The sequence below is a fragment of the Hemitrygon akajei genome, chromosome 12 (genome assembly GCF_048418815.1).
Source record: "Hemitrygon akajei chromosome 12, sHemAka1.3, whole genome shotgun sequence".
In the NCBI taxonomy this organism is placed as follows: Eukaryota; Metazoa; Chordata; class Chondrichthyes; order Myliobatiformes; family Dasyatidae; genus Hemitrygon; species Hemitrygon akajei.
Window position 1 is genome coordinate 61,493,663 of NC_133135.1, and position 576,716 is coordinate 62,070,378.

General features: G+C 40.3%; 4 protein-coding genes across 11 annotated transcripts; 2 read left to right on the forward strand and 2 right to left on the reverse strand.

Annotated features, from left to right (window-relative positions):
• Positions 1 to 51,617: 51,617 nt before the first annotated feature.
• On the reverse strand, positions 51,618 to 94,518 carry ntmt2 (N-terminal Xaa-Pro-Lys N-methyltransferase). 2 transcript variants are annotated; one of them, XM_073063256.1, is made up of 4 exons: positions 94,168 to 94,518; positions 71,404 to 71,579; positions 53,272 to 53,521; positions 51,618 to 52,425 (listed from the first exon to the last, which is right to left on the reverse strand). In XM_073063256.1, exons 1-4 carry the CDS (start codon positions 94,325 to 94,327, stop codon positions 52,169 to 52,171), a joined length of 843 nt encoding a protein of 280 aa, XP_072919357.1. In that variant the 5' UTR covers positions 94,328 to 94,518; the 3' UTR covers positions 51,618 to 52,168. The 2 variants fall into 2 exon arrangements, with proteins under 2 accessions (XP_072919357.1, XP_072919358.1); XM_073063257.1 differs by lacking the exon at positions 94,168 to 94,518 and adding an exon at positions 94,083 to 94,163.
• Positions 94,519 to 102,286: 7,768 nt separating this feature from the next.
• Positions 102,287 to 306,916, forward strand: kifap3a (kinesin-associated protein 3a). Of its 2 annotated transcripts, XM_073063254.1 has the most exons (21): positions 102,287 to 102,483; positions 127,325 to 127,456; positions 141,418 to 141,572; positions 146,399 to 146,467; positions 151,635 to 151,693; positions 154,445 to 154,586; positions 157,841 to 157,940; positions 169,190 to 169,314; positions 177,404 to 177,502; positions 177,995 to 178,173; positions 184,761 to 184,923; positions 198,164 to 198,264; positions 202,576 to 202,684; positions 216,240 to 216,352; positions 223,312 to 223,477; positions 225,639 to 225,764; positions 231,707 to 231,805; positions 236,789 to 236,874; positions 247,110 to 247,299; positions 254,954 to 255,050; positions 306,158 to 306,916. In XM_073063254.1, exons 1-21 carry the CDS (start codon positions 102,452 to 102,454, stop codon positions 306,264 to 306,266), a joined length of 2,451 nt encoding a protein of 816 aa, XP_072919355.1. In that variant the 5' UTR covers positions 102,287 to 102,451; the 3' UTR covers positions 306,267 to 306,916. The 2 variants fall into 2 exon arrangements, with proteins under 2 accessions (XP_072919355.1, XP_072919356.1); XM_073063255.1 differs by lacking the exon at positions 146,399 to 146,467 and having other exon boundaries at positions 102,288 to 102,483.
• Positions 306,917 to 321,864: 14,948 nt separating this feature from the next.
• odr4 (odr-4 GPCR localization factor homolog) lies at positions 321,865 to 411,327 on the forward strand. Of its 5 annotated transcripts, XM_073063266.1 has the most exons (18): positions 321,865 to 322,003; positions 331,097 to 331,205; positions 335,622 to 335,676; positions 339,714 to 339,868; positions 345,122 to 345,253; positions 348,617 to 348,715; positions 354,683 to 354,789; positions 356,878 to 356,914; positions 360,106 to 360,240; positions 368,843 to 368,938; positions 369,296 to 369,337; positions 374,089 to 374,217; positions 375,532 to 375,613; positions 390,596 to 390,784; positions 396,255 to 396,281; positions 402,605 to 402,667; positions 408,338 to 408,405; positions 411,199 to 411,327. In XM_073063266.1, the coding sequence occupies exons 4-18, from the start codon at positions 339,770 to 339,772 to the stop codon at positions 411,208 to 411,210; spliced, it is 1,317 nt and encodes a 438-aa protein (XP_072919367.1). In that variant the 5' UTR covers positions 321,865 to 322,003; positions 331,097 to 331,205; positions 335,622 to 335,676; positions 339,714 to 339,769; the 3' UTR covers positions 411,211 to 411,327. The 5 variants fall into 5 exon arrangements, with proteins under 5 accessions (XP_072919367.1, XP_072919368.1, XP_072919366.1 ...); XM_073063267.1 differs by lacking the exon at positions 335,622 to 335,676 and having other exon boundaries at positions 402,605 to 402,670; positions 408,341 to 408,405; XM_073063265.1 differs by lacking the exon at positions 335,622 to 335,676.
• A 9,056-nt stretch (positions 411,328 to 420,383) lies between these two features.
• Positions 420,384 to 450,310, reverse strand: pdca (phosducin a). 2 transcript variants are annotated; one of them, XM_073063270.1, is made up of 5 exons: positions 450,189 to 450,310; positions 441,130 to 441,203; positions 427,377 to 427,478; positions 425,782 to 425,939; positions 420,384 to 422,838 (listed from the first exon to the last, which is right to left on the reverse strand). In XM_073063270.1, exons 3-5 carry the CDS (start codon positions 427,447 to 427,449, stop codon positions 422,311 to 422,313), a joined length of 759 nt encoding a protein of 252 aa, XP_072919371.1. In that variant the 5' UTR covers positions 427,450 to 427,478; positions 441,130 to 441,203; positions 450,189 to 450,310; the 3' UTR covers positions 420,384 to 422,310. The 2 variants fall into 2 exon arrangements, with proteins under 2 accessions (XP_072919371.1, XP_072919372.1); XM_073063271.1 differs by lacking the exon at positions 441,130 to 441,203.
• Positions 450,311 to 576,716: the final 126,406 nt, after the last annotated feature.

Genomic DNA, 576,716 nt, shown 5'->3' on the forward strand with positions numbered 1-576,716 from the left:
TGTTCAAAATATAGCAGAGTTAGTTTCTTACCTTCCAAAAGAAAACACATTAGGATTCTAAGTAAGTCTTCAGCAAATTAAAGGAAGAAATCCCAGTCCAATTTAAGAAATAATACATTGTGGTAGTTCTGGCACCTTTAAGGCTGTTAAATTAACATGTAAAAAAAAATTGCCCATTTTCAAGCATAAGGGCTCAACATTAAATGTGATGAATTTAGCAGGAAAGTTAGTCAAGTTATAATTCTGATTGATTTACTGATTCAACAGCATCGAGTACATTTACATGCAGCGTTGCCACAAGAAAGCAGCATCAAAACCCCCCACCCAGACCATGTTCTCTTCTCAAGACTACCATCAGGCAGGAAGGAGGTAGACAGGCCTTAGTTCCACAGCATCAGATTCAGGAACAGTTATTACCACTTGTCTGAACTGATTTTACAACATACAGATTCACCTTGAAGGGCTCTTTACAATTCATGTTCTCAGTATTACTTTTTATTTGCCTGGTTCTCTTTTTTGAACATTCCTTGTCAGCCAATGTTTATGTACAGTTTTTTGTAAATTCTATTGTACGTATTTCTTTTTTCCTGTAAATGCCTGAAACAAAATGAATCACAAGTTAGTATATTGTAAAATATGCATACTTGGATATTAAATATACTTTGAACTACTCTCCAAAGTGAAAAATCAAATGAAGTAATCATATCTTAACATATTAAAGTGAGAAAGCCTTATGACTTTGCATTTTACCACAAATGTTGTGGACGCTTAATACCCTATGTTTGAAATACACTTTAATGGTATTGCATCCAACCTAGCTAATGTAGAATTGCACAAACTAGCAAGTAAAAAAGGAGAAACCAGAAACACATATAGCATGAACTATAGAGTCCAATCCCCAAACTACATCCACCAAACCTTGCCCAAGACCCAAGACTCCGACAGTGAGAGGGAGGGAGTAAACACAAGCACCTTCCTCCAGCAGCAGCAAGCAAGGGTGATGGTGGTGTGGGGGGATGGGGGGGGGGGAGAAGAGAGAGAGAGAGAGAGAGAGAGAGAGAGAGAGAGAGAGAGAGAGAGAGAGAGAGACCAGTCACATGCTGGCAGACAGTACTGAACATCTGATGGCCTTCCACTCTCATCCTCTGATGCACCATCAATAACTCTCTCTGAGGCATAAAGGCAAGATATCGGCTTTTATTGACTGGACGAAGGAACAAGCGGTGGTTGACCACCATACTACATCCTGGAGACAGAGAGGCCGGGCTCAGACCTCCATCACCTTTATACAGGGGTCTGAGGGAGGAGCCACAGGAGCAGTCAGCAGGGGGCGTGTCCAGACAGATATAAGTAGTTCACCACATCCTCATTGATTTCAATCTTGCTTGATGTTTTAATCAGCGAGATTGGCAAGAAATGGAGTCGATCATGGGCTGCACCCCCCCCCCCCCCCGTTTCTTGGCCTCCAGGTCACATACTCTGCTCCAAACCCACGAAACTCCCTGAGAGACAGCAAAATGTCAGATTACTCTAGTAGTAAGTTGGATTAAAAATGGACACAGTACTCTAAAGCAAAAGGTCATGATAGTCATTGGCAATTTTAGTGACTCGAAAGCAATATGTGGTGGAGTTCCACGCAGCTCCGCACAAAAGCGGTATCTTTTCTGATGTGAGTATTAAAGTTTTGGACTGAAATGCAGAGGTCTTGATGAATAGGTTTGCTGACAATATCCAAATTGGCAGTCTTCATTGCTAATGAGGAAGAACATTCTTGATGGGAGGAAGATATTAATGGATTAATTAGATATTGTTGATGCAAAAAAATGGTGACTAAATCATTTTGGAGGTGCAATATGAGCGTACATGGAGGGCCAGTAAGGCAATGGGACACATGTAGGATGCTAAGAAATGAAAAGAAAAGCAGATGAGAGACTTCTGAGTACAGTCGGAGATTCCCAATTGCTTCTAAAGTGTGTCAACCATCTGAATGCACAAAAGGGGCAGTGTGAGAAGCCTCGATGAATATCGCACAGCAGCACTCTCATCTACTGTAATGAAGTGCTTTGAGAAGTTAGAATTAACTCCTACCTGAGGAAAGACCTGGATTTGCCTACTACTACAACCAGTCTACAGCAGATGCGATCTCACTGGCTCTCCACTCAGCCTGGGACTTGCTGGACAGCAGCAATTCCTATGTCAGGCTGCTGTTCATTGATTACTGCATGGCTTTCAGCACTGTCGTCCCCTCAGTACCAGTCAAAAGCTTCAAAACCTGGGCCTCTGCAACCAGATCCTTAAATTCCTCATCAGGAAACACAGTATGTGTAGATCAGAAATAACATCTCCTCGTTCAAAGGGCAGTGCTTCAAGATGGCATCCATCATTAAGCACCTGGGATAAGTCTTCTTCTTATTGCTACCAGAAGAGAGGAGGTACAGGAACCTGAAGATGCAGACTCGACATTTTAGGAACAGCTTCTTTTTTCAGCCCATGAACTCGTAAACAAATATTCCTCTGTTGCACTGTGTGTTTCTTCTATTTTTATTGTAACATAGCTACAATAACTTTTGAACTCAATGTCTTGCTTTGAATAGTTGAGTCATTGACTTCAAAAGTCAAGAGATTATGTTCCAACTTTGTAAAACTCTTGTTAGGCCACAACTGAGTATTGCATACAGTTCTGGATGCCCCGCTATAGTCAGAATGTTGAGGCTTTGGAGAGGTTACAGAAGAGATTGGTCAGGATGCTGCCTGGTTATCACGAGAGGCTGCATAAACTCAGGTCATTTCCTGTCGAGCGGTGGAGGTTGAGGGAAGATCTCAAAGAGATTTCTAAAGTTATGAGCGGTGTGGATAGAGTAGAAAGGGAGGATCTGTTTCCCAGGGTTGAAATGACTAATACCAGAAGGCATACTTTAAAGTGAGAGGGGGTAGGTTCAAAGGGGATGTGAGGGGTCACTGACAATAAACCTGATTCTGATTCAACTTGATTCACTGAATTATAGATATGAGAAGACATTTGTCTTCCTTTGGAACAAAGAAGTCTGATGGAAGATTTAACAGTAATGCAAAGAGCTATGAGACGACCTGACGGGGTGAATAGTAAGGACCTACTTGCCTTCACATTGTGGCTAGAAGTGAAGGTTTATGTTAACTGGTAAATATTTAGTAGGAGGCTGAAAACATAACTTCACTCAACTCAGTGCTTGTAGCTGTTTGCTGTTTCTTAATGTATAAAGGCATAGAGGTTGAGTTTAAAAAGTAGATTTTCTTCAAAGTCAATGACATCGGAGTCCTTTCAGATCTCAATCAAGTAGGTGTTTGTCATAGAACAAAACAAAATACAGGATAAGTCCACAAAACAGCATGACACTTGTTGGCATGGGGTAGGACAACTATCTACTCATTCAATTATGTATTCTACTACATATTTATATGCATGTTGAAAGTGTCACAATTAAAAGTATTGAATAAGAACTTGAGCCAAAACCTACATGCGTATGGGTCAAGAAGGGCCAGTAATTACTCAACACTCCTTCTCTGAGGTCTATTCTTTGTGATTTAATTTTCTCTGAAAGAAGAAGAACAAACATAAGAAATCAATATTGCTGGAAAAAATTAATGTTATGTATGTTAGTTCAATGCTTAGTCAGGGGTTCCCAAACTGGGGTCCATGGACTTTGGCTTAATGGTATTGGTCCATGGCATACAAAAGGGAGGGAACACCTGGCTTAAATCAATGGCCCTGTAATTCAAAGCCAGGACTAATTATGCCGAAAACGTAAGTCAAAATAACTTTGATATTTTTTTTTCAAAAATATTGCTTCCTCAGAATGATTTTTTGTTTATGATAGATCGCTTGTAGCTGAATACAAATATAATTTCAGATTACTTGTATCACATAGGAATTTGGAGAAACAAGAAACTAACTTTTATTTAATAGAATGCATTTAATTGCATAATGCTGCTGATGCTTTGCAATAGTTCAACTAAGTTAAAAAAGTTTTGTTGATGATTTTAATTTGTACTTAGTGTCTGAGATTTCTTGCTTAAGCGTCCAACAATAATCAACCAGTGTTGATGGATTCCAGTTGCCCTGATACTGTTTCTCCATGACAGCAATGCCCTGGTAAAACCTTTCACCATGCTGGTCGCTGACAGCACCGAGCTTTGCAGGGAGGTAGTCTAAATGCAAATACAGAAAATGGATCTTCAGTGACATGTTGTAGTTCATGGTTTTGTATGCTTGACGCATGTTGTCAACCAGCTGCATGTAGTTTAGACCTCTGCAGCTGCCAAGAAAATTTTCAACAACATGCTTGAATGTCTTCCATGTGATTTTCTCTGAATTGTGAAGAACTAGAAATTCTTCGAATTGCCTGCCATTGATGATCTGTTTAATTTGTGGACCAACAAAAAAGCCTTCCTTAATCTTGGCATCAGTTATTCTAGGAAACATCTGTCTCAAATATCAAAATCCATCATAGACATTTATAGCCTTTCTAAAACCTGTCCTGCCATACAGCTTCTGCTCTGCCTAAGCATATCCGGGCTTGCCTGGGAACGTTTCAGCTGACATTGTGGGCAACATTTTAATTGGCTTTTAAAGAATTGACTAATTAAAGAAATGGGCGTTGATATTAGCCAAATTTTTAGAACATTTTGTTTAAAAGGACCAGTATCTATGTTTCTTGATGTAATTATATAACCAATGTCAGCATTCAACCACTGAGAAGTGACACTGCAGAGGTAGTAATGTGGAATAAAGAAATGGTTGACAAACTGAATAAGTACTCTACATCAGTATTCACAATGAGATATACCAGAAACATGCCAGAAGTTCAGAAGAGTCAGGGGAAGAAGCGAGTGTAGTCACTATTACTAAGGAGAAGATGCTTTGTAAGCAGAAAAGTCACCCGGATCAGATGGACTACACCTCAGTGTTCTGAAAGAGGTATCTGTAGAGATTGTTGAAGCATTGGTAGTGGTCTTTCAAGAATCAATTGATTGAAAAGATGTTAAAGTGTTACAGGAAAGGTACTAGCATTGACAGAAGACAGGTTTACTGGCAGAATGCAGAGAGTTTAAATAAGGGATCCCTTTGTGGTTGATTGTCAGTGACAAGTGGAGTTCTGCAGTGGTTGGCGTTGGATCCACTATTTTTCATGTTATATGTTAATGACTGGCTGACAAAATTGATGCCGTTGTGTCCATGCTTATGGATGATACAATTATAGGTGGAGGGGCACATAGTGTTGAGGAAGCAGGGAGTCTGCGAAAGGACATGGACAAATTAGGATAATTGGCAAAGAAGTAGAAACTAGAATACAGCGGAGGGAAGTGTATGGTCATACATTTTTCTAAATGGAAAAAAGGCATTAATTATTTTCTGAATGGGGAGAAAATTCAGAATTTGGAAGTGCAAAAGGATTTAGGAATCTCAGTGAAGAATTGCCTCAAGGTTAACTTCCAGGCTGAGTCAATAGTATGGAAGGCAAATGCAATGTATGCATTCATTTCGAGAGGACTTGAATATAAAAGGAACGATGTAATAACGTATTGGACAGACCACATTTCGAGTATTGTGAATAGTTTGAGGTCCCATATCTAAGGAATAGTGTGCTGGCATTGAAGACGATCCAGAGGAGGTTTATGAGAATGATCCTGGGAATGAAAAAGTTACGTATGAGGAGAGCTAAATGGTTCTAGGTCTGTACTCACTGGTGTTCTGAAGAATGAGAGGGGATGTCATTGAAACCTACTGAATATGGAAAGGCCTGAAAACAGTGGATATGGAGAGAATGTTTTCAATAGTGGGAGGGTCTAGGACCAGAGTGTACAGCTTCATAATAAAAGTAACCCCTTTAGAATGGAAATTATGAGGCATTTCTTTAGCCGGGGTAGTGAATCCATGGAATTCATAGCCATAGGCAGCCCTGGAAACCAAGTTATTGGGTATATTTAAAGTGGAGGTTGATTGGTTCTTGATTAGTAAAAATGTCAAAAGTTACAGTGTAAAGGCAGGAGAATGGGGCTGAGAGAGAAAATAAATCAGCCATGAACAAATGGCGGAGCGGACTCAATGGCCTAAATGGCCTAATTCTGCTCCTATGTCTTATGATCTTATGGTCTTTTATGGATTAGCCTCATGTACAGTTGAAGTCGGAGGTTTAAATACACTTAGGTTGAAGTCATTAAGACTCATTGATTAACCACTCCACAGATTTCATATTAGCAAACTATAGTTTTGGCAAGATGTTGAGGACGTCTACTTTGTGTATGACATGAGTAATTTTTCCAACAATTGTTTATAGACAGATTATTTCACTTTTAATTGACTATATCACAATTCCAGTGGGTCAGATGTTTACAAACAAAATCAAAAGAAATCAGCCAAGACCTCAGAAAAACAATTGTGGACCTCCACAAGTCTGGTTCATCCTTGGGAGCAATTTCCAAACGCCTGAAGGTACCACGTTCATCTGTACAAATAATGGAACGCAAATATAAACACCATGGAACCACGCAGCCGTCATACCACTCAGGAAGGAGATGCATTCTGTCTCCTAGAGATGAATGTACTTTGGTGCGAAAAGTGCAAATCAATCCCAGAACAACAGCAAAGGACCTTGTGAAAATGCTGGAGGAAACAGGTAGACAAGTATCTACATCCACAGTAAAACAAGTCCTATATCGACATAACCTGAAAGGCTGCTCAACAAGGAAGAAGACACTGCTCTAAAACCGTCATTAAAAAAGCCAGGCTACAGTTTGCAAGTGCACATGGAGACAAAGATCTTACTTTTTGGAGAAACGTCCTCTAGTCTGATGAAACAAAAATTGAACTGTTTGGCCATAATGACCATCATTATGTTTGGAGGAAAAAGGGTGAGGCTTGCAAGCTGAAGAACACCATCCCAACCATGAAGCATGGGGGTGGCAGCATCATGTTGTGGGGATGTTTTGCTGCAGGAGGGACTGGTGCACTTCACAAAATAGATGGCATCATGAGGAAGGAAAACTATGTGGATATATTGAAGCAACATCTCAGACATCAGCCAGGAAGTTAAAGCTCGGTCGCAAATGGGTCTTCCAAATGGACAATGACCCCAAGCATGCCTCCAAAGTTGTGGCAAAATTGCTTAAGGACATCAAAGTCAAGGTATTGGAGTGGCCATCACAAAGCCCTGACCTCAATCCGATAGAAAATTTGTGGGCAGAACTGAAGAAGCATGTGCGAACAAGGAGGCCTACAAACCTGATTCAGTTACACCAGTTCTGTCTGGAGGAATGGAACAAAATTCCAGCAACTTATTGTGAGAAGCTTGTGGAAGGCTACCCAAAATGGTCGACCCAAGTTAAACAATTTAAAGGCAATGCTACCAAATACTAACAAAGTGCATGTAAACTTCTAACCCACTGGGAATAAAAGCTGAAATAAATCATTCTCTCTACTATTATTCTGATGTTTCTCTTTCTTAAGATAAAGTTGTGATCCTAACTGGCCTAAGACAGGGAATGTTTTCTAGGATTAAATGTCAGGAATTGTGAAAAACTGAGTTTAAATGTATTTGGCTATGGTGTATATAAACTTCTGAATTCAACTGTAGGTCTATTGTCAAGAATCAAAAATGATGGACTAATTGAGTTGAATGATTGGTCATTATACGTTATAGCAGATGTGCTTTGTGGCAAAATTATCATAAGTAGTAAACATGGTAATAAATGAAAGGTTGTATGATTTTGAGTAAGTTGTAGTGTTGTAGTTCTGCAACTACAACAATGCTAGAGGCCAATCTGATACCAAATTTCACCTAGCTGCCTTCTGGCTGCCCTAAATTTTTAAATTTCTCACTAACTTTTCATACTGCCAAGCTTTAGAATCTTGGCATGGAATCAGTCTGTTTTCAAGGCCTTGTTAAATTTGCACATGCCCTTTTCAGCATTGTGGAAAGGCTAAACTAGATCACGTGCTGTAGAATGGATCAATGGCAATCATATCAGGTACTCTTCAAAGTATGCCTCCCAGTAAGCACTGCCTCTGCCTCCACACTTGATAAGAACACTTCTTTTCTTGGCCATGAGTGGGGTCAGGATTTTAGTATTTCTGCCAATGTTGACCTATATATTGCAGAAGAATCTGGACATGCTGTGGCAGTCAACAAGTTGATCAATGTCTCTGCTCTTTCCAACCCATTCGTTAGAACACAGTACTTCTCCAATACACGGACATGCAGATTCCTGTGAGCCTTCCCCTTTGCTCTTGAAGCTTGATTGGTCTTCCAGTCCAGGAAGAACTTGTGTTTCCATTTAGATAACTCCTGAATCTCCTGGCCAATCTCGAACCGTTCCAGTTTTTTTGGAAGTAGAGACACCAACTCTCTTCACAAACAGTGATTGCAGTGGACTTCAGAGTAGTTCAGGCACTGTGCAGCCTCTGCAGCTGATGTGGGCTGGGAATCATCAAGTTACCCATGAGATGCTGTCTAAGAAGACCTATCTTTGTGAGTCCTTGAGAGCTCAACCTAGATTTCCCTGTGTCAATGTGTCTGCTGTTGTTGTTTTCTTCTCTAGTTCTCAGCTGGAGTAAAGCTAATCGAATGGAGAAATGGAGATTGTTAAATGAAATATTGTTCAGCCCATGGCGTCTCCGTCCCAGAACCAAGGTTACCCCAGACTTCAGTGCAGTGTGGAAGCCTGTGTTTGCATGCACTTAGAGATCAATTTTCAAATTATAATCAAACTCATTCACTAAACCATATGAGAGGTTTAGAGGTTTAGCCTTACATATAACATTTGAAGAACAAGGTCACTTACTATCCTGTTCCACCACAATAATAAAGGTCCACAATACATGAACTAATTCACTTATTTTGATAGTGAGCTCTTGGTGCAGGCTGGTATCAATAATTAAATTCACCATTGGCTTCAGTGTGTCAGCACTGCTTTTGACCACGTGAGGAAAAAGATGTTTGAAGCTCAAAAGCTCAAACCTAGCATGCAGCGGTCTTCCCAACCCTCCTGTATACTTCTGAGACTTGAAATCCTTGAAGCAGGCGCTGTAAGGCATTGGAGAGATTCCACTAATGCTGCTTTTACAAAATCAACATTAAATTCTCCTACACCAACATTCCCAGCTCTGACACCTTAATTACACTCAGTTAATTCCATTGGGCAGGCCACGTCATTCACATGCCCAACACCAGACTTCTGAAACAGATATCGTCACCAGAAGATTTAACAGGGTGGACAAGAGGAACATTCAATAATGCTCAAAAATGGTCATAAAGCTTCCTTGAAAAAAATAAGATTTTTTTCAGGAATTTTTAGGACTCCCTGGCACATGACCATCCTAAGTCAGGAAAATGCATTCTGGATGGCGCTGAGAAGTTTGAATCCAAGCAATAGAAGCACATAGAAGTCTCATATAAACAGAGGAAAAAGTGCACTAGCTCCCAACTGTTTGGCTGCTCTGTTAAGTAATTTTTGCCCCATCTGTGGCAAAATCTGCAGGCTCCAATTGACCCCCTCAATGTATAGAAATAGGGTGGAAGTAAGTCATTCTCCATCCCAAGGAGTGCAGAAGAAGACTTCCCAGATTTCCATTTGCTTTAGATATCAATGCCTCATAACAACAGTACCTTGAAAAGAGCTGAAATGAGTAAAAAAAGACACTCGTGTTTCTATGTAACTGTGTTAGGCATAGACTATGCTGTTGTATTTGTTTTTCTTATGCATTGCCCACTAGAAAGGGTAGTACTGGCTTATGGTCTTACTGATATTGACAAAACTGTGCCCATTCCTCATTACTGGATGATGGGGTTGTCTAAGGGAGTGGAACTGATTAAATAAGTCTTTTAGGGGGCAAGTGAAGAGGGGAAAGCATGTAAACATTAATCTTTAATACTTGAGCCTATACCACCTCCAACCAAATAAGTAGCTCATTACCAGCTTCATTCCAAGCTCTGAATGGAAGATTTTCACTTACAATCAATTACATCCCCAAAGATTGTCATGCAAACATTACCATTCTGCATCCAGAAAGTTACCAGGTAGTAAGGGGATGAGAAACGTTCCAATAGTTCCTCCTATTGATCATTAACTGCTGCCTTTCAACGTTTAATATACATGCTTGAGTAGAATGCCTCTGTACCTATTTACCAACACTGACCAAGTTATGACAGTACCAAGAGGCAGATTTCCAGAAGTTATATAACAATCTTTCATTGACAAACAGAATTGAACTATTCATAGTCGCCATGAGATTGTATGTTTGTTGCAACAAACAGAAAATGAATTTTTTCCCCCATCAAGGATTGAAGGATTCAAAAAGCCTTTCAATAATAGATGTAAGAAATAAAATAAAGTAGTTTCTTGTTATTTCTAACTGAAGAAAATGACTTTGGGGACGCTCTGATAAGCTGTACTTATCATTCTTTTGGCTTTAATCTGTTCTCGGAATCAATGTATGGTAAAAAGTAGTATTTCAAAACCAAGTAGTAATGGTTAAAAGTGACAATTTAAAGCCAAAGCTGGTATCTGCTTGGTTCCAGTCACAGTTCAGTTTGCCAATTGCAATACAAGACTTATGAATAATTTGAGTTCTGGAATAGATTCAAAGATTCAAAGTATATTTATTATCAAAGAATGTATAAATTATACAAACTATAATACAAAAGCCTCGCTTGTCAGTCCATCATATTAGTGGGCATGGAGGACCGGAGCAGGGGTAGTCTTCATGGCATCAGTGCTATGGAGAGAGGAGTGACCATCAGAGAGAGCAAGCAAAATCAGTTCTCACCTTGGATCTCTTGCCTTTGCAGTATATTTGGGCCAGCATTTAAATTGACTAAACAACAGAACAGCAAAAAACTCCGGCGCCCTGAATAGAGGACTGAGCATCACAGAAAGCAAGTTAAATTGATTCTCACCTCCAACCTGGGCCGGGGTCTAAATTGTCTAAACAGAGGATCAGATCTCACACTAGGACCTGGCTACCTTGAAGAGCTCAGGACCTAGAACACGACGTCCACGACTCGCTCAAGGCCCAGAATTTGCCACCCAGCCTGAAGCCACTCTCAAGATCTTCAAATCAGCTCAGCACCCAGACTGATCTAACATCACACCCAGGCTGGGTGTGCCTCTCATCATCTTGTACACCTCTATCAGGTCACCTCTCATCCTCCGACACTCCAAGGAGAAAAGGTGGAGTTCACTCAACATAATCTCATAAGGCACGCTCCCTAATCCAGGCAACATTCTTGTAAATCTCCTCTACACCCTTTCTATGGTTTCACATCCTTCCTGTAGTGAGGCGACCAGAACTGAGCACAGTACTCCAAGTGGGGTCTGACCAGGGTCCCATATAGATGTAACATTACCTCTTGGCTCCTAAACTCAATCCCATGATTGATGAAGGTCAATGCATGTATGACTTCTTAACCACACAGTCAACCTGCACAGCAGTTTTGTGTGTCCTGTGGACTCGGACCCTAAGATCCCTCTGATCCTCCACACTGCCAAGAGTATTACCATTAATACTATATTCTGCCATCATATTTGACCTAACAAAATGAACCACCTCACACTTATCGGGGTTGAACTCCATCTGCCACTTCTCAGCCCAGTTTTGCATCCTATCGATGTCTCACTGTAACCTCTGACAGCCCTCCACACTATCCACAACACCCCCAACCTTTGTGTCAACAGCAAATTTACTAACCCATCCCTCCACTTCCTCATCCAGGTCATTTATAAAAATCACGAAGAGAACTGGTCCCAGAACAGATCCCCGAGGCACTCCACTGTCACCGATCTCCATGCAGAATATGACCCATCTACAACCACTCTTTGCCTTCTGTGGGCAAGCCAATTCTGGATTCACAATGCAAGGCCCCGTTGGATCCCATGCCTCCTTACTTTCTCAATAAGCCTTGCATGAAGTACCTTATCAAATGCCTTGCTGAAATCCATATACACTACATCTACTGCTCTACCTTCATCAATGTGTTTAGTCATAACCTCAAAAAATTCAATCAGGCTTGTAAGGCACGACCTGCCTTTGACAAAGCCATGCTGACTATTCCTAATCATATTCTGCCTCTCCAAATGTTCATAAATCCTGCCTCTCAGGATCTTCTCCATCAACTTACCAACCACTGAGGTAAGACTCACTGGTCTATAATTTCCTGGGCTATCTCTACTACCTTTCTTGAGTAACGGAACAACATCTGCAATCCTCCAATCCTCTGGAACCTCTCCCATCCCCATTGATGATGCAAAGATCATTGTCAGAGGCTCAGCAATCTCCTCCCTTTCTTCCCAGAGTAGCACAGGATATATCTCATCCGGTCCTGGTGACTTATCCAACTTGATCCTTTCCAAAAACTCCAGCATATCCTCCTTCTAAATGTCTATATGCTCAAGCTTTTCAGTCTGCTGTAAGTCATCCCTACAATCGCCAAGGTCCTTTTCTGTAGTGAATACTGAAGTATAGTATTTATTAAGTACCTCCGCTACCTCCTCCGGTTCCATACACACTTTCTCACTCTAACACTTGATCGGTCCCATTTGCTCACGTCTTATCCTCTTGCTCTTCACATACTTGACAGACAGACATACTTTATTGATCCCGAGGGAAATTGGGTTTTGTTACATGGCATACGACTTGGACAGCATCCTCTTTTCAGACACCACCGTCAGTTCCACCCCCACAACATCACTGGCCTTATGAATGAGTTTGTTAATTCTGTTGGTTTCTGCGACCCTCAGCCTGCTGCCCCAGCACACAACAGCAAACATGATAGCACTGGCCACCACAGACTCGTAGAACATCCTCAGCATCGTCCTGCAGATGTTAAAGGACCTCAGTCTCCTCAGGAAATAGAGATGGCTCTGACCCTTCTTGTAGACAGCCTCAGTCTTCTTTGACCAGTCCAGTTTATTGTCAATTCATATCCCCAGGTATTTGTAATCCTCCACTATGTCCACACTGACCCCTTGGATGGAAACAGGGGTCACCGGTGCCTTAGCCCTCCTCAGGTCCACCACCAGCTCCTTAGTCTTTTTCATATTAAGTTGCAGATGATTCTGCTCACACCATGTGACAAAGTTTCCCACCGTAGCCCTGTATTCAGCCTCATCTCCCTTGCTGATGCATTCAACTATGGCAGAGTCATCAGAGAACTTCTGAAGATGGCAAGGCTCTGTGCGGTAGTTGAAGTCCAAGGTGTAGATAGTGAAGAGAAAGGGAGACAGGACAGTCCCCTGTGGAGCTCCAGTGCTGCTGACCACTCTGTCTGACACACAGTGTTGCAAGCGCATGTACTGTGGTCTGCCAGTCAGGTAATCAATAATCCATGACACCAGGGGTCAGCTTCTCACCCAGCAGAGCAGGGCGGATGGTGTTGAACACACTGGAGAAGTCAAAAAACCTGACCCTCACAGTGCTCACCGACTTGTCCAGGTGTGCGTAGACACGGTTCAGCAGGTAGACGATGGCATCCTCAACTCCTAGTCGGGGCTGGTAGGCGAACTGGAGGGGGTCTAAGTGTGGCCTAACCATAGGTCGGAGCTGCTCTAGAACAAGTCTCTCCAGGGTCTTCATGATGTGGGAGGTCAATGCCACTGGTCTGTAATCATTGGAGCCACTGGGACGCGGCGTCTTCGGTACAGGAACGAAGCAGAACGTCTTCCACAGCACAGGAACCCTCTGGAGACTCAGGCTCAGGTTGAAGACATGGTGAAGTACCCCACATAGCTGGGGGGCACAGGCTTTGAGCACCCTGGGGCTGACACCATCTGGGCTTGCAGCCTTGCTTGGGTGGAGACGTTTCAGCTGTCTTCTCACCTTCTTACGTTCTCACCTGTCTTCTCATACTTGTTGAATGTGTTGGGGTTTTCCTTAATCCTGCTGGCCAATGCCTTCTCATGGCTTCATCTGGCTGTCCTAATATCATTCTTAAACTCCTTCCTGCTAGCCTTATAATTTTCTAGATTACCTGGAAAATTTCCATCATTACCTAGTTTTTTGAACCTTTTGTAAGCTTTTCTTTTTTTCTTGACTAGATTTTCAATAGCCTTTGTACACCATGGTTCCTGTATCCTACCATCCTCTCCATCTCATTAGAGTGTACCCATATAGAATGCCACGCAAATATCCCTTGAATATTGGCCACGTTTCTGCCATACATTTCTCTGAGAACATCTGCTCCCAAATTATACTTCCGAGTTCCTGCCTGATCGCCTCATATTTCCCCTTACTCCAATTAAACGCTTTCCTAACTTGTCTGTTCCTATCCCTCTCCAATGCTATGGTAAAGGAGATAGAATTGTGATCACTATCTGTAAAATGCTCTCCCACTGAGAGATCTGACACCTGACCAGTTCATTTCCCAACAGCAGATCAAGTACAGCCTCTCCTCTTGTAGGCTTATCTATATATTGTGTCAAGAAACCTTCCCGAACACACCTAACCAACTCCACCCCATCTAAACCCCTTGCTCTAGGGAGATGCCTATCAATATTGGGGAAATTAAAATTTCCCATCATGATAACCCTGTAATTATTGCACCGTTCCAGAATCTGTCTCCCTATCTTCTCCTCAATGTCCCTGTTACTATTGGGTGGTCTATAAAAAAACACCCAGTAGAGTTATTGACCCCTTCCTGTTCCTAACCCCCACCCACAGTGACTCCATAGACAATCCCTCCATGACATCCTCCTTTTCTGCAGTCATGACACTATCTCTAATCAACAGTGCCATGCCCCCACCTCTTTTGCCTCTCTCCCTGTCCTTTCTGAAACATCTAAAGCCTGGCACTCTAAGTAGCCATTCCTACCCCTGAACCATCCAAGTCTCTGTAATGGCCACAACATCATAGCTCCAAGTATTGATCTACACTCTAAGCTCATCTGCTTTGTTCATGATATTCCTTTCATCCGCTTTGTTCATGATACTCCTTATGTTAATTATGTTAATCCCATTGAATGTTGAATATAGATGATTGGACTTTCAAATTCTAGCAACTGTGTGTTGAGAATAAGAGAACGAATAAACTCTTGGGCTTCTATCCCAGTACAGGTCCAGAAGAGTTTATTTGTCACATACGCCAGGAAAGCGCTACATCCTTTTTCAGAATACGAGAATGTTGTGTGATTATCACGTTAACGGCACCTCAGTAAACTAATCTGGTAATGATTTGCTGTCATTGTAGAAATATTGACTGCGTTTCTACTGGCGTGATGTGGATGGTGGTCATCAGCATTTCTGAAGCAGAAATTGTTTTCTTATAGGTGTATAAGATGATGAGGGGCATTGATCGTGTGGATAGCCAGAGGCTTTATTCCAGGGCTGAAATGGCTAGCACGAGAGGGCAGCGCTTTAAGGTGCTTGGAAATAGGTACCGAGGGGACGTCAGAAGTAAGTTTTTCACACAGGGTGGTGGGTGCTTGGAATGTACTGTTGGACGCGGTTAAATAGGGTCTTTTAAGAGCCTCTTAGATAGGTACATGGAGCTTAGAAAAACAGAGCGCTATGCGCTTGGGAAACTGTCGGCAGTCTCTGGAGTCATGGTCGGCACAATATTATGGGCTGAAGAGCCTGTAACGTGCTGTAAATTTCTATGTTCTTGACCTCATCAGGCATATTTGAAGATCTGAAGATGTTAGAGAGCATGGACTGGTGCAAAATAAAAGCATTGTTATAGCCTCCTGAAAGCCATCTGCATATTGAAAGAAGTATTAGGGCATGCCACATGCCATTAGTGAAACCTGCCTCGTATAGGATACGCAGATTGCCATATAATGTGTGTGTGAACACTAGTGAGGCAATTCAAAGCCACAAAGTGGATCCCTAGTCATAGAGATTGGCCACATTATGGATTATACTGCATCAACGTCAGCCCTTACAAACAACCTTTTAGCCATCTCATTTATGGGCCACTAGCCGAAAGTGTCACAAAATAGAAATAGGTGAATTAATGAGAAAGCCAGTATGTGCTGTGTTACGAACCCCGTAACTGGGTCACTTACCAGCAAAGATAGAGAGGTCCGTTGAAGTCTGATGGTACTATCTTTAACAGTATTTATTAGTAAAAATACACAAAAATAATATCAATGCAAACATACAGATAATATACGTTGTCAATACTATATCTAAAAGTGCGGGTATAATAATAATCAATGAGAAATAGCTCTATCGTTGTCTAGGGGATAATGTATTGTCCGATGGAAATATAAAAGTCACTCAGTTCATGCAGACTTCAGCCTTTGGTTGGAGTCAAGAGAGAGTTCTTAGAAACTTGCCAGCTTTTCCTTTTTATGATGTCGATCCTTCGAAATTTCGTTGGTGGCCTCTTCTTTAGCTAAGCCGTTCTTCTGTGGTAAGGCCCCAATCCCAGGCAACGGGAAAGGACACACACGAGCTCTCCATCGGCTGTCGCTATTAAACACTGTCACGGGATTTCTAGCGTTTCTCCTGGTGCGTCTAAAGGGGTTGTTCCCCAGACCCTCTTTTATCCTTACTCATGGGGTCTCAGATGTCAATCAAGTTGGGATGATGCAATCCCTCAACCAGCCCACTCAGGTCACCCCCTGAGGGCTTCAATGAATAGTACAGTACTCAATACATAATTCCGTCTCCAAGAGACAATGGCCGTTATCCGTGGCTTTGTATCGCTGAGGCCAGGACACACATTCCAACCCTTGTGGATTCTCTCTCATTTCCTGGGTCCCAGACCCAAATTAATAGCGATCTTGCGATTCTCACAAAGGAGGGGGCTACTTTGTACCCTACTTTGTACTCAGAGTTGTGGCACATTCGTAACAGCTGTCAAGCTCATCCTGAGGTCAAAAAAAGACACCAGTGCCATGAACTGTCTGTTTTAGCTTCAGTACTCTGGTGAACAAGGAAACCTGACTGTAGGGATTTAGACAGAAGTTTATTTATTTAGAGATGCAGCACAAAAACAGATCCTTCCAATCCAATGAGCCCCTGCTGCACAATGGCCATAAATTTGAAATATCACAACACAGTCAAAGGAAAAAAAAAGGTAGAGAGCAGAGAGTTTATGGAAAGGATTTCCAGAGATTAGGATGAGGCTGCTGGAGGTACAGCCATCAATGCTACAGTGAAAATCAATCAGAAATATGCAAAGACAGGATGTGGAAAAGAAAGAGGTTGTGGAAGAGGAGAAGGTTACTGACTGGAGTGGGGGGTGATCTGGCCATGAGATGATTTGAAAACAAGTGTGAAAATTTAAAATAAAAAGAATTGAAACTTCAAAGGAATCAGCTTTAGCAAAAGCTCATGCTGCTAGTATCATACCTCTCCTCATCTCCATCTGGTACAGAAACAAAAAATATATAAAATTAAAACAGGTATAAGATATGTCAATTTCTGAATTCTTTCTATTTTCCTGTAACAACTCTTGGAGTTCTAAAGTCTTTAAATTATTCAGTGAGTTCATTGAATGACAATAACTTTCACTGTCTACATATTTCCATTTAATTAACTAAAGCCGCAAATCATGGAAACATTTCAGTATACTTAATGCCAGTAAAGCGTCTGCTTTTGTTGAGATGATAACAGCTAACGAAAAATTTAGCAACATTGGGAACAGTACCACAAATTCTATGGCTTAAATGGTAAAGGCTCATTTTGCTGCAAACTGTGGAAGAGAAACTTTTTATCCCTCCGGTTAAACTGGCAGAAAAATAGGAGAACAAACAATTGGCTTTTGCCCTAAACCCTTGCTGTATGTTCTTTCCTGCCGAGAAAATTGATTTTTGAATGCATAGATCAAAGGGCAGGAAATACCTGCCATTGAACTTTTCTTTTGGTTCATTTGTTCTCCAGATTAATCTTCACAGTACATCCACTACCCATCCACAAACACTGGAAACTTCCATTTTATAGCTGGAACCAACATTGCCAAAGATCATGATTCATCTGGAAACTCCTAATAACAGAGTAAAATGTTGCTTTTGTGGGTAATGAATCAGAATTCAGACTATGTGAATGAGACATCATGACTCATTATTTTTACCATCTTGAAGTATTATGAATCCCAGCAGAGAAGGAAAGGTTCCCACAGATTATTTTTGTCCACATTGCCCACTAAGATAGGTTGAAATAAAAGCTTCAGGGCATGGATGTTTGATCTATGATTTAACCATTGTTTATTCTTCATGTTGTGGCCTTATGTCACCATAAACACAAATCTCACGCAGCATTCATGTGATTCAGTACTTCTCTCAAAGGAAATCAGTTTAATTTAAATTCGTGTTTTATATACATACCAGTTGGGAGGAAAGTAATGTTATAATTAACAATCCATTGTTGGCACAAGAATTAATTTGCAAACTGGTCTGTGATTATAGAAGGTGGGATGCTGTAAAGATTTTTAAAGCATTTGAATAATTACCTCCATTGACTATTTTGTTTGAAAATTAGTGAAAGTGTCTGCCAGTTGCAGATTTAATGCACTCCTTGTGTCGTCAACATTACCTCCAATAAATCTTTTATTAAGATGTCAGACAAAATATCCATACAACTATATCTGTAATGATTCTGGTTGCACAATGTTCATTTTGAACCCCCGAATCAGGAAGAATCCACAAATTTTATAATTGCTATGAAATTACTTTGTGTCAAAATGTTTCTTGCTTTCTGTGTGCATTCTTGTGTAAATGTAAATAGATTTGCATTTTACAGGATGGGCTTGAATAAACAGAAACTAAATTGTATGTTTCAATTACCTTGGCAGAGTGTTTTCAAGTGGAAATGACGCTGTATTTTTGATCAATGTGTGATAGCTGAAACCAGAAATTTGAATGTCACGCCATCAGACACATTTTCAAAAAGATTCCAATATTCATGATAAGGCCACTGTTTGAGAAGATTTATACATAAGTCAAGCAGTAAACTATGGTTTCAGAATCTGTTTGCATAATATTAGAAAAAAGGATTGTGTAGTTGAGAGTTGCCTGAACATGATGTTCAGCAATTTTGTGCACATCTCTGAGTGTATTAAGAATCACAGTTGCTATTCACACACATCAAGTTTTCTAGCCGCATACCCTCAGTGAGGGCTGTCATTCTAACAGCATTCTTTGCCGTCACTGAAATGCATGACCTCACGCAAACTCAACCACAGCCTCACAACTGTTTCTTGACTAATTTCCTAATGGTGCCTTTGCTGAGAGACATGAGCACCCTCTTGGAGGACTTGAGTTTATACCCACTGTGCTAAATGCCAGCAAGTGGGGGAACATGCAATAAATCTTTACTGAAACTAGTTTTGATGCAGCATCTTACAGGAAAGCCCACAATACTGTTCTGCAAACCATACTAGTGAAGAATCAGATTTTTATACAATGTTCACAGGCATCATTTTGATGACCTACAGAGCTTTTTTAATGCCATGTAAATATGCTACTAGAATTTCTATCCATGTGTCTATTACTAGGACTTCACTACATCATCATTACACCCAGCTATTAAAATCAAAATTGCTTACAGGTAATTAAAGCAATGATTACTGGACTAGGTGTAAGGGAAAGTGGTGAGGATCGCCTATACTTTAAAAGCAGTTTGAATATTGGTGATGCCAAGTCCAACAGGAAGAATCATAGTTTAGCAGATGTATTTGGTGTTTGTGAAAGGATTGATATAGGATGAGAAAGGTTAAGTCTCCATCTTTCACTGCAATCTGCCAAAGGGAACAATCTGCACATTTATGTCCATTTCATCTGCAGTTTTACCGCCTACCTTCATGACTTACAGCAAAACAAAGCAAAAATTGCACAATCACCAATACTTCGACTCTAACTTATAGGAAATGCCTGAAGCTTTTTAGTCCCTGTGGATTATCATGAAGGAAATATTTTCACAATTGCAAACTGTAGGAGTATGCCTCAGTCATTTCTCAGATGTTGTTCGGTACATTTAAAGTAATATCATCCATACATCTGTTAATTGTCTCATTCTGCTAAAACAGAATCCTTCTGATGAAGTAACAATTCAAACAATAGATGTGGAACATGGGAAACTCCCCAAACGTAACACAAGTGCTTTATTCCAACATAATCCTACCGCAAGAGAAGTACAGTGATTAGAGAAAAAATTAACTTAAGCATAATGAGGATGTCTGCCTCCATCACCCTTCAAGGTAGAGAGCTCTAAACCCCTACAACTCACAGAGTGAATCATTTTGTCATCTCCTCTCTAATCCTCCTGAAGTTTTTTTTCTAATTTATTCACCCTGGCTTTTAACTCTTATCTAAGGGAAATAGGTCCTTCATATCTATTGTACCACTTTTCTGCCATTCATAATTTTACGCACCTCAGTTAAGTTTCCCCTGTGCCTCCTACGTTCCAAAGAACACAACTCTAGTTTATCCAGTCTATCCCTACAGCTACAGTCATGCTAGCATCTTTATAAATCTATACACTCTTTCCTGTACTGTGATGCACAGAACCAAGCACAATTTTGATGTGACCTAATTCCCTGAATTTCCATTTAGTATATACCACTGTTCAAAAAGTTCATGTTGTTTCTTGACCCATTGCCCCACCAAAATTAAATATTTCCTTTCAATAATTAGATGGCAGATCTGCACTTTACATGGTAATAATACGATCTCTTATAGGAAAATGGTGATACTGAAAATGAGAAGTTTGTTGTAAAACACTTGAATAATCTTGACAATGAATCACTGCTCCCCAGGAGGATGAGAATATTACTCACAAGTGACAAAACATTATTCATCAGTTTACTTATCGTCATTAGTAATACCAGGGGAAGAGATCAAATCAGAATCTGGTTCCATTACCAAACAAGTGAACATTGAACTTCCTGATTATAACTAATACATTTCCCAATGGACTATATTAATTTTAAACCAATGGAAACTGAATTGTGAACCCATTCCTTTGCATCTTAAAAAGACCAACTCAGCTTTACGTCAGCAGTAAAGCTGGAGAAATGAGGCTCATGTCCCAAGCTTCTTTAGAATATGGCCTTTGCACCCGGATATGTTAAATTAAGATTTTAACTTCGCCCACCCAATAGAAACCAAGTAACGTGTTCATATGGCCCCAAGGCCTGCTCCTCGTGGACTCGTGTCCTTCTCATTATTGCCATGTTAGCCTATTGCATTGAAATGAAGGAGTGGAGGTCTAATGCAAGGAAAAGGGTGTCCTGCTTAAAATCAAATATGCCTAGTTTATCTGGATTTACCCATTACATTTTTTTGAGCATTGGCTTTGTGTCGGTTCACTGAACTTGAAATCTTACTGGCTCTTCAGTTTTTTAAAATATATTGACCTGGGTATGTCTTCATTGTTCCCAAACATTTTTCTTTATTCTTTCAGTAGCTATTTCTGCTACTTCATTTTGCAGACTGCGACCAGATACACCAACTTTTATTGACCACTTTGATGTGATGACATTCACCTTGTTCTGCTGCTATTTATTTAGTTGTGGCCAGGAAGCTGGCTGCAGTGGAGTCTCTTGTGTTGTCCAACAACTTCTCTTTGTCCCCTCTTACCACACAACTACAGACTGCTCCCCAACAACATCATTTGAAAATGACTTCTTAAAAGTATACACTAACAGCAAGCTCTATGTGAAAATGGCTTCTCTTAATTTATGAATGATTAATGACTCAGACTGCTTGTCTGAAATTCTGAATGAGCAGACATTTCCTCTAACTAATTGGCTGGGTCCATTGTCCTGAAAATCACAAGCTTTATTTTGTTGCAGTTACAGCCACAGTTTGTGGTGCATGATCACTGTAATTATATTTGTGAAGCCTGCATTGCACTAATATTCCTACCTTTTGCACTTTGTTCATAGTCAGGAAACAGTGATATGAGTTGCGGTATTTCTGAAATGCTAATTTTCACTAATAAGTTAAAACTGGAGCTTGTTCTTATTAGTGGCCTTCGTTCTAGTCAAAGTTACTGTGAACAGTATGGAACTTGTAAGGACAGATGTTCTAAAGGCCAGTATAGAGTCAAGATACATTTTTAATTTATGAAAAGCATATAGAGGAAGTAGTTCCAACAAATGATATGGCATTGTATTTGTCCTTCCACTCTTCAGTTGGAAACATTGAAGAATGTTGAATAATATTCAAAGGTTCACTTATTATCAAAGTATCCAACTCTGAAATTCTTCGTCTCCGGGTAGCCGTGAAACCAAGAAAGAAAAGAAAGGCAGCACAACCAAAATTCCTCCCACTCTACACAAATAAACAAAAATGGAACAATTTCATCGATCCCCAAATCCCTCCTCCTGCATAAAGAAACAAACAAAGATGGAACAGGCACATTGATCCACAATCGCGGTTCCCACACAAAGAATTGAACAAAATGCAACAAGCACATCAGCCTCGAAATCCTTCATCCCGCACAAAAAGCAAACAAAATGGGACAGCCTGGTAGATCAAGAGGAGGGAGAAAGAAGACAGAAGGAGCACAGTTATTGAGGGGAGAAAAGAAATGCAATCTTAATCTTGTCAAGATTCAAAATCTCAAAAAATTGGAAGTTACCAGCAAGTGATCGTTCGTCCCACATAATGGGAATTTTTCAGTCTGGACCTTTACAAGTGGTCATCTGCATTTCCCACTTCCAGCCATTATAATTCCCCATCCCCAGATCAATGTGTCTGTCCTCAAGATGAGGCTAAACTGAAACTAGAGGATCAGTGCCTCATATTCCACCTGGGTAACCTAGAACCCAGTGGCAGTGATGTTGAATTCTTCATCTCCCTCTGTCCCTTTTCTCTCTTCTCTTGGTCTACCAGACCCCCCCCCCATCACCCTTTTCTTCCCCCTTTTTCTTCTCCCTCTCCACCTTCTCCATCTGCACATCACAATATTCCCAATCATTCCCTTCCCCCACAACACTCATCTGACCCTCCTATTTTCCTCCCTTGATTCCATGCTCCACATCCCTCTCTAATCAAATTCCTTTACCTTCAGCCTCAGTCACTTCAACCTAACATCTTACAGCTACTATCACTATTCCTATTCTGCCCTACCCTTCCTGCCTATCACCTTTTCTCAACTGGATCCACCTATAGACTTCTATTTCTTGCTCCTCCAAATTTGCCATTTTATCTCAGCTATTTCCCCTCCACCTTTCAGTCCAGAAAAAGGATCTTGATGTGAAAAGCCCAAATGTTCATTTACCTCCATGTATGCTGTTTTTTTTTGGGTTGCTCCAGGTTCCAGCATCTGTAGGCTCCTCTGTCTCCTCTGTTTGAGCCAATTTCAGTTTCTGTTTTCTCCAGCCACTCTGGAGCTAATCAGGCTTTGAAGTGTAACATCTCTGAATGATATAATTATGGTGAACTACATATACCTGTCTGGACACACCCCCCCTGCTGACTGCTCCTGTGGCTCCTCCCACAGACCCCGGTATAAAGGCGATTGGAGACACCGCCCTGGCCTCAGTCTCCAGGATGCAGTGTAGTGGTCAATTGCTGCTTGTTCTTTCTTCCAGCCAATAAAAGCCTATATCTCGCCTCACGCCTCCGAGAGTTATTGATGGTGTATCAATATTGCAACAAATATTCATCAGTTAACGATCTACAAATAACTAGATCAAAAAAATAAAATATATTGAATTTCTGGATTGACTCCATTTCCCTCAATTTGCTGAAAATCAAAGTCAAATCTATAGCTTTGTACTTTTAGTAAAATGTAGGAAGTGCTTTATGTATTAAATTGTGATTCTCAGGGACATAGAGACTTCAGCTCTCCCCAGCCAAGCTCATAGAATGGGCAGATAAATGACGAGTAAAATTCAATGCAGAGAAATATGGCATTCTATATTGTGACAGGAAGAATGAAATTGGGCAATATAAACTAGGAAGTGCAATTATTAAAGCATTATAGGAATATAAATCTTTATTTGCTTGGTTTATGAATATATCAGGGCTGCTTGAAAAAGTGGCTTATATGGGAGCAAGGAAGTTATGACACATGACTTTATAAAATACTGATGGTCACATGAGAATATTATGTTTTGTTCCAAATGCAATACTTTAGGAATGATATGAAGATAATAAGGCATTTAAATCCACCCTTTCATCAGTTGCCTTTCTTTTGCAATAGAGTCCACTCAGAAATTCGTATGTGGTGAAGTGTTGACCTGGCCATTGGTGTGATCACGGACCATTATATTTCCCAGATTCTCACACATAAGATCCGCATTGCCAGGAATAGTTCCATAGCCAGAAAATATGAGACTCACTGGGACTATATATGCTGGGAATTACTATGTCTAACTTGACCGCTTTCTCTTTGGTGGCAGATCATATGCCAAGTTAAAAATTGCTCCCTCAGAGGTTGGTGGGAAAAACATCTCTGGAAACTCAGTTGGTTGTACCACCATTGTTCATATTCCTTTGATGTAAAATGTGATATTTGTTTTAAACTGGATGGCAGACAAGACTAGAGACCAGTTTCCCTTGTTTTCTTCCACAAAATATGTTTGTTGAGTTATCAAATTATTTTATACTTTTCCTGCTGGCTTCCCATCAAATCTGTGCCCCTCTAAATGAGGACCAGGAATATGGGAAGCTCCATTTCCTCTCTATGTACTCTAGTACGTTTCTATAACCAGATACTATATTGCTCGGTTGCAAGAATGGTGGGATTGAGATAGCATTGAATCTGAAGATGAATGACAATTACAGTTTGGAATACCTTTGACTTTTTTAAGCAGATACAGCACAAGAATCAATCAAATTTCCATTTGCATAGGAGAGATAAGCAAGATTGTAGCTGATGTGGCATTGATCAACTTTATCTGTATTGGTGACTTTACTGCATGTGAGACAGATTATTTCTGGCAATCATTATGACTGTATTGAGGTAACATTTGAAAGATGAAGTTGCAGTGATATAGAGTTACAAAGAGAAAGTTGGAGTCAAAAATTGAAAGACAGTGTATGAAGATAGACTGGAGTGCAGTTAACTTGGAATTTACTTTCATTTGATCTTGTCAGTAAAGTTATGCAATCATTTTTCAGTACCTTCATATATTTTTCCTTCTTTAATTTCATGGGGTAATTTGACACATTTTACATATTAGGACAGAGTATTTGTCAGCAGTCAATAATAGAACTGCTGGTCACTTGAGATTATGTCATGTGGAGTTATTTGAAACCACACTAGACTTCTCAGTTAAAGAAATTTTTTACTGAAAACTTCCCTCTTTTTCCAGTTGTATTTTGCTTCTTTTATTCTGTGCCTTTTGAGGGAATTCATGAAGTTTATGATTAACAATGTTGTCAGTATTGAGGATCACATTTCTACTTATGCTGAATAACATAACCATTGTATATAATGCATTCCATCAAAAACATGCCATCATAGAAACATAGAAAACCTACAGCGCAATACAGGCCCTTCAGCCCACAATGTTGTGCCGAACATGTCCCTACCTTAGAAATTACTAGGCTTACCTATAGCCCTCTATTTTTCTAAGCTCCATGTACCTATCCAGGAGTCTCTAAAAGACCCTTATTGTATCTGCCTCAACCACCGTTGCCAGCAGCCCATTCCATGCACTCACCACTCTCTGAGTAAAAAACTTACCCCTGACATCTCCTCTGTACCTACTCCCCAGCACTTTAAACCTGTGTCCTCTTGTGGCAACCATTTCAGCCCTGGAAATAGCCTCTGACTATCCACATGATCAATGCCTCTCATCATCTTGTACACTTCTATCAGGTCACCTCTCATCCTCCTTTGCTCCAAGGAGAAAAGGCCGAGTTCACTCAACCTATTCTCATAAGGCATGTTCCCCAATCCAGGCAACATCCTTGTAAATCTCTTCTGTACCCTTTATATAGCTTCCACATCCTTCCTGTGGTGAGACAACTAGAACTGAGCACAATACTCCAAGTGGGGTCTGACCAGGGTCCTATATAGCTGCAACATTACCTCTTGGCTCCTAAATTCAATTCTATGATTGATGAAGGCCAATACACCATACGCCTCCTTAACAAAGAGTCAACCTGCACAGCTGCTTTGTGTGTTCTATGGACTCAGACCCCAAGATCCCTCTGATCCTCCACACTGCCAAGAGTCTTACCATTAATACTATATTCTGCCATCAGATTTGACCTACCAAAATGAACCACTTCACACTTATCTGGGATGAACTCCATCTGCCACTTCTCAGCCCAGTTTTGCATCCTATCAATGTCCCACTGTAACCTCTGACCACCCTCCACACTATCTACAACGCCTTTAACCTCTGAGTCATCAGCAAACTTACTAACCCATCCCTCCACTTTCTCATCCACGTCATTTATAAAAATCACGAAGAGTAAAGGTCCCAGAACAGATCCCTGATGCACTCCACTGGGACCGACCTCCATGCAGAATATGACCCATCTACAACCACTCTTTGCCTACTGTGGGCAAGCCAGTTCTGGATCCACAAAGCAATGTCCCCTTGGATCCCATGCCTCCTTACATTCTCAATAAGCCTTGCATGGGGTACCTCATCAAATGCCTTGCTGAAATCCATATACACTACACCTACTGCTCTTCCTTCATCAATGTGTTTAGTCACATCCTCAAAACATTCAATCAGGCTCATAAGGCACGACCTGCCCTTTACAAAGCAATGCTGACTACTCCTAATCATATTATATCTCTCCAAATGTTCATAAATCCTGCCTGTCAGGATCTTCTCCATCAACTTACCAACCACTGACGTAAGACTCACTGGATTATAATTTCCTGGGCTATCTTTACTCTCTTTCTTGAATAAAGGAACAACATCTGCAACCCTCCAATCCTCGGGAACCTCTCCCATACCTATTGATGATGCAAAGATCATTGTCAGAGGCTCAGCAATCTTCTCCCTTACCTCCTGCAGTAGCCTGGTGTACATTTCACCCAGTCCCGGTGACTTATCCAACTTGATGCTTTCCAAAAGCTCCAGCACATCCTCTTTCTTAATATCTACATGCTCAAGCTTTTCAGTCTGCTGCAAGTCATCACTACAATCACCAAGATCCTTTTCCATAGTGAATACTGAAGTAAAGTATTCATTAAGTACCTCTGCTATCTCCTCCAGTTCCGTACACTCTTTTCCACTGTCACGTTTGATAGGTCCTATTCTCTTACGTCTTATCCTCTTGCTCTTCACATACTTGTAGAATGCCTTGGGGTATTCCTTAATTCTGTCCACCAAGGCCTTGTCATGGCCCCTTCTGGCTCTCCTAATTTCCTTCTTAAGCTCCTTGCTACTAGCCTTATAATCTTCTAGATCTCAAACATTACCTAGCTCTCTAAACCTTTTGTAAGCTTTTCTATTCTTCTCAACTAGATTTATTACAGCCTTTGTACACTACCATAACTTTCCTGTCTCATTGGAACATAACTATACAGAGCTCTACACAAATATCCCCTGAATATTTGCCACATTCCTTCCATACTTTTCCCTGAGAACATCTGTTTCCAATTTCAGCCTCCAATTTCCTGCCTGATAGCCTCACAATTCCCCTTACTCCAATTAAATGCTTTTCTAACTTGTCTGTTCCTATCTCTGTCCAATGCTATTGTAAAGGAGATAGAATTATGATCACTATTTCCAAAATGCTCTCCCACTGAGAAATCTGACACCTGAACAGGTTCATTTCCCAATACCAAATCAAGTGGAACCTCTCCTCTTGTAGGCGTATCTGCATATTGTGTCAAGAAACCTTCCTGAACACACCTAACAAACTCCACCCCATCTATACCCCTCGCTCTAGGCAGATGCCAATCGATATTTGGGAAATTAATATCTCCCATCATGACATCTCTATTATTATTATGCCTTTCCAGGATCTGTTTCCCTATCTGCTCTTTGATATCCCTGTTACTATTGGCCGGACTATAAAAAACACCCAGTAAAGTTATTGACCCCTTCCTGTTCCTAACCTCCACTCACAGAGACTCCGTAGACAATCCCTCCATGGAGTTCATCTTTTCTGCAGCCGTGACACTATCTCTGATCAACAGTACCACGCCCCCACCTCTTTTGCCTCCCTCCCTGTCCTTTCTGAAACATCTAAAACCCGGCACTTGAAGTAACCAATTCTGTCCCTGAGCCATCCAGGTCTCTGTAATGGCCACCACATCATATCTCCAAGTACTGATCCACACTCTAAGCTCATCCGCTTTGTTCACAATACACATTACATTAAAATAGACACATCTCAAGCCTTCAGTCTGAGCACGTCCCTTCTCTATCACCTGCCTATCCTCCCTCTTGCACTGTCTATAAGCTTTCTCTATTTGTGAGCTAACCTCCTCTTCCCCAGTCTCTTCAGTTCGGTTCCCACCTCCCAACAATTCTAGTTTAAACTCTCCCCAGTAGCTTTAGCAAACCTTCCCACCAGGATATTGGCCCCCTGGGATTCAAGTGTAACCCATTCTTTTTGTACAGGTCCCAATGATCTAGAAATCTGAATCCCTGCCCCCGCTCCAATCCCTCAGCCACACATTTATCCTCCACCTCATTCTATTCCTATCTCACTGTCATGTGGCACAGGCAGTAATCCCAAGATTACTACCTTTGCAGTCCTGTTTCTCACCTTCCTCCCTAACTCCCTGTAGTCTGTTTTCAGGACCTCTTCCCTTATCCTACCTATGTCATTGGTACCAATATGTACCACAACCTCTGGCTGTTCGCCCTCCCATCGTAGCATGTCTTGGATGCGATCTGGAACATCCCAGACCCTGGCACCTGGGAGGCAAACTACCATCTGAGTTTCTTTCCTGCATCCACAGAATCGCCTGTCTGACCCCCTAGCTGTAGAGTCCCTTATCTCTACTTCCTTGCTCTTCTTTTCCCTACCCTTCTGAGCCACAGGGCCGGACTTGGTGCAAGAAGCACGGCCACTGCCACTTCCCCCAGGAAGGCTGTCTCCCCTAGCAGTACTCAAACAGGAGTACTTATTGTCAAGGGGTACAGCCACAAGGGTACTCTCTAGTACCTGACTCTTACCCTTCCCCTTCCTGACTGTGACCCACTTGTCTGTCTCCCGTGGTCCTGGTGTGACCATTTGCCCTTAACTCCTCTCTGTCACCTCCTCACTCTCCCTGACTAGGTGAAGGTCATCATGCTACATCTCCAGTTCCCTAACTCGGTCCCTCAGGAGCTGCAGCTCAACATACCTGGTGCAGATATGGCCGTCTGGGAGGTTGGGAGACTCCAGGACACACCACATCTAACACTGAGCACAGAATACTGGCCTCACACACATACTTCCTACCTCGCCTCGTCCCGTTACCACCTGAGCCTGTTGAGCCAAAGTCCTACCACTCTGCTGCCTCTCACTCCGCTGCCCACTCCAACACTGCCAGCTGGATATGGCTGCCTTCTTTTTAAACCTTTCGCGCTTTACTGGCTGACGTCACGTGCCTGCGCTGACTCCTCTCTTTAACCTGAGTAGTAAAAAAACTCCCTTCGCTCTGAAAAATCAGCAGTTCAGTCACAGCCTTCTTGCTCCGAATCCTACAGAGTCACTTGTTTTTTGTTGTTCAATTTGTATTTATTTTCAGGACCATTAATTGGACTTATTACTATGCATGTCTGTATTGAATAATGTGTATATTTATCCTGTTAAAAATTCTACATCATTTCTAAAGTGTGAAAGTGTTCCTATCGTTTGAGAATTGTCAGGATAATGAAGAAAAAGTATTGCAATTAATGGAAATAACACTATTATGGAATAATCTGTGTAAATTCACAATTTCTTACAAACTTGCAAAGACTGTTATGAAAATAAACATTTGGATTTTTGCTATTTAGGTTGGATGGTGTTTTGTTTGGATCCTTGGGCCATGAAATTCCTGCATTCCTGGTGTGTGGGGCAAATCCTCTTGATACCAATATCCATGGATGCTGATTTGTTTAGATTTTAGCCCAAGTCTGCTCTACATATTGTGAAAGAAGTGAAATGAGGTGGAAGAAACATAGCAGAAGTGGGTAAGAAATTCCAGCATTTTGTGATCCTGATGATGATGTCGAAGTTTTGCTGCCATAATTCAGACAGAGGAAACAAGCAGCTGGTACGAACGGGATAAGAGTTAAAGATCTTCATGCAGCCAGCAAATGTGTTATTTGGCAACAGAATGGTGAATTTACTGAAAAACAGACCTACAAATACTCATCCAGTAGCCTTTTGCTTCAGAAGCCATGTAATCAGACATCTCTCATCTCAACTGTTTCATATCATATCATGCCTGCTAACATCTTGAAATCTCATATTTTATTTCCTTTCCACATAAACTAATAAAATCCAATCTCACTGCCACATATTTCAACACTCGCTCCCCTCACCACAACCAGGCATCCCCTCATGTTTCTGAAGTTTGCTGCCTTCTCATCTACCCCAACATTCATCTTACTCCTTTACAATCAATGGCCCATTCTGCACCGTACCGATGCACTGCAGCACAGCATTGTAGACTGTGCTGGGGTCAAACGTAAGCACATCTGTTCCCCCTCCCTGGTGAGCCCAGGGACATTCTATCAACATGTGTCAGTTTCTTACCTTCCCCTTCATCATTGTCCCAACTATAGCTGGTACATCTAGTCCACACTATAACATTAATGGAACTGTTGATCTTCTTTAAAAAGGTAAACCATTTCTTCTCCTCTTTACCTTATTATCATTAACATTTTATTTTGTTAGTTAAATGTCTTGTGACATTATTTTTTAAAACTATTTTATCTAGTGACAATTTCTCAATCTTTGCTGGTCTGACCTGCCAGCGAACCATTGGTGTGGTCCACGAGGAGAGCTTCAGTTGGTACAAACCTGAAGCCTAGTTGTCACTTGCAAGCCACTCAGCAATGGAGAATAGCCACAGAAGCAAGATCTCAGATCCCCTGGAGTCAAATCGTTCAAATGTTTAGTGAAGTTACAGAACCAGGACTGGGGATGTGATGTGCATGAGATCTCAAAGCATGGTCTGAGCCAAGCCTGTCCCAGCCCATTATAACAGTGACTCCCACTCAAGACGTGTTGTCTTAATGAGGATTTGATACTTAGCAAAATGTAAGAGAATAGAGGTGCAGGAGTGCACCCTGATGTAGCTTTGTATAGGCTAAACATTATCAGAGTACCTTGCTGACAATCTCAGTTTACTTGCAGTGAAATGAAGTACATCAATAGAACAACATACACATAGAGGAGGCCGATGTTGACTCTTTGGTGACTATATAATGCATCATTACTTGGTGACTGCAGGATGCTTAATTAATTTTGGTATGTTGGCCTTTATAATTCAGAGCATTGAGTATAGGAGTTGGGATGTAATGTTAAAATTGTTCAAGGCATTGGTGAGGCCAAATTTGGAGTATTGTGTACAGTTCTGGGATCACCGAATTATAGGAAAGATGTCAACAAAATAGAGAGAGTACAGAGAAGATTTTACTAGAATGTTACCTGGGTTTCAGCACCTAAGTTACAGGGAAAGGTTGAACAATTTAGGTCTTTATTCTTTGGAGCATAGAAGGTTGAGAGGGGACTTGATAGAGGTATTTAAAATTATGAGGGGAATAGATCGAGTTGACGTGGATAGGCTTTTTCCATTGAAAGTAGGGGAGATTCAAACAAGAGGACATGAGTTGAGAGTGAGGGGGCAAAAGTTTAAGGGTAACACGAGGGGAAATTTCTTTACTCAGAGACTGGTAGCTGTGTGGAATGAGCTTCCAGTAGAAGTGGTAGAGGCAGGTTCAGTATTGTCATTTAAAGTAAAATTGGATAGGTATATGGACAGGGAAGGAATGGAGGGTTATGGGCTGAGTGCGGGTCAGTGGGACTAGGTGAGAGTAAGCATTCGGCACGGACTAGAAGGGCCGAGATGGCCTGTTTCCGTGCTGTAATTGTTATATGGTTGTAATTCTCTTAGGGATACATAGAACCACATAAACATTACACTGTGAAAGAAAGCCATACAATCCATTGATAAAAGAAACCCAAGTAGTCCTACTTGTCCTTTCCTGATGGCTGTGCAAATTCTTGCCTTTCAAGTACTTATCTGGTTCCCTTAACTGAACTTAAGGACTTAAGAACTCCCCTTCCATTCTATATGATTTTTCTGTTGAAAATTTCTAAAGAGCAAATCTTTAAATAAGCTAAAACATTAATTTATCATGTCATTTTCTTATAGTTAGATAGATAGATAGATAGATAGATAGATACTTTATTCATCCCCATGGGGAAATTCAACTTTTTTTCCAATGTCCCATACACTTGTTGTATGGTTGTATAGTTATGGTGCAGTGTTGCTTTAAATTTCAAATTACAAACAAGAGGAAGTCTGCAGATGCTGGAAATCTGAGCAACACACACAAAATGTTAGAAGAACACAGCAGGCCAGGCAGCTTCTATGGAAAAAAAGTACAGTCAACATTTAGGCCCAAAACGTCGACTGTACTTTTCCCATTGATGCTGCCTGATCCGCTGAATTCCTCCAGCATTTTGTGTGTGTTTTGTTTCAAACTGTAGATTTTGTTTAAGAGTTTTGAAAAGGTTGAAAGGCTCAAGTTGCAAGCTAACATCTAGATAAAATATATACAGATACATCTCAGTTGAGACAAATTTCTGCAGTTCTTGGCATGGTTATTTAAAATAGCTTGGACCATCTTTGCTGCAGAAAAAGAATTATGAAGTTCCTTACTCAGCCAATTCACAGCACGTGATTGACCATTATGCTGATGTTTGATAATTTTACCTGTTTATTTGTCTTCTAGTTGTTGGCTTCCGTCAAATTGTAAGCAGAAATAAAGATGGAAGATGGTGTGGGATGGGACGAGGAAGGTCAAGATTAGTGTAGGAAGAAGTAACCGAAGAGATATGATTTTAACTGCTGGAGCAGGCTAGGTCATGAAGTTCATTATGAACTATGAAAATGATCCCTAATCCAACAGCTGACTAAGGGGTTTTACATCCATTAGACAGTCTGAATACATCATGCTCCTGTGGTGAAACTCATACCCAGTTAAGAATACACCAGCTTTGGCTGGACTCAATATGGCAAGGAAGGAAGATTGGAGTGATTAGCTGGTGGAATATCCAGCAGCTAAATCCAGACAGGAAATGAGGACAGACAGACCTTCCAACCTTTCAGTGTTTTGAAATGGTTGATACTGAAATAAGGAAGCACCAGTTACAGGGCACGAATGCTAAACAAGTAGAAGCATTAAATGATAAACGAGGATGTATGAATTACAATAATGCATTACCTGGATTTGATTTTCATCCATGAGCTATGCTTTCTCAGGTTTCTTTCACAGCTGGGCTATGGGATGGATCAGAGCATGGATAAAAGTAAGGGGGCAAATAAATTCTTCTTGGACTCCTGCAGTCAGGGTTTGAAAAGGGTACAATTGAGCTTTTTGATCATACCCTCACATCGATGTACTTCCTCTATAAGGGGAAACTACAATGAAGAAATGGACAGAGTGGCCATGGGATCACCCTTGTTGCCAGATACTGCTAATTTCTACCAGGAGGACTTCAAGCAGGGGGTCCTGAGTTCATTGCCTTTATGTCCAAATGCTTCTTCTAAATAAATAAACCTGGCAGGAAGCCCGAGAGAAGTTTATTCGTCCTATATGCCAAGAAAGTCGTCCTGTACTCCACTCTCTAAGAAAGGAGGAAGGAAGCAAAAGGTAATTTATAGACCAGTTAGCCTGATCTCAGTGGTTGGGAAGATGTTAGAGTCAATTGTTAAGGATGAGGTGATGGAGTACTTGGTAACACCAGACAAGATAGGACAAAATTAGCATGGTTTCCTTCAGGAAAAATCCTGCCTGATGAACCTGTTGGAATTCTTTTGAGGAGATTACAAGTAGGATAAATAAAGAGGATGCAGTGGATGTTGTATATTTGGACTTTCAGAAGGCCTTTGACAAGGTGCCATACATGAGGCTACTTACCAAGTTAAGAGCCCATAGTATTACAGGAAAGTTACTAACATGGTTAGAGCATTGGCTGATTGGTAGGAGGCAGCAAGTGGGAATAAAAGGATCCTTTTCTGGCTGGGTGCCAGTGACTAGTGGTGTTCCGCAGGGGTCAGTGTTGGGACCACTTCTTTTTATGCTGTATATAAATGATTTAGATGATGAAATAGATGGTTTTGTTCCCAAGTTTTCAGTTGATACAAAGATTGGTGGAGAGGCAGGTAGTGTTAAGGCAACAGGTAGGATACAGAAGGACTTCGACAGATTAGGAGAATGAGCAAGAAAGAGGCAAATGAAATACAATGTTGGAAAATGCATGGTCATGCACTTTGGTAGTGGAAATGAATGTGTGGTCTGTTTACTAAATGGGCAGAAAATTCAAAGATCTGAGATACAAAGTCCTTGTGCAGAACACCCTATCGGTTGACTTGCTGGTTGAGTCAGTGGTGAGGAAGGCAAATGCCATGTTGGCATTCATTTCAAGAGGTCTAGAATACAAGAGCAAGGAAGTGATGCTGAGGCTTTATAAGGCACTGGTTGAGTATTGTGAAGTTTTGGGCCCCTCATCTTAGAAAAGATGTGCTGGCATTGGAGAGGGTCCAGAGGAGGTTGACAAGGATGGTTCCAGGAACAAAAGGGTTATCATACAAGGAATGTTTGATGGCTCTGGGCCTGTACTCGCTGGAATTCAGAAGGATGTGGGGGGGGGGGGGGAATCTCATTGAAACCTTTTGAATATTGAAAGGCCTAGACAGAGTAGATGTGGAAAGGATGTTTCCCATGGTGGGTGAGTTTAGAACAAGAGGGTACTGCCTCAGGATAGAGGGTGCCCTTTCAAAACAGAGATGTGGAGAAATTTATTTAGCCAAAGGGTGGTGAATTTGTGGAATTTGTTGCCACATGCAGATGTGGAAGCCAGGTCAACAGGTGTATTTAAGGCAGAGATTGATAGGTTCTTGATTGGACATGATATCAAAGGTTATGGGGGGGAAGGCTGGGAACTGGGGTTGAGGAGGAGAAAAAAAGGATCAGCCATGATTGCATGGGGCAGATGGCCTAATTCTGCTCTTCTGTCTTCTGGTCTTATGGAAAGCACGGGATCCTTTTGCCAAAGCAAGGTACCATTGTCTAGTGCAGAAAATAAGAAGCATTTACTGTAGATGTTAAACAATGTTGATCAATAAAATGAATACAGGAAAAGACTTGAGCAGTTAGGCCTTTAGGGAATAGACCCACAAGGAGTGAAGTTAGATCTGCCTCTGATGACAGGGATTGTAGTTACTTCTTTTAGAGAATAATGACATCAGCAGAAGGTTAATGGTGCAATGAGTTTTCATCACTGACTTAAAATATTCAGACATGATCTGAAAATCTTTTTATTTCAACACAATGTGGCAGTTCCAGACTTCCTCATCCAGGTGTTTCTGCCATTCAGGTTCAGTGGTTCCAGTATGGTTCAGTAAGCTGGCATTCCAAGAGATACACAGTATAGCAGTGCCTATAAGGCTTAATGTGGACTTCAACTTGCACATACAACAGTATTTTGTAAAGCAGCAACATCCCTCCTCCCAAACTTCTTTTCTCCAGAAGACATGCCATTTAATTTTTCATTTGGTTTTCCAAATGGCTAATGTTTATCAGTAAATCTGACACATTAGAAATCAGGCAGCATTCCCTTGCCCCATCACTGAACTGTTCTCACAAACTATGGACTGGCTTTCAAGATCTCTTCATCTCATGTTCTCGATATTCATTGCTTATTTTTTATTATTATTATCATCATCATCATTCCTTTTTGTATTTACACAGTTTGCTCTCATTTGTACATTGTTTGCTTGTCTGTCCTGTTGTCAAGTCAAGTTTATTGTCATTTAACTATATACATATACAGTATATAATGTACATAACCATATAGTGTATATAGAAACGAGACAATGTTTCTTCAAATCAGGGTGTAAATCACAGTAGTACACATGACACACAATAATTTATGAAGTAAGAATAAAATCTACTGATGAATCACACATAAATAACAAACAAAAGTGCATTAATATTAAATATTGTAAGGTACAGAACAGATTAACCAGTGACACTTTAAATACAATGCGGCTGGGAGTTCAGAAGCCTAATGGCCTGGGGGAAGAAACTGTTTCTCATCCTGACTGTTCTTGTTTTTTTGCATTGGAGTCTCCTGCTTGATTGTAGAAAGTCAAAGAGGATGCTGGATGGACAGGTGGGATCCTGAATAATACTAAAGGACATGTGTACACAGTGATCCTGATAAATGTCACGGATGGATGGTAGGGAGACCCTATGATCCTCTCAGCTGTTCTGATGGTCCTTTGTAGGGATTTCTGGTCGATGCTTGACTGCTCCCATATCAGACGGAGATGCAATTTGTCAGGATGTTCTCAATGATGCTCCTGTAAAACTCAGTTAAGGTGGTGGGGTGGAGCCTTGATGACCTCAATCTTCATAGGAAGTGGAGGCACTGCTGTGCTTTCTTGTTCAGGGAGGTGATATTAAAGAACCCACAGGTGAGGTCATCCAAGATAAGAACTCCCAGGAACTTGGTGCATTTAATTCTCTTTATGTTTATGGAGGAGTCACGTGTTCACAGAGGGAGATGGTTTGTCTGCACCTTCCTGAAGTTCACAATGATTTCTTTTGCTTTCTCCACATTCAGGAATAGGTTGTTCTTCTCACACCAATCCACCAGCTGCCCTACTTCTTCTCTATACTCCGTCTTGTCATTGTTGTCAATGAGGTCAACCACTGTTGTGTCATCTGCAAACTTGATGACACGGTTTGAGCTGGATCCTGTGAAATGGTCATGCATCAGCAGTGTGAACAGCAGCAGGCTGAGCTCACAGCCTTGGGGGATGCCAGTGCTCAACATAACGAGACTAGAGATGTTGCTGCCCACATGGACTGGACTGTGGCCTTTCTGTTAAGTCCAGGGTTCAATTGCTGCGGGAGGTGTTGAGACCCAGTGAGGACAGTTTCCCCACCTGTTACTGGGCTATGATGGTCTTGAACATCAAAATGAAGTCTATAAACAGCAGTCTGGCATATGAGACTCCATTTTCCAGATGGGACGGGACAGTGTGGAGGGCAGAGCCAGTCAATTGATTTCGCCAATAAGTGAACGGGGAAGTGTCCAGTGTAGCCGGGAAAAGGCATTAATGTGCTCCATGACCAGCCACTCAAAGCACTTTATAATGGCTGATGTTAATGCCACTGGTCAATAGTTATTTCGGCAGGTTACTGTCGCCCTCTTTGGCATTGGAATGATAGTTGCCACCTTGAAAACCAAGGGGACAGTGGATTGTTCTAGAGAGACATTGAATATCTGTCAGCACCTCTGTGAGCTGGGCTGTGTAGTCTTTCAGAACCCGACCTGGTATACTATTGGGCCCCGCAGCTTTGTGTGGGTTGGCTTTGGCCAGGCTCTTCCTCACCTCAGCTTCAGCCAGACAGAGTGCCTGCTCCCCGGGGTGCAGTCTTTCATTGGTTCTGTTGTGTTTCTTGTATTTACTCTGAATGTCAGCAAGAAAATGAATCTCAGGGTTGTATACAGTGACATATGTGTACTTTAATAATAAATTTACTTTGAACTTTGAACTCTGAAAAGAGAAACAGGGTTTAAGTTTCAATTCAAAGACCCTGCATTGAAAGTGAAACAATAAATCTGTTGCCATTTCCACAGATGCTGCCTGATCTGCTGCATGATCATTGCATTTTTTTGTTTTTTTTGTTTTGGAATATCATCATCTGTTTTATTAACTTTCATTTACAAATAATTATTAGCTTCATTGTCTACTTTCAATCAGGCCAATATCATTTGTAATTTTTTGACTGAACAAAGCTGACATAAATCTTGTTGATTTTTCTAACTAGTTTGGGTTTCTTTGCGTTAGGATAATATAATATTTTCTCTGAACTGAGTCTCCTGCAGGATCATGCTTGATAGAGCTTGGAGGTGATTTAGTGAACAGTTAACGTATTTAAGATTACTGATTTATGATGATCAAAGCTAAAAATCTGCATTATACGGTATACTGACAAATTTTATGTTAGTATCCATTATGGAACGTATCTAAATGTTATCATTTACTTCCTAACTAATGAAATATATCTTATATGACAGAATGAAAACATATGCAGCTGCATCTCACAGTTAAAGTTATTATTTGTGGAATAAACAGGACAGAGCATCTGGTAATCCTATACCACATCTGCTTGTCTTTGTGAGTACAGTACTTCAAATTTTTTTGTTAAAAGTATTCTCTGACTTTTTGCACTCCATGTATAAAATGATGGTGATGTTTATGTTTTATGCATGCATTTTACATATAAGCTTCTTGTCGTAATTTATAGTTTTTATTATGATGCATTACAATGTATAGGTGCCACAAAATTACAAATTTCACAATGTATTCTGGTGACATTAAACCTGATTATGATCCAATTCTGACAGCCAAGTTTGTGTTGTTTGTGCCAAATCAATACAGTGAATACCAGTTAATTGCGCCATTGGTTAATTGGGGCTTATTTGAAATAATTCTTAAAGAACTACAACTAATTGAGAAAATAGTCGGGATTCCCTTGCTGAATTAGTTCTCACTAGTGTCAGTTACATGTACTTGTGTGGCCATTAGATGCTACAGCGTGCTTCGTGCAAACAGTTTTTAAATAGCTTCAGTTGCCTGCATTTGCATTCAAAAAGCAGAGATTTGTTTCAGTGATAGTTATCAAGAAATAAGCAGTAAGACAATTCCAAACTGTTTTGCTCACTGTAGCTTGGAAATGCCAGAAACAGTCAGGAGCGAAAATGAAACAATTTTACTACTTCAACAAGTTAGAAACTATGAAGAATTTGAAGGTATTGTCAATCTTCTTAAATGTTACAATGAAAATGAAGATTTGGAGGATGCACTTTTTGCAGGCATTGTATGGGGGTAGTCCGTTACTCGTACTAGGTGTCTGCAAAATGTGTTACTCAGTTAAATGGTAATTGGTCTTTTTTATATGCTTTTAACTATTTCCATGAAACTTCAGCTAATTGGGGTAAAATGAACTGGTCCTGATGTGTCCCAATTAACTGAAATTCTATTTTGGCTTCCTTATTTTAAACCCTTCTGATAAGATCATTCTAAATGTTAATCATTATTTTCCCTCAAATAATGATTTCTTCTTTTTCATGCATTATATCTCAAAGTGAACTGTCTCACATTTTTGCTCCTGTACCTGACCATCAGGAGCCATGCAAGGGCAGATCTTCATAATGTCCCTCCATTTGCCTTCCATTCATGCCACAGGGCCAGAACTATTTTGGGAATAGAGGACACAAGAATTTAACAGCTTGCCTCACTGCTGCATATTTGCCTCACAGGATCTATGATGTGGAGACTTACTCCCAAGTTGAATCACCTGCGTCTCTAAAGTCAAAATAGCAGACATTAGTACAGCATACAATGTAAGCTGTCCCAAGATAGGAATTGTTGCTGATACATCACATGATGTGTAGATTTCTGGATTTAAAGTTCATATAAACATTTTGATCTCTATTCTTTTCCAGCTGGGGCAGCTATAGTACCATGATACAGTATCTCCAATACTTCCACTGAATCCCATCTCCCTTTCCTATTTAGAATAGGTCATGTTGCTTTACTGTCCTTGCATCATTGATACCCACAAGATACTGAATCTGTTGGTCAAGCTATAATGTATGAAGAGTGGAACTTAGTTGTTCTCTTCATTACCAAGGACACTTTGTATTTGGCTGAAGATACAGGTCCCACTGATGGAACATGTAATAGCTGTCATCATGTCTTTTTCTGCTTCCGCCTCATAAGTGATTTCATTCGATGTTTTTACTATCTATCAGAAAAATGAAGCCTCATCCTTCATTGTTGAGTGGTTCTGGAATTGAGCAGCATTCTGCCTAATTTGGTTCCAGCGACGTTCCTTTCAGTTGCTTTGGTATAGTTTTGCTTTGTATCCAGATACTTTCAACACATCTAGTAGTAGAACCTGCCACCACTTCTATCTCAAAGCTCTCACCTTGAGTCAAGTCAAGTACAGTGAGGTACAGGTGCAATGAAAATCTTGCTTGCAGCACTCAGATTCAGAGAACACACACGGTGACAGTGGCCCAATATTTAAGTGGTAAGTGCTAAGGATTTAGCTCATGGAGCTTCAGCGAGAAGAGACTAAACAAGGGTACAAGTAAGGAACAGTAAGGTCTCTTTACGTTAATTCTTCATATAATACAGCTAAGATCACAATTAGGCTAGTGATATGTTCCTCCTGCAGGATTTAGGTTCTAATTTACTAATTACATGTACATTGAAATACATCATTTGTGCTAACTAGGGGTGCGCTGGAGCAGCCCACAAGTGTCACCTCACATTCCAACACCAACATAGATACCCACAATGCTCAGCAGCACAACACAGAACGCAACAGACAACAAAACAACAACAACAAATCAAGCCCCATTCCCCCCTCTGACCTACTTACAAAATTGGACAAAGAGGCCTCTAGCCTCCAGTCTACAGGCTTCAGCTTCTGGACTAATGATCATACTTCGGGCTCCGGTCTTTGAAATCAACACGTGGACTAACTGATGATGGGATCCCTAACTCCAAGCTCAAACTCTGGTCGCACCTCCTGCTCACCCCGACTCCTGATTGATGGCCTTTGAACACGATGCAGAGGCCTGGACTGTAGATGTCCTTTGTCATCCAAACATGTCACTGCACTTTGAACATGGAACATGGAGCGCAGAGCGGAGGCCTAAATTCAAACTCCTTCATATCCCTGTCCCTGAATCCTAAACTGCCCTCTATCTCCTGTCCCCATAACATTCCTACAAATTAAAAAAAAACAACTCTGAGCCATGATCTTAGACTGCAGCAAAGTGCTGTTTTGAAAAAACATGTGGGAAATCAGGCAGACTTCCGGTGTCCCTGGCAACCACACCTGTGGGGCATGCACACAGCTGTAGCTACTGGCTAACCACATTTATCAGACCTCCAAGAGTCATGCACCTCCCTGTCTTAACCCTGATAACAGGGGTCACATGCCACTTGTTTCTAACCCATCGCCTGCAGCCTATTTAAACCCAGATCTCATTCACAGTCCTTGTTCGCCCATCAAACCAGCCAGTCTCAACCAGTTGCTCCTAGCCTTCAGGTACCTTGTTGCTTATGGTGTTAGTATCTGTCTTCTCTTGTTTTGTGACCCCACATGGCTTGTTATTTTGGGGTCTATAATTATAGTTACCATTCATCACTGATTTGTCTCTGCTGCTTTGCTTTTATATCAAGCCTCTTCTACATTTCCTGATAAGATGGGTCAACCAATAACTGACCCACCAGAGTTTGCTCACATAAAGGAAGTCGTCTGCTGACAAAAGCAGCAGGAAACTGTTCACCACTCTCAATCAACTCTCTGTCTTGCTACAACAACCCTGCACCAGTCAACCCCTTCTCTCAGAGCCCCAGATTCTGGTGCCTGAACATTTCGATAGATCCACAACCCAAAGTCGCAACTTCCTGTCCCAGTGCGTCTTACTTTTTGAGCTCCAGCCATCTCTGTATTTGACTGACCAAGCCAACATTGCCCTTGTCATCTCTCTCTTGACTGGGTGAGCTCTGACCTGGAAATGGCACCACCAGGTGGAAACAAGGGGCCTTTTATCTGGTAAGCTCTCCTCAACCTCTCATTCCAGCAGAATAGCCCAATTCACTCTCTCTGTCCTCCTCCACACCCCAATGACTCGACGCCCACAGGAATCTCTGGTACAGCATACAACATCCTGGACTGGACTCTGTGTGTGCAGCTTGGACTCCCTACTGAGCCCATTTATAGAAACATAGAAAATCTACAGCACATACAGGCCCTTCGGCCCACAAATTTGTGCCGAACATGTCCCTACCTCAGAAATTACTAGGCTTACCTATAGCCCTGTATTTTACTAAGCTCCATGTAGCTATCTATAAGTCTGTTAAAAGACCCTATCGTATCCACCTTCACCACCGTTGCTGGCAGCCCATTCCACATACTCACCTCTCTCTGAGTAAAAAACTTACACCTGACATCTCCTCTGTACCCTGACATTTCTCACCCCTTCTGCATCACGGCCAATGACGGACGTTCCCTGGGGTCTGGGATGGTCAGAGGGCACACGCAGTCTGTGCACATGAGAACCACGAGTCGATCCAAGTCCTCCTTATCGACTCACCCCACACTCCTCCCATCTTGGGTTACCCATGGCTGTCCACTCACAACCCTCTCGCCTGCTGAGTTGGGGACCAAGCTGCCTGCAACCTCAGTTGACTTCACCACCTCAGGGTCTCCATCTCCAGTCTCCAATGCACTCGCAGGGCCTCCAACGGCAGGCTCACCAACCCAGGATAAACCACTTCTGCGTCTCCAATGCACTTGCAGGACTCCAGCTATAGACTCACAACCCTAGCATATGCCACCTCTGGGTCTCTAATGCACTCGCTGGGCCTCCGACTACAGCCTCACCAGGACTTTAGCCATCAAGCCTCAGCTTCCAAACTCTAGCTTTAGACCACTGTTGTCCACCACCTGGAGCACAATGGTGGACCTCAGATGAACTGAATTCCCTCACTATGGTTTTCTTCCAGCCATATCCAGCATCAGGAGATGAGTCCTGTCCCTGGAGTGACTTCCAGTACTTTCTCACCATTGATCTAAGACTAATCAACTGAGCTGCCAGAGGATTGAAATGAAAGCAGATGACCTTTGGACATTGATTCGTTCTGAGGATATTATTGCCCGTTCTTATGTTCTTGATTTGATATGGCATCAAAGATTACAGGAGGAAGGCTGGGTAGTGGGGCTGAGGGGGGGAAAGAATCAGCCATGATTGAATGACAGAGGAGACTTGATGGGCCAAATGGCCTAAAATAAGGGGTAGGCCATTTAGAACAGAGTTGAGGAAAAACCTTTTCACCCAGAGATTTGTGGATCTATGGAATGCTCTGCCTCAGAAGGAAGTGGAGGCCAATTCTCTGGATGCTTTCAAGAGAGAGTTAGATAGAACTCTTAAAGATAGCGGAGTCAAGGGATATGGGGAGAAGGCAGGAACGGGGTACTGATTGTGGATGATCAGCCATGATCACATTGAATGGTGGTGCTGTCTTGAAGGGCTGAATGGCCTACTCCTGCACCTATTGTCTATTCAGCTCCTATTAACAGAAGCATAGCTGAGTGAAGGTCAAGACTGGCAGCTCAGTGTCCTTGGACACCAAACTACAGGTATGACAGAGGTATGGATAACAGAACAAAGTACAAAGTAAAATTTATTATCAGTATATATACGTGTCACCATATACAATTCCGAGATACTCTTTCCTGCGGCCATAATCAGCAAAGCTATAGAACAGTAACTATAAACAGGATCAATGAAAGAGCAAGAGCATAGAAGACAGCAAACTGTGCAAAAGCAAATATAAATAAATAGCAACAAATAACTAGAGCTTGAAACAACAAGAGTCCTTAAAGTGAGATGATTGGTTGTGGGATCATCTCCATAGACAAGTGTCGTTTTCCTCTTTTGTTCAAAAGTCTGATGGTTGAAGGGTAGTAACTGATCTTGAACCTGGAGGTGTGAGTCCTGAGGCACCTGTACAGTCCATCTGATGGCAGCAGCAAGAAAAGAGCATGGCCTGGGTGTTGAGGATCTTTGATGATGGATGTTGTTTTACTACGACAGTGCTTCATGTAGCTGTGCTCAATGGTTGGGAGGGCTTTACCTATGTAGAGATGGGGTTGCCTTTTTAAAGGGAACGTCCATGACAACAGGGCTTAGGGAAGATATCCTGGGGTTTTGACATCATATGCATTGAACTTAGAAATAACAAGTAGATGGTCACTTTGATTGGGCTGTGTTATAAACCCCATAATAATCAGCAGGAATTAGAGGAGCAGATGTGTAGAGAGACTCAATATTGTCATAAGAATAACAGTGTAGTTTCAGTAGGAGATTTTAACTTCCCTTATGTTAACTGGGTTATCCATACTGCAAAGGGCTTGGACAAAATGGAATTTGTTAAATGTGTCCAAGAATGTTTCCTTTATCGAACACTTTGAGGGCCCTACTAGAGAGGATAGCAACACTCAACCTCTTCTGAGGGAATGAGTTAGGGCAAGTGACTGTAGTATCAGTAGGGATGCATTTTGGGTCAAGTTACTATAATTCTATTAGCTTTAAAATAGTTATGACAAAAGGTAGGCCTGATCCTCTAATTAAAGTCCTAAGGTGGAGCAGGGCTAGTTTTGAAGGTAATAGGTGGGATCTTACAGAGATCAAATCAGCAAGACTATTTGGTAGTAAAGGGATGATTGGCAAGTGGGAGGCTTGATATCTAGGATCCAGGATTAGGGTGAGAGGGGAAAGATTTGAAAGGAATCTGAGAGACAGCTTTTTCATGCAGAGGAAGGTGGGTACATGGAGTGAGCTGCTAGAGGAAGTGGTTGAGGCAAACAAAATGGTATCATTTAAGATGTACTTGGATAGATACTTGGAGAGGAGGGACTCAGAGGGATATGAGCCAAACAAGGAAATTGGGACTAGATGGGTGAACACTGTGGTCAGCATAGACTCATTGGGCCGAAGGGCCTGTATTGCTGCATGGCACTATGTTCAGGTTGGCATAGGTGTCGTGGGCTGAAGGACCTGTTGACATGATTTATTATTCTGTGACTTCACAACTCAACATCATAGGTGAACAACTTACAGGCACAATTACCACTTCTGGTCATACGGAGAAAGTAAGTTACCCAAATTTGCAGAATTTAGTAGTAAACGGCCAGAAGATGAAAGATGATATGCTGTTCCTCAGTCTACATTGGAATTCTTAAAAGCAGTTCCAGAGGCCGTTGGCAGATGGGTCAGAGTGTGAGGTGGTTGGAGAATTAAAATGTCAGCCAGTAGTAAGCTCTGAAATGCCGCTGGAGAAAATCCTCAAAGCAGTCGTCTAATAAGTATTTGGTTTCTCCAATATAGAAGACACCAAATACAGTAACTTGATTGGAAGAAGTGCAAGTGAATCATTCGTTTACATGGAATGTCTGGTTTAGTTCCCTGTTAATTGAAAACATGGCAACATTAATATCTACAAAGACTTTAAACTTTAGTTCAATTTTCTTTGTCCAAACCTGGATATAAAAACTTTAAAACTTTGTGAACCAGGTAAAACAAAACAAGTATACCTCCCTCTGGTTTCCCTCCACCTTCCCTTTCTTCCATGCTTTACTGGCCTCCTCTATTAGATTCTTTCTTCATCCACCCTTTACCTCATCCACATATCTCCTCCTAGCTTCTTACTTCATTCACCCTTCCCCAACCCACCCACATTACTGGTTACCTGGCCTCACCTAACTTGCTAGTTTGTACTCCTTCCCCTCCCCTCCCCCCACCATAATTTTTTATTCTAGCTTCTATGCCTTTTCCATTCTGTGGTTAGAACCATTCAGGAGGACGGGAACTCTGCTGTCTGTTAAGTATGAATTTGCTTTGGGTTTGATGTCTTTGTTCCACTTCCTCAGACACTGAAAGGATATACTGGCACTCTGAAGATGATAGGAAGATGTATCATCAATATCTGCCTTGAATTTTCCATATTTTCCAGGGTTTTTTGTTGAATTGCAGTGTTGTACAGTGGGGCAGGATGGTAGAAGGCCTTTGTTTAGCAGATGCTAAGTGACTTGGAGCTCAGTCTCCAAATGTTGACAGATGCAGGCATCATCTGGGTACCGCACCTCACTGACTGAAATTGGGATAACCTTAGTTCTGGAGTGGAAACTATTCGGCACTTTCCCATTTGTTCTGGAATTACACTTTACTCTAGTGTGACACTTGTAGATGAAGTGCATCACTGCAACAAGAAACATTGAGAAAGATCTTAGAACAATGCCACTAGCCTGCACTGAGATTTTCTCAGTTGTGAACACATTGGTTAAGATAACAATTTGCATACAGAAAGTGAAGATGAATTTCTGCAGGCAGCCAGGTTTGAGAAGAATGCCCCATAATGCCTTTCAATTAAAGGAATCAAAGTTTGAAGGAGTTCAGTGGAGACCAAGCTGTTGTCTTTAGTGCTGCTCCTAATATTTTTCATGGAGTTGTTGTGTGGCAAAAATCATATCCATTGGGCCTCTGAATGTACAGAATCCATGTGGCAATTTAGGGGCAGTTCTTCAGCAACCATGAGGAAGTTTTTGAAGAACACCCTATCAATGAATTTCCTGGTGGCAGAGAGTGAATTACCGTACATAATATTGCACTCAAATTGAGAAAGCTTCCCAAAATAACAATGGCATAATGGCACTAGCAGGAAATTGATGGGCATGTGAGAGAAAATGGGCAAGGGAATAAAAATAATGGAAATGCTCTAAGAGTGGGTATATACACTTTTAGGTAAATATCCATTAGGAAAATGAAATAATATAACACACGGTTTGATTCCCGATTTCTTGAATAAACAGAGGGATTAGACATATTTACAAATTTCATACTTTACACAGTTTCCACACTTTACACAAGCTAGATATTATTGGCATCTAATCCACCCTGGACAAAGCCGTTTGGTCTTAATTTAACTGTGATCGCTAGCATCATACATTGCCTCCTCTTGACCAAAAGTACTCACTTCAGACACATCTTGGATCTTACAGATTTCTTTGATATTTTCCTAATTTTTGGTCCTCATTTTCTACAATGAAAACACCTTGTGCTGATGAATGATACAAATTGCAACAGTAGCAGAGTTTCCCACAACCCCCTGTTTTTTTCATCAATCATCTTAATTTGACCTGGACATGACGCCAGAGCTTCTGTAGTAATAGCTCCTGTCATTGAACCAATGCTGAGTTTACTCTAGCATTTTGTGAAGCTAAAAATTCTTTTCTATCTTTGAAGGCTAATTCTATAGATATAGTTACCTTGTATACCCTTTCAGATGTCAATCTTTAGACTGGATGTTCTTATCTATTAATCCATCATTTCATCACGATTTGGAAATGCACTGAAGTTTCAACTCCAGGTCGGATCTTTCAGGGTAACTATATAGTTGCTAATTATCTTTCCTGACCTCCACTTATTGGTTGCAGATTTTTAACTTTTAACAATATGTGATGGTGCTGTGTCATGTTGCTTTTGTAACTTCTCTATTACTTCATTAAATGAGTTGCTGGGTATAGGTGTGCCAACTTCACACAGGTATCCAGCCCGATATCAACAAACTACATCATCTTCTTGTACATATGTGTGGCCTCATTCCAGACATCTACATTCTCTCCATCTGCAGTGATCATATTATTCATCAGAGATAATGTTTCCACTCATTCGATATATAAATTGGAGGCTTCCTATGCCGTGTCATAACTGCAGTCATGTCAGTTTAGCTAAAGGTTGCACCTAAGGTTTGCTGTGATTAGTCAAGCACTTCACAGACTCACCCTATTGTTGCAGTCACTCGAAATCCTCAACAGCTTTCACTTTTAATGACTGTGATTCTTCACTATCTTAGTAGTCAGTGCAAAGTATGAGTGTTCAGTGAGTTCTTAACTTTTAACGAAATCCACTGCAGTCTGCACTGGCCTGCACAAAGGTGCATGAAGCTCGGAACATATGCATATAATTTATTCACAGGCTCTTCACAATTTACTCACTGAAACTCCTATAAAACTTTGTTGCCATCTAGCAAACAGCTGGTGGTATATTGAAAGGGTGGACGGCCTTAAAGTATTAAAGGCCTTAAAGAGTATCCTTAATACTTTAAGACTGTCCTTAAGACACTCTTAATATATTACTCATTAATCACAAGCAAAAATACATACAATGCAACAATAGCCAAATCAACTGTCCTGATGAAGGGTCTCGGCCCCAAATGTCAACTGTACTCCTTTCCATAGTTCTCCAGTATTTTGTGTGTGTTGCTTGGATTTCCAGCATCTGAAGATTTTCTCGTGCTTGTTCACATCCTTTACTTCAGTGGAAAAATTACCTGTTTTCAGTTTTTGTGAATGACCATTTGTTCTCACATCAATTTTTAGCTAAACATTAAGAGAAGTGATTTTCATATGTACCCATTATATTTCCCCAATGACTGAACTTTCAGAGAAACCTATGTGACCCACCTTATAGATGAAGAGTTTAGTACATCTGCAATCGTTACAGATTGAGGGGTAGTTTTAGAACTGTGTTTTTAGAAATCATTTCAGCTTTCTTAATATTGTGATGTCAGATCAGCAGCCACTTTGCACTCAGTAGGGTCCAGTAAACAGTAATGTGATATACACCAGCTCATCTGTTTCTGTTGAGGTTGGAAGAGGGGTGTTGTCTGGCACTGGACGAAGTAAATGCTCTTGGCATCTTTGATTTCCACTTCTGCAAATGTAATTGGTGATGTGACGGCAGTTTTGGAAATTGTCCAAGGAATGGGACTTCTGACAATACAGTACCATTTCAATAAAGGAATGATTATTGGGCTAGATTACTTACTGAAACGGGATTTAAACTTCCGATATTGACACTGTTAATAAATAAAGAATATTGAAGAACTATTATTTTAATTTTGTTTGCTTCTTCCCATTTCTGGTTTTAGATTTTTCTTCTTCCCCTTGTTATTGCTTCATGGAGTGAAGAAAGAACACCAACTGTGCTTTTTGCAGGACCCCAGATAGTCCTATTGCTTTTGATGTTCAAAAATTTGCCATGTGTGAACCAGAAACAGTGTACTTCTTTACAAATTGTGTGAACGAGGGGTATTTTATGTTGTAATTTGGAGTCAGTGCTAGGCACAACCAACTTCATTTGATAATTTGAGGTTGAATAGCTGAGGTGGAAATTCACTGAAAAGGCTTGCAAATAAAAATGATCATCATGGGAGTTTCCTTACAGGAATCAACTTTATAAGCAACCACAAGGATCAATATTAGGTGCTTGTGAACACCAATTTGCACTTACTTGCTGTCAGCTAGATCCTGAGATTTTGCTATGGCCAGAGAAAGGAATGCAAAAAAAAATGTTCAAACAGTATTTTCACATCATGTAAAAAATTCTGTGGTCATCATACAAATTTTACAGAATCAAAATGAAGTTTACTTTGCAACATTGAATGGTAATGTTATCAGTGACTGAACTTTGCTGATTATATCAGATGCAAAGTTGTCTTCTTAAATAACATAAGAGAGTCTGAGATTCAGCAGTTATGCAGCTGTTGAAACTTAAGAAGCTCCTTCAAAGCCACATGCTGAATTAACTGAAGAGCTTCTCAGCTGGAGCTCCTCATTCCATCTTTATAAAATCTGATGTAACTTTTGGTCAGATTGACACTGGCCATTCCTAACTAACCCTATGATTGATGAAGTCCACTTTTTAAACAGTTGAGATTTTTATTTCAGTCGACCTCAGGAAACACTGTTTTGTATCTTAAAGTCTTATTTTAGAAATGAGGGAGAATTATGATGGCGGAGGGGAAGTTTCTTCCAGTTGTTTTTCATTTGCATCGTGAAAAGCTTTCTTCCATTCATGAATTGTTTCTTTGCAATATTTTGGAGTTTTACCAGAATGGGAGTTGTGAAATTGTTCAAAATTGTGTGATTTATTTGTGTGTTTTTATTATACTGCTGGCACAAATTTCCCCCGTAATCTTATGCCTCTTTAAGAATTTAGAAACTATTATAGTGGCATGAACATTTCTAATTCCTTTTTCCAATACAGGACTGATAAATGCTATGAACTCCTTCATTGTCTCAATTAGGTACAACAGATTAGAGGAAAACATTTGCAGTTAGTTGGACATGCCCCTCAAACTCATCCTAAGGTCAAAAGTTAGCTAATTGCTCTTGACAGAGACATTTCAATCAGTAAACTATGAGTAACTCCTTAATAAGCAGGTCTTTCACTTAATGCTGATGATGCTGCTTAATTCATTCATGGAGCTGGATTCTCATTCAATGTTCATTAAAATCGATGACAGGCAGAGCTATTGGATGAACCTTGCTCCTGAACCATTTGGTGATCAGCCTTTGCTTGCATTGAACTATCAAAGCTGATAGAGTTGGCCATTTTGCTAGGGAAGTAAATGCAGTGGGATTAAGTTGTTCACTGGATATCCCAAGGGAAGGAGGAAACCAGTAGCCAAGAATGCATCAAGTATCAACAGCTGTTTACCCTAGACACAAATATAATATACAGTATGTGTCAATATTCTTTCATACTGCCCACGGATGGTATTCACTTCATATTACTAATGACTCTCTAGTAATGATGGAAAAAGGATTAATTTCATTCCATCAGTGTGGTTTTATCTTGGGGATAAAAAACACCAAGAAGTAAACAAGTGGACACACAACTAGAGGTCATAGTTTAAGTGTGAAAAGTGTGAAGTTTAAGGGGAATGTGAGGGGGAAGTTTGTTTATGTACAAGGATGGTAGGGATATGGAGGGCTATGGTCCCAGTGCAGGTTGATGGGAGTAGGCAGATTAAATGGTTTTGGCATGGACTAGATGGGCTGAAGGGCCTGTTTCTGTGCTGTACTTCTCTATGATTCTAAATGTTTTATTTCCAAATTATTGCCTGTATTTTCCAAATCAACATTATACAAAAACCCTGAAAGCCATCCCCAATCCCAACACTGTGATGGCACACTAGAACAAATTCATAGTTATACATGTGTGTAAAAAAAAAAGCAAATATAAGGGTACTATTTAAACACATGAGCCTAGAACTTCATTACTCCTGCAGTTAATCTGTTGTACTCATTGTGCTACTGATTGTTTTGGTTGTAGTCCAACACTTAGCTGAACAGTATTGCCCGAGTTTCAAAGTTCCGGGTGGTACTGAAATAATCTTACAGAAGTATAGCACATTGGGTGGAACCAGGAAGAGCAATATCATAGAGCAGAGATGAGAGTTTGAAAGCAGGATTGGCTTGCAATCACCAGTCAAACAGTGGAGGAAGAGAAGTTTGGATGAATTAGGAGCTGATTACTGAGATGGATGGAGCTCAATGAGTCAGGCATTATCAAGAAATTGAGGCTGGAAAGGGGAAGGACTTGATTGAGTACGTGCGAAGGAAGGGGTTTATTGATGAGGGCCTGGAACCAAAGAATCAGCAGATGCAGGATATCATACAAGTGTCAAACTTGGGTTGGGCAGGTGGTCTAGGGTTTGTTTAATAAAGGGGGGGTCTGAAAGATAGAAAGTAATTAAATTAAGCAAAATATTGTGCTGTGATCAACTCAGGAATGCCCCCATTAGATTATGGGAAGTATTAAAACATTGTTAGGATAAGAATGCCCAACAACGGTAAGAATATGGACTCATATCACCTTATTTCTCCTACCAAGCAATGCATCATTACGTGCACGCTCATTTTAGAAAATTCATCATCAGAACATGCATGAATCATATTATAGAGTGTGCAACCGAATTTAGAAGTGGCAGAATTCAATACAAACACATTACGAAAGAATTACATTCAAAAATCAAGTAATATTCAGACATGCAGAGTATCTAGAAAAACACTACACAATTAAATTGCTAAGCAACAGTTTGTTCAAGACTTTTATTAGGGTGGTTCTTTGCTGGTCCTAAACTCTAAAATCCAGAGATAGGCTCTGGTCTACTTGAGTCAAAAATAATAGCTGTAAATCATTTCTACTTTAAAAATTGACTGTGTCCATTGTTTTTCTGTTTTCTGCCCCTGTTTGAGGACACCTCCAAGATATCTAGCTAAACTGGGTTTTCTATAGACCCAATCTATAACTGACATTCTGGAAATTATTTGATCAGTGTCAATGCACAGAATAATTTATGTTTAAATAACTTTACTGCCATTGGATTCACTTCTTTAAACAACATTGACAGTGAATTGAAAGTGCATTTACCTGCTATGACTATTTTACCTGATAAAAATCTGCACCTTGCAATCAAGTTAAAAGAAAACACTAATAACTGAGAATTAAATACCTTAAACTTGAATCATGTACAAAGCAGACTTTATAGATCAAGGTATAGCATTATCCAATGTTAATCTTTATATACCTTATGGATAATTTCACCAAAGAGGAAGTCTAAAATAAGGACTGTTTGAGATTAACAAGCTTACTAGAGAAGCTACTATTTCAAGGCCAGCATCCACACAGGTACTAACTGCTCGGGCATGTCTAGTTGCTTCTCGGCACAGATGATATCCAAATCAGCTTTTGCTATGATATTCCTTAAAATATCAATGTCCCGGATTATACTACTGTCACTTTGGTCCAGAATACATCCTTGTCGACCAACATTATCTTTAATGATGATAACTCCATCATCCTTCAGGCTGTTCTTGCATCTTATTAAGAATAACATTAGGTCCTTATCAGTTAAATGTCCTGTAGTGGAAGAAAAATCAAAGGTAAATCCTAATAGTTTCAGAATATTTTTAGTGTCTGTTGTTTTTCTATTTTGTTGCATTGACTTTCTTAAACAATACACCATCTTCAGCCAAGAAAGTAGAAAGATATGATTTTCCCTGATTGTTGCAAGCTCTGTTCTGTAAGAGATTATGCCAGCAGCTCAAAGATGGCCTAACTGACCCTTTTTCACTCCTCATGAGGAAGGTCATATCTTTCCAAAATAGGATGATTGAACATGGTTCAGTTTGTTTTTAAATAATCAAGTGTTATCAATTTTCCTTTGGGGTTCTTTCTTCATTGTTTGATTCTTTTATCTGCTCCATCAGACTTTGAATTTGATAATTAATTTCTTAGATAAAATATTCAGCAAATTTTAGTAAATGTGATGGCAATATGCATCTCTACACACAGGAAAGGAAACAGAAGATTTGCATTTTTGTATTTATATAACATTTCTCATAACCTTCAACTGTTCAGATGTAGCTTACAGTCAATGAAGTAGTTTTGAAAGTTAAGTCATTGCTGTGATACTAAATATGCCACAACAATTTCAAGACTTAGTTTAATATTAAGTGCAAAAAAAAACAACATTCCTCAATCCTGCAATACAGTGTCAGTCTAAATTTTGTGCTTAAGTGCCTGAAGTGGTTCTTCAATCTGCTAACTTCTGACACAAAACTCTACCAATGGAAGCATTGCAGATGTAAGACCATCCATTAATTTTGAACTGATGAAAAAAACTACCAATAATTTATAATTCAAGAAGTATCAACATTGCTGCAGTTCTGATATCAAAATTGCACACTTCTAGTCATAACTCACCAGTCACCCACTGAATCCAAATAACATCGTATTTTTTAATAGGTGGAGTGAACTCCTGCAAGGGAAAGCAGAAGTAATCTTTCACTTTCTTTACATCTTTTCCGATGTAGGAAAGAGCTTCAAATAAAAAGTTATCCATCATGTCCACCATGTCGACTGAGGAGAAAACAGGCAGCAGGACATATCTGGAAACTCTGCCAATGCCAGAACCACAGTCCAAAGCATACTCAGTATCAGACTTTCCTGGACCCTGTCAAAAGTAAATGTACAGTATTAGTCTATAACAGATTGATATTGGATAGCCACATAATCCATATTATTCTGTACAAATTCTGCCTGAAAATCACCCATAGTACTGGTGTAGTATAACATCAAACCCATGTCAAGTTTCAACCTGAAGGATTGTAAATGTTACCTCTATTATTTACTGAACAAATAATATATAAATATAAAAGACCATAAGATATAGGTGCAGAAGTAGGCCATTCAGCCCATCGAGTCTGCTCCACCATTCAATCATGGGCTGATCCAAACTCTTCCAGTCATCCCCACTCCCCTGCCGTCTCCCCATACCCTTTGATGCCCTGGCTAATCAAGAAACATAGAAAAGCTACAACACAATACAGGCCCTTTGGCCCACAAAGTTGTGCCAAACATGTGCCTACCTTAGGAATTACTAGGCTTACCTATAGCCCTCTATTTTACTAAGCTCCATGTACCTGTTTAAAAGTGGTTTAAAATACCCTATCGTATCAACCTCCACCACTGTTGCTGGCAGCCCATTCCACGCACTCACCACTCTCTGAGTAAAAAGCTTAACCCTGACATCTCCTCTGTACCTGCTCCCCAGCACCTTAAACCTGTGTCCTCTTGTGGCAACCGTTTCAGCACTGGGAAAAAGCCTCTGACTATCCAGACCATTAATGCCTCTCATCATCTTATACACCTCTATCAGGTTACCTCTCATCCTCCTTCACTCCAAGGAGAAAAGGCCAAGTTCACTCAATCTATTTTCATAAGGCATGCTCCCCAATCCAGGCAACATCCTTGTAAATCTCCTCTGTACCCTTTCTATGGCTTTCATATACTTCCGGTAGTGAGGCTACCAGAACTGAGCACAGTACTCCAAGTAGGGTCTGACCAGGGTCCTATTCAGCTGCAACATTACCTCTTGGCTCCTAAATTCAATTCCTCGATTTATGAAGGCCAATATACTATACGCCTTCTTAACCACAGAGTCAACCTGCGCAGCTGCTTTGAGCGTCCTATGGATTCGGACCCCAAGATCCCTCTGATCCTCCACATTGCCAAGAGTCTTAACATTAATACTATATTTTGCCATTGTATTTGATCTACCAAAATGAACCATCTCACACTTATCTGGGTTGAACTCCATCTGCCACTTCTCAGCCCAGTTTTGCATTCTATCAATGTCCCGCTGTAACCTCTAACAGCCCTCCACACTATCCACAACACTTCCAACCTTTGTGTCATCAGCAAGAACCCATCTATCTTTGCCTTAAATGCACCCAATGACTTGGCCTCCACAACTGCTCGTGGCAACTATTTCCACAGATTTACCACCCTCTGACTAAAGTAATTTCTCCACATCTCTGTTCTAAATGGATGTCCTTCAATCCTGAAGTTGTGTCCTTGCGCCCTCTGATATAATATACAGTAATATATAAATATATTACTCTTAACTTACAGAACTGCTTCTGCTTTTTGGTATTGGCTCTCATTTTGAAGATTTCCAGGCTGAATGTGTCAATGTGTGTCTGTCAGGGAATGCAGCATAGGCTGATGATGGGTTGGAGGGTAGGGTTGGTAAACTTTTTAAGTTGGTGCTGGAGCCTTTGTAGAAGATGAGAAAGGAGGAGAAAAGGGACAAATTCCTCTGCTTTCCTGCAGGCAATCTGAGAAGTTAAGCTGCGATATCCATAAACAGAAACTTAGGTTAAGTTATTTAATACTGTACTCACACTGGGGAAAACAGGAGATTCCATTTAATAAGGATACATCGGGACTAGTATATTTTGGCCCAATCACATTGTTTGCTTCAAATAGTTGGTTTCATGGAAGTAGTTAAAAATGTATAAAGAGATAAACAGTTGTTTAACTGTGCAACAATTTATGTACTTAAATGAAATACAGAACACTATCTATATGACTACAGTGCTATAAAACTGTGTATTAGTTCCTATTAATGGAGTTACCAATGGAGCAATTCATCCAGTGTATGCTGCCATGTTCTTTTGATTGACTGTAAATAAACAAAGTTAGCATAGACCTACTGCAGATAATGGACTGCCTTCACATAATTCTTTCGACGATTGCATTCTTCAAATTTTTATTTTCATTATAATGTCCAAGATGATTGTTGATACCTTCAAATTCTTTGTAGTTATTACATTTTTGAAGTAGAGACATCATTTTATTTTCACTCCTAACCGTTTCTGGCATCTCCAAGCCTGAAAAAAATGCGCAACTGATGCTATTTAAAAACTGTTCACTCTAAGTATGGTGTAATGTCTAACAACCACAAAAATGCATATGACTGATGTTACTTAGTGTCCCAAGTAAATGAAGGGAATCCTGGTTATTTTCTCAAATTGGTTTTTGTTTTTTAAGAGTTTTTCCAAATAAGCAACTGCCCAGCTTAACCAATGGCCCAATTAACTGGATTTCACTGTAGATATTTTTTGAAAGATAGGATGATTGAGAACTATGGGAAGCTGCCACAGAAGAATCAGATAAACTAAGATCATATTGAATAGTGAGCCAGTCTTGAGTGGCTGGGTGGCCTACTCCTGCTTCTGTTTTCGTATGTTCTTGTATTTTTAAGCATGATAGAAGAGGTCTTGAGTTATTTTGGGGTGGAGACAATAACCAAATTGTGCTGATAACTGGACCATTCTCTGCAGTGTAATAACAGCTTCACCTTTGTGATTGAAGTCAGGACTGCACTGAACTTTTAGACTTCTTGCTGATTTAAAAAGTCACAACTTGTAACATTTAAGTCAATTCAACCCTCTCTGGGAGGTTCACTAGTGCTACTCGGGAAGGCTTAAACTGGTTTGACAGGGGAATGGGAACCAAAGCACCAGGCCAGAAAGTGGAGGGATTGTGTGCAAGATAGATGCCAAGTCCAGTACAAAAATGTCAGGGGCAGTGTAATAGATACAATTGGATGGATAGTTTGAGGTATGTGTATTTTAATGCTAGGAGTATTTTGGGTAAAGGTGATGAACTGAGAGCATGTTGTGGCCATGGTTACAGAGACATGGTTGAGGGAGGGACAGGAATGGGTGCTTAATGTCCCAGGGTTTTGATGTTTTAAAAAATTAAGGAAAGGTGTAAAACCTTTGTCATGGGGGACTTCAACTTCCCTAATATAAACTGGGTCCTTCTTAATGCAAGAGGTTTAGATGGGGCAGAATTTGTTAGATCATCCAGGAGGGCTTCTTAAATTAATATGTAGATAATCCAACAAGAGGAGGGGCTGTATTGGGCCTGGTGTTGGGTAATGAGCCTAGCCACTGTTGTGTATTTAATCTTTCAGTAATATTTGAGTAATATTGCAAATATGTTGTTTGAGTAAGTATTCTTTGTTGCTTACATAACTCATTAAGGATTATATGTAAAAGTATGTGAATGGCATATATCATTATGCCAACATTATATATGAGCACCTCACTAAAGTGAAAACAAAACGTACACGAGTTATCTCCGACTCTCCCTTGTCTTTCTTTCAACTAGTTTTTGGAGTTACAAAATATAATAATGGTGACGATTAAGTGTTAAATGAAAATGCCACACTGAAGTAGCCAGTGAGCTAGATCACATGGAGGCTATTGGAATTCTTTCCAATGTTGAGTGAAGCCCATGGGCAATACCAGTGTTCCCAATAGCCAAGAAGGATTGATCTGTCAGGATCTTAAGGTCACCAGCAACCCAGTACTGAAGTAGATCAATTCCCTCTGCCCGCAATAGAAGATACCTTTGCAAACCTTTCTGGGGGAAAAACACCAGCAAAATGCACTTATCTGAGGTCGACTCTCAGATGCAAATGGAAGAAGATTCCAAAGAGTTTCTCACCATAAACTTTCATAAAGGGCTTATTCTTGGAGTAGTATCTGCACCTACACCCTGGCAGTAAGCTATGGACTGGGTGCTGCAAGGCTGTCCAGGTGCTCACTGTTACCTAGATTATGTCATTGTTACCGGTCAGGGTGAGAAGCATCACCTCCAACATCTCAAAACAGTGTTATTGATTAGTTTTGAGGCGATGCTAGTATTCAATGCCAACCTGTCGATGATACTTATTGTTTATTTATTTCTCCTTCTTCTTACTTTCTTTTTATATTTGCACAGATTGGTGCCTTTTGCACATTGATTGAATGAACAAGTTGGTGTGGTCTTTCATTAATTCTACAATGGTTATTTTCCTATCGTGGATTTATTGAGCATGCCCGCAAGAAAATGAATCATGGGATTGTATATGGTGGTATATATGTAGTTTGACAAAAATTTACTTTGAACTTTAAAAAGATTAAAATGGACTCAAAGCATAATGCAACATCTGCGGATTCTTTAAACCACACATCACTTACAGTGACCACACCATCGATGTACAAGGATTACACAAGTGTACTGAGAAAATTCAAGCAGTGGTGGGTGCCCCAAGGCCAAGGGATATGTCACAATTGCAGTCCTTTCAGGATATGTCAATTACTATAACGGGGTTCTGCCAAACCTGGCTACTGTGCTACACCCCGTGAACTCATTACTACAGATTGGGAAGAAATGATAATGGATAAAGCAGTGTGAGGTGGCTTTTCTCACACATTATGATTCACATCATTCAGAGCTGCTTGCCTGTGACGCCATGCCTTATGGTATACTGTAGTTGCAGTCATATTGTGAGTGATGGAAGTGAACACCCCTTAGCCTTTGCATCATGTTTCCTTACCACTGGAGAGAAAAATTATGCACAGATTGACAGGGAGGTCTTGAATCTGGTTTGGGGTGTTAAGCATTTCATCCAGTAGCTGCATCAGAGAGTTTACCTTCATTACTGATCATCAATCATAGTGTCCACTTTCAGCCCACAGAAGGGTGTTCCACTAAAGCAGCATGAATGCAGAGTTGGGCTGCAATTACAAGATCAAATTCAAGATGACAACTAATCATGGAAATGCTAATGGATTGTTCCTTTACCCTTGGAAAAATACCTGAAAAAGTTACAAAAGAGGACATTCCTCTTTTTAATAAATGTCCTCTTCAGTAATTTGTTTTTTTTTACAAAAAATTGTCTCCTTATTATACAGCAGAAATGATTCAAAAGGAAACCAGTAAAGAACCCACACTGTCTCAGGTCTACATGGCCACCCAAAACGGGTGGAAGATGCTGCAGAAGTTCAAGTTCCCCCAGTTATACCAGAGCCAGGATGAACTTGCCCTGACAGGGTTTGCCTTATGTGGGCATTGAGAATTATTGTACCATCCAAGCTGAGTGATAAAAGTGTTGGAGAAGCTGCATGCCAGTTATCTAGACGTGGTCAAAAATGAAAGCTTTGGCTTGAAGCTTTGTCTGATGGCCTGGGATAAATTAGCAGATCGAGCAGCTTGCCATGCACAGTTTGGGATATCAACATATCCAGAAGATACCAAGAACATCTTGGAGAAGAAAGAAGAAAGGAGAAGAAAAGTATCCAGAGCTGCCAGAACAACTTCCTGTAGTCCCAGAGTCAATTCCTAGTGTAACCTCTCTTGTCAGGAAAGACGTTTCCCACAAGAATAAGAAATCCTCCACGAAGATTAAATCTTTACGCCTGAATGGGACAATTTAAAATTTATTCTAGTGTGGATGTCTACACTGTAGTTATAACTATACTGTGTATATTGTGAAGATCAATGTAAAAGGTTCATTTTATTGCCAAAGTATGCCTGTACAATACAACTCTGATATTTGCCTTTTCCAGATAGCCATGAAGTACCCGTGAAAAAGTAAAAGAAACAAAACTCGCAGACCCCAGAATCCCCAGCCCCCACCCGCAGGAAATAAACAGCAACAGTAACATCCCGGACACTCACACCCACGGAAAAAGCAACAGTAACAATCCATGAAACCCCACCCCACGTAAAAAGACAGCAACCATAGCAATACATGCCCAACCCCTCCCTGCAGAGACATAAACAATGACCAACTCCTCACTCGCAAAAAAGAACAGCAACAATAGATTTAAAACCCCCTTCCCTCCACCCACATACAAAAAACTTACATATCAGCCACAAGAAAGAAAATGCTGGAAAACTGAAGGAGACCAATATAAAGTTCAGTCCAATCACATAACTCTCAGAGCATCAAACAGTCCTTCCATCACTCAGAATGCATTGTATATTGAGGTGGAGTTTATAGCTAAGCAGGGAGAAGAGTTTATTTCAGTAATATTGTAAATACATTGTTTGATTAAGCATTCTTTGTTGTTTCACATAATTCATTATGGGTTATATGTAAAAGTGCATGAATGGCATACGTCATTATGCCACCATATAAGTGCACACTTCACTAATGTAAATATGAAATGTACTTGAGTTATCCCTGGCTCTCCCATCTTTTTCTTTTAATTTGATTTTTGAGTTATAAAATATAACAGCCAGGTGAGCAACCTTTCATTGGGTGACCAGATAGGGAACAGTGACCACAATTCCTTAAGTTTTAAGATACATATAGATAAGGATTTGTATAGATCTCGTGGGAGAGTATTAAATTGGATCAGGACCAATTATGGGAGTATTAGGCAGGAACTAGGGAGATTTAATTGGGAGCAGCTGTTTTTTGTGCAAGCCCGCATCCAACATGTGGAGAGTGTTTAAAGACCAACTGCACAGCATACAGGACAGTCAGAAGGAATGACAGGGATGGCAAGGTAAGACAACCTTGTATGTCAAGGGTAGTGATGAATTTAGTCAAGAAGAAAAAGAAAAATTATGTAAAGCTTAGGAAGCTAGAATCAAACAGAGCCCTTGAGGATTATAAAGAAGCCAGAAAAGAACTCCAGAAGGAAATTAGGAAAGCCAGGGAGGGTCATAAATATTCCTTGGCAAGAAGGATTAAAGAGAATCTCAGGGCATTCTATACATACATCAAGAACAAGAGAACAATTATGGAGAGGGAAGGACCATTTAAGGATAAAGAAGGGAACATTTGCTTGGTTGCAGAAGATGTGGATAAGGTCTGTAATGAGTGCTTAAATCATTATTTACCTAGGAGAAAGACGTGGAGGACAGGGAGATCAGTGTTGAGCTTACTAAAGCGCAAGGACGTTTCAAAGTAAAGGAGGAGGTAGTGTTGGGTCTCTTAAAGAGCATTAAGGTTTACAAACCCCTAGGGATATGAGAGATGAGATGAGATTGCTAGGACCTTGACCAATATATTTGTGCCCTCTGTAGCCACAAGTGAGGTTTACTAACGACTGTATTTTTTGATGAGGTGATAAGGGTTATGGGAAGGTAGAGCTGTAGATGTTGTCTACATGGATTTTAGTAAGGTATAGGCGGCTATTCCAGAACATTAAGATGCATGGGGTCCATGGGGAATTGGCTGTTTTAGATTCAGAACTGGCTTGACCAGAGAAGACAGAAGGTAGCGGTTGAAGGGAGTTATTCTAGCTAGAATTGTGTGAAGTGTGTTGTTCTGTAAGGATCTGCACTGAGACCTCTGCTATTTGTGATGTACATAAATGACCTGATGGGTGGGTTAGCAAGTTTGCAGATAATATGAAGATTGGTGGTGTTACGAATTGTGTAGAAGACTGGCAAAAAAATACAATGGGAAATAATCACTTGCAGATGTGGGTGGAGAACCAGCAGCTGGAGTCTAACCCGGCCAGATGTGAAATGTTGCACCTTGATAGGTTAAATGTAAAGAGACAGTACACTGTTAAGGGCAAAACCCTTAACAGTGTTGATGAGCAGAGGATCTTGGGATCTAAGTTCACAGCTCCCTGAAAGTAGCTACACAAGTTGATAGCATGGTTAAGAAGGCATATGGCATGCTTGTCTTTATTAATCGAGGCACTGAGTTCAGAAGTCAGGAAGTTACATTGCAGCTTTTTAAAACCCTAGTTAGGCTGCATCTAGAGTATTGCATATAGTTCTGGCCACACTATTATAGAAAGGATGTCGAGGTTTTGGAGAGTGTGTAAAAGAGGTTTACCAGGATGCTGCCTGAATTAGAAGGCATGTGCTCTAACAACAGCTTGGAAAAACTTGGAGTGACAAAGGCTGAGTGGAGATCTGATAAAGGTTTATAAGATTACCAGAGGCATAGATAGAGTAGACAGACAGTATCTTCTTCCCAGGGTTGAAATGTCTAATATCAGAGGGCATATACTTAAGGTTAGAGGAGATAAATTGAAAGGAGATGTGAGGGGCAAGTTTTTTTTTAACACAGAGTTGTGGGTGTCTGGAATACACTGCCTCGGGTGGTGGTAGAAGCAGATACATTAAGGACTTTTAAGAGATGTTTAGATAGGCACATGAAGGTGAGGGAAGTGGAAGAATATGAACATTGTGTCCGCAGAAGTGGCCTGTCTAGTTGGCCCTTTGATTTCTAATTTAATTGGTTCAGCATCACATTGCGGGCCAAAGGGCCTGTCTCTCTGCTGTAAATTTCTGTGTTCCTTGTTCTAATAGTCAATCCATCATCGCATCAAAGTAGTCACTGCTCACCACCGCCCCACCCCTCCAACCAGAGATAAATATCTTTTTCACTGGGGAGTATTCAATATTTCTGCTGGCAGCTGGATTGCCAACTATTTATACATAGAATCAGTGGCTAACAATATCATGGCAAAATCTTTCATAATTGGTAACACCATAAAATTGCAGGTGGTCTTGGACCCCTTAGATTTGAATAATCCAAGTGCTGGCAGCCACAGTAATGTTTTCATCATGAGAGTTTTTGAAAGAGCAGAAAGAATGGATATTTGTCTGCTTAGGATAGCATTTGAAGTCTAGGCTAATTGTGTCTGAATGGATGCCTCTCAGACTTATAAAAATTAATCACACCATATGTGAACTACATGTGTCTTGGGTCCCCCACCAATCTCCAAAGTATCTCTTTTAAAGTTGCAAATCACCCCCTGTAATTTTTATTCCAATAAAACCTCACCACCAATAGTGCATATGCAGGGTTCTGTGAAATGATAGCAGCAGTCCACAGATGCCTCAATATGTGACTAATTGCAAAGGCTTATGACCAGGATACTTCTGCTCCACCCGAAGGTTAGGGGATCTCCTTGGGAGACCCATGTGCCTGAGACTGCCTTGGAAGCAGCACTGACCCATTTCCCGTGGACAGGGGCACCAATGATTTGGCTGCTGCCTACTCAGCAGGCAGAGCATCTGTGAATTGCACAGATCAAACATTGAATTCCCTTCGGGTAAGTAAACCAGAATAATAATTTCTTAAAGCAAAGATGTCCCAGTGAATCCTGATATGGCATTAGTGCAACATAGAGCTGAACACAGAACATAGAACAATATAGTGTAGTATAGGCCCTTTGGCCCACAATGTTATGATGACCCTTTAACTACAATATCAATTAAACCCTTCCCTCCCACAAAGTCCTCCATTTTTTTTTGTCCATGTGCCTATCTAAGAGTCTTTTAGATGCCTCTAATGTATCTGCTTTTACATTACCCTTGGCAGTGCATTCCACGCACCTACCATTCTTTATGTAAAAATCCTACCTCTTACATCCCCCCTATACTTTCCTACAAACACTTTAAAGTTATGCCGCTTATATTTCTTCCTTGGGAAAATGTCTGTGGCTATACACACGATCTATGTTTCTTATCATTTTGTACACCTCTATCAAGTTACCCCTCACCCTCCCTCTCTCCAAAAAGAAAAGGCCCAGCTTGCTCAGCCTATCCTTTCTAAAATACGTCCTCTCCTTACCTGACTATCACCTCCCTCGGTGTCCTTTCTTCTTCCCTTTCTCCCATGGTTCACTCCCTCTCCTATCAGATTCTTTCTTCTCCAGCCCTTCACCTTTCCCATCTGTCTGGCTTCATCTATCACCTTCAGCTAATCCTCCTTCCCCTTCCCCCACCTTTTTCTTCTGGAGTCTTTCCTTTTCCCTTACAGCCTTGAAGAAAGGACTCATCCCAAAATGTCGACTGTTTATCATTTCCATAGATGCTGCCTGACCTGCTGAGTTCCTCCAGCATTTTGTGTGTGTCTTTCTAAAAGCAGCTGTTTAGCATATCAGATATTGGGGAAATCCGATTCTAGGCATAATGTTTCTCCAGTCTCTAAGAGCTAAAACCTCTAAGTAAGAATTTCTGACTATTTCTATAGCTTATGCCTTACTGACCAAAGGAAACAACACAGAGCAGTTTTTCCTGATTTGTATTCCACTGTTTTAGATAAATTGCTAAATATTCTATTAGTGATGTTGATGGTGCATTGGTTGAACACATTGAATCAACTGAAGCTCTTCATTTTAAAAAAAACTATTGTTTCAGCTATTGTAGTAGAGAATATTAAAAAGTTCATTCAGTGACCACTTTATTAGACACACCTGCTCATTAATGCAACTATCTAATTGACCACTCATGCAGTGGTAACTCAATGCATAAAAGCACGCAGGCATGGTCGAGAGGCTCAGTGAAATTGGACAACAGCTGTTGAGGTCTAGGCTTGTGCACTCAGTGTGGTGAACTACATATACCTGTCTGGACACGCCCCCTGCTGACTGCTCCTGTGGCCCCTCCCACAGACCCCGGTATAAAGGCGATTGAGGCCTGAGCCCGGCCCTCAGTCTCCAGGATGTAGTATGGTGGTCAACTACTGCTTGTTCTTTCTTCCAGTCAATAAAAGCCGATATCTCGCCTTCACGTCTCAGAGAGAGTTATTGATGGTGCATCACTCAGTTTTTGGGTCCCTGCCCATGATGGGGTTGAAGGAAATGAGGAGAATGTGAATGTAGTGATGCCTTTGCATAAAGGGGAGGTGAAAGCCAGAATTAAAATAATCTGTTCAAGATCACTGTGGCAATAAAGTTGGGATAAGGAAATGAAAGGACGGCACTTAAATAAAATTCAGAGGATGGTCTGATTTCAACTGGGAGATGAGTATAAAAGGAGAGAAGAAGTTGCACTTACACATTTACCTATTAGACATACTAGGTTGAATAATTCCTTCTTCAAAATGATATGGCCATTTGTAGGGAGTGCACTTGTCAAGAAATGATGTAGCGTACTGTGTATTGTTTGAATGCAGTTCCTGTAAGGTGCAAAGGAAACACCTAATTGCTAAATTAAGATCTTTGGGACAGACACAGTTTAACATGGAAAGTTTGTTCGGATATCACTGGCATTGAAATATATATGTGTGTATTTTACTTTCTGAAAAGCATTAGGCTTTTTATATTATTTGAGTTTTCTTTTTGAGGGGGTAGTAATCTAGTGGGTAGAGTTCCCTTCTCCTTGCACCATATTCTATTTCAGTAGGTAGCAGTGGCAGTTAGTCTCCCAACCACCATTAAACTTTACAAGAAGAAAAGGTCCAGTTGTTGTTCAGACAAAACATCAGAATGGGGAAGAAATGTGATCTAAGTGACTTTGACCAGGGAAAGATTGTTTGGTGCCAATCGGGCTGGTTTAAGTATCTCAGAAACAGCTGATCTCCCGGGGGTTTCATGTACAATACTCTCTGGAGTTTACAAAGAATGGTGTAAAAAGCAAAAAACATCCAGTGATTGGGAGCTGTGTGGGTGAAAGCATCTTGTTATTGAGAAAGCGCAAAGGAGAACAATCAGACTGGTTCAATCCGACAGGAAAGCGACAGTAACTCAGGTAACCCTATGTTATGACAGTGGTGTGCAGAACACGTCAAACGTTGAAGTGGATGGGCTACAGCAGCAGAAGACCAAGAATGTGCACTCAGCGGCCACTTTATTAGATACAGGAGTTACATAATAAAGTAGACACTGAGTGTTTGCGTTTACCTTATTTTCCCTTCTGTATGCAGCACCTGGTACTTACTTCCTTATATTTTGCCCGACTTCTGGCCAGCTTACATAGTTTACCTCCAATTCCTTTTGTCCCGCTTCAATTGCAAAAGTTCTTGGAATGATTTTATCATGACCTGGGTTTCTTGCCGTAGCCTCTTAGCTGTGCAGTCATTTCAAAACTGCTGTCTGCAGGTTTCAGAGATTATAATATATACAGGTGAGCAAGATGTGTTATGAAACCACCACGTTACCTCTAGTAGGTGCCCTAGATGTATGTGCAGCACAGTGGCTCGTGGAGAGGAACCACAGCTTCATAGCTCCAGCAGTCTGGGTTGAATCCTGGTATCTGATACAGTCTGCATGTATTTTCACATTCTCCCAGTGATTTCCACTGTGTCCTTCAGTTTCCTCCAGCATTCCAAATATGTGTGTGTTTTGGAGGTGAATTTGTGACTGCGAATTGCCCTTGTACGTAATTGAATAGGGGAGGTGAAGCAATACAATGAGATTTGTGTAAGTAGATGTTGGATGGTTAGTGTACACGGTGTGTCGAAGGACCTATTTCTGTGTTGCATGACTATGGCTTCTTGACTTTTAAGCACAATTTGGCCTGGGTATAAAAGGAAGTAGAATGTCAAATAAAAAATTATCTGACTGAAAAAAGATAATTACAATATTAAAGATTATAGAACGGTTAAAAATTAAGTTTGGAATATTTAAGTAAAACATTCAATAGAATAGAAAACAACTTGTTGATATGGTGAATTGAAAGCTTGCTTCTGTGCTACATAACTGTGATTCTTTAAAACTGAAGGTTGATTCAAATGTATTGAGATGCAAAGTTTCTGTTGCTGTTCTGTTCCAATTAATTTTTACTCATAAGCCAAAAGAAAAAATACATTTATTTATGATATTTAAGGAAAGCAATTAATAGCCAGACAAGTAGGGCATTATGTAGAAGTGAAACATGTTGATTCATAGAACGGTAACACCATAACATTACAAAAACTTAAGGCGCAGTGTTTTAACCATTTGGTCTATTGTGTGTCATTCCACACCAAAATTGGAGTTGCATCACTTTCCCTTACTTCCTAACTTTTGGTGCATAGTCTTGCAGTTCACAGCTCTTCAAGTTCTCACTTGGGTATGTTTTAAATGTGCTGAGTGGTTTGTCCTCACTGCCCTCTCAAGGAGGACTTTAACTATTTCCTCTCTAATCTAATTTTACCAATCATATTAAGTCTCCGTCTTTTAATTATTCACTACACTGTGAAAGGAATTGGGCTCTTTCTGTTTGTAATTGAGCACACCTCAGTTACACCTCTCCTCCAAAATGACAATCTCAATCTTCTCAGTCATTTCTCAAACCATAATCCTCCAACAGTAGCAGCATCCTCAAAATTTTCTCCCACACCCTCATTTTATTTGATTCTGTTCAACCAAGTTACTCAAAGTATTTGGTTTGGTTCCAAAAATCCACTCTTGCAGACATCCCATCATTATAATAATTGTTACCAGATGCTTTACTAAACAAATAAGAAGCCAGCAATAAAAACTTTTCATGACATGCTGTGAAAGACAGTTCACCATTCAGTGGTATGTCTCAATGCTATGTTCAAATCATATTACATATGAACATACAAGCTAAAAGCAAGAGTAGGTCCCTCTGCAATTTAAAAGGCAATGGTTAGGTTAATTGTAACTTGTTTTTGAAGAACCTATCTAGCTCTGGCTTAAAAATATTCAGAGACTCTGATGCTACCACCCTTTCAGGAAGAGAGTTCTAAAGACTCACAACCCTCTAAAAGAAAAAAATTCTTTCCCATGGTTTTAGATTCTCCCACAGGAAGAAAGATCGTCACCACAAGACCCTCAGGATTTTTTGTCTTTCATTTGAATGCCCCTTCACTCTTCCATACTTTCCTCAGAAGACAACCCAAATATTCTATTAATTTGTTCTCTGAATTGCTTTCAATTCATTAACAATCATCTTTTAATAAGAAGACCAATGCATTACACAATACTTAATATCTTACCAGTACCTCATATAATTGAACCCCAAAGTCCCTGTAACACATAGTAACACTTTGTAACACATACAAAGTCTCTGATTTTGTATTCAAATTTATTTATTTAGTTTTCCTGATTTCTTGTTGCACCTGTGTACAAATCTCTTGTGAATTACTCATGGGTGATTCACAAAGGACAGCCAAAATCCTCTGCATTTCGGAACTCTGTAATCTCATACTATTTACAAAATACGCTCAGTGGCTACTTTGTTAGGTACAGCAGTATACCTACCTGTTAATGCAAATGTCTATTTAGTCAGTCTTGTGGCAGCAACTCAGTGAATAAAAGCATGCAGACATGGTCAAGCGCTTCAGACCAAACATCAGAATGGGGAAGAAATGTAATCTCTGACTGTGAAATGATTGTTGGTGCCAGACAGGGTGGTTTGAATATCTCAGAAGCTGCTGATTTCCTGGGATTTTCAATCACAACAGACTTTAGAACTTGCAAAGAATGGTGCAAGAAACCAAATGCTTTGTTAATGAAGGAGGTCAGTGAAGAATGGCCAGGCTGGTTCAAGGTAACGGGAAGGTGACAGTAACTTAAATAACCAGACAAAAGTGCTGGAGGATGCAACAGTGGTGTGCAGAAGGGCATCTCTGAATGCAGAACAAGTTAAGCCTTGAGGGGATGGGCAACAGTAACCAAAGACAATGAATATACACAGTGTATGCTTCTCCTTTCATTTTTTTCTTGCCAAAATAGACCATTTAACAACTTTTCACATTGTACTCCATTTGTCTGCTCACTTCTTATCTATGTTCCTTACATCCTGTTCACATTCTAATTTTGAACACACTTTTGTGTCAGATTTAGCAAATTTTGGTGACTTTATCTGAGCCAATTATGTGAATTGCAAAATGCTAAGGCTGCAGTATTTATATTTTTTTTTACTATTCACTGTCCCATCCTCTGTTTCCTTTATTTCAGTCAGAACCACATTCTTTCTCCTTCCTCTTCGCACCCTGAGTGCCCTGTCCAGGTCACTTCAACACAACACTTCACCCGTGAACCTGTTGTAGTTAACTATGTATCTGGTGCTCTGGGTGTGGCCTCCTCTACATTGAGATCCAACATAGATCGGGAAACCACTTTCTCAAGCACCCTTGCTCCAGCCGGTATAAAAAGAAAGGATTTCCCAGTGGTCAACCATTTCAATTCCAATCCCCATTCCCATTCTGACCTGTCAGTTCATGGCTCCTCCTACTGACCTGATGTGGCCACTCTCAGGCTGGAGGAGCAACACTCCATATTCCGGCTGTGTGGCCTCCAACGTGATGGTATGAACATTGATTTCTCCAACATCCAGTAATTTTGCTCCAGCCCCCTTCTTTTTACTTCAATTCTCCACTGTGGCTCCCCTCTTACCTCTTCTCTTCTGCTGTCCTGGCCATTTCCTCCCCCTGATACCCCTCCTACTGCCCTTTCTCTCTTGGTTGATTCTTCTCCTATCAGACTCCTTCTCCAGCCCTTCACATGTTCTATCTATCACCTCCCTGTTTCTACTTCATTCCCTCATCTCACACCCACCTGACCTCACCTATCACCCTCTAGTTTGTGCTCCTTCTCCTCCTCCCACCTTATTCTGCCTTCTTCCCCCTTCCTTTCCAGTCCTGACGAAGAGTCTTGGTCCGAAACGTTGACTGTTTACTAATTTCCATGGATGCTGACTGACCTGCTGAGTTCCTCCAGCACTTCTGTCTGTTGCTACAAACCACCAGTGTCATTTTTGTGACTATTATTATCTTTGGCAATAAAACATTTTTTCCTGAATTTCTCTTAACATTTACTGCCAAGAATGGTTTTATCTGCACTGCCCTTCATTATGGCATTTGCCTAGCCTGGGACTGTCACTCCTTGCTGCAATCTACTCCGAACAACTCATTTTCCCATCCTTTGAGGGAGTCCAAGTTTTCACTGATAAGTATCACTTCTTTGCTTACCTGCTGTCCTTTAGTGTCCTTTTATCTGGTTGTACAGGCAGCGTTTACTCATGTACTGTGGAAACCCACAGCTACTTCCCTATCATCCTCTCCTCATCAGCTTCCTCAGCCAATACTGCATCGTTAATGAATAAGCTGAGATAATTTTCTGCATAAGCAGTTAATTCTTTGAATTTAACAACAGCTCTTGTGTGCTAATGGTAACTCACACCTATCAGGGAGGTGCATTACCGCCACCTACTGTAATGGAGCATGAAGGGAGCCACGATGCACAGTATGCTACTTGTTTTAAAGAAAGTTCCAACATCTACTCTCATGACCACTCTATTAGATATACCTGTATACCTGCTTGTTAATGTAAATGTGTAATCAGCCAACCATGTGGCACCAACTCAATGCATAAAAGCATGCAGACATGTTCAAGAAGTTCAGTTGTTCTTCAGTCGTAACACTAGAATAGGGATGAAATGTGACCAGAGGGACTTTGATCGTGGAACAGTTGGTTGTTGGTGGCAGGCAGGATGGTCTGAGTCTCTCAGAAATGACTGATCTCCTGGGATTTTCACGCACAACAGTCTCTAGAGCTTACCGAGCTTACATGGTGCAAAAAACAAAAAGAAAACCCAATGAGTGGCAATTCTGTGGGTAAAAACACCTTGATAGTGAGAGACGTCAGAAGAGAATGGCCTGACTAGTTCAAACTGACAGGAAGGTAACAGGAACTCAAATAACCACATATTACAACAGTGTTGTCCAGAAGAGCATTCCCGAATGCTCAAGTCAAACTTGAAGTGGATGGGCTGCAGCACGAGAAAACATAAACTCTGTGGCCAGTTTATTAGGTACAGGAGGTGACTAATGAAGTGGCCACAGAGTGTATGTTTCTTTCAGCTTTCAGCTTTCTAAACCTGTTTTGGGTTAAACTTTTCAATAGCCCCACTACCTAATCTGGGCTCTGTTTCAAAATCCACTTTCTTGCAAAGCAATTTATTTTGCATTTTGCAACCCACCCATCTTAATCCACACTTCACCTGATTGCCACTGAAATGCTTATTTAAACCACATTCAATATTCTCTCGAGTTCCATCACCAATTTAAAATGATTCTGAACTTCACTGCCCATATAAAACTGAGGCCGGCCTCACTTTCAGATCACACTTCCTTTCACCTTCAGTGCTAGAGCCATCAATCATCTCAGCCCTGCTCTCCCCACCCCCATCAAATGCATCCTTTAAGCCTCTCTCCACATATGTAGTCTTTAGTCAACAACCCTTAGCCGTACTCTTACTATTGCTAGTCTAGCCAGTAAACTTTATCACATTAAAAGCTGCTATGAAAATCTGCCTGTGATAGTAATATATTCAGTAATCAAGATATCATGGCAGGACCCGATTCTGCCATTGCACAATATTCACAATTTCACAATGCCATTAGGCTTTACAATTCAACCGCCAGGACTTAAGAACTTTTTAAAAGCTATTATTAATGCTTTTTGAGATAGTGATTTAGATGCATATCATATTTTTTACTGGGTTAAGTATTGTATGTAATTAGTTTTGCTACAACAAGTGTATGGGACATTGGAAAAAAGTTGAATTTCCCCATGGGGATGAATAAAGTATCTATCTATCTATCTATCTATCTATCTATCTATCTATCTATCTATCTATCTATCTATCTATCTATCTATCTATCTATCTATCTATCTATCTATCTATCTATCTATCTATCTATCTATTATCCCTATATAGAAGAAGGGTCTGTTGGTTTGCAATGTGGATTGGAAGCCCTTGCTGAATTTTAGCTTCTTTGCAGCTAACACTACTTGGACAGAGACTGAATCTGGGACCTTATTGGTATGATTACAAATTTGGATGCTTTTCTCCGACACAAACATACCTTAGTTTAGTAAGAACAAATGCACACTTTTTGTAAATAGTTAAGTACTATGATATTATACACTTCACCTAACTTGTATTTGAAGTTCACCCAGGAATATCAATAATATTGATTTGATTATCCAGGAGTGTGTTTGACATGCATTATTTACTGTATCTGTTAATTCTGTGTAGATGTAGGACTAAACTTACTCCAACAAACTTCTTAAGGAACACACAGGATGCTTCAATGTCTGTGCTGTTGAGTTCCAAGTAGTCTCCCATCATACCCTCCTCCGTTGCTGGCACATCTTCATAGAAGCGTTTCGCTCTGGCATAAAATTGCATTTCGCCATTAATGACTTCACTTGTCAATGCGAACAGTTTCACTAAAAAAATACAAAAGCAAAAACAAAAAATGTTGATATGAGAAGAAATTAATCAATCTATCATGTTCTTAACTTACAGTTTACTCCTCTTTCTGCATTTTTTTCATTGTTTAACATTCATTAAAAAGGATCAATCAAAGAATCATTTATTAATATTATTTCAGAGTTTACAAATATTGCCAGATCTTTTAATACATCAAATTCCAATTTACTTACAATTGCTACAAGTACATTATCGCCAATGAAAATAGCTGAGAAAAGAGATTTACAAATAATCAAAAGCACAATTTTCCCCCTAGCTTCAATCAAAGGTGAATGTTTGGTCTCCGACGTTAAGGACCAATGATATTAAAAGTTTAGCATTTGACGTACTATTTGGCAGTGATTTATCACCCAGCACCTCCATCTCCACATGTCTGTTTTTCTAAAGAGGGTGTTCCTTTCAGCTCATTTTTGGAGGTTTTGTTTTTTATCTCCATGTGTGAACATTTGGAATTTGCTATCCAAACAGATTTGCACCCGTAATTCATACGGGAACACCATGTGCAGTTACCCAGTTGGTGCCGGGCAGGGTTCTTGTCCTGTTTATCTGTTAAAAGTGAACCAAACTTAGTTACTGAATATATACTTATCGTGTTTTCCTGTTTCTCTGTCTCACTTCAGCTGGAGCTGAGAGACTGAAAGCTGTTCGAGATAGGTGAGATGGAAGGTTGGTAGTGGTTCTGCAGTAAACTGCATCTATAATTCTCTATAAGGCAACCAAATTTCTACTCTTTACTATGCTGTCAGGTTCGATGTACTAAATGAAGACCAGATGTTCTTGTACATGCTGTAAAAACTAACTACAAGCAGAATTTGCAAAGGCTTTAGGAGTTGCCCTTGTCTACCATATCACCCAGTAAATGGTTCACTGCCTGGGCCAAGAAGATTAAACACGCAAGTAGAAAATACATAATAATGGAGGACTGAGAGTATTATGAGAAAAAACATCAGATACAATTAACAATAAAGTCATATATTAATAAAATATACAATTAATAACAATAAGTCTGTTCAAAAGAATAGTATATATACACCCAATTTCAAAACCATCTAAATGTTTCCAATATGAGATTTTGAGGTTAAGTATGTAGTATTTTAAGAAATGATTCTAAACCATCTTGAGTAAAACAATTGCTGTGAATCCAAATTATGCTATAATATCGTATTCAAGCAATTGGATAGTCGTGGATATGCAAGAGTCTGCTGCATGAATAACCCACAGTAAAGTTTGGCACAGTCAACATCATACTCTGATTAGATAATCTAATGTTTCTGTTCATCCAACACCAACCATGATATTTGATGGATTAGTGCACGTTGTGGAGACACTGCCACCATTGTACATGGGATATATTGCAAACAGATATAGCTCCTCAAGACTACCACCTATCATTGGAATTGGTGATGAAGCCAGAGATACCTTGAGCAAGGCTGACATGGAGACTGCTGAGAATATTGGAATGGTTTATAATCCAATCCTACTCCACATGTCCCACTTCTTATTTTAGCTTATAAGGTGCAACGAGTTTAATTGAACACTTCTTATTTATCCTCTTTTTTCACTGTGAAACCCAAGAACATGAAAACGCCTTGCCCCCAGACCAAGCTTCAATTCAAACACCAGCACTCCATGTCCTTTGTAGCATGGTTTAGAGGTGGGGTTGAAAGGTGATAAGCAAACATGCATGAGTGGTTTCAGGCCAGTATAATAGAGTCAGTTAACTTGTATGTCCACTCTCCTGACATGTATCCAGAGTGCTGGTTTATTGATATGGAAACGAGTTCCAATTCTATTACAAACACAAAGTACACTGCAGATGCTGGGGTCAAAGCAACACGTAAAACAAGCTGGAGGAACTCAGCAGGTCGGGCAGCATCAGTGGAAATGAACAGTCAACGTTTCGGGCCGAGACCCTTCGTCAGGACTGAAGATGGCGGGGGCAGCGGCCCTATAAAGAAGGTGGGGGAGGGTGGGAAGGAGAAGGCTGGTAGGTGCCAGGTGAAAAACCAGGAAATGGGTTACAGCAGTGAGAGAATTCAAATCTAAATAATTAAACTCTGGAAGTAAAGAGTATCAATAGTGTTAAATATGAAATGTCTGGATTCCTGCAAAAAACATTGATTTCACAAATCAAGTCTGGGCTCTATGGGATTCCAGGCCCACCAATGTGGTTGACCTTACTTGTTTCCTTAGTTCTGCAGATTTTGGAAACTGACACAAATTGCTGGCATGGCCAGCAACATCCACATCTTGAACTAGATCACAGTCAATGCAGATCAGTAATATCATCTCCTCCTCATTGATAATCAACATGGGCGCACCTAAAGAATGCATATTTAGGGTTCTGCTCAACATCAGTAGGAACAGGGAATTGATTCTGGACTTCAGGAAAGGGAAGTCAGAAGAATATATACCAGTACTCACTGAGGGGTCATCGGTGGAAAAGGTGAGCTGCTTCAAGTTCCTGGGCATGATCATCTCAGAGGATCTATACTGGGCCTAAAATATTGATAAAATCATGAAGAAGGTGTGCCAGTGGCTCTATTTCATTAGCAATTTGAGGAGATTTCGTAGGTCAGCAATGACTCTAGCAGGTTTCTATCGCTGTACAGTGGAGAGGCTGCTGATTGGTTGCATCACTGTCTGGCATGGAGACTCCAATGCACAGTATCAAAAGAGGGTCCATAGTCTTGTGGACTCAGCCAGCTCCATCACAGGCACAAGTCTCCCCATCATCGTGGACATCTTCAAAATGTGGTGCCTTAAGAAGGTAGCATCCATCAGTGAGGAGTCTCACTGCCCTCTTCTCATTTCACCATCAAGGAGGATGCACAGGAGCCCAAAGATCCACAATCAACATAATAGGAACTCTCCTCTGCCATTAGATTTCTGAATAGTCCATGTACCAACTCACTATTTCTTTTTTTGCAAAATTCATTGATTTATTTTTCTAATTTATAGTCATTGTTATGTCTTGCACTGTATTGTTGGCACAAAATAGCAAATTTCTTGACATATGTCAGTGATAATAAACCTGATTATGACTCTGATTCTGATCTTGTGAATATATAAATTAAAAGAAAATATCCCCATGGAACATTACTGTACACGTCCTATCACTGTTTCTGAAATGCATATGAATGTCCTATTTCATCTGTGAAATATTTTCTGTAAGAATAACATACTTGGTTTTGGATATCTAACATCTGTCTGGACATACATTGTAGCTGAGTAGTTTTTTGTGAAATTCAATATCTAGTATACATGTAAAATGAAATATATTTGAAAATTGTGTACTTCATGTGTTATGCAATTTTGTTTCCGGTCATATGAATGCCTGGTGCTATAAAGCATTGGAGAGACACAAGGGCATTGAATGGGATCCAGCAGAAGCCTGCAACCTACACTTAACACTTAAGCATGGCTTGTGCTTTTGTAGCCATTTATGCAGAAGCAGACTCTCAAAATGCCCATGAACCTGGCTCTGTGAGGACCTAAGCACCTGCCTCAGCAGACCTCAGGCTGGCTTTGGGACCCTATCTGTCTTTCCTTCAAGATCCCCACTACAACATGCCAATCTAAATGACCTTTAATGGCTCTGACCTAATTAAGGACAATCAACTATTTTGCAAAATTGTATGTCAGAAACATATTTTGGAAATGAGTTCAAGATTTATATAGAGTTCCTCAAAATAAACTGTTTTAATATCCCTGCTCTCTCCAAAAATATTGACATCTTTGTTTTATTCACAGTATTTAGTCTAATGCAATTTGCAATTATTGCAAGGCATTCTCGCCACTTTTATACTTTTGGTGGGGGGATTGTAGCTAATAAAGTTGTCATGATTACAAACCGTCTAAATTTTTATAAAATAAACCAATAGAGACATTGGCAGGATCACCTTTTTATGTAGCAATAAGAAGAGTTAACTCTCAAAATATCAGTACATGCCAAAATGCAAGATATACAGTTTACAGAATTGAATTAAAGAAGTAATAATGCCAACATATTTAATCTAACAATAAAATTACTCAGAATTATTATATATAACTTTAACAGTCCTGAGGGCCTTTTCTAGACATTTTTAATTTGGAAGTGGAATTTGATTTTCATTCAATAGCCTCCATAACATGCTATCTATTGTGAAATACACCCAAGCTTTCCTTGGCCACTAACAAAGTTAGGGAATAAGATGAACCTTATAGGTTTGAGTTATTGGTTCCCATATGAGCCACTGACTGCTAACCACTGGGAGTTCAGTAAATCTCTGAATAAGCAGTCCTTTTAAAATTACCTTTCTCCCATTTAATATTTGTAATTTATTTTTGATCTATGTATTTTAAAATTAAATTTCTAACTTTCTAAAATAATTTGTTTTACAAGTAATGTTTTTAAACATTTGATGGCAGAGACATTTAGAACTGTTAAGATCATTTATTGCTTTGATGGAACAGAAAGATCAACACCAAGCTTGGCTGTTATTATTCTCCGGCATTTCGCCATTCTCAAGGATTGACCTCTGCAACGAACAGTGTGAGTGCATCGGATTACAGATAAAAACTCCAAACATTGGGGTCATTTCAGCAAGAAATATATTTGTATATGTTGCCAATATAAGAATATATTTTCTATGCAATTAAGAGCAAAAAATGCTGGAAATAGAAGTCAGACAGTATTTGTGGAATAAGAAGCAGACAATGTTCCACATTTTCAGTTTTGTTGCAGATTTCCAACATCAGCAATGTTTTGATTTTTATATATTTTTGGAATTATTCAATATTATGCAGCACATTATAAATTTCATTTATTCATGTAACTCTTTTACATATTTGCAAACTGAAGTGATCTCTGCCCAAGTAAAATTCTTCAGTCTTTGTCTCAAATTGAACTGCTCCCTCAGCTAAATTATTTCAATACTTATGAGAGTTTGAAGCAAATCAATGACTAATTTTGTGGAAAGAATAGTTGTTCAAATGTAATACCAGTAAATCTAGATGAATTCTCTAGATACAGCTACAAGATTGAACTTGATGCTATCCAGGAAATAACTGGCTGTAATAAATGCAAAATAATTGGAAAATTATTCCTCTACTCATAGGTAGAGAAAAGTTAAATGTTTATTTTATTAACATATTTATACTTTTTCCAAATTCACAATACAATCAGCACTCTTTTCATGCTTCAACCTGTTTTGCAGTTTTCATCTTAAATAATATAATTATGGGTGGTGTAATAAATATTCATACAATTTTGTGTTTAGACACATGGGTAAGAATGCAGAGTAAGGATACTGTCACCCTGAACCTAACATCAAATATTGTATAGAATAGAGTGAAAACTGAAACAGGACCTGTTTAAATCAGTCTTGCTTTCCTCCCATTATGAGTTCACAATGTAACTGTGCTCCCCCCAAAATAATGTAGTTATCATTCCAGATACATTCAAGATACCCTGTCATTTTTGTTGCCAAAGGTATCAAGGAGAATTAAAATTTAGAATCCTTTTATTCCTGAATTACAGATACTGAACAATCAATTACAGCATTTAATGGTTTGATATTTCTCTGCTAGCACAGGTGTCTGTGAGTAACTTTCATTGGCCAATTAATTTACCTGCATAAGATATGGGAGGGAATCGTTCTGGCGGGAAACCACGTGACTGCAGTGAGAAAATGCAACCTCCACATAGAAAGAACTTAAGGTCAAGGTTGGACCCTGGTGTCTGAACCTGTAAAAGCTGCATCACTGTACCATAGTACTCCTCTTACTCAGAGACGCAATCAAACTGTTGTAAACCTCAAATGCAGATTGACTGAGGTAAAGGCAGATGTGAACAATTTAAGGCAACAGAAGAAAGCTATTCCTAAGTTGGACACTATATAGGGCTGGAAAGTCAGATGAGAATCATTTTGAGGTGAAACTGGACCCTGAAGCTATGGAGCTATGTACTGTTAAATATGAAGTAGTTGTTAGAGAGTTTATGGTAGGGGCAATGTATCTGTCCTTCCATTCGTTCACTGGAGGAAATGATATTTCAATGTTGGATATCAGGGAAGCAATATGAGAACATAGATACAGTTGGAGAAAATAAGCAAAGGAGTTAAAAGGTACGAACAGACATTTTCTATGTATAAGTGAAAGCTGAGCCTGTTTTACAGATAGTGTCACCAATGAGTTACATCTGGATGAGGAGCAAAAATGACCTAGAGAAAAGAAATCATTATTGGAGATTCTCTGGCTGTATAAGTTCGAATCAAAATGGAAGACTGGCTCTACAGGCTGGTATTACAGGAATTAAGGAATGGTGTGATATGAGGCTCCGATAGGAATGCACTGCTGAAGTAGAAAAATAACTGATCTGAGTGATCTGAGCTGACAAAAAGGGCCAAATAGCTGACACCTGCTCCTGCTGTTTATTTTGTTTCTGCTGCCAGAAACCTTTCTAAGACTGAAGGTCAGTGTCACAGAGATTATCTGAACTAATAGAGTGCTGTAGGAAGACTGGCCCATGCTGATCAGAGTGGTTCAAGATGGAAAGTGAGGGATGAAAGGACACAAAGTCCTTGGAAATGTAGATGAACTAAAAGTTGGGATTGTTTAGAAGCAGGTAACCATAAGTAAAGTATAGACTGGCTGAGAAGGTAGACTATTTATAGTGCTAATTGAATGAAGGGAAAAAGGAGAAGTTGACTGACTTGGGGTTTCACAAGAAGCAATCTGAGAAAGCATGAGATAGATCTCTTGGAAAAGATGAATGAATGAGTGTAAAAACAAAATAAAAGAAGGTTTAGTGCTATTATGTGAGAAAGCTTCTGGGAGAGTTTGGAATATAGAAACATGGATAAGATGTTTAGACCTTAGAGCCTATTCCATAGTTCAATATGATCATAGCTGATCTGTAACCTAAATCTATTCAATGCCTCACTTCCCTGAATACTTTTGATAAATAAAAAAAACAATCAACTTTGGATTTATTATTTAACAAGTGACCAATCATTTTCTGATATTGTAACTTAGAGATCCAAATTTGTTGAAGTATTTCCAAGCTTCATTCCTATATGACCTGGTTTTCATAGGCTCTGCTCTTGAGCTCTAGCTACCTCATAAGAGCATAAGAAATGGGAGCCATGTGGCCCATCGAGCCTGCTCCATCTCTCAAATAGATCCTGGCTGATCTGGCCATGGACATCTCCACCTACCTGCCTTCTCCCCATAACCCCTAATTCCCCTATTATGCAAAAAGATATCCAACCTTGTCTTAAATATACTTACTGAGTTAGCTTCCACAGCTTCATTGGACAGAAAATTCTACAGAATCACCACTCTCTGGGAAAAGCAGTTTCTCCTCATCTCTGTCCTAAATCTACTCCCCCGAATCTTGAGGCTATGTCCTCTAGTTCTAGTCACACCTATCAGTGGAAACAACTTTCCTGCCTCTATCTTATCTATCCCTTTCACAATTTTATATGATGTTATAAGATCTCCTCTTATCCTTCTCAATTCCAGCGAGTACAGTCCCAGGTGACGCAATCTCTCCTCATAGTCTAAACCCATTATCTCTGGAATCAACCTGGTGAACCTCCTCTGCACCACCTCCAAAGCCAGTATATAATTCTTCAAGTAAGGAAACAAAAACTGCATGCAGTACTCCAGGTGCGGCCTCACCAGTACCCTGCACAGTCGCAGCATAACCTCCCTGCTTTTAAATTCAATCCCTCTAGCAATGAAGGCAAACATTCCATTTGCCACCTTGCCTGCTGCACCTCCAAACCAACCTTTTGTGATTCATGCACAAGCACTCCCAAGTCCCTCTGCACAGCAGCATGCTGCAATCTTTTACTATTTAAATAATAATCTGATCTTCCAATTTTCCTTCCAAAGTGGATGACCTTGCATTTACCAATATTGTACTCCATCCGCCAGACCCACTCACTTAACCTATCTATATCTCTCTACAGACTCTCCGTATCCTCTGCACAATTTGCTTTTTCACTCAACTTAGTGTCATCAGCAAACTTAGATACACTACACTCAGTCCCTCTTCCAGATCATTAATGTATATTGCGACCAGTTGCGGGCCCAGCACTGACCCCTGCGGCACACAGCTCACCTCTGATTGCCAACTAGAGGTACACCCATGTATCCCAACTTGCTGCTTTCTATTGGTTAACCAATCCTCTGTCAATACTAATACACCCCCCTCATTATTTCCTCAATCAGATCTCCCTGTCACCTCAATTTCCGGGAAGAGTACCAAAGAGGAGATGAAAGGAATCCAGAAATGGTGATGGATATCGAATCACAAACAAGAGAAAATCTGCAGATACTGGAAATCCAAATAACACACACAAAGTGCTGAAGAACTCAACAGGCCAGACAGCATCTATGGAAAAGAGTACAGCTGACATTTCAGACTGAGACCCTTTGGCAGAACTGGAGAAAAAAGGATGAGGAGTAGATTTAAAAGGTGGGGGAGTGCAGAGAAAAACACAAGGTGATAGGTGAAACTGGGAGGCGGAGGAAGGAAGTAAAGAGCTGGGAAGTTGATTGGTGAAAAAGATACAGGACTGGAGAAGGGGGAGTCTGATAGAAGAGGGTAGAAGGCCATGGGAAAAAGAAAAGGGAAGAGGAGTACCAGAGAGAGGCGATGGGCAGACAAGAAGATAAGGTGAGAGAATGGTGAAGGGCAGAGGGGATTACCAGAAGTTCGAGAAATCAGTGTTTATGCCATCAGGTTGAAGGCTATCCAGATGGAATATAAGGTGTTGTTCCTCCAACCTGAGTGTGGTTGTACGACAGTAGAGGAGGCCATGAATTGACATATTGGAATAGGAATGTGTTGGAATTAAAATGATTCCCACTTCTTCTGGTTAGATGGAGCACAGGTGCTTGGCGAAGTGGTTTCCCAATCTACGTCAGGTCTCATCAATATACAGGAGGCCACACCGGGAGCACCAGACACAGTAAATGACAAAAACGGACTCACAGGTGATGTGTCGCCTCACTTGGAAGGACTGTTTGGGGCACTGGATGGTAGTGAGGGAGGAGGTGTAGGGGCATGTGTGGCACTTGTTTCACTTGCAGGGATAAGTGCCAGGAGGGACATCAGTGGGGAGGGAAAAATGGACAAGGGAGTGATCCCTGCGGAAAGCTGAAAGTGGTGGTGGAGGAGGGAAAGATGTAATTGGTGGTGGGATCCTGTTGGAGATGGTGGAAGTTGTGGAGAATTATGCGCTGGACACGGAGGCTGGTGGGGTGGTAGGTGAGGATGAGGAACCCTATCCCTGGTAGGGTGGCGGAAGGATGGGGTAAGAGCAGACATGCATGAAATAAAATTGATGCAGTTGAGGGCACCGTTAATGGTGGAGGAAGGGAAGCACTTTCTTTGAAGAAGGAGAACATCTTCATACTGGAATAAAAAGCTTCATCCTGAGAACAGATGTGGCAGAGACAGAGAAATTGAGAGAAGGGCGATGGCATTTTTACAAGTAACAGGTAGGAAGAGGTATAGTGCAGGTAGCTGTGAGAGTCCGAGGGTTTATAAAGGCATCAGTCGATAAGCTGTCTCATAGAAACAGAAACATTGAGAAAGGGGAGGGAGCTGTTGGAAGTGGACCAGGTAAGTTTGAGGGCAGGGTGGAAGTTGAAGGCAAAGTTGATGAAGTCGACAAGCGGGAAGCAGCACCAATGCAGTCATCGACGTAGTGTAGGAAAAGTGGGGGACAGGCACCAGTGCTGGCTTCAAACATAGAGTGCTCCACATAGCCGACAAAAAGGCAGGCATACTTGGGAACACACCAGTGCTGCCTGGCCTGCTGAGCTCTTTCAGCATTTTGTATGTGTGATTGATATCCAAACGGGTCATAAATCATATGTGGTTAAATATTTATCCTCTCTCTTGAGACAGCAAAGAACATATGGAATAGAAATGGGAGAATATTTGACCTCTTGCCCCTGCTCAGTCATTCAGTAACTATATTCCTGTTTCTTTAATATCCAAAAAATTGAAAATATACCAAGTGACTAAGTCTCCATTTTATAAGATTCACTATCCACTTTTAAAAGGATTTCAGTTTGTGCCAGCTCTGAACTGTCAGTCCCATCTGTTAGGCTTCTGACTTCTGGATCTGGACTCCACCAAAAGGGGAAATGTCATTTCTGCGTCTCCACTTGTCAAGTTTGTACGGAATTTTATATGTTTCATTGAGATTGCATCACACTTCTTTGAATTCTGTTAAATACAGGCCTTGTCTGCCAAAACTCTTTTCATAGGACAAACCTGACATTCCACAAATTAATCAGATGTACACTTGTCTTAGTTCCTTTATCCACAAGTATATTCTTCATCAAATGGGAAGATTAGAGCTGTATGCAAATTCCATGTGTGGCCACACAAGGGCTCCATATAATTGAAGATGTCTTGCAACATGTACAGATACACTGTTTTCCCTCCAGCTGCATGCTGAACCTGCATGTTAAATTTCAGTGATTCAAGAACAAGGATATGCAGGTCTCTCTGAATGCCCGCACCCTTCAAATTCTCACTATTTAAAAAATAAATTATGTTTCCATTTTCTCTACCAAAGTGGACGATCTTATGCTTTTCTGCATTATATTCCATCAGCCCAGTCCTCACCCATCCACTTGAATTTTCTGTTACCTCTTGAAACCTCTCTGAATCCTCCTCACAACCCACAATTCTACCCAACTTCTTGATGACAAATCCCTCAGTCAGATTTTTGATATGGATTATGAACACCTGTATTGCCAGCTCTGATTGCTTTTTGCACAAATGACATGAGAAGAATACATCAAAGAATTCAAATGATGTTTCCCTGGGCTTTGTTTTGTGGCTGTTCTTCTGCTGCCAACGTCATAAACCACACCAAATACTGATCACTCACAGTAAAAGCAATAAAATTAGTATGCTGCTATAATTCCCTTAACCACCTAATCTCTTTTTTTTTCCACAGAAGAGGCTTATTGAACATTTAAATCAATCCCATATTTTCTACCAGTAACAATAAACTTTCCTGTACTGAGGATCAGTCAGTTCTCTACATCTCTGCATGTTGCTCAACCTAACCATATCGTGACAACTTGTAAGGCCCTTCAGCAAGATTTTATTGAATTAACAATTAGCTGTTATTATGCGGTTACCAGGTACGCAGTTCAGGATTACCGGGTAATCTTACAACTATGTCTGTTTGGGATTGGAGATGGATGTAATTCATGATCCCTCATGTGCTATATTGCTAAGTCATAGACTACTACAGCACAGAAACAGGTCATTCAGCCATCTAATCCATGCTGAACTATGAATCAGCCTAGTGCTGTCAAGCTGCCCGGACCATAGCCCACCATCCTCCTCCCAGAATCACAGTCAGGATCAGGTTCAATACCATTGGCATATGTTGTGAAATGTGGCGTTTTGGAGCAGCAGCACATTGCAATACATAATTTTAACCTATATATTACAATAAGGATTACTGTATACATTAAAAAATTTTAATTAATTAAGTCTGCAAAAAGAAAGTCAAGTCAAGTCAAGTCGCTTTTTATTGTCATTTCGACCATAAACTGCTGGTACGTTGCACAGTAAAAACGAAACAACGTTCCTCCAGGACCCTGGTGCTACATGAAACAACACAAAACTACACTAGACTATGTGAGACAACTCAAGGCTACACTAGACTTCGTAAAACAACACAAAACCTACACTAGACTACAGACCTACATAGGACTACTTAAAGTGCACAAAACAGTGCCGGGCAGTACAATAATTAATTAATAAATAAATAATAAACAAGACAATAGGCACAGTAGAGGACAAATTCAATATAATAATAAATGATGTAGATGTCAATCTAGACTCTGGGTATTGAGCAGTCTGATGGCCTGGGGGAAGAAACTGTTGCACAGTCTGGTCATGAGAGCCTGAATGCTTCGGTGCCTTTTCCCAGATGGCAGGAGGGAGAAGAGTTTGTATGAGGGGTGTGTGGGGTTCATCATAATGCTGTTAGCTATGTGGGTGCAGTGTGTAGTGTAAATGTCTGTCATGGTGGGAAGAGAGACCCTGATGATCTTCTCAGCTGACCTCACTATCCACTGCAGGGTCTTGCAATCCAAGACGGTGCAATTCCCAAACCAGGCAGTGATGCAGCTGCTCAAGATGCCCTCTGTAGAATGTATTGAGGATGGGGGCTAGGAGGTGGACTTTTCCCAGCCTTTGCAGAAAGTAGAGACACTGCTGGGCTTTCTTGGCTATGGACCTGGTGTTGATTGAACCTTCCTAACTAACCTTCCGTGCGGAACCTTATCAAAGGCCTTACTGAAGTCCATATAGACAACATCCACTGCTTTACCCTCATTAACTTTCCTAGTAACCTCTTCAAAAAATTCAATAAGATTTGTCAAACACGACCTTCCACGCACAAATCCATATTGGCTGTTCCTAATCAGACCCTGTCTATCCAGATAATTATATATACCATCTCTAAGAATACTTTCCATTAATTTACCCACCACTGACGTCAAACTTACAGGCCTATAATTGCTAGGTTTACTCTTAGAATCCTTTTTAAACAATGGAACAACATGAGCAACACGCCAATCCTCCGGCACCATCCCCGTTTCTAATGACATTTGAAATATTTCTGTCAGAGCCTCTGCTATTTCTACACTAACTTTCCTCAAGGTCCTAGGAAATATCCAGTCAGGACCTGGAGACTTATCCACTTTTATATTCCTTAAATGCTCCAGTACTTCCTCTTCTTTAATCATCATAGTTTCCATAACTACCCTACTTGTTTCCCTTACCTTACACAATTCAATATCCTTCTCCTCAGTGAGTACCGAAGAAAAAAATTGTTCAAAATCTTCCTCATCTCTTTTGGCTCCACACATAGTTGTCCACTTTGATTCTCTAAGGGACCAATTTTATCCCTCACTATCCTTTTGCTATTAATATAACTGTAGAAACCCTTTGGATTTATTTTCACCTTACTTGCCAAAGCAACCTCGTATCTTCTTTTAGCTTTTCTAATTTCTTTCTTAAGATTCTTTTTACATTCTTTATATTCCTCGATCACCTCATTTACTCCATGCTGCCTACATTTATTGTAGATATCTCTCTTTTTCCGAACCAAGTTTCCAATATCCCTTGAACACCATGGCTCTCCCAAACTTTTAACCTTTCCTTTCAACCTAACAAAAACATAAAGATTCTGTACCCTCAAAATTTCACCTTTAAATGACCTCCAATTCTCTATTATATCCTTCCCATTGAACAAATTGTCCCAATCCACTCCTTCTAAATCCTTTCTCATCTCCTCAAATTTAGCCTTTCTCCAATCAAAAATCTGAACCCTGGGTCCAGTCCTATCCTTCTCCATAATTATATTGAAACTAATGGCATTGTGATCACTGGACCCAAAGTGCTCCCCAACACATACCTCCGTCACCTGACCTATCTCATTCCCTAACAGGAGATCCAACACTGCCCCTTCTCTAGTTGGTACCTCTATGTATTGCTGTAAAAAACTATCCTGCACACATTCTACAAACTTCAAACCATCCAGTCCTTTTACAGTATGGGCTTCCCAGTCTATGTGTGGAAAACTAAAATCTCCCACAATCACAATCCTGTGCTTACTACAAGTATCTGCTATCTCCTTACAAATTTGCTCCTCCAATTCTCGCTCCCCATTAGATGGTCTATAATACACCCCTATAAGTGTTACTACACCTTTCTCATTCCTCAACTCCACCCAAACAGCCTCCCTAGATGAGACCTCCAATCTATCCTGCCAGAGCACCGCTGTAATATTTTCTTTGACAAGCAATGCAACACCTCCCCCTCTTGTCCCTCCAATTCTATCACACCTGAAGCAACGAAATCCAGGAATATTTAGTTGCCAATCACACCCCTCCTGCAACTATGTTTCACTAATAGCTACAACTCCTATTTCCAGGTATCAATCCATGCCCTAAGCTCACTCACCTTTCTTATAATGCTCCTAGCATTAAAATAAATGCATTTAAAAATTCTCCACCTCTTACTCTCTGTTTATCACTAACGGTGCAAACAACTTTACTATCTTCTTTTTCTTCCTTCACCCATACATCTGTTCCTACACTCTGGTTCCTCTCCCCATCCCCTTGTATCTGGTTTAAATCCATTGCAGCCTCTCTAGCAAACCTACCTGCAAAATCTATTCAACCTTTCCTGATAGCTCAGATCCTCAAGTCCAGGCAAAATCCTTGTAAATTTCCTCTGCATTATTTAAATCTAATTTATATCTTTCCTATAGGTAGGTGACCAAAACTGCACACAATTCTTCAAATTAAGCCTCATCAAAACTTCATACAATTTCAACATACCATCCTAACTCCTGTACTTAATAATTTTATTTATGAAGCCCAACGTGCCAAAAGCTTTCTTTACAATCCTATCTACCTAGAATGCCACTTTCAAGGAATTGAAGGTCTGTATTCCCAGATCCCTCTGTTTTACCACATTCTGCAGCAACTTATCACTCACAGTGCTAGCCCTTCCCTGGTTTGGCCTCCCAAAGTGCAACACCTCACACTTGTCTGTATTAAGTTCCATCTGTCATTTTTCAGCCCATTTTTCCAGCTGGTGCAGATACCTCTGCAAGCTTTGATAGTTTTTCTCCCTGTCCATTACACATCCAATCTTGGTGTCATCCTCAAACTTGCTGACCCAGTTTACTACATCCTGATCTTGATATAGATGACAAACAACAATGGACCTAGCACTGATCCCTGAGGCACACCACCAGTCACAGGTCTCCATTCATAGAGGCAACCATCTACCACCACTGTCTGGCTTCTCCTGTGAAGCCAATATCTAATCTAATTTACTACCTCATGTTGAATGCCAAGTGTTATGACCCCAGCCCCCTCCTTTGTGAGAATCGCAAGAGCTCTAGTCAAAGGGGGGGTCAAATGACCCAAGAGGGGGAGAGACGCACCAGAAGACACGCTAGAAATCCTGCGACAGCGCTTTGATAGCGACAGCCGGTGGTGGGGTTCGTGTGCGTCTTTTCCTTGCCTGGGATTGGCGCCCTCACCACGGAAGAACGGCTTAGCTTCAGGAGAGGTCACAGATGAGCGTCCATTCCCCAATGAGACTTCGATAAACCGAACTCCTACAGGTTGGAAAACCTGTCGGGTAGCTGTTTCATTAAATCTCTATCTCTCTCTCTCTTTCTAACAAAAGTGCACCAATGCGACATCACAACAGACGGCAGCTGGTGGAACTGCAGTGACCGCAAGAGACTTTCAGATATACAGCGAACAATATATACATTACCCCTAGACAACGATAGAGCTTATTTCTGATTGATTACTACTATACCTGTGCTTTAGATTGAGTTGTGACGACGTATATGATCTGAATGTTTTGTATTAACCATACGTTTGTGCCCCTTTATAAATAAAAACGTTTGAAAATAGTAGCACCAGGCTTCAGTGGACCTATCTATCTTTGCTGGTAAGTCACCCGGTTACTGGGGAACGTAACAAGTGGGGGCTCGTCTGGGATTTGAAACCAAAGGGGAGGGTCAATGAATCGGGCTGTAAGTCCAAACTTAAATCTGGTTACGCAGGTAGCCAGACAGGAAACCAGCAAAGATGGATGTGGGTGAATTTATGAGAAACCTGACTGTAGAGGCGCTAGGGACGGCTACCAAATCAGACTTGGTAAATCTGGCAAAGGGGTTAGGCCTCGCAGAGGTGAGGTCATCAATGAAAAAGCAGGAAGTGCGAAGGATCATAAATCAGTATTACATTGGGAAGGAGGTGTTTGCAGCTGAGGATTTGGAAAATATCCCCAAAAAGAGATTAGCAAGTGGGACAGATCAGGTAGAGTTGGAGAAAGTAAGGTTGGACCATGATCTTAAAGTAAAGCAGCTAGAAGCAGCTGAAAAGGCTGAGGAACGGGCTGCAAAGGAAAAGGAAAAGGAAAGGGAGCAGGTGTTCAAACTAAAGGAATTAGAGATGAAACGGGGTCATGAGCTCCAGCTAAAGCAGCTAGAAGCAGAAACAGAAGAGAAAGAAAAAACAAAGGAGCCATGAATTGGAGCTGGACAGGCGAAAGCAAGAGCGAAGAGCTCAAGGGGAAGAGAGAGAGGAGGGGTTTGATGTTAGTCGGGCGTTGAGGTTGGTCCCCCCGTTCGAGGAGATGGATGTTGATAGTTATTTCTTGCTTTTTGAAAAGGTGGCAGTGAATCAGAAGTGGCCCAGAGAGCAGTGGGTGGCGTTGTTACAAAGTGTGTTACGAGGGAAAGCACAGCGGGCATATGCCGCGTTGCCCCCAGAAGGGGAAGGGAATTATGACCAAGTAAAGGAGGCCATTCTCCGAGGTTACGAGTTAGTACCTGAAGCGTATAGACAAAGGTTCCGAAATTTAAGGAAAGGGTGGAATCAAATGTATACCGAGCTAGCCCATGAGAAGGGTGTGCTCTTGGACCGTTGGTGCACCGCGGAAAAGGTGGCCGAGAATTATGGGCGTCTCAGGGAGTTATTTTTGATTGAGGAATTTAAAGGTTGTGTTCCGGAAGAGATCCGGATGTATTTGAATGAGAGGACGAATCAGTCCATCTCAGAAATTGCTAGGTTCGCAGATGAATATGCCCTAACCCACAAGACAAAGTTTTCCTCGCCAAAAAGTTACCAGAGAGACCGTGGGAACGGTAGAGAAAGCCCGCCGGCTGAGGCGGAGATCCCGCTGGGAGCTAGTGGTAAAATTGAGGAGGAGAGGCAAGACGGCAGGAGAGGTCTTGGCTTGACCTGTTTTAATTGTGGAAAGGTGGGTCATATTGCATCTAAATGCTTTGCTCCGAGAAAGGAGCCAGAGAGAGGGAAAGCAGCGATCCCTATCGGGTGTGCAGTGGTAATCAGAAAATCGGCAAGAGGGTCCCAGGGGAGCAGAGAGCGCGAGGGGTCAGAGATTTATCTGTCACACGGAACCGTGTCTGTGAGGAAGGGGGACCCACCAATTCCCGTACAGATTTGGAGAGACACGGGGGCGGAGCTATCATTAATTAGCCGTAACGTATTACAATTCGGACCTCCGATGGGCGAGGTAGCCCTGAGAGGAATAGGAAAAGGGACAGAAAGGGTGTCTTTGCGTAGGGTCATTTTGGATTGTGAGCTGGTGTATGGATCAGTTGAAATGGGGGTGCCATCAGAATTCCCGAGAACTGACGTGGATGTCCTCCTTGGGAACGATTTAGCAGGAGGAAAAGTTTGGTCGGCCATGACTATGACCCGCCGACCGGTGCGTGTTGAGGCCCCGCCCATAGAGTCCCCGAGCTATTCCGCATGCGCGGACACTCGCAGCCTGTCGAGAGCGGCAGCTGAGAACGGGAGCAGTTTAAAATTGGCCCAGACGTCTTTACCGATCCTGTGCCACGAGGGTTTCGAGGGTGGTAAAACGAGGAATAGTAACGTAAAAGGGGGTAAGGGAGAGAAGGTAGATCTGCCCTTAGCGAAGAAAAAGGTCCTAGAGGTAGGAAATAAAGATGAGAAACAGATAAAGCTGTTAAAAGGTCCAGGGTTGGACATGGATGATCTGTCTGGTTTGGCAGGACTGTTTGAAAAAGTTGAAAATTCTAAAGGTGTTCCCGATAATGAAATGAGGGCAGTCCCAGATGAAAAGGATGCCATTACCTTGAAGAAGTCTGCTGGGTTGGCAGATGGGGTTGTTTCAGCCCGCGGGGTTGAGTTTACTCCGGAAGTGAGTTGCCCAGAGAGTAACTGGGAGGATCAGGGGAATTTAGAATTTGAAAAGGGTATGGGTATTGAAAGCCTGGAAGAGGCCAATGCCCCGTTTGAGTGTGTCCAAGATGGGGATGCACGTGGTCCTGAACCTAGTCACGGAGCTCAGAAAAAGTCTGAGGTATTTGACTCAGCTGGACGAGACGGCCGTCCTTTTGGAGCAGATAGACTTGGTTCGGGAAAAAAGGGGTTAACCTTGGGAAGTGTGAGTTCCCAGATGGTTGTGCTGAAGGGGGTGTTCAGAGTTAATGTGGAGTTTACGAATGGGGAGATAACTGTTGTTGTGGAGGAGAACGGTAAATCTGTAGTTCCCAAATCGAATGAAAAAAAGTTAAAGTCTAGATTGATGCCTGCGCATCGATTACAGGTTGATTTGGAATGTAAGGGTGCCTCACACGCTATTGTTATTCAAGAAAGAGCTGTGAGGAAGCCGAAATTTAAATGCGGCCGGAGAAAAAGGTTCGAACTGAAACACATCAGCCTGCATGGTCTTGACAAAAGGGTTAACTACCTGTGTAGCATTAAAGAATTGGGTGGAAATTCCCATGATGGACTAGGTTGGGGACACGGAGTTAAGAGAATAACCCTCGTGGAAAGGAAAGGCGGGAGAGTACCTCGCCAAATTACTCAAGTTCCCCACAGGGGGACTCTCCGGAAAAGAGGCGATGGTTAATAGAAAATGCCATTTTTAAACAGCAACGCCAGTTGTACGGGTTTGCGCCAAAGCCTGTGAATAATGAAGACAACCCCTTTGGAGACCTGCCGGTGAAATAACATGACCGAAACGATTAGTATTTGTATAAACTTTTGTAGATGCACCTAAGCTAAGATCACACCTCCTTAGTTTTGTTGCTGACGAAAATAAATAAATAGGTGGTTATTGAGCTGAAGTTTGATGCTACCAGACTTTAGTACGGTACGCGATGTTAAGATATTAAAGAAAGGGACACTGTAATTGTTACCTGTTTAGATACTGACTTGAATGTATAACGGTAGTACTCGGTGAAGAGAGGAGCTTGTGTATTGTGTTAGAAAAAAAAATCCTATAAGACTCTGTACCAACCTGTTTTTAACCGCTGGTAAAAAACTTTTAAGAGGGGAGATGTTATGACCCCAGTCCCCTCCTTTGTGAGAATCGCAAGAGCCCTAGTCAAAGGGGGGGTCAAATGACCCAAGAGGGGGAGAGACGCACCAGAAGACACGCTAGAAATCCTGCGACAGCGTTTTGATAGCGACAGCCAGTGGTGGGGTTGGTGTGCGTCTTTTCCTTGCCTGGGATTGGCGCCCTCACCACGGAAGAACGGCTTAGCTACAGGAGAGGTCACAGAAGAGCGTCCATTCCCCAACGAGACTTCGATAAACCGAACTCCTACAGGTTGGAAAACCTGTCGGGTAACTGTTTCATTAAATCTCTATCTCTCTCTCTCTTTCTAACAAAAGTGCACCAACGCGACATCACAACAGACGGCAGCTGGTGGAACTGCAGTGACCGCAAGAGACTTTCAGATATACAGCGAACAATATATACATTACCCCTAGACAACGATAGAGCTTATTTCTGATTGATTATTACTATACCTGTGCTTTAGATTGAGTTGTGACAACGTATATGATCTGAATGTTTTGTATTAACCATACGTTTGTGCCCCTTTATAAATAAAAACGTTTGAAAATAGTAGCACCAGGCTTCAGCGGACCTATCTATCTTTGCTGATAAGTCACCCACTTACTGGGGAACGTAACACAAGTAACTGAACGTTCTTGACCAATCTCCCATGCGAGATGTTGTCAAAGGCCTTGCTAAAGTCCATGTTGACAACATCCACTGCCTTACCTTCATCAAGTTTCCTGGTAGCTTCCTCATAAAAAAATATTACAAGACTGGTTAGACACAACCTACCACACACAAAGCCACATTGACTATCCCAAATCAATCCCTGTCTATCCAACTATCTGGTCCCTTAGAATACCCTCCTATAACTTGCCCACTACTGATCTCAGGCTCACCAGCCTATGATTTTCTGGCTTATTTTTGGAATCTTTCTTAAGCAATGGAACAGCATTTGCTATTCTCCAATCCTCCAGCATGTCACCCATGGCTAAGGACATTTTAAATCTCTCTTCTGGTGCCCCTGCCATTTCTGCTCTAGCCTCCCACAGGGCCAAGGTTAGAGCCTGTCAGGCTCTGGGGATTTCCCACCCTAACTTGCCTCAAGACTGCAAGCATCTCTTCCTCTGTAATCTGTATATGGTCCATGATCTCACTGCTGCATTGCCTCTCTTCTGAGTCAGTCTCCCAAATAAATATCCATGCAAAAAATCCATTTAATATCTCCCCTAAATCTTTCAGCTCCATGTGTAGGTGACCACACTGATTTTGTCCCTGACTATCATTTTACTCTTACTATTTGAGTTAGTGGTGGAGAGGAAGTCACTAAAAAAACTGTTATCCATTATGGACAGTCTGGCTCATCTTCTCCATAACCTCCTCAATAAGCAGTGGAGCCCCCTTTTGAACAGACTCATTCAGCTCCGCTGTCACAAGGATCGTTACAGAAAATCTTTCCTACCAACTGTCATAAGCATATACAACAGTTCATCTCTGTGCAACAGGAGAACATGCATCATAGTACAATAGTCTCTGCTTTATGATTTTGTACATTATTATTGTGTATATTATTATTCTGTATTTATTTTTAGTTAAGTCTGCACACTGCTAAGTGGGTTTTTAAATGTTACTGCTGTAATAGAAGTATTTCCCACTTGAGATCAATAAAGAACTTATTACTATTATTATTATTATTAATTTTAATGATAATAATAATTATCATTATAAACCCTTAGGACTCTCCTTGATCTTGTCTGCCAGAGCAACACCATGCCTTCTTTTAGACTTCCTGATTTCCTCCTTAAGTGTTTCGTTGTATTCCTTATAACCCTCAAATATCTCATTTGTTCCTACTTGCCCATACCTGTTATGCACTTACTTCTTTTTCTTAACCAGGGCCTCAATATCTCTCAAAATCCAAGGTTCCTTAAACCTGTTATCCTTGCCTTTTATTCTGACAGGAACATACAAATTCTGTACTTTCAAAATTTCACTTTTGAAAACCTCTCACTTAGCAAGTACACCTTTGCCAGTAAACAACCTGTCCCAATCCACACTCATTAGATTATTCCTTATGCTATCAAAATTGGACCTTTTCCAATTTAGCATCTGTGGTAAACTATGTATACCTGTCTGGTGCCATTAGTTTCAAGATAATTATGGAGTTGGATAGGTCCGGTCCTCCAGCTGAGATGCTGATGCACCATCAATAACTCTAGGAGACTGGAAGTGAACGATAGGCTCTTATTAACAGCGAAAAGGGAGCACAAAGACTGAGGGAGGAGCAGTGCCCCAATCACCTTTATACAGGGGTCTGTGGGAGGAGCCACACGAGCAGTCAGCTGACTGACTGACTGCTCGTGTGGCTCCTCCCACAGACCCCTGTATAAAGGTGATTGGGGCACTGCTCCTCCCTCAGTCTTTGTGCTCCCTTTTCGCTGTTAATAAGAGCCTATCGTTCACTTCCAGTCTCCTAGAGTTATTGATGGTGCATCAGCATCTCAGCTGGAGGACCGGACCTATCCAACTCCATAATTATCTTGAAACTAATGGCATCATGATTACTAGAGGCAAAGTGTCCCCCTGTACAAAATATTGTCACCGACCTGTCCCGTTCCCTAAGGGAGATCTTATATTACACTCTCTCTAGTTGGGACTTCTACGTACTGATCAAGGAAACATTCAGACAGACAGACAAACTTTATTGATCCTGAGGGAAATTGGGTAAATTGGGGAAATTCCTGAACACATTTGACAAACTCTAACCCATCCAGCCCTTTTACAGTATGAAGCTTCCATCTCTCTACAAATTTGCTTGTCTAAATCCCGTGGTTTATAATATAAAACCGCAAACACGAGGAAATCTGCAGATGCTGGAAATTCAAGCAACACACACAAAATGCTGGTGGAACGCAGCAAGCCATGCAGCGTCTATAGGGAGAAGTACAGTCAACGTTTCGGGCCGAGACCTTTCGTCATCCTGTTAAGGTGGTCGTCCCTTTCTTATTCCTGAGTTCTACCTATATAACCCTCAATAGAGGATCTCATCAGTCTGTGCTGACTGAGCACTGACGTGACATTTTCCCTGACTTGTAACACCACCCCTTCTCCTTTAATCCTCCTGCTCTGTCACGTCTTAAGCAGCGGGACCCCGGAACATTGAGCTGTCAATCCTGCCCCTCCAGCCACCAAGTCTCACTAATGGCTACAATATCGTAATTCCACGTGTTGATCCATGCTCTAAACTCATCCGCCTTGCATTGAAATGCTCAATTCAGAACATTAGATCCAGTGTGATCAGCCTTTCGTTCCTGACTTTGTATGTAAGGTTTAACAACATCTTTCCCCACATCCACTCCACAATCCGCTCTTGCACTCGCCCACCCCGAACTCTAGTCTAACACCCCCCCCCCCACCACCCCGTGCAGTACTAGCAAACCTTCCCATGAGGTTTTCAACCACATCTGTAATGATAAATCGCTATCTAGTAATACGAAATACAATTGGACACAATTTAATATAAGATTCTTCTAATATTCAAATTCACCTGTGGCGGGCATTCGGATATTTTCATTCTGGCCGTGGTGCCGAATCTCTGTAGGCGACCAGACCGCAGCGTCACTCAAACTCACCCAGAGGCAGTCCCTCCAAGAGAAAGAGGTAGCTGGAAAAAAAGTCACTTCTGATGGTTTTATGCAGGAAGAAGGACATGCTGTTGCGGCACATGCACTCGTCGGTTCTGTCCCAGCGCAGTTTAAATGCGTCGTGGGCTTTTTTCAGCTCTTCCTCCATTTTCTTGAGAGTCTGGAAGGTCACTGACGCTCTCTCGTCCGTCAGGGTAACTGTGGGTTCTGCCACGATGTTGTTTAGACAGCTCGGCGCGAATGTTCTCGGCCCCCGCTTCAACCGGTTGGCGCTACCGTTGAAACTGATCAGGCCCTGTTCCCCCGGCAGGTGCTGAAAACGCGTCGCTCAACATGAATTATAACCCTTCCCACCAACCGGATCCTTTCGCTTGTGAGCTGACCTAATGCGGACACGCTCTGGAGAGACTAAACACTGGTGTTAAAATAATGTTTTATAAGAGGATTTTACTGTGTGAAAGTGACACTCAAATGTTGCAATGATAGCTCGTTGACACTTCAAACACTTCAAAATAGTGGATCTGTAGTTTGTCAATCAATGTAAGGGCTGTTGGCTGATTTTGCATTTTTTTCGATTTTCGTTGAGCAATTGTGCATGTAAAGAGTCACTGGCTCAGTAGGCGAGCCACCACGATGTGTGCAAATGCTTGCGAAGAGATTAGCGTTGATATCAAGTTCGTGCAGATTGTAACAGGACCTGAAAGCTGAAGATTAAAGTCCTAGGATTGGAAGAAGTGATCATGAAGAGGAATAAGTGTAAGTTTAACATAATGAAAGAGAAAAGGAAAAGGTACGGTTCATAATCAAGAAAGAATGCAAGGTGATGTAAGGAAAGGAAATCAGAGGCCGGAACGGAAAATATTAGAAATTGTACAACAAGCTTTCCATTAACATTAAGCAAAATCGTTGTTTATGGAATGCCAGTGTCATGCTGCGTAAAGGAATTCATGTACAACTGAGATTCACTTGGGTACAGAACCTGGAAGCTGTTCAGGTAAAGAAAACAGAAAAGCTTTAAAAACGCATGAAGTCTTATAGAATCGGGGTGAATGATAGTTTGCAAGAAATGATTGCATTATAAATTTGTGAAGAGAGAGAATGGGAAAGTGGGTGAGAAGAAGGTTTGGGAAATAGAGGACAAAGCACATGCCATTGACTAATAGTATTCAAGTAGGGTTGAAAGTACACAAATGCTTTAAAGAAAGCAATTTATATAGGTTGCCTGTACTGTTCTAAAGATAGCATTTAAAAGAAGGATAACTTGAGAAGTAAGAAACAAAAGGATCTAAAGCCTAAGAAATTTACATCTTTGAGAACACCAATACCTCCTTCATAGTAACCATTATTTTTTGCACTACCCCAATGCTTTTCTTTCAATTATTCCCTCTGATAGATTATTCCAAATCATTACCATCTCTAGAATGAATATACTTCTTATGTATTTTCATGACACTATGTGTCCACCAATCATTCTATTAAAATTAACAGCAGAAATATGAAGGAAAATATCACGGAACTTTGAACTTGAAAATTACAACTGACTGCAACTGGAGCAATATGATAGTGGTGGAACACTTTGGACAACAATGACATTGGCAGCACTTGCTGTCTACTCTTTTATTGACCTAGAGAATACGATGGAGGTGCTGCCTAATTGAACCACTGTCATGGTGAAGGTTGCATTGGGCTTCCAATAACTAGATTTGTTTAATGTGAAAGACCAACAATATATTTTCATGTAGGTGCTAGTGTTCCTATTGATCTACCACCTTTGTCCTTTCTGAATGGTTGAGGGTACAGGTTTGGGAGGTATCGGTGAAGATACTTCGGTGATTTAGTGCATGCCATTTTGTAAATGGTACACAATGCAGCCAGGTAGTGAAGGGTGAGAATGCCTAGGATGATAAAATAGGAGTCAGTCAAGTGGTATGCTCTGTCTGTATGGAGACGAGCTTCAGACAGAAAGTGGAGATGCTGGGAATACAAAATAAAACTAGAAAATGCTGGAAAACCTCAGTAGATCAGGCAGCATTTGTGGAACAAGAAACAGCTAACATTTCAGAATATATCTAGGAAATGAGTCATTTCTTCTACTTGTCAGCCCACTCTTTCAAGTTTCAAGTCAAAGGTGACCTTAAGGTGATGTCCCATACAGTAACGGTAATACAGTAAAATGTCAGGGGGAAAGTGTATATTCTGCCCTGGGTATAATTATAGTCTGGCACTTGTGTGGCAAACTGTTATATGCAGTATCATTCCATTTCTGATTGCTATCTAAGTCTTGCTGCAATCACACAATAATTGCTACATTTTTGAGAGTTTCAAATGGAGTGGAACATTGTGCAATCATCAGCAAATGTTTCTGCCATGGTAATAGGAAAGTCATGGGAGACGTTGGACATTACCTAAGGAAATAGTGCGGTGATACCTCAGGGCCTACCTTCAACAACCACACTATGTGATCAGTGTAACTTCAGTCTGTGGAATTGTTTTCCCTTCATAATAGCCCTAGATTGCTTAGCATAAGATCATAAGACATAGTAGCAGAATTAGGCCAGTCAATCATGGCTGATTTATATTTTCTTCTCAACTCCACTTTCCTTCCTTCTCCCCATAACCTTTGACTTCCTTACTAATCAAGGACCAATCAACCTCTGCTTTAAATGTACCCAATGACTTGGGTCTCCACAGCTATCTGTGGCAATGAATTCCACTGATTTACCACCCTCGGGCTAAGGAAATTCCTCCTTGCAAGGAAGAAGGGTAATTCCCATCAAGCTTCTACAAGCTCTTTATGTATGATTATGTATTGCTGGGTTTTATTCCACAGGCCGGTATTTATTCCTCCCTCCAGTATCCATCCAGTTCCCGACTAAAAACAAAAATCTAAAATACTTCCACTGACTTTGTCATGGTCCGGTCCGTGAAATCCACATTCCGGTTCGTGGTCTGGTCCATGTTCCTTATTCCAGGTTTTCTGGGTTTCCCCAGCTTCAGTTGAGGCAGCTGATTCTTGTTTGGGCTGGCCTCATAAATATCTTCAGGATTCAGCCTTGGACTGCTGGATTGTTCCTGTCCAAACCCCTTGACTGTATCCCTTCCTTTCACCCTCCTCCTGGAGCCTTGCTCTGTTTGGAACTGTCTGTCTGTGTCCATGCCTTTGCAAGGAAGGTCCGGCTGTTTTGCCGCTACTTAACATTGGGAACTGTCTTGTCGTGTTCAGTGTTCTGAGTAATGAGTCCTGGCCCTACGTCCTGTATCCAAGGAGGGGTCCTTGCTCGGTGTTTCATGTTCCTGTTTCTCCCTCGATCGAGGCTCTGGGTTCTCGTCATGTCCATGTGCCTCGCCCAGCACAGGAGTACCTTGCCCAGCCTGGTGCTGGGATTCCCTCGTCCTGTGCTGGGGTTCCCTTGTCCAGGAGTCTCACGTCCAGTCCTGTTGTTTCTCCCTTGACCAAGGCTCTGTGTTTTTGTCTTGTCCATGTGCCTCGCCCAGCACAGGAGTACCTTGCCCAGCCTGGTGCTGGGATTCCCTCATCCTATGCTGGGGTTCCCTTGTCCCATCCAGCCTGTCTCACGTCCAGCCTTGTGCCTCTCCTCGTCCTGTAGCCACATCTTGTCCTCGCTGGGTTCTGGAGTCCAAGCCTGAGTCAAGACCCAGGTTCTGGGTCCTTGTCCAGTCTCTGGCTCGGAGTCCAAGCCCGGGCTCCTAGTCCCCAGTTCCATGTCCTGGATCCACTATCCTAGTCAGGTTCTAACCCAGGCCTGGAGTCCTTGTCTCATCCGGGGGCCAGTGTCATGTCCAGTGTCTTTTCTTCCTCTGCTTCCTTCTCATGCCTAGTCCTGTTCCTGGTAGTTCAGTGTCTGTGTCTTACATTTGGGTCCGCTCCCAACACCCCCCATATGACAGACTTTAATTGGTGCAGTTTTGTTTTTGATTCTTCCTCCAATAGAAACTGTTTAGACCAGTTTGCAACCCATTTGTCACAGTGTGCTATGATAATTTCATGAGGCATAGAGAAATACATCATTGAAACTGGCCTTTCAGCCCACTGAAACCTTGATTCATTTACATAAAATGTATATTAATCACATTTTTTCCCACATTCCCATCACCTCCCCCTGGATTCTACCATTCTCCTACATGCTATGGACAATTCACACTGGCCAAATACTGTACCAAGTCACACGTCTTTGTGTTGTGAGAGGAAACCCACTCAGTAAGACAACACCCAAGGTCATGATTCAACCTGGGCCTCTGGCAATGTGTTATATGGCTTGTGCCACATAAATTATTTCCTGTATATTCATTTAAAGGTACCTTAACATGAAGTCGTAAAGCTTAGCAGTATTGCATTAGCCCATCAATTTTGCATAATTTATATTTTTCTTGTGAATGTTATGTATCTGATGCTATCTGTCTGTGATGTTGCTACAATTAAATTTTTCATTGCACCTGTACATACATGTACTTGTGCATATGACAAGAAGCAACTTTCTACTCCAAGGAGAACAATTTCAGATTCTTGACTTAATTCGTATAAATTAATGTTCTCTTCTAGGTCATTTCACTAAATCTGTTCTGCACCTTCTGCACATTTTTCCAATGCTGTGATCAGAATATCACACAAAACCAGAATTTCAGAGTCAGTGTTACCTGTTTGCTTGTATAGGCTCTGTTTCTATTTATAACAGTCATGATCATGTATGCTTTTCTAAGTAGTTTTTTCAAATTTTCCCTCCGTTTTCAATGTTTTTTACATGCAGATCTCTGTTTATGCACTCCTTTTATAACTGAGTTATAGTGCCTTTCCACATTTTTCTTACCAACATAAATCGCTTGGATTTTTTCCTCAAATGTTATTCAGATATATCTCTCCGTTCCATTGGCCTTTCTAAATCTTCTAGAAATCTATTGTTAATCATCTCACAATTAAACACCCTCCAAGTGTAAGACAACATTGAATTTAATTTTACTATATTTCCTTTCTGTATTCAGTCAACTGATGCTTTGACAAAATGGGACATTTTTTCTCAGCTGACCTCCAGAATCTAGATCTTTCGTCTCATTTTGAACCAAGCTGTTATAAGATCTGGAGTTGATAGGATTATTGAAGCTAAATATGCAGATTATTGGTAAGCACTTCTTAAGTATTACATCTTCACTTGCATCTTTCAGTGGATGGATACGATGTTAAGTAGCCAGAATGGATTTGCTATGATTTTTGTAGGCAGGACATAGCTGGCAATTTTTCCAAAGATGGGTTCCAGAGTTTGAATCGAATCAGAATCAAGTTTAAAATCATTGGCATACATTGTGAAATCTGTTGTTTAGTGGCAGCAGTACATAACAATAAAAATCAGTAAATTGCAACAGGAAATATATAAATTAAATTAGTGCAAAAAACACAGTAAAAAGATTTTAAAAATAGTGAGGTCATGAACTAGGGTTCATGGTCCACTCAGAAATCCGATAGCAGAGGAGAAGAAGCTGTTCCTGAAACACTTCAGGCTCCTCTAGCTTCTCCTTGATGGTTACAATGAGAAGGGGGCATATCCTGGATGATGCGGGTTCTTAATGATGGATGCTGCCTTTTTTGAGGCATCACCTTTAGAAGACATTCTCAGTGCTGAGAAGGCAAGTGACCATAATGGGGCTATCTGAGTTTTCAACTTTCTGCAACCTTTTACAATCCCGTGCAATGGTTCTGCACACTAGACGGCAATGCAACCACTTAGAATGGACTCTATGGTACATCCATAGAAAGTTGCAAGTCTTTGGTGACTTACCAATTGTCCTCAAACTCCTCATGGAATATAGCTGCTGTTGCGCCATTTTTTTTTGTAATTGCATCAATCTGTTGGATCCAGGATAGATTCTCAGAGATGCTGGCACCCAGGAACTTGAAACTGATTACCCCTTCCACTGCTAATCCCTTGATGAGGACTGGTGTGTTCCCTCAACTTTCCATTCCTGAAGTCCACAAACAGTTTTTTGTTCTTACTGACATTGAGTGCAAGGTTGTTGTTGCGACACCACTCACCTAGCTGATCGATCTCATTCCTGTACACCTCCTCATCACTTCAGGTGCAATGTACTGTAATACCTTGCCAATTCACCAATGTGTTGATGTGGAAAATTGAAGGATTGCCTATTTTCAATGAATTCATTAGAACAAATACCCCTTCTCTCTGTGAGGTTCAACAATATGGTACATTTTCAACAGACCTAACCAAAATGAAAACAAAAGTGTGATGCCAACAGATACTGAGTGAGCTGCAGAACCCTTCAGTTAGTGGCTGCAAATGGAGATGAAGTCCATGGCTCCTCAGACTCTCTGGCCTTGCACAGAAGGGTATTTATGGAAGAGTGGCAGGTAAGAATCTCTGGCTTTAAAAAAAACATTTGTTCCTACTTGCCCATACCTGCTATGCACTTACTTCTTTTTCTTAACCAGGGCCTCAATATCTCTCAAAATCCAAGGTTCCTTAAACCTGTTATCCTTGCCTTTTATTCTGACAGGAACATACAAATTCTGTACTTTCAAAATTTCACTTTTGAAAACCTCTCACTTAGCAAGTACGCCTTTGCCAGAAAACAACCTGTCCCAAAAAAAAGACATACCCTTGCTTGTAAAGACTTTGCAAGGCATCACTTAGAAGATACTAAAAACATGTGGACAAAGGTCCTTTGATTACATTAGACTAACGTGAAACTTTTTGGTCTCAACACGAAGCAGTACGTGAGGTGTAAATCTAATACTGTTGATGCACCATCAATAACTCTCCGAGACGTGAGGTGAGGTATAGGCTTTTATTGGCTGGAAGAAAGAACAAGCAGCAATTGACCACCATACTACATCCTGGAGACTGAGGGCAGGGCTCAGGCGCCAATCGCCTTTATACTGGGGTCTGTGGGAGGAGCCACAGGAGCAGTCAGCGGGGGGGGGGGGGGCGTGTCCAGACAGGTATATGTAGTTCACCACAACTGTACATGAGCCAGGTAACACCACCCTTACTGTAAAGTAAGGTAGAGATAGCATCATGCTATCGGGATGCTTTTCAGCATCAGGGGTTGGAAATCTGGTCAGGACTGATTGGAAGATGAATGCTGCTAAACACAGAGAGATCCTGGATAAAAACTTGCTAGCCTCTGTCAGAAAACTTAAACTGGTGAGGAAGTTTATCTTTCAGCAGCACAACGGCCCAAAGCACACTGCCAGAGCAATAATAAGAGTGGCTTCAAATGAAGAAAATTGATGTCCTTGAGTGCCCCAGTCAGAGTCCTGACCTTAACACGATCAAGCATCTTTGGCAGGACCTCAAGATTGCTGTCCACCAAGACTGCTCCCAACAAACCTGGCACAGCTTGAGCAATTTTGCAAGGAGGAATGGGCAAATCTTGCTCCACCATGTTGAGCAAAGCTAATAGAGACTTATCCAAAAAGATTAACAGCTGTAATTGCTATGAGGGGTGGTTCAACTTATTTTGGGGGGCACTGTTGCGAAAACAGAACATGCGATTCACAAATAAAAATTCTCAGTTAAGTTGATCAAATTCCCTGGTTGTATATGTGAAGAAAGGGTTGGGGGCTGAATACTTTAACAAGGCTCTGTATTGTTTGCACATGGTCAGCAGGGTTTGTAACACTCCCCAATGATATTTATTATCAGATCTTCCATGCTATCCAGCATCTGACGTTGATTACTACCTGGAAATCCGGTATGAGTTCCATATAACTCTGTCGTAATAGCACTAATTCGTTTGTGATTGAAATGTAATCTGTTTTATTTTGGGTGCCCGGAGTCCATGTAATTTGTATAAACAAACAAAGACAGGGTAAGACAACAATGCAATAGTGGAATCTGGAAGGTACAATAGCCTGGACTCGTTTGAGCTTTATTCATTGAACTTAATATTTCCCATAGTAGCTGGACATCCATTTTCATCTGATTACATATTTGGAAACATCTCACAGCATTTTGCTGGTGATGCTATCTACGTAAATGCAATCGCATTCGTTACCTTTGCCGACTCGTACTGCAATTTTGGTCCGGACCGTCCCTCCCTGCCTGTTGGCGGCGCTAGTGACGGAGTGACACCTCCGGTTGTCCTGTCGTTCAAGCTCGGCCCTGCCCACCGCTCGGAGTTGTGGGACGTTTGCACTTGTTAGAGGCGCCGTGCGGAGATGTGAAGGTGGTCGCGGTGTGGGTGAAAATCAGCAAACAAAGAAACGGCTTCTAATTAGAGCTGAGCGGTAGTGGCCAGGAAAATGCAGGCGAAGGATGCTCGTTATCTGAAGAGGTTGGTGCTGCGGCGAGTATGGCAGCAGGCTGCGGTCTGGCTGCCGCCGGCAGTGATCTGCGACGGTGTCCGTTGTCTTGTCAACGGGCTGGGCTGGGCCGGGCAGGGCCGGGCCTGGTCTGGCCTGACTTGACTGTCGGCAAGACCCTGCTTTACAGTTTAAGGCTGCCGTTACTATACTTTTTATTTGGGCCACGGCGCCGTTTAGTTTTCATCAATATACACCTGGTGCTGACAAATGGCACAGACATTGCCAAACCATATTTCTCTAGATGACATTTAGATAAACTTGACCTGAAATATTATTTCTGCTTTTGCTGGGCCCTATCCTGTACGTATTTGCAACATCATCTGTTTCTATTTCAGGTTTCCAGAGTACGCATTGTTTTGCCTGAATTAAAACTGGCATTGTTTTTGCTAACATCAGCATCTGTTTGATTCTTTCACTCCATCCTTCATTTAGCTCTACAGTACCCATGGGAAACGAGATTTTCCACTTTCTCCGCTTGAACATTATTGGCTTTGATTTCTTCTAAGGGTTCTTGTTTACATAACCCTTTTGGTCTTAATGTTGATCAGCAGGCCAGATATCACTTTCTTTGACTTTATTGAAATAGGATTTCTTCATCTAACGGTGATTTCATATTGACCATTTATTTTTAACCTCCCATTTTGATTCCTACCTGGAGCCATTCTCATGAGATACACATTTTGAACAGGTTGAACATTTAGAGAGGTGAGATGTAGTACAATCTCACTCATTTTCCATTGTTGAACCACTATTTTCCCTACATTTAGTCAACACTTTTCACTTTGTTGCCTTTTGTCCTTTGTTGAATGCCATCAGTTATTTGGGGTAATGGGCTTTTTCCATATATAATAGAGATTGACTTTCAAGTGCACCTATGCTCCCACCAACTGGAAGGTCAATTGGTGTAAAATTATAATTCTAATATATTTTTTTTCTCAAGGCAGGTTAAATCTTGACTCGTGCTTAAATTAAAACTCTAGTATTGCTTGAAAAGAAGACGCAGTAGGAGGTGAAAATGTACTGAGGGCAGATGAAAATGTGGAGATGATGATGCAGTGAGATCAGCAGTGATCTTAGGTGGTGTAGCAGCTCAAAGGGATATGTGCAAATCAGAGACACAAGTCTCCTCCCTTGCACTCATGACCTGCCCATCACCTCTGTCTGGTTTCAAAGTTTCAAGGTGCATTATGCGTTATACAACCTTGAGATTTGTTTGCTTACAGGCTGTTGCAAAGCAAGGAACCCAAAAGAAACCAATTTTTTTTAAAAAAAGACCAACATCCCTGTGGCCACAGAGAAAGAAAAAACACAAAACAAATAATTTAAAAAACAGAAGCAATGAGCAGCATTCCGAACCAAATTAATCCAAAACTGATCCAAATCCTTCGAGTAGGTCCAAGCCTCGGTATTCAGTTCATTGTATTAGTGGGACAAATCGCTGCAAAGTTCACAGATACGAAGCTCAACAGCCAGAGGCAGTCTCACAGCCTTAGTTTTGCAGAGAGAGAAGCCCTCAGATGTGGGTTCCTCACCTCATTCCATTTGTTACATGGTCCACTGTCCTCTTCTATTAGATTCCTCCTCCTTCAGATCCATACCATCTTCCACCTATAACCTCCCAGCTTCTCACATCATCCCCACCCACATTTCTTCCTTGCCCCTCACCTGAACTCACCTATCACCTGCCAATTTGTACTCTGCCCCCTTCCTCTATCTTATTCTGGGTTTTGCTGATGAAGGGTCTCGAAAAGTTCACTGTTCCTCCCACCCCCATTAATGTTTCCCGTCTTGCTAAATTTTTCCGGCATTTTTTGTGTGCAATGCCAGTGCAGTCGAACCATGCTTTTTGACTCATTATTATCATGTGATATGCAGGGACTTTCTATTAAGATTTGAGCATACTCAAAGGATAATTTTAATTAACATAAATTTTCATCCTTCAGAATCTGAATCAGGCTTATTATCATTGACATTTGTTGTTTAGCAGCAGTATAGAGCAAGATATAAACATTTTAGAAAAAGATAGAAATAGTTTATAAAGGAAATCTGATGGCAGAGGGGAAGAAGCTAAATCATTGAGTTAAGGTTTTCAGGCTTCTGTACCACCTCCTTGATAGTAGTAATGAGAAGTGGGCACATCCTGGATGGTGGTGACAGTCCTTAATAATGGACACTGTCTTCTTGAGGCAATGTCTTTTGATGATGTTCCCGATGGTGCAGAGGCTACTGCCTGTGATGGAACTGGCTGAGTCTACAACTCTCTGTAGCTTTTACGATCTGTGCATCAGATCTCCAAACCAGGCATTAATTTAACCAGTCAGAATACATTCCATAGTACATTGTTAGAAATTTGCTAGAGTCTTTGGTGATATACCAAATCTCCTCAAACTCCTAATGAAGTATAGCTGCTGCATGCCTTCTTTGCGATTGCATTTCAAGATATTGATACCTACGACTTGACACTGTTCTCCCTTTCTACTGCTGACCTTATTTCCCCTTCCTGAAGTCCACAGGTGATTCCTTGATCTTACATTATAAGCAGGTTGTTGCGATACTGCTCAACAAGCTGATCATTTTCACTGCCATTATGCCTCTTTGCCATAATCTTTACGATCCTGCCAGCAACAGTGGTGTCATTGATGGACTTGTAAATGGTGTTTGAACTGTGCCTAGCCATGTGTGTAGAAAGTAGAGTAGTGGGCTAAGCATACTTCCTCGAGATTCATCGTGTGTTGACGGTCAGCAAGGAGATTTTATTTCTGATCTGCACTGAACGGTCTCCCGATGAGTAAGTCAAGGATCTGGTTGCAAAATGAGATAAAGAGGCCCATGTTTTGAAGTTTGTTGATTAGTACTGTGGAGATGATGGTGTTGAATGCTGAGCTGTAATTAATAAACAGCAGCCTAACATAGGTATTGCTGTGGTAGAGGTGGTCCAAGGTAATTTGGAGAGTCAGTGAGATTCTAACTGTGGTAGACCTATTGTGGTTGTAGGTAAGTTGCAGTGGGTCTAGTAGTGAATGCTACTCGGTGATAGTTGCTGAGGCAGCTCACCCTGCTTTTTTTGGGCAGTGGTATGATTTTTGGTGGTATCACCTTTTGAAGCAGGTGAGAACCTGCAACTCAGCAGTGAGAGGTTGAAGATGTTCTTGAACATTCCAGCCAGTCGATTCTCACAGGTTTTGAATGCTCTGCCAGGTACACTATTGGGGCCTGGTACTTTGTGAAGGTTCGCCTTTTCAAGGAGGTTCTAACATTGGCTGCGGAGATAGTTATCACAGAGTCCTCCAGATGCTGTAGTGCAGTGGTTCCCAAACTTTTCTATGCCCCACACCCCTAGGAAATGTTTGATTAATGTTCGCACCCCTTACAAAAGTAATATCACATTTGAAGATGAAGAAGTCTAATTTCTAATTTTTGAACCACGAATTGAACCACATACAATACTGCGGGTGAACAAATTGAACTTAAAAAAATAAGTTCTAACTCAGTGCATAAAATGCAAATATAAATTGAGCAATTAGATTCTAATTTATTCAGAAAAAATTGTAAACAGTAAAATCAATCCCAATTGTGAACATAAAATTCAATGACTTTACTCCTGCTTCTCATTCATGATTTTGTCAAAACGTGGAAATTTCTTGCTGACTGCGATCCGCAGGTATGCCTGTGGATTCAGACGATTCCTATATTTTGTCTTGATTGACAAGAGAGAACTGAATCCAGATTCACACAAGTATGTTGTTGCAAATGGAATGAGGACATGGAGTGCTTTTCCACCAAGTCTTGGGAACATATCCAGTGCTGCACACCAAAACTCCTCCGAAGTCTTGCTTTCAAATTGCATTTCAAGAGCTCGATTTGTCCGCAAATCAATAAGATCTTCCTTCAGCTCTTCATCATCTGACATTTTCTCCAAATTGTAGGAATATGGATTCATGATCCATTCTTCTGAAATCTTCAGGTCTCCAGCAGCAAAATATTCATCAAACGGTTCTGACAGCATTTCCAAATGAGCCACAATTTCTTCACGCACAGTAGAAGTTACGGATCCAGCATCATCAACCATCTCTTCTAGTGAAGGAAAATTTGAGAGACTGCCTCTTTCCATCCTTCGACACCAAAAACGTAACTTTTCTTTGAAGGCATTCAACTTTTCACAAGCCTTCAACATGTTTATCCCTTTTCCTTGAAGAGAAACACTCAGGTCATTCATACAAGTGAAAATGTCAGCTAATTAATCCAGCATTTGGGCGAATTCCTGTGATTCCATTGCCCCAACCGGATCACATTCACATTCCTCCAGAAAAACTTTGATTTCTTCCCGCAGTTCAAAGAAGCAGGTTAAAGCTTGTCCATGTGACAACCAATGGACTTCTGTGTGGAAAAGCAAAGCTGAATGCTCACTTTCCAGATCCTCAAAATGATTTGAAGATGCGATGGTTCAAAGCATGCCCCTGATCCAGTTGATGATCTTCACACAAGTATCAAGGACTTTCTTCAAATTTGGAGGCAATGTTTTTGATGCCAAAGCATGCCGATGAAGAAAACAATGGGGAACTTGAAAGTCTGGAATCTCCTTTTTCATCAATGCAGAAAAGCCAGATTTATTTCCAAGCTTTGCAGGTGCCCTGTCAGTGCACACAGAACCAATGATTTTGATACCTAAATCATATTTGGCAAAGAAGTCTTTCACCAGCTGCATCACATTCTTTGCAGTTGTGTTTGTTTTCAGATCTTTACAAAACAGGAAATCTTCCTTCACAGCACCATCATTGACATACCTCACTAATGTGATGAGTTGACTACAACTGGAGACGTCAGTTACTCATCCAACTGAATAGAGATTTTAAGAGGACTAGCTCTGACATCTGAGATGACTTGGTCCAAAATATCTTCACTCAACTCACAGATTCAGTTGTGAATAACATTATTTGATAGGAGCACCTGTTCAAATTTTTTTCTTGCTTCTTTGCCCAGGATAATTGTTGCCATTTCCAGTGCACATGGCTTGATGAGATCTTCCACAATTGTATGGGGCTTCTTGGATTTGGCCACTTTATATGCCACTTGGTATGAAGCAAGAAGTAGTGTTTTTTCAACAGAAACAAAACCTAATTTTGGAAGAGTTCTTTGTAAATCAAAACAAGCTCTTTTGATTTTCAGTGACCCAACATCATGTCCTTCAACATCAGCTCTGCCATGCTTGTTCTTGAAGTGCTCTTGAAGTTTGGATGGCTTCAGATTTGAGTTGGAAAACACAATGCTACAAAGAATGCACTGGGGTTTTTGCAAGCCGTCATTTCCTGTTGTGCAAGTGAAACCAAAGCACACATAGTCATCATTCCATTTCCTTCCTTTTGACATGATGAAGAGTTGATGAAGAGTTAATGAAGGGTTAAGGGTAAAGAGAAAAATATGTGCTAATATGAGAAAAACTATCTGACTAAGTCAGGGATGACCGCTTTTCTCAACCAGACATGCCTATAGCAAAGTATCGCGAGAAATATGCTTTCAAATATTATATTACGATATTATCTGCAGTTACGCCAAGATAAATCGTCAGGTGGAAATGCTATAGGGACGCGACGCGATTTATTAGGCTACTCTCTACTGAATTTACACACCTATTTCTGATGATTACTGGAGATATGAACGCCCATCACACAATTCAAAGTCCTCGGTGCTAACCATGATAACTCCTCAACTAACACAATTCAAAATTATCAACGATTCAAGAGAAAAATCTTTTAAGAGGAAAAAAAACCTTTGAAATTCAAAAACTTCTTTAATGCATTGAGACAAATACGAATGAATAACTTCAGCTGCTTTTTATCAAAATGCGGCTTTTTAAAATTTTATAATTGAATAATTTACCTACTGTCTGTGGGTTTGGTTTTAACGCGAAGTTGTTACTCGATGGTTGATTCGGGATGTATAAAGATTTTGGCATTATGAGATGATTTTTAACTCTGAGAGGTAACCTAGCTAACATTGATGAGACTCCTCAACTCTGAGTTGTAACTCCCAGATAACACTGATGAGATTCCTCATCTCTGAGGTGTAACTTCACAGGTAACACTGATGAGAATCCTCAACGCTGACTCAGGCAGCGGGAGACGAGTGAGTTTACGTCTCTCTCGACTCGGGCAGCGGGAGACTGGAGTGTGCTTGGGACAAACGTTACTACCACTTCTCAAGGCACACTGGCAGCTGGCTGAGTGATGACTCTTGACTCATCACTCAAGGACATAAGCCACTCTTTGTTGCACCCCCTGAAATTCCATCTAGCACCCCAGGTTGGGAACCCCTGCTGTAGTTTTATTCTCCTTTTCAAGATGTGCATGAAGCATCAAAACCATTTATGGTGGTAGGTTTCAACTTGTAGGAAGTAATGGCATGCAAACTGTACCACAGCTGACGTCCATCTGATTGCATCTTTAACTTCACTCGGAATTGCTTTTTCACTCTTATGATAGCTTTTTGCAGGCCGTAGTTGGACTTCCTGTAGAGTTCTGGATCACCAGTGTTGAATTCCACTAATTTTACTCTTAGACTGCAAATCTTCTGGTTCATATGTGACTTCTGGTTTGAGTATGTCTGTTGTGTTCTTAAAGGCACATACCCATTCACACAGGTCTTTATGAAGTCTGTGATTGTGTTTAGAAGTTGTGTTAATTTCATTGTGGTCTACGCTTGTTCTGAGAAAAGCTGCTTTTACAGGAATTCAGGTTAGGAAAGATGAGCAATTTTGCCTTAATTTTTTCCTGCTTTAATATCTCTTTCTATACTGGAGCTTTTTAACAAAGAAATTGTTTGGCATGGCATGGTAGCACAGCGGTTAGCGTAACACTTTATAGCGCCACTACCTTGGGTTCAGTTTCCACCACTGACTAAGGAGTTTGTATGTTCTCCCTGTGACTGCATGTGTTTCCTCTGTGTGCTCTGGTTACCTCCCACATTCCAAAGACATATGGATTAGTAGGTTAATTGGTTACTTGAGTGTATTTGGGTGGCGTGGGCTCCTTGGGCTGGAAGGGTCTATTTGTTACTGTGCTGTATCTCTAAATAACAAGTAAATAAATTTAAAATAATTATCAATCTATACTCATTAGCTTTCCTTTTTTAATTTTACTATATCACAATTAATATGAGCATTAAATATAATTAATTGCAAAATATTTCATATACAATATTCTGAAATGATACTTTATATATTCAAATATGGTAATTTAATGCGACAGCTTTCTAATAGCAGACAATGAGGACACCAATTGTATTGGACCCAGGCATGTGAACCTGTACTACTGCATTGCTGCAGTGGAGGGTAATTACATTATTAACGTAGGAATGGAGAAACAAAAGTTATTTTCAGGTGTTAGCATTGTTTCCTGGATACCTAAGTTGGAAATTGTGCTTTCAGGTCTAATTTGAGTACATAACCTGATTTGATGTTTCAGTGAAGGACTGAGCCACGTTGTGAAAGGTACCATTTTTAAAGAGCCTTTCTTCCGTTGCTCGAGTGTACGTGTACACTCCCACACTTGTATCCTCCATACTTGCTCTGTAAAAGTTCATCTTTTTTCTCAAAGATAACCCAGTGTTAACTTGTCATTACCTGGCTTCAGTGTATTTTCTCTATGGCATGCTTAACCCTTGATCTAATCCTGAATGAAAAATTGTTACGGGAACAAGTAAGGTTTTTAAAAATGCTGTGCAGCAGAGCTGGAGCCAACTGGAGGGCTAGGTGTTTCAGATGGAAAGTAACTATATAGTTTAATCTCTTGGGTTTGGAAGATATTTAATTTTTCTAATACACAGAATTGAATGCTTGTGTACACCATATTTTGTGGTGGGTAGTAATTCTTGGGATTGTTCATTTTGTTCATTTTACAGTAAGTTGCTGTACTGTCGATGGAGTGTAGAATTTGAGTATGAAGGGACGTTTGGATGAATATTACAGAGTATTCAGTCATTCAAGGAGATCACATCACAATTTTAATCAAGTAGTGGTACTGTAATGTGAAATGGTGAGGTTTCTATTTGTGCAAAAGGTAGTACAAAATTTGGAGACAATTTTCAACCTGATCCTTATTTTGTTTCTCTAAATGTGTCACTTTCATAAACTTTAAATGAATGATCAATGAGAAACAGCTATTTAGGGTAGCTTAATGTAATATTTTAGTGTAGGATCCACGTAGGCATCTTCCTTCCTGTTCAAGGGTAATGATTAGTCTTTATATGTGTAAATTAGAATTTGCTGACATTATTCCAGCAGTTAAAACATCTGCCTTTTTTTTTTGGTTAGTAGTGTATTCCTCGTGCAAAGAAGCATTATTGTAGAGCATAATTTGAGCTGCAAAACAAAGGAATAGTTTGTAAAATTTAAGGGCCTTGTTACTTGGGAAGAGGATGGATTAGTGGAAAGAGCTGAATGTGGCATTTTGACCACACTGTCCTCTTTCTTGGTCTCCCAATAAATTGCAGTGAATTCTGATTTATTGGGCCATTAGTTAATTGAGACAGCCAGTTATTTGGGACAACTCTTACAGAGCAAAAACTAAATGAGAAAATAGTTGGGGTTTCCTTCATTTATTTGGGACACCATGCCGCTTAATTGGGATAGGAGACTGTTGCCAAAGTTTCTAACTAGTGTCAGTCGCATGCACTTGTATGACCGTTGAACACTACTGTGCTTAGAGTGAACGGTTTTTAAATCGCATTAGTTATATGTGTTTGTGTTCAAGAAGCAGTGATTGTTGTCACGGTGGTTGGCAAGGAGTAAGCAGTAAGACAATTTGGAGAGCAAACACGAGGAAATCTGCAGATGCTGGAAATTCAAACAACATACAAAATGCTGGTGGAACACAGCAGGCCAGGCAGCATCTATAGGGAGAAGCACTGTCAACGTTTCGAGCCGAGACCTTTCATCAGGACTAACTGAAAGGAAAGATACTAAGAGATTTGAAGGTTGGGGGGGGGGGGGGGGGGAGAGAAATGTGAAATGATAGGAGAAGACCGGAGGGCCGGAGGGGGTGGGATGAAGCTAAGAGCTAGAAGGGTGATTGGCAAAAGTGATACAGGGCTGGAGAAGGGAAAGGATCATGGGACGGGAGGCCTAGGGAGAAAGAAAGGGGGAGGGGAGCACCAGATCTTTCCCTCCCCCCCCTTTCTGCACATCTTTCCCTCCCCCCCCGCTTTCCGCAGGGATCGCTCCCTACGTGACTCTCTTGTCCACTCGTCCCCACCATCTCTTCCCATCGATCTCCCTCTTGGCACTTATCCTTGTAAATGGAGCAAGTGCTACACCTGCCTTTACATTTCCTCCCTCACCACCATTCAGGGCCCCAGGCAGTCCTTCCAGGTGAGACGACACTTCACCTGTGAGTCGGCTGGTGTGGTATATTGCATTCGGTGCTCCTGGTGTGGCCTTTTATATATTGGTGAGACCTGACGCAAACTGGGAGACCATTTTGCTGAACACCTACGCTCTGCCAGAGAAAGCAGGATCTCCCAGTGGCCACACGTTTTAGTTCCTCGTCCCATTCCCATTCTGATATGTCTAACCATGGCCTCCTCTACTGTCAAGATGAAGACACACTCAGGTTGGAGGAACAACACCTTATATACCGGCTGGGTAGCCTTCAACCTGATGGCATGAACATTGACTTCTCTAACTTCCGTTAATTCCCCTCCTCCCCATCTTACCCCATCCCTGACATATTTAGTTGTTTGTTTTTTTTCTCTCTCTGCCCATCACTCTGCCTGTTCTCCATCTCCCTCTGGTACTCCCCTCCCCCTTTCTTTCTCCCTAGGCTTCCTGTCCCATGATCCTTTCCCTTCTCCAGCTCTGTATTACTTTTGCCAATCACTTTTCCAGCTCTTAGCTTCATCTCACCCCCTCCGGTCTTCTCCTATCATTTCGCATTTCCCTCTCCCCCTCCTACTTTCAACTCTCTTAATATCTTTCCTTTCATTTAGTCCTGACGAAGGGTCTCGGCCTGAAACGTCGACAGTGCTTCTCCCTATAGATGCTGCCTGGCCTGCTGTGTTCCACCAGCATTTTTTGTGTGTTGTTAAGACAATTTGGAGCTGTTCACTATGGTTTCAAGCATTTAGACTTGGAAATGCTTTTTAAGTGCTTTCGGCTGTGAGTGAAAATGAAATAATTGCACTACTGCAAGTTAAGTATGAAGAATTTGAAGCCATCAGCAAACATTGGAAGTTACAATGAAAATAAAGGATTGGAGGATGCATTTGTCAAAAGCATTGTATGAAGGCAGTCCAGTATCTGTATTCGGTGTCTGCGCTGATTTTGTTCATTTAGTCAAGCAAAAGAACATGGGAATAATTCCTCTATCAATAACTATTAGGAACTACAGTTTTATAGTACTGTAATAATATTGTTAGTGTTTTAATTTGTTTGTTCATTTAAATGTATAATTTCAAAGGTACAATTTAATGTCAGAGAAATGTATACAATATACATCCTGAGATGCTTTTTCTTCACAACCATCCACAAAAACAGAGGAGTTGTCCCAAAGAATGAACAAGTTAAATGTTAGAATCCCAAAGTACCCCCCCCCCTAGCTCCCCCTCCTGTGCGTAAACAGCAGTGAACAACAATCCCCCATCCATCCATCCACCCACCAAAAAAAGCATCGGCACCACCACCAAGCACTCGAGCATGAGCAAAGCAATAGCAAAGACAAGGACTTGCAGTTACCCCGAAGACTTTGCATTTCACCCAGTATTCAACATACCGCAGGTTCTATCTCTCCCATTTTCCCAGCGAGCAAGGAGATGTAACAAACAGCTGGCTGGTTTATGATGTTAAAATACTGTTACATCGCTTTTTTTGTCCTCTGTGCCTGAAGATCGCAAAGATCCCAGGTCTCCAGGCACACAGCAGATATCCCGACTCCCCCGATGACACTTGGGTCTCCTGTCGTGACACCGACCCTCAATCTGCCCCATTGCCAGAGCCCTGAAATCCTTGGCTTCTGAATTCGAGCTGGACTGTTAGGCTGAGTCTTTGGTGTGCCGAGCGACGGCCGGTTATGGAACCCTGAGAGCGGGTCCCATTCCCACAAAGAACCATAGTCAGCATGTAACTCCAGGTCAGGGTCTTCAAAAGAATCCTGAAAGGGAGAAACAGAGATATTAAAGATGGAAATAGAGCTGTTTCAGAAGATGCAAGCAAAGGAGTCGCCGTTAGGCGCTATTATCTCTCCTAAGCTCCGCCTTCAAGTTCAATGGCAATTTGTTACTCAGTTCAATGGTAATTTGCCTTTCTTATATGTGTTTAACTATTTCCATGAAATTTTGTCTAATTGCGGCAGCTGCTTAATTGGGCCAAAATGTACTGGTCCCAGTACGTCTCAATTAACCGGAATCCACTATGTTATTTTTCCTGCCTTCCACCTCCATCTCCCACTCCTCCAAAAAAATGCCTTCAGTTGTTAATGATGTGTCCTTCGCTATTTTGACTAGATTATGTTTACTTGTTGCCTTTGCATTTTTCATTTCAATATTTTTATTGTTATTTTTGGCAAAGTCCTTTTAATAGTTCCTGTTTGAATGTACAGTTGTGCTAGAAAGTTGGTGAACCCTTTAGAATTTTCTTTATTTCTGTATAAATATGACCAAAAATGTGATCAGGTTCACACAAGTCCTAAAATTAATTAAGGCAAACCCAATTAAATAAATAACACAAAAATTGTACTTTTTATTTATATTGAGAAAAATGATCTAATATTACATGTATTTGTTGAAAGAAGTACGTGAATCTTTGCTTTCAGTAAGTGGTGTGACTCCCTTGTACAGCAATAATTTCAACCAAATGTTTCTGGTAACTGTTGATCAGTTCTGCACGTTGGCTTGGAGGAATTTTAGGCCATTCCTCCTTAGAAAACTGCTTCAGCTCTGGGATGTTGGTGGGCTTCCTTGCATGAACTGCTTGCTTTAGGTTCTTCGATGACATTTCTATAGGATTAAGGTCAGGTCTTTGACTTGGGCATTCCAAAATGTGAAATTTCCTCTGCTTTAACCATTGTTTAGTAGACTGACTTGAGCGTTTAGGGTTGCTTCTTGCTTCACAACTCACTTTCTCTTGAGCTTCAATTCATGGGTGGATACCCTGACATTTTTCTGTAGAACTGCTGGTACAATTCAGAATTCATTGTTCCATCAATGATGCCAAGCTGTTCTAGTCCTGATTCTAGTTTCCCCTTTAAATGATCTAATAATCCTAGAGGTTCACATACTTTTTCCAACAAATACATGTAATATTGGATCAGTTTTCTTAATAAATAAATAAATACATTGTTTCTTGTGTTACTTAATTGGGTTCTCTTCATCTAATTTTAGGACTTGCGTGAAGGTAGATCACATTTTAAGTTATGTTTATGCAGACATAGTGAAAATACTAAAGGATTCAAAAACTTACTAGCACCACTGTATATGTCTCTTCCTTTTGTCTTCCAAGTTTGCTTATATTCACCTTTTGTCCCAGGCATTGGTTAATTGAAAGTTAATAAATAAAAGGCACAAAAATAAATTATTAATTTAAATTAAAATATGAGGCTGAAGTTATTTAATTTCCACCCTCTTAAACATAACTTTTAAAATTGGTGATTAAATGTAATTACTATAACATCAGAATCGGGTTTATTATAACCAACATGTGATGTAAAATGTGTTAACTTAGCAGCGGCTGTTCAATGCAATACATAATATAGAAGAGAAAAAAATAATAAGTAAAATTTTAAAGAAAGTAATGAATAAAATAAAATAAATAATAAACAAGTAAATCAATTACAACGTAAATGAATAGATTCAAAAAAGTGCAAAAAACAGAAATGCTATATATTTAAAAAATTAGCAGCAACAGCAACACTAGCACAGCTCTGCCTACAGTTTCGAAAACTGGTTATTGCTAAAGAACAATCTCCTTATCTTTCTGATAACATTAGTGTTGTTCGGTATTGTGAAAAGGCTTCAGGATCATTGGCATGTGACGTGAAATTTGTTAACTTAGCAGCAATTCAATACAATACATAATATAGAAGAAAAATATAAAATAATAAATAAATAAGCAAATCTTATTCAGTATACTTTAAACAGTATACATATATCGAATAGATTAAAAATCATACAAAAACCAGAAATAATATATATTTTAAAAAGTGAGGTAGTGTCCAAGGGTTCAATGTCCATTTAGGAATTGGATGGCAGAGGGGAAGAAGATGTTCCTGAATCGCTGAGTGTGTGCCTTCAGGCTCCTGTACCTCCTACCTGATGGTAACAGTGAGAAAAGGGCATGGCCTGGATGCTGGAAGTCCTTAATAATGGATGTTTCCTTTCTGAGGCACCGCTCACTGAAGATGTCTTGGGTGCTTTATAGGTTAATACTGAAGATGGAGTTGACTAGATTTACAACCCTCTGTAGCTTCTTTTAGTCCGTGCAGTACCCCCCCCCCCCAAATACCTGACAATGATGCAGCCTGTCAGAATGCTCTCCACAGTACACCTATAGAAGTTTTTGAGTGTATTTGTTGTCACGTCAAATCTCTTCAAGCTCCTAATGAAGTATAGCTGCTGTCTTGCCTTCTTTATAACTACATCTGTATGTTGGGACCAGGTTAGATCTTCAGAGATCTTGACACCCAGGAACTTGAAACTGCTCGCTCTCTCCACTTGATCCCTCTCTGAGGATTGATATGTGTTCCTTTGTCTTACCCATCCTGAAGTCCGCAGTCAGCTCTTTCGTCTTACTGATGTTGAGTGCCAGGTTGTTGCTGCGGCATCACTCCACTGGTTGGCATATCTCACTCTTGTACGCCCTTTTGTCACCACCTGAGATTCTACCAACAATGGTTATATCGTCAGCAAATTTATAGATGGTATTTGAGCTATGCCTAGCCACACAGTCGTGTGTATATAGAGAGTAGAGCAGTGGGCTAAGCACACACCCCTGAGGTGTGCTAGTGTGAATTATCAGTGAGAAGGAGATGTTATCACCAATCTACACAGATCTTGGTCTTCCAGTTAGGAAGTTGAGGATCCAATTGCAGACGGAGGTACAGAGGCTCAGTTTCTGCAACTTCTCAATCAGGATTGTGGGAATGATGGTATTAAATGCTGAGCTGTATAGTATCCTGACATAGGTGTTTGTGTTGGCCAGGTGGTCTAAAATTGTGTGGAGAGCCATGGAGGTTGTGTCTGTCGTTGACCTATTGTGGCAATAGGCACATTGCAATGGGTTCAGGTCCTTGCTGAGGCAGGAGTTCAGTCTAGTCATGTCCAACCTCTCAAAGCATTTCATCACTGTCGATGTGAGTGCTACCGGGCGATGGTCATTAAGGCAACTCACATGAAGATAAAAATGATAAATTAATTCTGAACTGTATTGAGAAGGTAAAAATTCTTCCACTTTTATTTTTTGGTCAAAGTCTTTTTTTTTAAACAAAGGAATTGTCTTGCAATTTTGTGATAGAAGACCATAAGATATAGGAGCAGAATTAGGCCATTTGACCCATCAAATCTGCTCTGCCATTTCATCATGGCTGATCCAGTTTTTCTTTCAGCCCCAATCGCCTGCCTTCTCCCTGTATCACTTCATGTCCTGAATTAAGAATCTTAACAACCTCTGCTTTAAATATACATAAAGACTTGGCCCTCACAGCTGTCTGTGGCAAAGATTCAGCACTCTGGCCAAAGAAATTCCTCCTCATCTCTGTTCTAAAAGGACATCCCTCTGTTCTGCATCTGTTTCCTCTGGTTTTAGACTCTCCCACTGCAGGAAACATCATCTTCACATCTACACTTATTAAGGCCTTTCACCATTCGATAGGTTTCAATGAGGTCACCCTGCGTTCTTTTGAATTCTAGTGAATACAGGCTCAGAACCACCAAATGCTCTTCAAGTGACAAGCCATTCAATCCTGGAATCTTGAACCATCTCCAGTTTCAGCACATCCTCTCTAAGGAAAGAGGTCCAAATCTGCTCTCAATTCTCCAAGTGAGGCCTCACCAGTGCTTTATAAAGTCTGAACATTGCATTCTTGCTTTTATATTTTAATCCTCTTAAAATGAATGCTAACATTGTATATGCCTTCCTCACCACAGGCTCAACCTGCAAATTAACTTTTAGGGAATCCTGCCCAAGAATGTCCAAGAACTCCCAAGACCTTTTGTGCCTCAATTTTTTGTATTTTCTCTCCATTTAGAAAATAGTAAACCCTTTTATTTCTTCTACCAAAGTGCATGATCATACACTTCCCAACACTGCATTCCATCTGCCATTTCAAGCCAAGTCACTTTTTTATTCTCTAAATCTGTCTAAGCCCTTTTGTAGCCTCTCTACTTCCTGAAAACTATCTGCCCTTCCACCTACCTTTATATTGTCTGCAAACTTTGCAATAGAACCATTAATTCTATGATCCAAATCATTGACATATAACGTAAAAAGAATCGGTCCCAACACAGACCCCCATGGAACACCACTAGTCATCAGCAACCAGCCAGAAAAGACTTCCTTTATTCCCAGTCTGCCTCCTGCCAATCAGCCACTGCTTTATCCATGCTGGTATCTTTCCTGCAATACTATGGGCTTGTAGTTCGTTAAGCATCCTCGTGTGGCACCTTGTTGAAGGCTTTCTGAAATTCGAAGTCCATATCATCAACTGATTTTCCATTGTCTATCCTTGTTATTTCTTCAAAGAATTCCAACAGATTTGTCAGGAAAGATTTTTCCTTGTGGAAACCATGCTGACTGCTGCCTATTTTACTATGTGCCTCCAAGTACCCTGAGACCTCATCCTTTATAATTGACTCCAACATCTTACCAACCACAGAGGTTAGACTAACTGGTCCACAATTTCCTTCCTTCTGCATCTCTCCCTTCTTGAAGAGTGAAGTGACATTTGCAATTTTCCTAGTCTTCTGGAACTATTCCAGAATCTAGTGATTCTTGAAAGATCATTACTAATGCCCTCACAATCTCTTCAGCCACCTTTTTCAGAACCCTGGGGTATACCCTATCTGGTCTAGGTGACTTATCTACCTTCAGACCTTTTAGTTTTCCAAACATCATCTCCCTAGTTATGTTAGCTTCACACACTTCATGAACCCTGAAACTTGCACCATAGTGCTAGTGTCTTCCACAGTGAAGTCTTATGCAAAATACTTATTCAGTTAATCTGCCATTTCTTTGTCTGCCTTTACTACCTCTCCAGCATCATTTTCCGGTGGTCTGATAGACTTGTCTTGCCTCTCTGAATCTGAAGAAACTATGTATCTGAAGCAACTTTTGGTAATCTGTAATATTATTAGCTAGCTTACTTTCATATTCCATCTTTATCTTCTGACTTTTAGTTGCCTTCTGTTGGTTCATATGTTGGCAATCTTGTGCTTTAAAGAATTTTGATTACTTTGGCATATTCCCTGACAGACTTCCAAAGAAAGTTAATGGCAGACACAAAAAGAGCCATTTAAAAAAAAATGCATGAGTATATATTAGTTTTTGAATGGTAAAATATCAAAAACTAATTTATCTTCCTTTAATTTTTTTTTAGCAGTATTGCACTTACTGCAGGTAAGCTTTATTCTGTTGAAGATTTAGATAGAATTTGACAAGTTTGAATCATTAAGAAAAGCATTTTCAAAGTTTTTCATTCATAATAATTCAAACTTTTTATATACTTGTTTCTGTTATATCTAAATTTGCTAGACTTCAAAGGGGCTGAGACAGACGCAAAAAGAAGCTAATTCAACTCATTGGTCATCCTGGTCTAATGTGAAGCCCATTCCAAATTTGTTGCATTTCAATATTGGGTTGTTTGAGACTTGGTAATGTGGTAATGCCATTGAAATCAAGGATAGATGCCAGTGTTTTAACTTTTATAAAAACAGAAAATACCGGAAATACTCAGTAGATCAGATAGTACCTTTATAGGGAAAGGGAAACAGAGTTAACTCTTTATGCCAAGTGATTTCATCAGACTGAAGCAATATTTATCTTTCCATAGGTGCTGCCTGACCTGTTGAATGCTTTCAGCATTTTCTGTTTTTTATTTCAGATTTCCAACATCTGTTTTTATTTTCAATTTTTCTGAAAATGGCTGAAAAGTGCCTTTCAGATTGTAATCACAGTGATAATGGAAGGGACATCTTAGAAGAGATGTTGGAGAAATAGCGGTCAAGTTAAGCATAACAATATTCCACAAGCAAATGCATTTCTATATTGATTGGTTGAGACTCAGATGTTGGTTAGCACGTCAGAAGAACTCGAACTCCACTGCTATTCTTTGAATACTACATTAAATGTGAGGTTTTGAATCTGAAATATTAGACTTAATGAATTTAAACTGGAAAAGGAAAAGCAAGAGCAGAGGTAGAACGTGCAACCCTTCAAATATTCAACTATGCTCCAGTATTCAATACTGTCATGGGTGTTCATTAGCTTTAAACTATATTTCCTCTCATTCCCCTTCCCTCCCTTATTACCCTCATTACCGCATCTGAATGTTTAAATGTTTCCCTCTTAAATATATTTGACAGTGGCCTCAGCAGCTCACGGAATTCCATTGTTTACCCTAACCCTAACCCTTTAACTGAAGAGATTTCTCTTCAGCCCAGTCATAAATCTCTTATCCTGTAACATGAATCTAGGCATCCCTGCCAGGTGACATGCTCTTTGGATCAAACTACTTTAAGCAAGTCAGAATTTTCAGTTTAAGTTGGATCCCTTCATATTTTTTGAAATTTATGTGAATATAAATGTTGTTGACTTAGTCATGCTTCATAAAGTTACACATTGTCCATAGCACATATCAGAGGTGGCCTACCTTTTACATTCCATGCGTCAATTTTTTCACGCAGGAGTTCAGATGTGCCATACAACTCTTGTACCCCCATTCAATTCTTGTAAAAAATATGTTAATATAGACATATTTAGCATTTTTACATGATGTATTGATTTAATATAAAACAAGATAAACATTACTTACCTTAATGAGACTTTTAGCAAATATATTTTGTCTTTTGATTTCTTCCTTTTTCTTGATCACATATTCTTTCCGTAACTCAGACCTAAGCACTAGCTTCAGTTTTCCTTCTATTTCAGTCTGATGTTGTGTTTTATAGTGTCTGTTAAGATCATATCTTCTATAATCTGAGAAAGTGTTTTCACAAACAATGCACAATGATTTTCTTGATGGACCCGCTATAAATAAGATCTCATTTTCGCACTGTTCATTGAATTCACGCTTACTATCACTTTCTGCTTTTCTTTTGTTCATTTTCTTTTGCACTGTGATGGGTAACTGAATGTAAAAAGAAGGCTTAATTTTTGAAAAAGTACAAAACTGCAAAAGTTCATGAAGAACAAACGAAGCACAACTTGTCATTATTCCCTAAACAATGCAGTATAACAACTATTTTACATATCAGTTACTTTGTATTAGGTATTATAAGTAATCTAGAGATGATTTAAAGTATACGGGAGGATGTGCATGGGTTATCGTGGATCGGGATCGGAAAAATATCGTAAGCTCTCTTACTAAGTAAGTTGGAACAGGTACATCTGGTATTACTGAGCGTCAGTTAGCTAAACGTTTGTCTTAGTATATAGTACCGTAGATGCCGGATTATAAGCCGCTACTTTTTTCCCACGCTTTGAACAGCTTTGAACACTGCGGCCTTTACTACGGTGCGGCTAATGCATGGTTTTTTTTCATGCCGCCAAAAACATTTTGCCTCGTAACAGTAGACCAATAAAATTGATGAGTAGTTCACAGAGGTCCAATGAAATTGTACGATAAATCAAGCGCACTTTCACAATTAAATTATTGTAAATCAGTCATTTGTACTCACCCTCATCAACATGGAAAACACTCGAAGAAAAGCATTGTGCTGCCTTTATGGCAGTTATTTAGTTTATAATATTTTCACTTAGTAATTCATTTGTTAGTATTTTCTAGTTAAAGTTAGAAGTGTTTTAAGTATATTTGTTTTCTGTACTACATCCCAGGATACTATGACGTCACATCCGGTTTCGCCGCGTCTTGTGGGAAAATACCGGTTTGCGATAAACGGAAAGGTGGGGGGGGGGGGAGCGCATTAGACCCGAGCAAAAACGCTGCTTTTAAGTTAAAGGCGATCAATAACTTTTCCTGGTAGGCTGCAGTATATATTTTTTTACCAGTCGTTAGGAGATATTGGAATGTTGTTCGTGCACTGTTCAGTAAAAAAGTATACGCAACGTAATTTGTGTGTTACCGATACGTATGTATATTTAAAAGTAGCCGTGTTACAGGCACGGTTTGAAAAAAAGCATTTGCAATATGTATTTGTTTATGTTACCATACGGATTTAATTAAAAGTTAAAAAATCCTCACGTGTAATATCTTTCTGTGTAAATATCTCATATTACAACGTGGGACACCTGCGGCTTAAAATCCGGTGCGGCTTGTACAAGTACAAAATCGATTTTCTTTCTAAAATTAGAGCCTGTGGCTTTTAATCAGGTGCGCTCTGTAGTACGGAATCTACGGTATATATTTTACCTTTCTATGCATATAAAATGCTTAAGAACGTATGTTTCAGTGCCGGGAGGATCAAAAACCCAAAACCCAAAAATTAAACCACTACATTGCTTAGTAATAATTGTAGCTTTCATTGGGGCAGGGCCTTTCTCACTTTATCCTTTAAAATTGTTCCGATCATTGACCGACATAGCCTAACGCTTTTCCAATGACCGTTGGCGTTTCACCTCTTTCCGATTGCTTTTTATTATTTCCACTTTATTTTCAATCGTGATCATGATTATTTTCGTGAGCAGAAACACTGTGGATTCAGAGCTCTGCTGCTGGGTCCTAATGTCCACCGCACTGAGCCAGGTTAAATAAGGTCTCGGGTTCCGCTGGGTCCTAAAGTCTACTGCATTGAGATAGGTTGAATAAGGGACTTGAGCATCCACGATTTTTGGTATCGGCGAGGGGTCCCGGACCAATCCCTCGCGGATAAGGAGGGCCAACTGTACTATTTGTCTTTGTCACTGTTTACTACACCTGCATGCTTTCAGTGACTGGTGAATATCAACCCTTCCCAGTCTCACCATAGTAATCTTGTCTTTCTCCTTTTAGTACAGTAGTGTATAACTTTATGCAAGTTATATGGCATTCACTAAGCTATTATACTCACTCAGTTTAAGTTGCCTTGAAGCCTCTTTGCACCTTTCTCATAAGTCACAATCACACCCAGTTTGGTGTCATTGGCAAATTTTGAGATATTACGTTTTGTTCCCTAATCTAAAGCATTGATATATATTGTGAATAATGACAATGTCAAACACTGACCCCTGTGGGATCTGATTGGGAGGGTGACTGACTATCTTGGGGAAGGCATTTGGATAAGTACATAGATAGGAGGGGTTTGTGGGCCAAATGTAGGCAGGGGCTAGCTTGGTGGGGACCATGGTTGACATGGACAAGATGGGCCTGTTTCCATGCTATATTATTGCATGTATCTCTGTATTCTTCCTATTAACTACATTTTGATTCATGCAAGTACCCATATACTTTAATTTCTCTCACTGACCTTTCACATGGCACTTCATTGAAGGTTTTTTTTGATAATGCAAGTGCATCACTTATGATAATGTACACAAATTCATCACATCACATCTAGTGGATTTTCCCTTAAATATTCTTCCAGTTATTATCCTCAAAAACCTTGTAGTTTAATATTTAACTGGGTTACATTTTTTGAAGTTAAGCAGTTCACATGCGAACATTTTAATCAGACAAAGTGTCTTTTGAAATTCTACAGATAATTTTACTGGATTGGATGTAATGAATGAGTGAACCAAGGTTGATGATCAGATCACATCATGACATTTGTAAAAATAAATAGATCTATGAAACATACGAATGGTGAGAAATCTCTGCAACTTTGTGTTCCCATGCTAAACTCTTGAGTATTGAATGTTGTATTACTGTCAGGAATGTGCTTGAGGTAGGATGTTTGCCCATTTAATCTCCCACACTGTGCTGGATATTTGAAAGATCTATGACAGCAGTGGGCCACAAGGGAGGTCAATGTGAAGAGTCTTCGGATTTGCCACTTGAGGCCTCATTGCCCTTGTTCAGTATGGTCTTGCTTTTACACCCATAGGACTAAGAGAAATGTGTCTGTGAGAGCAGTGCAGGTGGGGATTCCAGAAATTGTATCCACACAGCATTGTTGTTAAATGCATTCAACTTCATTTTCTTTTTTAACTCAATGACATCTAACTTTCCTGTTACTGTAGAATAAATTAGGTGTCAAAATTTCTAATTGTGCATCTTTCTGAGCCCGAGTGTTGCAGTTGTTTAGACACTTAAAATGATTGAAAACTATGGAAGGTTAAAATGTATTAATGGGTTCCTGCTAACTATGGATTGAAAACATAATTTTTGAGATGCCATTTAAAGTTACTGAGGTGGAAAGCAAAAATCAAAGAGATTTATCCTTTGGATATTTCAGAATATTCTTTGGCTATTTAATATTTGTATTTCAAGCCCCAAGTGTATAATTGGGTAGCATGGCTAAAAAAAGTTTGCATTCTGATCATTCCTCACTTTATTAAATTCCTTATAAGCAGTAAACTTGGCTTTTCCCATCCTCTGATATTAAATATAAAACAATATTATTTTAAGAGACTTTGATCAGAGCAAAAATGATTAAATACAATATAGTGTATGTGAGATAGTTAGAATTTTCTCCAAGTTGTATTAAAGAATGAAAGACATCTGAGTTGTATATAATAGCATCATGTTCACTTCTGCAATAAATGGACTGTATGTTTTTCTATTGAATGTTTTCATATAAGTATTTAAATTTACAATTTTATGGTTTTTAAATGAAAATTACTACCCCCCCCCCCCCAATCAAGCAATAAACTGTGTGCAAAAAATGTCATGACAGAATAGATACACATGCAACATTCTTGGTGTTGGTATAATTTTTGGCTGAGCATTATATTAAAAAAAGGAATTGGTAATCGAAACAAATTCCTGAATTTTTTTTAGAATTCAGATGATGCATGCCTATTTCATTGTAAAACATTTAGTAATTTATCGGCAAAGTGGCAGTAAGATTTTTCAGGAGAGCTGTTAGCTCCTCTGAGATAAATTATTTATATATTTTTCTAAGTTACATTGTTTTTATTTCCTATTAATCAAAGTTGTTGTTTTGCTTTATTTATAAATCAAAGTTGTTACTTGGTTTTTAAATTCACTATGGTAGAATCAGTTGATCATGACACTGAGAATCATGAACTGAGCCTTGGTGGATCTGTGAATTTTAAGATTGCAATCTCATCTCCATCCAGTGATTTATTTCAATTTATTTCACTGGTATTTTAGGAATCCTTCAGTTGGTTTCCTCCAAGAGGATCACGACTTTTTTGTAGGGTTTAGAGGTTTGTGTGCCTCAATAACCCAGAGAGCTATGTTGCTGGAGTCAGAGCCTTGTGCTTTGACTCTTGGTAGGGTCACCAATGCAAATCAGGTTAAAGGATGTAGGCCAGACTAGTCCACTGATCCTCCAGGTTCAGGGGTTCAGCTCAAGGCTGATAACCATGTCTTGTCAAAATAATTGTTACGGAGACAGCAACGAAGAATCCTATATCTGTGTGCAACAGTATTCCTGAGTATCCACCCAGGATTTACATGATTGACAGTTGTGAAAACCGCGAGGAAGCTACTGGCACGTGAAGGAAGCCCTGAATACTGCCTGGCCAAGGACAGAAAGAGATGGAGGACCTAAACGCCAGTGGTGTAACAGGCAGTAACTCCTTAGTTAGCTTACTCCCATTTAATTCCTTCCAGATGTTATTGTGTATTTAGTTTCTGTAACAAGTGATGTAAGATACAATCTATATGAGGTTTGGCCTTCTACTAGAGTTATGTCTTACTTTTGAGAAATCTTATTTTGTTCAATGTCTAATCTACAAGTTTGCAAATTCACAATGCTCTCATAATTTATGTTGCATTTGGTAAAGTGGCTGTTATGATGTTGATATCTTGATTTACTTCTATTACTGAAGCTCTGAAATACAGTAAAATAGTGTAGTGCCTTTTTTTTCAAGAAGATCCAGTACTTCAGTGTCAGCAGTCAATTTTTTTTCTAGATCTTCATAGTATGGATATACTACCAGAAAGAACATTTCCCCATCAACGAACAATCTGCTGGACGATTGTGTTCTCAGTAGGTCATACGGCATCTGTGGAAGGAAAGGAGTTGTCAACATTTTGGGTTGAAGTCCTGATGCAGGGTTGAGAGGTGGCTAGTATAATGTGGAGAAAAGGGGTGGTGAAAAAGGAGTCCAGAGTGATTGGTGGACTGAAGAGGGCTGTAAGCTAACAAGCAGATATACCAGTTAGGGGAGCAGGGATGCAATTGAGAAGCAATGTGAAGAAAATGATACATGGATGCAGACAAAGAGTGAAAAAAAAATATAAAAGATGGACAGACAGAACAAGGTAATTGGATGGGAATTGTGAAGCTTGGAGACACTGCTGTACTGTCTACACCCATGTGTGGCTAGGCACAGCTCAAATGCTTTCTATAAATTTGCTTATTTAAACTAATGTTAGCAGAATTTCAGTTGGTGATGCTAGATGGTCAGGAGTGAGATATATCAACTAGTTGAATGGTGTGGCAGCAACATCCTTGCTCTCAATGTTAGCAAGACCAGAGAACTGATTGTGAACTTCAGAAAGGATAAGATGAGGGAACACACATCAGTCCTCATAGACGGATCAGAAGTGAAAAGAATGAGCAGTTTCAAGTTCCAGAGTGTCAGTATCTCTGAGGATCTACCCTGGACCCAATATATTGTTAAAGTTACAAAGAAGACGTGACAGCAACTATTTCATTAGGAGTTTGTGGAGATCAGGTATGTCACCAAGGACATTCTCAAATTCTACTGATGTCCATGGAGAGCATTCTAACTAGCTGCACCATTGATCTGGTGTTGGGGGTGGGGTGGGTGAGGGGCTTCTGCACAGGATCGAAAGAAGCTGCAGAAAATTGTGAACTCAGTCAGCTCCATCATAGGCACTAGCCTCTGTAGCATCCAGGATATTTTCAAGGAGTGATGGCGCAAAAAGGCGGCATCCATTATTAAGGACCCCCACCACCCAGGACATACTTTCTTCTCATTGATACCATCAGAAAGGAGGTACAGGAGCATGAAGACACACACTCAATGATTCAGGAACAACTTTTTTCCCCCTCTACCTTCAGATTGTTGAATGGACATTGAACCCATGTACACTACATTTGTACTTTGTTTGCACTACTAATTTAATTTAACTATATATATATGTTTACTGTAATTCACTATTTTTATTAATATGTATTGCTACTGCCAGTGATATGAAACCTGATTCTGGAGAGATTTAAACAGGAACACAAAAGTATCAGTGCTAAACTATGATGACGAGGTGAAAATGGAAACAATTAGGGCAGTGATGATTAGTAGGTGGAACTAGATCGGGAGGAGGATCCCATGGATGAATTTGTGGTATGTAGTGGTGGATAGAACCCGGAAGGGGAAGGGGATGACGGTGAGTGAATAAGGGTGTTGGAGGCACCTCGAGGACTTGGAGAAACTTTTCGAAGTTCTCCAGACTAATTTTGAACGCTATTGGAAAAATGTAATTTTAAAGTAATGGGTTTAACTTGCTACAGCAACATATTTAAGTTTAATGGAAATGCACATTTCTTTTGGTTGCTCTCATAATTTTTCTTTTCCTTTAGGAAAGTAAAAGGGGGTAATATAGATGTCCACCCGGTGGAGAAAGCTTTGGTCGTTCACTGTGAAGTAGAAGCTACAATTTTGGGTGAGATGGGCAATGCCATGCTTGGAGAACGGAAGGAATGTCAGAAAATGTGAGTATTACTTCTTTACAAATACTGCTAATTATTTTTCACACTGTAACTGGTTCATGAAATATTTTAAAAATCTCTAACAATTTTGAATTAATGTAATATCAATGAAGAATGGCTAAGTGGGTAAAATTTTTCAATAATAATTGAAAGGGAGTGACAAAGTATAATTTTTAAAAAATGAACCTTTTCCTTGATTTAATCTATATATTTCAGAGATCTTCTCAAAGTTCACTGAGCAGAAAAAATGGGAAATTATTGTTTGCAAAAGGGTTGATTGGCTATTTAGGATTTATTAACTGATTTTTTTCTTTTTCATCTTTTATCAGATTTTCATTCTTATGCTTATGATGCTTGTTTCAGAAATGAGGTCTTTTATCCCCTCCTTTCATCTTAGAAGAAAGTCTGTTATAAGATGTGTTGTTAATGAATTCAGATTTGATGTCGGGTGTTAAAACGTTAATGAACCTACACAGAGCAGATGCTTCTTAAAAGTATGTAATTAGTACAGGTCAAACACACAGAAGCTGAATCTGATTTTAACTCCTCCATAAATGCCACAGTATATTTTCTAGTCCTATCATATTAGAGACCTACCAATTTCCCATTTTTTTTTTTGCTATCTAGAATTAAATTGTTTTTAAGATGAAGGGTTCTGAAATTAAAATGTTAACTTTATTTGTTTTCTCTTTCTATAAATACTCCCTGACCTGAGTATTTCATTTTTCTGTTTTTATTTTAGATTTCCATCTACAGTTTTGTTAATTTTTCATTTCAATATTTTCTGTGAAGATTTATAAACCTTAACTATGTACCTGCAAATTTAACTTCATTTTAATAAATTGAGAGTAAATTTATTGATCATTATTTTAATCTTTCCTTGCATCAAATTAAAATGAATACAGTAAAAATGATTTTGCTTTGATTTGAACACAAAACAGAAAAGGGTGTCTGGTGAATCATTGAATTGTTTTACTTGAGAATGGGATACAGTTTAGACATTGTCAAAATAATTTTGTTTCCTATAGGTTTTTTTTAGCAAAATATAAAAATGTGATTTAAAAAAATAGCTGTTGCCCCTAAAAGGTGTCCTGACGAAGGGTCTCGGCCCGAAACGTCAACAGTGCTTCTTCCTATAGATCATATATGTCAAACTCAAGGCCCGCGGGCCGGATTTGGCCCGCGGTAGAATTATCTTTGACCCGCGAGATAATATCTAATTACTATTAAAGCTGGCCCCAGTAATCGAAGCGCCTATGGCGTATGATATGGCTAATGCTGAGTTTATTCAGGTACCAGGTTTTCAGGGTGTTTAGCGTTTATTCGGTTTCCCTGGTTTATTTCCTGAATATCACTAATGAATAAATTTTTTTTCTATTAGAGCTGGCCCGTTGGTAAATTGCATGCACCACTAATACTACAAATCCCACAATGCACTGCCAGTGCATTGCTCGCGCTTGCCTTACTCTCTCATCAGCATCCTTATGGCGCTAGTCACGTGTGGTCAACTTTCAACTATCCCTCGCCCCAAAAATGGCTGAACGAAAGGTGGACTTTGAAAACAGGGGTTTTCAAGGCAGGTGGGAGGCAGAGTATATGTTCGCAGATATAAAGGACAAACCTGTTTGTCTTGTGTGCGGAGACGGTGTGGCTGTAATTAAAGAATATAACGTAAGACGACACTATGAAATGAAACACCACGACAAATACAAGCATCTGGACAAGAAACAGAAGCTCCAGAAGGTAAAAGAGTTGAAAAGAAGTCTGGCGTCACAGCAGGCTATGTTCACGAAAGCCAAAACACAAAGTGAGGCTGCTGTAAAGGCTACTTTCCTTGTGGCAGCAGAGATTGCTAAATCAGCCCGGCCCTTTACCGAGGGAGAATTTGTTAAAAACTGCATGATGAAAGTTTGCGACGTCGTGTGCCCAGATAAAAGGCAAGCATTTTCAAATGTGAGCCTGAGCAGAAACACCATTGCTGACCGTGTACGTGAGCTTGCCACCAATCTACAACAACAACTGGTGGGGAAGGGAAGAGATTTCATCGCATATTTCCTTGCTGTGGATGAGAGCAGGGACTCTTCTGATACTGCCCAATTGTCAATTTTCATTCGTGGAGTGGACTCAAGTCTGTGTGTAACAGAGGAACTTTTGGGATTAAGATCAATGCATGGCACAACTACTGGAAAAGATCTCTTTGAAGAGGTATCCAGATGTGTAAATATAATGAGGCTGCCTTGGGATAAACTTGTGGGACTGACGACAGATGGAGCGCCCGCGATGTGCGGTCAAAAGAGTGGATTGGTGGGCAGGATCTAGGAGAAGATGTGGGAGGAAAACGGCGCAGGTGAGCTGACAGCTTATCACTGCATCATACACCAGGAATCGTTGTGTGGCAAAGCCTTGAAAATGGAACATATAATGAGCACCATAACACGAGCAGTTAACTTCATAAGAGCCAAAGGTTTGAATCACCGCGAGTTCAAGTCGTTTCTGGAGGAGTTGGGTTCAGAATATAATGATTTGCCCTATCACACAGAGGTGCGATGGTTAGGCCAAGGAAAAGTGCTGAAAAGATGTTTCGAGTTGCGTGAGGAGATCTGTCAGTTCATGGAAAGCAAAGGGAAAGACACAACAGAGTTCCGGGATAAAAAGTTGCTTTGTGAAATGGCGTTTCTGTGTGACATCACGAGCCATCTCAATGCGCTCAACCTGCAGCTTCAGGGGCGGGGTCGTGTGATCACAGACATGTACGCTGCAGTGAGGGCTTTTAAAACCAAGCTGAGCCTGTGGGAGACGCAGATGCAGCAAGAAAACTTGAGCCATTTTCCGTGTTGCCAAACTATGAAAGAGCAGGTTTCTACCGCAGTGTTCCCACGTGCAAAGTTTGCTGAAAAACTTAGCATACTTGGTGCCGACTTCACACGGCGATATGTCGACTTTGAAGCCTAAAAAAGCAGGTTTGAACTGCTCAGTAATCCATTTGCAGCTGACGTGGAAAACACACCAATCAACATACAAATGGAGCTGATTGAACTCCAATGTAGTGACACACTCAAGGCAAAGTATGACTCGGTGGGCGCTGCACAGTTTCTACGTTTCATTCCCGACACAATGCCCCAGCTGCGTACCCAAGCTGCTCAAATGCTCTCTATGTTTGGCAGCACATATCTGTGTGAACAACTGTTCTCTTTGATGAAGATAAACAAAACATCACACAGGAGTCGTCTTTCTGATGAACACCTTCACTCAATTCTGAGGATTTCCTCAGCTCAGAGCCTGACTCCAAACATTGATGAACTTGCATCCAAGATGAGATGCCAAGTATCTGGCTTAGACTAGTGTGAATCACAGAGTGTTGGCCTGTGGAAAAATGTTTTCATTAGAAATTACTCCGGAAAAGCTGCAGATAAAGCCATAAGAAATAAATGCAACTGATTTTTTATTTATTTAATGTTCAATGTTGTTTTTGTAGGCAATAACCTAAGCTTTGTTAGTTCCAGGTTAATATGTGTAATAAATTCATTTCAATAAGTTTTGCAATAAACGCTGAACCAGTCCGGCCCTCGACTTGTACCGATTTTTAAATTTTGGCCCACTGTGTATTTGAGTTTGACACCCCTGCAGATGCTGCCTGGCTTGCTGCATTCCACCAGCATTTTGTGTGTGTTGCTTGAATTTCCAGCATCTGCAGATTTCCTCGTGTTTGCCAAAATAGAATAATCTGTTTGTGCTTGTATAGAAAATCTTACTTTTGCTTTTGGAAAAAGCTTCCAAATGTATTGTTTCTGTCTGTTCACATCAGTTTCTGTTAAATGCTTTTAAGTAGTTGGCTGGCTGGAATATGTTTCTGGACCACCAAGTTATAAAGTTGTTTTTTTATATAATAATTGAATGGATGTGAGTTAATAAAGAGAGCATTATCCTATCACATTTATCATCAATACTATTAGGCTAAAATATAGCACAGAAAGGTACTGAGAGCTTGGCAACCAGCAGCAAAGTGAACAATAGTTACTTCAGTTAATTTTGAACATACCAGTAAATCTGAAATTCTCACTTGTTTAGCACTGTGGAGAAAAATCAATTTATTAAAGCAGCACTTTTTAAATAAGTAGATATATCAATAATAGCTTAATTTACATCAGATTCTGAAATTGCCCAACATTTTCCTGTTTAACTTCCACAGTTGGCATTTTTTATTTTTGCTTTGTAAGTGTGACTTTGTAATCATTGCAATGAGTTTTAACATTGGCCCTAATTATTGATTGCATCTGCCTACAATCCTGGTGTTAGCTTTCTTTGCTGAAAGTAACTATTCACATTCTTAAAATTAAATTTTGCATATTTTAAAGGAGGTTGTGTGATGCTTCAGGCATCATTTCTTGTACTTGATAACATTCTGATACCTGATCATACTAGAAATTTAAGCTACTAAGTCTATGATGAAATGATGTCAAACTTTACACCATTGATTAACTAAAAATATATTAGTGGTGTTGTGAGACTTAAAGAATGCGAGAAAGGTAAAGATTGTTTATTGTCATTTTTTGTACACAAGTGTAGAGTAGATCCAATTCAGCACAGAGAAGAACAATAAGATAAAGAACACTATAATAAAAAACACAATAAATATAAATGCATAAGGGAGCGTATATTCTTTGATTGTATGCCAATAAAGTGAAAGCTAAAAGATGAAAATATTAATATATTGAATAATACAGTTAAAATATTTTTAAATAATGTGTGTCTTTTTATTTGAAAAGCAAAGTAAGCATTGATCAACGTGAGGCAAGGTAGAAAGGTAAGAAGGTATCATTTTTCATGATCGAGTATTCAACAAGATATTATTCTGGAAAGTCTAATCTTATCACTCTTCTAGTGTCAGATTATAATACTGTATTTGTGATAATGTAGAGGTAATTGTGTTTATTGGAGCTTGTAATTAATGGTTTCTAATGGGAGATGGTAAACACTGTCAGATAATTTGCATTTTATTTGCATTGTTAGAAAATGGGGCATGGGAATGTATTAGCTGTTTAGTTTTGGCATCACAAATGAAGTTTCACTTTTCTAAGAGCAAACCAAAGTAATTGAAAGGGTGAGGTTCCCTGATGTCTTGGACGTGGCAATGTTTCTAGCACAATTGGGAGGGCAAATAACTAGAAATGATGTCAGATGAATAGATATGTGTGTTTCCTAAAAATGCTGTTCTATTTTCATTGATGCCCAATAAATGCTTGTAAGTAGTCATGCATTTTGGTTAAGAGTCCTGCATCTGATTTATTTTTGCAAATAAAGTGAAGCAAAAATTGCAGCTGTTTATACCAAAGAGATTGTGACTAAACAAAGAGCATAGATGTTTATGTATGTACACGTGCAATAGAGCAGAACAATGAAGGATGTGAAAAAGTAACCAGGAGATAAGTAGAAGCAGGCATGTTCTCTTTGATGGAAAACCAAAGTTTTAAATTTAGCATCTAATTTTCTCAGTAGTTTTAAACCACATGGGATTCACGGTAAGTTATAAACGAAATTATCTTGGTCAGAGGATAGTGGAGGATGGATGCTTTTCTGACTAGAGTTCTGTGATCAGTGCTAGGACATAGTGTTTGTGCTATAAATGATTTTGATGGAAGTGTAGGTGGTCTGATCAGTAAGGGCAGATGACATTGAAATTGAGATTTTGTATAGTGATGGAAGTTGTTACACCAATAAGAAATTTGGGTGGAGAAATTGCACATGCAATTTAATTCAGACAGGTCTGAGGGTTGCATTTTAGGACACCACATGCAAGTGAAAGTATGCTGTAAGTAGCAGGATCATTAAGAGTACAGATGTAAATGAGATATTGGGATGGAAGCCCATAGCTCTCTGAGGGTGGAAATAAAAGTGGCATGCATATCTTCACTGAGGCCTAGACAGAATGGACAGGAAGAGGATGTTTCCTATAGTAGTAGAGTCTAGGACGAGAGGGCACAGCCTCAGAATACAAAAATATATAAAGATAGAACAGGGATGAGGAGAAATTTCTTTAGCTAGAGGGTAATGAATCTAGAATTCATTGCCACAGATGGCTATAGAGGCCAAGTCATTAGGTATATTTAAAATGGAGGTTGATAGGTTCCTTTATAGTAAGTGCATCAAAGGTTACAGTGTGAAAGCAGGAGAATAGGGTTGAAAGGAATAATAAAACAGCCATGATGGAATGGTGGAGTAGGCTTGATGGGCCGATGGCTTAATTCTGCTTCTATGTCTTACGAAGTAGGGAAGTCATGTTTCAGCTGCATGGAACTTTAGCTAAGGTACACCTGGAGTACTGTGTACAGTTCTAGTTGCTAAGCTACAAGAAGGATGTGGAGACTTTGAAAAGCATGCAGAAGAGGCTTACTGGGATATTTCCTTTATTAGAGAGTGTTGCTATGAGAAGAAGTTGGACAAATTGTCGGACACTGAGTGGTGATTAGATAGAAGTATGCTAGAAAAAAGTGAGTGGCATGAAGAGGCAGAGATTGGGCGGGTAGATTTTTACTCCGAGGTTGAAAATGTCAAACACTAGATGGCATAGCTTTAAGTTGAGAGTAGGAAAAGTCTAAATGAGATTTTATGGGGAACCTATTTTACACATTGAAAGATAAGTGGAACATGCTGCTAAGAAAGACCATAAGATATAGGAGCAGAAGTAGGCCATTCGGCCCATTGAGTCTGCTCCGCCATTAAATCATGGGCTGATCCAATTCTTCCAGTCATTCCCGTTCCCCTGTCTTCACCTCATACCATTTGATGCCCTGGGTAATCAAGAACCTATCTATCTCTGCCTTAAATACACTCAATGACTTGGCCTCCACAGCTGCTAGTGGCAACAAATTCCACAGATTTACCACTCTCTGACTAAAGTAATTTCTCCGCATCTCTATTCTAAAAGGATGTTCTTCAATCCTGGAGTCGTGCCCTCTTGTCCCAGAATACCCTACCATGAGAAATAACTTTGCCATAACTAATCTGTTCAGGCCTTTTAACATTCTGAATGTTTCAATGAGATCCCCCCCTCATTCTCCTGAACTCCAGGGAATACAGCCCAAGAGCTGCCAGACTTTCCTTATGCGGTAACCCTTTCATTCCTGGAATCATTCTCGTGAATCTTCTCTGAACCCTCTCCAATGTCAGTACATCTTTTCTAAAATGAGGAGCCCAAAGCTGCACACAGTACTTCGTGTTGTCTCATGAGTGCCTTATAGAGCCTCAACATCACATCCTTGCTCTTATATTCTATACCTCTAGAAATTAATACCAATATTGCATTCGTGTTTGAAGCAGAAATAACAGCAATGTTTAAGAAGTACAAAATGGGCATATGAATAGGTAGGGAATAGAGTGATATAGACTGTGTGCAGGTGATGTGCAGTTTAAGATAGCACCATGGTCAGCATAGTCGATAGGCCAAAGGACTTGTTTCTCTGTGCATTATGTTCTAATGTTATTAGTAATTCTTTAAACACTTGAGTTAGGTAACTGAAATGTTAAAAATTGACATCATATTTTTAAAGAAAGATTGCATATCCAGAAAACCTATAATCCTCATGCATAAAACTCTTGAGGCATAATATAATGGAAAATTGGGCTAGTGGCTTGCCTGAAGTTATTTCTTTGTCTCCTGTTTCCTCATCTCCTGTTACTCCTTTGTAATATTTTAAAATTTGAGGTCTGGTATTACAAATGTGTCAAAAGCTTTAACCTCTTTATCACTTCACCAGGAATTTCAGAGCCTCCAGACGTCAATATCTGATTTTGGATGCTGATTCAAAGTTCCTGGGGCTAACTTTTTGCATTTCTCTGTATGAGTCCCAAAATTTGATGCTGCCATTGCTTTATACAACTGTCAACAGCATTTCCTAGCTGGTTGACAGTGCTGTTGGTTGCTCATGGATTATTGGATGGATTTGTTATGAAATTCAATGCGGCAGCTCGTATTTCAGCAAGCTTCCCCAATGACAGGCTGAAAAGCAATCCTATGGAAGTAAATGGGATAAGTTGGCTACAACGAGAAAGATTAGTAGAATTTTAGCTTTTTACTAAATGAAGTTAAACTTTTAATGTGTAATTTTATTTAATCCAGCTTTTTAGCATTTTTGTTTTTATTGCAAGTGATTTTCAATATTAATGAATTCAAAAATATTTCCAATAAACAGTGTGAACTTCTAACAGCTACTGATATTCTGGGCATGATCGAGAAGTCCATCAAAGCCATTTTGTCAAACAGTTGTTTTTGTGCTGAAGCAGCCTCCATGCTGCACTATGCCATGCTTTTTTTTTGGTGAGAACAGAGCTCTCAGTAGAAAGGTGTGCCTGGGCCACGTTGAGGGAAAAAGCAGGCAGATGGTGTCTAATCAGAGTGGGGCTTTTCTCTGTTAACTTTAGTTCATTTCCCTACTTTTGTAATATTGCCCTATTCTATGCCCACCTCAGCCCCTTTATGACTATAAAGCAAAGATGGAATTAATTGTTATGAGAAGGGTTGGAAAACTAGGAGCAGTCGACAGTATGTATATAATTTTCCAGATATATATTGAGGTGGGGGGATTAATCAAGGCTGCAAGTATTATTTGTAATGGTGTGGATTTAAAGTATTTTTTCTTTCTCTGCCAAATTCACTTCATTGTTGCACAAGAAAAGGTTCCAGCATTCCATTTGCAAAAGCAACTTTCTGCTCTTGCAGTGCCAGAAACTGTATGTGGTGATCATTCATTGATTACTTCACAGAGCTTTATCTGGGTGGAAAATGGTATTGCATTGTCTGCAGACCTCTTGGGACAAAGAAAAAACATTCAAAAATTCTTGGCGAAACCTTCAGAGGATTGGAAGGAAATGAAATTTTGACCAACCATGGTGGCTTTTAAGTAAAAGCTAGCTCTTTGCTGACAGTTGAACACACATTTTTTTCACGGTTAACCGTTTGCAAATATATATTACACACTTTGTTGAAATATTCTGTGTCATGGTAATTAATCTTAATAATCCAAGTCCAATATAGCTAATGTAACACCATTAATCTCTTGTTATCTTTCAGTAGCTTATCACCTAATTCAGGTAGTATACGTTCTTAGGATTATCAAAACATTAGGTTGGTGGTTAAATCTTCTGGCTGCAATGTTACTAATTTGAATCATAGAATCACTTTAATGCAAACATATTATTCATTTTTGTAAATGTAAGAAAATTAACAAATTTTTTATTTTTTTTTGGATCTATGAGCCTCCATCAGTTTTGAAGATTAACTTATGAATCTAAAGTGTTAAAAGCCTATCTACACAGAAAATATTATTATGAAATAGATGAATTTATATTGCAGAGGCTTGAACTTTGGATTTTGATCATAATTTATGAAAGATTTGCTCTTTTAGTATGAAAATCTATTGACTTCTATTCATCATGTCCGGATATTTTGTCTCTTTGTTTTCAGCTGCAGATAATTACATGGTGTCTGCTTTGATAGTACAGTGGATTCCGATTAACTGGCACACATCGGGACTAGTTTAGCTCAATTAAGTGACTCCCTCAATTAGCCGAAGCTTCATCAAAATAGTTAAAAAGTTATAAAAAAGACAAGCTACCAGTTAACTGAGAAACAAATTGTATTTAAAATAAATATAGAAGAAATTAGAATACCATGAATACCACCACAGTACTACTATAAAATTGAGTTGGTTTCTAATAGTTATCAGTGGAGGAATTCATCCAATGTATGCTGTCATGTTCCTTTGATCACTGTAAATGAACAAAATCAGCACAGACACCTAGTTCAGATAATGGACTGCCTTCATTGCCTAACTGCATGAGGTAATGCTGTAATTTAAGAATACATTTTAGATTATACCAATAGTACTTGATTGGTGAACTATCCATTCTTAGTGTCTTAAAGAATTGCATAATGTTTATCCCAATAACCAACAGTTTTTTTTATCAGTTCCTGACATATTTGAGCAACACAACACAGTTTATGATACATTGCTTTCTTTAAACCTGATAGTGTTGTGTGTTTGTAGCAAAAGGAACCATCCGGTGCAGCACGATAAAAAAGGATAGCTTTTAATTTGGTACAGTAGGGTAATTTTTTTGGATAATGTCAGATCTTTTCTTGGCATCTTGGCAAGGATCTGAAAGTTTTTTAAGTCAAAATAAAAAGCAAAATGATAAAAACCACAGCTTTTTGAATCGGCATCCATCACCCCAGATGGATAACGTAACACAAGCACACGCAACTGACGCCACTTTAAAACTTTTAGCTCTCTGCGTGGTGTAGTGTCTAATAGCCATACAATGGCAAACAACTGACACTAGTTAGAAATTGTTTGGCAGCAGCCTCCTGTCCTAATTAAAAGGTATAGTGTCCCAAATAAATAAAGGGAATCCTGGTTATTTTCTTAATTAGGTTTCATTTAGTTTTGTGTATGTTATTTAGAGATACATTGGGCAATAGGAAATGTAATTGGCCCTTCAAGCTGAGCTGCCCAGCAATGCCCAACAGCCCTGATTTAACCCTAAAGTAATCACGGGATAATTTACAATGATGGGAGGAAACCGGAGCACCTGGTGAAAACCCACTCATTTCAGGGGAAAAATGTGCAGAGATTCCTTAGAGAGTGCCTTAATTGAACTCAGAACTGCTACAGTCCAGACTGTAATAGCATCAAGCTAGCTGCTATGTTACCGTGGCCCATTTTTGTTCTTTAAGAATTGTCCTAAATAAGTCGGTGCGTCGATTAACCGATGACCCATTTAACTGGAATTCACTGTACTTGTAATGAGATTTAGTTGTTTAAAATCTGTTTTTCTGAACTGCTAAATATAAATTTTTGGACTATTTGAATCTTATAAATTGTAAGCAATTGGACACTTCAACAATAAATTTGAAGCTGCTAATCCTAGTTATCATACTTAATTGTTAAGGTAATTGAAATAAACATTTTTAATTTATAAGAGATTTGGGTCAACAATCATTTTGCCATCCATGACTTAGTGACTGCTGCCAGGTATTAATGAAAAAGTGAGGATTATTAATAGTTGCAAAATATTAAAAAATAAAAACCATAAGCCATTGGTTTGTTTATATAGAGAAGACTAGTTGATTCAAGTCATGGAATCTTTAATTGATTTGCAGTGTGATTTTGGGAATATCAGCTTATCCTTGAAGGATAATAATGTAAACTGCTAATCACAATCTATAATTTTTTTTTATCTTTGACATGGAATCAGCATTCAAAATTTGGAATTTTGGTTTCCTCTTGAATTTTGGGTTTCGTGCTCAAATGTGGATTATTTGAATTTCATATAAATGGTGATTCTAGATTTTTGGCAACCTGCAAAGGAGGCAAGAAAGTTATGCCATCCGTTTATTATGAAATTTGCACAATTATCATGATAACTTGTATGGCAATCAAGGCCTCCAGTTTGCATTTATGTACTGCATAAACTAGTTGTTCAGTAGTACTGCCTTTTTACACTTGGTCATTTTAGATAAATTTTGGCAGGTACGCAGAAATAGTGTTTTAAGTAGAAATAGGCTTTTAAGTAGTGCATTTTAACAGTTAACCTACAAAGTGCAATTATAAACTTTGAATGTTGGAGCGCCATATGTATTGGAAGTGAAGAAGCAAATCCTTTGACAGAAGTTCATTGTTTTCCAGGTTAGCTTAAGTTGGCTTAATACCAAGCTTTCATTGGATCTGCCTTTCCTTCTAAAACAGTGAAAATTTGTCTTGGGCTAGAACAGTGACACAGATTCTCTGATATCTGATATTTTCCATTTTTCTCTCTCGCTGGAGTCTATTTGCACAAAAAGCCAAATCCTTTGAGATGTATTACAAAATTTGCTGGAAAACCATGCTGTGTATTTACTTATGCGCAACTTGATAGCAGGTTCAAACAAAGCAATAATTTGCAGAAGTCTTTAGGCAGTTTCAGGACTACATTGGGAAGGGGGTGATGGAGAGTGATGAATAGAAACTGCTTAAACTGCATAAGGTATTTTTGAAAGGGTAATATGTTGCAAATAATAGATGTTATTCCTCTTGGGAACCAGCTGCTATTCTTCATTAGGGAATATGGAGTAAATTGGTGGCTGTCAGCATAATGGCTTGGAGTGGTAGGTGGGCTTTAATTCTGCTGGCTTGGAGGAGGTATTGCTTAATAAATGGTGTGGTTCAATCATGAGAGCATGCATCCCTCATGGGTAGAATTGTTTGATTTTCCCTGAAACTTCCAAAGGCATCACACCCAATATTGTTGTACTTTTCGACAATCTCTAATTCCTCACCTATGCTTATGTATGTTTATCGGTCCATGTGTACCAGGTGCCACTGTTGTGTCAACTTTTCCTTCCCTTTTTGTAACAGATATGCAGAACAGAGGAGGTTATTTGCATTAACAAATGATGCATGGCACCCAGTACTCGAGCCAAGTTAAAAGGTTGTGAAGGTGTAATATTGTGCAATCTGCAATTTTTCCAAATTGTAATTTAGGTAAAGGCTTAGTACTTGCATACTAATTACCATCAAACCACTCTGCATTCAATAGTACATCTTTGAAAATAGGGACCGGAACTTGAAGTGAACTAGTCATCTTGGCACTCTGTTATGAATTTTGCACTTTATACTATTTATCTATATAATTTTATTTTCAGCAAGAATCTGGGAATAGATGTGCATTAATGCTCTCCAGTAAATATTTTGGGATGGTTATCGTGACAGCTCAAGTGATTTTTTTTTTTCACTGTTTAAAAAGATGGATCACAGTGACCAAAACTACATCGTTAAGAGTTTTAGTTTTTAATAGACGAAAACAATATGTTGCCTTAAAACATGAAGATAGAAATGTGTTGTCAGTTTTGTAAAGCTAATAGTGAAAGATTGATTTTGAGATTTGTGTACCGTAGATGTCGGATTATAAGCCGCTACTTTTTCCCCACATTTTGAACAGCTTTGAACACTGCGGCCTTTACTACGGTGCGGCTAATGCATGTTTTTTTTCATGCCGCCAAAAACATTTTGCCTCGTAACAGTAGACCAATAAAATTGATGAGTAGTTCACAGAGGTCCAATGAAATTGTACGATAAATCAAGCGCACTTTCACAATTAAATTATTGTAAATCAGTCATTTGTACTCACCCTCATCAACATGGAAAACACTCGAAGAAAAGCATTGTGCTGCCTTTATGGCAGTTATTTAGTTTATAATATTTTCGCTTAGTAATTCATTTGTTAGTAATTTCTAAGTTAGAAGTTTTCTGTACTACATCCTGGGATGCTATGACGTCACACCCGGTTTTGCCGCGTCTTGTGGGAAATACCGGTTTGCGATAAACGGTAAGGTGGGGGGGGGCGAGCGAACGCTGCTTTTAAGTTAAAGGCGATCAATAACTTTTCCTGGTAGGCTGCAGTATATATATTTTTTACCAGTCGTTAGGAGATATTGGAATGTTGTTCAGTAAAAAAGTATACGCAACTTAATTTGTGTTACCGATACGTATGTATATTTAAAAGTAGCCGCGTTACAGGCACGGTTCGAAAAAAAGCATTTGCAATATGTATTTGTTTATGTTACCATATGGATTTAATTAAAAGTTAAAAAATCCTCACGTGTAATATCTTTCTGTGTAAATATCTCATATTACAACGTGGGACACCTGCGGCCGAAAATCCGGTGCGGCCTAAAATCCGGTGCGGCCTGTACAAGTACAAAATTGATTTTCTTTCTAAAATTAGAGCCAGCGGCTTTTAATCAGGTGCGCTCTGTAGTGCGAAATCTACGGTATTTAATAAAGTTGGCTTTACAACTGAATTTTCCTTGTCTTTTACCCATAAGTAATGGACTGTACTATTGACTTGTATTTTATCATGATTTTCTCATTCCATATTATTGTATCAGTTGTTCATGATGTTGATTTCTTGCTCATTGTTGTTTTCAGTATTCGTCTGAAAAGCCTGAATGCTAACACTGACATTGCATCGCTGGCACGCAAGGTAGTAGAAGAATGCAAGCTCATTCATCCAAGTAAACTAGCAGAGGTTGAACAGCTGATCTACTACCTTCAGAATCGCAGGGAAAGTCCTCAAGGAAGAGGTAGCAATTTACCAATGTTATCTGTTTGGAATTAGTCTTTGTTACATAAGTAATTACAACTAGCAACCACAAAGATTTGCAAAGGTCTCTTGTTATGCTGTTTGTGGCAAAATGTACAAACTTAGGAATATTTTGATCTCTTTAATTGACATTCAGAGATCAAGTCCCCACAAATCCTTGTAAGTCCTTGTTAAAGTAATGTGAATTTTCAATTGGGGATGGGTTTTGATATTTAATACTGTGACATTTTGTTATGAAAAGTGGCTAAATCCTTTTGATTTCACATTAACATCCTCTTTAGTTTACATCCAAAAGAGTTATGTATATGTTATGTAGGACTGGATGTTATTTGCACTCCTGAGACATAAACTTTTACTTAATTGCTGCCCAGGTGATCTTGGAAAGTAGTAGGGAAGAATGATGTGTCAAATTGAAATCAAAGAGATTTTGGTTAGTTAAATTCATGAATTCTGCTGTCATGGCCTTTTCTTCATTTTAACTAAAAGTATTCAAGGAACCAACAGAATAGACTTTAACCAAAGGTCATTCAGCTCAGTTGCTAAAATTGGTAAACTGCATTTTGTTGATTACTGTTTGAGTCAGTAGCTATTTTAACCCACCACAGTCCCTGAGCAGTAGAGTGGCTGATGAAAAATTGGGAATAATACTGTGGTTAATTTTGTTGGGATAGACAGGAGTACATAACTTGGTGTAGATTGGTTCTGGGATATGGTATATCATAGCCATAACAGAAACATGGCTGAGAGAAGGGCAGAATTGCCAGCTCAGTATCCCACGATACAGATGCTACAGGCTTGACAAAGGAGGAACAGGTTAGAGAACAGGGAAGTTGCCTTCTTGATAGAAAAGAACATAACAATAGTCATTAGGATATTTTTGGGGGACTATCCAGTGAGCTATGTGGATAGAATTTAGAAATAAGAAGGGGATGATCACTCTGATGGGTTATATTATATGTTCCCAATAGGCATTAGAAATTGGAGGAGCAAATAAAGTATTTGTATAGATTGCAGTTGGTTTTAAACATAATAGGATAGGATTGGTGGGAGATTTTAAGTTCTGTAATATTGACTGGGAACCATAGTTTGAAAAGTTTGGACAGAGTGGAATTCATGAAACGTGCCCAGGGAAGCTTCCTTTATCAATATACGGGAGGGAGTGCAAGACTGGACTACCATCTTCTGGCAAATGAGGTATGTGGTGAGCACTTCTTTTGGTTTTAAAATAGTTATAGAAAAGGTATGACAAGTTCACAGGTTAAAAGTCCTGAACTGGAGCAGAGCAAATTTTGGTGCCAGTAGGTGGGATTTTGCAGTGGTTGATTGGGTGAGATTTTGATAGAGAAAGTAGCATCTCCTGAGTGGGAGGCCGTGAAAGGTGTGATGTCAAGAGTTAATGGCCTGCATGTTCCTCTTCAAAAACAAGAAAATCAGCAAGATGCTGGAAATACAAGCAATACACACATAAAATGCTAGAGGAACTCAACAGGCCATGCAGCATCTATGGAAAAAAGTAAACAGTCAATGTTTCGGGCCGAAACCCTTCATCAGCACCCTTCATGATGCAGTCTTGATGAAGGGTTTCAGCCTGAAGTGTCAACTATTTGCTCTTTTCCATAGATGCTGCCTGGCCTGCTGAGTTCCTCCAGGATTTTGGGTGAGTTGCTCTTCAACATTGTTTAATGTTATTTCTGATACACAAGTGTAAAGAAAAATGAAATAATAGTTACTGTTATTCAGATGCAGCCCAAAAAAATACAAGATAAAGAACACAATGGTAAAAAAATGTAATAAATATAAGTATGTAAGATAGATTCTATACATAGGTTGATTGTATGTCCATAATGTAATGCTAGGCATATGAGTGTCTGTAGAAAAGGTAACTGACAGAAAACGATATAAGAGTGTTGGTGGGGATTGTGGAAGGGTGGGTTAGTGGATGGAGGTGTTGATCAGCCTTACTACTTGGGAGAAATAACTGTTAGGGTGAAGGGCAAGGCTAGCAAGTTCAGGGAACACTGGTTGACAAAAGATTTTGAAGCTTTGATGAAGGCAAAGGAGACATATGCTATATGTGAGCAATTAGAAACCAATGAATCTCTTGATGACTTGGGGGCTTTGCTGTTGCTTGCTTGGAGGGTGGAGAGTGCTGATACTTTTTTTTTGCTGAAGTAAGTGGGGGAGGGGGGTTGCTTATTTGCTCTTTGTGCATGGGAGGGGGAGTGGAGGGGCTTTGGGGTTCTAACGTTTTTACTATCATTCATTCTTTGGGGCATGGTTGTTTTTGTGGATGTCTGCAAAGACCAAGAATTTCAGATTGTATATTGAATGCATTTTCTGATATTAAATGGAACTATTGATTCATATGAGTGCATTTAAAAGGGAAATAAGGAGGTTAAAAAGAGGATATGAGAAAGATCTGGCAGGCAAGGTGATGCAAAATCCCAAGAGATTCTGTAGGTTTGGTAAGTGTAGAAGAGTGGCCATGAGAGAATATGTTCCTTTAAACAAATAGTATGGATGTCTGTGTATGGAACCAAAGGAAATGCGGAGATTTTTAATGAATGTTTCTCTTCAAGTTTTACTGTGGAGAAAAAAATGGATGCTAAGGAAATGGTGAAATGAGTATTGTTGTCTTGGACTACATACAAGTTAGCAGGGAGGAGGTACAGGAGACTTCGAAGAGTGTAAAAGTGGATAAATCCCCAGGGCCAAATATGGTGCTTCATCAGAGCTAGTGGGAAGCTTGAGAAGAAATTGCAGAGGTACTTGCAGAGATTTTTGCTTCATCTATGGCCACAGGTGAATTGCAGAAAACAAGGGAGTGTCTAATGTGGTACCATTGTTTAAAATCCATAGCAGAAACAAGCCAGGAAACTACATGCTGATGAGTCCAATGTTGGTTGTGGGTAGAATCTGGAAGGGATCCTGAGAGATAGCTTTTAGTTGGCTCAGTGGTAGGAAGTAGAGGGTGATAGTCGAGAATGGTTCCTTGGACTGGAAGCCTGTGTCCAGGGGTGTGCCATAGAGGTCAGTCCTAGTTGGTGTTTGTAATTTAAAAAAATATATAATATAGTATATGAAAAATATATCTATCTATCATATATATTTAAAGAAAATCACTTTAAGTAAGAGGCCACTTTTCAAATAAAAGCTTGATCACTTTGTAGGTATCTAGCTTAGTGCATGATTAAGCAAAGATAACAAACAGGTGCTATTAATCAATGACATAAGTTGCATGAACTAAGCTGGTGATGCAGAAATGTGTGTAGAAGGAATCAAACTGGGTGAAGGACAATCAAACTAAAAGTTGAGGGTGTGGCAGATATGACCGTTTAACCTTCAAATCATCAATTCTTACACCATGGCAAAAGTGAGCATAGCAACAAGACTCAAGGTGATCATTCTATACCAGCAAGATCTCTACAAGCAGAAATTTTGCAGCCGACAGGAGTTTCAAGATGTGCTGTCCGAACTTTTCTGAAGAAGCACAAGAAAACAGTCAAAGTTGAGGACCAGAAATGTGGTGGTCAGCCACGGAAACTGAGTGCAGCTGATGAGAGATACATCAAATTGACATCTCTTCTAAATCAGAAGCCCATCACTGCTATTAGCTCTGAAGTCTCAATAACTATTGGAACTGAAGTACACCCCTTAACAGTCTGGAGAAGTCTTGTCAGAAGTAGTCTTCGTGGAAAAGTTACTGCCAAAAGCCATTGCTCTGAAGTGGAAACAAAGCTATACAGGAAAACACCAAGACTGGGGTGCTGAACTGTGGCCGCAACTGCTCTAGACTGACGAGTCAAAATTCAAAATTTTTGGCACAAGCAGGAGGCATTTTGTCCGTAGAAGTGCTAGAGGGCAATACATGGTGACTGCAGCCAGCAATGAAGCACGCTGGAGGTTCCCTGCCAGTTTGCAGCTGCATTCTTGCAAATAGAGTAGGTGATCTGGCCAGAATTAATTGAATCCTCAATGCTGAAAAATGCAAGCAGATTCTCATCCATCATGCAATACTATCAGGGAAGCATCTGATCAGTCCCATCTTCGTTCTGCAGCAGGACAATGACCCCCAAGCACATGGCCAAGGTCACAGAGAACTATCTTCAGCGAAAAGAAGAACAAGCAGTTCTACAACAGAATGGTATGGCCTCCACAGAGGCTTGATTTCAAAATCATCAAGGTTGTCTGGGATTACCTGGAGAAACAGAAGCAAGCGAGAGAGGCAAAATCTGCAGAACCGTAGTAAGTTCTCCAAGATGCTTGGAATGGTCTACCATATGATTTTCTTATAGAACTGCATGACAGCGTACCTAAGAGAATTGATTTTAAAGGCAAAGGGTGGTCACACCAAACACTGATTTACCTTTTTTTAACTGTGTATTGCTCTTTATAGTTTTTTTTGATATTTAGAAACTTTTCATTTCATTATTTTTGAAAGCATCTTCACTTTACAGAATTTTTTTACATGCGCTTAAGACTTTTGCTCTGTGTGTCTATGTGTATGTACATACTGTATATACTCTTAAAGAACAAATACTAATTGAGAAAATAGCCAGAACACTCTTTGTTTATTTGAAACGCTGTGACACTTAATTGGGGCAGGAGACTGTTGTCAAACAGTTTGTAACTAGTGTCAGTTGTGCACACTTGTGTGGCCATTAGATGCCCCACTGATTAGAGCAAACAATTTTTAAATAGAATCAGTTGCATATATTTGTGTTCAAAAAGTTGTGATTTCTGTTACTGGTAAGTTGGTGAGAAATAGGCAGTAAAACTGAGCTGTTTCGCTTGTTGTGATTTCAGGCATTCAGTCCAGAAATAGAGGGAGTGAAAATGACACGATTTCACTAATTCAAGTTAAGAATTATGAAGGTATCGACAATTATCTTGAATGTTACAATGAAAATTTAAGTTTGGAGGATGCAACAGTTTCTAACTAGCTTCAGTCTTGACACTAGTTTGACTTCAGAGTGAACAGATTTTTAAATAGAGTCAGTTACAAATGCTTGTCAGTGACAAATTAAAAAGCAGTGATTTTTGACACTACTTCATACAGGAAGGCAATGAAGGCAGTCTATTATCTGCACTAGGTGTCTGCACTGATTTTATTCACTTACAGCCAATCAAAACATGGCAGCATGCACTGTATCATTTCCTCCGTTGATAACTAATACAGAGTTTTATATTAGTGTGGTAATATCGACAGTGTTCCAATTTGTTCTGTATTTCATTTAAATACATAATTTGTTACTCAGTTAAACAGTTTTTCATTTTTAAACTATTTCCATGAAACTTTAGTTAATTGGGGCAGCCGCTTAATTGGGTCAAGATACAATGCTCCCGATGTGTGCCAAATAATCGGAATCCACAGTGCCGTCAGTGAAGATAGCATGTAATTAAATGCAACTGAGAGCAAGGAGAAAAATATTCTGATATGATAAAGAGTATTCAATAGACTTTAATATTAAAATATTATTTATATCCTTAGCCCAGATACCTAACTGATGAAGATTTCTCTTTAATTTTTCATAACCTTCTACACTGTCAAGAGCACCTCCTGTTTTAGTAATATCCTCAAGCTTTCTAACAATATACGTACATGTGCGCCCATCCATACCACGCCCATCTCTAAGTGTACGCACACGCACATACGTGTATATATATATATATTGTTAGAAAGTTTGAGGATATTACTAAATATAGGTGGTGGTCTTGAGAGTGTAGAAGAACATGAAAAATTACAGGAAGATTTTGATCAGCTAGGTATTTGGGCTGAGAATTGCATATGGTTTTCAATCCAGATAGATGTGAGTTATTGCATTTTGGGAAGCTTGATGCCGTTATATATATTTGTGAGGATGTACTTAAAGTATTGTCTAATCTGCTCTGATTGTACACCTGACTTGTCTTCAGGGTAACACCCTCCCCACCGTGAACTGATTACCACAGCAGTATTCTGTTGCTTTCAGATTTATAACAAAATTCAATTACAAGAGTAGATATAGGCAGCAGCATGGAAACTTTTTATGGCCTAGCCTAAATCACATGAAAATCATACTGAGATGGTTAAATTTGTCACAGAAATGCACAAAGCAGTGGTTTGCAGTAAATCTTTTTGTTAATAAGCATTTGAATTTTAAATGTGTAAATCAAAGCACCAAACTAGATCAAAATGAGGTTAATGATATGACAAGACACACAAAATGCTGGTGGAACACAGCAGGCCAGGCAGCATCTATAAGGAGAAGCACTGTCGACGTTTCGTCAGGATGTCCTGATGAAGGGTTTCGGTCTGAAACGTCGACAGTGCTTCTCCTTATAGATGCTGCCTAGCCTGCTGTGTTCCACCAGCATTTTGTGTGTGTTGTTTGAATTTCCAGCATCTGCAGATATCCTCGTGTTTGCTCTTTAATGATATGACCTTGTCTCCGGATTCTACATGATATAGATTAACAGTGAAACCTTGTTTATAAAAATGAAAATTAAATAGTTTGTTCAAAATACATTATTTCATTGCTGTTTTGTTTCTATTTTTAGCAACATTTTGAGTTGCTATGCAGGTCTATGTTATAGCTGTTCGGTATACAGAAATTCGCCTTTACAGAATTCACAAATTGCTACTCAGGCATTTGAGATACGGAATAAAATATGATCTCATCAAATTTATGTGTAAAAAGAAACTGAATACAATTTTTTTTTCTTTACTCATGTGCTGATAGCACAGCTTTATGTATTCAAAATTGTGATAGGGTCCGTTTTCTCGGAATATCAGCTCTCCCATAGCTTAAGGATAGGCTGTACTGCGATCACATGTTTTTAATGATCTTAGGCTAGGATACCTTGACAAATTGATGTCTGTAAATCTGTTTCCTTGAGTGGTTGGTTTTTGAGTGTGTAAAAACATTGGGAGAAGCCTCCTTTCTGAAGAAGCTGAATATGTTTAGATTTTCTCATGTTGCTTCCTAGCCGGTTAGAATAGTTTCTGATATGATGCTATAGATTCCTATCTAGACTTGTATTCATTAGTGTCTACTCAAAATCATCTTGATTCTAGTTTAAAAAAAACCTGCTAGAACTCATTGCAAAATTGATGGACTGCATTAATCTGTGTCCTAGCTTCATCACTGTTGCATTGGCATTAGTTATTTGAGTATAAATATTGGAACAAGAATTGGCCGTAAGTCCCTAGATCTTGCTCTTTCTTTTACTGAAGTAGTTGGTGATCTGTAACTGAATTCTTCCCAAATTTGTCTTGTGTCTCTTAGTACATTACGTAACAAAAAAAATCAGTCACTAGTTTGATGTTAACAATTTGCTTAGCATACTTGAAAGGCCTGTTTTTAATCTCCTCTTGTCCTGATCTCAATGTTCCCACTTAATTTTTTTATATAGCTGCTCGAACCAATCATTGCTCTGAGCAGGAAATTTTTACACGGCCTGAAAACTGTGTGGCACTTTAAATAGACATAATATGAAAGAAAATTCCAGCTATACAGCAACGAAGGCTATATGCGCCAGAACATGTCAGTTATCGCATGCCCACGAAGATCAGTGGGAACAGTGCCTGATTTCCAGAATTAGCTTCTGTTGCAGTATGCTGTCAGCCATCCCTATTATCTTGAAAGTCCTTCTGAATTCTAGGAAACATAGCTCTAGTTCCTCTAATTTCTCCTTTCAGAGGTTCTTATTTCTCCTGTTCTCCTTTGAAGGCCAATCATCCTTCCTATGACCTGGCATCAGAAATATTTTTCTGTGCTCCAAGTATGGTTTAACCACAATTTTTTTTCAGCTGGAGCATAATTTCTCAAGTGAAATATGTTTTTTTTTGTCAAGCAGGCCTTCACTTTGGCAGCCTTGATTTTTTTTCTGTCTCTGCAATGTCTATGAAATGTTATTGACCTGTGTAAATGGGCTCCATGATCTAGAAAACATAGAAACATAGAAAAACCTACAGCACAATACAGACCCTTCAGCCCACAATTCTGTGCGGAATATGTATTTACTTTAGAAATTTCCGAGGGTTACCCATAGCCCTCTATTTTTCTAAGCTCCATGTACCTATCCCGGAGTCTCTTAAAAGACCCTATTTTATAAGCCTCCAGCACCATCTCTGGCAGCCCATTCCACGCACTCACCACTCTATGCGTAAAAAAAATCTTACCGCTGATATCTCCTCTGTACCTACTTCCAAGCACTTTAAAACTGTGCTCTTTTGTGTTAGCCATAAGATGATCCAAATGTTTAGAATCATAAATAGCAGTTATAAATCTGTTTCCAGTTGATTCTTCTAAAATGAATGCCTTTTTACAAAAGATCGATTTTCCTCGAATTTCTGTTGAAGATCAACAAACTCTTGATGCTCCTATTACTGAAAACGAAATTCAGAAAGCTATTATTTTCAATGCAATCTGGTAAAGCTCTTGGACTGGATGGTTATTCTGTAGGATTTTATAAAAAAAATTGAAAAATTGCTTTCTCCATATATGTTGGAAATGCTTAAGGATTCTTTTTTGATAGGAGCGTTAACTCCCACATTTTATGAAGCTTCTATTTCTTTAATTCTTAAGCAAGGTAAAGACCCTACTGACTGTGCTTCATATAGACCTTATTTCAATATTAAATGTGGATGCTAAAATTCTTTTAAAAATAATGGCTAATCAGCTGGAGAATTTTCTAGCTGAAATTATCTCTCAAGAACCGACAGGTTTTATAAAGGGCCGTTATTCCTTCTCTAATGTTTGGAGACAGTTAAATGTTATATATTCATCCTTTTCTAAGACTCCCCAATGTGTTGTCTCTCTCGATGCTGAAAAGGTATTTGACAGAGTTGAATGGAAATACTTACTGAACGTTTTAGAGAAATTCGGCTTTGGTATTAACTTTAATAAGTGGATCATAATGATATATAAAAGCCCTATTGCTATTGTTATTACTAATAATTGCAGATCTCCTTTTTCTCGGCTTTCGCTGGTTACGAGACAAGGATGTCCGTTAAGTCCTTTGTTATTTAATTTGGTGCTGGATTCCTTGGTTATTGCACTTCGTGAAGCTAAAGATATTCATGGAATTTTCATAAATGGGACTGTTCATAAGATCTCTCTTTATGCTGATGATCTCTTAGTTTATATTTCGAATCCTGAAGAATCCATTCCTAGTTTATTGAAACTATTAAATGAATTTGGAAAGTTTTCGGGATATAAACTAAACCTTCATAAAAGAAAATTGATTTTTTTACGCTGTTGCATGCAAAATCTTTGACCTTACATTTGTATGCATTGCATTTCATATATATCAGCTTTGATAATATACCAGTATCTCTTTGTAATCCATCTACATTGCTTATACTGGTAAATTTGGATATATGACTTGTAATTTATCCAGTTATTAAAAATAAGATGAATAGTTGCAGTTCCCTGTAGTCTGTGCTGGGACTCCTGTCATTCCAGTTATCCTTATGTTTCTCCTGCTGTTCAGACTATTTGCAAACCAGATCAATAGCTTTAATACTGTGCAATTGAATGTGAGAATATTTTCAAAGGCACTTTGTTCACTGCCTTTTGGAACTCCATATAACTAATGTATTCCACTATGAATGAAGAGAGGCTACCTCTTAATACACTCTGATAAAATGGCATTGTGTTGGTGTAAATTAGATATATGGCATTAGAAATATCTGGTTTATTCTTCATATTGTTTATTAATCATATTTTTTGAAATAGTTATTAATAATTTGATTAAGTAGTTAGGTAACTTACAAAATAAACTCGCTTAACATGAACCTTACCAAGCATTAGCTTGTATTTCCTTTTGTTCTATCCATTCCTCCCCCAAAGAAACAAGTTCAGTTTTCTGCTGCTGAAAACTGAACTTACTTTTCCTTTTTCCCTGTTTTGATGGATCTAAAATGTAAAGTCTGTTTGATTTGAGAGTTTCCAGCATTTTCCTTTTTTCATTAAAGAAAATGTTGCTTTTGCTGATGGATTGAATCATTTCAAGTGTTGCTTTTGGTACTAAAAATATGAAGTGTTGTTCTTTTTAGAAAAACTTGAAAAAAAGGTTGGCAAGCTGAAGGACCCACCTCCTTTTGAAGGAATGGAAGTAAGTTACAAAAAGATTTGACTTGAAACAGAAAATATTAATGCGATGTGGCATCTTTGCACTTTGTATTATGGAAACTGGTTTTAAGGTAAATTGAGGATTAAATAATAAAACATTTAATAACCATTGTTGCTGATCCATTATATGATGAATCTGAGTCCAATTTAAAATTAAAAAAAGACAATTAAAACAAGTGCAGTTATGCAACCAGCACCTGAGGAGAAGATAAAGAACCTTGCAATGCATTGGTCCCGTCTAGTGTGCTTTGCATATGACAATGTAGTTTCTAATTTAAAGTCTTAATGCTTTTATTGGATTAAATTATTTACAAGTATATCATGTACAGTTTGATAGAGCAGATAATGTATTAAAGCTTGTAACAATTTTAATTAGTCAATAATATCAGTTCTAACAATATCCAGAATTCAAATGTCAGGCTTGTGTGCTGCTAATATTTAATTGTAATTTATATTAGAAGTTCAACATAAATCAGAATGAAGTGAAATTCTGAAAGTGCGTAGTCTTAAAACCTCACTAGCACAACGACATTGTGGGAAATGAATTTGCTACTAACTCATACATGCTCTTGAATGAATGTGAACAGATGAATGGCTGATGGACTGGTGTAGAGTGCAGGTGGAATTCCTTCTAGGCAGGGGTAACCTGTACAAGAATGGCGATTGCACTTTAATTGGAAGAAAACCAGCTTGCTGGCTGGGAGGTTCATTTGTAATAATTGGGAGGGTTTAAATGAATTTGGCAGTGGGATGGGAAGCAGACCTCCAGTTCAAAAAGTGGAGGGATTGAGTGGAAGGTTAATGTCATGATCAGCAAGAACAAGGTAATAGACACAATGAGACAGATGGGGTGAAAATTGTGCATTTTAATGTTAGGAGTTTTATTGGTAAGAATGATGCACTTAGAACATGGATTACTACATAGAACAATGATGCTGTGGCCATTTAGTTGATAGGGGGTCAGGAATGGCTGCTAAGTTTTCCAGAGTTCTGATATTTTAGAAAAGATCGAGAAGGAGGTAAAAGAGGGTAGGGTGAGCTGTGCTATTAATCAGGGACAATATCATAACTGCACTCAGGGGACATTGAGGGCCTATCCATTGAGTCTACACAGGTAAAAGTCAAATATAAGAAAGGTGCAATTACTGTGGTGTTATACCACAGCCCTACCACCCCACCCCAATAATCACCAGGACAATGATAAATAGATATGCAGGCAGATTAGGGAAAGGTGTAAAAGTGTAGTAGGTGACTTCATCTTATTTAACATAGACTGGGACATGCTTAGTTTTAGGTGGGCAGAATTTGTTCGATGCATCTGAGAGAATTTCTTAATTCATAATGTAGTTCAACAAGAGGAAGGTCCATACTGGACCTAGTGTTTGTTATTGAGACTGGCCAGGTGACTAATCATTCAGTGAGAGAACAGTGGTCACAGCTCATGTTTTAAGGGTGTTGTTGATAAAGATATGCATGGGCCTTGGGGGAGAATATTAAATTGGAGTATGGCAAATTCTGAGAGTCTTAGGCAGGAACTGGGGAGTGTTAATCGGGAACAGGTGTTTTTGGGCGAGTTCATATCTGACACAGAGGCATTTAAAGATCCAGCTGGAGAGTACAGGATAGGTATAGTATTTCCAGTAAGAAGGAAGGACATGGATGGAAAGGTAAAGGATCCTTGGATGATTTGGATTGTTTTCTCTGGAGTGGCGGAGGCTGAGGGGAGATTTGATAGACATAAGACATATGACAATGCATATGCAATGCATATTGATAGACATATCAATAAATTAGAGAGAGTGCAGAGACGATTTACTAGGATGTTACCTGGGTTTCAGCACTTAAGTTACAGAGAAAGGTTGAACAAGTTAGGTCTCTATTCATTGGAGCGTAGAAGGTTGAGGGGGGATTTGATCGAGGTATTTAAAATTTTGAGAGGGATAGATAGAGTTGACGTGAATAGGCTGTTTCCATTGAGAGTAGGGGAGATTCAAACGAGAGGACATGATTTGAGAGTTAGGGGGCAAAAGTTAAGGGAAACACGAGGGGGTATTTCTTTACTCAGAGAGTGATAGCTGTGTGGAATGAGCTTCCTGTAGAAGTAGTAGAGGCCAGTTCAGTTGTGTCATTTAAGGTAAAATTGGATAGGTATATGGACAGGAAAGGAGTGGAGGGTTATGGGCTGAGTGCGGGTAGGTGGGACTAGATGAGATTAAGAGTTCGGCACGGACTAGGAGGGCCGAGATGGCCTGTTTCCATGCTGTGATTGTTATATGGTTATAAGATTAGGAGAGGCATAGATAGAGTCGACAGACAGTCTCTCTTTTTTCCCGGCGTTGAAAATGTTTAATACCAGAGGGCATGCATTTAAGGTGGGGGGGAGTAATTTCAAATGAGATGTGCAGGGGAAGTTGAGTGTTTTTATTTTTGCAGAGTGGTGGGTACCTAGAATTTGCCCTTGAGGTAGTGATGGAGACAAATACAATAGAAGCATTCAAGAGGCTCTTAGATTGTCACATGAATGTGCAGGAAGATGATTAGTTTAGTTGGGGGGTTTGATTGTTAATTTCATTAGTTCAGCACAACATCATGGGCGCAAGGCCCTGAACTTTTATATTATCTTTTATTATGGTTTATTAATTAGAGGAAAAATTTTATTGTTGAGACATTACATTGATGATAATGTATGGTGTGAAAATGCTTTGATAAAACACTGCATATTTTTTACTCACAGATCGATGAAATAGCAAATATTAATGACGTAGAAGATTACATAGAATTACTGTATGAGGATGTATGTGACAAAGTGCGAGGCTCAGCACTCATTCTTCAGTTGGCTCGCAATCCTGATAATTTGGAAGAATTGCTACAAAATGGTAAGCTACTCTTAATTGCAAAACATTGGTGCTCTGCTTTCAACATCTCCTTTTTACTGTTTGCATGCCTTCCCTATGCATTACCTATCCCGTCCCTTCCATAATTCGAAAAGCTTAATCTGTCTCACTTGAGGTTCTCTCTCCAGTTACTATTTCTTATTTATTCTTTACCCATTTTATTTAACCACAGAAAAGCAATTTCTTCCACTCTATTCACTCAAACTGAAAGCAGAGCAGCAGACTCTGGGAGTCTATTCTAACAACCTGTTAAATCATGAGTAATGAGGACGTTAGCATTACTTAGACAGCTTTCATTGGAGGCATAATTTTATAATTACTTAACATTATCATTAAATATATATTTGTACTTTTGGTTCTCTGTTCTGAAATTAATTTACAGTTGCAAGAAATAGTTTGTGAACCCTTTGGAATTGCCTGGTTTTGCTGTATTATTACTCATAAAATGTGGTCTGATCTTCATCTAAGTCACAATAATAAACAAACACAACCTGCCTAAACTAATAATACACAAACAGTTTTACTTTTCATGTCTTTATTGAACACATTGTTTAATTCATTCACAATTCAGGCTGGAAAAAGTATGTGAACTCTTGTATTTAATAATTGGTAGAACCTCCTATTGCAGCAATAACGTCCACCAAGCATTTTCTGTAGCTGCTGCTCAGACTAGTGAGGAGGAATTTTTGACCATTCCTCTATACAAAATTATTTCAGTTCATTAATATTTCTGTGATACCTTGCATGAACAGCACTCTTCAGGTCATGCCACAGCATCTCAATTGAGCTATGCTCTGGACTCTGACTTAGCCATTCCAAAACATGAATTTTGAACTTTCTTCTCTTTAAATCATTCCATTCCGCTTTTGATTTACTATTGTGTTTTGGATCATTGTCTTGTTGCATCATCCAACTTCTGTTAAGCTTCAGATGTCAGATTGCTTCTCTTACATTGTCCCATAAAATGTCTTGGTACAACTTTGAATTCAATATTCCCTCAAGGCCCTTGGGGCAACAAAGCAGCCCTAAACCTTGATGTTCCTTTCACCAGCTTCACAATTGGGGTGACGTTTTGGTGTTGGTGTGCAGAGCCCTTTTTCCTCCAAACATAGCGGTGTGCATTTCTGCCAGAAAGTTCAACTTCTGTCTCATCTGTCCACAGAACATTGTCCCAGAAGTGTTGTGGAACATTCAGGTGGACTTTTGCAAACTTGAGTCACGCAACAGTGTTTTTTTGGAGTGGATACTTGAACAGAGAATTTAGCAAGTTCTGGAGATTTCTGCAGATCTTTTGCTGTTACTCTTGGGTTTCATTTTCTTCTCCTTCAGCATCGCACATTGTGCTCTTGGTGTGATCTTTGCAGGACACCCACTCCTAGGGAGAGTAGGAACAGTACTGAGTTTCCTCCATTTGTAGACAATTTCTCTTACTGTGGTCTGATGACTCAGGTCTTTAGAAATGCTTTTGTAGCCTTTTCCAGTTTCATGCATCTCTACAATTCTTCTTGTAAGGTCCTCTGAAAGTTGTTTTGATCGATGCATGGTGCACATAAACAGATCTTTCTTGAGAAGAGCAGGTTCTATCAGTTACTTGATTTTGTGTAGCTTTTTAATCGGACAGTGCACCTCTACAACCCACACCTCCAATCTCATCTCATTGATTGAAACACCTGACTTCTCCAGATAGCTTTTGTAGAAGACATTGAATTGACATTTTTTACTTACATTTTTCATATACTTGAGTAAAAATCTTTACATTACGTCTCCATCTATATGTGCAATGTGCAATATATAGTAATTTATAATAGTATGTACAACAGGACAGTCAATATAACATAGAAATACAATTGTATCAGCATGAATCAATCGGTTGATGGCCTGGTGGAATAAGCTGTCCCCGGAGCCTGTTGGTCCTGGCTTTTATGTTGCGGTACCGTTTCCCAGATGGTAGCAGCTGGAACAGTTTGTGGTTGGGCTCAGTCGGGTTCCCACTGAACCTTTGGGCCCTTTTTACATACCTGTCTTTGTAAATGTCCTGAATAGTGGGACGTTCACATCTACAGATACACTGGGCTGTCCGCACCACTTTCTGCAGAATCCTGTGATTGAGAGAAGTATAGTTCCCATATGAGGCAGCGATGGAGCCAGTCAGGATACTCTCAATATATAGAAAGCTCTTAGGATTTGGGGGTCCAAACCAAACTTCTTCAAGTGTCTGAGGTGAAGGAGGCGCTATTGTGACTTTTTCACCACACAGCCGGTATGCACAGACCACCTGAGATCCTCGGTGATGTTTATGCTGAGGAGCTTAAAGCTCTTCACCCTCTTAACCCCAGATCCATTGATGTCAATTGGGACTAGCCTATCTCTGTTCCTCCTGTAGTCCGCAACCAGCTCCTTTGTCTTTGTGACATTGAGGGAGAGGTTGTTTTCTTGACACCACTTTGTCAGGGTAATGACTTCTTCTCTGTAGGCTACTTCATTATTATTTGAGATAAGGCGAATCAGTGTAGTGCTGTCATCAAATTTAATTAGCATATTGGAGCTATGGGTGGCGACACAGTCATGAGTATACAGAGAGTAAAGGAGCGGGCTTAGTACACAGCTGTGAGGGGCACCTGTGTTGAGGGTCAGATGATTAGAGGTGAGGGAGCCCACTCTTGCCACCTACCAGTGATCTGACAGGAAGTCTAGGATCCAGCTACAAGAGTTAGGGTGAAGGCCGAGGTCTCTGAGCTTCTTGTTGAGCCTGGAGGGATAGTGATGTTGAATGCTGAACTGTAGTCTCACAACACAATCTCACATAAGCATCCTTCTTTTCCAGATGTGTAAGGATGGTGTGTAGAACTGTGGCTATTGCGTCATTTGTCAACCAGTATTGTCGGTAGGTCCCCAGAGGTACACAAACTTTTTTGAACCTAGGCTGTGATTGTTTAAATGGTGTACTTGGTATTGAAGAGAAGAAGTACAATTCTTAGTGTGTTATGAATTTAGGCAGATTGTGTTTGTCTATAATTGTGATTTAGATGAAGATCAAACCATATTTTATGAGTAATGCAGAAAGCTAGGTAATTGCAAAGGGTGAACAAACTTTTTTTGCAACTGTACAGTATATCTCTGCCTGTTGAGTTGCATCTGCATTGATTAACAATTTGGGTCTACATTGTAAAGAGTCAATTCGCTTGACAAATTTTCCCTATTTTAGTATTTTAAAGTTGTTGTATTTCTATTTTCAGAGATTGCATTGGGAGCATTGGCTCGAGTGTTGAGAGAGGACTGGAAGCAAAGTGTGGAGCTTGCAACCAATATTATTTACATCTTTTTCTGTTTCTCCAGGTGAGATTTCATGTGAAACTGTTAGTGTATCTGTGAACTCTGGAATGAGCAATACCAATATTTTACTCTCAGTAAATATTGCTTACAAACTTCAGAACTTTTTTAATGTAATTATCTCAATATACAGTATAAATCACTTAATTTTAAAAACCCTGGACAATGCTGACAATTGTAAATCATTTGACCTAAAATCTTTGCAACTAAGGGTTGATGATTTTTGTTGCCATCATCTTCAGTTAAGAACTTTACTGTATCACATTATAAACCTAAAATAAGTTTATTTAATCCTTCAGAATGGCACAGTGATGGCTGTTAGTGCTGCAGCCTTCTGGCTCTTGGGACTAGGGTCTGATGATTTGTTAATCACTGGTAGTTTAATTGACCATTGTAAATTACTGCTTAGGGAAATGACAAAAGAATGAAAAAAGGGAGTTGATGTAAGAGACATTAAGTTGCAGGGCCACAAGTAAACATAGAGAAGGGGAATTTCTCTGCTGGCATAAACCGGATTAGTCAAAAGGCTTCCTGTGTCATAATAAATAAGTAAATCAATGTCCTTTTAACCCTCACATCGAGTTATTGCTCCTCTGAACACTAAATTCCTTACTATTTATGCACCTGTTTTTTATCCTCGCTGCCGTGACTTAAAGGATATCAAACTCTCATGTTCTTGAATTCCTCTTCCAGATTTTTTCTTCATCCATTTCACTTAGCTCCTTCTTTCAAATATGATTTGTGGGTCAATACCATTTAATGCATAGTTGATGAATCAAATTTATGCATAGCAAATTCCTTTTCCAAATTTGAATTAAAAGTTGAGTATGGATCATCTTTAGAGGTGTGATCTTAGTGCACACTTAGATGAGGTATATATTTGTCTTTTGTTTGTTTTTATAGATAAAAAGATTAAATGATAAGTGCAATGTGATTTCTTTCTGATCACTATTGGTAGGTGATACTTAAATTTGTCTGTGTTAATATTTGTAATCTGTTTTTTCTTAAGTGTAAATGCAGATATCTTTTCCTTGTTTCAGTATTCATACTACCACCAATAAACTGCAGTAAAAGCATTAAAAAGATGGTAGAGCTGTTTTGTTTGTAACAAATATTTATATTCCAATATGCTTATAAATAACTGCAGATAGAACATACAATAGCACAGCACAAGAACAGGCTTTTCGGCCCACAGTGCTGAGCTGAACTAATTAAATTAGTGATCAAGTGTTCAATTAAACTAATTCTTTTTCCCTATACAATGTCCATATCCTTCTGTTTTTTGCTCAATGACTATTTAAAAATCTTTTGAATGCTTCTTTAAAAAAATTCTGTTATATTCGAGTCCCACCGCCTCTGTTTTGACCAACTCTCAGCGATCCCAACCCTTCAACCTCAAACGTGGAACCCGTCAAGGGTGCCCTTTAAGCCCTTTACTTTTTGATTTGGCCATAGAGCCACTGGCGATTGCTTTCCGTAGTTGAGCGGACCTGATAGGGATTTGGAGGGGGTGGGGGGGGGGGGGGGGGGAGTTGAGTACAAAATTTCCCTTTATGCTGACGATCTTTTACTTTTTATATCAAACCCGATCACCTCCTTACCCCCCCCCCGATGTTCCCATTCCTTGACAAATTTAGCCAGTTTTCTAGATACAAACTTAACTTACACAAGAGCGAATTTTTTCCAATAAATAGAGAAGCACAAACGTTAGAGTTTCATAACCTCCCTTTTAAGGTAGTGAATAACCAATTTACTTATCTTGGTGTCACATTAACAAGGAAATATAGGTGTCTTTTTGGAGAAAACTTTATTAATTTGTTAAATCAAGCAAAACAGAAGCTAGCACAGTGGTCACCCCTGTCCATGTCCCTGATGGGCCAAGTCAACGTTGTCAAAATGAACATCCTTCCTAGATTTTTATACTTTTTTCAATCCATACCAATTTTCATTCCTAAAGCCTTTTTTGACTCGCTAGACTCTGTCATATCATCCTACCTATGGAAGGGCATGCGTCCCCGACTGAATAAAGTTCATCTTCAAAAATCTAGAAGTGTTGAGGGTATGGCTCTGCCCAATTTCCGCCTATACTACTGGGCAGCTAGCATTCATTATCTCATCTTTTGGTCTCATTTTTATAATCAATCCGACTGCCCAATATGGGTGATAATAGAGCTGAACTCTACTAAGAAAGTTTCCATTTCCGCACTTATTGAATCCGCACTCCTTTTTCATATGTCTAAACCAATTGCTAATCCTGTCTTCAGGCATACCCTGAGAGTGTGGACCCAGTTCAGAAAGCATAGTAGTCTCCATGGCTTCTCTCTTTCGAGTCCTATTCTACATAATCATCTCTTCCAGACTTCTATACATGATTCAACATTTCAAGACTGGTACAGAAAGGGCATCAGATGCTTTAAAGGTCTTTTTTTTAGACAACTGTTTTGCATCATTTGAACAACTGTCTGCAAAGTTTAGTCTACCCAACACTCATTTCTTTAGATATTTGCAAATTTATCTGCTCTCTGATACCAAACTTCCCTGAGACACCTGACACAAATGTCATTGATATGTTTCTCTGCATGAATCCATTGCACAAAGGTTTAATATCTTTTATCTGCAACAAGCTGGCGGCTCTGAGGCGAGCCTCTCTTGACAAAATTAAAACTGCCTGGGAACAAGATTTAAATTTTTCAATGGCAGATGAAGTATGGGGTGAAGTCCTCAAATTAGTTAACTCAACCTCCACTGCCACTGCCTGTTACAGTTCAAGGTCGTGAACGGGGCCCAATGTCTAAAACTAAATTATCTTGCATTTACCCAGATGTTAATCCCTGTTGTGACAAATGCAAAAGGGGCGAGGGTTCACTTATCCATATGTACTGGACATGCCCCCCACTCTCTCCCCCCTCCCCCTACCCCCTTACCCCCCTCTCTCACCCCCTCTCTCTCTAATAAGGGAAAAAAAGGTGTCTCCGTTTCACACTCATTGCCCCACTCATCGACTCACTCATGTCCTTTGAACTTGTCCTCTCATCTCTGGTACTAGACAATTCATCCTTGGGGAAAAAGATGCTAGCTTTCCACACGTATCTTTTCCTCTCTCATAATCTTATAAGATTCTATTAGACTCATCTCAGCCTGCATTACTCCAGAGAAAATAACCCATGTTTATCCATACTCTCCTTTTCACATGTGCCCTCTAATTCAGGTAATATCTTGGTTAAACCTCTTCTGCACCCTCTCCAAAGTCTTGATATCCTTCCTACAATGGGGTAACCAAAATGAATGCAATACTCCAGATGCGGCAAACTAGTTTTATAAAGATGCAATGTAACTTCTCAAATCTTTAACTCAATTCCTCAACTAATAAGGGGTGAATGCCACCCTTTACCACCCTATCAACCTGTATAGCCGCTTTCAGGGAAATATATTTGTGAAATCTCTCAGTCATGTTTTGAGTATTTGGTTTGTTGAATAGGCCAACCAGTCTTTTTCGGCCTATTCCTGCTATTTTGTGCACCTTAAAGGGTCTCGACCTACAATGTCAACTGTTGATTTGCTCCGATGCTGCCTAACCCACTGAGTTCCTGGACCTGGAACATCTAGTGGCATTTTATCTGCTTAGGGAGTTTTCTGCTGTAAATCTGGTAGCGGTGTACATTCCAGTTTAGGCCAGCATCTGGCTGGCACTGGAGGAGCTGAGCACTGTGATCAGCAGTCAGAAAACCCTGGTGCCTTCCTTATCATCGTGGGGGATTTCAGGCCAGCTTGAAGAAGTCTCTGAACAACTAGAGGAGCCAGCACACTTGAAAACTGTTATACTACCATCAAGAACACTTACCATACCGTACCATACCCAAACTTCAGAAAGTCTGATCGCCTGGCAGTACTTCTACTCCCAGTGTATAAGCAGAGGCTAAAGACTGCAGTGCCAATAGTGAGGAGTAAGAAGGTGTGATCAAGGGAGGTGGAGGAGAGCTCACAAGACTGCTTTGAGTTGGTGGACTGAACAGTATTCAGGGACTCATCTTTGAATGTGAATTAATACACGATAGTCACTCACTTCATCAAGACCTGTATTGATGAGTGTTTTGCCTTCGAGAATATACTGGACATACCCAACCAAAAGCTGTGGATGATCCAGAAGGCGTGTAGTCTGCTGAGATCTAGCTCTGTGGCATTTAAGACTGGTGATCCAGAGCTATAGAAGAGGTTCAGGTATGACTTATGGAAGGCTATTGTAAAAGCGAGAAAACAATTCCGATTGAAGTTAGAGACGGAATTGGATGCATACCAGCTCTGGCAGGGTTTGCAGGCTGAAACCTAACATAATGACTAGCAGGCAAACACGAGGAAATCTGCAAATGCTGGAAATTCAAGCAACACACACAAAATGCTGGTGGAACGCAGCAGGTCAGGCAGCATCTATAGGGAGAAGCGCTGTTGAAGTTTTGGGCCGAGACCCTTCGTCCTGACGACGAAGGCGGCCTGACCTGGTACGTTCCACCAGCATTTTGATAATGAGTAGCGGTGATGCTTCACTTCCTGATGAGCTCAGTGCCCTACCAGGTGCACCATCAGGGCCTGATGCTTTAAGAGGGTTCAACCTCTTGGAAGATGTTCTGATCTTGGCCTCTGAATCAAAAATTACGCGGTCACCAGATATGGCAGAGATTTGCACGTTTTATTTTCTCTTTTCAAGTATGCATAAAAGGCATTGAGCTCATCTGGGATTGAAACATCACAGCCATTTATGATGTTAGGTTTTGTCTTGTAAGAAGTAATTGCCCCATTACATTTGAAATGCTTTGAGAGTTTGGTTATAGTTAGAATCAACTCCTTCCGAAGCAAGATCCTGGACCCACTGCAATTTGCCTATTGCCACAATAGGCCTACAACATATGCATTCTCACTAGCTCTCCTGTTGGCCTTGGATCACCGAGACAATAGCAATACCTACGTCAGGCTGCTGTTTATTTATTACACCTTAGTGTTCAACACCATCATATCCTCAGTGTTAATCAACAAGCTCCAAAGCCTGTGTCTCTATATCCCGCCCTGCAACTGAATCCTCAACCTCCTCACCAGGAGACCACAGTCTGCAGATCGGAAATAACAGCTTGCTGACAATCAGCACTACCGCACCTTGAGGATGTGTGCTTGGCCCACTGCTCTACGCTACACCCATGGCTGTGTGGCTAGGCACAACTCAAACAGCATCTATAAATTTTCTGATGACACAACTATTGTTGACAGAATCTGAGATGATGACGAGGAAGCGCATGGGAGCAAGATAGATCAGCCGGTTAAGTAGTGTTGCATCAAAAACCTTGCACTCAACATTAGTAAGACAAAGGAATTGATTATGGACTTCAAGAAGGGTTAGCCCTTTTCTCATTGCTACCATAAAGGAGGGAGTACAGGAGGCTGAACACATACTCAACTTCCCATCCGCCATCAGATTTCTGAATGGATAGTAAACCCTTGAATATTATCTTGTTTTTTTTGTCTTTGTGCTAACTACTTAATTTATTTTTTATATATACTTATTGTAATCTGTAGTTTTATTATTATGTATTACAATGTACTGCTGCCACAAAATAACAAATTTCACAACATACGGCAGTGATATTAACCTGATTCTGAATTTTGAAGATTCTCAGTACTTTGAGAGATGTATTTCTTTATTATGTGTGTCTTAAACAGCTACCTCCATAGATTGACTCCATGGTCCCTTGATTTAGATTCTGCAAACAATGAAACATCCTCACTCTAGATTCCTTCGTAATTTTGTATCTTCCCTTAAGTGTTTTTCTAACCTCCAGACAGCACAGTCGTGTTCTGCTCAATCTTTCCTCATTAGACCTCTTCCTAATTAAATGATTCACAGGCTTTAGAACAGACATATTAGCCCTTAAGTAGGGAGATCAAAACTATATGCAGTATTGCAGGTACAGTCTCTCCCAACCCTTGTGCTGTTGCAGTAAGACTTCCATGGTCTCGTACTCAATCAAGGCAAACTTTCCATTAATACTTTACATATCTGCATGTTGGCTTCAAATTAATTGCATGAGCACACCTTGTCTTTGTAATCACCAATTTTTAATAATCTTTTTTCAGACATTCTGTATTCTTCAACTGACTTCTGCAAATACAATAACGACTTGAACATCTGTCTTCCCCAGTTAGTTTCATCCCCATAGAATTTTCAAAATACTATTTTCTCTTTGTATTACTGTTGATTCTATATAATCATGTTAACTTTTTACAAATGCTCTGTTACCAGTTCATTCATTGTAAATTCTGGTTTTGAGCAAAAGCTTTTGCAGGTACTTCTGCTCTGATTTATTTTTAATTTCTTCAGACTCTTTTTACCCTACATTATTTATTATTCCTTGTATGCTGTGGTGTCTTATTGTGAAAGCAATTATACAGTGGATTCCAAATAACTGGGGTGCATCGAGACTGGTACATTTTGGTCCAATCAAGTGGCTGCCCCAATTAAACAAATTTTCATGGGATTAGTTAAAAAGATACAGAAAAGACAAGCTACCATTTAACTGAGTAACAAATTATATCTTTAGATGAAATAAAGAACAAATTGGAGCATGAGCAATACAACTGGTGGTTGTTTGTCATATCTGATGACGGCAAACCTGTGTGGGAGAATTTTTAAAGTGGAAAAGCACTGAGGCACTTCCACTTTCTCAACCTCAGAACTCTGGGTCCAATGGTACAAGTAGGTGTCATGACTTGGGCCTTCCCTAGTTGCAGTGGATGGCCATGACTACTTCTGTGCCTCATCATGCACTTCGTTCTCCACATAGTGTTGTGGAACCACTTTTCTGGCCATTGGGTCTCACTGTAGACCTTAACCACCCGGATTGCCGGAGCTGACTTTGCATGCTTGGACAGGTGTGACCCCATTTCTCTGGGTTATGAGACCTGCTGGCTACCCTCACCTTGTTTAGCCTGTCTGTTGAACATTGTACTGGGGTGTAGCTGCTGTCGCATGCAAACGACTACTTGGAGCCACAAATGAGAGCTGTGTGTCCATGGGGATCAAAGATAATATTTAAGATGATGGTCAATGCCTTCAAATTCTTCATAGTTTCTAACTTGTTGAAGTAGTGAAATCATTTCATTTTCATTTGTGCCTATTTCTGCCATTTCCAATTCTGAATGCTTGAAGCCACAGTGAGCAAAACAGATTTGAAATATCTTGCTGCTTATTTCTCAGCACCTATCAGTGACAAAGATGACTTTTTTTGAGTACAAACACATGCAACTGGCACTATTTAAAAACTGTTCTCTTTAAGCACGGTGTAGTGTGTTAATGGCCGCACAAGTGCACGCGACTAGCATTATTTTGAAACTGCGCAGCAACAGTTTCCTGTCCCAAATAAAGGAAAGGCATCCTGACTATTTTTTAAAATTAGTTTTTGTTCTTTAAGCATTATCCCAAATATGCAGCTGACCCAATTAACTAATGACCCAATTAACCGATATCCACTGTATATATGTTCTTACAGTTGATTTTGTTCTGAAATATTACTTTGTAATTGCTCTTGCATTAAAAACTGCTGGGATGCTGGGAATATTTAACAAGTCATGGAGCATCCCTGGAGAAAAAAGCTGATCTAATGTTACAGGTTGATGTCCTTGATTCAGAACTAATCAGAATTACTGGAAAGATTGGCTTACTACATTTCAATTTATTGTTTTGGTGATTATTATGTGATTAGGCACAAGATGAAATGCTGTCCTCAAGCTTGCATAAAGGTTTGATGGAACAGCATAAGAGACTAGGAAGGTCAGAGTTGATTGAGGAGTTAAAACTGTCTGCAACTGGAAACTTGGCTTACCTCATAGACTTGAGTAGAGCTGTTCTTTAAATTGCTGTTCCAAGCTGATTTTTTTTCTCTTAAGCTCATAGAGCAGTACAAGAACAGACCCATGATACTTTGTTATCAAATGAAGCTAATGACGCCTAATCTCTTCCTGCCTCCACGTCGTTCATAACCTTTCTGCTCTGCATATTCATGTACCTATCTAACAGCTCTTGAACAGCTCTATCATTTTTGCCAAAACTACAGCACTGGCAGCTCATTCCCGACACCAACTTTCCTTTCACCTTAAGTGCACGCCTTCCAGTATTAGACAGTTCAACCCTGGGAAAAAGATAATAGCTGTACCTCTCATAATCGTATAAACCTCTGTCAAGTCTTCCCTCAGTCTCTGCAGTCCAAAGAGAAAACAACGCTAATTTGTCCAACCTCTCCATATAGCACATGCCCTCTAATCTAATCTAGGCAGCAATCTGGTAAACTACTATTTCACTTACTTCAAAGTTTCCACATCCTTCCTATAATGGAATTACCTGAACTGCTTGCAATACTTCAGATGGACCTAACAAGAGTTTTTACAAAGCTGCAAGATAATTTTTCAACTCTTGAACTCAATTCCTCAACTAATAAAAGGAAAGCATTTTATTTCATTTAGGGATACAGCATGATAACAGACCCTTCTGTCCCGACAAACCTGCACTGCCCTAATTACACCCCTGAATCGTACAAACTCCTTACAGACAGTGGCAGAATTAATCCTGATTTGCTGGTGCTGTAATAGTGTTTTGCTAACCTCTACACTACTGTGCTGCCCAATGCCATACACCTTCTTTACCATCCCATCAATTGAGTGGCCACTTTCAGCAACTGTCATTTTGGATCCCTCTGTACATAAACAGTGTTATGGGTTCTCCTGTGTAGACACAGTTAGAACTATCTAGTTCTGATTGAAGGTAATCAATCAGTGACATTAACATAGTTTTGTTTTCTGCACAGATGCTGCCTAACTCATAAGATATTTCAAGAATATTTTTTATTCAAGAATTTCAAAAACTATGTTTTTATCTGAGTTTTAGCATTTTTTTTCTCCCTTTTGTTGTCTTCTCTATTTACATTTCCATAGAGGCTATTTGCCATTAGAGCATAGGAATGAAAAAAAAATTAAGAACAGGTATAGTCAATTCAGTCCTTTCACACTGGTTTGCTGTAAATCAAGGTCATGGCTGATCGTTCTCACTGCTATCTTACTGTATTGCTCTTGTATACCCCGATTTCCTTAATGTCCAGAAAGATTCACCATCTGCTGACAAGGACCAGTATTATTGGGTTAGATGTCTTAATTCTGGTACAAAAATCCTTTTGTAATTAAGGCTATTTGCTTTCCCTGTCCTTGTTAAACTTGCATATTAGCTTTCAGTAACCTGTGTACGAGGTTGCATTGGAAAATGCTGATTTTCAGAGATTACTCTCTTGGTCAGTTTCCCAATTTTAACATTCTACCTTTCTGTTTTGTGCAGTGAAGTAGATTGACTCAAATTTTTCAGTTTTGTACTTGCCAACATTTAATTATCCATCCCTAATTGTCCTTTAAAAGATGAAGGTGAGCTATTTTCTTGAATTATTACAGACCTTCAGTTGTAGCCGGAGGGAGGGCCATGACTTTGAACTAACAATAGGGAAGAAAGTTTGCCAATACTAATTTTCTTCAATTCCTCATTGCTGGTTTATTCTCAGGTTTACCCCTTTCTGCCAACATTTTTCATCATTTCTGAAATTCTCTGAAATCTCAGCATTTCTTAGCACCTTTGAGCCTTTTCTTCATTTTTTACTCAGTCCACAGCATAGCTGCTACAAGGAGTTTATTGCTATTAGAATGTAGCCTCCTGGTAAGCCTCAGGCTCGCTCAACTCGCTTCCGTCTAGGGGGAGCAGCTTCTGGCCCCACCAAACTGAGTAATCAGCTTGTGTAGATGCTGTGTGATGTCCCCACCATGCCAAGTTACAGACAGTACACCATATGCGAGGTAGATGATTACACTTTATAGATCTTACTGGAATTAAGTACTTAATAGAGATACAGTATAAAGGGAAAAGTAAAAGACGCCAAACTTATCATTCGTGCACAACCATTGGAGCCCAATTAACGAAGTCTTCTGGCCACCATTCGATCCCCTCAGACCTCCTTGACTTGTAGCTGAGGACCACCGGAAGTGATCAACCAAGCACCCCTTCGTCTCCTCTCCTCGCCGAAAACCCTGGCCTCGGACCCCCACTCGGGGTCCGTTCCGTCGCCCAGCTTACAGCATCGCGTCCTCTCTCTCTCACCCCCTCGCGCCGACTCCCCAAAAGCCCACCAACAGTAGCTTACAGACTCAGGAGAGAGAATAACATCTATCCCAATTGGTTAACAAAAGAATACAATTCCCATTATCAGCAATCATAACCCAAACAAGCTTCGAGAGAAAGCACTCTGTCACCAGTTGGCATAACAAAGAAGCATTCTTACTTTTAACAAAACAAAGAAGCCATTTTGCCTAACATACAAAGTAACATAAAGAAGAAACCCCTTACAAGTGTTTTCTGACCCTTGCAATTTTTTCCTGAACTAATGAACCAGGCTCCTTTTTCAATATAGCACTATGTTATTTATTATCAACAGATGGTATTAAGTACCTGAAATATTTAGATCCCAGCTATGGTCATCTGCAGCCAAGTCTCTGTTATGATAGGCAGTTGCTTATTTGCCTATCATAACTTTATTTTAAAACATGTCAATCATTTTACAAACAATGGATGGGTCAGTTACTTCAGATGAACACTTAATTAAGGTCAGCAGTTGAATTTTGCTATTGAGGTTTTGTACACCAGTGTTTAAGGAAAAAGTTTGGAACTGCAGTATGTAATATATTTCCTGATGGCAGTGAGGGAAGTCATTTGGCTCATTAAGTCTATGCCGAACAAGAGTAATTTCACCCCCTCCAAACTAAATTAGTTCCCTCTCACCTATCTATTCTCTGTCATGTCCCTATCAAGACATTATAGATTTTTACATTTGCTACCTGTGCAAAGGGTAATTTAGTGTAGTCTGATAACCTAACGACTTGTATGTTTTTGAGATGCGAGGATATGCTGAGTCCTGGAACAAACCCAGGGAGAAAGCAAACTTTCACAAAATACAGCACCAGATATCAGAATCAAACTCTGGTTGCTGGAGCTTTGAAACAGCAGCAGTACCAGCAGGTTCACTGTGCCACTGGATTTCAGTAGGTATGTCAGAGTTTGAAATTAGATGATTTTACTGCCTTTTAACTTAACTAATCCAGTTGTTGCTTATTTGTATTAATACTTTTGTTATATTTGATTACATACCATTGTTGCATCAGATTTGAATCTCTACTCTGTCTTCCAGTTTTTCTCAATTTCACGGACTAATTACTCACTATAAAATTGGTGCTCTCTGCATGAACATTATCGACCACGAACTGAAGAGGCATGACCTATGGCAAGAAGAACTTAATAAAAAGAAGAAAGTAGATATCCTTTCTGTGTAACCAGATCTAACAACAACAAATACCAATTTCTTCACACTTAACTTAGAGTTTCCTAACTAATTGCCACAGCAGCAGTGCTAACATTACAATATTTTTCTCCATTTAGAAATGAAGTTCAATGCAACTAAAAATGTGCTGAATTTAGTTGAGTAAGAGTAAGAAAACAGAAGAAACAATGAGCACCCAATTTTACTTTTAGCTGTTCAGGGATCAGCCAGTTTAAAAAAATAGTTTCTTACTTTGTGCTGTTACTAACCTATTGTAGATAAAGCAATAAGTAAATTATAATTACAAAACACTTGAATTGTTTAATTAATATTTTGTATGCCTGGAAAAAATGGTACCATTTCCCATAATCTCATCACAATAAACCTGCCTATTTCTCAAAACACAGTCCCAAGTTTGATATTCTCTTTACTTAACCTTCATTTTGAGCACTTTCGATAACTTAAGTTTAAATTTCTCCTAAATTCCTGTAGTATTTTCTGCTTTGAATTACATGTACTATATTCTCCTTTGGTCCAAGTCTTGAAATTAAATCTCTTTCCAAAATGTTTGATTACCACACCAAAGTTTGATACCTCTCTATAGACAGTTGTCTCCAACACTACAAAATGGCCTTTGATCACTTTTTTCCCACCAGAGTTATTACTATTTCCACTCTTTTCATATCAGTTGCTGCTATTTTACCTCTTAAATTTGAGAGATTTAAAGACAAAAAAATCTGAATTAGCACCTACTTGCAGTGCTATGGTGCTGACTATATTGAAAAATGTCAAAATGTTATCCAAAAAAAGGGTTTGACATATGCAGGCGATAATGTAGATTTTAAGGAGCATCTTAACAGAGGACAGAGAACTGGATAATCAGTGAGATTTAGTGGCAATTAGGCAGGTTAGAAGCCTGGCAGCTGAAAGGGGCAAAATAATTAAGAATAAGATTAGTGGCAAAGTGAATAAGTGTCTAGATTATTTTGGTTTATGAACTAAAATAAACAGGTAGAGCTGGTAACAAAATATTCTTTACTGAAGTCAGTCTCACCAAATAGATATGGATGATCCAGTAATGGTTTTGCAGTAATACCATATGGTAAAGGTAATTTTTAAAGGTAATTCTTACATATTCTACACCATCTTATTAGCAAGAGTAATAAAGCAATGTAAGCCATCAGTTATTTATTAATATAAAATGAAGCTTAATTAATACTTGTATGACATTGTTAATTAGAGGGCCATAATCTGCTCACAAACGCACTGGGAATTTAAGTAAACATACCAATAGTTGGCCTCTTAGTCTTCATCAATCGGTTTATGAAGTATCCACTTAGCACATGTTATCTCTGCAGATAAGTCTCATCTGATCCAACATCCTGTGCTACACTTTTCCTTTAAAATTATGTTCTCAGTAAATATGTATTTTATATTTTGTTATTACTTTCTCTAAATAATAAAATATACATTGTGTGTCTAGACTGGTGGATCAGTAAATCTGTGCCCATTCTGTTATCTGCAAAACCTTTGAACTCTTTCCACATTGCCATTCAGTCTTCCCTTAATGCATCCAGTTTGGTCTCTGCTTGAACTAGGCCAGAGGTTCCCAACCTGGGGTCCATGGATCCCTTGCTTAATGGTTTTGGTCCATGGCATAAAAAAAGGTTGAATGCCCCTGATCTTGGCCTTCTTAAAAATTGTGCATCATTGTGCCGATGAGATGGCCTCTGTTTGATGGTCAGTGCCAGCCATTGCTTGTTTCTGTATATTGTAAAGGCACAGCCCTCATTCTGAAACTCGTGTGTTCTGGTCTAAGGACATTTATCAGCATAACTTGTTTTGAGTGGTCTAGGTAATTATAACGAAAACGAGTTGTCGACTTTTATAGGATCTGTCAGCCTGGTCAGATTATCTTGTCTACTCTAGTCTTTTTGGGCTTATTTTTCAATAATGTACTTGCCTCTGCTCTAATTTCTTTCTGCACTTGTGCAGTGTTTGTTTTAGTTGCCAGTCATCAATACAGACAAATACTTGGTCCTTGCTGTCAGATATTCAAGCATTGCAGATCCTTGGCTTTTGAAGAATGCTTTTAATATTGTTTTGTGTCACAGAAAGTACCTTTTTCTAGATATGGCCCGCTTGCATTACTATCTCACTCACAGGGATATCCTATTCCCATTCTTTGTTGTACACCTACCTCTCTTCATGTTTTCTTTTGATTTCTTTAACAGAATGGACTTTTACATGCATTGATCCAACTTCCAGATTATCTCATCTTAGGAGGACTTTATATGATAAGTTTGTGTTTAAAATCAGGTTCTTCCTCAGATGGGCTTTTATCAAATTCTGTTTGCAATTGCCTCAGTGCCTATACCAAAATACAAGTCAACCTTGAAGAGGGAGCCACTAACCTTTCCTTTACCACAGCTCAGGTGGTAATTTCTCATGTTGTCTCAGTTCATGGAATTAGAGCCATCAATCTTTTGTTTTCCTGATCCTTCATTGAAGCTGCAGTGTAGAACTCTCTACCTATTTCAATATTGGTCTTTTGGGGTGGGGCCAAAATAATTTAACCCATCTGTCCGTAATGGCTACCCAGTAGTTTATTCAGATTCTACCTTGCAACCCAGCACTATACTGCTGTGGTGAAAGTGATTGAGATGGTTCCATTGCACATTGTGGCCGGTGACAGACTGACTCAGTGCTTTCTCACTCACAGTGATGGCCTTGTATGTATTGGTTCTGATACACCTCCATCATAACTCCTTCTCTGGACCCTCTGCAGTTTGCTTACCAATTACATATTGTATGTAACCCCCTGGGTCGCTTCAGGCTTGCTCAGCTCGTTCTCGTCTAGGGGGAACAGCCTTCGGCCCTGCCAAACTGGGTAATCAGCTTGTGTGGATGCTGTGTGATGTCCCCGCCTCGCCAAAGAACAAACAGGACACCATATGCGATTAAATAATTACAATTTATAAAGATTACTATAACTGATTAATAACCATACAGTATATATGAAGGAAAAGAAAATAAAGAAAAGGTGCCAATCTTATCAAAGTCCAAACCACTTCGTGCACAACCGTTGGAGCTCAAATACTGAAGTCTTCTGGCCACCATTCGATCCCCTCCAAACTCCTCGACTCGCAGCTCAGGACCACCCGAAGTGGTCAACCAAGCACATCTATCTTCGTCTCCTCTCCTCGGGGTACCTCCTGGCCTTGGACCCCCGCTTGGCGTCCGTTCCTCGCCCAGTTTACAGCATTGCGTCCTCTCTCTCTCACCCCCTTGCGCCGATCTCCCCAAAAGCCCGCCAACAATAGCTTACAGACTCAGAAGAAAGAACAACATTAATCCCAATTGGTTTACAAAGGAATACAATTCTCGTTATCAGTAAATTTTAACCAAAACAAGCTTCCAGCACTCTCGCAACAAAGAAGCATTCCTACTTTTAACAAAATAAAGAAGCCATTTTGATTAACATACGCAGTAACAAAGAAAAAGAAGAAATCCTCCTCCCCCCCCTTTACATGTAGTTGAGGATGCCATTATTTTCCTGCTGCAATGAACTTATACCCATCTGGATGAGCCAGGCAGCTCTGTGAGAATCATATTCTTTGAGTAAGCTCATGGAGATGCAGATGGATGCTCCACTAGTGCCCTGGATTACAGACTACCTGTCCAGAAGACCACTGTCTGTGAGATTGCAGAGCTGTGTATCAGATACTGTGGTTAACAGCACAGGGCACCTCAGGATACTGTCCTGTACCCCTTCCTGTTCACCGTCTACACCTCGGACATCAGATACAATTCTGAGTCCTCCCACCTGTGAAGTTTTCGGACAATTTGGCAGTTATGGGCTGTAACAGCCAGGGTCAAGAGGCTGAGTACAGAAAAATGGTGGACAACTTTGTTGAGCGGTGTGGGTTGCTTAACGTCATTAAGACAAAAGAGTTGGCGGTGGACTTCAGGAAGGTAAAACCACCTTGCATTCTCATTTCCATCAAGGGAACAGGTGTGGAAATTATCCGGGACTACAAATACCTGGGAACTCATCTGAACAATAAACTGGACTGGTCTAAAAATTCAGGGGCTCTGTACAAGAAGGGACAGAGCAGCTGTACTTCCTGAGGAAGCTCCAGTCATTCAATGTGTGCAGTACTATGCTGCAAATGTTCCGTGTCTTTGTGGTGGCCAGCATTCTGTTCTACACTGTAGTCTGCTGGAGCAGCAGGGTGAGAGCAGCTGATGCCAGTAAGGTCAATAAGCTCTTCAGGAAGGCTGCTTCTGTTCTGGCGGTGGAACTGGATTCCCTGGTACTGTGTCTGAGAGGAGGATGCTGCAGAAGCTACGAAGCATTATGGACAATCCCTTTTACCCCTTCCATGACATACTAGGCAAACAGAGGAGTACCTTTAGTAACATACTGAGTCCACCGAGGTTCACCACTGAACACCACAGGAGATCCTTCTTCCCTGTGGCTATAAGACTCTACAACTCTTCCTCCTTAAGTATATAAGTATATGCTTTCATTGCATATCTGTGTTTTGCACTATTTTTAATGCACATTTTGTATTTCATATCTCAATGATTACATTTTGTTTTTTGAAGTATGTGCTTCTGACTAAGCAACCTTGCAACAATAATTTCCTTCTGGATAAATAAAGTTATATTTTATCTTTTAAATTTTTAGAGCTCAGTGAATGTTTCTTGTTTCCATATCCTTATTAGATTTCAGAGACACCATCAGGATTATCCTAAACCCTTGTTCCCTAGTGTCCAATACAAATAGGCAGTTCTGTCTTTGCTGACAGTTATTTTGTTCATGAATTTGCACCTTTTTAGCGATGTGCTTTACCTTGGGACATAAAGTACAGGGGCACCCTCAATACACATTTAGAGGCTGACTGGCTTTTGCATCCAACTATCTTGTTCCCTTCCTTTGCCACTGTGACTGATTTTGCATCAAACCAATTTGAAATACCTGCATCAAGTGAACATGAAAAAGACTGCACTGTTGTTTTATACTTCTAAAAATTGTACTTTGAGTAAAGCTGCTTCAAATTTTTAAATATCATCTCATTGATTTGAAGATGTATAGGTGGTATGGGCAATGAAGAAAAGTTGTCAGAATCCACTGAGTAAGTGGGCTGAGGATCACTAAACGGAATTTAGTTCGGATAAATGCGAGGTTTTATTTTGGAAATTCAAACCCAGGCAGGGTTTTCACTGTGAACAATAGGGCCTAAGAAGAATTGTAGAACAAGTACCTTGAAGTTCAGGAACTGAAAGTGGAGTCACAGGTAGACAGGGTGGTAAAGAAGATGTTTGGTGTGCTTCCTTTCATCAGTAATAGAGCACTGAATATAGAAGTTAGTAAGTCATGTTTACCAGCAAGAAGTTGGTTGTACAAGATCCTAGTGAGGTCGCACCTAGAGTATTGTGTTGAATTTTGGTTACTCTGTTATTAAGCTGGAAAGAGTGTAGACAAGATTTTCAAGTATATTGCCAGGACTTAAGGGGATGAGTTACAAGGAACAATGGACAGGCTAGAACTTTACTCCTTGGAGCATAGGAGATTGAGAGGTGACCTTAGAGGTGTATAAAATCATGAGGGACATAGATAAGATGAATGCACTCAGTCTTTTCCTAGGGATGGAGAAATCAAAAACTAGAGGCTTTAGATTTAAGGTGAGAAAGGAAATATTTAATAGGAACTTGAAGGACAACTTTTTTTTACACAAAGGGTGTATCTATGGAATGAGTTGCCGGAGGAAATGGCTGAGGCAGGAGCAATAGATTTTTCTAAAATACATTTGAACAGGTGGATGGATAGGAAAGGATTAGAAAATTATTGTCCAAACGCTTGCAGATAGGACTAGCTTAGACCAAGGGGAGTTTCCACACACTGATTCAATACAGGCTATTCTGCATGCTCCATTAATGGTTTAGCTCAGCACGTTAAACATTTTTGCTTCACACCTGTAATTTGTGAATCTGTGCATTGTGATTCCTTAACACCCAGTCTGAAAATTGCACCTCACTGCTTGTGTCAATAGTATGACAACATTTGCTGGCTGTTTTTTCCAAACTTATATTTTGAATCTTTGAAGATGTTGGCTCTGAAAACTCTCTTTGCTATGTTCCCAAGAGAGACTTTATTTGTGGTATGAGGCACCAATAAGTTGATTAATACTTGATGTGCAACTGTTGTCTATTGCCAGCAGCAATATTAACTTACACTTTTCAGGTTTGGCTGTGCTGTTCCATTCTTACTGCCCTTCCTTGGAACTTTTGATGTTATCATTTCAAAGTTAAATATTCAAAGTAAATTTATTAACAAAGGCTCTGAAGTTCTTGTAGGCATTCACAGTAGATACAGTCAATGTAAAACTACACATAATAGAATCATTGAAAAACTACACACAAATAAAGACGGCCAAGCAACCAATGTGTGTAAGAAGGCAAACTGTGTAAGCACAATAAATAGTAAGTATTGAGAACATGAATTGTAGAATCCTTGAAAGTGAATCCACAGGTTGTTGGGTGCTGGGATGAGTGAAGCTATCTAAGCTGGTTCAGGAGCCTAATGGTTGAAGGGTATCAACTGTTCCTAAACTGGGTTGTGTTGGATCTGAGGCTCTTGTACCACCTCCCTGAAGGCAACAGAAGAAGAGAGCGTGGCCTGGAAGGTGGAGGTCCTTAGTGATGGATACTGCTTCCTTGTGCTCAATGGTAGTTAGGGCTTTTCCTGTGATGTACTGGGCTATATTCACTACTTCTTAGCTTCTTCATTCATGGGCATTAGTGTTTTCATACCAGCCCATGATGCAGCCAGTCAGTATACTCTCCACAGTGTATCTATAAAAGTTTTTTGAAGTTTTAGATGACATGCTGAATTTACGCAAAATTCTAAGAAAGTAGAGGTGCTGCAATGCTTTCTTTGTAATAGCACTTATATTTACTCGTCCCAGGAAAGATCCACTAAAGTGATAAGGCCAAGGAATTTAAAGTTACTGACCTCCTCCAGCTCCAATCCCCTAATGAGGACTAGCTCAAGGACCTCTGGATTCCTCCTCTTGTCGATAATTCTGTAGTCAAAGTTACCTTTGCGAACATTTCCACCGCTTGCATATCAGGATAAGTGGCTGAAATTGGTCATAATTTTTGAACTTGCCAACATATCTATCATGTCCATTGGTGGCTGCTGTTGCCCTACCAGGAGAATCTGTGAGAGCTTCTTGCAGCAGCGTAATACTCTTACTTGCCAGTATATCCTGATAGACTCTTTAGCACTGCTTTTAATTAAAGGAAATAACAGATTCACTAAAAAAAATTCTATTCCTAATTAACTGTGGTAATTTGCACAAGTTTTCAGAAATTACATACTCCACTAAGTTCCCTAACCCTTGTAGTGTATTATGAAAGGCCAGATTGGGAAAACAAAAAAACTTGTAAGCGTGCAGGCTGTAGAAAAGATAGAAGATATTTTATAGGAAGGCTTTAAATGTGTGAAGGAGAATTTTAAAATTGAAGTACTGGCAGAGGGTCTCTGAGACAGGTCAGGGGATGAATGACAAAATGTGGGCAAGGATATGTTTGACCAAGTTTTAAATGAAAGTTTATATTGGTAGCAAAGAGGAAATGTGTCCAAAAGAGTAGAGTTGAGGTTGGAGTTAAGAAAGATATGGATAAAGTTTTCTGCAGCAGATGAGTGAGGGAAGAGTGAAAATGTATGATTATGGAAACAAACTGCCTTGGCAAAAGGGCACATATTAGGACTAGTAGCTTCTTGTCAAATTGTGACCTTGTGATTTTGTGTAGTGTTGCGGTTCATTCTCAACTGGTGGCCATCATTTGCCTACTGCAAAAAATGTAGCGGTGCTTCTGTTCAAAGCAATTGAATAATATTTTTTCATACAATGTGTAAAAAGACATTCTTTTCTTTAATGTCAGTGTTTATTTTGAGCGTTCTTCCTCTTAAGAGAGCTTTTTAAAAAAAGTTGTCCAATGTTTTGCATTATTGAAGTTTATCAAGCATAAAGAATTATCATTTAACTTAATGTACCTTAACTGTAGCCTTACTTGAAGATGATGCTGATAATCAAGTCCTGAAGAAGGATTATGAGAAAACATATAAGAAGTATCAGGGTTTAGTTATCAAACAGGAGCAGCTACTGAGAGGTAGAGATTGCTGTGTTATTTATTTGAGATTTTATAGTTGCAGTATTTATTTTCACTTAATGATTTTCTCAAGAATAGCAGATTGGTATAGTATAAACTGAGGTAACTCCAAATGTTGATATCCAGAAAGGAATGGCTTGGGAGAGGTAAGAGGGTGGTAAGTGGGTGACTGATAGTACTGTGGGGAGAGGGGAAATTCTTTTGACTATTTGTGGGGGGAGCTTTGAATAATTCTCATTTAAGCTCATGAAATATTTTTTGATATATTTAATTTTAAGGTGAATAGTATCTAATAGGTAATTTTGCTTGAGAGTTTATTCATGTTCAGTGTTACTGCTTTAGTTTTGTATGATTTTTTAAAATGTGTTAGCAAGTATAATTCTGTTTATATAACTTATTTAAGCCAGAATTATTTATGGTAACATAACACCTTTAGATTCTTTTTGTGCAGTTTTTCTGAACTAATGGTTTCTTTTCAATGATCTTTGCCAGTTGCCTTCTACCTTTTGTTGAATTTGGCTGAAGACACAAGAACTGAACTCAAAATGAGGAACAAGAATATTGTCCACATGCTTGTGAAAACACTTGATCGAGAAAACTTCGAGTTGCTGATCCTCGTGATGTCCTTCTTAAAAAAACTTAGTGTATTTGTAGAGAACAAAAATGATATGGTACGTGGGCTACTTTTCTGAGAATATTCATGTACATCGAGCAGATAATTAAAAGTATGGCAGTGGTATATGATTACATTGAAGATAGAGTTTTCAGATGTCCTTGTGACGCTGCAAATATGCAAACCAGATTGATTAAGGGATTCAACATGACAATCAGACTTTCAAGCATTTTGTAATGAACAAAAGCTGTCTTCCTTTCCAGCAATATTTTATTTCAGTTGTGTTGGTCAGAATCGGGCCCTGAGACCCAGTGAGTTTGCACTGACTGTCGAGCAGTTGTTTACACTAATCCTACATTAGCCCCGTCTGTAACTGAGAATGAATTACTGTATGTACTGGTACACCTCATACCAAAATATTTTTAAAAAATTGGCCAAGTATTTTATCCCATATTCTTTTGTTACTGTCTTAGTAGCTTGATCTGCCAGTTTCAAAGATATATGAGTATAATCTTCAGGTCCCTCTGCTTTTACATCCTTCTCAAAATAGAACTGATTGGTTTTTAATCTATTGAATATTTGGATTACATTCAGGATTTTAAAAATTCATATCCAGGATTGCACAGGATTTACAAATCTTAAAGCAAAGTAAAAACAATTCTATGCAGCATAAGACTTAAACAGATTTGTGAATATTCATTTAGCAAATTAAATTTTAGACCATGCAGAGCAGAAAAATATGAAGAAACATTGACAAGTAACATAAAGAGGAAGTTTAAAAGCAATGGAAAGTAAAAAGTAAATGCTTGACGAACCATGACAAATGACAATGCAGGTTTAAAAAAAATTTATACACACATTTAAGCATGTTTTATGGCGATGTTAAGTATGTTGATGTCCCATGCTGCCTGGGTACAGGTTTGAGATCAAGCCATAGAAGTGCCATGCAATAAGTGATACCTAATTGATTTTGAAGATGGTGAAAGAAAATGTGGATGGGTAGCAGCGTTAGTATCTTAATTTCTGTTTATCAGAGTTAGAACAATATAGCATAGGAGCACGCCCTTCAGCCATCATATCTGCATGGACCATGATGCCAAACTAAATTAATCGCATGTGTCTCTCTGTATGCCTGTTAACCATTGCACTTATGTTTGCTTCTGCTTCCTCCCCTAGCAGCTTATTCCAGGCACCTACTTTGTGCAAAAAGCTTGCCTTCTTGAAACCATCCCTCTCATATCTTAAACCTATGCCCTTAGGTAGTTAACATTTTTACCCTGTGAATAAAACTCTGTCGATATATTTATCAGATCACCCCTCAGCCTCCCACGCTTCAGAAAAATCTCTCCTGATACCTAATACCCTCTAATTCGGGCAACGTCCTGGTGAAACACTTCTACAGCAATGCACACAAAATACTGGAGGAATTCAACAAGTCATACAGCATTTATGGAGGTGAATAAATGCTGGATGTTCAGGGCTGATGAAGGGTCTAGGCCTGAAATTTTGACTTTTTCCTCTCCATAGATGGTGCCTGATTTGCTGAGTTCCTCCAGCATTTTGTGTGTGTTGTTCAAGGTTTCCAGCATCTGTAGAATCTCTTGTGTTTTTGATTTTTGAAACTCTTCTACACCCTCTCCAAAGCTTCAGTAATATGGTGACCAGAATTGTAATATTCCAAATGTGACCTCAGCAAAATTTTATTCAGCTGCAATATGACTACCCAACTTTTACAGATAGTTTCTGATCGACATCTGCATGGCATACACCTTCTTTACGGCTCTATCCAAGGTGTTGCCACTTTCAGGGAGCTATTGTGATTGATTTTTGAATTTATTTAACAATATGAAATTCAAATTTGAAAAAGGTGATGATTCCAAAATCATATTTACTCGTTTGACAGATGTGAGACTAGGTGGCAATGCTGATTTTTCTAAGTTGTCTATTCCTAATTACTTGTTCAGAATCAACTGGTACGTTAGAGTCTCATGTAGGACAAAAAAAATGAAAGTTTATTCCCCCTAAAAGACTTTAGTTTTGATACTTACACGATTACTGTTTGCTGAGACTAGCTACTTTTTATTTGCCCAGTTGGTGGAGTTCAATTTGGGTCTCTGGATCAGTGATTTAAAACTTAGGCAAACTGCTCAATTACTTAACCATAATATCCCCGCTATTACACCTGACATAACTTGCTCCATGACCCCATAATTGCTGGTATTAATCTCTGGCTGCTTACAATCCTCTAGTACTTCATTTTGTGATCATGAGTGGAAAATGGTGGATGTGGATTGTGCCATCCATTTGTAAGTTGAGTGGAATCTAATAGCAATTTGCACTCGTAGATGTTCAAATGCTAATTATGACTAGTCTGCCCGTTTTTACCCAGTGAAATGGTGAAGCCAATTCCAGTTTATTTACTTTAAATAGAAGTTGCTTAACAGAACTCGCAATCAAACTGGCGACTTTCCTGGTCTGTACATCTTGTGCATCTGTGCTGCACTGGGCAGTGTATGATCCACTATGGCATTGTGCTAATGAAACTCAACTGTTGCTCAAAGTATTTTGAGCCATAGCTCTACATAATTTTTTAGTGAAAGGACTGAGTTATATCAACAAGATTTTTCTCCATCTATAGTACTTTGTATGTATTATATTTTTGTTTGAATTTTAAATACGTAAGTATGTATGAGACTTTTTGGTAGAGGTTTGGAGGAAAATATCATGTTAATGTAACTCGTAAATTTTCCAGGCTTCTCATACTTGTTAATCAGCTTTGGAAGTCTTTGAAAAGTCACACCTGGAAGTAATCCGATGTGAGTAACAGAGGCATTCATCAAAGCTGCAACATGAACAGTTGTTTCAAATTTTGCTACCTTTCCGAATGCAGTTTTGTTTAGTGTTGAATAATGGTGCCATTCTTACATCAATGAATAATTGTTGAGAATATTATTAAGACAGTTGCCTGTCTGAAAACTTGACTTATAATCTCTTTTGTTGTTGTAGTATTTTTATATTTAATTTTTAACCATCAAGGAAACTTACTTAGTTGACTTTATACAATTTTTTATAAAAGAAAATGGGCCATTTACAGTTTTTGTTACTGAAAGTTAATTTATCACCTAACAGTATAATTAGTAATACCCCAAATTCATATGCCAAATGGAACCTGTATCAGACAGGTTGCAGAATGAGAGATTTTCATTCAGTTTTGTATCCATTTTAATTTTTTGCCAAGATAATAAAATTTCAGTTCTATCTTGTATATTGCAGGTTAACCAAAGGGCTTTAAATGTACCTTTCCTATTAAATATTTGTAAGCTTTATCATTACAAGCACATTACATATAATTGATTGTTATCCAACTTGTTTTCCTGGAGGTACTAAAATTTTAAAGTTGGTATGGGATTGCATACGACTGTCTGAAGACTTTAAACGTTTTATAATGATGTGCTAAATCTTAACCTTATTGTAATTAAATCCATCTTTTCTTAAACGCATTTTGTCATTATCCTAATGCTTGTGCATCAAGAAAAACCTATAAAGGCATTAAGCACTGTTTGGTGATGAAAATGAGTTACAGAAAAAGCGATTTGGACATGCAGATGTTTCACGTTAACAGCCAGATGAGTTGTACATGGACCCCCATATATGCGGTGTCCTCACAAGTTCTCTATTTCTTTTTCATCTCACCTGTGTACACATGGTATGAATTTGCTGAGAGTGGGCAACTCACCAAAGCTCTTTTAATTAGATCATATATAAAGTGTTCAATGAAGAGAGCTGACTGCTATGGTATTGTATGTATTAAAATTGTAGCTGGTTGGTAGAAAATAAGTTCTCTTTTATTTAAAACTCCTTTTTAGCCTGCAGTGTCTCCTTATCTTAGTTTACTTTTAGAGCAGTAAAAAAGAAAATCTGTCTGTATATTGGGGAAAAAACAATTATGCTTGGATCTAATAGATGCTTCATTGCAGTATGATTGAGAAAAGTTGCTCTTTAGTAAGATCATTAATACAGTAATTATTTTTCTTAATATGGGTCTCACTCTATTTAAACAGGTTATTTGCAAAATTAAATAGAACAATTTTATTTCAAAGAAGTAATTTAATTTTGATATATTATTGGTTTTTAGATATTTACAGTTCTGTAATTCTAATTCAACTACCATATTGTAGGTAGTTTGTATAGTTAACCAGAATTTCCATTCTCTTAAAGAAGTATGCAGATTTGCCCCTCTACTGAAAAGAATTGAGCTGGTCCTAGAAGGAAAAATTTGCTTACTATTCCAAAGTTATCCATGGATTTGGAGCTCTAGGCAGAATGCATACCATTGAAAATTATTTGAAAATTGATATTCACATTAGATCTAGATGAGTTAACTTGGAATTGTTACCTCAGAGCTGATATTGTATTTGGCCATTTTAAGCTTTCTAGATAATAATGCTTCATACTGTAGATTGTAAAGCCAAATTCAGTGTAGGATGAAGTATATCCACAGTTATTGCAAATTCAGGGTCATTCACTGCTGCTTGCTTCCTTTCTGATGATGAGTAAATATCTACTTAATGTATACTAATACAGCAAATTCAAAAATTACATCTGGTGTAAATTTTTTATGGCCTTTGTAAAATGCGTCTGACTAGTTTCTGGCTGTCGGTCAAAGCTTTTAAATTACAAGGGATTCTGCACCTTTGGTATGTGTCAATGTAGGATGATCAAATCATGGTTTCATTTTGTTGGAATTGTGACTGGATAGATAGTAGAGGTTAACTTAACGGAGAGGTATATTGAACACTTAGTATATTGAATACTTGTGCCATTTTTACTGCTTTACTGAAAATTTATACCAGCATATGTCTCAGTAAAACAGGTTTTAAAAAACTTAAGTAGTAACTTTTGGTAGAGAAGTAGTTTCATTTAATTAAGAATCACATAAGGAAGTACAGATATTATCACTGTAGTCAAGAATGCAGATTCTAAGTAATAAAAAATAAATTTGGTTAATTTTTTGTTAGAAGTTAAACTTCCATCCAGTTTGACGGACAAGTGCTTTGACAAATGATCAATCAGGGTTTACACTTATTATTCAAATTTCAGTTTTAACAATCTAGGATGTGATGTGACATAACTATGCAAATGAAGCCAGTCTAACATTCACAATGACAGTTTAATAAAATGATATCTTTAAGTTATTACTTGAATGATTGAGCACATGCTATTTTTCATTAAGAACATTTATTCTGGTGGCAGGGTGGCGATTCCTATTTTTGAGAATTCTGACTGACATTCAAAAATTAGTTGGGTGTAGTGTGGGATGCTTAATAATTTGTTGTTTGTGGAGTTTATTGTTGTAGAAAACTAATTTTATTGTTACCAAGCCCTATGAATTGTTTTATAATTCCACATGGTAATCACAACTGAATTTTGTTTTTATTATAAGCAAAAAGGATTTGTTTTGCATATAGTGACTTGATTAATTGTTGATCCTCTCTATGCCTTGTGGAGCATCAGGTGGCAACCTAGCCATTTCTGATTTTCTTTATGAGGCCGAGTTGCTAGCTCAATGCTCAACCCAGCATGGACGGAAAATGTGCAAGGAACCAGTCGGATTCGAACCTGGGACTACTCATTTTGAAGTCTGGTGTGGATACCACTACACCACCAGTCAGCATACTTGACTCATTACATTTTTTTTTTGTCACGTCTCTCCTCAAAACATTTGATATCTGAGTGTGAAACATTAGATGCTTGTGAGTTGTTGAATCAGATGACATGGCAATTATTTTCTCAAATTGTACCTTCAGAGTAAAATAAATGCAATAAGAAATGGTAAAAGGTTACATATATTTTCTTTGAAGAGAACTTTGTTGGATGTTTCATAACACTAAACATAACAAAGGAAATAAACATTAAATAGAGTAAAAGGACTACAATAACTACTGTATTTTATTTGATTGAAGTTGTATCTTGGTATATCTAGAAAATTGGTACATCCTGGAATCTGAAAATAAATATGCTGCATTTTTAAAAAAAGAAAATACAAGCTTTTTTAAAAAAACATTTTGTTTGCTAGCTGGGCTATTGTGAAAAATCAGTGGGAGGCTGATGTTGTGAAGTGAATTCTTGACTTCACCATCTCAGTTGCCACAGTCTTTGCCTGCAACGGGCTATTAACAAGAATTAAATGTGTATAATTTATCCAATCTTTTGGTACTATTGTTCTTACGTATTAGTGAAATCAATCCAAGTAAACAACATTTATGTTTCTATAACTAAAAGCTACCTTGAAGTCTTAGAAGGTTTAGTAGATCATAGCAAAAATTAGCCTGACGCTTACTGTTAACTGGGTACTGTGCAGAACCTCAAGTGCTATCAAAAACGTGATGGCAAAACTTTTAATGCTAAGGATGCTGGAAATCTGAAATGAAATAAATAATAAATGCAAGAAATTCTTTGCTTGGCAGGAAGAAACTATTAATGTTTAAGTTTGACGATCAGTTCTGGAATGTTAACTGTTTCATTCCACACATGTTGCCCAACTTTCTGAATATTTTAGTATTTTCTGTTTTTCAACCAAAACCTGGAACATTGCATCAAGAATAAGAGGACAATATTAATCATTTTTGGTCTGCTAATCTGCAGGTAGAATTAAACATCATCGAGAAGCTAGCAAAGTTGGTGCCCTGTGAGCATGAGGATCTTCTGAATATTACCTTGCGCTTGCTGCTGAACCTTTCCTTTGACACTGGGCTTCGGAACAAGATGGTCCAAGTGGGTCTCCTCCCAAAATTGACTGCGCTGATAGGTAATACTAATTTGCATATCATTGTTTCTTAATTAAAAAGCTGCACTGTTATATGGAAGGCAATTCAAATAATAATAGAATCATGAATTTTTGGGATGAATCTCAATCCAAGTACAGCTGTAGTCATTGTTTCCAATCAGCTGATTTCTCACTATGTATTCAGAAAAAGGTGGAGTGGATGATTGATGTTATATCAAGACAAGTGTGTCATAACAGCTGTGAGAAATGTACATGAATTGAAGTAGAAAATCCTAGGAGTGCTTGACTAGTTGGGCAGCAGCTTTGAAATGAAATGGGTAATGTTTCAGGTTAGTGATTTGTATCAGAAATGAGGAATATTTGATACAAGCATATTTTAATTTGCAAAGAAGGGGTGATAGGTGAAGACAAGTGGAGCTCTATTCCTGTTAAGGCAGTGGGAAGATTGGATGAATGCAGATGTCCGAGAAATGGAGATGTGGGTGAGGGGCAGCGTCAGTGGTGGAGGAAGAGAAACCAGGTTATTTAAAGCAGGAGGACTTCTGTGATGTCTTGGAAAGGAAAGCCTCATCCAAGGAACAGATACAGCAGAGACAAAGGAACTGAGAAAAGGGAATAGTGTGGTTTTTTTTTTACAGAAGACAGGATTGGAACAGGTATAGTCGGGATAGCTGTGGGGATCTTTAGGCTGATAAAAGATGTCGGTAGACTGTTTGTCTTCAAAGATGGAGAAGAGAGAGATCGAGAAAGGGGAGAGAGGTGTCAGAAATGGGCCAAGTAAATTTAAGGACAGTATATAAGTTGAAGGCAAAGTCGATGAAATTGATGAGCTCAGTTTCAGTACATAAAAGCACCACCAATGCAGTCATCAGTGTAGAGCAGGAAGAGTCGGGGAACATTACCAGGGAAAGCTTGGAACTTGAACTGTTCCACGTAGACAATGAAAAGAGGTACATAGCTGTGGGTGCCTAGGGCTACCCCTTGAGTTTGGAGAAAGTTGGAGCCGAAGGAGAAATTGTTGAAGGTGAGGATCAGTTCTACCATATGGAGGAGGGTGGTGGTGAACGGGAACTGGTTGGGTCTTTCGAATATGAAAGCAGCAGGGAGATATAAGGCCTTCTTGATGGGGATTAGATGTGTATAGGGATTAGACATCCATAGTGAAAATGAGGTGGTCAGGGCCAAGGAATTAAAAGTTGTAGGAGATTGAGAGCATGTGAAGTATTGTGGCTGTAGGTGGGAAGGGATTAAACTAAGGGTGATAGAATGTTGAAGTGTGCGGGCACGAATGACTTCAGTCGGGAGGGAGTAGGCAGACAGTGGGCGTAGCCAGACAGTCAGATCTGTGGATCTAGGCTGGGAGGTAGAAATGAGCAGCGCAGGGTGAGGAACTATGAACTGGGTGATCTCCAGAGTTGATGAGGTTGAGGGTGGTGTGGGAGACAGTGTTCTTGATGGTATGGAGTGGATAATCTCAATCACCTCAACTTTAAACTGACTCCACAATTTATAGACTCTCTTTTAAGAACACTACAATTCATGTCTCTGCATTATTTGTTTACTTATAATTATTATTTCTTCTTTTATATTTGCATAATTGATCTTTTGCACATTGGTTGTCAGTCTTTGTAGTTTTTCATTGATTCTATTGAGATTCATTTTCTTGAAGTCATTCACAGTAGAGGAAATGCAGGGTATATGGTAACTTTGAATATAGATGTTGAACTTTGAAGATCGACACTATCCATTAACCACTGTGCCTCACCTACTTAATGTGGGGATGGGGGCCCCAGGCACTAATTGTGTACCCTTTGCCCATTCCCAGCAATCACTATACTCAAAGCCTGCAGCATGCTTCGTCCGTCAGACCTCTTCTGTTTGCCCTCCTCGTGCTCTCTGACGTTGGCAACCTGTGTTCTCCTGCTAGGTCCTAGTGTAGAATGATTTCACAACTGAAGTGGGTAGATTAATCTTGCAGGAGTGGGGGCATTTGACTTGGCCACCATCTTCACTGAAGCATTAAGACAGATAAGTGCTTAATGGACAACATGAACATTTTGGTGTTGTATAACTGACACTACACCACTGACCCTGCCTATTAGGATGAGCACAAGTGTGATTAACTAGTGGCTTGTGTTGGTAATAGTTCTGATTTTTTCCCCTCTGTTTAGTTGATTCTTACCTGTCTTTGTTGAGAACTAACTTGAAACCAGCTCAAAAGCCAAAGTTGTTCCAGGATTTTTCATTGATGGTGGTAAACAAGGTGGTAGATATAAAAGTATTGTCCAGTTATGGTTTGGTAACTGATTCAACAGTGACCCCTGGTGGTTAATATTTTTGCACATCATTTCTATGACTATTAACTCAATTGCTGAAGAACAGCTGTTACGATTTGTGTGATACATTAACTGGTTTGCTCTTCGATACCCTATAACTCCAGGCTCAGCTATTATTACCATTAGAGCTTTTTTCATGTAAATATAGCTAAAATATAATACCTTAATGATGCTATTTTGAACACTATAATGTATCAGAAGCTAAATAGTAGGTAGTAAAAACACTATTAGCTCAATATACTATATTCAAGCTATATTTTCACGTGCATTTGACATTCTGTTATAAAACTGAGCTTCATGTTGGAAAACAATGACCCATTTATTACAGTTAATATGTAATGCAAGAACAAGCAACTCCACCTCAGTTCATTTTTGGCAGAGAGATTTTTCCAGTCACCAATAAAACCTCTATTTGGCATGATCATAGTCATTGTTTCCAAATTGATGTTATTTCATTTTAAGTACAATGTTGAAACTTCAGTGCCATCTACCTATGCAGAAGTACCTTTGATACAGGATTTTGACTTGTGATACTATTTTATCAGAACACTTTCAAGCCTCAAGTGTGTAACGAGAATACATTACATAATTATGGCTTCAAAGATTGAATTTTGTAGCTATTTTGCTCAGTCTCCATCTAAATCAGAACCAATGTCAGGTTTAATGTCACTGCATATATCTTGATATTTGTTATTTTGCAGCAGTACATAGTAATAAAAAGCTATAAATTACAATACTGGAAATGCTGAGGTAGTATTCCTGGATTCACTATCCATTCAGAAATCTGATGGTGGAGAGAAAGAAGCTGTTTCTGAAACATTGTGTATGAGTTTTCAGGCTCCTGTGCCACTCCTTGATGTTAGCAATGAGAAGGGGGCATGTCTTGGGTGAGGAGGGGTTGTTAATGTTGGATGTCACCTTTTTGATGCATCAACCTTTGAAGGTATCCTGGATGCTGGGGAAGATGGTGCCTATGATGGAATTGGTTAAGTTTACAACTTTCTGCAGATTTCTCCAATCCTGTGCAGTGGCCCCTCCATACCAGATGGTGATACACCCAGTTAGAATGCTCTCCGTAGTATATCTTTCGAAATCTGTGAGTTTCTTCAGTGACATACAAATTCCCCTCATATCTCTGATGCAAATAAGGTTGCTGTCATGCTTTCTTTGTAATTGAATCATTATATTGGGGCCAAGGTGCATCCTCAGAGATGTTGACATCTTGGAACTTGAAGCTGCTCACCCTGTCCACTTCTGTTCTCTTGAATTGGACTGGTGTGTATTCCCTCAACTTCCTCTTGCTGAGGTTCACATTCCATTCCTTGTTCTTACCGACGTGAGTGCTGTGATGTTACTCAACTAACTGATCTATCTAACTCCTGTACGCCGTCTTGTCATCATCTGAAATTCTGCCAATAATGGTTGTGTCATTCGCAAATTTATAGATGCCGTTTGAGCTGTGCCTAGCCACACAGTTGTGAGTATAGAGAGAGCAAAGCAATGGGTTAGGCACGCATCCTTGAAGTGTACCAGTGTTGATTGTCAGCGAGGAGGAGATATTATTTCCGATCCACACAGACTATGGCCTCCCAGTGGGGCATTTAAGGATCAAATTGTAGAGGGGACGCAGAGGCCCAGGTTTTAGAGCTTTTTGAGTAGAACTCAGGGTATGATCTGTACTAGAGAAATAGATGAATATGCACAGCTTTTGGAGAAAGAGAATTTCTTATTTTCAGTGTTAGTATAGTATTCAGATAGGATTTTTTTTTTCAACCTTTGGTCTTTCCCTTTCAGATGTGAAAGGATTCGATGTTGGCCTGTTTCTCCAGTTTTGTGCCTTAGAACTTCCATGTGTTTCCTTAAGCCCCCACCCAGAAAAAAATCCTTTGTGTTCTTGTCACCAATCATGTAACTTATTTTGTTCAAGGTCTTCTGAATCAGACTGAACACAACTTGGCTGTTTTCTGCTATCTGAGCTGTGCCTTGAAGCTCTTATTTTTTAGTGTCTTACTGCTATCCATTTATGCCTTTTCCTTGTACCCATTCCTGAGGAAATGAATTCCAATATGTTGTTACTTGAAGTGTACCCATCTTTTAATCTCAATGCACCATAAAGGCAAATAAACAAAATCTGCAACTATCTAAACCATTCTAATCTATAGTGTTTTTTTAAAATTTCTGTTTCCTGGAATCTTCATTCTCTTTTGGAAATCCATGCATAACTTTGTTCTATCCTATTTCTTTTACCTTCCCATTAGCTTTGGTAACTTTGGACATCCCTTTACCTTGCACAATTACCCTATGAATTTGAGCAACACACAAAAAATGCTGTAGCAACTCAGCAAGCCAGAATGCATCTATGGAAAAAAGTATCAGGCGAGATAAGTTGGAAGAGGAAAAAGGGGATGGGAAATGAAGAGTGGTGGAGGGGCTGGGGGCCATTACCAAAAGTTTGAGAAATCGATGTTCATGCCATCAGGATGGAGGCTACTCAAATGGAATGTAAGGTATTGTTCTTCCAACCCAACTTAGCCTCATCATGACATCACAACATTGAAGCAGGCCATGGATGGACATATTGGAATGGTAATTAAAATGGGTAGCCACTGGGAGATCCCGCTTGTTCTGGTGGACTGAGCATAGATCGGTGAAGTGGTCTCTCAATCTACCTTGGGTCTTTACAGGCAGCCACACAGGAGCACCAGATACAGTAGGTGACCCCAACAGACTCTCAGGTGAAGTGTTGCCTCACCTGGAAGGACTGTTTAAGACCCTGAATGGTAGTGAGGGAGGAAATGTAGGGGCAGGTGAAGCACTTGTTCCACGTGTGGAGATCAGTGGGGAGGGACGAATGGACGAGGGAGTCACATAGGGAGCGATCCCTGCAGAAAGCAGAAAATGGGGAAGGGGGGTGGGAAAGATCTTCTTGGTGGTGAGATATCCCCATTCCCTTTTCCCCCTCAAACCTTATCTCCTTGCCTGCCCAAAGCCTCCTTCTGGTTCTCCTTCCCCCTTTTTCTTTCTTCCATGGCCTTCTGTCTCTCACCATCCAACTTCCCAGCTCTTTACTTCATCTTCTCTCCCCCCCCCCCCCCCCCCCCCAGGTTTCACTTATCATCTGGTGTTCTCTCTCCCCTCAACCCACCTTTTAAATCTACTCAGCTTTTTTTCTCCAGTCCTGTCAAAGGGCTTTAACCAGAATCGTCGACTGTACTTTTCTTCATAGATGCTACCTGGCCTGCTGAGTTCCTCCAGCATTTTGTGTGTGTTGCTCAAATTTCCAAAATATGCAGATTTTCTCTTGTTGGTACCATATCAATTTCCTTGTTTCTCAATTTCTCTATTGGTGTCTGAATTTTTACTAATCACCACAGAATTAATATATTTATGGTTAATTGATTTCTACTTTTTCTTATTTATTAGTACCTGCTTATCAACTGCTTAGCTTTACTCCTGAAAAACTGCCTTGGTATTTTCTTTACTCCTTTAAGGTTTGTCTCAAAACTTCTCACTCCTGTTCGACAGGCACAATCTTTCATGTAGGAGTTGTCCCCACCCCTCCCCCAACTTTTTGAAGATGTTATGTATTATTTGGGAGTAGATACCTGCATTGTGAAATACTTGCATTAGGTACAGGGGACATGTATTATTATTTCTCTTATTTCCTAGCGTTACTTTGGCATGGAAGCTTCACCATAAAGTGCAAAAATGGAAGTTGAAGTGGAAGTTTTTTTTTCCGTTGAGAAGTTTAAACTAAAAAGAGATCACAGTACCCATCATTTACAGTTTTTGAACTAACAATGAGAACTGTAGAGTCCATCTTACTTATTTTGTTTCACTGTTAGGTGTTTTTGCCTCTCATCTTAATGTTTCTACATATCAGTTTATTACTTTGTAATTATCCAAAAAATCTTCTATACTTTAATCATCTATATCATGCCTTTTGAAATATTAGTATTAAAATTAAAAATTCAGTGATTGACTTAAGAGTATATGTACATCCAATGGCAATGTTATTTACCAGTTCATGTTAAGTCACATCATTATTCTTAGTGCAACTCATTCTTGGTAAAATGGTAATTGTTCTTGATAAGATTTGATATTGATATGAACAAATTCCATGACATGTATGTCAGTGATAATATACCTAATTCTGACTCTGACTATACAGTGTATGATTGCACTTATTTGAAAGCCTTTAGCTTTTAAGTTTGTTTCATGGTGACATATTTTGCCAATGCTAGGGGATAAATAATGGTCTAAATTTTCTAAAGTGAAATTGTTTTAATGTGTTGTCTTGGCCAACATAGAGCTACTAATGATTATAACTTTTTTTAACTTAAAGCTTTATTAAGTGCAAGCAAAGGATTACCCTTTTACATTGTCTTGGCAGAAAGTCATTGTATATTTTACAGTAAAGTTGTAACTGACTTAGAGTGAAGAGAAACTGGAAAGAGAATAGAGCTGCCTTGATTCTGAAATTTGCTTCAAATATCCATTACACTTGCATTCCTCTGTAAGGAAGATTCACTAGTTCTCAAAGTTCAATTAAGTAATGTAGAGAGCACTGAATGCTAGCATGTTCATGTTTTCTATATCTGATATGGAGTGGCAGACATGATACTTGTAATAAACACTGGAAAACATCCCATCGTATCCACCAGAGGAAGGGAGAACCAAGAAGCTGACAGAGGAATAAGCTAATCACTTTTATTTTCAAAATTTGTATCTCTTCTGTGCTGTTTTGTCCCTTAAGAGTTAATATTAAGTATGCTATAATGCTATTTGTGTGATATACTTTTCTTGTCTGTTTTAGTTAACATAACTGCTGCCAAAATCTATGTATCTGACTTAACTACCTCACCAGACTTTGGGGGACAATTAATCTTGAAGATTACTATAAAAGAGGCCCTTATTGCTACTGTAGTTCTTCTTTAGATTTAATAGACCATTGCTTGTTATTTTTAGGGCCAATCTTTTACTATTCAGCTTATAAACAATCATACATTTTTTCTACAAATGAAGTGAGGTAATAGCAGGGGTCAGATGTGGCAAAAACCCTAACTAAAACCATCTGCCACAGCTGGTGGGGGTGCAGTAAAGTTGTATCAGGATTGCTTGAAGTTATTGATGGCAGTAAAATTTATGCTTCCTCCTGTTTTCTCAATTAAGTGGAGATGCTTTTTTTTTCTCCTGGTGTTGGACAAAACACACATGGTTTTAATAGACTATGTGCAAATATTGCCCGAGTTTCTGTCTCTTGCGCAGACTTCCTAAAAAAAGATAGAGTTTACAAATAGGTTGTTAAATTTGAAGTGTGCATTACTTGTGGAAAGCTGTAAACTTAAGCATCGTTGTCCAAAGATCTGCACATTCAAATCAATTTCATATAGTCTTTCACCCAGCAAAATTTATTATCTGAAGAGAATTGGATGCCTTCATAAGTTATTGTACTAAGTGTTTTTTAAATGGAGCTCTCTAATATTTAAGATATGTTTTATTGTTACCTTGTTTGTGCAGACCATTGTTCTGATGATTTCACTTGTGCTATTGAGTCAGATTGTCATAGGTTCGTAGTCTTTTCAAGGGTAAAGCTCCAGTGCAATATTAAAGGAATTGCTTCCCTTTGGATGAGATATGAGATTGAGGCCATATATGCATTCCCAGATTGCTGTAAAAGATCCCATGATGGCATGTTGTTTTCTGTGTTATGCCAATATTTATCAAAAATTCATATTACTTGGCCACTGTCACTTTGCTGTTTATGATATGTTCCCAATTGCCTATCATTGCTATGCTACCTTGTATGTTGTGGCAGTGGTGTGATTCTTGGAATCACATCATATCTTGGTTTGTTCTCCCACTCATTTTGGTGTTTATCTTTTGAGCATCTCACCTTATTTCATCTCTTTTACTTCTCACTTAAAATTAGTTTAAAATATTCTATCTTCACTGAGTGACTTCATTTCAACTTTCATTGTAATTCATTGAAATCCACTCAGATCTGTAAGCAAATAAGCCCTTAACTAGACACCCCAATACAGAAAACATACTTCAGTGCAGTCTTCCACACAGCAGAGCATGGCCTCAGGCCACCTATGCTGATTCTGCAGACTCCTTGTGGAGAACAACAGGGAAGCATCAATTTCTGCAGATTTCCCAATTCTGCGACTGGGAAGTTTGCCCACTGAGCTTGTGTTTGATAAAACCCAGTGCAAGTACAGCAGCCCCATTAAATGGAGAAGCTGTCTACCAGGCGAAAAGCTAATGGACTTTTTTTATTTGCTGTAATGTAGCTTAATTGTTTTTAATCTTGAGCATTTGTTGTTCTTTCATTCTTGAATTAAGTTAGTTGTGCGGAATTTGGAATAGGACTGATTTTTATGTACTTTGAACCTGGCATAGACATGATGGACTGTGTGACCATTTATATCTTTCTATATCCTGAGGAATTATGAAATAGGAATTTTAATTTTTTAACGTATCTTGAGTAATTTTGTATGTTTGTGAATTACAGGGTCACTCAATGACAAGCATTCAGAAAGTGACAACCTTGCCTGTGAACCTGGTACTTCAGTAGTTTCAGTGTTAAGTTTGAATCTGTTGTTGTCATATACTCGTGCATATTTCTGTATACTGTAGGTGTAATGGAAAAACTACTTGCAGCAGCATCACAAGCACATAGTACATTTTAAACAACATTCACAAGGAAAACATAAACATGAATTATACACAACTTTTACAAGAAAGCATAGAACAGCTTTAACAAAAAAAGTCCATTTTAATGCAAGGATGTCAGTGGTTGCACTGTAGTATTGCTAAGTTAGTGATTAGGGTTTTGCTGGTTGGTTCAAAAACTGAATAGTTGAAGGGAAGTAGCTGTTCTTGAACCTGGTGCTGTGGAAGTTCTGGTTTCCGTACATCCCTTCCAATGGTAGCCGGCTAATATTGATATAAAAAGAGAAAGCAAGTTACCTGAAATTGTAGAATTCGATGTTGATTTCAGAAAGTGCAATGTGCCTAGCTAGAAGCTAAGGTGCTGTTTCTAAAATGTGGGCCAGGCATCATTATAACAATGCATGAGGCCACAGATAGATTAAATTGGGATGGAGAATTAAAATGGCAGGCAAGGAAAAGTTTGGTTACCTCCGGGGACTGGACACAACTGCTTTTGGTCTCTCTGATGGAGAAAAAAGCACAAAGAGCCATAGAATTGTACAGCATGGAAGCATACCTTACACCCAACATCCATGTTGACCAAATTACAAATGTGAACTATACCCACATGCTTGTATTTGACCCACATTTCTCCAAACCTTTCCAATCCATGTACCTATCTGAATGCCTTTTAAATATTATTATTGTTCATGCCTCTACTACTACTTCTGACAGCTTGTTCTACATGCCCACCACCCTATCTGTGGGGGGGAGGGGAGGGAAGAACTGCTTTCATGTTCCATTTAAATCCCCCCCCCCCTACTTTAAATCTCTCCCCTCAGGTTTTTGACTCTCCTACACCAGGAACAAGACTCTATTGCTACATGATTTTAAATGTCTGTAAGGTCAGCCTTCAACACTCCAGGCAAAAAGCCACAGTATGTTCAGTTTCCAGAGCTCAAGCTCTTCAGTCCCAGCAACGTCCTTGTTAATCTTTTCTGTACCATTCCAGCTTAATGACATCCTTATTGCTAGGCAACTAGAAGTGTGTCAAATAACACACACAAAATGCTGGTGGAACACAGCAGGCCAGGCAGCATCTATAGGAAGAAGCACTGTCGATGTTTCGGGCCGAGACCCTTCGTCAGGACGTCAAAAGTGTGTCAAATGCCTTCTTCTCCATCCTGTCTACCTGTGTTATTACTTTCAAGGAACTATGTACTTGTACCTCTACTCATCTCCATTCTATAACACTCCAGAGAGTTCTTTCGTTTATTGTGAACAAAAATGCAGAATGTTAGATTGAAAGATGTTTTGATGAATGCTGCTTAGAATGCATGGTAAAGTGCCATTCCTTGGGGAGTGATGGTGGAGATAGAAGAGCAAACCAGGGAGCTGCGAAGAGTCCCTTTCAAAATTTGAAAGGGGAGAGAAGGAGATAGTGTATTTGGTGGTGGTGTTGTCGCTGAAGCTTGAGGAAATTTGGGAAAGAGAAGATTGAGAAATGTGGTGGGTGATTGGTGGATGGAGCCAGGAAGGACAGAAGGAAAGTTGAGGCTGAGGTTGGTGGGTAAAATGTGGAAATGAATTGGGGGAAGGCAGAAAGGGAAAAAAGATGAGTCTTTCCATTCCAGGACTTCTGAAATGTTAGCCTTTCTCAGAAATCATTGATTCCTTTTTACTTTAGTTGGAGATTCTACTTGCATTTTCTCCATTTCACTATCACCCCCTCCCACATACAGAGTGGAGAGACCCTTGGTCCTTGCTGTTCATCCCACTAGTCTCTGCATCTGGGATATCATCCTTCGCCATTTCCTGCAGCTCCATCAGAACCCCACCACCAGTCACAGCTTTCTCTTCCCCCACCCCGTCTCCATCCTGTGACAATTTCCAGCTTTCCACAGGAACCACACTGTGAACCCCAGTCTACTTATCCCTCTATTCCTCTGTCCCACCCTCCCTGTCCCCCTAGCACTTTTCCTTGCAACTATTGCAGGGGCAATATATGTCCAGGGATCTAAACAATGCTTCCAGGTGAAGCAGAGATTCACCTGCACATCTTTAACCGTGTCTTGAGTATTTGGTGGTTCTATGTGGCTTCCTCTAAATTCACAAAACCAAGTGTTGACAAGTCAACCGTTTTGGTCAAACACCTATTCTCAATCTGTAACAGCTATTGAGAATAATTTCCACTCAGTTTCCCCATTTCCACACCTGCTTGACATCTGCTTTCTCTGTTTCCGTGATGAAGCCAAAGAACAGTATCTTGTATTTGACTTGGGTATTTGTATTTGATATGAACATTGAATATTCCAATTTCAGATATCCCACCATACCAACCAGCTTCAGGTTTAATATCACTGGTGTATATCATGAAATTTGTTGTTTTATGGAAGTAATACAGTGCAATACATCACAAAAAAACTACAGATTGCACCAACAAGTTCAGTGGGTTCCTGTTAATTGGGACAGATGGCAACCAGTACATTTTGGCCCAATTAAACTGCTGCTGCAATTAGCCGCAGTTTCATGGAAATAATTAAAAATGTATTAAAAAGATGAACTACCACTTATCTGAGTGATAAATTATGTACTTAAATGAAATACAGAACAAATTAGAGCACTGTCAATACTGCTACTGTACTATAAAACTGTATTAGTTGCTAATTGGCATTGATGGAGGAATTCATCTAGCGTACCTGTACATTATTGAGTTCTTTTGATGGACTATGAGTGAACAAAATCAGCATAGGCACCACTGAGGAAACCACTCCTCTCCAAAAAAACTATTGCTGCACATCTCAAGTTTACAAAAGACCACCTGGATGTTCCACAGTGCTGCTGGGAGAATGTTCTGTGGAGAGTTGAGACAAATGTTGAGCTTATTGGCAGAAATGCACACTGTGATGTTTGGAGGAAAAAGGGCACTGCACAGCAATACCAAAACCTCATCCCAGCTGTGAAGCATGGTGGAATGAGCTTTATATTTTGGGGTTGCTTTGCTGCCTCAGAGCCTCGACAGCTTGCAATCGTTGAGGGAAGAATGAATTCAAAATTGCATCAAGACATTTTATAGGAGAATGTCAGGGTAGTGTTGCGTCACCTGAGGTTTAATAGAAGTTGGATGATGCAACAGTGATTCAAAACAGAAGAGTTAATCAATAACAAATGGTTTAAAAAAGAAAATCTGTGTTTTGGTATGACCAAGTCAGAGTCCAGTCCTTAACCCAATTGAGGTGCTGGCATGACTTGAGGGCTGTTCATGCAATGTATCTCAGAAATATTGATGAGCTGAAACTGTTTTATATGGAGGAATGGTCCAAAGTTCCTCCTCGTCTTTGTGCAAGTCTGATTAGCAGCCATAGGAAACATTTGGTGGAGGTTATTGCTGTTAAAGGGTTCTACCAGTTATTAAATACAAGGGTTCACATACTTTTTCCATCCTGGACTGTGAATGATAAAACAGTGTGCTCAATACAGACATGAAAAGTACAATTTTTGTGTGTTATTTGTTTAGGCAGATTGTGTTTGTCTATTATTGTGACTTTGGTGAAGATATGTTCACATTTCATGAGTAATTAACGCAGAAAACCAGGTAATCACAAAGGATTCACAAACCTTTTCTTGCAACTCTACCAAATATCCTCAAACTCCTAATGACCTGTATGCCTTCATCATGATTGGATCAATATGTTGGAACCAGGATTGATCTTTTTAGATGCTGTCACCCAGGAACTTGAAGCTGCTCACTTGCTGACCCTTCAATGAAGACTAGTTTGTGTTCTCCTAAATTCCCCTTCCTGAAGTACACATTCTTATGTCAGAATTCTCAGGGGGATAAAGAAGGAGGACCTTGTTCTTGTTGACAAAATAAGCACTCTAATGAGAGAGCTAAGGGAAACTGGGGGAGGTAAGAGTTTGGAGCTACAATTTGGGGAGATCCTTTGAGTGTGTAATGGTAAAGAAGTAAAATGGTAGAGACAACTACCTAGATTATCTTGGACTGTGGGGAAAATGTCTGAGAGCTTTGACTTTTGATTTGGTAGTTAGTATGGGAGAAACTAGAGGATGGGTTTGAGCAGAATGGTGTTTAAAAAATGTGAAGTTTGCTTTCCAGGCTAATTTTGGGATAATATCCTTAAATTATAACACCATTTACAGTAGCTACTTTTTAAGAAAATTATTTTTCTATTTATTTTATATGGGTAGATGAAGCCTGAAAATTTGATCCGAGATCCTTATTATCTTATCTTAACATTTTATTTCAGGGGCTGAAAACCATAAACAAATAGTGATGTGCATTTTGTACCATATCACCATGGATGATCGCTTCAAATCCATGTTTGCCTACACTGATTGCATTCCCCAGGTAAAAGAATTTGCATAAGTTAGTAAATGAATCTTTAAAATTTGGTAGTGGTCAATTGAAAATTAAGATGTTAAAATGTGTGGATAATCTGGAAAACTTGATTTAGTAGAGATATTTAAGCTTTATCTGAGTGACTCCTGTATTTCTTTTAGTTATTTGTAGCACTTTTTTATTGTCTAATGCTACCTTGCTAATTATATTGGTTACAAACAGACACGTGACTTAGAATTACCTAACTGACTCCACGTTTTCACACAACTAGATTTGCTCTTTGACACATGCTGGAGAGTACTTTTTGACTGGGTGCTCATTTGTTCAGCTTTGACTTTAAAAATACATGGAATTTCTTTTACATGTTCTTTACAACTAACTTATAACATGGGGCAGAACTATCAGAATTTGAATGGGAGAGAGGCAGGTTAATCAAATCTAGGCTGTTCGCCTGAGTGCAACTTTTAGTGTATAGTTCTTCCCATTTCTTTTCGCTTCCATTTTATAACTTGAGTGGCATTGTAATTTCTGTTTTTGCAAAATATGCACCCCAGTAAACATTTTTTATGATTTTGTTACTGTTCTGTCATTAGCTCTTTTTATTCCATATAAAAACATGTATAAGTTTCTTCAATACAATGAAAATTATACTGAATGGTTTTGTGTACAGATTTGTTTCCTGTGATTTTTGTATATTTTGTTTTTGAATGACATGAGAAATGGAATCGAGGGCCCGTTAGATTCACTTTAATTTAGAAAATCATGGCCTATTGAGCACCAATCAACATGGCTTTGGCTTTGGGCTAATCATGACTTATTAACTTGACTGAGCTTTTTGAAGAAGTGACGCTGGTGGTTTATGAAAATTAAACAGTGGATATTGTTTACATGGGACTTTAGTAAGGTCTCTTATGGGCAGCTCATCCAGAAGATTAATTGCTTGGGGTCCACTGTGAATTGTGCAGTTTGGATTCAGAATTGCTTGCCCATAAAAGAAGATAATGGATGAAAACGTAGATGGGTGGTTAGTAAGTTAGCAGACAATACAAAAGATTGGTGGTGTAGATAGTCTAGAAGACTGGCAATGAATTCAGTGGGATATAGATCAGTTGCAGAAAAATGGCAGATGAAGTTTAACACAGTCAAATGTGAAATGTTTCACATTGGGAGATCAAGTGTGAAGAGACAGTACAACATTGAATCACAGTGTTGATACACGGAGGGATCTTGGGGTCTAAGTCCATAATTCACTGGAAGTGTGGCACAGGTGTTAGAATGGTAAAAAAGGCAAGGACATGCTTTTCTTTAGGCAAGGCACTGAAAGTTGCACCTTTATTAAACTTCATCTGGAGTACTATCATTTATGGTCTTCCCATGATCAGAAGGCTGTCAAGGCTTTGGAGAGAGTGCAGAAGGGGTTTGCTAGGATGCTGTCTGGATTTGAAGGCATGTGCTCTAGGGAGAAATTGGAAAACTTGTTCTTTTTCTCTGGAGCAGTGGAGGTTGAGGGGAAATCCGATAGAGGCTTGTATGATCATGACAGGCACAGATAGAGTAGATAGTCTCTTTTTCCAAGTGTTGAAATGTCTAATTCCAGAGGATGTGCATTTAAATTGAAAGGCAGTAAGTTTTTTTTATATAGAGTGATGGGTGGCAGTGGAATTAAAAGCTAGAAGTGTCCAAGAGGCTCTTAGACACTCGAATGCCTCTTGGAAATTGACGATATTGATGTTGTACAGGCAGAAGGAATTATTTTAGTTGGGCATTAGATTACTAATTCAATTAGTTTGGCACTACATTATGGGGCAGAGGGAGTGATCCTATGCTGCACTGTTCTGTATTCAGTTCTCAACAGGTCTTGATCCTTCGCAGTGAAGGTTTCAGACGTTTTATTTTCGTTTGCTTGTAAATAAGGGTAATGATATTCTTCCGTGTGCATTCTGACATAGTGTGAATCAGACAGTATTGTAGAGTTCCACAAGTCTGGACTGGCCCCAAGTAAACAGATACAACATAGGGAAACCATTCCTTGGGACTTTATATGTGCTGTCATGGATTGATATTTCCAGTTCATTCATGGTTAATCAAGCCAGTGCCTAAGAAGAGCAGGGTGAGCTGTCTCAATGACAGTCGCCTCGTTGCACTCACATCTATTGTGATGAAGTGCCTTTGAGAGGTCGGACACGGCCAGAAACAATGCCTGCGTAAGCAAGGACATGGACCCGCTGCGATTTGCCTGTCACTACAGTAATACTACAGCAGATGCGATCTCCACTCGGCCTTGGATCACCTGGACAATAGCAATACTTATGTAATGCTGCTGTTTATTGATTATAGCTTACTGTTCAACACAATCATACCCTGAGGTCTAATCAACAAGCTCCAAAACCACAACACTAGACTCAGTGTCAGAGACCCAGGCACTGCAGCTTCCCTTGGTAGGTCCCCCTCCCCACAATATTCAAAGCAGTGTACATTATTATTGACGGGAGTGGCCGCAGTGGCTGCCATTAGGGGAAAAGTGTTCTCAGATCCAAGGATAATGAACTGATTTCTGCTATGACGCTGCTAAAAGTAATTTAAGTTTTGGTGCAAAAAGCCACAACATTATCGTTATTCAAATTCAGTGGATGTGGATGCTTGTATAATAATATAAAGATTGCCTTAAACTGATTAAGTAACATACTTCTGGTTTGACTTTACCGGCTCGAATGCCATTATTTTGATGGTTCCCTTTGATTATTTCTTTCTTTTTCATTATTGAAATGATACTGAAGGTTTCTTCAGGTAACAGTCTTTACATGAAGTTATCTGCTGAAGTTCACAAGATAATCAATACAGACAGCAAGGTCCAGAGTGATTGGCTAGAACAGTGAATCTTGTAGAAAGTTTTTTTGCTGTAATCATTCAAAGATGTTGAAGGGGAAGGTGTGTGAATGTTGTGTGTAGAGAAACCCTCTGATTCCTGGTAAATAAGTAAAGTCAGGTGCCAGGGAGTCTAGACACAGTGGTTTCAGCCTGGGACTGTGGTATCTGATACTCAATATGGGAATTGTTTGAAGAATTATCACTGCTTCTTCGGTATAGCCTCAACATCCAAGTACTTTCCTGTTATGTTAGTAACTAGTGATAGTAAGTACCGGTATATTTAAATGGGGTATGTTTTGCTTGAGCCTTAAATTTGTTACTGTAGTAACTAGGCTGCAATTATGGATTTTATGAATAATTATGTTTGCACTCAATTGCAGACTGGATTGTGAGCTTGGATTCCGATTACTTGTTTGATATAAATATTATATTTGGCCTTAATTATAGATTGAATTAATCAGTATTATTTAATTTCAGAATGAACATAAAATATGAGACTGGGTAATCTGACATTCTGTGCCAAAAAGTGTATGAATTAATTTTTATTATTTTTGCAAATGTTTGGAGTTTAAATGTTTATCAAATTTTAAAATTTGCTTTTCTCTTATTATGAAAAATGATGCGCCTCTTTCTTCTTCCTGATTTTTGTTTTCTCTTTTCTCATTGAGGAATGCCTGCAATCCAGTATCCTGCACATGAGTACAGTTATTGAGTATTGTCTTGACAGTTTTGCCTCACTTTATTTGTTTTAGATATTTTGGAAGAAATGTTCATTGTGTGTTAATAAGCTATGGGAATGCAGAAATAAATTACAGAACTCTGCAGGATTGTTGCTGAGATCCCCTAATTCCATCCTTTTTTTTTGTTTTGAACATGGCACTTTGAGCTTTGAACTGGGCATCATACTGAGTATGAACACTGGGCTTGTAGGAATGATTCAGAGAAGAGGGCTCACCAGAGCTTCTAATCTGTGACACATCCTTTATTGTATATCACAGAAAATGCATGTTCTTCCATGTAAATTTATTTCTTGTAGTCTTTTTGAAAATGATGTAGCCAATGTCAATAAACTTGAGGAACATTTTTAAAGAAATAAATTTTATTACTTTTTTCATATTCAATTGTTCAGTTCCTTAAAGCTTTTAAGAGGAAGTTTTTATCAACCCATCCACTGACTTTCACTTCCTGTGGTAGAGATGGAATGCACAATCACACAGGTTAAAAATTGTGACCTATCTAATCACGTTGGTTTTCTGTTGGGATAGGTTTAGATAAGTAATTATTGATTCATATAGTCAGCTGGTAATCACAGTTTTATTAGAAAAGTAAAATTGAAAATAATGTTACTGTATTTCTTAGACTATAAAAAGTTGTTTTACAGAAGAGAAAATTGTCTTAATTTTTTTCATTGCCAATAAATGAGGCGTTACTTATGTACTATTCTTTTAACAGTTAATGAAGATGTTATTTGAATGTCCTGAAGAGCACATTGATATGGAATTAATATCCTTTTGTATTAACCTTGCATCTAACAAGAGAAATGCACAATTAATCTGTGAAGGTAAAGTTTATCCCAAACCAGTTATCTAAGTAGAAGCAAAATCTGAGCATTTATCTGGTTATCTGAAAGATTTAACTTCTTCATCTGACTTTGTTTATTTAAAAAATTATGTAGTTATCGATGCAAATAGACTGAGGGTGCAGTTATAATTTCAATTTTTTACTCTGAAATTTACGTGTACAGAGAAACAGCGACAGGCAGGCTTACTGCTCAGTAGGTTTGTTGTCATTCATTTAGACCATAAAATACAGCAGCAGAATATAGCCATTTGGGCCATCAAGTCTGCTCCCTATTTCGTCATGGCTGATCCATTTTCCCTCTCAGCCCCAATCGCTTGCCTTCTTCCTGTACTCTTTCATACCCTGACCAATCAAGAATCTATCAACCTCTGCCTTAAATTTACATAACGACTTGGCCTCCACAGCCACTTGTGGCAACAAATTCCACAGGTTCACCACTCCTTGGCTAAAGAAATACCTCCTCATCTCATTCTAAAAGGATGTCCCTCTATTCTCAGGTTGTGTCTTCTGGTCCTTGACTTTCCCACCATAGGAAGCATCCTCTCCACATCCACTCTATCGAGGCCTTCACCATTCAATTAGGTCACCCCCATTCTTCTGAATTCTAGTGAATACAGGCCCAGAGCCAGCAGCCCGTCTTCATATCACAAACTGTTTAATCCTGGAATCAGTTTCATGAACCTCCTTTGAACCCTCTCTAGAGCTAGCACATCCTTTCAAAGATAAGGGGCCTAAAACTTCTCACAATACTCCCAAGAGAGGCCTCACCAGTGCTTTATAAAGCCTGAACATTACATCCTTGCTTTGGTATTCTAGACCTCTTGAAATGAATGCTAATATCATGTTTGCCTTCCTCACCATTGACCCAACTTGCAAATTAACCTTTAGTGAATCCTGTGTACAGGGACCCCCCCCCCCCCCAACCAAGTCCCTTTGTGCCTCAGATTTTTGAATTTTCACTCCATTTGGAAAATAATCTACCCTTTTATTTCTTCTACCGAAGTTCTACTTTCTCAAAACTACCTGCCCCTCCACCTATCTTCATATAATCCACAAACTTTGCAACAAAGCCATCATTTCTGTCATCTAAAATCATTGACATACGATTCCAAGAAAAGTTTCTGAACTCTTTACATTACCTGTTTTATTGTATTAATTACTCAAAATGTGGTCTGATCTTCATCCAAGTAACAATAATTGACAAAAACAACCTGCCTAAACTAACAACACACAAGCAATTGTACTACTACTTGTCTATACTGAGCACACCATTTAAACAATCACAGACTAGTTTCAAAAAAGTATGTGAACCTATGGGGTAATGTCTTCTACGAAAACCATTTGGAGTCAGGTGGAATGAGATGAGATTGGATGTGTGGGTTGCAGATGTGTCTTGCCCTATAAAAAAGATACACAAACTCAAGTTACTGACAGAGCCTGCTCTTCTCAACAAAGATCTGTTTATGTGCACCATGCATCGATCAAAACAACTTTCAGAGGACCTTACAAGAAAAATTGTAGAGATGCATGAAACTGGAAAAAGCTCCAAAATTATTTCTAAAGAACTGAGAGTTCATCAGACCACAGTAAGAGAAATTGCCTACAAATGGAGGAAATTCAGTACTGTTGCTACTCTCCCTAGGAGTACGCATCTTGCCAAGAACACATCAAGAGCAAGATGTGCAATGCTGAAGGAGGTGTAAAAGAACTCAAGGGTAACAGCAAAAGACCTGCAGAAATCTCAAGAACTTGGTAATTTCTCTGTTCATGTGTCCACTACAAGGAAAACACTAAACAAGAATGGTGTTCATGGAAGGGCAGCATGCAGGAAACCACTGCACTCCAAAAAGAACATTACTGCACATCTCAAGTTTACAAAAGACCGCCTGAATGTTCCACAGTGCTTCTGAGACAATGTTCTGTGGACAGATAGACAAAAGTTGACCTCAAAACCACATCATTAAGAGTTGACTCCAACATCTTACCAGCCATTGAGGTCAGACTGACTAGTCTATAATTTCCTTTCTTCTTTCTCTCCCCTTCTTGAAGAGTTGAGTGGCATTTGTAATTTTCCAGTCTCCTGGCACCGTTCCAGAATCTAGTGATTCATGAAAGATCATTACTAATGCCTCCACAATGCCTTCAGCCACCTCTTTCAGACCTTTCAGTTTCCCGAAAACCTTCTCCGTAGTAATGGCAACTGCACACACTCTTGAACTTCTAGCATACTTCTAGTATCTTCCACAGTGAAGACCGATGCAAAATACTTATTCAATTTGTCTGCCATTTCCATCCTCCCTATTGCTACCTTTCCAGCATTGTTTTCCAGAGGTCCAATATCCACTCTCACCTCTCTTTTACACTTTATCAATCTGAAAAAATTTTGGTATCCTCTTTAATATTATTGGCTAGCTTGCTGTCATATTCCATCTTTTCCTTAACAACTGTTTTAGTTGCCTTCTGTTGGTTTTTAAAAGCTTCCCAATCCTCTTAACTTCCCACAAATTTTTGCTCTATTATATGCCCTCTCTTTGGCTTTTATGTTCTCTTCTTAGCCATGGTTGTCATCTTGCCTTTGAAATATTTCTTCCTCTTTGGGATGTATAGATCCTGTGCCTTCTGAATTGCTTCATGAAATTCCAGCTACTCCTGCTCTGCCAACATCCTTACCAGTGTTCTTTTCCAATCAATTTTGTCCACCTCCTTTCTAATGCCTCTAATTCCCTTTATTCGATTATAATACTGATACATCTGACTTTAGCTTCTCCTTCTGAAATTTCAGGGTGAATTCAATGTTATGATCACTTTCCCCCTCAGAGCTATTTTATTTTAAGCTCTCAAATCAATTCGGGTTCATTGCATATCACTCAATCCAGAATATCTGGTCCCCTAGTGAGCTCAACTTTGAGGTGCTCTAAAAAGCCATCTCATAGGCATTCTGGAATCTCCCCCTCTTGGGATCTCGCACCGACCTGATTTTCACAGAGTTAATGCGTTGTCTTATGAAGAAAGTTTGCACAACCTCAGATAGTACCCGTAGTGTTGAGATGAGTGAGAAGTGATATGATTGACTTATTGGGGTTATGAAAAGTGAATTTGAAGTAGATGAATTGAGGATGATAGGTCACTGTTGGAAAGCCCTTTATTTTTCCATTTTAAAAAAAAGGTAAGACACAGCTGAGTTCAAATTCTTTCTTGATGTGTTTAAGAATTGGAATTCCATTTCCCAACTTGTGGAAGTATTGCCTTTGAATATTTCTAAAGTCAATAGATTCTCGATAATCAAGACGTGTCAGAGTCTTGGAGCACTACACCACAGGAACAGGCCATTGGCCCATTTAGCCCATGTCAATCTCATTTTCTGCCTCGTCCCAACTACCTGCACCCAGACCATAGCCCTCCAAACCCCACCATTCATGTATCTATCCAAACCTCTCAAATGTTATAGTCGAATTCACATCTACCACGTCTGCTGGAGGCACATTCCACATGCACCATCGTCTGAAGATGTTCCCCCTAAGATTCCCCTTAAATATTACCCCTTTTGCCCTAAACTTATGATCTGTAGTTCTGGTCTTGCCCTGAATCAGGGGAAAAAGCCTCCATGTATTTAACTTACCTATACCCCTCAATTTTGTATGTCTCTACATGATCTACCCTCATTCTCCTGTGCTCTGTGAAATAAAGTCTTAGCCTATTTAACCTTTCTCTATAACTCAGGTCTTTGAGTACCGCAACTATAAATGTTCTCAGCATTCTTTCAAGCTTATTGATATACTTCCTGCAGGTAGGTGACCAGAACTGCACAAAATACTATAAATCTGTACAACTTCAAATATACTTAGTACTCTGATTTATGAATGCCAATGTGCCAAAAGCCATCTAAGATCCTATCTACCTGTGAAGCTACTTTCAAAGGATTATGAATCTGTATTCCCAGGTCCCTTTGTTGTACCACACACCTTAGTGCCCTACCATTTACTGTATAAATACTACCCTGGTGCAACACCTTGTACTTGTCCGTATTAAATTTTATCTGTCATTTTTCAACTTATTTTTCTAGCTGATCCAGATCCTACTGCAATCCTTGATTGCCTTCCTCACTGTCCAGTGTGCCTTCAATTCTGGTGTCATCTGCAGATTTGCTGGTCCTTTTTATCCCATTTTCATCTAAATTGTTAATGTTAAAAAAAAACTTACCCAACACCAATCCGCTCAGGTCTGCATTCAAAGAGACAACTATCTACCACCACTGTCTTCTACAAGTCAATGCTGAATTCATTTTACTCCATCTTGAATGCCAATTGACTTAACTTTAAAACATAGAGAAGTACAGCACAGTACAATGCAGACCTTCTGGCCCATGATGATGTGTCGATCCTCAATCTCACCCTTTCCTTCCACATGTCCCTTCATTTTTCTTACACTCATCTAAGAGGCTTTTAAATGTTCCTAATGCATCTACCTCTAACATCATCTGTGAAAGCACATGCAACGACCACATTCTTTGTAAAAAAAAAAATTAAAGAAAATAACTACCTTGGACATTCACCCCCATGCTTTCTTCCAAATACCTTAAAGTTATGATCCCTTGTGGTAGCCATTTCTACCCTGCAAAAGTGTGTCTGGCTGCCAACTCTATCTGCACCTCTTATCGTCGTATACAGCTCTATTATGTCACCTCTCACCCTTCTTCACTCTAAAGAGAAAAGCACTAGTTTGCTCAACCTATCCTCATAAGTCATTCTCTATAGTCCATGCAGCATCCTGGTAAATCTTCTCTGCACCCCTTCTAAAGCTTCTGCGTCTTTCCTATAATGAAGTGACCCAGACTGAACACAGTATTCCAAGTGTGGTCTAACCAGAGTTTTATAGAGTTGCAATATTACCTCGCGGCTCTTGAACTTGATCCTCCAACTGATTAAGGCCAATCCACCATACATCTTAGCCACCCTATCCCCTTGTGTGGCAATTTTGAGGGATCTATGGATGTGGAGCCCAAGATCCCACTGTTCCTTCATAATGCTAAGAATCTGCCAGTAACTTTGCACTCTACCCTCAGGTTCAACCTTCCAAAGTGTATCATTTCACAAATTTCTGAATTGAACTCCACCTGCCACTTCTCAGCCTGGATCCCATCAATGTTCCCTTGCAACAATCTACACTATTCTGCACTATCCAGAACAACATCAACCTTTATGTCATTGGCATGTTAAGCTTAGAGCACCTTTAAACACTGGTACCAAAAAATAGTTTGCAATTTGCATTGCAACTTTGAAGGATCTATGGACATGGACCTCAAGGTCCCTCTGTTCCTCCACATAGTTAAGAATCCTACCATTAACCCTGAATCCTGTCTAAGTTCAAATTTCAGAGTGAATCACTTGGCACTTTTCCTGATTGAACTCCATCTGCCACTTCTCAGCTTAGTTCTGTATTTTATCAATCCATGACAACCTCCTGCAGTGGCTCCAGCCAGCAACCTTTGTGTCATTTCTAAACATACTATCCTATACTTCTTTTTCCTCATCCATCAGTTATAGACATCATGAGGAGCAGGGGTCCCAGAACAGATCTCCAGAATACCTCTAGTCCCTGACCTCTGGGCATCTACTGCACCCTTTGTTTTTAGTGGACAAGCAATTCTAAATCCAAGCAGCCAAATATCCCGAGATCTTGTGCCTCCTGATTTTCTGATTGAGTCTACCATTGGGTACCTTGTCAAATAACCATATAACCATATTACAATTACAGAATGGAAACAAGCCATCTCAGCCCTTCTAGTCCGTGCCAAGCTCTTACTCTCACCTAGTCTCACTGACCCGCACTCAGCCCATAACCCTCCATTCCCTTCCTGTCCATATACCTATCCAATTTTACTTTAACTGACAATACCGAACCTGCCTCTACCACTTCTACTGGAAGCTCGTTCCACACAGCTACCACTCTCTGAGTAAAGAAATTCCCCCTCGTGTTACCCCTAAACTTTTGCCCCCCTAACTCTCAACTCATGTCCTCTTGTTTGAATCTCCCCTACTCTCAATGGAAAAAGCCTATCCACGTCAACTCGATCTATCCCCCTCATAATTTTAAATACCGCTATCAAGATCCCCTCAACCTTCTACGCTCCAAAGAATAAAGACCTAACTTGTTCAACCTTTCCCTGTAACTTAGATGCTGAAACCCAGGTAACATTCTAGTAAATCTTCTCTGTACTCTCTCTATTTTGTTAACATCTTTCCTATAATTCGGTGATCCCAGAACTGTACACAATACTCCAAATTTGGCCTTACCAATGCCTTGTACAATTTTAACATTACATCCCAACTCCTATACTCAGTGCTCCGATTTATAAAGGCCAGCATACCAAAAGCTTTCTTCACCACCCTATCCACATTAATTTCCACCTTCAGGGAACTATGCACCATTATTCCTAGATCACTCTGTTGGACTGCATTCTTCAATACCCTACCATTTGCCATGTATGTCCTATTTGGATTATTCCTCCCAAAATGTAGCACCTCACACTTATCAGCATTAAACTCCATCTGCCATCGTTCAGCCCACTCTTCTAACTGGCCTAAATCTCTCTGCAAGCTTTGAAAACCTACTTCATTATCTACAACGCCATCTACCTTAGTATCACCTGCATACTTACTAATCCAATTTACCACCCCATCATCCAGATCATTAATATATATGACAAACAACATTGGACTCAGTACAGATCCCTGAGGCACACCACTAGTCACCGGCCTCCAACCTGACAAACAGTTATCCACCACTACTCTCTGGCATCTCCCATCCAGTCACTGTTGAATTCATTTCACTACTTCAATATTAATACCCAACGATTGAACCTTCCTAACTAACCTTCCGTGGGGAACATTGTCAAAGGCCTTACTGAAGTCTGTATAGACAACATCCACTGCTTTACCCTCATCAACTTTCCTAGTAACCTCTTCAAAAAATTCAATAAGATTTGTCAAACATGACCTTCCACGCACAAATCCATATTGACTGTTCCTAATCAGACCCTGTCTATCCAGATAATTATACATACCATTTCTAAGAATACTTTCCATTAATTTACCCACCACTGATGTCAAACTGACTGGCCTATAATTGCTAGGTTTACTCTTAGAACCCTTTTAAACAACGAAACAACATGAGCAATATGCCAATCCTCTGGCACCATCCCCGTTTCTAATGACATTTGGAATATTTCTGTCAGAGCCCCTGCTATTTCTACACTAACTTCCTTCAAGGTCCTAGGGAATATCCTGTCAGGACCTGGAGATTTATCCACTTTTATATTCCTTAAAAGCGCTAGTACTTCCTCCTCATCATAGTTTCCATAACTTCCCTACTTGTTTCCCTTACCTTACACAATTCAATATCCTTCTCCTTAGTGAATACCAAAGAAAAGAAATAGTTCAAAATCTCCCCCATCTCTTTCGGCTCCACACATAGCTGTCCACTCTGATTCTCTAAGGGACCAATTTTATCCCTCACTATTCTTTTGCTATTAATATAACTGTAGAAACTCTTTGGATTTATTTTCATTTTACTTGCCAAAGCAACCGCGTATCTTCTTTTAGCTTTTCTGCTTTCTGTCTTAAGATTCTTCTTACATTCTTTATATTCCTCCAGCACCCCATTTACTCCATGCTGCCTATATTTATTGTAGATATCTCTCTTTTTCCTAACCAAGTTTCCAATATCCCTTGAAAACCACGGCTCTCTCAAACTTTTAACCTTTACTTTCAACCTAACAAAAACATAAAGATTCTGTACCCTCAAAATTTTACCTTTAAATGACCTCCATTTCTCTATTACATCCTTCCCATAAAACAAATTGTCCCAATCCAGTCCTTCTAAATCCTTTCGCATCTCCTCAAAGTTAGCCTTTCTCCAATCAAAAATCTGAACCCTGGGTCCAGTCCTATCCTTCTCCATAATTATATTGAAGCTAATGGCATTGTGATCACTGGACCCTAAGTGCTCCCCAATGCATACCTCCGTCACCTGACCTATTTCATTCCCTAACAGAGGATCCAACACTGCCCCTTCTCTAGTCGGTACCTCTATGTATTGCTGCAAAAAACTATCCTGCACACATCTTACAACTCCAAACCATCCACTCCTTTTACAGTATGGGCTTCCCAGTCTATGTGTGGAAAATTAAAATCTCCCACAATCATAACCCTGTGCTTACTACAAATATCTGCTATCTCCTTGCAAATTTGCTCCTCCAATTCTCGCTCCCCATTAGGTGGTCTATAATACACCCCTATAAGTGTTAATACACCTTTCTCATTCCTCAACTCCACCCAAACAGCCTCCCTAGATGAGCCCTCTAATCTATCCTGCCAGAGCACCGCTGTAATATTTTCTCTGACAAGCAACGCAATACTTCCCCCTCTTGTCCCTCCGATTCTATCACACCTGAAGCAACAAAATCCAGGAATATTTAGTTGTCAATCACACCCCTCCTGCAACCATGTTTCACTAATAGCTACAGCATCATATTTCCAGGTATCAATCCATGCTCTAAGCTCATCCACCTTTCTTACAATGCTCCTAGCATTAAAATAAATGCATTTAAGAAATTCTCCACCTCTTCCTCTCTGTTTATCTCTAACAGTACAAACAACTTTACTGTCTTCTTTTTCTTCCTTCTCCCATACATCTGTTCCTACACTCTCGTTCCCCTCGTATCTAGTTTAAATCCACTGGATCCTCTCTAGCAAACCTACCTGCAGGAATATTTGTCCCCCTCCAGTTCAGATGTAAACCGTCCCGCCGGAACAGGTCCCACCTGCCCTGGAAAACTGCCCAATTATCTATAAATTTGAAGCCCTCCCTCCTGCACCATGTCTTCAGCCATGTGTTGATCTGCACTATCTTACTATTTCTAAACCCACCTGCATGTGGCACTGGTAGCAATCCTGAGATTGCTATCCTGGAGGTCCTGTCATTTAACTTGGCGCCTAGCTCCCTAAACTCATCTTTCAGGACCTCCTCACTCTTCCTACCTACGTCATTGGTCCCTACATGGACCACGACATCCGGCTGCTTACCCTCCCTCTTGAGAATACTGAGAACTCTGTTACGTAACCCCGTAACCAGGTAACTTACCAGCAAAGATAGATGGATCAGCTGAGTCGGATGCTACTATTTTCAAACGTTTTATTCGAAAAGGGCACAAACGTATGGTTAATACAAAACATTCAGATCATATACATCGTCAAACTCAATCTAAAACACCGGTGTAACCATAATCAATCAGAAATAAGCTCTACAGTTGTCTAGGGGTTAATACAGAGTCCAATTGAAATATAAAGAGTCACTCAGAAATTTGCAGGCTTTTCCCTTTTGGGAACCGCTGGGGTTTTCACGTTGTAGAGAGAAAGAGATGATTTGGAAAAGATAAACACTTGCCCGTCGTCTTGGCAGAGCAAATCCTTGGAATCAGGGGAGCAGACTTCCCCGTTGTTAGCTAAAAGCAGTCTTTCGTTGGTTCTAGCCACAGATTCAAAAGTTGGAATCTAACGCACGTGGCTTCCTTCAGAATGGCTTCCCGCTCCCACGGGAATCGATATCGTGCTTCCTTCGTCTCCTGGGTGCGTCTGAGGGTTCCCCCCCTCAGACCCTCCTTTATACTTCTTCACGGGATCGCAGGTGTCAATCAGGTTGCAGGTGATGCGATCTCTCTCTCAACCAGCCCACTTTGCCCGAGGGCTTTTCACGTGGTCTCCATGAGACAATAGTCAAGGTCACCTTTATTCTGCTTCTTGGGAGAACGTGGTCTCTCTCTCTCTCTCTCCCATTTCCCTGGGTCTATTCAGCACGTCCCTTCCTCTTTTGGGTCAGCTGACCCCCCTCTTGACTTGGGTTCTTGAGATTCTCACAAAGGAGGGGGCCGATGGCATAACAACTCGATCCGAGATATCGCGGACCCTGGCACCAGGGAGGCAAAAGACCATCCGGGATTCTCGATCTCTTCCACAGAACCTCCAATCTCCCCCCCCCCCCCCAACTATTGAATCCCCTATCACTACTGCTCTCCTCTTTTCCCTCCTTCCCTCCTGAGCTGAGGGTCCAGTCTTGGTGCTAGAGACGCAACCACTGCAACTTGTCCCTGGTAAGTCGTCCCCACCAACAGTATCCAAAATGGTTTACTTAGTGTTGATGGGAACGGCCACAGAGGTGCTCTGCTCTTCCTGTCTATTCCCCTTCCCTCTCCTGGCAGTCACCCAGCTACCTGTCTCCTGACACTTAGGGGTGACTATCTCCCTGAAACTCCTGTCTATTTCTGCCTCTGCCTCCCGAATGATCTGAAGTTCATCCAGCTCCAGTTCCCTAACACAGTTTGTCAGGAGCTGCAGCTGGATGCACCTTTTGCAGGTGTAGTCATCAGGGACAACTGTGCTCGCCCTGACTTCCCACATACTGCAAACGGAGCACTCAACTGCCCCAACTGCTGCCTCCATTACCTACTCCTAAACTAATTAGATTAATTAAAGGAGCTTACCTGGCCTTATCTCACCTGGAGTGAAGCTCGTCCTCGGTCTCTGCTCACTTTTTAATTCCCCTGCTGATCTTAGAGGCCGACTTTCACACGCTTGCACAGTTGTGCCCTGTTCAAACCTCGCCTGTGCCTGTTCTCGCCGAAGCCTGATTGAGCCAAAGCCAGCCCACTCTGCCTCAGTCCACTCCGACGATGGCCGCTGTATATGGCGCTCTTTCTTCTAAACCTTTGGTGCGCTACGTCACGCACCTGCGCAGTCTTGGCTCTTTGCCCCGATCAGTTTAAAAAAAAGGCTTCTCTCCGAGCTTTTTTTTTACCTCTTCCCTCTCCACCTCTTCCTTCGATTTACTAAAATCCATATACACAACTTCCATTGCTCTGCCTTTATTAATTTGTTCTATCAGTTCCTGAAAGAATTCCATCAGGTTTGTGAGTCATTCCCTGCCCCTCACAAAGCCATGTTGACTATAACTAATCAGATGATGCTTCTCCTAATGCTCATAAATGGTCTCTAAGAATCCACTCCAATCGTTTGCCCACCATTAATGCAAGACTTGCTGGTCTGTAATTCCCAGGGTTATCACTATGACCTTTCTTGAACAAAGGATCATTTCTTATCCTTCAATCCTATTTCTCCACCACTGTGACCAGTGGGTGAGGATGCAAACATCACCCAAGGCACACACACTTCCCTTATTTTGTATAGTAACCTAGAATAAACCTGGGAATTTATTCTCCCAAATTTGCTTCAAGATGGCAAGTGCCTCTTATGTAATCTGGATATGGTCCATGACATCACTGTTCTTTTGACTCATCTCTCTAAATTCTGTGTCTGTCTTCTGAATAAATACAGAAGCAAAAGATTCATTCAGTTTATCTGTAGGAGTCCTTGCGGTTCTCTTTTCACCTTGTCTGTCAGAGCAACCTCATATCCTCTTATACCCCTCCCTTAAGTGTTCTTTTGTATTTCTTATGCTCTTCAAGCACCTCATTTGACCCTAACTGCCTAACCCTAACTAATATGCACCACCTCTTTTTTAACCAGGGCCTCAATATCTCGTCAAATCAAGGTTCTCTAAAACAGTTAGCCTTGACTTTTAACAAGAACATACAGAATCTGTACTCTCAATATTTTACTTTTGAAGGCTTTCCACTTTCAAACATTCCTTTGCTGGAAAACAACCTATCCCAATTCACACCTGCCAGATCTCTTGTGATGCCATCAAAATTGTCCTTTCTCCAATTTAGAATCTCAACTCGAGGACCAAAATCAGAATCAGGTTTATTATCACCGGCATGTGATGTGAAACTTGTTAACTTAGCAGCAGCAGTTCAATGTAATTCATAATATAGAAGAGAAAAAAAATAAAAATAATAAGTAAATCAATTGCAGTATGTGTATATTAAATAGATTTTTAAAACGTGCAAAAAACAGAAATACTGTACATTAAAAAAGGTGAGGTGGTGTCCAAGGGTTCAATGTCCATTTAGGAATCGGATGTCAGAGGGGAAGAAATTGTTCCTGAATTGCCGAAAACTATCCTTCTCTATAATTATCTTGAAACTAATGGAATAATGATCATTAGATCCAAAGTTTTCCACTACACCCACTTCTCTTACTTTCCTGTCTCATTCCCTAAGAGGAGATCCTGTATCATGTCCTCTCTAGATGGGACTTATATATATTAATTAAGGAAACTTTCCTGAACACATTTGACAAACTTTATCCCATCCAGTCCTTTTACAATATGGGAGTCCCAGTTGATATGTGGAAAGTTAAAATAACCTATTATCACTTTTTTATTTTTTTTGCAACTGTCTGCTGGCTCTGTAAAAATTTGCTCCTCTGAATCCCATTGACTATTGGGAGGTCTATAATATACACCCAACAAACGTGGTCATTCCTTTCCTATTCCTCTATTTCACTCATATTGCCTCAGCAGACAGGTCCGCCACTATGTCCTCTCTGGTCACTGTATGACATTTAATCTTGATGAGTCATGCCAACTCTCCATTAGTACTTCCCCTATCTTCGCTGAAACAACAGAGACTGAGAACATTGAGCTGCCAGTCTTGCCCTCCCGCAACCAAGTCTCATATCCATGCTCTAATTGTCCAGAGCCATCAAACATTCACCTACCTTACCTACAATACTCCTTGTATTAAAATATACACAATTCAGAACATTAGTTCCACCATGCTTAGCCTTTAGGTGTTTGTCTTTGCATGTAGTTTTAACATCTTCTTTCCCTATAGCCATCCCACTTCCTGATTTGCACTTCTTGCCACTCTAGTTTAAACCACCTGGAGCAGCATTGGCAGTTTTGAGGTTAAAATCAGATTTAGGCCATGATCATAATAAATGGCAAAGTAGACTCGAGTAGCTAAAAGGCTGTCCTTTGCTTTCAGTTTGTATATTCATCTCCCAAGGCTTAAATATTTGTTCCCTACAAATCTTGCAAAGCATATTTAGGTTAGGATCTTCTTCAGTCTTATATGCGGAGCCACTTGTATTAGTTAAATTTGCTATACTGAAACACTTCAAATTATGGCAACTTTGGTATAGATACTTCAGAAATAACTTCCTTAATGCAAGAAATCTGAGGGTAATTTGAACATTGCTTTGTTAGTATATCCTTAGTTTAGCTGTAGGCCCATGTATTTTTCGCAATGTACTATTTGTGTTTGTAATATTTGATGATTTGATGTGGTAAAATATTAGTTGCAAGCAAATGTGATATTCTAGTGTGTTAAGATTTTAATATTTTTAAGTAGTTTCCAATTTAGTGTTTTTTTTTTCCAAGTATTCATTTTTAATTCAGTGGAATTAATGTATTTAATCTCTTGACTTGAGACACAGGTATTCCTGTTTACTTACAATGCAAAATAGTTGATGTGGAATGCGGTTAAATCTGTTGAGCTGGTGCTTTATTATGTTTAATCATAGTCTTTTACTGAGAAAATTGACTTATGATGGTGACTCTGAACTTTCACATTTTAGGAAATGGCCTGAAAATGCTAATGAAAAGAGCCTTCAAATTCAAGGATTCACTGCTCATGAAAATGATCAGGAATATTTCCCAACATGAAGGCCAAACCAAAGACTTATTCATAGTAGGTATCATAAGAGTTAGGCTCCTGTGTGTAACTGGCAGGAGTACATCTGGTTGAGTGGATGATTCTTGATTAGCTATTGAATAATTGATTTTATATTAAGTTCTGTTGCCTCTTTCCAGTTATATTTTCAAATGGTCTTTTTTGCTTCCATAATGCTGTTGATTTACATCCATTTACAGATTTACAGGCAAGTTCATGAGACTTCTTATTTTTGATTGCCAGCTAATTTCTATTGAGCCAGATGAAACTACCGGTGACTGAATCCTATGGCTCATCTCTTCTCATAATTTGTATCTGCTCATTCAACTGGGAACATTTTAAACAAATGGGAAGTTAGATTCTCATGTGTCCAGTCCCTTGTGCAACAATTAAACATATTCTTAGTTTTTTTTTGTAATTTATTTTTTATTGAAGTTCATCATCAAACAAACATTTCCATAATATATTCTTAATTCTATTGCTCTTCTACTTTAGCCACTATTTAATCCAACACATCTGACCTTTTGTTCCAACGCTGAACTCAGTTGTTCAGCATACCTGACTTTCTGATCCCTCACTATACTCACCAGTGAACCTAGCAGATATGACCTCCCGCTCAGCCATGCATTTAATGTTTAATTCAGCATATTTGATATTGGTATATCACTACATTCAGCATTGAATGCATCAGCAGACTGTTTTACTGCACACTTTGAAGAACCTTGTATTGACTTGTAATTAAGCTGAACCATTATTTTGTTAATTTTTAAAAGTTAGCATACTCTGTTTGCAAACTATTGGATCAGGATATAGTATAATAAGATATGTGGAGCTTTTTATAAATATCCACCAATTTTTTGGATTTTGAAAATCAAAGTGATTCAATAATTATTAAAGGCTGAAAAATGCTTCCTGTGGAAAAAATTAGACCAGACGATCTCTAATTTAGTGGTGAAGTACTTTGTACCAATTTGTTTTTAGCTGATTTTGATGAGGGCGTGGAATTAATAACTACTTTTCTAATGTCTTTTCTTGGGTTGGGATTTGTTTAGATAGGTAGATAAATAGATAGATACTTTATTGATATCAAAGGAAATTGCAGTGTCACATTAGCATCACAAGTGCACATGTGTACGAATATACAAATGTTAGAAGAGAAGTAAGAAAGTACAGGTAGACCCCGAGTTACCAACGTCCGACTTATGGAAAACTCATACTTACGAACCGAGGAAGAAGAACACCGTCCGCCATTTTAAGTTGGATTGCGACACCGTCCGCCATTTTAAGTCGTTACCGTTGACACTGTGTTAAGTGTGTAACTTTGTATTTGGCTTAAATTTTTCTTAGCAAGATTCACCCTGACCCTGCCCCCCCTCCCTCCCATTCTGGTCGGCTGGTGGCGCAGTGAGATCAGTGCTGGGCTCGAGAACAGAAGTTTCCGAGTTCGATCCAGTGACAGACTGCTCCCATGCTGGGTTGATGTTGATCCAGTGACTCCTGTACCATCCGTGCCGGGTTGATGTCGAGCTCGCAACTCAACCTCGGTAAAAAAAAACACTACCACCTCCAGTTTAAATTCCCATGCAGAGTATTGAGGAGGGTTAGATATCCAAACCCAGCACAGCCCCCACTTGTCCCATTTAACCTCATTCAGTGCGGTGGACTTTCGAACCCGGGGAATTCAGTGCAGTGATCCTTAGGACCCGGCGGAAGTCGGGACCTGCTGCCCACAGTGTTTCTGTTCCATTGATGGGAAATGATTGCGATTGAAAATTAAGTGGAAATAATAAAGTGTTTGGCAAGAGGTGAAACGCCATTGGTCATTGGAAAAGCATTAGGCTACAGTCGGTCAACGATCGGAACGATTTTAAAGGATAAAGTGAGAATAATGGAGCATGTGAAAGGCCCTGCCCCAATGAAAGCTACAATTATTACGAAGCAACGCAGTGGTTTAATTATTGGAATACATACGTTTCTTAAGTGTTTTATATGCATAGGAAGGTAAAATATATACTATATACTAAGACAAACGTTTGGCTAACTGACGCTAAATAATACCTTGTACTTGTTCCGACTTACATACAAATCCCACTTAAAGATGGACTCAGGAACGGAACTCGTACGTAAACCGGGGAGTGCCTGTGTAAAAAAAAAGTTATTCCAACAGTCCAACAGGAGAGGGTCATACTTAACCTGGTTATAGGTTGACTCATTATAGAGCCTAATGAGTCAACCTATAATAGAGTAAGAATGACCTCGTATAGTGCTCTTTGGAGCAGCACAGTTGTCTTAGTCTATTACTAAAAGTACTTCTCTGTTTGGCCAAGGTGGTATGCAGAGGGTGAGAAACATTGTTCAGATTTGCCAAGATTTTCCATAGGTCTTTTGTTTTACCATGTCCTTCAGTATGTTCAGTTGACACTGTCCTATGACAGTGCCAGCCTTTCTAATCAGTTTATTAAGCCTGTTGGCATCACATGTGTTGATGCCATTGCCCCAGCACACCACAGTATAGAAGATTGTACTGGTGACAACAGACTGGTAGAACATGTGAAGGAGAGGCCTACATACTCCAAAGGACGACAATCTTCTCAGAAAGTAGAGGTGACTCTGGCCCTTTTTGTGTACAGCCTCTTTGTTGGTGCTTCACTTAAGTTTGTCATTCAGATGCACCCCCAGGTACTTGAAGGTCCTCACTACATCGACATCCTCACCATCAGTAGTAACAGGAAACAGTACAAGCTTGGTCTTCCTAAAGCCCATCACCATCTCCTTTGTCAAATGGTGCAAACTGAGTCGTCTGCAGCTCAACATCAGTGAGACCAAGTCTATCACTGGGGTCCTGTATTTTTCCTCACATCCTCCCTATAACACCCAACTATTAATGAGTCATCAGAGAATTGCTGAAGATGACATGACTCAGTGTTGTACCTAAGTCTGAGATATACCAGATAAACAGGAAGGGAACCAGTGCAGTCCCCTGGGGATCCCAGTGCTGCTTATAGCCATATCATAGGTTTTTTTGATATTAGTAGAGATGTTGGGAATTCCATACTGAGAATAGATGTTCCAGCATTTTCATCTCCAGTCTTCATCATGGAATTAATTGCTGATAGAATGTTATCCAGCTCCTTTTACTTCTTAACAGCCCAATATTGTTTTTCTTTAAAACAAATCTATTAGCCTGTTGATCCATTTCCTGTACAATACTAAAGCGTAACACACTAAGGAGCAGAAATACATCTGATTCCTTTTCAAAATGGTGCATTGGCCTGATAGTATGGTATTCCATGTGTAAACTGCATCCTGAAAAATGAAGTGACTGACTCCTGTTTTTTAAATTAATTTCCTAAATCATGCTTGTTGACCCATTGTATTATTTTTCCATTATTTTCTGCAAGATATTAGCTGTTTTAGTCATGAATATTCATACATTTTACTTGTTTATCCTTGAATTAATTCATTTTATAGAAGTCAAAGTTACATGACTATTTCATTGTTTCGGGTTATTAATACCAATAGCAATAGATCAGGTTGTAGCTCTTTTATTTAGATTTTCTGAATTTAAATTAACAAGGCTGTTGCAATAATTTGCATTTAGTTGCTTGCACTAAGCCAAACTGAAGTATAGAAACATAGAAAATAGGTGCAGGAGTAGGCCATTTGGCCCTTCGAGCCTGCACCGCCATTCAGTATGATCGTGGCTGATCATCCAACTCAGAACCCTGTACCTGCTTTCTCTCCATACCCCCTGATCCCTTTAGCCACAAGGGCCATATCTAACTTCCTCTTAAATATAGCCAATGAACCGGCCTCAACTGTTTCTTGTGGCAGAGAATTCCACAGATTCACCACTCTCTGTGTGAAGAAGTTTCTCCTCATCTCGGTCCTAAAAGGCTTCCCCTTTATCCTTAAACTGTGACCCCTCGTTCTGAACTTCCCCAACATCGGAAACAATCTTCCTGCATCTAGCCTGTCCAATCCCTTTAGAATTTTATACGTTTCAATAAGATCCCCCCTCAATCTTCTAAATTCCAGTGAGTATAAGCCTAGTTGATCCAGTCTTTCTTCATTTGAAAGTTCTGCCATCCCAGGAATCAATCTGGTGAACCTTCTCTGTGCTCCCTCTATGGCAAGAATGTCTTTCCTCAGATTAGGAGACCAAAACTGCACCCAATATTCTAGGTGCGGTCTCATCAAAGCCTTGTACAACTGCAGTAGAACCTCCCTGCTCCTGTACTCAAATTCTTTTACTATGAATGCCAACATACCATTTGCCTTTTTCACCGCCTGCTGTACCTGCATGCCCACCTTCAATGACTGGTGTACAATGACACCCAGGTCTCGTTGCATCTCCCCTTTTCCTAATCGGCCACCGTTCAGATAATAATCTGTTTTCCTGTTCTTGCAACCAAAGTGGATAACCTCACATTTATCCACATTAAATTGCATCTGCCATGAATTTGCCCACTCACCTGACCTATCCAAGTCACCCTGCATCCTCTTAGCATCCTCCTCACAGCTAACACCGCTGCCCAGCTTCGTGTCATCCACAAACTTGGAAATGCTGCATTTAATTCCCTCGTCTAAATCATTAATATATATTGTAAACAGCTGGGGTCCCAGCACTGAGCCTTGCGGTACCCCACTAGTCACTGCCTGCCATTCTGAAAAGGTCCCGTTTACTCCCACTCTTTGCTTCCTGTCTGCCAACCAATTCTCTATCCACATCAATACCATACCCCCAATACCGTGTGCTTTAAGTTTGCACACTAATCTCCTGTGTGGGACCTTGTCAAAAGTATAGACTGCACTCTCCACCTGGTGTTTTATTGAAGTCAATAGAATCATGTGTGAGGAGGGAATATGACAGGTGGTTGGTGTGCTTGTGACTAAAGACAAATTTCTGTTCTTAATTTCTGTTCTGGGTAAGAATTTTAAATTCTTAAAATTTGCTACACAGTTGATCATTGAAGTCACAATTAATTAGTTTTTTTTAAGCATGTGCTTTTTATAATTTGGTGTGTTGGTGTGGCATATGCTCTAATTGGTCCAAATTTTGTGAGAAAAGTAATGATTTGTTAATAATATCCTTCATTATTATTGTGCACATTAGCTATCAAATTCAGGAGTTCAAAATACATTTTGAATTACTGATAAATGCCATGTTACTTTAATGTTAGCATCCACAAACAGTATCCCTCCCTCAGCCACTGAAGTACTTTTAAGAATGTGTATATTGTTTGTCCATTGAACGTGAAACAGTTAACTCTGGTATTTAAAATGATCATTTTGACATTTTGTCATTTGTCAGTGCAGCGCGAAACAGCTCCCATAACTGAAAGATGTGATGCTTTTGATCAGCTACCATTGCAGATCTTATCATACATGACCAAATCTAAAATTGCCTTTTCCTGGGTAGGTTCCAAAACTTATTCAAATAAATTATTCTTGATGCACTCACAAAGCCCTGTTTCACAAATAGCTTCAAATCAAGTATTATTTTCATTAATTGGAAATTAAAGATATTGACAAAAGATACAGATAAAAAACACAAAATAATCAGAATCAGAATCAGTCTTTAATCGCCAAGTACCTATGCACATACAAGGAATTTACTTCCGGCAGATGTTGTCTCTCTGCTCATAACAATAATAATGATAAATATAAATGCACATACAGGTAGTGCAATCCAAGTAATAGTTAGCCGGCAGTTAAATGTTCAGCAAAGTGACCGCAGTAGGGAAAAAACTTCTCCAGTGCCTATTAGTCTTAGTCTGGAGGGATCTGAAGCGCCTACCAGATGGAAGCAGATCAAACAGTCCGTGCGCAGGATGGGAGGAGTCCTTTATGATGTTCCCCGCCCTCTTCTTCAACCTGGAAGAGTACAGGTCCACAATAGAGGGCAGGGAGGCTCCAATGATGCGCTCGGCAGTCCCCACTGTGCGTTGTAGTCTGGTTCTATCCAAAAGATAAATTTTACTAGAAATGATAAATGGTAACCTTAAGCCTGAATCAGTTTGAATTTATGATAGATCACAAGAATAAATGTTGTTATAATGAAAAGATTTTAACAAATCTAATTTATAAATTATAATGGTTTATTTTTGGGAACTTGAGTATCAAGGTGTAATATATGGTCATCTACGGGTCACCAAAGTATATGTAATGCCCTGATTAAGAACATGTTTTATTATATTACTACTGGTATACTGTTAAGTCTTTTAGTTTCTGCAGCTTTTCTGTAAAATGCAGTGTGTTCTGTTAATTAAACTTCGCAGTCCAGTGTTGGTTTCTGTTAAGATGAGGAGTCATTTGCTTAGTTTAGGAATGTTGTATCAGCCAATTCCCCCTAGCCCATTTCCCTCCAACCTATCACTTCCTAGCTCTCTACTTTATCCCTCCCCCCACTTCTTATCCTCCCTTGACCATCCCATGTTACTTCACTCCTGATGAAGGGTTTCGGCCCGAAATGTCGTCATTACCTCCTCCCATAGATGCTGTCTGGCCTGCTGAGTTCTGCCAGCATTTTGTGTTTTTATTTATTTCCAGCATCTGCAGATTCACTCGTGTTGCCTTTGAACTATGGCTTATGTCTTTTACACAGGACGTGGGTCCAGCGTCATAATTAAAGTGAAGCACCGGACTATCCAGCAATGAGCTCCAATGTTTTAGTGCACCTTTAGATTGGTGTAACTGTAATGGGTCCTCCTCCCATTAATTGCTTGTTAAAGTTGAAATATCTGTAAATATACTTCCACTTTAAGTTTCTGCCAGAGTAAGTTCTGTTATTTCCTGACAAATGGTAACTTTGCATTGGGCAGTATTTATACAGGTTTCATCATAATTAAATTTCCTACAAGTTTTAACTCTGTGTTTTGAAATTAAGCAGGATTCCCAATTAAATTTTTGTTTTAAAAATGGCCTTGGATCGTTGAATAAAAATAATATATAATATGTGTATCTTTGTGTTTTAGGACTATGTTGGGGATCTAGCAGCTCAGATCAATAGCAATGAAAGTGAAGAATTTGTTATTGAATCTCTTGGAACCTTGGCTAATTTGACACTTCCAAGTCTTGACTGGGAGCTTGTGCTGAAAGAATATAACTTGGTTCCTTTTCTCAAGGACAAACTGAAACCAGGTTTGTGAAAGTGCTGGATATGATGTGAAGGATAATCCAAATATGATTGTAAAGTTTAGTTGTGGTTTAAAAAAATGAAAAACTGAATTTTGATATTGTGTGAATTATAATTCAACCTTAAAAAGCAGCAAAATGGCTTATTAACAATTTACTTCATTGATAACACAAATAATCACAGCCACATTACCTTTTGTCCATTTGACCAAGTCATTTCCAGGATTTGCCACAGCCTGACTTACTTCCCAACATTGTTTTCTATTTGCTTTTTCTATCTGCTACACTTTTCATCTCTTACATTAATCTGCTGGCAATAAATATACTTTGTCTTAATTAGCTCTGATTCCTCTGTTAGTTATTTTCTTGTCCTTGCTTATGTGGCTAAATAGGGACAGGTTTCATGTGTACATTCAAAACACTGGTCTACCTCTCCTTGATTTCTTTCTTTCTTCACTTCTCAGTTTACAGGATCAACTTCTCTAATTAAATGTTACACATTATGCCATACTTACTTACTTACGTACATACTTGCAATAAGCTCCGCTTCTGCTATTAATGCAGCTGCATTAAGCTGAACAGATTTATAAACCTCAGCAATCTCTTGAGTTGGAGGTGAACATTTAATTCAGTAGTGTACTGTATATCTTCAATCAACAACCTATACTTATGTCATCTTCTGCTGCCTTGGGCTCAGTTCATGTAATCCTGTAATCCTTGCCTATTGGTCATCAATTACCTCAAATATGGTAATTAATGTTCTACTGGAATTCTCCACCTGCTGTGACCTTCAGTTTAACATCTTGCTATCTATATTCAATCTCACATCAAGAATCAGTAGCACATATTCTTGTGCTTGTTGACCTGCAGTTGAGACAGAATCATTCTGAAAGGAGATGTAGGAAAGGTTAAAGGGTAAAAACCTATCTCTGCTGACCTTAAATTTATGTCCTTCAATAATAAGCCATTGTCACTCTATGTAAAAGGGTGCTGGCTGACTGTAGGAATAAAGCTATTTGAAAATCAAAACTTTATACCCAGGCACAAAAGTAATTCTTTTAATCACTGTGATACTAAAGGACATTATAACTTTTTCAGCAAATTAAAATAAATTCTTACATTATATTCTGAATTCAGGCCATTAAACTTAAAACAGCTTTCTTTTAAATAGTTTTCAGTTCAATTTGATTAAAAAAAAAATTAGTGTTTTTTTTGTTGAAAAATAATTCACTGTGATTGTGTGTAATTTGCAATAGTCTTAATCTCAAAGTTTACTGAAACATGCAGTTTATGCTCAGAGAAGCAATAGGTTTTTGTTTCATTTTATGCAGCCCTGCTGCTGTGCTACAAGATGTTCTTGATCTTTTTCATACTGTGGTCCAACATTTAAATGATACCATACAGTAAAATAGAATGCCTCCAGTCTAATTTAATCAGAGAAAATGTTTGAGGCCAATTATCACAGGTCTAAGCTTCTAAGCTTCCCTTTTGGAGAGGAAAAGAGCTGACTGGAGTATGTACAATTAAAAATTTATTGCCATTGACAAATTAATCTTTTTCACCTGATAATGTAGGGAATGTATGACTGTGTTGAAAATACAAAGTAAGTAAATTGCTTGAACCTTCCACCATGGAGGTTATTTATAGATAGATGTTGTATTTGTAAATTTTAGTGTTTCCAGATAAGTGGTGCAGCCCATTGTTGCACAACCAGAAATAGGATGATATTAACAGAGTGAGGGTATTCATTCTCTCAAGCCTTTGCCAACCCGTTTATTTAAATCATGATTCTGTACTTCAATTTCATTAATCTTTCTTTCCTTTGTAAAAATTCAGTAACCTTATCTTACAAAAATGGAGTATTTTGAAAACTCAGTACTGTTACAATGAGCTGAATCCTTGAAATCTTTAAAAGGGATGAGAGTTCTGTTGTGAACTGGATGAAATGGTTGAATTCACCAAATCAACCAAAAACATAGCCTTTTCAGTTAAGGTATGTCTTCTGTAATATTCATGAATATGGTCTTTTGAGTGTTGTAGAAGTTGTAACAGTGAAGTTTCAGGCTACAAGTGAAAACTTCAGAGTCTCAATTAAATAAAGTCTGCTTCTGTACATCGATATGAGTGAATCCATTACAGTAGCATATTTGTATTTCTAACTTCTCAGGTTCAACAGAAGATGACCTGGTTCTGGAAGTGGTGATTATGATTGGCACTGTGTCCATGGATGATTCTTGTGCAGCAATGCTGGCAAAATCTGGGATTATTCCAGCACTCATTGAACTTCTAAATGGTAAGGTTTGACAGAATATGTGTTTTGCCCTAATCAAGATGGTAAATGTAGAGATAAGTGGACCTCTTCCTAATTCAAATGAGCATCAAACACAGACATACATTAAAAGTTCCTATGATGGTCTCACCTCAGTATTTATTAGTACAATGCAGTAATTGGTTTTATTCTAACTTGAGTTGCAATGCCAATGAATCTTGCATGAGTTCCATGTAAGTTTTCAAACGTAGTGGACTCCTGCATTTAGGGATGTTGTGGTATTGCTTGTGTGTTTTTTTTAAATTATCTTATTGATTGGACAAACAAATTGGCAATGGAAGTCTTAAGAACAATAATTTCTTAGTGCAATACATTGACAAGCTAGGGTATAGGCAATTTGTAATAAGTCCAAGTTAGTTGATGGCCTCATAGTAAATAATTCCCAAAGGAAATTTCAGATGCAGTTTGATGGAGAGAAATTTGGGTCTGAAATTTCTGTTGTCAACTTAAATGTAGGCAATTGCAGTGGCATAACAACAGTATTGGTCAAAGTGAACTAAGAATATTTATTAAGAGGTAAAATGAGAGGTTAGCTAAAGCAGATGTTTGAAAACCTAAGACTATAAGACATAGGAGCAGAATTAGGCCATTCAGCCCATCAAGTCTACTCCGCCATTCCATCATGGCTGATTCCAGATCCCATTCAACCCCATACATCTACCATCTCACTAATCCTTTAATGCCCCGACCAATCAGGAAACTATCAACTTCTGCTTCAAATATACCCACAAACTTTGCCTCCACCGCAGTCTTTGGTAGCGCGTTCCACAGATTCACTACTCTTTGGCTAAAAAGATTCCTCCTTACCTCTGTTCTAAAAGGTCACCCCTCAATTTTGAGGCTGTGCCATCTAGTTCCTGATGCCCCCACCATAGGAAAGATCCTCTTCACATCCACCTTATCTAGACATTTCATCATTCAATAGGTTTCAATGAGATCCCCCCACATTCTTCTAAATTCCAGTGTGTACAGGCCCAAAGCTGCCAAACACTCCTCATATGTTAACCCCTTCATTCTTGAAATCATCCTCGTTAAGCTCCTCTGGACTCTCTCCAATGACAACACATCCTTTCTGAGATAAAGGACCCAAAACTATTGACAATACTCCCAAGTGTGGCTTGACTAAATCTAATAAAGACTCAGTATTATCTCCTTGCTTTTATATTCTACTCCCCTTGAAATAACTTCCAACATTGCATTTGCCATCTTTACCACAGACTCAGCCTGTAAATTAACCTTCTATAAGTATTGCACAAGGATTCCCAAGTCCTTCTGCACCTCCGGTTTGAATTTTCTCCCCATTTAGATAATAGCCTGCAGTATTGTTCCTTTTCAGAAATACATTATCATAAATTTCCCAACACTGTATTCCATCTGCCACATCTTTGCCCATTCTTCAAACTTGTCTAAGTCAACCTGCAATTGCATTGCTCTTCAGCACTACCTACCCCTCCACACCTATCTTTGTATCATCTGTTAACTTTGCCACAAAGTCATCAATTCCATTATCTAAATCATTGACAAACAATGTGAAAAGTAGCAATCCCAACACAGACCCCTGAGGAACACCACTAGTCACTGGCAGCCAACCAGAAAAGGCCCCCTTTATTCCCACTTGCTGACTCCTGCCTGTCCGCCATTCCTCTATCCATGCCAGTATCTTCCCTGTATCGGCATAGGATTTTATCTTGTTAAGCAGCCTTGTGTGTGGCACCTTATCAAATGCCTTCTGAAAATCCAAGTAAGTGACATCTACTGCCTCTCCTTGTTACTTCCTTTACAAACTCTAGCAGATTTGTCATGCAAGATTTTCCCTTTACAGAAACCATGCTGACTTTTGCCTTATTTTATCATTAGTCTGCAAGTACCCAGAAACCTTATTCTTAATAATAGACTCCAATACTTTCCCAACCACTGAGGAAATTATAGGCTAACTGGCCTGTAATTTCCTTTCTTTTGCCCTCCTCCTTTGTTAAAGAGTGGAGTGACATTTGCAATCTTTCGTTCCTCCGGGACCATGCCAAAGTCAAGTGATTCTTGAAAGATCGTGACCAATGCATGTGTATCTCTTCAGTAACTTCTCTCAAAACTCTGGGATGTAGTTCATGTGGTCCAGATGACTTATCTACCTTAAGACCTTTGAATTTGCCCTGTGATTTTTCCTTTGTAATAACAATGGCGCTCACTCCTGCTCTCTGACACTCTCGGACCTCTGGCATGCTACTAGTGTCTTCCACAGTGAAGACTCATGCAAATTACTTATTAAGTTCATCTGCCGTATCTTTGGCCCCCATTACTACCTCAACAGTATTATTTTCTCAGTGTTTCAGTATCAACTCTCATCTCCCTCTTTGTATCCTGTTTTATATTATTGGCTAGTTGCCATCATCTTTTCCCTTCTTACAGATTTTTTTTAGTTGACTTTTGTTGGATTTTAAAAGCTTCCTAGTCGTCCCGCTCACTCTTGCTACCTTATATGCCTTTTCCTTGTTTTTTATGCTGTCCTTAATTGCCCTTGTCACCCACGGTTGCCTACCCTTACCATTTAATAACTACTTCTGTGGAACATATCTATCCTGCACTTTGTGAACTATTCCCAGAAACTTCAGCCACCTCTGCTCTGCCATCATCCCTGCCAGTGTTCTCCAGTCCACCTGGGCAAGCTCCTCTCTCAAGCCTCTGTAGTCCCCTTTATTCCATTCAGATATTGATAAATATGACTTATGCTTCTCCCTCTCAAATTGCAGTATGAATGCAATCATATTATGATCACTGCCTCCTAAGGATTCGTTTACGTTAAGTTCACAAAGAAGATCTGGGTTATTACACAACACCAAACCTAAGATAACCTTTCCCTGAGTAGACTCAAGTGTAAGCTGCTCTAAAAAGCGGTCTTGTAGGCATTCAACAAATTCCTTACTTTCCCTAATCCCCTTGCATATTAAAGTCTCCCATTACAATTGTTACATTACTATTATTACATGCCTTTTCCAGCTCCTTTGCAATCTCAACATCCCCACATCTTTGCTACTATTTGGAGGCCTATGTATGATTCCCATAACGCTTTTTTTTTCACCCTTGCAGTTCTCTTGACTTCACCCACAAAGATTCAACATTCTCTGACCCATGTCACCGCTTTCTAAAGATGTAATTCCATCTCTTACCAACAGGGCCACACCACCACCTATACCTTCCTGCCTGTCCTCTCAATACAAAGTATATCCTTTGATGTTAAGCTCCCAACTATGGCCTTCTTTCAATGATGCCCACTACGTCATACTGACCAATCTATAATTGCACCACAAATTTGTCCACCTTATTTCAAATGCTATGTGCATTTAAATACAGCGCCTTCAGTCTTGCTTTTTTCTTCACCCTTTTGAATTTTGCCTCTTTGGTACAGTTCAACTCTTTGCTCTGTCTGCATTTGTACCCAATCACTGGCTTGTCCTTTGTTATATTCATGTTACACCCATCATCTACTTGTAAATCTGCTGGCCCATAAACCTCAGTCTATCCTACTGGTTCCCACCCCCCTGCCATATTAATTTAAACCACTCCAAACAGCTCTAGTAAACCTGCCCACAAGATAAATTGGTCCCCCTTGGATTCAAGTGCAACTCTTCCCCTTTGTACAGGTCATACCTGTCCCAGAAGAGGTCCCAATTATCCAGAAATCTGAATCCCCGCCTCCTGCTCCAATTCTTCAGCATTTACCTGCCACCTTATTCTAATCCTTTCTTCACTGTCATGTGGGACAGGCAGCAATCCTGAGATTATTACCCTCGAAGTCCTGCTTCTCAGCTTCCTTCCAAACTCCCTGTATTTTGTTTTCAGAACCTCCTCCCTTTTTCTACTAATGTCATTGGTCCCAATATCTACCATGACTTCTGGCTGCTCATTCTCCCTTTTCAGAATCATCGCGGACCTTGGCACCTGGGAGCCAAACTACCATCTGTGTTTCTTTTTCGTGTCCACAGACTCACCTATCCATCTATTTATTTCATAAATTTTAGCAAAGGTATATTAATGTGAGAGGATTAAATGGATATACCATCCACAGCTAATTATAGAAGTTAAAGCTGATATGAGGATTAAAGGAAGAGGCATACAATATTAGGAAGGTAAATGGCAGGCTAGAAATTTTGTAGATGTAGTATATTTAGACTTCCAGAAGATATTGATAATGGGTGGGAGGGTGGCATAGCAGTCACAGCTCCAGAGAACAAGGTTTCATCCTGACACCACTGCTGTTTTGTGTGGAGTTTGAACATTTGCTGTATGAACATATAGATTTCCTTCTAGTGGTCTGAATTCCTCTCTCTACTCAAAAAAAATATACAGCTTCAGTCAGTTATTACCATAAGTTTAAGTTAGGTGTAAGTTAATAGCAAAAAGGAGGAGTTGATGAGCATGTATAAGAAAGTATAAGTTGCATCTTTGGAGGGAAATAAGGAGATGGGAATAGTCTTCATTGGATTGCTGCCATGCACCCCATAAGTCTCAGGATAGTATACAGACAAGACAGCATTGTCTGCGATGTGGAGAAGGCTCTTTGTTCAGGTTGGTGACCATATAAAGTTCACCATTATAGAAGGCAATGGAGAATAAGATATTGAATATATTGAAGAAGTTTGTAGACTGATTTATAGATAAAAAAGATATCGAAGAAGATGATGGAATATGGCAGCCAACATTATTTTGAATAGTGGGACAGGTTTGAAGGAAGATATCCAGTGTATGCAGTGTATTGCATTTTCTCCGTTTATATCCATGTTTATAAACAATGAGTAAGGATAAATGGGTCATTTCTGATTGTAGCCAGTAGCTAACAGGATGCCACAGAAATCTGTCTTGAGACCTCAAATATTTACAAGGTACATTGATAATTTGATTGAAGTGACAAAGTGTAATGTAGCAATATTTTCTGATGATACAAGGGCATTGCTTGGCAAAAATGCAAACACAAATAATTTGCAAGGCAATGTTTGATATGTCCACTGAGTTGGGAAGAAGTTGGCAAATGGAATATTATTTTCAAAAATATGAGATCATTCAACTTGCAAGAAAAAATGCAAAAGCAGACTCGATTGAGACTACAAAATGTTGTAGTGTAAAGGAGGAATCTTGAGTCCCAGTGCACGAAACACTGTTAGAATGCTGGAAGTGCATATGGAATGTTACTTTATTTTGCAAGGGATATGTAATATAAGAATAGAGACTTTTTAATACAACTTTGCAGAATATTGCTGCTTTTGTAACTGAGTACTACTTGGTTGCTGCATTGGTGGCCGTGAGGGGAAGATTCACTAAGTTGATTCCCAAGATGAGGTTCTGAACGTTCTCGACCCAAAACGTCAACTGCCCATTTCCCTCACAAAATTCTGACTGATTTGCTGGGTTCCTCCAAGATAATGACAAAATAAGAGGGGCAAAGAATGGCTGTTCCTATTTTCTGATGTTACGAAGACTAGCAACACTGATTTGTAGTTTGACTAAGTAATTGTGTGCAGTTGAGGAGGGCTGCAACAAATACAAAAAATAACCTTCTATTGCTAACAATGGTACCAACTTGCTATTTGGAAGATGGCAGGTATGGAAATTGTCAATGATTTCAAAAGGACATTGGAAACCTCTTGAGGGAAATAATTTTCAGGGTTATCGAGCATGGACTCCACCAAAACAGCAGCTATTGACACTGGTGCTGGCTCTAACAATTAAAATTTAGTTGATAAGCCCTTATGACTCTCTATTTTGCTTCTTTGTCTAAGATTTTGATTATCTAGGCTTGGTTGACATCTTTTCAACAATCCCATAGGTACTGTTCTTTGGGAGATACTGCTTTTATAAATGCAAGTTATGATGGTAAACTCCTTTGACTTATATAGTTTTATTCTTTCCAATAGACAAACAAGAAGATGATGAATTTGTTTGCCAGATTGTATATGTCTTCTACCAAATGGTTTTCCATCAAGCTACCAGAGATGTAATTATAAAAGAAACACGTATCCTTTCTGAATAAGATTTCTTTTGACAGTTCTATTTAGTACTTGTCATAATCTGATCCAGAAGAAGAGGACAGAATGTAAAACATTAAACTTGTTTAATTATTGGTACTGTTCCAAAGCCTGGCTCTTTAGATTACCAAGGACTAAAACTTAAACTAGATTTTTTTTACAGATGAAAATGTGTTGCAACAGCTTATATTTTAGAAATAATTGATTATGAATACAGTAAAAAAGATAAGGCTGTCTGTGAACTTGGTTAAAATAGACCAAATACTGGATTTAGAAATGAGTGAACGAACTTTTATTGATTGTCAATACTATATAAAAAAATGTTACGGCAGTTTCATAGTCTCGGTGGTTGCAAGATAAGTACCTCCCTCTGCAGCTGTTTCCTTGACTCCCTCACTGGGAGACCACTATCTGTGAGGATCAAAAATAACAACATCTTGCTGACAATCAACACTGATGTACCTCAAGGATGTGTGTTTAGCCCAGTGCTCTGCTGTATACATCCACAATTGTGTAGCTAGGCACAGATCAAACAACATCTATAAATTTGCGATGACAAACAATTGTTGGCAGAATTTCGGATAGTATTGAGGATGTGTACAGGAGCAGGATAGATCACTGGTTGAGTGGTATCACAGCAACAACCTTGCACTTGACATCAATAAGACCAAGGGATTGATTGTGGTCTTAAAGAAGGGGTAGTCAAGGCAGCACACACCAGTACTCATTGAAGGATCAGAAGTGGAAAGGGTCAGCAGTCTCAAGTTCCAGGGTGTCAATATCTCTGAGGATCTATTCTTCTGGGTCCAACATATTGATGCAGTTACAAAGAAGGCATGCCTATGAGAGTTTAATTGCTATGTCACCAAACATACTCTCAAATTTCTCTACTCTAGCTTGTTGCATCACTCTGCGGAATGGAGGAGCTATGGCACTGGATTGGAAAAAAACTGTAGAAAGTTGTAAACTTCACCAGCTCCATCATAGGCACTAGCCTCCCCAGCATCCAGGACACCTTCAAACAGCGATGCTTGAAAAAGGTGGAATCCACCATTAAGGATCCCCATCACCCAGAGCATGCCAATTCTCATTGCTACCATCTAGGAGATGGTGCAGAAGCCTGAAGACATACACTCAATGATTTAGGAACAGCTTCTTCCCCTGAGCCATCAGATTTCTGAATGAACAATGATCCCATGAACACTTTCTTAGTATTTTACCCTTCTCTTTTTGCATTACTTATTTAATTCATTTTGTGTATATAATTATGTACTGCACAGTACTGCTGCTGCAAAGCAACATATTTCACAACATATGCCAGTGATATTACATCTGATTCTGAAAATTCTTTGATAACTTGTTAAAATTGAATTGTTTATTTGATACTAAATACTGATAGTTCTGTTTAATGTAATGTATTCTTCATAATCATTAATATAAGGATGAAATGCTATCTGGAGAATTAAGTTTTAGTTTTGAGTCTCTTGTTGAAAAAGTCTATTTCTTTTTTGAAGAATATTGTAAGTTTTACCCTACCTGAACAAACAAAGGTACAAGGATTCAGTAAAGCTGTTAAAAAGGGATCTGGTAACATTAAGAACAGATCTGGTAGCCATTTGGATGTAGAATTGTGTACTTGTGTATCAAATAAATGTTTTTGCCATTGAGGTGTTTTATAACTTAATGATCTGATCCACGACTCTGTGACCATGGGCAGCCCAGGAGTCTGGTAATAATTCAGTGCAGAAACAGCTATAGTGATTGCCCAGAATATGGAATCAGCTAAAAGTGAAGGCTACAGGTTTGCTGAATATGTCTCACTGCTATAAACAGCAAAGTGTTCTGCAAATAATTGAAAAGAACAGAGATCTCCCAGGCTTAATATAATGTCTAGAAATTCAGTCATGTTTCCATCATTATCTGTTAAAAATTAAGGTATAAAAAGACAAACTGAGAAACAAATTGTGTATTTAAATGAAACATGGAACAAATTAGCAGATGACCAATACTACTATAGTACTATAAAACTGTTTAAGAAATGTATATTAGTAACAGTGAAGAACAAATTTGACGCTCTTCAAAATATCACTATTATAGAACAGCAATGGGAAAACCTCAGAGACAGCAATAACACAAGCAGCACAAGAGGTGATTCCTAAACAACAGAAAAAAACTAAAAAGAAATGGATGACAGAAGAAATTCTGAATCTTATGGAAAAAAGAATAAAATGTAAGGAAAACAAGTCTACGTATCCTTGCATGCACAGATAATAACTAAGTCCAAGGAAGCAAAAGAAAAGTTGCTTAAGGACAAATGTGAGTTGCAGAAGACCAACAGCAGCAAATGTATGCACAACGAGATCAAAGAGGTCACAAATTGGAAGAAAAGCGGGGCAACAATAGGATGTATGAAAGCAAAAGACGGATCTACAATTATAGAAAAAGGAAAAATAATGCAAAGATGGTTAGAATACATCAAAGACCTATACGACGACAAAGACCGAGAGGACAGCTTTGATGTTGCCAACGACAGCAAGGGCTCAGCAATACTGAAAGAAGAAGTGGAACATTCTATGAAGAAAATGTGAAAGGGGAAATCATCAGGACCAGATAACATTCCGGTTTCACTGTAGGACGCTAGAAGAATTTGGTGTAGAGAAATCAATAATCTTATTGAATAGAATATCCAACAGTGCAAAGTACCAGAAGATCTTTTAAAGGCAGTATTTATTGCACCGCTGAAGAAACCAGGTGCAACAGAGTGTGGACAACACAGAACAATTAGTTTAATGAGCCACCTCACAAAAATTCTACTTAGAATCATCATGCTCAGAATAAGAAACAAAATTAAACCAGAGATCAGTGAAGAACAGTGCGGCTTTGTTGAAGGCAAGGGAACATCAAACGCAACTTATATTCTCAGGAATATTATCGATAGGTCAATAGAAGTACAACAAGATCTATACTTCTGTTTCATTGACTACACAAAAGCCTTTGTCACAGTGAAACACCAAGTCATCATGAAAATGCTTAAAGATATTAATATCGACAAAAAAGATCTAAGAATAATCAGGAATCTCTACTGGCAACAAAGTGCAGCCATATGGATAGACAACGAGATTAGTGAATATCAGCCAATAAAGTAAGGAGTCAGACAGGGTTGTGTTCTATCACCAGACTTGTTCTCCCTGTACAGTGAAAACATCATGAGAACCATACAAGACCTACCTGGAATAAGTATAGGAGGATATAATATCAACAACCTCTGCTATGCGGCTGATACAGTACTGATAGCAAACAGTGATGTAAATTTACAGAAACTAGTATCTACCATCAACACAGAGAGTGAAAGACTTGGCCTAACCTTAAACAAAAAGAAAACTGAAGTAATGGTAATATCGAAGAAACCTGATATCCCAAACTGTAGGATCGTATTGGGAAATGAAATCCTGAAACAAGTTCACAACTTCAAGTACCTTGGATCATGGGTAACATCTGATGGCAAATGCAAAACAAACATAAAAGCAAGAACAGCAAAAGCAAGAGCAGTGTTTACAGAAATGAGAAACATTCTAACAAACAAGAAAATAGCAATTAACATTCGCCTTAGAACTCTTAGCTGTTACATTCTTCCTATATTGATGTATGGCTGTGAGTCATGGACCATCACAAATGCAATGGAAAAAAGAATCAATGCAGCAGCGATGTGGTTCCTCAGAAGAACTCTCTGCATATCATACACGGACAGGATAACCAACAAAGAAGTTCTACAGAGAACGAAAACAAAACGTACTTAAAAAAAAAATCAGAAAACAGCCATCAAAATTCTTTGGACACATCATGCGAAGAGAGACAGTAGACCATTTAGTTACAACTGGAAAGCTAGAAGGGAAAAGAAGCAGAGGCCGACAGAGAATGACAACGATAGATGGATTAACATCATGGTTAGAAACAGGGGAGGTAACAACTACAATTCGGAAGGTCAGGGACCCTGATGGATGGAGAGACATGATTGCCCACGCTGAACGGCAAGGCACTTGAACTATTAATTCGTAGCAGTTATTGACAGAGGAATTAATCTGTTGATGTTGCCATATTTTTTGAGTAACTGTAAATGAATAAATTCAGCTCAACATCTAGTGCAAATAAGTCTGTCTTCAGACAATGTTTTCAACGATTACATCCTCCAAATCTTCATTTTCACTGAAATATTCAAGACGATTGTCGATATCTTCAAATTCTTCATGGTTCCTAATCAGTTGAAGTAATGAAGTAATTTTTCATTTTCATTCCCTGCTCTGGCATTTCCAAGCCCGAATGTATGAAACTGCAGTAAGCAAAACAGTTCTGAATTGGCTTATTGCTTATTTCTCGCTATCAATAACAAAAATCATTGTGTTTCTGAACAGAAACACACACAATTTATGCTATTTAAAAACTTTTCACTCTAAGCATTGTGCAACATCTTAACTGTCACATGAGTGCACGTGGCTGTTGCTAGTTAGAACCTGTTGGCAACAGTATCCTACCCCAATTAAGTACTTATTGTCCCAAATAAACAGGGAAATCTGGCAATTGTGTTGATTTTATTCTTTAAGAGTTGTCCCAATTAAGTGGCTGCTCTGATTAAATGATGGCCCAATGCACAGGAATTCCCTGTACTTCTATTCAGCTTTTTATTTAAGATTAATTATATTTATATTCAGCTAGCTATGCAATTTGCTTTCAAAGATTCATTGCTGTATTAAAGCAGTATTTAAGCCTTTGAATTTCCCACAAAGTTTCACCATCCAGACTTTGATATGCTACAATTGATTGTTGCTGATTCAGAATTGTAGAATTCCTCTTTCAATTTGACTGCAGCAGTTCAGTTTTCACAATGGCAATTAGAAATTTGCAATTAATATGCAGATCTCATTAATAGATTAGGAAAAAAATTGACAACGGTACTTTTCCTTAATCTGTTCCCAGAAGCTCCAGCGTATTTGATTGATCTTATGCATGATAAAAATGCAGAGATACGAAAAGTCTGTGATAACACACTGGACATAATTGCGGTAAGGAAAAAATTATATCCTTTGCAGCACTCATTTAACGATTTTTATCTTTGGTTCAAGTATTTAAATAGAGATTTGTTAGTTATGTCCATGTTGTATGATGTGGAGATCATGGTCTTTCCATGATTGTTCTTGGCAAATTTTTTCACAGAAATGGTTTGCTACTGCTGCTTTCTGGGTAGTGTCTTTACAAGACAGCAGACCCCAGCCATTATCAGTACTCTTCAGAGATTGCCTGGATTCACTGGTTGCTTAACCAGGACTTGTGATAGGCACCAGTTGCTCATACAACCATCTATCACCTCCATTGGCTTCATGTGACTCTGTTTGGGCCGGGGGGGGGGGGGGTGTTACTTAAGCAGGTACCACACCATGCCCAAGGGTGACCTGCAGGTCAGTGGAGGGAAGGGGTGTCTTACTCTTCCTTTGTCTGAGACATACACCGCCACCCAAAGTAGAGATTGAAATGTATAAATGGAGGAATGCTTCAGTACAATGTAAAGGATATATCCAAGCAGAAGAATTAAAATTTCTTTCACGCAAACACTGGGAAGAATAAAATGTTGCTTTTAGTCTCTGCACAATCTAACTACTGATATTATCTCACTCTTTCTCTCGCTTGCTCTTGCTGTCTATCATTTTGCAGCCCAGTCCAGATCCCTCAACAAGCTTTTGATAGCTTTCCTCGTTGTCCACTACACCCCATTCTTGGTGACATCCACATATTTGCTGATCCAGTTTACCACATTATCATCCAGATCGTTGCTATAAATGGCAAACAACAATGGATCCATGTGTTACACCACTGGTCACAGGTCTCCAGTCAGAGAGGAATCCATTTATTACCACTCTGCCTTCCCCTGTGAAGTCAATGTCTAATCAAATTTACTACCTCATCTTAAATGTCAAGTGACTGAACCTTCTTGACCAACCTCCCATGCATGACCTTGTCAAAGACCTTGCTAAAGTCCATGTAGACAACATCCACTGACTTTCCTGTCATCAACATTCTAGGTAACTTCTTCAAAAAACCCTAAAATTGTCTAGACAGGACATACCATGCATGAAGCTTTGTTGACTATCGCTAATCAGATCCTGTATATTCAATTTATAAATAATTTCAAATTTTAAATATATTTCAAATAATGCCTTCCAGTAACTCACCCACTACTGATAGCATGCTTACCGGTCTATAATTTCCCAGCTTACTCTTAGAGCCGTTCTTAAGCAATGGAGCCACAATAACTATTGTCCAGTTTTCTGGGATCTCACTTGTGGCTAAGAGTGTTTTAAATACCTCTGTAAGGGCCCCTGCACTTCCTTTACTAGCTTCCCACAAGGTCCAAGGGAACACTGTATTAGGCCCTGGTGTTTATCCACCCTAATTTGCCTCAAGGCACATCCGCCACTGTAATTCTTATATAGCAACTGACCTCACTACTGTTTTGCCTCACTTCTATAGACTTTGTGTCTATCTCTCCTGTAATACAGATGCAATAAATTTATTTCAGATCTCCCCCATCTGCTTTGACTCCATGCATGGATAACTACACTAATCTTCAAGAGGACCAATCTTATCCCTTGCTATCCTTTTGCTCTTAATTCTGTATATTAAGAGAGGCCCTCAGGATTCTCCTTCACCGTGTCTGCTAAAGCAACCATATGCCTTCTTTTAGCCCTCCTAATTTCCTTCTTAAGTGTTCTTTAACATTTCTCATACTCTTACAGTGCCTCATTTGTTCCTTGCTACCTATATCTGATATGCACCACCTTCTTAACCAGGACCTCAATATCTCTCGAAAGCCAAGGTTTCCAAAACATATTATTCCTCTCCTTTTATTCTGACAGAAACATACAAATATTTTTTGTATGTTCTGATACATACAAAAAATGTATTTGATCTTGGATTCATTTTCATCCATTAACTTCATATCCCTTGGTTCTTTTAATGTCTTATTATTTTATCTTTTTCTTTCTTAAATATATCCAGTGGCTGACTCTCTAGTGAGTGATCTCATAGGTAGTGAACTCCATAGATTTACCACAGTGAGGGTAAAGGCATTTATCCTAGTTTCTCTGAGATTCTGACTGGATAATTGCACCCATCACCAAGGTTGCCTCTTTCACTTCCTGTATTTGCCTTTACAAGTGGATTCATGCTTTTATTGTTACCCAAAAATATTGTTATATTTACCTGATCAATCTCCCTTTCCCAACCTTGTAAAAATTACTTACTTACTTTACTTTATTGTCACCAAACAATTGATACTAGAGCATACAATCATCACAGCGATATTTGATTCTGCGCTTTGCGCTCCTTGGAGTACAAATCAAAGTAAATATAATAAAAATTTAAATTATACTTCATAATTAGAAAATAGAAAAGGGGAAGTAAGGTAGTGCAAGTCAGGTCCGGATATTTGGAAGATACGGCCCAGATCCGGGTCAGGATCAGTTCAGCAGTCTTATCACAATAAATAATAAATCACAATAAACCACAATAATTAATTAATTAATCAATCAATCAATCAATCACAATAAATAAATAAATAGATAGCAATTCATTTAAAGCTCTGTGTTCCTTTTCTAACTCAAACCATGTTCCTTTCATACATAATCATGTGCTTTCCCCCACATTGTATTTTGACCTAACAATGCACCAGTTGTAAAAATCTTCATCGTTGCCTTCTGATGCTTCTGAATCCTCACCATTATGTATCTGTAGTCTCATGCAGTCCTGTACTCTTCAAAACCTCAATGTTCCTCCTCCTCTGGCTTCTTGTATATACTTAGTGTTCTGCCAACTGGAGGCATGCTTCAGCTGCTTGAGCTAAGTTACTGGAATTTCCTTGCTCAACTTCTATGTCTTTTGGATTCTGTAAAATGCTCCTTAAACATCCATATCTTTGACTAAACTTTCAATGATCTGCCCTAATTGCTCTTTATTTAGCTTGTGATTGTATTTTTTTTTTACAAAATATCATGTAACACTTTATTAATAGCCAGTTATAAATATAGGTCATTGTTGTAGACTTGGAATTGAATAATGTAGTCAGTCAAAAAATAGGTCTCCAAATCTTCTACTATTTACATGAAACTGTGCTTTCTATTTCAGTGATTGTTTTGGTTAAAGCTGAACAATTAGTATTCCTGTAATCTTAAACTCTGCTGATGCAAGTTTGGTGTTTTTCATTTACATTATTGCCCTTGAATGCAGATCTTTGGAGTTTGTCGGGAATGGTGGCTCAGAATGCATTTCTTTCCTCTTTTTCATTCAGGTTGCTAAGGGCAGTTTTTTTTTGGCATCTATTGCTTAACGGTTAAATCAATATTGGACAGGAAATGAAGCTCCAAACCTCTTAGGAAAGACTTGGCTCTTCAACTTACGATGCATTTATTTACAAGCATTATAGAATTGAAGTGATTTTTTTTTTATACCCTTATTCTACTCAATAGTTCTGTGAGAGGGAAAAAAGGAATTGAAAATTTTGATTTCTTTTGGTGATGTAAACAGCAGCATTCTTTGATACTATAAAATCTATTACTAAAGCATAAGCTTGACATTTGATATCCATATCCACATTACAGCAAAACACAAATAAAAGCTGAAGGGTTTCGGTAAACGACATATTCACACAAAACAAATCCCTTATTATTTCAGGTTAAAGATGCCTTCACTTTGAACTATCTGTTGACAAGCCCACTACATGACTTGAACAGAATTTATGAACCACATCTAATTATAAAGTTCAATGTCAAATTAACTGGTTTAAGGATAAATGTACTACAAATTGTACATTGACATTAATAGACTAAAAATTAAAGCAGCACAGAAACAAACCCAACTCATTCATACCAACCTACATGCCTATCTAATTCTATTTGGTTAATATTCTGCCATTAACTCTGTCCTCTTCTTTTTTCAACCTTTCAAAGTGTATCACTTCACACTTTTCCAGAGTGAACTCCACCTGGCATTTCTCAGCCCAGCTCTGCATCCAATCCATGTCCTGTTTTAACCTACAACAACCTTCTACAGTGTAGAATAATCTGTGTTATCCACAACACCACCAATCTTTGTGTCATCTACAGATTTACTAACCCACCTTTCTACTTTCTCATCTAAATCATTTATAAGAATCACAGAGTGTGAGTGTCTCAGAACACTACTAGTCATGGACCTTCAGGCAGTAGTTGCTTCATCTGCTACCACCTTATGTCTTCTGTGGGCAGCCCATGTTGAATCATACAGCCAAATTTCTCTGATTTCCATGCCTCCTGACTTTCTGAATGTTTACCATGGGGAGCTTTATTTTATCCCTTAGTAAGATCCATATAGAACACATATATCACTCTACATTCATCATTTTTTTGGTCACTTCCTCTAAGAATTCAGTAAGGCTTCTGAGCCACAACTTGCCCCTTACAAAGCTATGCTGACTATCCCTAATGATTCTGTGTTTCCAAATGCTTGTAAATCCTGTCTTTAAGAATCCTCTTAGTTTGCCCACCATTGATGTAAAAGACTCAATGGTCTGTAATTCCCAGAATTATCCCTATTTCCTTTCTTGAACAAAAGAATAATATTTGCCACCCTCCAATCTTCTGGTAATGTTCCTATGAGCAGTGAAGACACAAAGATCATTGTCATAGGCACCACAATCTCTTTCGTCACTTCCTGTAGTAACTTGAGGTATATCCTGTCCAGCCCTAGGGACTTGTCTATCTTAATACTTTATAAAGGTTCTATCATAACCTCTTTCTTAACTTGGCATATTTCAACATATTAGTCTGTCTTCACTGATTTCACATTCGTCAAGTTTCCTCTTACTGGTGAATACCAAAGCAAATTATTCATTAAGGACCTCCCCTACCTTCTCCAACTTAAGACAAATATCTCCTCATTTATCCCGATCAATCTAATTATCCTCCTTTTCTATACATATGTGTAGAATGCCTTGCATTTTCATTAGTCCTACTCATGACCCATTTTAAGTTTCCTAGGTCGCTTTTTAAGTTCCTTCCTGGCTACCTTATAACTCTCAAGTCTGATCCTTGCTTCCTAAACTTTAAGTATGCTTCCTTCTTCCTCTAGTTCCATCTCTCTTGTCAACCATAGTTCCTTCACCCTACCATCCTTTGCTTCTCTCAATGGGAGAAACCTATCCATCACCCAATGCAAGTGCTCCCTAAGCAACCTTCATATTTCCATTGTACATTTCCATGAATACATCTTTTTCCAATTTATGCTAACAAGTTCCTGTCAAGTATAATTTGTCCTTCCCCAAAATCAATACTTTTTCATGCTGTCTGCTCATGTCCCTTTCCAAGACTGTGCTAAAGGCCAGGGAGTTATGGCCACTGTCTCTGAAATGCTCACCACTGAGATATCTGTGACCTGACTAGATTCATTGCTTAGTACTAGATCCAGTAGGGCCTCATCTTTGGTCAGCCTGTCCACATTTTGTCAGAAAGCTTTTCTTGATATCCCTATCAAATTCTGCGGCTTTAGCACTTAAGGAGGTGTCAGTCAATATTAGGGAAGTAGAAGACCATAATCCTGTTATTTTTGCACCATTGCAAAATCTACTTCTCAGCATCTACCCCCTTGGAAGGGATTCTGTAGAAAGCTTCCAGCAGTGATTGCTCCCTTACTGCTTCTGACTTCCACCCATAATGATTCAGTAGACAATCCTTTCCCAATGCCCCCCTTTTCTGCAGCTGTGATACTATCCCTGTTTAGCAATGCCACTCCCCCACCTTTTACCTTCCCACCTTGAAACATCTAGCAGTCATTCCTGACCTGTGAGAGCTAAGTCTCTGTAATGGTCACAGTGTTGTAATTCCATGTACTATCCATACTCACCCTTGTTCCTTATACTCCTTGCATTAAGGTCTTAAAGTCGACACATTTCAATCTATTCTTTTTCCAACGTAGTGTAAAGCTTCTTGAGTAGTTTTGGAGCTATACTCATTCAGGCAAGTACCCTATCAAGCCTCTGGCTTGAACTTAGAAAACAAATGGAGAATATTCCATCACATATTGTCTTGGAGATTGTTAAAAGAAATTGACATCCTTTGACCTGCTGTTGTAACCACCGTATTTAGTGGCCAGTCCAGTTGAGATTCTGGGCAGTGGTGATAGAGGATCGACACATTCAGTAAGGGGTTCTGACCTTAAGATGAGGGAAGGTCATTAATTAAGCAGTTTAAGATAGTTACGCATAGGTACTACTTGAAGAATTCTAGGGTTGTGATTATTGATCTCTGTCAACCATAACCAACTTCCTTTGTGTTGGGTATGATTCCAACTATTGGAATGTTTCCTCTGATGTCCATTGACTTTGGTTTTATTAAGGTTACTTGACTATGCCATTCATAGTCAAGTACTTCAAAATCAAGGACCTTGTCATTGTTGATTTATCACATTATCACATTCACTTGTGTTGCCTCAGGAATTCAGCTTTTTGGTCTGTGTTTGTACCAAGGCTGCAGTGAGGTTGAGAAGTGAGTACTGCCTGGTAGTAATGTTGAAAATAACTCTATCACTTTCATAGTTGAGATGAGACTGATTGGACAATGAGTATCTGGATTGGATTTGATGAAGTTTTTGAAAACAAGATACAACAGGGCAATTTTTCACATCATCAATTTGATACCCCCTCACTGAATTTAGCTGTTATTTAATAATAAATTTTAAAGTTACAGTTTAACTAGTCTGTTAAAAGAACCAATAATTTAGAGAAGCAGAACTCTTAGACTCTAATAGGAATTAAGCACTTGGATAAACAGTTTGCAACTGTGAAGTAAAGTATGCCCAAACTGCTGAATCTGAAAGGGTTGTCTTTCTTTAAAGAATTTGGGGTTTACTTGCAATATTTTGATTTTTACATTACCACTGTTATGCCTGGTGCATAAAAACAAATATATGAAGAAATATTTTTTCTTTCTTTGTTCCTGCACATAATGGCACTAATCATTTTGTCCAGTAGCTAATTTTCAGTTCATTGGTGTTCTGAAACTAAATAGAAGATATCAATATTTCCATTGACAGTACAATTATTGGATTGGTGAACCGGATTGTTCAATGCATTATAACCTTGTTTGTAATGATAAATGTGAATGAATAAGCATGCCACGAGGCAAGTACTCAATGGAATTTCCCATATTGCGAACATGAAAACAGACAACTCACACAATGTGCTGGAGGAGCTTGCAGGTCAGGCAACATTCAAGGATGGTCTATGAGTACAGACGTCCTCATTATTTTTAAATTTGAAGTAATTCACACAATTTATAACTAGACATCAGGGTTTATTTCATTGCCTGGCTGACAAATTTTGTTTACTTAAATATATGGCATAAACATATTTTAATTTCTCCTTTGTTTTCTTCTTGGAATGTAAACTTTAGCTGGAAGTATTTATCCATCAGGACAACCAGCTGAAAATTCCAGCTTTGGTCTAACTTTGCACGATTACCAATAGATAATCTAGTTTTGTCAAATATGATTATATTCACTTTTTTGTTGAAGACTTAAGAAAACCACAATGTTAACAAATGGAGGTTGTGATTTGGTTATGTATTTAGTGAAGTTATCAGAATTTCCAATAATTTGGAAGTGGGGCCTGGATACTTGGGGTGTGCTTTTTGGAAGTGGGATGTGCAAGTGCAAGTCTAGCCTGAGAAACAATATATGGTTGTCTGACTCCAAAGAAACCACACTTCTGGCTAGGATATGTGCATTCCCAGCCAACAGCATTGTTTCCCAGGAATCCATAGCCCTCAGTCCTCTTGGAGTCATGACTCTTGCTTTTGTCCATGGAGTTGTTCCAAGATATATATGGGTGCAAGTTTTACCATTGCTGAAACAGGGGACCTACTTTAAAATATCTATGTTGTCAACTAAATTAATGTTTTTATAAACCAAGTAAATGATTTAGCAGTAATTAATATAAAAATAGGGAGTACTTTAACTAATGTTTTAGTTGTTCCATTTTAATCAAATTTTGTACCTGGGAGTATTCAGTTTCATGTATTTACTATATAGGAAGGACCTTATTTCATGTTTGGTTCAGTGGGCTCAACTAAGTTCCTGATTCAGCTTATTGTCTGGGATCTTTCATTGCTGCTGCTTGTTTATCCAGAAATTTTTGTGACCATACATACTTTACACTTAACATTTGCTCTTTTGATATGTATGTGTGCCAAATTTTAGTGAGGTTATATGTTTGAATTACGATTATGTAGAACTTTATCGGTCACAGAAAATGAATTTGGGTTAAGTGTACATGTTTTTATTGCTGTAGGAATGTAATTTCTCTTACCTCTAGCGTATCAAACTCCTGATGTAAGTGAAAGAAGACCTGTTTTTCATCAGTTAACGTGGAGAAGATGCAGAAGGGAGCAGTTTATTTGTCTGACAAGTTTGTTAATTAGATAGTTATGGTTCAAATGAGTGACATGAACACTGAGGTGTTGAGAGGAAATAGTCAAAAAAAAAGAACATTTGCAATTATCATAACAGATGTGGCAAAGTTTTTGTGCATGTCTTGTGTTTCATTTTTGGTTTACTCTAATTATACTGAAGAGCGATGATTTTTCTGTAACTGCAAACAGATTCCTTAATGTAAATTATCTGATTATGTGGAAGAAAGTGTTAGCAGCATCTATTAAAATGTTACTTCAGCTTTAAATGTGCTGCCTTTTTTGCTACTGGATAATTCTCCCTGTAAGTAAACTTTATTTTCCTACATTAACTTCTCTTAACTCTCTTTTTCGGCAAATCCTATCTCCATTATTAAAGTCTTCATCAGGTCTACTACCTGAAAGCACCAAATATGCAATGCACCTTTTTTATTCTACTTTCTTGCAAGATTTGTGACTATCTTAATGTTGCAAATGGTCGTGGTGCTCCCTTCCTCCAGTAATGGATTGTGGCTGCTGGTAATCTGCTTGCATTTTCAGGATATGTCTGAGGTGATTGAGTAAAACAGTTGTTTGTATATCAGTATTTCAACAGGGAAGTTGCCATCACAAACCAAAGATAAGGTGCAGAAATTACTCCCAGTGGAAAGTAGAGAATTTAAGAAAATGAAGTGGAAGGCAGGTCCTACAGCTTAAGTAATCAGGTTCACTTCTGTCAGTTTAATTCTAGAAATCCAGTCAATTGCAGTACGTAAGGATACTAAATATTTACTATTAATATGCTGCACAAATACATGGTCATACAGAAAGCCCTGATACTATGTGTAGATTTAAAATAGTCAAAAGAATTTCATTTATCTCCAAATAATTTACAGTTCAGTCTTTTGACAATTAACTGTTTATGGCAATGAAAGACAATTTGTTCCTTTCTTGGAACAAATTTGGAATTTGCCCTACCAAAACTAATCTGCTGTAAATTAAAAAGAAAATGTTGGTGATACTACATTTTGATGAGAAGTCAATGCCCTACTTGATTTGAGTATCTCCTGCATTTTCTGTTGTTATTTCTGATTTTTAAAATCTATTTTAGATGACTGATTTGCTACATTTTGATAGCTGTTATTATCCAAATCATGATTTCCCATATCTTCTACATTATTTCTCAGATTTGAAAAAAATAATTTTACATCTGTACAGCTCAAAAAGATTTGTATTATTGGTTCCTTGATGGAAGTTGAGAATGTAGAAATTCCATTTTCCATGAAGTGTTTGCTGTTTCCTATACGCAGAATAAACAATAAACTGTTTTGGAGTGCCTTTAATAAATGTTGCTATTGGATATTGCAAAGTATTTGTGTAAAGAATATACTTCTGTATGGTAAAACTGCCAAGAAAAAAATTATGATAAGGTAATTTTCATTTATGGAAGCGGAGAGGAGAAAAGTGATGAGTAAATTCTGCTTATTGCTGAATTTCAAACATTGAACATTTATTCAAATAAATGCAGAAGAAACAATGGTATTTTAAAAACGTTTTTAATATGTTGAGTAAAGGAAACCAAAGCCATCATTCTACCAAATGGGATAAAGTTTTTGAATACCAGGAGGTATATGAGCTTCTTGCATTCCTGAAAGGTTCAAGGGGTTAAGTGGTGTTTATATTTACTTAGGCTGTTCGGAGGAATTCCCACCCTCCTTTTCCTCTTTCACTGCCCCATCTGAATTTTTCTAGGGTATATGTCTTTGCTTACAATTGAGTATTCACACCTCATCACTCAGACAGTATGACACATTTTAAAATTTTGGCAGGAATATGATGAAGAGTGGGCCAAAAAAATTCAAAGTGAGAAGTTTCGCTGGCACAACTCTCAGTGGCTGGAAATGGTTGAGAATCGCCAGGTGGATGAAAGTGAGCCGTATGTCTATGGTGATGATGGGCTAGAGACGTTTATTCATGAAGGAGACATTCTGGAAAGACCTGATCTTTTCTACAATGCAGGTGAGAAAGCTTGGCAACATTTAAGCAGATGTTAACAGTTGGAAATAAGCGCTTAACTCTACACAACAAAAAAATGTGAGGTTCCTGTTCAAACTTCTAGTTATCAATCCAAAGAATAATTTGTCTTGACTGTTTATGTATGCATGAACATTTAAGTATGTGTGAAATTATGTTCTGTTTGCACTATGTGGCTCACAATACATTGCTTTGTATTTGTATTTTCCAATATGTTTAAAACTGGTGATAAGATTTCTGTTTTTTTTGTGCCATATTTTCATAAGATTATAAGACATAGTAAGACATAAGAACAGAATTAGACATTTAGCCCATCTAGTCAGCTGTGCCATTCAATCATAGCTGATTTATTATCCCTCTCAACCCATTCTCTTGCTTTCTCCTTGTAACCTTTGATGCCCTGACTAATCACAAATGAATCAACCTCCACTTTAAATATACCTGGTGACTTTGCTTCCATGGCCGTCTGTGGCAATGAATTCCACACATTCACTAAAGAAATTTCTGGCTAAAGAAATTCCTTCTCATTTCTGTTCCAAATGGATGTCCCTCTATTCTGAGGCTGTGCCCATTGATCGCAGAAGCCCCACTCTTGGAAACGTCCTCTGCATCTAGGTATTTCAATATTCAATAGGTTTCACTGAGATCCTCCATTATTCTTCTAAACTCCAGCGAGTACACACCCAGAGTAATCAAACATTCCTCTTTCATTCCCAAAATCATTCTTGTGAACCTCCTCTGGACCCTTTCCAATGCCAGCACATTTTTTTTAGATAATGGGCCCAAAACTGCTCACTAAGCTCCAAGTGTGGTCTGACCAATGCCTTAAAGTCTCAACATTATATTCTTACTTTTATAATCTAGTCCTCTAAATTAATGTATTTGCCTTCCTTTCCACCGCCTCAACCTAAAAGTGAACCTTTAGGACATTCTGCATGAGAGCTTCCAGGTACCTTTGCACTTCTGCTTTTTGAATTTTCTCCAAGTTTAGAAAGTAGTTTACACCTTTATTCCTTCTGTCAAAGTGTACGACCATATACGTTCATACACTATATTCCATCTGCCATTTTTCCCATTCTCCTAATCTTTCCAAGTCTTTTTGCAGATTCCCTGTTTCCTCAACACTACCTGCCCTCTACCTATAATTGTATCATCTGCCAGCTTGGCCATAAAGCCATCAATTCTGTCATCAAATTATTAGTATATAACATGAAAGGATGTGGTCTCATCACCAACCCTTGTTAAAAAACACTAGTCACCAGCGGCCAACCAGAATAGGGCCACTTGTATCCAATCTATTTCTTCTACCTTTCAGCCTATCTTTTATCTATGCTAGTATCTGTCTTGTAATACCATGGGCTCTTATCATCTTAAGCAGCCTCATGCGTAGCACCTCATCAAAGGCTTTCTGAAAATCCAAGTAAACAACATTCACTGATTCTCCTTTGTCTAACCTGCCTGTTATTTACTCAAAGAATTCCAACAGATTTGTCAGGCAAGATTTCCCCTTAGGGAATCCATGCTGACTTTGGCCTATTTTATCATGTGCCTCCGAATACTTCAAAACCTCATTCTTAATAATGGACTCTAACTTCTCCCCATACACTGAAGTCAGCCTAACTGGCCTATCTTCTTCTGCCTCTCTCCCTTCTTAGAGAGTGGAATTTGCAATTTTCCAGTCCTCTGGAAGCTTTCCAGAATCTAGTTATTCTTGAAAGATCATTACTAATGCTGCCACAATCTCTTTAACTACCTCTTTCAGAACCCTGGGTATGGTCCATTTGATCCAGGTGACTTATCAGATCTTTCAGCTTCCCAAACACCTTCTGCTTAGTAATAGTGACACTCACTTCAGCCCCCTGACATTTTTGAATTTCTAGCATACTGCTAGTGTATGCTATATTGAAGATTGTCTGCCATTTCTGTGTCCCCCATTCCTCTCTCTCAAATTTAATTTTCCAGCTGTCCGATAACCAATTGCCTCTCTTTCACACTATAAATCTGAAAAAGTTTTTGGTATCCCTTTTTATATTATTGACAAGTTTACCTTAATGTTTTGTCTCTTCTCTGCTTATGGATTTTTAGTTGCCTTCTGTTGTTTTTTAAAAGCTTCCCAATCCACTAACAGCCCACTAATTTATGCCCTTTTTTTTGCTTTTATACTGTCTTTGACTTCCCTTGTCAGCCACATTTGCCTCTTCCCCTCTTCAGCATTCCAGTTCTTTTTGGGGATGAATCTATACTGCCCCTTCTGGAGAATATATGGTGACAATATCTATTAAAAGTACTTACTTTATTTGGTTGGTTACTAATCCTACTTTTTTTTTGCATTATTTTCACATCCCTCTCTGCTTTGTTCATTCCATAAGACATAGGAGCAGAATTAGACCATTTGGTCCATGGAATCTGCTCTGCTATTCAACAATCATTGCTGATTTATTATCCCTCTCAACCCCACTCTCCTGCTTTTTCCCAATAGCCATTCATGCCCTTACTAATCAAGAACCTATGAGCCTCTGCTTTAAACATATTCAAATGCCTGGCCTCCACAGCTATCTGTAACAATGAATTCCACAGATTCACCACCCTCTGGCTAAAGAAATTCCTCCTTATCTCTGTTCTGAAGGGATGTCCTTCTACTCTGAGGCTATGGCCTCTGGTCCCAGACTCACCCACTATAGGGAACACCCTCTCCTCTCAACGTCCAGTTTATCCAGCTCTTTCAACATTTGAGAGGTTTCAGTAAGAAGCTGCTCATTCTTCTAAACTCTGGTGAGTTCAGACCCAGAGTAATCAAACACTCGTCACGTATTAACCCTTTCATTCCCGGGATGGTTCTTGTGAACTACTTGTAGTTCCTTTTTTATGGCAGCACAACCTTTCTGAGATAAAGGGCCTAAAATTTCTTACAGTGCTTTAAGTGTGGTCTGACCAATGCCTCACATAGCCTTTTATATTCTAGTCCACTTGAAATTCTAGCATTGCATTTACATGTACTTTTTAATATACATTGTCCCCCCGTATTCTTTGGAGGGCATAGGATAGGTTCATCCCAAAATAGCAGTATTCTAAAGAGAGGATGAGGCAAACGTGGCTGATGAAGGAAGTCAAAGATGTCAAGTTGTCTCTTAAATGTTGCTATTCCTGCCTTCACCAGCCCCTCCAGCAGTACGTTCAAAATTCAAGATTATTTAGTATTGTTTCCAGTACATGTGTAAAGGAGAATTAAATAATTGTTACTGTGGATCCAATACAGCACAAAATGTTTTTTTATACATAGGTTGATTGTACGTCCATAAAGTGGTACTAGGCACAGGAGTGTCTGTAGATAAGGTGACTCTAATAGAAAATTATAAAATAGTGATACCATCTACTTGTTGTTCCAAAAATTTACCTCTTAGATCCCCTTCAACATCCTCCTCTTCATCTTAAACCTGTACCCTCTAGTTTTAGACACTACTTCAATGGAAATCAGACTCTGGCTATCTATCCTGGCATTTTATATTCCTTTATTGTGTCACCTCTTGGCGTGCTTTGCTCCAGGGTAAACAAAACCAGCCTATCCATCTCTCATTAAATATCAAGCTCTCTAATTCAAGCAATATTCTTGTGAATCCTTTCTGCACTCTCTTTAGATTAGTCCCATCTTTCTTATTGAGTGACGACAAGAAATGCATAGAATACTCAAGTGTGGTGCTATCCAACATTTTATACAACTGTAACATGATGTCCCAACATTTGGTACTCACTGCCTCAACCAAGAAAGGCAAGCATACCACAGGCCTTCTTCATTGTCATCTCTACCTGTGGCATCACTTTTGTACTTGTACCCCTTTCTATTTAACAACACTCCCTAGGGCCCTACCATTCACTGTATATGTTCCTACCTTTGTTTAACTTTCTAAAGTGCATGAGTTCATCTGTGTTAGAGTTAACTTCCATTTGCCACCCGTTTACCCATTTTCCCAGTTGATCAATAGCCTTCTATAATCTTAGACAACCTTCTCCATTGTACATTAAACTTCCAATTTTGGTATCACCTGCAAACTTACTAATTGTGTCACCTGTGTTATCAAGATTATTATTATAATTAATGCACAATGGTGGGCCAAGCACCATTTCCTGTGCCACATACGTAGGCCTCCAATCTGAAAAAACAGTTCTCCACTGCCATCCTCTGACTGCTACCACCAGGCCAATATTGTTTCCAGTTGGCTAGCTTACCTGGATCATCAGTATTTTTGCCTTCTGGACCAACCTACCGTGCAGGAGCATGTCAGGGATTTTGGTAAGGTTCATTAGACAATGCCTGTTATACTGTCTGCTTCAATTCCCATGGTTACCTTCTGAAAAACTCAATCAAGTTCTTGTGACATGATTTTCCACGCATGGAGCCAGTAAAGGGATGCATTTTTCTAGGAAAAATAAAGAGGGGATACAAACCAATGTCAAAGTGGAGTTTATTTTCATGTGTACATGTAAATCTATGCGTTAATGAAAACTTATTTGTAGCAACAACACAGACACATAGCATCATGTACGCAGCATTCTCAAAAAAAAACAAACATAAATTATGCACAATTTTTACAAGAAAAAAAACACAATTTTAAGAAGTTATATACTTTTGTAGAGGGTTTAGTAAGTGACATGAAATCTTTACAATGGCAGCATGTTGTAAAAAAACCAGCAACTAAGGTATTAGAATAGGGAGGGTGCAGAATACTCTGGCCAGTCCTCTCACTAACAAGTTTCTAGTTTTGGATTCTATTGGGAAAATGCTCTCCTGGCTCTGCTGCACAGCAGGGGAGGATGGAGACAAAGGGGACTTTTTTTGGAAAGTCCAATCGCCTGGCTGTATTTCTACTCTCACTGTACAGGCAGAGACTAAAGACTGCAGCGCCAGTGGTGGGGACCAAGAAGGTATGGTGAAGGGAGCCATAGGACCACGTACAGGACTGCTTTTATTTGGTGGACTGGACAATATTCAGGGATTCATCTTCAAATCGGAATGAATATGCCATAGTTGTCACCAATTTCATCAAGGCCTGTGGATGATTGTGTGCCCTCGAGAACATTCTGGACATATTTAACCCAAATGTTGTGGATGAAGAGATTCGTAGTCTGCTGTGGGCTAAGCCTGTAACATTCAAGACCGATGATCTAAACTATACAAAATGTCCAGGTATAACCTACATAAGGCTATTTTAAGAAAGAAGGAAAACAATTCTAAGTGTAGTTAGAAATGGAATCGGAAGCATGTCAGCTCTAGCAGGCTGTGAAGCTTCACTCATAAATGCCTTTTATGCACTTTTTCAAAGGGAGAATAACATGACACCTATGCAAAATCCTGCCGCATTTGGTGACCCTGTGATTTCTGTCTCAAAGGCCAATGTCAGAATATCTTTCAAGAGGGTGATATCCTTACAGGTGTCATGCCTGATGGGTCAGAAAAAGCTGCCAAAAAGTTTCAAACTCAGCCAGCTCCATCATGGGCACTAATTTCCCAACATTGAGGACATCTTCAAAAGGTGATGCCTCAAAAAGGCTGCATCCATCATTGAGGATCTCCATCATCCAGGACATGCCCTCCTCTCATCTAGATGGCACAGGAACCCAAAGATACACACTCAATATTTTACGAACAGTTTCTTCCCCTCCATTAGATTTCTGGATGCACAGTGAACCCATATACATCACATCACTATTCCTTTTTCTTTAATTGCTCTCTTTTTGTGCTGCCTATTTAATTTAATTGTTACATATTTTTTTCTTATAATAGTTTTTTATTATTTTATATTGTACTGTACCACTGCTGCAAAACAACAAATTTCATGACAATATTTGTGATATTAAACTTGATTCTGGCTGTAGTAATTGGAGAATTGATAGATAGGAATCCACATGGCTACTAATGAGCCTCCAGGATAGTATGTTGCCCTTTCTGGTCCCCAGGTCATTGTACACATTGATACCAACAGCAAAGGATGAAGTCCTGCAGGCTGAACATAAGAAGTTATACAGAAAAATAAAGCCTGACCTCAGGGGCTGTAATCTCTGGATTTCTCTGTGTCACATGTTAGTAAGGGTCGGAATGTGTGGGTAGGGCAGATGAATGCATGGCTGTGGAGCTGCTGCTGGAGGGAAGAGTTTGGGTTTTTGGACTATTGGGGCCTCTTCTGAATTGAAGGCTTTATAAGAGGAATCTGCACCTGAACTTCAGGAGAACTGATGTTCGAAACTAGCCTAGCAGTGGTTTCTAATCCAAAGCAGGGGTGTGGCAGTTGGGCACACAGAGACAAATATAAATGTTAAATCAATCAAGTTCCATAGACAGCATAGACAAGGAGAAGACTGGGAATGGGGATGTTAATATATTAAGTCTGACAGGTAAGGCAGAGGAACTCAAGTGATGGATTGATACTTGGGACTGGGATATTACAGCCACAAGAGAAATATGGTTGAGGAAGGGGCAAGACTGGCAGCTCAGTGTTCCTGGATTTAGATGCCTCAAACATCATAGAGGTGGAGGTAAGAGGGTGTGTACTTGCATTTTTATCAGGGAGAAGATCATGATGATCCTTAGAAGAAATATTCTTGGGGGATTACCAGTAAGACTATAGGGATGGAACTTAGAAATAAGATAATGATCACTTTGGTGGGATTTTATTATACTTTACCCCATCATCAATAGAAATTTAGGAATAAATTTGTAGAGACATTGCAGATGCCAGTGATTATAGGGTTATAATAGTAGGTGGTTTCAACTTCCCTGATATTGACTGGAACTGTCATTGTGCAAAGGCTTGGATGAGACAGAATTTGCTAAATGGTTCCAGCAAAGTTTTCTCCAACTGTATCAAGATGCTCCTATTAGAGAGGGGGAACCACTTGACAGTAGGAGTAATGATGATAATACTACTAATTTTAAAATAGTTGTGGAAAATGTTAGGACTGGTCTGCAGATTAAAATCCTAAATCTAACCCTACACATGCTATCACCCTCCATTTTCCTACATCTATGTGCCTGTGTAAGGGCCTTGTAAATATGTTTATTGTTTCAGCCTCTACCACCACCCCCAGTACTGTGTTCCAGGCACCCATCGCTCTCCATGATTTAAAAAAAAAACTATTTTTGACATTTCCCCTAAACTTTCCTCCAAGCACCCATGTAAAAGCCAATATTACAGGTAAATCACTGTCAGACCACAGGATACCTCTCTGGCAATGGTTTATCTCTGTAATACTGGGCAAGTACAAGGCAGTTTGTTTGCTTCCTGATGGTGTGTGGCACACAATTCCATTGCCATTCCCAATTAATAGTCTGGGGTATTCTGGAAAAGTATGTACTGATTCATAAGAATGAAAACAAATGAGGGGCTACCAAAAACCCCATAAAAAAAGACACAACAAAACAACAACTCTTAGCACAATGTAAGGCAGCCATGTCCAGTGCCAGCTTTCTTCTCCATTTGTTATTATATGCAAGAAACTGTGCCATTTCAATTATCTGCTAACCCTGTATTTACCATATCGGCAAAGATAATTCGGTAGCTAGCTGTCTCTGCGTGATTATCAACTGGCGAGACTATAACATAATATCAACTGAATGGTGCTAAGTTATTGTTAACTCTATTTACAGATGGACTTTTACCGCCTGATGGAACCATTAGTCCAGATTTCTTGGGTGAATACCAGTTTCAAAATGGTGACCTTGTTGGACAGCATCCTTATGGCAGGTATGATTAGATGTGTGAAATTTATCATGTAAGGACCATTTTTTGCAAACTAAACACATTTTCTGATTTCCCCCCAAGATACAGATGTAGCCGATTTCACATTTTTCTTCTGTCAGAAAATCACTTCATTCTCAATTAAACTAAATAGAAAAAAGTTCTCCCAACTTCTGATGTTATTCCCACTCTCAATACCACATCTGCATGTCAATCTTCCCCCTTCCCCTCCCCCCCCTTAAGATCCACCTGTCATATTCCAGCTCTTGCTTCATCTCTTCCTACCACGTTTCTGTACTGGCCACCACCCCTTTTTTATTTAGTCTAGATGAAGGATTTTGACTTGAATTTTCCTCCATATCCACTGAGTTCTTCTCTAGTATCTTGTGTGTTGCCCCGGATTCTAGCATCTATGGACCCTTGTGTATCCTTAGTTACCTTTGATGTCCTGTGTTCCTTGAACTTGGCACTTCTGGCTTTTTCCCTTGTGGGAACATATTGGCCCTGAGCTCTTGCTATTTCGCTTTTGAATGCTCCCTACACTTTTGAAGTACCTTAACATGGAAGCCCTCAACCTCAATACAGCATGCTTATGCTTTTCCAGGAACAAGGCATTTTTGTAGCTTTAATGCAGCTTACAAACAGGTATGTAAAGTGCTTATTAGACATGAAATTCAAAGCCAGACAATTAATTCAACAGATTTGTAAAATTGTATATAATTATGCAATGAATGAAATGGGCAGAATATTATTAATGGTGATATGCCTCTGTGTTTTTTTTGGCAACTTAAGGACAATTGATACCACAGCCACATAAACAAAATGTTGGAGGAACTCAGCAGGTCAGGGAGAATGTGTGGAATGAACAAACAGTCAGCAGTTTGGGGTGAGGCCCTTCTTCAGGACTGGAAAGGAAGGGGGAAGACACAAGAATAAAATGGTGAGGGGTGGGTGAGGAAGAAAGATTGCTAAGTGATAGATGAAGCCAGGTCGGTGGGTGAGGTAAAGGACTGGAGATGAAGGAATCTGATAGGAGAGGAGATAAGAGAAAGGGAAAGAGGAGGGGCACCAGGGAAAGATGATAGGCAGTGAGAAGAGATAAGAAGCTAGAATGGGGAATAGAAGAAGAGGGAAGGTGAGGGATTTTTTTTTACTGGAAAGAGAAATCATTATTCATGCCATCAGGTAGGAGGCTACCCAGACAGAATATAAAGTGTTGCTCCTCCACCCTGAGGGTGGCCTCATCATGGTACAAGAGGACATGTTGGGATGGGAATGGGAATTAAAATATTAGGCCATCAAGAAGTTCTGCTATTGGCGGTTGGAATGGAGGTACTCGAAGCATCCCCCAATTTATGATGGATCTCATAAATGGAGTGGAGGCTGCGTTGGGAGTGTACCTGGAATGGCTGTTTGGGAGCCTGAAAGGAAATGAGGGAGGAGGTGAATGACAAGTGTAGCACTTTGGCCACTTGCTAGGATATGTGCTTGGAGAGAGATAGTGGAGAGGGACGAATGGACAAGGGGCCGCTGAGGGAACTATTCCTACTGAATGTGATACGACAGCCAATTTTTAAAGAAATTGAAGCAATTTAAAGAGAATAAAATGGAGCAAACTTTAAAATTGTGAAGAGTTTTATCTTTTACATTGTAGTAGAACAGTTGCATTTAATTTGTGGCTTTTTCTGTTAGGCTGATGACATTAAATTTTGAATAAAAATTGAAATAAAATTTTACCCATTTCACCCATTACATTATTTTTACAATGTTTGTACAAACATCAATGAAAATAATGGTTAACTTTGAATTCCATTACATTCCAAGTTTAAGTAGTACATTACATACATGTCTTTAATGTATTTTTGATTTGTAATCCATGTAAGAAAGATACTGTTATAATAATTATGGAGGATTTCAATATGCAAGAAGACTGGGAAAATCAAGTTGGTGCTGGATCCCAGGAGAAGGAATTTATAAAATCAGAATCAGTTTTATTATCACTAACATATGTCATGAAGTGCGAGACATACCAAAAAAGCTATTGGTACAAAAATAAATAAATGGTGCAAAAGACGAATAGTGAGATGGGGTTCGTGCATTCACAGACCATTCAGGGAAATTTGATTTTAAAACACTGAGTGTGGGTCTTCAGGTACCTTTACCTTTAAAGATGAACGCTGTCTTCATGAGACACCTTTTTTTGAAGATGTCCTCCAATGAACAGGTTTGTATCTGTGATGGAACTGACTGAGTCTATAGCCCTCTGTAGCGTCTTGCAATTCTGTGTATTGAGGTTCCATACCAACTGTAATGCAGCCAGCCTGAATGCTCTCCATTGTACACCTGTAGAAATTTGCAACAATCTTTGGCAACATACCAGATTTCCTCAGACTAATGAAGTGGAGGTGCTGGTGTGTCATCTTTGTGATTGTATCAATTTACTGGGCCCAGGATTGATCCACCAAGGTGTTAACACCCAGCAACTTGAAGCTGATCATCCTTTCTATACTGTCTGCCCCCAGTAACCCCTCAAAGCATATGAGATCGCTCTTTAGAGTAGTTTGTGGTCAAGTCCTCTAGGGAAAAGGCAATCTGGATTTGGTAAGATTTTTTGGCAGTCTTAACTGTAGTGCTATAAAGTAGAGAGAGAGGGCAGAAGTAAGTGCTGTTGCTATTACTAAGAAGAAGGTGCATTGGAGACTGGAAGATCTGAAGGTGGTAAGTCACATGGACTGGATGGACTATATCCCAGCATTCTGAAAGAGGTAGCTGAAGAAATTGTGGAAATATTAGTAGAGTTCTTTCAAGAATCTCTAGGATCAGGAATGATTTCAAAGATAGAGAGGCAAAAGACAGGAAATTATAGGCTGTTTACCTTGACTTCAGTGGTTGGTAAGTTTTAAGAGTCCATTATTAAGGATGAAGTTTTGAGATACTTGGAAGCCCATGATAAAAGGAGGCCAAAGTCTACATGGTATTCTTAAAGGAAAATCTTGCCTGAAAAATCTGTTGGAATTCTTATGAAAAGTAACAGGTAGGATAGACAATGGATGCTGTTTACTTGGATTTTCAGAAGGCCTTTGACAAGGTGCCGCAAATGAGGCTGCTAAACAAGATAGGATCCTGTGGTATAACTAGAAAGATACTAGCATGGACAGAAGGTTGGCTGACTGGCAGAAAGCATAGAGTGGGAATAAAGGAGACCTTTTCTAGTTGGCTGCCGATGACTAGTTGTGTTCCACAATAGTCAGTGTATTTTTTGTGCTGAGAAACCAGGGAGTCTGCAGAAGAATTTAAACAGATTAGGAGAATGGGCAAAGAAGTGGTATACTGAATACAATGTAGGGAAGTATATAGTTATGTACTTTAGTTGAAAGTATAAAGGAGTGGACTATTTATTCTAAGTGAGCAGAAATCAGAAATCAGGGGTGTAAAGGGACTTGGAAGTCCTAATGCAGGATTCCCTGAAAGTTAATTTGCAGGCTGATTTTTTAGTGAGGAAGGCAAATACATGTTAACATTTGTTTAGAGAGAGCTAGAATGTAAAAGCAAGGATGTACAGTAATTCAGAGGCTTTATAAGGAATTGAGGTACTGTGAGCAGTTTTGGCCCTCATACCCAAGTGCTGGCATTGGAAAGGGTCCAAAGGTGTTTTACGAGAATGATCCTGGGGATGAAAGGTTTTAACATATGAGCATTTTTCTGGCTCTCTGTCTGTACTTGCTAGAATTTAGAAAGATGAGGGGGATTCTCGTTGAAACCCACTATAATTTGAAATACCTAATGGACGTGGAGAGGATGTTTCCATTGTGGGACTCTAGGACCAGACAACACAGCCCCAGAATGAAAGGACAATCCTTTAGAACAAAGACGAAGAGGAATTTCTATAGCCAGAGGGTAGTGAATGTGTGGAAGTCATTGCTACAGACAATTATGGAAGCCAAGTTGTTAGGTGGATTTAAAGCTGAGGATGATAGATTTTTGATGAATAAGGTCATTAAAAGTCACTGGGAGAAGCTAGGAAAATGGGGTTGAGGGGGAAGAATAAATCAGCCATGGTCAAATAGCAGAGCATACACAATGGGCTAAATGACCTAATTCTTTCCAGATGTACATATATCTTAACCCCCAGAATCATCCCCTGTAGATTACAGTTGCAAGAAGTTTGTGAACCCTTTGTAATTATCTGGTTTTCTGCATTAATTACTCAAAAAATGTTGTCTGATCTTCATCTAAGTCACAATAATAGGCAAACCTAATCTGCCTAAACTAATAACAAAAACTATTGTACTTTACATATCTTTATGGAACACGTTACTTAAACATTCACAGTCCTGGCTGGAAAAGGTATGTGAACCCTTGTGATTAATAACTGGTAGAATCTCCTTTAGCAGCAGTAACCTCCACCAAAACTTTCCTCCAACTGCCGATCAGACTTGCACAATGGTGAGAGGAACTTTATTCCACTCCTCCATACAAAGCTATTTCAGTTCATCAATATTTCTGGGATTATTTGCATGAACAGCCCTCTTCAGGTCATGTCACAGGATCTCAATTGGGTTAGGTCTTGACTCTGATATGGCCATTGCAAAGCACAGATTTTCTTTTTTTTAAAACCATTCTGTTGTTGACTTACTCTTATGTTTTGGATCATGGTCTTATTGCCTCTTCCAACTTCTTCTAAGTCCAAAGTGTGGGACCGCTACCCTGACATTGTCCTGTAAAATTTCTTGATATAATTTTGAATTCATTGTTCCCTCAATGATTGCAAGCTGTCCAGATCTGAGGGAGCAAAGCAGCCCCAAACCATAATGCTCCTCTCACCATGCTTCACAGTTGGGATAAAGTTTCAGTATTGGTATGTAGTGTCCTTTTCCCTCCAAACATAGCGGTGCGCATTTCTGCCAAAAAGTTCAACTTCTATCTCATCTGTCCACAGAACATTGTCCCAGAAGTGTTGTGGAACATGAAGGTGGTCTTTTACAAACTTGAGACATGCAGCAATGTTGTCTTTTTGGAGAGTGGCAGTTTCCTCCATGATGTCCTTCCATGAGCACCATTCTTGTTCAGTGTTTTGCTTATAGTGGACACTTGAACAGAGATTTCAGCAAGTTCTAGAAATTTCTGCAGGTCTTTGCTGTTACCCTTCTATCCTTTTTCACTTCCTTCAGCATTGCACATTGTGCTCTTGGTGTGATCTTTGCAAGATGCCCACTGTTAAGGAGAGTAGCAACAGTACTGAGTTTCCTCAGTAGAGAATTTTTCTTACTGTGGACTGTTGAACTCTCAGGTCTTTAGAAATGCTTTTGAAGCCTTTTCCAGCTTCATGCGTCTCTACAATTCTTCTAAGGTCCTCTAAGTTGTTTTGATCAAGGTATGGTGCACATAAACAGATCTTTCTTGAGAAGAACAGTCTCTGTCAGTACCCTGGTTTTTTGTATATCTTTTTTACAGGGCAGTGCACTTCTACAACCCACACCTTCAAACTCACTTCATTGATTGGAACACCTGATTCCAAGTACCTTTTGTTGAATGCTTTACCCCAGAGGTTCACATACTTGTTTGAATCTAGACTATGATTGATTAAATGGTGTATTCAGTATTGATGAGAAGTCAAGTTTATTGTCATTTAGATATAAGCACCACTCCCCCCCTCCCCAGAAGTTTTCATTTTTTATTGTTTTACAACATTGAATCACAGTGGATTTAATTTGGCAATTTTTTTTAACACTGATCAACAGAAAAAGACTTTTTCATGTCAAACTGAAATCAGATCTCTGCAAAGCAATCTAAATTAATTACAAATATAAAAACAAAATAATTGCTTGCTTAAGTATTCACCTCCTTCGGGTTAATATTTAGTAGATGTGCCTTTAGTAGCAATTACAGCCTTGAGTCTATGTGGATAGGCTCTATCAACTTTGCACATCTGGAGAATGCAATTTTTCCCATTCTTCTTTACAAAACTGCTCAACCTCTGTCAGGTTGCATGGGGATCATGAATGAACAGTTCTTTTCAAGTCCAGCCACAATTTCTAATTGGATTGAGGTCTGGACTCTGTGTCTTGGCCACTTCAGGACATTATTGGTTTTAAGCCATTCCTATGTAGCTTTGGCATTGTGCTTGGGGTCATTGACTTGCTGGAAAACTAATCTTCCCAGTTGCAGTTCTCTTGCAGACTGCATCAGGTTTTCCTCCAGGATTTCCCTGTATTTTGCTACAATCATTTTACCCTCTACCCTCACAAGCCTTCCAGGGGCTGCTACAGTGAAGCATCCCCCCAGCATGATGCAGCTGCCACCATGTTTCATGGTAAGAATGGTGTGTTTTTGATGATGTGCAGTGTTTGGCCTATGCCAAACACAGCGTTTAGTCTGATGGTCAAGATGTTCAATTTTGGTTTCATCAGACCATAGAAACTTCTTCCAGCTGACTTCACATGTAGTATTTTTACTATAATCAATTGAAAACACCTTGACTGCATACAGTCATCTCCATTTAACTAATTATGTGACTTCTAAAATTAATTGGCTGCACAAGTAATGATTTGGTGTGTCATATAAAGGGGGTGAATACTTACGCAATCAATTATTTTGTGTTTTTATTTGTAATAACTTACTTTGTCAAGATCTGTTTCACTTTGACACAAAAGAGTCTTTTTCTGTTGATCGGTGTAAAAAAAAGCCAAATTAAATCCACTGTGATTCAATGTTATAAAATATGAAAACTTCCAAAGGGGGTCAATACTTTTTATAGGCAGTGTACATGCATATAGCATATGTAACCATATAATGTATATAGAAATGAGGCGTTTCTACGAACCAGGGTGTAAAGCGCTGTAGTACACATAACACATGATAATTTATGAAGGTAGGATAAAATCTCCAGATGAATCGTATGTAACTAGTAAACTAAAGTGCATTCATTTTAAATATTCAAAAAAATACAACTGCAGATACTGTGGATCAAAGAATACGTACACAACGCTGGAAGAACTCAACAGGCCGGGCAGCATCCGTGAGAAAAGAGTAGCCAACGTTTCGGGCTGAGACCCTTCATCAGGAATGGTGGGGAAGAGAGGGCCGAAGCCCAGTAATAGAGATATGGGAGGGGGTAGGACCTAGAGGTGCCAGGTGGAAAACCAATCAGAGGAAAGATAAAGGGGGGAGGGGAGGGGATAAGCATGAAAGAACCGTAGAGATAAAGAAGCAGAAAGTTGAAAGGGGAGAGAGGCAGAGAGGGACCTGGGATAGGGGGAGGAGGAGGGAATCAGTTGGGCTCCGCAGTCTTTCAGAACCTGGCCTGGTATATTATTGGGCCCCGCAGCTTTGTGTGGTTGACTCTGGCCAGGGTCTTCCTCACCTCAGCTTCAGCTAGACAGAGTGTCTGCTCCCTTGGGAAGAAGTACAATTATTTGTGTGTCGTTAGTTTAGGCAGATTGTGTGACTTTGTTGTATATCAGTCAGACAGATTGTATTATTATGACTTGGATGAAGATCAGACCACAGACTTTTTCTTGCAACTGTACCTCACATGTATTTTAGACTTGCTGGTCTATTGTTCCCAGGTTTTTCTTTGCTATCCTTCTTAAGTAAAAGGCTTAACAGTCTGTACTCTTCAGCCTATTGGACCATAGCTAATGAAGGTGCAATTATCCCAGGCAGAACTCCTGCCATTTCTGCTTGAACCTCGAACAGCCTTGGATAAATCTGGACAAGTCCTGGAAATTTGTCTACCTTTATATCTTTTAAAACATTTGGCACCACCTCTACTGCGATACAAACTATTCCCAAGACCTCTCCATTTACATTTCCTAGTTCCTAAGTTTCTCCAGGGTAAAAACAGAGGAGAGATATTCATTTAAAACCTTGTCCATCTCCTGTGGCTCCACAGAATCAGAATCAGGTTTAATATCACCAGCAGATGTTGTAAAATTTGTTAACTTTGCAGCAGAAGTACAATGCAAACATGATAATACTGGGGGAAAAATAAGTAAATAAATTACTATAAGTGTATATATATGTGTATTAAATAATTCAATTAAAAATAGTACAAAAACAGAAATAATTAATATGAGGTAGTGTCCATGGACTCAATGTCCATTTAGGAATTGGATAGCAGAAAGGAAGAAGCATTTCCTGAATTGCTGAGTGTGTGCCTTCAGGCTTCTGTACCTCCTTCCTGACAGTAACAATGAAAAGGGGGCATGCCATGGGTGATGGGGGTCATTAATGATGGACACTGCTCCTTGAAGATGTCTTGGATATTATGGAGGCTAATACCCAAGATGGGCTGACTAATTTTCCTACTTTCTGTATCTTCGGTTCTGTGCACTATAGCCCCCTCCCCCATTCTAGCCAGTTCTGCAGCCTGTCAGAATACTCTCCACAGTACACCTGTAGAAGTTTTCGAGTGTCTTGGGTGACAAACCAAATCTCCTCAAACTCCTAATGAAATATAGCTGCTGTCGTGCCTTGTTTATAGCTGCATCGATATGTTGGGATCAGGTTAAATCCTCAGAGATCTTGACACCCAGGATCTTGAAATTGCTCACTCTTTCCACTTCTGATCCCTCTATGAAGATTGGTTCCCCTTTCATCTTTGAGGGGCCCTGTTCTCTCTCTATTCACTTGGTTTGTCTTAATACACATATAATCTATTTGTATTTTCCTTAATCTACTCAACCAAAGCAATCTCATGGCCCCTTTTTGCACTCCTGAATTCTTATTGAGTGCACTTGTGCATCCCCAATACTCCAGAGATTTGCTTGATCCCAGCTGCCTGTACCTGATTCATAGTGCTTCCTTTTCATGATCAGGGCCTCAATATCCTTTGTCATCCATGGTTCCCTTCTACTAGCAATACCCTCCCCTGACAGGACATACAGAACTTGAGCTCTCCCTATCTCACCTTTAAAAGCTTGCTACTTGCACGTGGTCCATGTGCCCCTGAACAACCTACTCCAGTTAACCTTTCTGAGTTGTAGTCTCATACTGTCAGAGTTAGCTTTGCCCCTGTTTAGAACTTGAACGGGTGGACCAGTTTGTAAAATTCAAAGTAAATTTATTATGGAAGTACATACTGTATTTATCACCATATACAACCCTGAGATTCATTTTCTTGTGGTCATACTCATTAAATTCAAGAAGCAGTAGAATCAATGAGAGGTTGCACCCAACAGGATGGACAACAAACCAATGTGGCAAAATCAACAAACTGCAAGTACAAAAGAAAATTGTAATAAGAAACAAGAAATACATATAGAAAACACGAGATGAAGAATCCTTGTATGTGAGTCCATATGTTGTGGGAGCAGGTCAGTGATGCTGTTTTCCTGTGCGAGCACTCCATGTAGATGTGCTCAAAGGTGGGGAGGAATTTACCCATGATAGACTGGGCTATATCTACTACTTTTTGTAGGAATTTCCATTCAAGAGCATTGGTGTTTCCATACTAGGCTGTGATGCAACCAGTCAATATACTTGCTTCCACACCTCTATAGAAGTTTGTCAAAGTTTTACATGTCATTTGCAAGCTGAACCTAGGACAGTTCCTCTGAAATGTTAGCACTGAGAAATTTAAAGTTGCTGACTCTCACCACCTATGATCCCTTAATGAAGACTGGCTCATGGCCTGCTGCTTTCCTCCTCCTGAAGTCAATAATCAGTTCCTTCTTTTTGCTGACATTGAGTAAGTGGTTGTTGTTGTGGCACCACTCAGCCAGATTTTCAATCTCCATCCTATATGCTGATTTGGCTCCACCTTTGCTTTGGCCTACGACAGTGGTGTCAATAGTTCATTGTCACTTAACTATATACATGCGTACCGCCAAACGAAACAACATTTCTCCAGACCAGGGTGTAAAGTTTAGTAGTATACATAACATACACATAGCAAACAATAACTTGGGGAAGTAAGATTGAGTCACAAAGTAGTGCATAAATTAAATATTGTAGGATACAATACAAATTATCTGGTCACAGTTTGAGTGCAATGCAGCAGGGAGTTCAGAAGCCTAATGGCCCGAGGGAAGAATTTATTTCCAAATCTAACCATTCTTGTCTTTCTGCATCAGAGTCTCCTGACTGATGGTAGAATGCCTTAAAAGACTGATGGATGAATGGGTTGTTGTTGTTGTTGTTCCTTTCGTGCCTCACAATGTATCGGGTGGCAACCTTGCCATTTCTTTGTCTGTTTCTTATGAGGCCGAGTTGCGAGCTCGATGCTGAACCCAGCATGGATGAAAAATGTGCAAGGAGCTGGCCAGATTTGAACCCATGACCACTCGCCTCAAAGTCTGGTGCAGATGCCACTACACCAACGGCTGGCCTTGGATGGATGGATGAGATCCTTGATTATTCAAAGAGCCCTGCATACAGTGCTCATGATAAATGTCCCTGATAGATGATAGGGTGGCACCTATGGTCCTCTTGGCCTTTTTCACAGCCCTTTGCTCTGCTGCTCCCATACCAGATGGAAATGCAGCTTGCTCTGAATGGTGCTCCTGTAAAATTAAGTTAAGATGGGCAGGGGAGCCTCGCTTGTCTCAATTTCCTCAAGAAATGGAGGCATTGTTGTGCCTTCGTATTCGGGGAGGTGATATTGAGGGACCAGCTGAGGTTGTTTGTGATGTAAACTTCCAGGAACTTGGTGTACTTAACTCTTTCTACGGAGAACCCATGTATGTGCAGAGGGAGATGGTTCATCTGCACCTTCCTAAAGTCCACTGTCATTTCCTTGGTCTTTTCCACGATCGGACTTGGGTTATTGTTATAGAACATAGAATAGTACTGCACATTGCAGGCCCTTCGGCCGACAATGTTGTGCCAACCCTCAAACCCTGCCTCCCATATAACCCTCCATCTTAAATTCCTCCATATACCTGTCTAGTAGTCTCTTAAACTTCACTAGTGTATCTGCCTCCACCACTGACTCAGGCAGTGCATTCCACGCACCAACCACTCTCTTGAGTGAAAAACCTTCTTCTGATATCCCCCTTGAACTTCCCTCCCCTTACCTTAAAGCCATGTCCTGTTGTACTGAGCTGAGGTGCCCTGGGGAAGAGGCGCTGGCTGTCCACTCTGTCTATTCCTCTTAATATCTTGTACACCTCTATCATGTCTCCTCTCATCCTCCTTCTCTCCAAAGAGTAAAGCCCTAGCTCCCTTAATCTCTGATCATAATCCATACTCTCTAAACCAGGCAGCGTCCTGGTAAATCTCCTCTGTACCTTTTCCAATGCTTCCACATCCTTCCTATAGTGAGGTGACCAGAACTGGACACAGTACTCCAAGTGTGGCCTAACTAGAGTTTTATAAAGCTGCATCATTACATCGCATCTCTTAAACTCTATCCCTCAACTTATGAAAGCCAACACCCCATAAGCTTTCTTAACTGCCCTATCTACCTGTGAGGCAACTTTCAGGGATCTGTGGACATGTACCCCCAGATCCCTCTGCTCCTCCACACTACCAAGTATCCTGCCATTTACTTTGTACTCTGTCTTGGAGTTTGTCCTTCCAAAGTGTACCACCTCACACTTTTCCAGGTTGAACTCCATCTGCCACTTCTCAGCCCACTTCTGCATTCTATCAATGTCTTTCTGCAATCTTCGACAATCCTCTACACTATCTACAACACCACCAACCTTTGTGTCGTCTGCAAACTTGCCAACCCACCCTTCTACCCCCATATCCAGGTCGTTAATAAAAATCACAAAATGTAGAGGTCCCAGAACAGATCCTTGTAGGATACCACTAGTCACAACCCTCCAATCTGAATGTACTCCCTCCACCACAACCCTCTGCCTTCTGTAGGCAAGCCAATTCTGAATCCACCTGGCCACACTTCCCTGGATCCCAGAATAAGCCTACCGTGTGGACCCTTGTCAACTGCCTTACTGAGATCCATGTAGATCACATCCACTGCACTACCCTCATCTATATGCCTGGTCACCACCTCAAAGAACTCTATCAGGCTTGTTAGGCACGATCTGCCCTTCACAAAGCCATGCTGACTGTCCCTGATCAGACCATGATTCTCTAAATGCCCATAGATCCTATCTCTAAGAATCTTTTCCAACAGCTTTCCCACCAGATGTAAGGCTCACTGGTCTATAATTACCTGAACTATCCCTACTACCTTTTTTGAACAAGGGTACAACATTCGCCTCCCTCCAATCCTTCAGTACCATTCCCGTGGACATAAAGATCCTAGCCAGAGGTTCAGCAATCTCTTCCCTCGCCTCATGGAGCAGCCTGGGGAATATTCCGTCAGGCCCCGGGGACTTATCGGTCCTAATGTATTTTAACAACTCCCAACACCTCCTCTCCCTTAATATCAACATGCTCCAGAACATCAACCTCACTCATATTGTCCTCACTATCATCAAGTTCCCTCTCAGTGGTGAATACCGAAGAGAAGTATTCATGTGACCTCGCTCACTTCCACAGCCTCCAGGCACATCTTCCCACTTTTATCTCTAATCGGTCCTACCTTCACTCCTGTCATCCTTTTGTTCTTCACATAATTTAAGAATGCCTTGGGGTTTTCCTTTACCCTAGTTGCCAAGGCCTTCTCATGCCCCCTTCTTGCTCTTCTCAGCCCCTTCTTAAGCTCCTTTCTTGCTACCCTATATTCCTCAATAGACCCATCTGATCCTTGCTTCCTAAACCTCATGTATGCTGCCTTCTTCCACCTGACTAGATTTTCCACTTCACTTGTTACCCATGGTTCCTTCACCCTACCATTCTTTATCTTTCTCACTGGTACAAATTTATCCCTAACATCCTGCAAGAGATCCTTAAACATCGACCACATGTCCATAGTACATTCCCCTGCAAAAACATCATCCCAGTTCACACCTGCAAGTTCTAGCCTTATAGCCTCATAATTTGCCCTTCCCCATTTAAAAATTGTCCTGTCCTCTCTGATTCTTATCTTTTTCCATGATAATGCTAAAGATCAGGGAGTGGTGATCACTGTCCCCCAGATGCTCACCCACTGACAGATCTGTGACCTAACCCGTTTCATTACCTAATACTAGATCTAGTATGGCATTCCCCCTAGTCGGCCTGTCAACATACTGTGACAGGAATCCATTCTGGACACACTTAATAAACTCTGCCCCATCTAAACCCTTGGAACTAATCAAATGCCAATCAATATTAGGGAAGTTAAAGTCACCCATGATAACAACCCTGTTATTTTTGCACCTTTCCAAAATCTGCCTCCCAATCTGCTCCTCGGTATCTCTGCTACTACCAGGGGACCTATAGAATACCCCCAGTAGAGTAACTGCTCCCTTCCTGTCCTGACTTCCACCCATACTGACTCAAAAGAGGATCCTGTTACATTACCCACCCTTTCTGCAGCTGTAATAGTATCCCTGACCAGTAATGCCACCCCTCTTCCCCCTTCCCCCCCTCTATCCCTTTTAAAGCACTGAAATCCAGGAATATTGAGAATCCATTCCTGCCCTGGTGCCAGCCAAGTCTCTGTAATGGCCACTACATCATAATTCCATGTATGTATCCAAGCTCTCAGTTCATCACATTTGTTCTTGATGCTTCTTGCACTGAAGTACACACACTTTAGCCCTTCTACCTTGCTACCTTTACACCCTTTATTCTGCTTCTCTTTCCTCAAAGCCTCTCTATATGTTAGATCTGGCTTTACTCCATGCACGTCTTTCACTGCCGTATCGCTCCGGGTCCCATCCCCCTTGCAAATTAGTTTAAACCCTCCTGAACCATGCTAGCAAACCTACCAGCAAGGATATTGCTCCCCTTCAAGTTCAGGTGCAACCCATCCAATCTGTACAGGTCCCACCTTCCCTAGAAGAGATCCCAATGATCCAAAAATCTAAAACCCTGCCCCCTGCACCAACTCCTCAGCCACGCATTCAACTGCCATCTCCTCCAATTCTTACCATCACTATCACGTAGTACTGGCAGCGATCCTGAGAACGCCACCCTTGAGGTCCTGTGCTTCAGCCTTCTGCCTAGTTCCTGAAACTCACACTTCAGGACCTCATCCCTCTTCCTGCCTATGTCATTGGTACCAACATGTATCACGACTTCTCGTTGCTTTCCCTCTCATACCAGAATGTCATGCACCCGGTCAGAGACATCCCGGACCCTGGCACCCAGGAGGCAACAAACCATGCGGGTTTCCTTCTCATGTCCACAAAATTTCCTGTCTGCTCCCCTGACTGTAGTCTCCAATGACGACAGCTGTCATCGTCTCTGTCCCATCCTTCTGCACCACAGGGTCAGACTCAGTGCCAGAGGCCTTGCCACCGTGGCTCACACCTGGTCAGTCGTCCTCGCCAACAGCATCCAGGACGGTAAACTTATTATTCAGATTATTATTGTTATTGTTCTTATACCTGTTCACAAGCTGCTCCACTTCCTCTTTGTCAGCAAACTTAAATATGGCATTGGAGCTGTATGTAGCCTCACAGTTAATAGTATAAAGTGAGTAGAGCAGGGGACTAAACATACAGTCTTGTGGTGCACCTGTGCTGATGGAGATTGTGGAAGGATTGTGTTTTTGCCAGTCCCACTGATGAGAAAGTGAGGAAGTCGGGATTCAATTAAACAAGAGATAATGAGGCCAAGGTCTTGAAGTTTAATGATTAGTTTTGAGGGGATGATTGTATTGAATGCCAAGCTGTAGGGGATGAAGAACATCCTGTTGTATATATCTTTGCTGTCCAGGTGTTCCAGTGTTGAGTGACGAGCCACTGAAATGGCATCTGCAATTGACCTGTTGTGATGGTGGGCAAATTGGTGCAGATCCAAGTTGCTTTTCAGACAGGAGTTGATACTATATGTTTCAACACCAACCTCTCAAAGCATTTCATTACAGTGGATGCAAATGCTACTGGGCAATTGTCGTTGAGGCAGGTTACCATGTTCTTCTGAGGCACCGGTATAATTGAAGCCTGCTTGAAGCAGTTGAGTACTTCTGACTGCCAAAGCAAGAGTTTAAATATATTAATGAACGCTCTGACCAGTTGATCAGCACAGGTCTTTAATACTTAGCCGGGTACCTGTCTGGGCCTTGTGGTTTCTCTGGGTTCACTCTCCTGAAGGATGCTCTCATGTCGGCCTCAGAGAGTGAAATCACAGGGTCATCGGTTGAGAACCCTTTGCAATTACCTGGTTTTCTGTGGAACTCTAGCTTCACCTAGCGGCTTAATAAAGGGGGTGTTACTAACTGCTGACCATACAGGGTGCCCAAACTTTTACTTTGGGCCCTTTTCCTTTTTTGTTATTTTGAAACTGTAAAAGATGGAAATAAAAAAGTAATCTTAAAATATTAAAGAAATGTGTCATCTTTAACTTTATGCCTTTTGGAAATCAGGTCATCTTTTACTCGCTTAGCTATTCACAGTAACAGAAATTTTGACTAGGGATGCCCAAACTTTTGCATGCCACTGTAAATGCCTTCTTCTCTTTGTCGATCTCACTCATCGGAATCTGGTAATATCCACTCCTCAAATGCAGCACACTGAACCACTTCACACCACTCAGACAGGCCAGCGCATCTTCGACCCTCAGGACTGTATACTGGTCAGGGCCTGTTCAGAGTCCTATAGTCCACACACGTGTACCTTCCCGTTCTTCTTCTGGGCCACTACTATTAGGGACACATACGGGCTTCAGGACTTGGTGGTGATCCCAGCTTTCTTTAACTTACACAAATGCTGCCGCACATCTTCCACGTCTGCAGGGGCCAGTCGCCGTGACCTCTCTCTAAACGGGGTGTCCTCGGTCACCTGGATAGTGTGATGAGTGCTCTTGGAACATCCCACATCAAACTCGCCAATGGAAAAGACACCTTCCAGCTTCAACATCTCCTCTACCAGCCTCCTTTTCCAACCCGGCGGCACTGGGGAGTCCCCGAATTTGAATGACTCAGCAGTCAACTTTCCCCCCTTTTCCAATAGTTTCTCCTCGGCATGCCTCACAGAAGCACGAGACATTACCATCACCGGGATCAAATGCGCCAGAGGCATAGCCCGCTTGAAGGTGACCTCCCTCTTCGTAGTGTTCCTGACAGTCACTGCCATCCTGCTCGTCTGTACGACCGAGGGCTTCTGCAATTCAGGCTTCACCAAGTACCCCAGCAGGAAATCCTGACTCCCTCTCGTGGTCTTCTAGAGCATCCACTAAGAGGGCTTCACCCTCAGGCACACTCCTGGAAATTTGGGGGTCCCCATAACTCTGGCTACTTCCTTGGGCCGTACCACCATTGGCTTCGACAAGGTGAACCACACAGTCCCTCTTTTAAATTCAGTATCTGGCCGAATGCTGCCATGCACTTCCTGAAAAGCAGCTGGAAACACTGGTTGCGCGGACAGTGTCCCCAAAAAAGCTCTCACCCACCTTCTTCTTGCAGGCCGTCGTGAGCTTCCTCACAAGAGGAGTGTTGGTCCTCATCAGAATTGAAACGCCGCCCTTCTCAACAGGACCCGAACAAACCAACACTAATATATCAAGAACCTCAGACACTCCCACATTGGTCTCCAAGAACTCCAACTTCACTGACAAATAGCTGTCGTATGGATTATCACAAGCACTGAGACCCCAGATCTCCAGTACACTGAATGATGTCAAGGGTAAATGGTTCAGATACTGGTTGTAAAATGAACGGTGCAGTAACGTGACCTGTGACCCGGTGTCGAGTATGGCTTTAGCGTAGTACCCTCTATCAGTAGTGACACACTGGAGCGTGGCCCCACTAAGCCTTCAGGAATAGGGTCCTTTGCTTTCGGGAGTTCTTTGGTACACTGCTAGGACGTGTTCCCCCAGAGACACCAGGCCATTCCCTCTCAGTGTCTCCTCTAAGTTTTCCCAACGACTCTCCCTGCTGAGGTTCCCGGGGGCTCACTCTCCTTCTGGCATGACACCTGCTGCCAGCAGCCCTCCACATTGTTTGTCCCCTTGGGGAATCTGCCCCCCCCCCATCAGTTCCATCCTATGGTGGGGAGGGGGTCACACCCGCTGATAACAGCCAACATATCTCCATTCTCCACTCTACTGCAATCTCCTCTACCACTCCCCGGGGTAGGCTATCTGTGGTCACTTCACAGCAGGGGACTACTACGGAGGACTGTACCCTACTGAGAGAGTCCTCCCACGACTCCGCCGCGTTCTCCTCTTCCCATACCTCTCTGATCAGCTTAACAAAAGATGAAAGGGGCACCTCTTACGAGACTGTCGGAGATCCCACACAATCCGGTCATGGGACTGGGTGCCCCTGGCTATCTGGTCCATTCTTAACTGATCCACCTGAGCTGCTTGAATGAGCCCTCTGCACCGCAAGCAATTTAGCTTCCTCTCGAGCCGAAAAATAAAATAGAAAGCTTCTCCCCCTTCTCCTGACGCATGTTTTGAAACCCCACCATGAACTCCATTGTGCTTCCAAAAGCATTGTCCAGTGCTTGCAGATAATTGACAGCTGTCGCTATGGGATAATTTAACCTGACAGCTCTCACAACGTCAGCGGCTCGCTCATTCAAACTTTCAACCAATGTCTGTTGCTTTTCATCATCTGAGCACTGCCACCCATCTAACAACTGAGAGGTCCGTTCTGCCCATGTCTCATACTGCTCCTCCCCTTTAGGGGTGGGCGTTATTCCAGAGAATAGGCAGAGCCTGCTGTAGCTGAGACTTTGAATCTGATTTTTCCATTTATTTGCCAGAGAAGTAAGGACAGATACTACCTCAGAATTCTCACTCTTCACCGGGAGACATGGACTAATTAGGAATTCCAAATCTGTCCACTCTTTCCGCTCACACCTTAGAAATGATAGAACCCTGTTTTTGAAATCTCCACCCCCAGCTACCGCTACCTCAGCGCTGGTCTGCATTTAAACGAGAGCTGTGCCCATTTTATCAAACCTCTGCTTACAATCACAACTTCACCAGTACTTAACAGTGGAATTAACAATTCATCAGTACAAATATCTGCCCTACTGGTTCATTGCTCAGGATAAACACAGCATCCAATGGAATCAATCCCGAACGTAGCCCCCACAATTTTAACTGTTGCTTTGCCTAGCGGGTTAATATAGGGGGTGATAACCCCTAGCCCGGCCAAACTTAAGAAATCTTGTTTGGATGGATGCTGTGCGATGTGTCCCCTGTTACAAATCAGTACCCCGAAATAACAAACAGTACACAACATGCGATTAAACAATTAAGCTTTATAACTCTTTCTTTGACTATATGGTTAGTAGAGAAACAAAATAAAGAAACAAAAAGGGCCCAATCTTATTAAACAGTCTGTGCGCAAAGTTGGAGCTCACTCATAAGCTGATCGTTCACCATCAACCTCCTCCGATCGTTGCTGTCCTTCGGACCCTCACTGAGTCCACCCTGTCTGGCAGTCTACCAAATCCCTCCATTCGCGTCTTTTCTCTTCATCTCTCTCTCTCTGTTTCTGGCAAAAGCCCACAAAATCAACGGCTCCCATATTCATAAGACAGGACAACAAAATCCTGATAGGCTAACATGTGTACCACAGTTATCTCCAGCCATAACCCAAGCATTGCTGCTACAGAGAAATCGTTACTTCAGCAGAGAACATTACAGAGAAGCCATTACAGCGCATTACATCTGCATTAATTACTCATAAAATGTGGTCTGATCTTCATCTATGTCAGAATAATAGACAAACACAAACAGCCTAAACTAATAACACACAAGTAATTGTACTACTCGTCAATGCACCCTATCCTCGTTATATGTGGGGGGATACGTTCCTCGTAGTCAATGCATAATGTGAATAATTATTTAAATGGAGAAAATTGGGATGCGTTCCAGAGGGCTTCCTAAATATGTTTTATCTGTAATTTATTCACATTTTCATACCAATACGACACAAAAGTAGTACCACAAGGCAACATTCGTATTATATTTCATCAATTTAAGGTAATATTCAACATAATAAATCATAGAAAGTTAACATGGTAGGGTCTACAGTACTTACTAACAGTGGCAGGTGTGTTTGCTCCGGGAGATGAATGGTTGTTGTGGTGTCGGGATCATATCAAGCACAGCAAGAGGTGAAGGAAGACTCACAGAACTCTTAAAAATGCCGGCAGCAGGAGATGACACCGGTTTGAATAAAGTGATGAGGGTTGTTTGTTTGGCAGCATTTTGTTTTTCAGCATAAATTTACTTGTAGGGAAGAAGAGTTGACAGCAGGGAACGACTGAAATGCTGACTCCGTTCTAAACTTGGGTTCATGTCCATCACCATTTGTGCCAAGTGTTCCAACTTCCACCATTCCCGCACCATTGGTAAACTCCTGGGATTTTCAAAATTGTTTGTTGCTTGCAGCATCTGAGAGATAGTTCGCCGTTAAAAAAAAAACGCCTTGAATGTGGATGAATCAGCGATGTGTTAGGTGGCAGGAAATGCACTGTTATGTTAGGATGAATGCTGTCCAAATGTTTAGGATGGGCTGGCGCATTGTCATTGTCAAAAGAACAATAAAGGCAAGATTCTGTTCCTGGCAGTAGCGTCCCAGAGCTGTGTTACTTTCACCTGATGCTGCGCTGTTTATAATTTCCAACATTTTTTCAAGTGTTAAAGTGGTTCTCTGCCGCTCAGCTAATGGCCTAGGACTTGACATTGGATGCTTAGGAGGCATAGTTAAATATTTCAAACACAAAATCACTGCACCTTAGGTAAAACCAACAAAAGTTTAAGAGCGTAAGATGGCACATCCATACCTTGCCAAAACCAATGTGAGACTGTGAGGCGCGCGCACCTGACTCGTGTTGGCGGGAAAGCAGTGCTCCTCGCATAACTGGTTGGACGCATATAAGAGACGTTGGTAGAAATAGGTTCCTCCCATAACTGTGTATTCGCATTGTCTGAAGACACAACGAGGATAGGGTGTACTGAGTGCACTATTTAAACAATCACAGTTTGGGTTCAAAAAAAGTATATGAACCTCTGGAGTAATGCCTTCTACAAAAGCAAATTGGAGTCAAGTGTTCCAATCAATGAGACGAGGTTGAAGGTGTAGGTTGTGGAGGTGCCCTGCCCTATAAAAAAGACACACAAAGTCAGGTTACTGATAGAGCCTGTTCTTCTCATGAAAAATCTGTTTATGTGCATCATGCCTTAATCAAAACAACTAGAGGTGCTTACAAGATAAATTGTAGAGATGTATGAAAGGCTACAAAAGCATTTCTGAAGACCTGAGGGTTCATCAGTCCAGTAACAGAAATGATTGACAAATGGAGGAAATTCAGTACTGTCACTACTCTCCCTCGGATGGGCGTCCTGCAAAGATCACATCAAGAGCAAGATGCGCAATGCTGAAGGAGGTGAAAAAGAACTCAAGGGTAACAGCAAAAAACCTGCAGAAATCTCTGGATAGTCTCTGTTCATGTGTTCACTATAAGTTAAACACTGAACAAGAATGGTGTTCGTGGAAGGTTACCATGGAGGAAACCATTGCTCTCCAAAAAAAAAGCTGCAAATCTCAAGTTTGCAAAACACTACCTGAATATTCCCCAGTGCCTCCAGGACAATGTTCTGTGGGCAGATGAGACAAAAGTTGAACTTTTGGCAGAATGCACACTGCTATGTTAGAAGGAAAAAGGGCACTGCACAGTGAAAGTAAAACCTCATCCCAACTGTGAAGCATGGTGGAAGGAGCATGCTGTTTTGGGGCTGCTTTGCTACCTCAGAGCCTGGACAGCTTGCAGTTATTGTGGGAACAATGGATTTTAAAATTATTTTACGGGAGAATGCCAGGGTAGAGATCTGTCTCTTGAAGCTTAATAAAAGTTGGATGATGCAACAAGACAATGATCCAAAATTCAATAGTAACTCATCAACAGAATGGTTTAAAGAGAAGAAAATTTGTCTTTTGGAATGGCCAAATCAATGTCCTGACCTTAACGCAATTGAGAAGCTGTGGAGAGCTGTTCATGCAATGTATCCCAGAAATATTAATGAACTGAAACAGTTTTGTATCGAGGTATGGTCTAAAATTCCTTCTCCTCTTGTGCAAGTCTGATCAGCTGCAGAAAATGTTTGGTGGAGGTTATTGCTACTAAAGGAGGTTCTAGCAGTTATTAAATACAAGGGTTCACATACTTTTTTCCGCATGGGCTGTGAATGATTAAACAATGCGTTCAATAAAGACGTGAAAAGTACAATTTTTGTATGTGATTTAAGCAGATTGTGTTCGTCTATTATTGCGACTTAGATGAAGATCACTTTTTGACTAATTAATGCAGAAAACAAGGTCATTGCAAAGGGTTCACAATACTTGCAACTGTAAGTCACTTGGTTTCACTTTGTAGCAGGTGTTTGCATTCAAGCCCTGCCACAACTATTGAGCATTCTTCTTTGATTCAAGGTGGTCTGGAATTGCCACTTTGCACTTGAGGTGACTTTCCAGAAATAGTACTTGGATTTTTTGTATCTTTCTTGATCTCCGGACCTGAATATCACTGCAGATTTTAAATCTCATGGTTCATTCAGGGCTTCTTTTTGGAGAAGACTAAATGATTTTATAGGGGCACACTCATGTTCGACTGTTGTTATAAAGTCTGTAACAACTGTGGCATATTTGTTCTCATCCCCTGATAAGTCCTTGAACACGGCCCAGTCTACTGACTCAAAACAATCCCGTAGCTGTTTCTCTGCCTCCTGCAACCACTTCTTTGTTGTCTCTATCTGTGGAGTTTTGCTCTTTAACTTCTACCTGTATACAGGTACAAGGACAGCCAAATGATCAGTGTTCCCAAAATGCTGGCTAGGGATGGAATGATAGGCATTCCTAATCATAGCATTGCAGTGGAAAAGTCTGTTGGAATCCCTCGTGCTGCAGGTTATATATTGATGATAATTGGGCAGAGTTTTCTTCTAATAAGTCTGATTGAAGTCCCAACAGTAATATGAAAGGGGGAGTCTGTATCTTGTTTGCTAGTGACAACATTCCGTACTTTGAGTGATTAACATCTGCCTTTGGTGGTTTGTAAACTGTGGTCAGAATCACAGAAGAGAACTTTCTTGGTAAGTACAATCGTGAACTCTTGATCGTTAGATGTTCTAGATCAGGGAGACAAGAGTGCGACAAGACCACAGTGTCTGATAACCACAAAAAGTTTATCATGAAACAAAGATCCCCACTCTTTGCCTTCTCCAAATCAGCAGTCTGGTCCATCCTGTGTATCGAGAAGCCCTCGGGTGTTACCATTGTATCCAGCAGTCATGCTTCTCTGAAACACAGAATGCAGCAATTTTTCATTTCCCTCCAATATAGCAATCTTGCCCTTAGGTCTTCAATTTTATTCTTGAGCGACTGTATATTTGCTAGCAAGATGCTGGGTAGAGAATGTTTCATTCCCCTTAGTTTAAGTCTAGCTCAGGTTTCTCCCCTTCCATAACCTTTTAAACTAATAGAACTGTAATCACTGGTTCCAAAGTGCTCCCACACTGTCATCTGAGTCACCTGCCCCACCATGTTACCCAAGAGTAGTTCAAGCATTGCCCTCTCCCAGTATGGCCATTTATTTTTTTGTTCAAGAAAACCTTCCTGAATGCACTTAACAGATTCAGAGCTTGTTGAGGCATTGATCGTGCGGATAGTCAGAGGCTTTTTCCCCAGGGCTGGAATGGCTAGCACAACAGGGCACAGTTTTAAGATGCTTGGAAGTAGATATAGAGGAGATGTCAGGGAAGTTTTTAACGCAGAGAATGGTGAGTGCGTGAAGTGGCTGCCGGCGACAGTGGTAGAGGCAGATACGATAGGGTCTTTTAAGAGACTCCTGGACAGGTACACAGAGCTCAGAAAAATAGAGGCCTATGGGTAACTTAAGGTAAGGACATGTTTGGCACAGCTTTGTAGACTGAAGGGCCTATATTGTGCTGTAGGTTTTCTATGTTTCTATGTTTTGAAATGATGAAAATATGAGCAGACAGTGACTACTGGTTCCACTTGGGAAAATCCATACTGGTTTCACCTGCTTTGTCTGCAGTTAGATAACCAAACAAGAATTTTAAAAAACAGTGAATGTGGCTTGTTTTCATGAATTTAACATACTATCGAGATCTCTTCCTATTGCTAGTATGTTAATTTTAGCAACCTTAAAATTAGTTAAAAGTTGTGCATTTGCCTTATAATAATGGAGCATTGGACATTTCATTTTTAATGTAGCTGAGATACCTGACTTTGATTTCTTCGTTGTTATAAATAAATACATATTTTAAATAGGAAATTTGAATCTGGGTAAGTGTCTGGAATGTTTTTAGATAACGGTTTTGAGAATTGCATTGCTGTTCACAGAAGGTTAATTCATGCTGGAGTAGTTTGGCCATGATCTATTAAATGAATGAAGCTGGATAAGATAAAAGTTTCATCTCCATGCTGGTGTATGTGGTCTTATGCTAACTGATAAGCTGCCCCATTGATTTCAATGGACAGGCAAACCAAAAATGCAAGACTTGTTCTCTGTGCAATCAAGTTATAAACCTATTATTTTTAAGCACATTTTTTTTCTAGGTTGGGCAAAAACTTCATTCAATAACAGTTTAAAACTGCTGTTTAATTATGATTAAGCAAAAAAACTCTGTTTCACAAGAATGTAATTAAACACATTCAAAATTTTAAGTGTGTTTGAAACATTTTTTGAAGATGATACCCTTATCAGTTATTGTAAAGGTAGCTGTGTGAAACAATTATGTTAATAAATATAATATTCCATAAAAGATTAACACATTAGCATAGGTAATGTTGATAACAGCTTTTTCCTTGAAGGAGAAACATTCGCTATTTGTAATAATTGAAAGACTATTTGCTATATTTCAACCATTTTCTATCAAGAGAAACTTCATGTATAATCCTACATATTCCCCATGAATCACCATTTTCCCAAGCCCAGAAGTCCGTCCAGTTCTACATTGTTTAGCTACCAGCCTGTCCAGTATTTTGTTCACTGAAAATGTTTTTCTTTAGAATATTAAACTGTTGAACATTGCCTTTGCATTTTTTATCATCTTAAAACAAATGTTAATATTCTAACAAGGTTACAAGCTAAACTAAATATGTCTTCAGGAATTGTAGCTGCTTTTCAAAAGGAAGTATACAGCCGGCAGTTGTTGTGCCCTTAACAGCATGTGATCATTTGAAAGGAATTTTAAAAAAAATTGAATAGAATTACCAGCTAGCCACTTGATATTTACTGCATTTTGAAAGGACTCTGTAACCTGAGAAGTGACAGGAGAGAGAGAGATCAAAGGCAAGGTTTACTGAATGAGTAAAGGGCCAGAAACTTCCTGCAAGGAAAACCTAACTTACTATAGCAAAACCCAGTTTTGTTTAAAGTCTTGTTTTATATGCAGTCATTAGTCCAATTGTGGTTCAGGACCGAGTCCCTTGTTATCTTTCATTTGAGACGTTTTAAAAGAGGCAGCTTATATAAGCTGTAATTCTCAATTTGTAAAATAACATTTAATTGAGTTGTGTATATTTTATTGTTCCCCAGATGTCTTAAATTTTAAGGACAATTTAAAAATAAAATACCACAGATGAATTTAGGATTTTTTTATATAAGCTCCCAAATGTTCAGAATCGAAAATGAGTGCAGGCAGGATACTACTCTTATGTAAGAGTCCTGATGACTTAGTCATTTAAGGCAAAGAGGTGAACTGTATGTATTTGGAGGATTCAAATTTTGACTTTTGTCAAATTAGGAGATCTTATTTGAGACATAAATCAAGGAACTGCATTGACATTGTGGCACAGAACAGCACCCAATCTGTAATGTAATGGCCATGTTGAAATGTACATCTGGGGGAGGATGGCATTTGGTGGTCACAATATCTGCTCTATGGCATAGGTATGCTCATGGGAGATCTGGTGGTCCATTGGTCTTCTCGGCTCATTTCATGCATTTAGAATAGAGTAGTGTAGTGCAGGAGTTGGCCCTTCAGCTCACATGGTCAGCACTGAACATGATGCTGAATTTAACTAAATTTTCAAGATTCAATATTCATTTCAAATCGAAGAATGCACAAATTAACAGCCTTCAGATTTGCTTGCTTGTAGGTAGCCACAAGGCAAGAAACCTGAAAGAACCCAATTAAAGAAAAAAAAGACCAGCACTCTGCGCAAGAGAAAGATAAAAATACAAATCATGCAAGCAATTGAAGCGAACAACAGGCAGAAATCTTTTCTGCCTGTATATGATCTCTATCCCTCATATTCTTACAGTCTCTTAAAAGCCACTATCATATCTGCTTCCGCCACTCTTCCTGGCGCCTTCTACTCACTAATAAAACTTTGCTGTGCATACCTTTAAACTTTCCCCTCACATTAAATACACGTCCTCTCTCATATTCAACACTTTTACTCTGGGATAATGATTCCCTTATGCCTCTGATAATCTTACAAGTTTATATCAGCTCACTTCACAGTCCTGCACTCCAGAGGAAACAATCCAAATTTGTTGAGCCTCTTCTTTTGTTTATAGTGTCTAATCCAGGCAGAATCCTATGACCCTCATACCCTTTCCAAAGCCTTCACACCCTTCTTGTAATGGGGCTATCAGAAATAGATACAGTACTCCCAAGTATGGCCTAGCCAGTGCTTTATATAGTCACAACATGACTTTATAACTCTTTGATTCAGTGCCAATGAAGGGAACCATTCCATGTTCATTCTTGCCACCTTATCTACTTGCATGGGTGTTTTCAGTTACCTATAAGACTTGAACCCCAAGATCCCTCTGTACTTCAATGCTGTAGGTGTTTCTTCCATTTACTCCAAACTTTCCCCTTTCATTACACCTCCCCAAGTTTAACATCTCACAGTTGCTTGGATTAAACTCCATCTGCCATTTCTCTAACCATATCTGTAACTTACCTATATTTTACTGTATTTTTTGACAGTCCCCTACACTGCCCGTGACTCATACAATCTTTGTGTCATCTACAAACCTACTTAACCTGTCCATCTACATTTTCTTCCGAGTCATATCTATCACAAAATGGGGCCTCAGCACCAAGCCCTTTGGAGCAAAATTGGTTATGAATTTCCAGCCAAAAGAACACTCATCTGCCACTACCCTCTGTCTTCTAATTTGTACAGTGATAACTAATTGATAAAGAATACTTATACAATGAGGAACTAGATTCCACACAGGTCAGGAAAGAAAACAGGAATAAGAAAGAAAAATGACTATTGAACAGATATATTACAAATAATGAGTGTTAGACTTGTATAAAACAAAAATAAACAATGTAAAAATTGATTTTATTCACTTAAGATAAACCTCATAGAAATTTAACACTCCTAAGTCAATGAATAGTTCAATTGCTCAGCCAGTGGTTAAGGTCTCTGCTAAAATAACCTTAAAGTGAAGGTCAGATATCATGCTTAGTAACTGATAATTTTTTATTGGGCACAGGGCTTAGAATTAATACAGGGTTGCAAATTTCTTGTTAAGTTGCATCTTAAACTGTGCCATTATTTACTTCAGTCTGGACAGCTTGCTCCCTACCCCTCAGGCCCTCCATGTTTCCAAGTAAGCCGAATTATAGGCAGTTGTGGAAATGCAAGGAACAGCAATCTGTTGGCGAATAAAGTATCCCTGCTGTTTTAAACTAGTTGGCACCCCACAGCTCACCATAGATAATTTAATTATGCCTGAGGTATCATCTGAAACATGAGGTAGAAGAGAATGAACAATACAATTTTTTTTGATGTGTAAAGAGTAGTACTTGCTGATAGAGTTAACATATTACCTATATTATATTTTTGTTTCTGTAAGTTCCAGAGGATTCATTCAAAAAATAGTTTTATGTAACTGCTTGTTTCTTTCTAGCAGGCCCTTTTCCACAATAACCCATTCACTTTAATGACTTTTCTCTGTACCTTAGGGGTTAATAGTTTTGACCTGAAACTATAAAGATCATAAAACAACTGCTGTCAATTTTAAAGGAAGTCTACAAGATTTTTGAGGTTGGCGAAGTAAAAACGTAACTATATAATGTTTCAGGATCTGAGACTTGACAGATGATAGTTGCTTGGGCAAAGCTTTCCAACAAAATGAATTAATGTCACTTCTTTTAAGAAGTGTCTAATAAATATTTCTGAATAATTTCTAACTAATCTAGTGTAAGTTTAAGAAAAGCTGTCATTTTTTAGGGCTAGTGCTTGAGCACTCACCATTGCTTTCAACCAAAGGACTTTCATTTATGTCAAATGAAATTTATAACAAAAGTGCTGGCAATCCAATTGGAAAAGTTGAAATCCTATGCATTGAAAAATGCTATACTGGTAAAAGCTGACTGGAAATGTTGTTATTAATCAACTGAGCCAACCATCCTGTGGTGATTATTTCATATCATGAAAAATTGCTGGATAAAATTTATTTCTAATCAAGACTGAACTATGTTTATTAGAAGTGTGGTTAGATATTAACTCTTAATATCAGGGTGTTACACTGATAGAATATGAGGTGCTACTCATCCACAATGCAGAAAGACTTGGGGTTGGAGGATTAATTGGAGCACTTCAGGGTTGAGAGAAGCATGATGTGGATCTTTGCCTTGGAAAATTAGCTGTGAGATGAGTGAGTTGGATTAGATAGATTGTCTTTGAAACAAATGGATATACTCGAAATATATGCCTTTTTAAATGCTTTATTTTAAACATTTAAATATTCCTGATGGAATATTCCCCAGGCTGCTCCACGAGGCGAGGGAAGAGATTGCTGAGCCTCTGGCTAGGATCTTTATGTCCTCGTTGTCCACAGGAATGGTACCGGAGGATTGGAGGGAGGCGAATGTTGTCCCCTTGTTCAAAAAAGGTAGTAGGGATAGTCCAGGTAATTATAGACCAGTGAGCCTTGTGTCTGTGGTGGGAAAACTGTTGAAAAAAATTCTTAGAGATAGGATCTATGGGCATTTAGAGAATCATGGTCTGATCAGGGACATTCAGCATGGCTTTGTGAAGGGCAGATTGTGCCTAACAAGCCTAATAGAGTTCTTTGAGGAGGTGACCAGGCATATAGATGAGGGTAGTGCAGTGGATGTGATCTACATGGATTTTAGTAAGGCATTTGACAAGGTTCCACATGGTAGGCTTATTCAGAAAGTCAGAAGGCATGGGATCCAGGGACGTTTGGCCAGGTGGATTCAGAATTGGCTTGCCTGCAGAAGGCAGAGGGTTGTGGTGGAGGGAGTACATTCAAATTAGAGGGTTGTGACTAGTGGTGTCCCACAAGGATCTGTTCTGGGACCTCTACTTTTTGTGATTTTTATTAATGACCTGGATGTGGGGGTAGAAGGGTGGGTTGGCAAGTTAGCAGATGACACAACGGTTGGTGGTGTTGTAGATAGTGTAGAGGATTGTTAGGATGCAGAAGTGGGCTGAGAAGTGGCAGATGGAGTTCAACCTGGAGAAGTGTGAGGTGGTACATTTTGGAAGGACAAACTCCAAGACAGAGTACAAAGTAAATGGCAGGATACTTGGTAGTGTGGAGGAGCAGAGGGATCTGGGGGTACATGTCCACAAATCCCTGAAAGTTGCCTCACAGGTAGATAGGGTGGTTAAGAAAGCTTATGGGGTGTTAGCTTTCATAAGTCGAGGGATAGAGTTTAAGAGATGCGATGTAATAATGCAGCTCTATAAAACTCTAGTTAGGCCACACTTGGAGTACTGTGTCCAGTTCTGGTCGCCTCACTATAGGAAGGATGTGGAAGCATTGGAAAGGGTACAGAGGAGATTTACCAGGATGCTGCCTGGTTTAGAGGGTATGGATTATGATCAGAGATTAAAGGAGCTAGGGCTTTACTCTTTGGAGAGAAGGAGGATGAGAGGAGACATGATAGAGGTGTACAAGATATTAAGAGGAATAGACAGAGTGGACAGCCAGCGCCTCTTCCCCAGGGCACCTCAGCTCAGTACAACAGGACATGGCTTTAAGGTAAGGGGAGGGAAGTTCAAGGGGGATATCAGAAGAAGGTTTTTCACTCGAGAGTGGTTGGTGCGTGGAATGCACTGCCTGAGTCAGTGGTGGAGGCAGATACACTAGTGAAGTTTAAGAGACTACTAGACAGGTATATGGAGGAATTTAAGATAGGGGGTAATATGGGAGGCAGGGTTTGAGGGTTGGCACAACATTGTCGGCCGAAGGGCCTGTAATGTGCAGTACTATTCTATGTTCTATGTTATATTCATCTCAAAATATGTTCCCATACTTCAGTTAGATTTGAACCTGAGTTATTAGGCCAGAGGAATAATTCGTTAATCTATTACCACATTGGCTTAGTTAACTGTTCTTAAAATTATAAACCACAAATGTGGTACCCTGCATTAAAGATTTTTTGATTGTGGAGGTTGGGGAATGATGGTGGAAGTGTGAAAATTAGTTTGGACTTTTAATTATGAGTAAAGTCTTGTAATTTCCATACTTCCAGGTACCGCTTACATTTTATGAATTACAATTTGTCCACCATGAACATTAGTACTGGGCATCCATATTAAATTATTCAAACAAAAAATATTAATTTCTTAATCAATGGTCCAGGTTTTCCAGAGAAATGTCGGCACTCTTTAGTGGAAGCTCTGTACTTCTCCATTAAAGTGTAACAGACTTGGAGCCACCATTAGACTATGCACAAGAATGGGCGTCTTAAAAAATTCACTTGGGGGGGGGGAGTGATATTTATGTTCAACTCTGACAACTCAAAATCTAGAACTGGAGCTCCAAGTTCAAGCAATTCCCTGATACTGGCATAGGGCTGGCCAATTTGCTCTTTTAATTGGAGAGGAATGGCCCTGAGTTATCTAAGAAAGTATTGGGTATTTTAATTATTTGAGTTTGTTTGAATTTTTTTTAGTTTTAAAACATTTAAGTTTTGACTTTTATATATTGAGTATTGAAAGCTCTTAAGTGTAATAAACATTTTTTTTGAACAGTTTTGACAGCTGACTAAGCATGAATCAGATAGTTGTCAAATTTCTCAAGCATATCTGTGGGAATGGCCTATTATAGCCATATTACATGATATTTATCTGGAAGACTTTGCACTTAATATAGAGTTGAAGTGAGATGGAGGAAGCCTCACTTTAGGTCAGCCTGTCTAGTTCATTGCCAAAATCATTCAAACTGCCTACTCCCATCGACCTGCACCAGGACCAAAGCCCTCTATGCCCTACCATCCATGCACCTATCTAAACTTTATGCTTTGAAACCAAGCTCACATTCACCATTTGTGCTGGCAGCTCATTCCACACTCTCTCGACCCTCTGGGTGAAGAAATTTCCCTTCATGATCCCCTTAAACTTATTACCTCAGTGGAAAAAGCCTGCTTGCATTTACCCTATCTATACCCCTCATAATTATGTATACCTCTATCAAATGTCCTCTCTATCTTCTCCATTCTAAGGAATAATGCCCTAACCTATTCAATCTTTCCTTATAGCCCAGGTCCTCCTGACCCAGCAACGTCCTTGTAAATTTTCTCTGTACTCTTTCAACCTTGTTTATATCTTTCCTGTAGATAGGTGACCAAAACTGCACACAATACTCCAAATTAGGCTTCATCAACATCTTGTACAACTTCAACAGTTATAACATCCCATCTTCTGTACTCAGTACTTTGATTTATGAAGACCAATGTGCCGAAAGCTTTCTTGTGCCAAAATGTATGCAGAAACCTAACAGAAGGATGATCCAGGTGTTGAGAAATTTACTGCCAGGAAATTCTGGACCATTAGTCTTGTAATTCACAACACACATGGTGTTATACAAACATACAGTATATTTATTCTTTAATGTATAATGCAGTATTATGACATGTACAACTAGCGCCATCAAGTGGACAATAAGTAAACTGAAGTATCATATATGGTTCACATCTCGACTTCCTCTGACATGGTCGAAAACTTGAATGCCTCTCATTTTTCATGGTCACCAGAACTGGGTGCCAAATTCAAGATGAGGTCAGAGCAAACTAATGCAAAGTTTGATCATACCTCTAACAAATATTCACTTTTTTTCTGTAGTTCAGCATTCTTTTAGCTTTGATTGCTGTTTGCACTGATTAAGCATGGCTAATAGCATAGAAAGGGATTGAAACAAGACTCTTGGATCTACATTTAGCAATGTCTGTTTTGTCATAATTTTTGAATACAATAATCTTTGAAATCCTGCACATCCATTGTAGCAAGTATCACAGCCCCATGACTTTTCTCACTTTTTGGGAATCAGACATTTTAAAATCTGGAAATGCTTCAGCCATTATATTAATAAAAGTTGTTTAAAAATCAGGTACCTCTTTGTGTTAATTTCCCTGATAGCGATGTCAGTGCTATTTTTTCCCTTTATTAAGTCTGTTAAAAGAAAGTGAGAAAATACGTCGGTTTTGTCTTGCAAAGATCACAATCTATTAAAATTGATCTATCGGAATCAAATTGTCAGTATGAATATTGCAAAGATTTTATTTCACTAAAATAAAATGAGAACAACCAGTTTTAATATAATCTGAAACAAACTTTTTCTTAGCTCAGGCATATGATGACTGAATTCCAAATTAGTTCATCTGGAATGTTTACCTGGAACTACAATGAAAGATAAGCAATGCAGCTTTCTGCCTGGGTGGGGTGGGGGCAGGATTAAATCTATATTACAGTATTTCTTTATCCTTGATCCTGCAATTGTATTTAATTGCTAAATTATATGGTTACCTTTATTTAGTCATTAGTAAGCGAAATGGGAGAAAAATTCAACTTTAACTGAAAATCATGCTGATAAATATTGGCCAATAGTGCATTGCTGACAATGTCAACCTGAATGCATATTGAAATTGGGTGTCTTCCACTAGACTATATTTAACAATATGCAGAGTTGATGCATATTCTTTGCAGCTCCAAAACTAAGCTGGCTCACTTGGAGATTTGGAGTGATCACAGCACAATTGTGGAGCTAGATGGAGCACTGGTGGTTCTGGCTTCACAAAAAATGCATAGTTCTACCTTGTTAATCAAACAGGACTCTTCTCAGTGACCTTGGGTCAGCTAATCTGTTGAATAAGACTGAAATAAACAAACACTGGAGAATTTAAATGATAGTTTCAAAAACTAGCCAGGGGGTAGAATCAAATCATGACAGAATTTTACTTCCAGTCATTACAGTGAAAGGACATGTCATAGGAAACAGTTTGGGGCCAAAAGGTTTGTGTAATTGTTTGCAGAGCATATGCATAGCTGATTGCAGAGTCAGTTCTGAAGACAATTTGGCTCCAGCACTGTTGACATTTTCCTGCTCTCTATGTAGTTGTTTAAGATTGCAAAGTGGAGTGATTAGCATTTGAAAGCAATACCTAGATCAGATGCAGAGTTGAAGTTCAAAGCTAATGGAATAGAAATTACTATTGTGAACCAAACATTTGCAGTAATGAAAGATTTTCTCCCAATAAAGAATAAATTACACATTGAAAATTTAAACATAAAACATCTTATGCAGTTGAAAGAAAATTTCAGCACAAGTTCATGGTCTTCCAGCATTGAAAGAAAAATAAATTAGTTGTGCGATTATTGATATGACTGGCCCTCTTAAAATTTTGGCTTTTTGCAAGAGTGCCTTCAAGTAAAATATGCAATCTAACAAATAAACCATTTGAACTGTGTGCAAGTCATGCAGAGAAATGCAGTTTTGATCTCAGTAGAACGTTTACAATTGAGTTTGATCTTGCGTAGATTAGATGGCCGGGGTACTTGCAGACATTTTTAACCTCTCCCTGCTTCAATCTGAGGTTTACACTTGCTTTAAGACGACCACTATCATCCCAGTACTTAAGAAAAAGAAAATGTTTTTATTCTGGTGTCTTCCCCCTTCTTTTCCAGTCCTGAAGAAGGGTCTTGTCTCAAAACTTTGACTGTTCATTCATTTCCATAGATGCTGCCTGACTTACTGAGTTTCTCCAGCATTTTGTGTGTGACATGTCTAGTTGACTACTGACTGGTGGCTCTGACATCCACCATCTGTAGTACCTTGAAAAACTGTTTTATTAACAGCAACCTCTCAGACAACCTTGACCCAATGCAATTCAACTTATCACTGAAACAGGTCTACAATGCTCATCTCCTTGTCCCTGCACTCGTCTTTGGAGAATCTAGACAGTAAAGACACCTTATGTTAGACAATTCTTTATAACTGCAGCCCTGTTTTCAATACTATAATTCCAAGCAAATTATCACCAATAACTCCTTAACCTGGGACTTGACTCTTTCCTTATCAATTACAGTTGGCCCTCCTTATCCTTCAACCAACCGCAGATTGGGAAAACCAGGAAGTTCTCTCTCCAGCACTTGTTGTTCAAGCATGTACAGACTTTTTTTTCTTGTCATTATACCTTAAACAATACAGTATAATAACTATTTACTTAGCATTTACATTGTATTAGGTATTATAAGTCATCTAGAGATATATGGGAGGATGTGCATAGGTTACTGTGGATCGGGAATCAAAGAAAAAACAGAAGTTCTTTAAGTCAGAACAAGTACATCCTATATTATTTAGCGTTAGTTAGTCAAGCTTTTTTCTTAGTATATAGTATATATTTTACCTTTCTATGCATATAAAATACTTAAGTGACGTATGTATTTCAATGATGAAACCACTGCATTGCTTAGTAATAATTGCATTTTTCATTGGGGCAGGGCCTTCATATGCTCCATTATTCTCACTTTATCCTTTAAAATTGTTCTGATCGTTGACCGACTAGCCTAACGCTTTTCCAGTGACCAATGTCATTTCACCTCTTTCTGATCGCTTTATTATTTCCACTTTATTTTCAATCGTGATCGTTTTTCATCAGTGGAACAGAAACACTGCGGGCGGTGGATCCCAAGCTCCGCTGGGTCCTAAAGACCACCGCACTGAGACAGGTTAAATAAGCTCTGGAACTCTGCTGGGTCCTAAAGTCCACCGACTTGAGTATTTGCACTTTTTGGTATCCGCAGGGGGTTCCAGAACCAATCCCCTGCGGATAAGGAGAGCCGTCTGTAGATCCTTGACTTCTGACCAACAGACCACAATCAGTAAGGCAGCAACATTTTTACCACAATAATTCTTAAAACGAACAATTTTATGACCAGTTTCTACTCTATCTTCATCTACAAGTTTGCAGATGATACCACTATAGTGGGCTGCAGAGTGGCAATTTCCTTGGAATAAACATCAATAGGCTTTCGCGATCCAACTACACCACCAGCACCTGGTCCATCTGCTCACAAGCACCTCTGCTTCCTCAAGAAATTGGCATGTCTCCTTTGACCCTCACCAATTTTTATCAGTGCTCCATTGAAAGCATCCTAACAGGATATGTGTCACAGCTTAGTATGGCAGCTACTCTGCATGTGACCATAAGAAATCGTAGAGAGTTGTGAACACAGCTCAGCACATCAGAAAATCAGCCTCCCTTCCATGGACTGTCACTGCCTTGGTAAAGCAGCCAGCATAATCAAAGATCCCACCCACCCTGGACATTTTTTCTTCTCCCCAGTCCCATCAAGCAGAAGATACAAGAGCCTGAAAGCATGTAGCAACAACCTCAAGGACGGCTTCTGGCCTGCTATTATAAGACTATTGAATGATTCCCTTGTGCGAGATTGACTCATGACCTCATAATTTACCTTGCACCATACTGTCTACCTGCACTTCACTTCCTGTGTACTGTTAACACTTTATTCTGTATTGTTATTGTTTTACCTTGTACTACCTCACAGTATCTTTGTACTAAATTGATCTGTATGGATGGTACACAAGACAAGTTTTTCATTCTACCTCGGTACACGTGACAATAATAAACCAATTTCCCAAGCTCTGTACATGAGTCATTTACAACAGAAGCACAAGATGGGGACAAGTCCTATAATCAAGTAAGCTCAAACTTTGACAAACCTTGCAATAGCATGGATTCAAATTTGTATATGAGATACTGCCCTTTTCTAAGCAAAGCTCCAATCAATCAATAGGTACATTCAGTGTCTGAGAAATGTATACAATATACTTACTGAAATTCTTTTACTTTGCAAACATCCATGAAAACAGAGGAGTGCCCCAAAGGATAAATGACAGTTAAATGTTAGAATCCCAAACTCCCCCCTCCCAAGCATAAGCAGCAGCAAAGCAGTGACCACTCCTCCCCACCAGCAAAGCAGTGACCACTCCTCCCCACCAGTAAAAAAGTACCACACCCCCCACCGAGCACACAAGCGTGCAGCAAAGCATTAATAAAGACATAAACTTGCAGTACCCCAAAGACTACTCATTCACCTGGTATTTGACGTACCACAGGCTCTCTCTCTCTCTTTCCCTAATAAAGGAAAAAGAGGTGTCCCTGTATCACAGCGAGAGGAGAGGCAAAACAAAACAACTCGCAAAACATAGAAAACCTACAGCGCACACAAGGAAATCTGCAGATGCTGGAAATTCAAACAACACACACAAAATGCTGGTGGAACACAGCAGGCTAGGCAGCATCTATAAGGAGAAGCAATGTCGACATTTCGGGCCGAGACCCTTCCTAACCTGCAGCACAATATAGGCCCTTCAGCCCACAAAGCTGTACCAAACATGTCCTTGCCTTAGACATTACCTAGCATATAAAAACATAGAAAACCTACAGCACAATACAATTACAGGTCATTCAGTTAAACTTTGGGGGAGGGGTAAATAATTGAGTCGTCATAAATCCTCATTTACTGAAGTAAGTTAATAAAAGTTCAGATTTTTTTTTAGGATGGAGACCCGAAAGTCTGCAACTACAGGAAGCTGGAACAAAATTCAGAATTGCTGAAGGAACTCATTACGTCAGGCAGCTCCTGTAGCTGGAAATGGGTAGTTAATATTTTGGTCCAAGACCCTTCATCTAGATTGAAAGAATAGTTTATGTAGCTGAAGTGATCCACTGTTAGTGTAAGGCCAAACACAAGCTAGAGAAGCAATGCGTATTATTTCACCTGGCTAGTCTACAGTTTGAAGGCATGAATCTCAGGTCTCTGCCTCTCACAAGCTTCCACCAGTTTCTTGATCTACCCATCCTAACTCCCTTTGTTCCATGCTCTATCATCTTTTCCTATTAAATTCCATTATCTATCAGCATATGTCACTTCTTTTATCCATCTTTCCTCATCTGGATCAACCTATTGCTTGGTATACAGATGCTGCCTGATCTGCTGAGTTCCTCCAGAAGTTTGTTTAAGTTTCTGTATAATATCCTGATTGAGTGTTTTCTCCATATAATAACAAAGGTGATGGTGTTTGTTATAGTTTATAGAGGTTTTTTTTATAGCTTTTGATAAGTCCCATTTGGAGGATCTGTCAAAAATCTGAAAGCCAGTGGGATACAAACAAGTGTACCAAATTGGGTCCAAATTGACTTACTGGTGAGAAAGAGTGATTTTATGACTGTAGAACTGTTTCCATTGGGATTTCATATGGCAGTGTTCTATTTCTTGCTATTTGTATTGTCTATCAATGACTTAAACCTAAAGGAAGGAAGAGGAATGCTGAACAAGTTTACAGGTGATATAACATTGGGCTGTGTAGTTGATAGTTAAAAGGAAGCACCTAAATAGCAGAAAGATACTGTTGGACTGATCAAGTGATGAATGAAATTCAGTTCAGAGATTCAATTTATGCATTTTGGTGTAGACAATGAAGCAGAGAAATAAACAACAGATGGGAAGAAATGAAGGGCCACGAAGGACTTTAAGATTGACTGTCCACATATCCTTCAAGGTAGAATAGAAGGACAAGTCAGTGATGTGGTTAAATTGGCATGCAGAATGCCTTCCTTATTTAGAAAAGGAACAGAAATGTGTAGAATGTACAAGAAGGTTTTCTGTGATTTTTCCATCTTCTTGGCTTCCACTTTGGAATATGGACTATGAGGTTAATGTGACAAGTGTAGAATTTGCATGGCCCATCCATGGAAGTAGCTGATGGGATAGATGGTTGTGAGATGATATGTTTCTTCCACTGTGGGGCTGAAATATTGCAAGATTCAGTGAGAATCTTGTACTACTTCAATGAAGCTTTGAGCACATTTGTGACTCTTTCTCTGTCTTACCTACTAATTTCCCATGACAGTCAGTTTGGGAATCTGGTGTTGAACAAATGAATGATGGGGCCAGCCTAACATTGCCAACTGAGAATCTCTAGGGCTTCAGTGCTGGGTTGTTGGTCTGGGAGACAATTTGTCATTGGTTTTATTTATTCTTCAGCCTGCTATAATCCAGGTATCAGTAATATATATGAGTGTAGGATTGCTTCTGCCCAGTAAACAATTAGTTTTGTAGCAGGTCTGAGGTCTTGATCTTCATATGCACTTTTCTCAAATGACCAGTGGCTGTGCTGGTGCTTTGAAAGTGGTGCGGATTTCATCCTTGATATCTGCCTTCTCTGAGAGGTAGCTTCCTAGCTGTGGGAAATAGTCCTTGTTTTCCAAGGTCTTGTCTCAAACAGTATACTGTTACGTAACCTCGTAACCAGGTAACTTACCAGCAAAGATAGCGGGATCAGCTGAGTCGGATGCTACTATTTTCAAACGTTTTATTCAAAAAGGGACACAAACATTCAGATCATATACATCGTCAAAACTCAATCTAAAACACCGGTGTAATAATAATCAATCAGAAATAAGCTCTATAGTTGTCTAGGGGTAATACTGAGTCCAATTGAAATATAAAGAGTCACTCAGAAGTTTGCAGGCTTTTCCCTTTTGGGAACCGCTGGGGTTTCACGTTGTGGAGAGAGAGAGATGGTTGAGAAAGGATAAACACTTGCCCGTTGTCTTTACAGAGCAAATCCTTGGAATCAGGGAAGCAGGCTTCCCCGTTGTTATTTAAAAGCGGTCTTCCGTTGGTTCTAGCCACAGATTCAAAATTTGGAATCTAACGCATGTGGCTTCCTTCAAAATGGCTTCCCGCTCCCACGGGAATCGGTATCGTGCTTCCTTGGTGTCTCCTTGGTGCGTCTGAGGGTTGTTCCCCCCTCAGACCCTCCTTTATACTTCTTCACGGGATCGCAGGTGTCAATCAGGTTGCAGGTGATGCGATCTCTCTCTCAACCAGCCCACTTTGCCCGAGGGCTTTTCACGTGGTCTTCATGAGACAATAGTCAATATCGCCTTTATTCTGCTTCTCAGGAGAATGTGGTCTTCAGCACGTCTCTCTCTCTCTCTCCCATTTCCTGTGTCTATTCAGCATGTCTCTCCCCCTCTTGGGTCAGTTGACCCCCCCTTGACTAGGGCTCTTGCGATTCTCACAAAGGAGGGGGCCGAGGTCATAACAATACACACAAAGGACCTTGATCCTGTGAATGTTGATTGTAAGACCCATCTTATATCGTTCAGTAAACATGTTCTAAATGTTTTGGAGCATGGTCTTGGTGACTTGGGCTCTGGAGTGTTGTTACTATAGGTAGTAGTTTCATATTCATTTGGAACTTCCACAGGAAGTTTGTAAGGTGAGATGCAATATTGCAGAGAGAAAGGTTGAGAGAGGTATTGGGGTACTGATTAGACATTGTTGGACACTGATCTTTACTATGATTGGCTCTTGCTTCAGATGGTTAATATCATATCTGTATGCTGTTTTGAAGCAGACGTAAGATGGAAATGAATTGTGGCTAGCTGAATTTGGGGAGCATATTCCACAGTCTCTCTCTATACAAATCAAGTTAAAGGCTTTAGTGAGTTCAAAGGAGGCCTCTATAAGAGACCTGAGTGTTCATCAGTCCACTGTAAGAGAAATTGTCCACAAATAGAGGAAATTCAGTACTTCAGAGGTTCATTTATTATCAAAAAATACAACTTGAAATTGTTCTCCGGGTAGCCATGGAAACCAAGAAAAGAAAGACAGAAGTGTCATCGACCCCCCCCCCCCCCAAATACACCCCCTCCCTGCACTAAAAATGAACAAAATGGAGCAGGTACATTGACCCCCCCAAATCCTTCCTCCCACACGTAAAAACGAACAAAATGGAACAGGCACATCGACCCATAAATCCTTCCTCCTGCACAAAAAAAAATGAACAGAACAGAATAGGCACATTGACCCCCAAATCCCCCTCCCTGCACAAAACCAAGAACGATTGGGAAAAAAAGACAGAATATAAAAAACTATATGACTGGAAAAAGTTATAGCCTAAGTCCTCGTCGAAAATGCAGAAAATCTGTGGAGCACTCTGGGCTTAGCAGCAGACCTTTCCCTCTCCATTAGCAGAACCATCAAAAGACAGGCAGCCACCACTCGACTCGTTACTTCAACCTCCCTTGTCGCATTAATCAGTGAACAATGGAAGGTTTGTTGGGCGAAATGTAGTTGAACAACGGCTTGTACCCTGTCCTGCAGCATTCTCTTCACAAAGTTTGCACACGCTGTCTCTGTCTCCCGGAATCTTATTGGGAGAGTCCAGAGCACTGAAGTACCCAAATAATCTCCAAGCTTCCGCATTCACCTTGATGTTTCAATCCCCCTTGTCACTTTAATTGGCGAACAATGGAAGCTTTACTCAGCGAAATGGAATCAAACATCGTCTTGCAGTCTGCCCACCTTAAAGTTCGTGCATGCTGCCTCCACTTCCCAGAATCCTCGAGCATGCAGAGCGCTAGAACACCTAAATGATCTCCAACAGTTCCAGAATCACATCCCAGACAAAAAAAAAACAAAATGTAAAAGACATAAAAGTGAAATATAAGGTTTCAAGATCTATCCAGGAGATGTTGACTGAAGGAGCTTAGTACGCATGTGCCATTTTGACCAGAAGTACTGTTGCTACTCTTCCCTAGGAGTGGGCATCCTGCAAAGATCATATCAAGAGCACAATGTGCAATGCTGAAGGAGGTGTAAAAGAACCCAAGGGTAACAGCAAAAGACCTGCAGAAATCTCGAGAACTTGGTAATTTCTCTGTTCATGTGTCCACTACAAGGAAAACACTGAACAAGAATGGTGTTTATGGAAGGGCAGCATGCAGGAAACCACTGCTCTCCAAAAAGAACATTACTGCACATCTCAAGTTTGCAAAAGACTGCCTGAATGTTCCACAGTGCTTCTGAGACAATGTTCTGTGGACAGATGAGACAAAAGTTGAGCTTTCGGCAGAAAGGACCACTGCTATGTTTGGAGGAAAAAGAGCACTGCGCACCAATACCAAAACCTCATCCCAACTGTGAAGCATGGTGAAAGGAGCATCATGTATTGGGGCTGCTTTGCTGCCTCTGGGCCTGGTCAGCTTACATTCGCTGAGGGAACAATGAATTCAAGATTGTATCAAGACATTTTACAGGAGAGTGTCAGGGTACTGGCCCATCACCTGAAGCTTAATAGAAGTTGAATGATGGAACAAGACAATGAACAAGAGTAAATCAACAACAGAATGGTTTAAAAAGAAGAAAATTTGTGTTTTAAATGGCCAAATCAGAATCCAGACCTTAATCAAGATGCTGTGGAGGGCTGAACAGGGCTGTTCATGCAAGGTATTCCAGAAATACTGATGAACTGAAACAGTCTTGTATGGAGGAATGGTCTAAATTCCTCCTTACTGTTGTGCAGCTACAGGGCTACAGGAAGCATTTGGTGGAGGTTTTTGCTGCTAAAAGAGATCCTACCTATTGTTAAATACAAGGGTTCAATTACTTTTTCCAGCCTAGATTGTGAATAAAGACAACGTGTTAAATAAAGACGTGAAAAGTACAATTGTTTGTGTGTTATTAGTGTAGACAGATTGCATGTGTCTATTATTGTGACTTAGATGAAGATCAGACCATATTTTATGAGGAATTAATGCAAAAAGCCAGATAACTGCAGTGTTCACAAACTTTTTCTTGCCACTCTATTTTAAAACTGCCATCTAGTTATTGATCTAAGCTGGAGGAAACAGCCTCTTGGCACCTATCCTATTAATCCCTGCAAAATCACAGACATGTTTCACGGATGCAATTGTGCCAGGTACAGCTAAAATGCCACCTATAAATTTTCCAGTGACCCCACTGTTGTTGGCAGAATCTCAGATGGTGTTGAGGAAGTGTATAGAAGTGAATAACTGTACTGGTTGAGAGGCGTTATAGCGACAAATTTACTCAATGTCAGTATGATGCAAGGTACTGCTCCAACAAAACAAATTTCACTGCATATTTCAGTGATATGACCTAAATCTGATTTTGATTTAGTGCTATGTGCTTAGTTTACTGAGATAAGTAGTTGAATGTTAATTGTTTTGTTATTGTGACATATACTGAGATACAATTAAAAGCTTGTCTTGCATGCTGTTCATACAGATCAAATCATTACACTGTACTTTGAGGTAAAACGAGGTAAAACAATAACAATGTAGAATGAAGTGTTAGAGCTAGAGAAAGTGCACTGCGGGTAAACAATAAAGTACAAGATCATAACTAGGTAGATTGTGAGGTCAAGAGTCCACCCTGTACAAGAGAGCCATTTAATAGTCTTATAACAGCAAAGCGGAAGCTGTCCTTGAGCCTGGTGGTACATGCTTTCAAGCTGTTGTATCTTTTGGAAGAGAGAATATCTGGGGTGGGTGGGTCTTTAATCATGCTACCTGATTTATTGAGACGGCAAGAAGTATAGACGAGTTAATTGAGGCTGTTATTGTGATGTACTGAGCTGTGTCCACAATTCTGTGTAGTTTCTCATGGTCACATGCAGAGCAGTTAGAAACATAGAAAACCTACAGCACAATACAGGCCCTTCGGCCCACAAAGTTGTGCCGAACATGTCCCTACCTTAGAAATTGCTAGGGTTACCCATAGCCTCTATTTTTCTAAGCTCCATGTACCTATCCAAAAGTCTCTTAAAAGACCCTATCGTATCCGTCTCCACCACCGTTGCCAGCAGCCCTACCGAGTCAGATAAAGTGCTATTTCTGGTGCATCGGTGAAAATTGGTAAGGTATTTTTGATTCTTGTATTTCAAAATTTAAAATTAAATTGCATTTTTAAAATATTTTTTAATTAAATTTTTAAGAGAATTGCATACAATGAATAGAATAGTAGAGTAATGAAAATTAATATTAGCCCTCCCCCTCCCCTTAACCCTTCCCCCCTTAACATCCCTGTCTTAAAAAAAAGAAAAAAGAAAAAAAAAGAAAGAAAGAAGGATTGCCTGGGTATCGGAGGATCTCCACATGCTCCATGGAGTTCAAAATAACTTTAATATATATCTTTATTTTTTCCCCAAATAACTAATAATTTTATCTTCAAAGGACCTATATATTTAATCCTATCTTTTGTAGATAGGGGTGCCAAATTTTCAAAAATATATCATATTCATTTTCTTAAATTATACATAATTTTTTCAAGTGGAATGCAGAGATATATTTAATTATTCCAACGGTCCATAGTTAAGTATGAATCTGATTTCCAAGTAACTGCAATAGCTTTTTTGGCTACTGCCAATGCAATTTTTATAAATTTTTTCTGATATTCAATTTAGTTTTCGGTATTATCCCTTCAGTATCACCTAATAAAAGTAATATTGGGCTATGTGGAAGTTGTATTCCAATAATTTGTTCCAGTAAAAGTCTTAGATTTATCCAAAAAAGGTTGAATTTTAAAACAAGACCAAGTAGAGTGTAAAAAAGTACCGATTTCTTGATTGCATCGGAAACGTTGGTCAGATAAATTTGGATTTAATCTATTTATTTTTTGTGGTGTAATATATAATTGATGTAAAAAATTGTATTGTACTAATCTAAGTAGGACATTTATTGTATTTGTCATACTATCAAGACATAGTCTTGACCAATTTTTTTTCATCAATTTTAATACTCAAATCAGTTTCCTATTTTTGTCTTGACTTATGAATTCCTGGTTTAATTGTTTGTTTTTGAATCAAATTATACATTCAAGATGTAAATTTTTTAATTTTTCCTTTTTGAATTAAAGTTTCTATTTCATTAGGTTTTGGCATTAACATTGTTTGACCCAGTTTATCCCTTAAATAGGCCTTTAATTGAAAATAACAGAAAAGAGTGTTATTTGATATTTTATATTTATTCTTTAATTGATCAAACGACATCAATATACCTCCTTCAAAACAGTCACGTATATATCTGATCCCTTTTTGAAACCAGTTATATAAAAGTTGATTATCCATTGTAAAAGGAATAAGTCTATTTTGAATTAGGGTTCTCTTTGCTAATAAAGATTTCTTTACCTCATCATCCGCATTTACTTTATTCCATAAATCAATCAAGTGTTTTAATATAAGAGATTCTTTCTTTTCCCGTATCCATTTGGATTCCCATTTATATATAAAATCTTCTGGTATATTTTCTCTTATCTAACTCTATTCTAATCCATGCCGGTTTTTCTTCATCAAAAAAAGATGCAATAAATCTAAATTGATTTGCTTTATAATAATTCTTAAAATTTGGGAGTTGTAACCCTCCTAGGTCAAATTTACATGTCAATTTTTCCAACAATATTCTTGACATCCTACCTTTCCAAAGAAAGGTAGGATGTCTAGTTGACCTTGTTAACTGGAATGATGTTAAAATTTGACCATTTGTCACTGCTTTAGCTTTGGGACTAGTATTTAAGGTTTTAATCTACCGTAGATTCCGGATTTTAAGCCGCTACTTTTTTCCCACATTTTGAACAGCTTTGAACTTTGCGGCCTTTAAAACGGAGCGGCTAATACATGATTTTTTTCATGCCGCCTCGTAAACATTTTGCCTCGTAACAGTAGACCAATAAAATTGATGAGTAGTTCACAGAGGTCCAATGAAATTGTACGATAAATCAAGCGCACTTTCACAATTAAATTATTGTAAATCAGTCATTTGTACTCACCCTCATCAACATGGAAAACACTCGAAGCATTGTGCTGCCTTATGGCAGTTATTTAGTTTATAATATTTTCGCTTAGTAATTCATTTTCTAGTTAAAGTTAGAAGAGTTTTAACTATATTTGTTTTCTGTACTACATCGCGGGATGCTATGACGTCACACCCGGTTTCGCCGCGTCTTGTGGGAAAACGCCGGTTTGCGATAAAACGGGACGGCGGGGGGGAGCAGCATTACGCGAGCGGAGCGGCGGAGCCAAAACGCTGCTTTTAAGTTAAAGGCGATCAATAACTTTTCCTGGTAGGCTGCAGTATATATATTTTTTACCAGTCGTTAGGAGATATTGGAATGTTGTTCAGTAAAGAAGTATACGCAACGTATATTTAAAAGTAGCCGCGTTACGGGCACGGTTCGAAAAAAAGCATTTGCAATATGTATTTGTTTTTGTTACCATATGGATTTAATTAAAAGTTAAAAAATCCTCACGTGTAATATCTTTCTGTGTAAATATCTCATATTACAACGTGGGACACCTGCGGCCGAAAATCCGGTGCGGCCGAAAATCCGGTGCGGCCTTTACAAGTAAAAAATTGATTTTATTTCTAAAATTAGAGCCAGTGGCTTTTAATCAGGTGCGCTCTGTAGTCCGGAATCTACGGTATTTTATAAAAGATTTTCCTAACCCATATTTTTCCAATACCTTAAATAAAAAGCCCCATTCCAATCTATCAAATGCTTTTTCTGCATCCAAAGCAACTGCCACACTCATTTCCTCTTTCTTTTGTGCCAGATGAATTATGCTAAGTAACCGAGTTACATTATCCGCCAATTGTCTATTTTTAATAAAGCCTGTTTGATCCATATGTATTAATTTTGGTAAATAGATAATCTATTAGATAAAATTTTTGCTATTATTTTTATAATCATTATTCAACAAAGAGATAGGCCTATATGATGTTGGTTTTAAAGGATCTCTATCTTTTTTTAGCAATACTATTAGGATCGTTGTCAAAAAAGATTGTGGAAGTTTATGTGTTCTTTCTGCTTGAAATATTAACTCCATAAAGGGAGGGATTAATAAATCTTTAAATTTTTTTATAAAATTCAGGCGGAAAACCGTCTTCTCCTGGAGATTTGTTACTCTGGAGTGATCCTAAAGCTTCTTCAACCTCTTAATGTAAAGGGCTTATCTAATCCTTTCTGTTCTTCTGAATTCAATTTTGGAAGAGTTATTTGTGTTAAAAAAAATTTCTATCTCAGCAACCTCATTTTGTGATTCTGATTGATATAATTCGGAGTAAAATTTTTTAAAAGTTTCATTAATTTCTAAAGGTTTATAAGTAATTTTATTTGCACTTGTTCTAATTGCATTTATTGTTTTGGAAGCCTGCTCTGTTTTCAACTGCCAAGCAAGAATCTTGTGTGATCTTTCACCTAATTCGTGATATCTCTGTTTAGTTCTCATAATTACTTTTTCTGTTCGATATGTCTGGAGTGTATTATATTGTAGCTTCTTATTGACAAGTTGTCTTCGTTTTTCTTCTGTCATATACCTTTGGGATTCTTTTTCTAATTTTGTATTCTCTTTTTCTAATTGATCTATTTCTACCATATATTCCTTCTTAATTTTAGAAGTGTAACTTATTATCTGACCCCTCAAATATGCTTTCATCACTTCCCATAATATAAATTTATCATCAACTGAATGAGTTCATATCCAAAAAAAATTGGATCTGTTTTTTCATAAAATCACAAAAATCTTGACGTTTTAATAAAATTGAATTAAATCTCCATCAGTAAATCAATTCCTCCTTATCCATCATTATCATTGTCATTATCAAGGGGGAATGATCTGACAATATTTTTGCTTTATATTCCACACTTTTCACTCTATCCTGAATATTCATTGATAATAGGAAAAAATCAATCCTTGAATAAGTTTTATGTCTATTTGAATAAAATGAATAATCTCTTTCTCTTGGATTAATTCTTCTCCATATAGCAATCAAATTTAAGTCTTTCATCAATGATAAAGTTAGCTTTATTACTTTTGATTTTGTAACAGCCTTAGTTGACCTATCTAAAACTGGGTCTAAACAAAAGTTAAAATCTCCACCTATTAATATTTTATCATGTGCATCGGCCAAATTCAAAAAACCTCTTATATGAATTTTGCATCATTTTCATTTGGTGCATAAATGTTCATAAGAGTCCATAATTCCAAAAAGATTTGACAATGTATAATCACATATCTCCCCACAGAATCAATTAGTACATTTTGTATTTTAATTGGTAAGGTTTTATTAACCAAAATTGCAATTCCCCTCGACTTTGAATTAAATGAAGCTGCAATAACACTTCCAACCCAATCTCTCTTTAATTTCTGATGTTCTGTCTCTGTTAAATGTGTTTCCTGCAAAAAAGCTATATCTCCTTTCATTTTCTTAATATATGTTAAAACTCTTTTTCTTTTCACAGGTCCATTAAGCCCATTAACATTAAAACTTAAAAAATTGAGTAAATTAGTCATTCATAATACCTTGGGGAATCTCTTTAAAATTCTCCATGTTGCTATGTGTCTCCCCCCCAATCATCCAGGCAAAAAAAAGAAAAATAGACGAAAGATAGATAGTAAAGAAAAAAAATAACAAAATACCTTCCCCCACTAATGTTGTGAATGAATAGGAACACAACGTTACCCCCCTCCGTTTTATGGGTCATGGCAATCGCCATGATTACACACGTGAATCCCGCAGCAATCGAACAGAAGCTCCTCCAGCTCCCCCGTAACAAAAAAAAGATATATATAAGTGAAGAAAAAAAATAATATCTCTACTCCCAATTATTATTCCTCAATTATTTTTTATATCTTGTTCTCCTTCTATCATATACTTAAAGTATATTTGTGTATTCTTCTACTCATAAATGTCCATCAAATCCGATCCCTATCTCAATCTTCATCTTTAATCCATTTCATTTCCATAATTCTTTACCACATCTCGCGAATATTAGGAAGTTCTTGTACAAACTCCTCCGCTTTCTGATGAACAGTAAAAAATCTTCTTTTTTCGTCATCCAAAAAAATTATCAGTGTTGCTGGGTAGCTCAATATAAATTTATAACCCTTTTCCCATGAGATTTTTTTCACTGAATTAAATTCCTTCTGCCTCTTCAAAAGGTCGTAACTTATATCAGGATAAAAAAGAACTCTTTTCCCTTCCATCATCAATGGCCCATTTCTCTTTCTGGCACCTTGAGCAGCTGCCTTCAAGATCTTTTCTTTATCTTGATATCTTAAACATTTTATCAAGATTGATCGTGGATTTTGATCTTGTTGGGGCTTTGGTCTTAAAGCTCTATGAGCCCTTTCGATTTCAATTAACTGACTTCCCTCTTCCATTTCCAAGATTTCCGGAATCCATTTTTGAAAGAATTTTATTGAATCTTCTCCCTCTATACCTTCTTTAAGACCAACAATCTTAATATTGTTTCGTCTGCTGAAATTTTCGAGCACATCTACTTTTTCCAACAACCGTTTTCTTTCTGATGTCCAGGCAAGGATATTATCTTCCATCTTGTCCATTCTTTCAGTGTTGTCTCCCATTTGTTCTTCCAACTTTTTGTTTTTCCACCACCTTATCAGGTGTAATCTTCACATTTCTAATATCTGTTTTTATTACTTTTAATAAATGCATTATTTGTATCAGGGCTTTTCTTATGTCTCCAGAAAGTTTTCCACCTTTAATTTCCTCCTGTTCTTCTTCTTCATCTATTTCTTCATCTGTGTTTTCCAGAGAGTATGATTCTACTTCCGGTTCACTTTCATTTTCACTTCCAGTCGCAGTTGGAACTTGTAGTTCTGTTTGCACCTGTTTGTGCATACTCGTTTCTTCACGCCTGCGCATCTCCCGCTGTTTCTTCTTGGAGACCGTTGATATTGCCGCAGCCTCTTGCCCTGCACCATCGGAGGCGACATGTACTTCGCCAGGAAGGGAACCAACTTGAGTACGAGGCTCCGCCAAAACAGCCGGACCTCTTTCCCCGCCAACTCGCGCTGTCTTCAACGTAGTAATTCTCTTCTGTTTCTGTTTAGGAGGCATATCTAAAGATAGTCCTGAATTTTTTATAAGTAGTTTCTAGAAGGTATTTATTAACTCTTCTTCACTTAAACTTTGTTTTATTGGTTTTTACGGGAGAGCTGGATTTCCACGTCTCGATCCTACGTCATCAGGTGCATTTTTGTAAACATTTTAACAAATTATATGTCAGAAATATGGCACTAAATATTTTGAATGTAATAAGAAATTACTGGGGAAGTACTCCTGAGATAGCCAGATCTTAAAGCAAGGATTTGCTCTCTGTACTTAACCAAACTTAACAGTAACAAGATCTAACATTTTCCATCCTCACTTTTTAATGTATTGCAGTGTTCTATCCATTTAGCTGTGAATTTGGCTAAAAAATGCTAAATATTTCCACCTATAGTAATTCATTGGAGTAGAGCATTAATGAACTTGTGCAGGATTGGAGCCCAGGTACCATCAAAGGTTATTGATAGAAAGCGGAGTCATCTGTAATTAGTATTTAACAGTGTGAGAAGTATGCTCAGATTACTGGCAAAGGTTTGTATGTTAAAGATGCAGTACAGCTTTAAGAACATAAGAAACTTAAGAAATAGGAGCACTAGGCCATTTGGCCCATTGAGCCTGCCCTACCATTCAGTAAGATCATGGCTGATCTGTCCATAAACTCAGCTCCATATTTTATTGTATTGGACTGGAGTGGGTCATAATTAAAAAGGTATATATTCCCTAATGTAATTTATTCACTTAAATTGACTAATTTGTGACTTTTCCAAAGGAAAAAAAGGCTTATTTGTTATTAAAACACAATCAATAATCCAGAGTTTAACAAGAAATTTGGTTTGTTAAATCTTTTGAGGGCTTTTCTAAAGATAAGTGTAAAGTCTGCCTACCAAGTAATATGTGTGGCGTATGTGTCTTGAAAATGAGAACACTCTACTATTAGCTCTGTGTAATTATTAATGTTCTTCCTTTTGGGTTAGAAAGGTTTTAAGTGCAAACCCAAGGCATATTTCACCAAAATGTTTATTTTTGAGAAGGGAGTGCAGCACTTAGAATGAGCTAAAATTGTGGGCTGCCTTTAAGGATGAAGTGCTTAAGGTACAATTGAGGCATTTTTCCACATGAGGATACGCTGGAGGAGGGTAAAACCCAGGTGTGTATGGTGTGTGGGTGATAGGCAAATAGAAATGGGAAAGGTGAACAAAGGGAGAAAGAGCCCAAATTGTCTGGTAGGAGTGGAAAAGGAACATGCATAATGGGTTATTTGAAATTCGGAAATTCAGTATTTATACCAAGTTCATGGGTAACCAAGTTTTTCTAGTTTGGATTTGGCCTCACACTAGCAGTGGAGAAGGCTGATGACAGACAAAATAAAGTGACATACAACTGGAGGTTGAAGATGGTTATTGCACACAAAGAACAGGTGTTCTGACAAATAATTCTCATCTGCACTTGGTCTTGTTAACGTAGAAGAGGCTACAGCAAAAACACCAAATGTAATAGATGGGGGTTGAAGTGGTTTTAACGAATATTTCCCTTACTTCAAAGTGTGATTAGGTTCTTGGATAATGGTGAGGGAGGTGGGAAATCAAAAAGAATGTACAAGGGAAGACAAGGTATAAAGAAGCTTCATATGACGAGAGAAAACTGATAAGCTGAAGATGTCTGAAATAAAAACATCTGCTGTTTTCATTCCTACCTGTGGCCATCAAACTTTACTACTCCTCCCTTGGAGTGTCAGATACCCTGAGCCAATAGGCTGGTCCTGGACTTATTTCCACTTGGCATGATTAACTTATAATTATTTAATTATTTATGGTTCTATATCGCTATATTTCTTCACTATTCTTGGTTGGTGCGGCTGTAATGAAACCCAATTTCCCTCGGGATCAATAAAGTATGTCTGTCTGAAGGAGCTTCATCTTAAAATATTAGCTGTTTCTCTTTCCACAGATGTTGCTTGATCTGTGAGGTTTTCCAGCATTTTCTGTTTTTGTTGTTTATAACAAATATTGGATTGCAAAATACCACAGAGAGCCAGCCTAATTATAAAATAATTGCAGGGGAAATAACAATTAAAATGAAAACAAATGGGAAGAGATAATTTGCCAACTTAAGTTGGAACCTTAGGCGTATAAGTGGTAAAAGGCTAGTAGATGGAGGAATAGTTATAATGAAGATTTTCGTGGAAGTCATTGATAAGGTACTGTGAATACTTTGCAGGAGGAGCGGTTATATATGCACAAATCATTGAAGGCAGCAAGGCAGGTTGAGAAGACTAATACAATATGCATAATCCTGGATTTATCAATAAAGGGAGGAAGTCATGCTAAAACTTTGAAACACTGGTGTGGCCTAACTGTAGTATTGTGTTCAATTTTGATCACCACATTATTTAAAAGAATGTGATGACTTTATAGAAGGCAAAGAAGAAAGTTAAATAACATCTATAAAATGCTCAGAGGCCTGAACAGAGTCAATAGTGGGAAGCTGCTCCCTTTGGTGGAAGGATTGAGACTTTAAATGTCACAAATGTGAAACAAGGGGAAGGGAATTAAGAGTAACTAGAGGAAAATCTTTATTCAGTGGGTATTTGGAATACACTTCATGCAGATGTAGTGGAGGCAGATTCTATTATTGGCTTTATAAGAAATTGGCTAAATAGGTGAAGAAAATTTTGCAAGGCCTTTCAGAAAGGCCCAAGGGCTGGAACAAGCAGGTTGTTCTGGCATGATGCGCCAAATGATTGCCTCCTGTGCAGTAACAATTCTGTAATTCTATATTAAATTGTGGTCCTATTTTAGTCATCAATGTCAAATAATATTAAACATAAGCAAGAAATATTTGGTCTTCAGTATCATGAACAAATATAGCCATTCATCACAGTGCTTTGTGGAAGTTTTGTTTGTCCAAAGTGACTCATCACATTTGAAATAAATTTTCAGAAGCTCATGAAAATGTGATTTTTAAAATAACATAGGCTGCAGATATAACTTTTTTGTACTATTCATTAAAACTCAATTATTTTAAATTGTCGTATCATGTCAATTGCATAAAGTATTTTAAAAAGTCAAGTGCTGAACCTGAACTACGATGCATGTCTGCTTTTATACAAATTCTTCTGGTTTACTAATTTTACCTTTCCTCCCCAATTTCAGTTTGGCAGTTGATGGGTTTGGTCAACCAGTTAACTTTCCTGGACGTCCAGTCACAGCTTACGGTTACCGTCCAGATGATCCTTACCTCTATCCATTTGGAACCAGATAAGCTCAGCCAGTTATTTATTAATGCTTTTGTAACATTCCTTGTACATAAACTGCAAATGTATTGTACTGTGGGTCTTTGTTTGCACTGCACTGTGTCAGAGCTGAGATGTGAATTACAATTATATACATAATAGTCTAATGTCCTGACTGCAATATATTAACGATATTTGAATTATTTAATGTGTTTTCTGCTTTTATCCTTTTGAAACACTGGATTAGTCTGAAGAGCGTAACTGGAACAAAGTCTCCAATACACAAACTGTAGTCTTAAATCGTTCAATTCTTTAGCTAAAAATTTACTATTTAATTTATGGGATATCATTTTGTTACTCTAAAAATGTTTATAGCAATTTTACTTTTAAAGCTGTTTACTACAAATAGCAGTATTTTAAATTGTTCGCATTTTGTGTAATCATTTCTGAAAATAATGTCATATTTGTAACTTTAAATAACATGAATTGTGTCTAGTAATAGGTTATTACATTTTTTTTGTTTGTTCCACGTCCATTATAATTGTTTCTATTTATTTTGCCATTTCTGCAATCTGACCAAATATGGATTGAAATAAATATTGGCACCATTGTCTGTTTTGCAATTTAGAACACTACTAAATTAATAAATGAGAACTTAAAATAAACACAGGCAAAATCATGTATGTACTCTTCTTCTCTCAGAGGTATATTTCTGAAGTAGAACTTTATCCTATGGTTTCAGAGTAGACAATTTGCTGGACACATGACCCTTCATTAAAATCGGGAAAGCTTCCCAGCAGACTTGCAGCATCTGCAGCTTTTTATTTTCATTTACTATGCAAGATTCTTTCTTGTTCTTTGTGTCTGAAGTAAAAGATAACTTGGCTACTTGTGGGTGCAATCATAATGTTTAGTTTCTTCCCTGTGGGAGAGAAATCTCAAGACATCTTGTCTAGTTCTGCCCATAACATCTCAGCAGTGTCTTTTCTAAGTACTTGACCTTCCTTTAGTCTCAATCCACAGCTGCTAACTCTTAAGAGTTCAATGAACAATTTTACTCCGGGAAGAATGGTGTTATGTCTTTTTTACTTTGTGCTAATTAAGATAAATGATCTTGTCACACCATATGAATTCCTTTCTAACAATCGAGGAATCTTAGTCTAAAAATTGCCAGAGAAAGTTACTTAGCATTTCTAATGTAGCAAATGGGTAGTTTAGTTGTGCAAATTGCCTCCACAACCTAACTACAAATTAAGTTTTTTTGCACACGAATCCCATAAACTTGGCCTGTAAATTGTGACCATGCACATATCCATCTATGTTTAAACTTTCTACACAAAATGTATGCAGAACTTTACGGAGCTTTCAACTCTTTTTAGGTTCTCTGAGGATATTGCAGATGTGTTTGATGGAAGTAGATCTCAAATATGGTACTGAAAAATACAAAGCTCAACCTAGAACTGTGAAAGTTTGGGTTCCTCCACAAAACACATTGAGACACCTCAGAGGTCAAACAATTCCAGAAGAGTTGAGTTCACTGAGAAAATTTCTCAAGAGGTAACCAAAAGCTGGGGCAAAAAAAAGTACACATTATCTGAAAACAAGAATAACTCTCAATGCCTCTGCTTTGATTCATAAATTTTTATTTCAAATTTTGGAATAAGATATGTAGTAACAATTCCAAGTTTTTGAGGAAAATGAAGGACAGCTGAAAGAGGCATTAAATTTCAGTAAATTAAATTCAAGGCTGAAAGTTAATACAATAATTACAATATCTAGAAATTTAGTTAAGCAAGACATTATGCTTAAAACCAATATAATTGCTTTGACAGAAGTAAACACAAGAGTATTCTTAATGTCAGTAAAACACCAAGACCAGGCCTCTTGGTGTAACATATCTATATTTGGTACCACTGTATCACTTTAAGGGAGATAAATGATCATCTCCCAGATGATCAAATACATGGTGTTTTGTAGTTTTGACACAATAGTAATAAATAAGAACTTTGCAGATGCTTATTACCATGTTAGTATGGGACTGGTGTGCAGGTGGCTCCTTAAGACATCCCTTTGTCACATGTACAGTGTTGAGTTAGAAGAGCTTACATTGTTAATTCTGTAAAGCTATAATCGAAGATAATTTCATTTGCACTACGCTGCAAACTGATGCTTCATCTGTTCACAACTCTAAATTTGATATATCTTCAGATGTGGTAATGTGCAACCCTTTTTTGTTTATCTTAGTTTTGTTCATTGATCAAAGCATTACATTATGCCTCGTGGTTATGTCATATTAGATTTTTTTCCTGTTGTACTATGTCAAAGCAATAATATTTGTTTTAGAGACTATCTTGTTTGTAAGTGTGGTCTTTGTGAATAATATGTGTGGCTTAGAAAGGAGTTATTCTGAAGTTTGTTCGTGGGTCAATCGGACCATCTACATTTTCATTCAGAGGTACAAGCACATGTCCTTGCAGAACTCCATTGGTATCAGATCATTGCAACACCCCTCTATCAATACCCTGTCTTCTCCAATTAGGCCAATTCTGTATGTAATCTTCTGGATCATCCCACCATTGGACATCTTGTTACTAAAGTCCATGTATACAACTGCCCTACCCTTATTAATCATATTTGTCTCCTTAAAAAAACATAAAATTTGAGGCAGGACCTCCTTCAACAAAGTCATGCTGACTATCCCTGACAGGAACATGCAAAGAAATCTTGTTCCTAAGAAACTTTTCCAAAAACTGGCTTATAATTTCCTGGTTTGTTCTTACTGCTCTTTATAAATGAAGGGCAACACTGTCTATTCTTATCACAAACAAGAGAGAATCTGCAGCTGCTGGAAATCCAAGCAACGCACGCAAATGCAAGTGATGATAAACCTGATTCTGATGTGGGTCTGTATTGTAGACTGAGAGTGGGAAGGGGGCAGGGAGAGGCGAATCTTGGTTGATATAAGAGGGAGGGAGCTGGAAGCACCAGAGAAACATTCTATAATGATCAATATTGGAACCAAAAGACTTTGCCTGGTGTTCCAGGGCTGGATTTAGCTGCATCTGCATCTCCTCCAATCCTGGCACTCTTTCTCTGCCACCTGTCCCATACCTCTCCTGCCAGTACTCCACCTTCACCATTCCCAACATCCTTTACCAGATTTACAAACTTGCTCTCTGCTCCACATTGGTAAATACAGTATTGTGCAAAAGTCTTAGGCACCCTAGCTATATATATATAGCTCCAATTTCATACCACTTCCTTAAGATATGGATTGGTAGGTTAATAAAATTGTCCCTAATATACATGAGACTAATAAAATCTGGTGAAAGTTGATGGGAATGTGGAGAGAATAAAATGACATTTGTGTAAGTGGGTATATGGAAGACTCTTGGCCAAGGGGCTGTTTCTAAGCAGTATGACTTACTTTAGTTTTTGTTAATTTTCTCCTTCTGTCTGCTTCCTTCAACCATTACTGGATGATCTCTACTATTTATCCACATGGCAACCTAGCAACACCTTGTGATAGGAAATATTCTGTGAACCTCCTCCTTCCCACCTTAAATCTACTCCCTATGATAGGGTGGGGAACTACGTAGTTTAATTTGTCACCTCTCCTAATTTTGTATACCATCATCATGTCACCTCTTAGCTTGCTTGGCTCCAGGCAAAACAGACACGGAGCTCTCTCTATAACACAAGCCTTCCAATCCAGGCAACATCTTTGTGAATCTTTTCTACACTGTCTCCAGCTAAAATCCAGTTTCCCGATATTGAAGCAACAAATTGTGTGCAGTATAGTCTGAATAAACGTGTTCGTAATCAGTGCAGTCTGATTTAGGTGGAGCTGGTCCGTTAGACTCCTTGTCTTCAAAAAGTGGAATGGATTCTTTTATAGCATACCTCTAGTTTAGTTGAAGTTGACAAAAACCTGCAAAATGAATTTTATAAAAGATCTTTTTGTTCGAATATAAAAACCAGTATGTTATGTGAACAAATACAATGCACTGGATAGTTCACGAATAGAATGAAGCATCGAATTCTGTTCAATTGATTCAGGTTGACTGTGTGGTTAAGAAGGCATACGGTGCATTGGCCTTCATCAACTGTGGGATTGAGTTTAAGAGCTGAGAGGTAATGTTGCAGCTATATAGGATACTGGTCAGACTCCACTTGGAGTACTGTGCTCAGTTCTGGTTGCCTCACTACAGGAAGGATGTGGAAGCCATAGAAAGGGTGCAGAGGAAATTTACAAGGATGTCGCCTGGATTGGTGAGCATGCCTTATGAGAATAGGTTGAGTGAACTCAGCCTTTTCTCCTTGGAGCAACGGAGGATGAGAGGTGTATAAGATGATGAGAGGCATTGATCTTGTGGATAGTCAGAGGCTTGTTCCAAGGGCTGTAATTGCTAACTCGAGAGGGCACGGTTTTAAGGTGCTTGGAAGTAGGTACAGAGGAGATGTCAGGGGTAAGTTTTTTACGCAGAGGGTGGTGAGTGTGTGGGATGGGCTGCCGGTGATGATGGTGGAGGCAGATACAATAAGGTCTTTTAAGAGAATCCTGGATAGGTACATGGAGCTTAGAAAAACAGAGAGCTATGGGTAACCCTAGGTAATTTCTAAAGTAAGTACATGTTCGGCACAGCATCATGGGCCAAAGTGCCTGTATTGTGCTGCAGATTTTCTATGTTTCCATGATGAGTAGGTCCAAGAGATTGTGAAGAAAAAACAAAGAGAATGGTTTCATAGCTAATGAGCTACTATACAAAAGGAGAAACTGAGCTTATGGAAATTGAAAAGGGACTTGAGAGGGTTTCAGATTTAGATATGGGAATATCTTCCTTCTGTTTACCCTTAACTGTTCAAGTACAAGCGAGCATCAACTTTAAAGACTGGGAAAAGGCTGAAACTGGAAAACAAAGAAGAATCTTGTTTAAAAAAAACCTCGATGCAGTTAGAATCTTGGATTCACTTCCTGCAAGATAATAGAAACAGAATCAGTTCCTTCACAAGATGAACTTTATATGCATTTGAGAGAAACTAATTTCCAGAATGATGGTGATAACATGGGGAAATAGAGTTGGTTTAATTACTTGGACATGTATTGAGTTGACTGATCGGTCTAGTTGCATTTACAGTCACAGTGATGCAGTGATGAAACACATCAGCAGCTGCCTGAGAGGCAACTTGGATCCCCTCCAATTTGCCTACCAGAGCAACAGGTCCACAGCGGTGCCATCTCATTGGCTCTTCACACAACCCCGGAATGTGTGAACAGCAAAGATGCATGCATCATGATATTCTTTATCGATTACAGCTCAGCACTTATTACCATCATTGCCTCAGAACTAATCAATAAGCACCAAGACTTTGGTCTCAATACCCCCCCCCCCCCCCCACTCCCAGTGCAATTGGATCCTGGATTTCCTAACGCAAAAACATTTCCACAACCTTCATCAGCACAGGTGCACCACAGGGCTTCTTGCTTTGCCCCCTGCTCTACTCACTTTGCACCTATAACTCAGTGTCTAAGCACAGCTCCAACACCATATCCGTTTGTTGAGGACACCACTGTTGTGGACCATATTAAAGGTGGTGATGAATCAACATATGGGGGGAGGGGGAAGAATTGAACTTTTTTTCTTCTTCAATCTTTTTATTAAGTTTCCAATAAACAATATTAACACTAATACATAGAGATCAGGAGTACATTAATAACGGTTAACATGTAGAAACACATATTCCAAGTAACAAATGGAGTCTAACCTCCCAATCTCTTAGTAATTAGCCATGAAAAAGATAATTATTATAAAAAAGAGAAAAAAAAACCCCCAAACTAAAACAAACTAACCTAAAAAAAAACTAAGATTGGGTTGCCATAATTTATTGGTTAAAAAAATTTTTTGTCGTTTAACCCCGCTCCTCTATCCATAAAAAAAATTACTGAATAAAGGATTCAGAAAGGATCAACTTACATCATATGAAAATATTGAATAAAAGGCTTCCAAGTTTCTTCAAATTTAACAGAGGGGTCCATAGTACTGCTCCTAATCTTTTCCAAATTTAAACATGCAATTGTTTGGGAAAACCATTGAAATGTGGTAGGTGGATTGGAATCTTCCCATTTAAATAAAGTTGATCTTCTGGCTATTAATGTCACGAAAGCAATTAAATGACAAGCTGATGAGGATAAATAAATAGAGTTGCAAAGATTGCAGTGATAGGATGAGGATTTAAATCAACACAACTGCTGAAATAATATCAAAAATATCTTTCCAATATTTTCTTAACAGAGGGCACGACCAGAACATATGTGTTAAAGAAGCTATTTCAGAGTTACATCTATCACAAACAGGGTTTATATGACAGTAAAAACGTGCTAACTTACCCTTGGACATATGAGCCCTATGAACCACCTTAAATTGTATCAAAGCATGTCTGGCACACATTGATGAAGTATTAACTAGTTTAAGAATTTTCTCCCATTCCTCTGTAGATAAAGATATTTGAAGTTTTCTTTCCCACTCATTCTTACTTTTATCAGAAGTATGTAGACGTATTTTCGTAATCAAATCATAAATAATTGTTATTAAACTCTTCTGAAAGGGGTTTAAACCCAAATTTTTTTCTGTAATTTTGATTGGATGTGATATCAGAAAGGTAGGTAAAGTAACATTCAGTAAGTTTCTAATCTGTAGATATCTGAAAAAGTGTGATCTAGGCAAATTATATTTATTAGACAACTGTTCAAAAGACATAAAACAATAATCTGTAAATAAATCACAAAAACATGTTATTCCTTTTGTTTTCCATAACAAAAAGGCTTGATCAATTCTAGATGGTTGGGAAAAAAAAGTTAGGTATAATAGAGCTTGACAGGATAAAATTATTCAATACAAAAAATTTACGAAATTGAAGAGAATTGAAAATTTGATTAGGTGTTGTCATATCAACAACCTGTCGATGACAGCAAGACTAAGGAACTGATTGTAGCTTTCCAGAGAGGGAAATCAGAGGTCCATGGGCCAATCCTCATTGGAGGATCAGAGGAGGAGAGGGTTAGCAACTTTAAATTGCTGGGGGTTACTATTTCTGAGGACCTGTCCTGGACCCAGCAGTAAATGCAATTGCGGTGAAAACATGGCAGTGTCTCTACTTCCTTAGGAGTCTGCGGAGATTCAGAAGACATCAGAAACTTTGACAAACCTCTATAGGTGTGTAGTGGAGAGTGTATTGACTGGCTGCATCACAGCCTGGTATGGAAACACAAATGCATTTTAACAGAAAATCCTACAAAAGGTGGTGGATTCAGCCCTGTACATCACGGGTAAAACCCTCCCAACCATTGAGTACATTTATATGAAATGCTGTTGCAGGAAAGCAGCATCCATCATCATAGATCCTCACCACCCAGGCCATTGCTCTTTTCTCACTGCTGCCATCAGGTAAAGGTACAAGAGCCTCAGGACTCACACCACCACGTTCAAGAACAGTTACTACCTTTCAACAGTCAGGCTTTTGAACAAAGGGGGATAACAATGCTAGCTTGCCCATCCATTAAGATGTTCCTATAACTAATGATCTCACCTTAAGGATTCTTTATTTTGTTATTTTATGTTTTTGTTATTTATTGCTATTTACTGTATTTATATTTGCATTGCAGAGTTTGTCTTCTGCACTTTTGTTGATCTTTCATTGATCTTGTTATAGTTACTGTTCTATAGATTTGCTGAGTATGGCCACAGGAAAATGTAGCTCAGGTTGTATGTGGTGATATTTATGAAATCTGATAATAAAATTTTTGTAAGAAGAGAAAGGGTTAAGGTTAGACTGTGCTAAGATCTAAGCTTACAAAACATATGCTGACACATTGCTAAATAAGGATATAAGATTCTTGCAAAACTGTATAGGTACAATCTGTACCTTGTGGTAATCATGAAGAACTAAAAAGGAGTCATTAAGCTAGGAGCTGAGAGCGGAGGTGGATGAAACAGATGGAGATAAGCTGTACTCTTGTGGCTAACTCCAAGGCCGATGAGTGTTTGAAAACTTGGCAGACATGGCTCTGCGGATGGCTAACTCCAAGGACAGAGGATATGAGAAAATGTGTATGTGACCCCCGAAATGTACAAGCCTGTGGGGAGGGGGAGAGTGGAGCTGACTATGAATAATTGTAGGAATGATACAGCAACTGAGGGACACGTGATAACCTACTTGAAACTGTATAAAAGGAAATGAAATGTAATGCTCTGGGCTCAATACTGCTGGAGCAGTTTTGGGTCCGACTCTGCAGACTCGTGAAAAATAAAGCTTTGCCGCTTTGCAGTTTGCTGAGACTCAGAGTGTAGGATTATTTCTGACAGCTGGGGGCTCGTCCGGGATCCCCACTCCGGTCGTGGAGGGCGAGAGGAAGGACATCGGAGAAGGTGCACCCTGCCGAGTTCGGCAGTCCCTGATTCCTTGCTCGTCGTCTGAAACGGCTTGAGCGAGTGAGATCCGGACAGCGCAAGGCGGCAAAGCAGGGAGGAAAGGAGACGGTTCTACGGCACACCGGGTAAGTGAGACTAGCTAACTGAGATCTAGGTGGGTGTGACCGGGTAAAGTAGGTGTGACGACACCTAGAGTAAAAAGAACCGGGCCGGGAAGGGAATAATGGGAGGGGGAAGCTCAAAGGAAGAGGAGCCGGAGAGTTCGGGTTTGTTCCCGAAGGTACCTCCTGATAGCCCCCTCGGTAGAATGTTTGCAGGATGGGGATATGGACGAACAAAGGGAAAGCAGAAAAAGAGAATGGTAGAATATTGCAAATTATGGTCCAAACAGCCAATAAAAGGGTCCTCGGTATGGTGGCCACCATTTGGGTCAGATGAGGATTGGGTTAGACAGGCCTTAAACATATATGTAAACTCTAAACCAAATGTGAGAGAGGAAGAAAATGAGTATGCCTCTTGCTGGGTTCCCGGACCAGGAGACTCCGCAAGAAGTTTTAAACTAGAAACTAAAACTAAGGAGGAAGAGCCTCCTTGGGAAGTGTTGAATCATCTACCTCCCCCTTATGTTCCCCGGCCCCAGCAGCCCGAACAAGCTGCTAGTGCTCCGCATCCGGATGATCCGCAACGGCAGGCGGAAGAGGAGAGAGAGAAAGAAGAGGAGGAATGGGAGGAAGAAGAAGAGAAAAGAGATGAGGAGCGAAAAGAATGGATAGATAGAGACAGAAAGAGGGAAGAGGAAGGAAAGGATCCCCCGAGGTCCCGACTCCCTAAGATGAAGACCCGTTCGGGAGCAAAGAAAGGGTCACAGAGGAAAGAAGAGGGAGAAGCAAAATTATGTCCCCTCAGGGAGGTCCCGATGAGTGGACCAAATGGAGGAACGGGCTATGTAAATGTACCCCTGACTAGCACTGAAGTGAGGACCTTCAAGAAAGAAATGAAGAATCTATTGGAGGACCCGATGGGGCTGGCTGAACAGTTGGATCAATTCCTAGGACCCAACATATACACTTGGGACGAAATGTACTCCATTATGGGAACTCTCTTTTCCACCCAGGAAAGACAGATGATAAGACAGGCAGCAATAGTAATGTGGAAGTCGGATATGAAGATAGGGCAACAAGGCAAGACCTTCTCCTGCTGCCCTCGGCAGGATTCAACCTATTAGGAAGGGACCTGCAAGTGCAACTGGGCATTGGAACAGTGCCGAACAATGGAGAAATAATAGTAAAATTATTCGCATTAAAAGAAGAGGACGACCAGAAAATAGAGCCCGAGGTGTGGTATAGAGAGGGAAATAGGGGAGGATTGAACATCAGCCCTCTACAGATCACCTTGCTACCGGACGGTCGCCCAGTAAGGAGGAAGCAGTATCCCATTGCGATGGAAGGAAGAAAAGGGCTGCAGCCGGTAATTGAAGGGCTGATCGCAGATGGACTGCTGGAAGAATGTATGTCGCCATATAATACCCCCATCCTCCCGGTGCGAAAGCCGGACGGGACTTATCGGATGGTACAAGACCTGCGGGGTCTAAATGCAGTAGTCCAGACCCGATACCCGGTAGTACCCAACCCGTACACCCTGATGAGTAAAATCTCCCCTGACCATGAATGGTTCAGTGTAATAGATCTAAAAGATGCTTTCTGGAGTTGCCCGCTAGAAGAAAGCAGTCGGGACATGTTTGCGTTTGAATGGGAAAATCCTACAACAGGGCGGAAAAGACAACTCAGATGGACGGTCCTGCCGCAAGGATTCACTGAGTCACCTAACCTATTCGGGCAGGTCTTGGAGCAAGTACTAGCGGAATTCCAATGTGCTCCAGAGAACCAACTGCTACAGTATGTGGATGATTTATTACTATCCGGGCCAACACAGAAAGGGGTGCAGGAAGATACCATCAGATTACTGAACTTCCTAGGGAAAAAGGGGCTACGGGTCTCCAAGAAAAAGTTACAATTCGTGGAAAAGGAAGTAAGGTATCTGGGACACCGGGTCAGTAAGGGACAGCGAAGCATTACCCCAGAAAGGATAGCTGGAATAACAGGGATGTCGCTACCTCGTACCAAGAAGGAGATACGACAGTTCCTGGGGTTAGTGGGGTATTGTCGAATCTGGATTGAGAATTATACTCCCCTGGTGAAATTTCTGTATGATAAACTCGGGCAAGATGAGCAAACAGTAAAATGGACAAAGGAAGAGGAGCAAAAATTCAACTATATCAAGGGGCAATTGATCCGTGCTCCGGTGTTAGTCTTGCCAGCCCTGGAAAAACCATTCCAGCTGTACGTCAACAATGCCGAAGGAATGGCCCAAGGGGTACTCACCCAACTAAGAGGAGGAAAGCGGCAACCCGTGGCTTTCCTGTCAAAAATGTTAGACCCGGTATCGCGTGGATGGCCCACCTGTATCCAAGCAGTGGCAGCGACAGCGGTATTGGTAGAGGAAGCCCGGAAACTAACCTTTGGAGGGAAGATCACAGTGCATTCTCCCCACTCGGTCAGCACCCTACTAGCCCAGAAGGCACATCGGTGGCTCACTGACTCCCGCATTCTAAAGTACGAAACTATACTGATGACCGGAGAAGACCTAAACTTCGCAAAGGATTCCAGTTGCAACCCAGCCCAGTTCCTCTATGGAGGACTAGAAGAAAAGGAGTCAGAACACGACTGTATTGAATTGCTGGACTTGCAAACAAAGAGCCGGGAGGACTTACAGGAAGTTCCCCTGGGAGAAGGACAGGAATTGTATATAGATGGATCCTCACGATGTATTGATGGAGTACGGCACAGCGGATATGCCATCATTGACGGAGAGACTGAAAGAATAGTGGAGTCCGGGAGATTACCGGGAAACTGGTCGGCCCAGTCATGCGAATTATACGCACTCCAGAGGGCTCTGAGGATATTGGAGAAGAGGATCGGAACAATATACACTGACTCTAAGTACGCCTATGGGATAGTACATACCTTTGGGAAGATATGGAAAGAAAGAGGACTGATAACGGCCAGAGGAAAGGGACTGGCACACGAGCAAATGATAAGTATGACATTGGAAGCCCTGGCCCTACCAACTGAGATTGCGGTAGTACATGTACCCGGACACCAAAAAGGATCAACACCTGAAGCAGTAGGGAACCGTCTAGCCGATGGGGAGGCCAAACGAGCAGCCGTTGAAGACCCGATCCAACTCCTGACCTTGATACCAGTGAGGGAAGGACTTACTAAACAACCTATGTTTACCCAAATAGAGATTGATAACATGAACCAACTAGGAGCCCGAAAAGACACTGATGGTAAATGGACGGTCCCGGATGGGAGACAGGTACTAAATAAGGAAGTAACCCGCAACATCCTCCAACAGTTGCACCATCAAACCCACTGGGGAGTACAGGCCATGTGCGACACAATTCTGAGGGACTATGTATGCAAAGGAATATACACACTGGCCCAGCAAGAGATAACTGGATGTCCGACGTGCCAGCGGATAAACAAGAAAGTGATGCGATCCACTCCAAGAGGTGGCCAGCCACTGGCCATGAGACCGTTCCATAGAGTCCAGATCGACTTTACCGAACTACCCTCAGTGCAGAGATGGAAGTACCTGTTAGTAATAGTGGATCATTTTACCCACTGGGTGGAAGCATACCCGACCACAAAGGCCGATGCGCCTACAGTAGCCCGAATACTACTAGAAAACATAATCCCCAGATATGGGATCATGGGGTCCATAGACTCGGACAGAGGGACACACTTTGCCTCCAAGACGCACCAGTTGATTTGTGATGCATTGAGTATCCAATGGAAATACCATACCCCGTGGCATCCCCAGAGTTCGGGACGGGTGGAAAGGATGAACAGTACCTTAAAGGCGCAATTGACCAAATTAATGCTAGAAACCAAGTTACCCTGGACTAAGTGTCTCCCCATCGCCCTGTTAAGAATCCGAACAGCACCCAGGAAGGATATAGGAATCTCCCCCTATGAAATGCTGTTTGGACTCCCGTATTGGAATAAGGTAGAAGGGTACCCCACGCTACAAGGGGGTGATATTTTTATAAGGAACTATTTACTGGCACTATCTCATTCCTTTGCAGAACTGCGGAAGAAGGGTCTCTTGGCCCAGACTCCGCCGCTCGACTTTGCTTTACATCAGATCGTGCCTGGAGATTGGGTTCTGGTACGAACCTGGAAGCCGGAGAAGTTACAACCACAGTGGGAAGGCCCTTTCCAGGTCCTGTTAACCACCGAGGCGGCCGTACGAACAAAAGAGAAAGGGTGGACCCACGCATCCAGAATAAAGGGACCAGTTAAGCCTGAGGGACACACGGAGTGGACCTGTGTTCCCAGTGAAGAACCGTTGGTGGTGAAACTGAAAAGGCAACAAAAATGAACTCAATGTGGACTGTTACATTATTGACTGTAATATATTTAATTCTGTATGTGGGAAAAATAGAAGGGAAATGTGACAAGTGTAGGAACCGAGTTTTGGAGAAAGGAAAAGAACGACCCGGGGCCCTTGTGTCACATTCACATGTAAATGACCAATGTTATGGAAAAGAAAAAGAGGAATGTGAAGAGGGAGGAATAAAATATACCCTGAGAAAGAACAGGGGATACCCCGGTGGATCAGTGAGAGAAGAAAAAGGAGAAGGGAGAAGTTGGAGTGTACAAGAAAGTACATGCCCTGAGACAGAATGGATATGTGAAAGGAAAGAAAAAGGAAGGGCAGAGTTTGGTGGAGTCAGAGAAGAATGGGGAACCTATGGAAAAACAAGACCGGAAATGAAGGAAAACCTGTTTATAGACTTAGCAACTCGAATAGCTACAAGTTTAAATGTAAGTGACTGTTGGGTTTGTGGGGGACCCCACATGAGCGAGCAATGGCCATGGATAGGTGAGAGTTTGAGTGTGTGGGAGCTATTGGCTCATGATTGGGATAAGAAAAGGACTGGGAGGACGCAAGAATGGAAGTTAACAAACTATCCGGAAGGACAAGTATGTGTAGAAAGAAAAGGGAAGGTGAAAGTAGGAGAAAGCCCATGTCAGAGTATAAAGTTGGCTAAAACAAAAAAATAATGCCACTTGGTGGCCCGAGGAGCCGACTTGGTACATAACTAAAGGGGCAAAGGACAATTGTACGGCTATGGGAAACAATTCGGGAATCTGGAATTGCAGTGGGCATAACCCGTACGAAGGAATTCCCAGTGTTTGGAAAGCCTGGCGGAAAGCAAGGAAAGGAGGATTTGTCCCAGAAGGTCTGTTCTGGATTTGTGGGAATCAGGCATACACCAAATTGCCGAAAGGATGGGGAGGAGTTTGTTTCTTAGGCCTTATAAGGCCAGAGTTCTTCCTCCTACCCCAGGATGAAGATAGGGAATTGGGAATCAAGTTATTTGACTCACTGAGAAGGGAGAAGCGGGAGATAAAGGTGGGAGAATGGGGCGACGAGTGGCCTCCAGCACGCATCATTGAATATTACGGACCAGCAACTTGGGCCCAGGATGGGTCATGGGGTTACCGAACCCCGGTATATATGTTAAATCGAATAATACGCCTACAAGCTGTAGTAGAGGTGATCACCAACCAAACCGCATTGGCTCTGGAATTGCTGGCTGAGCAGCAAAGCCAGATGAGAACAGCCATATACCAAAATCGATTAGCATTGGATTACCTATTGGCCTCCGAGGGAGGGGTCTGTGGAAAGTTCAATCTGACAAACTGTTGCCTAAAGATAAATGATAATGGAAAGGCAGTGTTGAAAATATCCGACAAAATTCGGAAGTTGGCCCATGTGCCAGTACAAACTTGGAGATCCTTAGGGAACCTGAGTTGGCTGGATAGTCTGCTGGGAGGAAGCTGGTGGCGAATAGCCCTGTTAATATTAGGCGGAATACTCATAATGATAATCATATTACCATGCTTAATACCCTGCTTGAGAGCATTAATAACGCGAGTAGTAGTACAGGTAATGCAGCCAGGGAACCCAGCTGACCCGGCTAAAATGCTGTTGCAACGAGGCAGGGAACTGGAAGAGTGGAATCCCTGGACAAATCCTTAGCACACTCTAAAAAGAAAAAGGGTGGAATTGTAAGAAGAGAAAGGGTTAAGGTTAGACTGTGCTAAGATCTAAGCTTACAAAACATATGCTGACACATTGCTAAATAAGGATATAAGATTCTTGCAAAACTGTATAGGTACAATCTGTACCTTGTGGTAATCATGAAGAACTAAAAAGGAGTCATTAAGCTAGGAGCTGAGAGCGGAGGTGGATGAAACAGATGGAGATAAGCTGTACTCTTGTGGCTAACTCCAAGGCCGATGAGTGTTTGAAAACTTGGCAGACATGGCTCTGCGGATGGCTAACTCCAAGGACAGAGGATATGAGAAAATGTGTATGTGACCCCCGAAATGTACAAGCCTGTGGGGAGGGGGAGAGTGGAGCTGACTATGAATAATTGTAGGAATGATACAGCAACTGAGGGACACGTGATAACCTACTTGAAACTGTATAAAAGGAAATGAAATGTAATGCTCTGGGCTCAATACTGCTGGAGCAGTTTTGGGTCCGACTCTGCAGACTCGTGAAAAATAAAGCTTTGCCGCTTTGCAGTTTGCTGAGACTCAGAGTGTAGGATTATTTCTGACAATTTTCTTTGAACTTTAAATTTTTTAGTTCTGTCCCTTAAAATTACTAGTCTAACGCTTGAAGCTTCAAACACCACTCTGGACTGTGAGTGGAAAAATCCAGGCTGACAGGCAACTGCATGTAGATGCCAATTTACAGAAGCCTAAACTGTATACTGTACTGATAGCTGGTTGTGTTCTCCTGGGTTGCCATAAATTCCTTGCACTTACAAATTCTTAATAAGGTCACATATAACGATTCAGTAAAAAGTTTCGCACAAGCGTTAATCCCAGTACTCAAATCGGTGTGTAAATCGATTACATTAAGGCCGAAATTGCAATATAAAAACGCACCAAATGGATCACAGAAACCCTGCTGGGCTATAATGCTCAACACAGATTCAATCGGACAGCAGCGGCGCTGTTCAGACTCCTCGCCTGCAGGTGGCGGTGTTTTCACTGAAATGCGCAGCGCCCGCCTGAGCGTTAACCGCACGTTGCCTAGCCCCCTCACGTGCCCGGCAGTTACCGAGTGACACGTCATCAGTGCGGGCCATCTTGCGCTGATTGGCCGAGAACCGCAGCGGGAGCTAATGGTGAAATCTGACCGCAGGAAACGACTTTGCTAGAGAAAAGTGGGAGGAAAACGGAAGAGAGGTAAGAAGGAAGCAAATTCAGCCCTGGGCCAAACTGTTTTCGGTAAATTAGCGGCTGGCGCCATCCTGTTTCACGACCTTAAACATCCCGAGTGCCTGTAGGACTCACTCAGTGGAAAATATTTATGCTCAGCTGGAATGCGCAGTCAGCTACATGCACAGGGTGGGCATATTTATACTCAATTATTATCTGATAGATTTCCCTGTGATTACTTTTATGAGTTATATTTTATTTGAGTAGTTGTTTCTGATGACGCTTCGCTTCTGAGATCACAATGAGTGCAGTTGCATCATGATGCTGCCCTGACCTCATAAGATGTGGGAGCTCTCTACTCCCCTGCCCGTCTACTTTATTCAAAAGGTCGGAGAAAGCTTCTTTAAATGTATCTTAAACATTAACTTTACAAGTAGTAGCATTACATCAGATTGTTTTCTTGCAACCACAACAATAGTGGTCATTAATCTTTTAAATACGAATAGAGTGATTTTCCCCATTTGTGATTAAAAACATGAATTCATAACTTTGATAGTGGATATAAAGTATTAGAAGGAACAAATGTCAGCAATTAACATTGAATCAAATTCTTAAATTTCCATTTTTCTTTGACTTAAAGTGAGTCGATTTTTTTTTGCTATATGCTCAAGTTCATGCGTGTGCAGGTGCATTGAAGGATTTACTCGCCCTGGTATTAGAGGACATGGTATCAGATAAGAGGCAGAAGAAAAATAATTATAAATTATACACAATCTTTACAGGAAAATACAATTCAAATATTAAAAGATCATTTTAGTGCAAAGTGTTGCTAAATTGTAACGATTAGGTATTGCCTGTTGGCTCAACAGTCAGATGGTTGAAAGGAAGTAGCTCACAAACTGGAGAAAATCTGTCGGTGCTGTAAATCCAAGCGTTGCACACAAAATGCTGGAGGAACTCAGCAGGTCATGCAATATCTATGGAAAAGAGGACATAATTGATGTTTCGGGGTGAGATCCTTCATCGGGACCCTTCTTCATTGAAAGGAAGTACCTGTTCTTGAACATGGTGGTGCAGGACATCAGGCTTCTGTACCCCCTGCCTGATGATAGCTTCAAGAAGATGGCATGGCCCGGATGGTGGGATTTTTTTGATAATAGAAGTTGCCTTCTTGAGGCATAACCTCCTATAGATACTGCCAGTGGTGTGGAGGAATGTGTCTGTGATGTATTGGCGAGAATCCATTACTCTCTGCAGCTTCTTCCAATCCTGCATATTTGAATTTCTGTACCAGACCATGGTACAACCTGTAAGGATATTTTCAACAGTACTTACGTAAGTTTACTAGAGTGTCCAATTACAAGCTGAATCTCCTAAGAAAGAAGAAAAACACTGGTGTGCTTTCCTTACGATTGTATCGATGTGCTGGGCCTCTTAGGCTAATGCCCAGAAATTTAAAGCTATTGACTCTCTCTGTCACCAATCACCAATGTAGACTGGTGCATGTTTCTGCTCCTTCCCCTTCCTGAAGTCAACAGCCAGCTCTTTAGTTTTGCTGATGTTGAGCAAGAGATCGATTTTGTGGGATGACTCAAACAGGTGACCTATCTCATTGCAGTAAGATGGCTCATTCCCACCTGTGATTGATCCAACAATTGCAGTGTGATCAGTGAATTTGAAGATGTCTTGCAATGGTGCTTACCCACACAGTCATGTTTATAGAGAGCAGAATAGGGAGCTAAGCACTGCAACCTCTGTGATGAAGGTCAGTGAAGATGCAGTATAGTCCTTACTGATAGATAGATAGATAGATAGATACTTTATTCATCCCCATGGGGAAATTCAACTTTTTTTCCAATGTCCCATACACTTGTTGTAGCAAAACTAATTACATACAATACTTAACTCAGTAAAAAAATATGATATGCATCTAAATCACTATCTCAAAAAGCATTAATAATAGCTTTTAAAAAGTTCTTAAGTCCTGGCAGTTGAATTGTAAAGCCTAATGGCATTGGGGAGTATTGACCTCTTCATCCTGTCTGAGGAGCATTGCATCGATAGTAACCTGTCGCTGAAACTGCTTCTCTGTCTCTGGATGGTGCTATGTAGAGGATGTTCAGAGTTTTCCATAATTGACCGTAGCCTACTCAGCGCCCTTCGCTCAGCTACCGATGTTAAACTCTCCAGTACTTTGCCCACGACAGAGCCCGCCTTCCTTACCAGCTTATTAAGACGTGAGGCGTCCCTCTTCTTAATGCTTCCTCCCCAACACGCCACCAGAAAGAAGAGGGCGCTCTCCACAACTGACCTATAGAACATCTTCAGCATCTCACTACAGACATTGAATGACGCCAACCTTCTAAGGAAGTACAGTCGACTCTGTGCCTTCCTGCACAAGGTATCTGTGTTGGCAGTCCAGTCTAGCTTCTCGTCTAACTGTACTCCCAGATACTTGTAGGTCTTAACCTGCTCCACACATTCTCCATTAATGATCACTGGCTGCATATGAGGCCTAGATCTCCTAAAGTCCACCACCATCTCCTTGGTCTTGGTGATATTGAGGCGCAGGTAGTTTGAGTTGCACCATATCACATATGTTGCACCAGATCGACATCTGCCGAAGAGGAGGTTGAGTATCTAGAGCTTTGCTTGCTGAAGCTTCTTGATAAGTTTAGGTGGGATAATTTTGTTAAACACGGAGTTGTAGTAAGAAAGATCTAATGACAGTGATACTCTAGAATGTTGTATGTTGATCTGCAGAACTTCAATATTGGTTGTAACTTTGGCTATTCAGAGTTTGAGCAGCATTAGATTTGTTTACATGCATTCCAAAGTTCTAATGCCTTTTATTGCAATTTAATGATGGCAGTCTTAGACGTATATAACTGGTACTGTTACATTATAAAAAGAACACCTTTGAATGCAACAGATGTTAGATCTTTCCCATGTGAATTCTTAGATTGTGCCTAGTTGGCCGGCTGTTGGCGCAGTGACAACAGTGCCAGGCTTTGGAATGGAGGTTCCCAGGTTCGAATCCATTGGGCCGTTCCCGAGTACGCTTTCCATCCATGTCGGGTTGAGTGTTGAGCTCGCAACTCGACCTTGTAAAATAAAGAAAAATACTGCGACGTGTCTGTGTAATGAGTGGCGCACCACACAGTCTTTTGTTCCGTGCCTTGTAAGGCATGAAAATGCCCGACGCTGGCCTCTCAGGCGTCAGGCCTGAGTCGACGACATCATCATCATCATCATCATCATCATAATCCACAAAGTATGTGACCGTCTTTTGTATTAATTCATGGTTCGCATTTGCAATTATCAGGCATCATTATATCACAAACAAGAGAAAACCCGCAGATGCTGGAAATCCAAGCAACACACACAAAATGCTGGAGGAACTCAGCAGGCCAGGCAGTATCTGTGGAAAAAGTACAGTTGATGTTTCAGGCTGAAACCCTTTGGCAGGACTCATTATATCCCCAGATTTGTTTATCCTTTGGCATTTTTCTCTTGTCATGGTCATGGTCCACGTAGGTACTAATGAAATTGGTAGTACTAGAAAGGAGATGCTTTGAAGAATTACGAAGAGTTCTTGGCAAAATTGAAAATCAGAACCATAATCTTTAGTTGGGTAACGTGCCAAAGATGAATAAGATTAGGGGAGTAATTTCATGGCTCATAATGTGGCATAGTAGAAATGAATTCCGATACTAGGGAAGGAAAGAGCTGTTCTGCTGTTGTGGGCTTCACCTGAATCATGCTAGGTGGGACCAGTATCCTGACAAATTACATCAATAAAGTAGTAGACTACTCTTTAAACAAAGCATGGGGGTTCTAGTCAGTAGCACTTACATCCACTGTGATGAACTGCTTTGAGTGGTTGGTGATGAAACGTATCAATTCCTGCATGATTGTACCATGAACTCTGGAAAGGAAAAGGGTGGTGGCCTGTGCTTTTTGGTCACTTCTCTTTGGTGCACCGACATGGCAGTTATGCTGAAATCGTGTTCCATAAGAAATAGGAGCAGGAGTAGGCCATCTGGCCCATCAAGCTTGCTCCACCACTCAATAAGATCATGACTGATCTGACCATGGACTCAACTCCACCTACCTGCCTTTTCTCCATAAACCTTAATTCCCCTACTATGCAAAAATCTATCCAACCTTGTCTAAAATATGTTTATTGAGGTGGCTTCCACAGCTTCATTGGGCAGAGAATTTCACAGATTCACCATTCTTTGGAGTTTCTCCTCAGCTCTGTCCTAAATTTACTCCCCCAGATCTTAAGGTTATGTCCCCTAGTTCTGTCTCACCTACCCATGGAAACAACTTTCCTGCCTCTATCTTATCTATCCCTTTCATAATTTTATATGTCTCTATAAGATCTCCTCTCATCTCCTCTCAATCTCTCCTCATAGTCTAACCCCCTCAACTTCGTGGACCTCCACTGCACCACCTCCGAAGTCAGTATGTCCTTCCCCTGACTTGGAGCACATACCGATCGAACACAGACCATTCTATTTGCCTCGGGGCGTTCCCATTTGTGATTCTGACCGCAGTTTATATACCACCAGTGGCAGACTATAAGAAAGCACTTACAACTCTGCACAATGTCACCTCTAGACAAGAATCGGCCCGTCCCGACACATTTCAACTTATAGTTGGAGACTTCAAGCAGGCCTGTTTGAAGAAAACCCTGCCCAATTATAACCAGCATATAACCTTTAGCACCAGAGGTCCCAACCACACTAGACTACTGCTACACTACGAGAAAGAATGCCAGTCTTTCCTTGCCTAAACTGCGTTTTGGTTATTTGGACCACTTGGCTGTCCTTCTACTACCTGCATACAGACAAAGCCTAAAAAGCAAGGCTCCAGAGATTAAGACAGCTAAGAGGTGGTCATGGGAGACTGAGGAATGATAACAGGATTGCTTTGAGTCAGTGGACTGGGCCATGTTCAAGCACTTACCTGTGGATCTGAATAACAACACTGGGGTTGTAACAGACTTGATTAAAACAGCTGTAGATGAGTGTGTTCTCACTAAATTTTACAGGGTCTTCTGCAATCAGAAGCCCTGGATGAACCATGAAATTTGTAATTTGCTGAGGGCCAGATCAGAGGCATTCAAGACTGGAGATCTAGAATGCTATAAGAAAGCAGGTGTGATCTCCGATCGAAGTGGAGATTCTGGACTAAACTGAAATTGAATGCCATAACCTCCTACAAAATTAAATGAAGCAACATGATGGACAGCAGGGCTTTGCTTCCAGATAACTGCAGTGCCTTCTGTGCTCATTTTGACGATCAGAACATGGGTGAACAATCATGAATCCTCACATCTCCTGATGAGCCTTTGGTCTCAGTATCTGAAGATAACATGTGGACTGTCTTCAGGAGGGGGAATCCAAGGAAAGCATCTGGTCCAGATGGGGAACCTAGACATATACTAAAGACTTGTGCTGACCAACTGGTTGGTGTCTTCACAGCTATCTTCAACCACTTGCTTCGGCAGAGTGTGATACCCACCTGCTTCAATCATACAGGTGCCTAAGAAGACCTACCACAATAACTATCATCTAGTTGCACTTACATCCACAGTGCTGAAGTGTTTTGAGAGGCTGGTGTTGAAACATATCAGCTCCTATCTGAGTGACAACTCAGATCCGCCCTAGTTTGCCTACCAGAGCAACATGTACACAGCAGATGCCATCTCACTGGTTCTCTTATTCATTAAAGCTCAGCACTTAATATCATCATCCCTTCAAAACTAATCAGTAAACTTCTAGACCTGAGCCTCAATACCTCCTTGTGCAATTGGGTCCTGGATTTCCTCACTTGCAGACCCCAGTCGGTTTGGATTGGAAAAAAACATCTCCAAGATCTCCATCAGCACTGATGCACCACAGAGCTGTGCGCTTAGGCCCCTGTCTACTCGCTTTACGCCTATGACTGTGTGGCTAAGTGCAGCTCCTACACTATATTCAAGTTTGCTGATGACACCACTGTTCAGAGCCATCTCAAAGGTGGTGATGCATCAGCATACAGGAGGGAGATTGAAAAATTGTCTGAATAGTGTCATAACAACAAATTTAACTCAATGTCAGCAAAACCAAAGAACTGATTGTAGCCTTCAGGAGAAGGAAATCAGAGGTCCATGTAGCCTCTATATTCCTGTGCATTTCCATTGTAGGCCGTGATGCAACCAGTCAGAATGCTTTCCACTGTACATCTGTAGAAGTTTGTCAGAGTCTTAAATTAAGTTCAAGTCAACTTTTATTGTCATTTTGACCATAACTGCTGGTACTGTGCATAGTAAAAATGAGACAACGTTTTTCAGGACCATGGTTTACATGACACAGTACAAAAAACTAGACTGAACTACGTAATTAAAAAAAACAGAGAAAGCTACACTAGACTACAGACCTACACTGGACTGCATAAAGTGCACAAAAACAGTGCAGGCATTACAATAAATAATAACCAGGACATTAGGGCAAGGTGTCAGTCCAGGCTTTGGATATTGAGGAGTCTGATAGCTTGGGGGAAGAAACTGTTACATAGTCTGGTCGTGAGAGCCCGAGTGCTTCGGAGCCTTTTCCCAGACGGCAGGAGGGAGAAGAGATTGTATGAGGGGTGCATGGAGTCCTTCATAATGCTGTTTCCTTTGCGGATGCAGCGTGTAGTATAAATGTCCGTGATGGCAGGAAGAGAGACCCCGATGATCTTCTCAGCTGACCTCACTATCCACTGCAGGGTCTTGCGATCCGAGATGGTACAATTTCCAAACCAGGCAGTGATGCAGCTGCTCAGGATGCTCTCAATACAACTCCTGTAGAATGTGATGAGGATGGGGGGTTGGGAGATGGACTTTCCTCAGCCTTCGCAAAAAGTAGAGATGCTGCTGGGCTTTCTTTGCTATGGAGCTGGTGTTGAGGGATCAGGTGAGATTCTCCGTCAGGTGAACACCAAGAAATTTGGTGCTCTTTATGATCTCTACCGAGGAGCCGTCGATGTTCAGTGGGGAGTGGTTACTCCGTGCCCTCCTGAAGTCTACAACCATCTCTTTTGTTCACATTAAGAGACAGGTTGTTGGCTCTGCACCAGTCCGTTAGCCACTGCACCTCCTCTCTGTAAGCTGACTCATCGATCTTGCTGATGAAACCCACCACGGTCATGTCATCAGTGAACTTGATGATATGGTTCGAGTTGTGTGTTGCAGCACAGTCGTGGGTCAGCAGATTGAACAGCAGTGGACTGAGTACGTAGTCTTGGGGAGCCCCCATGCTCAGTGTGATGGTGTTGGAGATGCTGCTCCCAATCCGGACTGACTGAGGTCTCCCAGTCCGGAAGTCTAGGATACAGTTGCAGAGGGAGGTGTTCAGGCCCAGTAGGCTCAGCTTTCCAATCAGTTTCTGAGGGATGATTGTGTTGAATGTTGAACTGAAGTCTATGAACAGCGTCGGAACGTATGTGTCTTTTTTGTCCAGGTGGGTTAGGGCCAGGTGGAGGGTGATGGCAATGGCATCATCTGTTGAGCAGTTGGGACGGTATGCAAACTGCAGGGGGTCCAGTGAGGGGGGCAGCAAGGTCTTGATATGCCTCATGACGAGCCTCTCGAAACACTTCGTGATGATGGATGTAAGTGCAACGGGATGGTAGTCATTTAGGCAGGACACTGAAGACTTCGTCGGCACAGGGATGATCATGGCGGCCTTGAAGCACGTTGGAATGGTGGTGCTGCTCAGGGAGATGTTGAAGATGTCAGTGAGAACATCTGCTAGCTGGTCTGCACATCCTCTGAGCACTCTACCAGGGATGTTGTCTGGTCCAGCAGCCTTCCGTGGATTGACCCTGCACGGGGTTCTTCTCACGTCGGCCACGGAGAGACACAGCACCTGGTCATTTGTAGGAGGGGTGGACTTTCTTGCCGCCACGTCATTTTCTGCCTCAAACCGGGCGTGAAGTTATTCAGTGCATTTGGGAGGGAGGCATCACCTGCACAGTCAGGTGATGTTGTCTTGTAATTGGTGATGTCCTGGATGCCCTTCCACATGTGTCGCGTGTCACCGCTGTCCTGGAAGTGACTGGATTAGCTGGACATGTGCACGCTTTGCCCCTCTGATGGCTCGGGACAGTTTGGCCCTTGCTGTTGTTAGAGCTGCCTTGTTGCCTGCTCTAAAGGCAGAGTCGCGGGACCTCAGCAGCGCACGCACCTCTGCGGTCATCCAAGGCTTCTGGTTGGCACATATAGTGATGGTCTTGGACAGAGTAACATCATCAATGCACTTGCTGATGTAGCTGGTCACTGATTCTGTGTACTTCTCTAAGTTGGTAGAGTCACCATCGGTTGCAGCCTCCCTGAACGTGTGCCAGTCAGTGTGCTCAAAGCAGTCCTGAAGAGCAGAGATGGCTCCTGCTGGCCAGTTTTCACCTGCTTCTGAACTGGTCTGAAGCGCCTGGCGAGCGATCTGTATGCTGGGATTAGCATAACAGAGATGTGGTCTGAGTATCCAAGGTGGGGGCAGGGCTCTGCCCGGTAAGCGTCGGGGATGTTTGTGTAAACGAGTTCCAACACGTTCTCCCCCCGTTGCAAAGTCCATGTACTGATGGAATTTGGGGAGCACTGACTTAAGGTTCGTGTGGTTAAAATCAACGGCGACAATAAACAGACCATCAGGGTGTGCGTTCTGCAGTTCGCTAATAGCTCCGTACAGTTCACAGAGCGCCTCCTTAGCATTAGCACTGGGGGGAATGTAAACACCGAATATGAGGACAGAGGTGAATTCCCGTGGCAAATAAAATGGTCTGCATCGAGCTGCCACAAACTCCACTAATGATGAGCAGTGTCTGGAAACCAGCACAGAGTTCTTACACCATTCCGTGCTGATGTAAACACACAAGCCACCACTGCGAGTCTTACTGGAGACAGCTGCATCTCTGTCCAAACGAAACAAAGCTAGCCTGTCTAGCTGGACAGGCAGAATCTTTTTAAAGTCGAGCTGCTGGCACATATTCATCTATTGTAGTTCTTGCTTTGTTTCTTTCTCCAGTGAATTTGTATAAGTATCATGTAGTGTATCTTGTGTTCTAAATATTTTTTGTTTTCTTCCCTAGATTTCCCATTCAGACCTTCACAGAATGTGCATTTTGAGGAATTTTTGGAGTCTCTTATCTACAGTGTATCAGACTCTGTATTAGACAGTTCCAAACACAGTGTACTGAGGTAACTTCTGGCATTTTTATTGAATGTTCTACAAACTATAGACATCTTAGCTTAGCAGACATTTGTTCTTCCTGCATAGTTTATGGGAATAAGTATGAAAGCTACTTTACCAAAATAACTTGTTCTCCTTATGTTTTTTTCTTCTAATAATGATAAAAAATAAAGAAGTTGAAGTTAAAAGAAACAAACTCTAAAATTTTATGTTTTCCTTGCTTTAAGCTTACCTGAAGATACATCTCTATCACATAGCCTGCCAAATTATTCTAGACATATGTCACTTCTTCCTAGTATATGAACTAAATTTCTTTTTCTCTGATCTATAGTTATAATCACCATTCTTCTGAAAATTTTGCTGTGATTCTTGTAAAATATTGCAATGCTTGACTTAAATTAGAACAGAAAAGTAGCAACTGTGGAGAAGGAAATTGTAGTATTTTGGGTCAATGACTAGTAAATACAGATTTTAAATTTTAATATAAAATGTTTGACTGGAAACTCTGATAATATTAGCTACACAAAGTTGGCTCAGTGCTGAATATTGGCTATGCTTTTTGTCGCTTTTATTATATTATCCAAGATGCACAATATTTAATTTTCATGAGGAATTAATATATACTGTTAGGCTGTTTATCAATAAATCCAAAGCTTGTCTCCCTTTGATCTGGAATCATAATTGTTCAGAAGACTTTGATATATGCAAACTATCTTAAGTCATATAATTTTGTATACTTTAAATCTGAAGCTCAGAAAACACTTTATTTTTGGTATTAGTTCAAGTTTTTTTTTAATCTAATGAAGTTTATCTCCTTTGGGGAGCCTTTTTTCCACAATTCATGATGTCACTAGAGTCAAACATTATGTTGTCACAGGAAGGGAGTTCTACATAGAATATCTGTTCCAAAGTAGCACACAAAGTTCCACACAAAGTAACAAGGGGTTCTTTGAAAAAATACTGGTAAGTGTAAGAAAATGGCATTTTTAAAGGGATATGGAATAGTAATTCAAATATATTTCATATAGGTTATGAACTACATGATTCAAATTCAGATTAATTGATCGTATGTACATTGAAATATACAGTTAGATCTGACATCTGCGTTAACAACCAACACACCCACTGATGCACTGGGGGGAGGGGGGGCAGCCTGCATGTATCAGCACTCATTCCATAAGACCATAAGACATAGGGGCAGAATTAGTCCATTTGGCCCATCGAATCTGCTCTGCCATTCAATCATGGCTGATCCTTTTTTCTCCACCTTAACCCCATTTCCCGGCCTTCTCCCCGTAACCTTTGATGCTGTGTTCAATCTAGAACCTATCAATCTCTGCCTTAAATATACGCAACGATCTGTCCTCCACATCTGCCTGTGGTAACAAATTCCACAAACTCACCACCCTCTGGCTAAAAAAATTCCCCACATTCCTGTTTCAAATGGACACCCCTCTATTCTGAGACTGTGCTCCCTTATCCTAGACTCCCCCACCATGAAAAACATCCTTTTCACATCTTCTCTGTCTAGGCCTTTCAACATTTGAAAGGTTACAGTGAGATTCCTTCTAAATTCCTTCTAGATTCCTTCTAGATTCCTAAAACTCCCCATCCTTCTAAATTCCATCAAGTACAGACCCAGAGCCAACAAATGTTCCTTGTATGATAATCCTTTCATTTCCGGAATCATCTTTGTGATCTGCCTCTAGATCCTCAACAATGCTAGCTCATCTTTTCTTAGATGAGAAGCCCAATACTGTTCACAGTGCTTAAGGTGAGGCCACACCAGTGTCTTATAAAGCCTCAGCATCACACATTTACTTTAGTATTCAAGACCTCTTGAAATGAATGCTAATATTGCATTTGCCTTCCTCACCACCGACGCAGCCCACAAGTTAATCTGTTGGGTGTTCTGGACAAGGACACCCAAGTTCTTTTGCATCTCATATTTTTGGATCTTTTCCCCATTTAGAAAATAATCTGCACATTTATTTCTTTGACTAAAGTGCACGACCATACACTTTCCAACATTATATTTCATTTGCCACTTTCTTGCCCGTTCTCCTAATCGGTCTAAGTCCTTCTGCAGCCTATCTGTTTCCTGAACACTACCTGTCCCTTCACCAGTCTTCATATCACCTGCAAGCTTAGCAACAAAGCCCCCTATTCTGTCATCTAAATCATTGATATACAGCATAAAAAGAAGTGGTTCCGACACAAATGCATGCGGAGCACCACTAGTCACTAGCAGCCAACCAGACAAGGATCCTTTTATTTCCACTCATTGCCTCCTACCAATCAGCCAATGCTCTAACCCTAATGCATAACTTTCCTGTAATACTATGGGCTCTTAACTTGGTAAGCAGCCTCATATGTGGTACCATAAGACCTTGAGATATTGGAGCTGAATTAGGCCATTTTGCCCATTGAGTCTGCTCCTGAACTTCCTCTGGATGGCTCCAGTCCCAACATAATCTCTAAGATAAGTAGCCTAGAACTACTCACAATACTCATAAGTGTGGTCTGACCAATGCCTTATAAAGTTTCAGTATTGCATCCTTGTTTTTTTTTATTCTAGATCTCTCAAAATGAATGCTAACATTGCATTTGCCTTCTTTATTACCATTTAAACCTGAAATTTAACAAGGGAATCCTGCGTGAGGACTCCCAAGTCCCTTTGTGCCCACCCACCTGGATTTACCTATCACTTTACAGCTAGCCTCTTTCCCCTCCTCCCCCCACCTTTTTATTCTGGCACCTTACCCCTTCCTTCTCAGTCCTGAAGAAGAGTTTTCTTTTCCATAGATGCTGCCTGATCTGCTGAGTCCTCCAGTGTTTAGTTTGTGTTTTAGAAAATAATCTATGGCTGTATTCCGTATAGCAAAGTACATGGTCATACACTACCCTACACTGTATTCCATGTGCCATTCTTTTGCCCTTTCTTCTAAGCTGTCTACGTGCTTCTGCAGACTCCCTGCTTCCTCAACACTGCCTGCACTTCCACCTATTTTTATATCATCCAGAAACTTGGCCTGAAAGCCATCAATTTCATCATCCAAATCATTGACATAAAACATGAAAAGAACCAGTCCCAACACCTACCCTCTGTGGAACACCACTAGTCACTGGGAGCCAACCAGAAAATGCACCCTTTGTTCCTGTTTTTTGCCTCTTGCCTGTCAGGCAATCTTCTTTCCTTTCCATTATCTTACCTTTTATACCATGGGCTCTTATCTTACTTAGCAGCCTTGATCAAGGGTTTGACATTTGGGTCTTGACACCTGGATTCGCAAGGAAATTGAACCTAGTGATCTGGTGGAGTGGTGGTCACTGGCCCTCTTGACACCCATACAGATCTTCAAGATCTGGGACTCGCTAACCTGGGGATCACTGGTCCCTTCAGCCCCTGTGGGATTGCTGACCTTCAACCACGAAGAGTGCTAAACTAGACTCTGAACACCGGCTCCTGCCCAGACTCTAGTTAACTCTTCTAACTCCCTCCTAAACTCTCACCTATCCCCTAACTCCCCACAGTGTTCCCAAAACTATCAGCTAAGTCTGAGCTACAATATTGATGGACATCACAGCTCAGCACCATTTTGCAATGATTTCAGTGAATTGTCAGGATGGAGCTCCCAGGACTAGACATCATCTACTCCAGCAGACTCAGGAGGAAAGCAATCAGCATAACCAAAGACGCCTTGCACCCCGGCCACTTCCTGTTTAACCCGCTGCCGTCCAGCAAAAGGTTCAGGACACTAAAAGCCAGAACAAATAGACTGAGGAACAGCTTCTACCCCAAAGCTGTGGCCTCCATCACACCGCTCCCACAGAACAATGACTGAAACTGTGAGCACACACATGCACACACAAGGACTCAAATACTTGCACTAACGGCACTTTGTGCATTACTGTGATATTCTGGTGCTGCTGCAACTTATTTTCTGCTACTTATCTATTTAATACTGTTTTTCTATTACTGCCTTATTTTTATCTACCGCTTTGTTTGATTGCCTGAGAGAAAGCCAAACAGTTTCATTGTACCTATGTATAATGACAATAAAGATCATTCAATTCAATTCAAGATGTTATTGAACCCTTTGGCCAGCATTCATCAGGACAGGAACAATAATATGCATCATACACCAGGGTGCTCTCTTCAGTTACTTTAAAGAAATAATATTTGAGAAAGACTGACAGGTACAAAGTTCAGTCTATTATTAAAATATGTATATGTCACCATACACTACCTTGATATTCATTTTCTTAAAGACATTCACAGTAGAACAAAGAAGTACAATAGAATCAATGAAAAACTGTACACAAAGGCTGACAAACAACCATATGCAAACTGCAAATACAAAAAAGGAAAAAAGAAACAAATAGCAAATAAATAAAATGCATTAATTATAGTGATTCCGCAGGTTATAGAGCCTTTGACAAGAAGTCCTTAGGTTGTGGAATCAATTCAGCATTGAGGTAAGTGATGTTATCCATGCTCATTCAGAAGCTGGTTGGTAGATGTTCCTGAATCTGGTGGTGTCGCTCCTGTATCTCCTTCCCAATGGCAACAGCAAAAAGAAAGCATGACCTGGATAGTGGGGGTCCTTGATAATGGGTGCTATTTTCATGTGGCAGTGCTCTTTGCAGATATGTTCAATGGTGAAGAGGACTTATCCTGTGCAGACTGGGCTACCACTTTTTGTAGTTTTTTATACCAGGCTATGATGTAACCAGTCAAGATGCTCTTCACTGTGCATTTGTAGAAGTTTGTCAAATGCTTTAGATGACATGCCAAATCTGCACAAACCTCTGAGAAAGTAGAGGTGCTGTCATGTCTTCTTTGTAATGACACTTGCGCGCTGGTCCTAGAACAAATCCTCTGAAATGATAATGCCAAGGAATTTAAAGTTAGTGACATTCTCTACCTCTGATCCCATAATAAGGACTGGCTCATGGATCTTCAGCATTTTCCTCCTAGAGTCGATAATGAGCTCTTTGGTTTTTGATGATGTTGAGGCACCATTCAACAGATTTCCAGTTTCCCTTCCATATGCTGATTGGTCACCACCTCTAATTCAGCCTACACAGTGGTACCATCAGCAAACTTAACTATGGCATTGGAGCTGTACTTGGCCTCACAGTCATAAGGGTAAAGAGAGTAGAGCAGAAGTAGTGATATGAGCTAGTAATCTTGTATCACAAGAATCTGCAAAAACCACAAATCAAACAGCATTTTTAAATGAAGAATTTCTGTAGAGCAATAGAGAAAACATATTTGTTATCTGTACATACTAATTTAAAACATACTCTTAAAGTTCAGTTCTTTCCTTCATTTTGCTTCTGCAATTGACAATGCCAAGTCATTTATTTTACACTAAATTTGCATTCCTAGATAAGTGGGGGAGGCAGATTCCATTTTGTCTCCTTGATGCAACAATCTATGTTGTATGATAATGTTTCCATCACTTTTTATCAGAACGTTTATGGAATTAGAAACTGAACTGCGAAATCAGAAGCCCTGGATAAACAACGAAATCCGGAATCCGTCAGAAATGCTGAGTAGATGCTCCAGCTTAACCTCCTCCAGAAGTCCCCAGCATCCCAGGTGTCAATATGCAGCCCATCTGATTCTATCCACATGGTATCAAGAAACAGCTGAAAGCACTGGATACTGCAAAGGTTATCGGTCCAGACTTGTACTCCAGAACTTGCTGCACTACTAGCCAAGCTGTTCCAGTATAGCTACAACACCGGCATCTACTCAGGAATGTGGAAAATTGTCCACATACGTCCTGTACACAAGACACAGGATGTCCAAAACCAGCCAGTTACTGCCCCGTCAGCTAAGTAATGGAAGGGGTCATCAACAGTGTTACCATGCAGCACCTACTTGGCAATAACCTAACTACGGATGCCCAGTTTGGGTTCCATCAAGGCCACTCAGCTCCTGACCTCATCACCTCTTTGGTCCAAACATGGACCAGTGAGCTAAATACCAGAGGTGAGGTGAGAGTGATAGCCCTCGACAACAAGCAGCATTTGACTGCGTATGGCATCAAGGTGCCTGACACAAAAGAAGATGGTTGTGATGGTTGAAGTCAATCATCTCGTCCTCAGGACATCACTGCAGGAGTTCCTCAGGGAAGTGTCCTCTGACCAACATTTTCAGCTGCTTCATCAATGACCTTCCTTCTGTCATAAGTCAGAAGTGAGAATGTTTGCAGATGGCTGCTCAATGTTCTGCACCATTTGTGACTCGTCAAATAGTGAAGCAGTTTATACCCAAATGCAGCAAAGCCTGGATGATATCCCGGCTTGGGCTGACAAATGGCAAGTAACATTTGAGCCATGCAAGTGCTAGGCAATGACCATCTCCAGTAAGAGAGGCTCTATCCATCATTCATCATCAGTGGCATCACCATCACTGAATTCCCTGCTACCAACATCCTGGGTGTTACCACTGACAGGAAACTGAACAGGTCTAGCCATATAAGCACTGTGGCTACCAGAGCAGGTCAAAGGCTAGGAATCCTGCAGGAGTGTAATGGAATACTCACCACTCACTAGATGAGTGCAGCTCCGTCAACACCCAAGAAGCTTGACACCTTCCAGTACAAATCAGCCCATTCAATTGGTACCCCTTCCACCATCGATGAACTGTTGCAGCAGTGTATACTATCTACAAGATGCACTGCAACAACACACCAAAGTTCCTAAGACAACGCCTTCCAGTCTCACGACCACTATCATCTAGAAGAGTGAGAACAGCAGATACCTGGGAACATCACCACTTGGAAATCCCCCTCCAAGTCATTCACCATCCTGACTTGGAAACCCAGATAAGTGTGAAGTGGTTCATTTTGGTAGGTTCAATTTGAAGGCAAAATATAATATAATTGGTAGGACTCTTGGCAGTGTGGAGGTTCTGAGAGATTTTGGGGTACGTGCCGATAGGACACTCAAAGCTGCTGCGCAGTTTGACAGTGTTGTCGAGAAGGAGCATAATTTTTTGGCATTCGTCAACCACAGGACTGAGTTCAAGATCCGTGAGGTAATGTTACAGCTATACAAGACCTTGGTCAGACCCCTCTTGGTACTGTGTTAGTTCTGGTCACCTCGCTACAGGAAGGATGTGGATGCTGTAGAGAGAGTACAGAGGAGATTTACAAGGATGTTGCCTGGTTTGAAGGGCATACCTTATGAAAATGGGTTGAGTGTACTTGGCCCTTTCTCCTTGGAGTGACAGGGGATGAGAGGTGACCTGATAGAGGTGTTTAAGATGATAAGCGGCATTGATCATGTGGGACAGCCAGAGGCTCTTTCCCCAGGACTGAAATGGCTACACGAGGGGGCATAGTTTTAAGGTGCTTGGAAATTGGTATCAAGGGGATTTCAGAAGTTAAGTTTTTCACACAGAGAGTGGTGGGTGTGTGGAATGCAGTGGCAGCAGTGGTGGTCAAAGTGGATACAATAGGGTCTTTTAAGAGCCTCTTGGATAGGTACATGGAGCTTAGAAAAATAGGGGGCAATGCTTTGGGGAAATTCTAGGCAGTTTCTAGAGTAGGTTACGTTGTTGGCACAACATTGTGGGCCGAAAGGCCTGTAATGTGCTCTAAGTTTCTATGTTCTGTGTTCAGTACATCACGAGTAAAACCTTACACACCCACAAAGCAGCATCCATCATCAAAGATCCTCACCACCCAGGCCATGCTCTTTTCTTGCTGCTGCCATCAGGTAGCAGGTACGGGTGCCTTAGGACTCGCTCCACCAGGTTCAACCTTCAGGCTCTTGAATAAAAGGGGATAGCTACATTCATTTAAGGTCTCTTATATTATGCTCATTATTTATTGCTATTTATTTATGTATGCATTTGCAGTTTGTTTACAGTTCCTGATGCTTACAGTTTACAGATCTTGTTTGCAGTTACTGTTCTGTAGATTTGCTAAGTAAGCCCACAGAAAAGAAATCTCAGAGTTTTATGTGGTGACATATAAGTACTCTGATAATAAATTTTACTTTAACTTTAATTAGAGTAGTTCATCAAAAATTTCATCAAAGAAATAAGTTTGATAGGCAAAGGAGAAGAAATGAACAGAAAGGTGAGTAATGATCTGGGTAGGAAATTCTGCATTTTTCTGCCTTGGCAGTTGAAATTATGGTTGCAATTAATACCTGGATTCCAGGTCAGAATTGGGGGCAAGAAGGGATATCAGAGAATTGTGTGTTTAGTAAAACTACAAAAATTGGAAGAAACAACACCTTGGGAAAGTTTGGAAAAAAGTTTGAAAACTTCTAAAGTTGATGCCCAGCCTAACAGAGCAAGTGATGGTACAAAAGGTAAATACTGCAGATGCTGGAAAATAGAAATAACAATAGGACAAGTTTTGCCTATTAAAGGAAAGTTGTAATACTGTGAAAACAAATTGTTAATAATGATTGTTGTTCTGAGTTTAATTTCTTAATTTTCTATAGTTACAATTTGGTATTCTAACTATTATTTGTTTATCTAAAAGAAGAGTGAAGGCTCCTTTGTGTGCGACTTGGATCAGTTCACCAGGGGCGTTTCATCATGGGAAGATCTTATATCATTGGCGAATACAGTGAGAAGTATCTTAAAAAGCTGAAGGCAGAAGGACGATATGGGACCACTGGCATTTTGCTAGGGCAGGTAAGTGCTGAACAACAATATGCTGTTTGCATGTTAAAAATGATTAAATAGCTTTAAAACTAGAATTCCTTAAAAATAGATAAAGATGAGCTTACATATTTTTTATTTTAATATTAGATGAGGCTATTTGGTCTATTAGTCAATTCTGGCTCTCAGAGCAATCCCATTAACCTCATTAAATTACTGGTAACATAGTCACACATTCATTGTCTTATTAACATAATTGAACATTTGAACATTTTGTGCTAAATTTTCAGTAATCCTTCATGATGAAAATATGAGTGCATAGAATATGAATGTCATGGATACCAGACAACAGTTTCCCTGGCCTTAAGAGAAAGGATTCACAAGCACTATTTTAAGTGCATGAACATGTTTCTGAACATCTGCATTTCAAACTTGAGAATTTGACTGAATGAAAATAAAGTTGAGTTTTTCAGTTGGCATTTTTGGATTATTTTTAAATTGTATTCAATTTTGGTAATCAAAGTGTTTGAAAGTAACATGTACAAGGGTTTCTAGAATGTCAGAACTGAACATATTGAAACTTCTACGAGGATCGAATAGGTGCAAACATACATCAAAGGGGTAAATCACAATGAGTTTCAACCTACTTAAACTATAATTGTCAGATATTTCTCAGTTTACAATTCACCATACAAGTCTAATCATGCTGTGAAAATTCAGCATATAAGCAATTCATAGCTATCAGATGTTATACAAGTGAATAAAGAGGATTGGTCAGATTGACCATGTGATGTTGGTCCACAAGTTTGGTAGTAGAATTGATTAAACTAACTGGCCACGAACCACATGTAACACAGTCAGAGGTGATATACTTTGAAAGTAACATTCTTACAATTTGAGCAGTGACTAATCGGAAATATCGGAAGCCTGAGAAGATGTACTTCATTTAGTTTCGCCAGTTGAGTAGAAAAATTAGTAACTCATGGCAGTTTGGAGCTTTGAGGACTGGCCAATCAGTGTTTGGGATTGATTGGCAAGAACAAATTGAAGTAAGATGGGCAAGCAGAGCGCCATCATTGGACTGGACAAAGATAGCTTGGGGATATTGAGGTGCTACTAAGGACGTAGGGGAGAAGAGATGAGCTGTGGTGATAGAGGATTTGTTAGGGAAACAGAAAGGAGGTTCTGTGTATGAGAATGAGATTCCTGGATGGTATATTGCCTCCCAGGTGCCAGGGTCCGGGACATCTCTGATTAAGTCCTCAGCATTCTTAAGTCAGAGTGTGAACAGGCAGAGGACGTGGCCCACATAGGTACCAATAACGTAGGTAGGAAGAATGATGAGGTGTTGCAAAGTGAGTTCAAAGTGAGTGCTAAGTTAAAGGGCAGGACCTCCAGGGTTGTGATCTCAGGATTGCTAATAGTGCCATGTGCTAGTGAGGCCAGAAGTAGGAAGATTGTGCAGTTTAACAAGTGGCTGAGGTATGGGTGTAGGAGGGGCTGCATAAGATTTTTGGATCATTGGGCGCTCTTCCAGGGAAGTTGGGACCTGTACAGAAGTGACTAGTTGCACTTGAACTAGAAGGAGACTGATATCTCAGTGGGGAGGTTTATTACTACTGCACGGGAGAGTTTAAACTAGAGGAGCACACGCAAAATGCTGGAGGATCTAAGCAGGCCAGGCAGCATCTATGGAAAACTGTTATCAGTTATCATTTTGTGCTGAGATCTTTCCTTCTGGTCCTGATGAAGGCTCTTCCAGGGGTGGTGTTGCTAGTTGGAAAATGTCACCACAATGCTCCGTCAGGACAGACTGGAGAACTCATCTAGTGAGGTGTTTTGTGTGGAACTGAGAAATAAGAAAGGTATAACGACACTAATGGGGCCATTTTACAGACCACACAGCAGTCCAGTGCATTGGGAGGAGTAACTTTGCATAGAAATCACGGACTGAAGCATGAGGTCTTATAGTAGGTGGTTTTAACTTTCCACATATTGACTGGGACTCCATACTGCAAAAGGGATAGAGTTTGTCGGACATGTTCAGGTAAGTTTCCTCAATCAGTATGTAGAAATTCCAGTGCGAAATACACAATACTTAATCTGCTATTAGAGAAGGAGACAGGGCAGGTGACAGTAGTTTGTGTAGGGGAACACTTTGCATGTAGTGATCACAATGTTATTTGTTTGAAAGTAAAGATTGGTCTGGTCTGTGAAAAATGCCAATTTCAATGATAGCAGAAGCTAAACAAGTGTGGATTGGGACAGTCTATTTTCTGGCAAAAGTGTACTTGGTAAGTGGGAGGCCTTCAAAAGTAAAATTTTGAGAGTACAAAGCTTGTAATGTGCCTGTCAGAATAAAAGGTAAAGATTACAAATGTAGGAAACTTTGGTTTTGAGGAGATATTGAGCCCCTGCTAAAGTTAAAATAAAGAGATGCATAGCTGGTATAGGCAGGTAGGAACAATTGAAGTGCTTATAGAGTATAAGAAATGCAAGAGAGCACTTAAGAAGGAAATCAGGAGGGCTAAAAGAAGGCATGGTATAGGAGACAAGGTGTAGGAAAATCCTAAAGAATTCTACAGATATGTTAAGAGCAAAAAAATTGCAGGGAACAAAACTGGTCCTCTGAAAGGTCAGAACAGTAATCCCTGTGTGGAACCAAAAGAGATGGGGGAAGATCTTAAATAAATTTTTTGCATCTGTATTTACTCAGGATAACGACACAGAGTCTATAGAAGTGAGGCAAAGCGACATCAACTTTGTGAACCCTATACAGATTACAGAAGGAGGTATTTGCTGTCTTGAGGCAAATTAGGGTGGATAACTCCCCAGGGCCTGATAAGGTGTCCTCTTGGACCCTACAAGAAGCAAGTGCAGAAATGTCGGGGCCCTAGCAGAGATATGTGAATAATCCTTAGTGACAGGAGGGGTACCAGAGGATTGGAGGATAGCCAGTTTTGTACTGCTGTTCAAGAAAAGCTCTAAAAATAAATCAGGAAATTATAGGGCGGTGAGTCTGACATTAGTGATCAGAAACTTATTGGAAGGTATTCTGAGGGATCGGATATATAAACATTTGGATATACATAGACTGGTTAAGGGCAGGCAACAGGTCATTCAGGACAGGTCTAACCAGTCTTATGAGGAGGTAATGGAGGAAGTTACCGGGAACGTTGATGAAGATAGGGCAGTAGATGTTGTCTACATCAACTTTAATAAGACATTTGACAAGGTCCCGTATAGAAGGTTGGTCAAGAAGATTCAGTCTCTCAGCATTCAAGATGAAGTAGTAATTTAGATTAGACATCAGCTTTGTGGGAGAAGCCGGAGAGTAGTAGTAGATGGTTGCCTCTGACTGGAGGCTTGTGACCAGTGGGGTGCCAGGGATCAATGCTGGGTTCATTGTTGTTTGTCAGCTATGTACATCAGTGGATCTAGATGATAATGCAGTTAACTGGATAAGCAAATTTGTGGATAACACCAAAATTAGGGGTGTAGTTGTCAGTGAGGAAGGCTATCATGGCTTACAGTGGGATCTGGACTAGCTGGAAAAATGGGCTGAGAAATGGCATATGGAATTTAATGCAGACAAATGCTAGGTGTTACATTTTGGTCCATCCAGGGTAGGTCTTACACAATGAACAATACGGCACTGAGGAGTGTGGTAGAACAAAGGGATCTGGGAATTTCAGGCCACAATCTGTTGAAAGTGACATCACTGGTAGATAGGATCATAAGGGAAGTTTTTGGCACATTGAATTTCATAAATCAAAGTATTGAGTACAGGAGATGGAATGTTATGTTGAAGTTGTATAAGACATTGGTGAGGCCTAACTTGGAGTATTGTGTGCAGCTTTGGTCACCTACCTACAGTAAAGATGTAAATGAGGTTGAAAGATTACAGTGAAAATTTACAAGTATGGGTCTGGAGGACTTGAGTTACATGGAAAGATTGAACAGGTTAGGACTTTATTCCTTGGAGCCTAGAAGTTTGAGGGGAGATTTGATAGAGGTATACACGTCTTAATAAGCTGGTAAGGAAGGCGGGCTCTGTCGTGGGCAAAGTACTGGAGAGTTTAACATCGGTAGCTGAGCGAAGGGCGCTGAGTAGGCTACGGTCAATTATGGATAACTCTGAACATCCTCTACATAGCACCATCCAGAGACAGAGAAGCAGTTTCAGCGACAGGTTACTATCGATGCAATGCTCCTCAGACAGGATGAAGAGGTCAATACTCCCCAATGCCATTAGGCTTTACAATTCTACCGCCAGGACTTAAGAACTTTTTAAAAGCTATTATTAATGCTTTTTGAGATGGTGATTTAGATGCATATCATATTTTTTTTTTACTGAGTTAAGTATTGTATGTAATTAGTTCTGCTACAACAAGTGTATGGGACATTGGAAAAAAAGTTGAATTTCCCCATGGGGATGAATAAAGTATCTATCTATCTATCTATCTATCTATCTATCTATCTACATAATCATGAGGGGTATACAAACGTTTGTAGATAAAGTAAATGCAAGCAGGCTTTTTCCACTGAGGTTGAGTGGGACTACAGCAGATGTTATGGGTTAAGGGTGAATGGTGAAATGTTTAAGGGGAATATGAAAGGAAACTTCTTCACTCAGAGGGTTGTGAGAGTGTAGAATGAGCTGCCAGTACAAGTGGTGCATGCAAGCTCGATGTCAACATTTCAGAGAAATTTGGATAGGTACATGGATGGTAGGGGTATGAAGGGCTATGGTCCCAATGCAGTTCGATGGGAGTAGGCAGTTTAAATGGTTCTGCATGGACCTTATGGTCTGAAGGGCCCGTTTATGTGCTGTACTTTTCATTGAGACTATGACATTGGCCAATAAAAGTTTGTATACGTGGAAAGGCAAAACTAATTAGAAAGGATTACAATACTTGTGGTTTCTTTTCATAACTTGACATTATGTATTTATATACCTTTTAGCCTTCTGTAATTTTGTGAAAACTTACAAATTATGCACATGCATCAGGGAAGAACGGTACATCCACTGATCCACCACAAACACTCCGTACATATTTCTAATGAGAGCTACAAACACATTGGAGCTACTATTATCTTCATGTCATGGCTAAATGCATGGGAATTTCCCGAATCTTTGCTTTCAGTTGTAAATCAATGGGTAATTGTCAGTGATGGTCAGATTGTAAATAATGGAACAACAAAAAATGTGTGAAGGAAATTTCACAATGCTTTGGTAGTTTTTGTGAAACAGTGTGATCTGATTTTTCATCATTTCGTTTTCAGATTACCCCAGCAAAAACATATATAATGTTTGGTGCTCAAACCCCAGCTAAAGATCAAGGCGAGTTTCTACCAGATAATCCAAATGAGTTGCATGCAAGTGACATAGAGTGGGTATCTGAGCATGCTCGGCAGGTCAGTCTCATAATAAAACAGGTTTTTATTTAGAGTGAGTAAAAGGTTCTTGCATTTCTATTTAATATTATTTATATCCAATGACATTACACAGTTGATCCACACAATAGGGTATATCTTAGATCGATCAGGGCAAGATGGATTGATGATCAGTTTGTGATGAGTAAATGGGAGGGAGTGGAAGGAAAGCAGCTGAGAATTGGGAAAAGGAATAACTGATGGGAAAGAAACTACGAAGAAAGATAAAGCGGTGTGAGGTGTAAGAGGATTGGAAGAGAGTTTTGAGTGGGAGATATCTTCATAGTGTAATGAAAATCAGCTGAGCACATACAGTAAAGATGTAAGAAGAGCCAGTTGGAGGTAAATATCTAGAATAGAGGAAAAGAGAGTGCATCTGTTGAAACCTAGACTTTCTAAATCTTATGATTGAGAACAAACACTGCATTAGGATGGCAGCATAGTGTTGGACCTAGGAAGTGGGATGTGAGTCAGCGAACCATTATTCCTCTGATGTAAAATTTGTGTTGAATAGCCTCTAATGGACTGTAGACTGGAAAAATAAAAAATATCAGGAAAAATGAGAGCATGGAGCTTAGAGAATAACTGATCCACAACTGCTATAAGGCAGATGAAGGATAGCAATTGATTTCAGAGGCTGATAATATGGTTGCAAATTCCATCTCTAAAACTAAAGAAAAATTGTGTTTAATTAGATGTGAGTAGTTTTAAAAAATAAGACTCTTGCAATTTTTAAAGCAGGATATGGGTATCTGGCTAGTTTCTGTCATATCTTTCATTCTTCAACTTTGCCTTAAAGTTAAGATCACCATCATTTTTACTTTGCAGTTAAAACTTCTAACCATTATTCATTTTCTGGGACTGTGATTGGCCATGCTACTCTTAATTTATGATCTCTTCTGCTTGTTGGCATATACTTTAATCAGTTTTTCAGGAATTCTTGTTGTAAAATTGCTGCCTGAAAATCAGGAGCAGTTGCAATTGCATAAATTCAGTACAGGTGTCCCCCGTTTTTCGAACGTTCGCTTTAATGTCAACTCGCTGTTACGAAAGACCTACATTAGTTACTTGTTTTCGCTAACAGAAGGTGTTTTCACTGTTACGAAAAAAGGCAGCAAGCGCCGAGCAGCCAAGTTTCTCCCCCGGAACTGCATTCTAGCCGGCATTGCTTAAATATGTGCCTGTGAACATCTGTGCTTTATGTCGATCTATTTTGTGCATCCATTAGCAAGATGAGTTCTAAGGTATCGGAAAAGCCTAAAAGAGCACGTAAGGGTGTTACACTTAGTGTAAAACTAGACATAATTAAGTGTTTCGATCGTGATGAACAAAGTAAGGACATAGTGATTTTGGTCAAGGGTTTGTGGAAGTTGATGAAGATGATGTTGAAGAGGTTTTGGCATCCCATGACTAAGAACTGACAGATGAAGAGTTGATGAAGAGGAAAGGATAACAATTGAAGCCGAACGCAGTAGCGAACGGCCCAAAAGTGAAGATGTCCAGGAACTGAACAGGGAGCAATTGGGTGAGATTTTCGCTGCGATTGACAACGCTGCAATGATTGCAGAAAAGTATGACTTTAATTTTGAAAGAGTATGTAGGCTTAGGGCATATTTGCAGGATGGTTTGAGTGCTTACAAAGAACTGTATGATAGAAAGATGCGCAAGGCTAAGCAGTCAAGCATACTGTCCTTTTTCAAGCCTTCCACAACAGACAACGAAACTCAACCTTCGACATTGAGGCAGGCAGACATAGAAGAAGGTGATCTGCCTGCCCTGATGGAAACAGACGACGATGAGATGATACCCCAGTCTCCTCTACTTCCCACTACCCCAACCTCTGACTCAGCCTAACACACTATCATCAGTGTGCTCACTGTCTTCTTGATTCCCGTAAGTGAAACTACACTGGGTGTACATTATTTCTACTTTATATAGGCTGTGTATTTTTATGTATTATTTGGTAGCTTCATATCTTAAAGGTTACTGGAAAGAGTGCCTCTGCCGGGAGCACTTGCGCTGTGTGTTTCTGACGAGAGCATTTGCGTGAGATTTTCGCTGCAGTGGACAGTGCTGCAATAATTGCAGAAAAGTATTCCTACATTATATAGGGCTGTGTATTTATCAGATCATTCCTGCTTTTACTATATGTTACTGTTATTTTAGGTTTTATGTGTTATTTGGCATGATTTGGTGGGTTATTTTTTGGGTCTGCGAACGCTCACAAATTTTTCCTATATAAATAAATGGCAATTGCTTCTTCACTTTACGACATTCCAGCTTACGAACCATTTCATAGGAACGCTCTACCTTCGAATAGCGGGGGAAACCTGTACTTGCCTTTCTTGTTGCACACAACTATAGCAGAACCACACTGGTCTCACTGACAAGTCCAAACTCTTTAAAATTGTATTAGTATGAAGGTCTGTAAAGTTTGTCAGATGGTGTTTTCTCCATCATTTTATAAAAATATTTAAGCAATAACTACTAAACTCTTTCATCAGTACAGCTGACTGAATTGAAGTGTTACATTTGGAGAAACCAGGCACTGAGTAATCCAAATTTATCTATGGTCAATATTATTATCAATCTAAGTTATAATTTTCAAGAGTGTCTTGGATCTAGTTAAAACATTAGTTAATTTTTTTAAAAGACCAGTTAATAGCTAATATGGATGATGCCATTATGAATGTAAGCTTCCTCAATTACAAATTTTATTTTCAATTTATGAGCATTAGCAGTTCAGACTGAATTTTCAGAATGCATTCAAACTAATGGAAACTGTGTGTCTTGATTGCAAAACAGTGGTTTTAAAAAATCTATTGCTGTCATGAACAATACAAGTTGTATAGCAAAAGGATTCCTTTAACATTAAAGCACCACCCAAGTAACATGCAAACAATTAGCATGAATTTTCAGTCAAATGCAAATCTTGAGTTTGATATATAACTTATTACTGCATTCCACATCATTATTTGAATACTATGGTCTATTCCTTAGCAGTTTTAAATAGCATATTGCTAACTCTATTTGTGTCCATGTATCCATTTATTTACTTTACTCTTTCTCTCACTAATGAGAGAGAGAGAGGTATTGTTCTTGCTACAGTGAGACGATAATGTTAACATTATTCATCTTTTCTCATACACACAAAATGATGGAGTAACTCAGCAGGTCAGGCAGCATCTATGAGGGGAAATGAATAGGTAGCTTTTCAGGCCTGAAACATCGACTGTTCGCTTCTCTCCATAGATGCTGCCTGATCAGTGGAATTTCTCCAGCATTTTGTAAGTATTGCTCAGATTTCTAGCATCTGCAGAATGTCTTGTTTCTCATACATTACAGGTTGCCAGGATGTTACCAGGTGGAATATTGGTACTTGGGGTATTTCTTATCAGACCACCAAAAATGACAAAAGAAGCAGCTCAGGATATTTTTCAGAAAGTGAGTATAAGCTATCTTCATGTGCGTGCATATGGAATATAGGAAAGGTAGCTTAGATTTCACTACAGCTTTGTCTGTCAGAAAATATCATTATAAAAAATCTTTTTAATATCTTCTGAATACTGCAGAGACCTTATCCTCAACAGGGATTATCAAGTTTCAGTCTTTCCAAGTATGTTGATTTTCTGACAGGCAAGATAATCCATCAACTGTAGTGTAAAATGCTTAACATCAGATGATTGATGGAAAATACAAATTGAAGTAGCCTAAGTTAAAACTTCACTACATTCTCTACAGATTTAAGTTGACAATAACAAGGTATTTCAGAGTTAGTAGTTTTTTTTAATAGTTTTTAGGTTAGTCTAACAAGAATAAGTTATAAGTTCAGTTATATTTTGCAATGTGATTATGAAGCAAAATCACTTTGCAAAAATACCATGGTTAACAGTGTGCAATTTAGATTCAATGTCATCAATGTTACTGAAAGAAAGTATTAAATTCTGCTGGGAACGAAGTACCTGTTCAGAGATCAGATCTAAGATAGAAACTGGCACACAAGTCAATAACTTTCTATCCAGCAGTAAACCATATGTAAGTAATGTAGATGTGTTTTATTTGAATGTCCGATTCACTTGTGCAAAATAAAATTGAAGACTGTAAATGCTAACTTTATATTTAGAATCGCAATGTAATTTTAGCACAAGAACGGATTCTGTTTTTTTCTGTTGTGCACCTATCTGTACTCATATTTTCCAACTCTCTACCTATTGACTGATATTTTTTTGAGGGGCATGCAGTCAATATGGTCTACGTGGACTTTCATAAAGATGTTGATAAGGACCTTTGTGGGAGACTGGCTAAAGGATTAAAGGCAATTTGGCAGTTGTATCCAAAAGTGGCTTGGTGGCACCAAGGGTAATAATCAAGGGCTGTACTTTAAGAAAAAGTTTGAAGTTAGTATATAGTTAAATAAAACCTAAGGAGCTTTTTATTTACATTCTGCTGAGTGAACACAGGAGTCAGTAGTGTATGACAACATGCCACTTGGGAAAGAGGGCTACAATGCTGACAGCTTTGTTCCTGGTCACTGCAAATAACATTATATAATGTAACTTTTTGCATGAAATAATGAGCTCATGTTTACCATAGTGTGCTTCCAACTAGATCTACATTAGCAACTTGTTTCATTGAGGAGTAGAACAATATTTGTTACCCATTTAGCGACTTGCAACCATGCTGAAAGCTTAATAATAAAACTACCATTTCTGCAGCCTTCTAAGAACCAGCAAAGAACATTGAGCAAAAATTGTTACTTTGCATCTCAGGATACAATTTTTCTCATCGTGTGTTTGTATTTTTATTGGGAGGGGTGGAACGCCACATGTTGTTTTGAGTGGAGATACTTCATCAGGACTTGTGGCAAAGTTTGGGATGATACTTGGATAGGTGGGGAATCGTGGGTAAGTAGTGCTGAGGAACAATACAGTTGCAGCAGGGCTTAGACAAAATTGGAAGAATGGGCAAAAATATGGCAGATGGAATACGGTGTTGGGAAATGTACGATGATGCATTTTGGTAAAAGGAACAATAATGCGGGCTATTATTTAAATGGGAAGAAGGTTCAAACATCAGAGGTGCAGAGGGACTTGGGAGTCCTCATGCAAGATTCCCAGAGGGTTAATTTATAGGCTGAGTCTGAGGTAAAGAAAGCAAATGCAATGTTGGTATTAATTTCAAGGGGAATAGAATATTAAAGCAAGGAGATAATACTGAGACTTTATAAGACACTAGACAGGGTGCAGTTGGAGTATTGTCAACAGTTTGGGGCCCCATATCTCAGAAAGAATGTGTTGTCATTGGAGTCAGAGGAGGTTCACGAGGATGATTCCGGGAATGAAGGAGTTAACATTTGAGGAGCATTTGGCAGCTTTGGGCCTGTACTTACTGGAATTTAGAAGAATGTGAGGGGATCTCATTGAAACCTACCAAATGTTGAAAGGACTAGATAGGGTAGATGTAGAGAGGATGTTTCCTCTGGTGGGGGTATCCAGAATTAGGGGGCACAGCCTCAAAATTGAGGGGTGACCTTTTAGAACAAGGGTAAAGAGGATTTTTAGTCAGGGAGTGGTGAATCTGTGGAATGCTCTGCTTACAGGCTGCAGTGGAGGCCAAGTCTATGGGTATATTAAACACAGAAGTTGATAGTTTACTGATCACTCAGGGTACCAAAGGATATAGCAAGAAAGTTAGATGTATATGGTTGAATAGGATCCGGGTTCAGCCATGATGGAATGGAGAAGCAGACTCGATGGGCTGAATGGCCTAATTCTGCTCCTTTGTAATTTTTTTATTGACTTTTCAAATGGTTACAGAAGGAAAAAAAAAATTATCAACCCTTCCCCCCTCCCCTTAACCCCTCCCCCCTAACATATCCCTGTAGAAAGAGAGAAAAAAAAGAAAGAAAGAATGCCTGGATATTGGAAGATCCCCACATGCTCCATGGAGTTCATAATAGCCTTAGTATAAATATTTATTTCTTTCCCCAAATAACCAATAATTTTATCTTTGGAGCACCTATATATTTAATCCTATCTTTTGTAAATAAGGGCGCTAAATTTTTGGAAATATTTCATATTTATCTCTTAAATTATAAGTATTTTTTTCAAATGGAATGCAGCTAAAAGCTATATTTTCATTTTCTTAATGTATGTTAAAATTCTTTTTCTTTTCACCGGTCCATTAAGCCCATTAACAGTAAAACTATAAAAATTCAGTGAATTAGTCATTATTTTTAACAGGGTTACTCCAGTCTATAGTAATAACTAACTTTTCAACTTTTGTAGTACCTTGGGGAATCTTTTTAAAATTCTCCGTGTTGCTATGTGTCTCTCCCCCCCCCCCCCCCCCGATTGTCCAGGCAAAGAAAGAAAGATTAAAGAAAAATAGATTATAAAGAAAAAAAAAACAAAATGCCCCCCTACTAATGTTGTGAATAAAAAAAACACAACATTACCCCCCTCCATTGTACGGGTCATGGCAATCGCCATGATTACACACGTGAATCCCGTAGCAATCGATCCGAAGTTCCCCCAGCTCCCCCCTTAACATAAAAAAGTATATATAAGAGAAGAAAAAAATCTCAATTAATATTTCTCAAATTTTTACCTTTCTCCCCCTGTATCATATAATTAAGAATATATTTAAATATTCTTCTGTCCCTAAACATCCATCAACTCCATTCACTGTCCCTATCTTCATCTTTAATCCGTTTCACTTTTAAATCTTTGGCTGTGGTTAGCGAATATTTGGGAGTTCTTGTGCAAATTCTTCCGCATCTCGATAATCAGTAAAAGATCTTCTTTTTCCGTCATCCAAAAAAATTATCAGGGTTGCCAGGTGGCGCAATATAAATTTATAACCCTTTTCCCATAAAACTTATTTCGCTGGGTTAAATTCCTTCTTTCTCTTCAAAAAGTCATAACTTATATCAGGATAGAAAAGAACTGTTTCCCCTTCTATTATCAATGGCCCGTTTCTCTTTCTGGCACGTTGGGCAGCCACCTTCAAGATCTTTTCTTTATCTTGATATCTTAAGCATTTTATCAAGATTGATTGTGGGTTTTGATCAACTTGAGGTCTTGATCTTAAGGCTCTGTGAGTCCTTTCAATTTCAATTAACCGGGTTCCTTCTTCCATTTCCAAAATTTCCAAAATCCATTTTTGAAAAAAATTTATTGGATCCTCTCCCTCTGTACCTTCTTTAAGTCCAACAATCTTAATATTATTTTGTCTGCTAAAATTTTCAAGTACATCCACTTTTTCCAACAACCATTTTCTTTCTGATGTCCAAGCAGAAATATTATCTTCCATTTTATTCACTCTATCAATGGTGTCTCCCGTTGTTTCTTCCAAGTTTTTAATTTTCTTGTCCATTTTGTCCTGTCTTTTCATCATTTTATCAAACATAATCTTCATATTTTTAATATCTTTTTTTATTACTTTTAATGCTTTTAATTCATGCATTATTTGCACCAAAGATTTATTTATGTCTCCAATATCCCCTCCAACCTCTTCCTGTTGCTCTTTTTTGTTTGTCTCTTCATCTTCATCTGATTTATCCAGAGAATCTGATTCCACCTCATATTCACTTTCACTTTCAGTTCCAATCATAGCTGGGATTTGTAGTTTGGGTTGCTCGTGTTTGCGTATGCCCCTTCCTTCACGCATGCACAGTTCCTGTTGCTCATTTTTTTGGAAACAGTTGATGTTGCCGCAGTTTCCTGTTCTGTATCATCAAAGGTAAAATGCACTTGAGCCCGAGGCTCTTTCATGGCGGCCGGCCTTGATTCTTTTCCAGCTTGTGTTGTCTTCAAAGCAGTAGTTTTCTTCTGCTTCTGTTTAGGAGACATATCTTAAGACAATACTGAGTAGTTTATAAGTAATTTAAAAAAAGTATTTACTAACTTTTCTTCACTTAAACATTATTTTACTGTTTTTTTACGGGAGAACTGGATTTCCACATCTCGATCCTACGTCATCACGTGACGTCCCCCTGCCCCTTTGTATTATGGTCTTATGGACTGATGAAAGGTCTCGGCCTGAAATGTGATCTATTTACTCCCTTTCATAGATGATGCCTGACTTGTTGAATTCCTCCAGCATTTTGTATGTTGGTCTGGATTTCCAACATCTGCATAATCTCTTGTGTTAGTATTTTTATTTTTTGAAGAGATGTACAATTTTAAATAATTGACTGCTAATTATCAAGTTAGGTACCAAGTGTAATGGGGAAGGACTTTTTATTGTTTAAGGTGTCATAGGCAAGGCCAGCAGATGAGCAATCTGCTTGAATTGCATCAACATGTGTGGTGAAGGCACTCCTGCAAAGTCTTTGTGTAGGATGTTCTAATGTTTAGATGTAGAAACAACAAAGCAAATATTGACATATTTCTTAGAATAATGCGTGACTTGGAGGAAACTTGCATTTATTGGTACTTCCGTGCCTGTGTCCTTCTAGGTTGTAATTTGTACGTTTTAGAGGTGCTCTTGAAAAACACGTGAACATCTGCAATGCACATTATAGATGGTATACACTTAAAAAAACAACACACTAGTACTGGTGAACATTGGGGTTGATCAGTAGTGGGTTAATAAAAAAAAAACCTATTATGTCCTTCTTGATGGCAAGCTTATGCACTATTGTTGGGATTATGCAATATCAGTCAAGTTTAGAGCATTTCCTCACTTTTCTGACTTGTTCCTTGTGGATGATGGAAAGGGTTTCAGAAGTTAATCCCCAGCTGTGTCTCTTTCATTTTTAGCTTCTGGTCCATTTGGATCCCCATGATTTTAATGATGGAGAATATGGATGGTAACACTGATGTCATAAGAAAGTGGTTGGATTTCTTTGCTGGAAATAATAATTAACTATCATCCGTGTAGTGTAGAAAATGTTCCACTTGTTTCTTCTTCAAAAAACAAAAAATATCAGTGCTGGCTGAGTTAAAACACAGCAAACAATTTAATAATGTGAACACTGATATTCTCATTAAATATAGTCTTTGGAGATGGCCTCTGTATATTGTTTTATATATCATCCAAGGATATTAATTTGTAAGTCTTCTCTATATTAAGCTCGATCACACAATGTACTATAACCAATCATACAAACCAGTGTTGAAAGAAAGTCACACTGTCAGAATATCCTAAGGTACTTCACAGCCAATGAATTACAATGAAATGCAGATCGTGTTGCTGTTAGAGTACTCTGGTAGGAATTTAAGGTGCCACATTGTAACAGTATCATTCTTATTAATGAGCAAATTATTCCCATCAGCAAATGCACAAATGTTACTTTAATCCATACTTTCCTGTTCGTGATCTTAGATGATTAAATAACCATTCAGCTAAAAACTGAATGTTCATTTTAAGTATTAAGTATGATTGTCTGTAACTTTTGTACTACAGTTAACAAAGGCTGTTGAGACTGCTGTTGCAAAGGAAAGGCTCTGGAATTTTTCAGAAGAGGAACCACCTGAACGAATTGTTCTCCAAATCTATGCTGATTCGAAAAAGTATCCTTTTATGATTTTAAAAAAAGGAGTACTGAATTTTGAGGAGTAAAATGGACCTTTCTTACAACATAAGTGCAATAATGCTGAGCGAACTTATTTTTGATATACTGATAGTTTCAAGAGGGAGGACTTGAGATCCAGGTGATGAGTTGCTGCCATTTTCTCAATCATAACTGAAATCAAAATATCCCTTTCAGATCATAGCAGGTTGTTCTTATAACTTAAAAGCTGTCAATATTTCTTCCTGTAAGACAATAGGAAGAAAATACAATCACAGAAAACAGTTGTGTGTGGTAGAAAGAGAACGAGTGGCAAATTGCTAACATAGCATGTGTAATAGGGAGAACTTCTTCATGAGAGGAATGGCCACAGGGAATCTTGCACTTTTGTTTATCTCTATCTTTCCTGGTGGTCACTCGACTACCTGTTTGTCTGCACATTAGATGTGACCATCTTTTTGTGCTCCTCAGTGTCACGGTGTTCCTACCTGATCCATGCTGGAGCTACAGCTGCTTGTTGCAGTTAATCAGACATTGCAACTGGACACAGATCTCACAGGTATAATCATCCAGGATGTTGGAAGTTTCCTTGATCTTCCCCATCCTGCCAGCTTCAGTGTTATTTTCACAATAATTTCCAAGTTCCCAATCTCCTACACATAATACCAAAACTGGGCCAAATCTTGGAGATCAATCCCAATACTAAGACAAAATTTCTATCAAACTGCATTTTACATCTTTTGTTTTTAATTTCCATTTTTACAAAACTTGATTAAGTTAACAAGTTTAACTTGTTATTTTAATGAAGTATTTTATTTTTTAAAACTTCGTGGTATGATCCACTTGTCTATTTCAAAGCAAGAAATAATGTAGTATTCACCAGTCAGCCTGCTGTACTGTAAGTCGTAGCTTCCAATGAAATGGACGTTAGAGAAAAAACTTTCTTTTTAAAATTGTTAATTTAGTTATTGTTCTTCGGACATCTTTCATATGTATTTATTAATACACAGTTTTTAATAATTTTCCTACATCAGTCTGTACAAAACTGATATGATCCAAAATTAAAATCAAGTTTACATACAAGACAAGACAGAAGGTTCTCTTAAACCCTCCCACACCTCAAAAAGAAACTCACTCACTAAAACATAATGTCCCACTATTTAAGTTGCATTTTTTTAAACAAAATTTCTTGAAGCCTCGACCAAAAACTGAAAAGCTGTCAATATTTCAAATGAAATCTGTAGGGGCAATGTATCTATTTTCTGTCCATCTGTGTTGTATTTTGTGTTGTGCGTTTTTAATTATGGATTACGGTAATTTGACATGGGGATTGTAGTGTGGTAGAAGCAAGTAAGTAGAAGCACCTACTCAAGCTTTGTCCTTATTAGTTTAGTTAGAGGTAGAGATTTTTTTATTTTTGTTGACAAATGTAACGGTTACTTGAAAACAAACCAAAACTGCTGAGAGACTGAGTCAGAAATTTGACGCTGTATGACATATTTCTTTCAACTTAGAACTCAGTTATTTGGAAGCACGTCATACAGTGTCAAATCTCTCACTCAGTCTTTCAGCAGTTTTGATTTACTTTTCAAGTAACTGCTACAAAACCAGAAATTGTAGTTTTAAATCTGAGAAATATATAATTTGAGAGAAAATGTCAAGCTGACATTTTCTAAATTTGTGGAATACAAATGCTGGATGAATTCAGCAGGTCAGGCGCATTCTATGAGGGGAATAAATAGTCACATTTCAGTCCAAAACCCTTCATTGGGATGGGAAAGGAAGAGGGAGGGAAGAAGCCAAAATAAGAAGGTGGTGGGAGAGGAAGGAATACAATCTGGAAAGTGGTAGGTAAAGCCAAGTAACGAAAAAGGAGGTGAGTGGGGGAGGGTGGATGAAGTGAAAAGCTGGGAGATGATAGGTAGAAAAGATAAAAGGCTTGAAAAGCAAGAATCTGATAGGAGAGAAGAGTGGATCATAGGAGAAAGGGAAAGAGGAGGAGGGGCACTAGTGGAAGATGCTGTGCAGGTGAGGAGAAGAGCATCTGCAGAATCTCTTGTTTTTATTTTCCTAAACTCTTTACACACAGAATGAAGCTACGAGCTTATGATATAAACAATCCACAGGTAAGAGTAGTTCAGTGCTCGATTTATATTGTATAGGTGACTCTGTGTTCCTGGAAGATGGGTCAGCATGACAATTTTCCATAAGCCAAAGCTATGACAACTGCATATACATTAAGAAGCCAATCGACAGATGACACAATAGCCATAGCTCTACACACCATCCTTAGACACCTGGAGAAGAGGGATGCTTATGTGAGTATGCTGTTCTCGGACTACAGTTCAGCATTCAACGCCATAATTGCGTCCAGGCACGACAAAAAGTTCACAGACCTCAGCCTTCACCTTGCCTTGTGTAGCTGGATCCTGAACTTCCTGGCAGGTGATAAGAGTGGGCTCCCTCACCTCTGCCCTCTGACCCTCAACACAGGTGCCTCTCAGGGCTGTGTACTAAGCTCCCTCCTTTACTTTATGTATAACCATGACTGTGTCACCACCCAGAGCTCAAATCTGCTAATTAAATTTGCTGACAACACTACACTGATTGGCCTAATCTCAAATAATAATGAGGCAGCCTACAGAGAAGAAGTCATCACCCTGACACTGTGGTGTCAAGAAAACAACCTCTCCCTCAATGTTGCAAAACAGACAAGTTAGGGAAGTGTTTAACTGGAGTAAGGGGAAATAGAAAGCTCTCAGGCATGAACTTGGAAGCATAAATTGGGAAGAGATGTTTTCAGGGAAATGTATGGAAGAAATGTGGTAAATGTTCAGGGGATATTTGTGTGGCGTTCTGCATAGGTGCGTTCCAATGAGTTAGGGAAAGGATGGTAGGGTACAAGAACCATGGTGTACAAAGGCTGTTGAAAATCTAGTCAAAAAGAAAAGTTTACGAAAGGTTCAAAAAAACTAGGCAATGATAGAGACCTGGAAAATTATAAGGCTAGCCCGAAAGAGCTTAAGAATGAAATAAGGAAAGCCGGAAGGCCTTGGCGAGCAGGATTAAGGAAAACCCCAAGGCATTCTACAAGTATGTGAAGAGCAAGAGGATAAGGCGTGAGAGAGTAGGACCAATCAGTGTGACAGTGGAAAAGTGTGTATGGAACCAGAGGAGATAGCAGCGATACTTAGCGAATACTGAAAGAAAGTATTCATTACGGAAAAAGATCTTGGCAGTTGTAGGGATGACTTACAGTGGATTGAAAAACTTGAGCATATAGACATTAAGAAAGAGGATGTGCTGGAGCTTTTGGAAAGCATCAAGTTGGATAAGTCTCCAGAACAGGACGAGATGTGCAATAGGTTACTGTGGGAGGCGAGGGAGGAGATTGCTGAGCCTCTGGCAATGATCTTTGCATTATCAATGGGGATAGGAGAGGTTCTGGAAGATTGGAGGGCTGTTCCAATTGGAGGGATGTTGTTCCCTTATTCAAGAAAGGGAGTAGAGATAGCCCAGGAAATTATAGACCAGGTGAGTCTTACTTCAGTGGTTGGTAAGCTGATGGAAAAGATTCTGAGAGGCAGAATTTATGAACATTTGGAGAGGCCATAATACGATTAGGAATAGCATGGCTTTGTCAAAGGCAGGTCATGCGATCGAGTCTGATAGTATTTTTTGAGGATGTGAATAAACGCATTGAAGGTAGAGCAGTAGATGTAGTGTATATGGATTTCAGCAAGGCTTTAGATAAGGTTCCCCATGCAGTGCTTATTGAGAAAGTAAGGAGGCATGGGATCCAAGGGGATCGTGCTTTGTGGATCCAGAATTGGCTTGCTTACAGAAGGCAAAGAGTGGTTGTAGACGGGTCATATTCTGCATGGAGGTCGGTGGCCAGTGGTGTGCCTCAGGGATCTGTTCTGGGACCCTTTCTCTTTACGATTTTTATAAATGACCTGGATAAGGAAGTAGAGAGATGGGTTAGTAAATTTGTTGTTGATGCAAAGGTTAGGGGTGTTGTGGATAGTGTGGAGGCTGTCAGAGGTTACAGCGGGACATTGATAGGATGCAAAACTGGGCTGAGAAGTGGCAGATGGAGTTCAACCCAGGTAATTGTGAGGTGGTTCATTCTGGTAGGTCAGATATGATGGCAGAATATAGTATTAATGGTAAGACTCTTGGCAGTGTGGAGGATCAGAGGATTCTTGGGGTCCGAGTCCATAGGACAGTCAAAGCTGCTACGCAGGTTGACTGTGCGGTTAAGAAGGCATATGGTGCATTGGCCTTCAACTGTAGGATTGAGTTTAAAAGCCGAGAGGTAATGTAATAGCTACATAGGACCCTGGACAGACCCCACTTGCAGTACTATGCTTATTTCTGGTCACCTCACTACAGGGAGGATGTGGAAACTATAGAAAGGATGCAGAGGAGATTTACAAGGATGTTGCCTGGATTGGGGAGCATGCCTTATGAGAATAGGTTGAGTCAACTTGGCCTTTTCTCCTAGGAGCTGTGGAGGATGAGAGGTAATCTGATAGAGGTATATAAGATGATGAGAAGCTTGATCATGTGGATAGTCAGAGGCTTTTTCCCAGGGCTGAAAAGGCTAACATGAGAGGGCACAGTTGTAAGGTGTTTGGAAGTAGGTACAGAGGAGATGTCAGAGGTAAATATTTTATGCAGAGTATGGTGAGTGCATGGAATGGGCTGCCGACAACAGTGGTGGAGGCTGATACGATAGGGTCTTTTAAGAGACTCCTGGTCAGATACATGTAGCTTAGAAAAATAGAGGGCGGTGGGTAACCCTAGGTAATTTCTAAAGTAAGTACATGTTTGGCACACCATTGTGGGCTGAAGGGCCTGTATGATGCTGTAGGTTTTCTATGCTTCTATATGATAACTTCTATAAAACACTGTGTAAGCTGTCGTTGAAGTAACTTTCACATTTTTGCGCACTTAAGGAGATGGTGTATATTACATTTGTCAAAACCTCATTATTGGTCTTTTTGTGACAGGGAGAACTCGTGGTATATGCTATTTGATGATTGGATATGTGTGAATCCACATTTTCAGAGTTTTTTAAACTCATCTTTGTTTATGAAATATATTGGGCATAAATCCAATAACATAATAACAATTAATGCAAAAATATGTATAATACTTTGGTCTAAAAATTCAAGGGTAGAATACTTCATAGAGAATGCAAGGAATATTTCAAGCATGTCATATTTATTACTGCATATGCCAAGTAGTCATATAATAATACAAGTATGAAAGTAACATTTATTAACAAACCTTAATTTCTTGTATTTTAAAGGCTCCTGCTAAATTGCTAGACTGTAAATCTAGCAGCCTCACATCAGCCTGGCAACTTGTGGAATCTACCATCAACATCGACATTCATATTCCAATAGTAGGAACAGCAGAGAATCAGTTTGAGAAGGGTTCTTTGGTATGCTACTTATTTAAAGTTGCTTTTTATTTTTGTATTAATTAGGACTTCCTGACTCAAAATTTCTACTTTTATAATGAACTTCCCTGCTGTTTCAAAAATTGTAAGTGCATTTCATTTGAATACTAACAGGAAAACTGAGTCAGTTTTGGTGAGAAAAGCAGGGACATTGAGCAAAATGGCTACCTGTAATATTTTACCAATATAAAGAAGCAGAAAATGCAATATTTGACAGAAGGCTTCCAAAATTTAAGAGAGAATGTAGTACTGATGCAAGCCCTTTGCAGCTGCTTAAATTATAAGGATAAGAATGAATGAAACAGTAATGCATGAGTAAAACACAATGTTGAAGGATCAGTGGTATGTTGGACAAGAAAGTGAAAAGCTCCTCAGATGCTGCTGCTTGTGGTAGAAATAGTAAATGTAATTTGTTCAGGTATAAGCAATGTAAAAGGAATCATGATGTTTTGAGGAGAGCAACAAGCAGGTGGTAATTGAATGGATTAATGTAAAATAGAGTCATTAAAACAAAAGTATTTTTGGTGTTAAAAGGGGCATAGGATGAAAGTGAATATTGAGTATAAGGGCAGGGAAAAGAACATGTTTAGATGAACAATAGTCAGAAGAGAGAAATTGAGTCCAAATTTTGCTATTTAACTATTCAGATCAACAGGTGTAGATCTTTGAACCAACCACTCAGTGACATTAACCTCATTAGCTTTACAATTAAAATCCATGGCCTGGAATTTTTTGATAAGCTTTAAGTGGCCCTGGCTGTTAGGTCCATACTTACCCATGGTGCATTTTTAACTGAACTACCAAACCAAGCATGGCTTTGTTATGACTGAAATGACTTTGCTTGGCTCATGGCTTTCTGCTCACATGGTTAGGCCTGAGCAAGCTAAGCCCTTGAATTTATGTCCATAAGCTCCATGATCAAAGCCACTAAACAATTTGGATATCTGCAAAAGCCTCTTAACATTCCTAAATATCTCAAAGCAATTCAAAATTAATTAGATTTAGAGAGAAAGAGAAGAGGATGAGGCGTGAGAGAATAGGAACAATCAAGTGTGACAGTGGAAAACTGTGTATGGAACCGGAGGTATTTAATGAATACTTTGCTTCAGCATTCTCTACGGAAAAGGATCTTGGCGATTGTAGGGATGTCTTACAGCGGACTGAAGAGCTTGAGCATGTAGATATTAAGAAAGAGGATGTGCTGGAGCTTTTGGAAAGCATCAAGTTAGATATGTCACTGGGACTAGATGAGATGTACCCCAGGCTACTGTGGGAGGCAAGGGAGGAGATTGCTGAGCCTCTGGCAATGATCTTTGTCATTGGTGGGGACCTGAGAGGTTCCAGAGGATTGGAGGGTTTCGGATGTTGTTCCCTTATTCAATAAAGGGAGTAGAGATAGCCCAGGAAATTATAGACCAGTAAATCTTACTCAAGTGGTTGGTAAGTTGATGGAAAAGATTCTGAGAGGCAGGATTTATGAACATTTGGGGAGGCATAACATGATTAGGAGTAGTCAGCATGGCTTTGTCAAAGGCAGGTTGTGCCTTATGAGCCTGATTGAATATTTTGAGGATGTGACTAAACATTTAATGAAGGTAGAGGAGTAGATGTAGTGCATATGGATTTCAGCAAGGCATTTGATAAGATGCCCCATGCAAGGCTTATTGAGAAAGTAAGGAGGCATGGGATCCAAGGGGACCTTGCTTTGTGGATCCAGAACTGGCTTGCCCACGGAAGGCAAAGAGTGGTTGCAGACAGGTCATATGCTGTATTGAGGTTGGTCACCAGTGGTGTGCCTCAGGGATCTGTTCTGGGACCCCTTCTCTTCGTGATTTTTATTAATAACCTAGATGAGGAAGTGGAGGGATGGGTTAGTAAATTTGCTGATGACACCAATGTTGAGGATGTTGTGGATTGTATGGAGGGCTGTCAGAGGTTACAGCGGGACATTGATAGGATGCAAAACTGGTTTGAGAAGGGGAAGATGAAGTTCAACCCAGATAAGTGTGAAGTGGTTCATTTTGGTAGGTCAAATATGATGGCAGAATATCGTATTAATGGTAAGACTCTTGGCAGTGTGGAGAATCAGAGGGTTCTTGGGATCCGAGTCCATAGGACACTCAAAGCTGCTGTGCAGGTTGACTGTGTGGTTAAGAAGGCATATGGGTCATTGGCCTTCATCAATTGTGGGATTGAGTTTAAGAGCTGAGAGGTAATGTTACTGTCATATAGGACCCTGGTCAGATCCCACTTGGAGTACTGTGCTTAGTTCTAGCTGCCTCACTACAGGAAGGATATGGAAACTATAGAAAGGGTGCAGGGGAGATTTACAAGGATGTTGCCTGGATTGGGGAGCATGCCTTGTGAGAATAGGTTGAGTGAACTCGGCCTTTTCTCCTTGGAGCAACGGAGGATGAGGGGTGACTTGATAGAGGTGTATAAGATGATGAGAGGCATTGATCGTGTGGATAGTCAGAAGCTTTTTCCCAGGGCTGAAATGGCTAGCAAGAGAGGGCACAGTTTTAAGGTGCTTGGAAGCAGGTACAGAGGAGATGTCAGGGGTAAGTTTTTTACTCAAGAGAGTGATGAGTGCATGGAATAGGCTGCCGGCAATGGTGGTGGAGGCGGATACGAAAGGGTCTTTTAAGAGACTCCTGGATAGGTATGTGGAGCTTAGAAAAATAAAGAGCTATGGGTAACCCTAGGTAATTTCTAAGGTAAGGACAAGTTCGGCACATCTTTGTGGGCTGAAGTGCCTGTATTGGCTGTAGGTTTTTTTCTATGTTTTCTTATATATAATTTTACAAGGCAAAATTTTGCTAAATAAGTATATAGGTGCTTAGATGCTGGGCATTTGGAGATTTGCATTCTGCTATAAGACTCAATCAGGAGTCAGTATTAGAGCGCAGCTGGGAAATTGCTGATGAACATTTCTCAACAAGTTTATGAAATTTGCATTTGCAAAACCTGTGGCATTTCTTTGGAAATTTTGAGTTCTGTGGATAGGCACCCACAGAAGTGGATGGATAATTTAAAGTATTTTAACATAAAATGAAATAAGTTGTGTTTGTAGAGTTGCAGTGCCGGATACTGGTCAAGCCTTGAAATGACCTGATGGTCTGTTGCCTCCCTGGAGCCAGGGTCCATGATATCGTGGATTGAGTTCTCAGTATTCTCAAGAGGGAGGGTGAGCAGCCGGATGTCGTGGTCCATGTAGGGACCAATGATGTGGGTAGGAAGAGTGAGGAGGTGCTGAAAGGTGAGTTTAGGGAGTTAGGCGCCAATTTAAAGGACAGAACCTCCAGGATAGCAATCTCAGGATTGATATCAGTGCCGCGTAAAGGCGGGTTTAAAAATAGTAAGAAAGCGCAGATCAGCACATGGCTGAAGACATGGTACAGGAGGGAGGGCTTCAGATTTATAGATAATTGGGCAGTTTTCCAGGGAAGGTGGGACCTGCTCCGGCGGGATGGTTTACATCTGAACTGGAGGGGGACAAATATTCTTGCAGGTAGGTTTGCTGGAGAGGCTCCAGTGGATTTAAAGTAGATACATGGTGGCGGTGGGGGGGGGGAGAAGAACCAGAGTGTTGGAACAGATGTATGGGTGAAGGAAGAAAAAGAAGATAGTAAATTTGTTTGCACTGTTAGTGATAAACAGAGAGTAAGAGATGGAGAATTTCTTAAATGCATTTATTTTAATGCTAGGGGCATTGTAAGTAAGTTGAATGAGCTCAGAGCATGGATTGATACCTGGAAATATGATGATGTAGCTATTAGTGAAACATGGTTGCAGGAGTGGTGTGATTGGCAACTAAATATTCCTGGATTTCGTTGTTTCCGCTGTGATAGAATCAGAGGGACAACAAGGGGAGGTGTTGCATTGCTTATCAGAGAAAATATTGCAGCGGTGCTCTGGCAAGATAGATTACAGGGCTCATCTAGGGAGGCTATTTGGGTGTAATTGAGGAAAGGGAAAGGTGTAGTAACACTTGTAGGAGTGTATAATAGACCACCTAATGGGGAGCAAGAATAGGAGGAGCAAATTTGTAAGGAGATAGCAGATATTTGTGATTATGACAGGATTGTGATTGTTGGAGGTTTTAATTTTCCACACATAGACTGGGAAGCCCGTACTGTAAAAGGGCTGGATGATTTGGAGTTTGTAAAATGTGTGCAGGATAGTTTTTTTGCAGCAATACATAGAGGTACCAACTAGAGAAGGGGCAGTGTTGGATCCTCTGTTAGGGAATGAAATAGGTCAGGTGACGGAGGTATGCGTTGGGGAGCACTTGGGGTCCAGTGATCACAATGCCATTAGTTTCAATATAATTATGGAGAAGAATAGGACTGGACCCAGGGTTGAGATTTCTGATTGGAGAAAGGCTAACTTTGACGAGATGCGAAAGGATTGGGACAATTTGCTTTATGGGAAGGATATTTCACTTCTAAATGGAGGTTATTTAGAAGTGAAATTTTGAGGGTACAGATCTTTATGTTCCTGTTGGGTTGAAAGGAAAGGTTAAAAGTTTGAGAGAGCCATGGTTTTCAAGGGATATTGGAAACTTGGTTTGGAAAAAGAGAGATATCTACAATAAATTTAGGCAGCATGGAGTAAATGAGGTGCTCGAGGAATATAAAGAATGTAAAAGGAATCTTAAGAAAGAAATTACAAAAGCTAAAAGAAGATACGGGGTTGCTTTGGCAAGTAAGGTGAAAATAAATCCAAAGGGTTTCTATAGTTATATTAATAGCAAAAGGATAGTGAGGGATAAAATTAGTCCCTTAGAGAATCAGAGTGCACAGCTATGTGTGGAGCCAAAAGAGACGGGGGAGATTTTGAACTATTACTTTTCATCGGTATTCACTAAGGAGAAGGATATTGAATTGTGTAAGGTAAGGGAAACAAGTAGGGAAGTTATGGAAACTATGATGATTAAGGAAGAGGAAATATTGGTGCTTTTAAGGAATATAAAAGTGGATAAGTCTCCAGGTCCTGATAGGATATTCCCTAGGACCTTGAGGGAAGTTAGTGTAGAAATAGCAGGGGCTCTGACAGAAATATTTCAAATGTCGTTAGAATCAGGGATGGTGCCGTAGGATTGTCGTATTGCTTATGTTGTTCCATTGTTTAAAAAGGGTTCTAACAGTTATAGGCCTGTAAGTTTGACGTCAGTGGTGGGTAAATTAATGGAAAGTTTTCTTAGAGATGGTATATATAATTATCTGGATAGACAAGGTCTGATTAGGAACAGTCAACATGGATTTGTGCATGGAATGTCATGTTTGACAGATCTTATTGAATTTTTTGAAGAGGTTACTAGGAAAGTTGACGAGGGTAAAGCAGTGGGTGTTGTCTGTATGGACTTCAGTAAGGCCTTTGACAAGGTTCTGCATGGAAGGTTAGTCAGGAAGGTTCAATCATTAGGTATTAATATTGAAGTAGTAAAATGGATTTACCAGTGGCTGGATGGGAGATGCTTGAGTAGTAGTGGTGGATAACTGTTTGTCAGGTTGGAGGCCGGTGACTAGTGGTGTGCCTCAGGGATCTGTACTGGGTCCAATGTTGTTTGTCATATACATTAATGATCTGGATGATGGGGTGGTAAATTGGATTAGTAAGTATGCAGATAATAAAGTTTGCAGAGAGATTTAGGCCAGTTAGAAGAGTGGGCTGAGTGATGGCAGATGGAGTTTAACGCTGATAAGTGTGAGGTGCTACATTTTGGTAGGACTAATCAAAATAGGACATACATGGTAAATGGTAGGGCATTGAAGATTACAGTAGAACAAAGTGATCTAGGAATAATGGTGCATAGTTCCCTGAAGGTGGAATCTAATGTGGATAGGGTGGTGAAGAAAGATTTTGGTATGCTGGCCTTTATAAATCAGAGCGTAGAGTATAGGAGTTGGGATGTAATGTTAAAATTGTGCAAGGCATTGGTAAGGCCAAATTTGGAGTATTGTGTGCAGTTCTGGGATCACCGAATTATAGGAAAGATGTCAACAAAATAGAGAGAGTACAGAAAAGATTTACTGGAATGTTACCTGGGATTCAGCACCTAAGCTACAGAGAAAGGCTGAACAAGTTAGGTCTTTATTCTTTGGAGTGTAGAAGGTTGGGGGGGGACTTGATAGAAGTATTTAAAATTATGAGGGGGATAGATAGAGTTGATGTGGATAGGCTTTTTCCATTGAGAGTAGGGGAGATTCAAACAGGACATGAGTTGAGAGTTAGGGGGCAAAAGTTTAAGGGTAACACAAGGATGAACTTCTTTACTCAGAGAGTGGTAGCTGTATGGAACGAACTCCCAGTAGAAGTGGTAGAGGCAGGTTCGATATTGTCATTTAAAGCAAAATTGGATAGGTATATGGACAGGAAAGGAATGGAGGGTTATGGGCTGAGTGCAGGTTGGTGGGACTAGGTGAGAGTAAGTGTTCGGCATGGACTAGAAGGGCCGAGATGGCCTGTTTCCGTGCTGTAATTGTTCTGTGGTCATATGACAAATACAAGGATCTTTGCAGTAGTAGGGTTCAACGTTGAGAGAGAATTATTCCAGAGAAATAAGTAACTGAGAAATCAAATGCTCAGTTTGGAAAAGAAAATTACAAATTCAGGCTGTGAGACATCTGAACACCCTGATACCACTCTGTACATATTAGTTATGACAGTGCCAGTGGCAGTAATACTGTTGTATATTTAACTGTATGTCAGATATGCACTTCATATCGAGTCGTACATCTACATAATATTTTGCTGTTAATTGAATTGTGTTAATTCTATTTTATGTGCTGTATGTGATACAGTATATGTACTGTGTTTTTCACCTCAGTCCCTGAAGAATGGTGTTTCATTTAACTTTATACATATGTACTGTTGAATGATAATAAACAAGCTTGAAATACAATATATTATTTCCATAAATTGTGCAAAGGTTTCCCATCAAAGAAGAATGAGATCTTATCATTGTATTTGTTCTTAATTTATGTTACATTATTCATTGTGGTACAATGTCAGGAAAGTATTGTAAGTCCTTTAAAAAAGGAAAAATTAAGCAGCAAATGAGAGAAATGTTATTGATCTGAAGTCAAAAAATCATCAGTGTGATGTAACTTTCTTCCCCTTGACAAAATTGTATTTATCAGAGTGTATATTTTGTAAGGGAGTAAACAAAGAAAGCTAATATAAGTAACTTCCTGACTTCACATTGTAGTCAATCAAAAAAGACGTGAAATAGGCCCTAGATTCATGAGATTCTGCAGATGCTGGAACTCCAGAGTAACACACACAAAACACACACTGGAGGAACTCAGTAGGTCAGACAGCATATATGGAGAGGAATCAACAGTTGACATTTTGGATGAAGACACTTCATCAGGACTTGAAAGGAAAGGGGATTGGTGAAGGGTCAACTGATTATTCATCTCTATAGATGCTGCTTGACCTGCTGAGTTCCTCCAGCGTTTTGTGTGTGTCACCAAAGGCTCTTGGTTGCCAAGTTTCCTTTACTTGAAATGCTGCTGACTTGGGAATACCTTCAGATTTGTTAAGGGGAAGATCCCTAATCAAAGGTAAAACATTCCTAAAGAAGAAGTAGCAAAATTGGTAACTTCAACTTGTGTTATTAGATTTTTGTGTTTCCTATTATTCTATATGCTCATTTGTAATTTTTTTAAAAATATTGTGCTCTGTTTTGTTTCCAGTAATACCAATCAGAAAAATAATTTAGATGCTTGCAAAATTAATAATTCTTTATACAGTTGGCCCTCCGTATTCTCGGGAATTTGGTTCCGGGCCCTCCCCCGCGGATACCAAATTCCGCGGATGCTCAAGTCCTGTATATAAAATGACGTAGTATTTGCATGTAACCTACACACGTCCTCCCGTATGCTTTAAATCATCTCTAGATTACTTATAATACCTAATACAATGTAAAAGCTATGTAAATAGCTGTTATGCTGTATTTTTTAGGGAATAATGACAAGACGAAAAGTCTGTACATGTTCAGTACAAATGCAACCATCATAGCTCTTCTGGGAACACTGGTGCTGCCTCAGCATCAGCCAATGCTGATTCTCCAGTGATCTTTAAGTTCTTGAGGCTGTAGCGCTTTACGTAGCTAGCCAGCCATCCCTTACTAGCCTTAAACTCCTTCCTCTCGCTCACAGCACAAGTAGCGAATGAACGAGACACAAGGCGAACAATGCTCAAACAGTGAGTGCTGGAGAGGGAACTTCAGGGAACCCGTGGATACGGAGGGCCGACTGTATCCAAGTCTCCAAATTCGAAGATTAAATTTGTCTCTGGAACATCTAATTTCAGTTATTATTTTCTAATAGAGATTGTTGAAAGTACTTTTTATTTTCAAAAATGGCCCAGTCATGTAATTTGAAGACATGTATGATACGGTGTTAGAGAAAAATGATGAAGAAGAAAGCTGTATATTTCATTGTCCAACAAAGAAAGCAGTTATACATAAATCAATTGGTAGTTTTGAACTGTTATGGATGTCAACTTATTTCTTAATATTTCTGCAATTATTCTATTTATTTGGTATTTTATCTTCCATCATATCCTTCGTTAGAAAGGTCTCAGTGCTTGGGCAAAAAACATGATGCAGTGCAAATACCTGGTTAATGGAGTTTACAAAGACCCAGAAAGCATAATTGGCGAAGGATTGGTAAGAAAATTCAATAATGATTTTTGATTTGTTATTTCTGGCTGCATGCATAACTAAGTAGACCACAATACTGCCATCTTTTTCTGTAAAATGTCAGCATTGTATGCTTCTGAAATTGGATTCCATTAATGACAATGTTTTTCTTCAGATTATAATTCATAATACTAATAATGGCAGGTCTACTAAAGCATTTTAAAAGCATATGGAATAGTTATTATGATACATACAATACAAACTGACAATGTTTATGATACACTAGCCAGCGTCTTGTTAGTGCAGATATTGGTCCAAGTTGCACATCATCCACATTTCTTATTTTTAAATATACATTGATACATATTTGTATTATTTTCACAGAAAAAGAACACACCAGTGGAAGTTCAGTTCCTGTCAGCTCCTGTCAGTACCATGAGTACAATTTTTTTAAGTTCCATTCTTTAAAAATGTTTTAAATATTTGAACGTTGATATTAATGTGTTTCTAAACTGAGACATTTTCTCTCTCTCTTTCAATATTTTTATTAGTTTCTGCATAAAGGAATACAGAGTACAAGTAGATATAAGTCAAAAGAAAAAAATAAAATAGTACCAAATACATTGTATTAAAAATACAGTCACAATCACAAAACCCTGTATTCATAAAAATTAAATTAAATCATAATATCGAAATATAATAATTTTGTTATACAAAAAAGAAATCCAAACCCACTGCCAAAGTCAGAGCTGTTAGGAAAAGCGAGAAAAAAGGGGGGGGGGACCCTTATCATGTAATAAAATATACTATTAGCCACCATCTGTACTTTTACAACAAATCAAAGGTTTTGAAAATAACTCAGAAATGGTCCCCACAATGTATAAAAGTCTTGGTTAGATTCAAAAACTGAACATTTAAATTTAAGCATGACATAACATCCCATAAGACATTCAAAACAAAACTGATTGATGTGATGATACTTGTAATATATTATTTTTACTCTGTTTTTATATCTTTTAAAAATACAGTACATAGATTTAGTGCTTTATTTTTTCCCATTATACACATAGGCTTTTAGGATATGATATAAATGGAAGTTTTAAGTAAGGAAAAAGTCAGATATAGTTAATGTTATTGTTAATTTTGCATAATTATGAAAAGATATAATTTAAAGTTAAAAATAAAAAAGGAACTGCATGTCATGTATGTATAAAATAATGCTAGAATGTTGGAATCCCAGAAAATCAGTATCTATAGAGTGGAAAATCTTGGCTTACTCAAGCAATGAATTGTTAACAAAATTGAAATATTTCTTAATTATTTACTCCCCTTTTTTAAATTTGCTGTCGTGTTTACTGGGGCCCAGACTAATCAGGTGGAAGTTTCATTATAATATATAAGTCAGAGCTCTGTGATTTAATTAGAAGAGTTGAGTGTACGGTACCATGATAGCATAGCAGTTGGCATGATGCTATTGCAGCTCTGGGCAGTTCAAAGTTCAGTTTTTAATTTATTTATTTATGGGATGTGAGCGTTGCCAGCTAAGTAGGCATTTATTACCCCTCCCTAGTTGCCCTTGAGAAGATGGTGATGAGCTGCCTTTTTGAACTGCTGTCGTCCCTAAGGTGTAGGTAACACCAACAATGTGGTTAGGGAGGCAATTCCATGATTTTGACCCAGCAACAATGAAGGAACAGTGATATGTTTCCAAGTCAGGATGGTGAGTGACTTGGAGGAAAACTTTCAAAATGTGGTGTTCCCAGGTATCTGCTATTCTCGTCCTTCTAGGTGATAGTGGTCATGGGTCTGGAGTTGCTGCTTTTGGAACTTTAGCGTGTTGTTGCAGTGCATCTTGTGGATAGTACACACTGCTGCAACTGTTGTCAATGGTGGAAGGTTTGGATGCTTGTGGAAGGGGTACCAATCGAGTGGACTGCCTTGTACTGGATGGTGTCAAGCTTCTTGAGTGTTGATAGAGCTGCATTCATCCAGTTGAGTGACGACTATTCCATTACACTCCTGACCTGAGCCTTATGGACAGGCTTTGGGGAGTCAGGAGGTGAGTTACACTCTGCAGGATTCCTAGCCTTTTACCTGCTCTGGTAGCAGTGGTGTTTATATAGCTAGACCACTTCAGTTTCCTGTCAATGGTAACTCCTAGAATGTTGATAAGACTCAAATTCAGTGATGGTGATGCCACTGAATGTCAAGGGACAATGGCTAGAGCCTCTCTTGTTGGAGATGGTCATTGGCTGGCACTTGCGTACCTCGAATGTTACTTGCCATTTGTCACCCCATGTCTGGATATTGTCCAAGTCCTGTTTCATTGGGGTATGAACTTCTTCACTATCTGAGGAGTCACAAATGGTGCAGAATGTTGTGCATTCATCTGCAAACATCCCCACTTCTGACCTTATGATGGAAGGAAGATCATTGATGAAGCAACTGAAGATGGTTGGTCCAAGGACACTTCCCTGAGGAATTCCTGCAATGATGTCCTGAGGATTAGATGACTAACCTCCAACCTCCACAACCATCTTCCTTTGTGGCAGGTGTAATTCCAACCAGTAGAGGGTTTTCCCCCTAATTCCCACTGACTCCATTTTAGCTAGGGCACCTTGATGCCATACTCAGTCAAAGACTGCCTTGATGTCAAAGGCTATCATTCTCACCTCACCTCTGCTCTTTACCAAGGAGATGATGAGGTTCAAGAGCTGAGTGGCCTGATGAAACTCAGACTGGGTATCCGTAAGCAGGTTATTGCCAAGTAGGTGTTGCAAGATGGCACTGTTGATGACCCCTTTTCTTTTAAAATTCAAATTTTTATTATTATTTATTCTGATTTCACAAAGCAGCACAGCATATCGTAGAGCAGATATTTATTCAGTATAAGGTAGTACACAGATGACCCCTTTCCATTACTTTGCTGTTGGTTGAGAGTAGGCCGATAGTGTGGTAATTGACTGGGTTGGAATTGTCCTATTTCTCGTGTGCAGGACATACCTGGGCAATTTTTCACATTGCCGGGTAGATGCTGGTGTTGTTGCTGTACTGGAACAGCTTGGCTAGTGGCGCAGTAAGTTCTGGAGCATGTCTTTAGGACTATTGCCAGGATTTTGCCTGGGCCCATAGCTTTCACGGTATCCAGTGCTTTCAGTGGTTTCTTGATATCACGTGGAGTGAATCGGATTGACTGCATACTGACATCTGGGGTGCTGGGGACTTCTGGAGGAGGCCGAGCTGGATCATCTACTCGGCACTTATGACTGAAGGTTGTTGCAAATGCCTTAGCCTTTGCACAGGTGTGCTGGGTTCCTCTATCATTGAGGATGAGTATATTTGTGGAACCTCATCCTCCAGTAAGTTGTTTTATTGTCCACCACTCCTGGATGTGGCAGGAGTACAGAGCTTAGATATGATCCATTGATTGTGGGACCGCTTAGCTCTGTCTATTACTTGCTGCTTATGTTGTTTGGTGTGCTGCTAGTCCAGGGTGACGCCTCATGTTGAAGTATGCCTGGTGGTGTTCTCGGCATGCCCTCCTGCACTCTTCATTGAACCCTGGCTTGGTAGGAGGGCCAGGAGGTTACAAATTGTAGTTGGGTACAATTCTGCTGCTACTGATGGCCTATAGTGCTTCATAGATGCCCAGTCTTGGGCTGCTAGATTTGTTTGGTCTATCCCATTTAGCACGGTGGTAGAGCCACACAACACTGTGGAGGGTGGCAAGGGCACAGAATGTACTCTGCTTCGATGACCATCACCAAGAGAGGCTCGGTAGTACCATTTCAATGTGGAGACAGGATTTAGTCTAAACAAATATTGTGTGGTGGTCACTGTCAACAGATACTTCCGCAGCAGGCAGGTTGGTGAGAATGAGGTCGTGTGTTTTTCCCTCTTGTTGTTTCCCTCACCAACTGCTGTAGTCCCAGTCTCGTAGGTATGTCCAGTAGGACCAGGCCAGCTCGGTCTATGGTGGTACTACTGAGCCTCTTTTGGTGATGGTCATTGAGGTCCCCCATCCAGAGTACATTCTGTGCCCTTGCCACCTCCAATGCTTCTTCTGATTCATCAGCTGAGGGAGGACGGTACATGGTAATCAGCAGGAGGTTTCCTTTTTCATGTTTCATGGGGTCCAGAGTCGATGTTGAGAGTTGCCATAGCAACTCCGTCTCTACTGTATACCACTGTGCCACCACCTTTGCTAGGTTTGTCTTGCAGGTGAAACAGCACATACCCAGGAATGGTGATGCTGGAGTCTAGAATGTTAATTGTAAGGTATGATTCTGTCAGTACAACTATGTCAGACTGTTGCTTGACTAGTCTGTGAGACAGCTCTCCCAACTTTGGCATAAGTCTCCAGATATTAGTAAGGAGGACTTTGCAGGACCAACAGGGCTGATTTTACTGTTGTCGTTTCCAGTGCCTAGGTTGATGCCAGATTGTCTATCTGGGTTCATTCCTTATTGTACAACTGGATTGTTCGCTAGGCCATTTCGGAGGGTGTTTAAGAGTCAACCACATTGCTGTGGGTCTGGTGTCACATATAGGACAAACCAGGTGAGGACGGCAGGATTCCTCCCCAAAAGATGTTGGGGTTGCTGGAGTAGAGTGGCTCGAAGGGCCTATTGCACGCTATATTGCCTAATAAATAAATAAATAAATTTTCTGTGTACATTTGAGTAATAGGCATTGTTCTGAATAGTGGGGAGGAAGAATTCTCCCCCCCCCCCAAAAAAAAAAGTATGGAACAGTTTTTGTGGGATAGCAAAGAACAGGAATGGTTCTCTTTGAGTTCCAAATTTCAAATTCTTCTGAGCTCTCTTAAAAAAAATTGTAGATTTTCTGCATTCCCTTCCAACTACCTCCCAGTTTACCATGACCTACACAATATTATAGCAGCCTGAATGCAGCCAGGAGAAAGTCTTTATGGTATTAAGCCCATCTCTCACAATGAAAAGTAATAGCAATAGTGGACAGCCTAGCACAATCGAACTGAAGAATGATCCAAGTGTTACTCTTGCCTTCTTTTGCGCGATCTTTGATGAATGATACTGTCCATATTTTCTCTTTCTAGTCATGTTGATTTGACCTGGTTATTTATTGCTTTTGAGTATTTTTTATCTCTGTCATTGTGTATAAATTATATTTTAAATCTTAAATCTTCTACTTTTAAGGCTCCTATCTCTCCAGAAGATACATCAGCTATTATAGGAAGCTGTGGTAGCTCTCTTTCTGTGAAGGGTACTGTGCACTGTAGAGCTTATCTTCATGGCAGTAAAACAAAAGTGCAAGATGCCATCCTGGTATGAATTTTATTTTGAGCATTAAAATTTTCATTTTCAACTGAAATACTTCCAACAAAGATACAAAATAAACAGGAAAGTATTTTTTCCCTTTGAGTGGCAGACAGTGAAGAAATTCAAATTCTGAGCTCCATATGTATTTTCTCTCTATCTCTAGAATAGAGGTTCCCAACTTGGGTTCCACAGACCTCTTGCTTAAAGGTATTGGTCCATGGCATAAAAAAGGTTTGGAACCCCTACTCTAGAATAATTACAGTTTTGAGCTTTGTAAAAATCTAATTGTAATTTATTGCACAGAAGAAGCTGAAGATAACTTCTCAATAGATGTGAACTTCAGTCTTTTTAAATGTGCCTACTGTAACATTTCCCTGTAAAGTGCAGTGCTTAACTAGGAGCAGTTTTTAAATGCACTTCCTAATTAAATGAGATGTGTTTTTGAAATGTTAATCCTTTGAGAAATATCTCACTGTAAAATTCTGAATATGCCTGAGTACATAGGAGCATATTCAGAGATGTTATTCCCAAAGGGTTGGTTTATCAGATGAGATGTTCTTCCTTTCCCAAATACCAGAGTGAAACTCTTCTGTCATCAAATTCAGTTTCATTTCAATTTAATGACCTTGGTTTGATTCAAAATGCAGCCAGTGGAATGACAGTCCAGGTTAGGTGCACAGATTACTTTCCAGTAAGGTTACAGACCTGAGGTACATTCCTTGTGGAATAAATATAAGAAAAGAGTGTGAAATTAGCAGAATGGATTATATTGGCTCAAGTCCTGTGTAAATAGTGCATCCTAAAACATTTGATATAGAATCTGCATCTAAACCTCAAAAGTGATTTAGTGTCTACCATTTCAATAGTGTCTACCATTTCAATATCATTAGATAGACTTGCAAAGATATTAAAGATTATGAACTTATTAAGACATGATTCAACATCAGCAGTGAATTTCATTTCTTCCTTTAAAATGAGGGTATTTAAAAAGTTTGTTTTTATTGACTTCGGTTCATAGTTTTATTCTGTAATCTTCAGTTACTGCATCAAAATATTTTCAACCAACTTTAACTGCAAAACCTGGTATTTAACTTTTGCATTACTTTATTTTTAAAGCACATTTCTAGTTAATATAACTTTGTCCCTAATCCTTAACTATTGATTACTTTGGAGATAGAAGACTGAGATAAGTGTTCATTTGTAATACAAAATTTGTCATTTAATTAGGTTTAAGCACAGGATAATATGTCATCAATGTAAAATTGTATACTTTTAGTATCATTCGAACTAATAACTAATCAAAGCAATTTTTTTCTTCAGTCACTAAAAAGAGATGTACTGAACACTGTGTTTGTTCGCTGTGAAATGGTATTTGAGGATCAAATTTTAAACAGAAATGCTGGTAAGTAACTGCTCAGCCATTGATTGCACACATCTGTGCCGTAGTAATGGAAGTATTTTACCAATAAAATATAAAATATAACAGACAATGACTTTGCCTTACAATTATACTTCTCTATTCATCGTGAATGATTCAAAGATTATATAGCTTCTATATAATTCATTAATTATTTAGATTGGCATCCCTTTTAGTAACACGACATTTGACTTTCACAACTTCCAAAACCCACTTTTGTTTTCAGATATTACCCATTCCAGATGAACTACCTGGGATTCATTCTTGGTGAGTTCTTCTATGAGTCCCTGATTCGGGGTCTTCTTCATTGATTGATCTCCTGAGTCACTTTTGCTAATTATCTCATAAGGAAACCTTTTTATACTTTTCCTTGCACAGTCATTGCTCAGTTCTTTATTCCGATTTTTGCTGCTGTAATTTCATTTTACTTTAATTTCAGATTTCAGTTGGTGGTATCCCATAATTACTTCAACCATTTCGTTCCTTAATTATCAGGATGTTTGTTTTTTTTATAACTAATCAAATGTCCTTTTCACAGTTACTTCAACCAGTTTTTTCAACTGTCATTTGTGTAGTTCACAGTGGGATTTTACAGTGAGTTGGTCCACAGGGCTATAAAGCTGTCTCAGTGATACTGACCAGGTGTCAATGATGTTACATTTCATCGTGCTTCTTTGTACTGTGGTTCCCAACCTCTCTTTCTAGACATCGGTGTCTTCCTACAGCTTAATGGGATACTTGACATCAGTCTGACTACTACAGTATTAGATTTTGTCCACGTACTTTAATGGGTGTGTCAAACAAATATTCGTTCAGTGGTCAAAAATTTACTGTTTGCATTATAACTGCTTAATTTTAATGTCAACAAGTGAGTTATAATAACACTTAAAGAGCAATACACACTATTTTTCACGATGAATTGTAGTGCTCTTGATGTTCTAGCACTTGCTTGCTACTGACTGCAGATTTAAACCTATTATCCATTATTTATTGAAGGTGAGAACCTCAAAGTGCTAAACATTCTTTATGATAGTAATAAAGCTTTGCTCTCTGCTACCAAAATTCAGTTCTACTGGCTTCAATCAGATCCTAAAAGTTGAGGTGCAGCTTTATAGATATTAAATAATCATTTTGCAGTGATACTAAGTTTTTCAGTGGTGGTCTACTGATGCAAGAAGGGCCTCGTGCAGCAATGAACCAAAATTGAACAATTTCCTTTATTCATTGTGGAGCAGACAGATAAAAATGCCCATCTAAAAGATTACTGTAGTGTTCTCATTCAGGTGTAAAAACTCTGAACCAAACACCAAGATAAACCGTAGTCAATGAAGCAGGATCCCAGTAAGATTAACTGTTTACTGTTCACTCTTGCACATTAACGTATGGTGAAAACTGTTGATAAAACAATACAAAATGTATACAGTATTTGTTTCCTTCTTGGCATCGCATTTACATCATAAATACTTGCAAAAGTAAAACTACAAACTATATTACATTAAAATACAACATACAGTCAGAATCTACCTACGCCATCGACTGGCTTTAAATACACCACACAACTATCCAGCAACTCTTTAAATAACAAAGAACATAAACTTTATCAACCGTCATTACTTTTAACAGAATCAGCGTTAACATTTCTACTTCAACATATCGATTATCTTATGAACTTACAGAGTTGCTTCTATGATGTTTATTAGTGTGTAGAATGAAAACTTTTCTCGCGCTGATCCTGCACACACAAGCCCCCTCCTTCCCGTTTCTCCAAACCGGTATTTTCCCACAAGATGCGGCGAACCGGGTTTGATGTCATCGCATGCCGCGATACACCACAGACAACAAATTTACTTTCAACAACCTTAACTTTAACTAGAAAATAATTACAAACGAATTACTAAAGCGAAAATGTAATAAAGCTAAACAAATGCCTTAGGGCAACACAATTACAGAGGAAATTTTCCTAACTCAGAGTATTGGAATATGAGGATCTGGGCCAAGGGACTGTCAGATAAGCTGTTTCAAGGAAATGGAGTATGAGATGAAGAGGTGGAAGTGTGTTAGCCATCAAAGGACAGGGACTTGGGCTGTGTAGTTGAATCCAGTTGTGCACTTGTGAATTAGGTCCTGAGCTGAAGGAAGGAGTGAGTGTTGACCAATGCATGAACCAGGTGTTGGGGAATGAGGAAAAGGTTAGTTTGGCCAGCATGGGGGAATGACAGATTCTGTGGGATGGTTATCAAGATCATCCAAGAGTGTGGGAATTTGGTAATTAGAGGATTTGTTTATTGAGTAATCAGCTTTGGGGCCATAGGAGGAGCAAAGTTTTAAATCCACAAGGTGATTGGAGGGACAGGGAATGTGTAACATTAAACTGTGCATTGTTCTGGAGTGCCAAATGGCATATGGTCCCTGGACAACTTGGTCTAACTTGGCAGAATAATAGTTGGCACAGACTGGATGGGTTGAAGGGCTTGTTTCTGTGCTGCAGTACTTCATGACTCTAACTTGTCAGGCAGCTTGCCAGATGAAACACAAATGAAATGTTTTGACCTCCATCTGACATACAAATTAGACCTTAAGACATAGGAGCAGAATTAGGCCATTTGGCACATCAAGTCTGCACCACCAATCAATCATGGCTGATCTCTTTTCCCTTCCATAGCTCCACTGATCAGCCTTCTCTCCGTAACCTTGGATGCTGTGGCCAATCAAGAACCTATCAATCTCTGCCTTAATTACACCCTACGACCTGGCCTCCACAGCTGCCCCAGTAATAAATTCCACAAATTCTGGCAGAAGAAATTTCTCCGCATCTCTGTTTTAAATGGATGCCCCTCTATCCTGAGGCTGTGCCCTCTTGTCCTAGACTCCCGCACCATGGAAAACATCCTTTACACCTCTCCCCTGTCTAGGCCTTTCAGCATTCGAAAGGTTTTAATGAGATCGCCCCTCAACCTTCTAAATTCCAGTGATTACAGGCCCAGAGCCATTAAATTTTCCTCATATGATAACCCTTTCATTCCTGGAATCATCCTTGTGAACCTCCTCTGAACCATCTCCAGTGCCATCATTTAGATAAGGAGCCCAAAACTGTTCACAGTACTCAAGGTGAGGCCTCACCAGTGCTTATAAAGCCTCAGCATCACATCTCTCTTCTTATATTCTAGACCTCTTGCAGTGAATTCTAACATTGCATTTGCCACCTTCACTACTGACTAAACTTGCAAGTTAACCTTTAGCGTGAGCTGCCCAAAGACTCCCAAACCCCTTTACGTCTCAGATCTTTGGATTTTCTTTACATTTAGAAAATATTCTGCACGTTTATTTCTTCTAATAAAGTGCATGAACATGCATTTTCCAACATTGTGTTTCATTTGCCACTTTCTTACTCGTCTTCCTTATCTGTCCAAGTCCTCCTGCAGCCTTCCTGTTTCCTCAACACTACCTACCCCACTCCAATCTTTGTATCATCACAAATGTGGTAACAAAGCCATCTAATCCTTCATCTAAGTCATTGATATACAGCATAAAAAGAAGTGGTCCCAACTCCGACCCCTGCTGAACACCACTAGTCACTGGCAGCCAACCAGAAAAGGATCCTTTTATTCCCACTCACTGCCTCCTACCAATCAGCCAATGCTCTAACCATGCTAGTACTTTCCTGTAACACCATGAGCTTTTAACTTGGTAAGCAGCCTCGTGTGGCATCTTGTCAAAGGTGTTCTGAAAATCTAAATATACAACATCCACTTCATTCCCTTTATCTATCCTATTTGTAATCTCCTCAAAGAATTCTAACAGGTTCATCAGACAAGATTTTTTTCTTAAGGAAACCATGTTGCTTTCATCCTATCATGTCCTGTGTCATCAAGTACTCCGTAACCTCATCCTTAACAGTTGACTCCAGCATCTTCCCAACCACTGAAGTCAGGCTAACTGGTCTGTAATTTCCAGTTCTCTAGAACCATGCCAGAGTCTAATGATTCCTGAAAGATCATTGCTAATGCCTCCACAGTCTCTACTGCTACCTCTTTCAAAACCCTAGGGTGCAGTTCATCTGGTCTGGGTGACTGCACCCTTCGGTCTTTCAGCTTTTTGAGCGCTTTCTCCTTTGTAATAGTAACTGCGCCCACTTCTCTTCCTTCACACACTACATCTGGCACACTGCTAGTGTCTTCCACAGTGAAGATTGATAAAAAATACTCATTAATTGAATTGACTTTATTACACCCTTCATATATATGAGGAGTAAAAATCTTTACATTATGTTGCTATCTAACTACAATTTATAGTAATTTATAATAGTAGTATGTACAACAGGATAGTCAATATAACATAGAAATACAGTTGTGTCAGCATGAGTTAAACAGTCTGATGACCCGGTGGAAGAAGCTGTTCCAGAGTCTGTTGGTCCTGGCTTTTATGCTGTGGCACTATTTCCCAGATGCTAGCAGCTGGAACAGTTTATGGTTGGGGTGACTCGGGTCCCCAATGATCCTTCTGGCCCCTTATACACACCTGTCTTTGTAAATGTCCTGGATAGTGGGCTGCACGCACCACTCTCTGCAAAGTCCTGCGATTGAGGGAAGTACAGTTCCCATACCAGGCATTGACATAGCAGTCAGGACACTCAATTGTGCCCCTTTAGAAAGTTCTTAGGATTTGGGGACCCACACCAAACATCCTTAACCGTCTGAGGTGAAAAGGTGGTGTTGTTTTTTTTTCACCACACAGCCGGTATGTGCAGACCACGTGAGATTCTCGGTGATGTTTATGCCAAGGGATTTAAAGCTGTTCACCCTGTCAACCCTAGATCCATTGATATCGATAGGGGCTAGCCTATTGTGGACTCCTCCTGTAGTTCACAACCAGCTCCTTTGTTTTTGCGATATTGCGGTAGAGGTTATTATTTTGACGTCACTGTGTCAAGGTGATGACTTCTTCTCTGCAGGCTGCCTCATTAATATTTAAGATTAGGCCAATCAGTGTAGTGTTGTCAGCAAATTTAATTAGCAGATTGGAGCTCTTGGGTGGTGACACAGTCATGGTTATACATAAAGTAAAGGAGGGAGCTTAGTACACAGCCCTGAGAGGCACCTGTGTTGAGGGTCAGAGGTCAGAGGTGAGGGAGCCCACTCTTACCACCTGCCAGGAAGTTCAGGATCCAGCTACACAAGGCAGGGTGAAGGCTGAGGTCTGTGAACTTTTTGTCGCGCCTGGACGCAATTATGGTGTTGAATGCTGAACTGTAGTCCGAGAACAGCATTCTCACATAAGCATCTCTCTTCTCCAAGTGTCTAAGGATGGTGTGTAGAGCTATGGCTACTGTGTCATCTGTCGATTGGCTTCTTAATGTATATGCAGTTGTCATAGCTTTGGCTTATGGAAAATTGTCATGCTGACCCATCTTCCAGGAACACCGAGTCACCTATACCAGGGGTCGGCAACCTTTACCACTGAAAGAGCCATTTGGACCCGTTTCCCACAGAAAAGAAAACACTGGGAGCCACAAAACCCGTTTGACATTTAAAATGAAATAACACTGCATACAACGTTTTTTTTTGCCTTTATGCTATGTATAAACAAACTATAATGTGTTGCATTTATGAAATCGATGAACTCCTGCAGAGAAAACGAAATTACATTTCTGCATGCAACAAAAACATTTTGAACTCTGAAAAAAAGACGTTGGGTTGAAGGTTACTTTTAAGTAAAATACTCAATGTCTATTTGAGTCCTTCTTGTATTTATGAAAAACGCCGAACTTAAATTGTCCGCCAGCAGCAAACCAAAAATAACGTCAGCCAGCTGTCAACCTGAAAAATAAAAGGACTATTTCACTGAACAATGAAAAAATATGAATATATGTAAAATAATAGGCAATTAAAATATTTATCATACTTGGTTAATGGGATTTCTTCTCCTGGACCTCAGCGCACAGCGTCTGCACATCAGGGCTGTATGTCGTCACCTTCATCTTTACACAGGATCGCAAGCTGTCATCTGTGAGGTGTGCGCGATGTTTGTTTTTAATAAAGTTCATGTTGGAGAACATCTGCTCACATACATATGTGGATCCAAAGATCGACAGGACTCCAAGCGCATACTTATTAATGTTTACATAAATGTCGGGGATAGCATTCCATGTTTCGAATACAAGTTTGTCCGGTTTGGGGAGGTTTTCAATATCACTCCATTTGTGATTCTGAGCAAGAACGGCCTTCTGACGGGCAACATCTTCAAGGTCTGCTGTCAAGAGTCTAAACTTGGACACCCATATGTCTTTGTCGGCAATGTCAGCCAGTTCCATCTCAAGATCAGGTTGACTCACACCTGCCAATGCAGTCATATTCAGTAAGGATGGATCGATGCTTAGGGGAGTGACCGGGAAGGATAATGTGTTTTTTTCCTCTCTGAACTCACAGAAGTGTTTCCCAAACGATGTTTGCATTGCGATGATTGCAGAATGTAAATACTCCGAATTTAGCATGTCGTGAGCTTGTTTGAACTCTCTCAAATTGGGGAAGTGAGACAATGTGCCTTTCTGTAAATCTCTGGCAAGCACTGTCAACTTGCGCTCGAATGCCAAAACATCCTCCAACATGTGCAGGGCTGTGCGTCCTTTCCCCTGAAGAGCTGTGTTCAGCGTGTTCAGGTGCGCTGTCATGTCTACCATGAAGTGTAGCTTTTCCAGCCACTCTGGCTGTTCCAGCTCAGGAAAGGTGAGCCCTTTGCTACCCAGGAAAGTTTTCACTTCTTCCAGACACGCGACAAAGCGTTTCAGCACCTCCCCTCTGGACAGCCACCGGACTTTGTTGTGCAGCAGGAGATCAGAATATGCGCTTTCCAGCTCGTCCAGTAACAAACGGAATTGACAGTGATTTAAACTTTTTGCCATTATTTTATTGACAATCTGAATGACAACATCCATTACTTCTGTGCATTCCGGAGGAAATGTTTGAGCGCACAGTGCTTCTTGGTGCAAGATGCAGTGAAAAGTCAGCAGCTTTCTGTCCAGCGACTTCTGCAGTAAAGCCACAAATCCCTTGTGCGCTCCTGTCATACTTGGTGCCCCATCAGTAGCTACTGACACCAGGTGGGTGGTCTTTATTCCTTTGGCTCTTAAACAATTCAAGACAGCCTCACAGATGTCCTCCCCCCGTGTTTGGCCTTTTAGAGGTATCAACTCAATCATTTCTTCCTGTGGCCCGGCAGAGTTTACATACCGGCAGAACAGCGCTATTTGTTCAATATCACCTTTGTTTTTAGACTCGTCACAGGCAATCGAGTAGGCCACAGTTGAATTGATGTCTTTAATTTGCTGTCTTGTGATGTCTTCTGCCATTTTTATGGTTCTGTCTTTGACAGTCTTTGCAGAGAGGGGCATATCCCTGATTTTCTGCACAATTTCACTCTTGTTTTTAAAGTCCTTGAATAGATGTTCTGAATTCTTAATGAAAGATTCTTTTATATATTCACCATCTGTAAACTGCTTCCCGTGCCTGACTATTTCCTGAGCGGCAACAAAACTAGCATATGTAGTTGATTTTCCAGACTTCATCCACTTCTTGAAATGATTTTTGCTCAGATCAACCTTCCGCATCAGTTCCGAAACGGCTTTTTTTCTCTCATCTCCATCCGGATATTTTTGAGCAAAGGCTGCGTGATTATTCTGGAAATGTCTTGCGACATTTGACTTTTTGTTGTTTGCTAGTTTCTCATTGCATATTAAGCATACCGGTAAACCAGTCTCGTCAGCAGTGAAAGCAAATGAATCTGCCCACGTATCATTAAACGTTCTGTTTTCTTCAGTCACTTTTCTTTTTTTAGAATTCTCCATAGTTAGCCTACCCTGGATCGAAAAATTAAAGAAATCGCGCACTGGTGGGTGTCAGGCATTGGCAGTGGTGACGTATATTAATAGCAACAAAAAACACGTTTTATTTAGATTGTACAAGATCACCATAATCTTCAAATTTAGAATTACATTTCAAAAACTAACAAACTAACATAAAATACATTTTAATTAAATACTCATCATTTATTTTCCAAAGCCACAGGGAGCCGCAGCACAGAGATGAAAGAGCCGCATGCGGCTCCGGAGCCGCGGGTTGCCGACCTATGACCTATACAATATAAATCGAGCACTGAACTACTCTTACCTGTGGATTGTTTATATCATAAGCTCGTAGCTTCATTCTGTGTGTAAAGAGTTTAGGAAAATAAAAACAAGAGATTCTGCAGATGCTCTTCTCCTCACCTGCACAGCATCTTCCACTAGTGCCCCTCCTCCTCTTTCCCTTTCTCCTATGATCCACTCTTCTCTCCTATCAGATTCTTGCTTTTCAAGCCTTTTATCTTTTCTACCTATCATCTCCCAGCTTTTCACTTCATCCACCCTCCCCCACTCACCTCCTTTTTCGTTACTTGGCTTTACCTACCACTTTCCAGATTGTATTCCTTCCTCTCCCACCACCTTCTTATTTTGGCTTCTTCCCTCCCTCTTCCTTTCCCATCCCAATGAAGGGTTTTGGACTGAAATGTGACTATTTATTCCCCTCATAGAATGCGCCTGACCTGCTGAATTCATCCAGCATTTGTATTCCACAAATTTGGAAAATGTCAGCTTGACATTTTCTCTCAAATTATATATTTCTCAGATTTAAAACTACAATTTCTGGTTTTGTAGCAGTTACTTGAAAAGTAAATCAAAACTGCTGAAAGACTGAGTGAGAGATTTGACACTGTATGACGTGTTTCCAAATAACTGAGTTCTAAGTCGAAAGAAATATGTCATACAGCGTCAAATTTCTGACTCAGTCTCTCAGCAGTTTTGGTTTGTTTTCAAGTAACCATTACATTTGTCAACAAAAATAAAAAAATCTCTACCTCTAACTAAACTAATAAGGACAAAGCTTGAGTAGGTGCTTCTACTTACTTGCTTCTACCACACTACAATCCCCATGTCAAATTACTGTAATCCATAATTAAAAACGCACAACACAAAATACAACACAGATGGACAGAAAATAGATACATTGCCCCTACAGATTTCATTTGAAATATTGACAGCTTTTCAGTTTTTGGTCGAGGCTTCAAGAAATTTTGTTTAAAAAAATGCAACTTAAATAGTGGGACATTATGTTTTAGTGAGTGACTTTCTTTTTGAGGTGTGGGAGGATTTAAGAGAACCTTCTGTCTTGTCTCGTATGTAAACTTGATTTTAATTTTGGATCATATCAGTTTTGTACAGACTGATGTAGGAAAATTATTAAAAACTGCATATTAATAAATACATATGAAAGATGTCAGAAGAACAATAACTAAATTAACAATTTTAAAAAGAAAGTTTTTTCTCTAACGTCCATTTCATTGGAAGCTACGACTTACAGTACAGCAGGCTGACTGGTGAATACTACATTATTCCTTGCTTTGAAATAGACAAGTGGATCATACCAAGAAGTTTTAAAAAATAAAATACTTCATTAAAATAACAAGTTAAACTTGTTAACTTAATCAAGTTTTGTAAAAATGGAAATTAAAAACAAAAGATGTAAAATGCGGTTTGATAGAAATTTTGTCTTAGTAATGGGATTGATCTCCAAGATTTGGCCCAGTTTTGGTATTATGTGTAGGAGAATGGGAACTTGGAAATTATTGTGAAAATTAGCTCTGGGTGGCGACACAATCATGGGTATACAGAGAACAAAAGAGGGGGCTTAGTACACAGCTCTAAGAGGCACCTGTGTTGGGGGCCAGAGGGGCAGAGGTGAGGGAGCCCACTCTTACCACCTGCTGGTGATCTAACAGCAAGTCCAGGATCCAGATACACAAGGCAGGGGAAAGCCGAGGTCTCTGAGCTCGTTATCGAGCCTGGAGGGTATTATGGTGTTGAATGTTGAACTGTAGTCCCAAGAACAGCATTCTCACATAAGCATCCCTCCTCTCCAGATGTGTAAAGACGGTGTGTTAAGCTGTGGCTATTGTGTCATCTGTTGATTGGTTGTGTCGTTAGGTGAATTGTAGGGGGTCCAGTGTGGGTGGTAGCATGCTGCAGATGTAGTTCTTGACAACCCTGTCAAAGCATTTGCTTATTATTGAGTCGAGTGCGACAGGATGCCAGTCGTTCAGACATGTTACATTTGTCTTTTTAGGTACAGGAACAATGATGCATGTTTTGAAGCAGGAGGGCACTCTACACTGAGAGAGGGAGAGATTAAAACTGTCTGTAAACACACCTGCCAGTTGTACCACACACATCCTGAGTACTCGCTGTGGGATGCTGTCTGGTCCCACAGCCTTGCGACTGTCCACACACTGGAAACGTCTGCGTACTTCGGCCTCAGAGATGACCAAGCTGCAGGTTGCATCAGCTGTTGGTCTCCTCAGGTGCTCAGTGTTGGCAACACTGAATCAAGCGTAAAAAAGATTTAGCTCATCTGGGAGAGAGGCAGCAATGTTGGAAACTCGACTGCGTTTACCTTTGAAGTCTGTGATGGTGTACAGAACTTGCCATAAGCTGTGTGTGTTGGTGGAAAGTTGTGTCTGGATCTCATCCCTGTATTGTTGTTTCGCTGCCTCGATGACTTTGCGCAGATTGTAGCTACATTTCTTGAGCTCCTGCTGATTAGCAACAACGTAAGCTCTTTGCTGTTAGGCAAATGCTGCTCGCACAGAACTGTTGATCAGGGTGTCTGGTTCATCTGCCAACTCCTTGTTCCCTGTTATTATTTCTCCAACTTAATTTTCTAGTGGTCCTAAATCCACTCACATCTCTTTTATTTTTGATATACTTGAAAAAGCGTTTTAGAAACATAGAAAACATACAGCACAATACAGCCCCTTCAGCCCACAAAGCTGCGCCAAACATGTCCCTACCTTAGAACTACCTAGGCTTTACCCATAGCCCTCTATTTTTCTAAGCTCCATGTAGCCATCCAGGAATCTCTTAAAAGACCCTGTCATTTCTGCCTCCACCACCGCCGCCGGCAGCTTATTCCACGTACTCACCACTCTGCATAAAAAAAACTTACCCCTGACGTCTCCTCTGTACCTACTTCCAAGCACCTTAAAACTATGCCCTCTCGTGCTAGCCATTTCAGCCTTGGGGAAAAGCCTCTGTCTATCCACACGATCAATGCCTCTCATTATCTTGTACACATCTATCAGGTATTTTTCTATCCACATTGGTATTTTTGCAAGCTTGCTTTCATATTTCACCTTTTCATTCCTAATGATTCTTCTAGTTGCTTTCTGTAGGTTTTTTAAAGCTTCCCAATTCTCTATCTTCTCACTAATTTATGCTTTGTTGCATGCCCTCTCTTTTGCTTTTACATTAGCTTAGACTTGCCTTATTGGCCACAATTGTATTATTTTACCATTTAAGTATTTCTTTGTTTTTGGAATACATCTATCCTGCACCTTCCTTATTTTTCCCAGAAACTCAAGCCATTGCTCTTCTGTCATCCTACCAGCATCTCCTTCTAATTTACTTTGGCCAGCTCCTCTCTCATACCGCTGTCATCTCCTTTACTCCACTTCACCACTGCTCCGTCAGACTTTACTTTTCTCCCTACCAAATTTCAAGTTGAACTCGAATCAAGTGGTGATCACTGTCTCCTAAGGATTTCTTTACCTTAAGCTCCCTAATCGCCTTCAGTTCATTACATAATTACTTAAGATGCAATGCTCCTCAGACAGGATGAAGAGGTCAATATTCCCCAATGCCATTAGGCTTTACAATTCTACCGCCAGGACTTAAGAACTTTTTAAAAGCTATTATTAATGCTTTTTGAGATAGTGATTTAGATGCATATCATATTTTTTACTGAGTTAAGTATTGTATGTAATTAGTTTTGCTACAACAAGTGTATGGGACATTGGAAAAAAGTTGAATTTCCCCATGGGGATGAATAAAGTATCTATCTATCTATCTATAATACCCAATCCAGGTTATCTGATCCCCTACTAGGCTCAGCAACAAGCTGCTTTTAAAAGCCATCTTACAGACATTCAATAACTTCACTTTCTTGAGATCCATTACCACCAACCTGATTTTCCCAATTTACCTGCATGTTAAAATCTCCCATGACTGTCATAACATTGTCCTTTTGACATGCCTTTTTATTTCCAAGCAGAGTCACTCTGCCTACCGTCCTATCTCTCCGATACAATGTGTAACCTTGGACATTCAGTTCCCAACTACAACCATACTTCAGCCACAACTCAGTGATGGCCACAACATTATACCGACAATCTGTAAAGTGTAACAAGATCATCCACCTTATTTCTTGTACTGCATGCATTGAGATATAACACTATTGGTAAAAAGGGTATTTGCTACCCTTTTTGATTCTGCATCCCTAATGCACTAATACCCTGCTGGCTGCAATGTTCTCCTATCATCTGCCTTCCCTTCCTAACAGTCTGACTGCACACTATCTTAGCATTTTTTTTACTATCTGTCCTATCCTGAGTCGCTTCAATCCAGTTCCTATACCCCTGTCAAATTAGTTTAAACCCTCCCAAACAGCTGTAACAAACCTGCCCACGAGGATATTGGTTCCCCTCGGGTTCAGGTGCATCCCGTTGCTTTTGTACAGATCATGCCTGCCCCAAAAGAGATTCTAATGATCCAAGAATCTGAAGCCCTGCCCCCTGCATAGCTTCTTAGCCATGCTTTTATCTGCCAAATCATCCTGTTCCTACCCACACTGGCATGTGGCACAGGTAGCAATCCAGAAATTAGGTATGATGTAGATGCACAACCTATGCCAGAAGATCCAAACTGGTAAGAAATGATCAGGAAGTAGTTTCATGGCAGAAAAATGTGTGTTCAATTGCATTACGTTGAATTAAGCTACACCACTTACGCTAATTTCTAAGTCAAGCTGTATAAGTTTGTCAACGCATTCATATGGAACTGTCACAGTAGTGATAGGTCGTGTATTTAACTAATAAGAGGTACCTGTACTTAAGAAAAATATTGTAAATGTTGAAAATATAAAATTAAAACTGAAATGTAGATCAAACAACATCCATTGTGAGCAAAATAGGCAGCATTTTGAGTTGATGGCCTTCCATCAGAGGTAGAAACAACGAAAGTTAACAAATTTTGAGAAAGAGGAGAGGGAAGAAGAGGAAGGTTCTGTGGTAGGGTGAAGATCAATGATTAAATAATGGTGCACTTAAATACCAACAGCTGCATTTAAAATTGTGTATCATCACTTTCTGTGTGTTTGGGTTGCATGATGCACAACAGTTAGGTTGCTCAATACAGTATTTGACTGCACATCCACTCCTGGGCAGTGCATTCCTAACACCCATCATTTTCTGTCTTTTGTGCTTACCCCTATCACCTTAAATACATGTCCTCTGATATGACACATCTCAATCCTGGGAAAAAGATACTAGCTGACTATTCTAGTTAGGTTGAAATGCAATAGAAGTGCTTAAGCAGCTCGGAGATATGCAGCTGTAATGCACATAGGGATTTGGATATTATGTAGGTAGAAGGGAGTAGTTTAGTTAGACATTTAATTACTTAATTAGTTTGACACTGCATCGTGGGCTGAAGAGCCCGTTTCTGTGCTGCAATGTTCAGTATTTTATATAAAAGCAGAATTAGGCTATTCAGCCTATCAAGTCTGTTTTGCAATTCAGTGAAGGGTGATTTCTTTTTCCTCAACCTCATTTACTCACCTTCTCCCCATAAATCTTAATCCTCTGACCAATCAAGAGCCTCTTTTTTAAATGTAGTGGATTCCAATTAATTGGGCCATCAGCTAAAAGGGCAGCTGATTATTTGGGACAACTGAGGCTACATCCACACTACACCAGATAAATCTGTAACCGAAGCATTTTCTCTTCGTTTTTACCCTCCGTCCACACTAAAGCGGCGTTTTCGCCTCCCGAAACAAGAGATTTTCAGAAACGCTCTCCAAAGTGTGTAATTTTGAAAACACCTCTTGGGCAGATCAGTGTGGATGGGGGTAATTGAAGACATAAAAAACAACTCGCTAGTTTACGATGTTAAAAGTCTGTTACGTTGCTTTTTTTGAGCTCTTTGCCAAAAGATCTCAAATATCTTGGGTCTGCAGGCACACAACAGATAGCCCAGCGACACACAGGTTTCCTGCAGTGACACCAACCCTTGATCTGCCTGTCTCCAGAGCGCTGAGATCCTTGGCTTCCAAATCCGAGCTGGACTCTTAAGCCGAGCCCTTGACGTGCAATGGTCGGTTATGAAACCCCGAGAGCAGGTTTCATTCCCACAAAGAACCAAAGTCAGCAGGTAGCTCCAGGTCATGGTCTTACAAAGAACCCTGAAAGGGAAAAATAAAGATATTAAAGATGGAAATAGAGCTGTTTCCGAAGATGCAAGCAAAGGAGTTACCATTTAGTGCCATCATTACTCCGCTCCGCCTCTTCTATTCCTTTAGTGTCGCTTATTCCTTTTACCTCTCCCTGGATGTATGTTCCACTGAACTGGCAGTTTTGTCCTGATTCTCTTGTTGCTAGACTGCAAACTCGCTTTCTTGAACACTTGCTTTCTTTGGTGCCAACTCCCTTCATTATATATAAAATTACATGTTTTTGCGATTTTCATTAGCATGAGCTAATGGAACTGAAGCAATTTAGCAGTGATTTATTAAAACAATTGAATTATGATTGTCTATATTGGTGGAAAGAATAAAATGTCCTCTTCTTTTGGAGCCACATAAAAATAGAAATGATCTTGACAGAAACGACAACTGACCTTTTCCCTCCATAGATGCTGCCCGACCTGCTGAGTTCCTTCAGTGCTGCTTGTGGATTTCCTCTGCTTGTCCAATTTTTGAAATGCCAGGCAGCAGCAATTAAGTTATGAATTTAGCTTCAAAAACATAAGTTTTTGTTTTAAATCTTTTCCAAAGTGAGGCAATGCTGCACATCTAAGTATTAATTCCGTGTTTTATTTTTCAACAGACGCTGGTGATTCTGCGAACATCAAAGCTCCACATAGGGTGTTTGCCTCAGTTCTACCTTCTGGTATTGCTTTTTGTGATTATGGCTTTTCAAATGAGGGAAGTAAGGACCTGGAAGATCGTTTTAAAGAGTTGTTGGATTATGATCTGCACCCAGCACAACTGGATAGGACAGAAGAAGTCATGTTGGGTAAGCTATGCAATTATATTGTGAATGTTTTTCCTGTAATGTATGCATATTGTGGACTCCAGTTATAATAGTGTAGTTACTTGTGATTATTACACCATTATTACATTATTACACCAACAATAATAAAATGACTGATTAATATCTGAAACAAATTTTATTCACATTTACTATTGAATTTGTTATTAGCAGAAGAATTTGCAATAAAAGTGTTCAGAGATATTAGTCGAAGCTAATTAAGGAGAATGTTTTGGATTGGAGCTGGAAATCATTAAATGACTCAACTCTGGGTAAATTAGATGATATTTATGCACAATGCCACATATTTGTCATTTTCTGAGTGCATCCAATGATGACATTGTTAAAATGTTGGAAGTATATCATCTTTTAGCAAATTGTCCATATCAAATGTAAATACAGGGTCAGTTAAAAACTGCAGCAAAGAAAAATAGAGGTCGTGATATTATGTCGTATTTAAATTTAGAAAAGATCCACTGCTCAGTCTTAAATTCGAAACAATCTTTTTATGATATTTGGGGACCTTTCCTAAATTACTTTTCCAATTTATAAAGTTTAACCGTGCACAGACGTTTCTGTATATTTTTATCTTCTATTCTTAAGTGAATATGTTTTTTTTTTCTAATTATCCATTGTCATCCATCAGCTTTTTTCTTTGGTAGTTGGTAGGGGGTTGACTTTTTTTATATATAAAAAAAATTTATTTTATGATGTATGACCTATCTTTAAATTTTTGATTACAGAATGGTATACCTTTGTGTTATGGTATAACATTTTGATCAATTTTATTACAATATATGAATGTACACAAGTTATGTTGAGATGTATCTATGTGTTGCACTCTGTAAATCTTTATTTTTCTTCTGAATAAAAATATTGTAAAAAGAAAGAAAAATAGAGGTGATTTCCCAAGTACATGCATTCCTGAAGTAATTATATAATAATGTTAAAACGTGCATCTATTCAAGAGCCACATCTGTTTTGTGGGATGAGGTAACGAAAGAGTAAACTATGATCAGCCAATGGGGAGCTTATTTTGGAAACTGAAGTTAAGGAAGTTAGCTCTCAAGATAAATGCAAAAGGATAGAAAAGCAATCTATAAGCTCAGAAAAAGTAAGGCAGACAGGCATTAAAAAATTATTGCAGTTATCAGAGATGGCAAAAACAATTGGTGGATAATTTAGAAACAACTTGCAAAATAACTGAGGTAAATTTTGGAAAGGAACAATATGTCAGGATTTCTTTCTGAGAGATCCAAAATCCATTGCTGTACAGGTTTTGTATTTCTGTCAAACAGGTCATAGATCATTGATGCATTCTGATTGAAAGTCCAACCATGAATTGATCTTTTAATGATAACAATAGCTTTTAGCAAACTGATAGTTATTTATACTTTAGATCTGAGCTACATACATTCAGTGACCACTTTATTAGGTACAGGAGTAGAACCAGTATGTTCTTCTGCTGCTATGGCCCATCCACTTCAAAATTCAACATATTTTGCATTCAGAGATGCTCTTCTGCACACCACCATTGTAATATGTGGTTAATTGAGTTACTGTTGCCTTCCTGTCAGCTTGAACTAGTCTGACCATTCTTCTCTGACCTCTCTGATTAACACCCACAGAACTGCCCACCGCTCAATGGATTTTTTTTTGTTTTTTCGCACTGTTCTCTGTAAATTCTGGAGACTGTTGTCCGTGAACACCCCAGAAGATCAGCAGTTTCTGAGATGCTTAAGCCACCATATCTGGCACTAGCAATCATTCCATTGTCAAAGTCACATTTCTTTCCCGTTCTGATCTTCGGCCTTTGAGCTTCTTGATCTTGTCTGCATTCTTTTATGCATTGAATTGCTGCCACATGATTGGCTGGTTAGATATTTGTATTAACAGGCTGGTGTACTAGTGTACCTAATAAAGTGGCCAATGAGTGTATATTGTTTTAACTGAACTGAGTTGGTCCTTTGGCTAAGTTTTCCTGCCTTTGTAAGTTTCTGTGAGACATAATCTCATTTGTTCAGGGAGTGATTTCAAATTACTGGAAATTCTTTAACTTCTTGGTCTGTCATATCTTGTGTTGATGGGTCTTGTTAATAAGTCTTTCATTTATCTTTTTGAACTGTATTTTATTTGCACGGCATTACAGAAACTAGAACAATCTTGTTTCTATCATTTAATCATAGCAAGTGGCATTGTGATCTTCTGGGTGAACATATTGCACATGAATTAGGTTGATATTGATTTTTCCAGTTAATAAAAGCATCAAATGTAATTTATTGGTTACAAAAAAAATAATTGTGAACATGACTGCCTTTATGATACAATTGCACTTAAGTCAAAATAATTGGGGTAATAGGAAATGAATTGTTTAGAATTATAACTCTTATGTTTTGATTTCAGAAGGTAAGTGACATAGATGTTAGAAAAATTTATCAGTTGTTGAGTGTAAACCATGTTATATGCCAATGATCTAAATGATAAAATGAATGGCTTTGTGGCCAAGTTTGCAGACCATACAAAAATAGATGGAAGGGCAGATACTTTTTATAGGAACTGTAGTGTTGAGGAAGTGTGGAATCTGCAGAAAGACTTTGACAGATTAGGCAAATGAACAAGGAACTGTCAGATGGAGATTAGTATAGTGAAGTGTATGATGATGGACATAGGGAGAAGGAATAAGGGCGTAGACTATTTCTAAACAGGGAGCAAATTCAGAAATTAGAGATGTAAAGGGACTTGGGAGTCTCCTGCAGGATTCCCTAAAGGTTAACTTGAGTTGGTGGTAAGGAACACAAATGCAATGTTAGCATTAATTTCAAGAGGACTAAAATATAAACGTAAGGATATGATGCTGAGGCTTTATAAGGCATTGGACAGACTGCACTTGGAGTATTGTGAGCAATTTTGGGCACTTTATCTAAGAAAAGATCTGCTGGCATTAGAAAGGATGCTTTTGAGGAGGTTCATGAGAATGATTCTAGGAATGAAGGAGTTAACATATGAAGAGCTTTGATGGCTTTGTGTCTCTACTCACTGGAGTTTACAAAAATGACAGTAGGGTGGGATCTTAATGAAACCTATCAAATATTGAAAGGCCTAGAAAGAGTGGGCATGGAGAGGATGTTTCTTACAGTGGGCGAGTCTAGGACCAAAGGGCACAACTTCAGACAGCCATTTATAACAAAGATGAGGAATTTCTTGAGACAGGGGGTAGTGAATCTGGTGAATTAATTGTTTTTATGCTAATTGTTTCTAGCTTAACATAAACTTGAGCATTTCAATATATTGCAATTACAATTTATGAGAGACTCAAATTTCTCACATTTGAAGATGAAACATTTTCCTATATTCCCATTGATAGTTTAAAAAAATCTTTAGAATTAAAGAAGTACCAAGCAACTCCTCAGCGAGTGAGCAACAGACATCTGAATATGAAAGTCCACAATCAGCATCACATTATCAGTTCATCCTAATGCTGAATTATTATCAGTGCAAAAACTTGCATCACATACTGCATTTTGAAAAAGCACATTGTTACAATTGGCTTCTTGTTCACTTCATTTGTATCCTTAAAGTCAAATTCAGCAGATTGATGTTGATTAGAGATCATTGTCTCAATTAAATCAACCAAAGACCCTGAGTGAAGAGAAAATTAGTGATTAGTTTCCTTCCTATGTGATTGTTATGAGGAGCTAAAATAACTGAGCTCTGGTGCATATCTTTAACTTAAACATATAAATTTGACCTAACAGCCATCATTCAAGTAGCTTTCACAGTAGACTTTGGGAGATTGATGTTACTTTTCTCAGTCCATGACATAATATTAATCCTGAAGAAAACAAAACTATTGAAAAGTCTTGACATACTGAACCAGCCAGTTAAATTATGCTACATGTTAACAATTTAAATTATATATGGCCAGTCAAGTGCAAGGAAATATTAAGTCGGTTGCTTTCCTTGTTGATCTTTTAATGAATTGTCAGTCTATAATCAGATCTCAGATTCCACCTGAGCTGATGTTGATGCTTTTGAGACTCAGTTCAGTGACCTTTCTATTTTGAAAACCACATTCACTGTTAACATGAACATTAAACCAAATATCGCAAAGACTGTTTTCTGCTTCTTTTGCTGCTTGTTTTGAATTTTGCAAGAAGTGCAATTGAGAAAGATATCTGTGGTTTGTTAAACTAAAAGAGTGATGGTAAGTTATATGAGTCGATTACATATACAGTTAGATCAATGAACTCAAATTATTTTATAAGGAGTATATATAGGGTAAATGCAGGCTTTTTCCACTGAGGTTGGGTGGGACTACAACTAGAGGTCATGGGTTGAGGGTGAAAGGTGCAAAGTTTAAGAGGAACATGGGAGGAAACTTCTTCACTCCAGAGCATCGTGAGATTGTTGAATGAGCTGCCAGTATAAGTGGTGCATGCGAGCTTGATTTCAACATTTAAGAGAAGTTTGAATGAGTACATAGATGGCAGAGATATGGTGGGCTGTGTTTCCAGTGCAGGTCAGTGGAAGTAGGCAGGTCAAATGGTTCTACACTGACTAGATGGGCTGAAGCACCTGTTTCTGTGCTGTACTTTTCCATGACTCTATAAGTTTCATTCATATCCACTATATTTTCAGACCAGTATAATTATATGGATATTGGTGAGTGTAATGGGATCTGCCAACAAAATTAAAACAGGTGATCTTTTTAATTCATTATCAGACTCAACTTCAGATCCCAAAATATCCATACAGATGAAAAGCAAAAGTATTGTTTATTTTGTGGTTTTACTTCTGCATCTATGTCATCCAAAGAAAGATGTGTAATTTAATCTGTAACATGAGTACTGCACTCTGCTTCTAATGTAAGAGGCATCCTGTACTAGCCCTGATTTTTAAAAAGTCTCGAGATAAAATGGTGGAATTTTAGCTCTGGTGAAATTACATAACACTTTATGGATACTGTTAGGTTCATAAAAGGCTCACAGCACAATACAGATGATGTTTCACTTGGTGAGCATCAGAAAATGACATTGGGAAATAGCCAGGGCTGTAACAAGAACTGTTAATTGTTCTTCATATTCATTGTATATTGTACAATTTTTTAACTGTTGTGTTTAATAGTTGTACTAGGGCTGTGAGATTTTTGTATATTTTAAATACTTAAACAAAAACATTCACCAGAACTTCTAGCTTCTGAAAATAAAATGGCTGATAAGTGATTCTTTAGTCGTTGCACTCCAAATTAGGAAAAGAAAATCAGGTAGAGTACATAACACAGACTGTAGCTGATCATCCTGTTTTACATCCTTTCTCAGGCCAAAGTTCTGTCATTACCCAAGCTCATGTCATTATTTAACTAACTTAGTTTATTGTTGTCCTTTTATTTCTTTTCTGATTTCCAGATGTCTAATATTTGTTTCTTTTTTCTATATACTGAATGCAAAATCTGTAGAAGAGATGGGGGTCGAACCTGGCCAAGGTAAAATTAAAATGAATGTAATTTAAATATAAGAAATTAGAGATACATTTATAGTTTCTTTACATTCCAGTATTTAATGGAAAAAAATGTAATCTGAAGGGAAATTTTTGTTTTTATAGTTATGGCAAAATAGCAAGAAGAAAAATGCACTTTTGTTTTCCTGCTGTGTGGTTATTTTCATACAAGTTGATGTTCAGCTTAAAATTTAACCTAAAGACTATCTTCCCATACAGTGATATATGTTGTATTTCAGATTTTATGGGTTGGAAAAAGTCATAATGTGAAACAATAGTTCACTAGAGGGTCATTCTCCAGTATGCTTCACATGTAGAACAATTTGACTTTTCCCATGCTGGGATTCAGATTTTAATACTAACTGGGAATCTGGCACTTCATGGGAGAAAAGAAGGAAATTGATAAATAAGGCTCTAGATCTTCACTATCTTAATAGATTTAACACCTGCCTTATTTCTTATAAAGTACCATGTTTTATTTTTCTGGAGGTTTAGGGAAGGATAGGGAATGATACTTTATGGCTACGTGATCCTGGAGTGGCACTCTGGAGAACAGAAAAGTCTCAAAATCTTAAGGAAATAAAACAGGTCACACAGCTTCATTGGGAACTCAAACATATTTAAATATTGTTGCACTAATTTGACAAAAATATTCCAATATTTGAAATCCCACTATTAATCTGTGTATTTTGACATTTACTACATCTACCCACCCAGAAGAGAATATTGTTACCATTCAGTCTTGGAATAATTAAACCCCTAATTGATACTTTACCTTTTAGGTAACACATTTGTTGCTCCACTTTACAGATTACTTATGACTTCATTTTATCTTCTGTAAGAAATCAGGTCAATTGAGAAAGTGAAACTTTATACTACCTTTCACTTACAGTCACAATGATACACTCAAAGGCAAGCACGGCAGTGGTAGTAGTTCGGTGGAATCATAAAGATGTGCAATAGGCCTGTGTGTTGGAATAAGGGGTAGAGGTAGAGGCTGAAAGGGTAGTTTATTATTTGCATTTCTTCATCACTGTGATACCCTAGGTGCCCCAATCTGTACACTTACTATCCCTACATGTAGCAACACTCTTCAAGCTCATCAGTTTTTTGAGGCAAAACAGGCTCCTTTGCATCTGCTGTTGCAACTTTATCCTGCAAGCCATTTTCTAGCCCTTCTTGTAAATAAGTTTTAAATTGTAGAGCTAATAGGACTTGATGTTTCAATCCCTATGATAAAGTCGGCACTCTCGATGTTGGCAGTAGGCTTGGAGTGGTGACGAGGAGGGTAGCTACATCATCGGGGTCATCAGGTGGACACCCTCCTTCTTTGACGTTTTGTTGATAAGCCCACAACATCTCTAGAGGGCTCAACGGCGCTATCTGGCATCCCAGATACAACCCCTCAGTTCCGTACCCTCCTGTCTTCATCTTGCAGCCCAGTTGTTGTCTTTCCTTTTAATCCAAATCCAATTGCTGCTTTCTTCTGCTGCATTTGACAAAGATTTGATTGCTTGTTGGAGGAAGACACCCTCACCCCCATCTTCTTCAATAGACTGGTCATAGATGTAGCAAAGAATCCCCTGCTTCCCACTTCTACAGGGAAAATCTTGGTCTTTCAGCCGTTCTGAACAGCTTCAGTTGCCAGTTCAGAGTACTTGATCTTTTTCCTCTCATAAGCTTCTTCAACACCATCTTCCCATGGTACTGTCAATTCCACAACATATGCCATCTTGGCTGTTGTGGACCACAGGACTATGTCTGGCCAGAGTGTAGTAGCCGCAATGTCTGGGGGAAACACAAGCTTTTTCTCCCAAGTCCACGTCCATTTTCCAATCCCGAGCAACCTGCAGAATGCTTATATCCTTTGATTTTACTTGCTGCTCTGGAGGTTGGCCTGCTGGTACAAATTGTGTAATGTGGATATTTCCTGCCGATGTTTGTGGGAGAGCATTTACAGTGGGTTGCCTCTGTTCCAAGATTGATGCCAGCTGCTGAGAACTTGGTTATACCATCCCTGGCTGAGGTTCATGGTGCATCCTGTTAAAATGTACCTTACTGATCCAGGTGCTTGACAAAGAGAGCAAATGGGGTCTTCTCCCCACCACTGGTTCAGGTTTTGAGGTGTTGGTAGGAGGTCATAAGTGGCTCTGATGACAAAACTTAGCCGAGATCCCTCCAACTGAGTTTCCTCTTTTCCAGGCTCTCCCAATTAATCCATTGGCCCTGCTTGGCCATTGAAACAGCTCTGGCATGTAGCTCTGCCTCCTCCTGTCTCCTCACCTCTTCCACCACGAGCCATCTCTACTTCACTGATGTTGCCTTGTGCCATTGAGGAGCCTTTGGCACGAGCCCGAGACCAGCTCTCCCATGTGGGACTTGGCCAACCACATCGCTGAAGTGAAGAGCAGACCTAGCACTCTGAACGGCTTCAGATGGGGTCCACTTCCTCCCTGTTGCCACACGGGGTGGTGGGGGGGGGGGGGGGGTTTGGCACTGTTCAAATAACAGTATCTTCAGATTCACTGAGGGTAATGACCAACCTTGCTTTAGTGCATTTGAATTTTTCCACAAGACTTGTAATTGGTGATTTCAGTTTGCCGTTCCCGTACAGTCCAACAGGACTTAAGCATCGTGGAAGTCCAGGCCACTGTTTTACATGTGTGCTGATCACTTTTTCGAGCTTTTCCACCTTGTTGATAGGGATTTCATGCATGTTAAAGGCAACATGAGTCTTGGGAGTATGCCAAACTGGAAGCACCACAGCTTGAGTTTTCCTGGCAGCAAGGTCTCATTGAGGCGAGCTATGTACGTGATGGTATCCTTTTTGAGTTGTTTAAACTGCTCGGTGTCCTTGAGCTTAGCATCATACCATCGACCCAAGCTCTTCACTGGCATTTCTGAAACAGTTGGGACAGGTGTTCCATCAATATGAAATCTTTGATCCGTGAGTTGACCTTTGACAATGGAAATGCTTCTGCACTTGCTGGGCTTGATCTTCATCCTCGCCCATGTGATGTTTTGATGAAGCTTTTGCAGAAGTCTCTTGGTGCAGTGGACAGTTGTCATCAGTATTGTTATTTCATCCATGTAGGCTCATATCGGTGGTAACCTTTGACCAAACGGTAGCCGTTTTCCTCCCGCAACCCGTTTTGAGGCTCTGATAATGAGCTCCATTGCCATAGTGAAGGCGAATGGGGAGATGATGCACCCCGCCATGATGCCTACTTCCAGTGGTTGCCAAGCTGTGGTGAAGTCTGATGTGAGACAAGCTTGCAGATCCTGGAAGTAATGTTTTACCAGATTTGTTATTGTTGCAGGCACCTGAAAGAATTCAAAAGCAGTCCACAGCAGGGAATGAGGAACTGATCCATAGGTGTTGGCCAGGTCGAGGAACAAGACATGCAGATCCTTTCCTTCTTTCTTAGCTGTCTGGATTTGATGCCATATGAAAACAGCTGTGCATTCCAAGTCTGATTATTGTTTTACATCAGAGCACTGCAACAAAAGAGCTGAAATTTCTGAGAGTACCCAACCCTTAATTCAGCATGCTTAAAATGTTTCCACTTGTTCTTTCACACTTCCAAACACATCTTCTGTCCCCTTATCGCAATTTGAATTATCTAACAATCATGCCATTTCTTAAAAAATACTGGGTTAATAAATTTTATTCCTTTTTCAGGTTCCAAATAAATATAAAATGTTCGCATACACATTTATCTTGCGATGTTGGCTTATCATTCAAATATTGAATTGTCAAAATCTGTTCTGAGTGTGCTTTTTCACAATACCTTTTCCTCTAATTAATTTCTGAAGAATAACTCGAGCACTTGTATAATTGAAATGTTTTCCCCTCATTTTCTTTTTATCAAAATATGGAAACTTTAGAGATTTTCACTAGACCGAGAATAGTATGTTTGACCCAATTTATCTGTTTCTGCTCACAATGATGAAACACAAGGTATCTGGGTGAAAATGGATCAGAATTTAGTTTGCATATTTTGCCTATTTTTGTGGTGACCTTCTTGAACTGAATTGATTTCTTAATTGAATCAGTTAAAACTGTTGCTAAATGACAGTTGGCCTGCCATTGAGCAAAATGTTGCAGCTTCAACAGGCTTTGCTTGGCAGTGTATTCCAGCTACCCACCACTGTCTGTGTAAAAGAAAACTTGCCTCGCATATTTCCTTTGAACTTACCCCTTCTCACCTTAAATGAAAGCACTCTGGTATTACTCATACGACCCTGAGATAAATATATTGGCTGTCTTCTCTATGCCTTTCATAATCTTATAATCATCTACCAGATCTCCCTCAACCTCCTCTCCTTCAATCAAGCTTGGAGGTTCCATATTTATAATCCCATGTAAGTGATTGTACCATTCTTATTTTTGAGTCTTACCTGTGTACCTCTCCGTATATCCCCTCTGAGTGTTGCTGTGATGTTGTCCCACTCCCCTCCCCAACCTTCTCAAGATGACACCAGATAGTGGCAACTCTTTTATGTGCAGCTCCAAAGGGAATCCTCAAATATTCCTGTTTAAGGCGACTACATCTGAAATCTACAGTCACAGCTGTGGATGCTTCAGTAAGCATCATAGTTTTAAAATGTTTAAAAAGTCTGTCGATCTTTGGCAGGGAAACTGCCAAGGTTATCTTAAAAGTGAAAAAGCAATTCCAAGTGAAGTTGGAGTTGGAGTTGGAGATGGATACTTGTCAGCTATGGCATGGTTAGGTTCCTGCAAGCCGAAACCTAACATCATAATTGGCTGGGGTGTTTCACTCCCCGATGAGGTGAACTCCTTTTATGCATGCTTTAAGATGGAGAACAAAACTTTATCTATGCAATTCTCTCCAGCTGTGTTATCTGTTTGGAGTGTTCAAGGACATCTTCAATTTCTCACTGCATTTGAAGGTTTGCATCTGCTTCAAAAGGATATCAGTCATGCTAGTGCTCAAGAAGAGCAGAGTGAGCTGCCGCAATGACTACCACCCAGTAGCACTCACATCTATTATGATGAAGTGATTTGAGAGGTTGGTAATGCTTAAAAGTAACTCTTGCCTAAGTAAGGATCGAAGCCCACTGCAACTTGTCTACCACCTCAATAGGTCTACTGTGGATGCAGTCTCATTGGCTTTGCACTCAGCCTTGGACCACCTGGAAATTAGCAAACCTTCATTAGTTCCTCAGCCATTCATTCATCCAACTGTTCTATCTTTCTATTCCGGTCCTGACTCGCACATGGCACCAGGTGTAATCTTGAGATTACTACATTTGAGGTCCTGCTTTTCAGCCTCTTTCCCAGCTTTCTATACCTACTGTGCTGTACCTCTTCCCCCATTCTATCTTATGTCAGTGGTGCTAACATGCAACACGACTTTTGGCAGCTCACTCTCTGCTTGAGAATATTCTGTGGCCATTCTGACACGTATTCAGTTTAGCACCTGGGAGAAACCACACCATCTTCGTGCCTCTGGCAGACACAGAATCTCTAGTCTCATAACTAACGAGTTTCGATTCATTAATATTCAGTCTGACTTTGCCCTTTCCTGCTGAGCCTTCGGAGCTGGCTACAAATCTATTGACTTGACTTCTGCTGTGCCTGATAGTTCGTTTCCCCATTTCCCATGCCTGTATCCAAAGGGGCACACTTATTGCTGAAGGGAATGGCCACAGGGGAACCCTGTGTAAACACACTACTCCTCTTGCCTCTCCTAATGGTTACCCATCTATCTGAAGCATGTATCTTGGGTATGAACACTTCAGTAAATTATATGAGAATAAATTACAAGAAAAATAAATTATCTGAGAGTCAGCGTAGACTTGAAATGCGAAATGGTATCTATCAAAAGAATATAAGTGGGAAAACAAACCTCATAAAGCAAGTTGTTTTTCTTCCAATACTTATGAATATCATGAAAATCAAAAAATGTTTTATTACAAGTTTTTATAGCCTTATTATATAGTGCGGTACAACCCGTAAATATAATTTGAAATTACAACAAATGCATAAAAATGCCACTGAATTTATGATCTAAATATATTCAAAACCTGAATACATCTTAAGTCTTGAGGAAATACAGTATGACTAGATAGCTTCTGTATATTGAGAGAGTTCAAAGTTGAGTAGTTACTCATGAATTATGGAAGTTTAAATATTGTCTGCTCTTAGTAATGCTTTGTTTATTTAATAACTACCCAGCATGCAAAGATTATCCATAGACAAGTATACTTAAAGAAGTTTGAGCTATGTTTGTATAGGGAACAAAGTTTTTTGACTAATTAAAATGCTTTGTGTTTTGTTTTAAGATCAAGAGCAAACAGCTGTCAAAGAAGAAGAGGAAACTACAGATGGTGGCTTTAAATTCAAGGGTAAAATTTATGGATTGGAAACTCGATTAGGTGTCTAGCTGGGTCAAGACCTGGAAAATGGTTAGGTTTATTTCTAGAGCTAGTGTCAAGGATGTGTTCAGATACCAGGGATCAGCAATGGTGCCTGGTATGTAGCGAGGCTCCGTAGACAGCAATTGGACTGTGGCAAGAAAGAGGGCAAGAATGAAAGTAAGAGGGAGGCAATGGATAAGGAATCCAGTGACTAAACTTGCGTACTATGCACACAAGTGAACAACTATACTATGCCAGACAACAATACGCGTGCTTACAAATGAGTAAACATTAATATCCATGTAGCAGAGCCTGAACTTCAGTTGTTAAGGATCCCTTTGTTGCTGAATCAGATCCTGCTCTGTAAAGCCTAGGGTGCAAATTTTATTTCACAATATGAAATTCAGGGCTTGGAATATCAGGACCATGAAGAACAATTTGAGGTTGTATGCTTTGACACACCATTATACACTAAATGAGACATTATAGCGGGAAATGATCATTTTAAAGAACAAGGCAGTTGATAACCTTTTGGAGAGGCAAACTGAAAGATGGTAGACAATTTCACAGAGTTTGTTTGCTGACTGAAGTTCTGATCCTATCTTATGCTTGCTTCATAATGACATACAAGTTAAGATATCAGCTAACTGGTCAACAACAGAGCAAATCTTAGTAAATACAAATGTCAACAAAATTGTGTTATTTATTAAAGCTTTAAGTTTTTCTTTAAGTTCATCAAAGTAATCAATGTACTTTGCTCCAAAGGGAATTCATTTGGGCAAATCTCATACTGTCTTTTGCATTTCTATGAACTTAGTTTATAGAGGCTCACTGTGCTTTTTGATACAACATGGTACTGCAAGTAGTGCTACCATGATGAGTGCAGCCTGAAAGGATCACATAGTGCAAAAGGTGAGAGTGACCGTGTTCTTGCCAGTTACAGAGAGGCTGCAGCAACAGTGTTAAAGTAAAGGAGTTCATATGCTGCTGCTCAGTGAAGTGGTATAGGTTTTCCCTGTGCCCTTTTATTCATATGGTCTTGTGCCAAGTTCCTGTCATCGTTTCTGTTTTTCTTCAAGTTTCCAGGTAAGCTGTATATTCAGAGGCGATCCGATTGGATCACACATATATTCCACCAGATAATTTGTGTAAGAGACAACAACAAAACCGATCAACAACACACACAAAATGCTGGTGGAACACAGCAGGCCAGGCAGCATCTATAGGGAGAAGCGCTGTCGACGTTTCGGGCCGAGATCCTTCGTCAGGACTAATCGAAAGGAAAGGAAAGATAGTAAGAGATTTGAAAGTAGTGGGGGGAGGGGGAAATGCGAAATGATAGGAGAAGACCGGAGGGGTGGGATGAAGCTAAGAGCTGGAAAGGTGATTGGCGAAAGTGATAGAGCTGGAGAAGGGAAAGGATCATGGGACGGGAGGCCTCAGGAGAAAGAAGGGTGGGGGAAACACCAGAGGGAGATCGAGAACAGGCAAACAACTCCTGTCTTCAACCCTCCTCCTCTTCATGGAAAACCTTCCCCCTCTGATCCCATCTCTCATCCGTGCTGGGTCTTTACCATTCCCTCCGACCTTCAACTCTCTGAGGCAGAGCGCTCTGTCCTCAGTAAGGGCCTCAGATTTGTCCCCCTTCGCCCACACCTCAGTGAGTGCCACGTACGCCATGACGCCGAACTCTTCTTCCTCCGGCTCCGTCTCCGAGCTTACTTCTTTGACAAGGACTCTCCTACCCCCACCGATGACCCCTTCTCCCGTCTTCAACCCTCCTCCTCTTCATGGATACCCCGCTGTGGTCTTCTGCCTGCCTCTGGATCTCTTTATAGCTAATTGCTGACGGGACATCAACCGTCTTGACTTCACCACACCCTGTTCCAATTCCAACCTCACTCCTTCCGAACGCTTTGCTCTCCGCTCCCTCCACACCAATCCCAACCTCACTATAAAACCTGCTGATAAGGGGGGAGCTGTTGTTGTCTGGCGTACTGACCTCTACCTGGCCGAGGCAAAGCGACAACTCTCTGATACCTCCTCTTATTTACCCCTTGATCATGACCCCACTAAGGAGCACCAAGCCATTGTCTCCTATACCATCACCAACCTTATCAGCTCTGGGGATCTCCCATCCACTGCCACCAACCTCATAGTTCCCACACCCCACACTTCCCGTTTCTACCTCCTACCCAAGATCCACAAACCTGCCTGTCCAGGTAGACCTATTGTCTCAGCTTGCTCCTGCCCCACTGAACTCATTTCTGCATACCTTGACACTGTCTTATCCCCCCTAGTTCAATCTCCTCATGTCCGTGACACTTCTCATGCTTTGAATTTTTTCAATGATTTTAAGTTCTCTGGCCCCCACTGTCTTATTTTCACCATGGACGTCCAGTCCCTCTCTACCTCCATCCCCCACCGAGATGGTCTCGAAGCTCTTCGCTTTATTTTGGATTCCATAGCTAACCAATTCCCCTCTACCACCACTCTCCTCCGTCTAGCGGAATTAGTTCTTACTCTCAATAATCTCTCCTTTGGCTCCTCCCACTTCCTCCAAACCAAGGGTGTAGCCATGGGCACCCGTATGGGTCCCAGTTATGCATGCCTTTTTGTTGGCTTTGTGGAACTGTCCATGTTCCAAGTCTATACGGGTATCCATCCCCCTCCTTTCCTTCGCTACATCGACGACTGCATTGGCGCTGCCTCCTGCACGCATGCTGAGCTCATCGACTTCATTAACTTTGCCTCCAACTTTCACCCTGCCCTCAAATTTACCTGGTCCATTTCCGACACCTCCCTCCCCTTTCTTGATCTTTCTGTCTCCATCTCTGGAGACGGCCTATCTACTGATATCTACCTTAAGCCTACAGACTCTCACAGCTACCTGGACTATTCCTCTTCCCACCCTGTCTCTTGTAAAAATGCTATCCCCTTCTCACAATTCCTCCGTCTCCGCGGCATCTACTCTTAGGATGAGACTTTTCATTCCAGTACGAAGGAGATGTCTTCCTTTTTTAAACAAAGGGGCTTCCCTTCATCCACCATCAACTCTGCTCTCAAACGCATCTCTCCCATTTCCCACACATCTGCCCTCACCCCATCCACCCGCCACCCCACTCGGGATAGGGTTCCCCTTGTCCTTACCTACCACCCCACCAGCCTCCAGGTCCAACGTATAATTCTCCGTAACTTCCGCCACCTCCAACGGGGTCCCACTACCAAGCACATTTTTCCCTCCCCCCCTCTTTCTGCTTTTCACAGGGATCGCTCCCTACGCGACTCCCTTGTCCATCCGTTTCCCCCCCCCCCCCCCCCCATCCCTTCCCACCAATCTCCCTCCTGGCGCTTATCCTTGTAAATGGAACAAGTGCTGCAAGTGGGAGACCGTTTCGCTGAACACCTACACTCGGTCCGCCAGAAAAAGCAGGATCTCCCAGTGGCCACACATTTTAATTCCACATCCCATTCCCATTCTAATATGTCTATCCATGGCCTCCTCTATTGTCAAAATGAATCCAAACTCAGGTTGGAGGAACAACACCTTATATACCGGCTGGGTAGCCTCCAACCTGATGGCATGAACATTGACTTCTCTAACTTCTGTTAATGCCCCTCCTCCCCTTCTTACCCCATCCCTGACACATTTAGTTGTTTGCCTGTTCTCCATCTCCCTCTGGTGCTCCCCCCTCTCCTTTCTTTCTCCTGAGGCCTCCCGTCCCATGATCCTCCAGCTCTGTATCACTTTCGCCAATCACCTTTCCAGCTCTTAGCTTCATCCCACCCCCTCCGGTCTTCTCCTATCATTTCGCATTTCTCCCTCCCCCCCCCCCTACTTTCAAATCTCTTACTATCTTTCCTTTAGGTTAGTCCTGACGAAGGGTCTCGGCCCGAAACGTCGACGGCGCTTCTCCCTATAGGTGCTGCCTGGCCTGCTGTGTTCCACCAGCATTTTGTGTGTGTTGTTGTTTGAATTTCCAGCATCTGCAGATTTCCTCGTGTTTGCTAACAAAACCGATCAGATCAGTTTCTCTTCGGACATATTGAACTTTGAGAAGTGCTGGAAGTTAGCAAAAATAACTTGATTTCTTTAAATATGGTTGGTGGCCATCATGCTGGAGCCTTACAGAGACACAGCACAGCTTTCCAAATGATTGTGTTCTTCCTTTGTACCTTAACCAGCTCATGATATTTTCACAAAGTCTCCTACACTATTTTGACATTTTTCCCATCAGAAATAATGTACATGGTTACCACCCTGGGTGAAATAGGGGAAAAATTAACAGCACCCAAATAATTGTATATGGCTTTTTCCTGAGAAGTTGGGTGAGGCTACAACTAGAGGTCATAGGGTAAGAGTGAAAGATGAAATGTTTGAGGCGTACATGAAGGGAAGCTTCTTCACTCAGAATGTGGTGCATGTGTGGAACAAGCTGTGAACGCAATGGTGGATGCAGGTTTGATTTCAACATTTAAAAAAAATTTGTTTAGGTACCTGGATGGGAAGGGACTAGGGACGAGGTAAATTAATGGTTTGGCACAGACTAGTTGGGCCAAAGGGCCTATTTTTGTGCTGTGGTGTCCTTTGAGTCTGGTCTAACCTAACTGTTGGTTAAAATGTTCTAAACTCTGAAGGGTATGAAAGATTATAAGCATAATTATATTTTTATATGTACTGTACTAGGTGGCCATATCATTAGCTACCTCCTGCACCTGATAAAGTCACCACTAAGTGTATGTTCATGGTCTTCTGCTGCTGTAGCCCAGTCACTTCAAGCTTCGATGTGTTCTGCCCTCAGAGATGCTCTTCTGCACAACACTTTTTTTTCACTTTTTGCACCATTGTCTGTTAACTCTGGAGGCGGCTATGTGTGAAAATCCTAGGCAATCAGCAGACTGAGATAATCAAGCCACTCTGTTTGGCACCAAAAATCCTTCCATGGTCAAAGTCACTTAGATCACATTTCTTCCCCATTCTAATGTTCGAACTGAACAACAACTCAACATCTGCAGGCTTTTATGCATTGAGTTCTTGCCACATGGTTGGCTGATTAAAGATTTGCATTAATGAAGAAGTGTACCTAATAAAATGCTCAGTATCTAGTTCATTGGTGTTTAAAGCCTGCACCAATTCTGTCCTTCAGAGATAATAAGGTTATAGAAATATGTTAATATAGTCTTAACACTCCTTTTGCTGAAATGTTTCAAAAATATTGAACAGTTTTGACCTTTTCTTCCTGGTGCTTATTGCATATTTATTGTTTGAATTGAATGTGTTCCTCAATTTTTTTGCTGTATTGAATTTATATGTATTGATCTAATATAAAAGATAAATTATTCACATCACATGAAATGGCATACTGGGAATGTATATGGGAAATCATACTAGCCACAGCTCTTCCATTTGTGCTGCAGTGGTCATTTAGGAATATCATACTTAATAGAACAACCTTTGTGGATTTTTAATAAGGAGAATATAGTTCAAGATTAAATTCAGTTTGCAAGGGATCAGTATTTTGATATATATTCCTATATTTTAATTTCTTCACACACACACCAACCCCTACCTTCATCCTTTTAGTTGCCATTCAGAGTCATGATTCAGCTCTTTCATATCCTATTTTTCATTACCTATGTTTGTGCTTTGTGTCATAGGGTTCGCAACAGCAGTAGGTGTAGGAGTCCTCGCAATAGCAGTCTCTGTTTTGTATTACTTCATTGCTGTAAGTCTCATTTAAGGATGTTATAAGTTAAGCTATATTTTAAAATTGCTGGTCTCTATAGATTATTTATTTTTATCAAAACTGAAACAAAGTGCTAAAGGCCTGGCAACATTTGTGGAAAGTTTCTGCCTGACTTGTTGAGTGTTTCCAACATTATCTATTTCATTTCAGAATTCTATCATCTTCAGTATTTCATCGCTTTTCATTTGGTTTTACCAAGTGTTTCTTTATAAATGTCAGTGTGTAAGAAATTGACACAGCAATAATTCATAAGCACTAAGTCTGCTGTGTACCATGTATAAGATCATGAGTGATCCTGTGCCCCAAGTCCATTTTACTGTCAGATCACTATAATGACAATCTCCACAACTCTCTGGAGTGGAAAATACCAGTATTATAGTACAAGGTGTAAACAGATATCCCTCTTCCAACATCCTATCCTTAGATTATGCCTCCATCACCTCCACCCCTCACTCACCACAGTTCTGGACCTCCAACATGAGAAAGCAGTTTATTGGTATCTAATCTGTCAGCTCACCTCAATGTTTTATGTTTCACATTTCATTCCATGCATGATAGGCCAGGCTTCCTTAATTTTTCTTCATGAAGCATCTTCCTCATCCCAGGAAGGAAATCTTTAGATCTTTGCTTTTGTAACTACATACCAAGTGATTTTCAGGATATGGAGACCAAAATTGCACAGAGTATTCTAAGAATAGTCCTAATAAAGCCCTGTGGAATTTCATTAAGCTTTCTTACTGTTATACTCTAACCCACTTGCATTCCTAATTGATTGTTCTGTTTTTATTTTCATCTTCTAAAGCATTGGACTCAGATTTATCTACATACAGTTATTTGGAGCTTATTATTGAAAAACTATTCTGGGTATCTAATATTCCATACAAAATTCACAGCATATTTTTCCAGTTTACCTCTGTGAGGTTTTTCTGTAGACTCTTGTATCCTTAAAGCATACTTTTAATGAGATACAGCATAAATGCTTGCCAATTTCAAAGGGAGATGTAATTTAGAATAGCCCTTTGAAAAACTCTGTTTTTAAAAACTAGATTGCAGAATTTCACTCCAGCTAAATAAATACTGCATGCATTTTGCTACCTCTGAATCTTAAACTCAACACAGATAAGCAAACTCTTGATACACCCCCCCCCCCCCCCCCCGGTGGCTGGAGGCTGGTGGGGTTACAGAGAATTATACATTGGACCTGGAGGCTGGTGGGGTTACAGAGAATTATACATTGGACCTGGAGGCTGGTGGGGTTACAGAGAATTATACGTTGGACCTGGAGGCTGGTGGGGTTACAGAGAATTATACATTGGACCTGGAGGCTGGTGGGGTTACAGAGAATTATACGTTGGACCTGGAGGCTGGTGGGGTTACAGAGAATTATACGTTGGACCTGGAGGCTGGTGGGGTTACGGAGAATTATACGTTGGACCTGGAGGCTGGTGGGGTTACGGAGAATTATACGTTGGACCTGGAGGCTGGTGGGGTTACGGAGAATTATACGTTGGACCTGGAGGCTGGTGGGGTTACGGAGAATTATACGTTGGACCTGGAGGCTGGTGGGGTTGCGGAGAATTATACATTGGACCTGGAGGCTGGTGGGGTCCAGCCTCCAGGTCCAACGTATAATTCTCCATAACTTCCGCCACCTCCAACGGGATCCCACTACCAAGCACATCTTTCCCTCCCCGCCTCTTTCTGCTTTCCGCTGAAATCACTTTCTACGCGACTCCCTTGTCCACTCGTCCCCCCCATCCCTTCCCACTGATCTCCTTCCTGGTATTTATCCTTGTAAACGGAACAAGTGCTACACCTGCCCTTACACTTCCTCCCTCACCACCATTCAGGGTCCCAGACAGTCCTTCCAGGTGAGGCGACACTTCTCCTGTGAGTCAGCTGGTGTGGTGTACTGCGTCCAGTGCTCCCGGTGTGGCCTTTTATATATTGGTGAGACCCGACGCAGACTAGGAGACCGTTTCGCTGAACATCTACACTCTGTCCGCCAGAGAAAGCAGGATCTCCCAGTGGCCACACATTTTAATTCCACGTCCAATTCCCATTCTGATTTGTCTATCCATGACCTCCTCTGCTGTCAAGATGAAGCCACACTCAGGTTGGAGGAACAACATCTTATATACCAGCTGGGTAGCCTCCAACCTGATGGCATGAACATTGACTTCTCTAATTTCCGTTAATGCCCCTCCTCCCCTTCTTGCCCCATCCCTGACATATTTAGTTGTTTGTTTTTTTCTCTCTCTCTGCCTGTTCTCCATCTCCCTCTGGTGCTCCCCTCTCCCTTTCTTTCTCCCTAGGCCTCTCGTCCCATGATCCTTTCCCTTCCCCAGCTCTGTATCACTTTTGCCAATCACCTTTCCAGCTCTTAGCTTCATCCCACCCCCTCCGGTCTTCTCCTATCATTTCGCATTTCCCCCTCCCCCTCCTACTTTCAAATCTCTTATTATCTTTCAGTTAGTCCTGACGAAGGGTCTCGGCCCAAAACATCGACAGCACTTCTCCCTATAGATGCTGCCTGGCCTGCTGTGTTCCACCAGCATTTTGTTTGTGTTGTTCGAATTTCCAGCATCTGCAGATTTCCTCGTGTTTGTTCTGTTTATGTGGTTGGGATTGAGCACCAATAGTCCTAAACTGGCCATGCAGCATTGAAAAAGTAATATGCGTTTATTAAAAACATTAACATTATGGAAGTTTTACAAAAAATTTTTGATCATGTTGAGAATTTGGAACTCACCTCTTTTTATTTTCTTACAGGAATCAACTTGAGCCACGATTAACAGTATTGATCTCCATTTTCAAGGAACTTATAAGATCCAGTTCCCGAACTTTTTTTGACTGAAACTGTATTCTCAGCACCATTTGAATAAACACTTAACAGCAAGATTTTGTTGCCATTTGTAGTCTGGTAGTATCACTTTTTTATTGATCAGTATGGACTACAATGTAGTACTTGATATCTTGTATTTTTAAAAATTGTAACCAACTTTATATTGTTTCTTGAGCTGCTAAAATTGGAGAATTATGATTTTAGTGTAAACAAATCATTTGTTTCTAACTCTTTCTGATCATAATCTTACATTTATGTGAGGTTGCAAGATTCTAGACTGTTTTTAGCAAGTAAGAGATCCATGGTGACTTGACTGTTTGGATTCAAAATTAAAAATCAGAGGGTGGTAGCGATGCAACTTATTTGACTAGAGATCTGTGTCCCGTGGTGTCTGCAAGGGTCAGTACTAAGACCTCTGCTGTTCATGATGATGTATAATAGTGACTTGAATAGTGGATGGGTGGGTTGGTAGGCTTGCAGATCATTGGCAATATGGATAGTGTAGAAAATAGGATGTAGATCAGTTGCAGATATGGGTGGTGAATTGCTGATGGAGTTTAATCCAGCCAATATAAAGTGTTGCATTTCGAGAGAGCAGATGTAAAGAGACGGTAAACAATTAATGGCAAGACCCTTAAAGAGTGTTAATGTACAGAAGAATGTTGGGGTCCTAGTTTATAGCTCTCTGAAAGTGACTGCACAGATTGATAGAATGGTAAAGAAGGCAGACAGCATACTTTCCTTTATTAGTAAAGGCACCAAGTTCAAGAGTCAGTAAGTTAGAGTGCAGCTTTATAAAACTATTAAACATGCATCTAAAGGATGCATTCATTTCTGATTGCCACATTATAAGGATGTGGAGGCAATGAAAGGGGTTACAGAGAAAGTTTACCAAGATGCCTTCTAGATTAGAAGGCAGAGGTACTATAAGGGGAGATTAGATAAACTTGTGCTGCTTTCTATGGAATGGCAGGGGCTGAGGGGAGACCTGGTAGAGGTTTTTAAGTTTATGAGAAGCATAGACAGACATCCAGTTTCCATTTCCCAGGGTTGAAATGTCTAGAGGGCATATATTTAAAATGAGAAATGAAATGTACTGAACAAGTTCTTAATTTCACAGAAAGTGGTGGGCACCTGGAATATTTCCACCACATACCACCCATCTCCTTCCCCTTCACCTTAAAGCTTTGCCCTTCATTAATTGATATTTCCAATCTGGGAGTAAGATTCTGACTATCTACCCAGTCTATGTTTCTCATAATATTCTGTGCTTCTGTCAGGTTTCACCAAGCTTTTAGTGCTCCAATGAGGAATAATTAAGTTTATCCAAACCCTCCTTATAGCTAATGCTCTGTAGAGCATGCAACGTTCTAGCAAACCTATTCTGAACCCGCTCCAAAGCCTCCATATCCTTCCTTTAATGTGATGTCCAGAACCACACACAAGATTCCAAATGTGGCTGGGCCAGTTTTATACAGCTGCAACATGACCTCATGACTTTTATATTCATCACACCAACTGAAGAAAGTACACATGTCATATGCCTTCTCTACCACCCTATATATTTGTGTACCCCTTTTCAAAAAGTTATGGACTTGCATTCCAATCTCTGCTCTAAGTGCTACTAAGAATCCTGCCGTTTACTGCTTACTGTCCTCTTAAACTCAACCTTCAAAAATGTACCTTCTCACTCTTGTTCAGATTAAACTCAATCTGCCATTTTTCCACTCATCTCTCCAACTGATCTATATCCTGCTGTATACTTCAACAACACTCACCTGTAAATTCTATAGCTTCAAAATTCCTTTGTGTAGTCCTTTTTTTTTGTGCACCACTTGAAGGGAATATGTCCAAAGCTTCCTAGGTACAAATGTGCCTCTAGTGCTTGAGTCTTGTAGGTTGCTAAATTTGTGGGTATTTATGTGTGCAGATGTTTAAATTTGGGACAGAAATGTGTTAATTAGGCAGGTATTGTTTATTATAGATATAATAGTCTACTCATTTGCTGCTTTCACATGGTAGAATAGGGTTACAAAATTCAAATTGGCTGTGGTTCTGCTAGCAGGCAGTGAGTTGCTTCTGAAGATTTCCATTCCACTAGTGGCAATCTGTAGATTTAGACCAAAGGAAAATAAAACCATAGATATAGGACCAAAATTAGGCCATTCAGGCCATCATCAAGACTGCTCTGCTGTACCATGGTGACTGATTTATTATCCCTCTTAACCCATTTCTTCTGCCTTTTTCCATAACTTTTAATGGCATTACTAATCAAGAGCCTATCAACCTCTGCTTTAATTATACCCAACAACTTGGCCTTTACTGCCATCTGTGGCAATGAATTCCATAGATTCACCACCCTCTGGCTAAAGAAATTCCTCCTCATCTCTGTTCTTAAGAGGACATCTTTATATTCTGAGGCTGTACCCTCTGGTACTAGACTTGCCCTGTATTCGAAACACGTTCACATCCACTTTTAGGCATTCCAGAATTCGATAGGTTTCAATGAGATCACCATCATCCTTCTAAATTCTAACGAGTACAGGCCCAGAGCCATCATATGCTTATCATATGTTAACCCATTATTCCCAGGATAATTCTCTTGAACCATCTCCTGGATGCTCTCCAATACCAGCACATCCTTTTTTTTTATACAGAGGACCAAAACTGCTGACAGTACTTAAAATGCAGTCTGACCAATGCCTTATAAAGCCTCAGCTTTATATCCTTGCTTTTATATTCTAATCCTATCAAAATGAATGCTAACATTGCATTGCTTTCCTTACCACCAACTCAACCTGAAAGTTAACCTTAAGGGATTACTGCAGTACAATTCCCAAGGGACCAGGAGGTCCTTTACGACAAGTAAGGACAATTAGTACAAGAAGGGCACCATTCTCATTGGATTTCTGTACACTGCCAAGGAAGAGAGAGGATTTATTTAGTGAATCATTGGGAAGCTGTGGATTATTCACATGAATAATTGTGTATACACAAGATAAGATTTCTTTCTTCCAGAAGATTGTTTATTTTGCTGAGGCCAGATCACTTTAGAGGACCTTCACCTAGGAGTCGTAAATCAATCTAAAGCAATGTTTTTTCTCACATCTGAAGTCAGCAATAAGCTCACTGTTAACTAAATTGGATGAAAATTGGCTCCTTATTAATTTTATCTCCAGAATGTCTGTTACATTTGGGCAAGTTAAGCATTAGTAAATTTTCAATGCTGGAAATGTTGGCCTGGAAGTTGATGATGTCATTGGGTTCTCTTGTCAATTAATTTGAAAGATCTTGTGAAAGGAAAGTTTGTGTTATGCTTTGCAGTGCCTAATGCAGGTTGTTATATCATTGATGCATTCAGGAGGAGCAAGATTGCTGTTGCTCATATAGCCTAAGAGATCTCCCTAATATTGAAAGGCCTAGATAGGTAGATGTGGAGAGGATGCCTAGTATGGGCTGTTAATGTCTCTGATGCATTCAGGAGAACAAAGATTAATATTGATCATTAGACTGAGTTTGCTACCGAATTTAAAGGTAGATGAAGCATTTTCTGGCCAGCTAAAAGCAGTAGTGGATTATGTGGCATCTAGTTTGGATATACCATGTTTATGTGAACAACTATTGACCAAATAACCAAAAGTTTCAACAATGTTGACTAAAGGATGAAATTGGTCATGATATGTGGAATAATTAAACAGTTATTCAAAATATTAGAATGGGATATGAGAACACAAGTTTAGTGCCTAATCCTAAAGATGTATTTTATTCTGATTTCTTCTTGGAATTTTGGCCTCACATTTGTATCATCACAGGCTTGACACTAATGCAACTCCATTAACTTTGAAAAGTAGGGATTACTAAGGTGCACCATTATTTGGTGTAAATAATCTCATTTTCAGATGGTTTCCTTTGATTATCCATTTCCAAATTCCATAGAAATACACAAAATCCTGTTAAAGCACATCCACATGCAACCATTCATGTCCGTGCACTCAATCTGTTTGCAAACAAAGTAGAAGCTTACATCTTCACTGAAGATGTTTTTCAACGGGTTCTCTGAAAGAACCTTTTCATTTAACGTCTCTTTCCACTTCTCTCTATATCCATCTAAATTGGCCTTTTACATTTTGTGACTATTTTTATTTTACAAACTATTATGGATTAGTTATGTTATTATTTCTGTGGAACATTCAATCCACCTGCAATCTTATGTAATATGAAATGTATTAATGACCTCTTGTTACAGGTTTACAGAAATGTAAAAATATCTTTCCCTGGTCCTATTAGGAGAATCTTTTGTGATATTGAGTGTCTCTTCTTCAACTTTTCTGTTCCATACTTGTTTATTTCTGATGATTTAAAAAAAAATGTTTTATCTCTGATCAGCATTCTATATGTATGTTCTAAGATCTGAAGGTGTATTTCTAGATTACAATTATTTTCTGCATTACTGATTTGAATTAGGCAATAGGGCTGGATTTTCTCTTCATAAGACATAAGAGCAGATTTAGGACAATCAGCCCATTGATTCCACTCCGCCATTTTATTATGGCTGAACCCAAATCCCATTCAACCCCATACACCTGCCTTCTCACCATATCCCTTGACACTCTGACCAATCAATTTCAACTTTAAATATACCCATGGACTTGGCCTCAACCACAGTCTGTGGCAGGGCATTCCATAGATTCACCATTCTTTGGCTAATAAAAAAATACCTTCTCTTATTTCTGTTCTAAAAGGTTGCCCCTCAATTTTGAGACTATATCCTCTAGTTCTAGATGCCCCACCAGAGGAAACATTCTCTCCACATCCACCTTATCTAGTCCTTTCAACATTTGGTAGGTTTCCATAAGACCATAAGACAAAAGAGCAGAAGTCGGCCATTCGGCCCATCAAGTCTGCTCCGCCATTTCATCATGAGCTGATCCAATCTCCCCTTTAGTCACATTTCCCCCGCTTCTCACCATAACCTTTGATGCCCTGACTACTCAGATACTTATCAACCTCTGCCTTAAATACACCCAATGACTTGGCCTCCACTGCTGCCTGTGGCAACAAATTCCATAGATTCACCACCCTCTGGCTAAAAAAATATTTTCGCATCTCTGTTCTGAATGGGTACCCTGCAATCCTCAAGTCATGTCCTCTTGTACTAGACTCCCCCACCATGGGAAACAACTTTGCCACATCCACTCTGTCCATGCTTTTCAACATTCGAAATGTTTCTATGAGGTCCCCCCACCCCAATTCTCCTAAACTCCAAGGAGTACAGTCCAAGAGCGGTCAAACGTTCCTCATATGTTAATCCTCTCATTCCCAGAATCATTCTAGTGAATCTTCTCTGAACCCTCTCCAATGTCAGCATATCACAGTATTCCAAGTGAGGTCTTACCAGTGCCTTATAGAGCCTCAACATCACATCCCTGCTCCTACACTCTATTCCTCTAGAAATGAATGCCAACGTTGCATTTGCCGCCTTCACCACCGACTCAACCTGGAGGTTAACCTTAAGGGTATCCTGCACGAGGATTCCCAAGTCCCGTTGCATCTCAGAATTTTGAATTCTCTCCCTATTTAAATAATAGTCTACCCGTTTATTTCTTCTACCAAAGTGCATGACCGTACACTTTCCAACACTGTAATTCATTTGCCACTTCTTTGCCCATTCCCCCAATCTATCCAAGTCTCTCTGCAGACTCTGTTTCCTCAGCACTACTGGCCCCTCCACCTATCTTTGTATCATCAGCAAACTTAGCCACAAAGCCATCTATTCCATAATCCAAATCGTTGATATACAACGTAAAAAGAAGCAGCCCCAACATGGACCCCTGTGGAACACCGCTGGTAACCGGCAGCCAACCAGAATGGGATCCCTTTATTCCCACTCTCTGTTTCGTGCCAATCAACCAACGCTATATTCATGTATGTAACTTTCCCATAATTCCATGGACAATTGTTTAGCAGCCTCATGTGTGGCACCTTGTCAAAGGCCTTCTGAAAATCCAAAATACAGAACATCCACTGCATCTCTCTTGTCTAACCTACTTGTAATTTCCTCAAAGAATTGCACTAGGTTTGTCAGGCAGGATTTTCTTTAAGGAAACCATGCTGAGTTCTGCCTATCTTGTCATATGCCTCCAGGTACTCCATAACCTCAACCTTGACAATCAACTCCAACAACTTCCCAACCACTGATGTCAAGCTAACAGCTCTACAATTTCCTTTTTGCTTCCTTGCCCCCTTCCTAAATAGCAGAGTGACATTTGCTATCTTCCAGTCCTCCGGAACCAGGCCAGAATCTATTGACTTTTGAAAGATCATTGCTAATGCCTCCGCAATCTCCACTGCTACTTCCTTCAGAACACGAGGGTGCATTCCATCTGGTCCAGAAGATTTATCTACCCTTAGACTATTCAGCTTCCTGAGTACTTTCTCTGTCGTAATTGTGACTGCGCATATTTCTCTTCCCTGACACCCTTGAATGTCCAGTATATTGCTGATGTCTTCCTCAGTGAAGACTGATGCAAAATACTCGTTCAGTTCCTCCACCATCTCTTATCTCCCATTACAATTTCTCCAGCATCATTTTCTATCGGTCCTATATCTACTCACACCTGTCTTTTACTCTTTATATACTTGAAAAAGCTTTTAGTATCCTCTTTGACATTATTTGCTAGCTTCCTTTCATAATTCATCTTTTCCCTCTTAATGACCTTCTTAGTTTCCTTTTGTAAGCTTTTAAAAACTTCCCAATCTTCTGTCTTCCCACTAAATTTTGCTTCCTTGTATGCCCTCTGCTTTGCTTTTACTTTGGCTTTGACTTCTCTTGTCAGCCACAGTTGCATCCTTTTTCCATTCGAATATTTCTTCTTTGGAATATATCTGTCTTGCATCTTCCTCACTTCTCGCATAAACTCCAGCCACTGCTGCTCTGCCGTCCTTCCTGCTAGTGTCCCTTTCCAGTCAACCTTGGCCAGTTCCTCTCTCATGCCACTGTAATTTCCTTTACTCCACTGAAATACCAACACATCAGATTTCGGCTTCTCTTTCTCAAATTTCACAGTGAACTCAATCATGTTGTGATCACTGCCTCCTAAGGGTTCCTTCACTTCCATCTCTCTAATCATTTCTGGTTCATTACACAATACCCAATCCAGTACAGCCAATCCCCTAGTGGGCTCAACAACAAACTATTCTAAAAAGCCATCTCGTAGACATTCTACAAATTCTCTCTCGAGATCCAGTGCTGACCCGATTTTCTCAATCCACTCACATGTTAAAATCCCCTACAATTATCATAACACTGCCGTTCTGGCAAGCCTTTTCTATTTCCTGTTGTAATTTGTAGTCCACATCACTGCAGCTGTTTGGAGGCCTGTAGATAACTGCAATCAGGGTCCTTTTACCCTGCGATTTCTTTGCTCAACCCATAAAGATTCTGTACCTTCCAATCCTATGTCAACTCTTTCTAATGATTTAATATCATTTCTTCCCATTAAAGCCACACCACCCCCTCTACCTACCTGCCTATCCTTGAGGTTTCAATGAGATCCCCATGCATTCTTTTAAATTCCAGTGAGTACAGGAAAGCTGCCAAACACTGCAGTGAGTAAAGCTGCCAAACACTGCATATATGTTAACCCCTTCATTCCTGGAATCATCCTCATGAACCTCCTTGGGACTCTCTCCAATGATAATACATCCTTTCTGAGAGAAGGGGCCCAAAACTGTTGACAATACTCCAAGTGTGGCCTGACTAGTGTTTTACAAAGCTTCAGCATTTTCTCCTTGTTTTAATATTCTATTCCCCTTGAAATAAGTGCCAACATTGCATTTTCTGCCTTTACCACAGACTCAACCTGTAAATTAACCACCTTGGAGTCTTGCATGAAGACTCCTAAGTTCAATTGCACCTCCCTAGGTAATAGTCTGCACTGTTGTTCATTTCCCAACACTATCGTATCAGACACTTTTTTGCCCATTGTTCCAATTTGTCAGAGTTCTGCTGCAATTGTATTGCTTGCTCAGCACTACCAACCCCTCCACTCATCTTCATATCAGCCGCAAACTTTGCCATAAAGGCATCAATTCCACTATCTAAATCGTTGGTGAGAGCATAGTCTCCTCTGCTGTAGACTAAATACAGCGGATTCTGGTTAATTAGGACACATCGGGACCAGTACATTTTGGCCAAGTAAGTGGTTGCACTAATTAGCTGAGGTTTCTTGGAAATAGTTTAAAAAGTTATAAAAAATAACTACTGTACAACTGAGCAATAATTGGTGTATTTAAAATGCAGGGCAAATTAGAACACTACCAATACCACAACAGTACTATAAAACTGTATTAGTTCCTAATAGTCATCGATGGAGGAATTGATCCAGTGTATGCTGCCATGTTCTTTTGATAGACTGCAAATAAACAAAGTCAGCACAGACACTAGTGCAGATAGTAGACTACCACCTTCATACAATGCTTTTGATGATTGTTGATACCTTCAAATTCTTCTTGGTTCCTAACTTGTGGAAGTTGTAAAATTGTTTCATTTTCACTCCAGGCCAATTCTGGCATCTCTAAGCCTGATGCTTAAAACCACAGTGAGCAAAACAGTCTGTATTGTCTGGCTGCTTATTTCTTGCCAACTATCAGTGACAAAAGTCAGCTTTTTGAACACAACACATGCAATTGATGTTATTTAAAAACTATTCACTCTAAGTACAGTGTGGTATCCAATGGCTGCACAAGTTCAGAGGACTGACGCTAGTTAGAAACTATTCAGCAACAGTCTCCTGTCCCAATTAAGCTGCATAGTCTCCTGGCTATTTTCTCAGTTTTTGTTCTTAAGAGCTGTCCCAAATAAGCGGCTGCCCCAATTAACAAATTACCCAGTTAACCAGACTCCACTTTTATTACTTGATGCTCTTTCAAATATCAAAGTTATGATGTGGAAGAATTACAGTCTTGCATTCAAGTAATCTGTGCCCCCAGAACTAGATTACTGGTATGAATTCAGGTAACTTCTTTTTTCATAATTTCCTGTATAGTATGAAGCCATGTTATATTGCTTTATCACTATTAAGAATTTTTTGGAACAGACGTTTCAGGCATGTACAGCTAAAGACTTCACCTTTATTATATTGCCATTGTAATTTGAATCCTTTAATGAACAAAAAACACAATATTTTCTATAATAAAATTATATTATACAACATAAAAATGAGAAATGTTTGGAAATGTACAGGGTGGGACACCATTTGCAACAAAAATATGGCTGCTTTATAGTAGATATCTATAGAGTGGATCTTAGCACTAGATCAAAGATATCTACTCTCACTGTCCTCAGATTATGTATGAAATGTTTCTCATTTATTTACTATTTCAATTTATTTCAACTTACTAATACATCGATGTTAACTGAATTTCTCTGTAAAGCAATTCCACATGTATTAAAATATATAGTAACATTTATTTATTCTTAGGTCTATTCATACAGGTTTCTATAAAATCATTTAAACAAGGGCACTGTATTCTATTTCTTAGATGATATTTGTGAATAGTTTACAGAGGAAACAATGGAGTTTTTTTTTGGGGGGGGGGTGTTGGTGGGGGAGTAGAACAAAGGCTATACTCAGTTAATACTGACCAATACAGTGAAGTCCATTTCTACCTTTTGACCCTTTATTTTTCTAAAGGACAAGATGTTTCTATTATCAAATTCAAATTTTCATTGATGGGACCAAGGGCTAGAAATGTACCTTAGGCAATGGGGTAAGTTAATGGATAAGGGATTTACGACTCTAATAGCAACCTCTAATTATTTAATTCTGTTGGAGTCAGTGGAATTAAATATCAGGTTCTGTAGCTGAGAATAATTTTATGCGATTGTCAAAGATAGATTTCTACCCTCACTCATTCATGAATTCCTGAAGCTTTTTTCCTGACACTGTTGTAGTCTAAAATAACAAACTGCTATTAAAATTTTCCATTGTGGTTCACTGTAGAGTTTTTCCCATCAAAACTCCACAGTATATCTGAAATGTAAACAAGGAAGCAATGAACAGGTTGTGCAACAACTTAATGGTCAAGTCATAGATAGAGCTCTGCACTCAATTTTAAAGATTTTGTTTTGTTAACCGAAGTTTTATAATATGGGCTTTCACAAGAAAGGGTACAGAGAGAGGGTTGAAAGAGGTACTTGTCTGATCATACATAGTGGCAGAGCAGACTCAGTAGAGTTTACTCTAGATCCTGGAATGTTTTGTGGAATAACAGTATTGTAACAGTTAATGTGCAATGCATAATAATTTTCTTTTTATTTATGAGAGTGAAGAAAGGTAAAGGAAAAGCCAAGAATGCATGTGGACATAATCTAAAGATAAAAGACTGATGAAATTGAGATAAGTAATTATCTTCTTCCAAAGTTGTGAACCTTCAGAATTTTCTACCCAAGATAGATGTAGGATGCTGTCATTAACTATAAAAAGCTAAGGATTTATTTATTTATTTATTCATCAAGATAGAGTAGTCCTTTCCAGGCCTTCAAGTCACTCAGCAATCCCCAATTTAATCCTAGCCTAATACTGGGACAATTTACAATAATTGATTAACCTATGAATGGTACATCTTTGGACTGTGGGAGAAAACTGGAGCACCCAGAGGAAACCATCATAGTCATGGGAAGAATATACAAACTCCTTACAGAAAGCGGCAGGAATTGAATCAAGGTCGCTGATAATGTGAAGTGTTGTGCTAACCATTACATTACCATGCTGACCTTTCTTTGTAGTATAGGAAAATCAAGCCTCTGTGGGAATGTGTATGCAGAAGCTCAGATAATACTGCACAACAGTAAATCAATTAACTATAATCTGTTCCTTCTAATAGGTTAGTATGTATACTAGTAAATCCACATATAGCAATCAGTGACTTACAGAGGTTTTGGAATATTATTGCAAGTATGCATCAAAATGTGCATAAAGTTTTTAAGCTTTTATGTACCTGGGACTGATGTGATATGGGCTCCACTGTATTAACATTCATTCAATATCTACATCACTGCCATCACTGGCATTTTCACAAGCAGTGAATTCTCTTTCTGGCAAAAGGCCATATTCATTTAGGAAAGTTTCAAGATCCACTGCAAAAAATTCTTCACCGAGCTGTTCGGTAATGTGAAGGAAGTTGCCAATTAGCTCTCCTGCTTTGTACACCAGTAATGCAGGTAGAATATTATCAGAGAAGCGGTCGCTAGTTCCAGTATTAGAGGCCTTTATTTTACAGAACTTAACCAAAGGATATTCCAAAGCAAGACATGTTAAACAGTTGATCAAAGACTCGCATCCCTTCACTCTGTCCTCGTAAACATTCACTATCACTGTAGTTTTTTTCAATTCCTTTTCAATCACTTCCAAGAATTGTTCCCCACTTTCAAGCTCATAGAGCATTCCAAACTGGGGGCCAAAGCTTAGCTGCTGGTGCATCTCTTGCATGCATTGCTTGCGGTACCTACGAAGGCAAGTTTCATCTTCCTCATCCTGAATCATTTCATATTCTTGTACACTCATCTGTTTCAGAAGGATAAAAAGAAAATAAAAACTTTGCAACAGAATGATAATCTATCATGGGAAGACATAACTCATTGTGAATTGCCTAAGGCATCAGTATCATTCAGGAATAAAAGTCTAATTACTTTAGTGCTGACTTGCTCATTCTTGAATTTCAGACTATTTCTTGGATTTTTGTTTGTACAAAATACTTATTTTTCTTTTTTGATTCAAGACTATTTAATTCACTGAAGCATCTACAGTGACAAATAATTTGATTTCTTGTTTGTGGCATTTTCCTGGTACATTGATGTTTACTCTTTTAAAGATTTCCCTTTATTTATATAAATATATTTATTTATTCTTTAAAAAATATTATTGTGCTTTATTTTCTTAACTTCCTACTTGATTGTAGTTCTTAAAATGGTGAGAGGTGTAAGATGTTTTGTGTTCCCAAGGACCCTGTCTATGAATTACTTAAAATTAACTGTGAGATGAAGTAAGCAATTAGGAAGCAAACTGTATATAGGCCTGTATGGTAAAAGGATTTCACTGCAAGAGTGAAGACTAAATGTGTTCCTGATTGATGAAACAACATTGGAATATTGTATACAGGCTTGATCTCCTTATTCATTGAAGGATATACTTCGAAAGGAAGAGTGCTTTGTTGCTTTGAATCCTTGAATGGAGGGTTTGTTATACCAGGATAAAGTAAGCACAAGAGATTACATAGGTTTAATACTTGGAGTTTAAAAGAATTAGAGGTGATCTCATTGCAAAGTATGAAGTTCTTACAACTCCACATCTACCCTCACATACATAGTTTCCTCTAGCTAGGCTATATTGAACAAAGGGTCCCTCTTAGGACAGGGTTGGAAAGAAAATTCTTCATTCCAGACAAGAGTGGATATTTGGAATTCACTCCTCCAGAAGGCTATTGGGGCTCCATTACTGAACATACTTATGAAGAAGTAGAATGCCCTTAACTCCTGGTGGAGTCATTGGGGCGCTGTCATGACATGCTTTTTTGCACTGATCTTTTTAGTGATTGCTCATCATGTGGCGTTTCTGTAGCATTCTCCAGTTTTTTTACGAGGTCGAGTTGATAACTCGATGCTCAACCCAGCACAAATGGAAAGCATGGATTCGAACTCAGGACCATTCACTTTGAAGTCCAGCGCTGAGGTCACTATGCCACCAGCTGGCCAAACATACTTATGGAAGAGATTTATAGATTTTTAGATATTAAGAGAATTGGAGGACTCAAGGTTAACACAAAAAAAAGAGATCAACACATACAAACAAGCTGGATGAACTCAGCAGGTCGGGCGGCATTCGTTGAAATGAGCAGTCAATGTTTTGGGCCAAGACCCTTCGTCAGGACTGAAGAAGGAGGGGGCACGGGCTCCATAAAGAAGGTGGGAGGAGGGTGGAAAACCAATCAGAGGAAAGATCAAGGGTGGGGGAGGGGATAGGCAGGAGAGGTGAAGAAAGAATCTAAGGGGAAAGCACTATGGGTAGTAGAAGAAGGCAGAATCATGAGAGAGGTGATAGGCAGCTGGAAGAGGAGACAGAGTGAAGTGGGAAGGGAGAGGGAGGGAATTACCGGAAGTTGGAGAATTCAATGTTCATACCAAGGGGCTACCCAGATGGTATATGAGGTGTGAGGTGTTGCTCCTCCAACCTGAGTTTGGCCTCATCATGGCAGTAGAGGAGGCCATGTATGGACATATCTGAATGGGAATGTGAAGCAGAGTTGAAGTGGTCTCTGATTGGTTTTCCACCCTTCCCCCACATTCTTTATGGGGCCCCTGCCCCCTCCTTCTTCAGTCCTGACGAAGGGTCTCGGCCGGAAACATTGACTGCTCATTTCAACAGATGCTGCCCAACCTGCTGAGTTCATCCAGCTTGTTTGTATGTGTTGATTTGACCACTGCATCTGCAGTGTACTTTGTGTTTACAAAAAAAGAGATGTTGATTTTAAAAATCTGCTATGATCATATTAAAATGACAGAATAGTCTTGAAAAGTTAAATGGCCTATTCCAGTTGTACTCCCAGTTGTACTCCTTGTTCTTATTATAATTTCTTCATTATATGTCAGTTACACTAGTGTTTTACATCTCTAGGTGTTTTAATAATCTTACTCATCCTAATCTTGAACCTTACAATGCCATAATCAACAAAAAGCTCTGCTGATTTTAATTTTCCAGTATATTTTAATTTACTGCCCATTATTGTATTTAAGAATTATTATCTTGCTAGGATTTATGTACTAAGAAAATAGACCCCCAAAATAATAGAATCATTATTCCTTGTTCTATTTCTTCCTTTTGTTTTTGAGATAGTTGAACTCTCTTTTCTGTAACTGCTGCTCTGTATTTCTGTATTTTCCTAAGAATTAATAAAGAGACAATTGCAAGTCATCAAGTCCATTGTGGCTCGTAGAGCAATTCCATTCCCATTTTCCTAATCCCTATGCACTCCTCATATTCCCACCAACTCCTCCTTATCCTACAACTCACCTACTCACTTGGGATAATTTGCACTGGTATATTAATCTACTAACTGGCATGAGTTTGGGATCTGAGAGAAAACTGAAGCCCTAGGAAGGAAAACCAGTCACAGGAAGAACATTTAAACTCCACAAAGCACTTGAGGTTACTACTGGTTTACTTCCCTTATTTCTTCCTCTAAATCCTTCCTAGTTGTCTGCACGACTCCTTTATTAAGGTGGTAGATCCTTAATATATAATTAATATAGATTCCTTTCATTCTGATTGCCTATATGTTGTAATTGGTGTAGGTACACTCTCTCATCCTCCTCTTTCTCTTTGGAATGTGTTGCATTCTGCAATTTTTAACCAAATTTATTCTCCACTTCTACAAATACTATGTTCAGTTATTCAAATTAATTTTAAATCTTATTTGCTTTGAAATTGATTATCTTTCCTGTTTTTGCTCACCTTTCGACTGAATTTCTTTCGAGTGTCTTTGTCCTCCTTACTAAAAGAGCGGTATGGTGATGACAGTTGTCTAAGGAGTTGCTTTTTGTCTGAAGAAATTTCATGGTCCTCGCTTTCTAGTTTAAATTTCCTCCAGTCATTGATCACTCCTTTTGGACCTAGAAATGCAACTGGTTTAATGTTGTTTTGTGCTAGACATGTGCACATTACTAATAACATTGCCTCGATGTAGTTATAAAAAATTGTATGACACAGTAACAAAATCCAGCACCGAGTGGCAAAATGATGTAGCAGATAGTGATGCTGCTGCTCAACTCACTTGTTTGAGTGCGACCTCATGTGCTACCTGTGCTTAACTGACTGTTGTAAATTACCCCTCAAGTATGCTTGTGGCAGGGGAATTAGGGAGGAAATGTGAAAGAAAAATGTCAAGGAATAGCACTAATGATAATGTTCACAAAAGCTTTTCATTTGCTTTACCTTAAATTCTAAGTTTATTATCACTGGCATATGTCATGAAATTTGTTTTGTGGTACAGTGCAATACATTTAAAAATGTTATGGTAAGGAATATTTTAAAAATAGGTAATGCAAAAAGTGAGCAAAATGGTGAGGTAGTGTTCATGGACCATTCAGAAATCTGATGGTGGAGGGGGAAAAGCTGCTCCTAAAGTGTTGAGTGTGTGTGTCTTCAGGCTCTTGTACCTCTTCCCTGAAAGTACTAATGAGAAAGGGGCATGTCCTGATGATGAAGGTCATCCCTGTAGTTCCTGTTATCACAACATAGAACACATCAGATAGACATGGCTGAACTTACTAACTTTGGCAATTCAAAATCTCCAATTATAATAATTTGAGTATAGCAATAGACCTAGTAGAAACAGACAGGCTGGTGGAATATGTGGATGAAAAATTCTGAACTGTTAAGTTTTGATAGGAAGGATGAGAAAGGGCAATGTAATTTAGAAAGCTAATTTCTAAAAGGGATGTATGTACAGAAAGATCAAGCAAAGAATAAATTATTGAAAGGTTGAGAAAGCATACTTTGCTATGAAATCCAGGAAAAGCAACTCTATATTAGGATAAACAAATGGTTATCAGTTACAGTTATAATTTTCTTCATGCAGTATTTTGAGTTCAGAGTATTTACTTTAATTCTATATTCTTTGGGTAATATCCACATGGAATTCACAGCTCTATTTATAATAAAGGAGATCATGTGAGAGCACTGAAGTCAATACATGAAATGCACTAACAGGTTCATTGTTCATTTGCCTAGTACTCCTGAGTCAAGTGAATTGAAAACCTTCTCTACAAGAAACCAAAGTACATCTACAGGGATCAGCTGGTATATGGAAGTCAAAAATACCTTTAAAAAGTAATGATATGTAACCCCTTATTTTCAATCTCCTCTTAGTTATTCTGAAACTAAAAATGAAGGAAAGCTCAGTGGTTCAACTGTTGATTTGTTTTTCCCACCTACTTGGACTCAGTGATATAGTTTAATTTTTTTTTAAACTGGAGATACCACAGCATAACTCATGATGACTTTAAGCTCAATGTGATGGAATTACCCTATAGAACATGCCAATTTACCTGTATTAGAAGCTGATAATTCAAGATTTCCTTCAGGTTCCACATCTTCATCCCAACTTGGTTCACGGTTCATTCTAGGACAGGTGAGCAATGGAAAGGTATCTGAAAAACAGTCAATTTCAATACAAGGTCAATTATGTCTATTGGTAATACTGTTATATAATACAAATTATGATGTAATGTTTCTTCATAGAGAGCTGTAATTTAAGACTTTGAACCTTTAAAAATAAGATTTTGTAAGAAAATGTTCCAGAGAAAGACAAGACCTTCTAATAGTTGGTGTTGAAACTACAGGTCATGATTTTCAGAATAGACTGGTTTGCATACTTCCTGAACATTCTCTATTTTTGGCCTTGTCTGAGAGGGAGCAGTGTCAGTCGGATGGTTGAGAAAAATAAAAAATCAAGCCGCCTTCATGGGCTACCACTGAGGTTCATGAAAAGGTGGAAACTAGAACATTACAGTACAGTACAGGCTCTTGGTGCCGACCCTTTAACCCACTCCAAGATCAATCCAACCCTTCCCTGCCACATAGTCCACCATAGTTTTAGACTAATTTACTCTACCTGTTACATAGAAACTTAGAAATCTACAGCACATTGCAGGCTCTTTGGCCCACAATGTTGTGCTGACCGTGTAACCGGCTCTAGAAGCAGTCTAGAATTCCCCTTTTGCATAGCCCTCTATTTTTCTAAGTTCCATGTACCTATCTAGGAGTCTCTTAAAAGGCCCTATTGTACCTGCCTCTACCACCTTCACTGGCAGTGCATTCCACCCACCGACCATTCTCTGTGTGGAAAAACTTAGTTCTGACATTCCCCTTGTACCTACTTCCAAGCAGCTTAAAACTATGCCCCTTGTGATAGCCATTTCAGCCCTGGGAGAAGCTTCTGGCTATCCACACAGTCAATGACTCTCATCATCTTGTACACCTCTATCAGATCACCTCTCATCCTCCGTTGTCCCAAGGAGAAAAGGCCAAATTCACTCAACCTATTCTCATAAGATATGCTTTCTAATCCAGGCAACATCCTTGTAAATCTCCTCTGCACTTTCTCTATAGTTAAGGGACCTAACTTGGTACTGTAGGTTGGGGTTCCATTATCAATGGTGCCAATGATCAAAAATATTTATGGAACACAAATTTATTGTAAATAAATCCATTCCATCCATGTTCATCAATGTTGGTCCATCACTAATGCAGCCACTGCCATCAGAACAAATTTGTTCCAGGTTTTTTATCTTCAGCAGGTGACTCCTACATTTTCTCAACAAATATATAGACTGATTCATGCTCAGATAATAGGAGGCAAAAATAAACATGTTCTCTGGACCTCCACACATGCCAAAAGGGGGCCTGAACAGGTGCTGGAAATCTAGAGCAAACATAAAATGCTGGAATAACTCAACAAGTCAGGCAGCATCTACAGAGGGGAATAATTAGTCAATGCTTCAGGCTGAAACACTTCTTCAGGATTGATGAACTTTGTGTGTGTTGCTAAACAAAAAAACTATCATTACTTGCATGCTTTAGCACTTGGACAGAACACATAGCATTATTTTCTGGGTGGGTTTGTGCTCTACAGGCCCCTGGTAATTGATTGCCACAACCATTAATCATTTTATATACTTTAATGCGCTGGAATAATTCAAAATAGGGAAGTCTACACAGTCCCACAGTGTGCAGTTCATTATTCCTATTCCCTGACATGGCAGCAAGCCACTTATTTGTATAAACAGGACCTTTGCCATATTCCCTGTGATCAACAAGAAATGAAAAGTATTGAGTGAATGATTTTTTTTAAACTAGAGAGATGAGTAAAAATCAAAAATGCTGAAAACACTTAGCAAGTCAGACAACAAAACTGGAAAGAGAAACAGTAGCTTTACAGGTGGAAGATCCATCAGAATATCTTTGTTCTGAAATGTGAACTGGCCTTTTTCTCCCCACAGAAACAGTGAGTGGAGTCTTGGTGACTAGAAAGAAAAGCATGGAAAGCAACTTAATTGCTGCTTACAAGAGAACATTGAGGAAAGTAGAATAGGTTTGCCCTCTTGTGGTTACTAACAAGCATTTAATATATGCTGTACTTTTATGAACATAAGAATTAGAGATTGACCAAAATAAAGTGGTAACCAGGATTAATGGATTTTCCTAACTATGAAACTCTTCCCATTGTAACCAATCAGTATAACCTTGTCATTCCTTTCTTCCATCACTAGCTCATCAGGGCCTCACTTGTGGCTAAAGAAGGCAGAATGATCTTGATCAAGTCCCTAGCAATCTAATTTCTTGCTGTTTTGAATAACCTGGAGTATATCCCAAAAGGCCCTGGAGACTTATCCTGCTTGGTGTTCTTAATCAAACCTACCAAACCAAACTTAACCATGCTCCATACTGATCTCATTTTCCTCCATATCCTTCTCCTTAGTAAATTCTGATGCAAATTACTTATTTAGGATCTCTGCCTCTGAGCACATGTTCCCTCCGTTAATCTTCAATAGTCCAAACTTCTTGCTAGTTATCCTCTTGTATTTGACATATGTATAGAATACCTTGGGATCTTCTTTAACCCTACTTACCAAAGATTTTTCATGTTCCCCCTACCAGCTGTTCTACTTCTCTTCATGAGTTCTAGCTTTATAATCCTCGAGGGCTCCATTTGATCTTTAGCTTCCTAACCTTATGTACGCTCTCTTTTTCTTGTCATCCTTGTCCTCCTGAAAGGAATCCATCCTGTACTTTGTATCGTTGATCTTTAAAAACCCTCCATGCCAGATGTGGACTTGCCCAAAAACAGCTTTATAAAGTTCACTAGTTCCTGACAACTGAGATGTAGCTCAAATATGCATGCATAGCCCACTGCTCTACTCTCTTGACTGTGTGGCTAAGCATAGTTCAAATGACATCAATAAATTCGCAGGTGACACAACTGTAAGAGCTCAGATGGTGGTGAGGAGGCATACAGGAATAAGATAGATTTGCTGGTTGAGTAGTGTCACAACAAACAACCTCATATTCAACCTGAGCAAGACCAAGGAATTGATTGTGGCCTTCATTAAAGGGGGATTAGGAGAACTCATACCAGTTCTCATTGAGGGGTCAGCGGTGTAAAGGGTGAGCATCTTCAAGTTCCTGGGTGTCAACATCTCAGAGAATCTATCCTGGGCCAGACATACAGACTCAGCAATAAAGAAAGTTCCCCAGAAACTAATATGTTAGGAATTTGGGGAGATTTAGTATGCAACCAAAGACTTGCAAATTTTTATAGATTTATGGTGGAGAACATACCAACTGGTTGTTTCACAGACTGCTATTGAAGGCACTGGATTGTAAGGCTGCACAGGGTCATAGACTCAGCCAGCTTCAACATGTGCACAACCCTCCCTGTCATTGAAGACATCTTTAACAGAGGTGCCTCAAGAAGATGTCATCCATTACTAAGGACTCTCACCATCTGAAAGATACCTTCTTGTTACCACTAACAGGAGGAGCTACAGCAGCCCAAAGACCCATTCTTAATGATTCAGAAACAGCTTCTTCACCTCTGCTATCAAATTTCTGAGAAGTCCATGAACCCTGCTCGTTTCTTCTTTCTGTGGTATTTATTTTGTAACTGGGGCTAAATTCATGTCTTTGCACTGTACTACTGATGCAAAACAACAACTTTCATATTTAAGACAGTGATAATAAACCTGATTCCAAATTTCTCCTGTTCCAATTTAATATTCTTCCACAACGTCCTTACTCATATTTAAAGGAGTTATGGTTGTTGTTCTCTTTTCCCATACTGAAAGCCAGTCACCTTGGCCAGGTTAATTTCCCAACAGCAAGTCCAATATGGCTCCTCCACTACATATTGATTGAAAAACATTCCTGGATGCACCTAACAAGTTCTGCTGCATCTAAACCTCTTGAAATGTGGTCTGAGTCTATATTAGAGGTGTTGAAGTTACTCACTACAACAGCCATGTTTTTGCATTTTCCCTAATCTTTCTGCATTTCTGTTCACCAATGTCCCAGAGGCATTTGTGAGTCTGCAGTATACTCGAACTCCCATCAGAGTGATGGAATCTTTCTTATTTTTCAGCTCTATCTGTGTGGACAGTGAATGAGTCCTGTATTATGTCCCCTCTGCATACAGCTTGTCCCTGATTAATAATGCAACCCCTTACCCCTCCCCCCCCCCACACACTTCCTTTTACCTCCTCCTTTACCTTTTCTAAATCATTAAAGCTCTCAAATATTTAGGTACTATGTAAATATATTTTCACTTAATACCCATTACACCAACAGCTGCAAGCACAATCTTGCACAATTAAGACTGATTACTTAATGCTATTAGACCAACAAGGGATAAGCTGGAAAACCATTTGTGACATCAGAATCAGAATCAGACTTTAATCGCCAAGTACCTATGCACATACAAGGAATTTACTTCCGGCAGATGTTGTCTCAGGAGCATCATATTGATCAGTCTATCCAGTTATCAGTTATCCTGGTATTAGGTTAAATGCACTTATTCTTGTCATCTTTACTGCTGGCAAGATGTGGACCAGTGCAAACTTATTTCTAAATGTTAAGTCTTATTAAGCTCCAAAACTTCTGCTCAATTTGTTGAATATCAACATCATCTGGCCCTCATGCCATCCACAGTACTGATGTCCTTATTTTGTGTTGCAAAGTGGGTTAACCCTATGTATCCAGTGCCCAGAGAGTTCACAATCTTGACCAGATCATCAAGGGATTCACTTGCATTATTGTTGTCAGTCTGATAAAGAGCTGTGCCACTACTTTGGAGCAACGACTGATTTAACACAATCACTGAAATTATTTCATTTGAGATTATTTCTCAATCTCAGTACAAGAGGCAGTCAGTCAAATAACGCTGCCTGAAAATAGATTCAGTCAGTCTGTCCTTTAACATTAACCTGGTAATGGTTAGCAAATATGTGGAGATTATTGGAGATTGTTCATACATAGATTACTTTAAACTCCAAAGATTACTGAGACTAACTATCACTTCATTTCAAAAGGACTAGATTTGCAAATAAGCACAATTAAGGAAGGCAAGGAAAGGAACAGAGTGGGTCCATCTGAATGACCAATAATGTTAGCAGTCTGCAACCGTGAAACCTTATCAGCAAATCTCTACATGGCAATTTAGACATAAAGTTCATTGATAGATTTACTGAATGCATTAAAGGCATAGTCGCTGTTGAAAATTTAACATAAAATCATAAGTCTATGAAGGTTCTTAGTCATCCAGGTCATTGTATATCAAGCAGAGTAAATCAAGACAACTGGACTTGATGTGTTGTCCAGAAGATGTTTTGCCACTCATCCGAGAGGCTTCAGTTTTGATCCATGGTGGGTAGCTTTCTGGTTTATAAACTCTATGGGCTTACCAGTGCGTACAGTTGCCTTGATTTACTACTGCTTGATGTAAAATTATAAGGTAATCTCATCATTCACATGACAAAGTGTAGGTTGCACTACCTTTTCAACATAATACTAAGCACTGATAAATTAAAGAGTAGGACCTCAAAGGTAATAATCTCAGGATTATTACTGGTGCCACATGCTAGCCAGAGTTGGAATAGTAAGATAGTGAGAATGAATATGTGGCTTGAGCATTGGTGCAGGAGGGAGGGTTTCAGATTCTTGGGGCATTGGAACCGCTTCTGGGGGAGGTGGGACTAGTACCATCCGGATGGTCTATATCTGGGCAGAGCCGGGATCAATGTCCTAGGGAAATTGTTTGCTAATGCTGTTGGGGAGGCTTTAAACTAATATGGCAGGGGGATGGAAGCCACACAGAAAAGAAGAGGGAAGTGATGCAGAGATGAAAGCTAGAGTTAGTGAAGAAAAAAGTAAGAGTAGAGCGCATAAAAGTAAAAAGCAAAAATCGCATAGGTCACTAGATTCTAAAAGGACAATGAGTATAAGGGCACTTTAAATGTCCATAGTATTAGAAACAAGGTTAGTGAACTTGTGGCACAGATCAGTACCAAGGCATATGATTTAGTGGCCATTACAGAGACCTGGTTGCAAGGTGGAGATGACTGGGAATTAAATATCCAAGGGGTAACAGGTAATACAGAAAGATAGGCAGGAAGGCAGAGGAGGTGGGGTGGTGTCCTTAATTAAGGATGAGATCAGGGTGATTGTGAGAGATGATGTAAGATCTACGGAGCAGAATGGTTTGAGTCTCTGGGTAGAGATTAAGAATAGTAAAGAGAAAACAATCACTGGTGAGAGTTGTCTATAGGCCACCTAATAAAAATATTGCAGTGGCAGCAGCGATTAACCAAGAAATAACAGGCTTGTAAGAATGGAATGACAGTTGTCATGGGGGATTTTAACTTCCATATAGATTGAGTGAATTGGGTTGGTCAAGGAAGTCTTGAGGAGGACTTCATAGAATGCATCTGTGATGGCTTTCTTGAGCAGCATGTTAGTGAACCTACAAGGGAAAATGCTATCTTAGATATAGTCCTGTGCAATGAGACAAGTAAGATTAATGATCTTGTAGTCAGGAATCCTCTTGGAAAGAGTGGTCATAGTATGATTGAATTTTGCATATAGATGGAGGATGAAATAGTTAGATCTAAAACTAGTGTATTATGCTTGAACGTGGGAGACTACAACAGGATGAGGGAGGAGTTGGCTAATGTGGATTGGGAGCACAGGCTATTTGCTAGCACTGTTTAGGAACAGTGGAATACTTTCAAAGAGATTTTTCACAGTACTCAACAAAAATATATTCCAGTCAAAAGTAAGTACAGTAAGTGTGGGGAGAGCCAGTCTTGGATAACTAAGGAAATAAAAGATAGTATCAAATTAAAAGCTCATGTATACAGAGTCGCAAAGAGTAGTGGGAGACTGGAGGATTGGGAAAACTTTAAAAAGCAACAAAGAACAACTAAACAAGACATAAGGAAAGGGAAGATAGAGTATGAAAGTAAATTAGCAGAAAATATAAAAGCAGATAGCAAAAGTTTTTATAAATATATAAAGCGGAAGAGGGTGGTTAAAGTCAACGTGGGTCCCTTGGAAGATGATAAGGGGAAATTTGATATTGGGTGATAAGGAAATGGCTGAGGCGTTGAACGACTATTTTGTGTCAGTCTTCACAGTGGAGGACACATTTAATATGCCAAAGAAGGATGTTAGGGACGAAAACGGAGGTGAAGACCTCGATAAAATCACTGTCACTAAAGAGATACTGATGAGCAAACTAGAGGGCCTGAAGGTAGATAATTCCCCTAGTCCTGATGGGATGTATCCCAGGGTGCTGAAGGAATTGGCGGAGGTTATAGTAGATGCGTTGATAATCATTTATCAAAATTCTCTAGACTCTGGGCAGGTCCCGGCGGATTGGAAGACAGCAAATGTCATGCCACTTTTTAAAAAGGATATAGGCAAAAGTCGGGCAACTATAGGCCAGTTAGCTTAACATCTGTAGTTGGGGAAATGCCTGAAGCTGTCATTAAGGAAGAAATAGCAAAACATTTAGAAAGGAGTGGTTCCATTAGACAGATGCAGCATGGATTCAGAAAGGGCAGGTCCTGTTTGACAAATTTACAGGAGTTCTTTGAGGACATAATGAGTGCAGTGGATAGAGGGGATCAAGTGGATGTCATATACTTGGATTTCCAGAAGGTGTTCGAAAAGATGCCGCACAAGAGACTTATAAATAAGATACGGATGCATGGAGTCGGAGGAAGTGTATTGGCATAGATAGTGGATTGGTTAACCAATAGAAAGCAAAGAGTTGGTATAAATGGGTGTTTCTCCAGTTAGCTGTCAGTGGTGAGTGCGGTGCTGCAGGAGTCGGTGCTGGGCCCGCAGCTGTTTACTATTTACATTGATGATTTGGAAGAGGGGACTGAGTGCAGTGTAGCAAAATTTGCTGATGACACTAAACTGAGTGGGGAAATTGTACAGAGGATGTGGAGAGTCTGCAGAGGGATATAGATAAGTTAAGTGAGTGGGCCAAGGTCTGGCAGATGGAATACAATGTTGGTAAATGTGAGATCATCCACTTTGGAAGGAATAATAGAAGAGCAGATTATTGTTTAAATGGTGAAAGATTGCAGCATGCTGTTGTGCAGAGGGACTTGGGAGTGTTTGTTCATGAATCGCAAAAAGTTGGCTTGCAGGTACAACAGGTTATTAAGAAGGCAAACAGAATGTTGGCCTTCATTGCTAAAGGGATTAATTCAAAAGCAGTGAGGTCATGCTGCAACTATACAGGGTAATGGTGCGGCCGCACCTGGAGTACTGTGTGCAGTTCTGGTCTCCATACTTGAGGAAGGACATACTGGCTTTGGAGGCAGTGCGGAGGAGGTTCACCAGGTTGATTCCAGGGATGAAGGTGTTAACCTATGAGGAGAGATTGAGTCGCCTGAGACTATACTCTCAGGAAGTCAGAATAATGAGAGGGGATAGATAAGATAGAAGTAGGAAAGTTGTTTCCATTGGTAGGTGAGACTAGAACTAGGGGACATTGCCTCAAGGTTCAGGGGAGAAGATTTAGGATGGAGGTGAAGAGAAACTGTTTTTCCCAGAGAGTGTTGAATCTGCGGAATTCTCTACCCAGGGAAGCAGTTGAGGCTTCTTCACTAAATATATTTAAGATACAGTTAGATAGATTTTTACATAGTAGAGGAATTAAGGGTTATGGAGCTAAAAGCAGGTAGATGGAGCTGTTTACGGACAGATCAGCCATGATCTTATTGAATGGCAGGGCAGGTCTGATGGGTTGGATGGCCTACTCCTCCTATTTCTTATGTTCACTGCCAGCAAGCAACAGTTTGTTTTTAAAATAATTAATGTATGAATATTTTGTTTTTGAACAATTTCTGACAAACATCTGAAATGTTCAGTATCACAATTTGACATTTAAAATAAAAGGTGATTTTAAAGAATAATTCAGAAGAGTACAGCACAACAACAGACCCTTTGGATCACAATGTCTGTGTTGAACATGATAGCGAAAATAAAGTAAATCTCTTCAGCCAGTGCATGATCAATCCTTCCATACTCTGCATGGACATAAGTATACCTAACAACTTATTAAATACCACTTTCATACCTGCTTCCAACACTGCTCCTGACAGGCCTTCCATTCTCTGTATAAAAATATTTGTTCCACACATCTCCTTTAAAATTTTTGTCTTTAAATATATATTCACTAGTACTCAACATTTCTACCCAAGGAAAAAGATGCCAACTGTCCACCGTATCAATGCTTCTCAAAATTTCATATTATCCACTATCTTCTATCCATCCAGCTTCTGATGCTCAGAGAAAACAAACCAAGCTTGTCTCCTTCTAGTTCACACCTTCTAATCTAGGCAACATCTTGGCAAACCTCTTCTGTGTCCCTTCCAAAGCCTTTACATGCTGCCTGTGATTGAACAATCAGAGCTGCATGCAATACTCCAAAATATGGCCTAACCAAAGTTTTTATAGCTGCATCACGACTTCCTTATTCTTTTACTCAGTGCTCTGACCAGTGAAGTCAAAAATGCTGAGGGCCTTCTTTATCATCCTACCTGTTGTGGGGCCACTTGCAGTGAGCTATGGACTTGAACTCCAAGATCCCTCTGAACATCAATGCTGTTGAGGGTCTTACCCTTAACTGTATACTTTCCGTAAGAGATTGGAACAGAATTGGGCCTAATCAGCACAGAGAGCACACAGAAACCCTATCCCTAAGAATCCCCTCCAATGGCTTCCCTACCACTGATGTGAGCTTTCTGACCTATTATTTATAGAATTATCTGTATTTCTCTTCTTGAACAAGGGAACAACATTGGCCACTCTCCAGTCTTTTGGGACCCTCTCTGGAAATTGAAAGCGGGAGGGGGAGGCTTTATCCCTCCCCCTCCTGTCTTCTCCTGTAATTTTGGATTTCCCCCTCCCCCCCACTTTCAATCTCTTACTATCTTTTCTTTCAGTTAGTCCTGACGAAGGGTCTTAGCCCGAAACGTCGACTGTACTTCTTCCTATAGGTACTGCCTGGCCTGCTGCGTACCACCGGCATTTTGTGTGTGTTGCTTTACAACAATACTGTTGCTTTTATGTCTTTTTCTATCTGTTCATCCATCTCCTGGTGGCTATTGGAAGGTCTATAGTATTATCCCAATGCGAGTGATTGCACCTTTCTTACTTCTGAGTTCCACCCATACTGCCTCAGTAGATGAGCCCTACACTATGTCCTCTTTGAATGCAGCTGTGACATTCTCCCTGATTAGTAACCATTTTTACCTCCCTTAGTATCTCATCTAATGGACAAAGTCTTAAATGTAAAATTTTCACTTGTATTTTCAATGGAGAAGGACACAGAAGTTAGTGAGTTCAGGGGAGTGAACAGTGATATCCTAGAACAGATTAACATTATGAAACAGAGGTGGTAGAGGGTTTGAAATGCATAGGGGTGGATTAATCCCTGAGGTCTGACCAAGTGTTTCCTAAGATGTGGTGGAAAGTAAGGGAGGAGATTTCTGAGGTCCTGTTAGGTATTTTCCTAACTTCGTCACAATTGAGATACTAGACAACTGCTAATGTTGTACCTTTAGTTAAGGGAGCTGGATTATCCATGGAACTACAGACCAGTGAACTACATATCACTGATGGGATGTAATTGGAAGTGATTCCAAGAGACCAGATTTATTTGCACTTGGAAATCAAGAACTGTTTAAGAATGGAAAATCATTTACTGAGAGTTTTGAAGAGATGACCAAGAGGACTGACGTTGATTGCATCAGTCTTCTAAGCTTAAAATACAAACTATTTTATTGAACCTAGGATCACATTTGAAGCCTTTGATCCTCACTTCCAATGTAGTAGATCTTGAGCTGTAGTATTTACAAGGCCTGTACATCTTTTCAGAGATCAGAAATGAGCACAGCACTCCAAATGAGGTCTGACTAAAAATTTGTACAATAAAGCATTTTTGTATACCAGCCTCTTTAAGTTAGAAGTCCATACAGAATAAGAAATTTAGATTAGTACTGAGTGAGTTGTGCAAATTGCTTATGTGGTTCTTTGACACCCTGCTGTTATCTACATAGTGTATAAAGTTTTCTGGTTCTGCCACCTGTTCTAATAGTATTTTCTAGAACACTAAATTTGTGCCTTGTCTCTGCCTTGATTATATCTGGAACTATGGTGTAGAGTTATTTCTCTATCTTATTCAAAAACCTTCTGTACTTCTCAGACTATAGACAGATGTTCTCTTCAGGCCATTTATGAATACCTACAAATATTCCTTTTGTAATGTTGTCACATATTTTTGACTTTTATTAGTATGTTTTAGAAAATGTATTAGTAGCAAATATCCATTCAGAACATTAAAGAAGTCAATAATTTAAAACAAGTGCTCTAAGAAATCGAAGAAAATTAGTACGATATGTTGAGGGTATAGAAAGATGTGGAGGGAGAAGGATTTTTCAATGACTACAAGCTGCACTCCAGGGATTTGTGTTGTCTTTTCTCACTAACCCACAACGTCATGCACTTAAAACTAATCAATCTGACCAAAGCAGATTGAATACTTCAAATTAAATTATACCTGTTGGCAAATGCACCTGTCAGATGTGATGAAGTATATGTAGGTTGATGGGGTGTTAATGGATTAGCAAAAATCCATTTTATCCATTGTGCTGTAACAGAAAACAATCTAATATACCTGGTGATGTCTGCCTTTGCACATAATTACTACATACCTTCTCTCTATTTATTATTTTATTTTGATCACCTCAATTTGTTTCTATTTTCAGCTTTTTCTCTTTCCCTTTTTGCTCTGTGCCCCTCTCTGCCACATTTTCGCTCTTTTTTTCTTACACTTCCCTTGCGTGCTTCCTTTTCTTCTCCACGTTCCCTGATTCTGTCTCTTACATAGAACCATAGAACATTCCAGCACAGAAACAGGCCTTTTGGCCCTTGGCTGTGCCAAACCATTTTTCTGCCTAGTCCCACTGACCTGGCCCATATCCCTCCATACACCTCTCATCCATGTACCTGTCCAAGTTTTTCTTAAATGTTAAAAGTGAGCCTGCATTTACCACTTCATCTGGCAGCTCATTCCACACTCCCACCACTCTCTGTGTGAAGAAGCCCCCCCAATGTTCCCTTTAAACTTTTCCCCCTTCACCCTTAACTCACATCCTCTGGTTTTTTTTTCTCCCCTAGCCTCAGTGGAAAAAGCCTGCTTGCATTCACTCTATCTATACCCCTCATAATTTTATATACCTCTATCAAGTCTCCCCTCATTCTTCTATGCTCCAAGGAATAAAGTCCTAACCTATTCAACCTTTTTCGATAACTCAGTTTCTCAAGTCCCCGCAACATCCTTGTAAACCTTCTCTGCACTCTTTCAACCTGATTAGTATCCTTCCTGTAATTTGGTGACCAAAACTGCACACAATACTCCAAATTTGGCCTCACCAGTGCCTTATACAACCTTACCATAACATTCCAACTCTTATACTCAATACTTAGATTTATAAAGGCCAATATACCAAAAGCTCTCTTTACTACCCTATCTACCTGTGACACCACTTTTAGGGAATTTTGTATCTGTATTCCCAGATCCCTCTGTTCTACTGCACTCCTCAGTGTCCTACCATTTACCTTGTATGTTCTTCCATGGTTTTTTCTTCTTTCCTCCTTTCTTCCTTTCTCAGTCTTCTCTCCTTCACACCCTTACTAATATACTTACTCTTGCATTATCTAAACTTTAACTTCCCGATAAACTCAATGGAAACACATAAGGAATACTTGAATGATACAGTGTAAGGCTGGTAAGAACTATTTGCCCAATTGACTTTTCCCTTTTGCATCTAGTTTAGGCATAAACATGTGTGTTTATTGTAACAGACATTCTGATATAATGTCCTCATGCAGTCATTTCCAAAATTACACACAGACCATCAACGAATAATTTTTCTGAGGAAATTATAAGCTCCGATAGACTTGACTGTTGAATTTTCTATATAAACATTGTACATTCAAGTCTCTTGGTGAGCGTCCAGTAAAGTGCAAAAAATAAAAGGAAGAAAATCCTGGAAAACTAAAGTTTTAAAAAGATAAACAGAACTGGCTTGAAAGGCTCTGACAGGTGAGTCCATGTAAGGTGAAGAGTTTAGTTATGGAGCTCTGGGTGTGTGCCCCTCATCAAATTACAGTATAGATAACCAGTTATTTTCCTTTGGTTTGTCTCCATGATGTGACAGTCCAATTGGCTGGAGGTAATAGTGAACATGACTCCACTAACAGTTTTTCAACCCCATTACACAAACTTGTGTTCTGAAAGATGTTGATTCCTTATTTTAAAGCTGCCTTTATTTGCTTGAAAGCAGTTTTACTCGAATATCCTTATTGGAGCAAGGTATTTTGATTTACTGTATGTTGGTGAGGTCACAGATATGAGTGAGATGGTTTGGATTGGGGCAAGGTATAAAAGATGCAATGTGTCAGCCAAATATATAACTGTTTAACACTGTTGTAGCAGTATTTGCTCTGGGGAGATGTTCCATTTACACTCAGGTAAAGAAGTTAATCATTTCACAATAAACACAACAAACGTAATAGGAACCATCAGCTTTTTTAAAGGTGGAGAGACTGGATGAACATTATAACTTTACATAGAACACTTTTGAAAAGAAAGATACTATTCATAAAATGACTGAAGAGATTTCCTATCAAATTATTTACTTGTCTTTAGATTTTCTTGCGTACCTGCACTGATGGAACTCAATCTCCCAAGTGGTCTCACTGATGCTTCTCAAAATCACGAGTCTCAGCGAGCAGCACTGCAAGAATAAGAAGCCATAGTCTTGATTGATCGTTGAGTGTTGCAATCACTAACTACTCAGACTTGTGTTAAATAGAATCCTTAGGAGTTAGAAACAATTTAGTATGTCATCAGACTCCTGCAAGTTTCTACACATGTACCATTTGAACTGGTAGCATCACTGTCTGGTATGGCGGGGGGTGGGGGCACTGTGCAGGATCAGTAAAAGCTGCAGCAAGTTGTAACCTCAGCCATCTCCATCATGGGCACCAGCCTCCCCAGCGTCAGGGACATTTCAAATGCAATGCCTCAAAAAGGTGACATCCATCACTAAGGACCTCCATTGTCCAGGACATGACCTCTTCTCAATGCCACCGTCAAGGAGGAGGTACAGGAGCCTGAAGACACATATTCAACGTTTCAAGAACAGCTTTTCCCCCTCCACCATCAGATTTCTGAATTGACAATGAACCCATGAACACTGCCTTACTATTTTCTTCATTCTTTTTATGTACTACTTACATATTTTATATATACTTATTGTAATTTATAGTCTTTTTTTATAATGATGTGTGGGAATGTACTGCTGCTGTGAAACACCATATCTCATGACATATGCCAGTGATATTAAACCCGATCATCAATCAGAGCACTAGTATCTCTGTACAGTGTGCCACATTTGAGAGACACCTAATATACATTCTGTTTTCATAAGCAGATTTCTTAATATGAAATATTTGCAGTAGTTATACATTATGGTCATGCAAAATCCTCTTCAAATTAATCTGAATATTATCATTAATCAGTAACTTAATCTCATGTTATATATCACAGAAACTAAGTAAACTTAATTGCCATGAAATCAACCATCCACGTAATATTGAAATCAATATTTTAACTTGAGAGAGTTTTTCTATTCATTAGCAAATGGCCGATGTATGGAAGTCTTTGTTAAGTAAGGCTTATTTTCACAGTAAAATGCTGGAAGCATGATGCAAAATCATAGCTATTGTACACTTGGTGTTTTTTATTACGTGAGTTTAGAAAGCAGAAAATGCAATTTCTTAAGTTAAGAGCCTTTGGAGATCGAATCCTTATTGCAACAGGGTATTCTGACCATATCTCATTATCAATTATTTTACAAGAATATGGAAGACTTAAGGACGGAATGTTATATCCACTTATTTCCATTATTCCTGACTCCACTTTAAAATCTTGTAGTGGCTCTGCCTTTATATAATCCTGATTTATTTTTTCACTTTGTCTGCATTGTAGGATTTTGATGATTTGTTGGTAATTATCCTTTTTTTTATTCATTTGTTTGGGATCAGGACATTATGATACAACCCACATTTATTGCCCTAATTGTCCCTGAGGTGGTGATGAGCTGCTTTTTTGAGTGCTCTCATTATGTTATTGGGAAGTTCCAGGATTTGAGTCCAGCCATAATAAAAGAATAATAGAATATTGCAAAGTTAAGGGAGTGCAAAATTTATGGGGTAATCTGCAGGAGATGGATTTTCCATTCACCGATTGCTTTTGCCTTTTTGATGTTAGAGATCAGAAGTTCAAAGGTTCAATTTAATGTCAGAGAAATGAATACAATATATATCCTGAAATGCTTTTTCTTCGCAACCATCCACAAAAACAGAGAAGTGCCCCAAAGAATGAACAACAGATAAATGTTAGAACCCCAAAGTCCCCCCCTCCACATGTAAGCAGCAGCAAGCAACAATCCCCACTCCCCCCACCGGCAAGTTTGGGAAGTGTTGTCAATGTAATTGGGAGTGCATTCTGTAGATGGACATGCTGTAACAACTATGTACCTTTGGAAGGAGGAACAAATGTTTAAGATGATGAATAGGATGCCAACCAAGCAGTATGGATGTTGGCAAGCATCTGAAAGTTGAGAGACTTGCACTCATCCAGGAAAGTGGAGAGAATTCTATTACGCTTCAGACGTGATTTGAAGATAATGGAAAAGTCTATGGTGTCAGAAGGTGAGTTAGTCACTACAAGATATCCAGTCTCTGACTTTCTCTCATTACCATAGTATTTATGTGGCTGGTTCATTTGAGTTTCTGGTCAACAGTAGCACCAGGATGTTGATCATGAGAGAGACTCAAAGATAGTAATGCCATTGAAAGCCAAACTCAATCATTAAACACTTTGTTGGTTATAGTTATTGACTAGAGCTTTTCTGATGTAAATTTTACTTGCCACGTATCAGCACTGAACATTTAGGTCTTGTTATTTGCAGGCATGGTGTACTTCATTCACTGAGGACTTCAATGTTGCATTGAACACAGTACAATCATCATAAAACATCGCTGCTTCTGACGTTATCATAAAAGGAGGCTCACTGATGAAGTAGCTGAAGTTGATTGGTCTGGGGTGTTTTCCTGAGGGCTCCTGCAGTGAGTTTTTGGGGTTGGGATGACTGGCCTCCAACAGCCACAAACATCTTCCTTTCAGTATCAAATAGTTGCTATCTTTGGAACATTTGTTCTTTGGGATACCAAATGACTTTAATTTTACCAGGTCTCCTAGATGACACTCTCAATCTAATACTTCCTTAATGTTGAGACCAGTCATTCTCACCTCATGTCACTCTGGATGGGTTGAAACTCAGGCTTTGGTGAGCCAATTATTGAAGAGTGAGTGCCACTTGATAGCACTAATGACAACATTTTCCATCACTTTTTAATTAAGTATGAAGTAGGTAATTAGCATCCTGTTTCACTTGTGTTGTATCTGGGATTAATAAAAACCAACACTGGTAACACGCACTTGTCTGAAAAGTGGATCAATTGAATTAACTCCTCAATGATTGGATCTTGGTTTAACCCAAAGTAAATGCAAAACCTCCTTAATTTCAAGCAATATCAATAAAACAATAAGGCCATTCAGTCCATTGATCCTGGCTGATTTATTTTTTCCCTCAATTCCATTCTCCTACCTTCTCCCCCTAACCTTTGACACCCTTACTAATCAAGAACCTATTAACATCCACTTTAAACAAGAACCTGTTAACCTTCTGGTCAAGACGACGCCTACATACAATACTCCTTTGGCTGACATCTTCTGGATAAAACCATCGTTTTCACTTCACATTTGTTTCTTGTTTTTAATGTGATTCTGGAACTGTTGGAGCCTGTGTTTTGCTGTTAGGAGATGGTTTGGGTGGTTCCGTGCTCTGCCGTCTCTGAGAGGGTTCCGGGAGGCAGACGCAGTGTGAGTGAATCTTGTGGTGAGAGGGCTGCAGGATGGCGCATGAGCCGACGTTTAACCAGATTCCACCGATTATAGCTTCTGTTGTTTGCCAATTAAAGCAACAAAGGTGATTGAAGCATCAAGGTGAGTGCGGAAGTTTGAAGATCATTTGGGTTCCAGCACTCTGCAGTCTCAGAGAGGATTTCAGGAGACAGGTAGCATGCAAAAACCCCAAATTGGGCAGGCTGCAGGATAGAGCACGAGGCTGATGTTTGGCTCCACTTTGCTGATTATAGCTTCCATTGTTCACCAACTAAAGCAACAAGGGAGATTGAAGCATTAGAGTGAGTGCAGAGGACAGCTTGACTTTTGATCAGTTGCTCTGTACCAAAGAAGGGAAAGCCTGCTGCTGTACCCGGAGCGTGCTGCCCAGGTTTTTGCTGCGTTTTGGATGTGGACTTTGACTATAGACTCTTTTTCTCAGTCTCATCATTTTTATATTGTGTTTTTTTCCTGGTTTCTTGTTTTTTTGTGTGAGGAGGGGGATTTGAGGGTCAATGTGCCTGATCTGCTTTATTTATTTTTTGGGTGGTAAGAGGGATTTGGGGGTCAATGTGCCTGTTATGTTTTTGTTCTTTTTTTTGCAGGGAGCTGGGATTTGGAGGTCAGTGATCATGCATTCTTTTCTTTCTTGGCTACATGGCTACCCAGAGAATTGAAAAATTTCAGAGTTATATACTTTGATAATAAATGAACCTTTGAAATATGCCCAATGATTTTGCCTCCACAACCATCGGTGGCAATGAATTCCACAGATTCACCACCTTCTAGCTAAAGAAATTCTTCCTTAACTCTGTTCTAAAGGGAGATCCTTTCATTCTGTGGCTGCCCCTCTGATCCTAGACTCTCCCACTATTTAAAACATCTTCTCCATGCCCACTCTATCTCGGCCTTTCAATATTCAGTAGGTTTCAATGAGATACCACCTCATTCTTCTAAACTCCAGTGAGTACAGCCAACAAATATTGCTCATTCTTTCCTTCCTGGCCATTCCTGAGATCCTACTTGTAAATCTCCTCTGGACTCTCACCAATGCCAGCAAGCAGATCCTTGCTCAGATATGGGGGTCAAAACTGCTCACAATGCTCCAAATGCAGTCTGACCAGTGCCTTATAAAGTCTCAGCAATACATCCTTGCTTTTATATTCTAGTGCTCTGGAAATGAATGATAATATTGCATTTGTCTTCCTTACTATGACTCAAACTGCAAGTTAACCTTTAGGCAAAGTTCCCTTGCACTTCCAATTTCTGAATGTTCTCCTCATTTAGAAAATTGTCTATGCATTTATTTCTTCTACCAAAGTGAATGACTGTACACTTCCCAACACTGTATTCCATGTTCAAAGTTCAAGTACATTTATTATCAAAATTTGTATACTTTGTACAACCTTGAGATTAATCTCCCTACAGGCAGCCACAAAACAAGAAACCCAATTGAATCCATTAAAAGGGAAGAAGTCCATCAAACACCCAATGTGCAGAAAATAAATGTAAATAATAAAGGTAAGCAAATAACATTCAGAACTGAAGTTCACAAAAGTGAGTCCACAGCCATGAAGCCAGTCATCACTGCAGCTCATTCAGATGCAGGCCACAGCCTCAGATCAGTGTACACCTCTCAGAGCAGCAAGCTGAACTGGCCCATCCTTCATCTCCAGCCCCGACACCCTGACCTTTTCAATCTGGCCCAGTGCTTACATCATCCAAACCTTGGCTCTCAGACGCAGCTCCCACTGCTTCGATACATTCTTGGGCTCGAACCCTGGCGTCTAGACTCTGCATTGCCTCCATTTGTCTCACCTTGGTTCTGCTGCTTTGAATTGTCTCCAAGTGCACTCCAGAAATAATCGAACATTAGCTTATTCCTCGCTCTTGTACTCAGGCTAAACCATAAGTCACTTTTTGCTGATTCTCTTAGTCTGTCCAAGTCCTTCTGCGGACTCCCTGCTTCATCAACAACACCTGCCCCTATACGCCTCTCTTTGTATCATCTGCAAAATTGCCACAAATCCATCAACTCTACTATCCAGTTCATTAATATATAATATGAAAAACAGTGGACCCAACACAACCGCTGAGGAAGACCACTAGTCACTGGAAGCCTAACAGAAAAGGCTCTTCTTATTCCCACTCTGCCAATGACTTTGGGGAATGAAACACTTGGTCACTGCTTCACTTGAGAAGAGATAGCAGAATAGTAAACATCTGAGGAAGGAGTAATAAATAAGAACTTAAATGCCAGTATTTCATGGAATTTACCCAATTAATGGTCAAGAATATAATTTTTATAATGCATACAATCAACCAAATAATTAACAAAATGTTTACGATACTATCTAATGCAAAGGGAAGGTCACATTCTGAAAAAGGATTTGAGGGTGAACAAGTACATGCTGTCTGTTTTCATAAAATATAGAACACTACAGCACAGTACAGGCCCTTCAGCCCATGATGTTGTGCCAGCCCTTTAACCCACTATAAGATCTATCTAACCCTTCTCTTCTACATATCTCTCCATTCCTCTATCATCGATGTGCCTATCTAAGAGTTTCTTTAATGTCTCTAATGTACCTTTCTCTACCACTACCCCTGGTAGGGTTTTCATGAACTTTCTCCTCTGTGTAAAGACATCTATACTTGCTTCCAATCACATTAAGATAATACCCCTTGTATTAGCCATTTCCACATTGGGGAAAAACATATTTAGCTATGCACTCTATCTTTGCCTCTTATTATCTTGGACACCTCTCATCTTCCTTCACTCCAAACAGAAAGGCCCTAACTCACTCAACATATTTTCATAAGACATGTCCTCAAATCCAAACAGCATCCTAGTAAATCTCCTTTGCACCCTCTCTAAAGCTTCCACATCCTTCCTATAATGAGACACCAATACTGAACAGAATACTCCAAGTGTGTTTTACAACATTCCCTCATGAGCTGCAACATTTCTGTTGGAACATATTCATTGTCATGTGATAATTCCAATAAACCCCTAAATTAAACCACATATTTTGTTGAACTGTTAGTAGAATTGAGTGTCCTGCAATGGCAAACTGTAAAAACAATTTGTATGGATCTATAAAGGAAGAAGTTGCCTTTAAACAGGACATTTAATGATCTCAAAGGATTTGAGGATTTAATTCCTCAAAGCATTTCAAAGAAGAGTTATTTCACTACAGTAACTTACAGCAGCAATTAAACCCAGAATCGGACTTCCACAAAAACAGTACGATGAATGACCATGTAATTTGTGAACTGGTGAGGTGAATTGAGGGATGACTGTTGCAGATGATACATCTCTTTTCCAGTCATTCATAAAATAGTGAGGGTTTCTTAGAAGGCTGATAAGAGATGGTCCTTTCAGATAATGTACTTTCTAAATCTTTTGAGACTGTGGAATGAGGAAGATTCAAAGACATTGATTTCAATTTTATCGTTTAGGTCCCAGTCTTACTGCAAATTCAGCAAAGACTGCTCTCTTTGAGGCAAGCACCATCTCCTTCATGGGTAGGAGCACAAGCATACCTGTCCCCTGCCAGTTACTTCTGCTTCTTTTTCATCCTCAAAGGAAAATGGAAAGGGTTAATATTTGTTGCTCAAAATATTTAAGCACTCTGGCAGTGATGATTGAACTGTTCATGCAAGGTGTGAGAGCTGACTAGGAGAAGTTGTATTTTATGTATAACAGAGATAATGAAATGTGTAATGTGGATGTTGTGCTTTGAGTAATTGTAGCTGCTAGTGTGCTCAATGGGCAACTAATAGATTCATTCATTGCTTCAGCGTGTGAGAAAGATCATCGTGAACATTGGCCACATCCTAAATACTTAAAGCTTGTTGACTACCTTGCACAATTGTCTTTTATTAAAATGGTCTATAATTTAAGTTTGTGGTAGATAATGATTGCAGTGAGTGTGTCATTGTCTGCAACAGTGACACAGATGCAGAAACACTACTCTGCCCGGAACACAAGACTAATCTTTGCCAGACTACGTTGTTACCAAGTGGCTATGTCAGACTTTCTGACTTTTCCTGCTAATAGCCATAAAGCTTTAAATGGTTATTTAGATATTCATCAAGTTTCCCTCAGACAGAAGGCCCTGCTATTTTTATGTAGGGACCTCTCCGTCACACTTTTTGAGGCCATGATACCTTTGTCAATTCCCTGAGAAATTTTATAACAGGAATGGGTTAATTTGTGCATTGTAATCCCTGTGGAGATTCCGGATGGCTATATTTCCACGTCCATTAATCTCTTGCTTTAATGTACTCTTTTACACTTGCAGCGATTCAGCATCCAAGCTGAGAACTTTTTCATGTGTCCAAGGTTGATTTCTGGAAAGCTGGGATGAGTTACTCAGCTTTGGATTAATTTACAATTTCATGGTGCTACAGCACTTAGCTCTACATGGTTCACAGAAGGCAGTACTGATAAGATAGTCAATGGTATTGGGTGAGCTGTCTGATCATTCACAAGAAGCCTGCACGGCCATTCTCTGTGCTCCCAATAACACCACTGGGCCACCTAGAAGGTGCTTCAGCAACTCTGGAAACTCCAGCTGAGTGCATGAGGTATGGGTAATCTGATTTCTTTCATTTTCTATTGCTGGAAATAATGCATTTTATGTAAGTTCACTGAATTTAAAAAACTAATGATTTCAATGTTTACTATTCTTCATCAGTTTGAAAAGCATTTCTACTAACAAACATATTATGCCTTTTAGATGTCAAACTTTTATAACACTTCATCCAGATTTCCAAATTATATTTTTATTTATGAACTAAATTGTCATTAAAATAACTTCAGTATGTGATATAGACTTTTATCCGACGCAAACTAATTGTGCCCAAATATCTGCCATGAACTCAGTTCAAAAGACCTGAAATATCCTACAGTTCTATTGAGAAACTGGAGACCAAAATTTCTCTTTTTTTGTATGAAGTTGAACCAAGTTCACAATCAGTAACTGTGCTGGTGGCTTGTGTTGTACCAAGGAGTGGACGTTCAAGTTTGAATTTATATTTGAAATTATAATTTAGATGATAAAGCTATTTTAATTTTTACTTTAGATAACTATCCACATTGGTTCCTTTAACATGTATGGTTAATCAATCACTTGGGAATTTAATACCTTTGGTATTCTTTGTAGCTTCAAAAAAATGTAATGGATTTAATTCATAACTCTCCACCTTCAAACAATACTCAGGTAATATATTCCTTTCTGATTAAGTACAAGGCAATGAAAATTCAAAGCTGTTTTGTTGTTCTGACTTCAGTAACAGAATATTTGGTGTGGCAGATGGAGGAGGTAGAAACAGGAGTTTCCACATGTTGTGCTTAAAAGAATTTTAGGCCTACAAATATATCATTCTTGAAAGAAAATACTGTTGATCATGGATTTGAACAAAGACAATAAAAATAATAGCAATTTTAAAAAATTATTCTGCAGGTAACTTGATTCTTGAGCCAAATGTAATACAAAATAAAAGGAAAGACAAGACATTTAAAGAGAAAAGTGGAAATAAGCATTGAACTTAATTGGAAGGTGTTTCCTATCATTTAAATAAACAACACAGGCTTTCATCACATTTTCCATTTTCACACGGATGAAAATGTCAACTGATCTAAGAAATAAAATTTGTGCTCCTTGTGGAACATTGACAAACAAGCTTTTCAGGTATAAAATGCAGAGCATAAGGATGTCATGATGAAAGGAAAGAAGCCTACCTGCTCCAAATGGCCCCAATTTCACAGCTGCGGGCTGGAGACTCTACAGGCAACAGGCAGTGAGTCTAGCACAGGACAGCAGCTCAGGCCAGACTCCACCGAGTTTTCAATTGCCACATCAGGACAACATGTTCAGAAATAGCAGAAGTGTAAGAGGATTGAGTTAAAAGAATTAGGAACCTTTTCTCATTAGTGTGATCCAATCAGGATGCAATGGCACGGTTAGTTGCTGCGTTCTATTCAGGGATGAAACAGGCAAAACCTGATTTGCATAACAAAGCTGAAATACCATATTGCAATTAATGGTGCCTTCAGGAAAAAATTGGTTAGATTCAATAGATCAAGAAATTAGATTGAGTATAGGAACTCAGTGAATTTGATTTCATCCTTCTTGAATATCATCCTTCAAAAGCACCGAGCAATTTTGCAATGACTGTAGTGTCTTGGCTTCAACCACTTTTTCAAGAAACTGATAGGTTTTATAGACAATAGACAGTAGGTGCAGGAGTAGGCCATTCGGCCCTTCTAGCCAGCATCGCCATTCACTGTGATCATGGCTGATCATACGCAATCAGTACCCCGTTCCTGCCCTCTCCCCATATCCCTTGACCCCGCTATCTATAAGAGCTCTATCTAACTCTCTCTTGAATGCATCCAGAGACTTGGCCTCCACTGCCTTCTGGGGCAGAGCATTCCACATATCTACCACTCTCTGGGTGAAAAAGTTTTTCCGCATCTTTGTTCTAAATGGCCTACCCCTTATTCTTAGAACTGTGGCCTCTAGTTCTGGACTCACCCATCAGCGGGAACATGCTTCCTGCCTCCAGTGTGTCCAATCCCTTAATAATCTTATATGTTTCAATCAGATCCCCTCTCATCTTTCTAAATTCCAGTGTATACAAGCCCAGTCGCTCCAATCTTTCAACATATGACAGTCCCGCCATTCCAGAAATTAACCTTGTGAACCTACGCTGCACTTCCTCAATAGTAAGAATGTCCTTCCTCAAATTTGGAGACCAAAACTGCACACAATACTCCGGGGGGGGGGGGGGGGGGTCTCACCAGGGCCCTGTACAGCTGCAGAAGGACCTCTTTGCTCCTATACTCAATTCCTCTTGTTATAAAAGCCAGCATGCCATTAGCTTTCTTCACTGCCTGCTGTACCTGCATGCTTGCTTTCATTGACTGATGTACAAGAACACCTAGATCTCGTTGTACTTCCCCTTTTCCTAACTTGATTCCACTTAGATAGTAATCTGCCTTCCTGTTCTTGCCACCAAAGTGGATAACCTCACATTTATCCACATTAAACTGCATCTGCCATACATTTGCCCACTCACTCAACCTGTCCAAGTCACCCTGCATTCTCATAACATCCTCCTGACATTTCACACTGACACCCAGCTTTGTGTCATCAGCAAATTTGCTAATGTTACTTTTAATCCCTTCATCTAAATCATTAATGTATATTGTAAGCAGCTGCGGTCCCAGCACCGAACCTTGCGGTACCCCACTGGTCACAGCCTGCTATTCCGAAAGGGACCCGTTAATCACTACTCTTTGTTTCCTGTCAGCCAGCCAATTTTCAATCCATGTCAGTACTCTGCCCCCAATACCGTGTGCCCTAATTTTGCCCACTAATCTCCTACGTGGGACTTTATCAAAAGCTTTCATGAAGTCCAGGTACACTACATCCACTGGCTCTCCCTTGTCCATTTTCATAGTTACATCCTCAAAAAACTCCAGAAGATTAGTCAAGCATGATTTTCCCTTCATAAATCCATGCTGACTCAGACTGATCCTTCTACTACTATCCAAATGTGTCATAATTTCATCTTTTATAATTGACTCCAGCATCTTTCCCACCACTGACATCAGGCTAACCGGTCTATAATTCCCTGTTTTCTCTCTCCCTCCTTTCTTGAAAAGTGGGACAACATTAGCCACCCTCCAATCAGCAGGAACTGTTCCTGAATCTATAGAACATTGGAAAATTATTACCAATGCATCCATGATTTCTAGAGCCACCTCTTAAAGTACCCTGGGATGTAGACCATCAGGTCCCAGGGACTTATCAGCCTTCAGACTCAACAGTCTATCCAACACCGTTTCTTGACTAATATAAATTTCCTTCAGTTCATCCTTTACCCTTGTTCCTTTGGCCACTATTATATCTGGGAGATTATTTGTGTCTTCCCTAGTGAAGACAGATCACCTGTTCAACTCATCTGCCATTTCCTTGTTCCCCATAATAAATTCACCCGTTTCTGTCTTCAATGGCCCAATTTTGGTCTTAACTATTTTTTTGCTATTCACATACCTAAAGAAGCTTTTACTATCCTCCTTTATATTCTTGGCTAGTTTACCTTCGTACCTCATTTTTTCTTGGCGTATTGCCTTTTTTGTTATCTTCTGTTGCTCTTTAAAAGCTTCCCAGTCCTCCGGTTTCCCGCTCATCTTTGCTATGTTATACTTCTTCTCTTTTATTTTTATACTGCCCTTTACTTCCCTCATCAGCCACGGCCACCCCTTACTCCCCTTAGGATCTTTCTTCCTCTTTGGAATGAACCAATCCTGCACCTTCTGCATTATTCCCAGAAATACCTGCCATTTTTGTTCCACTGTCTTTCCTGCTAGGGTATTGTTCCATTGAACTTTGGCCAGCTCCTCCCTCATAGCTCCATAGTTCCCTTTGTTCAACTGTAATACTGACACATCTGATTTTCCCTTCTCCTTCTCAAATTGTAGGTTAAAACATATCATATTATGGTCACTACCTCCTAATGGTTCCTTTACCTCGAGGTCTCTGATCAAATCCGGTTCATTGCACAACACTAAATCTAGAATTGCCTTCTCCCTGGTCGGCTCCAGTACAAGCTGTTCTAAGAATCCATCTCGGAGGCACTCCACAAACTCCCTTTCTTGGGGTCCAGTACCATTCTGATTCTTCAAGTCTACCTGCATGTTGAAATCCCCCATGTTTTGTAATTTCAAAGCATAAAACTAGTTAAAAGAAAAACAATAGAGTTGAGTGATGTGAATCTTAGTTTGATTTTACTTTATGCAAGGCACACATGTATCACGTGGTATGCAATTCACATATTATTACCTATAATCCATTGTAAATTATTTAATTATATAAGAATGCTTAATTGAACAATATATTTACAATATTATTCAAATACTACTGAAACACTCCTCCCTGCTTATCTATAAATTCCAATTCAATATAGTATGCATCTCAACTATATATGCAATAAACTATAAAATACAGCTACTATACATACATCCACAGCATAGTGAGTTTTAAGCTGTCCCATTCAGCCCTGAAGATTTAATTGCTGCGGAAGATTTCTTACTCTTGTGGGATAATGTCTTTCCTGATGAGAGGGACCACTCTGCTTGGAAGGTGAGACTAATGGCTGTGAAAACATTCTCAGGTTCTAGAGCCTCCTCTGTGGTCATTGTCGGAGTTGACTCCGAGACTGCAGGAAGTGGTTCTGACAACTCTGGGATCTACTTCGATTCTTGTTTCTCTCCCTGTCCCAGCTTATTTCTCTTCCTTTATTCTGGTCTTTTCTCACTTTCCTTCTCTCATGCCTTTCCCTTTCTCACTCATGTTCTTTCTCTCTATCTCTTCTCTCTTCAACTTCTAGTTCCTTGTGAGTATCTCTGAATTTGCTAATTTCTCAAGAAATTAAGTCCCATTTATCCTCTTCCATTTCCATAGCACTTTATGTCATCCTCCTCTTTCTTTTCTTCTTTTCTTCTTTCTCGTTTGTGCATCTTCATCTTAGGAAGGTGCATTTACTTCATTGCAATATTCTCTTATTAATCATTTTATTGTTCCCTATATGATCTGATCATAAAGATAATGAGAGGCATTTATCATGTGGATAGTCAGAGGATTTTCCCCAGGGCTGAAATGGCTAGCATGAGAGGGCATAGTTTTAAGGTGCTTGGAAGTAGGTACAGAGGAGATGGCAGGGGTAAGTTTTTTATGCAGAGAGTGGTTAAGTGCGTGGAATAGGCTGCTAGTGGCGGTGGTGGAGGCGGAAACGATAGGGTCTTTTAAGAGACTCCTGGATGGGTACATGGAGCTTAGAAAAATAGAGGACTATGGGTAAAGCCTAAGTAGTTCTCTATTTCCTGAGGAGACTGAGGTCCTTTAACATCTGCCGGACGATGCTGAGGATGTTCTATGAGTCTGTGGTGGCCAGTGCTATCGTGTTTGCTGTTCTGTGTTGGGGCAGCAGGCTGTGGGTAGCAGACACCAACAGAATCAACAAACTCATTCGTAAGGCCAGTGATGTTGTGGGGGTGGAACTGGACTCTCTGACGGTGGTGTCTGAAAAGAAGATGCTGTCCAATTTGCATGCCATCTTGGACAATGACTCCCATCCACTCCATAATGTACTGGTTAGGCACAGGAGTACATTCAGCCAGAGACTCACTGCACTGAGATGTAACACTGAGCGTCATAGGAAGTCATTCCTACCTGTGGCCATCAAACTTTACAACTCCTCCCTCGGAGTGTCAGACACCTGAGCCAATAGGCTGGTCCTGGACTTATTTCCACTTGGCATGATTAACTTATTATTATTTAATTATTTATGGTTTTATATTGTTATATTTCTTCACTATTCTTGGTGCGGCTGTAATGAAACCCAATTTCCCTCGGGATCAATAAAGTATATCTGTCTGTCTGTAAGGACATGTTTGGTACAGCTTTGTGGGCTTAAGGGCCTATATCGTGCAGCAGGTTTTTCTATCTTCTATCTCCGCTCTTAGTGTCCTCATCTGACAAATCCCCTGTTTTCATTTCTCCATTGACTCCTTTCATTCCATTCATCCAGCCGGGCTTTGGTCTTTGCGTTTACTTTTACAAGCAGCTTTTTGACTCCCACCTGAAGTTCATGCACTCAGAGTAGATCCTGGTTCTTCACACTCACAAAAGCCAAATGCAAGAAGCAGGTGCTCCTTGGTAAATGTTACTGTGAGAGGGCTGCGTCCCAGGTTAAGAGAAATGTTCACTGCAATTTGTGTGAGATGGGGGGGGGGGGGGTGGTGGGGAGAAGCAGGAAAGAGTTAAACAAAAATCATAAGTGCTTTGCAATATTGTCAGAGGCAGTTACAATATCAAAAGATTAGAACTGTTAAGGGAAATAAGAATGGAATATTTGTATCCACACCCCACGGTGTTAGAGTAGTGGACATGGCAGAGGGGTGTAAAAGAGATTCCTGCTGTGGGTTGTGTTTTGTTTGTGGGCAGCCAGGCTACTAGGCTGGAAGATGTCCTTGCCACCAAGACAACTTTGAAAACAGTCAGCTCCTGCCTCCATCTCTGCAGGGAACTACACAGTTCCTGCCCATTATAAGGACTTCTGAGCCTGTTATTCCTTTGACTGTAGATGGATGACAATTGGACTTTCTGGTTGATACTGGAGCCATGTTTTCTACAATTCGTGCTTCTGATTGGCCTCAAGAATCTCTAACTGATGAATCAGTAAATTTCGTGGGACACACAGTTCCTCCGCCTCTTTCCCGTAAGGTCACTTATCAGGTTTTTGAAGGAGAACATCAGTCTCTAATAGCGCCAGAATCACTAATTAATTTATTGGACTGGGACCTCCTTTGTAAGTTGGGATATACATTAGTATGCTCCCCAGAAACAGTACCATTCGAGGTGCCTGACGCAGTCTATCGTACGGGTTGTGCTTTATTGGGAGACTGTTCGAAAATGATCAGAGGTCTGGTGGCTGAATTTCACAGATGAATCGCTATCTGCTAATACATTAACTTCGGTACTTTCAGAGGCCTGTACAGGGCTAGGGAAATATCCACATTTGACACCTGGGTGGTGCATAACTGTCCACTGTATGGGCACATTATTCGGCAGAGAATCCAGACCACCCGTATGAGAAAACAGTGAAACAATCGCTCCAAGATCGTAACGGTAAGTCATTTTGTCTTGGTTATTCTCGCTTCTGCGTGGATCAAGAAGGTGTTGCTGCTGCAATAAAGCTGAACCGTTTTGTTTAAATGCTGCCTGATGTGAGCCTGCATGTTGCCCTTTATTTTGCACCATCGAATCGCTCAAGGAATTTGGGACACATGATAAATCGTCTCTTGCATAAACCATCAGAGGTTGACTATGCCCAGTTTGAGGGAAAACTCTATCAGTATTTCCCTAGGCAATTGTTTTTATGTACAATAACCCTGTTTCCTATACTGCTGAATTTGAATATCAAGCCCTAAGTCTCTCGTGGGTAGGTGGATGATGAAACAACTAAACACTTCCTCCTTCAAGTACCAGAAACACTGTGGGCCGAGTTCTGTCTGCAGAACCTTTTAAAGTGTGATTGGATTTGCAAAACCCCTCCCATGCAAATGTCAGTATCTCTTGAACCAGAGAATGTCATTAAGCCCGTATTGGAAGCAATCCTACAAAGTGGGATTGTCAATCCAACAGTGATGCCATGTAATATGCCAATATTGCCAGTTTTGAAGCTGGGAAAGGGCATCTAGCACTTTGTTCAAGATCTGAGAGCTGTTAATGAATCTGTGATACCAACCTATCCCATAGTTCCACACCCAGCTAAAATCTTCGGTTGTATTCCCACAAACATTAAATACTATACAGTTAGAGCATGTTTTTAATCCTAATTTACCCAGACTCCCAATGTTAGTTCGCTTTCGCCAACCAAGGCAAACATTATACCTGGACCTGCCTCCGACAGGGACATACTGACAACCCAACTCTCCAAAAGGTCTTGGCAGATGTAATTTTCCCATCTGAATCCATGCTGTCGTAAAATGCACTGTAGATGATCTGCTTTTATGTTCCCCCAATCGCAAAACCTCTGTAGTCCTTTTGCGTGCCCTGCTACCAAGGGCCACAAGGTGTCGAGAAATATTGCCGCTTTCACAACCAAAAGTTCATTATTTGGGCTACATCTAGAATAGGGCTTGCCTCCTACTTTCTGACAAAATGGTGCTGGCCACTGTCAGTCTGTCTAAACTAGTCCTCAAGGAGGATCGTGTATACTTTCTGAGTAAGACCGGGTATTGCTGACAGTGGATTCTTAACTATGATGAACTTAGTTAACCCCTTTCAGGACCTCACTTTATGTCGGCTCCCGAGCAATCGAAGAGGTCAACCGAAGCTGACAGCTGAAGGTCCTTTACTGCTCTCATGTCTGCATCGACCTTCAGACTCCCAGATTGTGGTAAGCCTTTCTATCTGTTATCAGAGGTTTTTGTCCAGCAGCTCTTATTCAACAATATGATGATGCCTATCATCTGGAAGCCTGTTATAGTACTCACCTGGCCTTGTAGCTCAAGGTTATCCTGGTTGCCTGAAAGCTGTGGCTGCAACCTACCATGGTTTGGCCACCTTACGGGGGCTGAGTCTTTCTCACATTTGCTGCTGTTACAGACAGTGGCTACTCACCTGGGAGAGGGGTAGCTTCGTGGCCGGTGTTGTATTGCATGCCTTGAAACATGCATAAAAGTTGTTTAGAGCATCAGGGAGGGAGGTGTCACTGGTATGGTGCATGCTGTTTTTCCTCGCAAAGTCACTAATACCCTTGAAACCCAAACACATTCTGTAAGTAGTGATCGTTATTGGACAGGTGTTCCTAATTTATTGTGCATAAGTGGTCTTTTCCTTCTTGGTGCCTAAGATGAGGTTTCTCTTGGCTGCACTGAGAGCTCTTCTGTCTCCAGACTTGAAGGCAGCATCCCGGGCTTTTAGCAGGGAGTGCAGCGCTCCATTTAGCTAGTACTTCTGGTTGGGCCATGAGATCATTGTTGTTGAGGTAGTAATGATCTGTGTCTTCTCCGTTTGTGGTGGTCTCCATGACCTTTTGCTGGTTAGTCCATTCAAAACAGTTTTAAAGCATAGAGATTAGCTCATTAGGCCATACAATGATGGTCCTCTTGACTGGTTTCTCCTTTTCAGCTGCACTTGGGATACTGGGATTAACATTATGGAATGTGATCAGAGAGACCAGGATAGGGGTGTGGGATGGCTTTGTAAGTACCACATCTGTTTGTATAGACATGGTCGAGTTTGTTTGTTCCCCTAGTAGTGATAGTGACATGTTGGTGGAATTTAGGTAAAATGTCCTGCAGGTTAACATGATTGAAGTCTTCTGCAATTATGAAGAAATTATCAGGGTGCTTATTTTGTAGACAGCTGATGATACTGTGAAGCTCATCAAGTGCATCCTTAGCATTCACACTTGGGGGGATGTGGACAGTGGTGATGAACACAGCAGTAGATTCCCTGAGCAGGTAACAGGGCTGGCATTTAATTGTGAGTTGTTCAATTGACGCAGAACAATGACTGCTAACTAGAGATGAGTTTGTGCACCAACCTTTGTTAACGCACACGTAAATTCCACCTCCTTAGATTTCCCTGACACTGATTGCTAATTAAGGTCCACACAAGAGCAAGTGATTGGTGTCCAGCTTCAACAGACAGGTCTGGGCTTCTCAGCCTTGACAAGCGGCTGAATGAGAAATGATCTTACTTCATTAAACAGAAAACAGAGCAACACACACAAAATGCTGGAGGAAATCTACAGGTTAGGCGGCATTTTCCAAAATGAAGAAAAAGTCGATGTTTCAGGGCAAAACCTTTCTTCAGGACTGGAAAGGAATGGGGAAGATGCCAGAATAAAAGGGTGGGAGGAAGGGAAGGAGGATTAGCTAGAAGGTGATAAGTGAAGCCAAGAATCATTTGATTGGAAAGGAGAGTGGACCATGGGGTAAAAGGAAGAAGGGAGGTGAAAGTCAGATGAGGAGAAGAGGTAAGAGGCTGGAGTGGGGAATAGAAGAAGAGGGAAGGGGGAGGATAAAAATTAGGGGAAAGAAAATCAAAGTTCATGCCATCAGGTTGGAGGTCACCTAGAAGGAATATGAGGTATTGGTCCTCCAACCTGTTACCTGCCTCATCCTGGCAAAAGTGGAGTCCATGGACTGACATGTCGAACAGGAATGGGGATTGGAATTAAAATGGTTGCACACCAGGGAAGTACAGCTTTTGGTAGATGTTATGGAGGTGCTTGACATAGAGGTCCCCCAATTTATGATGGGTTTCACCAAAGTAGAGGAGGCTGCATTGGGAACAATGGATGCAATAGACAACTCCAACAGCTTCGCTAGTGAAGTGTTGCCTCACCTTAAAGGACTGTTTGTGGTCCTGAATGGAGGTGAGGGAGGAGATAGATGCAGAGATGTAGCATCTCTGTCACTTGCAGGGGTATGTGTCAGGTGGGACATTAGTAGGAAGGGACAACTAGATAAGGGAATCATGGTGGGAACGATTTGTGTAGAAGATTGAGAGTTGGTGGGGGATTGTGGAGAACCAAGGGTGTGTTTAGTAGTAGGATCCCGTTGAAGAGGATGATGTGTTGGATGTGGAGACTCATGGGGTGGAAAGTGAGGACAAAAAGAACTGTTTGGGCAATGGGAAGATGGGGTGAGCACAGATGTCCGGGAAATGGAGGAAATGTGGGTGAAGGCAATATCAATTTGATGTATTGGAAAGGAAAACATCATCCTGGAACAGATGTGGCAGAGATGAAGCTTTGATTAAGGTGGACACCTCTGATGATCTGAGAGAAATGAGAGAAAATGTCATCCAGAACATTACTTCAAGTGAAACTGTGACTAGAGAAAGGGCCTTAAAGCTCTCTGCTTCTTTCTTAATAAAAGAACCAACCAGTTCCCCTCCTCCATGTTGCAGAACTGGTCTTAACCCTCAGCAATTTTTCCTTCAGCTCCTCCCACTTTCTCCAGACTCGAAGGGTAGCCATGGGCACCTGCATGAGCCCCAGCTATGCCTGCCTCTCATTGGCTATATAGAACAGTCCGTGCTCCAAGCTTTCCCCGGTAATGCTCTCCAGCTCTTCCTCCGCTACATTGATGACTGAATTGGTGCTGCTTCATGCATCCTTGCTGGAGCTCATCAATTTCATCAACTCTGCCTCCAACTTCTACCCTGCCCCTAAATTCACTTAGTCCATTTCTGTCAACTGCCTCCCCTTTCTCGATCTCTCTGTCTCAATCTCTGGAGAAAACTGTCGACCGCCATCTTTTATAAACCTACCAATTCCCACCCTATCTCCTGTAAAAATGCCGTTCCCCCTTTTCAGTTCCTTCGTCTCTGCTGCATCTGTTCCCAGGATGCTGGTTTTCTTTCCAATACATCAGAGATATCCTCCTTCTTCAAAGAACAGGGTTTTCCTTCCTCCACCTTTGATGCTGTCCTTACCCACATCTCCTCTGTTTCCCAAACATCGGTGTTCACCTCATCTTCTCACCTCCTTGACAGTGATAGAGTTCCTCTTGACCTTACCTACCACCCCATGAGCCTTTGCATCCAATACATCAACACCGCAACTTCCGTCATCTCCAAAGGGATCCTACCGCCAAACATACGTTTACCTCCCTCCCCCTCTACCTTCCACATGGATCGCCCTCTCTGTGATTCCCTTGTCCCACTAATCTCCTTCCTGACACTTCTGCCTGTAAGCAGCCCAAGTGCCACACCTGCCCATTCACCTCCTCGTTCAGGGCCCCAAACAGACCTTCCAGGTGAGGCAACACTTCATCTGTGAATCTACAGAGGTTGTCTATTGTATCCAGTGCTCCTGATGTGGTGAGTTGGTGAGACATGTTGTAAATTGAAGTCTGCTTCATCGAGCACCTCTGCTCCATCCATCAAAAGCGCAACTTCCTGGTGGCCAAACATTTTAATTCTGAAAAGCAAACACGAGGAAATCTGCAGATGCTGGAAATTCAAGCAAAACACACAAAATGCTGCTGGAACACAGCAGGCCAGGCAGCATCTATAGGAAGAAGCACAGTCGACATTTTGGGCCGAGACCCTGACGAGGGTCTCAGCCTGAAACGTCGACAGTGCTTCTCCTTATAGATGCTGCCCGGCCTGCTGTGTTCCACCAGCATTTTGTGTGTGTTACATGCTAGTCCATGGCCTCCTTTTCTGCCAAAATGAGGTCACCCTCAGGGTAATGGAGCAACACCATATATTCTGTCTGGATAACCTCCAACCTGATGGCATGAATATCGATTTCTCCTTCCGATAATAAAATAATTTCCTTCCCACTCCCTCTTCTTCTATTCCCCACTCTGGCTCCATGCCTCTTCTCACCTGCGTATCATCTCCCCCTGTGTATCCTCCTTCTTCCCTTTCTTCTATGTTCCATTCTCCTCTCCTATCAGATTCCTCCTTTACCTTTCCCACCCACCTGGCCTCACCTATCACCTTCTAGCTCATCTCCTTCCTCTCCCCCACCTTTTTATTCTGGCATCTTCCCCCTTCCTTTCCAGTCCTGAAGAAGGGTTAACTGTTTGTTCATTTTCATAGCAGATGCCAGACCTGCTGAGTTCTTTCAGCATTTTGTGTGTGTTGTTTAGAGATATATTGATCATTTCATATACTGATCATTCTCTGACCTATCAGGTTCCTGATGATTCTCTGTCCTCTCATCTCAAATCCATGCCTTTCAGTTCTTGATTCCCCAACCTCAAGGAAAGTCCGTGCACATTCACCCTTTCTACATCTCCTCCTCACTGACAATCAACATAGGCGCATCTCAAGGGCTCATGGTTAGCTCGCTGCTCTACACTCTCTACAGTCATGACTGTGGCTAGGCACAGCTCAGATACCATCTATAAATTTGCTGATGCCACCACTGTTGTTGGCAGAATCTCAGATGGTGATAAGGAGGCATATAGGAGTAAGATACATTGGCTGGTTGAGTTGTGTCACAACACCCTTGCACTCTGGATCAGTAAGACCAAGGAACTGATTGTGAACTTCAGGAAGGAGAAGTCAGAAGAACACATACCAGTGTTCATCAAGGGCTCAGCAGAGGGAAGGGTGAGCAGCTTCAAGTTCTTGTTTATTAACATCTTTGAAGATCCATCTTGGGCCCAATATACTGATGCAATTACGTCAGCAGCTATATCTCCTTAGAAGTTTGAGGAGATTTTGTATGTCACTAAAGACTCTAGCAAATTTATATAGGTATTCCGTGGAGAACATTATTACTGTTGCATCACCATCTGGTATGGAGGGGCTACTGCACAGAATCAGAAAAAAGCTGCAGAAAGTTGTAAACTCAGCCAGCTCCATCATGGGCACTAACCTCCCCACCACTGAGGACATCTTTAAAAGGCAATGCCTCAAGAAGGTCACATCAACCATTAAGGATCCACACTAACCAGGACCTGCTCTCTTCTCATTGCTACCATTAGCAAGGAGGTACACAAGTCCAGATACACACACTCACTGTTTAGGATCAGATTCTTCCCCACTACAATTAGATTTCTGAACAGACCATGAACCCATGAAGATTACTTCATTTTTTACTCTCTCTTTGCACTACTTATTTTTAAATATTTGTTATTGTAATTTATAGTGATTTTTTAATTATTGGACAGTACAACTGCAGTAAAACAATAGCTTTCATGACATATACCAGCGATAATAAACCTGATTCCAAATGGGACTGCATAAGATCCTATGAGCGTCAGCAAATACAGAATGTATTCCATCACAATCTGTAACTTCATTGTCTGGAATATCTCTTTTTCTCTTTAAGTCCATCACCCTTTCTGTGGCACAGGCCACCAACAGTAGCTTACCTCTGTCCTGGACCAGTCTTTCATGTTGTTCTCAGGTGTAGCCCATCTTCTCGGTGTATCCTTCCTCTCCCAAGAATGAACTCTCTGGAATTTCTGTTGGCATTTTTTGTGGCTCTGGGTTGTTAGAGGATGGGGTTGCTCACTCCATAACTAACCATCCTCATTTTGCATCTGGGCTTGGGACTGTTCATTGTGGAGTTCACCTAGAATATTCCTCTGCCATTACTCTCGGGCTGGGGTAGCAACCCTGGTTCAATAAGGAGTGCAGAGCACATGTCAGGGCTTAATGAGCGATGATGAAAAATGCAGGGCACACACCAAAACCAGCATGCAATTCGCAGATCAGATCAAAGCTGTGCAGTTCTTTCACATCTCGTCATGAATGTTGTGAAGAGGTAAACAGCTAACAGGGGAAGGAGGTTCCACAAATATCCCACTTCTCAATGTCTGAGTGCTAAAGACACATTTCAAACATTTGCAACCAAGTGCAGATCTGGAACGGATAATCCATCTTGAATTATTTGTGATGAATCACTTTCGTATAAGTCAATCTTCAGTTAATTTATTTTACTCTATATAACATCATAAATTATCCAAGAGCGCTGGTTGTGTTGAAGGATAACCAGACCACTTTCCCGAGGCAGTACTGACAGCCAGTACTCCAGCAAGACCGGTAATTCCAAGCAATCTGACTAAGTGCCCGCCTTGCTGCCATAAGTCTGCATTTTGTCCACCATGGCCACCTGGAGCTCTTGGTGGTAAGACGTTTCATTTCCCTTCCCACTCCCACACCAATATCTCTCACTGGACTCATCCACTACCATGGTGAGAACAAATGCAAATGAGGGAATCAGCACCTCATATTCAGCCTGGGCAAATATGAGAAGTGATGTGGGGAGGGGGGGGGATAGGGAGATGGAAGAAGGATGAGTGGAAGTTATCCTTCTACTCGGAAGGAGTGGAACTGAAAGGCAATAAATATTGAACTTCTGGTAAACTGCCTCTTTTCTGCCTCCTACTGATCTACCCAGTTCCTCTTACACCACCTCAAACCCCATTTCCTTCTTCCTTTCCCCTCCGGCATCCACTACACCTGACTGTCACCCACGCACTATGCCCAAAGGTTCCCTTCCCTCATTTCACCATACCCCTTGCAACACACACAAAATACTGGATGAACTCGGCAGGCCAGGCTGCATCTATGGAAAAGATTAAACAGTCGTGGTTTGGGCTGAGACACTTCATCAGGACTCCCATCTCCTCTCCCCCTTATTTGGTTCCATGCTTCACTTTCCTTTCCAATCAGATTCCATCAGACTGCCTCACCCATCACCTCACAGTCCCTGTCACGACTTCCGCTCATCCTTCTTCCATCTCCCTATCCCCCCCTCCCCACATCACTTCTCAGCCCTGGCTCCACTCTTCCCCTCACCTCTCGACACTGGCTATTTCAGTCCAGATGAAGGGTCTTGACCCAAAACATTGACTGTCCATTTCCCTCTACATAGGCCACCTGACCCACTGACTTCCCCAGCAGTTCCTTTCTCAGTTCGGAACAGTTTCAACACTGTCATCCACTGTACAATGTACAATGCACAGTCAAGTCAAGTGAAGTTTATTGTCATTTAACTACATATAATGTATATTACCATATAATGTGCGTGGAAATGTGGCAATGTTTCTTCGAACTGTTGAACACAGGCATTTTCTATTGACAAAAAGCAGGACAAATTCAATCTTATGAATTGAAGTCCAATAAGTCCACTCTCGACCATCATCAAAGAAATGTAAGTTGTCATCAACAGCACCATCGAGCGGAACATGTCAGAACGGGAATGGGGATAGGGATTAAAATGCTGGCTACTGGGAAGTTTCACTTTTGGTGGATGGAGAGGAGGTGCTCAACAAAGCAGACACCAAATTTGTCTCTCCCCACTAACCTTCTTCCTGGCACATATCCTTGCAAGGGACAGAAATGCTACATCTGCCCATTCATCTCCTCCTTCACCTCCATTCTGGGCCCAAAACAGTCTTTCCAGGTGAAGCAACACTTCACATGCGATTCTCTTGGGGTCGTCTACCGTATCTGGTGTTCCCGGTGCAGCCTCTTCTATATTGGTGAGAGCAGATGTAAACTGGGGGAGCTAGATGATAGTAGAGCAGAGGGAACCACAGCCTAAAGCAGGGAAAGGTTAAATCAAGTCTGCAAATACCCTGCCAACTGATCTGCACAAGGGTAAAGGGCAAGGCCAGGGACACCAACTGAGCTCGATGAGAAGACTGATCATATGCCCATGATAATGACTGCAGAGAGATGTACACCGGAGACTATCAGAGTGGGTGGTGACGTCCCTTCAGTTTATAGTGTACATAGAATGTGGGAGTTCATTGAAAGGGTTAAGCTGTCATCTGTGATGCTGTCCGCCTTCATTTTATAACCCATTATAATGTAAATGCCCTGTCACAGCTGATGGCTGCACTAAGATTTGACTTTGGATTTATATTATCTCTTAGTACCTTTGATAGTTTACAAAAGTGGTGCCAGAAGATTGGAGGATGGCAAATGTTGTTCCATTGTTCAAGAAGGGTCATAGAGAGGTCCTGGGAATTACAGGCCAGTGCATTTTACATCAGCAGTGTGCAAACTGCTCGAGAGGATTCTTACGGACAGGATTTGTGAGCATTTGGGGAATCATGGATATTAAGTTCAAGTTCCAGTTTAGTTTATTGGCATTCAACTATACACATGTATACAGCCAAAAGAAACAACATTACTCTGGACCATGGTACACAACACAGTACGTATAACTCACCCACATGACCACAAATAAATTAAATAATAAGTTGTATATATGATACAAGTTTAAAAAGTAAACAGTATAACGCTACTGGCGCTTCAGATGTGATGAATCTGCCTGATGAAACTCCTTCATGGTGGCAGGGAGTTCTATAGATTTATCGCCTGGGGGTTGAGGTTGTTTCCCATCCTAACCGTTCCTGTCCTAATGTTATACCTCCTACCTGATGGTAGGGGTCAAAGAGATTGTTAGACGGATGGAAGGCATTATTGATAATGCTACGGGTGGAAGAGAGACCCCGATGATCCTCTCAACAGGCCTCACAATCCTTTATAAGGATACGTGGTCAGATGGCTTGCAATTCCCGTACCAGAGCTGCTACAGCCGGTTAGGACCCTCGTGATGGTGCTCTGTAAAAATTGGGAAAAATTGAGGGATGGGGGAAATGAGGGCCTCACTTGCCTCAAACTCCTCAGGAAGTGGAGGTGCTGCTGTGATTTATTGACCAAAGGGGTGGTATTCAAGGACCAGCAAGATTAGCTGTTGTCTGCACCTGCTGTCCACAGAGGAGTTGTGTATGTGCAGTGAGGAGTGGGAGTGTCAGCATGGCTATGTGAGGGGCAGCACCCTTTATCCAGGGTGCCATGACCAATACAAGAGGACATGCATTAAGGTGAGCGGAGGGAAGTTTAGGGGAGATCTCAGTGGTAGCTAATTTTATTTTACACAGAGAGTGATGGCTGCCTGGAATGCACTACCAGGGACTGTGGTACAACAGGGACACTTAAAAGACTCTTAGATAGGCAAATGGGTGTAAGAAAAATGGAGGATTGTGGGCTGTGTAGGAGGGAAGGTGATAGATTGCTCACAGTGTAGGGTTATATTGGTTGGCTCAACATTGTAGGCTGAAAGGCCTGTACTGTTCTATATATCTATTGTGCTCTTCCAAACTTTAAAATAAACAATTTTAAGACATTATGTGAAACTTTTTGTAGTGCTTATAAGAGTACACAAATTTGATTTAACTTTAAATTTTATGCAGCCCTGTGTTCAGTGAAAGGTTTTGGTCTGAAACATCGACTCTTTATTCCTCTTCTGATCTGCTGAGTTCCTCCAGCAGTTTGTGTGTGTAAATGCTTCAAGGAACTTTTTTTTTCCTGCATGAAATACGCTAAACCTATAGAGAGAAGATTAAAAGGAGCATTATAAATTTATAACATCTCAGCACTATCCTAGCACAAAGATGTATTTAACTAGAGTTTATCATGATGTCAGGATGCTGTTCATCAACTATAGCTCAGCATTTAGTACCATCATTCCCACAATCCTAATCGAGAAGTTGCAGAACCTGGGCCTCTGTACCTCCCTCTGCAATTGAATTCTCAGCTTCCTAACCGAAAGACCACAATCTGTGCGGATTGGTGATAACATCTCCTCCTTACTGATGATCACCACTGGTGCACTTCAGACGTGTGTGCTTAGCCCGCTGCTCTACCCTCTATATACACATGACTGCGTGGCTAGACATAACTCAAATACTATCTACAAATTTGCTGACTATACAACCATTGTTGGTAGAATCTTCAATGGTGATGAGAGGGTGTACAGGAGCGAGATATGCCGACTAGTGGAGTGGTGTCACAGCAACAACCTGGCACTCAACATCAGTAAGACGAAAGAGCTGATTGTGGACTTCAGGAAGGGTAAGACGAAGGAACTCGTACCAATCCTCATAGAGAGATCAGAAGGGGAGACAGTGAGCTCCTGGGTGTCAAGATCTCTGAGGATCTAACCTGGTCCCAACATATCAATACACTTATAAAGAAGACAAGACAGTGGCTATACTTCATTAGGAGTCTGAAGAGATTTTATTATGTCAACAAACACATTCAAAAACTTCTATAGATGTACTGTGGAGAGCATTCTGACAGGCTGCATCACTGTCTGGTACTGAGAGGCTACTGCACAGGACTGAAAGAAGTGGCAGAAGGTTGCAGACATAGTCAGCTCCATCTTGGGTACTAGCCTACAGTTACCCAGGACATCTTCAGGGAGCGTCCATTACTAAGGACCTCCAGCACCCAGGGCATGCCCTTTTCTCACTAGTACCATCAGGTAGGAGGTACAGAAGCCTGAAGGCACACAACAATTTAGGAACAGCTTCTTCCCCTCTGCTATCCGATTCCTAAATGGACATTGAACCCTGGGACACTACCTCACCTTTTTAATATATATATATTATTTCTGTTTTCTGCACAATTTTAATCCATTCAATATACATATACTGTAATTGATTTACTTATTTATTATTATTATTTTATTTTGTGTTTTTTTCTTCTATATTATATATTGCATTGAACTGCTGCTGCTAGGTTAACAAATTTCACGACACAGGCCGGTGATAATAATTCTGATTCTGATTCTGACTTACAGTGACGAAACTGTCAAATATTCAGCCAGTTCTCTTTCTGGCCACTGGAGGGGGTACAGAATGCACAAGAGATGATGTTGGAGGCTGCCGAGGTTTGCTGGAAGCAAGGAACAGAGAAAGGCATGCTTAGCTTAACTTACAATTATAAAATCAATAAAATTATACTTATAAAATTGTCATCACTGTGTAAAAAATTGAATATTTACTCTATTTTGTAGCATCATAAAGAATGCTAAAATGACCCAAAATTCAATTCGTTTATTTAATGTTACTTCCTGTACACAAGAGTAAGTCCAGTAAAATACAGAAATACTCAACAGGTCAGGCAGCATATGTAGAGAAAAAAACTTAGTTCACAGGCTAGCAATGAGGAAAACAATGGACTGGAGGTAATATAGAGCCGAAGTTAGTGTCAGCACATAGCTGAGTTGAGGGGAAATGTGGTGGTGGGAGGTGGTTGTCCAGGTAGAGCATAGTATCAAGAAGAGGTTGGGGGGGGGCAGGGTATTTGGCAGTGAAGAATGGAGGAATAGGAGTGAAGGCAAAGGGCAAGGTGAGTGAAACAGGGCAGAAAGCCGGCAACAGAATAGTGGGGATTGGAGATGGGCAGCTCTTCCCCTCCTGGTTTCCGCTCCACTCCAGTCCGTGTACCCCGGAGCAAGAGGAACAGCTAAAATCTTTGTTCTGCTTTGGTGAAAGGACAAGATGTCGTAGCAGGTCTGATCTTTCTCTGTCAATGGGGTGGAGACAGTGGTGTCTTCCAGATCTCTCACCTGTAACCATTCAGAGCTGCAACCCCATCCTTTGTGATACAGCAATTCAGTGTATGCATGTACACACGCGCACGTGCGTTCTCTCTCTCTCTCTCTCTCTCCCTCTCTCCCTCTCCCTCTTTCTCTCTCTCTTCCTCTTCCTGCTGGGCTGTAACTCTATTCTCTGTTAAATTATTCCTGCCCTAGCCCACTTTCTGTACTATTCACTTCCTTATGATTACATTGAACATAATTCCTTCTTGAGTTATACAAACTTTCATAATCCTCTGGTCTCTATAAGTAACTGGCTGGCACCCATGAATAAATTAGGATAATTGCCTCCATGGGACATGGGCAGAGGCTTGCATGAGACACTCGAGATTGTTTTAGGACATGTCTAATCACTCTGGCTATACAGCATTAAAAACTACAGACTAGAAATACATTTCCAAGCCCGTACTATTTTGCTATAAACTTGAAATGGCTAAATTACCACATAATATACTGGTTCCATTTAATTTAAAATTCTGCCAAATATCTTATTTCTTTTGAAAACAAGAGAAAAAATATTAGTTGGCAACCATTTACTTCCTAGGTAAAAGTGCAACCACTTGCCAAAATAGATTAGGGGAGACAGTGAAAACAAACTGCTGAAGGAACTCAGCAGGTCAAGAGGGACATGAATAAACAATATTTTGGGTTCATAACCTTCATGTGAATTTCTCAAACAGCGTGTTTTTTTCTCTCCAGATCTCAGCACCTTCAGTTTGTGTGTCTGCCAAAAGGGATCTAATGGTTGCATGAACTGCTGCTACTATTCATTTGTCCATTGTTCTACAGGAATGCAGAGCTAAGATTCATAACACTCCAGACTTCCTGAAATGAAAGCATAATAAATATCAGTCTTTCCTTATAAAAAAGATGTTCCAATAATGTAATTTTCCTACAAACAATTCCTGGAACTACAAGGAAATTATTGAAAACAAGGGAAATAACCTCCTACACTCCTTACATTAACACTATTTGTGTCTAAACATGGAACAGTATTCTGAACAGGTGTGTCCCAGTGAACTTCCTTTTGAATTAATTAGAAATGTCATTGTAACTAGCCAGGATATTGATTCATTTCTATTGGTTCCTGTAGATGTCATCGAAAGATTTACACCATTATTGTGATACAAAGGGGTTCTTAATTCTTTAGCCATGTGATTCAATATGATTCAGAAATCTTTGTTCTTTTTTAACTATCCAGTTTTCTTCCCCCAAATTCTGAAAAGGCTAAGATTTCAAAACAAATACCAGAAAATGCTAGAAATATTCAGATTCATGATGTCAGAAATTATGTCTATATTTCAGCTAATAGCAGTTATGGGAAAGGAAATATATTGAAGCTCATCTAACTAGTGTTTTAAAGCTATATTTTATGCTGAAGAATAGGTTCCATCCTATTTCATAGCTTAACAGACTAACAGCCACTTGCTAAAGCTAATGAAAATCAGCTCACATTTACAGGAGAACCTTACTTACATTTTAAATATAGATATTGGATTTGACTATCTTTTGTGTGGAACTTGGTTAGCAGGCTAAAACTCAGGGGGACGTAACTCCTGAATGGAGGTACACTCTAACCGTGATGTAGAAATAACATCTCCAGATTATGTTGTATTTCTCATTGACAAAATTTTCCTATTTTCTTCCAACGTAGAAGGTGACATGGTCCATTAAGCCTATAATGGCTATTTTCCTGTAACCCAATCAGCCCATCAACATTTTTTGATGCCTTCACTGGGGGCAATTTACAGTACCCTATTAAATGTACCAGCACATCTTGGAATGTGGGAGAAACTGGAGAGGTTGGGGACACCCACTTAATTACAGGGAGAACCTACAAACTTTACACGTACAGCAACTGAGGTCAGGATTGTTGCCAAATTATTAGAACAGCACTAACTGCTGTTCCTCAAGACTTGATCTGAATTTCCTAGTGCTGGCATTTAATCAGAGCCAGCTCATCCAAGAATGGGGTGAAGTCTAGACACCATCAAGCTGTGTTTACTGCTTTTACCTGGAGGGCACAGGAACACTTCAGGTTTAACCTGTGTCCTGATGGTTTGCACTGATGAGATAGGTGAGGCAACATCACAACAAGCAATGCTTCCAGGATTATAGTCACTGTGCTCTGTTCACCGTGGCGCCCCCACAGTGCAGTTAAAGGAAAATAATTAGATTCTCCTGAGCTACAAAAGGGATTTTTCCCAGTGTTTCATGGAAACTAATTGGTTTAGTTTTCACACCACTGAAAATGCAAATATTGTTGCATTTGTTTCTGGGATGAGTGAGTATTTGACGTGCAATAATCTACAAGGCTGCATGTTGGAAACGGGATGGTCAAGCTGGCCCGAACGTCGCCAACATGAATACAATGGGCAAAGTGGCTGCCTCCTGCAGTTAAACAACCACCATTGGTATTTGGAAGTTGGTTCAGTATTTTACACAGCAATTGAAGAGCGTGTTGGTTTGCTATCCAGTGTCACCACAGTGACACAGTGAGCAGGTGTCAGAAGTCATCAGTTAAAAAAACAAACCTTGACTCTTCCTTCATTCACAAAGGCAGCAACAAACTAGAATAACACTATACTTCTAATGCTGTAAGGGGTAAAAAGAATTTTACAGTATATTATTTTAAAAGTAACAGTACTAATGTACAGAGAGAGACGTTAGGACAGAGGTGGTTTTTCAGGTAATTAGCAGAGCAAAATGGAGAAAAGAGCATGTTAGAAATCTTCAAATTAGCTTTATTTGTCAGATGGACATTGTAGCTCACAGTGAAATGTGTCATCTTGCGTCAAAGCATATCAGCAAGGACTATTCTGGGCAGCTCGCAAGAGTCACCATGTTTCTAGTGCCAACATAACATGCCCACAACTCACTAACCCCAACCATATGCCTTTGGAATGCTGGAGGAAACTGAGGTGTCCAGAGGAAATCTCTGCGGCCACAGGGAGAACATACAAACTCCTTACGGAAGACGGCAGGAAATGAGCCCCAATCTTACAGATGGCACTGTAAAGCATTGAACCAATCACTACACTGCCGTGAGAGTCAATGTTTCAGTTCTGATGACAGGTCTCAGCTCAAGACATCCATTGTTCATTCCCCTACATAGATACTGCCTGGTGTCCTGGGTTACAACAGCATTTTGTATGTCTCGCCCAAGTAGGGCAGCAAAAGAGATTTCAGAAGCCTGAACTTCAGTAGCTATAGGCATCGTTATTCAAGGAAGGGGTAGACATTCCTCATAGTTACAAGCTGCAGGAGGAGGGTTGTGGTGGAGGAACGGTGTAGGCTGGAGGATAAGTGTGTGTGCAAGGGAGAGAGTGAGATTATGAAGTTGGGTCAGGAAAATCACAATTAGATGCCAGTGGGGAGAGGTTAGGGGAGGTTAGGGAAAGGGGTATATCTAAAGTGGAGGTTGAATAGTAAGGGCATTAAAAGTTATGGGGAGAAGGCAGGGGAATGGAATAAATCAGCCATGATTGCTTGCTGGGCCAAATGGCGAAACTCTGCTCCTATGTCCTATTGTTTCATGTCCAATGATTGGAAGGATTGGTTAATACTAAGCTGTTGCAAAGGGGAGCATGGACACAGAAAGGACTGCGAGGCCAAAAAGAGTTGCAGGAAAGGGCATGTCTGTAAAATGAACAGCTCCTACATGTAGTGCTGCTGTGAGAACCAGGCTAAAACCTGCTCTTTTTAAGTCTCCCTAAATTAATTATGTAGGCCATACAGCACAAGTGCCTTGTGTCATCAGCAGGACATAGCAATTTTTCTCAAACTCCTAATGAAGTAGAGGCAGTGGCAGGTCTTTGTCTTGGTCGCATTAAGGTCGGGCCCAAGATAGATCCTCCGAAATGCTGATACCCAAGAACTTGAAGCCAGTCACCCTTTCCATCACTGACCCGCAATGAGAACCGGGGGGTGTTTTCTCAGTCTCGCTGACATTGAGTGAGAAGTTGTTGCAGCACCCCTCAACCAGCCCATCTATCTCACTCCTGTCCATCTCCTCAACACAATCTGAGATTCTGCTAACAGCAGTGGTGTTTTCAGTGAATTTGTAGCTGGCACTTGAACTGTGCCGAGCCACACCATCACAGGTCCCTTTTCTCATTACTACCATTGGAGAGGAGGTACTGGAGCCTGAAGACACACGCACTGCATGTTAGGAACAGCTTCTTTCCTTCTGCCATCGGACAAGTGAATGGCCATGAACCCATGAATGCGATCTCATTACTCCTCAGTCATACTGTTTATTTGCTTTCACAATTTATAGTAATTTTAATGTCTTTCACTGTACCACAGCCTCAAAACATCATACTGTATTTCACATCATATGTCAGTGATAATAAGTCTGATTCTAACTCTGATTCTAGATAATCTGCAAAAAGTCCGGGGAGGGAGGAACCATACATAGCAGGTCCAAAATGGAGGAGGATCAGAAAATCAAACCTTAATCCTGGAGGTGACGAGGTTTGAATATTTATAGTGATTGGGTTTTAAGTTGAAATTCTATTACATACTACACATAATCATTGCACTATGTGATGTATCTTCTAGACCAAGGATTCGTTACAATAGAGTTTTTTTTGATTAAATTATGTTTTGTCAAGCAGTTTATTTTCTATTATGATATAAACAGCTTGAATAAGGCAGGTGGATCTGACTTTATTACTTACATCCTGCAGATACATGAGGAGTAAAAACCTTTACGTTACGTCTCCGTTCAAATGTGCCATGTGTATTTATGTTGCCCATTATATTTCTGGTCTCATTTGAATGAGAAGATGAAAGAGAATGGGCTGCTGGCGTGGAAAGGGCTGCCAGTGACGGTGGTGAAGGCAGAAACAATAAGGTCTTTTAAGAGACTCCTTGATGGATACATGGAGTCTAGAAAAATAGAGGGCTTATGGGTAAGCCTAGGTAGTTCTAAGGTAAGGAGATGTTCAGCACAGCTTTGTGGGCCAAATGGCCTGTATTGTGCTGTAGATTTTCTATGATTCTATGAGAACTAGAAAGAATCCCTAAATGCTCTCACTAAACTTTCTCTCACAATCATCATGAACGTAAATGACTTTTTTTTTGCTGCTTCTGTTGCAACATGGTACATAGATGTTGCAACAGGAATTTGACATACCATAGGAAGTGATTAATTTTAGTATCATGATTCTTTTGGATAAATAACAGGTGGTACACTGTGACACTATGATGTTTGATTTGATGAGTCATATCTGCATAAATGTCTGGCAAGTACCTTTCGTTCATTCATGACACTAATCCGCCATCACCCATCCTGTGCTAGGAACTTGTGTCTGGCACTAGGGGCTGCTGATCAATTGGGTCACATAGTTTGAGATCTCAGGATAGTTACGATAAATAAAAATTTCAGAATCAGAATCAGGTTTAATATCACTGGCGTATGTTGTGAAATGTGTTGTTAAGTGGCAACAGTACATTACAATACATAGCAATAAAAACTGTGAATGACAGGAAGTGTATATATAAATAGACATAGTGAAGTAGTGTTCATGGATTCAGTCCATTCATAAATCTGATGGCAGAGGAGAAGAAGTTGTTCTTGAATCACCGAGTGTGTGTCTTCAGGCTCCTATACCTCCTCCCTGATGGAAGCAATGAGGAGGGCATATGTAGGTGCTGGGGTCCTTAATGATGGATGCTGCCTTTTTGAGGTATCGCTCCTTGAAGATGTCCTTGGTGCTGGGGAGGCTAGTGCCCATGATCACCTTCTGCAGCTTATTTTGATCTAATGCGATGGCTCCTCCATATTAAACGGTGATATTTGCAGTTAGAATGCTCTTCATGGTACATCTGTAGAATCTCCTCAAACTCCTAATGAAGTATAGTCACTGTTCTGCCTCCTTTGTAACTGCATCGATATGTTGGGCCCAGGAGAGCTCCTCAGAGATGATGACACTCAGCAGCTTGAAGTTGCTCACTCTTTCCACTTCTGATCCCTCTATGAGGTCTGGCGTGTATTCCCTCATCTTACCCTTTCTGGAGTCCACAATCAGTTTTTTGGTCTTACTGATGTTGAGTGCAAGGTTGTTGCCGTGACACCACTCAACTAGCTGATATACCTCACTCCTGTACGCCCTCTTGTTACCATCTGAAGGGCCTGTTTCGGTTCTGTACTTCTCTGTTTCTATGCTTTACTTTATTCCTCCTACCTAATTTAAATCCATTTGAAATAGGAAACTGAAGGCAATGACAAAACTGACATAAAAGAAGAGTTAAGGCCTGAGGTAAATCAGCCAAGCTCATACTGAATAGCCAGTTGGCTTGAGGGACCAGCAGGCTGATTCCTGCTCTTATTTTCCTCTGTTCTTGTGACAGCAAATGAAGGAACTAGAATCAAAAAGAAAGTGAAGAGAGGCAAAGGAAGAATGTGACACATTACAGAGAAAGAACATGAAGACATAGAGAGGTAACTAAAAGACTACTTCCAGCCTTTCCCCCTTCTGGCTTTTTACCCCTTCCTTCCCAGTCTTGCCCCAAAATGTCCACTGCTTATTTCTTTCCATAGATGCTGCCTGACCTGCAGAGTTCCTCCAGCATTTCCTGTGTGTTGCTCTGGATTTTCAGCCTCTGAAGAATCTGTTGTGTTAATAAAAAGACCGTGTTTACCAGCTATTCATGGGCAATGCAATGGGCAATCGACTGATGTATGTCGAGGAATATATGGATTTCACACTTCAAGTCAGATGGGGAGTGCAGGTCTGTGTCATTGCTACATAGAAGGTATTTGGATTAGTGTATGCAGAGTTACCAATCTTCATTTTATTTAGTCTTTACCTCATACATCAAATTAATACACACATGCTCAGACAAAATCAAATAAGGAATAATGGCATTGTTGCCTTTTTCTACTTGATTTATTTTATTTCCACATGGAATTATATTAGGATAAATCAGTGTGTGTTTATTGCTGATTAGGAGGCTCACTATGGCTTCACCTGAATATTCCAAACACACAACCTCACCATTTGACAACCTGGTGAGCTCAGGATTCACTGATTGCGATGGAGCTGAGGCAATATGTTCACAGCTACAATTACTTCATGGTCTACTCCACATGCACCTTTCCACTCCTGTCTCATGTCTCATCTTAGAAAAATATAGATGTGTGGGTGGGAGTGTAACATTAGTCAGTATATGAATCCTTTTCTCAAGAACGAGAGCAGCCCAGCCCACGACCATATATTATGTTAATAGATAACTTTCAGAGGAAACTCAAATATGATTTACTGGGATGTTAATCTCTTTGGAATAAAGCAGCTAATATTCTGTAATGCTGCTTCCCAACTGAGACATGGACCATCATCTTAATCATTACTTGTGCACTGGGAAGATGGTGGAAAATAATGGGATGGCAGGTGTTAGTTTAGGAAGATTCATCCTAATGCGTTTTGCAGACTTTCAGGACTACATCTGTGGAACTGTGTAAATTTTCACAACATCCCTTAATTCCCAGGGAATTAATTTCTCCCCCAACCCTTCGCAACCCCACCTTAACTGAATTTTACAGGAGCACCATTGAGAACATCCTGACTAGTTGCATCTCCATCTGGTATGGGAGCAGCTGAGCATCAGACTGGAAAGCCCTACAAAGGACTGTGAAAACAGCTGTGAGGATCATAGGGGTCTCCCTACCATCTTTCAGAGACAAACGAGGGGTGATTGATAAGTTTGTGGACTATGGTAGCAGGAGATGAGTTATACAGCTCTCGTTACATGCACATGCAGTTCAACTCTTTAAGTGATTATGCAAAAAATTTGAAGTTAATAACTCATCTCCTTCTACTTTGGGCCACAAACTTATCACTCACCACTGATGAGTTATTAACTTATAACTTTTTACATTATCACTCAGAGTTGAACTGCACATACATGCAACGAGAGATGTATAACTCATTGCCTTCTACTTTAGACCACAAACATATCAATCACCGATCTGTGGACACTTTCTGGAGGTCCAAGATCCGTATGCTCCACAACCACTGGACTAAGTGTGTAAATGTAGGAGGGGACTATGTTGAAAAATAAATGTGCTAGGTTTTCTAAAATTGACTCCTTCTACCTTAGGCCACGAACTTATCAATCACCCCTCATATATCAGGAGTGCTGTGGATGCAAGGTCCTGAGTATAATCAGAGATCCCACCCATTCAACCAGTATCCTCTTTGACTTTCTACCATGCGGTAGGAGACTCTGATGCTTAAGGACAAGAGCGGTCAGGATTGGAAACAGTTTCTTCCCTCAGGCCTCTGAACTCTCGGCCGCATAACATTCGAAGTGTCGCCGGTTAACCTGTTCTGTATCTGACGATACTTAATTTATGCATTTTGTGTTGTTTATTTATTGTAATTCATCTGTATGTTTTATCCTTACTTTCATGAGTTATTGTATGATATATGTGTGTTGTGTGCTTTACACCCTTGGTCTGCAGAAATGTTGTCTTTTTTGATGGTATACATGTGTATGGTTAAATGACACTAAACTTGACTGGAATGAAAGATTGGTCAGGCTGAGAATTTGATAGGAAAGCAATTGACCAAACACTAAGTGTGTGTGAGGAACAGCTGCTGAACTCCCATTTACAGCAAACAAGCATAACAGTGGAAATATGGAGAAAGTGCTGAATTTACTTCCATTTCGATAATATCTTCTATAGCACAAACTTTGGTTATACTCAAATGTACTTTATTGCCAGTAAATGCTTTAGAAATTTGTGGAGTTACAAATGGTCTCCGTATATATTAAATGCTATTTATTAACAGTTTTTTATGCTCTCTGGTTCTACTACTTTTTGGTTTCCTTAGCTCGAACTACATAAACAATTGTGGAGTCTGTATTCTAGATGGAGCTGAAAAATTAACATTCCTAAATAAGCTTTATCGAAACACACATCACGTCTCGTTTGATTGTTCATAATACCTATATGATCCAAATCAAGGAAGCACCAGTTCCCCTGATATAGCAAAGACTTCCTGACTGACAAATAATTTGGTTTACACAATATATGATTTCAGCCACATTTTCAGCAACCAGGGTAAATCTATCCGAAGGATGTGAATCATTTCCAGAAGAAAATTTTTAGGGTGCTCACACTTCAGATCCATAGACTCATAGATTTAAACCTAATGAAAACAGGCTTTCAGCCCAATTCATCCATACTGACCAATCTGATAATCTAAAATAATCCCATTTGTGTGTGTTTGGCTGATATCCCCCCAAACCTTTCCTACCCGTGTATCTGTCCAATTGTCTTTTCAACATAACTGTGTCTGCCTCTACCACCTCCTCTGGCAGTTCATTCCATATACCTACCACCTTCCGTGTGAAAAACCTGCCACTTACATTCCTTTTCAATTTCTCCCTTCTCATCGTGAAGCAATGACCTTTAATTTAAGTCTCCGCCAACATGCCTATAGTATCAAGGATCAAGGTTCAACTTTATTCACATTTGCTGAGGTGTGTTGGTAAAACAAGCAACAGAAAACCAATATTCAATAATTCTAAGAATAAAGAATAATATAAAAAATTAACGGAGGTTAAAGTAGGGATATGGAATAAACTGTGGATAAAACATAAATTCCAGCAGTTGTTTACAATGTAAACAGCATTATAAACAATGGTTTAAAATGTTTAAAGTGTTTACAGTGCAGGGACTGAGGTAATAGAGGGGGGGTGGTGGTGGTTAACTAGAGTTGTTGATCAGATTAACTGCCTGGGGTATACTTCCCATTAGTTCTATAAAGCTCTATACAGTCACCCCTCAGCCTCTTTAGCATCAGGGGAAGCAGTCTCAACCTATTTAACCACTCTTTACAGTTCAAGTTCTCCTGTCCCAGTAACATCTTTGAGTTTTTTACAGCACTTTCATTTGCTTAATCATATCTGTGAGGAAGTTTCCAGAGTGGATCTTCCAAAATCAGGACAGGATCTTATGTAACATGTCACATGGGGTTGGGGATGTAGGGGAAGAGAGGTAGGGAAGGGGAGAACGAACAGCTGAAAATACTTTGATAGCCATCAAGGCTTTGAACTTGTCCAAAGTAGCTGTCAAGCATACGAAACATTCAAACAAAAAATAATATTCTTTTATTTTATTTAGAGATACAGCACAGTAAAGGCTCTTCCAGCCCAATAAGCCCCAGCTACAGAATTACACCCATGTGACCAATTAACCTACTAGCCCATACATTTTTGGAATGTGGGAGGAAACTGGCACACCCCGTGGAAATCCATGCAGTCACGGGGGAATGAACAAACGTCTTACAGACTTTTTCTCAAAGTTATTAAAGCTAATAAAAGTAAATATTTTAAAAAAGGCAAAAGAAAATTTCAAAAACTCAAGCAATTAAAACCAACCAGAAAATAATAGAACATTCATTCTCTCATAGGTTTTTTTCCTCAGCTGAAATAAATGGGGAACAATTTCTACCTAACCTAGCAAAGGTTATTTGTGTAGATTTCTACACTGCCACAAACCACTGCCAACAGCTTGAGATACCCACAAACCCGCAGTTACGTGATGACCAATCCCCTATTATCTTATTTATCCAGAAGCACAAAATTAAGCAGTTCTACCTAGAGCATTGCACATGTCAAACGGTAATTTCTTTTAACCTTCCCATTATTTATAAGATTTTCTTAAAAAAAAACATTTTTTTAAAAGTTGGCAAATATTGTGCACCATACTATGTCCTCAGGAAAAGTGTTTTGAGCCTGATAAATTACTGCTAAAATGTGGTTCCTGTTAATTTGATAAACATGCTAGTCAACTGGCAAAGTTTCACAAGCTATAAATGAGATAAATAGCCAGTTCAGAAGTTAAAATAGATGGTTGGGAGAAGAATGATAAGCAGAGCATGGGAGAAGTCCTTATCTCCCTTCAAGTTGGATAACATTTACTAAGGCTTTAAGATTCATCAGACATAACTTATTAAGCAATGTAGAAGTCCCACAATATTGAAATGATCACATCAGAAGTCAGGTATAATGTCTAATCTCCTGAATCAAATACAAAAGTGCTCTCAATTAAGCCAAATTGCCACTTTGATTCTTGGGATAAAATGTAATCATAGGTCCCTACAGAAAGATCCATTTCAATCCTAAAAATTCCTTTTGCTTATTGTTTAACTGGAGTTTTCATTCAGCGAATATTAAATGTTTTTACTACAGTTAGAAATCGCTAGCACTCTCCTTCCCTCACCAATTGCCACTTTATTCCATAAACTACAACACAATGTACTGATTCTACTTTCCACAGTGTTCGACCTTGCTATCTTTCAGAGGTTCCCAGCTACTTTCCATCCACAGCTGAAACCCTCCTGCATGCTCTTGTTACCTCAGCAGTTGATGTCTGCAGTGAGCTCCTGATCTGCTGTACATTTTCTACTCTTGGTTATCTTGATATCACCTGCAACTCAGCTTGTACTTGTTGGCCTGCATTGGTCCTTAACTTTGAATGTCTTACCATTGTTTTCAAATCTTTCCGAAGTCTTGCCCCTCACAATTTACAAAATCTTTATAGATATCTGTATGCTTCAGTGATCACTTCCTTGATGTAAATCCTGGCCATTCTTTGCCATTTGTGTTGCCAAGTCCTAAACATTGCCATTTCATCTCCAATTGTGGCATTCTGTCTCGCTGCTGTTCCTTAAGACGTACCTCATTTTGACTGAGTTCTGGATCATTTGTCTTAACATATGACTTTGCCAAATCCCCCCTGAAGTCATTCCTTTGAAGCATCTTGGAAAACTTTGTAACATTAGATACAAGTGTCTGCCAGCTTAATTTGAATCTGTTTCTAACTTTAGCAGATTTTTGGCTAAAAATCAGGAATATGGAAGAAGCATTTTGGCTCACAGCTGAATGGGTTGTATCTTTGATGCTAGAGTCACCTAACTTGCTGATTTCTGGTCTGAAAAACTCTTGGTGAACCTTTCCCCTAGGCAACTCCAACCAAATCCACTCAGTGCCAACACTATTACTTTGCCGTTCCTACAGTAAATCATTGCCACCTATCATTGGTGCACTACAACTGGTGCTTTTACTGTGTCCTTTTAAAAAGGCTGGACCTTTAGCTCCAATGTGATTCTCCAGACTGTGTGATTTCCATACTCTTTTGGACTACACTGAAAGATTACCATGAATTCACTCTGCTGATCAAATGCTTCAAGTTTTAAACTAAGCAATCCTGTCAATGGTTCCTATATCACTGTTACCTGCACGTCATTGGAACTGTTATCCAATAAATGTCAACTTTGCAGCTTTTGTCTGCTGTGCTGCCAGGTAGGAATTTGCCTTTCCTGCTTTTTTGTGATTTTCCATTTTCTGCCATACTGCTTCAACTCTAATATCTAGTAAGCTTAACACTAAGGGACAGTTTTTCTCTCTTTAGGTAAAATAATTTTCGGGAGACAAAAGCTGCTCAAATCTGTCTTGCTTAGGATTCTTCATCGCTCTTGATCAACAGGTAAAGACTCAAGTTCTTTGATTAAGTAAGGGAGTTTATTGAGTATTTGGAATCTGTCGTCACAAAGAGCCTTCGTATGCAATGCAACTCAACCCTGATGACTGCTCTTCTTTGTATTCCTGGTGCACATTCTTCTGACTTTGCTATGTTCAGCTGTCCACCCTCTTCCTCTAAATGTGCTGATGCTCCTTGTAGCCCCTTCTCTTTTATGCTACTGACAATTTAATGGTTCACTATATAAAATCATGAATTGCCTTATCTGCAAAAATTAGCTATTGTTCCAATTCTTCCACATGCGGCCTCCTATGACCTCCGGATGGTTCCTCTACCCTGTCTTAACTTTCACACTTCCTTAATCCACTTGATTTCTGCAATACTCAGATTTCCCAGTTCTTTATTCTGACCTAATGCCCTCATAAATCTGCAGACGTTTCATGCACATACATCATAGTTCAGCAACTCATATTATCATGATTTCAGATTAGCACGTGTTGGCATCCTTGGCTGAGGTTTACCATTGTGCGTTTTGTTTATGTCTTTACATAATGACACAAAGCTGCTAGTATCAGATTTATATTAAACAACATTTGCCATAAACAAACCTTACAGCTCCTCTAAGGCATTGCATTTAACAATGTAAGTTCTATGTGCTTAAAGCTTACATCACTTTACATCTATTTTCTGCTTTAAAATCCTCATTTTGGGCAAGTTTTTGGATATGTTTCTCATTCACTCCTCCTACTGGTTTGGTGCTGAATTTCAACTATTAGCATCAAATCTCAATTTGAACTTAGTGGTTACACATTTCCACCATAATTAAACTTGCCCATGATAAAAAGAAATTACTTGAACTGCCATTTCTGGTTTATAGGAGGCTTATCCTCCAACTCTTTGTGGTCTCCTGTAACACCCAAACACTCCAACTAATATCCAGAAAAATGATACATATGCAACAACTCTGACAAATATCTACTGTCTTAATCCATTCAACTCAATATATCAAAAACCTATACTCTTATCTCCAGATTTCCCCAGGCCCTTAAACTGCCTTGTGATTGTCACATTACACCAAAATGTTCTCAGGCTCGGACAGGCAGAAAGACATAAACTCAAATGATGTACTTAGAACTACAAAGCTTTGTCTATTAGGACAGAATAGTAAGCATTAAGATACTTATCTAGGTGTGCACGGGCTCCTCTCACTGCAGCACACCTCCCACTTGATCCACAGTGCCGATCAAGACCAGCCTGTTGGTGGGGCCTCAGAAAACTTCCGTCAAGTTCATCAACTGCTCAACTATTATTCCCTTTCCACTGATATGAAATGCTGCAGCAAGTGGACCAATATCTGCACAAACCGCTGAAGCAGAGCCAATCATCACTTGTCACCACGCTTCACCAGTCCCACCTCTGTATTCACCTTTCACGTTCCCATGACTGGATTCCCAGAATCTTGCATTCTCACACTTAGATTGTATCCCATAGTCATAATCAAAGCACCTGCAAACAGTTGGTGTATGTCCAAAGCCACAGACATGGTGAAGACCTTCGACAAGCACAAAGATGAACCCTTTACAATACATTCCACCATTTGAAAGTCGCAACCACATTACATCTGGCTGGCAGGCTTTAGTACAACCCCTGCAGATGCCCCACCGTATTACAAGCAAATCATAAAACTACAAAGTATGAAGCAAAGAGGCTGTAGTCATACCCCAGTGCAACGTGGTAGCCCACCAGCCTCCAGGCACTCCAAAGGGCCACCAACTCCCTCCCGGGGTATAATAGTTATGGAACTGCTACCCTACGTTTGAGTGGGGGTGGAGGTACATCTCTATCAAAGAAGGTGTAAGGTGTTTTTTCTCCCTGCTAGCCTGCAGGTCTCCCTTAGGCAAGGTTTAGCACATGCTAAGGCCTCCCCTGGATCAGTTTCACGTGCGTCCATGGGAGCAAGTAATGGATGGTCACAGGAGGAACTGGTAAATGTCACAAGTCTTGGTTATGCGATCACTGACACCAGGCAGACAATCTCCAAAAAGTATTGATAATAGCTGGGGTCACCCATCTTGTAAAGACAGTGCCCAGAAGGAGGCAATGGCAAACCATTTCTGTCAAAAATTTGTCACAAACAATCACGGTCATGGATAAGACCATAATCGCCCACATCATACAACATGGCACATAATGATATTGATGATGACCCTACATTACGTATCTTATCTACCAACCATTGGATATGGTCAGATAAATCAGTTATATTCACTGACTCTTCAGAGAAATATGTACAACCCTCCTGCCTTTGATGGCACAGACAACTCGTTCCTTTGTCAGGATATAATTCAAAGCAATTATATTCTATATATAGAATATATAGGAGAGTCAGTAGACATTGTGTACTTGGATTTTCAGAAGGTCTTTGACAAGATGCCACACATGAGGCTGCTTAATGTGTTAGAATCCATGGTATTACAGGAAAGATTCTGGCATGGATAGAGCAGCGACTGATTGGCAGGAGGCAAAGAGTGGGAATAAAGGGAGACTTTTCTGGTTGCCTACCAGTGACTAGTGGTGTTCAACAGGGGTCTGTGTTGGGACAGCTTCTTTTTATTGTTGTTTATCAATAACTTGGATGATGGAATTGATTCAGTCCCTCAGACTCACTGAGATTGCGAAGTACATATTTACCCAACATTAATGGGGCTAAATTAAAATAAAAAATTAACACAAACTGGGAACACCCACTGGATGTTGACAATTGCAGTGAGTTGACACAGTTGGTCAGGTCTTATTGCCTCAGGGTGTCACTTAACCCCCTCCCACCCCCAAGATTCTTGAATGCCTCCTCAACAACTTCTATTTAATCTAACGCCCCCCCCCCCCCCAGGACATGTAACCGCCTCCTTGAGAATCATTGCTCTAAATGGAGAGAAATACATTAATCTGAGATGCAAAGGAACTTGGGAGTCCTTGTGCAGGATTCCCTAAAAGTTACTTTACAGGTTGAGTCTGTGGTGAGGAAGGCAAATGCCATGTTAACATTCATTTCAAGAAGACTAGAATAGAAAAGCCAGGATGTAATGCAGGGGTTTTATCAAGCACTGGTCAGGCCGCATGGAGTATTTTAGCAGTTTCGGGGCTCCTTATCTAAGAAAGGATGTACTGACATTGGAGAGGGGTCAAAGGAGGTTCACAAAATGTTTCTGGGATTAACAGGCTTGTCAGATGAGGAGCATTTGATGCTCTAGGCCTCTACTCACTGGAATTCAGAAGAATGAGGGATGAACTCAATAAAACCTATCAAATATTGAAAGGGCTCAACACAGTGGATGTGGAGAGGATGTTTCCTGTGGTGGGGGAGTCTAAGACCAGAAGATACTACCTCAGAATAGAAGAGGCATCCTTTTAGAACAAAGGAGGGATTTCTTTAGCCAGAGCATGGCCAATTTGTGGAATTTGTTGCCACAGGTACCTACGGAAGCCAAAGCAGAGCTTGATAGATTCTAGATTAGATAGGGCATGAAAGGTTATGGGGTGAAGGCAGGAGATTGGGGCTGAGAGGGAAAATGGATTGCTCATGATGAAATGAAGGAGCAAACTCGATGGCCTAGTTCTGCTCCTATGCTCTTATGCTCTTATTCTGGCTGACTCCATCAGGATGATCCCCCTTGATAAACAGACAGTACCTTACTGGGGAAAAAGCTATCATCTAGAACCCATCGGCCTCTGTGATATGACATTTCAACTTGTGGGCCAGATCATCACGACATACCCCAGGGAGCAGTAGCCAGACACATCCACGGGGAGGCATGGGTAGGCCCTGGTGTCACACACTCAGTACGTGCCATTCAATGTGGGAAACAAATCTGCCCCAAAACACTATATTCCCACTGTAGCAGTGCTGCACTGTTCTGTACCATTAAGGTACATAGAGGTGCACGAGCTATTCCCCATTGGAATCTGACCATTGTAACGGCAATGGCAATTATTCCCAGCTCATGATATTACATGCAATGCTGGTACTTCGGTCTTACTCTGATGTTATGGCAGTACATACTATTCCTTAAACGGACCCTCCTTTTAGAGTCCCAACCCCCATAGTTGGCAAGTTCATGATGGACTCTTCCTATGTTCATCGTTCAGAGGGACAGGGATCAATGTTCCCATGCCAGAGTGCGTCGGAATCCAGGAGATCGCCAAGCACTCTGATATGTTCCGACAGTAAGCATATCCATACAACGTTCTGTGAAAGGTATCAGTCGAGATCACAGTCACTGTTGTGGCGAGGAGCAGCAGCAATATTGTGACACTTCTGTAACGTAGAGAAGCACACTACCACTCCCGTTTAGTTAATCCTCGGGCATTTAGGAACACCATTCCCGGTACTCTCCTCCAGCATTAGGGCATCATATGAAGGGTTCCATTGTATAGGCAAGAGGTCAAAGGCTGCGACCTCTTCAGAGACACTACGTCACTGGCAGACAGGTCATAATCTGCTCATGGAGGTGACATCCCAGCAAGGCCTTTCTCTGCCTGATCAACTATGTACCATTTCCATTTGCCCATAGAGGAGCGTTGAGTTTGGCCTTCTTTGTGGGTCATGTTATCGAATTTCACCATTGCATAATACATAGGTGGGGTCTCAAGACCACTGTCCCTGAACCTGTCAGGTACTTGGTGGCTAGGGGTCATAATATAGTATAATATAGCAGCCAGGTGATAATGGAAGCAAATAAAAACCATTTCACATCTTCACTTTGGTCTGGAATATGTTTAGACATACTTCAGCTTCATTAACTAACACGATCACCTCACTTCTTTTGATACCTTCACCAAATAAAAACCTTCTTGAGAACTTCAGTTAGCCCAAGGTTCCTGACTCCTTCTCAAATTACTTTTCAGATCTTGGCTTTGCTGGAAAGGACTGGTTCCTCGAGAACCTTTGCTCCCTTCATCACAGCAGGCTGGATTTGCTGGTGGCCAGCCATTTTCAGTTGTATTTCATTCACGTTCCGACATGTCGCTCTGTGGCCTCCTCTACTGCCATAATTAGACTACCCTCAGATTGGAGGAGCAAACTTCATATTCCATCTGGGTAGCCTTCAAACAAGAAGCACCAACATTGAATTCTCCAAATTCTGTTCATCTCTCCCCCTCCCCCTTCTCTCTTTTATCATGCCCCATCTTGACTCTCCTCTTCTATTCACCTGCCTATCACCTCCCTCTGGTGCCTCTCTTCCTTCCCTTTATCCTATGATCCGATCCACTCTCCTCTCCTATCAGTTTTCTTCTTCTTCAGCCCTCTACCTTTCCCACCTATCACCTCCCAGCTTCTCTTTTTATACCCCCCCCCCACCCACCCACCTTCTTCCTCACATGTCTTCACCTATCATCTGCCATGTGAACTTGTACTTCTTTCCTCCTTCCACCCTCCTATTCTGGCTTCTTCCCCCTTCCTTTCCAGTGTTGACGAAAGAACTTGCCCCAAAATGTTTACTGCTTATCTCTCTCCATGGATGCTGCCTGACCTGCTGTGTTCCTCCAAGACTGTGTGTGCATGTGTTGACCTGGATCTCCAGCACCTGCAGAATCTCTTGCGTTTATGATTTGCTGGAAAGGGTCAGACCTGTTATTGCCAAGCTTAATTTTCCTTGAGAACATGGAAAGAGCAGTCTTCCTGAATCTTCTGATATTACTAGGTCAGGATGATCACAGGCCGGAAAGGAACCTTCAGCTGATGGTGTTTTCAAACACTTGCTGCCATCGTCTCGGTGAGTATCTGCAGGGCAGTCTTTAGATACAACATCTGCAGCTAGCACATCACCTGTAGAAGGAATCAATGTCTTGGCTGATTGATGAGATGCCAATTAAATGGGTTTCTCTGTCCTGGATGGTATTGAGCTTCTTTAAAGATCTGGAGCATCCAAGTAGGTGGAGAGAATTCCATCACGTGTCTGGTAAAAAGTCTCTGGGGTGTCTGAAGTTTAATCATTAATTGCAAGATACCTGGCTTCTCAGGCATGCTTCACTGTTAGAAGTCAGCCCAGGGTCTTGCTGGTGGGGAAGTGAACAATGCTGGTACCATTGAGTGTCAAGGATATTTGTTCAAATCCTCTCTTGTTGGAGTTGGTCATTGCCCAGTGATTTTGTGGTGCTAATGTTCCTTGTCACATATCAGCCCATGCCTGAATGGGAATTTAAATTTTGTTAACTGTAACCATGGGCTTTTTTTTTTGCTGAGAAATTGCTAATAGAATTGAACATTATCCAATCAATACTTACAGTCTCGTGATGGAAGGAAAGTAATTGATGAAGCAGACGAGGAGAACTGCAGTCATGTCCTGTCCTTGAGCTGGGATGATCAACAACTACAGCTACTTTCCCCTGTGTGAGGTATGACTCCAACATTAGAATGTTCTGCCCTTAATGCCATTTTATTCAGTTTTACCAAAGCTCCTTGGTGCCTTTCTTAATCACATGCTACATTGATATCAATGGCAGTCATTCTGATGCAACAACTAGGATCCAAATCTCCTTTAACCATTGTGTGGGAAATTGCTTCTAAATTTCACTCCCAAATGGCCCTATTGTAATTTTAAGACTGCACTTCATTGTTCTAAAATCTTCAAATGTAGAAATAATCCATACTTTATCATTTTAAATCATGTTGACTAAAATACTGAAGTTGTTTGCTGTGTGCATTCTGTGAAATTGAAAGTCTGTACGTATTTCTTTTGGGAGCAATACCTTGAGATAATGATCTGTAATTCATTCGGAAAGCATTCTTGACAAACAAAGTGAATGAATTCTGCAATACCACCTTGTTTGCTGTAATGAAAGGTTGAATTATGTTTAATAAATATTAAGCCAAACCAGTAGGTGAAATCCTCTTACTGAATGACGTAAATTACCATATCCTATCACCTCACACTAACTATAGATAATCATTGTTGTATGTACACTCCACCCCTCAGATTAGGTAATGAGTTCATGAACTGCTCCAGACATTTGAGCAGATTATCAGTGCTGACAGGTCAGTATAGCATTGACATGGGACTATATTTTAGAAGTGTTGTCTTTCAAAAGACAATTTGAAGCTTCATTGCCTTTTTAGTTATACTTAAGAGATTTTACTTCACAGTAACAAGAACTGTAAGGGGTTCTCCAATGTTCCTGCCAATACTTATCTGCTGGCTCGCCCAACCCCCTGAAAGTTCCAAGTCAATCATGGGACACTGTTGCCATGGCTGCCATGGTTGCTGTGGTAAAATTGTTGACCACAGTTTCAGTGACAATTGAGCACATTGAGATATTATAAGGTATTAGAAAGAAACTAAAACAAGTATTTCATATTTACTAATAAGAAAATGTAAACTGCTCCACACATGGACTCCAAACTATTAGCAGGGCAAATGAAAGCAGAGACCCAAACTATACTGACTGACAGTGAAACATTAACAGACACTTTCAGCATTTTCACCATGGCTCCGCTGTCTTCTGTTATTATCTAGAACTCTAATTAGTTTTGTATTCAAATCAAGAGAGAACAGAGGTGAGGGAAATTGACCATCGTTCACCCTTTGACAATATTGACTCAGTTTTTTTATTTCCACTTACAATCTGACGAGCTGGACAGTTCCTTCTGCTCTGCATTTTGCAACCTTATGCTCTTTCATTTCTGTTTATTCTCCAATTATACCAAGTAATTAGTCAGCAAGGAAATTAGGAAGGAAATTGAGAAACAGGACTGCAAAGGTAGTAATCTCAGGATTACTGCCTGTGCCACGCGACAGTGAGAATAGGAATAGGATGAGGTAGAGGATAAATGCGTGGCTGAGAGATTGGAGCAGGGGGCAGGGATTCAGATTTCTGGATCATTGGGACCTCTTTTGGGGCAGGTGTGACCTGTACAAAGAGGATGGGTTGCACTTGAATCCCGGGGGACCAATATCCTGGCGGGGAGTTTTGCTAAGACTACTGGGGAGAGTTTAAAATGGAATTGTTGGGGGTTGGGAACTGAACTGAAGAGACTGGGGAAGAGGAGGTTAGCTCACAAATAGAGAAAGCTCGTAGACAGTGCAAGAGGGAGGATAGGCAGGTGATAGAGAAGGGATACATTCGGACCGAAGGCTTGAGATGCGTCTATTTTAATGCAAGGAGTGTTGTGAATAAACCAGCTGAGCTTAGAGCGTGGATCAGTACTTGGAGATATGATGTGCTGGCCATTACTGAGACTTGAATGGCTCAGGGACAGGACTGGTTACTTCAAGTGCCGGGTTTTAGATGTTTCAGAAAGGACAGGGAGGGAGGCAAAAGGGGTGGGGGCAAGGCACTGTTGATCAGAGATAGTGTCACGGCTGTAGAAATGGTGGACTCCATGGAGGGATTGTCTACGGAGTCTCTGTGGGTGCAGTTTAGGAATAGGGAAGGGGTCAATAACTTTACTGGGTGGTTTTTATAGGCCGCCTAATAGTAACAGGGATATCGAAGAGCAGATAGGGAAACAGATTCTGGAAAGGTGTAATAATGGAGTTATCATGATGGGAGATTTTAATTTCGATTTTTAATATCGATTGGCATCTCCCTAGAGCAAGGGGTTTAGATGGGGTGGAGTTTGTTAGATGTGTTCAGGAAGGTTTCTTGACACAATATGTAGATAAGCCTACAAGAGGAGAGGCTGTTCTTGATTTGGTATTGAGAAATGAACCTGGTCAGGTGTCAGATCTCTCAGTGGGAGAGCATTTTGGGGATAGTGATCATAATTCTATCTCCTTTACAATAGCATTGGAGAGAGAGAGGAACAGACAAGTTAGAAAAGCATTTAATTGGAGTAAGGAGAATTATGAGGCTATCAGGCAGGAAATTAGAGGCTTAAATTGGAAACACGTATTCTCAGGGAAAAGTACAGAAGAAATGTGGCAAATATTCATGGGATATTTGTGTGGAGTTCTGTATAGGTACGTTCCAATGAGACAGGGAAGTTATGGTAGGGCACAGGAACCGTGGTGTACAAAGGCTGCAATAAATCTAGTCAAGAAGAATAGAAAACCTTACAAAAGGTTCAGAGAGCTAGGTAATGTTAGAGATCTAGAAGATTATAAGGCTACTAGGAAGGAGCTTAAGAAGGAAATTAGGAGAGCCAGAAGGGGCCATGACAAGGCCTTGGCAGGCAGAATTAAGGAAAACCCCAAGGCATTCTACAAGTATGTGAAAAGCAAGAGGATAAGATGTGAAAGAATGGGGCCTATCAATGTGACAGTGGGAAAATGTGTACGGAACTGGAGGAAATAGCAGAGGTACTTAATGAATACTTTACTTCAGTATTCACTATGAAAGAGGATCTTAGTGATTGTAGTGATGACTTGCAGCAGACTGAAAAGCTTAAGCACGTAGATATTAAGAAAGAGGATGTGCTGAAGCTTTTGGAAAACATCAAATTGGGTAAATCACTGGGACTAGACAAGATGTACCCCAGACTACTGTGGGAAGTAAGGGATAAGATTGCTGAGCCTCTGGCGATGATCTTTGCAACATCAATGGGGACAGGAGTGGTTCCCAAGGATTGGAGGGTTGCGGATGTTGTTCCTTTATTCAAGAAAGCAAATAGAGATAGCCCAGGAAATTATAGACCAGTGAGTCTTACCTCAGTGGTTGGTAAGTTGATGGAGAAGATCCTGAGAGGCAGGATTTATGAACATTTGGAGAGGTATAATATGATTAGGAGTAGTCAGCATGACTTTGTAAAGGGCAGGTTGTGCCTTATGAGTCTGATTGAATTTTTTGAGAATGTGACTAAACACATTGATGAAGGAAGAACAGTGGATGTAGTGTGTATGGATTTCAGCAAGGCATTTGATAAGGTACCCCATGCAAGGCTTATTGAGAAAGTAAGAAGGCATGGGATCAAAGGGGACATTGCTTTGTGGATCCAGAACTGGCTTGCCCACTGAAGGCAAAGAGTGGTTGTAGATGGGTCATATTCTGCATAGAGGTCGATCACCAGTGGTGGAGTGCCTCAGGGATCTGTTCTAGGACCCTTACTCTTCGTGATTTTTATAAATGACTTGGATGAGGAAGTGGAGGGATGAGTTAGTAAGATTGCTGATGACACAAAGGTTGCAGGTGTTGTGGATAGTGTGGAGGGCTGTCAGAAGTTACAGTGGGACATTGATAGGATGCAAAACTGGGCTGAGAAGTGGCAGATGGAGTTCAACCTAGATAAGTATAAAGTGGTTCATTTTGGTAGGTCAAATATGATGGAAGAATATCGTATTAATGGTAAGACTCTTGGCAGAGTGGAGAATCAGAGGGATCTTGGGGTCCAAGTCCATAGGACACTCAAAGCAGCTGCGCAGATTGACTGTGTGGTTAAGAAGGCATATGGTGTATTGGCCTTCATCAATCATGGAATTGAATTTAGGAGCTGAGAGGTAATGTTGCAGCTATATAGGACCCTGGTCAGACCCCACTTGGAGTACTGTGCTCAGTTCTGGTCGCCTCACTACAAGAAGGATGTGGAAGCCATATAAAGGGTGCAGATGAGATTTACAAGGATGTTACCTGGATTGGGGAGCATGCCTTATTAGAATAGGTTGAGTGAACCCGGCCTTTTCTCATTGGAGTGACAGAGGATGAGAGGTGACCTGATGGAGGTGTACAAGATGATGAGAGGCATTGATCATGTGGATAGTCAGAAGCTTTTTCCCAGGGCTGAAATGGTTGCTGCAAGAGGACCCAGGTTGAAGGTGCTGGGGAGCAGGTACGGAGGAGATGTCAGGGGTAAATTTTTTACTCAGAGAGTGATGAGTGCGTGGAATGGACTGCCGGCAACAGTGGTGGAAGTGGATACGATTGTGTCTTTTAAGAGGCTTTTAGATAGGTACATGGAGCTTAGAAAAATAGAGGGCTGTAGGTAAGCCTAGTAACTTCTAAGGTAAGTACATGTTCGGTACAACTTTGTGGGCCAAAGGGCCTGTATTGTGCTGTAGGCTTTCTATGTGATTTTCTTCTATGAAGCAAGATGACCTCCACAACTTATCCCAATGGCAACGCATCACTGGTATTCCTTTTGTGCAATCCAACCAACATCCAACACCCAACTTTTCTCACTATTTCTACCCTATTTCCTCATTCTGATGAACACAAATTATTTCTCTTTTAACAGACACTACCTGATATGCTGACTATATCCAGCATTCTACTTTTATTTCAGATTTCCAGTGTATGCAGTTTATATATGTAATGCCCTAGCTCATATTTTTACTGTTATGCTGTATGTATTTTGTTTTGACAGTTCTGAAAGTGCAGTCTGTTCTGCTTTCAGCTTGTTTGGGTTACTGTTGCAGATAAGGGAGAGGAGGAGGAGGAATGATGCCCACAAGGGCATCATTTTAAAGTAAGGAAACACAAAAACTCTGACATACCTGCAAAATCTCTGATCTACTGTCCCGCACCCAAAGACCGTTTACAGTACCCAAATGATGCCTCAATTAAAAATGCAACAGAGTTTAAACAGGACAGACTTCAGATGCTGGAATCTCGAGCAACAATCTGCTGGAGGAAGTGAACAGGTCAAGGAGCGCCAGCCTGTGTCCGCAGAAACTCTCGTGTTTACAATTTGCTGCTCCACCATGAAGTCTGTTTGAGGTGTGTCCATCCTGAAGAAACAGGATATTTAACATTCCAGTTCGAAGCCCAGCTTTAGAATGAGAGTGGGGAGGGGAAATGGCCAGGATAAAGAGGTGAAGGAGAGTGGTGAGACAGGAGTCCAAGGTGATTGAGGTGGGGAAGATAACTTTCTTTCTCTCATTGTCTGCCCCAAGCTATCATTCACCAGCCAGCCACTGTCTCCCAACTCCTCTCCTCTACCTGGCACAATCCACCTGTCAACTTATTCTCCCCACCTTCATCCACCAGATCACCTCAGACTCTTGTTTTACCTTCCCCTTGTTATATTAGCCAATTGCCTCTCCACTCTCGGTCTTGATGCAGGGTTTTGACACAAAACGTCATTAATTCCTTACCCCTCCCCCTATCCCATGCCAAGTATGACCTGCAGATTGATTGTCCCTCTGGGAATTGAATGTGTTAAGATATCAAAGACCAAAGCAGGTTAACACTGAGATGGTCTCAACCCTTTCTCAATAATCTGTTTTATTCCATCATAGTTGACAAATTGATTGTGACTATTTATAGACAAACCTGTTTCTAGTTTCATAAATATTGATTGTATCACGTTAAGCTTCAGTTCACAGATTGAATTCCCACATAGAATGTATGATTTTGTCTGATACATTTAAGGTGTGGGAATTTATTTGTCTCTTGTTTATATTACCATGGAGTTAGATGTTCATGTGTTTAATAGTGGAGCAAATCTTGACTCATGAAAAATAATTGAAAGAGTGTTGAGCTATTAATGATCTCATACTGTAATGCTATAAATAAAATTTACCATTTTTGTCTGAGATGAATCATCACTGAAACTTCACACGCATGTAAGGTTTACTTACGTTAAGAACATCACCTTGTTCTGATCTTAGCATAACAGTGCTTTTGTCCAGCTGTCTGCTGCTTTTGTCAGCAATGTACAAAACTTTCCAGTGATTACCTCGGCAAACGAGCTTTTTGCCCTTGTTACTCCTTTGTACTATCTGCATGTTGGGAGTTAGCTTCCAATTTAGATAACAAAGAACAGTGGCAAACACTTCAAATGGATTTTACCTAAACTAATCATTTCAGCATCAGTGAGTTAGGGGACTTCAAATTTAAGTATATGTGCATACATTGAAATTTATGAACGGATCATTTTGTCACTGATGTCTTTAGAATATTCCATTTCCTCACTTTACTCAAAAGAATGAAGGCAACTTGAAAAATAAATAACTCAATTTGCCAGGACTCATAACCCAAGAATAATCAGAATGCATATGCGGATCTAGAGTCATTGTGAAAGTTGGTGATTGCTGCCTTCCTTTGTCCATTCACTGCCGTTGTTCCTCCAAGAATTGTCTCTTTGATGGTTTCTTTCTGCATCATTATCATATTCTACCCAGACTCCACTTCATCCATAACTCTGCCACGTGCCAAAAATATGACAAGTGTAAGAGATGGAAGGACGTCAGTAAATCAGAGAACAAACCTGAGGGAAAACGGCATGAGGGTCAAAGATCAGGGCAGGAGAATTTCCCTCAGAGCCAGTGAGCAAGAAGTTGGATTGTGAGCATAAATTAAATCAGGATTATTGAAGGAAATTCAGAAGAAATAAATCTGCTGAATAATTGTAAATGAAATAACTTAAATTGGAATCTTTTAACTTTATCTTAACTCCTTATCCCATCTAGAATTGTTTATCTGCTACACAAGTATTTTGAAAATATTTATTTTATTCCTTTTTAAGATTGCGTATGTATTTGCATTTATATTTGCCTTGTAATGATTCCCCTTTATTCACATGGTTTGACTTTTTCTACACAATCTTCCCTAGACTTATTTTCAAACATAAAGTATGCTCAATTATCTGATTATTGAGAGTAACACAATTATTTTGTGCAATTGAACCATTTTACTTCATTTTCTCTTCCCACTTAAGCTTTTCACATGAGTCTGACTACACCTCAGTCCTGTGCAACAACAGTGTGAGTTTCAGTGCTAATTCTGTAAAGCAAGGCCTAATTGCAGTATTGCTAGCCATCAATTTAGCTCATAATTATGCTATTAATATTTTTCTTTGATGATCTTGCATATGCTGCACATTAGAAGTCTCGGTGTATTTGGTGAGTATGTCACAAACATCCCATGAAAAATCTAAGTGGCTTTCTTTGTTGGTGTTTGCTCTCTGAAAAATATATATTTACTTCTTTTGATTTTTTTTCAGCTTCTGCTCATAATGTTTAAAATGTAAGACACCTGGGTAAAAATGGTTCAGACTTTAGTTATCCATGCATCACTAATATTTGAAAACACTAACAAGTGAAAATCTGTAGATGCTGGAAATCCGAGCAAGGCACCCAAAATGCTAGAGGAACCCAGCAGGCCAGGTAGCATCCATAGATAAAAGTACAGTTGAAGTTTTGGGCCAAGACATTGACTTTACTTTTTGCTATGAATGCTGCCTGGCCTGCTGAGTTCCTCCAGTATTTTGTGTGAGTTGCTAATATTTGATTTGTCCTGTTTGAAACAGGTCAATTAAAAAGTGATAAATGACAATCAGCAGTACTGAGGTGTAACATTGTTGACCTGCATCCTCCTGCCACTTACCATAAAGTTATAGATACAAGCAACACACACAAAATGCTGGTGGAATGCAGCAGGCCAGGCAGCATCTATAGGAAGAAACACTGTCGATGTTTCGGGCCGAGACCCTTCGTCATGTATAATATGCTTTGTCTTTGACAAATTCGCCAAACTTCAGGCTTACCTCACGGTTTCATCTGCACCATTTGGCCTCTGTGTGCGAGATGGAATCAATCCCTGTTTATGAATTTCACATTAATTGACTTGAACTCCAACTCCTTTAGGAAATGTTTACAAACTATGCCTATTTGGATTTGGAGAATGGATTCAATCATGCCATCCTTCTCCGAAAATAAACCACAGCTGAGAAATATCACCAGTACTTCCAATTCAAACTGTAAAAAAAGCAAGAGGTTGAAAAAATGTAATTATTTTCCATATAATTGAAAACATCAGGGCCAATTTCCTCCACTGTTTGATTATCTCTGATTTATTGGCAGGTAGTTTGGGCAATTATACTCTTTATGTAATAATAATGATAATAATAATAATAATAATAATAATAGGTACTTTATTGATCCCGAGTGGGAAATTATTTCATTACAACAGCATTTAAAAACACACTTACCAACAATAATAAATATAATAATAATATTAACTAATAATAAAGTACAAAATAATAATATAGAAAATAGTAATTTACCAAATTGCAATAACAATGTATGAAATAATAAAACAGAGACGATTGTACCATGATGTGTGTTCTCCTGTTGTACAGAGATGAACTGTTGTATATGCTTATTGCATCTAGTAGGAAAGATTTTCTGTAACGATCCATGTCACCGCAGAGATAAATAAGCCAGTTTGAAAGAGTGCCTTGCTGCATATTCAGTCAGTCATGGAGATGAGGGAACGGGGATGCAGGTCAACAATATTACACCTCAGTACTGCTGATTGTCATTTATCATTTATTTTAATTGACTTGTTTCAAATAGTACAAATCAAATATTGGTAATGCATGGACAACTAAAACCTGAACCATTTTCACCTGGATGCCTTATGTTTTAAACATTATGAGCAGAAACTGAAAAAAAATAATCAAAAGAAATAAATATATATTTCTTTTTAGAGTCTGCTCATCCCTTTCTTGTAAACAGCCTTATTGTTGGTTTTCCTCTCAAGTCTGTTGTTCAGGTGAACAGCCAAGTATTTATACCATAAATAATTTTTATTAATCTAATATATGAGAAATATAAAATATAAAGCACATTGTAGTCGCATTCACAGTGTCATTTTAGGAGCAACTTTCATTAATTCTCTTCCACCTACCTCACTGCCACACTTCCCACATGTTTTATGGCAGCACACCCATGTAAAGTAACTTTTACAACAGCCGTCTCAAAGCGGAGACAAGTTGATGTCATGTAACTTTTTGCACTCCTCTTTCTTTCTTAGTGTCATTTGCTGCAGTATCATTAAGTGGAGACTCTCTAATCAAAACGTCTAAGGCCCTACTTCATCTGAAACACAAATGCGTTCCAGATTCCTACTGAAGAAGTCTGTGTGCTTCCATCTTCAATCCAAGGTATCTGTGCCTGAGCTCACGAGCATTCTGGAAGCATCAATATGGCAGTACTGAATTTAGAAATGAGAAACGCTGGCTATGAGCAGGAAGTTAAAATTAGATAAAGGTGAGTCCAATTTGCTTTTGTCTGAAAGTTATAAATGTTTAATTGTGAGTTTTAAGTTAATCTACCAAAAACATATTGAATTTTACTCTGATATCGACAATTAAAAATACACTTGGTGAGAGAATGCCAAGGAGGAAATCGATTTATTGGCACAGTTTGTGAGATTATTGCCTTTCTCATGAAGAGATTTACGACGTTGCTAAGACAGGACACTTACATTCCAAAGAATGTACTTTTTCTAAGAAATGAACAGGCAGTGAACGAACCTCATGACAGAATTACTGTCCATAAATCTAAAATGTAGGCCGTAAACAAAAGTGCTCGACCTCAAGCTCTGAAGGAAAATGTTATCCATACTTTTCATAGCCAATGAATTAGTCTGACGGATGAGTACTTTATGCTAAGGGCTTTGGGGCACTGTTGAAGGGTGAGGACACTGAAACATTATAGGATTGCCCTCCCAATCTATAGACATGTAATAAAATAGAACAAGCATGTGTCATGCCATAGATCAGTAATGAAACAATCTAGAAATCTGAAAGTTGGCTTGTGAGTTAGTTTTAGTATTAGAATATGCAGTACATTCTTAGTTTTTCTACAATTCTAATGGGCGCTCAATAGGTTAAAGGAGGATAATTTTAATTTTCCCCATTGAAAGGTTTTGAGTTTCTTTTTCAGATCTATTTTTGTGGTACGAAATTTGTAGGTGGGCTTTACATAAGAACTTTTGGTCTACCTGAACCACATAGAGAACTAGAATATTTGTGCAACCAGTTTCTATGGAAGACCAGACATGATTTTAAATAGCAAACACGAGGAAATCTGCAGATGCTGGAAATTCAAACAACAACACACACAAAATGCTGGTGGAACACAGCAGGCCAGGCAGCATCTATAAGGAGAAGCACTGTCGATGTTTCAGGCCGAGACCCTTCGTCAGGACTAACCGAAAGGAAAGATACTAAGAGATTTGAAAGTAGTGGGGGGAGGGGGAAATGCAAAATGATAGGAGAAGACCGGAGGGGGTGGGATGAAGCTAAGAGCTGGAAAGGTGATTGGCAAAAGTGATACAGAGCTGGAGAAGGGAAAAGATCATGGGACGGGAGGCCTCAAGAGAAAGAAGGGGGGTGCGGGGAAGAGCACCAGAGGGAGATGGAGAACAGGCAAACAACTAAATATGTCAGAGATGGGGCAAGAAGGGGAAGAGGGGCATTAACGGAAGTTAGAGAAGTCAATGTTCATGCCATCAGGTTGGAGGCTACCCAGCTAGTATATAAGGTGTTGTTCCTCCAACCTGAGTGTGGATTCATCTTGACAGCAGAGGAGGCCATGGATAGACATATCAGAATGGGAATGGGACATGGAATTAAAATGCGTGGCCACTGGGAGATCCTGCTTTCTCTGGCGGACCGAGCGTAGGTGTTCAGCGAAACGGTCTCCCAGTCTGTGTTGGGTTTCACCAATATATAAAAGGTCACACCGGGAGCACCGGATGCAGTATACCACACCAGCCAACTCACAGGTGAAGTGTCGCCTCACCTGGAAGGACTGTCTGGGGCCCTGAATGGTGGTGAGGGAGGAAGTGTAAGGGCAGGTGTAGCACTTGTTCTGTTCACAAGGATAAGTGCCAGGAGGGAGATCAGTGGGAAGGGATGGGGGGGATGAGTGGACAAGGGAGTTGCGTAGGGAGCGATCCCTGTGGAAAGCAGAAAGAGGGGGGGAGGGAAAGATGTTCTTGGTAGTGGGATCCCATTGGAGGTGGCGGAAGTTACGGAGAATTATACGTTGGACCTGGAGGCTGATGGGGTGGTAGGTGAGGACAAGGGGAACCCTATCCCGAGTGGGGTGGTGGGCAGATGTGCGGGAAATGGAAGAGATGCGTTTGAGAGCAGAGTTGATGGTGGAAGAAGGGAAGCCCCTTTGTTTAAAAAAGGTGCCCATGGCTACGCCCTTGGTTTGGAGGAAGTGGGAGGAGCCAAAGGAGAAATTATTGAGAGTAAGAACTAATTCTGCTAGACGGAGGAGGGTGGTGGTAGAGGGGAATTGGTTAGGTCTGGAATCCAAAAAGAAGCGAAGAGCTTTGAGACCATCTCGGTAGGGGGTGGAGGTATATAGGGACTGGACGTCCATGGTGAAAATAAGGCGGTGGGGGCCAGGGAACTTAAAATCATTGAAAAAATTCAAAGCGTGAGAAGTGTCACGAACATAGGTGGGAAGAGATTGAACAAGGGGAGATAAGACAATGTCAAGGTATGCAGAAATGAGTTCGGTGGGGCAGGACCAAGCTGAGACAATAGGTCTACCTAGACAGGCAGGTTTGTGGATCTTGGCTAGGAGGTAGAAACAGGAAGTGTGGGGTGTGGGAACTATGAGGTTGGTGGCAGTGGATGGGAGATCCCCAGAGCTGATAAGGTTGGTGATGGTATAGGAGACAATGGCTTGGTGCTCTTTAGTGGGGTCATGATCAAGGGGTAAATAAGAGGAGGTATCAGAGAGTTGTCGCTGTGCCTCGGCCAGGTAGAGGTCAGTACGCCAGACAACAACGGCTCCCCCCTTATCAGCGGGTTTTATAGTGAGGTTGGGATTGGTGCGGAGGGAGCGGAGAGCAGAGCGTTCGGAAGGAGTGAGGTTGGAATTGGAACAGGGTGTGGTGAAGTCAAGACGGTTGATGTCCCGTCGGCAATTAGCAATAAAGAGATCCAGAGCAGGCAGAAGACCAGAGCGGGGTGTCCATGAAGAGGAGGAGGGTTGAAGACGGGAGAAGGGGTCTTAAATTAAATAAATAAATACATACATACATAAATAAATACATAAATAAATTAGATTAAATAAATTACTAAATCCAAAAGAAAGAACTAAGTTTAACGAGATGTCATAAAAATGCCTTAGATATTATTACAGCGGTTGCTTACAGTGACCAAGGAATTTTAATTTGGATGCTTCTAGTGGAATCGGAGGAACTTCTTAAATACTGTTGGCTAAATATCAGTCAAAACCTAAATGTCCTGGCTGACACATCGTAAGGCATTGTTTCAATATTTAATGGGTGCCCAATGACATGGGTAGGATGAGTGGTGAGGTTCTGCACAGGGAGTTCAGGAAGTTATTATGTTAAAAGTACTAAGTTAGTGGGAAAGTTTGTTAATGCTGCACAGTGAGGTTCAAACTAGAGATGCAGGGGGATGGGAACCAGAGTGCTAAATAGTTAGTGGAGGGGTTTTGGAGGCAGATGTTGGTAAGACATCAGACAAAGTTAGGAATACAAAAGTTGAACATGGTGCAGCTAGTGTCCTGAGCTGCATATACTTCAATGCAAGAAGTATCGTAGGAAAGGCAGATAATAGTGCTGATGATGAGGTTTCTGGTTTACAAACAGAAGCAATGTGTAGTGAGGAGAGGCTGTTGATGGGGCAAAACTGCAGTCAATGGGATGAGCTGCAACGTAAAAGGCGGACAAAATCGAAACGGGGGAATACAGGACTAAGGTGTTGTATTTGAATGGGCACAGTATATGGAATAAGGTAGATGAATTTGCAGCATAGTTGTAAATTGGCAGGTATTGGCATTACTAAATCATGGCTGAAAGAAGATTGTAGCTGGGAGCTTAATGTTCAAGGATGCACATAGTATCGAAAGATAGGCTGGAAGGCAGAGGGAGCAGCTTTGCTCTGTTGGTAAGAAATGAAATCAAATCATTAGAAAGAGGTGAGTAAGGTTGGAGGGTGTTCAATCATTGTACACAGAGCTAAGGAACTGCAAGGATAGAACGATCTGATAGGAGTTGTATACAGAGCACCAAACAGTAGTAAGGATGTAGTCTACAAATTACAATGGGAGGTAGAAAATACATGCCTAGCGATCATAATATGACCGAATTCACCCTGAAATTTGAGAAGGAGAAGCTGTCAGATGTATAAGTAGTAGTACAGTGAGGTATTACAGAGGTGTGAGAGAGGAGTTGCCCAGAATTGATTGGAAAAGAGCATTGGCAGGGATAACAGCTGAGCAGCCATGCCTGGAATTTCTGAAAGGCACGGGATATATACGGTGCAAAGAGGAAGAAGTATTCTAAAGGCAAGATGACACAGCTGTTGCTGATGAGAAATGAAAGCCAACGTAAGATCAAAAGAGAGGACATACAGTATATAGAGCAAAAAATAGTGGGAAGATAGAGGATTGGATAGCTTTTAAAAACCAACAGAAGGCAACTAAAAAAGTAATTAAAAAGGTAAAGATGAAAGTAAGCTAGCCAATAATAATAAAGGAGATACCAAAAGTTTCTATGAACACGTAAAGTTTAAAAGAGAGACAAGAGTGGATATTGGATTGCTGAAAAACAATGCTGGGGAGATAGGTATGAGGCAGTGGGGGTCAACGAAATGGCAGACGAACTGAATAAGTATTTTGCATCAGTCTTCACTGTGGAAGACACTAGCAGTATGGTGGAAGCTCCAGGTGTCGGGGGTACCATAGCCAGAGAGAAGATTCTTGGGAAACTGAAAAGTTTGAAGGTAGTTACGTCACCTGGAGCAGATGGTGTACACCCCAGGGTTCAGAAACTGTTGACTGAGGAGTCTGTGAAGGCATTAGTAATGACTTTACATGAATCACTAGGTTCAGGAATGGTTCCAGAAGACTGGAAAATTGCAAATGTCACCCCACTCTTCAAGATGAGAGAGAGACAGAAGAAAGGAAACTATAGGCCAGTTAGTCTGACCCCATTGGTTGGGAAGACGTTGGAGTTGAAATGACATCTCAGGGTACTTGAAGGCACATGATAAAATAAGCTGTAGTCACCATGGTTTCCTCAAAGGAAAGTCTTGCCTGAGAAATCTGTTGGAATACTTTGAAGAAATAACAAGCAGGATAGACAAAGGAGAATTTTCAGAATGCCTTTGACAAGGTGCCATACATGAGGCTGCTTAACAAGTTACGAGCCCATGGTATTACAGGAAAGATTCCAGCATGGATAAAGCAGTGACTGATTGGCGGGAGGCAAAGAGTGGGAATAAAAGGCTTGGCTATCAGAGACTAGTGGGGTTCCACAGGGGTCTGTATTGGGACTGATTCTTTTTACGCTATATCTCAATGATTTGGATGATGGAATTGATGACTTTTTTGAAAGGTTTGCAAATGCTATGAAGATAGGTGGAGGGGCAGGTAGTGTTGCGGTAGTAGAGAGGCTACAGAAGGATTTGGACAGATTAGGAGAATGGGCAAAGAACGGCAGATGGAATACATGTTGGGAACTGTATGGCCATGCACTTTGGCAGAAGAAATTAAAGGGTTGCCTTTACTAAATAGAGAGAACATATTAAACAAAACTAAGGTGCAAGGGGACTTGAGAGTTCTTGTGCAGGATTCCCTAAAGGTTAAATTTGTAGATTAAGTCAGTGGTGAGGAAGGCAAATGCAATATTAGCATTTATTTCAAGAGGACAAGAATATAAAAGCAAGGATGTAATGTTGAGACTTTAATAAGTTCTGGTGCGGCCTCACTTGTGAACAGCTTTGGCTTCTTACCTTAGAAAGGATGTGCTGAAACTGGAGAGGGTTCAAATGAGGTTCACAAGAATGATTCCAAGGTTAAATGGCTATTCATATGAAAAGTATTTGATGGTTCTGGGCCTGTATTCACTAGAATTCTGAAGAACAAGGGGTGACCTCGTTGAAACCTATCGAATGGTGAAAGGCCTTTATAGAGTGGATGTGGAAATGATTTTCCTATGGTGGGAGAGTCTATGACCAGAGGACATAGCCTCAGAATAGAGAGGCATCCTTTTAGAACAGACATAAGGAGGAATTTTTTTAGCCAGAGAGAGGTGAATCTGTGGAATTTGTTGCCACATGCAGTCATGGAGGCCAAGTCTTTATGTATATTTAAGGCTTAATTGGTCAGGGCATGAAGGGATATGATGAAGAGGCAGGAGATTGGAACCGAGAGGAAAATTGGATCAAACATGGTAAATTGGCAGAGCAGACTTGGTGGTGTAAATGGCATAATTCTGCTCCTGTATCTTATTGCTGCCCTCCAACCCACTGGATCAATTCCAGAATCTATAAAAGTTTGAACAATGATATTCATATAGACCTTCACCAAAGCCCCTACTTTCAAAATTCTGTTATGTAGATTGTCAGGTGCTTGGGATTTACCAGCTTTCAATCTTAACAATTTCTCTAATACCTTTTCTTAAAAAATAAATGAATGTTAACTTTTTTTAAAGCTCCCATTCTGACTAAGCTTTGGCTCTCTAGTATTTCTGGCAGAATTCTGTTCTTTCCACAAATGTACTTGTACTCAAAAATTGCATTTAAGCTCTATGCCATTTGCTTTTTCCTCTTTATAAACTCTCATGTCTACAAGGGTCTCACATTTGCTTTTAATCATCCTATACTTGTTACGTATCTGAAGAAGCTTTTGCAGGTTTGTTTAAACGTTTCCTGCTAGTTTACTGACTCTGTTCGATTTTCCCATGCTTGGCTTTCTTTTGCTGAGTTTTAAAATACTCTCAATCAACAGGCCTACTGCTATTTCTGGAAACATTAATTGCCTCTTACTTTGACTTAATGTATACTTAATTTTTCTTTCACTTATTGTCAGACTAATCTTTCTGTTAATAAGAAATTAAAAAGGTATATTTTGAAGCAACTTCAGTTTCACAATTACTCAAGTCAAATTAGGGTCTGTGAATTTGGTGTACAGTTTCAAAAATACAGGTATTTCTTGCTGGTCTAGCCTTTCTTGTTTCTATGATCTTATTCTGGAGTGCATTAACTCTAAGACTGATGTACCTTTATAAAGTTGCTATGGTATTTTGCTCCGATTTTAACCGGCAGGTACAGATTCCTGACTACAAATTCAAGGTTTACAGGTCTCCATTTTTCAATGGGGTGATATCCAGCTTTCTGAATCTCAGTGATTCAGCCTAGATTTTAGGTTGTAAAAGTAGATGCCTAACTCGCTGTCTGCTCAGATATACCTAGATGCTCACTGTAGGTCAGAAACTGAACTTGCTGAATTAAGCTTGAAATACTTGGATCAATCTAACAGCCAGCACTTGTTGAACATTCCTCCAAGTAATACCTAATTGTCAGCTGATTGTGCAATATTACATCACAGGGAGGGGTCAGAACAAGTCTCATCCACCAAAAAGTTGAAGAAAATGGTAGGCTGGCTAAAAACAAGCACACAGTTTAGACAATTATCCAGGTGAAAATAGGCTACATTGGCTGTGTAGTGTTTCATTCTCCCTTTGCTCAGAAGTAGCCTAAAAGCTCAATATAATGCAGGATTGGTCACAGGTGAACCTTAATTTCTCTGGCATTCAAAAGCACTCAAAGGCTATTTCAAACCATCAAGTCTAGTGCTATTTCTGGAAGCATTGTAAGTCTCTTGATTTGATGTAATGATAGCTTTAATTTTCCTATTGGCCTTGAACAGATCATTGTTCTTATTAAATGAGAATTGTCGAAGACTAAAACCGTTACATTTATAAGCTCAATAATATTGCTAATTAATTAAAAATAAGAAACTGAAGGAAGTATCTCAACAAGTGTTGACATCCTTGATGATGAGAAGGCTCAGCATGTGACTACAAGGTTGAAGCATATGTAACCATCTTTAGCCAAAAGAACTCTATGGATCCATTATCTTCCTAAGGGCATAACTGTTATGGATGCATGCCTTCAGTCAACCTCCTTCATCTTCACTTTTCACCATAGTCACAGTAGCAGTAAAGCTGTTTCCTTCGAATGAATTTGTGACTTAGTTTTGTTCACATCTTTTTTATTACTGATGGTGTAGTGTCCCATGTATTTCCATGCATCCGGTGTGTAGAAATCCTCACTTGTTTTTCAATAAACTCGACAAGGTTGATGAAAGTAACCTCGTGGTTGTGTTTATCCAGTAGCTCACAGGCAAACCATCTCCATTCCCTAAGCATATAAAATAACTTCTTTACAGCAATCAATATATTAATAGGCATATCAAGCTCTCACATGAACTGAACATCTCTCATTGCATTACAACTGACTCTCAGAAAAAAACTGTCATCTTGAAGAGCTTTCACATCTTCTGATTTGATATGTTGCCAAGAAAGAGCCTTTTTCATATAGACTGATCCAATTTTGTGCTTATTATCAAAATGTTCCTGTAGTAAAGCCTTGGCCTTCAGATATCCTTCCTCCAGGTTAGCTTGCTGGCAACTTTTGTCAAGCTTTCTAGGGTAACCTCCAGTGAACTGTTTGAGGAAAAGAGAAACGGTTGCCATAATCATCAGTCTTGCCTTCAGTGCTATTCTTGAAAGCCCTTTGAAATGAATGATATTACAATGGATCGCCATCAAAGATTAGAATCTTTTAAGCAGAGATTCATGAATTGTTGTTCCATCACTAAACTTGCTATTTCCTTTTTCATCTTTATAGCCTCCAGTGCACTAATTTAGACTTTAATTATCTATACTGTAAATGAATGTCCTCAGAAGCACCTTGTGCTATTGGATATGGCATAGGTTCAGAGTGTCTCCTTGGTGCAGGCTGAGAGTCAGTATCCCGAGAAACCCCCTGGGGTCCAAACTCGTGTCTCACAGACATTTGAGGAACAAATGTATCCACACTGACATCGAGTATGTTGGACTTTCTCTGCACCATGTCAACATCGGAACTCTCACCATTGCACTGTCCTGCTGGAGCACGTTTAGCACCCACAGCATTTGGAGCCCTTAGCACTCTCACTTTAGCTATCTGTGCTGCAATTCTTCCTGCACCTAAGCTGCTCTTTCCTTCTCTATCAGTGCTTGTTTCCTTTCCGTAGCCACTCTTCCACCTGCTCCTCTTGTTGTTCCAGCGCATGTTTGTCTTCCAGTGATTGTTGCCGTGCAAACAATGCAGCTAAATTAGCCTCCAGTTTGATGCCTGCCAAGGAGAGCCACTTTACTAACAATAGAACTTGTTGCATCCATTTTGGGTGTACTGTTTGCAGCTATACGTCTCCCTGAAATTCAGTTGCAGCATGCTCATTTCCTCCAGCAGTTTGGCCTTCATCATCATACGTTTACTTCAGTCATTGTCCAGCCTCTGCTGTGGCTGGAGCAGAATCAGAATCAGGTTTATTATCACTGGCATGGGTCGTGAAACGTGTTAATTCAGCAGCAGCAGTTTGATGCAATACATGGCAATATAAAAAGAAAAATAAACAATTAAATCAATTGCAGTAAGTATATATATGTATATTGAATAGATTTAAAATAGTGCAAAAACAGAAATAATATATATTAACCAAAAAATGAGTTAGTGTTCATGGGTTCAATGCCTATTTAGGAATCGGATGGCAGAGGGGAAGAAGCTGTTCCTGAATCGCTGAGTGTGTGCCTTCCTGATGGTAACAATGAGAAGAGGACAAGCCCTGGATGATGAGGGTCCTTAATAATGAATGTCAACTTTTTCAGGCTCCACTCTCAGAAGCTGCCTTGGGTACCCAAGATGGAGCTGACTAATCTTACAACTTTCTGTAGCTTCTTTCAGTCCTGTGTTGTAAGCCCCCATAGCAGTCAGTGATACAACCTCAAACACGAGGAAATCTGCAGATACTGGAAATTCAAGCAACACACACAAAATGCTGGTGGAACACAGCAGACCAGGCAGCATCTATAGGGAGAAGCACCGTCGACGTTTCGGGGCCGAGACCCTTCATCAGGACTGGTGGAAAGAAGAGATAGTAAGAGATTTGAAAGTGGGAGTGGGTGGGGGAGACCTGAAATGATAGAAGACAGGAGGGGGAGGAATGAAGCTAAGAGCTGGAAAGTTGATTGGCAAAAGGGATACACAGCTGGAGAAGGGGACGGGAGGCCTAGGGAGAAAGAAAGGGGAGAGGAGCACCAGAGAGGAATGGACAGCAGGCAAGGAGTGATTGTGAGAGGGGCAGAGAGAGGAAAGATAAAAAAAGGATAATTAATAAATAAATGAATGAATAAATGAATGAATGAATAAATAAATAAATAAATAAATAAATAAATAAGGGGTGGAGTAAGAAGGGGAGGAGGGGCATTAACGGAAGTTAGAGAAATCAATGTTCATGCCATCAGGTTGGAGGCTACCCAGCTAGTATATAAGGTGTTGTTCCTCCAACCTGAGTGTGGCTTCATCTTGACAGTAGAGGAGGCCATGGATAGACATATCAGAATGGGAATGGAACATGAAATTAAAATGTGTGGCCACTGGGAGATCCTGCTTTCTTTGGCAGACAGAGTGTAGGTATTCAGCGAAATGGTCTCCCAGTCTGTGTCAGGTCTCACCAATATATAAAAGGCTACACCGGGAGCACCGGACGCAGTATACCACACCAGTCAACTCACAGGTGAAGTGTCACCTCACCTGGAAGGACTGTCTGGGGCCCTGAATGGTGGTGAGGGAGGAAGTGTAAAGGCAGGTGTAGCACTTGTTCCGCTTACAAGGATAAGTGCCAGGAGGGAGATCGGTGGGAAGGGATGGGGGAGACAAATGAACAAAGGATTCATGTAGGGAGCGATCCCTGTGGAAAGCAGAAGAAGGGGGGGAGAGAAAGGTGTGCTTGGTGGTGGGATCCTGTTGGAGGTGGCGGAAGTTAAGGAGAATTATATGTTGGACTCAGAGGCTGGTGGGGTGGTAGGTGAGGACAAGGGGAACCCTATACCTAGTGGTGTGGCAGGAGGATGGGGTGAGAGCAGATGTGCGGGAAATGGGAGAGATGTGTTTGAGAGCAGAGTTGATGGTGGAGGAAGGAAAGTCACTTTCTTTAAAAAAGGAAGACATCTTCTTTGTCCTGGAATGAAAAGCCTCATCCTGAGAGCAGATGTGGCGGAGACGGAGGAATTGCGAGAAGGAGATGGCATTTTTGCAAGAGACAGGGTGGGAAGAGGAATAGTCCAGGTAGCTGTGAGAGTCCGTAGGCTTATAGTAGATATCAGTGGATAGGCCGTCTCCAGAGATGGAGACAGAAAGATCAAGAAAGGGGAGGGAGGTGTCAGAAATGGACCAGGTAAATTTGAGGGCAGGGTGAAAGTTGGAGGAAAAGTTAATGAAGTCAACGAGCTCAGCATGCGTGCAGGAGGCAGCGCCAATGCAGTCATCAATGTAACGAAGGAAAAGTGGGGGACCGATACCAGTATAGGCTTGGAACATGGACTGTTCCACAAAGCCAACAAAAAGGCAGGCATAGCTGGGACCCATGCGGTGCCCATGGCTACATCTTTGTTTTGGAGGAAGTGGGAGGAGCCAAAGACCTGTACAACCTGTCAGAATGCTCTCCACGATACATCTATAGATGTTTTTGAATGTATTTGTTGACATGCCAAATCTCTTCAAACTCCTAATAAAGTATACCACTGTCTTGCCTTCTTTATAACTACATTGATATGTTGGGACCAAGTTAAATCCTCAGAGATCTTGATGCCCAGGAACTTGAAACTGCTCACTCTCTCCACTTCTGATCCCTCTATGAGGATTGGTATGTGTTCCTTCGTCTTACCCTTCCAGAAGTCCACAATGAGCTCTTCGTCTTACTGACGTTTAGTGCAAAGTTGTTGCTGTGACGCCACTCCACTAGTTGGCGTATCTCACTCCTGTACGCCTTTTCGTCTTCATCTGAGATTCTACCAACAATGTTTGTATCATCAGCAAATTTATAGATGGTAGTTGAGCAATGCCTAGCCACACAGTCATGGATATAGAGCGAATACAGCAGTGGACTAAGCACATACCCCTGAGGTGCATCAGTGTTGATTGTCAATGAGGAGGAGGTCTTATCACCAATCTCCACAGATTGTTGTCTTCTGGTTAGGAAGTCAAGGATCCACTTGCAGAGGGAGGTACAGAGGCCCAGTTTCTGTAGCTTATCAATCAGGATTTTGGGAATGAAGGTGTTAAACACGGAGCAAAGTCAATGAACAGCACCCTGACATAAGTATTTGCATTATCCAGGTGGTCTAAGGCCTGGTGAAGAGCCATTGAGATTGCATCTGTCGGAGACCTATTGTGGTGAAAGGCAGTGGGTCCAAATCCATGCTGAGGCAGGAGTTGATTCTAGCTATGACCAACCTCTCAAAGCATTTCATCACCTGAGTGCTACTGGGCAATAGTCGTTGAGGCAGTTAACACTACTTTTCTTAGCCACTGGTATAATTGTTGCCTTTTTGAAGCAGGTATGAATTTCCGACCGTAAATGTGAGAATTGAAAATGTTCTTGAATTATCTTTCCAGTTGATTGGCACAAGTTTTCAGAGACTTACCAGGTACTCCAGTGGGGCCTTCTGCTTTGTGAGGGTTCACCCTCCTTAAAGACAGCCTAACGTCAATCTTGAGACAGAGATCACAGGGTCACTGAGTGCACCAGGGATCTTCACAGCTGTAATTATATTCTCCCTTTCAAAGCGGGCATAGAAGGCATTGAGCTCATCTGGTAGTGAAGCATCGCTGCCATTCATGCTATTGGGTTTCACTTTGTGGGAAGTAATGTCTTGCAAACCCTGCCAGAGTTGACGTGCATCTGATGTTGCTTCCAACCTCGCTTGCGTAGCTTTCAGTTTGTTTATCTTGTTCTGAAATAGGAATTAAAGTCAATAAAAAGTTATGTTTCTTAGCAACATCTTCACAAAGATTTTTTTAAATCACCCAGATGAGACTGCACTTGTGAGGCATCTTGCTCTTCTTTTACTGGAAACTTCTAATTTACAGTATTAATTCATTAATCTTCTAAGCTATTATTAATGCTTTTTGAGATAGTGATTTAGATGCATATCATATTTTTTTACTGAGTTAAGTATTGTATGTTATTAGTTTTGCTACAACAAGTGTATGGGACATTGGAAAAAAAGTTGAATTTCCCCATGGGGATGAATAAAGTATCTATCTATCTATCTATCTATCTTGTAGCCCTTCTTATCATTGTCAATTTTAATCGCCAAAGCTTTCCCAGTAAGTTTAATTTCTCTTTCAGTCCTGATTTCAAGGCCATTGCTTCCAGCTTGACTCATGTTGCTTTCCAAGTGTGCAAACCAGATGAAGAATCAGCATTCAATTCGGATATTGACAATCAAAGAATTTCAACGCTTCAACAGAACCAAGTGTGACCCTCATAAGCAAACACCACACTATAGAGCTCTCGGTCTACGACGACCATTCCAAACTGTGTTCCAAACTCAGACACACAGCACAAATAAAAAAAAAGTCAGTATTTGCCACAAGCTCTCCTGGCTGTGGTGCTTCTAATTTCTGAGACCTGTCTGAATGCCGATTGTTTGGCATAACAGTCAAAGTCTTCTGTTGACAGAATGTTGAAGAATTTTATTTGATCCCTTATTAACGACTAGCAAAACTTAAGCGATGAAACTTAAGTGTAATTAAGTGTAACTAAGTGGTAACAAAAGATATGAATTGGTCCTCAGCACCAAAGTGCCCAGAACAAAGCGTAAATATGTAACTTATTCTCTTCACTTTTACCATTCACTTGACCTGTTACTACTGTACACAAATATACAACACAGAATACAATGCAAATAGAAAACAGATGCATGGCTCCTACATAACTTTTGAAGTCTTTTCAAAAATTCTGGTTGCAAAATTAACTAGTCTGGCATTAATTTAAGATTTCCAGGACAGAGTTCTAAATTCCTGGCATGTTTTTCTAACTTTGGCCTTGAAGAGCCTGCTTTAAAATGATGTCTCTGTCCTGCCCTCTCCAAACAGCAGAAACATGTTTCCCCATGGGTTCTCCTTTATAGTTCAATGTTTTAATCAAAACATTTATAACCATCAAAACTTAGAGAATGCAGATCTAGTTTTGAGCACACCGAAAATCCACAACATTGGAAATAAGATCAGAAATATTACACAGCTTTTAAGAGAAAATCTTGATTAAACGGAGAGAAAATGAGGAGTGGACTACTGGGCATTGATTAAATTTAGGCTTTTCATGAAATAAGTTAGGAAAGCGTACTAGAAAAACTGCATTCCATTTTATACATGTAAATTGATACAGAGGTAGTGGGTCATATTATGTATGAGAATTACAGGTTTCTGTTAACCAAGTTGTTGAGCAACATTGGACAAAAAGAACTCTGTGAGAAAAATTCGGATAGATTAGTCATAATTTTTGACTGCATTTAAGGATTTAGTACGTGTTCCTTAGAAGAGAAATATCTGTACATTATCATCATGGGCTACCATAGGAAATGGGAAGCCACTTTCCTTAACATCATCTGTGGGTACATTACAGGAATTTCTCAACAGACACAGAGGGATTGAATACTTCAACAAATATCAATTGACAAGAGTCAGCATAAATTTGTGAATAATATGTCAGGTCACACAAAGCAAGGAAGTTCTGATGAATGGGAGTGTGTAACTCTGTTAATTATTCAGTGAATAACATGTCTTACATATCACCCATACTAATCTCCTTATTACAACAGCGCACTGAAGTAGTCCAAGGGTAAAACAGAATACAGAATAAAGTGTTATGGGTGCGAGAGAGTGCGGTACAGTTAGACAATATGGTGCAAGGTCATGACGAGGTAGATTGCAAGCTCGAGAGTCCACGTTATTGGGCTAGGGAACCATTCAATAGTCTCATAACAGTGGGGTTAGAAGCTGTCATTTAGCCTGGTGGTGTGTGATTTCTGTCTGATGAGAGGGAGGGAAGGAAGAGTGGACCTCAATGTTTCAGCAGAAGGTAGGTCACAAACATTGACAAAAGTAATGTTGAATAAGCAGGACCAACACCAATCTAACCCAGAAGCTCTGACAAAACAACCCAGCTGATGTAGAAAGATCAAACATCTACAAAATATGCAGGGAGAGAAAAGTCACTCACTGAAGTGAGCACAGGGTAATTCAGGAGTTAGTTAAATTGATTAGGGACAGCAAGAAAATAGCAATCTGCATGGCTTTTCAAAGGACATTTGATAAAGCTCTGCATAAGAGGTTATATTTAAAAAAGAGAATACGTGAAACTGTGGAGCTTGTGTTACAGATTACTAAGACACAGAACAGGAATAACACTGATTAATAAAATGAGACAGGAGGTGTTTCCCAGATCTTTGTACTGTGACTCAGTTGTTCTTCACACATCACCAACTTGAATGAAGATAACAACACAGATGGAGTTATGTCATAGTGCTTATGTGGATATCAAGGGATTTGAGTAATCATAGTTGCACGTAATCATGGAAGTCCAACACAAGAAAATTAAAACATACTCCTTAAAGCTTCTGTTGCAGCACCTGCTGATAAAAGAAATGGACGCATTTCAAATGACTGGTTCAAGCTTTCGTGAGTTGCTTATATTTGTTGATAAGATAGATACCTTGGCAAGCTGCCCAGCAGGGTTATTATAAAGTGGATTTTTGGCTTACTCAGACTGAGAGATTCTGCTAAATGTCTCATCTCTCCATTTGTGATATCAATGTTTACTCCCTATTATCTGCCTAGGCTAGAGTCAAATTTGAAAACATACATATTGAAATTTAATCACCACTTGTGTACTGTATATCATAAATCTAACAAGAATTAATTCAAATCAGACTGATGTGCAAATGAGATTGCTTTTAGATGATCAAGCTGGTGAGCCTTGCATCAATAGTAGTAAAATAAACAGGGAAAATTTTAAGGGACAGGATTGATGTTTACTTGGAAAAGCAGGGACTGATTAGGAAGACTCAACATGGTGTTATGCTGGGAAAGTCAAGTCTCACAAATCTTTTTGAGGTTTTCAGGAGATAACTGAGAAAAGACAGCACAGTAGATGGACTTTAGCAAGGCTTTTGATGAAGTGCTGCATGATAGGCTGGTCCAGATTTTAGGGTGCATGGGATTCAAGGTATGAGGCTGCAGATTGGATCCAAATTTGGCATGATGATGGGAGACGGAGGGTAGAGATAGAGGAGTGTTTTCTGACTACACATTTGTACGATAGGGATTGGTACTGGGAACAATATATGACAGTGAAGAAGAGTTTTGACCAGCGGCCAGTGGGGATATTGGAAATTTGAAGAGGAGGGGACTTCAATCAGGTCCACTGCTTGAGGATAAAAGGCAGGAGTGGGTTGTGGCAGTGTAATAGAGCATTTACCAGCCAATAGGCATTTGTAGTTGATTAGTTAGACCAAATTAAAGGAAGGCATGGCAAGTGCAGTGGTCATCATCTGAGTGGACAGAGTCAGAGTGGTAATCTTAAGACTTTAACCACGTCAAGGTGTTAGAGCTGGAACTGGATGAACTCTGGATCATTTGGGAAGCTGAGGGGGTGATAGATAGGACATATAGAGAGGTGGTTATACCCAAGGTGCAGGATGCAGGAAACTAGGAAACCAGGAAGGGGAAAGGGGTTAAGGAGCCAGTGCAGAATACCCCTGTGGCCATCCCCTCAATAACAGGTATATCACTTTGAATACTGTCAGGGGTGGGGGGAATGACCTAACAGTGGAAAGTCACAGTGGTCGGATCTCTGGAACTCAGTCTGCCTCTGTGGCTCAAAGGGAAGGGGAGAGAAGAAGCACGCTGTGGTGAAAGGGGATTCATTAGTTAGAGACAGGAGGTTCTGTGGGCGAGAACTAGATTCCTAGATGGTATGTTGCCTCTTGGGTGCCAGGTTCTGGGATATCTCAGATCGAATCCTCAGCATTCTTAAGTGGGAGGATGAACAGCCAGAAGTCGCAGTTTATGTAGGTAGCAATGCCATGGGTAGGATGTGTGACAAGGTTCTGCATAGGAGGTTCGGGGAGTTAGTTGCTAAGTTAAAGGGCAGGAACTCCAGGGTAGTGATTTCAGGATTGCTACCCATGCCACGTGCTAGTGAGACCAGAACTAGGAAGATTATACAGTTTAATACGTGACTAAGGAGTTGGTGTAGGAGGGAAGGCATCAAATTTTTGGATCAGTGGGCTCTCTTCCAGGGAAGGTGGGACCTGTACAGAAGAGATGGTTTGCACCTGAACTAGAGGGGGACTGATATCCCAGAGGGAAGGTTTGTTAATGCTGCATGGTGGGGTTTAAACCAGAATTGCAGGGGAATGGGAACCAAAGTACCAGAACAGTTAGTGGAGAGATTGTGGAGGCAGATGTTGGTAAGTCCTTAGACAAAGTTAGGAATCAAAAGGTTGAGCTTGGTGCAGCTAGTGTCCTCAGCTGCCTCTATTTCAATGCGAGTATTGTAGGAAGAGCAGATAATAGTGCCAAAGGTGAGGTAGCTGGTTTACAATCAGAGGTAATGTGTAGTGAAGAGAGGCTGTTGATAGGTAGAAAAAGTGAGGAGGTCCTGAAAACAGAGTATAGGGAGTTAGGCTGCTTAACAAGAAAAAATCCTATGGTGTTATAGGCAATATACTGGCATGGATAGAGGATTAGCAGGAGGCAGTGAGTGGGAATAAAGAGGGCCTTTTCTAGTTCCCTGCCAGTGACTAGTGGTATTCGGTGTTCCATGAGAATCCTCGACAGTTGCAGTACTGGACCGCAACTCTTCATATTGTTTGTCAATGATTTGGATAGTGAAATTGATGGCTTTGAGACAAAGTTTGTGGATGATACAAGGTAAGTGGAGGGGTAGGTAGTGCTGAGGAAGCAATGTGATTGCAGCAGGACTTAGACAAATTGGAAGAATGGGCAAAAAAGTGGAAGATGGAATACAGTGTTGGGATATGTACGATAAAGCATTTTAGTAAAAGTAACAATAGTGCAGACTATTATCTAAATTGGGGGAAGATTCAAACATCAGAGATGCTCAGGGACTTGAGAGTCCTCATGCAGCACTCCCAGAAGGTTAATTCATGGTTTGAGTCTGTGGTAAAGAAGGCAAATGCAATGTTGATATTTATTTCAAGGGGAATAAAATATAAAAGCAAGGAGCTAATGCTGAGCCTTTAAAAAACACTAGTCAAGCCACACTTGTAGTATTGCCAACAGTTTTAGGTCCCATTTCTCAGAAATAATGTATTGGCATTGGAGAGAGTCCAAAGGAGGTTCATGAAGATGATTCTGGAAATTAAGGGGTTAACATATGAGGATTGTTTGGCTGTTTTGGGCCTGTACTCACTGAAATTTAGAAGAATGTGGGGTGATCTCATTGAAACCTACTGATTGTTGAAAGGACTAGATAAGATGGATGTGGAGAGAATGTTTCCTCTGGTGGGGGTATCCAGAACTAGAGGCACAGCCTCAAAATTGAGGGATGATCTTTTACAACAGAGGTAAGGAGGAATGTTTTTAGGAAAAGAATGGTGAATCTGTGAAATGCTCTACCACAGACTGCAGTGGAGGCCAAGTTGTGGATATATTCAAAGCAGAAGTTGATAAATTCCTGATTGGTCAGGGGAACAAGGGATATGGTGAAAGGGCAGATGTATGGGGTTGTATAGGATCTGAGATCAGCCATGATGAAATGGCAAAGCGGACTCGAATGGCCTAATTCTGCTCCTATATCCTTTCGTTTTATCAATAGAGCAAAACTGCTATCAACAGGATGAACTGCAATGTAATGAAGACAAAATCAAAAAGGGTGAATACAGGACTGATGGTGTTGTGTCTGAATGTGTGCAGTGTACAGAATAAGGTAGATAAACTTGTAGCACAGTTGCAGATTGGCAGGTATGATGTTGTAGGCATCATTGAATCATCGCTGAAAGATTATACCTGGAAGCTTTAATGTCCAAGGATACACCTTGTACCAAAAGGACAGGCAGGAAAGCAGGGGATGGTGTTGCTCTGTTGGTAAAAAATGAAATCAAATGATTAGAAAGAGGTGACATAGGGTTGGAAAGTGTTGAATCATTGTGGATAGAGCTAATGAACTGGAAGGTTAAAAGGCCCTGATGGGGGTTGTATACAAACCTCCAAACAGTTTTAAGAATGTGGCTTATGAATTACAAAGGGAGATAGAAAGTGCATGCCAAAAGGGCAATGTTACTATAGTCATGAGGATTTCAATATGCAGGTAGATTGGGAAAATCAGTTTGGTGTTGGATTACAGGAAGGGAAATTTCTAGAGTGCCTATGAGCTGATTCACAGTTGAGCCCATTAGAAGTTCAGTTATTCTGGATTGATTAGAAAGTTTGTTAAAAGAACCCTTCAGGGAAGTGATCATAATATGACCAAATTCACCCTGAAATTTGAGAAGGAGAAGCTAAAGTCAGATGTATCAACATTACAGTGGAGTAAAGGGAATTACAGAGGCATGAGAGCGGAGTTGATCAGAATTAACTGGAAAAGAACACAGGCAGGGATTTCGGCAGAGCAGCAAAGGCTGGAATTTCTAGAAGCAATTTGGAAGGCACAGAATATGTACATCCCAAAGAGGTAGAAGTATTCTACAGGAACAATGACATAACTGGGGCTAACAAGAGAAATCAAAGCCAACATAAAAACAAAAGTGAGGGCATATAATAGATCAAAAACGAATGGGAAGTTAGAGGATTGGGAAGCTTTTAAAAACCTACTGAAGGCAACTAAAAAAAGTAATTAAGAAGGTAAAGATGGAATACAAAATTAAGCTAGCCATAATATCAAAGAAGATACTGAAAGTTTCTTTAGATACATAAAGTAGAAAAGAGAGCACCACTGGAAAATGATGCTGGAGAGGTAGTAGTGGGGGACAACAGAATAGGGGGCGAACTGAAGAAGTATTTTGCATCATTCTTCACGGTGGAAGACACTAGCAGTAAGACAGAAGTTCCAGGTGTCAGGGTGCATGAATTGTGTGAAGTTGCCGTAACTAGAGAGAAGGCTCTTGGGAAACGGAAAGGTCTGAAGGTGGATGTCACCTGGACAAGATGGTATACACCCAGGGTTCAGAAAGAGGTAGGTGAAGAGATTGTGAGGGCATTAGTAATGATCTTTCATGAATCACGAGATTCTGGAATGGTTCCAGAAGACTGAAAAATTGCAAATGTTACTCCACTCTTCAAGATGGGAGAAAGGCAGAAGAAAGTAGGCCAGTTAGTCTGACCTCAGTGGTTAGGAAGATGTTGGAGTTGATTATTAAGGATGAGATCACAGGATTCTTGAAGAGACATGATGAAATAGGCTGTAGTCACCAAGGTTTCCTCCTAGGAAAATCTTGCCTGAGAAATCTGCTGGAATTCTTTGAAGAAGTAACAAGCAGGATAGACAAAGGATAGTTGGTTGATTTTGTGTACTTGGATTTTAAGAAGTCCTTTGACAAGAAGCCACATAACCTCCATCACTACCATTAAGGGCCCCAAACAGACCTTCCAGGTGAGGCAACACTTCACCTGTGAGTCTGTTGGGGTCATTTACTGTGAACAGTACTCCTGATGTGGTCTCCTGTATATTGGTGTGTGTGTCTGTCTGTAAGACCCAGCGTAGACTGGGCGACCGCTTCACCGAGCATCTACGCTCCATCCGCCAAAACAAGCAGGATCTCCCAGTGGCCACCCATTTTTAATTCCGCTTTCCATTCCCATTCCAATATGTCCATCCATGGCCTCCTCCACTGTCGGGATAAGACCACACTTAGGTTGGAGGAACAACACTTTACATTCAGTTTGGGTAACCTCCAACCTGATGGCAGGAACATCGATTTCTCAAACTTCCAGTAATGCCTCCCCCACTTCATCGTTTTCCATCCCCTTTCCCCTCTCTCATGTTATCTCCTTGCCCACCCATCACCCCCCCCCCCCACCCGGTGCTCCTCCAACGCCTCCCCCTTTTTGACTTTCTTCTATGGCCTTCTGTCTCTTTCACCAATCAACTTCCAAGCTCTTTGCTCACCCCTCCCCCTCCAAGTATCACCTATCGCCTGGCATTTCTCTCTCCCCTCCCCCCACTTTTCAAATCTACTCCTCAGCTTTTTTACTCCAGTCCTGCGGAGAGATTTTGGCCTGAAATGTCGACTGCTTTTTTCCATAAATGCTGCCTGGCCTGCTGAGTTCTTCAAGCATTTTGTGTGTGTTCCTCGAATTTCCAGCATCTGCATATTTTTTCTTGTTTGTGAGCCACATATGAGGCAGTTTAATAAGCTATGAATCCATGGTATTACAGGAAAGATTCTAGCAAAGGTAAAGCAGTGGCTGACTGGCATGAGGGAAAGAGTGGGAATAAAGGGAGCCTTTTCTGGCTGGGTGCCAGTGACTGGTGGTGTTCCACAGGGGTCTGTGTTGGGACCATTTCCATTTACATTATATGTTGATAATTTGAACGATGCAATTGATGGCTTTGTTGGAAAGTTTGCAGACAATAGGAAGATAAGTGGAGAGGCTGGTAGATTTCAGAAAGAAGAGAGGCTACAGAAGGGCTTAGACTGACTATGAGAAAGGGCAAACAATTGGCAGATAGAATACATTGTCCGGAAGTATATGGTCATACACTTCAGTAGAAGAAATGAAAAGATTAACTACTTTGTAAATGGAGAGAAAATACAAAAAACTGAGGTGCTAAGATATCGTGGGGGACTTTAACTTGCACATAGATTGAGTGAATCAAGTTGGTTGAGGTAGTCTTGAGAAGGACTTCATAGAATGTATATGTGGTACTTCCTTGAACAGCATGTTACTGAACCTGCGAGGGAATGTGTTATCTTGGATCTGGAGCTGTACAATGAGACAGGTAAAATTAGGAATCTTGTAGTTAGGGATCCTCTTGGAAAGAGTGATCACAGTATGACTGAGTTTCTCATACAAATGGAGGGTGCAGTAGTTTGATTTAAAACCAGTGTATTATGCTTAAACAAAGGAGGCTATAGCGGGATGAGGGAGGAGTTGGATAGGGTCAACTGGGAACACAAGCTATATGGTGGGATAGATGAGGAACAGTGGCAGTCTTTCAAAGAGATTTTTCACAGTGCTCAACAAAAGTATATTCCAGTTCAAAACAGGGGTGGAGGGAACCAGCCATGGATAACTAAGGAAATAAAGGAAGACATCAACCTAAAAGCATGTGTGTTCAAAGTTGCCAAGACTAGTGGGAAATTGGAAGATAAGGAAAATTCTGAAAAGCAACAAAGAACCACTAAGTGAGTAATGAAGAAAGTGAAGATAGATTATGAAAATAAATTAGTACAAAATATAAAAACAGATAATAAAAGTTTTTATAATTATATAAAGGGGAAAATGGTGGCTAAAGTGAGTGTAGGTCTCTTGAAGCTATCATTAAGAAGAAACAGAAAAGCACCTGGGAAGAAATGGATCCATCAGGCAGATGCAGCTTGGATTCAGCAAAGACAGGCCCTGTTTGACAAACTTACTGGAGTTCTTTGGAGATATAATGAGCCCAGTAGATAGAGGGGAACAAATGGACGTTAATAACTTGGATTTCCAGAAGGTGTTCGATAAGGCATAAAGACTTATCCATAAGATAATGATGCATAGAGTTGGGGGTGATGTATTAGCATCGAAAGAGGATTGGTTAACCAATAGAAAGCAGAGAGTTGGGATGCGTGGGTGTTTCTCTGGTTGGCAATCAGTGGTGAATGGGGTGCCACAGGGGTCATTGCTGGACCCACAACTGTTCAGGGTAAACATTAATGATCTGGAAGAGGGGTCTAACTGTAGTCTGTCTAAGTTTGCTGATGACACTAAATTGAGTGGAAAAGCAAATTGTGCAGAAGATATACAGAGTCTGCAGAGAGACATAAATAGGTTAAGTGAGTGGTCAAGGGTCTGGCAGATGGAGTACAATGTTGGTAAATGTGAGGTCATACACTTTGGAAGGAAAAATGGAAGATTATTATTTAAATGGTAAAAGTTTGCAACATGCTACTAAGCAGAAGGACTTGGGAATGCTTGTACATCAGTCACAAAAGGTTGATTTGCAGGTGCAGCAAGCTATCAAGAAGGCAAATGGAATGTTGGCCTTCATTACTAGAGGGATTGAATTTAAGAGCAGAGAGGCTATGCTGCAACTGTATAGGGTATTGGTGAGGCCACATCTGAAGGACTATGTGCAGTTCTGGTTTCCTTACTTGAGGAAGGATATACTGGCTTTGGAGACGGTGCAGAGTAGGTTCACCAGGTTAATTCCAGAGATGAGGGTGTTAGACTATGAGGAGAGATTGAGTCGCCTGGGACTGTACTCACCGGAATTCAGAAGAATGACAGGAAATTTTATAGAAACATAAAAAATTATGAAAGGAGTAGATAAGATAGAGGCAGGAAAGTTGTTTCCACTGGTAGGTAAGATTAGAACTAGGAAACATAGTCTGAAGATTCAAGGGAGTAAATTTTCCCAGAGAGTGGTGAATCTGTGGAATTCTCTGCCCAGTGAAGCTGAGGAGGCTCCCTCAGTAAATATATTGAAGACAAGGTTGGGTAGGTTTTAGCATTGTAGGGGAATTAAGGGTTATGGGGAAAGGCATATAGATGGAGATGAGTCCATGGTCAAATCAACCATGATCTTATTGAACGGCAGAGCAGGCTTGATGGGCCAGATGGCCTACTCCTGCTCCTATTTCTTATGTTCTTATGTTCAAAGGGACTTAAGAGTCCTTGTGGAGGATTCCCTAAAGGTTAATTTGCAGGTTGAGTCTGTGGTGAGGAAGGCAAATGCAATGTTAGCATTTGTTTCAACAGAACTAGAATATAAAAGCAAGGGTGTAATGTTAAGACTTTGTGAAGCACTGGTGAGGCCTCATGGAGTGTTGTGAGCAATTTTGGACCCCTTGTCTTAGAAAGGATGTGCTGAAACAGGAAAGGATTCAAAGGAGGTTCATGAAAATCATTCCAGGATTGAATGGCTTGTCAGATGAAGAGCGTTTGATGGCTCTGTGTGTGTATTCATTTGAATTTAGAAGAATGAAAACTATTGAATGGTGAAAGGGCTCGATAAAGTGAATGTGCAGAGGATGTTTCCTATGGTGGGGGTATCTAAGACCAGGGGACACAGCCTCAGAATAGAGAGGTGTCCTTTTAGAACGGAGATGAGGAGAATTTCTTTAGCCAGGCAATGGTGAATTGTGGAATTATTTGCCACGAGTAGCTGTGGAGGCCAAGTTTTATGTATATTTAGGGTAGAGGTTGATAGATTCTTGATTGGTCAGGGAATGAAGGGATATGGGGAGAAAGCAGAAGATTGAGGTTGAGAGGAAAATTGGATCAGCTATGGTGAAATGGCAGAGCAGACTTGATGGGCCAAATGGCCTAATTCTGCTCCTACATCTTATGGTCTTACAAGAAGTTGTTAAAGGAGGCAGATGAGCGTAGATCAAAAAGTTGGGCAGAGCAAGCTGTATGACAAATGGAATGTAATCCAGCAAAGGGTGAGTTAAGGCATTTTGGGACTAACTGAACATATATAAAAAATAGTAGGGATATCAGGAGATTTACAGAAGACATTGGGTGCAAGTTCATAACTTCTCGAGAATGGCAATCCATGTAAATAAGGCAGTTGGCACACTTGCTTTCTCGGCCAGGACACGGAGTTGAGTCGTCACGTTGTAACTGTATAAAATCTCTGTTTGGCTGCATCTGGAATACTGTACACGGTGGTGGGTGAGGATGATTATAGTGCAAGAGAGTTGTTTTTTAAAAGTGGAGGAAAAGTAATCGTTACCAAATTAAAGTTGTAAATTGGATCACTGATCGAGTGTATATGACATTAATTAAATTATAAATTCATATCAAGTTTGGTAATGGAGTATGACGAAATAGAACTGACAATCACAGTAATAACGCATTTGCCTCCTGGCCAGGAAATGACTATGCCAAGAGTTAACTTGTCTCTGGCTTCTGCACCTGTACACTGAAATGGATAAGTGAGAGATGAGTCATAGTCATAGAGAAATAGATCACAGAAACAGACTCTTCAGTCCAACTGGTCCACGCTGGCCACATCGTCCTCCCTGCTCATGAAGTTGCCCGCAATTAGCCCATAACCCTTCAAGCCTTTCCTCTCCAAATGCCTCTTGAATGTTGCAATTATACCCACTTCAACCACGTCGTCCAGCAGCTGATTCCAGGTACTCATTACCCTCTGTGCCAAGAAGTGACCTCTGAGCTTGCTTTTAAATCTCTCTCCTCTTATCTTGTATTTGTGCCCTCTAATTTAGGACTCCCCAACTCTCGGGAAAAAGCTATGACCTTACCCATACTCCACGATATTATCAACATGTATGAGATCTCCTCTTGATCTCTTATGCTCCAAGTAATAAAGATCCAGTGTGGCCCACCTGCCCCTAGAACTTAGCGGCAGGTAATGCAAGGGCACATTTGACCTCCTTATCTATAAGAAAACCACAAAATTCTGGACCCACTGCTGGGATCCTTCATCAGAAATCGTTCCCGATTCTGTACTTGCTTATTTCTCTTTCCCTAAATACTGTCTGACCTGCTGAGCTTTTTCAAATGTGTTTTGTTTGAATATCTGTGGTGGTGGGGGGGGGGGGGGTTCTGGCTGAGATAAAATAAAAATTAACATTTTTATCAAGAGGAGTAAGAACCAACGTAGTTTATCCATCCCTGCCATTCCTCGACCCTCTACTTGTCTGCTGATTGTAATATATTGGAATTGCAAATATAAATACTTAGTAAAAGAAACTGGAACAACTCAGTGGTTGAAACAGAGCAATTTCATTGTTATTGTTAGCTCCAAGCAATCTACCAAATCAGGAAGTAGTGAAGAGATCTAATTTTTAAAAAAATCATTAACTTGGGAAAAAGATAGCCTTAAAGGGAAATTCACTATGGGAATGGAGACCAAAATATCTGAATAATTCATAGTTTTGTAGTTAAAATCACCTTTGCCTTGTAAGAAGATGTCAAAGTCACTTAAAGGAAGACCAAGTGAGCACTTAGACAGATAGATACTCCATTAAAGAGCTTCTGGGACTTCCGGTAAGATGGCGATTGCTTAGCTGCTCCGAACTTTTGTTCCGTCACTGTCGCTACCTTTGCACTAAATGTCTCTATTTTATAAAGCTTAGTTAGGAATTATTTCGGTATCTCTTACTTGCCTGTGAATATATCTAACCTACAATGTCTAGCAAGAGTTCTAAATCCGGGAGAAAAGAAACTACGACCTCGTCGGACGTGACGATGGAGGCGCTTGAAAATCTCCGAGACGAAATCTTAAAGGAAATTAAAACTGCTTTCAAACAGTTAGAAGAGAAACTGGATCGGATCAACGATAAAGTGGACAAACATGCTGAACACTTATCTCGCATCAATTCGACTTCTGAAGCTTTAGAAAGTCGGGTTCGATACTTGGAGACTCTCTGGTCCAGCTTAGAGGAAAAATCTAATAAACTTCTTTCCAAAATGGTGGATCTCGAAAATCGCAGCAGACGCTGCAACATCAGAATTCTGGGATTACCAGAGGCAACTGAGAAGGGGTCAACCGTGAAATTTTTCGCCGAGTTTCTCTGTGAGATATTCGGGAAAGATCTGCTTCCGAAGCCGCCCGAGCTCGAATGGGCACACAGAGTTTACGTTCCCCCCGGAATTCTGGGCTCCCGTCCGCGACCAGTAGTCTTGTGTTTCCATCAATACCAGGTAAAACACAGTCTGATTGTGGAGGCACATCGCAGAGGCTCTTTTTCTTTCCAGGATACAACCATTCACTTTGTGGAAGATTTTGCACTCCAGACCTTAAAGATGCGCGCTGAGTATAAAGGCGTAATGAAAGTTCTTTTTGATCGTGGTTTCAAACCTTCCTTTCGGAATCTTGCTGACCTAAGAATCAAGTTTAATACCAGGGAATTCAAGTGGTTCAAATCAGCGAGGGAAGCTGAAGCATTTGTGGCAAGTCTTCCGGCTATCCAGTCATCTTTGGAATCTGATCGGACCTCCTAAAATGGTGGATAAGTACTCGTAGTAAAATTACTTTCTCTGGACTCGGAATTCACTTGAATCACTCAGACATTATTCACTGAAACTCTAAAGGCTGTTGACAATCTCTCCCGGGATTTGGTGTGTGTGTAATCTATTTTTACCTCTGTATAACTTTACCTACAGAGTTCTACAACTAATTCTAACTTGTTTTGGAGGTTTGAAGTCTTTAGTGAAGGCCTCCCTGTTTGTCGGTTCACAGTTCAACTGCTGATTTATTTTTCCTCTGTTTTAAATATTTATTTATTTTATCTTTTTCTTTTCTTCACCCCCTTTTTTTCCATTCTCTGAATTTTTTTTCTCCCTTCTCGGTAAACAGTTGATAAATACTCGTCTTGAATTTATAATTTTCCCCTTCCTCTTTTTTTCTTTTTCCTTCTTACCCTTTTTTTTCCCCTTTCTCTTACTTTATTCTTCTATAATATTTCGCGGGTAGGTTAGTTTTGGTTTTCTTCCGACTTTCTCTGTATTAAGTTGTATATTTCGGCAGAAGGTGTTCTAATCTGTAGTTATGTTTTTTAGTGCATAAACTAGTTACTGTTTGTTATAGCATTTATACGGAACTGCTGTCAATGACACAGATCTGGAAGTTGTATTTGGGTTAATTTTTTTGGTAGAGCTAGCTACTTGTTTTGGTAGCCGTCTAGTTTTGGGTTGTGTGGATGGGGTGGGTTTTCCAGTTCCAACATTTCCTTATTGTTTAGGACATGTTTATATTTTGACCTTACGAATCTATGTTTACATCTCTGCTCCCAGACTGCTATTGTACCGCTTGATTTTTTATATGCCTGCTGCCTTTTATGCATTAGTAATTGATAATGGCTAGTGCACTTAAATTTGTGAGCTGGAATGTAAAGGGACTGAACCACCCTGTTAAAAGGAGGAAGGTATTCCCACATATTAAACAACTCAAAGCTGACATTGCTTTCCTCCAAGAAACTCATATTCGTTGTTTCGATAACTCCCGGCTTCTGTCCAAGTGGGCGGGTCAGCATTTTCATTCATCCTTTGCCGCTAAAGCTAGGGGAGTCTCCATTCTTATTAACTCAAATATTCCTTTTGAACTCCATAATAAAATATCGGACACAAATGGCCGTTTTATTATTGTTTCTGGTAAACTATATAACACTAAAGTTGCACTAGCAAACCTGTATGCCCCCAACTTTGATGATGTTAACTTTTTTGAACGGTTTTTTTCCTCACTACCAGACTTAAACTCATACTCTCTTATATTGGGTGGTGACTTTAACTGTTGGTTGGATCCTAAACTGGACCGATCGTCCTCTGTTACCAGATCACCTACCAAATCTGCCTTAGCTATTCAGTCGTTTCTCTCTAATTTTGGTATCTCTGATATATGACGTTTCCTCCATCCTACGGAGAGAGATTATTCCTTTTTCTCACATGTTCACCATAGCTTCACTAGAATTGACTATTTCTTACTCGATAACCAACTTATCCCATTTGCCCACACTTGTGACAATCAGAGTATACTGATTTCTGACCATGCCCCAATTACCCTCTCTCTGAACTTTCCCGGTCTCCCTCAGAGGAACAAACACTGGTGGTTCAATTCAACTTTATTATCGGATGATGATTTCGTAAAATTTATTAAAGACCAGATAACCTTCTATTTTAACACTAATACATCACCTGAAGTGCCATCCCAGATTGTCTGGGATGCCATGAAAGCATATTTGAGGGGTCAAATAATCTCTTACACAGCAAATCTCAATAGAAGATCCCGTGCAGATCGAGCAGACCTCATTAACTAGATTAAAGATGTGGATCAATTATATGCCCAAACTAAGAACCCTGAATTATACAAGAAGCACGTTGAACTCCAAACTAAATTTAACCTTCTGTCCACTCAACCCGTCGAACGCCAACTTCTCGAAAGCAAGAGCCGCTTTTACATTCATGGGGATAAGTCTGGTAAATTCCTAGCCAATCAGCTGAGGCGTTCCAAAGCCAAACAACATATTACAAAGATCCGGAAGGAGAACGGAGACTTTACATCGGATCATTTAGAAATTAATGACGCATTTAAAAATTTTTATTCTCGGCTTTATTCCTCTGAATCCCTGAATGACAATATCTCTGTGGATCAATTTTTACAGAATCTGAATATCCCCTCACTTTCATCAGATTTCAAAGCCAAACTCAATGCGCCTATATCACTAGAAGAAATATCTTTTGCAATTTCTGCACTGTCCTCAGGGAAATCTCCTGGACCTGATGGGTTCCCTGTGGAATTTTATAAATCATTCTCCTCACTTCTTTCTCCTCAGTTACTTTCAGTATTATCTGACTCGTTTAACTACGGCAAATTGCCACCCTCTTTCAATGAGGCATCTATTATTCTTCTTTTAAAAAAGGGCAAAGACCCAACAGAGTGTTCCTCGTACAGGCCGATCTCTCTGCTCAATGTTGATGTAAAGATCTTAGCTAAAGTGTTGGCTCATAGATTAGAAACCGTTATTCCCTCCATTATCTCTGATGACCAAACAGGCTTTATTAAAAACCGTCTCCCTTTTTTTAACATTCGGCGTCTATTTAATATTTTATACTCAGTTCCAACTGGGACTCCTGAATGTGTTATCTCCCTTGATGCGGAGAAAGCATTTGATCGTATAGAGTGGAACTACCTTTTTGCAGTCTTAGAAAAATTTGACCTCGGCCAAAGTTTCATCTCTTGGATCCAATTGCTGTACCTGTGTCCTACTGCTTCTGTTCTAACTAACTTTTAGAAATCCCAAGTATTCAATCTCAAACGTGGCACCCATCAGGGATGCCCCTTAAGTCCCTTTCTCTTTGATTTGGCTATAGAACCTCTGGCGATAGCATTTCGAAAATGTCCTGAACTGACCGGGATTTGGAGAGGGGGTGTTGAGCATAAAGTCTCTCTCTATGCTGATGACTTATTACTCTTTCTCTCATATCCGTCTACATCCTTACCTTTAATGTTTTCACTTCTTGACCAGTTTAGCCAGATCTCTGGCTATAAACTCAACTTACATAAGAGTGAACTTTTCCCAATTAATAAAGAAGCACAAGAACTAATATTTCGTGATCTCCCTTTTAAAGTAGTCCATAATCAATTTACTTATCTTGGAATTACAGTCACAAGGAAGTTTAAAGATCTCTTTCATGAAAACTTTGTCAATCTTTCATATGCTACAAAACAGAGTCTGGTACAATGGTCACCTCTATCTATGTCCTTGGTAGGTCATATCAATGTTGTCAAAATGTATGTTCTCCCCAAATTTTTATACTTATTTCAATCTATCCCAATTTTTATTCCTAAATCTTTTTTTGATTCCTTAGACTCTATTATTTTGTCATATCTGTGGCAGAATAAGCGCTCTAGAATTAATAAAATCCACCTCCAAAAATCTAAAAAAGAGGGTGGCATGGCTTTACCTAACTTTCGCTTATATTACTGGGCAGCTAATATACGTTGTGCTGCCTTCTGGTCTTTCTTCCACGGTCAACCTGAGTGCCCTAACTGGGTGGCAATGGAGTTGAGCTCCACTAAAGAATTATCTATATCTGCACTTCTTGGCTCTGCACTCCCTAGCAGTCTGCCCAGATCAATAGCTAATCCTCTGGTTAGACACACTTTGCGTATATGGGCTCAGTTCAGGAAATGCTATGGTTTCCAGGGGTTTTCCATTTTTAGCCCTGTCGCACATAATCACCTTTTTTTACCTACCACGTTCGATTCAGCATTCCATGTTTGGCACAGGAAGGGCATTAGACATTTTGAAGATCTCTTCATTGATAACCGCTTCGCTTCTTTTCAACAGCTCTCTGTTAAGTTCAACCTGCCTAACGCTCACTTTTTCAGATATCTCCAAATCCGACACTTTACTGCTCCTTTAATTCCTAACTTTCCTGAAATGCCTGCGAAAAATGCTATGGACCTATTTCTCTCCATTAATCCACTAGGTAAAGGTTTAATTTCAATTATCCAAGATAAACTAGCAGCCTTACGACGGGCCCCTGTGGATAAAATTAAAATGGCCTGGGAGCAGGATTTAAATATCTCCTTATCCGAGGAGAGCTGGGACTCAGTTCTCAAATCGGTTAACTCAACCTCTCTTTGTGCTCGCCATTGTCTCTTACAGTTTAAGATTGTTCATAGAGCCCATATGTCTAAATCTAAACTATCTCGATTCTACCCTGGCATTAGTCCGCTCTGTGATAAATGCAAGAGGGCCGTGGCCTCTCTCATCCATATGTACTGGTTCTGTCCTAGCTTGGAGAAATTCTGGAAAGATGTCTTCACTACACTATCGGGTATTCTGAATCAGCACCTAGAACCTAACCCCTTAATTGCTCTGTTCGGTTTTTGGGGCGAGACAGATTTATGTCTGGGTCCGACCAAATGCCGAATACTATCCTTTGCCTCTCTCCTGGCGAGACGCTTGATCCTCCTTAGATGGAGAGATGTTGCCCCGCCCACTCATGCGCAATGGCTTAACGACATTATGGCCTGCTTGGACCTCGAAAAAATTCATTATTCAGTTCTCAATTCGGATTTAAAGTTCCATAAGGTCTGGGGGCCTTTTATCGAGTACTTTCATAACCTTCCTCTTGACTAGGGTTTTTTTTTCTTTTCGGTCCCTTGCTTTCAGCTCCCTTTTTTTCTGGTAGTAGGCATTAATATCCTCTGTTGCTAAGTGTATTCACAGTCTGGGAGTTTGACTGTCTGGACTTATACTCTCTATATTGTGTGGTGGTTGGTCTGGAGTTGTTTTTTTTCTTGTGTTGTGGGGCTTGGGGAGGACACTAAGCTCACTTGTCTTTAATTTAGGTGCTTTTTTGTTAAATTCTCTTCCTTTGTAGCATATTGTTATTGTATGCTTAACCTTGCTCTGTATTAATGCTCCTCATTGGGATTTGGGGTTTTTAATTTTGTAAAATGTTTTGAAAAACTAATAAAAAATTTTTTTTTAAAAAGAGCTTCTGGTGGGGGAGGGAGTTAGCCGAGTATGATGGCTGAAAGACTAGCCACAGCTGGTGAAGTGATAGTTTACATCCAACAGAAGTTGATTGGATTGAATTGAATTATTTATATCTTACATTCATCCCACAACGTGAAGGAGTAAAGCTCTTTGTGTTATGACTCCATCACAATGTACAGACATGTGAATTTAAATGTCTAATTGCTTGTAGAAAGAAGCTGTCCTGTAGCCTGTTGGTCCTGGTTTTAATGTTGCGGTACCGTTTGCCAGACAGAATCAGCTGAAACAGTTTATGGTTGGGGTGACTGGTGTCTCCAATGATCTTCCAGGCCTTCTTTACACACCTGCTGCTGTAAATGTCCTCAATGGAGGGAAGTTCACATCCATAGATGTGCTGGGCTATCCGTGCCACTCTCTGCAGGGCCCAGCGATCAAGGCTGGTGCAGTTCCCGTACCAGGCGGTGGTACAGCCAGTCAGGATGCTCTCAATGGTGCCCCTGTAGTAGGACTGGAGGATTTGGGGGTTCATGCCGAACTTCTTCAGTCGCCTGAGGTGGAAGAGATGCTTTTGTGCATTTTTTGCCACAGAGCTGGTGTGTACAGTCCAGGTGAGATCATCGGTGATGTGTATACCGAGGAATCTGAAATTACTCATCCTCTCAAATACTGACCTATTGATGTTGATTGGGACGAGCCTGTCTCTGTTCCTCCTGTAATCCACGATCATCTTTTGTTTTAGTTGTTATCCTGGCACCACTGTGTCGGGGTATTAACCTCTCCTCTGTAGGCTGTCTCGTCACCCTTAGAAATAAGGCCAATCAATGTCATGTCATCTGCAAATTTGATCAGCAGATTGGAGCTGTGTGTTGCAACACAGTTGTGGGTGTAAAGGGAGTAGAGGAGGGGACTCAGGACACAACACTGGGGGGCACCTGTGTTGAGGGTCAGAGGGGGCAGAGGTGAGGGAGCCCATCCTTACCACCCGTCACTGATCTAACAGGAAGTCTAGGATTCAGCCGCAGAAGCAGGGTGAAGGCCAAGGTCTCTGAGCTTCCTGTCAAGCCTGGAGGGAGTTATGGTGTTGAATACTGAACTGTAGTCCAGGAACAGCATTCTAACGTATGCATCCCTCTTCTCCAGGTGGGTGAGGACAGTGTTTAGTGCTGTGGCTGTGGCGTCACTGGTAGACCAGTTCTGTCGGTAGGTGAATTGTAGGGGGTCTAGTGTGGGTGGTAGCATGCTGCAGTTGGAGCATTTAACCAGCCTCTCAAAATATTTGCTTATAATTGAGGTGAGAGTGACAGGGCGCCAATCATTCAGGCAAGCGACCTCGGTTTTCCTAGCTATAGAGACAATGATGGGTGATTTGATTGTAACGAGGATACAAATTTTGGTTGGCACGAATGGTGAGGAAGCTCACAAGACACTGCAGATGTTCAAACAAATCAAACAACAAAACTCTCTGAAAAACAACCTCAGCAGTTCAGGCAGTATTTATGGAAAGAGACTTGGGCAGGTACAGAATTGGGAAAATTTTCTGATGAAGGATCCCAGCAGTGATTCCAGAATTTTGTGTTTTTATTACTAATTAAGAGGAGGTTTCCTGAAGTAGGTGGGAGTAGGCAAATGAAGAATGGAGATCTTGAATGTGATTTACATGGTCATATCGACACAGGGGTGCATGACCATCGGGGATTGTGGATGTGTGGGACACTGGCACTTTGGCTGAATCGCCACTGAGATCTTTTATCAGAAACCTTTCCCAAATCTGTACCTATCCATTTCTCTTTCCATGAATACCGCCTGACCGGCTGCTGAGTTTTTTCACAACTACAGCACTAAAGGAAAACTGAGTTGTTAAATAAATGACTATTTCATTCCTGGGCCTGTGCTGTAAAGTGCAGTGGCATCCAAGGGCGAAGGAAATTGGTGACACTGCAGTACACTTGCAGGATGTGAAGGTAAATTGAACAGTTTGGATCCAGGGAACCAAAGTTGAGTGGAACCAGGAGTCGGGGGGCACAATTAGGAGCTTCAAGAGGAATATGTGGTGGGGTATGGAAGCCCAAGGATTGCCCAAAGGTCAAGCACTGTGCAGCGAGATTGAGGTGGGGGCATTTATTAGAAGCTTGCCAAGGAATGGGGTTTGGGAGATTGGGGAAGAGCAGAAGGAAAGCAGATGCATTTTAGAAGACCAGTTATTAAGTGCTGAGCAGCCACTCCTTAGATAGAAGGTCCCCTTAAAGTTGACCTAGTGCTCATGCAGCATACCTATGAAAGCAAGGCTGACCCAGCAATGACTAATGGCAGAAAATCTTTCTCAGAATGGAACCTAATTACCCAGGCTATATGACACAAAAGTTGTATCTTCAGCATGGGATGAAGGGTGACTGGGAGTGTCTGAGTTTTTGATTCAGCTCTAAATGTCATGTTTTAGTGTGAATAAACAACTTTCAGACGTGCTGCTGAAAGAAAAACAAAAGCATCACTTTGGTATTTCCAGCCTTTAAACTTTCTCTCCTGAGCAGAGGTTAGGATAATAATATAGCACTAGTATTCATCATGACCTCGATGAGCCATTTGACTGGGTTATGAATTAGGCAACTGACCCCAAATCATCATTCAGGAAACTCCATCTGGAACAGTAATGGATTTTGCAATCACAGTGACTATATGTAGTCATTGTTTAAAACTGGACAATGACAATAATTTGATTGAATAAGGGTTTTGAATAATGCGATGACCTATTTCTGGAAAACCCATGAGGCATGCAATTCCTTCCAAACTGTGAAAGCCCAAGCACAATTCTATCGTACCTACAGAATCAATGCCCTTCTGAAAAAGATTTAAAACAAATTTGGTTTTATGTGACTTTTTATTTAATTTATTGAAATCATTAGCTTTAACATTTATAAGGCAAATTACATCTAGGTAGCAGTTGGTATATCTCAAGTTTAAAATGCTTCAGGCACAGTTAATCATATGGAGTGTTGACTCTGTGGGGGCGGGGGGAATTGAAAATATTGAGTGAAATGAGGAGATGAAAATAAATAGTGTAGATATGATTTGTATTGTGACTGACTAAAACTGAGCCACATTGAAGCTGTAATTGGGAAATTTATTCACATGGCAAACCTTCAGAGAAAGTTCCAGAGAATCTAAAATTTACAATGATAGCACATCCCAGCTAACAGAGCCAATTTGAATATTCGATACTGGTGCCTGAACCAAAAAGTATCTTGAGTACAAACTCTAAACACCCAAAACATACCTCTTTTGTGCTAGTATTGAGGGATGGCTCTATTAATATACACAAGAGGTTCCATTGATGCTGGAAATCCAGAATAACATACAAAATGCTGGAGGAACATAATAGATCAGGCATCATTTTTCGAGGAAGACATACATGTTGGCAGGTGAGTAGGTGGAAGAAGGGAGATGAAGTGAGGTGGTAAAAGGTGGAAAAGGTAAAGGTTTGAAGAAGAAGGAATCTGATCGGAGAGGAGAATGACCATGGAAGAAAAGGAAGGAGGGGTCACCAGAGGGAGGTGATGGGTGGGTGAGGAGAAGAGAAGGGGAGAGAGGGTAACCAGAATGAGAAAGGGAAAGAGAGAGAAGAGGAGGTATGAGGAATTATTGGAAGTTAGGAAAATTGTTCATGCCGTCAGATTGGAGGCTACCCAGACAGAATATGAGTTTTATACCTCAAACTTGAACGTGGCCTCATGATGGCAGTAGATGAGGCCATTGACCGACATGTCAGAATAAGAATGGGAGGTAGAATTAACATGGGTAGTCACTGGGATATCCCACCTGTTGTGGTGAATGGACCACAGCAATGTGTTCAAAACAGTGGTCTCCTGATCTACGTCAGGTCTCTCTGATGTAGAGGAGGCCAGGCTGGGGGCACCAGATGCAGTAAATGACAACATTTCACCTTGAAATACCAACCTATACTGATCTCATTTACCAGCTTTAGGATTCATAGTCTACATCCCCTGGTGATTCAAGTGCTTGCCTAGATCATTAAATATTAGAGCACCTGCCTCCATCACCCACTGGGCAGTGCATTCCAGATTCAATGTCCCTCTGATAAGAAAGTTCTTCTTTGGATCACATCTAAACCTTTTAGTGTTTGCCTTGCAAGTTGAAGGCTCCATGAAAATGGCAACACAAGTAGACCTGATGGAGCAAAGAGATACAGTTTACTTGCCTTCACTCATCAGGGCATTGAGTATGAAAGGTGGCAAGAGATGTTACAAGTGTAAAGCATTGGTTAGGCTGCATTTGGAATATTGTTTGCAGTACTGCTTGCTGCATTGCAGAAAGGATGTGGAGACTAGAGGCATAAATTGTCAAAATACTCCTATCTAATCTTCTGAGCAGTAAACTCCATTCACTTTGGTCACTCAAAATTCTGATGTCTTGGTCCCTTGGTCTTGGCAGCGTGTGAAGCCTGTTACTCCTGAGTACTGGTTAAGAGACTCTGCTGAAATTATTTTCCTGCTAACAAATGGTGCTTGACCTACTGAGTTCCTCCAGTAGATTTTTTTTTGCTTCACACCAGGTTTGTGCTTGCTTAAAAAAACTCATCCACATCAGAATTCTGACATTCATCCATTACTTTGTAAGCTCCTCCAACCAAGCAACCCCTGAAACTTCTGGGATTTTCCACAATTGACCTCTCGATTGCTTCAGCATTGATGTTGACTTCAAACATCAAGACACTCTGCTGTGAACTTTCCCTCCCTAAACATAATGCCTCTCTTAAATATGTCCTTAATCTACCTGAGCTTCACTATCAAATTTGTTTTATGATCCTTCTGCGAGGTGCCATAGAATGCCTTGTCATGACTTAAAGACGAGACCTCTGTGGCGGCAGGGAATTCTTTAGTCTCACAGACTGAAGGAAGAAGCCGTTACAGTCCTAGTCCTGATACTTCTGTACCTCCTTCCTGATGGTAGTGGGTCTGGGAGGTTGTGGGATGGGTGGTGGGGATCCTCAACAATGCTTCAAGCCTGTCGTCTGCAATGCTTCTGGTAAACGTCACAAATAGGGGGGAGGGAGACTCCAGTGATCCTCTCGGCCATTTTAACTAACCTCTGTTGGGTCTTGTGGTCTGATGCCTTACAGCCTCCATACCACACAATGATGCAGCCAGACAGGACACTCTCAACTGTGCTCCTGTAGAGAGAACAGGGGCGAGGAGTCTTGCCCACCATAATCTCCTCAGAAAGAATAGATGCTACCGTGCCTTCTTGACTAGTGAGGAAGAGTTGTGGGTCCAGGTTAGATCAGCCGTTATGTGCATGCCGAGGAACTTTGAGCTCTTCGCTCTCTCCACGGCAGAGCCATAGATGTGCAATGGAGAGCGTTTGACCTGGCTCAGACTGACTGGCGTTGTTTCATTAAGAAGTCCAAGATCCAGTTACAGAGAGGAGCGTTGAGCATCAACAAGGACAGTTTACCCACCAGCCTCTGGGAGATGATCGTATTAAGTGCTGAGCTGAAGTTGATGAACATCTTCCTGGGCTGAGCTATGGCATCATCAGTGGACCATTTTGAGTGATAGGCAAACTGGAAAGGTCCAAGATAGCTGGAAGGTGTCATTTTATGTTATCCATTATCAGCTGCTCAAAGCACTTCAGGATTGTTGAAGTCAGTGCCACTGGACGGTGATCACTTACACCAGTTACCACAGCTTTCTTGGGCATTGGAACAATGGTGACCACCTTGAAGCCTGCAGGGACAGTGGACTGTTAAGGTGTCCATCAAGACTTGTCTTAACCGATCCACTCAGTGGCTTGCTTACTCTGTAATGAAAGTGTTGTTGGATTCAGAAAAATCCAACATAGATTCAAAATCCAGTGCACATTTGTTACTTCACTTATACTACAACCTTGGCAGCTCACTCAGGAAACTGGCTTGAAAAAATGAAAAATCATGCGATCACATAAAAAATCATGAGCTATGAGAGCACTCTCCTTCAGTAAACTCAAGTTGAACTCTGCGGCAGCATCATTTCCACATTGACCATCAACTCATAAAGTGAAAACATTAAGGTGACTCAACTGTGGTTGATCTATGGGCGACACCGTTATTGACATTTTTTGATCCTTACCAGGTGCTTTCAAAAGGCTGTGACCTCAAGCAAAAATCATCTTCCTGATTCACACAGGTCAGCCACGCCAGTTGCAGTGGCCAAAAGCCTGTTTGTTGTATGCCACGTCTCCCCAGACTCACAAGGTTCATGCGTCTGCACTCTACTGACGCATGAAGTTGGAGCGATTTCAACTTGAAGTAATCTGTTTTAGTGAAGCATTTACGTGTTTCCTTTGGCAATGGAAGTCCAGAAATTGAGCAAAAACAGAATTTTATTTATTTCTTTTTGGATGAATAGAGGACTTATAGAGAAAACCAAGCATGCTCAGCGACCTGGAAGTAACAAGAAAAGCAAAGACCTAGTGACCTTTGAATACACAGACACAACTTTGTTAACACATTGAATTAGTCTGTCACATAATAGAACAATTTCTTTTGGTTCATGTTCAATTAATCACAGCTGTAGGATCTCATCGGAAAATCAGAATAGAATACATATTTTAACATTACTCTCACGATATTATTTGAAAAAATACAAGAATTGTTTAAGACATTATTTGTCTCTTGTAGAACATTTCAGTTCTTAAACTTTAGGCAGAAGAATCCATTTGCAGTGTTCCAGTTTACACACATGCAAATTACACACATTGTTTACTGCCCACTCTGTTGGATGAGGTTCCACTACAGGGACCCACACATATGCTGGGCATTGTGCAGAGAGCTTCTATTTGCATTTAGCTAATGATCTTTTGTTTATATCAGGACTGGCTTTGGCATTTGTGGTGCCCCACCACCTGACTCTCCCTAGAGTAAACTCACTCAGGCTGAGGGGCATAAACAAGGTGATGTTCACAGTCTACAATTTACCACAGAGAATGTCTTTGCCAGAATATTCCTCAGTTACCCCCTCACTGGCTGGAGAGATACTCTCTGATTTTTCATGTAGTGTCCATTCATCTAGACTCTAGAGGCACACTGGGCATGATCTTCAGAAAAATGCAATGAGCAACATCAGTCAACAAAATGGTTTCAACCTCACTAAAGCTTTTGATTCTATATCTCAGCAAGACACTCTAGAATGCCCTCCTCAAATTGAATTGACCTTATTTCTTACATCCTTCACATACATGAATAAAGATCTTTACGTTACATCTCTGTCTAAATGTGTAATGTGCAATTTATAGTATCTTGTAATAAATAGTATGTATGACAGGACAGTCAATGTAGCATAGAAATACAATTGTGTTGGTTGAATTAATCAGTCTGATGGCCCAGTGGAAGAAGTTGTCCTGGAGCCTGTTTGTCCTGGCTTTAATGGGTGGTACCGTTTCCCGGATGGTAGCAGCTGGAACAGTTTGTGGTTGGGATGACTTGAGTTTCCAATGATCCTTCGGGCCCTTTTTACACACCTGTCTATGTAAATGTTCTGAATAGTGGGAAGTTCACATCTACAGATGTGCTGGGCTGTCCACCTCACTCTCTGCAGAGTCCTGCGATAGAGGGAAGTACAGTTCCTATACCAGGCAGTGATGCAGCCAGTCAGGATGCTCTCAATTGTGCCCCTGTAGAAAGTCCTTACGATTTGGGGGCCCATATCAAACTTCTTCAACCGTCTGAGGTGAAAGAGGCACTGTTTGTGCTTATCTCACCACACAGCCGGTGTGTACAGACCACGTGAGGTCCTTGGTGATGTTTATGCCGAGGAATTTAAAGTTGTTCACCCCCTCAACACCAGATCCATTGATATCAGTAGAGATTAGCCTGTCTCCATTCCTCCTGTAGTCTACAACCAGCTCCTTTGTGTTTGCAACATTGAGGGAGAGGTTGTTTTCTTGACACCACTGTGTCAGGGTGATAACTTCTTCCCTGTAGATTGCTTCGTTATTATTTGAGATAAAGGCAATCAATGTAGTACCGTTAGCAAATTTAATTAGCAGATTGGAGCTGTGAGTGGCAACACAGCCGTGGGTATACAGAGAGTAAAGGAAGGGGGCTTATGACACAGCCCTGGGGGCATCTAGGTTGAGGGTCAGAGGGGCAGAGGTGAAGGAGCCCACTCTTACCACCTGCTGGCAATCTGACAGGAAGTCCAGGATCCAACTGCACAAGGCAGGGTAAAGGCCGAGTTCTCTGAGGAAGAAGAATTGTGTGTTTTTGTGTGTGGGTGTTTGATGTTTTATGTGAACAGGTTCCATGGTATTTCTTTGTTTCATGTGGAAAGATGTGACTGTCTGCAGAAATTTGGCTTCTTCTGACTGTTGCACGACAGCATGCAAAGCATGATTTTAACAACAGGATAAATTTCAGTGAAAATTTACGTTGCACAAATATTTTTCTCAATATTTTCTCACTGTTGTGTTGCAGCCTACCATCAAAAACGTCTGTCAGAAACTGAGCAATCTTCAGAATCTTGTCTGTTATCACTGACGTAGGTCATACGGTATGTTGTCTTTTTGACGGCAGTTCCCTGCGAGACATACAAACGATTATGTTACAATAACAAAGAAGATGACGCCAGCAAACAACACGACCAAAGGTGATGTCCTTCAGACAGCTTGCAAAACTATTTCATTTACTTCATCTTTTAAGCATGATTCTGCTACTAAGTTTGGAACCTGTGATTTGCATTTTGATGGTGTGTTTTTGGGCTGATTTAATGACCTGGCGCTTTGCTGTTTCCGAGGGAGCTCGGTGAGGTTTCAAGCGGAGCGTGTGGCTTGGGGGTCAAGAAGCCTGGAGACAGGGCACAAGCCTATGATTGACTCCATTTCTTGTTGACTGAAGCGTCAAGTACAATTGAAGTCAATGAAAATGATTCCAGGTGACGAGTGGGTGTTTGGCACCATCATTTAAAGGTCTTTCTCTCTTCCTCTCACTTAATGGTGCCAGAGACTAGGGTCTTGGGCAAGGGTTAATCAATGTGGTTGTGGTTTGGATTCTGTAGTTCATGTTACATGTGTTTCTAGTTTCTCATTACTCCTTTTCCATTGCCTTTTTGTGTGATTTTGATCAGGGTGGGCTAGCTCTGCGGCCTGCAGTCATCAAACAACACAGTGCTAAACTGAACTGAACTGAACTAAACCAAACATTCCTAGACTATTTATTTATTGATGTTTTATATTCTGTGCTTTTTGCAAGTCTTTTGCCGTTTGTGTGAACTGTTTGCTTTTTTGCGCATTGGTTGCTTGATGTTTTCTTGGAACAGGTACCGTAGTGTTACTTTGTTTCGTGGCTGCTCGTGGAAAGAGGAATCTCAGAGTTGTATACTGCAAATCTTTGAATAATAAAAAAAAAATAGTGCAAAAGAGGAATAGCGAATTAGTATTCATGGGTTCGTGGACCATTCAGAAATCTGATGGTGGGGGGAAGAAGCTGTTCCTAAAACGTGTGTGCTCATCACCTTCAGGCTTCTGGACCTCCTCTCTGTTTGGAAGTGATTGGCACATGGATGAAAGAAAATTGGAAGGCTATGTGGAAGAGTAGTGTTAGATTCATCTCAGAGTAGGTTAGCACAACATTGTGGGCTGAAGGGCATGTACTGTGCTTCATTGTTCTAGGTTTTATAAAACTGTTTAATAGATTGTGACTGCATAGCAGAATCAAGATAATCAAGATCAAGACACTGTTTTCACACAGTAGGTGACACATTATAGACCATTTCATTGAAGTAGGTGTGAAGGTAGGCCTTACACTCTATGCACCTAAAATGAAGGTCTTCTTCCAGTCATCTCCCATTATACCGCTTTTCTTTCAATAGATCATAACAAGACCTTGCAAAAACATAGACCACTTCCATAACTCAGGAGCTACCTCTCAATAAAGGCAGTCATTGATAAAATTCTTCTCTGCGTTCAATGTACCAGCAGAGTCTTTGAGATAAGAGTATCTGAAGAGTTCAAACAAAACTTGTGGTCCAGTGGACAACAGTAATCTCTCTGCTCCTAATGCTTTTAAGACCTGAACTCACCTCCTCCAGGGGAAAGTCATCTATATTCATTGCAAGGACAAGCAAACTAGTCCTTTCACAGGCCAGTATCATGGGAGGAGGTTCTCAGACAGACAAAGGAAAAGGTTCAACGTTGTGCTCAAAGTTTCTTGAAGTGCAACATTCTAACTGACTCCTGAGAATCCATGACTGCTCAAAAGGGAGAAGGATCATTTAGGATGTTATTAAAGAACCTTGAGGCCGTACTTCAGGGATGCACAGGGGTTTTGTGTAAATGGTTGATGGTTTGTAGCACCTCACAAATTACCTAACTTTCCTAACCCATCACCCGCCATCTGTCTCACTTTGGCTTCTTTGCTATCTTACAATCTATGAAATGAAATGCAGTGCAAGAAGTCATACTTAATCTCAAGGCCCTGCTTAAGTGACACTTCAACTGATACATTGTTGGATAACTGGCTGCATTGAAGACATCTTTTAGGGCCAATAATCTTGATGAGTTGTGGCAGGTTTATACTTGATTTGTATCTGTTTGTGTTAGGCCCATGTTTCTTCGCATAGCAAATAAATTACTTCGTTGTAAAACAAAAGTTCCTTTGTTTCATGGCACCTAACATGGTTACTACTCATAAAATAGTTGATATAGTTATATAACAAATTAAAATGACTTATGTGTTGGGCATGATCGCTTGTTGGCTGGGCTACTGGGTTAATAGTGCTTTCTTTCTCTGCCTTTCGTCTTGACATCCCTTCAACCAACAACACATCCAACCTCCAGATCTGAGGCATTCAAGTCTGGTATCAATAAAGTTGCAAGAGATCCAGGTACGATCTCTGGAAAGCCATCTCACAGACAAAGTGGCAATTCAGACCAAACTTCAATCAACGAAGAATGCTTGACAGTTGTGGCAGGGATGGATATTATCACCTCTTGTAAAGTTAAATCAAGTGACATAGGAGACAGCAGTGCTTTGCTTCCAGGTGGGCTCAATGCCTTCTACGCTGACTTTGACCAACAAAGGATGGAGAAACCATCATGAACTCCCACATCCCCCGATGATCCTGCGATCTCAGTCTCTGAAGCCGACACGTGAGCAGCCTTCGGGAGGGTGAACCTACGAAAAGCATCCGGCGGATACCTGGCCAGGTACTAAAGATGGGTGCTGCTCAACTGGCTGGTGTGTTCACCGAGATCTTTAACCTCTCACTTTGGCAGAGTGGGATACTCACTTGCTTCAAGCAAGTCGCGTACTTTGATAATAAAGTTTACTTTGAACTTTGAACACTCTTTCTATAGCTTCCCTCCTACCCACCCATAAACAAATAAGAATCGGGATTGCTGATCCACTGACCTGACTTCAAATCACACCACGTCATTTCAGTTCATTAAATGCATTTGGAATAAAATTGCTTGTGTCAATAATGATGTCTGTCAAATTGGTGGATTATCATAAAAATCCTCTGGTTTATTGACTTTCTTGTCTTTCTTGTAACTCCAGATTCATGGTTGATAGATTCTTGATTGGTCAGGGCATGAAGAGATACAGGGAGAAGGCAGGAGATTGGGGCTGAGAGGGAAAATGGATCAGCCATGATGAAATGACAGAGCAAACTGATGGGCCAAATAGGCTAATTCTGTTCCTATATCTTATGGCCTTATGATAATTTTTAAAAATGAAATATTGCAAAATATTGGTAGCTTGGGTTGGCTATTTGTAAGTTTGATTTATCGCCAAGCTTGGCAAAATGTTTGCAGATGGTTCGGCTCCAAACAAAAAGCCACCATCAGTGCGCAGTTGAGGGTATTGTCTCCTCAGACTGCTGCCTTGTAGATTCCTCCATGGTCTGAATGGATATTGATTGGACATCACGGTCTGGCTGGCTGGTTCAAAACACTGTGAACAGTTTAGCAGTTCAGGCTGTCATCCATTTCAATCGGACACAGCCAGAGACCTGGGTCAAGCAAGAACAAGAAAAGAACGGGAATTTCTTGAATTGAACTGAAACGTCTGCAAACATTTGGCCAAGCTCGGTAATCCAGATGCTGTTTTATAGTATCTGTTCTGAAATGATTGGGTATTCCTCTCTGGTTAAAGGTGATTAATGCCAATATTGCTAATGGTGTCAATGTGCCATGTATGATAGGGGAGAAAATAAAAGGTAACTTTTTAAATATCATTTTATAAGCACAAAAGTACTTGATGAGATTTGAAAGAATTGGAAATGTGAACTACAGTATATCAATTGCGACTGTCACAGGATGTCATTGTTCAGTCTTAAAAAGTAAGTTTTGTTTATATATTCTTCTTTGAGTTTTTGAATCCATTAATATGTCTTGTAGATATTACAGTTAAAAGACCTGGAATACAGGAAGCACTCAGTATGTCAGACTACATGTTCGTGAGAAGAACTCTAAATTCCTCAGATGTTACAGTTCAACATTCACCACATCTTTTCCCCATAAGCTCAACTATATTAAGCACTATTGTGTCATACCTTCCTGTTGCTCCAAGTCTTCTTGTAGGTCATGGATAACCTCTGGATAATTTCCTCCATGATAAAATACTTCCATAACACAGCAAGCTACCCTTTAAATATCAATAAAATAGCGCAACAAACTTCTGGATTACTTTAATGTCTGACATTCATTTATAAACACAGTTTTTTTCACTGCTCTCTTCCCCCTTTATTTTTTTACTTCACTTTCGTCGCCACACATCACTACCACCCACCACTACACAAACAAAGCCAATGGAAAGATTGGCATCCACTAGTTTTTAATTTTTTGTTACTTCCTGCCGTTAATTGTTGATGTTGGCCATGACATTACCCTTTCCATCCAACTGCCTTCAACTGTCGTCAATAAGTTTCAGGAAATGTTAATTTAGCCAATTGGACAGATGGGAATGGGGAATTGATGTTACCACTGGATCAGCCTTGATGTTATTAAATGGTGGAGCAGACTTGAGCGGAGAGTGACCTTCATCTGTTTCTAATTATGTGACCAGTATTTCTCAGCAGAATCTCTAGTACTTGGTGACACAAGACAAAATAGTACAAAGTCAGCATGGTTTCCTTCAGGGAACATCCTGCCTGATGAACCTGTTGGAATTCTTTGAGGAGATTACAAGTAGGATAGATAAAGGGGATGTAGTGGATGTTGTATATTTAGATTTTCAGAAGGCCTTTGACAAGATGCCACACATGAGGCTACTGTGTAGGATTCCGTTAGTCTCGATAGACCATGGATTTGAGCCTTGGAAAGTTTCCAGGGCGCAAGCCTGGGCAAGGTTTTCTTTTATGGAAGACCTGCAGTTGCCCAAGCTGCAAGTCTCCCCTCTCCATGCCACCGATGTTGTCCAAGGGAAGGGCATTAGGACCCATACAGCTTGGCACTGGTGTCATCGCAGAGTAATGTGTGGTTAAGTGCCTTGCTCAAGGACACACATGCAGCCTCAGCCAAGGCTCGAACTAGCGACCTTCAGATCACTAGACGAACGCCTTATCCACTAGGCCACGCGTCAACACCATGAGGCTACTAACCAAGAGCCCATGGTATTATATGAGAGTTACTAACATGGCTAGAACATTGGCTGATTGGTAGCAGGCAGTGAGTGGGAATAAAAGGATGCTTTTCTGGTTGGCTGCCAGTGACTAGTGGTGTTCCACGGGGGTCGGTGTTGGGACCACTTCTTTTTATGCTGTATATAAATGTTTTAGATCATAGAATAGATGGCTTTCTTGCCAAGTTTGCAAATGATACAAAGATTGGTGGAGGGTTAGGTAGTGTTGAAGAAACAGGTGGGATGCAGAAGGACTTAGACAGATAGGAGAATGGGCAAGAAAGTGGGAAATGAAATACAGTGTTGGAAAATGCATGGTCATGCACTTTAGTGGTAGAAATAAATGTACAGACTATTTTCAAAATGGGGAGAAAATACAGTAATCTGAGATGCAGAGGGATTTGGGAGTCCTTGTGCAGAACACCCTAAAGGTTAGCCGGCAGGTTGAGTCAGTGGTGAGGAAGGCAAATGCCATGTTGGCATTCATTTCAAGAGGTCTAGAATACAAGAGCAAGGATGTGATGCTGAGGCTTTGCAAGGCACTGGTGAGGCCTCACCCTGAGTATTGTGAAGAGTTTTGGGCCCCTCATCTTAGAAAAGATGTGCTGGCTTTGGAGAGGGTGTAGAGGAGGTTCGCAAGGATGATTTCAGGAATGAAAGGGTTATCATACGAGGAATGTTTAATGGCTCTGGGTCTGTACTCGCTGGAATTTAGAAGGATGAGGTGGGATCTCATTGAAACCTTTCGAATGTTGAAAGGCATAGACAGAGTAGATGTGGAAAGGATGTTTCCCATGGTGGGAGAGTCTAGAACAAGAGGGCACAGCCTCAGGTTAGAGGGGTGTCCTTTCAAAACAGAGATGTGGAGAAATTTCTTTAGCCAAAGGGTGGTGAATCTGTGGAATTTTTTGCCACATGCAGCTATAGAGGCCAGGTTGTAGCATGTACTTAAGGCAGAGATTGAATGGTTCTTGATTGGACACAGCATCAAAGGTTACGGGGAGAAGGCCAGGATCTGGGATTGATGAGGAGAAAAAAAAAGTATCAGCCACGATTGAATGGTGGAGTAGACTCGATGGGCCAGATGGCCTAATTCTGCTCCCATGTCTTATGGTGTTATGGTCTTATGGGACTGAACAGACCCACAAGGGCGCTGTTGCAGGAAAGCAGCATCCATCATCAAGGACACCCACCATCCAGGCCATTCTCTCTTCTCGCTGCCATCAGGAAGGAGTCACAGAAATCTCGTACCCACAACACCATGTTCAGGAATCGGGGGGATAAATTCACTCATACTCACTCTCCCCAACACCAACCTGTTTCCACAACCAATAGACTCACTTCCAAGGACTATTTATCCATGTCCTTGATGTTTATTGCTTATTTATTTATTTATTTATTTGTTTGTTTGTTTGTTTGTTTGTTTATTTATTTATTATTATTACACCCTATCCTCGTTATATACGAGGGATACATTCCTCACAGTCAACACATAATGTGAAAGTGCATAATGTGAATAATTATTTAAAAGGAGAAAATAGGGATGAGTTCCAGAGGGCTTCCTAAATATGTTTTATCTGTAATTTATTCACATTTTCATACCAATACGACACAAAAGCAGTACCACAAGGCAACATTCATATTCTATTTCATCAATTTAAGGTAATATTCAACATAATAAATCATAGTAAGTTAACATACTAGGGTGTACAGTACTCGCCAACAGTGGCAGGTGTGTTTGCTCTGGGAGATGAATGGTTGTTGTGGTGTCAGGATCATATCAAGCACAGCAAGGGGTGAAGGAAGACTCACAGGACTCAGAACTGCCAGGAGCAGGAGATGACACCAGTTTGAAGAAAGTGGTGAGGATTGTTTGCCTGGCAGCATTTTGTTTTTCAGCATAAATTTGCTTGTAGGAAAGAAGGGTTGACAGCAGGGAATGACTGAAATGCTGACTCCGTTCTAAACTTGGGTCCATGTCCTTCGCCATTTGTGCCAAGTGTTCCAACTTCCACCATTCCCGCACCATTGGTAAACTCCTGTGATTTTCAAAATTGTCTGTTCCTCGCAGCATCTGAGAGATAGCTCGCCATAAAAAAAAACGCCTTGAATGTGGATCATACCTTGGTTGAGTGGTTGAATCAGCGATGTTGTGTTAGGCGGCAGAAAACGCACTGTTATGATGAATGCTGTCCAAATGTTTAGGATGGGCTGGCGCATTGTCAAGCAACAAAAGAACTTTAAAGGCAAGATTCTGTTCCCGGTGGTAGTATCCCAGAGCTGTGTTACCTTTAGCTGATGCCGCGCTGTTTATAATTTCCAACTTTTTTTCAAGTGTTAAAGCGGTTCTCTGCCGCTCAGCTGATGGCCAGACATTGGACACTTAGGAGGCATAGTTAAATATTTCATGCACAAAATCACTGCACCATAGGTAAAACCAACAAGCACAAGATGGCACATCCACACGTTGCCAAAACCAATGTGAGACTGGCAGGAGTGAGACTGTGAGATGTGTGCACATGACTTGTATTGGCGGGAAAGCAGGTCTCCTCGCATAACTGAGCTTTGGATGCATATAAGGAGACATTGGTAGAAATAGGTTCTCGCATAACTGTGAATCTGCATAGTCTAAAGACGCATATAATGAGGAAAAGGTGTATTATTGTTTGTTCTTTTTTTCTTTCTCTTCTTCTACAGCTTGTTTGACAGGATGTGCAGTTATGGCCCAAGTGTGGAGAGAGAGAAAGAGACAGGGAAGTGGAGCAACAGTTCACTAACTTTAAAGGAAACTGTGCAAAAAATAGAGGGGGGAGACAGAAAACAATAAATGCTAGGCCAACAGGGTTGTTAACTAGAAATATCGGGTTAACACCACTACAGCGCCTCGGCCCTAGTAGCTTAGTACTAAATAAATACCGCACTCTTTGGCAGCATCAGACTAAATAGCAATCTTCTTTCCTGGAGCCAGGCCAAAAGTAAGTAGATGCTGCTCAGCTTTTTGTCAAATCTTGACAAGAGTGGAAGAAGAGGAAAGGAGTTAAATGAAACACTAATTGGCTGAAACATGTAAACTCATGAGGGTCATTACCGAACCTATTCCACAGCCCACCTGTGAGAGCCGCAGAGTCTGTGGCTGTGACATTGCTGTCCTCTGCATATTGGTTGCTTGTCCACTTTCTGTGCAGTTTTTCATTAATTCTATTGGGTCTCTTTACTGTGAATGCCCACAAGAAAATGAATCTCAGGGTAGTATGTGATGAAATATATGTACTTTGATAATAAATTTACTTTGAACTTTAAACTTCACTGTTTTCAATGAAGATCCAGCCTTTCAGGTTCATGATTTAGTTTGTTTTCAACCATTTCCCAGTGCATGTATTTTTAAATTATTTTTTTAAAATGTTATGGTTACCTATGCTTTTTAATATCTATGGATGCTGGAAATAATTAAATTGAATGATGACTTCCACAAAAGGCAAAGCTAACTTTGCTCTCTGTCCGAACTTGTGTGGAGTGTCTTGATGGGGGTGGGGGGGGGGCGGGTGAGTTGTGGGTGGTGGTGTTTGTGCCTCTTCTTGTGGCCATGTTACCATTGCGACTTGTCTCCGACCCCAGCAACCAGGGAGGGAGTGAAGGAGATCAGTGCTTCACATTTGATCCAGGTAAATGGAACAACCTCAAGTGGAATTCCAATCGGCAAACCAGTCTCTTGTCTTCTCCTGAAGCGTATCATTCAAAGGTGATTTTACATGTATGACAATAATGGTATCAAAAGGAAATGAAACTACAACCATGCTTATTGTGATTATTTTAGGGTTTCTTTTTTGCAATTTCTTAGGGGATCTTTGAAATCTGTCATTCCACTTGAGGTGACTAAATGGAGGTGTCTTCAAAAATAACACTGTCTTAAATCTGGAGTGCAGCATGAGTTGAGGAAAATACACCAGAAGCAATAATTGTAATAGTAGCCTTTAGCCACTTGAGGTTGGTAGTGTGCTTTCATCTTTCATTCATAGAATTTGCAGACATTTAAGCAAGTAGAAAAGCTGATACATCAACAGAGGATTACAACAGGAAATACAGTTTTTTCTTTCATGTAAATTGTTTCCATTGAAATATACACAGGATTACAATCTTTTACATAAGATCCAAATCATTTTCTTTTTTACTCTATCCCAGCAATCTGACACTGCCAGATATACCTGTGGTCACTTTATTAGGTACAAGAGTGTACCTAATAAAGTGGCCTCAGGAATGGAACCTGGTGCTATTTTCTGCTGCTGTAGCCCATCCACTTCAAGGCTCAGGGATGCTCTTCTGCACACCACCATTGTAACACGTGTTAACTTGAATTACTGCCACCTTCCTGTCAGCTTGAACCAGTCTGGCCATTCTCCTTAGACTTCTCATTGACGAGATGTTTTCACCCACAGAAATACCGCTTTTTGTACAATTGTCTGTAAAGTCTAGACTCTTGTGCATGAAATCTGAGGAAATCAGCAGTTTCTGAGATACTCAAACCATCCCATCAGGCATCAACAATCATTCCATGGCCAAAGTCACTTAGATCACATTTTTACCCCTTTTCTGATGTTTGGTCGAAACAACAACTGAGCCTCTTCACCGGGTCTATTTGCATTTGTGCACTGATTTTCTGCCACATGATTGGCTGGTCAGATATTTGCAGTAATAAGTATCTAATAAAGTGACCATGGAGTGTACATTAAGCTTCTTTAGTAACTGGGATGTGTTACAAAATAAAACCCTTTCTGTTGCATCAAGTACTGTGTTGTGATATATAACATCTGTTCAAAAACTTGTTCTGAACTAATTTGCAGGACTGAACCATTTTCCTCTGTAGCTGGGACTTTGACCAATTGCGATCACTTGCCCCTGTGTTTCGCAATAGTTGCTTAAAATTACTTCTCTTCAGTCACCTTCCCCTCTTTCCATGCCAAAAGCTGATTAGCTAGTAGTTACAAAGAATTTCCTTCAGGTTGTCTAATCACATTTACTTATTGTGATATAACTGGAGCAAAGTGTCTTCACTTCAGTGAAGACTAAATTAGTCTTTGAAAACAGTCATTTTGATTATTAGCATGACTCTTCCAGGATGCTATCAGATTCTCAGGCGGCCCTTCAGGCTGCCTGGACTATGTACTGTTCCTCCTTAATTATGTTTAAGACTGTCTAACATCTTCTAATAGAAAGAAGTAGAAAGGCCAGTGAGATGGTCAAAATGCAGATATATGGAGTGCCCAAGTGTTTTAGTTGATTCTTACAGGCTCATCTCCCTACACGTGAAAACAAGGTTTTAAAGGCATAGCAAATCAGTCAGTTCAGAATCATAATTGAGCAGAGTTTCATTCACCATTTAGATGATTTAGTGAAGCCGAAACAGGAACTCTGGAGTATGTGAATTTAAATGTCAGATTACTTGATTGTTTAACACCAAAGATTTGGCTTCCCACACCATTTGCACAGAAGATACAGATCACATAGAACTCTTGGACTCACTTGCGTCAGCTTGTTTTAATAATCTGTCTGTTTCAGCAAGAAGCTTATCATTATTTCAAACTGGGAAAGGCTAAGAAGATTAGCAAAGTTACCAAGTATCTGCATGCAATTTTGCACGTTGTAATGATACTAATAAATTTTAAATCTTAAGTAATGGAAAGTGGATATTTTGGGATGGCATTACCAATCGTACGACCAAGTACGACGTTCTCCAAACGGTTCACAAAACTACTTCTTTCACTTCTTTCACACCTTTTTCTTTCAAATCTGATTCTGCTACCGTTAGAGCCTGAGATCTACATTTTGGTGATGTGTTTTCAGTGTGATCTGGCACTTTGCCCTCTCCAAGAGGTTTCTGTGAGGTTTTGAATGGCTTTGAGGCCAAGAAGCCTGGAGACCGGACGTGTGCCCATGATAATCAACTCCATTTCGTGTCGATTAAAGCACTGAGGAAGATTGAAATCATCAAGGTGTTCAGCACCATCTACCAGCCTCAGTTCACTGCTGCTGGAGAAAGATGTCTGCATGTGAAGGACTCACTCTCCCTCACATCTACTGCACCTGAAGGAAGGTCCCCACGTTCGAATGGCCTCCCTCTCTCTTCCTCGAAGCTGTTGGAGGATAGTGCCAGAGTTCTGGGTTTTGGGCAAAGTTTAAGTGACGCGGTTTGTGGATTGGACTCTGTAGTTCATGCCATGATGTGTTTCTGCTTTCAGCTCACTCCTTTTTTTTGATGCTATTTTGGGCGAGTTTGATTGGGCTGGCCTGTAGATAACAAACTGAGCTGAACTGAATGTGGACTCTTTTTGATGTTATGTTTTATCCTCTGCCTTTCACTCACTTTTGTGTTGCCACTTGCGTGATTTGTTTTTTTTTGCACGTTGGGGGGTTGATGTTTTTCGTTGAATGGGTTCCATTGTTTTCTTTGTTTCATGACTGTCTGTGAGGAAGACGAATCTTATGCTTGTATACTGCATACATTGGTGAAAAATGTTCTTTGAATCTTTGAATTGTAAAAAGTAAGAATGTCAGCTACTCATACTTAGATGCGTTATTCCTCTTGCACTTCCGCCTCATTTCCTCTGTGCCATCTTCCATGTGATCTTCCATGCCACCCATTCATGTGACTGAGACCACAGAGCTACATTGCTGTATTTTATTGTAGTTTCAGAATTACAGCTTTAAAAACACAAATATCATAGCAAAAAATTGAATACCTCATTCTTCAGTGAGGTATGTTGAATTCTAGGATTACTATGCTGGCCTTTTTTGTAATGTGGGTGGGAATCCGGACTTGAGTCACAGTTTATGACCAAATATTAACCTTTTAAGGTGACAATAAACCTCTTCTCCCAGTGAATGGTAAGTACGTGAAATTCTCAACTAATGTACAGCAGTTGAAGACAGATTATTAAATACATTCAGGAAAGGATTGGATGTTTTCCTAAGCCTCAGAGGGATTAAGGAATTTGAGGAATCAGATGGCACAGGGAAGAGAGTTCTGATGATCAGCCAAACCATATTCAATGGGCAGCAGGCTTGAAGTGCCACAAGCAATTTACTAGAGGAATTCAGTAGGTGAAACATCACCTGTGGGAGTAAAGGACTTAATTGACATTTTGGTTTGAAACTGCACTAACTTATTGTAATGAGATCAATTCCTTTCCTTCCACAATTGTTGCTTAACTCACTATGGGTTCCTCCGGAAGATTTTTTGTTGCCTCATATTTCGGCACCTGAGTCTCAGGCCTGACAGGCTGTTGGAGATGTTATGTCATATTTTATGGCATGAATCCAGTGTAGTGTTGTGTTAACATCCACCAGGTTGTCAAGGTAACAGGAGTTCAGCAAAATTCAAACTAATGCAAACTTTGAATAATTTTTCATACTTTCTGTAGATAGTTACATATTACAGTCATTACATTTAACAGTGAAACTCTGACCTCACCATTAACTTAGTGACTTGACTATATTGCACAGGAAATGCCAGAGGCTCTTCAAACTTTAATGCTTTCCTCCGGAAAGGTTTCTTTCTTCACAGTTGGAGAATGTTCATGCAATCGATGATGCTTCTTATGTGCTGTTTTCTGTCCTGAGGGGAAAACTAGGTAGAACTATTTTGCAATGAAGTCATCTGCTAAGTTCCAAAAGCAATACACTTAAGCAGCAATTTTCTAATCCCCTGAACCCTTTAGAGTGATTCATAGATTGAAGCAGTCCCTTTAGCCTATGAAGTCCACACTGAGGATCACAAACCCATTTACACATTGCACTAATCCTGCAATAATCCTATTCTATTGCCCCTACAATTCCATTAACTTGTTCACAGGGAGAACAGGCAAACTCCATACATGACGTGGTGGCGAGGAAGACCACTCCTTCTCCCAATGACCATTTGCTGTGTCTTACCGTGGCCGATGTGAGGAAAACTCTCTGCAGGGTCAACCCACAGAAGGCTGCTGGACCAGACAATATTCCTGGCAAAGTGCTCAGAGGATGTGCAGAGGTTCTCACTGACATCTTCAACATCTCCCTGAACCGTGCCGTCTTTCCAATGTATTTCAAGGCCGCCACCATCATCCCCATGCCAAAGAAATCTTCAGTGGCCTGCCTGAATGACTACCGTCCCATTGCACTCACATCCATCATCATGAAGTGTTTCGAGAGGCTTGTCATGAGGTACATAAAGACCCTGCAGTTCGCGTATCATCCCAACCACTCAACAGATGACACCATCGCCATCACCCTCCACCTGGCCCTCACCCACCTGGACAAAAAAGACACATACATTCGAATGCTGTTCATAGACTTCAGTTCAGCATTCAACACAATCATCCCTCAGCACCTGAAACTACTGGGCCTGAACACCTCCCTCTGCAACTGGATCCTAGACTTCCCGACCAGAGAGACCTCAGTTGGTCCGGATCGGGAGCAGCATCTCCAACAACATCACACTGAGCACAGGGGCCCCCTAGGGCTGCGTGCTCAGTCCACTGCTGTTCACTCTGCTGACCCACGACTGTGCTGCAACACACAGCTCAAACCACATCATCAAGTTCGCCGATGACACGACCGTGGTAGGTCTCATCAGCAAAAACGTCGAGTCAGCTTACAGAGAGGAGGTGCAACGGCTAACGGACTGGTGCAGAGCCAACAACCTGTCTCTGAATGTGAACAAAACAAAAGAGATGGTTGTTGACTTCAGGAGAGAATGGAGCGACCACTCTCCGCTGAACATTGACGGCTCCTCTGTTAAAATCGTTAAGAGCACCAAATTTCTTGGTGTTCACCTGGTGAAGAATCTCAGCTGGTCCCTCTACACCAGCTCCATAGCCAAGAAAGCCCAGCAGCGTCTCTACTTTCTGCGAAGGCTGTGAAAAGTCCATCTCCCACCCCCCATCCTCATCACATTCTACAGAGGATGTATCGAGAGCATCCTGAGCAGCTGCATCACTGCCTGGTTCGGGAATTGCACCATCTCAGATTGCAAGACTCTGCAGCAAATAGTGAGGTCAGCTGAGAAGATCATCGGGGTCTCTCTTCCTGCCATCACAGACATTTATACTACACGCTGCATCCACAAAGATAACAGCATTATGAAGTACCCCATGTACCCCTCACAGAATCTCTTATCCCTCCTGCCATCTAGCAAAAGGTACCAGAGCATTCGGGCTCTCACAACCAGACTGTGCAACAGTTTCTTCCCCCAAGCCATCAGACTCCTCAATACCCAGAGTCTAGACTGACATCTACATCATTTATTATTATATTGGAATTTGTCCTCTACTGTGCCTATTGTCTTGTTTATTATTTATTTATTAATTAATTATTGTACTGCCCTGCACTGTTTTGTGCACTTTATGTTGTCCTGTGCAGGTCTGTAGTCTAGTGCAGTTTTTATGTTGTTTTACATAGTCTAGTGTAGCCTTGTGCTGTCTCACATAGTCTAGTGTAGTTTTGTGTTGTTTCATGTAGCACCAGGGTCCTGGAGGAACGTTGTTTCATTTTTACTGTGCACTGTACCAGCAGTTTATGGTCGAAATGACAATAAGCTTGAACTTGAACATTCAGTGACAGAGGTCAGGATATAACCCAAAGTTGTAAGACAGCTGCACTACCTGCTGCGTCACCATCCCACCTTCATCTCCTAATGCCTCCATCAAATCTAAAAATACATTATCTAACTTACAACAGATTGATCCAATGATTTGGTACTCTGAGTAAAGATGATTTCATTCTGAGGATTGGGTATGTAGAGGTATGTATTATATTTAATGCACAACTGACAAATTGTCTCAATGTATCAGAAATATCATGGATATGAATTGTTCAATAGAATGCAGATTGATAATACAATAATTTGTTCATAGGCATGCCTTTGTACAGAAACATTTGGATAATATACTGTATGAATGGACTTACAAGAGAGAAGAAAGGAAACAGTGAAACTATTCATTCTTGGTAATGCACCAGGCATGCAGGCAATTACTTTCAAGTCTGATGAAATCATAGTTCCAGTCTTCTCTGCTGTGAATTTCTCATTTTTGAAGTATTAAATCATGAGTATGTTAAGACAAGTAAGATATGATGACATCTTCAAACTTCTTAAATACAATAAGTCCATAAATCCGTTTATTGTCTGGGGGATTACCTGCCTGAATTCTGATGTACTGAATGATGAAGTGGTCTGCCCTAGCAAGTTACTCTTTTATCAGTAATGTACTCTACATGTATGAAATGAATGGTCACTCATGTTAATGCCAACAACTACATCGACACAGTATTAGGGCAAGGGATGGGCACACTACAAAATGTGGCCCACCTTTTGACTTATCAAAAACTCTTTCTCATTGTCCAGTTGGAAGTGTAAGGGATAGTTGTCACTCTTCTACCTGCTTTAAGCTCACAAGTTGTACAAGAAGCTCACATTTAGATGCCATCTAAATGTGAATCTTGGGCTTTATTGGTGTCCTGGCATCCAGAAACAATGTCCATTGATCCTTTTCATGGCAAGGCCACCTTGTTAGCAGAAAGAATGGTACACTGGATGAACAATACCAACTGTCCAAAGCTGTTCCAACAATAATTCCTTTCAAAATCTCTGCCAATCTATGTTATCTATTACCTTCTGGTCGATACTCCAGAACTCCCCCATTATGATTATCACGGCATAGCTTTAGAGCTTCAGTAGTTGAAAGAGGAAACCTGTCCTGATGAAAAGTCCTTGACTTGAAGCTTTAACTGTTCCTATGTCCACGGCTGCTGCCTGACCTACTGTGTATTTCCAGTATTTCCTGTTTTGTTAGTGTCAACAATTCTGCCGTACAGTTGAATCTTACTGGCTTCTGAACACCTTCCTTTCCGGTCCTGATGAAGGGTCTTGGTCCAAAACATTGACTGTTTATTCCCCTCCATAGATGCTGCTAAACTGCTGGGTTCCTCCAGCATTTTCTATGTGTTGCTCAAAGATTTTTAGCCTCTGCAAAATCTCTTTTGTCTCTGTAAGTGAAACTTCATTTATTCCTTCTTATTTATATAATGTGGCCATCAGAGCCTGTGGGTATTTCCCATTGTTAACTGAGAGGTTGTGTGTGAGCTGCTTTCTTGAGCTGTGATTCTTATCATGACAAGGAATTCCAGCATAAAGGTTCAGCAATGATGGAGGAATGATAACTTTGCAGATCTGGATGGTGTACGATTTGGAGAGGAGTGGTTTCATTCGGTACTTTTTGGGCATTTATAATTTTCTGTCTGTGGTAATTTTCTAGCCCAGTCTGTTTGGCTGCATTCTTGCTATTCATTGCAGCATAACCAAAAGTATCAGTTAACATTCAAAGGACTTGTATGTGTTGAACACATGGATACATTGCTTTCCACAGGTGGATTTTGAGCCTGTGCTTCTCCCACTTCACAGACTGATTAGTTCTAGTATACTGAACTGAGTGCAGGTATTGTTTCAAAATAATAGGCCTTAGCTAAACATTTTATTTCCCTTTACACTTCTATGCCCTCATCGGGAAGGCCTCGTGGCTCTTCATTTCTTTCTAAATAACTGACCCAATCAGTTTCCCTCCACTACCGCCCTCCTCCATCTGGCTGAACTGGTACTTGCACTCAACAATATCCCTTTTCCTCCATCCATTTCCTTCAAACCAAAGGTGTAGACATGTGTACTTGCATGGGCCCTAATTATGCCTGCCTTTTCAGTTATTCCGTGGAGATATCAATGTGCCAGTCCTACACCAGCTATGTTCTCCATCTCTTTCTGCACTGCACTGGAGACTGCATTGGTGCTGCTTTCTGCACCCACGCAGAGCTTGTCATTTCATCAACACCATCAAATTCAACCCAGCACTCAAATTCACTTTGACACCTTTCTCCCCTTTCTTGATCTCTGTTTCCATTTCAGGAAACAGGTCTTCTACAAACCCACTGACTCGCACTGTTACCTTCATGGTACCTTTTCCCATACTATTGCTTGCATGATGTCAGTCCCTTTCCTCAGGTCTTCTGCCTCTGTCTTCAGTTTGCATGATGAAATCTTCCATGCCAGGACATTCGGGATGAGCTCTTCAGCTCCAGCATTTCTCAAACTGCAGTTCCTTGTATGTCAAATCATTGATATTCCCAGTCACAGGAAGTGTGAATGTTGCCTCCTCAGCGAGAAAAGCATTCACTGGAAAACCAAGGCAATTGGGAAACAAAGTTGGAAATTCCCCTTCAACCCCATGAATGAAACTAATCAAAGTTAATGTAAGTGAACCTGGTGAGAGTCACGCAATACCTCCCTTTTGCCTTTGGTGAGCTTGGCTCAGTCATATATAGATCTTGTTTCCCCTCGAACAGATTCAACTAAAAACTATACCATGAAGCTCAGCGAAACCTTATCTTCATCTTGCACTGGTTATATAGAAAAAAAGTTCCTGAGTCTCTATATTAGTTCTACAGGATTTCAGCCGGGAACAAAGAAGACACAAAGTCCAATCTGATATCGCAAATAGCTCTCCAAGAAAAATATTTTTTTTGCTTTCAATGCTCTTACAGGAACAAATATTTTTCATGCACCAACCCAACCAATGAACCAGTAAGATAAATGAGATATTTGTTCTACATTCTCCATTACCTTTCATCAGCATTTGACAATATTTTTCACTAATAATATTCACAATGATTCCTTTAGAGATCCCCCACCCACCACCCCTTCCTTTGTCCTCTGTTTCCGCACTCTCTTCCCTCCCTCTCCCCTTCTCACCCTTTGACTCCCACATGCCTTTCTCTACCTCTTGACTCTTCCTCTGCCCTCTCTCCATCTCTCCCTCTCCCTCTCACACTCTCTCTCACTCTCACTCTCACAGTCACACTCACACTTGCTCACTCACTCAAGGGGTAGCCATGGGCACTCACATGGGCCCCAGGTATGGCTACTTTTTTGTTGGCTAAGTAGAGCCATCAATGTTCCAAGCCTTCCCTGGTAACTGTCATCAATTTCATCAACTTTGCCTCCAATTACCACCCTGCCCTTAAATTCACTTGGTCAATTTCTGACACATCCCATCCCTTTCTTGATCTCTCTGTCTCCATCTCTGGAAATGTGAACGGACATATTTTATAAACCTACCGATATCTACAGCCATCTTGACTGTACTTCTTCCCACCCTGACTCCTGTAAAATGCTATTCCTTTGTCTTTGCCACATCTGTTCCCAAGATGAGGCTTTCCTTCCCAGGACATCAGAGATGTCCTCCTTCTTCAAAGAACAGGGTTTCTCTTCTTCCAGCATTGAATCTGCTCCCACCCACATCTTTAGCATTTCCTAGACATTTGTGCTCACCCCATCTTCCTGTGGCCTTAAGAGGGATAGAGTTCTCACAGGTGTTGTCTATTGATTCCCGATGCACCCTCCTCTGCATCCCTCCACAAGTCTCCACATCTAAAAAATCATTCTCCACAACTTCTGCCAAACACATCTTTATCTCACCCCCTCTCCACTTTCCATTGAATTTGCTTCCTCCATGATTCCCTTTTCTATTTGTCCCTCCCAATTAATCTCCCTTCTGGCACTTATCCCTGCAAGTGGCAAAAGAGCTACACCTGCCCATTTACCTCGTCTCTTACCTCCATTCACCTCGTCTCTTACCTCCATTCATGGCCCCAAATAGTCCTTGAAAGTGAGGCAACACTTCACTTGTGAATCTGTTGGTGTTGTCTATTGCATCCCAGTGCTCCCGATGCAACCTACATTGGTGAGACCCGACATATACATATTGTCAAGTACGGGCAGAAAAGTAGCAGTGGGGCTCAGGCCCAGAGCATATCGATGCTACAGGGTCTGGGTCTTACAGTGAGGCATGACATGATGTTTGGATGATTTGAACACTGGGCCAGATTGATTGAAAAGGCAGGGTACTGGGATCAGAGACTAGGGCCAGGCTGGTTCCACTCGCTGCTCCCTGGCATTTACTCTGCTATGTACTAAATGGGCTGAGGCTGTGGGCCTGTTCTGGCTGCTCTGGGCTTTGTCTCTGAGGAGTCACTTTCATTCTAAATGATATTTGCACATTATGTTTTTTCTCTCTGCACGTTGACCATTTGTCTATCTTTTATTTCTGGTTTCTTTTGGGTTTCTTTATTTTGTAGCTGCCTGCAAGGAGACAAATCTCAAGGTTGTATCATGTGTACATACTTTGATAATAAATGTACTTCAAACTTTGAAGTTTTGAACCATCTTTATGGATAAAGCTCATCATTTTGTTCTCTTTTTGCACTACAAAGGCTGGATGTTAACGCAAATAACTTATCAGCTAATCATGAGCAGCAGCACAGTGCAAAAAACACGCAGACATGCTCAAGAGGTTCAGCTGTTGTTCAGACCAAACATCAGAATAGAGAAGAAATGTAATCTAAGTGACCTTGACCGTGGAATGATGGTTGATGCCAGTCGGGGTGGTCTGAGTATCTCAGAAACTGCTGACCTCCTGGGATTTTCTGGCACAATTCAATAAAGTTTACAGAGAATGGAGCAAAAAAGCCAAAAGAAATCCAGTGAGCAGCCTTGTTAGTGAGAGAGGTCAGAAGAGCATGGTGAGCCTGGATCAAGCTGACAGGAAGGTGACAGAAAATCAAATAATCACGCATTACAACTGTGGTGTGCAGAAGAGCAGAACTTGGCGATCCTTGAAGCAGATGGTCGATGGACTACAGCAGCAGAGTACCGCGAACATACACTCAATAACCACTTTATTAGGTACAGGAGATACAGTGCCTGTAAAAAGCACCCCCCCCACCCCAGAAGTTTTCACGTTTTATTGTTCCACAACATTGAATCGCAGTGGATTCAATTTGGCTTTTTTTGACACTGATCAACAGAAAAAGACTCCTTTGTGTAAAAATGAACCAGCATAAGTATTCACCCCCTTTAATATGACACACCAAATCATCACTGGTGCAGTCAATTGGTTTTGAAAGTCATATAATTAGTTAAATGGAGATCACCTAGTGCAGTCAAGGTGTTTCAATTGACAGTGGTAAAAATACATCTGTATCTGGAAGGTCCAAATGCTGGTGAATCAGTATCCTGGAAAAAACTACACCATGAAGACAAAGGAACACTCCAAGCAATTCCATGAAGAGGTTATTGAAAAGCATAAGTCAGGAGATGGAAACAGGAAAATCTCCAAGTCAGTGAATATCCCTTGGAGTACAGTAAAGTCAATCATCAAGAAATGGAAAGAATATGGCACAGCTGTAAATCTGTCTAGAGCAGGCCGTCCTCAAAAACTAAGTGACCGTGCAAGAAGGGGATTAGTGAGGGATGCTGCCAAGGGACCTATGACCACTCTGGAGGAGTTACAAGCTTCAGTGGCTGAGATGAGAGAGACTGCGCATACAACAACTGTTGCCCGGGTGATTCACCCGTCACAGCTTTATGGGAGAGTGGCAAAGAGAAAGCCGCTGTTAAAAGAACTTGTGAAAGAGTCTATTTCTGTTGACCAGAGTCAAAAGAATGCAAATTAAATCCACTGCAATTCAATGTTGTAAAATAATAAAACAAAAGATCTTCCAAAGGGGGTATATACTTTTTATAGGCACTGTACTTAACAAAGTGGCCATGTGTGTGTGTATGTATGTATGTAATTTCTTATTGTAATTTCTATGACATTTATGTATTGCTTTATATTTCTCCCACAAAACAACAAAATAGACAGCATATGTCAGTGATAATAAACCTACCGTAGATGCCGGATTATAAGCCGCTACTTTTTTCCCACGCTTTGAACAGCTTTGAACACTGCGGCCTTTACTACGGTGCGGCTAATGCATGGTTTTTTTCATGCCGCCAAAAACATTTTGCCTCGTAACAGTAGACCAATAAAATTGATGAGTAGTTCACAGAGGTCCAATGAAATTGTACGATAAATCAAGCGCACTTTCACAATTAAATTATTGTAAATCAGTCATTTGTACTCACCCTCATCAACATGGAAAACACTCGAAGAAAAGCATTGTGCTGCCTTTATGGCAGTTATTTAGTTTATAATATTTTCGCTTAGTAATTCATTTGTTAGTATTTTCTAGTTAAAGTTAGAAGTGTTTTAAGTATATTTGTTTTCTGTACTACATCCCGGGATGCTATGACATCACATCCGGTTTCGCCGCGTCTTGTGGGAAATACCGGTTTGCGATAAACGGAAAGGAGGGGGGCGAGCACATTAGACCCGCGCGAGAACGCTGCTTTTAAGTTAAAGGCGATCAATAACTTTTCCTGGTAGGCTGCAGTATATATTTTTTTACCAGTCGTTAGGAGATATTGGAATGTTGTTCGTGCACTGTTCAGTAAAAAAGTATACGCAACGTAATTTGTGTGTTACCGATACGTATGTATATTTAAAAGTAGCCGTGTTACAGGCACGGTTCGAAAAAAAGCATTTGCAATATGTATTTGTTTATGTTACCATACGGATTTAATTAAAAGTTAAAAAATCCTCACGTGTAATATCTTTCTGTGTAAATATCTCATATTACAACGTGGGACACCTGCGGCTTAAAATCCGGTGCGGCTTGTACAAGTACAAAATCGATTTTCTTTCTAAAATTAGAGCCTGCGGCTTTTAATCAGGTGCGCTCTGTAGTACGGAATCTACGGTAATTCTGTTTCTGATCTCTCCCCTGCCACCCACTCTGGCCCTCCCCTCTTTGTCCCTCCTTTCCTGCTTCGCTACTCTCTCGCCTCTCCGCTTCTCTCGTGACCCCCACCCTGCTTCTTTCCCTTCTCTCACCCACCCTCCCTGTGGTGAACTAGATATACCTCTCTGACTGCTCCTGTGGCTCCTCCCACAGACCCTGCTGACTGCTCCTGTGGCTCCTCCCACAGACCCCTGTATAAAGGCGACTGTGGGCTGCTGCTCTCCCTCATTTTCCCCAGGATGTAGTGCTGTTTATTCTTCCAGTCAATAAAAGCCGATAACTCGCTTCCTCAGCGTGAGTTATTGATGGTGCATCAATTTTATTGACTGGAAGTTAAAACATGGAAACCGTTTTACGCCCAGAACGCTTAGATTTGGACCCCCAAGACCCTGAAGCAGCTCTTGCCTTTGAACACTGGCTTGTATGCTTCCAATCATACTTGGAGGAGGTTCGTGCCACTGACTCAGCTGTTAGGCTCAGACTTCTCCTCTCGAGGGTCGCCCCAAAAGTTTATTCATTCATCAGGGACCTCTCGACCTACGAGGGGGCGCTTGCCGCTCTCAAAAGACAGTACCTGTGGCCGGTAAATGCAGTTTATGCCCGGCATCGCTTGGCAACACGAAAACAGCGGCCTACGGAGTCGACTGCTGAATTTCTCCGAGCTCTACAGGCACTCGTGCGGACTTGTGACTGCCAAACGCGGCTGCTGGAAAAAGCTGATCTTACCTTACGCTCAGTGATAGAGACGGCCGATACGTTGGAGGCTGCGCAGCTGTACGCCGAGGCGGTCCAGCTGCGCGATTCCCCGGTTCCGAGCGAATTCGCCAACGCCACTGCCAGTCGCGGTATCACGAACTCCTCAAATTCGCCAGGTATAAAACTCTGTTACTTTTGTGGGCTTCAGAAACATCCCAGAAACAGCTGCCCGGCTCGTGAAGCGACTTGTTCCAGCTGCGGGAAGAAGGGCCATTTCGCCAAGGTCTGTAAATCTAAACCGCGCCCGGGGTCGAGCAGCGCTGCATCTGAGACCTGGGGGCCGCCATTTTGCATGCCCGGATGTGAGCGGCCATCTTTGCCGGCGTCACCAGGCCCCGCCCCTACCTACCCGTGTGCGACCTGGGAGCCGCCATCTCGCATGCCCGGATGTGAGCGGCCATCTTTGCCGGCGCCACCAGGCCCCGCCCCCGACTCGCCATCTCGCATGCCCGGATGTGAGCGGCCATCTTTGCCGGCGCCACCAGGCCCCGCCCCCGACTCGCCCCGTTCAACGCTGGCTACCGTGACCCTCGATCAAAGTGCTCCGCACCAGCTCGCAAGGTCGATGATGGACATCCTGGTGGAGGGGCACAGGACTAGCTGCCTGTTTGACACGGGCAGCACTGAGAGTTTTATTGACCCGGCCACAGTGAAACGCTGTGGACTCGTGACACGGCCGGCACGTCAGAAGATCACCTTGGCTTCTGGGTTGCATTCCACAGACATCCGGGTGGGTTGTGTAGCGACATTGGTGGTGCAGGGCACAGAGTATCGGAACTTTGCGTTCCTGGTCATGCCTTGACTGTGCGTACCTGTGCTGTTGGGGCTGGACTTCCAGAGCCATCTCAAAAGTGTGACTATGGCATATGACGGGCCCCTCCCACCTCTCACTGTCAGGAATCCTCAGTTTGGTGGGACTTCGCCATATACTCCGTTACCACACGCACTTACACACCGAACCACACATCCCGCCCAGCACCATGCCGATAGCTGTGCTACTGACACTACTTGCAGCCTCTCCACCCTCAAGATCCCTCCCCCATCGCTGTTCACCAACCTGACCCCCGACTGTAAACCGGTGGCAACTAAAAGCAGGAGGTACAGCACAGGGGACAGGGCCTTTATTCATTCAAAGGTTCAGCGGCTGCTCGGGGAGGGGATCATTGAGCCGAGCACAAGCCCATGGCGGTCCCAGGTGGTCGTTGTTCGGACTGGGCAGAAAAATAGGATAGTTGTGGACTATAGCCAGACCATCAATAGATTCACGCAGCTTGACGCGTACCCTCTACCCCGCATCGCGGATATGGTCAACCAGATAGCTCAGTACAAGGTGTACTCGACAATAGATCTGAAATCCGCTTATCACCAGCTCCCCATCCGCCCAGAGGACCGCCCCTACACCGCCTTCGAGGCGGGTGGCAGACTCTATCACTTCCTGCGCGTCCCATTTGGTGTCACAAATGGGGTCTCAGTCTTCCAGAGGGAGATGGACCGGATGGTGGACCAGTACAAACTGAAGGCCACATTTCCCTATCTAGATAACATCACCATCTGTGGTCGCGACTGGTCGGATCACAACGCCAACCTCCAACAATTTTTCCAAGTGGCCGAAGCTTTGAACCTCACTTATAACAAGGACAAGTGTGTGTTCAGAACCACACGACTCGCTATCCTTGGGTATGTCGTGGAGAACGGGGTCATTGGCCCTGACCCCGACCGTATGCGCCCCCTGTTAGAACTCCCTCTTCCCACCACTCTCAAGGCCCTCCGGCGGTGCCTGGGTTTTTTTTCCTATTACGCCCAATGGGTCCCCCATTACGCAGACAAGGCCCGCCCCCTGGTCAGGTCTACCACTTTTCCCCTCTCTGCTGAGGCCTGCGCAGCCTTCAGCCGCATTAAAGGGGACATTGCCAAAGCAACGATGCATGCGGTGGACGAGACCATTCCCTTCCAAGTAGAGAGTGACGCCTCCGATTTCGCGCTTGCTGCTACCCTCAATCAGGCAGGCAGGCCAGTAGCATTCTTTTCTCGTACCCTTCAAGGCTCTGAACTTCGGCACTCCGCGGTGGAGAAAGAAGCCCAGGCCATAGTGGAAGCTATTAGGCACTGGAGGCACTATCTCGCCGGCAAAAGGTTCACCTTGCTGACCGACCAGCGCTCAGTTGCGTTCATGTTCAGCAACCAACAGCCGGGCAAAATCAAAAATGATAAAATTTTGCGATGGAGAATAGAACTCTCCACCTACAATTATGATATCCTGTACTGGCCTGGCAGGCTCAATGAACCCTCTGATGCCCTATCCCGGGGAATGTGTGCTAGTGCCCAGCTCGACCAGCTGTATGCCCTTCATGCCCATCTTTGCCATCCGGGGGTCACCCGATTTTACCATTTCATTAAAGCCCAGAACCTGCCGTACTCCCTGGAGGACATCAGGACGATGACCAGGGACTGCCAGATCTGCGCTGAGTGCAAACCGCACTTCTACCGTCCTGACACTGCGCAGCTTGTCAAGGCCACCCGCCCTTTTGAGCGACTGAGTGTTGACTTTAAGGGCCCCCTTCCCTCCACCGACCGCAATGTCTATTTTCTCAGTATTATTGACGAGTACTCGCGATTCCCCTTTGCCGTTCCCTGCCCCGACACTACTACCACGTCGGTCATAAAAGCCCTGCGCCAGCTCTTCACTCTGTTCGGATATCCCTGCTATGTCCACAGTGATAGAGGGTCCTCCTTTATGAGTGACGAGTTGCGCCGGTTCCTGCTAGCTAGGGGCATTGCTACTATTCGAACCACGAGTTATAATCCCCAGGGGAATGGCCAGGTGGAGAGGGAGAATGCCACAGTGTGGAAGGCCACACTTTTAGCCCTTAAGTCAAAAGGGTTGCCGGTCTCCCGATGGCAGGAGGTCCTCCCTGAGGCACTCCACTCTATCCGCTCCCTGTTGTGTACGTCCACTAATGCCACCCCTCACGAACGCCTATTCTCTTTTCCCAGGAAGTCTGTCACTGGGACCACCCTACCAGTTTGGCTGACGTCCCCGGGGCCAGTGCTGCTGCGTAAACATGCGAGGAGTAATAAATACTCCCCGCTGGTCGAGAGGGTTCACCTCCTGCATGCTAATCTCCAGTATGCCTACGTGGTCTTGCCTGATGGGCGGGAGGACACGGTCTCTGTCCGCGACCTGGCGCCCGCCGGAGCAGCAGACCACTACCCCGAACATTCCATGGTAACTATGAACCCTGTACCCGAGGTGACACCGCACACACCGTGCCACACCCAGACTCCTCACGACGCTCATGTACCGGGCATCTCGTACGCGTCTATTCCGGGGACCTTGCACACACGCAAGGGATCCCTGACACCTCCAGTTGGGACAGAACCAACCCACTCTCCGCCTCCGGTGCAAACACCACCTCCGGCACCTGTGCAATTGCAGCCGGAGCTACGTAGATCACAGCGAATGATTCGACCACCTGATAGACTTAACCTGTAAATATACTTGGGGACTTTTTTTAAACAAAGGTGGGGGTGAATGTGGTGAACTAGATATACCTGTCTGACTGCTCCTGTGGCTCCTCCCACAGACCCCTGTATAAAGGCGACTGTGGGCTGCTGCTCTCCCTCATTTTCCCCAGGATGTAGTGCTGTTTATTCTTCCAGTCAATAAAAGCCGATAACTCGCTTCCTAAGTCTCAGCGTGAGTTATTGATGGTGCATCACTCCCCCTCTTTCTTGCTCCCCTCTTTTCTCTCACTGTCTCCTTACTCTCTGTTCTGTCCCTCTTCACACGTTTGCTCTGTCTGTACCCATGTTCTCTCGCACAATCATTCAGGAATGTAAACATGACTGTTTATGAGGAGCATCTTTAATAGACATATTCTGTATATGTGCATTATTAAAGCATTTAATTATGATTGGGAAGCCTAGGGCCTTGCTCCAGTCACACGAAACCCTCCCCCTCTACCACACAGGCAGACACACACACACTCTCATTTACTCACCATGCTCTCACAGTGGTATGCAAACATTAGTTTGTGGGAGGTATATTTGAAATGTCAGTAAGTAAAATATACAGACGACCTACAGCTACAGATGCCTTTCAGAAACTTTTGATCGTGAACCATCTGTAGCTCTGAGACTGGCCACGGAAAAGCTGGATTACATTCCAATTATTTGTATAGCTACTCTAAATGAAAGTAGGTGTATATCAGTCATATCCTATGTCACGAATATTTAGAATAGGAGCTCACACATTTGTCAGTGAGCATTTGTCATCACATTTTCTTACCCAAAGCTTAAAGTTCCAGAACCCACAAGCGTGGGACTTTATATCATGATCAAAGGGAAAATGACTAGTATAAATAATTAAGGTATAAGTTCATTTGGGGTACAATTACGAACAAATTATTAGCAGTTCAATTTATTTAACTTTCTATTAGTCACAAATGTCATTAACCCTAATTCAGGAAATGAACGCATTTGGAAATCATTTTTGCTCAGCAACCAAAGATTCAACTCAGTTTTGCAACTGAATGTTGAAGGTTTTCTTTCAAATGTTGAAACATTTCATGTCACAATTAGTGAAGTGATGTTGCCACTAAAACTTTTTTTGATTCATAAGCATACGGAAACAGAAGTAACATAGTTTTAATCATTTACTAACACAACTGAATCTAAAAGTGTCATAGCCTTGGTAATTATGTAGAACTGCTTTGGGATAAGGCAGATAGTTTGGAAACAGATATAAGAAGGCCAGTACACCAACAGCACTCTCCCATCCTATCAAGTAGCAAACAACAATTGTAAGGTGCAAACTAACTGATTATAGTCGAAAGTGGAACTTCAGTTTGTTAACACTGACAATGTGATTTTGTTTTGATTTCTTGTTCCCTTCATTTGTTGCATATCATCTACAGTAACTTAGTATTCTTGTCCCATATTGTCTTTCATCTTTTTTGTTCTTTAAAAAGTTGACGTACTGATTATTTTAAAATCTTAGAAGGTCGTTACAGTGAAGGAAGTTTGGAGATGTACTAATTTTATTTCTGTCTTACAGTTTCTGTAAAGCTGTAATGTTTCAGAACCATCTATGGATCTATAATGTGACTCGCTTGCTATTTTTTTCATTCTTGTATTGAGGGTGGTTTGGTTACAGCTTATCTGAATATACATGGCCCTGTTGCAATTGGTCTGTCTTTCCGGACAAAATTGCTAGGAATTCCATAAGACCTAAGTGGTAGCAGTGGCTCTAGTTTCCCATAAATGTCAGCAGTTTCATTCAGTGCAGTCAGTGTTCCACTGAAAAATCTAGTCAACATTTTCCATGTCTCCATTCATTCACCCAATATTTTACAATAAAGGATGATTATAGGTATTTAACATGGTTAGATCAATAAAGAACCTTGAGTTTCCCAGCTTCATCAGACTAAAACTTACTTTCATTTCAAATGTGGGAATACTTTACTCACTCATAGAACTAAATCTATCCTGAGACCCGAGGGATATTCTATTAAATTTTGCTAAAAGGATATTGCATGTCAGTGGTAGGTCCTGCTTTCGTTCATTGTGATTTAACATGCTTGAGGCAATACCAAAGCAATGTCACAGTTCACACCTAACAATCCAGTTTGTGCCACAAATTTGCATGACTTGGAATTTAACTTTTGACATCAAGCTGTCCAGATTTCTTAGATACACTGGACAGAATGTTTCAGTTCTGAGAAAGAAGAGTTGACATGGGCTCCATTCAAGCCAAATAGTAGTTTCGCCCATATTTGGATCACTTGGGGTGTAGAAAAAGCTTTATACTAGCAAGAATGAATGAGTGCCAGGAGGTGACCTACTTAAGGAGAAAGCTAAAGCTAGTTAAGTGGTAACTTGGCTAATGATAAGTACAGCATAGCAGAAAATAATAGAAAATTAGTGGAAATAGTGTATCAGTGAGCAAAAGCAAATCAAAGAGAAATGGAAACAAAATAAGAACTAAAGGCACTTAATTACAACAAGCATTCATAACTCATTGATGGAATGAACAGCACATACAAAAATAAATGGGCTAATAGTTACTCCAGCGATTGAGGTATGAGGTAAAGGGTCAGGTTTAGTTTAGAGAGGAAAGAGGGAAGTGAAAAGGAAGCAACAAAATTCAAATGATGAAGCAGTTCAAACGGAAGTAGATTAGATTCAGTACGGGTGGGGATAACAGAAAATACAGAGACAAAGCCATTCATAGAGTGGTTGAAAGAGCACCAGGAAATAAGAGAGCGTGTCGTAGAGATGATACTATAATAATGGCTTTAATTGTAGCTCTAATTCAAATTAGGAAATGTATTTTGAAATGCAAATATAATAGAATATATTCAGACTGTTTCCTGATGCAGTCAACTGGGCAACAAGTTATTTTACAACTCGTCTTCATTAATCTTAAAGTAAGGAAAGATGATGACAATATGGTTAGATTTTGTAACGCTGATGAGTTTTGTTACAATTGAAAAAGACATTCGTAAAAGACCAATACTTTTGGCCCAATTAAATGTCTGTCCTAATGTTTTTCTGTCCTAATGTTAGCAAAATGACTGTCCAAAGTTTCATGGAAATAGTTAAAAAGGTATAAAAAGACAAACTGTGTTTAACTGAGTAACAAATTATGTATTTAAATGAAATACAAAAATATTAGAATACTACAAATACTACTACAGTAGAAACATTGAAATATAGAAAACCTACAGCACAATACAGGCCCTTCAGCCCACAATGCTGTGCCGAATGTATACTTACTTTAGAAATTACCTAGTGTTACCCATAGCCCTCTATATTTCTAAGCTCCATGTACCTATCCAGCGTCTCTTAAAAGTCCGTATCGTATCTGCCTCCACCGCCGTTGCTGGCAGCCCAGTCCATGAACTCATCACTCTCTGCGTAAAAAACTTACCCCTGACATCCCCTCTGTACCTACTTCAAAGCACCACAAAACTGTGCCCTCTAGTGTTAGCCATTTCAGCCCTGGGAAAAAGCCTCTGACTATCCTCAAGATCAATGCCTCTCATCATCTTATACACCTAGTAGTATAAAACTGGGTACTAGTTCCTAAGGTTAATGGACAAAAGAATTCATCCAGAGTATGCTGCCATGTTCTTTTAATTAACTGTAAATGAAAAAAATCAGTGCACCCACCTAATGCAAATAATCAATCCATTATGTGATCCACTGCTTTCTTTAAAGCTGAGGGAGTTGCGTGTTTGCTGACACTTTAAAATGTTCATGATCAGCTTTTTACCTAGCTCCTCTGACTTGTCTTTTTTAACATTTGTCCACTGGCACGCACACCTCGTCCAGTTACGATAGAAAACCATTGATTGAGGGCTCGTTCAACATCCAGATCCTTTCATTTTTGGAATGTTCCCTGTTGCCCCTCTCTTAATCCCCATTCTTCTCTTGTTGATGTATCAAGTATGCAGTTGTAGACCTTGGCACTCCAGTTATCTTTTCTAGCTGATGATAAATGGTGTTAGGCAAATGGCTTTTAATTTGGTCCAGTAGGGAATTTTTTTCCGCTAGCGTCAAATCTTTTAGTGGCATCTCAGCAAGGGCTTGAAATTTTTTAAGTTAAAATAAAATCTGAATTATCAGAAATCACTGCTTTTTGAATTGGCATCCATTGGCCCAAATGGATTATATAATACATGCACACATAACTCATGCTATTTTAAAACTGTTCGCTCTAAGGACAATGTAGAGTCTAATGGCCACACAAGTGCAGGTGACTGACGCTAGTTAGAAACTGATCAGCAAAAGTCTCCTGTCCCAGATAAGTGAAGAGAGTCCCAGTTATTTTCTGGATAAGTCATTGTTCTTTAAACATTGTCCCATGTAAGCGGCTGTCCCATTTAACTGATGTCCCAGTTAACCAGAGTCCACTGTAGTCGCATCGAATGTAATTCAGAGATTACTCAGAAGTTTGATTCCTGGAGTGAAAGTTCATGTAAGGAGAGTTTGAGCCCATACTCATTTCAACTTTGGAAGAAAGAAGGATGTTCTTATTGAAATATGTACAATCTAGAAGGGTCTTGAGAGGATAGATTATGCAAGAATGGATGAATAGATGAGCATGGATGTCTCCCTTAGTGAATCTAAAACCGGGGGATATAGTTTCAGAATAAGGGATCATCCATTTAAGATGAAAGCTATGAGACAATTCCAGAGACCATCACAAGAGGTGAACTGCAGATGCCGTATCATTGGGCCTTCACTCATCTCTGGTATACTTGGGCAATGAAGCTGCATACATCAGAAGCCTTCATTGACTTCTACTCAATATTCAAACTATTATCCCCTCAAAACTCATCACTAAGCTCCAGAACCTGGGCCTCTCTGCCTCCTTGTGCAATTAGATCCTCAATATCCTCACTTGCAGAGCCCAGTCCGTAAGCATTGCCAGCAACATTTCCTCCACAATCACCAATTAAAAATAAGGCTAACTGGTTCAGGGAATCTTGGTTTTCTAGAGATATTGAAGCCCTGATTAAGAAGAAGAAGGAGATGCAGGGTAGTTAGAGGCAGCAAGGAGCAAATGAAGTATTGAGATGTATAAGAAAATCAAGAGAACCTCTCAGAGGGAAAAGGGGAAGGGTAAAAGAAGACATCAGGTTGCTCTAGTTGTCAAGGTGAAGGAGAATTCCAAGGGCTTGTACAGAGATATTAAGAGCAAAAAGTTAGCAAGGGACAAAACTTGGCCTCTTGAAGATCAGCATGTCACTTATGCATGGAGAAAAAGAAATGTATTTACTCGGTAGAGAGACACAAAGTCTGTAGATCCAAAACAAAACACGGAGCCTGTAGGACCCATGCATCAGTTCTCTATCTGCATTGTGCGTTCCTTAAGGCAGTTAGTCATGTGAGTGGGGGCCTGGTATATGCGAAGGGAGTAAGTTACATATTCATGCATTGTTTTGGGTAGTTTGGTTCAGGGGACTGTCGGGTGTCATATCTTTAGTTGTTTGTTTAGTTACGCTTAGTTCATACTTAATTATCTTAAGTTTCATTGTTTCAAGATTGTTTGTATTGCCAGTTGCTAATAAAGGATCGAGTACATTTCTTCGACATTGTGGAATACTGTTACTGGATTGACTGAGTGTGCACTATACAAGATAACAACCCATGTGGTCACTGGCAGTGGCATTAGTTTGTTAGAATAGCTGCTACATTCAGTCAACAAAAGATTTTGACAGTTATACCAAACGAATACCAGCACTTGGATGTGTCTGTGAAATTAGAAGCACTGCAGCCAGGAGCAGCTTATGGTAAGTATTGACCTTCTGTTGATTCATGGTGTGTGTTTGGGTTCAGGACACAGTTTGGAGCTGTATAGTGTGGGGTTTACCTAGGAGTTCAGCACTTGGTTCCATTGAAATCCTGAAATATTTCAATTGTCACCATCTGAAGTGAAGGCCATTGTTTTGTCTTGCTCAAGCACATGGGAAACAGGATGAGTCAAACTGGAAGTAGTGACCTTGAAATCAGGACTAAAAAGAAAATTAAACTTACTGGGAAAACTTTGGTGGCTAGGATTGACAGTGTTCAAAAGGAGTGTAATAAAATTGTTAAGAAGATGAATGATTTAGTACCGTTAATTAGAATCGGAAGAGCACGATGTCTTGCAAGTACAGTCTCATTTGGGTAATTTAAAACATCTTTGTGAAGATGTTGCTAAGCAAAATAACTTGCTATTGCCTTTAATGCCGATGCCAGAGCAAGATAAATAAACCAAAAGCTATGCAAATATTGATACACTTAATAATACAGTTACAGCAGAGGCTGACATTGGCTGAAACAATCATGCAATGTTGAAGGTCGGGTTGCTGCAGGAAATGAAAATATTTATAAAGGCACTGAGCATGCTGTGACCACGTATAAACTTTTAGGATGATGTACGCTCTGACGACAGTGTGCCTAACGTGTCTATTGCTGTGCGCATCCTGTGTGTCTGATACCTACTTGGCATGCATTAGAACAGAGGCTGAATTAACTGAGTTATGCCCAAGGCAACAATTATTGAAGGATAAACATGTATTGGAGGAGCAGGTGGAGCAGATGGCAGAACAGCTTCAGAGAAACCAGGAGCAGTTATGAAGGAAGATGGAGCAGCTTAATGTGCAGGAAGAAATTGCAGCCAAGGTGGCCAAAGAGAAAGCACTGAAGGCTTCTAATGCTGTGGGTGCTAAACGTGCTCCAGCAGGCCAGTTCACAGTGGGAGTTCCGATGTTGACATGGCTCAGAGAAAATCCAACAGGCTCGATGTCAATGTGGATATCTTTGTTCATCAAATGTCCGCGAGCCATGAGTTTCAACCCCAGGGGGTTTTTCAGGATACTGACTCTCAGCCTGCACCAAGGAGACACTCTGAACCCTATGCTATATCCAATAGCATAAGGTGCTTGTGAGGATATTCATTTACAGTATGGTGACACATGCGTTTCAGATGATAGAAGTCTAAATAGTGTACTGGAGGCTATAAAGATGCAAAAGGAATTAACAAGCTTAGTGATGCAACAACACATTGTATCTTTGCCTAAAAGAGAGATTCAAATCTTCAATGGCGATCCATTGCAGTATCATTCATTTATCAGGATTTTCAAGAATAGCACTAAAGGCAAGACTGATGATCATGACGTCCATTTCACTGGAGTTTCCCCTAGAGAGCTTGTCTAAAGTTGCCAATGAGCCAACCCTGAGCAAAGTTATCTAAAGGTTTTATTACAGAAACATTATGGTGAGGAGCAAAAAGTTATTGTGGCTTACATGGAAAAGGCTCTTTCTTGGCCACATATCAAATCGGAAGATGTGAAAGCTCTTGAAGACTAGTCTTATTTTTGAGGTTGTTGTAATGCAATGCAATGGGTGATGTTCAATACATGCGAGAGTTGGAGTTCTATTAATATATTGATTGTTGTAAAGAAGTTGCCTTATATGCTTGGGGAAAAATGTAGATGGTTTGCCTGTGAGCTACTGGATAATCACAACCTACTTTCATCAACCTTGTTGAGTTTATTGAAAAACAAGTGAGGATTTCTACACACCAAATGCATGGCAATACACAGGATACTACACCATCAGTGGTAAAAAGGTGTGAACAAAACTAAGGCTCCGTCCACACTAGACCGGATAATTTTGAAAATGCCGGTTTCACGTAAAAACGATAGGCATCCACACTATGCATTTTTAAAAATATCTCAATCCACATTGAAACGGAGATTTTGGCGAATCTCCTCCTCCTGTGCATGCGCAGGACATATCTACCGAAAACAAGCGACATGTTTGGTGTCGAATCTCGCCATAAAAGTGCGCGTTTGTGTAGTTACAGACTAGAAAAACTTAAAACAACAGACAGATGCTGGCTTTCACACAGGAGAACTTAAAAGTAAAAAAACCAAATAGTTCACAGACAGATTGGCCCAGCTGATGACGAACATTGAAAAACTGACTAACTCTGTTGCATTAATAAAGCACCTTGTTAAATGTATAAAACATGTCTGCACCAGCGTTATCTTGTATTTCCATACAATGTTACATTAGGCTGTTACACATCTATTGTCAGAGAAGTACTTGCATAAATAGGTAAACCACCTTCATACGAGCAAGGACAGAAAACAGGGCAAAGTGAATACAGTATTCTTATTTATTCAGTAAGTTATGGGTCAAAGTATTTGGTGAGTACATTTCTAACTCTTCTGGCTTCAGTCTCGTTGCCGTCTGTTCTGAAATTGTTAGGTTGCGTTCAGGAAAACAATGAAATAGCACGCTCCGTCTTATAGCGTTTTCAGAAGTCTCCGGTTACCCCGTCCACACTGATCCAGCCAATCTGGCGTTTTCAAAAATACACACTCTGGAAAGTGTTTCTGAAATTCTCCGGTTTCGGGGGACGAAAACGCCGTTTTAGTGTGGACAGGGTAAAAATGAAGAGAGAAAGCTTCGGTTATGGATTTATCCGGTGTAGTGTGGACATAGCCCAAGTCACAAATTCATTTGAAGGAAGCAGCTTTACTACTACTGTGGCTATGGTGAAAAGTGAAACCGGAACTAATGAAAGGCAAATGATCTCATCAGTCAAAAGGGTTTTTCTGTTCTGCCAGGGTGAACGTACTTTAGATTCATGCTCTCAGCCAGAGAAAAAAATTCATAATATGAAAATTGTCTTCCTAAAAAAAATGGTGTCCTCTTTGTTTGTTTGCATATGGACCACACCAGCAAGGCTTGCAGGAAAAACCTTTCACGGAAGCTATGAAGTGGCAAGCTTCATGTTCACTCTGATGAAAAGGGTGCAGATTCAAAACAAGCTGTAAAAGTATCAAACGCAGCAACGAGTAACACCCTGGTATCCAATGGCCTTACGGAAGCTGGTGATCATGCTTGTAAACTTCCTGTAATTCCAGTCCAGGTGAAGTCTCAGCAGATTAACAAGACAATGGTTATGCTTTCCAAGATCAGGGAAGTACACCAGTGTTCTGTACAGTGAGCCTCATGAACAAGCTCAACAGCAGAAAGAAGACACATCCTCTTACACAGCGTGGGTCAGAAGGTTGCAAAAGCTGTGTCATTTCAGGAGTGGAAGTGGCTGGTTTAGATAGTTTGAGTTATTGTAAACTGCCTAACATCTATACGCAGGAGCGTATGCCTGACACAAAGGGAACATTCATCATCAGAGAGATCTTCAGGAACGGTCTCACCTGAAGCATAATCATTTGCTGGAAATTGATTTAGAAAAGGAGCTGCAAACAGGGGTAAGTGTGCCTCCAGCATTGGAGCCATTGCAAGTGACTCGCAGTGTTAATGATGGACATCATGCAATCAGAACAATGGTGGGTTGGACTCTTAATGGACCATTGAAAGGAGACCATGGTGGTGGAAGAGAATACGCTCAGTCAGAGCTGACAGTAAGCTGGATTTCAGTTTGGAACTTGGATAAGCTTTGGCAGCAGCCTTACAGGACACACTTCCCTGAATGCCGTCAAGGGGAACAACCTGGTTTGTCAAGAGAAGATCATGATCCAGGATACACTGCTTACCAGAAAGGATATTTGTGTGAATGTTAAGATTTCATGTCTCCTGTGTTTTGGTGGTATGTAGTTGTAATTGTCCTAGTATAGTAATTAAGGGGCAGGAATGTAGCAGCATGTATCTGTTCTCTATCTGAATTGTATTCTGTGTTGCATTCACTGTGGTAACTGATCACATGTGTAGGGCCTGGTAAAAGTGAAGGGATCAGTTATATATTTGAGCTTTGCTCTGGGCAGTTTGGAGCCGGGGACCACCAGGTGTCATATCTTTTGTTGATTGCTTAGCTATGCTCAATTTATTCTCTGTCTGATGTTTAAAGAGAGTGAACCCTTGCGAGGCGGAAGGCCCCGACAAAATACCTGGTAAGGTTCTGAAAATTTGTTGCAACCAAATGGCGGGAATATTGAAGGACATTTTCAACCTCTCACTGCTACAGGTAGAAGCTCCTACTTCAAAAAGGCAAGAATTGTACCAGTGCCTAAGAAGAATAATGTGAGCTGCCTTAATGACTATCGCCTGGTAGCACTCACATCAACAGTGATGAAATGCTTTGAGAGGTTGGTCATGACTAGACTGAACTCCTGCCTCAGCAAGGACCTGAACCCATTGCAATTTGCCTATCGCCACAATAGGTCAATGGCAGACACAATCTCAATGGCTCTCCACACGGCTTTAGACCACCTGAGCAATACAAACACCTGTATCAGGATGCTGTTTATTGATTATACTTCAGCATTTAACACCATCATTCCCACAATCTTGACTGAAAAGCTACAGAACCTGGGTCTCTGTACCTCCCTCTGCAATTGATCTTCAACTTCCTAACCAGGAGACCACAGTCTGTGCAGATTGGTGACAATATCTCCTCCTCACTGATGATCAACACTGGTGTACCTCAGGGATGTGTGCTTAGCCCACAGTTCTACTCTCTCTATACCCATGATTGTGTAGCTAGGTATTGCTCAAATACCATCTATAAATTTGCTAATGATACAACCATTGTTGGATGAATCTCAGATGAAGACGAGAGGGCGTACAGGAGTGAGATATGCGAACTAGTGGAGCGATGTCACAGCAACAACCTTGCACTCAGCATCAGTAAGACGAAAGAGCTGATTGTGGACTTCAGGAAGGGTAAGATGAAAGAACATATACCAATCCTCACAGAGGGATCAGAAGTGGAGAGAGTGAGCAGTTACAAGTTCCGGGGTGTCAAGATTTCTGAGGACCTAACCTGGTCCCAACATATTGATGCTGTTATAAAGAAGATAAGACAGCAGCTATACTTCATTAGGAGCTTGAAGAGATTTGGTATATCAACAAAAACACTCAAAAACTTCTATAGTTGTACTGTGGAGAGCATTCTGACAGGCTGCATCACTGTCTGGTATTGGGGGAGGGGGGGCCACTGCACAGGACCAAAAGAAGCAGCAGAGGGTTGTAAATTTAGTCATGTCCATCTTGGGTACTAGCCTACAAAGTACCCGGGACATCTTCAAGGAGCAGTGTCTCAGAAAGACAGCATCCATTATTAAAGACCCTCAGCATCCAGGCCATGCCCTTTTCTCACTGTTACCATCAGGGAGGAGGTACAGGAGCCTGAAGGCACACACCCAGTGATTCAGGAACAGCTTCTTCCCCTCTGCCATCCGATTCCTAAAGGAACATTGAACCCGTAAACACTACCTCACTTTTCCAATATATATTATTTCTGCTTTGCATGATTTTTAATCTCCATTATAGATACACTGTTATTTATTTATCTATCGATCTTCTTTATTATGTATTGCATTGAACTGCTGCTGCTAAATTAACAAATTTCATGACACATGCAGGAGATAATAAACCTGATCCTGAATTGCCATTGTTTCATTGCTTCAAGATTGTATGTTTTGTTACTTGCTAATAAAAACTCAAATACATTTCTTTGACTACGTGGAAGATTATTAACAGATTGAACGGCGGGCACGTCATACAAGGTAACAACCTGTGTGATCACCGTCGCTGCCATTAGATGGTTAGAATAGGCGCAACATTCTGTCAATGGCTGAACCAAACATGCAATGTTGCAGATCAGGTTGCCTGCTGGAGGTAATGAAAATATTCCAGCATTTTAACAGAGTTCAATGTTGGAGTCCATTGTTAAGGCTGAGGCTTATGGGTACTGACTCTGACTTTGTTGCTCTTTTGATGTTATGAAGGCTCTTCCAGAGCTGCCTGATTCTGGAAGGATGGAACAATTGCTGTGGGGTGGTCTAACTGATAATATTCTTTTTTTATTTGAAACAACCTTGGAAAAGTAATAATCAATCCCAATTATTTGGGTTTGAGTTCATGCAGAGGCCAGAAATGTATGACCACAGGTTTCCTTATTCAACAAATATTGGTTGAATTAGAACTTCTCCCAGCTTTTCTTACTGACGTACTATAGCGGGTAATGTAGTAATGGCACGTACAGCATGAGCAGAAAGGATAAAATGTAAAAAATCAAAATGGAAATTGCTAGAGTGACTTTTGGGTTTAGCACATTTATATTCAGCAAATGACTTTGCTAAATGTAAATGAGCGAAACCCAAAGCCACTGATCTTCAAATCTGAATATAAATTGTCGATAAGATGCTGCTCCGAACGATAGGTTCCTAAAAGCCTTGAATAACAGACCAGACAATGCTGATCAAAAATCATTTAGATGTCTGTCTGTGTGGTGTGAATTCTGTGTGTAGTTTCAAAGAAAGCATTGTAGATACATTGTAAACATGGAATTGTCCTTTGATGTTCAGCACATCAAATAATGAGCCCCACATTGGGCCAGCCAGATCTTAGTCTGAAAGATCGTCAATAAGATGCCTGCTTTATCTTGTTTTGTCGAAGTAAAGATGCTGCTTCATAACTGCCAGTACTTACCTCTGCTGACTTCATTTGCGCAGCAACGTTTCATGTCAGGAGTGGGACCCATCGTGTGGCCAGTGATCTTCGCAGTCTCAGTGGCTGAGTATTTTTTAAATTAGCACTCTTGGATCTGTTCAGGTCGATGGTACACTGGAATATGAAGTATCCTGAACGTGGAAAGCTGAACCGGTAGCTATAAAGTAGCGTGCGCGCGTGCATGTGTGTTTATGTAAGAGACAGAACTTTGTGTGTTAATTTGGTGAGACGGAGCCACTAGCTGCGAAGGGTTGTTAATGCAGGTTCGGGACGCTGTTGAGGGGTGTGTACACTCGTTTGGGGAGTTGCACTTTAGCATATGCAGCTTGCGAGTGTGATGTGAAGGAATAGAACAGGCATCATGAGTTCAGGCACTCAAGAGTGGCTGATAGACTAAAAAAAGCGCAGGAGAAATCATAAGTAGCTCTAGGGGATGCAGCTGTTGTGATGTCACTGAGGGTTTGTTTTGTGTGCAAGCAGCCAAGGCACAAAGCGAGGAGCTGCTGGAATAGACATGGGAGGGTAAGGGAATTTATGTGCTACATCTCTGGCCTATTGGGACATGGTTGGAG

Excerpts from the sequence above, each read along its gene's own strand:
- odr4 (XM_073063266.1), top strand. The coding sequence starts at position 339,770 with ATGGGAAGATCTTATATCATTGGCGAATACAGTGAGAAGTATCTTAAA. Across the intron at positions 348,716-354,682 it reads CTCAGGATATTTTTCAGAAA|TTAACAAAGGCTGTTGAGAC; the intron begins GTGAGTATAAGC and ends TTTGTACTACAG. Across the intron at positions 374,218-375,531 it reads AAGTGCAAGATGCCATCCTG|TCACTAAAAAGAGATGTACT; the intron begins GTATGAATTTTA and ends TTTTTTCTTCAG.
- ntmt2 (XM_073063256.1), bottom strand. The coding sequence starts at position 94,327 with ATGGAGGAAGAGCTGAAAAAAGCCCACGACGCATTTAAACTGCGCTGG. Across the intron at positions 71,580-94,167 it reads CTTGGAGGGACTGCCTCTGG|TGAAACTGTTCGCATTGACA; the intron begins GTGAGTTTGAGT and ends GTATTTTTTTAG. Across the intron at positions 52,426-53,271 it reads TTGGATTCAGTGGGTGACTG|GACATTTAACTGATAAGGAC; the intron begins GTGAGTTATGAC and ends CTTCCACTACAG.
- kifap3a (XM_073063254.1), top strand. The coding sequence starts at position 102,452 with ATGCAGGCGAAGGATGCTCGTTATCTGAAGAG. Across the intron at positions 225,765-231,706 it reads ACTCATTGAACTTCTAAATG|ACAAACAAGAAGATGATGAA; the intron begins GTAAGGTTTGAC and ends TCTTTCCAATAG. Across the intron at positions 231,806-236,788 it reads TGTAATTATAAAAGAAACAC|AAGCTCCAGCGTATTTGATT; the intron begins GTATCCTTTCTG and ends ATCTGTTCCCAG.
- pdca (XM_073063271.1), bottom strand. The coding sequence starts at position 427,449 with ATGAACCGTGAACCAAGTTGGGATGAAGATGTGGAACCTGAAGGAAAT. Across the intron at positions 425,940-427,376 it reads ATTATCAGCTTCTAATACAG|GTCCAAAAGGAGTGATCAAT; the intron begins GTAAATTGGCAT and ends TTGCATTTCTAG. Across the intron at positions 422,839-425,781 it reads GAAAGAAATTCAGTCGAAAG|ATGAGTGTACAAGAATATGA; the intron begins GTGAGCAAAAAC and ends CTTCTGAAACAG.